This window comes from Apostichopus japonicus, chromosome 5, assembly GCF_037975245.1.
Source record: "Apostichopus japonicus isolate 1M-3 chromosome 5, ASM3797524v1, whole genome shotgun sequence".
In the NCBI taxonomy this organism is placed as follows: domain Eukaryota; kingdom Metazoa; phylum Echinodermata; class Holothuroidea; order Aspidochirotida; family Stichopodidae; genus Apostichopus; species Apostichopus japonicus.
Window position 1 is genome coordinate 21,595,499 of NC_092565.1, and position 520,558 is coordinate 22,116,056.

The following is a 520,558-nucleotide window of genomic DNA, read 5'->3' on the forward strand; positions in this document are numbered from 1 at the left end:
GGCTGTCACAGTTTTCTCTTCAGGTGCGTACGTCTGCTGTAGACAGGTCTGCCGGTAAGCAGGCTGGGCACATGGGTACGGCACGTGCCCCCACCCCCACCCAGCCCCCTCCCCCATCACAACTCAATTTAGCCTCATATTCCTCTATATGTGGCACCATCATATGTACAAAAACTTCACAAGTTACAGGACAAAAGTATTGTACCCTCCTTCAGAGATTGGTGCCCCTATTAGGTTTAAATTGTTGATGCCATTCCAACTCAGAAGTCCCGGCTACTGGCCTGCCTGTAGGTTTATCGGTTTTGCTAATCCAAAATCTGAGATGAAAATATTTCTAAAATCAATGGATCATTTTTCTGTTGGGCTCAAAGATACTCTTTTGCTAAAGTGTCTTCCCTTCTCCGGATTTCGAAGTCACGGAACATAAACATCATCGATGGTGAATATAGGCGTGCTCAATTCCCGATTACCTCTGCGCTTCGTTAAAACAGTTACACGTTGTATCGGTTATTCATCTCTAGTTTAACTTGCGATTGATTGTCTTAGATTGTCTCCAAACTTAAAGTTATTACTATAACTTATTTTCTCGCTGAAACGATCGGAATAAATCCTGGTCCACGTAGTCGTAACATCTTCTTAAATGCTAAAAGAAAATCCTTTTTAAAAATCGTGTATATAGTAGGATTAATGGCAGAATTGGCCCAGCCAAACCATTCAAGTAGTGTAAATACTTCCCACGGAATTTTCAGAGAGGAGACCAGATTCGAAAGAACGTTAATAGTAAAAAATGGCGCCCAACAGAACAGGAAAACACCGATTAAAATGGTCACCGTTCGCGCTGCTTTTCGTTCCCTCCTCAATGATATTCGAGAGCGAGGTCCTATGGTATACTTTCTTCGTATTGGTGGATCACCTTGACTTTCAGCTCTATGATTCACGTCATTATCTGTGAAAATAAAGGATGCAGCTCTACAGTTTACGCTGATTTCCCTCTCATGTCGTCTGCAGGAAGTGCTCATATTTTGTTGTGGCACCGTACACAGAGTTGAGACGCGGACGCCACTCTTTACATCGCACATACTAAGCATTACCGATGTCACAGCCGGTGCTATGCTTGTCCTAGCGGTGTATTTCGCTACGTTATAAATTTTGACATAGAGGATAACTATTATTAAAGACGGTATGAAAAATGACACCGTGGCCGGTAAAACCGCGTAAACCGTACTACCGCCTAGTCGACAGTGATCCTCTACGGTCGATAGTGCAACTACTGTGGGAACAGATACCACTACAGAAGTAGTCCAAACAATACCGATGTACTTGTAAGCAAAGGATCGGTTGCGAACTCGTGATGCATGTCTCACTGGTTTCGTGACAGCAAAGTACCGGTGTATCGACACCGCGCAAAGACTGAGTATAGACGCAGTGGAAAACATGACAGCGAGAAAAGTCCAAGTAGCGCAAAATACGGTACCGGTATACCACTTTCCATGATGCAAAAAATTGTAGATTGCAAGTGGCATAACAAGAGTAGAAATGAGAAAATCAGCAAACGTTAGTGATAAAATAAAATAATTGGAAATAGTTCTAAGATGAGGATATCGCCAAACCGCTACTATCACCAAACTATTTCCAATAATACCGGTTATCGCAATAAGTCCTAAGAGAATTGAAATACAAACACGTGACATGTAAGAGTTACCTTCGTCACTCTCCAAATGTTCGTGTCTTGTCGTTGATGTTAATAGCGTACCCATTAAAATGGTCGAAGACAAATCCAATTCTGAGATTTCCGGATGGCTTAAATTCATCTTGAATTTTCCCCCCTGAATGTATCCCTATAACACCTTACTAAGGAAAGCGTGAACGCAACAGATATGTTGATGATATGGACCAGAGGTATAGATATAGGCTTCATGAACTTTTTCTAACGTTTATTCCCCCAGAGTTTGTTTTTTAGCATCAAGCCACTGCCTGTGGCTACTTACTAAAATATCAACACTTTAGACTTGCTGAGGACATTCTCTGTAAAAATAGCAATTTCACAAAATGTGAAAAAGGAAATTTTCTTGAAAACTATAGCTCCAAGTGGATGTGAATGTCCGTTAATCGGAATAAAAGGCACCTAGTTTGAGTAAATGAAAAACCTTTCTCCAAAGTGGACAGCTTGACTGTGGTTGCAACTAACATACAAAACTGCGGTTGAAGATTTTATGGAAACGACGAGAACCTATTCAACTTTCGTTCGCACGACCAAACGTCATGATGACGTCACGTTAGGCACCTTCATGAATCCTTTGTTGCTAGGTGACACGTGAATCAAGATGATTAAAGACAGGTCTCGTAAGCTGAATACACGAGTACAGTAACAGTAAAAACACATATCCATCTCAAGGCAAATACATAGTTACAGAATGTTTTCTTCAAATCTGTTTGACCTACATAATACTGGCCCATGCATGGAAGTGTTACACTTAGTGGGTAACACCAATTCCATGTATGAAACTCCGTAGTAACGTGTGAATGAAGCAACTGCCAAACAGAATAGAAGTCTCCATGAGTATATTTCATAAGACGAAGACGCCGTGGCGGAGCGTCCATACAGTCAGGGACGGATGCACCCCCCCCCCCCCTGACGGAATCAAATGTGCTGCTGGCGCCCTTTTCAGCTTTTTACCACTTTTTACTTATTCGCAATTATTGACTTTTTTATTGCGCTCTCATCTACCTATTGACACTTGTCACATTTTGTTGGCGATGACACCTATTTATTCTTCGTTTATCTGCAAAATAGCAAGGCCCGGAAAGGGTCATTTCCGGCGATCTAGGGAGTATCTCTACTCAAAAAATTGGAGGTTGAGGTAGGTGGTGGGGTAGGACTTGGCACGTCAACGGAAAATAAACACTTAAGCATCGGCAGGCCTGACGAGAGGAGGATGGGTCAGGGGTACGACAGCCTCGGGTTCCGCGTAAACATTGGACCAAGGATAAAATCAAAGCTCATTTCCATAATAGACGAAAGAAGTAATAGACGAAAGAAAAATGAAGACCATACAAGAGGTTTGGTCATAACATTGCTGTCGAAGTCCGACCTGGCTATAAGTGCCACTGAGCACAGCGAAAACTCAAATTAAAATTAGTATAAATGTACAGGTGCGTATCCAGGGGGGGGGGGCGTTGGGGGCGCGCGCCCCCCGGGTAAGGAAAAGAGGAGAGAAAAAAAGGGAAGAAAAAAGGGAAAAGGAGGGGGAAAAAAAGAAAAGGAGGAGAGGAAGGAAGGAAGGGAAAAGAAAAAGAAAAAAAGAGGGAAAAAGGAGGTAGTAGAAGATAGCCAAGACCTCGGGAAGAGAAAGAGGAACAGTCATAGTTAAAGCGCTGATCCCTATTATGACAGATCAAGGATTACGGAAGGGGTGTGCGCCTCACCCTACCCCTTACATCGACAACTCCATTTTTGACGTTTCCATTTTTCCTCTCTCACTAATGTATCTATATAAATACTATATATGGTCTATCATAACGCGTGTGTGTGTATGGACGCCTTAAACAATTGTAGAATTGTGCTATATGGAACCAACTGTGGCTAGTCTTGAACTCGACCGAGTCGTCGGGGAACATTTCGGGAAGGGGGCGACCGCCCCCCCCCCCCGAGCAAATTTTCTTTATGACATCGCTAGTAATTTCAAAATAGACAATGCTTAGATGCAACTTACAAGGCCTGGGAAGTGTCATTTCCAGCGATCTGGGAGGCATTTTCGGCCAAAATTTTTATTGTACGCTTCGCGCCAACTCATGGTGGCGCTTCGCTTAGATAGTTTGCCTACAGGCAATTACTCGCTACACGCCTGTTCGAATTTGTAAAGCAAAGAGCAGATATAACATCATATCAGTGAGCATTGAAATGCATTTTCCACGATGAACAGCCTCAAAAACTGCCTATGTGTGTAGTCAAAGGCGTAGGAGCCCAATTGGATTTGGGGGCTGTAATGACTTGCCCGAAAAAAAGCCAAAATTTTTCGCGCGCAAAGCGCGCGTTCAACATATCGATGCCAATATCATATAAGCAAACATCGCTCATTATATTGCATGGCATCGTGTACCGCACGGTCCGTCAAAGTTGCACAGTATACCGCCAAATGCTAATGCAAACAACCAAATATCTTATGTAGATGGAGAAAACCATACAGATCCATTTATGTCAAAACTCTCTTTTACAGTAGTAATGTCGGCCAAGCTTACAACTTTATTTTAATTACCAAGGAGATCATTTTTAAGCTATTCATTGCTATTTATTTTTCTTTCAGTAGGTGTCCGAAAAAAATTGGTTGCGGGGGGGGGGGGCTGCAGCCCCCGCCTCCTACGGGACCTACGCCTATGTGTGTAGTGTTCGGTTTCGATATACCTGATATCTGCTATTTTTCTGTTCCTTCAACCAAGTTTTACAATAGCCATTATAAGAGGTTGCAATATTTCTACACCAATAAATTAACTCTGTCGGAATTTTCCAAAATTTCCTCACCAACATTATTCATCATACTTTCCTCTACTCGTGCAATTTTGACCTGTCTGTTAGGGGTTCATTATGGGTATGTTTTCAAGTGATTTTATTCACGAGAAATCTGAATTTTCAAATTCTCAACAAATAATGGGCTTAAAACCTTGAAAAGTGGGGCTTTCGGATATTCTGGGCCGTGACGTAGAATCACCTACAAAAGCAATCATCCATAGGACATGCAATCAGGTCGAACATGATGTGTGCCTGGTGACAATCTTCAAAAAGGTTATGGATGGAAAAAAAACTTTTGGGAAATACTTGGTTCTCAGGCAAAAGTGTACATCTGGTTGCTCATTTTCAAGCCCGAGAAGTGCCATTTCCGGTGATCTGGGGGGTATCAAAACCAAAAATTTTCTTGTACGCTCCGCGCCAACTGATGGTGGCGCTCCGCTTAGTAATTCGCGCCCCCCGGGTTAGAAAATCCTGGATACGCGCCTGATGTATATGTACAAGATACAGAAGTCTGGTCTGAAGGGCCACTTTTACGATTGTGACTAGTTCTTATCCACACACACATAAGACCCAGTCACTTCTCCCCATCAATTTGTAGATAAACAAAATCAATCTTGTGATTACAACAACAAAAACTCCATAATAATATCTCATATTTGCCAAAACGTTTTAATTTACTCTAGAAAGATGAAACACGTGGCAGGATAATTATCCGCGACACGTGTTACTTTTTTTTCTTTTTAAGGTTTCCTTTTTTATTTTATTTATTATCAGTAAGTAATAGGTCAAACGTTCAACAATTGTCCTTGAAAATTCCTTGAAAGAATTGAGCTGAGCACAAATGCTCTGTTTTGGGAAACCGGGACTAATCACGATCCTGTTTTCTCTCACGGGAGGTTATAAAGCTGCCTCCGATAGGTTTCACATTTGAGAGTGGGCGGTGGACTTTGCGTTCATTATGACCTAGAGTGTGGTAAGCCATACATACTCTTTGACCAATTAATGTATTGTTTGAATCAGACGAATTGCCTTATTGGCAAAAGACTTCACGTTGGTCTTATTTTATCATTAATTGATGGTACCAAACATTGCAACCGTGTCTAATAAGCCCAACAAGTTTCACGGGATTGTGGTTGCAGTGATTTTGGTGAGAGAGCTGTTAGTATGAGAGAGGGGAAGTTTTTGTTGGGGGAGGGGAGGGGAATGGCAAAACTAATAGCCATATATACCAATTAGAGGAAGCGACGTTATTGATTTTGGTAATAACAAACCCAAGATGAACGTTACAAACTACTTTTCATAAACGCCATAGAAGAGAAAACGTTTTCCTTTTTTTTTTTTTTACATGGGTGATATTTTTTATCATGATTTTCATTACATATAATTTACATATCAAAAGTTCTATTCTTTGATTAGCTTTAAAAGATCTTATGAATACTTACAACACTCCACCACAACCCTTTGTAAAAATGGAGAGTTCTTTTAAAACTTTCCCCCTTTCCAATAAACAGGCAAGACTGAACTCTTTACGACTGCTCAACAAAAAGGTGCAGCCATTTCTGACTGAACAAAACTAGGTTTAGCAGTTTTTCGGGACTATATTTCCAAAATATTTAAACGACCATATAAACATTGTCTGATAGCAAAATGGTCTCTTAAACCGATTATTTCCACTGATTTTGCCATCACCATCAATCACCCTTATCTCTCCCGTCCTAATTTTGCATCAACCTGGTATTGATCAATATTATCGTGCTTAATAACTCAAGGCCAAACCCCTTCTTTGTCTTCACTCTGTATCAACTACCCTTAGTAACCCTACCCCTCTCCTCCCCTAAAACCAATTACTTTCAAATCCTGTATAAAATCAAGAAAACAAACATAAAAGAAGTAAAAATCCTTCAGCCCAACATCCAACATCCCCCAACCCCTTACACCTTCCCCGACCCCCCCCCCCTTCACCTTCCAAATTCCACTTGGTAATGGTCTAGAGATTAATACTTTCATCAAGGTCAAGAACCCTCTGATGAATCTGCCTTAACAAAATAACACATGAAGTTATCATCATGCCAACTAGATGATCCGATTTAACACCCTTCGACACCACCTGAACATAACATTTATCTGTAGTAACACCTAGAGAACACAATTGGTTGAGTGGAGTTTGTCGGTTCTGCAACAAAGGTTAAGAAAATCTAGTAATGGTATGCAGCCAGAAGGGCGCCATGATAATCTTATGACCATGCAGATGTAGATGCAATTTACCTAAGGAAGCATGCTTGACCAAAGACGATGCTAAATGTTTGGAGAAAGAAAGTACTCGCACATTTTGTCCAAAGAGCACCCAAAAAAAATGAAATAATAAACATTTATTATAAGATTGATATCTGGGTCCTTCAAACAGATCATGGGTCTCCCTTAAATTTTATGACAGGCTTCAAAACAGCCGATAGCTTTTGTCCAGCAACCTGTTTCACCAAAAATTAAAAATAATAATAGTAATAAACATACTTGAAGAGAAACTATACTATATTTCGGTTGTGAATGGCCTGTGTTAGCATGATGCAACTACACCTCAAAATTGCAGAACTGACAAGTCACAATAATATGATACCTTGATAATACAGTCAAGTTACTGTGTTAGATACTTAACTCAACTTGTTATGTCATTCTTTACATGACAACTTGACGAAAAAAATTAACATTTTTGAGATGTCGCTTTTCAGTAGCACGGTAAGTCTACAAAATATTTGCCTCTAATATTGCTAGTTTGTTCCGTTAACGTCACAACAGATGTTCAAGGTTTTGAATGAACTGTCACTTACATAACACCAACCAGTTGCAGATGCGGGATTCCTCAGAATATATGACCGGGGACTCGGGGAGACAAGTTTCGATGGACACCGAAATGACTCCCGAAAAAGCTGTGCATAAGAGACAATGGTGAACAGTAAGGGATGCCTCCCTTCCTGAATCCACCCCTGCCTACCAGTCTTTAGTAGTAGATATTTCTAGCCTAGCCTTGTTTGCATTTGAGAAGCAGGGCTGTAATTGTAACTGTTACTGCCAGATGAGATAAATTAGTGGTTAAAAATGTTGCCTTCCTTTCAAGAAAAGGAAAGGAAAACTTTACGAGGGTTGGGTTATGGAAACATTCCGCAAGTAAAGTGGGTCAAATTTATGAGAAGAGAACTAAAGGTATGGAATTCAACTTAGTTACTTTGCCAGCCGAAACCAATGACATGGACATTCAGAGCTACAAGGAAACGACCGAACATTTCATTGAAAAAACAAGTTGTTATGTCTAAGCATTTGTACTCTTTATTACACCTCTTAGCTTTATACTGGCACTGCTAGGATTAACATCAACCAACAAGGAATTACCTTGAGGGGCAGGGATGTAGGGGGGAGGTGGGAATTGAAGTTTTGAGAGCAAATCTGTTGAGGAAGGTCGTATAATGTTCGAACAAATAAAGGACCTGTATGAAGCATCGCAGGGAATAATTTACTGTTCAAATCTGTCCAGCACTTTTTTTTTTTTTTTATGGCTTTGTATTTTTAGCTATTATAGAATACTAGGTTCCAATGTGTGCGTAAACTGCTATACATCCTGCTATACCATGTTAGAGCTTTGTAGCCTCTTTTGCCTCTTTCCTCTTCATCTGTAAACCATTTAAACCTCCCCATTCACACCTTTCTGTTTGCTCTTCTCCACCTCCTCCTTTCAACCTTCTAGTCTTAACACCTTTCCTTTTTCCCTTCTACACCAGCTCCTTTCAACCTTCTGCAGTTTTACACCTTTCCTATTACCCTCTATACCCTTTACACCTCTCTTGTCACTCTTCTACACTTTCTACTAATGACAAGAAACTAATACTGGAATGTCTACTGGCTGGCCATTGTGATGCTCTGGAATACATTTATGTTGAAGGAGCGTCTGATGCTTCTGGTTTCACGATTTGATAAGTTATCAGGTATTCTGGATAAGCCTAAAAACAAGAAAAATGCAGAAAGTAATTAAAGAATCAATCAAGCTTTACATTCTTGCAAAAATGATATCAAATATACCCAGGTTAGACCCCATGCTATTGTATTGTCACCCCCCACCCCCCCAGCCCCCACCCTGCCTTAAAAAAACACAGAATCAGCAGAACATCAGTGACTGAATTCAACCTCCAATGATTGATCAACTTTTCTCTTGACTGCTTGGAAATAAAATATTTATAAAATGTGGCTATTGTTCCAAAGCTTACCTCTCCTTCTAGAATTTAATTAATTGATCATTCATCCTTGGAAAGAGATACAATTGAAAAGTTTGCTTAGCTAGCAATGGTCTCTATAAGTCAGAGTTTCATCAAAAAGAAACTTTCTTTGTAGAAATATTATTGTTTCAACTCTATGAATAAATACTTTAATATATTATATTTAATAAATCATAAAAGAAAGACAAAAAACATTTCAGTTGAATTGCAAATGATGACAACATACACTGTGCTATTGCCAGATACATTAATGACAAAATATCACTTAACCTAAAAAAAAATTCATTTATCTTCACCATACAAAATGCTGTAAGGTATTGACATAAAGATGAAGAAATTTTCCAACCATACTGTTAAGCAAACAACTTCAAGCCCACTTTAGATCAGATTATCTGGAAGAAAAAACCTGTAAGTAAGACTACTGACCTGTTCCCCTCTGTATATGACATACTCAGCAAAGGCCAGACCTCCCACGCTGGGCCTCCCAATCACGGCATGGTGGCCCGGGGGTGCATGAGCCATCTTCATTGCACTAAACTGGAAAAACGCTTTACCTAGAACAACTCTACAGAAGAGCATTTGCCTGCCAAGGAGAGATACAAGTAGAAGAAGCTGTACGAAACTAAAACCAGAATGCCAAAATGTATTGTGGTTTCGATGATGTAACATGAGCAGTTTTCGTCATGAATCTGGTGTAATGTATAGTGAGGGTGTACCAACATACTTGATCTTAGTAAAGCAGTGTGATGTGACAAACAGTAAATTCACATTGACACAGGCTGTCGTGAAATGACCATTGACCTCAATAACAGGCTTCTTGTACTAAACGTGATACATCAACATACTAAATGTGATATATCTGTCCTTGTTGAAATATTGTGTAAAACATGGTTTAAACAATTTGACCCCTGGGGAGCTCAAACGACCATTGACCTCCGCCCACAACATAAGATTTCTTGTACTCAATGTGGTACAAGTACAAATAACAAATATGCAATCTGTCCAAGCTTCCCTTGTGATATTATGTTTAGGAAGGTGTTAGTGTAGAGAGACAGGTAAGAGGGGAGTGAAGTAAACATTTGGTGTTTGTTGACCTTTGTCCTCCACCAAAAGCAATATTAGGCTCCTTAAAATTTGATATGGTGCATCTACAAACCAATATGAGATCTGTCCAAGCTTCCCTTTTTGCAATATCATGTTTACCAGGTTTACAAAATTTGACCTCTGATGGCCCCAAATGACCTTTGACCTCCACCCAAAACAATGTGCTTCTTGTACTCGTGTGGTACTTCTGCACACTAAATATGAGATCTGTCCAAGCTTCCCTTCTTGAGATATCAAGTTTACAAGGCACAATTTGACCTCTAATGACCCCAAATGACCTTTGTTCTGGCCTTCCCTTTCTTCAGATGTAGTGTTTACAAGCTGGGCATCACAAATGCACACACATACACACACACTGCCATCATGAATTAAAAGGCTACGCTTGTCATCGAAACTAAACAGGAAGAACAAGAAAACCACACATAGAGATTGCTAGGAACTTGAAACCGCTAAACACCTGACTAATTAAAGGAAGACTTGCTTCATCATTATCGTTTTTCCAATTATCCAAACAAGGAGAGGGCAATCTCCCACGATGCACAGGGGGTGCAAAGCATTGCAATTAAATATCATCAACACAAACATGATGGCTAATGACCAAGCTACCGGAAATGTTTGTCTTCTTTTCATTTATTGCGAAAGAAAATATTTATGAAAGTACTCCTCCTGAACTAGTCCTCAGACAAATAACCTGCTATAATGATGAATAATATTAATAATCTCACTGTCATGTTCCCCACTTCATTTAATCTTTTTAATTAGTATGAACTTTTTCCTCTCCCGTAAAATCTTTTTGTCTAAAATGTACCGTTAGATAAGAAGCGATGATTTCAGATTTCAGTAAATTATACAAATTCAGAGACAAACGAAAGGAGCGGGGGAGATGAGTGGAGGACGTACCTGTGACAGATGTAACAGGACCTGTCTTTATGAATAGGACATCCTGTACCCCCTCCGATACCGTTGACGTACTGGTTACTCTTGGAGGAGTCCTCGGCAAAGTAGATACCGGCACCGAACATACCTCCAATGTAAGCATGCCTCTCATCGAAACCCTTATTGACAATAGCATTGATGAATGGCGATCCTAAATTAAAATAATAATAATAGTAATAATACATTGTCTAGCAAATTTATATATGGTAAATGTGTTGCTTTTGTTGGGGGATGACTTTTAGACATATATAGTAGTATGTTTCATGTGTTGTGTTCAAATGCATTTAAACACAAAACTGTATACGGAATGAAGATAATGGGACATGAGCAATAAAGAGATTAGAGTAACAAAACTGATACAAGCAAAGCAGATGAACTTCAGAGTCAGATAGGACGGTGATGGGGGGGGGGGAGGAGGATGGGGGGGAGGAGGAGGAGGAGGAGGAGGAGGAGGAGGAGCTAGGAGTTACCCTGTTCCCTTGTAGACTAACAGGGAATCTCTGTCGGGCCAAATGGACCCACAAATATGTAACAGGATGACTGGGAGACAACTGCTGAGAAAGACTCAAAAAATTAGTGAGCGAAAAATGGGGGGCAAAATGGGGGAAGGAAACCTCCTTTCCACACCAATAATAAATGGTCTTCCTGACTGAGGAATACAACACAGTTCATTTAATCATTGTACGAGTATCTTTACCCACTTGTCGGCAGAGAAAGGTTGACGGTTTTACTCGCAAACACTCGACTGAATAAGACAGAACGATAAGAAAACTTTAGGTGTAAATACCGTGGAAGAGCATCCGTTCGTTGTCGTTGCTGTGGTTCTCCTCGCCGACCTCTTTCTTACGATGGCAGTACCTCTCCCACATCTTCTTGTTCCGTACCTTCTGCAGCTTGATGATGTTGTAGCTGGAAAACAAACCGCCCGCTGCACCGTTGTCACGATGGTCTTTGATGGTGTTGATCATCTAAGTCAAAGCAAAAGCCAACAAGATTTCCTATCAGGTGTGCTTTCTCTCCTTCTCTCTTCATTAATTGATACATGATCATCTCAGTATATTGTTTCTAATTGGATGTTTTGCCTGGCTAAAACTTCCATTACTCCAGGGAGAGGATTGCAGTAGATGGTCTGTCTTTTGATGCTCTTCGAGAGCTTTACTCAAGTTAATTTAATCTTCTTGTCATATCCACATGATTCTTGAAATGGATATATTGTCACCATAAACAACCTCTACCTTCTCCCCCACCCTCCCCCCCCCCCCGCACCCACTATTTGGTGATTGGATCTTACCTCATCAACCACTGACCGATACTCTTGGTCATCTGTGCCGAGATCGATCAGTGTTGACCCTTGTTGGCCATGGTGTACCAGGTGAGGGTTAGGGGTGATGTGGGCACCAAACATCCTCTCCAATCCTTTCAGTATTTTATGACGGTGACCAAATGCATGGATTCCTATCTCCTTCAGTTCGTCATGGCCCATCTCTACTAATATATCCATGGTAACCTGAAAACAAACAAACAAGGAAAGGAAAAAGTGCTCAAAATGAAGAATACCTGTCACAAATCGTAGATGAGCAAATCATACCATCTATGACTTGAGGAGTCTTGTTGTTAATTGTAATGTCTATACTAAGTCACAAAGTAAAATACAGTAAATATCACTTTCATGCAATGTTAAAGGAGACTTCTCTGGAAGTCATCAAATATTTGCTCAAGAATGACGACATCAATATAGCATCCAAAATTGTCCAAGATGTTTGAGAATATCATCACCACTGTCACTCACAAAAGGACTTGGTTAAATACCAGGATGGAACAAATGCACAGGAACAAAATGACTTTGAAACCCTTGTATCAGATTACCCACTCAATATATTTCTTCTGCTACGTCATACCTTTCACACCAACTTCAATTTCCAACCATCAAGTCCCAGTTTCTTGACGCTACACAAGATCTTAACAGAAATCTCACCTGTTCCTTATCGAATACATCTCGGAGATGATCCAACTGTATGGACCTGAGGAAAGCACCCACACTGATATCCATCGGATGAGTCACCATGAGCAACTCTGGCGACTGTTTGTCTACTCCTCCTACATCTGCTGCCCCATCCCCTGTCTGACTACCGCCTGTCACATCCCCCGTCGGAGGGACACCTGGTGGTGGTGCTACCTTGGGCACGACTGGCCCTGCGGTGGAGGGTACCACTGCTGCTGGTGCTGGGGTTGGAGGTATGGGGGTAACCGTGGCTACTGTATTACTGGCAGAAACGGTACCAGTGGTATTTGATGACTGGGGGGCTGCGGTGGTGACCGCATCTGGTACAGGTGCGGCCACGCCGGACGTCACCGGTCTACTGGTAGTCATGAAGGGTCTGGACATGGGTACCGTGGCTGCGGTAGCATTCGCTGCTGTCTGGGATAGGGTACCGTGAGGCATTGCATCTAGGAGTAGCGCCCTCACATCTTCAGCAGTGGCAAGATCTAATGGAGTCTGACCTTCTTGGTTCTTCATGGTAGGATCAGCTCCATGAGCAAGCTAGAGACAAAAGGAGGAGGTTACAAAACAAAACCGGGAATGTTGTCTTGAGAAATTTGGCTCGTTTCTTTGGGAAGAATTCAAAGTTTCTTGTTGAGTTGTATGAGTAGCAGCACAGTGGATTGTCTGACATGATACATTAAAGTAAAGAAACTGTACAGAAACAATGTAGTGATATTCTGACAATAAAATACTGAATAGTCTCTGATAAATAGAGGCTCCTCTTACTTATAAGAAAAGGGTCTCGATAAATGCTAATAAGTAGAGGATCAAATGAACAGAACTTTTTAGTAAGGAATGTAGATTAAGAACTATAATTTCAAGGACTAGCTGCAAACAAAATTTATGTCTAGTTACAACTCCCTGGTAAGCTTGATAGTAAATTTTAATCTGTCCCAGTTCTACTGAACACTATTCATCTCTGCATTAGCAAAACTTCAGGAAAGCATCATATATTTTGATGTATACGAAAACAAGACCATAATTTAACATTGTCTATTTTACCATGAATTTGATGAGAAAACGGTCAATGTAAGAAATTTGAAAAATTCTGTCGAAAAGTGTTGTAATGAAAGCAAGGCCATACTTTAGCCCTGTTTTGTAACATAAATTTCACGAAAAAACTGTCCACAAAAGAAATTTGAAAACTTCTGTAAAAAGAGTGATTATACAAAACACAGAGGTTTTGACATCAAACTTCAAATTTTTTGGGGGAGTTTTGTGATTTTTACCAGTAAAGCACAGAGTTGTGTTCTCCCTTTCTGAGCTGCTTCGTGTAGTGGGGTGAAATTCCACCTGTCGACTGCGTTCACACAGGTGTTATGCGTAATCAGGAGCGCTGCTATATCCAGATGCTGGAAGGACAGATGCAAACATGATAAAATATCAACAGATTTATCCAGCACAAAATACCAATCATGATAAAAAACAGAAAACGTTTAGCGGTTCCGATGCCCAAGCATATTCAAAGTGTGGTAAGCCATACATAGAATTTTTATTCCAATTCCTTATGCAAACCCCTTTAAGATTTGTTAATAGACTGAGAGCTCTACATGAGATTATGAAATATTTTGACAAGCTACAAGTCATCTGGTATAGATCACAACACAAATTGCCAGTATGAGACCAATTGTGATAACCTTTTGATTAGATAATTAGAAAATCATACCATTGGAGAGTTGGCAGCTTTATTGTATCTTTAATTTTGAAGTTATCAGTTTCACGTGTACATACACGCACACACTCACATGCCAACTTGACTGTATAGGTTACTTGCCTGCCTACTGCAAGTAACCAAAAAATCACCACCCACTCGCAAATTTTATTTTCATAATGCATTATGGTCCCATGAAACACTTGTTGAAAGGGTACAGCATCAAAATCAGAATGGTCAACTAGGTAAAGATCCAACCTCACAAAAATATATCTTCCATCATCTCAAGTCCACCGCTTCCCCCCTCCTCCCCCTCCACCCCACCAGATTGATAAAACAGTACATACCCCATATGAAGATGCATTATGCAATGGAATCAGGCCTCCTTTGTCTCTTGCATTGACATCCGCTCCATTTTCAAGAAGGAATTCGGCAACTTCCACATTATTGTAGCCAGCTGGAAACAACAAAAACAGCATACAACTTAATAACCAGCAGGCTGAGTGAATCCTTGCCTTATAAGTTTATACTGTATATGGAATCACCTGATTGATAGAGCAACTGAGGAAAATGTGTCCTGAAGTCAAGTACCAGAACATGATACCAGATAACTTGATCATTGCAAAGGTATTACACTTCTGAATGTTGATGACAGATAACAGTCATTACTGAAAGTGGAAAACCCTCTCAGCCACTTTACAATACACAAAGCTACCATACAATGCATATATGAGCTCCTTTCATGTTCTGGTTCTGGAGATATAACACTTTCGATATTTTCACATTTTGCCCTTTGGTGACCTTTGACCTCCACCACAAACAACAGGGTTTGCTGAACTAATTATAGGAAATCCACATGCCAAATATTATAACTGCATAAATGACTTTCCTTGAGATATCGTTTTTAAAAGATTTTCACACTCTTTTTCCCTGTTAACCTCAAACAACGTTTGACATTCATGAAAACCTATACAGATCGTCTACTCACCAATCAAGCTACACACTGAGTTTGAACTTCCTGCAACTTCTACTTCTTGAGATATTGTTTGAACAATGTTTTCAGACTTTGACCCGTGCTGACCTCAAATGTCCTTTGATCGATACCAACAACAATCCCAAACCGATTCTACCTAAGGGAATCTACATACCAAATGTGTACCCCAGTTAGAAGTTACAGCATTTACAAGCAAGTGTCACATACACACACATGCATCACAATTGCATAGATTCCTTCTGCCTTATGTTTGTGTATTCAAAACAGAAAAATATACACTATATACAATGTCTATGTGCACATGTACATTAACCAACACTGTTTACCAAAAAAAAAATGGTCAGGTTAGTCTTGGGTCAAACAGAAATTCTTTTCAACATGGATGTGTAGATCTTTTGCTACTTCCTTTAGGGAGAGGGAGAAAGTACAACCTTTTTCCATATTTTGCATAGTATAAATTAACAACATACCTGCCAGGTGGAGAGGTGTTGAATTTCTCCCCTGTGAGTCTCTACAGTTAATATTATCCATTGATACAAGTTTCTGCAGCCTTGTCAAGTTTCCCTTCTTGGCTGCATCCAACACTGCTGCATCGCCCCTCAATAGGTCCAGAATGTCCTGGTCTCCCTCCTTGGCCACGTCTAGGGGTGACTGGCCATCGCGATTCTTTTTTGTCGCTTCTCCACCATGCTAGATGAAAGAAACAAGAAACGAGAGAAATATGAAATGAGTTTACTACGGAATGCAATTTAGAATCCTATCATTGGTCAGGCTATGTCCTTCGGAATCAACTATTGCAGTAAGTTATTTTAAGATTAGAAGTGTGCATATAAAAGGTGTGGTACTGTAAGTACTGTATACTTAGGCAGACAACCCACTTGAACATACCATATTCAAAATTGATTGGTAACACTAAAGGAACTGCTCATTTGTGACACTAAAGGAACAGCTGATTTGTAGCACTAAATGAATAACTCATTTGTAACACTAAAGCAGTAGATCATTTGTAACACTAATGAATAACTCACTGGTAACACTTAAGGAGTAGCTGATCTGTAACACTTAAGGAGAAGCTCATTTGTAATACTAAAAGGAGTAGCTGATTTGTAACACTAAAGGAGTAGCTCATTTTCTCTAAACAGACTCAACAGCAGGTAATTATCGTTGGTACATTAAGCCAAACTACCAAACAACTATCCTTCTCCCAGTCCACCATGCACTCCTTACCTCATCCAGTCTAACCCCCACCCCCCTCCCCCCACCAACCTGCATGGTCACCAATTTCCATATAACATTAACCCTTGCACATTCATGGAACAGTTAACTACACCACTCAGTATTGACCACCTCTTTAAACTTCTATCTAATCCCTTCCACCTATTCCCCATCGGGTTCAATCATGATCATTAAATGCTGGCAGTTCAGAAGAAGAACAGTGAGTTGTGTCTGCAATCTACCATTCCATCCCAACCACCTAACTAAACAAAAGAAAACCAGCATGTTTGACTTATGACATATCATGTAAATCATGTACTCACTTTTAAAAGTAATTTACATATTTCATATTTGCCCTTGGCAGCAGCCTCATGCAGAGGGGTAAACTTCCAGAGATCGGTAGCGTTTACGATTGCACCGTGTTCCAGCAGGAGTTCTGTCACCTCGTAATGGCCAAACGAACAGGCATTATGAAGAGGAACAAGACCCCTGAAGATAAAAGATAAAGCGAATGCAAATAGGCTTTGTGATACCTTACCACAATTTGTATGAAAATATTCAATAGTAACATTGTACACAACAGTTTTACTTACATCTACTTTGAGTGATCAGCAAAGCTCTTACACTCAAAGTGGACCTACATATCAATTTCAATCAAGCATACTTTTGGAGTTAGTATGTAAACAAGGCTTTCAGAGTGTGCCTACTGTCACCTCAAGTGAAATTTGTTTCTGTTTCCCCTCCCCCCCCCAAAAAAAAGCTTTCACACTCACTAGGGTGGGTCTACTGTGCACAACATGTATTGTGCTGAACCAACCTTTACCTTTGGATTTACCATGTTCACAAACTTTTTAGAATTTTGACTTCTGCTGACCTCACGAATAAAGAAACTACAGGGTTCTTGTTTCTAATATTATATTATACTCTACATATTATATTATATCAAACTCTACATATTACATTATACTATACACATCTTATTTATATGATCTAATATTATACTATACATATTTCATTATTGTATTGTACTAAGTTTTACTTACATACCAAGTAGGAAGTTCATACTAACTTTTGAAATAGAGCTAGTATGATGTTCTTGCTAGTATAAAGTTAATACTAACTTTTGAAGTAGAGCTGGTATTGAGTTCTAGCTAGTATGAAGTTGATACAAACTTTTTAAGTAGAGCTAGTATGATGTTCTAGCTAGTACAAAGTTCATACAAACTTTTGAAATAGATCTAGTATGAAGTTCTAGCTGGTAAAAAGTTCATACAAACTTTACTGTTTAGAGTGTTCATTTGTCTTTATATGGTTTTGAGACTTTCAGCTTCACCTCAAATGATGTTTGGTCTCTCATGTCAGATGGGTGAAAGTTACAAGATTGAGAAGTATTTGCTTTCCTATCGGTCTATTTAGAATCCACCACAAGCACTCACCCTTTGTCCTTGGCATGGACATAAGCACCATGTTCTAGAAGGTACTCCACTACCGCTACCCTGTTATATCCAGCAGCAAAATGAAGAGGAGTAGAATGTCTTCCCTCCTTGTCCCTGCAATTCACTATATGCTGGTTCTTCATGACCATACTCTGAAATTAAAAGTAAGTTAAGGTCAAAGATCTCTTAAAAACATTGCCTGAGAGAAGTTGTGATTACTTCAAAAGTACCGCAGGTAAGAATACCCAGCGGATGAGAGAGAACACAACCATTTGGGGGGGACTAGTTGTGATCTAGACGGTCCCAAACTTCTCAAGATAAAGCTACCCCTCATTCTGTAATTCTTCTCAAAACACTGCAGTACGTAAACATTACTCTACTAACGGCAAAGGGAATATTTACTGAATAGAATGACGAGCAAACGCGGCATAGAGCTAGTGATCAAAACTAATTCAACAAAAATGAAACTTATAACAGCCATCTTTTCAGATAACCAACCCCACCAAAAAAAAAATAAAAAGAGGATTTGCGACTCATGGTGATAATTTTTTCCCAAAGTTACCTGATTGAGATAGCAACTGAGATAAACTTGTCAAAGAATTAAGCTGAACCAGTGAGTTTATAGCTCTCTCAACAATGCAGAGTAGTATTACTGCACATATAAGTGTGTGTGGGATCACACACACACTATTACAACACAGTCTTCCTTACTGTTTGCAAAGAAAACATTTCAGAAACGCTTGGCTTTTTGCAAGACAATTTCTCAAGCAGCTCACCTTTCTTGTTCATCTTTCTTATTCTTTTTTTTTTATCATTGTAACAACAAATCTAATCAATTGACAGACAGGGACTTCACTTTACTGTCTTTATTTATGAGTAATGTGAATATCTCTGTACATTCAACAACCACATTGTTCAATAAGATAGAGTAGTCTAAAAACAGAAAATTAATCCATGTAGATTCTCAACAGGCAAACTCTCACCTTTCTATCCCACATCCCAGCCTTCTCTTCCTCAAATTTGCCAAAGTACAAAAAAAAACAAAAATCATTATTACATGATTAAAAAAAAGATAAGCAAAATTACATTTTTTTTTACCTTCATGAGATCCATATCACCCGCCTTGGCAGCCTCTAGAAATTTAGTATTATCATCCACTTGGTTCACGAGATGCTCCTCTGTCGGGGGAAAGGAAAATGTTTATCTCATAAAACCATAATCTGTCTGAGCATGTGTCCTGCTAAAATAATTCATACTTTAAAAACCCCGTTTGATACTTAGCTGGTCAATTTTCATTTTAAAAGTCAAACACCATAAACAGGTCAAAGAAAGAATTGTTTCAGAAAACAAAAAAGTAATTCTAAGAGTGTAACAGGTTAAGACTACAGGACAAAACAGACTAATCATATCTTAAAATCAACTTTATCCTTTCCGGGGTTTTCTGGTGGCAGAGCATGTGACACTTATATGGAAGAGAAAAATCTTCTGCACTGTTAGTTGAAAACCTCATATCAATATGTTGTCCTTAACTCTAGGTATGGTTGTTTGCATCTAAACAATTTTAATAATAATTTACCAGGACAGGCTAAGAATTTCAGAACTTTTAACCACTTGCTAAAAATTGTGAATGCTTGAAAAAATAATTTACTGGCTATTAATTTTTTCCACTCGCATTTTTCCTGTATTACAGCACACGTCACTTTACGTACAAGCACCAGTCCACAAACATTTTCGCCGATGACCCAGGGTCTTCTATGATGACCGAGCCACTGCCCACAAGACCTCGGCTGCTAAGAATCGATGCTTGAAACGAAAAAGCTAGTTTTGGCTATGGACTTGATGTTAAATACTAAAATAACTACCTCCATTGGCAAGCTCCAAAAACTGTAGAAACATTTATGATGGCTGGAAAAATCCCATGACCCACTGATAATAATTTTGCAACCCTCTTTTTGTTGGCAATCCATAGTTTGCAGACTGTCATGTGAAACTCTGTAGGCCAGCAACTTTGATTGTTGTTTGAAGGGGGCTCAATGTGGCACAAATATGCAGGGAATCATTTAGTGTACATTGTGTGTAGCAGTTTTGAAGATTAACAAATTTTTGTCTCTTATGATAAGATACTATGGTTGCAGTGCTATATATCTTCTGTCTTGTATAACAATTCGGGCATTTCATGTAGCATTTTGCGATGCGATACCCGACAAGTCTCATTCCTACACCAGATTCACAAGTAGACAATACCTTTGAGAATCTTCTGTATATTTTCAGATCCTAGCTGCTGAGGAGTCATGCCTTGTAGTGATAGCACAGTGGTGTCAGCCCCATATGACAAAAGATGTTTGCAAGCATCTGCAAGGTCTTCTCTTGCAGCCCGGTGAAGAGGTGTCTGACCTAGATTGTCCGTCGAGTTTACCTGCAAAATGATATTTTTATACATCAAAAACTTATTATGAAATACTTGTGTTGATCTCGACCAGGTTTCCTTTCTTATTTAACAGTCTTTTACAATACATTTTTTATTTTAAGGGATAACCAAGTCTAAGTTTTAAGAAATATTATAAAAAACGAGTAGAAGTGGGAAGACAAATTTAAAAAAAAAAGTTGTCTGTCCAACTCTCAGTTTGTTCTCTTTTCCCTTTCTGAAATACAAAACCTCAAATTTGTTCAATTCATATGGAGAAGTAAATCCAGCAAAGATTTTTGATGCCAAACATGAAAAATGCGATAAATTGTCTTTGTGTTCACTGATACAATTTGGGCGTCAACGATTGAAAATCTGTTTGATGACGTCACTTGACCTTACTAAAACACTCCCTTTTGATACATCCTGCCACAGGTTGAAATTTTTTGGAAAATGAAATAAATTATTTCCATATTTGACGGGATAACAGAAGTTGTTTGTGCAGTACATGTTTGACATCACGTCTTACTGCAAAATGGAATCATCCAATTAAAGTAAATAAGTCATAGTTTGCATTTAAACATTGAAACAAGATATAAAGCTGGTAGTTGGATTTGTTGAAGTCAGTTGACTATACCTTACTAGGCTTACTAACATATTCTCTGGCATTCTGACACAAATGGAAATTTTTTTCAAAAAAAATATATAATCATTTCCATTTTTAAGAACACCAGAAGTTGCTTGTGTAGTATATGTATGATATCACAGCTTACTGCAAAATGGAATCGCCCAACTAAAGTGACTTAATCCAAAAACAGACATAAAATCAAAACTTTTTTTGTATTTCAACAATGAAACAAGATATAAAGCCGGGAGTTGAATCAAAAGTGCTTCTTTACAACAAGTTTTGTATCATATCGTTAAATTATTACTTATTAAATCTCTCTCTGTATGATATCTTTAAATTTGTTAATGATTCAGATCATATTATACTTAAACTTTAATGAAGGAAAAAAGAAAAGAAGAAGAAGTGTTATACTTTAAGTGGTATGCAGTTTCTGGTTAAGACTTGTTTTTTTAAAAAAACATGATACTACTGATTAACATACTTTATAAATACATCTTTTTGAAATTGTTTCCTTTGAAGTATTTATAGATCTGATATCACGTAAGATGGCTCACCTTTGCACCACTCTTAAGAAGAAGTTCCATGACAGCTAAATGACCCTTGGCTGCTGCTAAATGAAGTGGCGTTGAACCCCTTTAAATACGAAATGAAAATTAATATATGATTCAGTGAAGTTATACATTATACATGTAGTCAGGAGAATTCAAATTGTAATTATCTAGTGTAAACCATATCCACATACTCTTGTTTGTTAGATACAGAATGAACAGTGGAGCAGTTCAACTAGGCAGAGTGGTTTCTCATCATCAATTTATGTGAAGTATTAGGGAAAATACTGTGTTTATCAGAATATCCTTTTCAAATATGTTCCTAAAGATTGGTTTGTTTCATGTATTTCTATGCAAAACATAACAGAGGGTGTGTTTAAGATGCAAAATATCAAAGAGATTTATGCTTCTCTTTTATTAATGCAAATTTCAAGTCGATGTATCGTGAAATGCCAACACAGACAACTGATTGAGACTTACTCGTTGTTTTTATCGACCAGATTTGCTCCTTTCCTGATAAGAAGTTCCACAACTTGCTTCCTCTTGGATGATGAGGAGGTTGATGTGGTTGCACAATGCTGTTTAGGGGACAGCAAAAAAGAGAGTCATGTCAGAGAGATACAGACATACACGCAAAAACAGAACAAAATAGTTTACAATCGAATCAGCAGTATTTTAACCAGCTCTGTTAAGGCTTCAACAGTGCTAGATACACAATGGATACATTCAATGTACAAAGAAGTTGGAAATTCAAGACAGAATATGAAAGGAAACAATACCAAACTTAGAAAAGAGGTCGTACAACATGTGGATCACTAAATCAATTCAACACATTTCCAGTTTTCTTCTTTTTCTCTTTTTTTTCTTCTTTTTGTACTTCTTAATTTGTTAAAAGCTTTGTATTATTTTAGTATTTTTAAAAAGCTGTCAAAGCAAAACCGATTGTATTCACATGAATAAATTCTAAACAAGGAATTGATTGCTGAAAGATTGAAATATTTGCTTCTCTATGTATTAATTGCTACAAGAGGCGAGAAGGAGTTAGGTAGGGGAGGAGGAGGTGTTTGCAAAAGTAACAACTTGAAACCTGATTTAAGAAAACAACAACAACAATCACTTCGGTACAGAACCATGCATTGTACGATTCCATTTACTTATACAGACAGAGGTTGAGAATCACTAATCTTGGTTCGTCTAATAGTAAAATGTCATACGTACCAATGGACTCTCTTGGCTATGAGGGTGCTTAAAATTGACAATGTCCACAGCCAGGAGTTTCTTTGCTTTGGTATGGTCTGCTTGTCGACAGGCTTCTAATAGAGAATGACCTCTGTACTCGTCTACAAAGACACATGCAGAAAACAGTACTGAGATGGCATTTCATCATCTTGTGATATTTCGTGATCGAGGAAATAATTTATCCAGTATCACATAGGTTAACGACATGCAAGACAGGGAAAAATTGTTACACAAATTATGCGAATATGTCTAGCAATTTTTACGTACAGACTGAAGCATACTAGTTTCGGTACTTTATGAGAAATAAATCCACAAAATGAAAAAACTGCTTTCACAGAATGTGAACACAACTGAGTGCTTCCTGGTCTGTAAAGATGCATAAACAGTTGTTTTGTGGGATTTGTTTGTTTGTATATGTGTTATTTTGTCAAATTTAGTTTGCAATGATCAGTTTTTGAGGATAAATATTAGCTAGAATATCCTTCAAACTTCACAGGTCACAGAAACCACGACAGCTTCTTCAGAACCTCTTTCACAGATCAAACGAACATTTAAGTTTGCTTGTTTTCTACGCTTTCCATCATCACAGATTGTACGAACATTTAAGTTTGCTTCGTGTTATGCTTTTGCACAGATTATACGAACATTTCTTGCTTTGTGATGCTCTAATAATATTACCCATTGCGCCTACTAAGCCAGCTTCTCAGAAGGGTTAACAACCCTTTTATAAAAATGAACGCAACTCCTGAGGTGGATACCACCCCCACTTGCTCAGAGAACTTACATTGCAAGGATTCCTTGAGTTCTTTGGTCGGGGCAGCTTCGATGGCAGTCTTAGCGTGACAGTTGGGAAGGTTTGGATCAGCACCGTGGCTCAGTAGCAGTGAGCATACTTCAAGTCTGAAGAGATAACCCAAGCAAAATGATATGAGGAGAGACCGTGCAATTTCTTATTCTAAAACAAATCTCTAACCATCCGATGACTCTTGGATAAACATATGCTTACATCAATAATATAATGCTGTACTCTTCACCATTCATACTCCTAGCGCTTAGAAAATTGAATCATGCATTTTGCAACTTACTCTGTCATTCAGGTAACTTCAAGATAGTCGGAAGTATTGTGAAGTGTCATAACCTGTAAATCAGCCCTATAGCCTAGGGGGCGAGGAATGGGGACTTCAAAAACATGGGTAACCTTACCTTCCTAAGGTTAAAGAAGTTTTGTGAAGTGAAGCAACCACTAACTGATCTTACAACTTACTCCAGGCTACCTTCATTTCTTACTGACCAAGCCCTGTAGGGTAAAGTAATCTGTCAGTAATCCACATCATTGATAACCAACTAAGAAAACAAAGGCTGTCTTAGTCACTTACCTCACTGGAAGGCAGCCCCCAGTAGAGTGGAGTAAACTGCCCATAACCAGTAACAATGCAAAAGAAGAACTCATGGCTACCATAGTTTCTAATACCTAGACTTCCAAGAATGCTAATGCAGTGATGTGAACTGCCAGTGATCCATGGCATTGAGAAATAAGAACAGTTATGTCACCTTTGTTTCTTACCTAGACTTTGAGGAGGCCTCATGGGGCTGAATAAACCGCCTGCGATCCGTAGCATTGAGAAATAAGAACAGTTATGTCACCTTAGTTTCTTACCTAGACTTTGAGGAGGCCTCGTGGGGCTGAATAAACCGCCTCCGAACCTTGGCATTGAGAAATATAAACAGTTATGTCACCTTGGTTTCTTACCTAGACTTTGAGGAGGCCTCATGGGGCTGAATTAACCGCGTACGATCCGTAGCATTGAGATATAAGAACAGTTATGTCACCTTAGTTTCTTACCTAGACTTTGAGGAGAGTAAACTGCCAGTGATCCACAGAATTGAGAAATAAGAACAGTCATGTCACCTTAGTTTCTTACCTAGACTTTGAAGAGGCCTCATGGAGCGGAGTAAACTGCCAGTGATCCATAGCATTGACGTTCGCACCATGTCTAATGAGTAGTTCAGTCACTTCATAATGTCCATAAGAACAGGCATTGTGTAATGGTACCAGACCCCTGGAAGAAATTATTAGGTTGGTACTGTTTATGCTTCTCAACTGAGAGATGAAACCAACTGAGGATCTTACTGTTGTTGTCTCACTGTACAGCCTTAAGAATAATTTTGATGATATGGTCTTTTAATAAGAAAAGCATCCATAAAGGAAATCAAAGAGACCAAGGCTCTTTGACAATACGCAGTCTCAAGACAGAATTAAAGCTACAATGCAGCACTGCATTAGACACACACAGATGTGAACTTTGAAGTTTAATACAGTTTCAAAGAAAGCTCAAAAGTACCCTTTATCTTTTGCGTGAGCGTCTGCACCATGTTGAAGTAGAAGTTGTACTATACTGATCCTGTTATAGCCAGCCGCGAGATGTAACGGTGTAGACTGATGAATGGAGAGAAGAGAATCGTTGTAAATCATAAAGGTCTGTATATATATTTAAAAAGCAGTGTGGTTGTATTTGCAGTATAATTTCTTTCACAGAAAAGAACACTAAAACATGAGAAATTCTACATTGTTCTGGGGATACTTTATCCAGTAAATCATAGCAAAATGGTATACGACTGGAAAGATGGATGATGATGTAAAAAAAAAATTATGTACAAAACGTGAGCAGTTACTTTATTCCCTGTCGTTAATTTCTTGTTTTATTATTACAACGTATGTTTACAATATTTCAAATGTCCTATTATTTTGTAAAATAAATTACAACCAATAGTGACAAGCCTCTATGACTAACATTAGCCTACTAATTAAACATTACAAATTACATTAAATCCTGGCATCTTGATGGCATCTGACAGTTTAATAAAGAAAGAGTGGCTGTTAATCTCTTGCATGCCCAACACTAATCAATCTTCTTCATATCTATGCATCCCCTGGGGTAGATCCAATAGGGTGCAGAGGCACGATCGGGTGCATTTTAAAAGTGCCCCACAGGTCCCTACCCCCCCCCCAAAAAAATAGCCTAGGTAAAGAGAGACAATGGAAATTAAGTGTCTTGCCCAAGGACACAGCATAATGATCTGGCCAGGACTTGACCTGCAATCCTTAGATCACAAGTCCCTTGAGTTAATCACTGACAACAACATATTGCATGTGTCCTTTTAGGCATGATATAAAAAAAACCTCCTCTTTCACTTGCTAGTATTCTTATAGAATTGAGCAACCAAATTGAGATTTTGGGAAAAATTACTAAAATTAAAAACAGTTTCTTTACTAATTCATTGTTTCATGATTATGTCCAAAATAAGTTACCACAATACAGAGTTCCTTTTACTCCATCAGAACTCAACACAAACCTTTCAAGTTCATTGTGCTGTTAAGCTACTGTACATACCTTTCGGCCATCACTAGCATGACAGTTGACATTCAAAGGTGTTAACAACGACATCATTTTCTCTTCGTTTCCACTTCTTGCTGCTTCTAACAGATCGTCTTTCCTATAGTCGCCCGTGAGCACCGCCCTCGCTGGAGGATCGGCCAAGTCTAGAGGCGTTTTGCCGTCAGTGTTACGGATATTTGGATCGGCACCATGCTGAAGCAAAACTACAGAGAAGAAAAGGAGACGCTCACAATACTAGTCTACAAGCTGCTCGACAAGACATGAGTGACTAGAGAAATGAGGTATCAAGTGAATTCTATCTGCATGAAAAAAGTTGATTGTTGTTTGAATTAAATTCTGTTGTAAACAGTACATGACACATATATATACAGCCCTGGTTCCAGGAGAACAAGGTTTCACAATTTCTTGCTTTACTCACCGATGCAAACGTCTATCTTGCCCTTGATAGCAGCCTCATGAAGGGGTGTGTAATTCCAATTATCTCTTGCATTGGCATCACCTCCATGACGAAGTAATAACGTAACCACTTCAGCATGACCGAAAGAGCAGGCGTTATGGAGGGGGTTGAGTCCACCATCGTCGCGGGCATGAACATTTGCTCCATTTTGTAGAAGGTATTCTACCACATCCTTCCGACCAAAGCCTGTTATGGAAGAGATTCGATAGTATCAATAAACAAGGTTCAATTCCACTATTCCACTCAAAGAAAGTCTAAAGGAAACACGTTTGAGATCACTTTGAAGAGTAGAAAATCGTTTTTTCAATCTTGTTGCAGCAAATGGTGATAGCCCACAGACAGTACTCCATTCACTTTTGTTTTCCTTGTAGTTTTAGAGATCGCTGTCTGTGCATAACTAATTTACTGTAGTCACCACAGGAATATTGGAACCCTTAATTGGTTGCATACTATTTGAGATTTCTTTATTTTGCCGTCTCAATTTACCAAATTATTGTTCCAGTTTCAGGAAAAACTTGTCCTTGTGTTGGATTTCTCCTTCTCTCTCAATCTATCTTTGTTACTATTAAATGCATTTGATGTTTGGCAATGGAAAAAGCTACACAACTCTTTTTTAATGTACTGTACAATAGCATATCAACTTTAATACTGTATGAATTTTCAGATGATTAAAGACAATAAGTAGTGTAATAAATTACAAATTGATGTCACCTTGTTTCACTCCGTACACTAAACTAGGCAATTTGAGTTGTTTTCACTTTGGCTTTTGGTCTAGGAATGGTTTTCTAAGGTATGGAATATATGGTTGTTGGATAAAAATGATTTATTAGCCATCACAATTTATTTATTTATTTAGGTTATTTTACTCTTTATTTATTTTTTATTTGCAAGTGTTTATATGTGGTAAAGGTGGCCTAGTAGGCTAGAATTACCCTTATTTTTAATTTATCATTTTGATACACCTGCCGGCTTCATAACAGATTAACCAACTGAGAAATAAGTAGCTGAATGACAGTGAGTTACCAAGAAATTTTCAAGATGTTTTACTTGCAGTTTTGAAGAACCTTCAGATTAAATAGGAAATCTATTACAGTTACTTTCTGTTATTAGCGCCTAGAAGAATGGTGGCAGAAAACACCAAGTTTGTGGCAGAAACTGACAGTGGTGAAAACTCTCATCCCTCACAGCTTAAAACTTACACTGAAGAGGGCTAGTTGGTTAGGCCTACAATTTTATAAATTTAACATGGCAATTAGGCCTACTGATATCTGAAGCAGTTAAGTCGACAAAAATCCTACTAGAGGAGATAAATGCCAACTGAGTGCTACAATTATGAGTAAGAGTTATAAGTTATTATATCTAATCAGTCAGTTCAAATTCGCATGTAACACAGAACTTACAGAGTGTGTGAATTTATGGAACATGCAAGATTACCAAACAAATATAAGTAATGACAACACTAGGCTATTGTACATTTCTGAAGCCTTATCTCAATTGCGTAGGTAGTCTACCAGTAACGGACTAGGCTAATTAATCTAATTGTTATGTTTGAGTTCTTTGACTACTGTATGAATGTCTGTATCACTAGTATCAATGATAAAAACTGAATCACTGTAGGATACTACACCTAGTATGTAATTCACTCACACTGGTGTAACCTATGTCCCCAAATATGAAAGTCATCTCACAAGGTAAAGTTAATATTAGGCTTAATTTCGGTTTGGCCTTATGTAAACATACTGCCTGACCAAGCACAAGTTGGGGATAGGCAGAGTCGTAGATCTATGGCGCTGCGGATAGGCCTAGCCTATCCAATATTAGAGATAGTAGAACGATCTAGCCTAACGTGATTTGTAATTACAAAAGCGTACCAGCGGCAAAGTGCAGAGGAGAGCTTTTTCTTCCTGCAACATCTTTTGCGTTAACGGTTCCCGATGTAACATACTTCTTCGTCCTAGCCAAATCTCCGTTTCTACAAGCCTCAAAGAGCTCACGATTTGGATCGTTTGGTAAGTTATTCGACGTTAAAAAGCCACTTAATGCAGTACGTCTTGCTGCCATTTTTCGTTCATGGTGTTAAACTAAATTTCTATGATCAAGTCAAAGATCTGGTTGGATGAAATCGGCGGCGCCAGAGCGTTTTTCATGATCAACATATCATATTTTAGCCATCAAAATAAATTTCCATTCTTCATAAATCCAGGTCTCTCTATCAATCTTCTGATGATCCTGGCGAAGAGTGTACGTTGTCTCAGGATTGACATAAATTATAGACGAGGTCATAAAAGTTCTACACATGAAATTTTTTGTCTGGGTAGAATGTAATGTGACGATCAGGTCAGTATAGTAATCTAGGCCTAGATTTAGCAGTAGTATTTGACATTTGTAACATTTTTATTTATTTGCTTGGCCAATATTTTTGTCTTTGGTAACTTAAGCAGTGCACAGGCATTATACCATGGAAGTTAGGGTGGCTTTACTAACTTGACATTAAAAAAGAGTCCGGTCTTGGGGACAACATTTTGTTCTCTTCATAATTCCAACAGCAGACTCATACTCTTTATCCAATAATTCCCCACTCCCAATTTCACTGGTCTCAAGGCTGTTGCCCATGCCATCCATTGCCCTTCCTATAAGTTTGTCAGGCCTGGGAATATCAACGCAACCAGTATAGTAAGTATTGCGAAGTTCGGAACACTGCAAAGTTTGGACACCCCTTAGACTTACTCGATTTAAACATGATAACCTACAGCTAGAGCCAATTTCACGAAAAAACTACGAAGCTACAGTTATTTTCTCCACAAAATGACCCGTGTGCAAGCAAGTACTGTACTTACATATTTGCCAATAAAAGGAAGTTATAGTTTTGGGGTGTTTCAAGGCTTAGGTGTCCGAACTTCGAAGTGTCTATGCTACTCCGTAGATGATATTAGAAGATTTCATGGGCGCTCCTAGCCATGAACCATGTTCAAAGCTTGTGGGAAATTCCTGCAGAATATATATTTCACAATTTGTATAGCCTAGAAAAAATAGGCCAAATAATTTTCTAAATGATCAATATGATCATTACGATTTTCCCTGCCTATAGTAAATTCCACCAGAGTCCCCTGTTTTTGGCCAAAAACAGGGGAGATTGAATATCTAGCTGAGTTGGTAATGCTAGCCATACTGCACACTACTCTGCACAAATTCATGATTAAACACACAGTGTTTTATTTCAGTGGTCAACCCAAACTATTCTTCACACTTAGTGGCGTCGCTAGGGGGTGCACAAGCCCTCCCCACAAAAATCATGCCCCCCAGGTGCCCCTTTTTTACAAAGGATGATACGTATGATGTTCAAAAATTTGCTAATACTCTGCATGACTTTAAATTTCATATTTTCAACACTCTTATTTGAAACATTATCAAAGCAAGTTACAGGGATAAACATAAATATTGGACAGACTAAGCCCGAAAATTTTTCAACATTAAAGGCATCGAAGACTCGCCCCAAACCGCATGCTGCCTACGGAAGAACGCAGAGGTTAGTGAATGGAGATTTTACAAAATGTAGTAGTTCAAAGAAATTCATCAGTTTAACATTGTACAGTATTCCTTGGCAGTTAATTTCTTTTACTGATATTTACACATGTATCTGTACATCAAATTGAGAGTCTCATGATGGTTGGCGAGTACGCAAGTCAGGGATTGTAGCACCGTTGGTGACTGTTTTATATGTAAGCAATCTTGAAAGCTTCAAGGCTGTAAAGGATACACATATTTATTTAATTATGTAATCTGTTAATTCATCCATAGATGGATAAGAATACCAGAACTATGCCTAAGTTGTTGTTTTCGGTCCTCGTGTTCCTCGTCAGTTTATCCAGTGCTTTCCTAAATGTGTCTGCCAAACAATGGAACTTTACGATAGATGTCAGCAACTCCACCGGTGCTTTCTCTCATTTTTGGAAAAGCACAGGACTTTGGTAAATTGTTTTTAAAAATATATATATATATATATCAGTTTATTACAACTAAGTTCTGAGCATTCACTGTAAAGGGATAACATAGTCAAATATTTTGCTTTCAACACCCCTGACTGTGATTGGTCAGACTCTTGTCCCATTCTCAACCCTTCCCCCTGCCCCCCTCCTCTCCCCTCCCCCAACTCAAACCTGTGACACCAGTGGCGTAGGAAGGTACTTTTGAGTGGGGGGGCTGAAGACTGATAGCCGGCCTGGGGAAGGGGTCTAAGGGGAGGGGGTGACCCCCTCCCCTTTGGATTTTTTTGCATTTCCAGGTGGCCTCAGATGCAATTTGGTGCAATAAGCGCTTTGAGCAGTAACTTTTGTTTACTGACTTGGCGCTATATAAGTCTCATTTATTATTATTATTATTAATATAGCACACTTCAACACCCACTCCATTTTGTAAACTTAATTTTGTATTTTCACCTGGCCTTAGATGCAAGTTGGTGCTCCAAGTGACATTTTTTTCTCATTTGGAAATGGAAAAGGGGTTTTCTGACTTGCGAAGCGGGGGGGGGGGGGGGGGCGGAATGATACTTCCGCCCCTCCACATTTTTCACTGGGGGGGCTGGCGCCCCCCAGCCCCCCGGTTCCTACACCCTTGTGTGACACCAACATACACCATTCTGTCATGTTTAGCACAACTTGTACTCTTAGGCTGTCAACTAACAATCGTCACAGCTAAATCACAGCTGGAGAAGATCCTGCGAGGATGATCGAAAACATCAAACTCCCTGTTAAGCTTACATCTAAACAGGTAGATAAGCAGTTAGTTAACAGTTTTTTTCTTTTTAATTGTTAATAGTAGTCCATAAACAAGACCCCCCCCCCCCCTTCTCTACACAGTTTTAGAGCTTGCCTGGAGCAGTAGTACTGCATGTGACGTTAGTATTAGAACACTTAATTGATGGTGTCATTTAACTTGACATTCAAGATGTTCCTAATGTTGAGATCATCTTCTTTTTTCTTTCCAAACAACTATTGTTAGCCCTCCAGCACCACATCAGGAAGACTTTAAGTTCCTCTTATCTGATGATGAAACTCAAAATCTAGCTCTTATTGGGTCTGTTCCTAGACATGGAATAGAACAAGTCAGAATCCATTGGCTGCTGGATATGGTTACAATAATGTGAGTAATTCTTGGGTTTTTTTTTCTTAATTATACTGTAAATAAGGGTTGAAACACATTTCTTTGTCAGTAAATTTCAACATTAAATAGCTAATTAAATAATCAACTAACAGCTAAATAATCAATATTTATATATTATTTAAGGCCGATAACCTTCAGCATTATTGATGCATTTTTTGCCCCCTTTTCTTTTTCAAGCAATGTCCAAGGAAACGAGTTGACTTACAATTTTACACAATTGGATCATCTAATTGGTAATCTCTGGTCAAACAATCTGAGACCAGGATTTGAAATCATGGGTAATCCATCTAATCACTACACAGACTTTGAAAATGATACACAAGTTCATCAGTGGAAGGATTTGGTGCAGACTCTGGCAGAGAGATACATAGGTAAGAATCTGTTCCACATACCTGCAAAGTTTCAAGATTATTTGATTTTTCAAAAAAAAGTCAAGTTTGTTTTAGGCATTGTGACTTGGACAATTCTTTGAATGACAAAAATGGCTGCTTTAACTTCATCAAGGTACCTCTGTGATTTGGGAATCGTAGTCTTGACTTCAAGCTATTGTTGCAAAATCCAAACAGTTTAACCAGGAAGTTGTTAAGGACACAGCATTCACCCACTTTTGTGTGCCCAATAGCATATTTGTCACAGCATTCAGTACAGGCTGTCACCCACAAAAAGAATGCAAGTGGCAATGCGACACATTCGCCTAGCGGCTATCCAAAATCAATATGCAATGTAAAAAAGAAATACTCCAACCAACTAATGATGCAGAACAAGTTTTATAAATTCAACTTCTTAAGTGAATAGGTATTTATTGAGGAGGAACTTTCTCCTTAAAATAATAAAAAAAAGGAACATGCAAAATAAAGGTTACAGCGTTCTGTAATACTGCTTAGGAACACGTAGGACTCCTGAATACTTAGAGATAACAGATTGCTTTGGCGCAATCTTTACCAGAGGATAACATATACTAGATTTAGCTTAACTACTGAAAAGGTTAAGACTTTCCAAAGTTTTGATACCCCTGGATCTTTTTCAATTGCGAGAGAGCAAACTGGCACGTATAAATTTAGTCTTAATATATATTAATTGGATATTCTTTTCTCTATAAAAGAATGAGACTACCTCTTCTAGTCTGAAGAGTTTTCCCCCCTTTACATCATGAAATTCTGATTTAACATTTATCTTAAAAAAAAAATGAGTTCTGAGTTGTCACTGTGATGAATATTGCCTAAAGATGTTGATAATACTTGTTGACACGTGGTTGCTGATATCAGGTTGTGGTAGGTGTTATAGTCGGTGATAAAACTATCCTCAAAAGCTTCCGGTCTTCGACCCAATGTGAGAGGAAAGTGGCACTGTATCGGAACAAAATACACAATCAGATTCTCTGATAATACTTTGTCCAAATACAATATACTAAATATGTTGCATAAATTTATAATACAAAATTTGTAACAATAAGCCATATATGAATCTTGAACAAAGTTTAGTTTGTTCCACATACAAACAAAAAATTGGTTAAACTCAAACATATATACATTCCTACTCCAAAGCTATGGTGAGCACATCATAACTCTCCTTTATGCACACTAACCTCATGTTCACTCCACTAAACATATAACCCCTCTCGGCCAAAATCACTTGAATTAATTTGTAATGCTATAAAAGTTACCATCACTATTACAATCATAGCAAACATCCACTTTCTTAAGGAAAGTCAATTAAGGCGTGACTTTTACTATCCAACATAATGAAAAATTACTACACAAAATTAAACTGACTTTTGTATGCATATTCACCTCCAAAAGTATACAAACTTTAAAGTGGTTGCATCCCGAATATTACATATACAGAACAGATTAATATAACAAGTTTCTACTTACAATGGTTCCAGTTCTTAAACTGTCAGACGAGCTCTGCAATACAGCTTTACTTTATCCGGTCAGGTGATGTACTTCCATCCCAACTCTGCCGACAAGCTGCCCTATCCAGAACACTAAATATTGTGTGATACTGGAATCTCCAGGGAAAAATTGTGTTTCAAGCTTTCACAGTTAAATGCCAGATATTAATTAAAGTATGCCAGCCCAGGCTTCAATACAGGTATCCTATATATAGGATCCTGTGCCCCATGATATGAAAATCACAATATTGTAGCTCCGTCTTTTTCAGCTAAGAGATACTTTTTAAGAAAAAGTCACCCAGGAAAGAACCTGGGCACGAAAACCAAACTACCAAACGACTGATCCGCTCTCAGCCCCAGTCCCCTTGCATCGGGACTGTGACTGTGTGATCATCGTCAGGTGTGTATCACCATTCCCGAAAAGAACAGATACTACAAATGATCTTAGCCAAAAGGCCGAGAAGCGATATAGCTAAGAGATATAGCAGGACTCAATCCGATGATGGTATTTTGGAGAGTGAATAAAAATCTTATCCAACACTCACTTCACTGGCTGGATGTGATGTCACACATAATTAATAGTGTATCAATTTGCATAACTTGGCAATACAATACATTGTCATCTTGACTATGTCCTGCCCTGGTAGGTTTCTTTTGTGTGCACTAGTTATGCTATGCTACCCTGTACCTTTGTATTATTATACTATGCCCTGACCTGGTGATGTTTCTTTTGTATACATACTCAATTATGCTACCTTGTATTTTTGTAGTGAATAGAGGGATTAGGGTTTATGTAAATTGTCCTACATCCTTGGATACTACTTTCCAACATCAACAACAACCAGCATTGACTAAAGTAAAAGTTACTAAAAAAAAAACTTTCTAAAATAAACAGCTGACAGATTGACTTCTTCTGTCATACAAATACAAATTAACTAAATTATACTATTCTAATGTGACACAGGCCACAGATAAAATTAGTTGTGCTGTTAATATTGGCCTACTGCTGTACCTGCTGCTTAACCCTTTCAAGAAACAGTTTGAATGTTAGATGATAGAGCATTGAATGGAAAGATATAGTTAGAGTGACCCTGTTAGACTCCTATGAGGGGTTTCCTTCAGGGCAATTGGCCAGTATTATAATACTATGGGGGAGGACAATGGTTGACGTTTTGAAATATTGAAGTTGCATTAAAGCTGAAATAATACTGATTGTAATAGAGAGAGGAAGAAAGAATGGAAAGGTAGCAGAGGGGAAAGGTGGAGGGGATGTGTCTAGAGGGAAGAGAGAGTGAGTTTCTCAGCTAGGGAGAGGAGAAGAAGATTAGCTGAGAACATAGAGCTTCTTTTCTGTAGAGCCTATACTTAGGTTATTATTGTGGACTTTTAGCAATGAATTCTATAACCACTAAGTGCTAGTCTGCTCTTTAACTAATCCAAATTGATCTATTAACAGCTTTTCTGTAATCCATGCAACCTTTATTTTCTTATTTAAATTGTTGGTATCTACCTTTCCTGCCTTTTTGTCTGTCTACTTCTTGTGTGGCTCATTAAAACCTTAGTGAGAAGTTAGTAAACATTTGGCAATAAGTAAAATAACAAAGCTTGCTTTGGTATTGTCATCTTTTGTATTTATCCTTTTTCAGTGAAATTTTGTATCCAATCCATGGACCGCAACCCTTAAGGATTTATTATGACTACTTTGACGGAATGAAAATATTTCATGAGATGGGAAATAAAAGATCAGGAACTTCTGCATGTTTATTGGTTATCTGTTGTGGTGAAACTTCTTAAGTTCTCATCACAAGTTTGCCGTTGAGTTGAAATTAATAGTATCAGTTGTTTTATATGGCTGGATACAGACGTTGCATTGATATTAAAAGTTTTCACAGGCTTCAGTATTTGCGTTCTGAAAACTCCGCAGAAATTTTGGCGTTTTACCCACCTGTGTTCTGCACCCTTTAACATCTTGTTTAACTTCTGTTTTTGTAACAGGGATCTACGGCCTTGACTATGTCTCCAAATGGAACTTTGAAACTTGGAATGAACCAGACCATGGCGATTTTGATGGCCTAAAGTTTACAGTTCAAGGTACAAGTATATAATGCTTCATTCATTTCATTTCATTTTCATTTTTTTTATTTTTGTTCTATCACAACATAAGTGAAGCGAACCGCGGATAGCGGGGGAAATTACCGGGTTTAGGGTCCTTCGCTTCGAACTCCTAAGTTATCAATGAGGAGGCAAGAGTGTTCTTGCGTTGAAACAATGGCTGACTTTTATTACAAACTCTACACAATATGAAAATGAAAATATACAAATGAACAAATCATGATACATGACAGTATATAGTAAATGGCTTTATGAAATTAAATGGCTTAATAAACTGGGGGAAAACCTATACTCATTCTGTGAAATATGCACAGAACCTGTGCTCAAACTAAGTAATATTCATACAACATGAATACAATTAAAGAATCAATACCCGCAATCACTCTTGTACTCTGTACACTGTACAACAATGCATAAAGTGTATAAAGGAAAAATGTAAAATGAACATTATGAAATAAACTGCATAAATAATATTAAACGTTTGCCAACAGGCGAAGAATTTTACACCTTCGTAATGGTCAGCCTAGGGCAACACATGCCAGCTGCAACACATTATAGGCCTTTTCACCATACTGTTCCTAGACAGCAGGAATTTCCACCTCCTGAACCCACAAACTCTTAAGAGACTTGGCACTCTATAGCTGTCCATAAAGGCTAAGATTAAAAGGACAAGCTCTGAGACAACTCTATAGTGACAACAGTAATAATAATGTTCAAAATACAAAATACGAATACGTACACTCTTTACACTGCGAGCAGTACAATACTAAAATGAAGTCACAATAAATAATCTTTAAATACAACTGAACTGTCAATTCTACAGTACAATACAATAAATAAACTTTCAATTACTTTCTGTATACTACACATAACTGTTAATAACTCTCTGTAACTTAAACCCAACCTAACCGGTACTGTCACTCTACAGTATATTAAGGTACGCAATACTAACACATGTGCTTCACGATACACAAGACCCGCTATAAACCCATAGGACCAAGGTCCAAAACACAACCTATCATGTACTTTGTACGGTCAAGTACAACCTAGCCAAAGGGGCAACATTCAAAACTACATTTCAATTAATTAACAATAAGGGTACATACTGCAGTAAACAATACAATATTTATGACTTAATATCTTACTAAAAATGTGTGAAGCTCACTCGCGGTAACAAAGAAGAGGACTCTACGCTCGCGGTAAAGGAAGCTCGCGGACATCGAGACTCCATCGCCGCTAGCCAGCTCGCTATACAGTATGTTGGTATGATCCGCCATCTTGGAAACCAGTGGCTTCGAGCCAGAAGCCGAACCATCCAAAACCTGAGGCATCCTGCCTCTGAGAAGGGTGACATCTCCTCACGGACTCCAGACAGTAAAGATATAGAGTAAATCTGGGCTAATGAAGACCCAAGATAAATGAAATTACGGAAGGGATAACGAGGCCGACCCCGGAGCTCTGCAGGGACGATGCTGCCATTAAAACGACGTATACAGAACTGAAGAAATGCACGTGCAAACAACTAACGCTAAAAACTCACTGTTACGAACTATTACATAATACCAAGGGCGGCGGAAGCACTTTTAATCTGGGGGGGCACCGACATCAAAGGGCACTTTGCAGAAATTCGATTGGACTGATGCAGCCTTATATTTAGTACCCTTGATAACTCTTATTGTATTAACTTATTTGCGTATACACATCACTCCTTCTACGTCCCGCCCTGCCCCCCCCCCCCCCCAAGGAAAATATGCATACTAGCACTGCAATATCCAATGTGCAAATTGGGAAACAAGGAACAAGTTTTCTTTCGAGACAAAATGAGGTGAAATCATGCTAGTTGCTAATGTAGGAATCTTCCGAATTAGAGTTTATTTCTTGTTAATATCTTAACCAATTTTATTTCCATTCGAAATAGCTTTGAGTTTGACCCACAGAAATTCATTAAAAGTCAGGGGCATAGCCAGGATTTGCAAAGTTGTATGCACAACTATCTGAGCGGAGCGCCACCATCGGTTGGCGCGGAGCGTACAAGAAAATTTTTGGTTTTACAAACCCCTCAGATGGCCGGAAACGGCCCTTCCCGAGTGTTCATTCTGGTTCCCTGGCCTCTTGCTAACTTGAGACACCTCAATTTTTATGTAGAAAAAGGGCACATTTTTAACCTGAGGAAAAGTGGGGGGGCACGTGCCCCCTGTGCCCCCCCGGTTCCGCCGCCCTTGCATAATACATGTAAATACAACGGGTGCACACAACAAAATTTCACTTTACTACATAAGTATGACATAAAGGAGATAAGAAACAAAACTTGTGAAAGGAAGTGTACTAAAAAACCCTATAAGGCTTGTCGGGTAGTGACACTCCCTGAAAAAATACAGAATTTTACAATTAGGAAAGAGAACAAAAAAAATACAAAATCACTGTAGAAAGTGACTTTCATTGTACAGTTTTTACACAGATACAGTAGTTCTGCAGAGAAACAGAATAGGGTTGTTAATTGGCAAAAGGTTATGATCAAGAGAAATTAAAACATAAATATTTCAATTTTTAAAAATAAAATACAGTTCAGCTTATAAGGTTTTCCCAGCAAAGAATTGTTTAATTGTAGCCTTGGCCTTTTGATGCTTACTTTGGTTTAGGTTATCAGAAAATGAGTTTTCGTTTATTTGTAATATATTTTCATATCCTACAGGGTTCATGAATTATTACGATGCCTGCTCAGAGGGTCTCAAAGCAGCCGACCCCTCTTTGAAGTTTGGTGGACCCGCGGGAGGATGCAAAGACCCACCAAAGTCTCCAATCTGTTGGACTCTTTTACAACATTGTAGCAATGGCACTAACTATTTTACAAATGAGACAGGTGTCAGAATTGATTATATATCTTTCCATCACAAGGTACTGTATGATGTTTATATTTTCAATTATTTGATCACTAATATCCACCTACATTTCCAATTGCATTTTCTTTATATTTTTTTAACTTTTCCTACAACACTTTGATACTTCCATCATAGTTTATCAAAATACTATGGTGACAGCAGTGGGATTAAATATCTAAGTGATGCAAATGATATCTCAGTTATCGAGGCATAAAACATTTGCAATCATTGTAATTCCTACCCAACAAATATGGAAAGGTTCAACTAATTTGTTTGTCTTAATGATTTCCTATTTCAAAAATCACTTTAAGAGGAAGTAAACCCAAGTATCATCTTTGACTGATATGGTAAAGATCTTCATGAAGAAAAACTTCCCCAAAATTCTTTAGTTTAAAATACCTGTCAAGAAGCTTTCATTTTGTAAACCTGTGATGTCATCATTGCCACTATGATCAGGTATCCTTTTTTTTGTGCATTGATGATAGACTGTTAACAGTATTGATCCTGGAACCAGTGCTATCATTTATGTAATGTTTAGAGCTTCCATATTTTAGAATCAGCATTTGTGAAAAGCCATCTCCAAATACAGAAAATACACAATTGTTTTAATTAAGAAAAAAAAAAATATGTACAAAAGTGAAGCACATGTGGCTCGATGATGTCATATTTAGACTTGATCAAGTCTTCTTCAGCCTTGTGTGTGAAGAAAACATTAAATCTGTGCTCTCAAATGGAATAAGAGTTCTCTTAGCTGTTTGGTGATGTTGTTCATGACAGTTATTTCTAGTTATCTCTCAAATAGACCAAAAATAATAGTTTGGTCTGTGTCTCCATAACTATGAAGTCTTCAGTTGTGTTTCTTTGTGATTTAACAATGAAAGTCTGGAGCCGTGTGAGAGTTCGTATAACGAATTGAAAAGACATTAGCCTTTCTTTCTCCCACAGGGTGGTGGATCCTCCATGACTATCCTGAACACTGAATTTGAAACAATCGACATCATTCGACAAAAATACACTCTCCTAGCAAAGGTGCCAATTTTTAATGAGTAAGTTAATCAACTTTACAATTTTAGATCAAATCTCTAGCTGGGTATATTCCCATTGTGTCACCTGTGGAGAAAACAAGTGACCAATTAAATGTTTTTATTATTGCCTGTTTGGTTTTTAACTCATGTTTACTTTCATTTTGGACATGTCCGTCAATGGTAAACTATTAAGAAATATCTTGAGAGTCCCTGACTGGTGGGACAAGAGAGGCAGGCAGTTGCATCTCACCGGATTGGGGACCATACAGGAAGAGCAGTTACATCTAAATGGAAGGCTCAGGGGTGGGGTAGCGCATTATTGAGCCTAGCTCAGAAACTGACAATGAAAAGCATTGTATAAGATTATCATGAACAGACAACTGATTAGGAAGTTTAATGAACCTTATCGAAAAGCAAAGAATTTATTGGCTGGTAAGGGATGGAAACCTGCATTGAACTTAGGAACCCACTGCCTGTGCTCTCGGCTGGCCACTTGCATCATGTAAGAAGCCCATGAACTGTTGCTTAAATGTTGTCCCCCCCCCCCCCGAATTCAAGTTGGTAATGGATGGCTAGTTAAGTTAATCAAGGAATGTTTAGAGAGACAAACTTTCTGTCATCATAACTGGATTTACTACCATCAAGAGCTGGTCATGCTTACTTTACTTTTTGCTGGGAGAAAATATGGATTCATCGGATCAACATTAGCCACTGACCAAAAAACTTAGCCAGCAAAGGAGGTATTTGAGGGGGGAAAAAAAGCCAAGCAGGGTGGAAATATTCATAATCTGCTTTGTCACATGGTCCTCCACGAGAACATTCATGTTCTGTTTAAATCCGATTAACTCATATGTTATTTTAGGAGATTTGTTGTCGTTTATCAAATTATTTTGTTTGTACTTTTGCTTTGTTAGTGAGGCTGATCCCCTAGTGACATGGAGTAGACCAGAATGGTGGCGTGCAGACACAACATATGCTGCGGTGGTTGCTAAGGTAATACCTGGCTATAGCATATATTGTAGTTACATGTATTAGTATATAATGGAGAAGGACTGCTGACAATCGTGGGGGTGAAAAAATTATCGAGTCATATATTTCAAGCCTTTTTTAAAACATCATTGCAAACAGTTCTTAAGAACTGTTTGCAATGATGTTTTAAAAAAAGCTTGATACCAATTGGTATAGTGCATGAATGACATCAAAGATTATGACAAACATATACTCTCACCCAAATAAAGTGAACAACCTATTTTATCTTGAAACAAAGAACACACTATGAAGCTGTGGATTGGTTCAATGTGCTGCATTTCTCAAGCTCCCCTCTGTGGAGAATAATATTTTATAAATATCAAACTTTGTGATCCAATTCACGGTGCATAGACAAATTACTACTGTATAACATCATTTCCATATTTTCATCCACTCAATTGTTTAATTTTGAGGTGATCATTCTCAGCTTTAAACTATCTCAGTTTCAGTAATTTATGTTAAGTTAATAAGCATGCAGCAATAATCCTACAGACTACCAAATTCGATGTTGTTTTGTTTTTAAATTTCCAACAGATAATTATCCAGCATCAACATTTACTCATAACGCCCAAGCCAGACTACCGTTACTCTCTCCTTAGCAACGACAATGGATTCCTCAACTATTACCCTGCTTTCTTTGAGCAACGCACTCTGAACGCCCGCTTTCAAATGAATAATACAAAACCCAACAGTGTGCAGTTAATCAAGAAACCGGTTCTAGTCGTTATGGGTCTACTATCAAAGCTAGGAGATCAGTTGGTTCATGTTGAAGACTTGAAGAAAACATTTATGACAGATATCGGTATCCTAGCAACCACAGAGTCAACTGAAGCAGGGTATGTACATGTTTTCACATCTTCTCATTATTCCTATTTATTTTTGAAGGACCAATCAGATTCTTACCCTAACATGAAAAGAAAAGCCTCCTTGGTTGTAGGAAGGATCAATTTTAAAAGGGGGTTTTCTGAGGATTTTCTTGGTGAAACTGACAGAAATTTGGAAAATATTTCACTCGAAAGGGTATGGTAATATTCAGCACTATAAAATCACTTAAAAATATTCTTTAATAGGGTGTCTCCTTTTGATAGGAAATCCCTTGTTAATGGGATTAATGTTAGAACAAAGAATTGTTTGAAATGTGAATATTTAAAAAAATTACTTATTTCATGTCTAAGAGTAACATATAGTCCTGTTTTAATGGTAAGGAAGTTATGAATCTGTTATGGATGTTGCTGACATACTTGATCTAATCAAATGAGGTCATAGGTCAACACCATAAATCTCAGTTTAAAGCATTTTTTTGCTTTAATTTTTATCAATCTTCCACATCATTTCTGTCATCTTTTCATAGTACATTTCATTAGTTTGTACTCATCAAATTTGTTTCAAATGAAAATGGAAATGGTCAATACTTCAAGTAGAAAATGTAATTTACACTGTTTTCAATAGCATCAATGCAACAAAATTTTCAGATTTATTGTCAATATTAACTATTCCACTGATTACTTTAATTTTGTTATAAAAATTTAGAAGGATGCCTTTGTTTGATTTGTAATCTTAACTTAACAAAAAGCAGAGAATTTTGGGCGAGAACAGGGGCTGAATAGCTCAGATGATAGTGAGCACAGGACTTGAAATCTGGATGTCATTGGTTTAAATCTCATTTTGGCCAAAAAAATGCCTACTCTTTTCACTTTTGTTTATAATTTCCCAGTCAATTTTCTGTTGTTGGTTTTACTTGCTATGTTATCTGGAGACAGCTCCCACTTTTGTGATAAAATTATTTTTAATTTGCCAAAATCAGTGCAGAGATTCTCTGTAATTAATTAATTATCAAATTTGAAGAAGTTGTTATGTATCAAGCAGCAAACAAGACCCTGTTTGCTTTTTTTTTAATGAGAAATATGTTTTTTTTTTCCATCTTTTTGATTACTTACAGTATTATTTTGGAGTCAAGATTTATAAACAACTTTTTCAAAATTTAATATCGCTCATTCACCCTCAGTTGGTCTGCTGCAATCTTGATTTCCAACAGTGCAGATACAACCTATACAATAGATTCAGATAAAGTGAGCTTAACAGTAGATGGCATACCAGCAGATGGTAAGCATTGGACTAACTTGTCACTGAGTCATGGTTCCTGATATTCACTAGGTCCTCTGGTCCGCGCATTTTGCCCTCCTGTGCATTGACTGCACTCCAACCCCAAGGTCATATTTGTATAGTGTAAATGCAGTTGACAAACATGTGATAAATAACAAAAGTATGAAAAATGTAAATTGTCAGTGTCCTGTCAGATTTGGTGTCACATGGTAACGTTGATCCTCTTCGATTAAAACTCAGACGAGATAAGTTAAAGAGAATGAAGCGATTGAGAAGTTACTATCCTGAACAGCAGTGAGCCTCCATGTCTCCACAAAACAAAAGAAAAAGAGAAACTATATTTTGTACTTTATATCATTTTTTTTTTATTACTTTATATCATATTCTTCACAGAAAATTTGTATTTTTTTGTGTTCAGCCTCGTCGATGGTATACGCCCTCTACCTGTTGGACAAAGAACATGGCAATCCACACAGACATTATGTCAATCAGGGCAAACCAGTCTTTCCAAGCAAGGATGTTTTTAGAAAAATGAGGCAAAATGAGGTTGGTAAAACTGAGACACAATAACAGGTTTTCCACAGAATTCAGTTGTGCAGATGTCCTGCAACAATAGTTAAAACAAATTGATGTTAGAGATCATCAGTTTTTTTGGCCCCAAGTTTTTAACCTTTTTTTTAATACAGTTTACATGAGCATGAATGAGGTTGTTTAATAATACTTGTCTGTTTCAGTCCTTTTTTTACAATTAGTCCCACTTTTTTTAATCTTTTTTTAATTTTTTTATATTCATTTCCTACATTTGTCCTATGTTTTCAGCATCTAGGCCCTGTTTCTTCCTTAGTTTAAGATACCATGGCCCTTCACAGCTGCAATCATCTCAAAAGCAAACCATGTAAGCTTGATTCCTCTCCCTTTTGTGTGTATAGAGTTCGAATATACAAGAATGGTGCCAGAAATCAGAAAAAATACAGAATCATCTATTTTTGTCCTTGTCTTGCAGGAAGCAGTCAGAGTCGAAGGACCGTCTGAGATTCCTGCCAAAGTTTTCAACCTTGCGTTTACCTTAAAGAAACCTGGCATCATGCTGGTGCATCTATGTAATAAGTCTACCTCTGCTCCTGCACAGGTATGATAATCCGCATAAACCTTGGCAGACGTAGATTTAGAAGGGATAAATTTGAAAGATTCCAAGTAAACCTTGTTGTCATTGGAAAGTCAGTGAAACTGCAGTGTTGGTCGTTCATCATCTTTACATCTTCGCTTCAGAATGTGTCAACTTCAAAAACCAAAGGTATAAATTATTTGTTGACTGATAATTAAGATTCACCAAATATATCTCCAAACTCTGGCAGACATGTTTGGGATTAAATGTTAACGGGTTTGGGGAGAGTGAAATTTCTCTTTGCCCCAAACGGCAGAGTGCAAAGTAGTTTTCATGAGACATCGGCAAGGATTAACGTTTTGTTCCATTTCCCTCCCAGGTTCAGAATGTAACAGTCCATCCTGTAACAGCGAGTGATGTCTTAGTAACGTGGAGCGATGCTCTCATCTCAACACCGTGCATCCTGACCTTTGAAGTAGAATACTCCACCCAGAGCGAGACAGGACCTTTTGAACGGATAAATAGCCATGACATTACCTTTACATCATTTGTGTTTTCCACAGATGAGACCGGTTGGTACTTTTTAATTATTGCTTTGCGAGAGAAGTTTGGAGTTTGTTATTGCTTCAGGCAGGTGGATGCATTTCATCACAAAAATAGAAATAATACTTTATCTTTCACTTCCCATCATCTTCATTTGAGTTTCTGTTTTCTTAACAACTTCCATCCCAATTGTTATATGCATAAATATATCCATATATATATATATATATATATATATATATCCAGGTGGAGGCTGGAAGTTTTTTCACTGTTCTTGATCTCCAACTCATTACGATTTTCAATTATATATATACATACAATTATATATATACATACAATTATATATATACATATAAATACATATATATATATAAATATTGTCTGTATAGATATTTATTTTCATTTATTTATTTTAATTCATGTCAGCTTAACCTTTTGATTTTTTTCAGAATCCATAAAAGGTTGGTTTCGCGTACGGGCAGTAGATTACTGGTCGAGAGCTGGTAGCTACTCAGTGGCCATCCACTTTCTTCCACAGTGAAAGTCGGTAGTTTGAGAGGTATGTTGCAATCAGTGAGTATAAGCCTTCCACGTCTATAATGACTTCATGTTACCTAATAATCAGATATACTGTAATCGTTGAGTCTGAGCCTTGCATGTATGGCTTCTTGACTTCTTGGTACCTAATAATCAGGTTCTTTTTCAAATTTAATTAATAGGAATGGAGTGTGACTGTTTTCACCTTCTGAAAATTTGGGAAATGAAACTAATGTTATTGTATTTTGTCAAGTTAATGTAGTAGAATTTGGATTCGATATTACTGCATCAGTAGCAAAAAAATCCAAGTGACTTTTTATAAAGGAAAATAGTTTAATTGACCTCTGTCAAGCCTTCATATGAATATTTTATATATCAGTGATATGTGAAACATTTCATTAAAAATGGCAAATTAATTGTACCTAATACTGAACGTTGCAAACTTGTGTTAGGTGTTCACTGTGAGGTCGAACATAAAATCATGGAAAAAGAGTACAAGTTTAATGCATCTTTGTATAAAATGTAAGGTCTGAGTACAAGGTATAGTGCTCAAGTTAAGTAGGAGCACTACTAGCTATGTGTATTGTCAATTGACATTTTGCACACCATACGAATGATGTTATAACTCGGTGCATTTTCCTTCCAGGGTTGAAGGTAAGTTTTGAAGGGCTCAAATATTGATCAATTATCTACTGGTCAAGAGTTGAGGTTATGCAATTTTCTACTGGTCAATAGTAGAGTTAATGCAATTGTCTACTGGTCAACAGTAGAGGTTATGCTATCAAGTTTAATATGCAAGTGTTAAAAATGTATTTTAATTGCTCTGTATCCATAGTATATATATTTTTTCAAGGAACTGAATTTATTCTCCACAAGGTTAGGCTAGATAGCTTAGTTTGTTTGAACAGTTTAATGCTACATCCAAAGAGATGGTGTTAAACTCATGAACTCTGTGAAGAGTTCAAAACGGACTTGCTGGCCGATTAATACATATTGACAATGGTTTTAAAATATTTAAAGATGATAGCTTTAAACCTGTGATGGGAACAATTGGTTGATGTATTAACTTCAACACAGAATGGAAAATCAAAATACATAAATATTAGCTGTATTAATGTAATGTTATATGTAATCATTTCCCGCATCTTACTTTCTCAGAGGTACACAATACATAAATCTCAGACTAACTAACTGTTATGCATTTCCACATTAAGTTACTGTATGTAAACGAAAAAATGTAATATCTACAGAAAAGTGCAAATTCAACACTTAAATATAAGTATTGGCACCTGTACCTGGAAGTCCAATGCTGTGCAAATGTGTTGAAACGATAAATAATACTGTCTTTACAAATTGAGTAAAATATTCCAAAGGAATGCCTCAGATTGTCATAATAGATATCCTTTCATCAGTTACATTTGGATGGTCTCTCTCGCCTTTTTTTTTTTAATCTGAGCCCATAATGCAGAGCTCTCTTCCATGGGTTCGTCAAGTGAAGCGAAATGAGAAATAAACAAAAAAATACATGTCTAAATGCAGCATTGATCCAAGACAGAAAGAAAAAGCATTTTTTATTGATGGAGGTTGAGGAGTGGGAGAGTAGGGTGGAGGCTTGCGGCAGCTTTCTTAGTCACTTTGTGAGTTTTGGGGCGTCACTCGGGTAGCTATCAAGAAGTTGCAGGTACTGGTCGGTTGTGGAAGGCTCTCATAGTCAGATCATTGATCATTAGCTGCAAGTAAAGAGCAATAGAAATGTTTACATTACTCTATTACATATAAACCGCATTTCTCAAAAATAGCATGAAGTACTTGAACAAATATTTTACCAGGATAAGTTTAGATCATATTTCATTATTACATGTCAAAAGAAACAAATTTACCTCAGAACTGAACATCATCACTCAAATTGGGTTGGATCCGACTCAGTTGTTTATTGAGAACGTTAATCCTTAAGATGTAACTAGTGAAAGTTTATGCAAATGCATTAAATACTGTGGACTTAAGGCAGCTGTTTCATCCAGCAGCCATTAGCTACTTACACTGTCCTATTTACCAAGCATAATAACCTAGTAACCTAATAACCTAGTAACCTAATAACCTAGTAACCTTTAACACTACATCCTCTCTTTGAGGTCATCTCCTAGACTACCAACTCCTAATTATATTTAGGATTAATCCTAATATTAATCATATTAATCCTAGGATTAATCCTAACCCTAAATATTTAGGATTAACCCTAGTTAGGATTAATCCTACTCAAGCATTCTTTTCTTCAAACTTTTCTCTGTTTCAATCAGATTAGGCAAAGAAAAAGAAAAAAAACTGTAAAAAGGGGTCGTTCCCACGAAAACTTGATATATCTTAAAAAGTTTAATATTAAAATAAGATAAGGGAATTACTCACTGTATCTGCAGTTTCGTGTATAGGCAGTCTGTCCGTTGTAGAAGAGGTTACATATAATCTCATTGTTGGAGTAATCACTCTCGGCAACAAACTTGTCAGGGTTGACATCAATCTGGATTGAAATTGTAAAGAGGAAAAGTGTCCGGTTTTTAAGAGAGGACGAAGAAAAATTACCCACGTATTGAAAGAAAAAATCTTTTTCACACCAGTAGGTTGCCTGTTTTGAGCACTAACATAGTATTGTAGTTCATAACATGATAGATGTATTTCTTGCCTTGGTTGGTCTGATCCTGTTTACTGTGGTCTGTCTTTGTCTGGGATTATCTGATCTCGTCTGGACTGATCTTATATTATCTAATTTCATCTGCTCTGCTCTTACCTTATCTGACATGATCAGATTTCATTTCATCTGATCTCAACTCATCTGATATGGTTTCATCTGATCAGCACTGATCTCATTGCATTTAATCTGTCCTGATCTGATTACATTCGACCTGATCTGATCTGATCCCATCTCATGTGACCTAACCTGATTTGTTTTCATTTGCTCTAATCTGATCCTATATCAGCTGATCTGATTTCATATGAGCTGATCTGATCACATGCTATCTGAACTGATCTCATCTCATATCACCTGATCTGATCTCATCTGGACTGATCTGATCTCGTCTGGACTGATCTTATATTATCTAATTTCATCTGCTCTGCTCTTACCTTATCTGACATGATCAGATTTCATTTCATCTGATCTCAACTCATCTGATATGGTTTCATCTGATCAGCACTGATCTCATTGCATTTAATCTGTCCTGATCTGATTTCATTCAACCTGATCTGATCCTATCTCATGTGACCTAACCTGATCTGTTTTCATTAGCTCTAATCTGATCCTATATCAGCTGATCTGATTACATATGACCTGGTCTGATCTCATATCACCTGGTCTGATCTCATCTGGACTGATCTTCTTCTGATCCGATTTCATCTCACCTCACCTCATTGCACCCCTTCTGACTTATACCGTTTTGCAATTTTTGGCACTGCCTTACCTAGATATATTTAGTCTGATATTGTGTAATTCCATATTATATATTGTCCCATCCTTGCTTCATTGGCATGTATCAATGATACATTCTAGTCTGAAGTTGTATGTAGTAGTGACTTTGAATTTTATGGTCTGACCCTCGATTCAGTGTACTCTTGAGACTCAGCATCATGACTTTATCATGTGACCAGGTCTTACCTCATTAGGTCTCTTCTTTAATAATAATAAAGTTATAAATAAAGTTGAAGGTTTACAGTCTTGTATGAGACTAATGCCTCCTCACATGACTTTACAACTTAACCCTTGGTCATTGGTAACTTGTCACACCCACACACCAAAGTGTGCCCAATTCAATCAGTCTCTCCTGGGACACCACAGTGCACCACATTCACATGTCCCCCGGGGGACTTCCCATAGGGTGCAGCCACAAGCCGGCGCACACAACTATATTTACAAGTTATCTCACAAGTCCCCATTCATACACCTGGGTGAAGAGAGGCAATGGAGATAAAGTGCCTTGCCCAAGGACACAACGCAATGATCTGGCCAGGACTCGAACCTGCAATCCTTAGATCACAAGTCCACTGCCTTGACCACTTGACCACAACGCTCCCGTAATAAATACCTCTTCAGTGCTCCCACTGAATTTGTATCTGATCGCAGTATCTTTGTTTTCATTTTCATATTCATCAGACTGTAAATAATAAAACCAAACATGTATAAAAAAGGGGGGGGGTGGAAATAGAAAACATTTTTGTCTTACCCTTAGTAGGTACCTGTCTGGATTCAATCCTGTGATATCTATCCACTGACAGTCTATATCATTACGATACAGGTCCACACAGTTTGGGGAAATTCCCTGATCTCCATTGCACGAGAAAAACTTCTTAGCTCCCGAATCACAATAGCCATCCTCGAGACAGAAGCTAGCTTTGTGACCCTCCGCTACTTTCTCTCCGGACATATTAGTGATGTCGTAATGAGAAAATACTGACATGCTGTGGAAATGCCTGTTGATATAACATATAAGTCCAAAAGGTCAACGTTACAATATGTAGTTTATTCTGTTGATCCTTGTAGTTTCATTACTGTGACAGAGTTGATTTTATACCCACCAAGATTCAGGGGCAAAGATAACGTTTTTTTGGGAGTGGGGGGGCTTATGAAGGATTACGTCTTTAACAGGACAAGGGACAAGTTTAAGTTGCTACCATGAAATGATCAACTGCTGGTCATGTCTTCTGTGACAACATTCCCCTTCTCCCCCCCCCTCCCCCCACCTGCTCAGTCACATCACTGAACATATTAATGTTCTATTTCATTGAACAGCCTATTATTTAGTTTACAATACCTCATTCATGCTTATGTTTACTTAGAATGGAATAACTATATAACATATATTGCAAAAACTGTCCTAAGATAAATTCAAAAAATAAAGTATTAACTGTCAACCATGTTGCGAAGAAATGTGTTTTTGATTCACTTACGTACAATTTGTTTACAATATGTATTGTTTCAATTTGTGTGTAACCATTACTAACCTGCAAAATTGGCATTATGCATCTGAAGTTTGTATTTTGTGTCTAATACTTCTGTAATAGTAGGTATTGTAGTTTCAAGCAAAATTGGCATTAAATGCATCTGAAATTTGTATGTTGTATCTAATACTTCTTTAATAGTAGGTATTGTAGTTTCAAGCAAGTATGATCCTCTGAATATCTTTCCTATCTTATCTTTTATAAAGTGTTCCAATCGATGAATATGAAACGATGAATGGTCTGTGATAACATTCATGCGATGTAATTGCACTCACATGTGACAGGCATGCCACTCCCAGTCGCCCCTGGAGAGGAAAGGCTTAAACGGGCCAGTTCCCCGATTCATGATAGCGCTGGAGAAGCGGAGAAGCCGGCGCAAACGATAACTGGGCGTTGGAACGGAAGAGAGGCAGTTTTCCTCCTTAGCACAAACCAGAGCAGCCTCTGGATAATCTTGTAGCCAGATGGACGACTCTAAGATTGGCAGGTCTAACAGAACATCTGGAACCACTGTCGATAGGAAAAAGCATTAAAATCGAATCAAATGTTGGTAGAAAATTCCAAGAAAACGGGTATAGAAAAAACAAAAATGTAACTTAGAAATTTTGCCTCCCATCAACACTATACAGGGAAATATAAAAACATAAGCTATTAGTTCACATGTAACAGTTTAGATGATGATTTTTTGTACATTCTTTATACTTATTCTTCTCCAGCAACTTGTTCATAAAATGCGTTCCAAACCTTGTACGAAAGCCAATACATATTGTTAACTGCAGAATGCACAAATGATGATTTACATGAGAATCCCTAAGATTACTGTATACACTGAATAGCCTGATAAATCATTTCAATGTTAAAACTTTGGGTTAAGACAGCCTTTAACGAAATGCAGTAATGTCTAATAGCTTGAGTTTTTGGTTGTTCTCCCTAAAATTGTTCAGCACATTGTTTTGTTTAGTTGGTGATTTCAGTGTTCATTGTGTATTATACTAGCCTAAATCATGCGCATGTGTTTTCTTACCTTTATCTCAGTCTAGTCTAAGTCAATAAACAGATCATTTATTTCTTTAATTAGGGCATTCTCATAATGTAACATCCTCTGTATGTGCACCCATTCACCCATGTGCACCTCAAACCCAGAGGGAGTTACCACGGGTGAAGGAAGTGCCATTTCATATAGATCACATGGCACCAGTTAACAGTGAGTATAACACAAAACCTCACCTGTAACTGTGGTGTATTCAGTCTTTTAATAATCGTACAATGTAGGAGGAAAGGATATAGAAGTCATGTTAAATAGTCCCCCCCCCCTCCCTCCTTCGACTACGATTTATCCTAGATATTGTTTGATGTAAGATGGGTGTGTGGAACTGACTATTGCTAAGGCTTTTGTTTGAAGTAGATCCTAGTGTATGCATATGATTTTTGACATCATCATCATATCAGTGAAATCTCATAACCAGAATTCAAAGCAAGGCACTGTTTTTGGAAGGCAAAAATGAGTGAGGGACTTGGACAAGTTCAACCATTGATCTACTTACCATCAGTGCAGGTCAATCCAGCTTTGAATTCTGAATCACAAGTACAGCTGTCATTTCCAACCATTGATTTATAGTTACAATCTTGTAAGCTTTTCTCTGTGCCATCACAGTCCATCTCTGTAACGAAGATAGCCATGGATGTGGATCTCAGGAAAAATGTGCTCTAGATGAGAAAAGACAAAACAATAGGAATGTTGCACCAAATCTAAATTATGGCATAATAATATATGATGAAAGAAGTGTGGCTTCGTCTTAAACATATATGTACTTTAGAGGGTGACTGTATTAGGAGTACAATGTATGCCACGCACGAGTTATTCTATCACAAGTGTTTTAGGATTCTGTTTGTGATGAGGCTTTTCTCAACAAAATGATTAGTTGCAGAAGGGAATCTTGCTTCAGAGCTAAAATCTTGTTGTGTTCTTTGTTGCAATAAGTGTGCCAAGTTTATTGGGGAAGGCAGGTCAACTTCAGGATATCAAAATATTGAGTAATAGGGATTATTTCCCAAACAGGATTATCTTGTAGGGTTGGGGGATGGATGTGGAAATGTTGTTATAAATCATTGAACAAAATATAAATCTGCATCACAATAGATTATCTTAGAATGGGCTTCTGGCTGAGTTGTTGTCAAACTAATGTCTCTGGTTGTCAATGTAATAGGCAAGGGCGGCGGAACCGGGGGGTCACAGGGGGCACGTGCCCCCCCCACTTTTCATCAGATTAAAAATGTGCCCTTTTTCTACATAAACATTTCGAAATAAAAAAAAGAGTTTACAAAGCGAAACCCACGTCGAATGAAATATTTCGGGAAGTTTTAAATGTTTACTACTACAGGCGTAGGAGCCCAATTTGATTTGGGGGGGGGGGGCTGTAACGACTTGCCCGAAAAATATTACCAAAATTTTTCGCGCGCTACGCGCGCGTTTGACATGTTATTGTCATATAGGCATGCGTTGGTTATTACATCGCGTGCCAATAACATACAGTTATTTGCCGTGTTATAACCCTTCCAAATTGGATATACTTATTGGCAAAGTCGTTACAATAATAATGATCATAATAATATCAGTTTAACCATTGAAAAACACATAGAAAATTACTTTTCTTTCAGTATTTTCACATATTTCATTTGCTTTCATGCATGTATCGATCGCGTGTGCAGGGACTTGGACTTTATAATGATTTCACCTCATTTTGTCTTTTTCCTTGTTTCCCAAGTTGCACATTAGATACTGCAGTGCTAGTATGCATTGTTTCCTTGAGGGGGGGGGGGGGGGTGGCGTTGATGGAGTGATGTGTATACGCAAATAAGATAATACAATAAGAGTTATAAAGGGTACTAAATATCAGGCTGCATCAGTCCAATCGAATTTCTGCAAAGTGCCCTTCGACGTTTGTGCCCCCCCAGATTAAAAGTGCTTCCGCCGCCCTTGGTATAGGGCTGGTTGGGTGGTAGTCTAGGGGGGTGGGGGGTATTTGATTAACTAATGTCAGGGATTTATTATCCATTTCACCACAGTCCCTTAGAGTTGCCTTACCTATATGTTATTGTCAACATAATTTTCACCTCTGTGGGTGAAATTTGTTTGTTTTTTGGCCAACTATGTAAACCTTTCTTGTGTGTGTGATTCACATCTCTATTTCTGTACTTTATTTGATTGAGAGAAGGGAGAATAAAACATATTTTTTTTATATTGAGATTATGAGTTTTATGATTTGTTTCATTATTTGGAGGATAATTTTAAGTAACTGCTAGATGAACACTTGTAAATCACCATCAAGTAGACGTAAAAACTTTGCGAACTTGATGTGTGCATGTCCACATGATTGCAAGCACCTTTGACTTGATTTGTGTATGTCCACATGATTGCAAGAAACTGTGACTTTATGTATGTCCACATGATTGCAAGAACCTTTAACTCGATGTGCGTAACAGTGTAAGCCTACATGATTGCAAGAACCTGTGACCTTATGTATGTCCACAAGATTTCAAGAATCATTAACCTGATGTGTGCATGTCCACATGATTGCAAGAACCTTTGATTTGATGTGTATGTCCACATGTTTGCAAGAACCTTTGACTTGATGCGTGTATGTCCACATGATTGCAGGAACCTTTGACTTAATGTGTGTATGTCCACATGATTGCAAGAACCTTTGACTTGATGTGTGTATATCCACATGTTTGCAAGAAAGTTTCACTTGATGTGTGTATGTCCACATGATTGCAAGAACCTAAACTCGATGTGTGCATGTCCACATGATGGCAAGAACTTTTAATACTAATCTCTTCAAGGTAGCAGTGGTCAACACTCAGTATCGAAGAAAAGTTGTATACAGTGTTAAATTGACATGATTTCATATAAAACCTGTCAAAGGAATTACTAAGCCTTTTGTTTTAATGTGGTGCATCTTGTACTTCAAATTCAGAAAATTAATCGCTTTATTAGACACAACAACAACAACAAAAAGGCATAGTTAACTTTAAATCCATTTAAAAGAAATTCTTGGAAAATTCAAGTTAAAAAGAAATGTCCATTGTACTCGTTTCCTCTCCTGGGATTGTGCGTGGGGGGGGGGGGTTCCAGTTGGTAGGGAGATAACTGCGATATCAGCGTTTGTGTGCTTATTTGAGTTTCACTCACTTTTGGTGCATTAAAGGCAAATCCTAGTCCTAGCTGCCGACAAGCTACCGCCGCATCTATAAGGTCCCATCCGTCTCCACAGATAGTTCCCCAGTGTCCATCAACCAACATAACCACGCGTCCTTCTTTTTCATATCTTCCGTCCACCAGTTCAATCTATAAGAGACAAGAAATTGACCATATGAAGAGAAAATTTCACTGTGAATTCGACGATAGCACGTCTCCGCCTGTCCGCCGACACTGTTACCTTTACCTACCACAGCGTTTACTTCTGCCGCACGTTAACTTCTTCCGTCATACAGTTCTCCCGCCACCACTCGCATTCAAAGCACAAATTAGTCGAACCAAAACAAGAGTTTAAAACATAACGTAATGACTTTTTTTTATATTAAGTAATAACATAGGTCTAACCTAGACTGCAGATATTTCATTGTTTTCACCACATTATTTTGGCTACTTGGGATAACTCGTAGTGGGAGTGGGGAGGGGTTGGATGGAGCAATTATTATCATTATTGTTTTTTTTTTATGGGTGGTGGGAAATTTTGGTATGCACCTGCACAAAAGGTACATCACAGGCAAATTTAAGTGGTAGAGGGGCTTCAGTTTTGTTCTTCCGGGGAGGACTGTTTGTGTCTGGGTGGGTGGGGGTGGGGGCGGGCGACGACACGGCATAATGATCTTTTACTTATATTTACCTTCTCTCTGACTCCTAGATCGGGTGCGTTACAAACGATACCTAAGTCGTGTGCGTGGATACAATTACTTCTGTTAAATCGTCCTTGTGGACAATCGAAGATGGTCCTCTCGTTACCATTACAACGAACATCCCACATCCAGATAGGGCCGACCCCTAAAACGGATCAAAGTGGTAAAACGATAAATTATGGAGGAATTTGGAAGACAAGTGTCTTCAAGCCGTGTATACACTTGCATGTTAAGCCTTAGTTGCATATCGTAAAGACAGTTATATTTGTAGAGCGTCAGAAAAGACGTTTAGAAAATCAGGACAATTTAATGAGTCGGTGGGACAATATATTATTGTTGCAAAATCGGGACAACCCCGATCAATCGGAATATCCGGTTTTCCAAGTTAGTTACTTTTGTAAAGACAAAATCGACATGTAACACCGATGCGGTATCTTGTGTTAGTTGACGCCCCTCGAGTATCGGCTTCCTAATTTTTTTCATACAATATGGGAAAAGATAACCACATTAAGTCACACCCCCCCCCACCCCACTCATCGGAATCCAATAACCATACCTTGTCCCATTGATCCATTGCTGAAGATTTTCTTTACGGTTCCAAATCCCATTTCTCGGCAGAGTACGTTGCCGCTTGCGTTCGTAAAGTCTTTAGAGCAGACGGTACCCCATTGTCTGTTATGGAATATCTCCACACGCCCTTCTCCGAAAGCTTGTCCGGCCTTGAACCTTATACGTGGGTGATTCTCTGCTGGAGGTGGCTGTAAACGGAAGGAAATCATCATTAGCAAAGAGTAACCACAGATATTTCTATCTGCTGAGTGTAGGTTGTGTATACTATAAAGTCAGTTCTACATTTACAGTAGTATTTCGGACGGATATGGCAAGACCAGTCGTTTGCAACCGTTATTGCCCGAGCCACTTTCCCAGATCTTCCCCTTCCACACAAACCTAACCCCCATCCATCTCCCACTCCCACCCACCAATTGAAGCATTCCTTCTTTGCTATTTTGTTTTTTTACATCAGTCAGGGCTGGCATTCATTACATATAGGCTGTCTTCCATATGCCCAAAACTTATGGCGCGAGAAAGCGGAATAGGCTATATTAAGTACAAATATATATGCTGTACTTGCGACAGGCGCGGCGGAACGGGAAAATTATAGGGGGGGGGGCTAATGTGTGGAGACTATCTAAGCGGAGCGCCACCATCGGTTGGCGCGGAGCGTACAAGAAAATTTTGGGTTTTTCAAACCCCAGATGGCCGGAAACGGCACTTCCTGAGTATTTTATGCTGCGAATACCTAGCCCTAAAATATGGGTCTCAAGCCTGCAATTTCTCAGATTGCACGTAAAAATTTGTAAAAACATTGTAATTTGTATACTCGATGGTGTTTTAAGAGAGTAGCTATTACTCGTAGTGTACTCGCAAAGACGTTTTTGAGTGTAGTAAGGCGATGTTGTAGAACTGGCTGAAATGAGGCAAGTCATTGGCCTAAGACGAAGTTGTGTTGCGCTTACCGGTACTCACACTCACTGCTTCCACTTTTCACGGGGCGTGAAGACGCGGTTGGGGTGACAAAATGTGGTCTATAGCCAGGGGACGGGCCGAGGGTCCCCCCAGCATTTACTAAAATTATTACACCTATATAGTATACGTGTGCATCGTACAGATCGACAAGTATGCATTGAAAAATGGGCAGATGCACGTTTCGGAGCCTTGGTAAATATTGGGGGGGGGGGCTTATCGTGCATTTGCCCCCTCAACTTTTTCACTGGGGGGCTGAGCCCCCCCCCCAAGCCCCCTGGTTCCGCCGCCACTGACTTGCGAAATACATAAATGGTTAACTCAAAAATACATTTTAGACATATTTATATATATGTTTACACATATATATATTCCCTGAAAATTATATTTATTCCTTTAAAGTATATAATTTGGCAGAGAAAAAATATTTTCTGTGTTAGAGAATATATAATTTTGACAGAATATTTACTGTAAGAGAATATATATATTTGCACAGAATACATATTTGTTATTAAGAAAATACTTTCTGTACGCCTGGAGAATATATAAGTATATACTTTAAGGGAATAAATATAATTTTCAGGGAATATATATGTGTAAACATATAAATAAATATGTCTAAAATGTATTTTTGAAGTTAACCATGTATGTATTTCGCAAGTACAGCATATATATATATTTTTTTTACGTAATATATTCCGCTTTCTCACGCCATAAAAAAAGTGCTTAGTTATTCGATTTTGCTCACTTTTTTTGGTGACTACTTGATTTGAGTGACAATGAGTACTATTTGATAAAAGGTTTGGTTTGCTTTTTGTTGGCAGTGACAAAATATGCACATGGCTGTGCTTAGAACCACAATGGCGGTTAGATGCCCGTTTATGGCTATGATGAATTTGGAAGTTTTTCTTTAATAGCTAGGTGTAGAGTAAAACAATCCCTAAGAAGGGTCTTCTCAAGAACAAGACATTGAAGACGGCCTGATGTTAGTACAAGTAAGACTGTATACTTACTCTATTGGCAGATTCTATGGGACGACCATTTTCAGTTTGTTCTGGAAAGTTAGGGCTATCGATGACAAAGGTACCGCGGTTACACATGACGTAAGCAGCTTTGGTACTCTTACATTTTTTATAGTTATTTATTTCTTGAACTGTACATTCCGACAACCAGGTCTCTTGGCCTGTACACGCAAAATCCCGTAATACGAAACTCTTTCTACGATGGAATATTTTTCTGTAAAACAAGGAAAAAATCTATGGAAAGGTTAAGGTACCGTCAAACTGTTAGCATCTGTTTGTAAGTAGAGAATTCTTTTTCAACAAAATTATTAAATTGTACAGTTAATATGTTAATAATTATTCAAAAAATGACAACAACAAAATTCATTACAGCCTCTCTCTTAAAAGTGAGCAATTCAACATCGCACTGCAAAATGAAAAAATTGATTATTTATCAAATGTCATCAATGCAACATTTTGCCGCAACGACATGATCAATTATGCTCACATCGGGAAGTCTTCATTTCAACAGTTTGTAGCAAATGATAAATTATTGATACAATCCAAGATTTAGCAATCAAATTATAGAATTGACCATTTAATAATTCTCGTGAAATCAACATTTGGGAACAAACTGACTAGTTACGCTCAAATTGGAGAATGCAATCAAGCCAGTGCTACAACAACCTGGCCACTATAAAGGGTGCCAATATTGCTCCTGTTTAACGTATGTCTTTAATTTCTCAAATATTTGGGAAATTCTCTCCTGGAGGTTATGTTTCTCCTTTAAAGGTTCGGAGGTTAAATTGGACATTATATGCATGGCTTAGTGCACGACAATATAAAAGCTTTCAGAGAAGGAATGTTTAAATGATCCCCAAGAAGGGAGGGACTGACGATGATCTCGAACCCCGGGCAAATATATGTATAGGCCTATATATATATATATATATATATATATATATATATATATATATATATATATATATGTATGTATATATATATATATATATACATATACATATACATATACATATATATATATATATATAATTCAGTTCTTATATATATATATATATATATATATATATCCTATTCTCTACATGGTTATGATCCACTGGCTAATTCTATTTCAATAAAACATAATACCGTTATCTCCACAATAATATTAATATAACTGCATATTATATTAAAACATTCCCAGAATAGATAAGGTTCCCTGCCTAGTAACCCAGGCCATCGGTCAATGTTTGATTGCCCGACCGGTCAGCCGGCTAAATTGTCTCTATAAAGAGAGAGAGAGAGACACCGTAACGGCCTAGTCTCGGTAAGACGACTCACTCAGTTGGTATATGCGTTATGACATCAGGAAAGCCAGCAGCGCCGCAAGCGACACGGGCATCTTCCATGTCCCAACCATCTGAACAGATGGTCCTCCATTTTTCCTCGTAGAGTACTTCGACCACTCCCTTCGAATGTGGATAATGATGGTCGAAGCGATCGTTAATCCTGTACTTCCATTCGGTACGACGCTGTAAAGAAAAGGAGGTTTTGTTTTTCTTTCGTTCTTTAGATGAATATGCATATCGTGTTAATTAGGTTTGTGACTTGTGGTGTCGTCTCTGTGATCAATCATAACATTGACTTTGCACTTTTTTGCTCTTGTTTACGTAGGTCTCCATGGTTATTGATTACCCATGGTACCGCACTGTTTCAATGATCACCAATGGTACTGTCATTATAAATTACCTATAATACTGTCTCCATGGTAACCCATGGTGCAGTCGCCACTAATTACTATCACCCATGATATTTGTCTCTATGATTACCCATAGTGTTGTCTCTGTGAATACCCACGGTATTGTCTAAGGGTGGCACATGATTTTCTACCCATGGTATACCTTTCGTATTATCTCCATGGCTACCCATGGACATGATATTGCCTCAGTGATTACTCACGGTGTTGTCTCCATGAGTATAACCTATGTACTGATATTATAAATGAGAGTGAACTTGATCTTATATAAAAAATATATATATAAAAATGGGAACAGAGCGGATGAGACGTGGGCAAAATTATACTTTATATAACAAACGAACGATACTGAACTACTACGTCATTTCTAAACTATAGTCTATATATGGTGGATTTTTAATTGGGAATACTTCAAGGCGGCGGTACTCTACAGTTTCACCACGAGTAGTCAAATCATGATTCAAATTTAACCTATATAGATCGATAAACGTTGTATTGCGTATAGTCTATTACATATCCTATGGTCGTCCTTCGAGTGTCTTAATTGTTTCCGTGAGGTCTGCGGACATAAATAAGGCTTTATGTTTTAACTGTTAGTATAGGATACTCTTATCAGGGAGTTGCCATTTTGAATGGCAACTCCCTGCTGCTCTTATGTAAGTGCAACACCGCAATGCTGGTTGAATCTTTTACACAATAGGCTGCGTTGGAGCATTTATAAACCGTGCACAAATTATCCTGCTATTCGAGGGTTAAAGAGAAAATAATTGAAGCACGTTTTTTAACGTGCTATTAATGGAGATATATATTTTTTTATGAAATAAATTAAATTCTTAGAGTCAGTGTATATGAGTTGTTTGTAGAGATCAACGTATATTAATCTAAATCGATAAACTGTTTATATGTTTCTGTCTGGGATAACTATTTTGTAAGAGTTGTTGACCTTGCGTTATTTCTTGTATATGATGTTATGACAATAACAGTTGACCTATATGAAGTGATTGTGTAAGGGCAGAAACTTTAAGGCATCAGGTAATACCGGTAATCATATACCGTAAGTGGTTCTCCACCTATTTTAGTCACGTAGCCCACGTATTGATCATTATAAACAAAGAAAGCTAACGTCACCATAGTCAAATCACTCAAGTGACACGTTTTATGATCAATATGTGACACACACACACATTTACCAATACACACACTGATACACACCCACACGTACACACACCCTCACACGTCATCGCCATCGCAAAGTTTCCTTTGCCTATCGGAAGGAATTATAGAAACACAGATGCGAATAACAATTATAGGGGTTTGTAAATGGTCTCCAACCGAGTTTGCCTTCAGAGACGGAACGGTGCCATCTATACCATATATAGGCTACACATTGTATTTAATGATGTAATTTGCAAGCTGAAGACAGCTATACGGTCACCGATGCTTCTATTTGATAAGGAAACGAAGTTGTGATCGCCCTTCACTCACGTGACCAATCCTCGCAGTGACGCTTCCCGGTTAAAACGGCTGAACATTCAGAATGAGACTTTGAAAAGTTTCTTAAGGGCGAATTTATCTTTTCCTATATAGGCCCTTGCCAAGTGCAAATTTCAAACCCGCTGTATGTATTTCTTCCTAAAGGCAGTTCCTCATGTATATATATATATGTGTGTGTGTATGTGTAAATATATATGTATGTATATATATATATATATATTATTAGAGAAAACCAGAGAAATAAGATATGACTCATAATTGACAAATAAGGAGTAAGTTTTAGAAAATATATTGGAATTTTCGGTCCCCCTGGGACCTTCGTCAGCAATACTTGGCAGTCGAATGAGAAGTACAAAATGTGACACAATGAAAGTATGACGCTAGATAAGTGTAAGTTGCAATGATGGAATTAAAACCAAATAAACCATGACTATACAGGAAGCGGATTAAGGAGCAAAGAACGGATTACATATGCTTGTAGAACTGGTAGTTGTTAAGGGGTCCCAAGTCTTTGTTGAGGCCGGTGATGTGAGACTTAATACGAAAGATCCAATCGATTTCTTTATACGTTTACGTTGAGTAGTTGATTTGAAGTTCGAGGCAATTAAAATACATTATATATATATATATATATATATATATATATATATATATATATATATATATATATATATATATATGTGTGTGTGTATTTGCGTGTATGTGTGCATGTATATATATATGTATATAAATGCTCACTTACCCTCTCTCTTTCCCTTCTTTCCTTCTCCCTAAATGTGAGTGAGTTACACTTAATAGATATGTCTTCATCGTGCGTGCAGTCGTGCACCGCTGGTTCGCTGTGCTGGCAATCCCAAAGGCTTGTCTCATTACCGTAACAAAAGAGTTCATCTAACATAATAGGATCTGAGGGGAAAACCGGGAGAAACACCACGTATCTTAGCAACCATTAATAAAACCCATGCATGTAGTGCGTTTGTCTTAAACTTCATATATTATCTTCTGTTTCGTTTCGGTATTATAAACTCGTCCATAACGCCTTCGCCAAGCCAAGGTATAGTTATTATTATGAGTTCCAAAAGTAACCTGCATATAACTGACTAACAAACATAACTCTAGCGAAAGCAAATTCAGGCTTATATCAGGTATAATGATGTCACCTTCAATTGCAAAAACTTCTCATCTCAATATTTCCAAGTTGTTTTATTGCCCTAGTAACAGATTTAAGTGAAGTGCTATACATTGTGCGTATATAGTATTTATCTATCTGGAAACAATTAAGGCATTGCCAAGTCCGTTACCGTGTTTAGCCATAAATTTATTCAGGCAGAGAGCCAAATTTTATTTGATTTCTACCGGCCATTGTACTCTCCATGTTTGTAATCAATTCGAAAATATTTCTTCGGAACTAATCGTTCTAAAGAGCTTCCTGAATTCACGTCATACCAGCTTTCAACTTTGCAACCCCCTCGTCAGTGGTGCGATGTAACTGATATGGCCGCCTAGATTACGGTTCAAGGGTAAATGTGCGGATGAAAGGACGACTCGAATGTCGTTATTAGAGATCTGATGTGTTCTTGTGAAGCTATACCGATACGTTGGAAAGTATATACGAGTTACGTTCGATGAGTATAACGTACGCTAGGCCCTGTCACCTGCATGAGTATCAAATGAGCCGTAATGGGATAACACTGACCTCATGCATGTACGCCAACGGTCGTTCGAAAATTTAACGTTTACTGCGCATGTAATCGAACGAATCATAGATCAACCGCCTCCTCGCCCCCCTACCGCCCCCCCCCCAAGATGTTATGAAAACCAAAAACGCCAATTTAGCATTTCCCACAGTGGCATAAACAGGATCTCAGATGTGGCCGCGGTTGGGGGAGGGGGCAGCAATTTTTTAAATGTATTTCTTCAAAAATGGTTTATATACAGGCGAGGATGCAGGATGTGTTGGGTGTACACTACGTGACTTTCCAACCACCCACAAAAATGCACAAAAAATGCACCATTACAAGTTTCATTTTATCTAGACCCCCTATATGAGAACAGCTTCAACGAATCCAGGGCCACCCTCCCGCTTTCTAAATCTTGGATACCACCCCCCCCCCCTCCCTGCCCCGAAAAATATGGTACTCTTTGCGCATCATCCTTCAAGAAGGATTCCAGACTTTCGACCTTAGGACTGATCTCAAGTCACCTTTTTACCTCCAACAAAACTAAAAGCCATATAGACTTCTAAAGATAATATATTGTTAACAGAATGAGATAAGTTACTTTTTTTTAAATAATATTTACACAAGCTGGAAGTGTCTGTCATACTTTCCCTGATCCTAGAAGACATTTAGCGCACGTATACATGCAAGCTGGAAATGATACGGTAGATTCCAACTTTAACATACAACTGCACACAGAGCATGAAACAAAATAGACCAATATTCATACTAGATACTGTTGTATCCATGCAAACCGATGACGTAAACAAAACAATACACACGACCTCTGACCTTGGGAAATAATAAAATAATAATAATACCATCAACTGGTTGTCAGGTAGCATAACATTTATAACCATAAAAATACGATTGAACAGAACAAAATGGATTGGTTTGTGTTGCTTCTCCTAATGTCAGCATCGACAAATATTAAGAGAATATGTAAGCAACAAACATCGAGTTTACATCACCGAAACACGATACTGTCAGAGTCGGCTACAGTCGAGCCTGAGATTGCATGGCTTTGAATGAAAGAATCAATGCTGAAGAAGTTATTATTATAAATTGCGGGCAAAATGTTTCCATAAAGTCACAACTTACTGCCAAAGCATAAAGAAAATGGGCGATTTTGAGTTCATTTGAGATAATCTGTTGGCCCCTTTCAAGCTCAGAGCGGGGGTGGGGTGGGATGAGGGGGGTGGGCTAATAAGTGAGTGTGTAAAGTGAGTGGTTAGAGATTTTCAACAGATTTGAAGCAGATTTCATTTCCTGAATGTCTGTATGTTTTGTTGAAGATTTATAGAGCCCTACTTCGCCAAACTAAACTGGACTGGATTTGACCAAACTATGTTCACCAAAAGAAAATCATCCCATTGGATAAATCACAGGTTAATTGTAGCTTTAAATTTGGAGTTATCATGTATAAAAGGTTTTCAGACTTTGACACCTATTGACCTAATTTGACCTCTACCAATTTCAATAGCGTTCTAGTATTTACCAAGCTGGATGTACATAGTAAGTATATGAAGTTCAAGAAAGCTGTACTACTTCAGTTATCGTGTTCCCAAGATTTCAGACTTTAATGTTGCTCGTAAATGACCTTTGACCTATTCTTCTTGTTCAGATCCACATACCAAGTGTGAAGTTAATCCACCATTAATGTTTTGGGTTAACGCGTTTACAAGCAAGTGTCACATACATACCGGCAAGTAATAAAACAACCACGGCTATGGCCCTATAGTGTCTTTGAAGCCTTGTAGACGTGAAATGCTGCAGTATGAGGCATGCCTATGATTCAGTTTGTATACGTCAGGATCTGCTAAAATTTAAATTTTTGAATGGAGACAAAGAAGGGATAATACCTCGCCGCCCACCCCCTCTCCCCTCCCCCCCCCACACACTCACACAAATCCCCTTGATCCGTGGGCGATAAAGTAACTGGTCACGATCATAAATGGTATGCCGTTGTACTTTATTTATTTTATTTTTATCCTAAAATAAGGCTTCAAGATGTATACCTGGACCTCTTCCATAATAAGCTCTGAAGAAGTATGTCTCTGCTCGGATGAATCCCAGTTCCCTGCAAGCTACATTGGCAACCTTGATGTTGAAACCGTCATCACATACTGTTCCCCAAAGAACGTCACTTCCTAAAGATACCTCCAGCCGGCCCTCAGCTTCAGACGGTCCACCTGAGAGTCGCGTACGGAAATTCCTGGGTTGGTTTCTCTTCGCTGCGTGGGCCGCGCCGCATAGACACATAGCAACAAGAAACACAGTAAGGCCAGACATCTTTGGCCAGTTCAAGGTCTGTAAGATTAAAGTGAAATAATACAAGTTTTATTATTAATCAGATGATAAAAGCCTCTACCAAGCCTAGTAATTTTCTCTGGTATACTTATGTACATATAATGAAATATTTTGTAATTTGAAATCATAACTCATTTTTCTGACCTCCTGGCTGATAACTCGATCTGAGACGATATGATCAAGTTGAATATACAATGTAAGGCCAAGTAGATTACCTTTGACATGTGCTGTCAAAAATATCATCTGTTATATTTTCTGTATGGTGTTATCTTCTGCAAGTCAGATTGAGATTTTCTTTCTATCGCCGATGTCAATAATTACGCTATTTGATACGATTATTTGATACTATTATTAGCGGTATGTGAAATCCGTGGAATGAGCATTCGAGAAGGCACTGGCATGCATGAAGACCCTTTTTCCTTCCACTGTGTCCCTCCCTTTCCTTCCACATGCACCCTCCCTCTCCGTTGTTGTGGGGTAGCACGCCAGGATAGTGCATTGCTGCGAAGTATACTTCGTGGTATAGTTATGAATTCGTCATTAGTTAACAAAAATATCGTTTTCTTAAAAAGCAAAAACAATACTATAATCAGTATGTGGATATATTTGTTGCTTGTTTGAAATAGCTACAGGAAAATGAAGAATTTCATGTGACAGTTTTATGTCTGAGCCGGTAACGAAACCTCGTTTGACGAGCCTGATGAATAAACAGTTATATGTACGGTATAGAAGTTGCGCATGGGACAACAGCCTTCGTGGTGACACTCATTTGACACCAAGCAAAACGTCCTGGTTTTACAAACAAACCAACTCTAGATGTTTATAGGCAACGAAAATCAACAAAACCATACTATACACTCAGCTAAACGACGTACAGGGTGTTATGGCTATAACGTGGGCACTTATAATTGTAACCTAATAAAATTGAGAATTTTAAACTGATCAAACTGTCAGAATCCTTTCTAACTTGAATTTCGCTTTCATACCTATACCACTTTAACACATGCATTGCTCATTACAGTGATTCTGTAAAGGAAATAAATTCAATCCCTTAATCATCTCAAAACTCATATAACAAGCTTTTAATACTTGAAACGGAAACTTATCCAATGGTACAATAATCTTGGAATGACTTACCCGGCTTCCAAAAGAGTGTTTATCTTATTATAAGTCACTTGACAGAGATATCGACAGACCTTTACTGTGTACAGTTTGCACGGTATTGATCTGTAACGGTAGTATTCTGTTCCGATTGCAACATGTGGTTTTCTTTATTCTGTCACTTGCAATTGTCACAACTTAAAACGTATATATGCGTGTGTACTTTACGTGAGAATTAGCAGTGACATGCACAGGATTTCAAAGGTGGTTGGGAGTCAAGTTCTAAATCCCCCCCCCCCCCACCCACTCCTACTGATTCAGGTAGGGCTATGAAATTTATGGAAGGGACTCGAGTTCAAGTCCCCAGAGAAGGATCTAATTCTTCTCCGACTGAATGTAAACAATCCCCCTACTGACGGGGAACATGCATGGCCGACAACAGATAGTGTCCTATAAGAATAAGCAATCAACAGAAAACTGAAACCGATATAAATGCATTTCATAAGTCTTGAAAGAATATCCAATCATTTATGAGGCCAAATGCCATCTTGACAAAAAAAGGGATAACGAATGTAAATGTATATTATTACGTAGAGAGAGTATTGAGAAAGTACCGTATGTGCGGGACCCAGTGGCGGAGCTAGGGGTATTGGTCAGGGGGTCAAGAATGGTCTGTAGGGGCGCTTTCGACATTATCTAAGCGGAGCGCCACCACAGGTTGGCGCGGAGCGTACAGACATTTTTTGAGTAAAGATACTCCCTAGATCGCCGGAAATTACCATTTCCAGGCCTTGCTAATTTGCAGATAAACGAAGAATAAATAGGTGTCATCGCAAACAAAATGTGACAAATGTCAATAGGTAGATGAGAGTGCAATAAAGTCAATAATCGCGAATAAGTAAAAAGTGGTAAAAAGCTGAAAGGGCGCCAGCAGTCCATTTGGGTCCGTCAGGGGGGAGGGGGGGTGGTGCATCCGCCCCCTGACTGTATGGACGCTCCGCCACTGGTGAGACCATGCAGGTAATATCATATACATGTGTCAGATATGCAATGTATATACAACCTTGTCTATACCGTTCTTATTGAAAGTCTAAGATCATGGAGGGCTACGTTATAGAACATTTCTTGGCAAGTGAAAGCAACCTAGATCTCGTAAATTATTACTATTGTATATAACAGTCTAAACAGATCCAAGGAGACATTTACCATATCAGCACTGAAGGTTTAACGTCTTAATATGACAAGTAGGCGTTGAATGGAAAGTTCAAATGAGGTCAATTATAAGTGAAAAGCAATATGTATAGTATGCTGGAGCATGAAGCTGACAAAACTTGTTGGAACTATCAGGATTCAAACCGTCTGGGTTAGATTGGGTGAACTCATATAGGTTACTATAGCTACCTGATTATATATAGGTAATGTTTTTAACGTGTAAATAGTCAATATTAGAACTGATTCTGCATTCCTACCAAATTTATGTAAATTCATATGAGATTTTTTTTGTGCGTAGTTTTTATTCGGCGAGTGGAATGAAGATATCACAACTCTATGGCTTTATAATGGCACAAACCGGCATTCATAACAATAGCAAGTTCAAATTGACAAATATATTTTTCAAATTTCTTAAGAACCGATGTTATTTACGGGATCATTAAACAATGTCATGTACATCATAACGCCAGTCGTCATCATATTTCCCAATAATAGACTCCAATATATAACAGAAGCGTTTTCAATAAGCGGCCCATGTGGCTCATGCAATGCGTCCTAGAAGGATACAACATTACTAGAGAAAGGGACTACATTTCGTGTATGATATTTATGCTTCTAACTATATCCTCCCCAATGACATGTGCTGAGCTCCAATCGCAATCATTTGTATCAGGCAAAGGCTATGTTCAGTTTAGAGTGTTCGCCTCACAATCCTTAGGTTCCAGGATCAAAATTATATGCCAGGAGCCAGATTCTCTTGACCTATTCAAATATCGCTGCAGTGCTGGTGATGTGGGGAGTCTTCCGTGGATTTGGTATTTCTGGTTTGTGAACTTGGGAAAGGGGGTTTGTTTCTGTTCTTCACTTGATTTCGAAACAACTTTGTTCGTCATGGCTGCACTGCCTTTGCCTACCTTAGTATTTGAGAAAGTGGTCACTGAGATGATGCGGCATATACTCTCGTCCGTCGGATGGGGACGTTAAATGGCGGTCCCGAAAGCAGGAATGGGAGCGAATTCACACCCCTGCCTCGTTATCCTCTGAACACTTATGGAAAAGAGAAGGCTTGAAATAAGCCGGTTTTCATATACAATCTAACACGGATAGGGTATCAAATAAGCTACTGTAAGGCTTCCTGATCCCTGGGACCTTAAACTAAAACTAAACTAAACTAAGAATATACACCTCATAAACACAATACTGTCCAACAATATGAGAGTGACACTTTAACGTGTTCAACTAAAGTTTACTGTGCGAACAGGTTCGGCAAGTAGCAAACTCATGGATGTTTGTTTACCTTATAAATATAGGATCGGCTAGGTACTTGAGAGGAACTTCCAGGTTACATTATCCAAAACGATATAAGTGAACATATGAGTTGCTGTTTACATGAAGTCTTCCTGAATGACCCATGGTGTCAAGTTCTTTGTTTCTTGTTTTTGTCGTGATTGCTATAGCAACGTCACCCATCCACTCGTCCACTTAGTCGGGTTAAACTCTTATGGTATGGTATCTGTTAGTACTGTTTCATGAAGCAACACACTTGTCTTTCCTTGTTAAATTACACCAAGAAAGCAAATATAGCATTCCTGGTTGAGACATTCAGTTACCGGTTTTTGAATCTATATATATATGATTGTTTCCTCTAATACTTGGCAATTATTCAACATTTTATAATTGTAGCTCGTTTTAAATGGTTACCGTGCCGTGATAGGTTCTTTTCGATTTTTCGTAATGTAACAAACAATACATACTGCTCCCGAGTAGCAGGAGAATAGAGCAGCCTGTATTGTCACGTGACACATATCAGACGTCATGAAACACAATATATAACTTGCGTTCGTAGTTGGAAAATCCAGAACAGTGAAAAACCTTCCAGCCTCCACCGGGATTCGAACCCGGGCCTCCCGCTTCATATGTGGACACCCTAACCGCTATGGACGCTGATTGTATGTCCAGAGGTTCGAAACCGGTAAGGAAGGTCGTAATTCCACTGTAGGCACCTGCCACCTGTATCGAACAATACTAGTTCTGTATTGGTGACATATTTGCCTTACTCTAGAGATCAAACCTGATGCTAACCAACTTGAAATCATTTGTGATTCCTTGAAAGCCGGATCTCGAAAGAGATACTTTGAACAAACTCTGTTAAATGAAATGGCAATAAACGACAAAGGCAATGATTATATAAATAATTGAAATTGTAGTGAGTTGGAAAATCCATATCAGTGACAAAACTTCCAACCTCCGCTTTACATGCGGACACCCTAACCACTATAGGCTATGGACGCTGATTGTATGTCCAGAGGTTCGAAACAGGTAAGGAGGGTCGTAATTCCACTGTAGGCACCTGCCACCTGTATCGAACAATACTAGTTCTGTATTGGTGACATATTTGCCTTACTCTAGAGATCAAACCTGATGCTAACCAACTTGAAATCATTTGTGATTCCTAAAGCCGGATCTCGAAAGAGATACTTTGAACAAACTCTGTTAAATGAAATGGCAATAAACGACAAAGGCAATGATTATATAAATAAGTGACATTGTAGTGAGTTGGAAAATCCATATCAGTGACAAAACTTCCACCTCCACCCGGATTCGAGCCCGCTTTGCATGCGGACACCCTAACCACTAGGCTATGGACGCTGATTGTATGTCCAGAGGTTCGAAACCGGTAAGGAAGGTCGTAATTCTACATCTACGAACAGCTGTTGTCACATACTGTTGTCACGTTAAGAGAGAACAGAGTCGCGCTTGTGGGTCGTGAACCTAAAATAGGTCGCCAAGCATTTAACGGAAAACGAAAAAAAAAAAAAACGAAAACGCTAAAAACATCGCTAAACAATGTTTCCGATGGATCTTTTAGTAAACTTGTAGCTTGTCTACTAATGTTCAGTCAAATCAATTTTCATCAAATCATTCAGTGTGCAGTATACTCATCAATTATACCAGGGAGTATATGTTGGGTGATTTTATACCTTCGATTAGCCTAAATTAAAGAATTTGGGAAGTAGGGACGTGGAATTATATAAATTTAAGTGGTATTTTGTTTTCGAATTGTGAATGACTTTTCGTTATTTAGTTACCATCTTTTGGGAACAAGCAAACTCAACAATGTACTCTGTATAATATTCTCGTAAGTTAACATTACAAATAACTGATCAATACTGCTTTAAGTCTGTAGAAGTACTTAAACAGCCGTTTTATAGATTTTTCTGTCTGATCGTCGCCAGCTTGACACTTAAGATTTACATCGATGGAAAATAAAGTAATTGTTCCGTTATTACTAGTAACATCGGACGAGGAGTGATTTCAAACGAGAGACGAAAAAAGTTTGCACACGGCACTTCCTGAATATTAAGAATACCAATGGTTTCAATCAAATTAGGTTTGTAATGTTGAAGACCAATACCAACCACTGCTATTAGTCCAGGTTGAATGTCTAGAACATTTTAATGTTTGAGGTATTACCCTTTAAATAGGACGCAGAATGTTTCCTTGATTAATTCCACATGAATCTTGTTTATAACATTTCCAAACCTGTACTGCGTGCTCATGCACACAACATATACCCAAAAGAACAACACTTTCATTGAACGTAAATCGTTGGGGAGGAGGAGGGGTGGGGCTAGCCGGCTCTTTTGCAGATATAGGAACTACAAAACGAAAATCGAGCGACATTTATTTAATGATATGAGAACTATAGCGCTTATCAGCATTTAGCCAACTAAGGGTGTATTGTAATGTATTGTAATGATGTGATCTGATAATGATATTGAACAAACGTTCACCTATTTTACTAGGTGTCACCGGGGAGCTATTATTCTCTCTAGAGTCACTATAGCAACATTGCCAACAAATAAATTAAATCTTAACACGAACAAAACTTTCAGCGCTGTCTAAGAAGAGGCATTTCACTTGTAAATATGCCTTTTTAGATTCTGGGATTAAAATACATCGTTCAAGCAACTACCTTTTAGGAAACAGTACTGCCCCTTTAAGTTTACGAGTGGATCTGTGATTCGATATAATTGACTCGTTACAATATTTAAGAAGTGTTCGACAGGCCACATGCCGTCTCATTGTAAACTTATCAGACATGCCACACATAAGTTTGTTTTTCGCCGGTCAGCCGGGTCGTCTAAAAATGACACGCAATATTTTGTCAAATTCAAACGTATATATCATATATCTATATCAGGTGCATGCAAGGATAACCCAATTAGACATACAGAGTAAAAAAAAGTAACATATCAAAGACAGTTAAGTGAGAACCAGAAAGCCTGCCACTTGGCTCTGTGATTGCTTGCCATTCAGTGTCTTCAAAATTCAAAATAACTATATGACTAATGTAGAGCAAATGAGTTAAATTTGTTCAAGAAATAAGTGAGAACCAGAATAGGTAAAAGATTTCCAACTCTTATATGTAGCACTCGTTTGCGGGCATCAATCATGTCATTTACTGGTAAGGATTTTACAGTAGAGAATTGCTATTCCAAGATGTTTCCATATCCAGAAAGAACCGTCTTCCAATGTGCAATATAGACACGTAAATGCGCTGTATGAATAAATGGACATTTTCCTTTTACCAATTTTGAGTAAGCAAATCCCTTTAATAATTGTTATTAATGAATGAGAGTTCCATCACATTGTTTATACACTGTGAAATATTTTCACAACCTACTGCCAAAGCAAACGTAATCTAGTATGAATCACAGGGAAACTTTTTGAGACCAATTTTGAGACCATTTGAGATAACCTGCTGACTCCTTGAGCCAATTTTTGCACCATTAGAGATAATCTGTTGACCCCTTGAAGCTAAGAGGGTGAAAACTGAGAAGAACTTTTAAGTGCAGTTTAAAACAAGAATATGAACTCTCTGAAACTGATTTCATTCTGTTGAATACCAATAGAGCCCATTCACAAAACTGAACAGAACTGAATGAGAGAGACCAAACTATGTTCACAAAAAGAAAGTAATAACATTGGAGAATTCACAGGTTGGAGTTATCATGTTAAACACATTTTCAGACTTTGACTCCTGTTGACCTCATGTGACCTTTGACCTCTACCAATTTCAATAGGTTTCTTGTATTCACCGAGCTGGATGTGCATACCTTTTTAACCCCAAACGACCACTGAACTTCACAGAAAAGAACAGGGTTCTTGTGACGGATCGGATCCACTTACCAAGTTTGAAGTTAATCCGGCTTAAACTTCTTGAGTTACCGTATTTAAAAGGAAGTGTCACATGCACACAAACATACACATCACACACGCCATCATCATCGCATAGATTCCTTCTGCCTTCGGCAAGGAATAAAAAAACACACTTGAGAAAAATAAACAACTGAAAACAAACAAAAACTTGGCAAAACTGCCTTCAACTATTTCTCCGTGGGATAATAAAGACCTGATGTAACCCTGCAGTAAACCACACAGTCTTTCGATTAACTTGTGATCATAAATTCTAAACGGTTAATAGTTTCCATGCATGCCCTGATTCCAAACCTTTACCCTTTATAAATTGTGAATTCCATAGGCTTTATTCGCAAATCATAACTTTGTTTAAAGAAAAAAATTAACCCAATATACTCCCTCTTGATTGGTGATTAAACTCCCACGTGACCAGAAAGTATGGCAAGTTAGTTAACACCAAACATCAGCACATACACCATAACCAAACATTTGGGGCAACCCATTTTAGGGGTGGGGAAAGGGTAGGAGGGGCGGTTACGATCTTTCTATCTATTGTTCAGGAAGCCGTGCAAGGATCGGAGCGTATTAATTGGTCATTTTTAGTACAATTACTGAAATATATATATATACTCTTTCTCACGAACGCTTATTCCAGACGATAACCCGTTGGCAAATTCTAACGGTCAAAATTTGTGGTAAAAACTTTTGTCTGCCAGTCTGTTGCGGATACCTCCAACCGCGATATGGTCGGATGAATCATATATATAACTTATGTTTGGAACTTATCAATTGTTTGATGCGATATCTATATAGGCCCAGCCACAGTAGGGGAGCTGGTCACAGGTTACTAATCAAACGAGAAGAAGTGTCCTGTCTAGCGCGAGTTTCGTCCAGAAGATCTAAATTATCTTTAGCAAAATGGAATTCCTGGCGTGGGTGGGTGGTGTTTTGGGGTGTCATGGGAAATTTGGATAATGTCTGCAATGTGGAACAACTTACCACAACGTTGCTGCATTTTAAAACTATATGCGAAGAAATATCTTCGATGTAAAGTGCATAGAAATTAACAAAGATTCAAACAGATTGTTTTTATCAGGGTAGGGAGGTGGTCATGTTTCTTATCATTTCACTCTAATTTCTCAAGAATTGAAATATGTCGATTTTTTTTAAAGGAGTGAAGTAAAAGCTTAATGTGTATTGAAAGATTTCTGTAAAGGTTTGAAACAAAACCCGTACGGAAATAACAGATTAACAACCACCATGTAGGACTCCGTTTTCGGCGTTGATAAGGATACTGCTGAGGATATATCATCGCTCACTGACTCCCAATTCCACGACACATTATGAAGGATGATCTATTGCTTTGTCTGACAGTCTGAGTTTCATTGCCATTGTAGAAAGAGAAAGACACTTGTTTTAAGAGAAAGTCATGAGTTGTACAAGTCTTGGTTCACACGGAACAGACATACAGACAGCTCTATAGAAGCCCAGCCGGTGGGCAATAAATAAAACGCAAAAATAAGATAAAAACTTGTTGATTATTTACATTTCATGAGGTCAAAACTTAAGTTGATTTTGATGAAAATCTAAGTTGAAGTTGAACCGTGTGACACCGATGGAATGTGCTATGATGATCCTTGGGTAACTTAACGCCACAAATGAAACTATGGAAGTAAGTTGTTTCCTTGGCAATGATGATGATAAAGAGGGAAAAAAGGAAAAAAATCTGGGTGGAACTTTGTATGAGCAAAGCCTGGCATACCCCACAAAGTCTGGCATTCGTGAATAACGGGGTTATGATAAGTCAACTTCAACGAAGGTTTCGTTTGAAACCGAATACCGTTTGTCGATTATGTTATCGGTTTATGACAAATTAACCGGAGGTACAATGGTCTAAGGAGGGAGGGGTGTGATTTGGTGCGTCCCGATTTTATCGCCGGGGGACATAATAAAATAGTCAACGTCATCACTCTTCTTTCATAACTGTCCTCCCATAAAGTGTACGCTACTTTCTAATCATGTTTAAAACAGGTAATAAAGTATTGCCCATCAGCAAAATTCAACCTCACTCCTCCATCCCGACCCCTATACCAACATCAAAGGTTATCGTATCCCGGGGTGTTCCAGCTATGTGCAATACTTAAACTCTTAAGGAGTATAGCGCAGCCAATTTCGTGCCGAAACGTCCCAACCCCCCCCCCCCCCCCCGACCAAGGGGAGGGATGGGAAACAATATCCAGTGCTGCGCATCAAATAGTGAATGGAGAAATAAGTGACAAGAACGGTTGACAGTAACAATTGACAATATCCCACCCTGCAATCAGCTCTTGAAATCCCCAGTAATCGTTTTCGTGCGCTTTAAAATGACAGACAACCATAGCAACCCGTCAGTCCCAATTTTTACATGCAAGAAAATCACTTAGTTACGACAATGTTGTAGGTACTGATATATGCTTTAAAAGTCATAAGACCGTTTTGAAATAATTTCACAAGTTTCTGCAGTACCGTGCGACCAGCGGCCGATCCGAGCTTCACAGAAGCTGGAGTATCGGTATGATACCGAAGTGAGCCTACTACCGAAAAAGCGGTGCAAAAGATAAACTAAACCGATTAATCCATTAATTACCAACATTGTCGGGAAAGATTTCCTTTCGCAGAAGGGCATCACATGGCGCACAGATTATTTTACCATTGTGGAAGTAATACCTCCGTGCTCCAATGTTGCCATTTCACGCACCTGTAACCGTTTGAATACAAACTATTGTGGGAAAGATGATTACCGTATTTCCTACTTACACGCCGTGGTGATCAAAAAGAAAACCTGGTTACACAGAAAAACTATAAAAGGGAGCAGTGAGACACAACTGTCCACAATCAGTGGCGGAGCTAAGGGTATTGGGCAGAGGGGCGAGAATGGCCTGTAGGGGCGCTTTCGACACTATCTAAGCGGAGCGCCACCACAGGTTGGCGCGGAGCGTACAGAAATTTTTTGAGTAAAAATACTCCCTAGATCGCCGGAAATGACCCTTTCCGGGCCTTGCTAAGTTGCAGATAAACGAAGAATAAATAGGTGTCATCGCCATTTGTGACAACTCGGAAGTTTATATGGGTGTTGAAAGTACATGCGCATCATCACAATGGCCTATGGTATCTTTGTGAGTGCTCATGTTTTCGAAAAACTAGATCGAAAACCCCGTACAGTTCTTGGAATAGTTTCGTAGAACGAAATTAAGTGCCGATAAATTAAAGATCGCCGTGCGTTAGAGCATCATTTGTCAGAAAATACACCAACAAAATGTGACAAATGTCAATAGGTAGATGAGAGCGCAATAAAAAAGTCAATAATCGCGAATAAGTTAAAGAGTGGTAAAAAGCTGCAAAGGGCGCCAGCAGTCCATTTGAGTCCGTCAGGGGGGGGGGGGCATCGCCCCCTGACAGTATGGACGCTCCGCCACTGTCCACAATATTGGCGTCTGATTGAACTGAAGCTAGAATTGGACAGTCTAATGTAAAGTACCGAAGAGTTGTGCGCAGTGTGGATGAAAAACTATACCCAAGATTAGTGTTGCCAACAAAATGACAATGAGACAATTACCATCTTATAAATGGAGAGACAAACCTTAGTTTAATAACTTTTTACCAATGTATAATATGTTACAATTTAGGAACATTATCATGTCAACCGTGTAGCCTCAAATCTGAGACCAGTGTGCATAAGAAAAACTTCTATTCAATATCAAATGGTTATCAAGTTTATTCACTCGTTACCATGCACGCGGCAAGGTTGAGGAATTTATATTCAGACTATATTCAGACGAGTTTAGAAGTTATAAATAAAGCCCAGTCTAGACGAGAAATTGAATGAAATATAATAAACATCTTACCTTTGATTCCTGAAGACGCTTTACAGGGTACTCCACACCGATCGTATTTAGCAGTAGAGAACAACCTTTGATCTGATCCAACTGAGCTTTGTGACATCTACTTGGACCGACTGCTGAGCTGTGCGGACGACGCTATCACCTCTCACGGAATGAAAACTGTGATAGATGAGGCTATACCTGTGCCAATCAACTACCGACTGGTTGGAAATCTCTCGAAGAGTGAACTACTTCCGCTCACGTTCGGTTTGATCGTTATTGCAATGTCAGCTGCCCCACATAAAAAAATCTGACGTTATGAAACAATGTAAATTGGTCTAAGGTCAATTCTCATGGGTGAACCGACTTATGACAAGTATTGCTATGGATACCACTATCACTACCACACTATGACTAGTGAGGATGTATATGGCACGCAGATGTAACTGCGCCGTTATGGCGGGCCATCAGTCTCAAATCATGGGAGATCGACTTATACCGATTTAAATCGACATATACCAGTTTCCTTCGACATATACCAGTTTCCTTCGACTTATACCGGTTTCATTCTACATATCATCGATTTAAATCGACATATATCAGTTTCATTCTACATATCATCGATTTAAATCGACATATACCAGTTTCATTCTACATATCATCGATTTATTTTACTTATCATCGATTTAAATCGATGATAAGTAAAATAAATCGATGATATGTCGAAGTAAACTGGTATATGTCGATTTAAATCGATGATATGTAGAATGAAACTGGTATATGTCGATTTAAATCGACATATCATCGATTTATTCTACATATCATCGATTTATTTTACTTATCATCGATTTAAATCGATGATATGTAAAATAAATCGATGATATGTCCATTTAAATCGACATCTACCAGTTTAAATCGATGATATGTCGAATTAAATCGGTAGAAGTCAATTTCCGTGGACTTATACCAGTTTCTAGCGTCTCAAATTGACATATACCTATTTAAATCGACATATCATCGATTTAGCTCATTAACATATTCCAAATCCCGATTTCGGTGATGATTGACATGTGGAGATACATCACGTGTAGTCACCTGACAAGGCGGGCGAGTAATTTAATAGTTCCAAAATTACGAAGCTAGCAAGGGTGTTCATCATGGTTATATGTCAATGGTAATTATGAACAATTACTTGCAAAAAGATTTCGGTGTCACAATAAGGCTGAAATAACTGATATGTCAATGACGTGCAATTATCTCAATGCAAACTGGGCTTGTCTACTCGAACACGTGGCGCTATAGTACAGGAATACACATGTAACTGAATAGGCCCAAAGTACGTACGCAGATGCAATTACCTACTCCAGTTACACCATAAACAAAGATGATATTGTTCTGCAGTGAGGCCTACTGTAAGGTTACGTTTTAATGTAGCTAAGTATATACCCATGGGGTTTAACAGTTACAGTATTCAAGCTCAAATCATGCATTCCACTGTGCTCGTGTTTATTTTCAATTATTCGCCCGCCTTGTCAGGTGACTACACGTGATGTATCTCCACATGTCAATCATCACCGAAATCGGGATTTGGAATATGTTAATGAGCTAAATCGATGATATGTCGATTTAAATAGGTATATGTCGATTTGAGACGCTAGAAACTGGTATAAGTCCACGGAAATTGACTTCTACCGATTTAATTCGACATATCATTGATTTAAACTGGTAGATGTCGATTTAAATGGACATATCATCGATTTATTTTACATATCATCGATTTAAATCGATGATAAGTAAAATAAATCGATGATATGTAGAATAAATCGATGATATGTCGATTTAAATCGACATATACCAGTTTCATTCTACATATCATCGATTTAAATCGACATATACCAGTTTACTTCGACATATCATCGATTTATTTTACTTATCATCGATTTAAATCGATGATAAGTAAAATAAATCGATGATATGTAGAATAAATCGATGATATGTCGATTTAAATCGACATATACCAGTTTCATTCTACATATCATCGATTTAAATCGACATATACCAGTTTACTTCGACATATCATCGATTTATTTTACTTATCATCGATTTAAATCGATGATAAGTAAAATAAATCGATGATATGTAGAATGAAACTGGTATATGTCGATTTAAATCGATGATATGTAGAATGAAACTGGTATAAGTCGAAGGAAACTGGTATATGTCGAAGGAAACTGGTATATGTCGATTTAAATCGGTATAAGTCGATCTCCCATGATTTGAGACTGATGGCCCGCCATACGCCGTTGGCAACATATCGCGTACATGTATGTAGACATAATCTTAGCGCGCGTTGATTTGGCAGGACTTCTGTAAGTAATTGCTGTTCAAATTGATATTGTTTCTCTTTCGAGACGGTTATGAAGCGATCGATATGTCAGCCTTTCAAAAGACCTACTTAAATGTATAGACACTTGATAATGAAAGCAGAGAAAGGTTGTTTAATTGTATCAGCCAATTTTAGAAACCTATCAATTGTCACTTAAAGGGTAACTGCAATTCATCAAACTAAACTATCCTTTCGATTTTTCTAGAAATACGGAAGATTAATTGAATCAACTAAACGTATCCCAAACGTTTTGTCAGGCTCCCAGACACATATTCATATTTATTAGTCTTATTGGTCACACAAAAATAGGATGAAATCGTTACTTACAAAATAAGGTGGACTGTTTTTATTCAGTTAATTCCAAAATTAAACTCGGGGACAAAAAAATAAATCTATTAAATGAGACACAAACCCAACCATCATCATTGGTCTATATAATAGAGATAACTGTGATTTAATAACTTCACCAAACAACTAAGAATTTGTTTATTCCATGTGGGAGATTCTACAAATTCATCCACCGGGCATTGTGATACATTCCACTGAAATTGAATACTTCTAAAAAAAAAATTGTTCTTTAAACTCGATATTAGAGGACAATAAATACAACAACTTCGAGAGCTTTGAATACACTCCAGAGAAATTCCGTTCGGTCGGTCTCGAAATCGGGGCAGAGGTTGGGGAGCCCGAAGAGTGGTTGACGTACGTTATGAGGAGGGACTAAGAGGAGGGTTCTGAGGGTAGGGCTTTAAGTGCAAAAATGACGTCATCACTCGTTGAAAAAGTTTATACGGACCGAAACCGTGTAGTCATGGCATATTTGAGAGCATTAATTCTAGCCGAAACTGCGATATGAAATTTGGGTACTGTAAATCGACAAATTAGCGTTTCGCAACACTCAAAAAGGTTCGCAACACCACCTACAAACAAAATAACGAAAATAATGGCCTCTACGAGTTCTGCAGATGGCAAACAAACCCTTCAATTTCATGAAATGGGTCTGGATGACCGGTTGTTGAAGGTAATGTGACAGAAAAACAATTTTTATGTGATAATTTTATAAACGTGACAAGAAATATTCTCCACATGGCCAGTGGCTATTTTAATTCGTATATAAATATTGTAGAGTAGGTATTCCGCGAATAAGAAACGTGAGGCGGTCCACGTCTGATTTTATGAAATGGGAACGCTTGTTGTTATTATAGTTCATTTGTTATGTGTGGAAGTGCTGCTATTGCTATGTTAAATACAAACCTGTTAAGTAAATGATAACAGCCTACACGATCGTTTGTAGCTTAGATGTATAGTGCCAGTTCCATCCATATAATGGGCCTATAGGGCAAATAGTATGACTATAGCTTGTATAAGGTTCAACGACTGGGGGATGGAAGGGAAGCAGTGGGAATGGTTGTGGCATTTTTGCCTAACAAAATTTTCTGTTTGCCCTTACAAAATTGTATTGAATTTCACGTAACAACAATACCTAACAGTTAGCTCATGGTAAATGTACCATGAACAATCAAGCCATAAAGTTTCAAGTCATAATCGACAATTATGAATTTTTGAGTAGACATTCAAATTTAAAATTTTGTGAGTACTGTAACATTCTTGTCAAGTATACTGCAAAGTACCCCTCAATGGTAAATTCATGGAATTTATCCAAATGTGGGCTGAAGTTACAATTTTCTTAATTTAGTTCTTACAGTTCTTAGCGTGACAGCATTTAATCAGCAACATACAGTAGCATAATATGTGTGTTTGTACAGCTCACTTCAACATTTTATTATAGGCTATAATTGTGTATCTTTCTTTCTCTCAGGACATTGCAAGCCAGGGTTGGGGTACTCCCACACTTATCCAGGAGAAAGCAATTCCTTTGGCACTGGAAGGCAAGGATATTGTGTCTCAAGCAAGAACTGGTTCAGGGAAAACAGCAGCATACTCTATACCAGTCATACAGAAAATTTTGATAGGAAAAAGAGTAAGTTATCCATTGTATATAAAAATTGATCAGTTTATACCAATTAATACAGGTTATTATTATTGCTATTATATTTTGAAATATTTACATTTGAAAATATGAAATCGTGTAATGTACACACACCAATCATACCATAATTGTATGTAAAAGTGAAAGTAAATTGATGGGAACAGCTTCTGGAATACTGTCTGTGAAGTGAAGTTCTGTTCTAGCACTGAAAATATTTAACAGAGCAATGCAATAACCACTTGAGTTGCATTATACTGATAATGTCAAAACTTCAGTCTCATTTAAAAAATTTGCATTCTAGAACTGTGGAGCATTATGGAACTAAACTTCACAAAATCTAAGTTACCTGTTATATATTTAAACAACTTCAAAAACCAGGCAAGTTACTTGCTTTAAACAAGTGAACTCAATTGCTCGTAAAAAAATGCCTTTCAGTATAGTACAAGTAAAAACATCATGAAATAAAATGTTCACCAAAATTCATTTTGTATTGAACATGTAATACTGCAATATTTATTCGGTGTAGATGTCTTGCCTTATCTGAAGTACTATATTTGTTACCTGTTATATATTTAAACAACTTAAAAAATCAGGCAAGTTACTTGCTTGAAACTCAATTGCTCGTAAAAAATGCCTTTCAGTATAGTACAAGTAAAAACGTCATGAAATAAAATGTTCACCAAAATTCATTTTGTATCTAACATGTAATACTGCAATATTTATTCGGTATAGATGTCTTGCCTTATCTGAAGTACTAAAATGCCTCATTGATAGCCAGTGTGTGTCTTTCTCCTGCATAAATTTTGTGCAAATGTTAATATTATGACTCAAGCTGAAAGGATTACAATGCATTTCTCAGCAAGCGTCTAAATTACAAAAGTTTTGTCCTAGAATTACTGCAGATTTTGTGTACGTCAATGACTTTAAAAAGGGAAAATCTTATGGAGGAGAATATCGTTTGAAGCCTTTGACTTTCTTCTTCATTGTATTCAGACAGCCAGAGAGCAAGCTGTGAAGGCCCTGATCCTTGCTCCTTCCAGAGATTTGTGCAAGCAGATATATACAAACGTCAGGGTAAGTGTAAGCCTGGTAATGTGTTTGTTTGTTCTTTATGCATCAGGGTTGTTCATCTGTTTCTGTTTCAAATGTTATGTTCAACACCCAACAAATTGAATAAAATGAATTCAGCATTGATACATGTCTTATCCATTGAATTAATATCACAGACCATCTGTACAAATCCAAAGGTGCTGGGTTTTGTAGCCTATGGCTCTACAAGTTGTGGCTATTTTGCAAAACTTTCATCACTTTGTGGATATTAATCATTTCGAGATAAGACAGCATTGTGGCCCTTCGACATTCCTATTGGATAATCCAACACTGGGAACATTGAGCAGTCATTGGTCACTAAAGAGCACGTACAGGACACCATAACTGTGTTCACCCACATGATGATGGCATTTAATACTCAGATCATTCGAAGAAATTAAAGAAAATAATTTGTATACCTTTTCATGTCTACTACAGTAAGTTTTTCTTTATTTCTTGCAATCTTAGGGTCTTACCTACTCCTGTTCCAGAGAAGTGTCATGTGTTGATCTCTCAGGCCAAGTTGAAATAGCAGCACAAAGGTTTGTTGAAGCTAGAAAGTTCTTTTCCGGAATATGAATATGTTTTTGATATTTGTCTCCATCAACAAGTTTGTAAATTTTTCGTCTTCCAGTGAGGACTCGCTTCTCAGTGAAACTGGTGCCACTGAGTAAAAGGTGTTTGAGAACACTTTATATACTGTACCAGTTTGCAGATTGCACCTTTGACCAATGCAAAGAGGAGGTCTAATGGAGCTTGCTTTGGGGCAATGCCCTACTTTTTTACAAGGCGAGAAGAAATACTGACTCCTTGGCCATGATGTATACTGTACCAGTTTGCCAAACAAATTAAAGCAAGTGATAGTCTTAAACCAACTCCCACCTGACCCCCTCCCCTCCTGCAATAGAAGGGGTAAAGGTATACTAAGAAATTCAGCTAAGAAGATTGGTTTTTCTTTGGACCAAAGTCATGAAATGCTATTGCCAAGTCTAGTTCTTGACCTAACAGTATCATTTTACAAGGTGGAATATGTAACTCCACTGGATCCTGTGTGTTGAAGACTTTTTAAAAAGTTTCCAAGTACTTGCTACGGAGTATGGACTCTTTATTTCCAATTAAGGAAAGTAAATCCACAACAGGAAAACTTAATTGTACTTCCAAGAAGTTCTTTGTTGTTTGAGTACTCGTCAAGGAGGTTCTGTTTGGAAAGTTTTTATGGAAAAAGTGGGGAAAAAAGTGGAAAGTGGAAAGAAAAAAGTGGAAAGTGGAAGAAAAAAAATCCTACTTATGTTGTAAAAGAGTCTGCTACATCAACAGGAAGTCTGAATAACTAGGAACAGTGAGTGAAGGTTTTGCTTTTCTTTCAAATATAGGCCCCTATTAATGGAGAAGCCAGATATTGTGATCAGCACTCCCAGGAGACTGATGGCACACCTCGAAGCTGGAAACATCACCCTAAAACATTCCTTAGAGATGCTGGTCGTCGATGAAGCCGATTTGATTTTCTCCTTCGGCCACGAGGAAGACTTCAAAAAGTTGGTAGCCTTTCTGCCAAAGATTTATCAGGCCATGTTGATGTCTGCGACTCTGACAGACGAGGTACTGGATATCAAGCAACTGGTCTTGCATAATGCGGTGAGTAAACGTCGAACAGCAGTATTGAGTTCTGTTGTTTGGATAAAGGTTGAAGTAGGGGGAGTCTCATCTGTGTATAAAAGTTAAAGGGACTGATGTATGGATCCTAGCTGGATATATTCCAGAGGCAGAAGGTCCAGCTAGGATTAAACAGATTAAGGCCATCTGACTGAGCAGATAAGGAATTTGTTAACAGTTCCGTTTTTTTCTTCTCTTCTCTCCAAAATTATCTTAGAATTACCAATTGGTCAAGGCTTTTGATAGTGTTAAAAATCGAATCTCAGTTTGCATTTTCTTTCCCAAAACATTTCTTAATTGTGATACTTTTCTAACACATGTGTTAGTCACATCTGTCCTCAATATTGTTCTTCAAATTATTTGTATTTGCATTGATCATCAAGAATTGTTTCCCCTTTATTACAGATAACTTTGAAATTGAAGGAATCACAACTTCCTGAATCTGATCAGCTCTCTCAGTATTATGTAAAGTGTAGAGACGAGGACAAGTTTCTCCTGCTGTACTGCATGTTCAAACTGAACCTAATTAGAGGGAAAACCATTATATTTGTCACAGATGTTGACAGATGCTTTAGGTAAGTACACAGAACTCTATCGCTATATTGCAAAGAGTGTGCAGAAAACTGTCCAAAAAATTTTAAAACAAAATAATTCCCACAATGGCCTTTCTGCTAATTTTTTCCATGTCACGTTTTCTTGGGCAATCCAAAAAATTGAAACCAGAAAGCCGGTTGGTTTAGTGAATCCTTGTCATAAATATCTCCTTGTCATAATTTACAAAGTTTCCTTCCGTTTTGGTTTTGGAATAATTATTTTCCTTTCTTCTTGTTCTTTTGAATAATGGTGATCATATGTGATTTATCTTGTTCATCGTCTGACTGTTAGCATTTTCAACTTTAGCAGCATTTTTCAACATTTGCCTCAAGTTCCCAACTTACTAACGTACCAAATTGCATGATTTGGAGAATTCATATCATCGATTTATCTCCATGAAGGATGTACTCTAATCTTTTTTGGGCCTTTATTGTGGTTGTTATCTGATACTAAATTCTTTATTCTTCACTCACAGACTTAAGCTCTTCCTGGAGCAGTTTTCTATTCGCTCCTGCGTCCTCAACTCCTTGCTGCCGGCAGGATCTCGCATGCATATCATTATACAATTCAACTGTGGCCTTTATGACATCATCATTGCCGCTGGTGACTCGTACAAGTTCAAAGGAAAGGATCAAGTTGCCAATGAGGAAAAGTAAGTAGCAAAGGATGAGTGCAGAATGCAAAGGTTGTGTTTTTTGTACGTGTTGTACGTGACGCAAACTAATGCAAGAACCGTATTGTGTTTTCTGTGTCTGGCATTGTTTATTTGGAGACAACAGAGGTCAAAGTTTGACAACTTTTCAAATGCAATACATATTTGTAAACATAACTTTTAGGAATTTGGTATTTGGTATGTGGATTCACCTAACTAAGCACAAGAATCTTGTTGTTTTTATCCTGGGGTCAAATGCCATTTGGAGACAAAGAGGTCAATGCTGGAAAGCTTTGTAAACACAAACTGCAAAGGTAATAGTTTGAATAAACTTGATACTTTTGGTTTTGGGGTGTTATTAAGTTCTTGAACCCAGTGTACACAGTTTACATCTCATGTAAAATGCAGCAAGGAATCCCAAAGTCTGTCTTTTACATGACTTTTTCAATTCTGTGTATTAGGTCTGTAAATAAGTTTGGTTGTGTTTGTGGGGGAGGGTGAGGGTGAGGAGGAGGGGCACAGACTTTGAGGAGCAGTGGGACATGCGACTTTGACATGAGGGGTCAAACTGTAAAATCACTGCAAAACTTTCTGGCAAAATAGATCCTCTGTGCATCCTGTACTTCTATTTCCACTATTTGAATTTTTCAATAAAACAGCACTTTTTTATTACATTTGTGTTTCCTTTTTATCATAAAGGGGCACACAATTTTCCCAACAACGGGACTTTTTCCATTACAAAAAATGGACACTTCAGATTTTGTAAAAGGACAATTTTTCACAAAAACTAGGGTAGGGCACTTGCCTTGTACCCTCCCTCCCCCCCCCCTCCACTTCAATGGTATTGCAATTCCATGGTTACTCAGTTAATTATCATATTAGCTCTCCTGATAGTAAGAATATTTTTATTGGCTAAGGTGGGATTATGTCAACAAATCTTTTTGAATACTAACTTAGATATCTATCCCTCAGTTGTAATATATCAATTTTTTTCTTTCCTAACATTCCAAAAAGTTCTCATACATATTTTCTGTTTTTCACATTTGTTTTGCCTTGCTTCTGTTGCAGGGAGAAACTCAAACAAAAAGTTAAAGATGTGGAATTTGGGGTATCTAGAGGAATCGACTTCCAAAACGTGTCAAATGTGATTAATTTTGACTTTCCCGGATCGACCAAGTCATACATTCACAAAGTTGGAAGGTGAGTCACATATTATATCCATGCGAGGTTATCGGTAGCCGTTCTAGATTTAGGGAATCATTTTGACAGGAAGTAGGGTCCATATAATGCTAATATATTTATATTTGACTTGTGGTTTATTGCCTTTCATAAACACTCAACTTGTCATCAATTTCACTCAAGGTTGTGTATTCAGGGTACATATTGTGTTAAGTTTGTGTTGTGTATTCAGGGTACATATTGTGTTAAGTTTGTGTATTCAAGGTACATATTGTGTTAAGTTTGTGTATTTAAGGTACATATTGTGTTAAGTTTGTGTATTCAAGGTACATATTGTGTTAAGTTTGTGTATTCAAGGTACATATTGTGTTACAGTACCTATTATAATGCTTTTCCTGAAAATGTATTATATCACAATAACAACAAAAGGAAAGCCCACCCTGAAATGTGCTTGCAAGCAGCTTTAATATATTTTTACACAAACTTGAAGTCAAAGAGGTGGTGTAAATTTGTAACACTCGTTCCAATTCATCAGCATCCACATATCCAGTACCATTTTTTATGTTAACTTTCTTTTATATAAATTCAATTGTTTATTTTTGTGTGTTTGTTGTTGTCAAAAATGAAAGAAATATCTGGAAGTATAAATTCTAGACCTTTCATATTGTAGTTTTTACATTTCTATTAATACAAAAGATTTGTATTTGTTACTCATTTGAGGTCATCCAAGTGAGTTTCAGCTGCATTCCAGTCTTGTCAAGCAGACTGTGCCATAATAGACACCCAAACAGTACCTGTTTACCAAAGACACAGCTACAAAAGATGCTCACAGTTTCAAATTTGGCATGATCGTCCACATATTTTTAGCTAATCATCAAACATTAAATAATACATTATATCTTCAAATGAAACATTTCTGTTTCTCTCAGAGGGATGTGCTTTGTGGACCTGATTAAGGAAATGAAAAAAAAAAATAAGTAAATTTTTGAGGAAATTAAGTAACTTCTGACATGGCCATATCCCCCCTCTTGAAAAAATGTTGTGTTCTTTTCTTTGTGTAGGACTGCCAGGGCCAACAAGATGGGAACTTCTCTTTCATTTGTGACTGAACATGAGATGGAGGCATTGAGTGAAGTTGAGGAATATTTAACTAATGGTAAGTTGGATGAAGGTTACACATCGAGAGGAAAGTTGACTTGAAAGGATTTTCTGGTGGCTGAAATTGATTGTTTAGCCAAATTTGCTGGAAACTTTCTGCATCTTACGGCAAACATCTCATCCTCATAGCATTTTGGACTTGTTAAGGTGCTGTCAGATGTTAAGGTCTTTTCGTAAATATAGTAGCAATTTTCAACGAAATGATTTATTGTTCAATCGATATGTGAACAATTTTCAACAAAATGCTAAATTCCTTAAATCTTATAAGTTAGGAAGTCAACATTGTGCTGCAAAATGACAAACTGCTGATCTTATAAAATGTCATCAAATATATAACAAACAAATTTAGAGAATACATTCCAACCTAGCTGGACACATATGCTACCCTTCCAGTATTGAACTATTTTTGAATGATACCAACCTTTATTCACAAATTTCAACATGTTGTTTACTTAATCTTTCAAAGAAAGATTAAATGACTAATCTTTTTTTATTCACTTTTCATTTTATTTGTTAAATCCATGTGACAGCTTCTTTTGTATATGAAGTTAGTCTGTTAAGTTTCTCAAGCGGATAACTTTACCCGTATAAATGTTGCTTTCGTAATAACAGTCATTATCTGTCTGTTGGTTGTGACAACATTTAAAACAATCCAAATTCTTTCTCTTGTTATGAACCAGATGCCGGTGTGTGTGCTTTGAAGCCGTATCAATTTAAAATGTCTGAGATAGAAGGATTCAGGTACAGGGCCAAGGTAAGCGATTCATCTATATAATCTATGAAAATTTCGAAAGAGCAAACGCTTGGGTGAAAAGTCTAACCACAGAATATTTGTATAACAATCAGTTCACTATTGGAAAAATAAAAGGTGTTGCCAAATTGTGAAAATTTCCAAGTAATATTTGAGCAATTTTCAACAAAACGATGACATGATCCTTTTACGTTACTACTTTGCTACAAATTGTAGAATATCTTACTTCTAATTAGTAATCAAGTTACATGATTCAGCTACAAAGTGACAAAATGATTTCAAGGGATAAACTGATCCGGTATCGCATCAAAAAATGCCATGCAAAAATGGAAAAATTGTTATACAAAGTGCAGAGATATATTGCAGTTTTTTACAGGCAGGAATATGTTATAAGAGAAAGTTGACAGCTTTCAAACCAGCCTCACAACATTTTTAAAACTAAACATTTCCCTGGATTACTGGGTTTGTTATCCTGAGGCCACTTGTTTGACACCCCTCTCTAGCCAAATCTTTCTTTGCTCGATTGTTTCCAGTTAGTTTTTGGATGTTCATTAAAATACAGATGTGCTGTATGCTCTAATCAATTCATCATTTTGCTACCAAATGCTAACTTGATGGTCTTTGTACAAAGTGTTAACTTTGATATTTCTGAGTTTGTGAACTAATTTTCAAGAAAAGAGTTGTTAAATTTGAAAGAATTGAGTAAAATTGCATGCAAAATATTGAAAATTATCATTATCCAACAATTTGCTAATTTTCAATATTTTACAAATAATCGTGTCCATTGACATTCGTAGATATAGCCTCCTAATTTACATAATCATTTTAGCTGCCCAAAGAACTGTCTAAATGACACCAGGGCTGGGCTTATGTCTCTGACTGTTTCTTCTTGTTATCTCTATGTAAAGTTGTCTAATCATGGAAGATAATGTAAAAAATGTAGAAAATTCATACCAGTGCGTTTAATATCACAAAGGAGTGGGTTGGAACAGAAGGATTTTTTTTTCCCTCTGATCCTGCAGAATTTTATCTATATAATAGTTTCATGGTTTTTGTCTTTATATTTCAGTACAAGTATTTATGATGTTCACTTTCATAAATATGCTTTGCAAACTTTTAGAAGCTCTCTACTGTACTTTTTAATTTTATATAGTATTATCTGTTTAAGGATAAAAAGAAATATATAGAGATATCTGTATTGTCAAACAAAAGCATAATTTCGATAAATGGTGGAACTACTATGTTTTAATTTTAATTTTTTTCATATTTTTTCTTCTCACAAGGATGCTATGAGAGCTGTTACTAAAGTAGCCATACGAGATGCCAGGATGAAGGAACTGAAACAAGAAATCATGAACTCGACCAAACTGAAGACTTACTTTGAAGATAATCCCCGAGACATGCAGCTTCTGCGACACGACAAGGTCCTTCATCCCGCCAAAGTACACTCGGAACTGAAAAATGTACCAGAATACTTAGGTGAGTATTGTTATAGATTCATGAATACAGATCTGGCAAAATGTCTTTCCATTAAAAAGATAAACACTTAACACTGATTCTGTAAAAATGTCTATATTTCTTGCAAATCATCCTCCTCTTTTTCAATCCCACACAAAAAATTAAAAGTAACTTTTATCACACAAAACATTTAAAAAAGTATCTTTATCACAGCCAAGGATGTAGACCTAAATATTCACCTATTTTATACTCTAAATATGCCTCAGAATTCACCATTTCATATCTAAATTTTTTGTGGTAGTCAATGACTGGAGGGCCACATTCCCTCCATTTTAATATCCTTGATCTGCCCATGAACTGTAAATAGAAATTCAGCTCTCTGGAAGAAGTTCTGTCAACACTAGCATTATATTTAGTACCAAGAATCGGCTTAATAGCAATTCAGCTTTCGTGAACAAAATGGATATGTTAACAAATTTGTTATGTAAGGAATTTTAGCATTTAGATAAAAATCTTAGAATATAACCAAGGCTAGCTCTGTGAATGAAATATGTCAATATTTGATAAGAAGAGGTGTGTTAAATTAATATGTGACAAGTGGGTTCCATTTCACCTCCCACCAAATGCATTTTCAAATAGCTAGTAATAAGTGATGTGGAATTGCTTTGCAAAACTGGCAATATGGTTTAGCATATGAGAATATGACAATACATTCTAATGCATCCAACTGCTTTTATACAGTTTGCTTTGTTTTAATCCTGCAGTCCCCAGACTCCTCAAAGATGTTAAACCGAGACAAAGCAAGAGCAAGAAAAAGAAGAGGACTGGAGGAGTTAAATCAAAGACAATACAACGCCAGGTAAGAAATAAACACATAGGTCATCTGGGTACTGGGTTTGACATGGATAGTATACTAATCCAGGCCTGGTGGAGTTAAATCAAAGAAAATACAACGCCAGGTAAGAAATAAACATAAAAGTCATTTGGGTACTGGGTTTGACATGGATAGTATACTAATCCAGGCCTGGTGGAGTTAAATCAAAGAAAATACAACGCCAGGTAAGAAATAAACACATAGGTCATCTGGGTACTGGGTTTGACATGGATAGTATACTAATCCAGGCCTGGTGGAGTTAAATCAAAGAAAATACAACGCCAGGTAAGAAATAAACACATAGGTCATCTGGGTACAGGGTTTGACATGGATAGTAATACTAACCCAGGCCTGGTGGAGTTAAATCAAAGACAATACAAACGCCAGGTAAGAAATAAACACATAGGTCATCTGGGTACAGGGTTTGACATGGATAGTAATACTAACCCAGGCCTGGTGGAGTTAAATCAAAGACAATACAAACGCCAGGTAAGAAATAAACTTAAAGGTCATCTGGGTACTGGGTTTGACATGGATAGTATACTAATCCAGGCCTGGTGGAGTTAAATCAAAGACAATACAGTGCTAGGTAAGACATAAACATAAAGGTCATCTGGGTACAGGGTTTGACATGGATAGTAAAACCAACCCAGGCCTGGTGGAGTTAAATCAAAGACAATACAAACGCCAGGTAAGAAATAAACTTAAAGGTCATCTGGGTACTGGGTTTGACATGGATAGTATACTAATCCAGGCCTGGTGGAGTTAAATCAAAGACAATACAACGCCAGGTAAGAAATAAACATAAAGGTCATCTGGGTACCGGGTTTGACTGGATAGTATACTAATCCAGGCCTGGTGGAGTTAAATCAAAGACAATACAACACCAGGTAAGAAATAAACATAAAGGTCATCTGGGTACCGGGTTTGACTGGATAGTATACTAATCCAGGCCTGGTGGAGTTAAATCAAAGACAATACAATGCCAAGCAAGAAATAAACACAAAGGTCATCTGGGTACTGGGTTTGACATGGATAGTATACTAATCCAGGCAGTGGTATAAATTAGAAGAACTTGAAGATGTTCTTATATGTCATCTATCTTGCCCACCCCATTCCCACCATTCTAACACCAACCCCCCCCCCCTCCCCTTCAACCTACACATATAGGTTTACTGTAATAACCTGATCAAGTTTGTATGTACTACTTTCTTGAACATTCTAACCCTCCACATTATTTGACACATTCAATGTTAGTTCAAATCAGAGAAATTTGCCAGTGAGGAAGAAATTCTCTGACCAATTAAATTAATGCATAAGTTTCACCATAGGTGACCATAGTTAGACTTTGTAGTGAATCCTGGGACAATACCGATAACATTCAGTCATATCTCCTATTATTGGGTGACAGAGCAAAGAAACTTAGAAGCTTTAAAGAATGTTGATGGTACTTCATTTATGGTAGCCAGTCCAGGGTTTCATAAAGTAGGGGATGTTGCTGTGGGGTCTTAGAAGCTGACTCCCATATTTTGTTTTTTAAACATTTGATGATTGTTGTTGCTTGAAGATTTTAAAACACTTGGGGTTTATCTGTGTTTTTCTTCTTTCTCTTTTTCAAAGATTAAAAAGAGGGCAGATCCCTTGAACAGCTTTACCTTCAAAAAGTAGAAAGACGACACAATGACCTACCGAGTAGACACGGTGACCTACCGAAGACACAGTGACCTACCGAACGTCTAGCATACAAGCTGATGCCTTGGAGCTCAGACAGTGTGGCAAAAACATCTTCATCTTTACAGAAGAGACGGTTTAACAGGCTGGTGGCATCGAGTAACTTGTGGGAGATGAAGATAGCTTGAATCTCTGGATCAAAGTTTGCCTCAGTCTCATCTTGAGGACAATAATCTTTTGCTAACCGAGTCAAACATGTCAGGTTTATTCCTGATCAAATGTCTGAATCTTGTATTCTGGATTCTTTGACTGTGTTCATTGCGTGAGTGCGTTTAGTGAAGTGGTGAGAATACCAGCCTTTTTCTGTACGCACAACAGCATAAGATAAATTTCAAACACACCAAATCAGTGTTGTAGGGCGTCGTCACCATAGTTACTAAATATCACATGTCAAATTACTTTTTTTCCATAGATGTATTATGGTGACTATGTGTCCATGATGTGACTCGAGCCAGGAAAACAAAACTGGTCTTGACTTTTCGTGACCGTTAAATGAATTGCAGGAATTCAATTCTTCCAAATACTGGGCCATGAACAAGCACAGTAGGAGCAGTAGTTATGTACCAAACCCAGAGAGTTATGTACCGGAGGAAGACTTCAAGTTACAAACGAGAGTAATAATAGAAAGTTTTCCATATTCTAATATTCATGAGTTTGAAGCAGCTAGTTGTGTTTGTACCAATAGATCTTGTCACACAAAAACCCCTCAACCACAAAATATGGAGTTTGATGCATTCACAGCAAAGCAGAAGTTGGAAACCTTAAGTATTTCTCTCTTTTTTTCCCCTTTCTTTATTTTACTTCTTCCAGGGAAACAACTTAGGTGTTATTTTATTCATTGAACTACAGCAAAATGAATGATTTCATCAGGGCAATTAAGGTGTACATATCTCTGTATCTCTTTATATCATTTATCCATAGAGGAAATAGCATTTCTGTTTCATTTTTATTGTAAAAGAGACCATTGCTAGCTTAGCAAACACTCCAAATGTATTACATTTCAAGGATAATTCCACGAGAGGATTACAGTTGGAAAGTAAAACTTTTGATCTGATTTTGTTTAGGAATTCTCATTCTTACTTTTCTTATATTATTGGGGGGGGCAGAGCTGTGGCATGGCACCCCTCCTCTTGACCAGTACTTGGGCGGAAACATTCAGGCAACAGTCATTGACGATTTAGGCAAGAATCGGGAATGATTTGAGTGAGACTTGGGAACAATTTGAGCTATAATTAGGAACATTTTGGGCAAGGATCAATGCAAATTCGGGCATGTGACCATTCATCATTTTGTTTTGGTAATTTTTAAATTGAATTTCACTTGTTCAGAGGCTGCCCAAATTTTTTAACAACTTTTGCCTGAGTTTTGAGTGCCCTGAAGTTCGTGGGGGGCTGTCTGCCCCCTCCCTCACCTCACCACATGTATTGTATGCCATGTCTACAGGAAAGTGTACAGCAGGTCTTAAGAAACCCAGGATAAGTATGAGAAAAGAAAACTTTCTGAAAATTTAGTAAAGAAGCAAATTTAAGAATTTATAAACAATGTAATAAATAAGAAAGAAAGGAAACCATTTTCTTTTTAGTCTGTTTTATTTGGCAAGTATTGTTTCAAGCACAGAGAGAAAAATATGTCCCACTGATATCACTTTTAAGACAATTTCAACTTTCCAAGCAATTAATGGCATCGTTTGTTGCTCCATGAAGACACATGGATCACATCTTTTTTACCAATTTCTCTAATTCTTATCGCCATGAAACAGCAAATGATGGGACTTGTTCAAGTAGATATTATTTTAGCGACAGTTATTCAAAAGATAAATATGAACACTACCTCTCATGCCAAATCTAAAAGTATAGCAACTGAAAAGAGTTCAAAAGACACAAGCAAATGAATGTGAATTTGCACGACAGCAGGAAGAATTTTCATTTGTGCCTTTTGCGAAAGGCTGGTCAGCTGGCTTGGAGGTAATAGGAACGTCCCAGATGGTGTCAACTCTCCAAACTGAACAATAATCACTACAAACTGACAGTTTTACGCCAAAATCTCTCTTTGATAACATCAGAACATCTACTAACAATTCTCTCTTCCACGTAAAAATGTAACATGTATGTGTCTCTGTAGCAATTAGTTTTTACAATCAGTACACGAAATGTTACAAATGTTTCATTAAAAGACCCTTTTCAGCATGTACTCTTTTTATGCCATATGATTCACTGAAAATCAATTTCCTGGATTAATTTTATGGAAAACATTTCATTTAGCAAGTTATTGTCCTTTTTTAATGACACTGCACAAATCCTAATAAGTTATACTGCTATGCACTAACAATGAACAGCAGATATTGACAACAAAATAACTGACAAATTCAACCTAACCTGGATAACATTCTTTTCGGTTAATTATTTAACACTTGTCATTTATTTGTCACATAGTACTATTTTAGAAACTGTTATGAGTGGAGAACAGATATGCTAACTTTGATATCGCTCAAACACGTATAGAAAAGATTTTTTAAGACTTTGGAGAGCGTTGTTGTCAAGTAGTTTAAGGCAGCGATCTAAGGTTTGCAGGTTCGAGACGTCCTGGCCAGATCATTACGTTGTGTCCTTGGACAAGGCACTTTATCTCCATTTCCTCTCTTCACCCAGGTGTATGAATGTTATATAGTTGCGGGTGCCAGTTTGTGACTGCACCATATGGCAAGTTCCCCAGGGGACACGTAAATGTGGTGCACTGTGGTGCCCCGGGAGTGATTGAGTTGTGCACACTTTGGTATGTTGGTGTGACATGTTACCAATTACCAGGGGTTAAGTTGTAAAGCAATGTGAGGGGGGGGGGGGGCTTTGGCATCAAGCAAGACTGTAAACCTTCAACTTAAGGTTTTCCTTCAGAAAAAGTTTGAGATTGTCATGGGGAGCAGACTTGGTCCCTGACAACACAAGACTCATCCAATGAAAAGGTGCAAACAAAGGAAGCCACTGTAGTCTTCTTCAGTCTTGAGGTAATAAACGATTAATAATATCCTTAACTGCATAAATATAAATGTATTGATACTCCATGTTTTTAACTTAGATATTGTCATCAAAATATCCTCTTCTTCAAGATGTAGACAACTGTTCCGAGGAAAAATACAACTGCGAGGAAAATGAGCAGTCTGTCCGTTAGTTCTCTTCGATTGTACTTGGTGAGTAGTTTTCTACTGGTCTGAGTAACGGCGGCCATTCCTTTGAATTCCTCATCAGCTGATCCCAAGGTATCTGAAGATGTATCTGAAACAGACGACAGAGAGTTACGGGCAAATTTGCAGATGGTAAATATATGCTGCAAGTGTTAATGATGAATGGGAACATCCATTTTATTGATAAGTGACAAAATTGTCTCTTTATTCAGATGAAAAGTGCTTCATTTGCTAATTAACTCAAATAACTTTAGCAAAAGAAGTCTCCCTCTCTCGCATATTAACTTATCTTGAACTGAAGAACATATTCGATCTGTTTAAAACGAGAAAGAAGAAACATTGGCATTTTCAACAAAAACCAAACAGTAGTACTTTCTTGCAGGATGAAAGAGCAAGACAGAGCATGTGTCGATCACATTTATAACAGCAACATTGTTTAACTTCGGATTTTGAATTTGGTAAAGGTTGTTGATGGGAATGAAGGATCAAAACCTGTTTAGTAAACGCAGCATGGCTTCTAAATCACCACAGTAACCACAGCTTCTTATGTAACCACGACTTCTAATGTAACCACAACATGGCTTCTAAGTAACCACATGAACTTCAGCTTCTAATGTAACCTAAGCTTCTAATGTAACTGCAGCATGGCTTGTAAGTAACTACATTAACCTCAGCTTCTAATGTAACCAAGGCTTCTAATGTAACTGCAGCATGACTTCAAAATCACCACAGTAACCACAGCTTCTTATGTAACCACGACTTCTAATGTAACCACAACATGGCTTCTAAGTAACCACATGAACCTCAGCTTCTAATGGTAACCAAAGCTTCTAATGGTAACCAAAGCTTCTAATGTAACTGCAGCATGGCTTGTAAGTAACTACATTAACCTCAGCTACTAATGTAACCAAGGCTTCTAATGTAACTGCAGCATGACTTCAAAATCACCACAGTAACAGGGACGTAGCCAGGGGGGAGCGACCGCTCCCCCCCTTTCAGTGTCGATTTTTTTTTTAAACTACCGTTTTTAGCATGGTATTTTGTCAGTGCTCTTTTTTATCTTGAATACTCGTCAGCTCCGTTAACTCGATTGTAATCGTAGTAACATTCACGCCTAATGATTCAACTACTTACTTAGTTTGGCAGATGCAATTAGCTAAATTTAGCTTATAGCCAATTACAAGCCTACAGTTGGCCACTGTGTAATAAAATACATATTGCCTACCTATCCGCACTCTATGGAATGTCACGAACTGTATGCACAACAACGTCGACAACGTTCGTTCTATGAGTCGTCCTAAGGTGTTGCACGAACAGCATGTTATGAAGCTAAGCTAGCAATCGTACGTGATACGCACTTCCTGTAATAATTATTACACTGCTAATACACTGCGATAACGATATTTGTTTTTAGGCCACTGCATATCTGGCAATATTACAAAATATGAAAGTTTATATTGTCCATCAGTTAAGTTCGTCAAATGTATTAAAGTCCAGACATTGGACAATAAACAAGAATCATCCTACTGGAAAAATTGTAAAAGAGCACTATGTTTGTCTTTCTGATATATTATGTAAAAGAACATGTAAAAGAATTCAAACAGGAAACAAAATCTGTTGATTATGATATCATATGATCAGGGGCGTAGCCAGTATGTAGCACTGTAGGCCCGGGCCTACATTCTTTTGGCCAAGTTATCTTTTTTTTAAAACACCCATAATTCAAATCGATAAGCTTGCTGGAGGAGTTTAAGAGTCTATAGACAGGAAAAACTATTGAAATGAACGTAGCAAGAATATGGCTAAATTAGGTGACCTATTCTTCTGTCATCTAGGCTGTCATTTCTATCGCGTGCCGTTTCATTCAACACTCTACCCGCCGAAAAAGACTAGGATCCGATCTTGTCAGTTTTTTAACATGTAGTTAAGAACCCGTTTACGCAGATAATATTTCAATTGAGAAAACAGTTGAGAAATTTGCATCAGATTGCAATCGTCGGATACATCTCGCCTTCTCTTATTAGGCTAACTTAAACATTTAATAGCTACAGTTGTATCAAAGACAATTACTGGCTATAGTTATATCAAAGACATTTCAGGCCTATCTTTGTATCTATAAGTATCAGAAGTTGAAACGTAAGACTACTCTGTATGTGTACCTTGCTAATTTTAAATACATTATGTAGTATTGAATTAGACATTTAATAGCTACAGTTGTATCAAAGACAATTACTGGCTATAGTTGTATCAAAGACATTTCAGGCCTATCTTTGTATCTATAAGTATCAGAAGTTGAAACGTAAGACTACTCTGTACATGTACCTTGCTAATTTTAAATACATTATGTAGTATTGAATTACGTACTATTTTAACTCATTTGTTTTTTGGGTTTAAAAGTGATATTGAATGAGGTGTCTCAAGTTAGCAAGAGGCCAGGGAACCAGAATGAACACTCGGGAAGGGCCGTTTCCGGCCATCTGGGGGGTTTGTAAAACCAAAAATTTTCTTGTACGCTCCGCACCAACCGATGGTGGCGCTCCGCTCAGATAGTCGTGCCTACAACTTTGAAAATTCATATCAATCGCAAAAAGTGCTCCCCCCCTTTCAAATTCCTGGCTACGTCGCTGCACAGTAACCACAGCTTCTTATGTAACCACGACTTCTAATGTAATCACAACATGTGTCTATAATATTTCTGAACCCTTCGTAGGTATTACTTACATAGAGCTTGATTTGTGAGTTCGCTGTTTTTAACATTGTCTGACATTAATTTATTCAAACTCGAAAGGTTCTCTGTGATGCTGCCGGCTGTTTTGGCTAAATTTTCCCTGTTCTTTCTGTAAGTGAAAGAAAAGAACAACATATTAATGATCATTTGCATAGATGACATCACAGATCACTTAGCTTGATCCTCTCCAGTTAAGAAGGGATTAGCCATAGATCATTTGCATACATGACATCACAGATCACTTAACTTGATCCACTCAAACAAGGGATTAGCCACAGATCATTTCTATAGATGACCTTTTACCTTGATCCACTCCAGAGAAGAAATGAGGGCCCAGCCAGTCAAAATAAGTAAGGAAGTAAGTAAAAAAAGTAAGGACAAACTATTGAAATGAGGTTTTCAACTCATAGTGTGCAATATTTTTCTTCTCAAGATGTATGTATTTGTATGTAAGTATTTTAGATGCTCCTGCAAGCAGGAACTCGTGGAGAAGCCTCATTGGCATATCAAAGCCGCAAGCTGACCGAAGTCAGTCTCTTACATTCATATTTAACGTCCATGATTATGAATTGTCAACAATTCTGTAACTGGACGACATACATTAATCTTGGAGTGACTCGAACCGGGGACCTTATGATTGGAAGGCACTGGCGTTAACCACTGAGCTAACATTCCACAAGATAAGTCTAACATTGTCTGCTACTGGAATATCCCAAATGAATCATAATAACAAACCGACAGAAACAATGACAAATCAAACAAGGAATTACATTTGATTTTAAAGAAATAGCAGAAATTTTGCAACATAAGAGAACAATTGAGTAAGTTTCAGATAAACTTCATAGTTCGTTTCTATATATATTTTCAATATTTGTAGGGCCAAATTCAAAACATGGTTAAGCTCTACTTTACAAAGAAGACGTCTGAAGTAGAATGGCAGATGCCAATGTTGATTTTTACTAGAGAACTTACAAATAAAGCAGAAAAAATTCACTGCTGTAACATTTGGAATTAGAAATCAAGCCCTTCTTTAAACTGCTGTGTCATCATGCATTGTTGATGAAATTAAAACCTTACCGTTTTCTTATTTCCGGATCAACCTGGCTATCCATTAGTTCATCTCGCTTTCTCCTTTCCAATTCAAACATACAGGAGAGGTTGGCCTTCTTAATAGCTGTCTGTGTACTGTAATGTAAGGCAAGAAGGAGTTACAAGGAGAACATCATTTAGAAAAAGAAAAAAAAAGAAATCTATCTCTTATTTTCTGTTTGGAACATAAAACTATTATCATGAACCAAGCAAATTGTCACTTATATCGATGAAGGTAGAAACATTAATATACACACACAGACACACACATCCACACACCCAGTCAGACTATGAATTTCATACACATAACTTAATAATTACACATATTCTAAAAAGCTGACAATATCTCTTTAAGCACTGTCAGGGTACACACAGGCGCGTAGCCAGGAATTTGCCAAGGGAGGGGTGAAAATGTAGGCAAACTATCAGAGCCGTAGATACGGCATTGCAAACTATCTAAGCGTAGCGCCACCATAGGTTGGCGCGAAGCGTACAAGAAAATGTTGGCTGAAAATGCCTCCCAGATCGTTGGAAATGGCACTTCCCAGGCCTTGTAAGTTGCATCTTAGCATTTTCTCTTTTGAAATTACTAACGATATCATAGAAACATTTAAAAAAAAATTAAAAATATGCTCAAGGGGGGGGGCGGCTGCCCCCTTTGCCCCCCTTGGCTACGCGCCTGGGTACACAGAGGGTAGGATATAAGTATTATTACAAGTAATGGCAGAGAATAATTTACATAGCATCACATAGCATAATGCTATGCAAAGTGCTATGCAAAATGGTCGAAAAAGTCCAAAGATATATAGAAGTTTTGTACAGAAGCTGAAGTACTTAAAGACAAAATTCAGATGCCTTTGAAACTGCTTAATTTGAACACAGAATCATTCTTTGAATGGCCTCTCCGAGGGAGTGAGGTCCTTATCAGGGCCACATGGTTTTTGCAGTCGACTTCTTATGTGTGTACTGTACATAACCCATGCTCTCACAAATATACTTACTAATTTTTATGTAACTATCATATGGTGGGAAACATACAAGAATGAAAATATCTCTTCCTCCTACCTCAAGTATTGTTTCCTGTACTTTTGTACCTCAGCTAGTAGTCCTATTTTATCATCTTCTTTTTCTTGTTCTTTTGCAATTCTCTCTAACTCCTGAAAGAAAAAGGAAAGAATATTAAAATATTTAGATGTATGAAGTGCTGACTGGTTTACTTGCTGATTACTTCAAAAAACAACTTCTCTAAGTAACAACTTGCATTCAATCAAATGATACTGAATACCAGTGGCATATAGCTATGGGGAGGGATCTAAGGAGGCCGCACTCCCCCCCTCACTGCCCCCCCCAAACAAAATGCCCAAAAGGTATTTTATTTTAGAAAACAGGTTCTGCCTGCACCTCCTAGATAAGCATTGGGCTCCCCTCAGGAAAAAAAAAGTCTAGCTATGCCCCTGCAACAAACATTCACACTTGGCTACAAGATTAGAGCCACTTAACTTGAAGAATAGAGTTGACAAAATCAGTGCCAAATTAAATTTCTAGTTCTTGATGTCACTTAAAGAAGTATTGGTGATACGGGGGGAGGGAGGTCATTTCCCCCAGATTTTCCTCTTGCCCCTAGTTGGCCCCCCCCAACAGATCTGGTACTGTTCCAAAATATGTAGAGCTAGCCTAATGGTTTGTACTAGAGACAACTTCCAATGCCTACCAAAGTCGATCACAGAAACAATTTTTTTATTGGCTCAAAGCTGCTGGTACTAATATTTTTTTGCTCACCATAAAATTCCAAATTTTTGACAGGCTGTACTGTAGATATGTGAAAAATTTGTCAAGTAATATAGCACCATTTTGCGTTTAAGTCATGTTACTTGTAGAAAACTTCCCATATCAGTGTTATATTTTTTCCCCCATAAAATATATTCCTTTCCCCCCTAGTTGAATTAACACAGAACAATGCACCATTTAAAGGAGTATGTAATGAGGGGAATACGATGGGATATTCAAAAGGGTGGTGTTAATAATTTAGAAATGAACTGTTTTCCAGCTATTTACAACTTACTTCAATTTTCTTCTTAAGTTTCTGCATTTGTACTCTCACACCAACATTTACATCATCCAGTTGTGAAAGGGAAACACTCTTCTTCAATTGCTGTTAGGAAAATTATTGGAATTTTATATATTATAAAATGAAGCTAATGTGATCAAAATGTTTCTCTATATCTGTGCAATTTTTTGTATGTAGATGAAGAATGATAATTTGTTGAATAAAAAAAAAAAAAAATCATCACAGAAAAATCCACTTGGAATCACAGCACTAAATAGAATTGTCAATCAAGGATAAAGACAGTTGGTTGGCTCACAAGTCTTATGCTAGGGCCCACCCTATAGCTGGCTGTTAGGAGATTGCAATTGCACACAATGCATACTTGCATACTCTATCATGCATGGGGGCCTTCTTAAAATGATCACATAGAATGGTTGTCCTGCAAGTGATTTGCTTTTTTTTAAATATGCTTAGCCTACATTCAGCTCTTGTGTACCGATTTGTGATTACAAATGTTTCTGACTATGTCATTTCGTTTGGCAGTTTTAACCAAGTTACTCACATAACCCACAATCAACACCCCCACAGACGAAGTTACCACTAACGTTTTGGATTGATAATATAAATCCTGTGTAACGAGTGATGCTAGACTAACGTTACAAGTAATAACGTGAGAATGAACCGACCAAAACATACGGAACGACAAGACTTAGCCTAGGTAAACTCGTGTTATACATGCATATTGTGCCACTTTACCTCTAATATCGCATGAATTTCGAGATCTGTTTTTACAATATCCTGAACACATGATTTGATTCTCCGTTCATTTAACGTCATCTTGATGTATGGCTACACAAGACACTCAGGCGTAGAATATACACTAGGCCTACTTTCGTACTGAACCAAAATTTAATAACAGAATCTTGATCTAGGAAAATTACGTAATAGTATTGAAATGTGATCGTATGCCTTCGTTTGTCGCCGAATGATTCATTATAGCGATAATTTTTAGCATCAATCATAATGCATAGTATTATTTAAATAAAAAATTGTGTTTAAAAATATTTTTTATTGAAACTTGAAGTACAAACTATTTCTTTGAGCAAGATGTGTTTACTACTGGCAGCAAATTTCTAAGTTTGAAGTACAACTAAGTCCGTGTCTGTAGTACACGTTACTCAAAACAGATCAGCACAACTAACCAACTTGTACATTTGACTGTAACGGAACTTACGTGAGAAACGTATGTATTTGTTACTGTACAACTGTGAGCCTTTACAATACTACAGTACCATGTCAAGGAAAACATTTTATGCAGTTGTCAGCAAATAGTGTCCTGATGCAGCTCAGACGTCGTTAACAAGTAGAGGAGGAAAAAATACTAATTAAGTCGAGGAGAAAATTTCAAAGGATATTTAAAAGGTGTCCGATTTCTCTCTGATCGCGGAGTTGTCGTTTGTGGCAAGTTTTCTGTAGGCCACACACCTAATGACCGAAGATTCGAAACTTGATGTGAAATGATATCAGCATATGGCCCGGTAAAGTTGCAATTGCTTGTTAGAATGTTTGTTATCTGCCATTAGTATTCGTACTTTAAGCCAAAATATATTTCAATCACGAAAAAGAATTTCCTTGTTCCGATCGAAAAAAAGTTATGACCAAACGTGAGGCTGGCTTGACGTTAGCCTAGGCTTTAGACATAAATGTGCAGACTGTATAGAGTATCCTATGCAGATATGTACAGTAGAGTTTCGAGTGGTTATCATCATCCAGTCATTGCAGCTCAGGACTCCCTAACCCCTCCTGTCTGAACCAAACTTTAATTTTAGCTCATTTGTTGCATTAAATTAGATCAAAGCAGTAAGAAATATTAAAGTCAGGCCAAACTTTCTTAGTGGAGGAACAGCCATCAGAATGTGACTGAGTGGTGGCCATCTGTCTTCAGTGAATGGGTATGCGGTACCTGGAAGTACAATGCTGCATCTCTGGTTATAACTAGTTATAATATTTATTTAAATAATTTTTGACATGCCTTATTTGATTCTTTTCACAGCAGTTTTCGAATGACTTTTCCAACTGTTTGGCAGATTAGTGTACGCAAGCCTAGCAGGCAAAGACGTATTGCTGTTCTCTTGATTGTTGTAAGCCTGTTTCTCATTTTTACATATCTGGCCCATGAAACGCTATCACAGCACCATGAAAAGGATGCTGTCTTTAGGGAATATGCCAGAAAATATGAACACATTGAGGTGACAAATACTGACGATGACAACCTTTATTATGGCATCGTCATTGATATGGGATCAAGTGGATCTAGGGTATTTGTCTATTTCTGGCCTCAGCATACAGGTAAATCTAATGAACTCCTGCATATTCAGCAGATGAGGGATCAAGAGCGGAATCCTGTCGTCAAGAAAATCAAACCAGGTATAAATAATCTATAATTTGATTTTAAATTATAATAAAGGTAAAAATGCACATATTTTTCTAAGACCGAGGAAAGAAAAAACTATTTTGAAAAGACAAATGGGAAGACTGTAGACAAAATGCATTTCAATTAGTGCGAGACAAATTTTAGTTGGTGTTATTAGAATTTTAATCAGTTTTAGTCATAAAGGGAATTTAAGAGACTTGTCATATTTTCATACTGAGTACCTGTACAGGAATAGCTACATCAACACAACTAGTACTCAAACCTTTTTTCTTTATTGAACTGTTTGATGCCAGGATTAAAATTCTGCACTAAAGCATCCAGTAATTGTCGACAAGAGAACTGTCAATCACTTAAGAGTGTTTTCAGGCTCTAGAAGTAGGTGAACAGTTATGAAACTAAGGATAAAGATAACGTCCATTACACTAACATTATCAGCATGACAGAAGTCTATTTGGTTGATAATTGCTTCCCTCATTTAGCCTTTTTACTCTTTTTCCCTACCTTTCATTGGGAAAAAAATTATTCATTGAATAAGCAGAAATAAAACAGAAAAAAAAGAATGAAGAAAAATAAGTTTTCTTTGTAAAATCTGGCAGTATGACAAGAAATTATATCAGAAAGTCAAGACATTAACATATGTGAAGGTTATTTGGCTTCAGGCATGCCTGTAATGATTTAGAGACTTCACGTTAAAATGACACAATTGTATATTATCGTACTTGCTCCTCTCTCCACAGGGATTTCCAGCCTGGCTGACTTCCCAGAGAAGGTAGATGGATATGTAAAGAATCTGCTAGACTATGCAGCTAAACACATTCCAGCATCAAAGCACCATGAAACACCACTTTACATTTTAGCAACAGCTGGCATGAGAATGCTTCCACAAAGGTGAATTACGTTGCTCACTTTATAACTTTCTCTTTCGTGGTGGAAGACTTAAAATGGTGTACTCTTGTATTAAGGAGTGGCAGCCGCTTGGGTCCGAGACTTGGAAAAGTTTGACTCTTGGAAACCTAATACAGGAAGGAAATTCTGACCTCCTCCAAGAAAAACAAAGCACAATTTCTTGTGAAATCCCTTCCCTGCTGCTTTTTGGATTATATTGATCAAACTTTAGGTGTGATCCCTGGTTTACACTGTATGCAAGGTCATGTGACACCCAGAGCAAGGTAATGGCTATACAGGGATTACTACCAACTAAACCAGGATAAGTCAGTTGGTAGAGCCCAGGGCTGGATAAGGCAGTTGGTAGAGCCCAGGGCTGGATAAGTCAGTTGGTAGAGCCCAGGACTGGATAAGTCAGTTGGTAGAGCCCAGGACTGGATAAGTCAGTTGGTAGAGTGCAGGGCTGGATAAGGCAGTTGGTAGAGCCCAGGGCTGGAAAAGTCCCAGGGCTTGATAAGTCAGTTGGTAGAGCGCAGGGCCGGTTAAGTCAATGGGTGGAGTGAAGGGGTGGATAAGTCAGTTGTAAGAGCACAGGGCTGGATAAGTCAGTTGGTAGAGCACAGGGCTGGATAGTCAGTTGGTAGAGCACAGGGCTGGATAAGTCAGTTGGTAGAGCACAGGGCTGGATAAGTCAGTTGGTAGAGTGCAGGGCTGGATAAGTCAATGGGTGGAGTGAAGGGGTGGATAAGTCAGTTATAAGAGCACAGGGCTGGATAGGTCAGTTGGTAGAGCACAGGGGTGGATAAGTCAATGGGTGGAGTGAAGGGGTGGATAAGTCAGTTATAAGAGCACAGGGCTGGATAGGTCAGTTGGTAGAGCACAGGGCTGGATAAGTCAATGGGTGGAGTGAAGGGGTGGATAAGTCAGTTATAAGAGCACAGGGCTGGATAGGTCAGTTGGTAGAGCACAGGGCTGGATAAGTCAATGGGTGGAGTGAAGGGGTGGATAAGTCAGTTATAAGAGCACAGGGCTGGATAGGTCAGTTGGTAGAGCACAGGGCTGGATAAGTCAATGGGTGGAGTGAAGGGGTGGATAAGTCAGTTGTAAGAGCACAGGGCTGGATAGTCAGTTGGTAGAGCACAGGGCTGGATAAGTCAGTTGGTAGAGCACAGGGCTGGATAAGTCAGTTGGTAGAGGGCAGGGCTGGATAAGTCAGTCGGTAGAGCACAGGATGTATAACCCTTAGGTCACTGAACATTTTGAATCCTGTTCTAACCAAATCCTTCTTTGCTCTTTTTCCACTTTATTTGTAACCTCACAGTCAGTTATCGTTGGTCATTTACTAATATAATAATTTTTCTGTCTCTCTTCTTCAGCAGACTTTTAACATCACTTTGAAAATTTTCTTGTTTCTTCATTTTATAGTAAGCAAGATAATTTACTTAGCAGATTAAGGGAAGGTGTGCCTCAACATTACAACTTCCTGTTCTCTGACAGTAGTGTGGAAATTATCAGTGGCAAACAGGAGGGTGTCTATGCCTGGATTGGAATTAATTACGTTCTGGGCAGATTTAATCATGATGAATCTGGTATGAATTTTGGATTTCACTTTCCTCTTGCTTCTCGATGATTAATCGAGATCGTCCCCTTTTTTGGAACGAAATATATTGTCTGCAAGCAAACTTAGTTGTTGTGATATTCTAAGGTTTCTGTGGTGTTAAAAAATATCAATGTTTTTAAGATAAAGCAAACTAACAAGAGTACACATCTAGTATAGACATCACTATATGTGGCATTTTTCAACAAACAAACATTGATGGATGCACATTAGCTCCACAAGCTTGATGGGGAAAGACTGCTTTGAAGTGGGCTTACATATTTTTTTGTAACAAGTAGTAGCACTCACTAACGATATTGCAGGTATTTCACAATATGAAGAGAGAGTTATCTCCTCCCCATAGACCTCCCCAGGATGAGGTATCCCACTTTTGAAAGGAATAAATATGGCAACCCAATCCTTTTCTCATATCCTATTCCTACTATGGAAAATTAATTGTGAGCTACATCTACTCCCCTGCCCCCCCTCCCCCCCCCATTATTATGTAGGAGTAGAAAGTCAATATTTAATAATATTACATTTCTTTCCTTTGTTTTGTTCATTTATTTATTAGATCCTTACAAAGTAGCCATAGATATTCCCGGGGATGGAAGGCTGGTCAGGAAACGTACTGTCGGTGTGTTGGATATGGGAGGAGGCTCAGCTCAGATTGCCTTTGAAGTTCCTCAGAAGATTGAATTTACTAACAAGGTGATGATTGCCATCTTTGGCTGCGTAATGTTCTATGTGATGTCTTTGTTCTGAGTGGTAAATGGTTGTTTGCCTAAAGTACATAGCACATAACTTATAATGATCCAAAACCACATTGTCAGGAAGCGGTTGCAACTCTGCCTCTAGCTTAAAATTTCTCTTTTAAATTTACAGTATTTTTCATGTTGTTCATTCCTTATCAATATATAATTGATCACATTTGTCTTTAATCAAAACATTGCAAGAAATAGCCAGTCCTAGGAACAATGTTTCTTGTACAGTATGTTTTAGGACCAACTTGGGTTTTCATATTGTGAAGGATGTGTTTGCCATTTGTCTCCTGGATGCGTAGGAACTTCTGGCCAAAGGTCACATTGCCGAATTCAACCTGGGTTGCCACCAACACGAGTCTGATCACGTCTACAGAGTCTATGTTACAACATTCCTCGGCTATGGCGGCAATGCAGCCCGTCATCGATACGAGAAGTTACTCTTCAACGGGACGAGAGGTACAGAGGACAGGTAAACTACCGTATCTCGTAGACGTCGGGAGTGGAATTACTATATCTTTAAGTTAAGGACATGTGTTATCAATATCTAACAAGTGGGTCTAAGGGATATCTAACATATTGAATCTTCGAATTGATGGTAGACTTTACTCCTCATCGTCTTGATCTAAATGTTGAGTTGATTATAGAGATTTTTGGCTAAGCCCATCCATTACTTTTGTATCTAATGTGTCATTTGTTTGAGGATTGTTATAGGATGAGAAAGCTTTAAGAATTCCTTAAGGAATGGTTAGTGGTAATGAAAAGATCTCTGAATCACATGACTTGAACTTGAAAAGGAATTTCCAACTCTCAAGAGATTATCGAGAGGGGATTATGTTTGGAGAGATTGAAGCTTCTCGCTCTCTCTGAGATTGTTGTTTCTCCATCTCAAAGAACCAGGTGCAGAAAGATCAAGGGGTAGATGAGGGTAAAACCCCCTCCCCCCATTCAACCCCATAATTGTTTTTGTTAACTAGTCATCAGTATAACCTTGCATGTGGACCTAATTTATTGCCTAAAAATGCCTCAGAATATCACCATCTTCACCTCTAAATTTTCACCTTTTTTTTCTCTCCTACCAAAGAGTTGCAGTTAACAAGGGGGATTTATTTTCCTGTTCAAGATATGTTTCACACTATCACAGCCACTTATTATACCTCTTTATCATATTCAGTTTTGGCGACAGTATTGATGACACATAACTATCTATTTTAAGGCAATACCATTGTCAATTGACGTTATACTTGTTCATGTCCCTCGTAGTTAATTAGGTCCATCCTACCACAATAAGGACAAAATTCTGAAGAAAGTTTGATGTATTTTTTTCCTCTTTAGTGACAGCCCTCTGGATAGGAGAGGAACATCATCAGCAAATCCGCTCTTGGATCCATGCTTACCAAAGAGTCTGGAAGACACCATTTCTTTTGACAAGAAAGATATTTTCCTGAAAGGTTCAGGGGATTACGATAAATGTCAGGACAGACTGAAACCTCTCTTGAACTTGACAGTGCCATGTGAGAAAGAACCCTGTTCATTTAATGGTATCTTCCAGCCTAGCGTTAGGTTCAACAATAGTGAGTTCTATGGCTTTTCGGAGTACTGGTACTGCATGGAAGACGTGCTGAGGATAGGTGGCGTCTATGAATATGACCAGTTTCGAAAAGCTGCAAAGGTGAGCTCTTAAAATTGCTCCCCCCCAACACCCCCACCCCAAAAAAAACAACCTCTAATGCAATTTAGGACTTCCTTTATTTAGTTGAATGTTTTTCACATTTACTTTTGTTTTCAGAGTGTCAGTGTACCCTAAGTGATCAACGTTTTTATTTCAAATGGTTCTGAAAAATTATTAGAAATTTAACATCGTTCAATCTATACTTTATGGTAAGCAGTGATCTTTTTTTGTTATAATCTAATTTCGAATAAGCTGGTCTGCTACAGATACGTATGGAAATGTTATCAATTTTAATCTGATTCTTTAAACACTTGGCAGATGCATTAGATTCATCTTGGACAAAACAGCTGTGTGTACTATGTAAAAGTTTCACCCAAATCAATACCAGATGTTTTTAATAATGTTGCTCATTGCATTGATTAACCAAAATGCATTTATTGTCCAGAGTACTTTACAATATTCATAGGTCAATAGAGAATGAAAAGTTAGAAACCTTGTAAAACATGGTATCTTTAAGTAGGACAAACTTGAACAGATTCACCCAAATATATATCTGATGTACTACTTTCTGTACAGCGATGATTTACTCAAATTGTATTTGGTGTCCCAAGATGAGTAGAAGGAATGTTTGTCTGTGTAGGTCAAAGGTCATTGAAGGATATTAACTGACAAAATTGAAAACCCTATGAAAAGTGCAATTTATCAAGAAAATGTCAACCTCAGATCAGGTAATTTTCTACGAGGGCCAGAAAGAAACCTTGGTTATTTAACAATTTAGGTCAAGGTGAACCAAAATCTCACTGTACCTTAGCTGAGGAAGGTGCATGATATAGCAGTAATGTGCTCAAGTGTATCATCTTAAGAGTAAGGTTGTTGGCAGCTTTTCTTGGTGAGGGGGAGGGAGGGGGCCAGATTGAGATCCTTCAATTCCCAGATTTGTCCAGCAGGCCACATTTTGTGAAGCTCTGACCTAGTTGGATCCAAAATTTCTATCAGTCTGATGTTTCAAATCTAAAGCATTTAGGAAGTACTAGTTTAGTGCATGAGCTGTCTTGCTTTCAGTATCAAATAAGTATCAAATATCAAATCATCAAATATCAAAATAATTATCAAATATCAAAAATCAGTATCAAATAAAAAATTCAGTGCTTTTAGTATCAAATATTATGATCAAATAGACAAGCATTTAACGTTAGTTTAATAAACTGCTACAATTGAGTAACTGTAAAATGGTATTATATGGGTTAATGTACTTACTGGGTATAAAATAAATAGATGTTACATCAAACCAGATTCCATTGGAAGAGTATATTTGACCTATAAGGGCAACATGTCCATTAAAGCAAGATATGTGGCCACTGTTTTAGGGTATCATTTTGAGGAAAGCATTTCCAAAGGTTAAAACAATATAACAAAATTCAAAACATTAATTACATTGATAAATATGCCTGTACATTTAAAAACAGTTTAAGTGGAACATAAATTTTAAGTATGTAAAGTGTCATATACTGTAGTCAAGTGGGGTAAAAAAAAAACAATTTACCTAAAGTTTGCTCTAAAAATTGATGAGTAAGAGGTATTGTTTCGGTTCCAATGTTCAAGTGTGTGGAGTGGGATTCTTTTAGAGAAAATCTAATAAAAATAACTTTTTTGTAAATGGAAAGTGTCGTTTTTTGCGAAAAGTGTTGTTTTTTTTTACCCCCAAAATTTGCTTAATTCGGGGTATAAAAAACAATGCCGGGGTAAAAAAAAACAATGCTATAAAACAGCTATTTTCTTCATGAATGTATCTTAAAATCATGTTTGCATATAATTACATCTAAGTATGAGCTTCTACCTTTACATGAAAAAGGAAAAAAATTGTGAAATTGTCTTAATTCGTAATTATGGATGGCTCGTGTCATATGTCATGCTCAGCCATATTCATACTGTACAGTGTGTATATGATGCTACACAAATGTGGTGTCATATAGTAGAAACATTACAGTTGAGCCAATTTCAGTTACTTTTGCCCAATTATTTAACATTTTTGACACATGACAGACATGAAAACTATTTGCCTAACCTCTAAAATCAACATTATGGAAAAATGTATCCATTCAGGCAAAATAGGGAGTACATTGGAGCCGGAAAGTACTTGTTTTTTTTTTACCCCATTCGCATCATTTTTTGGGGGTAAAAAAAAACAAGGGCCCCACATGCAGCGTGAATGAAGTTGGAGTAATTCTACCATGGGGGAGTGTAATATCACTAACTGCTATGCTGTAACTGCTGGAATAATCTCCACATCATATAAGCTGGGTATGTAGGAGAAAGTTTCGGATATGTGGTACAAACTTCAAATTTCGCTATTTTAGCATTCGCTTGATTCGAAGCGGTGATTGGCAGCGAAGTGACATAGAGTTCCAGAAATTATATAATAATAAACTAGACATATAGGACTATCACCCAAAATAAATTGGAACTTTAGCTAAATATTCCCCTTCTATAAAAAGGGGTTGTTTTTTTTTAACCCAACTACCCCCTTGTTTTTTTTTACCCCAACTGACTATATTTATGTGAAAGAACCTGATAAAGTACTAAAGCACTATATTTGTGGAATCATTGATGGATTTGTTGATAGGACATGAAATATGGCTACCATGTATCGATCAAGAAAATCTCGAAACTAACTTGTTTTCAAGTCAATATTGACACATTTCTCGATGCGGGTCGAGAGTGAAATCACATTTATTCCCATCAAAATGTAGGTCGTTGGCCTAGTTAAAACATCAATCAATCAAGTTTCAGTTTAGATAGTGAAGAGAAAATCTCTACTTAGGAGTGAGGTTTCACTTTGCTGTTAAATGTGTCTACTACTATTTTTCTAACTATTCATTAACCTTCATTTGGTTACGAAATGTGGGAAGGTGTCTTTGTGTGATCAATGATGCATAACAATGTAATGATGTTATGATGCTGTGTTATAATGTCATAATGCTGTGTAACACTGTTATGATGCTGTGTAATAATGTTACGATGATGTGTGATAATGTTACGATGCTGTGTGATAATGTTACGATGCTGTGTAATAATGTTACGATGATGTGTAATAATGTTACGATGCTGTAATAATGTTACGATGCTGTGTAATAATGTTATGATGATGTGTGATAATGTTACGATGCTGTAATAATGTTACGATGATGTGTAATAATGTTACGATGCTGTAATAATGTTACGATGCTGTGTAATAATGTTATGATGATGTGTGATAATGTTACGATGCTGTAATAATGTTACGATGCTGTGTGATAATGTTACGATGATGTGTGATAATGTTACGATACTGTGTGATAATGTTACGATGCTGTGTGATAATGTTACGATGATGTGTGATAATGTAACGATGCTGTGTGATAATGTTACGATGCTGTGTAATAATGTTATGATGATGTGTAATAATGTTACGATGCTGTGTAATAATGTTATGATGATGTGTAATAATGTTACGATGATGTGTGATAATGTTACAATGCTGTGTGATAACGTGATGATGCTGTGTAGTAATGTGATAATGCTGTGTAATAATGTTATGATGCATGTTATAATGTTATGATGATGTGTAATAATGTTATAATGCTTTGTAAACTTGTTTTGATGCTGTGTAATAATGTTATGATGCTGTGTAATAATGTTATGATGATATGTAATAATGTTTTGATGCTGTGTAATAATGTTATGATAATGTGTGATAAAGTTACAATGCTGTGTGATAATGTGATGATGCTGTGTAATATTGTTATGATGCTGTGTAATTATGTTATGATGCTTTGTAATAATGTGATGATGTTGTGTAGTAATGTTATGATGCTGTGTGATAATGTTACGATGCTGTGTGATAATGTTACGATGCTGTGTAATATTGTTATAATGCTGTGTAATAATGTGATGATGCTGTGTAATATATGGTGCTGTGTAATAATGTCATGATGCTGTGTAATATTGTTATGATGCTGTGTAATAATGTCATGATGCTGTGTAATAATGTCATGATGCTGTGTAATAATGTTATGATGCTGTGTAATAATGTCATGATGCTGTGTAATAATGTGATGATGCTGTGTAATAATGTTACGATGCTGTGTTATAATGTTACAATGCTTAATAATGTTATAATGCTGTGTAATAATGTCATGATGCTGTGTAATAATGTGATGATGCTGTGTAATATTGTTATGATGCTGTGTAATAATGTCATGATGCTGTGTAATAATGTCATGATGCTGTGTAATAATGTCATGATGCTGTGTAATAATGTTACGATGCTGTGTTATAATGTTACAATGCTGTGTAATAATGTTATAATGCTGTGTAATAATGTCATGATGCTGTGTAATAATGTGATGATGCTGTGTAATATTGTTATGATGCTGTGAAATAATGTCATGATGCTGTGTAATAATGTCATGATGCTGTGTAATAATGTTATGATGCTGTGTAATAATGTCATGATGCTGTGTGATAATGTTATGATGCTGTGTAATAATGTTACGATGCTGTGTAATAATGTTGTGATGCTGTGTAATAATGTGATGATGCTGTGTAATAATGTTATGATGCTGTGTGATAATGTTATGATGCTGTGTCATGATGCTGTGTAATAATGTTATGATGCTGTGTAATAATGTTACGATGCTGTGTAATAATGTTATGATGCTGTGTAATAATGTCATGATGCTGTGTAATAATGTTATGATGCTGTGCAATAATGTTATGATGCTGTGTAATATTGTTATGATGCTGTGTAAATAATGTTATGATGCTGTGTAATATTTGAAGGTTATTTTCATATCTGACCAACCTCAAGCAGCTGCCTCAATGCATACAAACATTAATTACTCACAAGAAATATAACAACCTTAAATAATTCACCATGTCTCAAATGATCAGAACCGCAATGTATTCCTGTATCCGGGCTCCTTTTGTGCACAGTATCTGGCATACTACCTGGAACCGTTTCGTTTTGATCTCTTGCAGAGCCATTGTTAAATTATCAATTTATAAAAAGTCAACCCTGCAGAGAGCAAAGAAATTTCAGGCTAGAATTGTGATTCAAACCAGTGACCTTATCAGCCCAGAGCCTGTTAGTCAAAATCCCTATGAGTAACACAAAATGTTGCAAAACCTGATGATAAAATGTAAAGATTTAGTGTGCCACTGTAGATCAAAGTTTATGATAAGGACGATTATGAAATTGAGAACTTTGAATTATATTTTCTTGTCTTTCAGAATTACTGTGCAACAAGATGGTCTTTGCTAAAGGAACATTATGAGAAAGGACTTTACTCAAAAGCAGATGAGTTTAGGATCAAGTGAGTATCATAAATCTCTACTTGTCTCTTGTTCTCTTTCGTTTCTCTGTCGTCCCTTTTAGAAACCTCTCCCTTTGTTTTTCTCCCCCTTCCTCCCCCTCCCCCAAGTCTAGCCTCCCCATTTATGTTTACATTGACTCATGTCTGATTCACCCTTCGTTCTTGCATTCCTTATCAAGGTAGCTGTCCCTATTATTTTGCTTGTTTGGGTTAATAGTTGATACAGAGACTGTGCCAGTGTGGCCCTGATAACAGCCCTCCCCCCGACCCGCTCTTGAGCCCAGTTGAGTTATTTAGTTTACCGCTATAATAACACAAGCAGTTTCTTACAGAGACTGTGTCAGGGTGCCCCTGATAATAGCCTTGCTCAGCTCAAGAACAAGCAAAAGCAACACTAATTGTTTTTAGAGGGAAGGATTATTATACTTGTATCATAGGTTGAAATCCTGTTGTAGCCAATTATTTTGTTTTGCTCTTTGATAGAGACTTTATCTCTCAGTTAGTTGTCTGTTTGACTTCATAATTAGCTTTGGAAATTTAAATTCCAAAATCCCTCCCAAATGGGATGCCTCACAAATGCTCCTTTCACTTTGCCTTCCAGAGTTGGCAAGAATTAACTGTTATATTCAATGCATTTCCTACAGTTAATACTGCCAATTCCCCCCTCCCCCCTCCTGAGCCCAATAGAATGATTTAGTTTATCGCTATAGTAACACTAAGCAGCTTCTTACCAGATTGAGAACAGTGATATTCTTCAGCTTAAGAGAAGTAACTATGGAATTAAATTATTGATGGAGTTCTTTCTTTTTCTGAGTAAGACCACCATCAGAATAATAAGAGGTGGTTGAAAAGTCAAGCTACAGTAGTAAATTATTGATGGATTTCTTTTGTTTTTGAGTATTAAAACTGTCAGAATAATAAGAGGTGGTTTAAAAAGTCAAGCTACAGTAGTAAATTGTCTTTCTCATCTAATTATTAATATTTTGATAATTTCACTACAGGTATAAATAATTTCACTGCATTGAGTTTTACTGTATACTTGTTTAAATTTACAAGTTAACACAAACACTAAGCTCAATTCTAAACTCTCGCAGTCCCTCTTGCATGTCAAGCCCTAACCGATAGATGTTTGAGCCATCTACTTGTGTAGAGTTTTACGTTCAAGTATTTAAACCGATTTTTCAGACTATGAAGTTATGATGTTTTTCCACATATTATTTTCCTTTATTTCCTATGTACTTCATCTTTTAACACAAACACTTGCAGAGGGAAATGTTGTGAAGATCTCAACCCCGAAGAAATGTAATGAATGAGATCTGTCAACAAAGTATATAAACTTTGTATCATTTATATGCAGTTATTGCAGTATTAAAGTTTTCTTCCAACTATCCATATTCTACATTTGCAAATATCCCTACAGTAGATTGTGAAGGAGTTTGTTCCAGGAATTGCATCATCCTACCTGTGCAATTAAGTGTTCCAAACTGTGATAAGACGGTGAAGTTTCTTATTGCCTGATAATGATTCAAAAGCTAGTTAACATTTTTTCCCCCATCTCCACCAATAGATTTCAGTGTTTTAAGTCAGCATGGATTACTACAGTTCTTCACGAAGGCTTTAAGTTTCCAAGAGGTTACAAATATCTCCGTACAGCCAGTCTCATACATGACAAGGAGGTACAGTGGACGTTAGGTGCAATATTACACAGGACAAGGTTTCTACCACTTAGGTAAGTGAAACACTAGTATTACACAGGACAAGGTTTCTACCACTTAGGTAAGTGAAACACTAGTATTACACAGGACAAGGTTTCTACCACTTAGGTAAGTGAAACACCAGCATTGCACAGGATAAGGTTTATAACACTTAGGTAAGTGAAACACTTGTATTACACAGGACAAGGTTTCTACCACTTAGGTAAGTGAAACACTAGTATTACACAGGACAAGGTTTCTACCACTTAGGTAAGTGAAACACTAGTATTACACAGGACAAGGTTTCTACCACTTAGGTAAGTGAAACACTAGTATTACACAGGACAAGGTTTCTACCACTTAGGTAAGTGAAACACCAGCATTGCACAGGATAAGGTTTCTACCACTTAGGTAAGTGAAACACTTGTATTGCACAGGACAAGGTTTCTACCACTTAGGTAAGTGAAACACTAGTATTGCACAGGACAAGGTTTCTACCACTTAGGTAAGTGAAACACTAGTATTGCACAGGACAAGGTTTCTACCACTTAGGTAAGTGAAACACTAGTATTACACAGGACAAGGTTTCTACCACTTAGGTAAGTGAAACACCAGCATTGCACAGGATAAGGTTTATAACACTTAGGTAAGTGAAACACTTGTATTACACAGGACAAGGTTTCTACCACTTAGGTAAGTGAAACACTAGTATTACACAGGACAAGGTTTCTACCACTTAGGTAAGTGAAACACTAGTATTACACAGGACAAGGTTTCTACCACTTAGGTAAGTGAAACACCAGTATTACACAGGACAAGGTTTCTACCACTTAGGTAAGTGAAACACCAGCATTGCACAGGACAAGGTTTATAACACTTAGGTAAGTGAAACACTTGTATTACACAGGACAAGGTTTATAACACTTAGGTAAGTGAAACACTAGTATTACACAGGACAAGATTTATAACACTTAGGTAAGTGAAACACTAGTATTACACATGACAAGGTTTATAACACTTAGGTAAGTGAAACACCAGCATTGCACAGGACAAGGTTTATAACACTTAGGTAAGTGAAACACTTGTATTACACAGGACAAGGTTTATAACACTTAGGTAAGTGAAACACTAGTATTACACAGGACAAGGTTTCTACCACTTAGGTAAGTGAAACACTAGTATTACACAGGACAAGGTTTCTACCACTTGGGTAAGTGAAACACTAGTATTACACAGGACAAGGTTTCTACCACTTAGGTAAGTGAAAACACTAGTATTACACGGGACAAGGTTTCTGCCACTTGGGTAAGTGAAACACTAGTATTACACAGGACAAGGTTTCTACCACTTAGGTAAGTGAAACACCAGCATTGCACAGGATAAGGTTTATAACACTTAGGTAAGTGAAACACTTGTATTACACAGGACAAGGTTTCTACCACTTAGGTAAGTGAAACACTAGTATTACACAGGACAAGGTTTCTACCACTTAGGTAAGTGAAACACTAGTATTACACAGGACAAGGTTTCTACCACTTAGGTAAGTGAAACACTAGTATTACACAGGACAAGGTTTCTACCACTTAGGTAAGTGAAACACCAGCATTGCACAGGATAAGGTTTCTACCACTTAGGTAAGTGAAACACCAGCATTGCACAGGATAAGGTTTATAACACTTAGGTAAGTGAAACACTTGTATTACACAGGACAAGGTTTCTACCACTTAGGTAAGTGAAACACTAGTATTACACAGGACAAGGTTTCTACCACTTAGGTAAGTGAAACACTAGTATTACACAGGACAAGGTTTCTACCACTTAGGTAAGTGAAACACTAGTATTACACAGGACAAGGTTTCTACCACTTAGGTAAGTGAAACACCAGCATTGCACAGGATAAGGTTTCTACCACTTAGGTAAGTGAAACACTTGTATTGCACAGGACAAGGTTTCTACCACTTAGGTAAGTGAAACACTAGTATTGCACAGGACAAGGTTTCTACCACTTAGGTAAGTGAAACACTAGTATTGCACAGGACAAGGTTTCTACCACTTAGGTAAGTGAAACACTAGTATTACACAGGACAAGGTTTCTACCACTTAGGTAAGTGAAACACCAGCATTGCACAGGATAAGGTTTATAACACTTAGGTAAGTGAAACACTTGTATTACACAGGACAAGGTTTCTACCACTTAGGTAAGTGAAACACTAGTATTACACAGGACAAGGTTTCTACCACTTAGGTAAGTGAAACACTAGTATTACACAGGACAAGGTTTCTACCACTTAGGTAAGTGAAACACCAGTATTACACAGGACAAGGTTTCTACCACTTAGGTAAGTGAAACACCAGCATTGCACAGGACAAGGTTTATAACACTTAGGTAAGTGAAACACTTGTATTACACAGGACAAGGTTTATAACACTTAGGTAAGTGAAACACTAGTATTACACAGGACAAGGTTTATAACACTTAGGTAAGTGAAACACTAGTATTACACATGACAAGGTTTATAACACTTAGGTAAGTGAAACACCAGCATTGCACAGGACAAGGTTTATAACACTTAGGTAAGTGAAACACTTGTATTACACAGGACAAGGTTTATACCACTTAGGTAAGTGAAACACTAGTATTACACAGGACAAGGTTTCTACCACTTAGGTAAGTGAAACACTAGTATTACACAGGACAAGGTTTCTACCACTTGGGTAAGTGAAACACTAGTATTACACAGGACAAGGTTTCTGCCACTTAGGTAAGTGAAAACACTAGTATTACACAGGACAAGGTTTATAACACTTAGGTAAGTGAAACACTAGTATTACACAGGACAAGGTTTCTACCACTTAGGTAAGTGAAACACTAGTATTACACAGGACAAGGTTTCTACCACTTGGGTAAGTGAAACACTAGTATTACACAGGACAAGGTTTCTACCACTTAGGTAAGTGAAAACACTAGTATTACACGGGACAAGGTTTCTGCCACTTGGGTAAGTGAAACACTAGTATTACACAGGACAAGGTTTCTACCACTTAGGTAAGTGAAACACCAGCATTGCACAGGATAAGGTTTATAACACTTAGGTAAGTGAAACACTTGTATTACACAGGACAAGGTTTCTACCACTTAGGTAAGTGAAACACTAGTATTACACAGGACAAGGTTTCTACCACTTAGGTAAGTGAAACACTAGTATTACACAGGACAAGGTTTCTACCACTTAGGTAAGTGAAACACTAGTATTACACAGGACAAGGTTTCTACCACTTAGGTAAGTGAAACACCAGCATTGCACAGGATAAGGTTTCTACCACTTAGGTAAGTGAAACACCAGCATTGCACAGGATAAGGTTTATAACACTTAGGTAAGTGAAACACTTGTATTACACAGGACAAGGTTTATAACACTTAGGTAAGTGAAACACTAGTATTACACAGGACAAGGTTTATAACACTTAGGTAAGTGAAACACTAGTATTACACATGACAAGGTTTATAACACTTAGGTAAGTGAAACACCAGCATTGCACAGGACAAGGTTTATAACACTTAGGTAAGTGAAACACTTGTATTACACAGGACAAGGTTTATACCACTTAGGTAAGTGAAAACACTAGTATTACACAGGACAAGGTTTCTGCCACTTAGGTAAGTGAAACACTAGTATTACACAGGACAAGGTTTCTGCCACTTAGGTAAGTGAAACACTAGTATTACACAGGACAAGGTTTCTGCCACTGAGGTAAGTGAAACACTAGTATTACACAGGACAAGGTTTCTACCACTTAGGTAAGTGAAACACTAGTATTACACAGGACAAGGTTTCTACCACTTAGGTAAGTGAAACACCAGCATTGCACAGGATAAGGTTTATAACACTTAGGTAAGTGAAACACTTGTATTACACAGGACAAGGTTTCTACCACTTAGGTAAGTGAAACACTAGTATTACACAGGACAAGGTTTCTACCACTTAGGTAAGTGAAACACTAGTATTACACAGGACAAGGTTTCTACCACTTAGGTAAGTGAAACACTTGTATTACACAGGACAAGGTTTCTGCCACTTAGGTAAGTGAAAACACTAGTATTACACAGGACAAGGTTTCTACCACTTAGGTAAGTGAAACACTAGTATTACACATGACAAGGTTTCTACCACTTGGGTTAGTGATACACCAGTGTTACACAGAACTATGTTTACACGGTCACAGTTACAGGTACAAGACTTCAGTTGTTTATAAGTAGAGACTAGGATTTTATTCATAGGTTAGAGTATGAGCAGGTTAAAGGTTAAAGGTTATTATAGTACAGCAACACTGGCTTGATTGTAAGTATGTTTACATACTAACTTCAAGTCTGATGTGAAACCCTCACCACTACACTTGAATGGTCATGGAATTAACTCCTTTCTTCTTAATACTTGCTACTATATTTGTGAATACTATATCATCTCATTTATGCTGCTGTACATCGTATGACCAAAATTTGAATCACTTCTTTTTCTGACTTTTATATCCTTTTATTTTTAATCATTCCAGAGAGATTCAACAGAGTTCCTTGCAGCAGAATAAACCCCCTTGGGTAAAGTCACCGAACCCCTGGCTCTCCAACCAGTACCTGCTCCTCCTCTGCTTCATAATCGTGGGCATCTTCATCTTTGTGTACATAAGATGGTTAAGAAGCATGAGTCCTCAGAGAGGTACCCTCGCCAGAGTACCAACAATGGCCTACTTCATGACGGAAGAAGGACAAGTGCAGGACGGTGTCTATGAAACCAAGGGACTCCTCCCCAGCTAAAAGGATTGACCAGTAGATGACCCATCACATTTAATCACTGCAGCAACTATAGAGATATAGACAATAGGGGTCAGAATTTCTCTCTCCAATCTTTTGGTAATTCATCTTAAAGGAATTTAAACGACATGATTTCTCTCTTCATCACGTAGGCTTAAAACGGAATCTCTTTTTTTACTTTGTAGGGGTTCATATCAGAACAGATGTTTAAGGTCTTGTAACAGCCTAGTGCTTTTCAAAACAAACATCGTTTTACACGAAGACTGTCACACTTTCATAGCAGAGCTACCTAGCCTATTCTACTTTGCATATCGGAATCAGGGCTTAAGTCATTATTGTCATTCAATGCTGAGACTAAACAGAGACCTGCTGTTTGCAAACTTTATAAGGAAAAAGAAAGCTGTGTTGAATTTTGAGTTGAGTGTTGAGAGGATAATTCAAGTAACTGTAGTGGATTACCCAAGTAATTTGAGTGGATTACTCGAGTAACTTAAGTGGATTACTCAAGTAACTTGGGTGGATTACTCAAATAACTTGAGTGGATCCGATCAAAACCTATAGTGTGGTATTAATGAAACACAAACAGCCACTTCAAACGTTGTGAAATCTCGATACTTTAACCATGCCACAAGTAACCTTACCTTCACCTTGTATTTGTATATGACTTTGAAACATTGGATTTTCTGTGCTTGATGTATTATGTAACATGAGTTAAATCTGTAAACATGTTGGAAACAATAGCTAAAACTGTTTGTGTTTGTGTGTGTGTGGTTTTTATTTTTTACTGAAACAGATTTGCTTTTTCCAATTTTTTTATTAACTTTTGTAATTAGTAATACCATGATGATCATACCAAGTGATATATCTTTTAATTACAATTTGATGTTTTATGTAAATCAAATATTAAAGGAAGCCTCAGGTTATTGGGAGAAATTCCTTCCATACCCTCTCCACTTCATCCCTTGTATTATGACCAACCCTCTCCCCTCCCCCTCCACCCCCCTCCAATATACATATTGGATATTAAATTGTTGCTTCCCCCATTCTCACACTCACAAACTCCCCTTAATGGCCTAGTTACCCCCAATGCAATATGCAGAAATAATTCGGCATAAAAAAAAGAGTTACCTCTCAGTATCTTGTAGATCCCGTAGAATTTACTTTATCTTTACCAAGTCGAACTTACATTAGTCCGGTATAAGCCAACACCTGTTTTTTTATTTTTTATGTAAACTTCTTATCAACAGAGTAATTTTTTGAGAGAGGGAAGTGTCAAGAACAAGACCCTTTCGGCTGCTGTGGATACATTGCCATCTGTCCAAACCTGTCTTGTATGTTTTTAAAGAAGTGACTTTTAAATGTCAAACATTCTGAATCACAACTAGTTTGTGTCATTTAGCATACCATATTTACTGATAATCTTGTTTTTGAACATGGCAAACATCACGTGGAAGCTGTCATATTTGATCTGGTTCCACGAAATGTGTTTTGATCAACATGAAGTACATTGGATCATGACTATTGAAGGAGAGATACTGTGAAAGAATTGTCAGAATCTCCAAGTCAAAGCAAACTGTGTTATAAGAACCTTAGCTTATGTCTTCTCAAACTCGTTTCTTCTGTTGCTCACAGAAACTGAAGGAGTAGAACTTTGAGCCAATCATGCAGCTGGATTGAATGCATGTGAGCATAGGCGTAGGAGCCTAATTTGATTTGGGGGGGCTGTAACGACTTGCCCGAAAAATATAACCAAAATTTTTCGCGCGCTCCGCGCGCGTTCAACGTCTTAATGTGCATATCACATGGGCATTCATCGGTTATTACATCACATGCCTTTAACCGATGAATGCCTATGTGATGTGCACACTAAGATGTTCAACGCAGGCTGAGCGCGCGGAAAATTTGGGTTATATTTTCCGTGTTATTACCCTTCCATATTGGTTATAATTATTGGGAAGTCGTTACAATAATCACGATAATAATAATAATATCAGTTTAACCATTGAAAAACACATTGCAAATTATTCTTCTTTCAGTAGGTGCCCGAAAAATTATCAGCATATTGCCCGAATTTTCACCAAAAATTTTGGTTGGGGGGGCTGCAGCCCCCCGCCTCCTACGCCTATGCATGTGAGCACTGTGCATTCACTCTGTCATGTAATTTTGATTTCAAAGATTTGTGAGCAGTCCAGATCAGGCACATTAGGCACTATATATGAGTGCCCTTGGCTAGAACACTAGAGAGACCTACTCAAAACTAGGGTAAGAATTTGGTTAGGTGGTGGGAGGGGAAGGGGAAGGGGTCAGATACCCAGGTTATGTCTTTTACAAAGATTCCATAACAATGCATTTCGTTTGCAAGACTGATTTGGTTTCTTTTCAATGAAAAATGAGCCAAAAGTTTTAAAACAATTGCAACATCCTTTTGGCATGTCATAATTTACAAACTAGTCTCATGGAAAAGTATCTGAGGTGATAAATTGTTCGAAAGTTAAGTAACAGGAAGTTGCATTTTATATAAGCATTCTTTTAGTGAAAAAAAAAAAGAACAGGGAGGGTATCATTTTGATGACCAGGTAAGGAATTGTTGACCAAAAAGACTATCTGTTGGGTTTATGATGTACTTGACATTCCATGGTTTCAGTGGTTGTTACAGCGTAGTCCCTGAGGTGTTTTAGTATTCTATCCAGGTTACTGATTTACAAATGGCACATTTTTTTTTCTTGCTCCATCCAACCACAAAATTAGAAGAAGAAGAAGGGGAAAAAATGCAGAAACTTTTTGACTTGTTTGAAAACTTGAAGTGATCCAGTCAAACATCCCATTTGTTTATATTTCCATCTGGCAGGTATGTCTCTCTCTGACAAGCAAGAGCAATTGCCTGCAAATATTGATGATTCTCCCCCCCCCCCCTCTTAACCCTGAATACTATTATTTTGATTTCTGTAAAATTAGTGCATGTTTTGGCCTAGCACAATGAATATTTTATGTTGACAGAGATATATTTTAAATTTTTATTGTGGTCAGGTTAAATAAAAACCCTATTGGTTAGACAAATTTTTAGGTGGGTAGGGGAGGAGGTTGCGTTTGCTCTGAGGTGACAGGTCATAGATTCTCCACTTATTATTATAGATTCTCCACATATTAACTGATAATCATGTATGGAAATGAGGGTACCACCGTTTTCCCCCACTCCACCCCTAAAGTATTTTTGTGGGCGATTGGTCTGCCCTCTCTCCCTCCCCCATCCCCTCTCTTCGTGTTCTCTCCAGCCTGCATATTGGTTCTGAACTATAAGCTGGCACTATGAGGTGCAATAATTTTGGGTACGTTATCAGCGAGAGTGATTGTAAAAACTATATAATTGATAGACACACAACGGGCACATGGCAAAAGTAAACTTTTGTGAAGTTGACCAAATTCGACTTGAAAATACTGAAATTTGTCTATCGGAATGTCAAAGCTTGACTTCGTGCTCAGTCTAACTACATGTAATTAATTTGTCGATTTATGGCTCTGAAATTTGTCAGTGAAGTCTCTTCAACTTTTTCCTTTAAAATTTTGTCAGAATTAACTAAGAAGAACACATTATAAATTTCACTATGACTGGGAAAAGTTAACGTTTTCTCTCAGAATAAAAAAATATATAAAATAAAAAATGGAGAAAAAAAAATAGTACGGTGAAGGAAAAAATGTGCTATTTCAAATCTTCCGACAAATGTATATTTATTCTAATCAAAAAAAAAAAATGTAAAATATTTCAAATCACTTTAAAGCCTTCGAAAATGCACAAAAATTTTCAAGGAATCTGTTAGGTTAATTCATTTGCACGATATACAATCCTATGCCGAAGTGTTAAATTGTAAATTGTAATTATACCAGTAATTCTAGTATTTTTCGATTTGTTCAACTATTACATTTTGTTGGGTAATCATAGCATGGTATCTATGCTGTATTGTGTGACTAAGCTGCTGTTTAGATTTCTCTCAAGTACATGTTGTTTTCAAGGCACTTTCTTTGATGATTAATATTTTAACTTTATAAATGTGCAAATATTTTAGTTGCTATGGTAGTTTAAGTCTTGTAACCATGCAGTCGAGGTTGTTTTTGTTACTTGATTTTGAGAGGGAAGTTTTGAGTGGTTGAGAGACATTGTTTCCAAATTGTCTTTTGTAGTTAGTTTGATTTGTTATGTTGCTTTGGAGTAAATGTTAATTTTTGTTTTGTTTCTTTGCCTGCATTCACCATGTTCTTTCTAAAGAGGTAAAATGTTTTACATGATGAGTTCAAGAAAGCTTTGAATTGCAAAGTTCTTTATGTGGTTGTCATCCACATTCCATACCATTTGCTGTAAAATATTTTAAAGTATAGGCAGGATCTTTAATCATATTTTTTTTGGGGGGGGGGGGGTTGGACTCTCACTGCTGAGCAAATATGGAAAAGGTATATCCGAAAGAAAATGTGTGTCCATGAACAAAAGAATGGATTTCTTTTGCAGCAAACAAACATTTCCTACATATATTTTGTAAGTGAAGATGTGGAGAATTGGGTTGAAATTTTGAATATTTGCATACTTATTGTTGTCTTATTGAAGCTATCTAGGGTTGAATATTCTATTCACAGCATCACTTTTGGGGAATGGGGTGGCAGTGGGGGAAGGGGTGGCAATTGAGGAAAGGGAGTTAGTGAGAGGGTTGCAATGGGGGAAAGGGAAGTGGGGGAGGGGTGGCAAATTGGGAAAGCGAATTGGGGAAGGGGTGGCAATGGGGGAAGGGCATGGGGAAGGGGTGGCAATTGGGGAAGGGGTTGCAATTGGGAAAGGGAATTGGGGAAGAGGCTGGCAATGGGGTAAAGGGAATTGTTATTATTAAACAGCCAATTTGTCAGTATCAAAGAATTTTCACTATTTTACTACCTGCCTCTTAGGTATGGTGTGTATAAATTGATTATTATTTTATTTTTTAACCCAGAAGAATCACCTTGTGGAGGTAAATTGTAAGAGAACTAAGACCAATTTAGTTATTGTAGTAAGTAACACAGAAATGTCATAAATAAATTCACCAATTTTTCACTTAATACTTTACTGTTATATTTATTCAAAATTCATAAGTGGAACCTTTGCCAAGTTCCTTAAAGCTTCCTCTGGGTAGACCTATCTATCTACCGATAACGTTGTATCCCAGCCAGAGCCCCTCATCCCAGAAATCCTGGATACCAACACTTTTCACTTTCACTTTCAATGCATTTTCTCACAGTTCATTAACTAAGGGAATAAGAACCCCATTACAGTGGGTGGCTAAGCTAGGGCTTCAAAGAATGCCTCTGGTCAAGAGTGAAAGCTGAATCTCTTCATCCAGGGAGTTGTTCCATAACAACTCCCTGCTTCATCTATTAGTACAGTGCCAACACAAAGCCAAACATTCAACCAGACAGTTCTGCCTGATTATCTTACTTGAGTGGCGGTTGTGATCCGTGGACTCAAAACATCGGAACCAAACCTTGGGGGCCCCTGGATATAGGCTGCTGTGGTTCATTGAACCACCTATTATTAAAGCTTCTGAATCAATATACCTTCAACACACACTAACAGTTAGAGGAGGGGGGGTGAGTGTGGGGGTGTGGGTAATTGTGATACCATCAGAATATGACTCGTTGGTTAATTTGTACAGAATAGTGACCTGTATTGATTTTGATGTTGATAATATAGTATATTTAGCATATTTTATTTTAGTATAAATTCAGGTCTCTAGTTAAATTCGCTGGCGTATAATCCCTCGGGGGAATATAAACCTCAATATGATGTAGTCCAGACCTTTCAGATTTTTCTTGTCGGAGCATGTTTTGAATTTTTTTTTCTTTCTTTAGTTCTTTTGGCTGAAGGCATTTACATACACCATATTGTGTCGCCTGTCGCTTATTTTATACACTAGATAACAATGTGCATAGATAATTTCTTAAAGAGAATGAATGGTTGGTGCAATATTCTATACAAATACATACATACATATACAAATACATATACAAGTACATACAAATTACATACATACAATATTTGATCAACTAACAAGTAACAATGAGATGTCTTTCTGAATCGCTGTCATATCAAGTCCATATCTGGAATACATGGTTTGAGAGTAACACATTTCTTTTCACGTATCTATGAACAGTTTACAGAGAGAGAGAGGGCTTCAGGGGTGCCATCATCCTTTTGTAGTGGGTGGGGGGGGGTTAAAATGGTCGTCTAGGCTGGGGTTTCCCCTCCCCTTCGAGAAATATTGAAAAATGGAGATTTGCTTAGATTTGAAGTATTGCTATATTTTGCAAATTTTTTAAACAATGTCTTGGAACGTTTAGGTTGTACTGCATATTCATGTTATATATTTATGTACTTTACACTAGGAATCTTTCTTATAATCTGTTTTCCAGTGGGTGGGGGAAGGGGGATGAGCCCCCTGATTTTTTTCTGGGGGCAGAAGTATATGTGGTTGCTCCCCTGGTGAGCAGGATAATAACATTTTTAGTGGATTATGGAAAGAAATTTTGAAGAGGCATGCATTGACATGATCAGAAGCTGCTCCTGCAAGGATAATCTGGCCAAAGTAAATGCCTGCCTTAAGAACAATGTTTAGACTAATTAATGGAGGCCTAGGACTGAGATATAAGTTGAAATGAAGCTTTTAACTTATATAGTTTTTTTTTTCTCTCTTCACGGACAATCTCTTTAATTTAGAAGTGCCTCCTATTATCTAAGAACAATATGTCAGAACAGTTAATGATAGATTTGCATCCAAAACTTTGGAAGGAGTGGGAGGTATTCATTGGAAGTCTTCTTGTGAGACATTCACATCTTTATGGAGGCCTAATTTTGTTATTTAATTCTTTAGGACTTCTTTAAGTAAATACTACGAACAATTCGTATTATAGTTTATCTGAAGATCAAGTATCACTCACATGTTGTTGCTGCATTATGCATGGACATTATACTAGGTAGGCCTCATTATACTGGGATATATATACATGTACATACACACATACATACACACACACACACGCCCACATACACCCACATAATATGAATTGTGCAATATTTTGCAACTTTTGAAGGAATGTTGAAATTTTAAATGTTCTGGTTGTACAGCATATAGGCTTACTTTTTTTAAATATATATATTCATGTAGGCTACTGCCCACTAGGACTTTCTGTAATATCCTGTCGGCCAGATAGGGGTCAATGTGACCGGCTATACTATTTATAATAAAGAATTTATAAGGTAATTCTAGTAAATTTTTACTCCTTGTCGGAGGCTACAGAAATCTATGCCATGGGGATGACCAGAGTGCATGTATGTGACACATGTTTATAGTAACTCAAAAAAATTCAGATTAAAATTTCATAGTCATACTTGGTAGTCAAAGTCTGGAAACCTTCAAAAAGTAGAGGGAGGTGTGGGGCACAGTGGATCAGATTTTGTGAGGTGCCAGTTATACTTCGTTCCTTGATATATATTATTACTTGTTTACATGGATAAAATGGCAATTGTCTATTACTATCATAAAATACCTCATAAGGTTAATATTTAAAATGCATTAATTAATTATTGAATAATTAAGACATTTCAAAAATTGATCCACTGTGCCCCATACCCGGGGCAGAGTGAATCACCCCATGGGGGGTACAGTGAATCATTAGAAAAGAACAGCTTAGCTAACTTTTTCTAGTGAATACAATACACTGAAAATTGTAAAGAGCTCAAGGTTATTTAAAAGGCAACAAGAAAATAGTAATAGCACACTAAAAACCAACTATATATGGCCTAACATCATAACAATGAAACCATATCCTACTTTTCAAAATATGACATATTTTTGATATCATCCTCAACTGATTTGAATATATCAAAAGATCGACAAGGAAATAGGAGAGCTCAAGGTGATTTAAATGGCAGCAAAAGTAATTAGCACACTACAACCCAACTATGAATATAGACCTAAAATCCAAACATTTAAATCATAGCCTACTTTTAAAAGATACAACTCTTTTTTTCTCAAAATGTACCTCAACTGATTTGCATATGTTAAAAGATCATCAGGGAAAATAAGAGAGATCAATTTAATCTTAAAGGCAGCAAGAAAATTAGTAAGCACACTAAAACTCAACAATTAATACTAATATAGGCCTAACATCAAAACATTTGAGACCATAGCCTACTTTCAATGCTTACATTTTATTCGATATCTACCTCAAATGATTTGCATAAATCGAAAGACTAACAGAGAAACAGTGAATCACTGGTCGCGGTGATCCACTGTTCCCAACCATGGTTTTGCACATTAATTGCCATTACACTGTAAATCTAGGTTAACCCCTGGCTTAACACATGGTCTCATGTTTGCTACCCAAATACTCAACTAAATGATGGTATAACTAACCGCCCCCCATTTCAACTTGTGCTATAACAGGGTTTAATGATAAGCAGCAAAAATTTACATTGGACAACAATAAATTTTTCCCTATTTTTCTGGTACTGCAGCTACTCTGGTGATTTTTTCTGTGGGTTTTTGGCATTGATGTGAAGGTAAAATAGATGGCACTACAAATAATTTGTATTCTATTTCAAGTTATTTGAAGTGATTCACTGTGCCCCGTGGTCAACTGTGACCCATCTCCCCCCTACATCTTTGTTGAACTTCATCCTTGGTATGTAGATCCACCTTGTTGAGTACAAGTACCCTATTGAAATCTGTAGAGGTCAAAGTTCACATGAGGTCAACATGTGTATCAATGTCTGAAAACCTTGTAAACATGATAAATCAAAAATGAAAGCTACAATTAATCTGTGAGTTCTCTGATGCTATAATTTCCTTTTCTTGAACCTAGTTTGGTAAACTTCAGTTTTAGTTTTGTGAAGGGGCTCAATAAACAATAGGTCTGAAGTAATCTTCCAACAATACATAGGCTATATACAGGTGCGTATCCAGGGGGGGGGGCGTTGGGGGCGCGCGCCCCCCGGGTAAGAAAAAGAGGAGAGAAAAAAAGAGAAGGAAAAAAGAGGGGAAAAAAGAGGAGGAGGAGAGGAAGGAAGGAAGGGAAAAGAAAAAGAAGAAAGAGAGAAAAAGGAGAAAGGAGGGAGTAAAAGAAAAACGCGAAGACACCGGGGAGAGAAAGAGGAACAGTGACATCATTACAGCGCTGAAGGGTAGCCAGTGACGGATCAATGATTTCGTAAAAGTGTGACTCACCCTACCCCTTACACCGACAACTCCATTTTTTGACGTTTCCATTTTCCTCTCTCACTAATGATCTATATATGTACTATATATGGTCTATCATAACGCGTGTGTAGAATTGTGCTATGAAACCAACTGTGGCTGGTCTCGAACTCGACCGTGTCGTCGGGGAACATGACGCATTTTGGGAAGGGGGCGACCGCCCGCCCCCCCCCATTCAGCATTTTTTTAAATGATATCGCTAAGTAATTTCAAAATAGAAAGTGCTTATAGATGCAACTTACAAGGCCTGGGAAGTGTCATTTCCAGCGATCTGGGAGACATTTTCGGCCAAAATTTGCTTGTACGCTTCGCGCTAACAAATGGTCCTGGGAGGCATTTTCGGCCAAAATTTTCTTGTACGCTTCGCGCCAACCTATGGTGGCGCTACGCTTAGATAATTTGCCTACAGGCTTCGCCCCTCCCTTGGCAAATTCCTCGCTACGCGCCTGTTCGAATTTGTAACGCAAACAGCAGATATCACATCATATCAGTGAGCATGAAAATGGCGTTCCAGGATGAAAAGCCTCAAAACTGTCCGACTTGCCTGAAAAAATAACCAAAAATTTTCGCGCGCGAAGCGCGCGTTCAGCGTGTTCATGTCAATATCATATAAGCAAGCATCGGTTATTACATCGCATGCCATCATGTACCGTACGGTCCGTTCAAATTGCGCAGTATTTCGCGGGATGCTAATGTAAACAACGACATGTCTCATGTAGATGTATAAAAAGCATGGAGGTCCAATTATGTCAAAACTCTCTTTTACATTAGTAATGGCGAATTAGGGGCTGCACCCCCGCCGCGCAGTGGCGGAGCGTCCATACGGTCGGGGGGTGGATGCCCCCCCTGACGGACTCAAATGGACTGCTGGCGCCTTTTTCAGCTCTTTACCACTTTTTACTTATTCTAGATTATTAACTTTTTTATTGCGCTCTCATCTACTTATTGACATTTGTCACATTTTGTTGCTGTAATTTGGCGATGACACCTTATTCTTCGTTTATCTGCAAATTAGCCAGGCCCGGAAAGGGTCATTTCCGGCGATCTAGGGAGTATCTTTATTCAAAAATTTTCTGTACGCTACGCGCCAACCAGTGGTGGCGCTCCGCTTAGATAGTGTCGAAAGCGCTCCTACAGACCATTCTCGCCACTCCTGACCAATACCCCTAGCTCCGCCACTGCCGCCACGCCTCCTACGCCTATGTGTGTAGTGTTCGGTTTCGGAAATATCTGCTATATTTTCATTTCCTTCAACCAAGTTTTATAATAGCCGTTATAACAGGTTTTAATGTTTGTACACCAATAAATTAACTGTGTCGGAATTTTCGAAAATTTATGACCAACATTCTGCATCACACTTCCCTCTACTCGTGCAATTTTCACCGGTCTGTTAGGGGTTGAAGGAAGTTTTTCTATATTGGTTGTCCATAGATGAAATTTTGTACAACATTATGGGTATGTTTTCAAGTGAGTTTATTCACGAGAAATGTGAATTTTCAAATTCTGAACAAATATGGGGCTTAAAACCTTGAAAAGTGGGGCTGACGGGTATTGTGGGCCGCGACGTAGAATCACCTACAAAAGCAAAGACCCACAGGAGATGCCATCAGGTCGAACATGATGTGTGCCGGGTTGACAAACTTCAAAAAGGTTCTGGATGGAAAAAAAAAAACTATTAGGAAATACCTGGTTCTCAGGCAAAAAGTGTACATCTGGTTGGTCATTTCAAGCCCGAGAAGTGCCGTTTCCGGTGATCTGGGGGGGTTTCAAAACAAGAAATTTTCTTGTACGCTGCGCGCCAACCGATGGTGGCGCTCCGCTTAGATAGTAATTCGCGCCCCCCGGGTTTGAAAATCCTGGATACGCGCCTGATATATAATCATCAAGGCTATGTACTCGGACATTTTGTATCGGTATGTTGTGAAAATATAGGTATCTTGTAATGAGATATTCATTTAGAATTCAGAAGTGGGTTAATTAGTGTCCATAGCAGTTCAGATGAAGGTCAAGCCCCTCAGATCTAGCTGGTCAATAATTAGTAAGTTTACAAGACTAGCACATCTATCAGCATAACAGTGTAGGCTACACTGGAGTAATAGAAGTTTATCACTGGGGTCATTGAAGTCGGCTGACATGTGGTGGGGAGGCGAGGTGGGTCTTGGAGGGTCCATCCCCAGAAAAAAAAAAACAAGTACAATTATAGTCGTCAAATAGAGCATATTTAGACTGAATTAGATCTGTAATTATAGGTCTGAATGCAAGGCTGTACTTTTGAGTTTTTGTGTGAGCTGGTTGAAAAGGGGGGGGGGGGGGAAGGGTGGGTGTTCAAATGTAGGTTAAGCCCATCAGATCTAGGTCAATGATTAGTAAGTCTAGCATGTTGATATGTCACCATTACGGTGTACACAGGAGGAATAGAGGTAACCGTGAAAGTTTAGATTTAGAGAAATGTTTTTCAAGGTGGGATCCAGGATTTTACAAAGGTCGGCGGGGTTAGCTCTGGGGTCATTGATGTGGTCCACCATGTAGAGATGGTCGGGGTAGGAGCTGGGGGGCACGTGCCCCCTACTTTTATCCCAAAATAGCATATGTGCCCTACTGGAATATAAAATGTGCCCTTTGATGAAGAATTGTCTTTTGGATATCTTAAGCCTTTGTTAATTTGAATATTTCATTTTAATTATATATTTTAGTCTGTACATGCTATTTTTAAAATGGCATCCCTTATCTTTTTGTAGCACGGTTAACAATAAACAATCTCAATAAATAGTATTAATAGCATACTAACACATCATATATATTTAGGTGATTTGGCCTGTTTGTATCGGTTTATAGCATAACCAGTAGTGGTTGTGGAATGAGAAAGTGCCCCTCTGATGCTGTGCCCCCCCCCAACTTTTTGGAAGCGTCCTTACCCCCTAGGTATACTCATCCAGACATAAAAGTTATATATTTTAGATGTTAGATGCTGCATTCTGAAGCAATTTATACAAAATTTGATCTATAACTAGGTGACGGAATAGACGGTTGCGCTTATAACTATTATTATATAATTTCTGTGAGGTAGAAAATGGGGAGGGGGAGCAGTGTGTCACCCCTCCCCCACCCCCACCCCGTGAAACTGCCTCTGGTTTTTTTAACACAAACATTATGTCATCACATACAGTCGGTTCCTATTCAAGGGCTATAACAACACTCAAACAGTTGACAAGACTCCTGCTGTAACCCAGTCCCCCCCCCCACCCATTCCTCAAGTTTCCCAAAGTTTTCATTTACTACACTGAAGAGAATTCGTACAACAAAAATGACACCAAGACACAAATATTCTCAATTACAGGGCAAATGTATTCTAAATATATAAAGTAGCCTTTTTTTTTTAACTACTACTCTGTGAAATTCTTTCCAATATCTCTCGATTACTTTTATTTACAAGATTCAAAGTCATTGGATAGACCTCATCTAGCTTTTACTCCCTCTTCCACACAGACAAATCTCTATCTCTACCTTGTGCTAATGTTTCACTTACCATATTTACAATATATAGATATTTATATTTTGTTTATTATTTATAAAGAGATGAAAGAGTACATACTGATATATCCCATTGTATATACCTTCAATTGTTATCTACCTTGTTTACAGGTACACATCTATATACACACAAAATTCAAAGAAAAATTGTTCTAAATTTTTAGACGCTATAATATCGACTGTTCCCGACATGAGGAATCGCACACACTTTTGAGTAAGGAATAAAAAATTCTCTGCAGGAAACTTGTGAATCAACTATACCCGTTTTGAAATCACTCCCAGTTGTATTTACAAACTACACCTCTCTCCTATACCCACTCTGTATATTTACATAACGACACAAACCCCTACATTGGCCGTATACAATATCACTCTGTGTAGAGTTGCTGCATACTTTTTTTTTTTCTTTAAGTTTTTTTTATTAAACACATCATAGTTTGTTTCAAACCTTTCTCCACTCACTATTTAACTTTAAAGTAGTTACCCCTGTAAATAGTTTCTGGACTGATAAAGACCATTGGTGGCAATTAAAGGGGGGAGGGGGAAAGAATATGAAAGGAAAACAATGTGTCGTCTACAAAACTCGCAGCAAACGTGAAATTTGTGATGCAATTTACAGCTACTTCACATGGTTGCCTCAAGAGTAAATTTACACATTAACCTCAGTTTGTATTGGACTGTCCTCTTTTCTTAAATTCAGTAACAACTTTAGAGTTGGGAGAACAAATTACATTATATCTCCTGCAATTGCTAGCACCCAATTCAGCCAAAACCTTTTGTCAAGGAAGGGGAAAAAAGAAAAACCCCCAAAGGGTAAAGAAAATACTCAAGCATTTTATAAGACAACCAATATTATTCAAGCCTACAAAGAATATGCAAGTGAATTTTTTTTTTAATCTTTTGTTTTGACTTCCCTTTCAACCACTCTCTTATCTACATGAATATTTATCAGTATTAACAGCATATCTCTCTACTTCACACACATTTCCTTTCTACAACCAATAAATAAAATATCTTGGAAAAAAAAATCCTGTTTTAATACCACTATTTTTAAGTTAACATCCAACAGAAGTCAAGCTACACCATTTAAACTAAAGTCTAAAAAAGTAAATTGCTAGTAACATCTCGTTAGGCTCTTGACTTTGTACAATTTTGATTTATAAAATGGAGGATTTTTAAACTCTGTTCTTAACTTTTATTTCTGCTGAGTTGATGTTTTGTCTTTAGTTTGTTTCTAAATAAAGAGTCTGGCAAGATATGACCCCTCAAAACATTCTCAGCATTTCTTCACACACATTGAAATCCCACTTAATTTAACACTACATTTCTGAAATTTGATAGATAATGAATATTTACAAGTTATATCACTGCATAAATTAACATAATCATCATCGTTTAATAATTAACCCTTACATGATACAATTTTTTACTATATACAACAAATCTACCTACATGACTTCAACAATAAGTAAACCCTCTGGATTTTCATCCCAAAATCTTTTAAAAATTCTTTTTTCGTTCTCTTTCGAAAGGAAAAGCTGAAGAATATTTACATAATATTCAGTGACTGCATAAATTAAAGCCATCAAGCATAATTAATTAATTTTTAAAGTAGTGATGAAAGCGACAAAAAAATACCAAAGTTTCAGTGACAGAAAATTAGAAATCAAACATTTCAACTTTAGTTTGTTCCAACTTTCCCTGCAAACTTTTATCACACGACACATTCATTTGGTTTCAAGTATTGACCCACAAGAGGTGATGCATAGCTATCATAAAAAATACCACCTTTATATTTACACGTGATTGAAGAAAATTTTAATGATAACGAACAGAAAAACAAAAACAAAAAAACAGAGAGAAAAGAACAAAACAATACAGTTCAGTATTCTCTGTTGCTTTTTTTTCAAGTCAAGAATTGTTTCAAATTGTCCTGTTTTTCTTTTTCTTTTCTTTTTTGATCTTATTTTTCTTAAAGATTCAACTAATGTAAACTTTGCTGGAGGAAAAAACCCCAATCATTCCACCAATATTCTCTCCGACTAAGCTTCTGTACAAAAGCTCTCTCTTTACTTGTTTGTATCTCCTCTTTCTTTCACCTTATGTTTTTTTTTTCCTCTTAAAGAATTTGAATCCTAACTTTACTACTGCACTATCATCTTATCTAGTGCACTATCATCTTATCTAGTGCACTATCATCTTATCTAGTGCACTATTATCTCATCTATAGGAAAAGGTTTGCTTTGTATCCTCACATCATAACATTACAAGGAAGACATTAGTTTGTTTTTCTCAAACAGTAGAGCAGAACACATGACTACTCGTTCTTCTTCTCATTTCACGAATGGGAAAGATTAAGTTTATACTACTGAATATTCAACATAACCATCGATGACAAAGAAATTATACTCCCTGCATCTGCAATGATTATTCTTTGAAGAACTTTACAATAAAAAATCATTCATGAGATTTCACAGCCATATTGACTATGTAAAAAAAAAGCCAAATATATTTAAACGTTTGTCATTTTCCCTGTATTGTGCCTAATAGGCCATTTTAGTTGCCCTCAAGAAACAGTTCAAAGATTTTTTTGTAATAGTTTTTCTCTTTAAGTTGGACATTTGACATAGCCAAGTGCAATCAATGGATACTGTTAGCTTACTACCCTGTTATACAGTGACTCATAATGACGCCGCCCCTTCCTCCTTTCCTCTCTTGAGATACCTACCCACCTCTAATGAACACTGCTTACTGTTTATATTCAAATACATGGCCTATTTGGGATCCACAAAGAGGAACAACAACAACAAACAATGATATCTTATGGATCAAAACACACTTGATTTTGATGTAGTTTTGTACATCAGATTCTTCAGTCATCATGTGTGGTATACAGTATGTCCTATGACTGTATGCAAAACATTCCATGTGATGAAGAAGCACACACGCATAATGTAAGATTACACAATACGTTCAATACTTATCAATTGACACACAGTATGTTGAGAGGCTACCAGTCTTAATCAGGCTATTAATACAAAGATAATTAGTGCAAGCATACCCTCTATCTTATCAGTCAGTGCAGTTCTAGGAAGAATCCACAGTTCAAGTACACAACAGTGGGAGGTTAACTTGTTCAGCTACTAACACAGCCAGTATCTCCTTGATGACTTATCCTGACTGTACCAGTCAGGTCATGAATATTCATGAATATTCATCAGGAATATGAACTACTGCTTGGATACCTGCCAATGACTAAACCAGTGCATCAACAAAGTCATGAATATTCATCAGGAAAATGAACTACTGCTTGGATACCTGCCAATGACTAAACCAACGTTTTTGTTTCTTGTGAAATACTACGTGAATGAGATGCTTAACAGAACTTCCTAACAAATACAAAATTTACGATATGAGTCCATTCCATTTTTTTTTTTTGAAGAAAAAACTGGGAGAATAGACGGTGGGATGGAAGCAAACTTGTAAAAGGCAATTAATTTTTATACCAGGCACAGAGTAAATAGTTATCATTTTATATTCAATATTGCATTCTACATTTTTTGGTTTTGGTTTTTTATTAGAAAAACATCTTCTTTTTTGTTGTTGTCATATCTACATACTCCCCACAACACAACTATCTGGGGTTATACTTCTTTGCATAAAGTATCAAGTTCTATTTTTCTTTTAATCAATATCAAGTGCAAATTTGATGAAACTTTGCTTCTGTTTTTTATTCTTCAAGTTATGGCCAGACTCCATACGATGGAGTGGTTGGTGTCATCATTTAATATGGGCCGTAAACTGACCTGATGGAATTTTATCAAGCAAAAGTCATTATTAGGCTCTGTCATGTGAAAGATCCCCTACTCCATCCTGAACACTGAGAAAAACGATTTGTACTTTACCATGTTTTTTTACATCTCAGATTTTTAAAGAATAAATTGGTGGACAAATATATTTAAAAGGACGGGGGGTGAGGGGAAGAATGGACCAGAAAGTCAGTACTCTCTGTTTAAACAAAACAGTGAAACCAACAGAAAAATCTTTCAAATTCATAAATGACAATGGAGTATTAATTGAATATAATATTACAATTTACAGTAAATTTTATGTGTATGATACAAGTTAAAAATTGTGTTTCTGAACATAACTATTGGATTCTCATCATAATTTCACATAGTGCAGAAGAAAGTTATTTCAACAAAAACCAAAAAAAACCAAAAAAAAATCAGTTTTTCATTTCAAATAATGTACCTACTGTATGTCCAGCAGACAATTCAGATATCATTTATAGAATCTATGCAAGCTGATAGAATACTAAGGTGGATTTGTTGACCAGGATGTCATATAACAAAATTGCTAAGAAATAAGTCATCGTTCAGTTGTTTCTTTTGCCCTGCTCACGACTTTTCAAACTGCAATGAAAGTTTGCAATGTGAAGTTATTTTCAATTACTTTATAGCATAGATCATATAAACCTTCCTATTGAGGCTGTTACCGGTTAAATTGTTCATATTCTCTTTTTAATTTTCATAGTTCATACGAATTAACTGGACTATAATAAAGATTGAGTCTTAAGTATCTGTTATAGTTAGTAACTGGGAAATCAGTGCTAAATAGTTATTTCTTACTCCAGGAACAATATTTCATGTTTCTAATATTAATGTAACGTCAGTGTCGTAATATGCAAACATCAGTATTTCACACAGAAGAACCAACAGTGTCACATGGTTTTGATCAAATTAAAAGAGAGATATGCTAAAATAAATTTATATTCGGGTCCAAAGGTGAAGGAAAAAAAAGAAAATATTTAAACCTGAAATAATGCTGATACTGGCTGTATTGGTGCATTGAATGAATACAGAGGATTTTGTAATATTGTGTGAAAATTAAACTGTTTGTGATCATAATAATCATAATGGTAATAAAAATAATGGCTGAGTGTTGTTGTATGAATGCTGACATCAAGGCTACCACTTGCACGTTCCACTCGATGAAAGTTCAGATATCCGTGAACGCTACAGTTTGTGTGAGTGATTTCTCCTGTTTGATGTCCAAGACCAGCTTGAGACCAGTCGGTTCACCGTGGGCTGTGCGATCCAAAATCAGGTTGACAAAAGAGTCGGTCTGTCCTGCAACCGGGGACTTTTCTGGAGGGAAAGAGAAGTCACGTTGGCTTTAACTGCAGAACTTTTGCACGCAAATCTATTATAACAAATGATTGATGAATGGCATGTTGTTCCATCCAACTTTACTGGTGTAATTGAGTATATACAGCACACAATAAATTGAACAGAGGACAAATTGAGATGCTGTGTGCCATTGACTAATTTATAAGGTTACTGACGACTTCAATGACCTAGCTCTATTACCAATCACACAATTAAATAAACTTGCATTACATTACGGAGCAGGTCTTCCTTTAAACTCCCAATAGCTGCTGTCTGTCTGTCTGGATTCATGGAATGAAATAAACTTTTATTACTTCATTAGTAATACTTAGTAACTCCCCACACTCCCCCCTCCCCACCCCCAGCTCCTCCATTTTTCGCATATTGAGTGACTTGACTCTAATTTCACTTCGATTCAAAGATCCGTCTCAAAATCCCAATAGCTGTATATCTGGCTGAAGAGAATGCAGTAACCAAACCTTCTATATTTCATTGATAATACATAGTACCTCCCCAACCATCTAACCCACCCACCCCCAGCTCCTCCATTTTTTGCATATTGAGTAATTTGACACTAATTTCACTTCCTTTCAAAGAACAATGATCTGTCTCAAATACATAGAACTTTCACCAACCTTGTTATTTTGATGGGTGTGATATATTTTAACACCAGCCCCAATGTCGATCAACACCTCTTCTATAACATGAGAACAGTTACAAGTATATTTAATTCTACAGAGAATGTTGGACTTGTGCATTCCTTTTTAACTATTTGCTTACCTAGGGCTCTATTGATCATCTGTTCTAGCCTGCTACTCAGGTGTGAAGCATCAACAAATCCAGGATTCTCATGGTAGCTCTTCAAAGCCTGTTTCACTTGTTCTACGGCTTCAGAAAGACAGGCTGAGAGGAAAAGAAGGTAGTCCTGTACAATTAACTATCTGTTATACTTGAATCTAAGGGTTTAAATCTGTTTAATTTGGTACATTCATGGGTGTGGAGCTTAACAAAACTTCCAGCCTCCACCGGGATTCGAACCCAGGCCTCTAACCACTAGGCTATATATATATATATATATATATATATATATATATATATATATATATATACATATATATATATATATATATATATAGGAATAACAGAAAAACCTGTTATACAAGTATGCTGTATTTAGAGAAAGGCTGGATCTTGAGTGAGATATATTTTTATTTATATGAATATATATTTATATGTATCTATGTAAATTTATATTTGTGTTGGTTAGCACCATGTTTGATCTCTAGAGTAAGGCAAAACATGTCACCAAAACAGAGCTAGCATTGTTCAACACAGGTGGAAACAGCCTCCAGTGGAATGACGATCTTCCTTACTGGTTCCAACCTCTGGACATACAATCAGCATCCATACCCTAATTGGTTAGGATGTCCGCATATGAAGTGAAATGACGGGGTTCGAACCTGTAGAGGCTGGAAGTTTTTTTCACTGTTCTCAGTTTTCTAACTCAATACCGTTTATCAACCTATAATTGCTGGTCTAAGATCAAATTTGTTTTCTTACCATGTTCATCTTTTAATGCCTTAATCTTCAACTTGTTCGCTTCATGCTGTGCTTTCTTCTTCAGTCGGCAAGCTCTGAAAGAACAAAATGAATTTTGGTGACTTGAGACTGATCGGTTTCTGTTTTTGCATAAAAAAATAAAAGAAAAAAAAGTTGAAGGTTTACAGTCTTGTATGAGGCTAAGGCCTCCTCACATGACTTTACATTGCAACGGGTCCACCTGCCAACCTGTCTTTCACAAAAATAGGGAGACTTACAATTCTCCATTCCAAAACTCAGTAGATTTAAGGGAAATTTAAAGAGAATTGAAACCATTTTTGAGTTTTACATAGTAATCACAGCACTAACGTTATCGCTGCAGAACACAACAGCATCAGAATTTCACATACTTATTTCCCTAAAAACAAAGTATGGATTTTCTTCACCTTCCAAACACAGGTTAAAAGCATAAACATGATTCTTTTCTGAAGGTGATTAAAAAAAAATTTAAAAAAATGATTAGTCAGAATTTAATGGGAGGTTAGCACATAACATTACAAGAGTTTAAGACTTTGCATTTAATGGGGAGACTCCCAGCAAAACCAGGAAAGTTGGCATGTTTGAGGCTGCCTAAGCAGTAAAGTGGTATATATGTTATATTACTTAGGCAGGATTGGAGTGAAGTGTTAAAAATACAGCTAGCACAAATACCTACCAAGTATAAATTCATAGTATATTTGATAGATCTCTATCAGTAAAATTCCTCACATTTTAATATAATAAACCTCTACAAATGCAGTAAAACACATCATAACTATTACTCTGCTCGGTAATCCACCCCTGACTAACACAAAGCAAGGGTTTAATATAACAAAATAACAGAAACGATATGGAAAATTATATAGCAAAATGCATGTATTGTATTTCCCTTGACATATTCCTAAAATGTCACCTGTTTTTTCTTTTATAAACAAACACAAGTGAGCTACTTTGGGGGTGTATATGGACCTTACACTGTAAGTATTGAAATCTACACCTGATCAGATAAACAGCTCAAAACAATCCTTCACCCAATAAGCAGGAAGGTCATAACCCCTAATAGGAAATTCCCCATTGTTTACATTTTCTAGGAAATAGTGAGTAACATAGTACAGAAGCCTTTAAGAGTCACAGACTTGCACTTATGTTATTATTTATATATATACATATATATAAATATCTTACACACTTAAATCACAAATTTGGCATTTTTCAAAATTCTGTGGGCCAAATAGCATTTTGGTGTTTTCTGGAAATTGTTTTCTTTTAAGATAAAAGGTTGCTGAGACTTGTGTTATTCTCCTAAAGAACATTGATTTCATATATTTCATGTTCTTCGGTCCCACTGAATGTTGCATATAGGCCTATGCTTTGGTAAAAACATTAGCACTCTTTTGCCACATTTCATTCCCTATCATGTTCAGCTAGGTAACCCCAATAACGAATTGCAAACCCACATAATTCCTACCCACATACAGGGTCCACTGTCACAAAATAACAGCAACCTTGAAACTGTTTGTTTTTCGTCCAATTAATTTTGGCTGCGGATTTGGCCATTAACTACATCACAGAAAGACTGGCAACCCTGTTTCTTTCTGGCAAAAAATTGCAGACAACCCTACAATTGCATCAATCTGAAATGCCTTCATCTACAACAAACTTTTAGATAAGATCTTTCCATCAAGTTCATACATACATTCAAAGAACAAAGAAACTGGAACAATAATTTGCACTGAAGCCAAAATATACAGGAAGAACAATATCCATGCTGTCGTTAATTGTTTTATATATACTAGTATGAAACATGAGCATCACTTGACAAGACTAAAAGCTTCACAGAAAACAATCACCTCAATGGCCCTTCAGGCTGACGTCATATTCTTCTCAATGATATGCTTCCATAGAGCTTTTTTCCTTAACATTCGTGTATCATGTGAAGGCATAATGCATGACCAAGACACGTTGTATACAAAAGAATCTTGCTTGCAATATAACATCCCTGGAGTTTATCCAGCAGCTACCATGGTAACAAAACTATACATGGGTGTGACAAGCATTGACCTGGATACAGTCATACACACACAATCACGAGTGCTGTCTAATGCCATTCACAGTCTGGCTAGCAGATATGGTATTTGAACTTTCTTTCTGTTTGTTGTGAAGCAGTTATTAACAACCTTGTCCCTTTGTGTTCTGTGGAGACTGACTGCGCTTCTGTTGTACACAGTAGGACTCAATTAACAAGTCACCTAAAACCTGCAAATTACCACAAACACAACTGAGGTTTCAAGGTTTTGCTTCCCCAAGTTTATCATAAAGTAGGACAATGACAATTATTCTCCAAAATATTTCCATCACAACAAAGAAACTGATGGGTGGGCACAACGTTATCATTCTAAAGTTGCAAAACACATCTGGTGAGTTTGTTGGAAAAACAGTAGCAAGTCAAAATATGTGAAAGATGTTTTTTTTGTTTGTTAGTGTTAGCAGCTTTTGGTTCTATTCAATGCTAAAATCAGTAATTATTACAGAGAGCAGTATGTAAGCTTCAAAATCAACTCCACCTTCAAATCACGAAGACCAGTTTTGGTTGACTGTTTCCATATGATTAAAACTACTATGAATGCATGACAAAATCAAAATAGAATTAAACTAGCAAATTTAATTAAATAAAACATAAGGATAAAATTGAATCATCAATACTAATTGTTGATAACTAAACTAGTGATTACATGGTGACAAAAAATATTAAATATTAAAAATTAAAAAAATAAGAAACAGGTATTGAGTTTTTACTCCTCTAATACTAGCTATATTATATGAATAATATGCTGTCAATCATGTCCTGTTTTCAGAAAGATTGGTGATGATTTGCTAACAGAATGCAAGATTCAATCTGCAGTGAACATTTCACGGAAGTGTAGAGGAAACAAATTTCCTACCATCCACAAAGGGCATGCTATACTGTACTATATATACAGAAATTACTTAATTAAATCTGGCTCTAAATTGTAAAATCTTAAAGGGTGTGAAGACAAAGAAACGTCTCATGCCGGTAATCTGACCTAGTTTCGAATCAGGTGTAACAGAAGTGTTAGACACCACCATCGATCCCAGAATATACACACACAGCTTGCTATACCTTCGGTAATTAGACACTAGTGTACAGTCATTACTGTACTTACAGCTGCGGTCAATACCCACAGCACAGTGTATAAACGACAGCGATGGATCTCAGGTCCAGCTAAAGATAACAAGGTATTACGTTTCATTACTGTCTGCATTTTGTAGCGACAAGCAGAAAACTTCACTTGCAAGCAACGGAAAGTTAACTTTTTCAGAGCGCGGCGCACAGTTTGGGGCGAGTCTTCAATGCCTTTAAACTCGTAGCAACACCGAATTACAACCAATTATCGCATCCAAACATGATTATAGCTGTAAGGAATCATGGCATATATTGTCGAGGGATTTTTATTTTACCTTGAGGCCAGTTTATTCTTCTCCCTCCTGGTTTTGTTTCTAGATGAAGAGGACGGATCACCTGTAGGCTTCATGTCGTGAATGATGTTGTTCAATTTCTGCAGTTCTCTGCCGATGAAGAGAAGCTTCTCGGGGTTTGGGGTGAAGTCATCGTACTCACTCCTCCGGGATCTCACTTGAGAGCCACCCGCTTGGTTACTTGGATCTAAAGACAGGCTAAGAGGTGCTGCATACGAAACAAGGAAAGGTGAACAAAACATTTAAGGAACTGTAAGTTTTTGGTTAACTATGAGATATAACTTGATGGGGGAAAGTGGTGTTAGCAAAGGGGTTGGGTGGGTATGTTGAGGAGGTGAAAGGAGAGATTACCCTCTCAGGGGTGAAAGGAGAGATTACCCTAAAACTTCTGTTGGAAGAGACAAATGAAGTGACTTTTGATCTTCTATTTATTGTCTAGATACTATAATATAAGGATTGCACCACTATGGTGAAATGAGCAAAGGAACAAATGGTACCTTAATATAGAATTTTTATCAAATGTCAGGGTGGGAGCAAGTGGCATGACGATGCATTGAATCAAAATCTTGGAGAATAATCGTGTAAACGAGGAGTGATGAATAAAGGGAATAAAATTAGTATAGACGAGGATCGATATTATCGACAAATATTATATGAATAGATACAACTGGTGTTTCTTAAACTTAGTCAACTTCTATGCCCTGGCAATATTTATACTCAATAACAACAATGCGCCCTCTCATTTGCTAGGGCGTACACTTTGTCAAACAAAAATAAACGATTGTGAACAGCTTCCGCTTTAAAATCGTGATCTTCAGCGTTATTGCAGAACAGAACTCTTCAATTCTTAAAAATGCAGTACTAACAAAAATATGAAGTGATTTATTACCTAATTAATTAATAGGATATATGTAATGAGGACAATTAATTAACGTAACTTTTCAAAGAATGTAATAATAATAACAAAGATTTATAACGCGCACGTATTCACCCAGAAAAGGGCCCTCAAAGCGCAAAAGGTGAGTGTTTGAGCTTCTTTTTAAAGGAGGATACACTCTTAGCTGTCTTGATTTCAAGTGGTAACATATTCTATAATCGCTGTGCAGAAAATGAAAGAGTTCTATCCCCCAAGAATGGTCGGATTTAGATTCCCTGAGCAGTAACATATCGTTTGAACGAAGATTGCGGGTCGGGAATATATTCTTGAAGTTACAGAGATGTATAAATGCACCATATTGTGAAGAGACTTATAGACAATCAGCATTAGCTTAAAAACAATTTCTGTAAGTGACAGGAGGCCCGATGCAGGTCTTTCAGGATTTGTATAATATGACGAGACCTTTTTGACAAGACCATATGAGCTGCAGAGTTCTGAACATGCTGAAGATGAGACAATTGCATGTTAGGTAGGCCAAACAACCTCAACGTTGTCTAACAATTAAACTTGTGTTTGAATAATACCGATACCTTGACAAGTCTCCTCTGACAAGGTACGTTCATAGCTCAATCCTTACTAGGACAATTAAGGAACACGAGCAAGATAAATACATAAGTCATGATCATCTTCGGGTAGTAATTTAGAGGTTAACATTTAATATACTTTTGACAGGTAAACATCGTCGTCGTTCCTCACCAATTTCCTCGGAGATGTCGCTGGCATCATCTGCCAAGTCATCTTCATCATCCTCATTGTAATCGTGATGCTCTTCCTCGTTCTCGCTGCCCAAGCCCTCGTCATGTGACTCCACCCCTTCATCATCATCATCATCATCGTCGTCATCATCGTCATCTTCAACCTCTTTCTGTGTGGAGATACAAAAACAGGCTTGCTTGCTTGAGATGAATGTAATTAACATATATACACTTTTATAGTCTCTCATGTTGGAAATCAATTTTACTTCCATCCTGCAAATTACTTAAGTTCTAACAATTAATATCCATTAGTACAATGATCATCATTCATGGCTGTCTATTAACAGACTCTGGGAATTACAAAGCATACATAAACTACATATTTTACTATTGCACAAGACTGTTCACTGGGCACATAAACTTGACAAACTATGGAAGGTTGCATTACAAAGCATGGAAACTAACTGAAATATTATCAACTCATAGTGATATTGTCTGCATGCACTGCAGAGGTTATCATAACCTTGCCCTCATAACACTTTGGCTAGTGTTCTTTGCTAAGTCTGTCACTCTATTACTTGTTTACATGTGACTGCAATTTGATGAAACTGAAACAGTTGACCTGTAAATTTGACTTCACCCAAGAATGTGTTTACTTACTTTTTAAATTAGTAATATATGACATTCTAATATAGACCCAAGAATGGTTCAGCAAAGCTATTTTATATAACTATTTAAATCAAAATGCTAAGGTTTAACATTTAAAAAAAAAATAGTTTTCTACTAACGGATGTTTTTTAATATTTTTTTATTACTTATTATTGGCCATTTTCTCAAGTTATTGTTCAGAAGGTGTCTTTATAAATCCTTAAAGCTGGCAGCTTGTTTTAGTTCTTTCTAATGTATCTATGCAATTTGACACAAAAATTATGTGACTATGTTAGTTTATTAACTGGACTATTCAAGTCTCATTTCAAATATAATAGAGTTGTAAAATATGTCAAAACTTTTCCAGTTTGAGTTTTAGATGTGATTTTTACCGATTAGTAGAAGCACCTTGGGAGGATGAGAGATGAGGGATCTACCATGACCATCACTAACGGTTCATTAATCTTTCCTCATTTGGAGAAAAAAAAAAGTAGGAGAGATGGAGGTTGTGACTCTTAGCTTCATCAACTGCAATTTTCTTTGTTAATACTTGACAGTTTTACTAACGTATGCTTACAAAATGTAAAAAGATACTTATTAATCAAGTAAGGTATAGCAAGCAGTGTGTGTATTTTCTGGGATCGATGGTGGTGTTTAACACTTCTGTTACACCTCATTCGAAACTAGGTTTCTTTTTGCGCGAGTCTTCACACCCTTTAAATTTCCTCTAGGTCCATTTGACACATTCATTGCACATCACTTGCAACATATGAAAACAATTAATTCCTGGTTAATACTTAGTTTGTCAACAATTTATTGCTAAGTTTATTTTGTATGATAGTTAATCCCAAGTGACTAATGTCCCATGAAATAAGCAATTCTGTTCAATTCATTGCTTGTAACACAAAAACATTGAGCTGTGCAGTATTACATAACATCCATCCTCTAAACAATGCTGACAAACATTACACATGAATTCACCACTTGCAACACATCCCAGCTGATATGTGCATCTAGCTAGCCAATATATTCACCTGACTGTGCCTGACATCTATAAATTCCCATTACCTATGATAGGAGGTCATTTTTGCATAATGTGCTGTAGCTATCATATACTGTACAGCTGGCACAGGTTCAAATTCCGCTTCCTGCCAAGTTCGTCTCCAAGGCCTGCCTGTATGTATACAAACATGTGTTGTGTGTGCTATCATTGCTACGGTGCACTCAACACTACATGTATCATGCTGGGCAAAGATTCGATGTTTAAGTATTAATGTTTTCAAGGCACAGAGAGAGAGAGATGTTATTTACTGTACTGTATGTATGTATTGTGTGTATGTATGTGTGTATGTGTGTAGGTATGACCGTATGTATGACTATGTATACATGCATGCATGTATGACTATATGTATGTATGAATGTATGACTGCATGGGTGTATGTGTGCGTGTACGCACGTATATGTATGTGTGTGTATGTATGTATATGCGTGTTTGTATGTATGAGAGGGAGGGGGTAAAAGGGGTATCCATAGGGAGGGCAATTATTTACCAATTCAAAGAATCATAACAGGATATAATCAATAAATCTCATCCATTCGTCATCATACCCTACCTAAAGTATTCATTTGTCTTTCAAGAACAAAACTCAGGAATAAACACAATTTAAGCATTAAGGCCTGTACTGTTAAATAAATTTCCATTCAGGCTACTTTTATGAGAAACCTCTAAGCCCAGCTGTATTTATGACCAACAAGCACAAAGAAAAAACTTTACAGAAAAAAGAAAAGAAAAAAAAAAACTGGGGGGGAATACCTAAATAGTATCCCATTGTATGCAGATATATTGAATCAAACAGCAGATGAAAACAACAATGTGAAGGTCGTTATGAGGGTGTGTTCAACTGTTCATACACATTAATTTTCTATTGATCTACTTTTTTTTTTTTTTGTCTTGTCTTAGGATTCAAATATTATATTGGTTACAATGGCTTATTAACAAGAGAAAAACTGCAATGAAAAAAAATAGAGGATAATGCATGAATAATAGATACATGTGATCCTCAAAGAGGGAAAAGAGAATTTTCTGAGCTGTGGGCGGGGGGGGGGGGGGTATTACTCTTTGATAGCAGTTCCATAACATAGGTTTAAGATGACTTAAATGCCTCTGTTAATACTGTAAGTACATGAACAAAGTTAACCCATAGCTCTCTGTGAAACATAAAACTGAAAAGGTATAAAATTTTAATTTAAGGGATATAAAATTCTGTGTGAAGGTATTTTGACTAACTAATAAAATTGAGTAGTCTCATTTTGCTCCTATTGTAGTTTTTGGTGGACCTGATGCAAGTATAGCCACAATTACTTCGATCCAGGGTACAAATGTATTGTCCCAGTTTAATTTGTATACAAAGTGTGGAGGGGCGAGGGGTGGATTGGTCCTTACACCTCCAATGCCATTGCGTACATAGCAAACTATATATGTATACATAATTCATAGTTTAACCATGACTCAGAATGCAATATTTGTTGATCAGTCCTAAACATCGGACAGAGAACCCCCTCCCCCCTTCCCCCACTTTACTCAGGATGCGGCTGTGACAACCACAGGGCCCTCCTTTCTAAGCCAATCGAGGAGAATTAAGAATTTGACCCGACTGCTTCTCCACCCTTCCCCTGCCCACCTACCCACCTTTCATATCTTCTATGCACTAACAATTTGAAACCACTTTGAAACATTAGCTAAAATAATAATAGAGATGGATTAACTCACATGAAAATGCTTGTTAGGGAACCCATCACTGCTATGGATTATCACCCTCTTGTTTGATTTCTCTTCTTTACTCCTGATGGTGGGAGAAGATGACATCTTCCTGTTCTCTCCACCCATCCTCAAGGCAGAGAAAGTGAGAGGGAGGGGCTTACGCCCTGGCTTCGCACCGTTGGTCTTTCGTGACCTTCGACCAAACAGATTTGCAAAGTCAATCCTGGGAGGTTCGATTTTGACTTCCGTTCTTTGTGAAGGATAAGCTTGCCTCTCGTTCAGCGTCGGTCTCTCTCTATCGGACGATCCTTCTACCACCTCGGTCTTTATCTTTGGGACGAAAAGTCCAGTATTCGATAATTCCCTGGAGTTTTTGACATTGTTCCAAGTAGTCGGAGATATAGACAGGCCGGAGTGTTCGTCTCGTACCACCTTCCATTGATTATCTGGAGTAACCGGCATGCTCAAAGTAGCCGGCTTGGTGACTTTCTTGATCAAGGAAATGCTCGCTTTGGGTTTGAGACTGAAGAGGGAATCCATGGAATCTTCCATGTTGAGCTCGGTCAACGTTGGAGCGGCACTTGAAAAAGCAGTGGGAGGCTTGAGGTCACTAAGTTTTCTAGAAAAGTCACCGGTATCACCAAAGGTAAAATTCAGCGCCCCTGCTCCGCAGCCACTACTGTTGAGCGTATCTTGAACCTGATCTTCATCCCAGAATCCATTCAGTAGATCGCAGCCCATGTTGTCCAATTCGTCCAAGGATGGAAATTCAAAGATACTGGTGGACGGCGATGAAACTGAAGGGTAACTGGAATACTTGATCCCTGATAGAGTTGGCTTTCCGGTACTGCTGGCATCTCCTCCTTGGTCAAAGAAGGATGGTGAACTCGTGGAACATTTGGAAAAATCCAAAGACGAGAGGTTATGGTCCTTGTCACTGGACCCTGTCTCGAGAGGCTGCATGCTCTCAAGCTCGTAAATGGCATCCATGTAGTCCTATGGAAGCAAAGATACGGAATTCAGTTTTGTGGCAATGATCTGGTAATTTTCAGATTTGAGAAGAATTGAAGTTGGTGGCATCCTAGATAGAAGTATGATTAAGTCAGTGAGTTATTCCATCGAGGGTGTACCGTGTTTAAAAGGTTACCAGTATACTTGTGACATGGTAGAGCATGTGATCTTGTGCTATAATGTTGTCAGGAGGCAGGTAATCAATAAAGAATAAAGATCTTCCTTGAGACTCAACCAAACACAAATATTCCCAGTCAAGATAAAGATTTTGAGAGTTAAACCATTCCCTTTCTTGTTTAGAAGGTATCCTCATGAGGAAAGTAAGTGTACATGCTTAAAGCGATATGTGGTTGCTCTACCATACATGAGGGGGGGGGTGGGAGGAGATGGCATACGACAGCACTTTTTAGCAATTATGTATACTCCATACTTTTTACTATATACATTAATTGTCTTAATTTGCAAGACTGTCACAATTCATTTCCATTGTCACAGGAATCTTTTCTCCCGATCATAAAAATGATATGTATATATGCACATGAAGTATAATTATTCCACGAACAACTAGTACATGGAATCTGCTCAATTACTCAGCTACTAAAGGACAACAATATCAGTTGCCAAGAAATGTACAGAGTCTTTTAATCAACCTCATTCTTGACAATGTTAAGTGTCTGTGACTTTGCGGTTGATGATCGAGATATCGTGTTTACAAGCTGTTTTGACTATTTCACATTAAGCCCCACCAACTCATGAATATTAATGAGGTCAAAGGTGTTGTTGCAAAGTGCATATACTTATTATGTAGTTACATCACCATAGTAAGTACGAACTAAATCGGACATAGGGTTGAAGAGATATTGCCATTATAAGAATTATATGTTAAGGCCTGCCCAACTCATCAATATGCAAGAGATGAGAACCAAAGACAATAGGGCATATCTGCACATCATGGGGCATCTACCTACCAGCTATGACATTGATTCAACTTGTGCTTCTTGAAATATTGTGTTTATAAGCTGGCTGTCACATACACACACACAAAATAACACACACGCCAGCATGATTGCAAGCTTACTGAGCCTTAAGAATTGTAACCATAAATGAACTGCAGTAGATCTCTGTCAACAAAATATACTTTACCTTAACACTCTAATGAGAATGGTCACAAATTTACATTATTCTTGAAAGTCTGTGTCAATTCTTTCTGAACAACTCTCTTCGCTGTCCAAGATGAAATTTACTTCAAGCTTTCTTTCTCTCCTTTTTTCAAATGTGATAGTTGTATATATATGGTGACCCAGCTATTTCATGAATGTCCACTTCAACTTTCTAGTTCTGCTTGAACTTCACATTATGATCTTAGCTGCAAGAGAAAGGAAAATAAAAGTTCTCAATAAATATTAGTATTCACAATTACTAGTACTGGATGAAACTTAAGAAAATACTATCACTGTTCTTTGTTACAGTAAAACATTGTAAGAACATTAAAGGGTGTAAAGACTGGCGCAAAAAGAAACGTCTAATGCCGGTAATCTGACCTAGTTTTCGAATGAGGTGTATTAAACAGAAGTGTTAGACACCACCATCGATCCCAGAAAATACACACACACACAGCTTGCTACCATCGGTAATTAGACACTAGTGTACAGTCAGTACATACGGCTGCGGTCAGTACCCACAGCCAGTGGCGTAGGAAGGTACTTTTGAGTGGGGGGCTGAAGACTGATGGCCGGCCTGGGGGAGGGGTCTAAGGGGAGGGGGTGTCCCCCTCCCCTTTGGAATTTGTTGCATTTCCAGGTAGCCTCAGATGCAATTTGGTGCAGTATAGCACACTTCAACACCCACTCCATTTTGTAAACTTAATTTTGTATTTTCACCAGGCCTTAGATGCAATTTGGTGCTCCAAATGAGATTTTTTTTCTCATTTGGAAATGAAAAAGGGGTTTTCTGACTTGCGAAGCGGGGGGGCGGAATGATACTTCCGCCCCTCCACATTTTTCACTGGGGGCTGGCGCCCCCCAGCCCCCGGTTCCTACGCCCTTGCCCACAGCACAGTGTACAAACAATACAGCGATGGACATCTCAGGTCCAGCTAAAGATAACAAGGTATCACGTTTCATTACTGTCTGCATTTTGTAGGGACACGATCAGTCTTCAATGCCTTTAAGTGCCCTTGAAACAAGAAAAACTTTGACAGATGCTGCCTTTTTGTTGTCTTGCTGTTTTAAACTTTGGCTTGCCTGTTTTTGGAGATATGTAGTTTGGCTTGTGTGCTTTGGCAGAGTTTTCTTTGGGGAAAATATTGTAGCTTGTGTGTGTGTAATTATTTTTTTGAGAGAGATATTTTGGAGTCTCGATCTGTTTTATTAGAGTCATGTATTTTGGGTCCTCTGTTTATTCCAGTAATATACTTTGGCTTGCTTGATTTTTCTTGCAGAAAAATAACATTAATATATAATTTTGTCTCTGTTTTGCCAAAAATATATATTTTGGAGACGGAAACAAATATATTTCTAAAAAAAATATAAACGCACCAAAATACATAATTGTATATATATATCAAGAAACAGAGACCCAACAAATTTTTTTGTTGCAAAAACAGACAAGTGTAAATCAAGGAGGAAAGGGATTGATCGATCAATAAATGTGGGATGGGAGGGGACTTTGAAGGGGGGCAGGCTTTGGAAGGGAGGTGAAATCCATTATCTGAATTCAAAACTTTTCAGCACCTATGAATATTAACAATTGAGATCCAAATGTGAAATCACAATTAGAATAACTGAGTGCATTTTCACCTGTTGTCGGTAATCTTCTACTATAGTCTACTTGAAAATGCACCTGTACATAACTGATCATCAGTACACTGTATGCGTATATGTGCCAGAATCTTTACCCAATGACCTAATTTTTATGAGGCCACGGAATTCCATACACTGCGTCCATCAAAAAATTTGTAACATGATAAATTATTACATTATCTAATTCATTAATGTATGGTTATAATATAGAGGATTAGAAAGCAATTACAGTATATTCAGCAATATAATAAGCAAAAGAAAACACCCCACCCACCCATAGACAAAAAAGGCAACCACTTTAAATATTTAATATTTAGTACACATATACAGTATGTAGGCCAACCAATTACATCTTCAACCAGTACCTATAACAGTACATACAGAATATATTGCTGCTAGTACCCATATTATCATGAAAGACATCATTCAAGATTCAAGCGTGACATCAGCCAATCAGAATACTGCATATAGCACAGCTGTTCTAATAGCTAAACAAAACAAAACAAACTGCACATGCAGCTTGGCAAAATACTGTATGGATGAAGTTTTCCATAAACCTCTCCTGTTTATAGTCAAGACTCCTATGAAAAGTTTTCAAGATGATAATTTTTATAGGAAATGGACTAAGTATAGCAGCCATTAGCAACAGATACAGTATATTGACAGTTACTGTATACAAGTTCCCTATTGATTGAGCTGCATGGAATAAACCTTTCACCGATGAAATTTCACAAGCAAATTTATGATTCATGAGGAATTTGAATCTTGCATGACATCATACATGTAGTATATTACGTAATAACAAAACATTGCTATGATGAACAATCACGCACAATGGGAATTACTTGGGGTAAGATGGGTGCGGCCAGCATTTCAATGATTCTGTGACACAGTTACGGTTGTTCGTCACTTTCTTTTAGGAGACAAATTTCGTACTGTTTACAAATACCATTTTCCAGTGTGCAATACAAAGCAGAATGTATAGTATGCCTAGCATAAGTTGGGAAGAAGTGATGTTACATTTTTAGTGTTCTACCTACTACAAATTACACGAGACTATAATGTAGAGTTATAAGTGACGAAAGAACCTTTGGGGAATAGAACCATAGTACGCTTGCCAAATAACAATAAGTTTTTTTTTAAAGTTGTCGCTCATGAATTGGCTCTCATACATGACATCCTAGGCTTGTCAGTTGCCAATTCTTATGGAAGATCTTCATTGTCTGAACAAGCTTGCACACATGGGACGTACCCCTATGTTCGAGGTTTCACCTATATGCATTTTATTTGCGTTTAAATTACAAATTGGCTCCTGGTCCCTGACAAGAAGCTTGTAGGTCTACCAAAAAGCCAGTGAGCCAGAAGCCACTTTTCCCAGAAAGTGGCTCCTGGACGTCAAAATGCTAAATTTTACCCTTGGATATAGCACAAGTCTGTAGGTCTTAGGATTCTAGGTTTAATCATCAAAGATATTTATAGCCAAAATGTTTGGCACTGCTCATTACTAGAAATCAAAACCACAATGAAACAGCACTAAAAATATATTACAATGATATAATAATATCTCTCTACACTTCTGAAATCCATACAACATTTAATTGTTAATGGAGATAATAATATTTTCTCTTCACATTATTTAAGACCCACTCATTAAAATACTATACATCAATATACATCAGAGTTATCCCCAAATTACACACGAAAAAAACACATACATGCAGGGCCGTCTTAACGCATGGGCCCATTGGGCCCTGGCCCAGGGCCCCGCGATGTCAGGGGCCCCGCAATCGTAGTAACCCCATGTCTTAATATGGGAGGAAAACTTATTGAATAGGCCATTAATGCCTGATTGAATTTGATGTGATGAGAGTTAATTGGTGAAACACTTGAGAGTTTGACATTAAATATTCGAATCTGAGTTGGCAACCCTGGAATATACAATGCCCCGAAGGCTTACACAGAGAAACTGTTACTCTGTAACTATAAGAAAGAGGAAATTGCCTCAGCCACGAAAGGCATAAAATTTGAAAACCGTGGGCAATACCTCACTACCAAACCTTAACAAAAGGAACCACCACTTGTGTTCAAGCTCACCTATACACCCCATATCAAAACCACACATTTGAAACATTGGCACTTAATCTCGCAACACGTGGAATTATCCAAACTGTTTCCAAAAGAACCGATTCTAGCTTACAAAAAGGCCCAAAATCTCAAAGATTTACTTGTTAACTCAAGGTTTGTACTAACCAAGAATCAGCTGACTCTCAAGGTTCACACGAAGCTCTTTTAGATGCTCTTATAGCTGCACTTTGAGTCCATAAAAACTTGTGCACAGAAAATAGATGCATTTTGATAACGAGACGCCCAGGCCGAATATAAAATATTCAAAGGCTACTACTGATGAAGCTTCTCCTATAAAGTTTGAGAGCAGAAACCGGTCTAGTTGGTCATAAGAACCTACGCTGGTCTCTCAAACTATTAACAGTACACTCAATTCACCTAATAGGTGCAATTATGTTTCACCATGAGGAGCATGCTATAAGTTCATGTTCCTCGGCCCTCCCTTAAAAATACTTCATGTTCTTAGCGACTACGTTGCGTTAGATAACTATGTAAAACCGACTACACCCCCCTTTCAGTTGTTAGACTCAACACAAGGGTGTTACAAATGGTGAGTCCAGTATTGTGAGGGAAGGGATGGAGGGCAACTGGAAGATTACTCTTCTATAATGTATTTCAGCTTTTAGATATATCACGTATGTAATTATTCAGCTAAAGTTTTATGCTTTATGCACGACATAGGGAGGGGTGGTAAATGCAGGCATGTCTATGCTTGAGCGCTTGTCAAGGATGTCAATTTTCACGCAACTTTTTTCGAACTCACTTGATTGAGGGGCCCCGCTCTATTCTTGGTGATCTCTTAAGACGGCCCTGCATACATGCATATAACCACAAATAAAAATTCCAAACTGAACGTATATATACTTATATATACTCATAATTCCATCACAGAAAACTACCCACTAGTGATTTGACCTTATTTGTCCCCACCCTCACCCCAATTATCCTACAATGTTTGATGTTTTTTATATGCTTATGAAGGTTAAACTGCCCATAAAACAGCTCCATTCTCATAACTTTACTTAATATCAAAAGTATATGCATGGTCACAGTACAGCAAGAGTACACCATACACTGAAACAAACAAGAGATAATAATAATAGATGTACCTTGCTCAGCCTTTGTATGACCTCTCTGCTCCTGTATATATATTGATAATTATTGTTCTGTGGATTTCCCATCTCTGGATATACCTCTGTAAAAGTGTCTAGTTTCCCAATGATTCTCTTTCCTCCCTGGCTAAGAGTTCACCTGAAGGTTAGCAACATCTAGTTTAGTATATGCTTGCATCAAAGTCAAGCACAAAGTCGTGTGATTGTTTATATTCATCCATCCTGTAGGATCATCCTACAATAAATCCTTGAGCAGATCCCTCCCACATAGTGGTGTACCCCAAAAATTTGCATTTCACAAACTCACAATTCTCAGAAATACATTACTGTTTGCCATGATCACAACACACAGTGAATAACACACCTTTACTGTGTACAGGTTAGGTACATATGATATTGAACTGTACTTGAACCACTGCCAACTGTGTCAGCTGATCGGGCAACATTCAACAAATCCAACTCATCGCCTTGTGGGCATAGAATCTGCTTTCTATCTTGAATGTCACAGATAGAGCACACTTTTTGCAGCTAATTTCTTCCTTTTGACGAGAGAGAGAAGTGAATATATTTGTAGTATTATGTAGCTGTGTACAGAAGTATAATTCTGTAAGAACTGTTGGTAGCCTAGTGCTGTCAATGCAGTCACAATCTTGCTGTACATAGCTCTATTGCATTATGTTAGTGCAGTCTATTCTGGCAAACTGCCAAAGTGTTAGGAGGGGATTTCCCTACAAGTTGCTCACATTACATGGGCATATATACATGCAGTTAATGCATGCAGTTATTACAGCTGATGGAGTCAATGTTGCAAGACAGTCATGGTGGTACATGGTTATCAACCTAGCATAATTATGACACAAATTATGACACACTAATTGGGAAAGTGGTAAATAATAACAATCAGCAGTCCATTGTATGGAGATGCCCCTGATATGGGCTGGAAAACAGCCAAGAAACATCTTATCCTGCAATTTGATTTTTGTTTTGTTTTTGTCAGTGACAGAGCTGTATAATCATCATCCTATAGTGTGTCAAAGGTTACACAAAGGAATAAATGAATTTATTAAACAAAACTATGCTATCACCATGAAAACGTTAAGAAAAGAAGATGGAAGTTTAGGACGTCCACTTTGAAGTTTGTCTATTTTACAAACCTCTCCAGCAGTACATTCTACCTATTAGGCTGTTTCAACTACCTGCTCCACCGATCCTGACCATTAAAAGGATTGTCTGGTGGCCCAAAGAAGTTACCTTAAAAAATAGTAAATAATTTTCCAAACATTTTATCAAAGTATGAGAACGCTAATGTTGCGTTTGACGGAGAAACGATTTTTTAATCGTTATGGATAGACATTTCAAATATGATTTGAACAGTACAATACGTGACGTCAGCTCTGCCATAGCAGATTGCGTCATAACCCACCCTCCGCACAGTACCGATACGGTTATCACAACAAAAACAGCGTTTGTATACAGATAAATTTCTTCCTTAATTTCCGGTGAAATTTCTTAAAAATTAGATTTGTTTTCAAAAACTCCTTAAGCCGCCATGTACTTGAGCGGTGGTTCTGTGGTCTTTGAGTAACATATGGTACATTTTAACAGCAGACTCTGAGTTGTTCAGGCTATACATCGCGCTATCCAGCGCCAAAGCGAAAAATGTTCGCATGTAGGCTGTACTCAAACGTTGACAATTGGACAGTTCTGTGAAGCCTAAGCTTCTCAGTGCTATATTCTGCTCTGACAACGATTCGATCAATTTCTTCAATAATTTCACGTGAAATTTTTTATAAATTAGATATGATTTAAAAAACTCCTTAAGCCGCAATATATGTAGTAGATCGGTGGTTTCGTGGTCTTTGTGTAACACAAGATAAGTTTTAACAGCAGGCTCTTTGTTGTTTATACATCGCGGTATCCAGCTCCAGCGCAAAGAATGTTCGCATGTATAGGCTACTCTAACGTTTACAATCGGACAGTTCTGCGATGACATCGATCCCGCCAAGTTTCATCTTTCGGTTTAACGAATACTTTACAAGTTTCCTTTTACTGTTAATTTGATCCGTGAATTTTATTTCAGCGATTTCGAAGAGCAGTTAATGAACTGTGGTTTGAGTGTGAGTGTACTATGTGTAACGCTATACAAGTACACCAACTGAGCATCGTATATACGTTCGCGAGTATGTACGTTATATATATGAGGCAATCCAATGTGCTTACGTGAATTTATTTGCTGCGGAATTGGGAGTGCTAACTTCAAGTCGCCTGTTTTGCCTATCTGCAAGCACTACGTCAATCACCATATTGAAGCGTTTGAACAAACGGTACTTTAGGTGAGAAACTGGTGAATTTGAAAACCAGATTTCTACAAGAAGAAAACGTCGAATGGGGACAATTTTTACATGGTTAGAAAGAGAAAAATAATAATTACAAGGACAATATATCAAAATCTTCCACCAGACAATTCCTTTAAGGTCAAGAAAATCTAAGAGGATCCTTCTACCACCAATTTGAGGGGGGGGGGGGTGTATGTATGAATGAATGTATGTGATGAATATGGGTTCAAATAAATGTAAATGAGACCAGAAGACATCAGAAAGTTGCAGAAACTGAAAATGCTTTGTTTGATTTTTTTTGTTAAAGTTTTGACCCTGTTCATTCAGGAGATTGGAAGGAGCCATTGATTCCAATGGTCAGTAAAGAATGGGCCAACTCATGTAAGAAAATGTCAAGAACATCTTCCTATTCATGTGAAAGAATGATTTGATTGTCAAGACTGGGGACTTGAGCAATCTGTAATTGACATCACTGATCCACAAGTTTGTGCTTGTTTTTTTTTATATTTTTTTTTAATAATGTCTGTTTACATCATTTACTGCATTGCTCATTTTTCTTGATAGCTACACTTTTTACCAATGCAGACTAAAAAAAGTTTTTTTCAGTACCACCTAGTTTGGGCTTAAATTTATATCGAAAATATGGACAAAGAACAGAAGTTGGAGAAGAAAAGATTAATCTACTGTTCTTACTGTAGTGTAACTAGTACATTGCGCACTGATAAAATGAAAGCCCCCTGACTTGACTTTTAGGTAAATTGATAACTCCGAAACTGGAGCAAGGTATTCCTTAGATCTTTCAAGGAGTTGCTCAATGGAATAAGCATAGATCGATCTCTGTCAGGTACAGTGAGGTAAAGATGATGGTTCTGTTTGCTTCTCAAAGTTGTCTCCCATTACAAACAGGCCTACTGGAGACAGACTAAGCTGGTCAGTGGATTTGCAGTTTGCTAGTAGGAAGAAAAAGGCATTGCCTTTTTCTGCCAGTAGACATTTAATAACACATGACACATGATCATCTGTCAAAATATTATTATATTTTTAATATAATATTTCTGTACCTAATATAAGCCCTGTGTTACTGTTTATGTTCCCAACTTCCCATAAGCCTGTACATTAACTGATGTGTGTATTAATTCAGGAGAATATGCCAGTGGGCATAGTCGTAGGACCCTATTTGATTGGGGGGGGGGGGGGCTGTAACGACTTGCCCGAAAAATATAACCAAAATTTAATGTTAATGTGCATATCATATAGGCATTTATCGGTTATTAAATCGCATGCCATAACATACAATCATTTTCTGTGTTATTACCTTTCCATATTGGTTAGAATTATTGGGGAAGTCATTACCATAATAATGATCATAATAATATAAGTTTAACCCTTTTAAAAACACCTTGCAAATTATTTTTCTTTCAGTAGGTGCCCAAAAAAATTCTCAGCATATTGCCAGAATTTTCACAAAAATGTTTGGTTGGGGGGCTAAAGCCTCCCCGCCTCCTAAGCCTATGCCAGTGAACTTGATCTTAGCCAGGAGACTTTCTAAAAAACTCATACATATTTTAGCAAGTACTTGGCTAAAATTGGTGAATGCTAGGTCTCCACACTAGTACACAAGTACACATGTACTCAAGTCTATTCAACCAAATAAACATCAATCCCCAACCCGTAGCTTGCCCCTGAACTTGTGCTGTTGAGTCACTGTTGGAAGGAAGTTGTGACCCAAAAATATGTTCAACGTCCCATTAAGAGAGTGGTCACAGCAGCTATATAGCGCATTAACTGTTAGTATAAATTACTATATCCCTGTTTATCACAAATAAGTTAACAAATTTTTTTGATGATTTCGTACTTTACAATTTACCCATAGTTAACAAATCCATACACCTGAAATGAATTTGTTTGTCCAATTCTCAAGTTATCTGTTTAGCTAGGTATTAAGTACAGGATATATCTCTCCAGTGTAAAATACACAATATACTGAAACAATAGACAGTGCTTTATAGTGCCAAATGAAAAGTTGACAGCTGTATGGATAAAAGGGCCTGGTAAGATAAGTGTATTTACAAATTGTTACTTTAATTTTCACAAATTATGGTAAATAAAAAAAAAATAGATATGCAATTGCTATTAATTAAACAAAATTTGAGGCAATTATATATGTTCAGTTTGATTTCTAAAAGGTAAAAATCTGGAATCATATAGATAGTCTGACATTGACCATTAATTTATTTATGTTTCAGCTAATTAGTAATAGGCAAATATGTTACCGTAAAGTCTAATGATACTGGGCAAGTGGGCCACTAGTAATGACAACTGTATACACAAAAGCTTCCTCATTACAAACTCTGAGCACATATTATGGCATTACATAAGTTTACAAAACAGGAAAAAAGAACAGAACAGAAAACCAAGGGCTTGAGGCCTACAGTAGCTAATATTTTAACACAAATTCACCTGGTAGGCAACTGATTATCAACTCAGAACCAAAACATCAGACAGATTCAGGCCTCTTGACAGTCCCACAGGAATTTGCAACATTCACTTGTGGACACCAACCTACTTGGTAAGCTGATAACTTCTGCAGTTTAATGTAAATCCTATCCAATATCCAGCATTGACTAATCTTCATGTGTGGAGATGCTCTTCACTGATCTGACAAATCAATGCTGCCACCAACCACTTTAATAACAACTGCTAGGAATCAATGACCCCTCTCTGAATTTATCTAATTAATTCCAAATGTTTGAAAACTTTCCAACAAATCCACCCTGTAAAAGTATAAATTTCAGATAAATGGACAGACCTCTTATAGCTATGCCAGACCAGTACCTGGGCAGAAAATAACCTTTGACCTGTCCACTTCAACCTGAGCTAAACAATTTAGCATAAAGAACATTCAATTACAAGCAGTCCGTTCTCTGAAAGAAATACTGTAGTTATTGTGCAATAGTAAGCAGATTTCAGGGACTACTTGGTATGTAGTACTCAAGATTTATATACCAAACCTTTGAAAACTGAAGTTCAAAAAATTTGTTGTCCATCACTGAAAACAATATACCAACAACAGAATTCTGCAATGGGCCTCTATACCAAGGATCAGATTCATCAAAGCTTGACCACCAGATGAAATCTGTTTAAATTTGTTTATATTTTCACAACTGCTGTCTTAATATGACATCTGACCTCACCGTAAATGATAGCAGTCAAGACTCCCTGAGTAGCATCCATCAAGTACCAGATTCACTTACAAGGTGAACTTGATGAGTTTGAAGGTTTACAAGGCTTCTGGTTTTGGCTTCCACTGATCTCAAATGACCTTTGACCTCCACAAAAACCATTACCAACCATGAATTCAGCACAAACGTACCAATCATGCCACTAATCAAATATGGACAGTTTGAGTTATCATTTCTACAATTTCCTCGATGTTTTGACCACTGTTGCCCTCAAATGACCTTTGACCACTATATACCAACCTCAATACAACCCAAAACTCCATTAAGAGGCAACTACTGTACACACCAAGTATGAGATTGAACACAGCTTGTCTTATTGAGTTATATCATGTTAACAAGGTTTCAATGTTTTGACCATTGATGGTCCCATAGAACCTTTGACCTCCATCATAACTACCAAGTACTCATTGAGGGGGCACCTACGACCCATTTTTGTTTTCAAACTTTTGATAATTTGGTCACTGGTCACATATCATGGCTTGATCACCAATGACAAAAGTAGCTGCAGACTCAATAAGGGGCATCTATGTACTACAGTAAGTGTAAAGTTCATAGAATGAGGGGCATCTATGTACTACAGTAAGTGTGAAGTTCATAGAATGAGGGGCATCTATGTACTACAGTAAGTGTGAAGTTCATAGAATGAGGGGCATCTATGTACTACAGTAAGCAGTGGCGTAGGAAGGTACTTTCGAGTGGGGGCGCTGAAGACTGATGGCCGGCCTGGGGGAGGGGTCTAAGGGGAGGGGGTATCCCCCTCCCCCTTTGGATTTTTTTTGCATTTCCAGGTGGCCTCAGATGCAATTTGGTGCAATATAGCACACTTCAACCCACCCACTCCATTTTGTATATAATTTTGCATTTTCACCTGGCCTTAGATGCAATTTGGTGCTCCAAATGAGATTTTTTTCTCATTTGGAAATGAAAAAGGGGTTTTCTGACTTGCGAAGCGGGGGGGGGGGGGGCGGAATGATACTTCTGCCCCTCCACATTTTTCACTGGGGGGCTGGCGCCCCCCCAGCCCCCCCCCGGTTCCTACGCCCTTGACAGTAAGTGTGAAGTTAATAGAATGAGGGGCATCTATGTACTACAGTAAGTGTAAAGTTCATACAATGAGGGGCATCTATGTACTACAGTAAGTGTGAAGTTCGTAGAATGAGGGGCATCTATGTACTACAGTAAGTGTGAAGTTCATACAATGAGGGGCATCTATGTACTACAGTAAGTGTGAAGTTCATAGAATGAGGGGCATCTATGTACTACAGTAAGTGTGAAGTTCATAGAATGAGGGGCATCTATGTACTACAGTTAGTGTGAAGTTCATACAATGAGGGGCATCTATGTACTACAGTTAGTGTGAAGTTCATAGAATGAGGGACATCTATGTACTACAGTAAGTGTGAAGTTCATACAATGAGGGGCATCTATGTACTACAGTAAGTGTGAAGTTCATACAATGAGGGGCATCTATGTACTACAGTAAGTGTGTAGGTCATACAATGAGGGGCATCTATGTACTACAGTAAGTGTGTAGGTCATACAATCTACACGTGAAGTGTTATCATGTTTACAAGCCGAGGTGTCGAACACACAAACACATGCATTCGGCAAGGAATCAAGACAGGATACTACTTTGCAGAGTCATACCGAAGAAAACTGTGAAATTGTTTCACGGTAGCTGTGAATGCACACCTGAAAACTCAAGAGAATATACACCAGAGAAATGTGCCTGTCTTTAGTGATCTGCATTTGATTGTGGCCAAATGTGTAGAATGTTATGTGTTTTTATATCACTGTAATGACATGGTAATTGACAAATCAAATATATAACACCATAGATAATTTAAAAACTGATCTGTAAAAGAAATCATACAACGTGGGTGAAAATATAGATCTCTATGTATAATTATGTTTGTTTTTTTTTAAACCCGGGACTTCTTTCCCCTTAAAATATGACACAGTAATATACAGTAGAAATGAAGTATTTTTGCTGAGCCTAACCAAGGATTTTCCTGATGAAAGCTCATTTTCATCTTGCAACAAAATTCCAAAGATACTCTAAATCTATTGGCATTTTCCTGAGAGTTTCATACTGCAATTGAACTTTGGGATCCCCCCCCCCCCTTTTTTATTTTGGCTCTCAACATGTACACACTGTAGTGTAGCTATCACATTGCATTAGTCTGGCCTGTACGTTTGAAGGCAAGATTTGTTGGCACCCAAATCACAATTTTCCGTTTTGTGAAACAATGGTGTAGCATACCTGTGATTGTTCCCACCTGCAGCTGGCAAACATCCTTAGATTGGACTATATACCCATGCCAGAACAAATTGGTGTGCACTGTTTCATTGTTGTAATTCAATGTTTTGAACAGGTTGACAATTTGCTTTCATTTTGTTCTACCGTGTCTTCTACACAATACATGTTTATTCAGAACCATGAGATCTTATACACATATATTATAGCACAGCTTAATGGATGTTTATCGAGCATTAGTTAGTTACTACAGTAGAAGGTTGGATGGTCATGTCACTACAGGATTTTAAAGTTCCTTCATATGTTCCAGGAAGCCAGTCAAGGAATAACCTTTTCTGTTTTGAATAAGGCTACAAAGTTATCCTATTGTCATCAAAAGGAAACAATGGCGGTTCCAGCAGCTTGTTCAGCTGCTATATCCTTCTTCTATTATTAATAAAAGTCACCAGTCTGTTGCCATGGTTCACTGACCTTTACCACCCATATTATATAAAAGGACAAAGTGCAATTTTCCTGTGGTTTTACTTGTTAGTGGTCTGATATATAAGCTCTATTTATATAATTACAAAGACACGCCTCTACCATACTTACAAGGGAAACCCATAACTATTTTCTGTATTATCATGATTCATTATCATGTACTATAGTTGTTAGTGTACATGTCTACATAAGCTGTGCACATAAATAATTCAATATGCTGAAATAGTCAACAATTTCTAATAGCATGCTATACTGTACAGGTATATTAATCCTTACTAAATATGGAATAATAAGCTTGTCTTTAGGTGCACATTCATCGTTTCTGGCATCATGATTTCAATTTTTTTTTTGGCAGGAGGGGTGGGGGGGGGGGGAGAATATTGTCTACCATTAAATCTATATTTTTTGAAAAGTGCACTATAACAATGGCAAGTTCCATTAATTGAACACTGTGATATTTATTACCAGCATTGTATGGGCCAATGATTTTGTCTAGAGCTATTCCTGTAACAATGTTTTGTTTTAAACTGGTAGTTTTGTAGAGTGAGTGTATTAAGTTTACCATGCATTTAGTTTCAGTGTTGTTAGGATTCTATAAGTGAGCTAAACTTAGCTTCATCTCAAATTCCAGGCCTAAAGGAAAAGCCTGAATGAATTTGAACAACTCAGCTTAAACTTAAACAGCTAATTCAAATTCCAAAAAAAAGGGGTACTTCAATTCATATGCTAATTATTATTTTGGCAAGAAGCTGAAACAATAGAGGGAATAAAAAATTGTTGAATACAATTTCAAATCAATTGCTTGTAATAGCTGCTGACAAAATAACAGTTGCACCTAAAGTACAGCGACAAAATTGACTTTACTGTAACTTAAAAACTATTGAAATATCCCTGCAGCTGGTTTTTAAAAATTCAATGTTTGCTTTCTTTTTTGCACACATGTGTTTAATTAATATTTATCCAAGTTTAAAGAGCATTCAATATGGTCATATCCCATAAATGACCTCTTCGTTCCCAAACTTTACTTTCATATTCTATGGACATGCATCATAACAAGTTTGTTTGAGTATTGTATGCTTTGTCAATCTATGGAAGGCCATATATGACAACAATCTCTGCCAACTTTACAGAAAGGTGATGGATTTGGTGTCATTGGAAAGTGGTTGTTCTAGAGTGTAGAGGGTGGCTAACTAACTGGTAATAGGCTCAACAGACTCAGCAAACTCATTTTATTTCTAAGACTATACAATATAGTACGTTTCTCTTGCAACGTTCGCTGCATAGGCGTATTTGTCTAAAAACCAAATGTGTGTATGCTATTAGTTTCACATTGCTGTATTTGAGGGGCAGTGCTACTAGACCATACTTAATGTAAAGATTGTGATAGAAAACAGAGAAAAAACTGCTTATCTACTGAAAAAGCCTGTGTAAGAAGGGTAGAGGGGTTGGTGTTTCGATCCTAGCAGGATCTTCTTGCGAGGCTAGCTGAAATGAAAACAAACTAAGAAATTCCTAGTGTGTTCTTAGTTTATTTCATTTCAGTTAGCCTCTGCAGAAGATACTTCAAGGCTTTATATGTCAGGCACTCTAACTTTTACCAATATACCTTACAAATGCTTAACATAGTTGCTGCTGTAGTAGTTTTATTGGGAAAAAACAAGGCCAATTAGTGGCTCCACTTTTGTAGGCTTTAATAACTTTAATAAAGTTGAGATGTCTGTAAATTGGCAACGCAGAATTATGAAACGATAAGTTCAAAATCTATAGTCAACACCAAGTCTAATGTGTTTGTTCAAGTACAAGCCATCCCACCCGATGTACCTTAAATTTAATGCACATCAGTGCTACACCCAAGCATTAGCAAAATTATTAAAAATGACTTACAAGTTTTTCAAAAGTACTTTCTTTGAGCTTCTCACTCTCCCAATGATAATCATAATCCTATACTTGTAAAGTAAACCTTATTAAGAACACTTTTGTAGTATACCTACAACCAAGCATAATAAAAGTTGTTATTGTTATGATGTTGCTAGGGCAAATGTAGCTAATTAATTTTTAATTGCACGCCAACATGTTCAAGGACAAAATTGTTCATAGCATTTCATTCATAATACAACATTGTCACATATATACTACGTAAAGCTAACCTTTGTAGAAAGTAGAACATGACAAATTTACATCGTTACAGTATACTACATAGAAAAGCCACCGCAATTGAAACGGAAGTTTGTTTATCTGATTAATTCTCAAGAGGTTTCTTGTCACATAGTTGTGAAAAAAATTAAACATATGAACCTGATATGATCTAAGAAGCTTACTCAAGTCTTGGTATCTGAGAAAACACTTAAGTTTCATGACCAATTTATCTGTATTTCCGTTTATGTTTAACTCGATCTATATAACATGGAGGGCCGGTCCACAGAATCGATGATTAACTGGTAAAGAGTTTAAAATTTGGAATTAAATTTCATATTATCAAGAATCTTTAATCTTCATGGTTGATAACATCTTTAAAGTTTAATCACAGTGGTGCATTCTGGGAGCTTTCCTGCCCATGATCTGTAAAACTTGATCATTTACATCACTTGTTACCTTCCAACGGTACTTGGGGGTTAAGTGAGAAGACCAAAAATTGGCAAGGTAATATATTAAAACCATACATAGAAGGTATCCTTCTCTGATTATACTGTACATACACTGCACAGATAACATGGAGGGCCGATTCCAATTTGGTTTGCCTATAAATAGAATTTCATAGAAATTCAAAGATCATAATTAATAATTAAATTCCTCAAAATATGCAGCAGTGATCTGTTGATCATGTTCTAGGCACCATATTGTTACATACGACATGAAAACATGCACTTCCGCCTCACAGAATCCATGATACGAATGACTAACGAATGCATCGAGAGTCTTAAGGCCTGGGTATTTGTCAGACAGTATTTAATTGGATCGCAACTGGTGCTTTGGTTTGAGAATTGAAGTCCCTTTATAGAGGAAATGAAAGCTTTAAGGCAACTTTTAAATGAGGTATGAAAGGTCTTTAAAACTGAGAAATCATAAAAAAAATAAAGTATGAAATTCTCTGTACTGTATACATGTACTGTATATATGTAGTTCAATTATCAGATGATACTTGATACCTGTTACCTGATAACACGATCTAGCTACTGTATATAACCTAAATGAGATTGGATACATGCAATATAAAGTACAAATTATGCATATGAAACAATCACTCAGCTATAAAAGCACATAGGATGAGCTGACGTAATACTGTTTAGATCCATTAGTCAACACGAACAGGTTATAAACTGTGAAGGTCAATTAGTATTTCTAAATATGCTAGACAAACATGAATATTAAAAAGGTAACCTTCTATAATACCACTATAACCTCTCTTCTACACTAAACAAATTTAATGCTCAATGTCCAGCTGTCTGCAAAGTACGTTGACCCAGTCAACTTAGTATTTCCTGGATTAGAAACTTTGGCAAAGTAGAATTTTAAAATTGATTTTGCACAACTTAAGCATTCTACATTCTTAGAGACAACAGTTTTCCAGCTACCATGTTACTGCAGGAAATATCAGGGAATGATTTAGTGTTCCAATGTTGTGTAGCAATTTTGAAGGCCTGGAATTTTGTATCAAGGTTATATTACTTCTTTGGTTCTTGTGTACCAAAAGTGCTAAAATATCTTCACATTTTGCATAGCAATTTGCCCATTTTGCAAAACAACAACAGATGAATTCATTCCCTGAGTGTTCAGTTGCAAACTGTAATAAAATTTTACCAGAAATAGCTTACTTTCAATGACAACCAATCATGACTAATTCATCACATGAAATTTAACAGTGGTTCAAGGACAGCAAAGCTCACAACCAATTCCCACCATAACAGAAGTCCCTATTTATAAACGGTGCCACTGGACTGCAAGCAAACAAAGTAGTCTTACAAAAGCCTGTGGATGACTCCCATTGTATACATGGCTAGTCCCTGACCTACATCCTATTTGGTATTTATGCTGGTTCACAAAGTTGTACACAGCTGTTCAGGCTACTGCTCAGGCTATCTCCAGGCTGCAAAACTATATGACAATGCTATTTATTGATCATGTATCATGTATCGAAAGTAAAATTTCCTACTTTGGTAGTTGCTGTGAGAGTTGACTAACTTGCAACAATACATTGTAAGCACAGTTACAGTAATCTGTAAGATCTGTGTGTGTACTCTAATAAAACTCCCTTCAGTACCTGTAATTTGGAACTGACTGAAAGCTGATTATTGAAATACTTGGAAATTTACATCCCTAATGAAGCTTTAATAATTCATTCAAACAACTGATCTTCATTCCAACAAATCTATGGTTAGATCAGCAGTGCAGTACCTCAAAGATGAAGTAATAGATCTCGGGAAACTTTGAGGCCTATGATAATTCAAACATGCTTTGGGGCATGTTTAAAAAGCATACTTATGCTAAAAGCAAATAGAACAGAGCTGGTAAAGAAATTAAGAATATAAATTTTAGGACTTAAATTTCATATCATCAAGACTCTTATCTTCATCGCTGTCAACGTTTTTTTAAGTTTAATCATGTAGTGGTGCATTCTGGGAGTTGTCCTGCCGATGATCCGTAAACTTGATCATTTAAAATCACCTGTTACCTTCCAAATGGTTAGGGGTTGAATGAGAAGTTTGGGATAAAAAAATATTCTAAAACTAACCATGCTTAGAAAGGTATCTTTCTCTGATTATGCTACTGTACATACACTGAATATATATTGGCAATTAAAACTCTGTAGAATGTCCTAACTCCTATTCAATGGATGTTCATATGCAACAAGGTTGAATAAGTTTCTTCTAAATGAATCAGTATTGAGAAAAATCATATTTCAAAACGTGACATAAATTTACACATGATTCTGTAAATAGCCTGTCGCAGAGGTGAAGAAAAACTGCGTTTTCACACTGTATATATATCCAAAGTGGCTCTAAATGTTTTATTCGATGACCAACGTTACAACAGTTATTGCACTGTACCAAACACTGTACCTATCAATGTTCTCTTTTCTTTTCCTAACAATTAGGCCGGAGTATGTCATTCCCCCTTCATTTGCATGATGACAACATCTAAATAACACTTTTTTACTGTTAACTTGTACGAAGACAAGTGATTAGGTACTGACTGATACAATTACTGTAAGTTGTAACCTTGCAGGAACAAGGGGATGAAAAAAAAAAACTAACCATAAATGAAATTGCAGGTGTTCCCATTTGTTGCTACCATTACAGAAATCTAAGTAATCCATGTTTTGGTCGACTGTACTCTCCCCCTCTGTTATCCAAATGTTATTACTTCCTATCCTGTCTGGTAAGGATGATTAAATTCTAAACCACAGGACAAACTATTCTTGTATTTTGGAAACAGGAAAGCAAGTCAAAACTTCCCATGTGACAGGGATAAGGTTCATCACATGGATGGGGCTACTTCGTACAAGTTTTTAATCATTCACATTTTTGACAAACCGGTGTGTATGTACAAGCTTAGTTCAAGTTTGATTAAACACAATAGATGTAGCTTTATATGTTTGTAGCACACAACATCAAGTGAATTACTTGATTTTACAGTATGTATGTCACTGGTGCATGAGGTGGTTTATCTAAGATGCTAAGATGTTGGAGAAGATGCTGCTCAAGAAAACACATTTTAATGAGTGCGATACGAAACAGCCTGGGCTCACAATAGTTTGTACAGCACACATATTTTCTAGTGGCATTGTCAGAAAATTTGAACTAGGAGTGGCACACAAAGAAATGAATGTCCACCTCGGGATGGGGGGGGGGTATAAGGTCCCAGTTTGGGTCAAGGGAGTATTTGAAGACCCCTGAAATTAATTGTAGTTTTCTAAATTGCCGCTCCCATCCAGTCTCTAGATTTGTTGGATTCTGCCATTTACTATAAACTACAGTAAAAGAAGTGTTGTTCTCAATTAATATATGAAGAAGAAAACAACTACTTTAAAGGGTGTGAAGACTTGCGCACAAAAAAAACGTCTAATGCTGGTAATTTGACCTAGTTTCGAATGAGGTGTAACAGAAGTGTTAGACACCACCATCGATCCCAGAAAATACCCACACAGCTTGAGCTTGCTAACGTCGGTAATTAGACACTAGTGTACAGTCAGTAGTACATACAGCTACGGTCAATACCCAAAACACAGTGTACATAGCAGCGTGGACATCTCAGGTCTAGATAAAGATAACAAGGTATCACATCTCATTACTGTCTGCATTTTGTAGCAACACGAACCAAACGTCACTTGCAAGCAACGGAAAGTTAACTTTTTCAGATGGCAGCACCGGGTTTGGGGCGAGTCTTCAATGCCTTTAACTATGTACTGTAATTCTGTTACAATCTAGTTAACATTTAATTTATTAAATTTGCATAGCACGGAATGTTAAGTGTCATTCTCAAAATAATTTGAAAAGGACAAAACAACTTTGTTGCTGTCCAAAAAAAAGCCTAATTATAAGTTAATGTCAGATTCTAACCAAGGAACAATGGGATTGTAATGCTATGCCTTATAAACATAAGTCCTGACCATAGAGTTGTCTTGACTTTGACTGTGGGTCTGTTTCAAGAAAGGAGTAGTATCATTATTTGCTTCATTCTTCAAATAAATTCATTGAGACATAGCCTATCCATACCAAGTTGTGCTATGATTTAACTTTCTACTAATTGAAACTGAAAACACAAGATAACCTCAACACGAGTAAAGTATTACGTATGATATTTTATGGTGTATATGTAACTGATGAAAACATCCTAGCCCTAACATTTTTTACAAATTTTGGAATCCTGTTGGTGTAATCACACTTTGTCAGTTTCTTTACTTCTCATTCACTAGTAAGCAACATCTATAACAGCTACGTTGTTTACATTTGCTTGGAATGTTAGAATTTCAAAACAGCTCCTTTTCCAGTAGTGACAATTAACAACCACAGTTTGAACCAGACATTTGTAGACCTTATAAACACTGTGCACTATTACCGACATTCATTTCTTGGTTTATATCTGACGTCAGTTACCAATTTTTTTGGGCAATTTGTATAGTAATACATAACAGCATTTAACCTTGTATGGGTAAAACAACTTGCATAAATGTATGAATAAAGAAAGTATTTTGTAGGCTTCAAGTCGAACCTCGATCATTATGCATTCAATCTCAATGGGATAAATAATCTTTTTCATTTTGGTGCTAATGTGTACTAAATAATGCATTTTTCATTTACTTACATTAAATGAGAATGATTTTGTTATTATTTACTACACGATAGCACCAAAACGTTTTTGAACGGTTAGGGACCAGTTGGGTTTTGTTATATAATGGATGCATAATGTGACTTTCAAAGTACATACTATAGCCTTGTTCCTTTTTGTAGAGACAAGTGGGCAAACTTAAGAAAGGCTTAAAAAACAATGACTACATTACTAATACTGTATGATTAATACAACCTGTATGTATCATATACAGATCACCAAAAAGAAAGTGATAATAGCATCCATTCTAAATTTATAAGTCCTAAGCTAAGCCTAGCCAGTCTACATACATAGCCGGGCTTACTGTACATGTTAATACTACTGGGAGATTTCAACATAATCCAGGAAGAAAGCTAAGATATGCTGAATTCATTGAAAAAATAATGTGACTTACCAACAAATTACGCCCACCATACATGTTATTATTCCAACATTGCTGTTAAATGTGAGATAATAAATTAATTGTTGCTCTAGGCTAGTTAAATACAGGTATTAGGTGTTTGAACATGATAATCCTTGAACATATTCAAGCTATTTAGTAAAGATTGATGACGAAAATACATCCAAAGTAGAAAAACAGCAGCTTGATCCACTTAAAAATACAAATATACACAACAAAATCCTTCACTAATCTGGAGAAGAAATCTGCTGATCTTATTTGACACGAATGCCGAAAAAACTTCCTCTTTGTGTGAAAAACCACAGTCATGACCTGTGACCTTTCCTGTAGCAATTGAAAATTTGGCTTTATTTCAATACTGCGCTAAATTAAGGACATGATCAAAGACAAATTTTGTCTTCTAAACATAACGTTATAACTGATATTTCTTGTTTATTGAAAATTAATTCTAAAAATTAGCAGTCGATTACAAGAGAGATCCTTCCTAGAATAGGCCAACATTTGCATAGCGAGTAAACAGAAATGGTGTTGCGAAATACCTACGCAAATTGTACGTCCTAAGTCCGATAAGCTTCTCTCTGCAAAATACACTAATTTCTTCACGACTTTCCGTTTTCTCCTCACTCGAAGATGACTTGAAACAATATGAATCTTTTGTTGTGATTACATCTAGGAAAACGACAGTGTATTTCCAGAAATTGTGGTTTTGAGAAATTCAACCCTTTCGTGACATGAAGGTTTGTTTTGGAACTGTCATCCAAAGGCTCAAGGCCATAGATACACAGAATGACGAAGGTAATAGCCAATCACAATGAGACTTTGGGGGGGCTCGACTTAAGGCCCGCCCCTCTTATTCAATGCAAATCTCCCTATAGTAAAGAGAATTAATTGATCACTTTTTGTAAATAATTGTTATTTTTACAACAAAGAGGGATATTAGTCAAATCAATGAAACGTTCATCAGTTAAGACAAATAATTTTAAATGTTTTCTTGGTGCAAATGTGGTACTGCATACAAGAATTTGCTAGATTTAGTAATAGATAGACAGGATGATTACGCAATTTGCTATTATTCTCCTTACTTCCTCACAAACCAGAAGGATCTAGTCTCTGGAATATCTTTGATAGGCGGTCACGTGTCCATAACATTGGAGATGTGTTGCAATAATACAAAATAGCACGTTAAAGTCAACGTAAAAGAGTATGTGGTTCAGTATCTATGCCAACGAAATTTTGTTCCACACGGAAGAACAAATTCAAGGAAAAGACTGTTGTTTCATGTTGTTACTACCCCCCCCCCCCCCCCCCCAACCCGCGATTCGACAATACAAGGCTGAGAGTGGAGAGAAAGGAAGTTAGGAAATTTAACATCATCATTCAATGTTATACAATTATGAAGTGTTACAGTACGTCTCGGCAATCAATTACTGTATATGAAATTTCTCTTTGGTGATTATGGGGAAATGACAGTCGAACTAAGTTTAATTTTGGATGGAATAACGAAGCTGGTCTTGTATCGAAGCACCTAACTTGAGGGAAAAAGATCAGTAATTTGTATGGTGTTCCATGCAGTCCAGTAACAACTTCTTTCGGCATTTTTTACGCGCTTAAAGACAATCGAGTAACCACTACAATCGTAAATTGAGTTGTGCGGCTAACTAAGATATTACGAATAATTCAGCGAAACGTTGGACAAAAATGTACAAGAACTTTAACGCATACGCGAGATTACTTGGAAAGCTATGTAAATTTTGGTTCCTAAAGGCCCTGAGAATCGCAACGAATATATAACTATAGTCTCCGCCTATATACACCACGCCTACCTTGACCGATACACCTGGTGTGTTCGTGCTCTTTGTTACTCGATTGCGTGTGCGCACATGATGGATAAACAAATCTATCTGATGTTATTGCACTTGTTTCTGACCATTTCGAAATATATAAAGATATTTCTTACTCCATTATTGGAGTATACTCCATCAAGTCAAACATGAAAGGAAACCTTAGCCTAAAAGAAGAAGTAATGAAGACCTACGTACATACACGTAGCAACCAATAGAATTCATCGGTGATGTAACTTGATGTAAACAAACGTGACCTTTACGTTGTTGCATATGCAGTGTACGCGGTGATCTCCATAGCAACATTCATAGGGGAATTCCGGACTTACGATGAACACAACATCGTTGTATGCTAATAACTTCTAAGAAAGAAACTTGAAACCGTTAGGATGGAGAGAGTCAGTAATTTCGTGCATAGCCAGTGGGGTCATTTACCTTGTTGGTTTCCTGAAAACCTAAGATGAAGTTGTTTTCCGAAACCATTTTCGAAACATATTAATAAGTATGTTTTAAGCTTTGCTCAACTAAATGTTTCCGTAATATTGATCATAGGCGTATATGAGAAAACCCGATCAAAACTTGTCAGAAAAAGACGACAATGTGGGAAATTGCTTGCTTATCAACTGCAAAAAGGAAATAAATTGGGTTTGCTTTGATATTTCTAACGCGTATCCTACATTTCAAAGAACTGAACATTAGTTTTTGAACATCCGAGGATAAAAAGCGCATCAGTAATGCTACTAATAATGGACTTGAGATGATTTTTAATTTATAACTCTGGTAAAAAAAAATAGCAAAAATGTTGTATTCAGGGTTTGTTACGAAACAAACGTCATTCTCACCCCCCCCCCCGCCCACCAGACTTATACAGGCAAAAGGGAAAACAAAGTATAGTTGGTATATAAAGGAATCCTCCCGTCCCCGCCCCCCCCCCCCCGCCAGATCTATACAAGTAAAAGGAAAAACAGTATAATAAAGACATGCTCCAATGCCTAACATTTAGTTCCTGTTCTTGGAAGTAATATGAAAGTGATAGACATTTACCCACATGTTACGAAATTATATTATGAGCAGCAGCTTTACCAAGGAAAGGAGGGGGTTTAACAAAAATGAGGCCCTTTTGCCTGCTAAATTTGCCAATGATGTGTGCTTTATACAGGAAATAATTTGCAGTTTTGAAATGTTTGCTCACCCCCTCCCTCCCAAAGTTGCCATCCACTTTCCACTTCCGGGCCCTACCCACTCTGAAAATTATATGCACCTCCACTGATTATGGAATATAATTAAATTGCTTTCAGAATCCTTACAACATTTTTGACTAACATCTGTCTGAATGCAAACATCATAGTAATCTTTTTTCTCGTCTCCTTTTTTTTCTTCTCTTTTTCTTGGCAAGCTGTTACGTTGAGGCTGATCCCAGTATGAAAATATCTAATTCTAGCAAAAATTCAGATGCAAATGATCAAATAAAATTGAATTTTTAAAAAAAATCCAATATTCCCATGTATGCATTAAAACACCTGGAATGAATTTTGCAAAAACCTTAATTTTGATATGTTACATCAATTGTTATTTTTGTTCATGACCATTCAAAATATGAACTTCCATGACAGGTTTTCCTTTCTTGTCATGGGTTCATCAATCAAAGTGGCTGGAATACCTAGTCTAGCACAAAGGCCATCATAGATCATTTCCCTCAGAAAGATTACTCAAATCCACACAGACATGTTCTTTTGCTTCAAATAACATGTATAAAATGCGTTGCAAATTTGGACCGGTCAAACTGATTCTTGACTTCATCTATGCCTGACTGCTTGGTAGTTATCATGGACTTGAAAGAAACAATGTTTGATACATTAATTACATGTTTAAAACAATAACAGATGAAATATATGAATTTTGTTTTGACTGATCTCAGGAGACAATATAGTTATGATCAAGCAATATAAAAGAGCATTCCTGACATATTTAATCAATATTCTAATAACAAGTTGATTTTGAATATCAATTTTATATTTAAATAGATATTTGAATATGCATGGAATAGATACTTGCCCTCATATTTAGTTTCCAGTTTTTTAAATTGAATTTGCTAAAAATGGGTATATTTTTGATGGGCATGATCTTTTGGAATATTATCATAATAATAAATGCATTTATATAGCACGAATTTTGTTAAAAAACATTCAAAAGCGCTTAACAAAGAAAAAGCCAACCAGTCGGGTCAATCCAAATAAGCAAGCTTAAACAGATACGTTTTAAACTTTATCTTGAAAGCATCCAGGGTCAAGGAGTCAATACACATCAGTTCCACCGGAAGTGAATTCCACAACTGAGGTTCCTTGTAGGCAAAAGCCCTATTACCTAACGTATTATGATTGCATCTATTTTAGAGATCACCATAACTGCTCCTGCTTCCACACATAGACCCACCTATCTATTTACATCCTCTTTGAGGCTGTAAACAGAGAAGGGAGGGCATTCATCCACTAATGCTCTCCTCTGGTCCTTTCACCCCCCCCCCTTCACCCCACCTATGGCTGATGAGAGAGGTCAGATTAGGCAACAGCCCATAGACCCAGTGTCAATTAGGGTTCCTAGAAAAACATGGGATAAAGAATAATGAAATCTCTTAGGCACATGAATGCAACAAGAATTTGTGAAAACTTCGATGTGGGGGAGGGGGGTGAGGGAAGGGGAGGTCTGGTGAGGGTAATGGTCTTCGACGCCTATCCTGGCTCTCAAATCACTTGCCCCCGTTAATTAAACTCTCTGGAAAATTCGAACGAGGTGTATTCATTTACAATGACTCTTTTGACTGCCACCAACAATCTTTCCCAGCCTAACAAATTATCCCTCCGCCCACCACCCTCTTTTCCCACTCCAATTTCTCCTCTAATTAATAACAGTACACTAACATGTACAAGGTATGATATCACAGACATAGTAAAAATGAAAGAAAAAATCTACTTTTTCAGTGGTAATGGTAATATATTCATCTTAACCATCATCACTATAAACTATGAAATTCATACAAACATCTTCTACATATGGTGATCTTCAGATCAAAAACCCCAACTTTAATACATTAAAAACGACTGACGACCTGCACCTTTTGTATTAATGCCATTTGATGTAATCGGTCCAAAAACTACAAGTGTAGATGAGATATGGTATTAAAGGGCGATATTACATTTTTTGCAGGAAATTCAGTGACATGATATTGATGGTGACCTCCCCTACCCCACCCCCTCACATCATGTTGACATTAAATGTTAGTACCTACACTGTATGTTTGTACATTTCAAGAGAGGGATGGCATGTTCAATTTCATAGTGGTTCTATATTTCAAGCATGATGGTCATACACCAAGGTCTTAAATTACCTCATCAATTGTTACAAACCCTACAAAATCGTATACTTCATATATGACAGGGTTTTTTTTATCTATGAGGTAGTATACAGACAAGTATCTTAAAAGATCTCTTGGTTAGAAAAATTAAGATACTTTGCATGATTATTTGGGAACGATAAAAAGAGACTATTTCATCTATAGCCTTATATAATAACTTTACTCTTTGAAGTATAATGACATTTATCACACTTTTAATTTTCATATTTCCTGGAAAAAAATACTTTAAAGTCAATTGCATGAAATTCATCATCTTGAAAATACCAGCGACAAAACACACCCGCTTGCAAGAAATATTCCAAGGACATTCACCATGCAAATCACATCACTGTCACAAGTGAAAGGATGAAAAACATGGCAATTTTATAAAGAAAACCAAGCATCAGATTATTTAGGACAATCACAAAGATGACAACAATATGATGATGAAATGTCATGATAAACCAATTAATTCTAAAAATCGTATAAATTGCGATTTTCAGTATGAAGTCCATGTATCGTTTCAGACTGTTATCTTTCGGGAGCCTTTCTGGCGTGGATGAAGAAAGTCTAACATGAAGATGCTCCAATCCATTCAATCAGTACTTTGATCTGCTATGTGGCCTTTCCATGGGTGGATTCAGGAAGGGGGACCAATGCCCCTATCTTTCAAAAATGTCTGAGCACTAAAGTAAACCTTTATAAAAGAATTTACAAGGTAGATAGTAAAACAAGTTAGCACACTTTGCACAAAGGCATTCCTTATTTCTTACAATATTTTCTTTGGCTTCACTGCATTTTATTGTAATTTGGGGTTTCTACTGACACTTGAACCTTCTTCCCAGAAATCCAGAAAGACCAGAGATCTGTGAAAGTGGCATTACATGGGTTACACAAGGGCCAAATAGGTTTTTTCTTTTTCATACCTCTCCTGACAATTATTTTTTTTAACTCGCACAGATATTTTAAGTAATTCTGCACGCACGTCACTAAGATTAATAAAGTCATCACATACAGAGCTACTTGGCTTTCTGTTTTTGATGCTCTTTGACATAAAATAAATAATATTCAGCCCTTTAATCCTGAATGACAGTTGTATATTAAACCAGAGCCCAACAGGCACTATGGTTCCTTGCTTAGTGGAACATTAAAGTGTTGTATATCAGCACCCAATATTTATGCCCATGTACCAGCTATTAACCAACAACTGTACACTAAGTTTGGATACAATCTGATTCAAGGCTGTGGAGCTATTGACATTTTAAAAATTTGGTCCCTCCCCCTCCCCCCCCCGCCCCCAAAGAAATTGGGCCAGATAAAATTTTGCATGTAAATGATCCAAGAAATATTTGGCCTAGACAAAGTGGCTCAAAAATATATTTTCCCTCGAAAATTGAACCCCCCAAAATGTGGACCCAAACGGTCCAAAAAAATATTGGGCCCCAAAAATTCAGGCCAAAAGAATGTGTCCCAAAATAAACTTGCAATGGAAATAAAATTTGAATACAATATAAAATGATCATAAGTTTAATCTATAGCAAATAACTAAGACTTTTATTGCTTTCATATGAACCCTGAGAGCAAATAATGATGTAAATAATGGATAACTCAAACATGAAATTTGGCAATGTCCGTGACCTATCACATTGACAGACCACTGAATCAAAGTGACACATTTGCAGAAATTCAATTCCTTTTACCATCATTAAACAAATTGCATTTCTTGGTCTTAATATATAGAAAATCTTGTTATAAAGGCAATTCTGGAAGTGCCAATTATATGTAGCGAGCCGTCACTACAACTTTTCACTTCTTCTTTAGAAACTGCATCAAGGATGTTCCTGGAGCAGACTGTGAGCTCCTTTTGGTGGGAGTTTGTTTTCTTGGCTGAGGAGATTTGACCCTTGCAGTCATTTTCGACGTACTTTCTGACAGCCACTTTTCGAAATGTGTTTCCATGAAAGCTCTTTGTTGTGGATTGCCGACATTGACGGTTGGAAGAATCTTAACATTTGGTCCATTGGAATGTACGAATTGAACAAACCTCTTAAGTTCAGAGTAACTGCTATGTTCACTATATGGAATACCTGTACAAAAAAAAAAAAAAAAAAAAAAAAAAAAAAACCTTTGGTTGATGGTTTCAAAGACACTTCACTATTTTCCTGCACATTTCAATTCATTTCTATTAGAATGAATCTAAATTACAATACATTGAAAAGTCTTTCCCAGCAGAGCAGAGATCAAAAAGCTTTGAAAATGCTAGAACTGATATTAGCTTTAACATCGGTGAAAGTGACAGGACTTGTGCATCACAATATTTACAACCTTATTTCCCATATAGCTATAAATCCTAAAGAAAACTTTACAGTCATTTACCAGATCAAGATGATCACCTGATACACTTTTAAGTAATTAAATAACACTATTAAGTAATAAATTAATCTTGTAAAATTTCAAGGTATGGATGAAGCAGTTATTGCATCTGCCCACTAGCAATAACTAAGCTGTTCACAACCCACGAGGAAAATATTCTTTTTTAACCATGTTCGAAATAGCCTCTGCATTCATGTGAAATTCCAGAAAGAAACCTGGGCCAAACATTTGAAAATTTTACAAGGCTAAAAACTTAGCTAAAAGGATAATTTTGTTCATAACAAATCACTTGATCATAAAGTGTTAGCACACTTTGGGCGTGTGCATTCCTCACATAGTATTTGCTACAGTTTCACTAGTAATTTTGGTATCTACAAAAACTTTTCACCCTCCCCACCCCCTTTAGTGGATGTGCCACTGGAAATGCAGCCTGCTATCGGTTTGGCAGTATAACAGAGGGAGCTGTCAAATAGGTCCTGATGCGAATGATCTGTACTGTTAACAGCTATCTGAATATCTACCTAGTATCTATACAGGTAGAAATTAAGAGAGACTGCATGATTAACTCAAATGCTATGAAAACATATGACACCCAAATTGAAAGTGAATAAATTTCATGTAAGATCTGTTTTATCAGATTTGCCTCAGGTCCAGTAATATGTCCACCAAAATTGCTAGCTGAGAAGATGATTTAGCTCTGACTTCATCATCAACATGCATCAGCTCATCTTTTATGATTCTTATATTATTATTAGCTTTACTTGCCATAGATTTTCACTCTACCCATAGTAGTTGGCTTGAGCTCTGCCAGTGAGTTGACCTTTGAATTGTGCGTCCAACCGGTTGGTTTAAAGGCGACGATGTTGTCAAAGATCTTCTGCAACTCTTCGAGATAAATCAGCAGTCTCTACCATAGAAACAGAGATGAGAGAGAGAGAGAGGATGAACTCTAAAACAACTTCTCATTGAGTGGAGTTTCAAGCGAGGAGGGGATGGGAGCAGCCCCCGAAATTTGTTATTTTTTTAATAGATTCTACCTGTCCCCCCCCCCACCTTGGAAAAGCTTTGGGCCCCTGAAAAAGCTTCACCCCTGACCTAGAATGAAGCCTGTGGTAAGTACAAGGTCATGAAGCAAATGCAGCTACCACGTTGTGATTTTAATTTGTAGAAAATTTACAGATTTTCCTCACCCCCCCCTCCCCCCACGGAAATGCTTTGGACTCCTCTAAAATAAGAAGTATAGCAATGCCCCTGACCTAACGAGACGTTTGTGGTGAAAAGTACGAGGTCAGGAAAGCAAAACTAGCCACCAGGTTGTGTTTTTACTTTGTTAAAACTTTGCGAATTTTCCTCACCCTCGGATTTAACTTTCCCATGCTAACAACATGAAGTCTCGCTGCCTTCTCGCCCACGACGATTTTGTCCATGAGATTAGAATCGTCCAAGCATTCAAGTACCCGTTTCTTATCTGACAGGACACAAATCTTACAATCAAGTGCATCTGAAATGGCTGGGACAAAAAAAAAAAGAAGATTGATTATTTATATCATAACAGCAATTACATTCGAAGTATAACTATTAAGGTGAACCTGATTAGTTTAATGTTTACTTAGTTTTAACGCTTCTTCATTCCGTGAATATTCATTAACAGATTAATACAACAAAATACAAATATACCATGTACTCAGGTATGGCAATCAAAGACTTGCTGTACAACGTATGTTATCCAAATATTAACATGTTAGGCTACTATTTACTGCACTGTATGAATACATGTGTAGCAAAGATAAGTAGACGTCCTTTGGTATATCAAGCACAAGCACAAGTACCAAAATCTTGTCCTACACTCTACTATAGATTTCTAAAATGTCCCCAAATGTGTGAGTACAAATCCACGAGGGTTAGTACAATAACTAGCAACTGTACTAGAATATGAGAATAACTACAAGTCTGTCCCTCACATTACAAACACATTCAGCTACTTAAAATTGATAATAACTCCAGGAAAAGGTACCTAAAATGGAAACTTAGAGGTCAGGAAATAAAACTGATTGTGCACCAGCAAGTATACAAGCTTTTCTGCAATTCCAAATTTTCAAAGGCATAAGGTATGTATGTGGATATATACCATACTCAAGTAAAAATATATGTGCTCACAATAGTTGGAGGGGAGGAGAAAGGGAAAACACTACTATTTATTATGACTAAATTAATCTGCTAATCACTTTTTGCAGGTCCAAAGATTTTTACTAGAAAAATTTGTGTGTATCTTGTCCTTGTAAACACATTACCATAATAAAATAAGATATATATTTTACAGTAGCTAGGTAGAGGGGGTCCAATCTAGCTATTAGGCAATAAAACTATTGGAACTAACTTTCAACTGATAATCTGTAACTTGTTTACATAGTCAAGTCAGAGGTGACCTAGGTCACAAAAGCAGTCAAGGAATTAATTTCTCACAGCTGTTGCTAACCTCAATGTGATCAACTAAATAACAATGATGCCTTATTTTTTCTTTCTTTCTTTCGTTCTTTTTGTAAAATGCTATTTTGAGTTCAACCACATTCTCCTGATACCACATCATCACTTCAGAAAGCGATTTATCTGTTATGGGGTATATGACCTGCTGTGAAATCAAGAGGTGTTTAAGTTGCCATAGAGACTGTAACATTCAGACATGAGATAAGTTGCTAAAATTAGCTCACCAAATCGACCAGATCTTCACTTACCAGTATAGACTCTCTCTTTTCCGATTGTATACGTTCCACAAATGATCAGAGTTCTGTCGTTTTCTCTGACGGCTTTCACGGCAATGTTGACAGCGAATTGGATTACATCATCTTGCATGGGGAAGTCATACTTGGGATCACAGTATCTGTTAGAGAAAAACCAAGAGTGCTAACATCCAACATCAATACTGACACAAGATAGGAGGGATCAGAGTATTAGTTAGAGAAAAAACAAGAGTGCTAACATCCAACATCAATACTGACACAAGATAGGAGGGATCAGAGTATTAGTTAGAGAAAAAACAAGAGTGCTAACATCCAACATCAATACTGACACAAGATAGGAGGGATAAGAGTATTAGTTAGAGAAAAAATAAGAGTGCTAACATCCAACATCAGTACTGACAAAAGATAGGAGGGATCAGAGTATCTGTTAAAGACAAAACAAGAGTGCTAACATCCAACATCAATACTGACCCAAGATAGGAGGGATCAGAGTATCTGTTAAAGACAAAACAAGAGTGCTAACATCCAACATCAATTCTGACCCAAGATAGGAGGGATCAGAGTACTAGTTAGAGAAAAAACACGAGTGCTAACATCCAACATCAATTCTGACCCAAGATAGGAGGAATCAGAGTATTCGTTAGAGAAAAAACAAGAGTGCTAACATCCAACATCAATACTGACCCAAGATAGGAGGGATAAGAGTATTAGTTAGAGAAAAACCAAGAGTGCTAACATGCAACATCAATTCTGACCCAAGATAGGAGGAATCAGAGTATTAGTTAGAGAAAAAAACAAGAGTGCTAACATCCAACATCAATATCGACCCAAGATAGGATGGTTGGCAAGTTAAGTCCTAAGTTTAATAGAACATGTGACATAAGGGATACAATACTGCAGATCTAAATAAAAAGCTAATTTTGATTGGTAATTTGACAATTTCTAGATATTTTGCACAAAAAAAACCCAGATAAACATATTTTCCTAAAAATAAACTGTTTGTGATCAACCAAGAAATTCTCCTAGATATGTCTTTAAATATGAGAAATTAACTAATAAGAACAAATAATTAATCATTCTATTGAGTTCAATATCAGAATTAAACACAAGCAATATAATTTAAAGATTATTTGAACTGAAGCTTGACAGGCTAAACCAATGAACTGCATTGCTACAATAGATTGGAATGAATAGTATCTAAAATTGATCAAATTTGCATGGAAGCTGCTGTGAAGTTTATCAGTGTAAGACTCAACATATGCAAAATGGTCCTTCACTAATCTTAACCATTTTTCAGGTAAAAGTCCCGACAGAATCAAACTGAAGCGACTTTTGTTGCATGTTGACAATCATCATAATGTTGATGCTTGCATGTTGAAGAGGATGATGATAAACCATCGATTTTCACAAAACAACAGCAAAATGTTGATTTAAGGGATAGTAAAAAATTTAATGGTGAAAAGAGGAAGATTCTGCTATGAGAGCTGGTACTTGGGTTGGAAAAGGTTAATGCCAAATTTTCCCTTTTTCGTAGCTCAAGATCTATTTAAGGGTGTGAAGACTCGCGCAAAAAGAAACGTCTAATGCCGGTAATCTGACCTAGTTTCGAATGAGGTGTAACAGAAGTGTTAGACACCACCATCGATCCCAGAAAATACACACACAGCTTGCTACTGTTGGTAATTAGACACCAGTGTACAGTCACTACATGCAGCTACGGTCAATACCCATAACACAGTGTACATAGCAGCGATGGACATCTCAGGTCCAGATAAAAGATAACAAGGTATCATGTTTCATTATACTATCTGCATTTTGTAGCGACAAGAGAAAAACTTCACTTGCAAGCAACGGAAAGTTAACTTTTTCAGAGCGCAGCACGCGGTTTGGAGCGAGTCTTCAATGCCTTTAAACTGCAATGTGCAAGCTAACATATGTTGGATAGGACATTTCAGTTGAATACTGAAAGACGTTTCTATACACTAGCCACCTTAGTGACCAATGTACTACAGGACAGGTGTTAGTCAATGGAGCAATTCAATGTAGTATAAAGACATGCGCCCATAACACCGCTTCAATGTACTGAAATGTATAACAATACTTCCTTTGTTCAACTTGCGTCACTATAGCAACATGGGGGCACACTGGTACTATCAGTGCTATGAATATTACGGCAATAATTATTCCAAAGTCACCAGACAGAGTGTTGGATTGTTTAGAGCTTAAAGGACATTTTAGTACACTAACTGATGGAGCCTATCAATTGGTAGCCTATGCCTTATAAAGTCCTTTTAATATGCTATTACTTAACAGCGAACAACTGTAGTGTAATTTAGTACCTTATTTCAAACCATTGCAAATTTGTTTCAAGTTTTTATACCCCATACAAACATCATGACATGCTGCCATCAAATACTGCTTCAGATTGAAAGTTCATTTCTAAACAAAAGCATATGTACGTCAGTGTCCATTGTATTCCCCGCGGATTATGAAGGAATGATCTTGGGATTTGAAGACTATTATTCCGTGATCTTCCCAGAGCAGTTTGCAAAATTACAACAACAAAAAATTAGTTTACAAACACAATGGGATCCAACAATCAACAAACTACACTAGAATCAAGTAAACACATACAAAGTATAATTCTTTCCTGTAAGGAAGTACTATTCATTGCAAAGTCTTTCTTAAAACAAACCACACTCTTATAACGTAAGTAATTTGTATAAAATTTGAAGTGAAAGTTGAATGAAGATGAGGTATTAAGGGGGGAAGGTTGAGGGGGGTGGGTGGGTAGAAATTCAACTTTTAGGGGTAGGTTGGGAGGTTTCTTAACCCACGAAGGAACTATTGAGCATGCCATTGTTTATGTGTAAATTTACCAAGATAACTAAGCAAAGCTAAAGATTGTGAAATTTGTACGACAATGGCCCACAACAATGTACTGTTCCAGTGTATATTGAGTTATCCTTTGGCTACTGGGTCCGCCGAGGAGACACTTACGTCGTATCCAAGTAGAGTTTATCTATCGTACAGTTTTGTAGATTAGGATACAATTCCATGCGAGGATGGGCTCTGAAATCTCCGGTGTGTAGATACTTCCGTCCATCTGGGAGCATAAATAAAATTAGCACGGATCCTGGGCAACTGCAGGAAATGAAATTAGAGAAAGAAAATGAAAACACATTCAGTTTAAAATTGTAGACAAGTCGTTGATTCAAGTGTTATAAGCCATGGTGTACAAGAAAAGATGACTCCAATTTCACACCAAACTGGGCACCATTTTATAATCAATACAAAGACATTGTTGTGCAATGGCATAGCCAGTACGTATCGGGGGGGGGGGAGGAAGACGGGGTATAGGGCATGAAACCGCGACATTTAAAAATTGGTAAACGAAAAATAATCATAAATATACCACGGAGTGCACCATTTGACATCTACAATTTTAATCTTCTTCTGGAGGACGAAACCCCAGCCATCCCCATCTTTCTCCATAACAGTTCATGTCCCTAAATAAATCAGTAAGGGAATTAAGAAATCCCCACCCCCCAACCCCTCCAAGTTTTGAAAAATCCTGTGCACATCATTGAATTATAACTTAAACTCTCTGACGCTTTATATTTAGACAAAAGAGTTGACTTTGCCCCATCACACCACGAAAGGTAGCTTCTCGCCTGTTGTTCTGCATGACACAAACTTCACCACAGAGGGTAGAAAATTGCAGTTAAACTTACTGATTTGCTTCTAGGAATATGACTTTGATTCCGTCAATAATATGCTCCTGCCTCATGGAAAGAGCATGGACGTACTCAGCAGGAACGTACAACCTCTTTTTCACAAGATTGGCAGTGATCTAAATAACGAAATCATTAGAAAAATAACTTATATATTTATCTAATATCAATAAACCATTTTGTGCATGCCTAGGAATTCAAATCAATTAATTATTTAGCTGTTGAAAGATTTCTTAGGGCAGACCTTTCAGTAGGGCTTGATTAGGTCATTGGTATTGGCCCAGAATTTTAACATGCTAAAAGTCTTTCTAAAAGTATTTTTCCGAGAAGCTCTGAGCCTCCGTATTTATTCGCTGATATTGAGGAGAGTTCAGGTAGACTATTTTAATATCTCAGTGAGGCAAACTGTACTGAGGGTGGTTGGCAGTAAAATGTGCAGTAAAATGTGTGACATACGAGACTAGGTGACCATTATTTGACTATCTAGCATATTTGGGGGCAATAATGACCTTTAACCTTTAATAACCTTTAATACTCTTACTGCTTGACCAATAGTATTTAGCAAAAAGTTTTATGTGACAAAAAAAAGGATAATTTATTACTAAGTTGAGTGAATATCATTACCTAGATTTGCATTGACAGAACTCTTCAAAATATCAAAGAGGCAGGAAACATTGATTTTAAGCTCTCTTTCTTTCAAGAAATACAAGAATCATTGAGTCAAGTTAATAGCGCTAATAAAAAAGTTGAACTGGTTGCCAAGGAAATATCTGGGCAGTCTGTTGTATAACAGGAAATAACATAAAACCAGAACTATATTTCCTGTTATTTTTTGCCAAAACAATACCATTTCACACTCTTTAAAATGATTAGTTAATAGCTGACAAAATGAACTGACAAATAAACTAAACATTTTTTTCATGGGGGGGGAGGGAGAGGGGAGGGGGCCTTTGAAGGAAAGATATCTTATTGCAGATATTTCTTTGACAGTTGACAATGTCATTTTAAAAGCATTAAACAATTACTGGGCAAATATTTAATGGTTGTCCGATCAACCGAGATGACCAAATTTTTGTTTTGACTCCCAAAATCAGCTTTGGAAGTTGGCCGGCAAACAACTACAGTACTTGTTTACATCATATTCAGACCAATAGGTAAAATAATAAATTGGTACCACTTTGGAGATACTGAAATCAAATAAAAATATTTTGGTAGGCCTATGATCCACCTGAAGGGGTGGGTGTTTTAGTCATCAAACCTTCACACCTTTCCTCCAGTGTATATATTGGTCTTTCTTTGTTACTTTAGTACATTTTTTTTTCGGGACAACCAAGAAAAAAAAATTCCCCTAAATTAGTAGAGATATCTGAGTGTTCTGAGCAGATGTAAAAACTGCCTTAAAATTCTTACAAAATTTAATTCAATTTAGCTCAGATTTTTGTCATTTAAATGCTATCCAAACCTACTGTCACCCTGGACGAAACATGACCTCTGCATAAACGTAGAAAACATGTAAGAATGTACGCAATGTATTGCACGATATCATTGTAGCAAGCAGCATTTTCTGTGATTCTGAGCAGATCAGAACCAATATGTGAACAAAGTGAAAACAAACCTCATCTTCAGACTAGTAATAGATATACCGTGACAGAGGTGGGTTTTGAACTTACCTTACTGCAGTAGATTGGATTGGCAAACTTCTTGGTGAGTCCCCCGTAGTGGTCGGCATGGAAATGTGTCAGAAAATAGCTCGTTATTCCAGGAACGTCACCGTAAGAGAAGGCATCGACAGCAAATGCTGTACCTGTCACAGTTGACAGGAAAAATGTAACAGATAGCACATCAAATGTCACAACACCATCAGTAAAACCAGCAATTAAAGAAAACACAAAACAAACAAATAATGAGACTAAATTAAGGTTTTTTTTGTATCCAAACTTGGTCAACTAAACATACAGTGCTTTTCTCACACAATGGAATCAAAATGAGGATCCCTCGATTTTACAGACCTTCAGAGAAAGATTGCTTGCTCGGCTTGTGTGACTTTGACAACAATTGGAATATACAGTTCTCTCAAAAGGCAAGAATATCATTGAAATCATTTCATTCAAACCCTTCAGAGAAAAGATTTCACTTCTTTTTAAATGAAATGTAAATTTCTGAAAAAGTTTGGTGACCAATTTAGAATATCTAGCCATTCTGGAGGCATCATATTCATAAAGTCCCTTGGACCAAAAATGTCACTTAGCTATATTATACTTAATCTAAATTCAGATCAGTCAAGATACCTTCTAAAGTTTATCCATGCTTTTTCCATCTCTTTGTAAAAAGATTACTAATCACTAAAGGACATAATTCAAGATAACTGGTAATTATTGGTATTAAATGAATATTTGCAAACATTTATGCTATTACCTGGCATTTTCTTGTAGAATGGACACTGTCTTTTAGGATTCTTTGACCACATAGAGCTTCCGCCCGGTCGATAGTTCTTGACATCGGAACCACTGCTCGAAGAAATGGAGTCCTGAGAAGACTGGGACGAATTTACTGTCTTATCTTCCACAGAATACTTTGTCCCTTTACTGCCTTTAAAAATATCACTCCATGTTGATTTGCTCGGTTCACGTTTTCCGTTGTTCGGCAAAGAAGACCCAAATTTAGGAAACAATAAGCTTTGGAACATAGACTTTTTCGGTGTCACAACTTTCACTATTTGTATATCGTCACCGTCCCTCTCCTCCTCACCCTTACAAGCACTCTTAATATGCTCCGTAGAAGAGAGATTTGCGCCCGTTTCCGTTGCAGAGCAAGGTGTCTCTTTGGCATCATTTGAATCATCATAGTCGTCTCCACTTCTCTCCTTCGATTGCAAAATTTGATCTTCATCTTTTAACCCATACAGCATCAATTCCTCGTCATCCTCTTGGCCGTCTGAGGGCGTCCGTTGCACGTCTTCAGTTTTAACGGCGCTGCCATCATGGTTTTGTAATAACAGCCTCTTTTTGCAGGAGATGGGCTTTGCACCTAGAGACTTCTCTTCCTCCCTCCCTGCATTCTTGGAGTCGGTTAATTCTTCCTCTGACGATGCTCCTCTCTTTCCTTCCTTTCTCTGGGAACTTATCACCTCCTCTATCGACTGATAGACTTTACCCCTGACAGACTTTCTGGCCACATTTCTTGGCAGAGTATGTTGTGGAGTATGCTTGGAGACTGGAGAATTCTTGGAGACTGGAGAATTTGCACCTGTCTCTTGCCTTGGATTCACCCCTGAATCCCCTGATAGTATGCCTGCTGAGTTATTTAGGTAAGGCTCCCTGGCACTGGTTGACTTTAAGTCCTGCAATTCATTGGGTTCATTCTGAAAGTTTCCTTCCCCATCATCATCATCATCATCATCCTCATCATCCTCATCATCCTCATCATCATCATCATCATCCTCATCATCATCATCATCATCATCATCCTCATCATCATCCTCATCATCATCATCGCTTTCCGATGATCCCGTCTCCTTGGGAGTAGGATTTTGTCTACCTTCTTGTTGCTTCATTTCATATTCATCTACTCGTTTAGATGGGATAAATATACTAACAACTTTGTCCGGTTCAAACTGCAAGGGACTGTTAGGAAATGTTTTACGAGCAGTCCTCTTAACTGGACTAGACATTTCTGATGAAGTTTTGTTTTTTGTGACCTGTTTTGGAACATTTAAAGGAAGGATAGCACTCGAGGGAATTGTTGTTGTTGATAAATCGATACCATTATTCTGGTATTTCTGTTCAAACAGTGACGGTGAATCCGATGTTTCAGAAACATCGGATACGATCGGTGTATTATTCACAACAACTCCCTTACTTGTGGTAACTTGAGGTTCAAAACGTCTCTTTATTATATTGCCTCTACTAGAGTCTGTTTTTGTAACATCTTCAGCTTCTTGCAGAGTACTGTTGTCACTAAATGGTTTCCTGGTAATTCCGGCGCGGTGTTGACTGAGGACGTTGTGAGAATAGCGTTGGTAATGATGACGAATGGTCACATCACATTCCAGACCCTGGGGACATTCTGGAACAAATTAAAATGAGATCATTCACAACTAGCTTAGATGTATGCAGAAATATTGGTTTCATACCTTCTTCTAGTTTTAAATGAATCATGACATTTGTGAGAGTGAAATTAATATTATATTTGACAATAAAGGGGTTTAAATCAATAACACCAGGAATGTGTCCTGTAGTTGGACTGATTTCTACCAACCTTTCCCTCAGTTGTTGCCGAGGAGCTGATTAGTTTCTGCCGCAGTACCTTGCAAACATTTTGGCAAAGTAGCAGTCACAATTACATGTTTTAGAGAAAGGGGTACAGAAAGGGGTGCAGATTGGCCTACCAGCTTAGCTGCTTGCAAAAATTGGAAGGTGCTGACTGCTGACAGGATGGAGGACCGAGGCGTAAATTTAAATAAAATATGCTAGTTTTGTCTGAGGCACCAATTCTACACCAGTTTGATCTCTCAGCTGTTAGCAATTATGCCCCTGTCCTCCCCTGTGGAGGCTGGGGGGGGGGAGGAGGATACTTGAATATTGTTTGTAAGAAGAATTGAATTGATTCTATACTGGTACTTGTATTCTAGCATCATTGTTTGTAATCGTACTCACCCTCATGAATGAACATTTATATTCCTACTCGATACCAGTCGGTAATCATGCAGGAATGCATGATTACGAAACATATTCGTACTCTTGCTCAGAACCTTGCACTGCTCTTTGTACTCAAATTCTATTTGTACCCATATGGTGGTACTCACTTTATTGTGGTACTCATATGGTGGTACTCATATGGTGGCACTCATCATGTTGAGCACCCTTTCTACTACATATACTAATTTTTGTTCATATGAACTGTTTCTTAAGTTTGACCAGCAAAATATCATTATATCAAAAATAAAAAGACACACATAAACACACAAAGAAAAATAATAAACTCAATAAAGAAAGTTGGATAATTGCACATGAAGTACAAGTTCAATACCTACCTCCTTCAAATGAGATATTGTTATAATCCCTGACGCATTGGCCTACGTGATGTTCTGAGGATCCAATTACGATAGACAATGGCATCTGGCACACCGGGCAAAAGCCACCCAGACTGGAGTCCGTACCGACTTTGTTCGGGCTGGAACTCGAACCTTGGGCTTTGAATTTGATCGTCGGTTTCTTGGGAGATTTCCTCCTCTTGGTAGTGGTTTTGCCCTTTGAAGTAGATGCCAAATTTGACCCTGTTAGTCCAGATAAAGAGTTCTTCTTGTTGGTATTCTTTCTTGAGTTTGTCAAATTTGATGCAATCCGTTGTCTTTTGCTATCTGGTTTAAGAGTGTCTGCATTTTGATCTGTTTGATGAGGCACAGGTTTGCGCTTCTGCTTGGCAAGAGGTCTGTATTCAAAAATATCATCCTCACTGTGGTCAGACATTATAACTGCAAAGTTCTTGCTGTAAGGTCACCGATGAATGCACTGAAATCTGAAAATGGAAAGGATAAAAAAAAAGGTAGAAATTTGTCCTTTCCTTAAGTCATCTCAACATGACAGCAACAACAACAAATGTACTAAATGTTCCAATTGCCAGATATTAATATTACTAAATTATGTCTCAATCTTTTTGTGATAATTCCTTTACTTCCTAAGAGGGAAAAAAAACATTAAGAGCATGACTAATATAAAGCAGAATACTGTGTACTGATTAAAGATCTTTGTTGATTTCATTTAGCACTTTAATGCCATTATTGCAAGTAAGGCATAATGTATTCTAATTACAGTTTATTATCATCCTATGTACAAAACTACATCATTAAACCAGCCACGTCTAAATCCACTTTAGGTCGGTTTTCAACCATAAGAGTTGTGAGGCAACATTAGAACTTATTCAATTTGGTAAGAAGATTCATAATTCAAATTTCTTGTTTATTTCTCACATGCTGGGAAATTTTTGCCTTCTACTACTTGGAACTTACATTTAATGAAAATAATTATTACAATTATGCGTTTTGGTCCCTCGGCCATTAAAGAAATACCCCTCTAATAATTTCTTTTATGATAAATGGTACCAAATAAAAACCTGCAGAACATTATCTAGAGACTCACTGCTTGGGAATAGTGTGCTAAATGATTCATGAGTAGTGAAATCAAGAGTGCGTGAAAATCAGAGAAATTACAGGTCTGAGACGCATAGCTCAGTGAGATGTGTTACAAAACTCCAGTAGAAAATATTGTTTAAATGCAATAAAACCAGGAGGTGATTATCTGTCTATGTATTGTCAGATAGCTTTTCTAATAGCTTTTCTGATAGCTTGTCAGTTAGATTTTCTGGTTCAGTGAGTATATATTCCAAGTAAGATATTGCTTTTTTTTCACTATCTAGGCAAAGAGAACAAATTGTGGAACAACCTTCCATAGAGCAGAGGTTTCAATTCCACAGGGTCCTCATGATAAATACAAACTACTGGTCTGTTTCTTCGGTCAAACTCTCAATAAATAAGGGAAGAAACCTATACCTTCATATCATTGCCAGCATAAAAATAATAACCAAGAGTAGTTCCAGAAATTTCAGTCAAAAATCTGATGAGAGAAAATTAAAAATATAGGCCTAGCTCAGTGAAAGTTAAATTTTCAGAGGGTCAAAACTGCATTAAGAGCTACTGGTGTATGGTTGCATTTTGTAAACAGTTACAGCAGATTCAATGCATATTAAGGAACCATGCAGAAACTGTATAAATCCTTCTGATAGAATTCATGGATTATGCACTTCAAAATCAAGTTCCAGTGATAAAATTTCCCACATAAATAATACAAGTAGGTGGAACAATGTAAAATATCTAAGAAAGAAGGAAGGAGTCCTTCTGGACGCTGACTGTCACGCATTCTATCCCGGAGAGAAACATGATTTTGGGTAACCATTTTCCCATTTGTCAGATTGGCAAACTATGTTGTATAAAAGCCTTCCATGTACAGTTAATAATGTGTAGTTCAAGTGATCTGTTTCATAAATTAATGATTAATTCCTGTTTCTAGGAGTTTGCTCTTGGCAAGAACACCTTATCAGCCAAGATAATAACAGAAAGCATTTTACCATTATCTTCACCTTCCCCTTACCCTAGGTTCACCTTTATAATCTCTTAGCTATAGCAGCGTAGACAGGAAGTCCTCCTACATTACACTTCCCAGAAAGATATTCACAAGCCAACAATAAACATAATAACATACTTTTCCAACCTCTAAGTACCAGTAGATCACTTACACTTTGACCTCCACTGTAACTCTCTACAACAGAAGCCCTATACATCTCTCTGTGCACCTAATATCAGATCTCTCCAATAAAGTAACCTGTGGTATGATGTCATTGCCACTGGTGTCATAGTTTAGTCATTTTATAATTTAAAGCTGAACATCTGTTTACTAGAAAGGTAAATATGTGGACAGAATAACTTCCAGTCCCATCCTCTGTAATCCTTTGTCAAGAGTACATACATGTAACTTTCACCAATTGTAGTCAGTGTGATTCAACCTGTAGGAGCCGTGCTTAGCACGGTTCGCTCAAGCTTACTTTCCCCTGACACACTTACTGTACTCCGTTGATACTATAGCCAGTGGAAGATCTAATATACCGTCTAATTCAACTACTTGTTAGTTTCCTTATTTCTTGGTCACATGTACCACTGTGACAATTTGGTGGAGAAGCAGCGCTGTGAACAATTATAACTTGGACCACGTATTGTATCAACTTCAAACAAACTTTATTGGAGATCATTCGCAACACTGGGTGTAGTTGGCATCAGTAGTTTGGTATTACATTGGGTAATTGTTCTCCTTGTAATGGCACAATAATAACTACCTATGTTACGAAAATAAGAAAGTAAGTTTGGCCTAAATAACCAAACCCAACAGAAGTCTAGCCTTTCCGATTCGCAAACTGTAACCTCTAACTTACTGTAATATATATTTCATAGTGCTTACAGTACTTAGACTAGAGCTATTATTAACGTAGGCCTGACTCGGGCCAAAGAAACTACACTATAGGCCTATAGACCGAGCATGAGCATACCTTTAAACTTTACACAAACGAGCCCTAACGCGTTATGGATCAAACTGGGTTAATTAAACTCGGATTCGAAAGTCGAAGCAAAAAGAAGTTACAGTGCGATTACGTCCAATCGGTATAACTTCGCAAAACGACAAAATCTGACCTCTTCGTTTGGTTCACAACCCGATGAAAACTGACGTTTTCATCGACGTTCTTGCAACCTGGAAGATATGCTTGTATGATTTGGCCCAGGTAAGATAACACTTGTACTGATTATAGCTCCATGTGATGATGTACTGTTATTACGATAGGCATTCCCGCGCTAGTACAATTTTACGGATTTGCTATATGAGCTGTTCAGAGAATTAGTAGGGGAATTCCCCATTCGCGCCAACCGGCGCCTAGAGCCATATAACTGATGGCGCCATATATAAACGTAAGTGTTGATTCTACACAACTAAACCCAAAAGCAGTGGCGTCGCCAAGGGGGGGCCAGGGGGGGCACGTGCCCCCCCTGGAAAACCTAGTGCCCCCCCGGGTGCCCCCCCATCTGAGATTTGGGTTGGTAAAAAATATATATATATTTTGTTATATTCAACTCCCATCATCTAAGTTGGTTTTTTATAAGGACAAAGAAGCACAGTAATTCGTATTTTCTTCCAATGAGCTGCGAAAAAATTAACAAGTTTATCCTTGAACGTCGGGTATCGAAGTCGTAACCCGCGCCATCACAACAGGTGTCGATATTTACATTGAATGTGTCAGTGCTCACGCCATACCAGCGGATATACAAGTCCGCTTCGCGAGCTACATGACTGTGAGAAGGGAGGGTACTGCAATATGTTGCCTTGGTCTGAGGTTGACAGGTTAGGAGCTGACGAAATGTGAGAATGTGAGGGTCCGCAGGCACCATACTTGCCTATATTTGTGGACCCATATATTAACCCTGTTGTGTAAGGGGTGCAGAGGTCCTTTTAGGTCAGATGCTTGTAGGAACAAATGGCGAATGTTCACACCTGCATACTGAGCCATACTCGATGTGTGATCAAACTTTGGATTGCATGGTGAGATCCCTGATAGGAGCCAATAACGATGCTGGAACCTGTTACATCTTAATAGATAATGGGCGAAAACGAGAAGGTCAAGAAAGGAGTCGGGATCATGCACACATTAATTCAACAAATTTAGCTTCTATTGATAGGGTTAGGCATAATATCGACAGCATGTGGTTCATATCCTCCGCAAAATTCTGCGCCTTGTTAAAATCATTACCTCAATAAGAGCAATTTCTGGAGATATCTTCAGATCGAATTTAGCATCAAATGTGGCAGCATTTTGCATCTAGCCCATCCTCCGTATGCGAAAATTTTCCAAAGGGGAGGGGGGGGGGGGGCAGTGGCGGCGGAACCGGGGGGCTTGGGGGCTTGCAATCTGAGAAATTGCAGGCTTGAGACCCATATTTTAGGGCTAGGTATTCGCAGCATAAAACACTCGGGAAGTGCCGTTTCCGGCCATCTGGGGGTTTGAAAAACCCAAAATTTTCTTGTACGCTCCGCGCCAACCAATGGTGGCGCTCCGCTTAGATAGTCTCTACACATTAGTCCCCCCCAATAATTTTCCTGTTCCGCCGCGCCTGGAGGGGCACCCCCTCCCCTTAGACCCCTCCCCAGGACGTTGATCCGTATCCACCTAAGTGCCCCCCCATCAAATGCTGGTGCCCCCCCTGTGCCCCCCCAGACTGAAAAGTCTGGTGACGCCACTGCCCAAAAGTAAAGGTTCGATTGGTGATTGTTGACCAATTAATTCACTGTTAAGAATTTTACAATATTGAACTTTTATCCCAAAGTTTCAATATCCATAAAGAACAGTCTTCCTATGTGAAATATAGACAATATAATACAAGAACTCTTAGCAAACTGAGACAAAGAAAGAAGCCAACAGGGAAATGGAGAGGTAGGAGATAAACTGTAGAAGGACAAAGAGAGGAAGACACCTTTCTGTCTTTGTCCTTCTCTAGTTTCTCTCCATCTCTTGTCTACTAATCCTGTTACATCTATCTCCAGGGGCGTAGCGAGCGGGGGTGTGTGTGGGGGGGTGTCACACCCCCCCAATAATTTGGTCGCTGTCGGCAAATTTTGGGTCTGTCGGCAAAAGGAGAAAAGGTGAAGAGAGCGGAAGGGGAAGAAAGATGGAAAGCTGAATAGAGAAAAGGAGAACGGGAGCTTCTTCCGTGCCAAATTTGACTTAAAATATGCACCAGATTGCATCTAAGGACGTTTCAAAACTAAAAATTTTCCAAAAGGGGGAGGGGGACCCCCTCCCCTTAGACCCCTCCCCCATTTCAGTCACCAATTCCAGATCCGTCGGCAAATCAAATTCTCCACACCCCCCCCCCCCCAACAAAAACCCCTTCGCTACGCCCCTGTCTATCTCTTTGTGTTCACCATGCTCATTAACCTGTCTGTATTCTGTGCATGTTTTTGTCCCTTCGGTTACGGTTACTTTGTAGTGTCTTCGACATTTTTCTAGGACATTCTATTTGTTCTCAATTTAGGAAACAGCGCCTCCATAATTTGTTCAACTTTGGAATTTCAGTCATTGTCAATTTTTTTACTTAATACCTCATTTGTCATTACTCTCGGGCAAATGGACTTTAGCGATTAACCCTTGACCCCGGGTTGTGTGACTCAACCGTTAGGAACAAGGCATTCTCATCTCGAATTCACGCTCGACAACAAGTGTTTTTAATATATCATTTTATATTGGATGTTCCGCTATTAATTTATATTAATTAGTCCGGGATTTATCATTTATGTATCAGTGCACGTATATTGGAACATGGCATTCTCCTTTATTTTCATTTTGAGGATCACGACTTAATTATTAATCTACGTTTCGATTGGATTATTAGTTACAGGAGTATTTATAATTAACTGACTTAAGTTCCGTTTTTAATATTTGTTCGAGGAATGTTAACTCTATTACAATTATTATCGGATATGGATTAATGGACATATATTTATCGATATATGTTATGTGCATGGGCGGCGATCCGTACTTCCGAGTGGGGGGGATATGACCTGGTTGACTATCTAAGCGTAGCGCCACCATGAGTTGGCGCGAAGCGTACAAGAAAATTTTGGGATTTACAAACCCTCTAGATGGCCGGAAACGGCACTTCCCGAGGTTTCCAAGCGGCATATACCCAACTTTAAAATAGGGATATCATGTCCGAAATATCTAATAATCAGGATCCAAAATACTTTTTTTTTAAATTTCGGGTGTTATTTTGGGAAAATTGCCCCTGTCAATCTTGTTTCAGGCGCTACGTTAGAATGTTCGAGAGCTCTTTTATATTATTCGATGAAGAAAATGGCCTCATGCAGGCTATTATAGGCCTATACACATGCAATACACAATTACACATAGTTACATTACTAGGTACCAATTGCTAGGGCATCCAGGTGAAACGTGTATTAAGCATTACCCTGGTAACATGAGATTCTCAGCTGTTCGAGGGAACATGTACGTGTGTAGGCCTACTATAGGGCCTATGTGAATACTATGAGGGTGCATATATGTACTATATCAATACCGTGGGCGCAATAACACATTTTGTTGTTATAGGGCCAATGAAGCCTACAGTCAACTATTCTTGCTTTATAAAGACGGTTTATTTGAAAAGATCGCACTGCGTTTATGGTAGGCGAGAAATGAAGCTAAAAAAGAGCCGTACATTCACGATGATGCATAAATGTAGGCATGAAAAAATTCTTATCCCTGGCATTTGGTGGGGGGGGGGGATATGGTGTATTACATCCCCTCCACCCATTTTCATGGGGGGGATATATCCCCCTTCCCCTCCAGGATCGCCGCCCATGGTTATGTGGAGAAACTATTGCTGTTCTGCGCCAGGCCCCAGCGACTGTCGTCTTTCTTATGAAAACTGGGACTGGTTAGAGAGAACAGCGTAGTGAACGTCATCCGGACTGCGAAGAAAAAAGGTGAGTTGTATTAAACCCGCAAAAACTTGTCATTTAGCCTCTTAAGAAGATCCTGCTAGGATCGAAACGTCAGGCCAACTTATTTTTTCACATAAGAAAGTAAACTAAACCGAATTATAATTTCCTCAGGTAGCACAGTATTCGCTGTAACGAAAGGGGTAAAAGACAATATGATTTCATATGTGTGCATTGATATTGCTATTTCTCAAGACTTTTCACTGATAGGTTTTCAAGACAACTTATCGATCACCACGTGACAATGCAGAATACCAGAACATATTCTGTATGCAAGGAAGCCACTTACAGATAAAACTGCTTTATTGGATCAAATTATAGCACGCTTTAGCTAGGAAAGTTTTTTGTTTACGTAATCGACCTGCCACGGTCGTAAATCGACCTCAGGCTCTAAGATTAGCCTGCATAGCTTCTTAACACCGTTAGGCTCTTTGTGTGGAAATATGTTCATGTCCACATACATTTTCTTGTACGAGGGTCTTCGTGTGAACGCTGTATGATTAACTACACTGTAGATATGAACATATTTCCCAAAAATGTTTACACAAAGAGCCTAATGGTGTTAAGAAGCTATGCAGGCTAATTGTAGAGCATGAGGTCGATTTACGACTGTGGCAGGTCGATTACGTAATCTCGAACTACGTTCTGATTGGTTATTTTAACGCTATATACTAAGAATATAAAAACTCGGACAATTACCAGCCTGTTTGGCAAGTCCAGACATGTTAAAAGTGATATGTTATACGTTTTTATTACACTCAGTATCGTGTGTAACAGCATCCCCCCCCCCGGTCTCTTCTCCCCTTATTTTATTGCGAACTTTGGTCAAGTATTATGATTTTGGTTGAATCATTCTAAATGGAAACCTGAATATAAGATAAATATTATGCATATCTATTTTATAAGGAATTAATTCTTGCTTTTAACACCATCGATGTTTCTTAAAACATAACAAGGGCGTAGGAACCGGGGGGGCTGGGGGGCGCCAGCCCCCCCAGTGAAAAATGTGGAGGGGCGGAAGTACCATTCCGCCCCCCCGGTTCGCAGGTCAGAAAACCCCTTTTTCATTTCCAAATGAGAAGAAAAATCTCATTTGGAGCACCAAATTGCATCTAAGGCCAGTTGAAAATACAAAATTAAGTTTACAAAATGGAGTGGGTGTTGAAGTGTGCTATATTGCACCAAATTGCATCTGAGGCCACCTGGAAATGCACAAAATTCCAAAGGGGAGGGGGCACCCCCTCCCCTTAGACCCCTCCCCCAGGCCGGCCATCAGTCTTCAGCCCCCCCACTCAAAAGTACCTTCCTACGCCACTGAAACATAATGATATTATTCTACGTATTTTTAACAGTAGGACAACGACACACACATATTGTCCTTCATATAACATGCTTGTCGTGACGTATAAAAGATAGGTATATGTTGATGACGTAAAAGGGTGGAATTCAGATCAAGTTATAACAGCCGATTTGTCTACCACGGCTATAAAAATGTAGATCTCGATCCAGCAAAACCAATCCTTTTGGCGTAAGTATGTCCTGATCTCGTGTGAGAAACAGAAACAAAACTGTCGACAGAAATAATCACGGTGAACAGAAACGACAGAAATTCCTTAATTCAGCATCAGTATCCTACTTTGTGCTGTATTAGGATGGTGGTTGAGAGTATCTTAGGGAATTCTTGAGTGCAGCCCTTGTTGCTGTTAGTCTGCATGTGACGGTGGGGTGGGGGTGGGCAGGCTATAGCCAATGCTGATTGGCGGATATATATATACATATTGGGGAGAATAAATAGGTAACTAAGTAGACAAGTAATTTATTCAGAATGGAAGCATAGAAAAAACTAAACAGCCAGAGGAGACGGAAGCTGACTTCACAGGGGCAGGGGATGGGGTGGGGGGAGTCAGGGAGCGAACGGTCCTTCCTATACTACTAATGACTCTCTCCAATATACATAAGGCACAGCGACGGATTTAGCCAAATGAAAGTTGAGCATAAATCGAAAATGAGTTGTGGTCACAGTTAGGTAGACACGTAGCTACTATGGAGAATGAACAGCTGAGAAATTCAACACAGCTCTGTGATGAACGGCATATCAAAACAGGTCTGTCGAAAGCTAGCAGCCATCAGTTGCAGACAATAACGCAGCCAGTAACAGACAATATACTGTCAAATCGCTCCACAACTTGAGTTTTCCCTTTTTTCATGAAAGTAACATTTTTATCGGCATTTGAATTTATCGGTCAATTATTGGAGGTTACTTTTGGTCCAAAGTTTTAATTGGTTTTCCACTAATGCTAAATATATACCATACGAAAGTGGAATGTCTTAGCTCAAACACTGGTACTATATTGGGCTCTTTATCCTCTACATAACTCGAATTATGAACGTTTAGATGAGACATGATACCTCGGATCTCCTTGTTATTGTCTGCTACTATTGGTTACTAGGGATTTGTATCCATAATCCATAAATAATGACTGCTGTTATTGTCTGCTGTTAGTGGCTGCTGTTAGTGACTGCTCGTAATGGCTGCTCTTAATAGCTGCTATCTTCAAACCGGTAACATACACATATGCAATTAACTCAATATTCTAGATAGAGTAGTACCATTCAAGACTGCCAGCTACAGGCTGAGTGTTTACATGTGTGCTGTATGTTTGGGTTATGCTGACATGAGATATTTCTCTGAGAATTGTTATATAGAGGGATTATAATCAAACCTGAAGGACAGTGACTTTAAATCTTCTGTTAGACGAATTATATAAATCTGCCAGGTGTCATCTAACAAATTTATCTTTCGAGTAGATAGGAGAAACCAGGTGTGCACATTGAATGTCCAACACTAAACTAAGTTGCAGTAGCCCAGCACAAGTAACGCAAAAGTTAGGTGAGTAAAAATGTGTTCGTGAAAACTGGTTTGGTCCGGTTTGTTTCTCATTTGGGTACATTTATGCTTCCCCACTACACCTGGTAACGAAATCCTTACTAGGCTCCAGTACCAGGACTGGAGGCTGTGCATGAATTGTCGTTCATATTGAAGTCAGTTGGACATTTTTCTAAGGCTATGCCTGAAGTATATTCCTTCCAATACCCTGTATTAAACCGATAAAGCACGCAAACAACGTATTTAAAAACCGCTCTAGTTTATTGAATAATACACCAGCAATACCTTAGCGAACGACATTGAAGTCACCTTCAGGATGCATATAGGTATAACTGCTACTACTACGACACTACAAGGCCCATAGCTGCAGGCCTACCACATTAGTCTATATTGTCCGGTCATGTCATGCTTGAAAGTACTTGTACTAGTTGTAGTGACAGTTGTACTTGTAGTAAAACAGTTCTGAACCTTTATCAAGTCGGGTACTAGAAACAGGAGATTAATACTGCTCACGCTCATGCTGTTGCTAGTGCTTTGAAGGGTGACATGGATGTGCTGAATATAATGGTCCAAAAGGGGGGGGGGGGAGTACTTTGCCCAGGTCTGTTTAGTTGGCACACAAGATAAAACGCTTTTTTGATAATATGTGGAATGAGTCAAAGCTAATCCTACATTTGTGTCACTTTTAAAGGAAGGATTTAGGATCTATGAGTATGATTGCTACTTGCAGAATTGGCCTATCATAACCTTTGATTATACAGGCTTTAATAATCTGAAATGGAATTAGCATGTATCACATAAAATTCTAATCCACTTTTTAGCAACTGTGTCTTGAACTAAAGATGACATGTCTAAGAAGAGGTAGTAACCTTTCATTAGAATTGCATATTCAATTTGTTATACCATTCCCTCATGTTGGATCATCCACTGCATCCACTTTATGCCCATACTTGTTTAAATCTTATTCACCTGTTAATCTCCTATTCTGTATTTACTATGTCGTATCATGTCATATCTGGGACTGCAGCTGTCACAGGGTGGGGGGTCACTTTTAGGTCGCAGTGTTTGCCATTGTTATTGGAACACTTCAAGAGTGGTGTATGGTTTGTCAACTGAGATGAAATGAAAATACATTAAGTAGTGACTGCACTTCCTATAGTTATTGTGTCTGATGTTCAAAACAGTGGAATGTAGCTTCTAATTTCAATGACAACAACATTAAGTAAAATGGTCAAAGTTAATATAAGTGTGCTTCGTTCTGTTTTGTCAAGGAGTTCCTGTTACCTGGAGGTCCAGAGAATGTATATGTAGCAGAAGGGGCCTCGTTAAATTTACCAGACTTATGTTCTCAGTGAAGACAGTCAGAACTCAGAACAAGTTAGCTCAAAGTGCCATGATGGGCAATGAAATTTGATATTTCCTGACCTAAGCCCTAGGTTAGGCTTCTCAAGGTGACATAGTTTCTAAGTATGGGGGTCTGGAAAACTTTCTTTAGCGGTTAAGAACAAAGGTTGAGAACCTAGGAGTTAATGCTTCTTCCAACACTTAAGCTCTCCCTCCAGGATGATGTAGGCAACCATTTTTACCTTTTAACATCATCCTTGAAAATCTTTGGCCACTTCTATTTGGGAACAATTTGAAAATGGGTTAAAAAAAAGCTTAAAAGACCTGTAGGAATATTTATTCTGTCATTTTTAACAACGTTTTGGTATTATCTTTCTCTTCCACCAAATACAGAGTTCCCACTGACCATAGAGATGTCGCAGTCAGCATTAATACCAGAGATAGCCAAAGATTCAAGCATTCCAGCCATTCCAAGGCTAAACTTGGACCAACCTCGCTGGGATCAAAGGAAATTTTATGGCAGACTACAGCACTTCTTTAATATCACAGATCCTCGAACAGCATTTTGCTCTGAGAAAGAATTAGATGATGCCAAAGACTTGATTGGAAAATACAAGTATGTTTGGGTCAAGGGCTCCTAAATTATAGCAAAGTTCTTAGTTTCATTGCATCTTATGTGTGTATTTTTTCATATGATTGTTTCAAGTTTGCAAAAATTCAAATTACTCACTCACCCATGTCAGCTTATAGTCATGGAAAATTGTAACAGTTAGAGAGCCTGATGCTTTGATCCTAGCAGGATCTTCTTCAAAGGCACCTGAAACTAAAATAGAAAGGAATACATTAAGACTAGACAGATGGACATACATAAGATGGACAAACACAAGACAGATGGACATAAGATGGACATATATAAGACAGATGGACATACAACAAAGTTTGACCAATGATTAAAGTAGAAATAGTAGACTAAACAAAGGAGATGCAATGGCTACAGTGATTAACTGCAGAAGGGTGTAACAACGCAGTACAATTTCTGACTGGAGTTATGGCAAAAATAAAACACTTATCTATGGCAAACTTGAAAGGAACAGATTGGTTTCTTCAAAATTGATGATATAAAGAGGCAAGAAAATACCTGCTAAGTAGACTAGAGATCCTACAGTTTGTGTGTTAGATATGAGTCAAATTTATTGATTAACTCCAGGGAATAACTCATCCAATATTGCATCGTATGATGACCAGATTGTTATACAATTCCAAAGATGTATAGCTGTGTTTTATGCTAGAACTATCTAGCTAGAACAATAGTATTTTATAAGAGACACAACGCAGAGCTTTTAAAACAGTAACAAAAAATTTTGAACACCAAATTATTCCCTGAAAATCATTTGGATATTAAATTTTAATGTAAACAATTTTTTTTTATGTTTTAGCAGTAAATTTGTCGCTAAAGTATTTATGTCGACCTGATTTTTAAATTTGTTTTAAATTTTATATACTAAAGATTGGGACTGGAACCTGCTGCGACCCCCTATTCAGAGCGTTTAAACTGCTACACAAAATTTGAACACTAAATTATTCCCTCAGATCAATATGACATTAAAATTTAATGTAATTTTAGGTTTAGCAGGTAAGTCTCTGATTACTTAATGTTGACCTGTTTTGATATTTTTATTTTATTTTATGTTATTTACTAAAGATTTGGACAGGAACCTGCTGGAACCACAGAGGCACAGCTTTGGAGAGCACAAAAGCTTTACATGTCAGCATTTCACCCAGACACTGGAGACAAACAGAATGTCATAGGTCGAATGTCATTTCAGGTTCCAGGAGGTATGATTCTAACTGGAGCCATGCTTCAGTTCTACAAGTGAGTTGATCTGATAATCAGATGACCCCAACTTTGATCTTTATGTAACCCAGAAAGTTTTTTATGTGGTCCTCCAGTCGTCGAATCAAAAAAAATTTGTTCTTCTAGGAGAGCGTTGGAGGACCTCCTTCAGATGGCAAGTTGTTGACATCAAACGTGAGATTGCATTGCAAATGAAATACTCCCAAAGAGGTAAAATGATACCTTGGTATCATCACCAAAAGTTCTATTCACCAGCTACATATCTCCTACAGTGTACATATTGTTTATATGTTATTTTTCCTTTTTTTTCTTTTTCTGGACAACCAAATTTGCTGTTCAGAAAATCAAGAAGTAACATGTGTCATCTTAGCAGTATCTTCTTCAGTTAAGCAGTCTGTCCATCTGTGTCTGTCTTTCTGTCAATCTGTGTCTCTTCATGTGTTCTCAGGGTGTTTTTTGTTGAAATCAGTTAGCCACTGAAGAAGATCCTGCTAGGGCTCGATCGAAACGGCAGACTCGCTCACTTTAACATGTCTAGTAGATTCTGTAAGATAACGTGACAGCATTCTACGTCTTTCCTGATCTAGATCACCGGCAGCTGTGGTCTTCTGGCAGTGGATGAACCAGTCTTTTAATGCCCTCGTCAATTACACCAACAGGAACGCTGCTTCTTCAACTACAGAAAAGTAAGAGTAGAAAGTCAGTCTATTTATTGCAATAAGGATAAATCAGAGCATGGGTAGGATTCAATTTCAGATGTGGGGGAGTTTTGAAATTAGGGAACAATCGCAATGTCTAGTCTGTTAGAAAAGGAATCGTCAGCTTTTCTTCAGCCATGATTGGTTATAAAGCTACATCTTATATTATATACACAGTAGTTACAGTGTAAGAACTTTAAATGCCACAGAGAGCAGATAATCCCAACAGTTTTGTATTAATAAATATGTGTTGTATATGTTTTCATCAAAGAGCAATCTTGTACTTAAAACAGAATAAGGTACATTGCCCCAGCTATGTGTATTGTTATGGTGTTATCTCTCCTATTGCAAAACATACAGGCATATTCTCAACAAAGCATAACACTTGATCATTATATATCAAAGGTCCCACAGATGGACCTGAATTTGAAAGCATTCTATTCACAATTTCGTATCGGACTTTATGCCTTTTGTCAAGAAAATACTGAATATTTAGGTGACTTTTTTCAACTAATTTGGTCCCTTTTTTTTGTTTTAAGGAGACATTTTGTCATCCTTGTGACACTGAAATGAGCTACCTGAGAGTGTTCATGTTAGTCTCGCCATATAGTCGTTAGAAATGGAGAAACAATGCCTGTTTTAGGTATCACCCTCTCTCAGTACGGGTATTTGGAGTTATGAGTTTGGTATTGTTTGGGGTGGCCAGACATCTAGCATTAGTCCAGAAAGTCTGGCAATTCAGTGTGCTCTCCTTCATCCACCGGAGGCGTGACCTCTAGTAGGAAGTATGTATGTCTGGCATTTCTAGGAAAAGGATTGGAAGCAAAACTAGACAATCAACCTTCGATATTTGGGGAATTCTACATTTACACATTGTCACACTACTGGACTGTGTTGGCTTCCGTACCTATAAATGTACATGTTCACATATGCCTACGTACTGAGAATGGTGCAAACAAGTAAGAATTCAACCAAGGTGACAAAAGGGATGAAGAATATGTGTATATCTCAGAAAACATGAAGGGTACAGATAATGGGCCGATGACATGATCCACGGGCCCTACATGGCTCTTGTCACCTCTGTCCTCCATTTGATGTCAGTAGCCACCATATTAATGTGTCTCATTTATTGTCCTGTGCCTCATTTGCATATCATGTGACTACTCATTGCACCTTCAAACTAAGTATGAATCCTCTTTCCAAAGGGATGCTGAAGATTTCACTTTCCACCAAATCCTTAGATGATAACATTGTATAAATAACATAGGTCAACAACCTAAAAATGTTATGGAAAGTCCATTTTGGATGGCATTGACTGTGGCATCTTGTGGCACCATTTCCAAAATTTATCGAAAAGTTATCACCTCTGACAATACTAGTCATATAGAGCTCAGGGCAGCATAAAGCTGTGGTCAGGGGCGTAGCGAAGGGTTTTTTGTTGGGGGGGTGTGGAGAATTTGATTTGCCGACGGATCTGGAAGTTGCGACTAAAATGGGGGATGGGTCGAAGGGGAGGGGGTGTCCCCCTCCCCTTTGGCAATTTTTTAGTTTTGAAACGTCCTTAGATGCAATCTGGTGCATATTTTAAGTCAAATATGATTTGCCGACGGATCTGGAAGTGGTGACTGAAATGGGGGAGGGGTATAAGGGGAGGGGGTGTCCCCCTCCCCTTTTGAAAATTTTTAGTTTTGAAACGTCCTTAGATGCAATCTGGTGTATATTTTAAGTCAAATTTGATTTGCCGACGGATCTGGAAGTGGTGACTGAAATGGGGGAGGAGTCTAAGGGGAGGGGGTGTCCCCCTCCCCTTTGGAAAATTTTTAGTTTTGAAACGTCCTTAGATGCAATCTGGTGCATATTTTAAGTCAAATTTGGCACAGAAGAAGCTCCCGTTCTCCTTTTCTCTATTCAGCTTTCCTTCTTTCTTCCCCTTCCGCTCTCTTCACCTTTTCTCCTTTTGCCGACAGACCCAAAATTTGCCGACAGCGACCAAATTATTGGGGGGGTGTGACACCCCCCCACACCCCCTGCTCGCTACGCCCCTGGCTGTGGTAGAGAGGGACAGACCCTGATTTATTCTTATCAGATTATATTGCTATTGTATCAGGGGATAGAAACAACACCAAGATTACTGGGGGTACATCCATAGCTTTGAAGGCTCAATACTATATTTGTTTTACCATCTCTGACACATTCAGGTCTCACCAATGATATTATTTGTGTGGTTAAAATCATAACACAATTGATCATATTTCCTTTTCTCTGCAGGCAGATTGGCATTGCCTATGTAACAGCCACAACAAGTGCATTGGTTACAGCTCTGAGTCTGAACTCATTAACAAAGGTAAATTTAAAAAGTGAAACCTTAAAAAGGTGAAATTTAAGTTGTTTTTTTCATCTCTCTCACAACTGTGTTTTTTTTCTGTTTGTTTCTTGCAAGTTATGCAGGTGTTTCGTTGTGACATTTCACAAAAGCAATCTGTAATTGAGCAGTTTTAATAATTTACCTCCCTGGTGGTCTGTGAAAATGTGCCTTGTATGGGGCTTCCATTTATAATGTTTATGTTGTAATGTACTTGAGTTTATTTCAGGACTGGTTAAGAGAGTTCACCAAGAATGTCTGTGAGAGTAGCAAGTAAGCACGAACCAACAATGATGCGAAAAAGAAACTTGACTGTTAAAAACTTACCAAGTATTCTGTACTGCACACCCCGAGAACTCTTTCTCCCTGCGTCCAACCCCGCTGATTACTGAAGCTAAGCTTACTTCCTCAGGACTACAAAATAATAGGCTTCCACAAACATAACACAAAACATAACATTTGTGGTGTTTAACTCAATAAAGTCTCAGTAAAGGAAGTTAAAAATGAACGAGCTCCAGTGGAGATTCTAAGCCCTGGTAACTTAAAGTACTTTCATTGAAAAAAAAATGTCTTTTGCTCCTAAACTATATATATGGATTTCTTTGAGAGAAAAATTGAAAAGAGAAGGATTTAGACTTGTACAGTTCTAGGTCTACGATTGAACTTTAAAATGTGCCTTAGCAAAATTTTCTGAAGGGATCTCATTTTATGAAGAATGTTTATGTGTTGAATGATGTAAGCTGGTGCCACTGACAGGAGTATGGAGGTCCAAAAAGTGAGGCCCCCTGATGCTTTGTGCTTTGATATTTCCGTTTCTAGAACATACATCAGCTTAAAATTGGTAGAACATTGGAGGTATACGTAGGTAACTAAAAGAGGAATATACATAATTAGTCTGTAGAAGTAAACAAAATGCAAATTTTTGCATCGATATGTCAAATTTGGAGGGGGGGGGGCCAACATGGAATATGTTGGCTGTACATCAGATAGTCAAAGCTCAGTAGGCCAGAAGATGGAGGGCATGGAGAACAGTCAACCTGATCTTTTTATAGGGGTGGTGGGCGCAACAAGGTTCACCGAGCAGCATACCATACCTTCCAAGTTTACATTTGTGCGATGGAAGTACCTTTCATGACTAACCTTAAAAACTCAATCTCCACAAAGGGCCAAGATAAAACTCAGCTTATTGTTGTAAAAGTGACTATTAAACATTACTCTGCTACATGTCCTTTAAAATAGAAATCAGTGACTCTCACCCATACTGACTGCTTACGCACACAGAAAGCACCCCCACTGGTGGCCAGGTATGTGCCTTTCGCAGCGGTCGCCGCAGCCAACTGTGTCAACGTTCCTATGATGAGACAACAGGAATTGATGACGGGTATAGCAATCACAGACGGGGAGGGTAAAGAGATTGGCAAATCAAAGGTAAATAGTTTAGAATAATCAATATAAAATAAAACTGTTAGCAAACTGCTTATCCACTAGAGAGCCTGTGTAATAGAATGTGTAAAAGTAAGTTGGCCTGACGTTTCGATCCTAGCAGGATCTTCTTCAGAGGTAAATGACAAGTAACAGAAAGGACAAAAACACGCACAGAAAACAGACAGGTGAGCATTCTTGATAATCTTCAGAGATTTCCTGTTACGCTCCCCCATTCATTGAAATTTTGTCAGCATGTTGTTGGGAGATAAGTTTTGCTCCTTACTTCATGGCGGTTTCAGAAGAAGTGATAAAAAAAGACCTAGATCCATTTTGTTCAAATTTAGCAGTGTCCTGAACAAATTGTTTACAGTGGTTGCAGACTACACTATTGTTTGTTTCAGTATCAAGTGGCTGGTTTAACCCCAGCATGACCTGGTGATATTCCAAAAACTTGAGAGAATATGGCAAGTTGCCAGCTCAGGAATATTTAACGTAGTCAATGTTCCTGGTGGGAATTAAGTGCTTATGGGGTATAGGTTCAAATGCACCATAAATAACAATTAAGCTTTTTATTTATTCACCCTTGAGATGCTTGACGATTTTGAAGTAGAAAACTTGGACGTACTTTTAATGAAAAAAAAAACACAACAAATTTGCCAGTGTGTGCTTCTATGTTATCAAATACAAGGGCAAATGTTAGCCACATCATGTCACTAATGTAATCAGTATGTTAGTACAATAAAACAAGTCAGATAAATTTACGGTTCAAATGGGCAATAAATGTAGTTTAAAAAAAAAAATTTACATATATTTTATTTACATATTTACCTGTTTTTGTAGAAAGGTGAGAAAGGCTGATGCTTTTTTTTTTTAACTGATCTGATTTGGAAAACAAAGGTTGGAAATTAGACATTTGAAATAAATCCACATTTGGCATTGTTTTTATAGCTATTCTTGTATTCAATATATTCAAATTTAAGCTTTGCTAAATCCCTGGACAGTGTGGGCCTGAATGGTAATGTTAATCCATTGTATTAGAAATTCTAATACCTCGACCAAAACATATAATTGAAACTTTATATAAACAACAATGCACCATTGAATTACATTCAACGTGTGTTTTGTCATTGACAAATTTTAAATACATGTCCAAAACTTTTGGCTTTAATTTTTTTTTCTTTTATTTTGTTTGATGGTGTTTATGGATTTCAGGTATTTATTTTTTTGGCACTGTAAGTAGCTATATGTTTGCTATAAACCATCTCTTGCTATGGAAATATAGGATGCACATGTTGATGGCCGAGGTAGATTATGAAATGTGGTTCATATCTTGATGTTGGTTTCCTTTAATATTCTATTTGATATAATAATATCACAAAAACTCATTTTTGTCTCTTTTTTCCCCCTCTCATTTCCAACAGAAAGCAGCAAGGAAGGGTATAGGTCAGGTTGTCTTTTCAAGAATTACTATGGCTGCTCCAGGAATGTGTAAGTTTTTTTTTTCTTGTGGTACTTAAAAAATATAAATTTCAAAATTCAAAAGATGATTCAAAATTGGGCCTTGTCTGCTTGATTTATGATTTTCGACCAGAGTATAAATCATCCATTTGGATGAGAGAGTTAAGTTGATCGCCAAACCAAGTTTCACTAAAAGTCCAAGAACCCTGAATTTTAGTAATAAGAAGTGAGAGTTAGTCAACTATATCATAACAATTTTTGTTCATGTGAAAGATAAAAAATGAATCATTTGGGAGATGGTTAGAAGTATTGATGTCATAGTGATTATAAGGGATCATATTTGTCATCCCTGGGTGAGTAGGTAATGTAGGACAAAGGAAGTCGGTGTCAGCGATCATAAGTTTATTAGCATGAATGCCGTCGATATAATCATGATCATCGATAATTTAGTTTATAGGAAGACTATAAAATAACTCACACATCCCACTAGTACGTTTCTAATATCAATATAGTGATTATGGTATTGAGCAGTGCATAATTAACAGCAAACATAATTAGCATCAGAAGTACAGTCAATTTCTGCTTTTACACATATGTCAATTTACAGATATGAAAATACAAAATTACAGAAAGTAAACAAAACAAAATATAATATAATCAATAATGAATTGATACCGTTGGAATACACAGTTTTGTCCAAACATTGGTCAAGTTTCTGTAGATCGTTGGTGAATTCGGTATTGTAATTCCTTCAGCTAATTCCTTCAGCTAATTAGGGCTACAACCTTCCCAGTCATGTGACCAAGCTGACTTGACCAGATGAATTCTTTTAATAATAATAATAATGGACCATTATTATGCGCTGGTATCCGTTCAAAAAGACGCTCATTGCGCAGTGACACAAACAGTGTGACAGCAAGACAAAAAAACAGTCAACATGGTACACGACCAAAATGCAAGCAAAAATGGGCAACAGTGAACAGTAAATTAAACAGTTTTGATCAGATGAGTCTTGAGAGAGTGTTTAAAAGAAGCAAGAGATGGACTGTATTTTACATGTTCTGGAAGGCTGTTCCACAGAGAAGGGGAGTGGCAGCAAAAGCTCTTGTGCCCCATGATCGATTTGAGCGATTTTCACACCGAAGTAATTTATTGTGTGATCTCATGAAACTGCGATTTGCTTGATATGGTTGCAGAAGTTCTGACAAGTAGGATGGCAAAGTTCTAATAAAAGAGCGATATGTGAAAGTCAATATTGTAAAAATAATTTGGTCATCCAAGGACTTCCTTTAATACCCTAGCAACCAGATCTTTTGTGTCTTTTGTGTTTCTGGAAAGTTTGTTCAACGCCATTGATGCTGACTGAAGATGCCTAACAGATCATTCGTGTTATTGGGTATCATTTTAGAGAGCATTTAAGACTAACATTTCATGATATTCCTGGTTTGAAGGTATATTGGGAAAATATTTCTCTTGCTTCAGCTAATTGCTGCACAGGAAAGAGCGACGAAAGAAATTGATATGATTTGTCACTTGCAGAGAGATTCAGCTCTTTTGAATCTGTTCTTTGCAAATCACCAATTTGTATTGAATGGATTTGAGTAAAAATTTAGCCTAATTAGTAAAATAAAATAAAATGAATTAATATTAAACCTAATAAAACTTGACAGTCACATGACTAACTCCTTGTTGCATCATGGTTATTATTATTATTATTAGTTGTTTTTTTGTCTTTCCATGTAGGTGTGCTTCCAGTGATCATGGAGAGGTTACTGAAGTTTCCCTCGTTTAAGAGGATGAGTTTACTTCATGCACCCTTTCAAATAACAGCAGTTGGATGCTTGTAAGTAATCACCTATGTAAATATATAGATGTAATGTAATGTGCCTTACCAATGTAAAGTTGGAGTAGTAGGTATATAGATGTGATGTAATGTGCCTCACCAATGTGAAATTGGAGTAGTAGGTATATAGATGTGATGTAATGTGCCTCACCAATATGAAGTCAGAGTAGTAGGTATATAGATGTGATTTAATGTGCCTTACCAATGTGAAGTTGGAGTAGTAGGTATATAGATGTGATGTCTTGTGCCTTACCGATGTGAAGTTGGAGTAGTAGGTATATAGATGTGATGTAATGTGCCTCACCAATATGAAGTCGGAGTAGTAGGTATATAGATGTGATGTAATATGCCTTACCAATATGAAGTCAGAGTAGTAGGTATATAGATGTGATTTAATGTGCCTCACCAATGTGAAGTTGGAGTAGTAGGTATATAGATGTGATGTAATGTGCCTCACCAATGTGAAGTTGGAGTAGTAGGTATATAGATGTGATGTAATATGCCTTACCAATGTGAAGTTGGAGTAGTAGGTATATAGATGTGATGTAATGTGCCTCACCAATGTGAAGTAGGAGTAGTAGGTATATAGATGTGATGTAATGTGCCTTACCAATGTGAAGTTGGAGTAGTAGGTATATAGATGTGATGTAATGTGCCTCACCAACGTGAAGTTGGAGTAGTAGGTATATAGATGTGATGTAATATGCCTTACCAATGTGAAGTTGGAGTAGTAGGTATATAGATGTGATGTAATGTGCCTCACCAATGTGAAGTTGGAGTAGTAGGTATATAGATGTGATGTAATGTGCCTTACCAATGTGAAGTTGGAGTAGTAGGTATATAGATGTGATGTAATGTGCCTCACCAATGTGAAGTTGGAGTAGTAGGTATATAGATGTGATGTAATGTGCCTTACCGATGTGAAGTTGGAGTAGTAGGTATATAGATGTGATGTAATATGCCTTACCAATGTGAAGTTGGAGTAGTAGGTATATAGATGTGATGTAATATGCCTTACCAATGTGAAGTTGGAGTAGTAGGTATATAGATGTGATGTAACGTGCCTTACCAATGTGAAGTTGGAGTAGTAGGTATATAGATGTGATGTAACGTGCCTTACCAATGTGAAGTTGGAGTAGTAGGTATATAGATGTGATGTAACGTGCCTTACCAATGTGAAGTTGGAGTAGTAGGTATATAGATGTGATGTAACGTGCCTTACCAATGTGAAGTTGGAGTAGTAGGTATATAGATGTGATGTAACGTGCCTTACCAATGTGAAGTTGGAGTAGTAGGTATATAGATGTAATGTGCCTCACCAATGTGAAGTTGGAGTAGTAGGTATATAGATGTGATGTAATGTGCCTCACCAATGTGAAGTAGGAGTAGTAGGTATATAGATGTGATGTAATGTGCCTTACCAATGTGAAGTTGGAGTAGTAGGTATATAGATGTGATGTAATATGCCTTACCAATGTGAAGTTGGAGTAGTAGGTATATAGATGTGATGTAATATGCCTTACCAATGTGAAGTTGGAGTAGTAGGTATATAGATGTGATGTCTTGTGCCTTACCAATGTGAAGTTGGAGTAGTAGGTATATAGATGTGATGTCTTGTGCCTTACCGATGTGAAGTTGGAGTAGTAGGTATATAGATGTGATGTAATGTGCCTCACCAATGTGAAGTAGGAGTAGTAGGTATATAGATGTGATGTAATGTGCCTTACCAATGTGAAGTTGGAGTAGTAGGTATATAGATGTGATGTAACGTGCCTTACCAATGTGAAGTTGGAGTAGTAGGTATATAGATGTGATGTCTTGTGCCTTACCGATGTGAAGTTGGAGTAGTAGGTATATAGATGTGATGTAATGTGCCTTACCAATGTGAAGTTGGAGTAGTAGGTATATAGATGTAATGTGCCTCACCAATGTGAAGTTGGAGTAATAGGTATATAGATGTGATGTAATGTGCCTCACCAGTTTGAAGTTGGAGTAGTAGGTATATAGATGTGATGTAATGTGCCTCACCAATGTGAAGTTGGAGTAGTAGGTATATAGATGTGATGTAATGTGCCTCACCAATGTGAAGTTGGAGTAGTAGGTATATAGATGTGATGTAATGTGCCTTACTAATGTGAAGTTGGAGTAGTAGGTATATAGATGTGATTTAATGTGCCTCACCAATGTGAAGTTGGAGTAGTAGGTATATAGATGTGATGTAATGTGCCTCACCAATGTGAAGTTGTAGTAGTAGGTATATTGTTACAGGCCCCTAAGTAATCTCAATAATTTGTATGATTTTTGCAACAATTAGTTGTATTATAAATCAATATCATAGAATATTATATATTAATCTAAGAATCATAGTATAGAACTGCCTGGTGTGTGTGCATATCTGGTGTGTGCAGAATATTTGGAAAAGTTGAGAAGCTTCTAGAAGAGTTAGAACATTTGAGAACAATGTAGAACATCTCAATAGTACACATTGGAACAAGCTAGAACATTGGGGCCGCCAAGGGGACATCCCCTGTGCTATTTTTAGAACACTAGGTGAGGATTTCCTGGAAAGGTGAAGTGACCTTTTGGGTTGGTTGAACTGAGCTGGAGCTACTGTAAGATGCTTCTAGAATGGATGGACATTTCAAGATCTTTCTGGACTTGTGAAAAGGCTATATAAGCACCTGATGATTTGAGATCAAGAGTTTTTAACCATCTTGGCTCCAGGAGTTTAATAACCTCTCGCTCAAGTGAATCCTACAATTCCAGTGTGAGTAAATACTCACTTAGTTTGACAGTAAAGTTATAGCTGTCTTTTTATTAGTGGATTTGCTACAAGTTTACCGGCTTCGAAGTCGCCCATCGTTGTGTAGCCGTCTTCGGTTCTGTGCCAGTCAGCACTACTTATTGTGGCCTCTGAGTTACCCAAGGACAGGAATCCAAGGATAAACAAGCTGCAAGCACAACTTGGACATTCATTAGTAGTCGACCTCGGAAGTGGAAGTCATCAAGTTGAGAGCTGGATTTCTTCAATATTGGACATTCGTCCGTCTACAAGTTTCGCTGGAATATTCGTCAGGACCTTTTGTCACTGCGCTCGCGTCGCGGCACACACCAGGTCGTGAGTAAATTATAGTATAACTTATTAAATCTGTTTTAGTGTAAACTGCTTAGATATTGATAAATGATCTTTGTTTGATTTTAATTACCTTGAACACACAATTAAATAAATACTTATTGTTATATTTAAAGTTAAATTTTACAGTGTATTGTTTAGTCATTTGAGTTGTGAATCCAAGGGGAGGTGTATTCTGGCCTTGATCGAGTTGATCGTAACAATATAGATGTGATGTCTTGTGCCTTACCATATTTCGTCTTGGACCTAGTTGAAACAGGATGCATTTTAGCTGATAACACTCTTTGATCCAGAATTTCTCATAAGAAGAAGTTGGACAGCGGGGAATTGAGGAGGGGGGTTAGGGGAGAGCGGCAGCAGACAAGTATTAGTAAATACCAAAATTACTACCAAACTATCAGTGCATAAAAAAACTTTGGTACAAAGTAAAGAATTCAAATGCATGAATTTTGGTAGCGTTTGTCCATTGTGTACCTCCTTTTGAGGGAAATTATTGTTTAGTGTCATCAGGAATTTCAGAAAATAAATTAAATTCATATTGTAGCAGCAATATATTCAATTATATTTTTACTGTACCCTTGAAAGCTGCACCACCTATTATCATTTCTCATTCACAGCCTTCTATTTATGACACCATTTGCCTGCTCCATATTTCCACAAAAATGGTAAGTTTTGCTGAATTTTTTTGACAGTCATATCAAAAAAGTTTAAAATTAACAAAAGTTATGTCATGTGTCAAACATATTAAGTCACGGAGACCAATCCAACAGCGTTACTCCTAGATGTTTCCCTTTCTACAAAACCAAAACTTCAAATTCTTGTTGATACTGTTTTTTTTTTGTGTGAATTTTTTTTAGTATCTCAACAAATGTTATTAGTTAAGTACCGACTGTAATGGCTCATATTCCTTATTTCATTTTTCTCCAACTATACAGTTGCAGATATAGTAAAGTACTTCTATTTGCTGGACTTTGAACCAGACTAAGACATTTTCTTCCTGTTTTTCTTTACCTTGCTACATACAGTTCAATAGCTGTCAGCAAATTGGAGCCAGAACTCCAGGACAAGGTACAGGAATTGTATGGAGACTCGTTGGAGTACGTTTACTTCAATAAAGGTTTATAATGATTTTGATTTTTCCAGGTCTGGATCTTGTTCTTATTATTTCGCTAATATTGTGTGCTAAGTCCCTGGAAGAGCCTGAGTATAACACCTGTGGGGTTTCAAGATACCTGAGCTATAAACTTGCTCGTTTTGCTGGTAACACTGTCTCGAAACGACGAATTACAGTTGGAGAGAGTGGTGCTATATCGTAGTTCACCTACAGCATGATCAAAATATTTAAAATTTGGGTAGTTCTGTTAATTTTTGGATCCAGTTTTTGTCACTTTTGGTTCTTCCTGTTACACTCACCGTAGCAAGACAATTACTGTTTGATAAACTTTGCTTGTGTGAGAACTTAGCAAGGTTAGGTAAATGTGGCTGAGCAGAGAGGTTTACGTGACCATGGTTGGCGGTATCTTACCATTTTTGGACCTTAGAGGATCCACTTCAGAAAGGGAGACTTGGAGAAAACATATAGAAAATAAAATGTACGGGGGTTTCCAGTGGCTAATGCTAACTGCTTAAAAAAATTTGCTGGAATTGTTTTTATTATTATAATATCAAAGCTAAATCCTTGATGCATTTTATATAGGGTAGATACGAATATTTGAAAATTTTGTAAATGTAATATTTTTGAAAATTTTGTATTTACGTGAATGCATCTGGCAACAGTAGAATGAATAATGCAGTCATGGCAACTGATCTGAAAAAAAGGTTTTTGTCTTTCTGTATAATGTGTTAAATCATTATCCACAGAGGAAAATAATGTTTCTATAAAGCAAGTTTCAGTTTGATGAGGTTCGTAGTAGAGAGAATACTGACAGCTAAGCGACATTCCAAAATCATCACATTTCAAGAAAGTAAGAAAATTATTAATAGGAAAGTAAGCTATCGTAAGATCATCTTACACGATGACATCACAGACCACCCGCTGGGATCCAGTGCTTGGAGAAAGGGAGGGATTAGCCCGTCAAAATATCTTACATTCCGATCAAACAAACCTTGGATTAGGGTCAAGAACGACCGGATTAAAATACTGAGATGGGCTTTGTCTGGCACTGAAATATTGTTTAATAGTCAGAAGGGAGATGGATGTGACTTGGTAAGATTGGTAAAACAAACAAGTAATGAATAATATAGCTTACCAAAAGAAGCAAACAGTAATAAAGTTGACAGGTCCTCAAAATATGATTGTTGAGTTTGGTTAGATTCAAAATGAATCTAGTTTCTTATAAGTGTATTCAACTAAAAAATGTCACAAAAATTGGAAGATTTTTTTTTTATGTAGGTAATGACCTCCCACAGTGACATCTCATTCAGTTGAAATTGGTCGGGAGAGCTTGAATTGTTTTTACTGCATTATTATCATTTGAAATGGTTATTATTTGTTCATTGTCATTCAGGTTAGTTGGTTCTTAGGATTAGAATACTGTATTTGATGAAACCAAATGAAACAATTAAGCAAGTCTTGTAATTGTTTCTCCATTTACACTTTTGCTAATATTTTTCGGGGACATAGAATTGAAAGAGAAATATGTGCCTACTTTTTTTTTCTTGAGATGTCTTCCTGCTTGTATAAAATGCTACCTCTGTATAAAGTTTGGAAATGTGATTCAGCAAGCTGTTTTGATTACGAGGAAATAGCCAACTGGTTTCATGCAAGGTCTTTTGGTCCATGTTAATCTGAGTGGAGATCTTGTGGATGGATATTGTTGGGAGAGATCACAAATATATTTCTAATAGTCAACCTTGAACACCTATATAATGTTCATCAAAGCCATGCAAAAGCCTCACACACACTGTGAGATCTCGCAGGGGATCAAATACCCTAGTGTACCACTCGTCCTCGCATTAGTGACACGGAAAAAGGATTAACTAGGGTGGGACAAGGATTTTAGAGGAAATAGTAAATATTCTAATAACAGAACGTAAAAGTAAATCAAGTGGTCTGGTCGATAGCATTGAGATGTAAGTTCCTGCATTTTCCTAACATCTTATTAGTCTCTATGGATGCAGTGGTCAAATAATTGGGATTAACTATAGAGCTGTAAGCTGTCTGTGTTCCTCCCAAGAATTGGAAGTTATTCTGTGCAAATCACTCAGATGTCCTGTTGCATGGTGCGATCTTGCATAAACAATTTGGCTATCGCCCTGAAAGTTGTATCAACTGAGTAAAAACTTTTCTCATATTTTTTAATTAAAAGCTTAAGTTTTTATTTTATGGTTTTAGTAGTGATCTTTAATACTTTCCTGCTGCCCTGGATGGGATGAAGTTGTTTTAGATAAATTTTGTTGTGTCTCGGGGGTTTGGTCTACCTGTGATACTTTTGAATGTTTAGGGAGTATTGAGAGGTTGAGAACTAATGCCAGGAAAGATGACAGTAAGGTCAGTAAGATTCAGCCAGGAATATCTCAGAGTATTCTCATCTGATCTGGTCTTCCAAATTTAATTAAAATCTTTCATTAGGTAACGTTTCATCAAGTGCCGCATCTTGTGAATTTGTTTACACTTCAAGTTTTCTTATTTGATCTACGTGTATTTCTTGCTAAACATGGTAAAATAATTGCCTTTCTGTTATATTTAAATATCTACTGTAACTCTATCATTACAAACTCTTTAAGTTCTTCTAAATTGTTAAAATGTTCAAATTAGGTATAAATGTGTTTCATGGGTCGTTAGCTGATGTGGAGTGGACACAGTACATACTGACCTAATTCCACATATTAATGCATCTTCTGTTCTGCCATTCTGACTCTTTATTGATAAAATTTCAACCCCCGAAAAAATGATAAGCCATTTCTAGGAAATGATCAGTTATTTGTGCCTTTTTAATTGCTAGAACAGAAGAAAAAGAAATAGTCTAGACAAGAATAATGTAAGAGTTAGTTGATATGGCATTGAATTTTATGAAGGTTGGACATTAATTAATATCTAAAAATCATAAGTTGTAATAATTTACAAATGGTTACCTCAAATGTCAGGTTTGCTCATTCTGGACAGCTCTACTGAATGATTCTAAACATAGAATATTTTATGCAGTGACATTTATGGAGAATTTTAACCTTAAAGACATCCTCCAAAAGTAAAAAGTAAATCATATATCAAATCGATACAATTGGACAAGTATTGCATGACATGTTTTTTAAATTTCAGAAAGATCTTGCCAGTAATCATACCGTAAAATAAATAAAATTTTATCTTTCATTCTAAGAAGAATTTGTTTCAGTGTTGTTTTGATTTAATTTAATGTATTTCCCGCTACACACTGCCCAGCAGATAGCAACTTTGGACGTTCTGAGAATATTCAAGTAGTTATGATAAGGACATCAATATATTTAATTAGTTTTGTTTCATTCTGAGAATATTCAAATAGTCATTTCATTTTAAGGTAGAGTGGAATGATTTTCCAGTACTTTTTTCCTGAATCAGGTCAACTTTAGTAATTCAAGTCACTCTATTTTCTGTCCGGGAAAGTTTATCTCTCTCCTATTTTGAAATTTAGTGACTTGAGGCAAGCTGTATGACAGTATTATTGAGCTAGAGACTGAACGTTCCGTTTTCATTTTGAATATTAATGAAATTAAAAGATACTAGTAATGCAGATGCTGAAATGAAACCAGCATGATTAGAATTCCTGCGTTGAGAATTTTTTGTTATAGTTTTTTGGTATCCTTGGTATTACTAATTTTTTTTTTTTTTATGTATTGTCATTATAAGTTCTGCATTATGTAAAATGTGATATAACATGTGGACTTATAACTCTTGTTTTATGATATTCGACAATTTTAAAAATGAAAATATTTACGATGAAGAGTGACAGTAACAAAATTTTGTAATTTCAATTTTTTTGAAATTATAACAGATAACTTGTGATACTTGTTTTTTCTCTCATAAGGATGTGTAGCATTATGAAGCATGAGCTGTAAATGTCAATCTAAGGTATGAACTTTGGATTTTGCTCATATGGTCAATATTAAATATTCTAGAAAGTCAAATACTGAAAATAAATTTCCATTTTACAAACATCCTTATAGACTTTCCACGATTTATTCGCTCCTTAGTTCAACACTCCAATAATAACTGAAAAAGTAAAAAGGAATCACAATGTTTATGTTATTTTTGAAAAATTTTATCAATTTTTCTTTTGGTGATATTTGGGGAAAATAATGGCACTTTTCTGATGACAAATGCTACTTTATCCAAGTGATGTACATAATGTCTGAAATGATCCTGATAAAATTGTAACCTTATTTTCAGTAACAATAAAAGCAATCTTGTTTTTTCTGGGTGAAGGGGGATGGGGAACAATAATTCTTCAATATTTATTTTTAAAATCCCATAAGCATGTTGTTCAGTAGCACGACAAGTAAAGTGACGAAGATGTAGAGGCAATTTAACTTTCAGAATCAAATGAAATTAATAATTAATCACGACTTTACGTTCATTTGGGGGTAAAAATTCAAGATATCTTAGTTTACTTACCAGTAGTCTTATTTTGAGTCACCCAATAGGTTTCATAAAGTTCTTTTTTTTTTTTAGTTTTATTTTATTGCAGCTATTGAATGATCTTGGCTGTGCAAAACCTTAAATCAAAAACACTTGGACACTTTAAAAGTTTTTTTTTTCCAATAATTTTTGAAGTGAACAGAGGGGATCAGGTCATGAGGTAGTGAAGTGTGATTTAATGAAATAAAAGTGTGAAAAGCAAATTATTCAAATTGTACATTGTTATTTCATTTATTTCTTGTTGTATTGAAAAAGTCTTATTCAGCAGAATCGAGACAAAACATGAAGGTGATATAAGATTTCAAACTTTTATTCTTTAAACAAAGTACAATTACAGAGCATCGATTAAAAAGCACGGTGAATGGTAAACAGAGAAACAAAGATTTAAAGTCATTGCAAGGAAATGTGTTTAACATAAACATTGGTTTGAAAGGTGCATCATTAATGTGATGATGAATGGAATTATGTTTTGCTTCTAAATATTATATCGCATTTAAAAGTAGCAGGAAGTACAAAGCTTATAGGAATACCACAGACAGGGAAGCGTTTTTCTGTGCAGAGCATCACACTTTCAACTTCTTGTTTTATAAGATTTATAAATATTTAACATAATTGTCATGATTTAAAAATAGCTTCAAACTACCAAAAGCTATAACTTACATGTGAAATGAGCAGCTGTACAATATATCAGATTTAACCCAGAAAAGTTATAACAACTGATTTTCATTTGTAACCAAGATTTAGGTCATCAAGCATGTAAGAAAACTTACTTTTGTAGTAAAAAACACTTCAGTTGTGTTCTTTAGTCAGTCTAGTGATGTATCACACACACACAATACCTTTTGAGATTCTTTAACTTCCATATATGCTTAATTAATATTCATAAATAATCGTTAGGATTAAATATTCCAGATGTTGTTTCCCTCTTTAACATGTTAAGACAAGAACTAAACTTTTAATAACGCATCCAGAAATACAACAGAATGATTTTGTCGAATTGTCTACTTTTAAAGCTAAAAAAAATCACTGAATGCCAAGACAATTATAACTTACATATAATGCAGGTTGGTAGCCAATAATAACATAGCAGCATGAAACAACACATGATTGGTTACATATAACAGACAAACATAATTACAATTATCTTTCACTTATCTGAATATTCACAAATCTATCCAAAAGAGAAGTTTCCCTCATACTGTCTGCATTACGGGTATTGACAAACACATCATTACAGGGGGAGGGAGTGAGGTATCTCCCTTGATCAATACAGGGTGGGGAGGCATCCCCCGTCGATCAATACAGGGAGGGAGGGAAGGCATTCCCCCTTCCCCTATAATCTTGTTAAAATAGTCAACTTCCAAATGATTAAGCTGCTTTTCAGCAGAAAATTGAAATTTACTTATTGAAACAATATATGCTCAAATAAGCTGTTAATACTTGATAAAACATTCAACATTAAATTGTGTACCCTACAGCAATGATATTCACTGAATCCACCATGCCTGCACCATCAAACACAAAGTTCACACTTTGTTACAAATGCAACCTAACATTGATAAATAATCCCTTGTGATGTACTAGTTATAAGAAAAAGCATGATTGACAAATGAAATGTGATCGACTGGTCCCCCCACCACTCAAAATGAACCGAAAGGTTACCAACATGAAAATAGTATCAGATTTGAAGTTTAAAAGGTCATTTTACCTTAGCATAACTGTTGAAACAGTATTACTATTGACAATTTTGCCTTTTCTGTGCTCTATTTGGATCATGACTGGAGTAGCTAGGTGTCATAATTTTATCCACTGTCTTCAGGCGCATAGCCAGGAAATTGCCAAGGGAGAGGCGAAAATGTAGGCAAATTATCAGCGCATAGATTCGGCATTGCAAACTATCTAAGCATAGCGCCACCATGGTTGGCGCGAAGCGTTCAAGAAAATTTTGGCTGAAAATGCCTCCCAGATCGCTGGAAATGGCACTTCCCAGGCCTTGTTAGTTGCATCTTAGCATTTTCTCTTTTGAAATTACTAGCGATATCATAAAAACATTAAAACAATTTCTTTTAAATATGCTCAAGGGGGGGGCGGCTGCCCCCTTCACCCCCCCTTCGCTACGTGCCTGACTGTCTTTGTTGAACTTTTCTGAACTAACGAACCTACATACACATCTGGACATCTTAAAAAAAGCCATCTGGTCATTCAGGTAAAATAGAAGAGAGGAGATGTCCTGGGCAATCAGTATACATGGTAATTCTACCAAACTTCAAACCCTATCCAAAGGTTACAGAGATATGAGTGTTGGGTTTCATAAATATCAGGGTATGTTTGATAATTCAATACTGATACATAGTATAATACTATCTATATATTCAACACGACTGATAAAGCACCTTAATTATCACTGTTGAGCATAAATTTAAGGGTACATCCCATAACGATATATCCAAAGGAAAGTGAATTTCAATGAACAACACACCACGCACTACCTTTGCATATATCCTTCAAACGTTAAGTAGATCAGTACTATGGATATTCATGAGCAAAGATGTTGATATAGCATATAATTATGAATATTCAACAATTGTATAGATGACTTGGGTAACAAAACGGTATTAACTTCAACAGTTAATAGATCCATCACAAAACTCATTGATGAGAATGTAAGAAAAAAACAGATGCAAGCTTATCCCATTCCAACCTATTTAAATCCCATGTATATCCCAGAGATATTACTACCAGAATCAGATGTCATGATACAAATGTATTTATGATGTACTCTTGCTGGAGTGTATTAAGTACAACTCCTATTAAATAAAAGACAAATTAAATACACATATGTTGTTCTTACACAGATCATAAAACAAAACATGTTCATACCAAAGTATTACAAAGGTTACTTGTAAGCACAATACAGTCCCCTCATGACAAGAACATTATATTTCTGAACCAATTTTGTTGACATTGTACCATGGAATCTTTTCCCTGTAAACTGTATAAAAGTGAAGTTTAGCATATATGTAGACACTTGCCTGTTGTTTCTTCACATTCTTTGAATAATGATCAAAGAATGGTGAAGGTTAAATTGAGTCAAGGTAGTGTCAGTATAAAACCAAACAGAGATTTTTCTTATTTTAATATTTTGTGATTTAACTACCCCCATGAAATACTTCAAAACTAAAAGCATAAGTTCTTCTGTCCGGCTGATAACTGTACTGTTCTTCAAGTTAGATTTCTCAGAATAATTTGAAAATAAAATAAAACTATTAGCAAACTGCTTATCCACTAGGGAGCCTGTGTAGGAGAATGTGTAAAAGTAAGTTGGCCTAACGTTTCGATCCTAGCAGGATCGTCTTCATAGGCTAAATGACAAGTAACAGTAACAGAAGGGACAAAAACACGCACAGAATACAGACTGCGTAAACACTCACAGAATACAGACAGGGTAATGAGCATGGTGAACATCCATCTCTTTGTGTTCCCACACTGCTCATTACCTGTCTGTATTCTGTGCATGTTTTTGTCCCTTCTGTTACTGTTACTTGTCATTTAGCCTTTGAAGAAGATCCTGCTGGGATCAAAACGTCAGGCCAACTTACTTTTACATATTCAGAATTACTTGATAAGAAATGCCCATCGAAACTAAATAAACTACATACATCAACAAAGACAGGTTTTCAGTACAATTATAACAACATAGAAGTCACAACACAATGCCTATGACAGTTTTCAGCCATCTATGCAGTTTCCTTTTCCTTGTCTGTTTCTAAGATTAATCCATTTATTTGCAACAGAATAACAATACAATGCAGTAAACCAGGCAAATACTGTGTAGTTTTAAACTATATAGTGTACTTTTCAGTATTTCTATCGATCACCGCCTTACTCCTGCTAAAGGATTTTTAACTTTGTTTTAATAACAGATCAATATACTTTGAATAAAAGCAAAAGAGCTCAATGTTTTCCATCTAATCAGGATCTCCATATAGTTACAATGTTAAACGAGTTATAAAAGCAGTTGCCCTTCTAGCATATTCAGCTGATAGACACTTTTTGATCTTGCTTTTCTACTCTAAGATAATGTTCTTTGATAATATACCTTTGTTCTCATTATTCTGTCAATAGAAACACTACTACGAAACCTTAACAAATTACACATTTCACCCCCCCCCCCCCCAAAAAAAACAAACAATGGCTGGAATATTTTATACATGTGTGAAGGTATACACTAATCACACTCATAATGTTAAAGAAAAAGACATGAAAGCATATTTAAAATAAGTCAAGGGAATGCCTTGAAACTAAAAATATATAATGTTACAATGGAATTGTAAAGTGCATAACAACCATACCACCACTTTCAGAAACAAATAATCTGCATATGTACATAAGACTTAGATATATGATGTGGGCTACATACTACCATTACCAACCAACCTATAACAATGCACACTTTAAGAAGGTGAGAGGTCAAATTGTGAACCCCTCCAAAGGTCATTAGTTTTATCCTGAGATTTTAACATACAGTATGTGTTTTTTTTTTGTAGATTCTGATCCTCACATCTATTCCCAAGGAATTAAAGTCCTATTAAGCCAGAGTGCACACTGCCCTCACTGAACGCAACCCAACTTGACTTTTATGACCTATGTTTGGATAATCGTCAATACCTTACACGTGACACATTGAACATCTGGAAAAGAGCATACAACCAGTTTCCTGTTCATGACACATGCTCGTTTAGGGTCAAACACAAAATTAGTTCACCCTGATTGGATATGTTTGTTAAAATGTCCAGTTTTTAGTCCTGCAGTACCACATACTGCCAGTTAGGAAAATGCTACATGTTAAATTTTCCCAACTGAAACAGACATGACTTAAAACTCGCAAAATCTTGTTCATTTGTAGTATGAAGCAACTTCACAGCTGACCAGAATCTGGTAAGTTACGACTGGCGAGTTTAATCGGGTTACATTCAGGTTGAGCACTGTGCAGTTGGCTTTAGACAAACAAATGTAAAGCGAGTAAACTTGTTGCCATGGTAGCAGAGAAGAAGAAAATTGTCAAATTGAACATATAATGACCATTTTGGGTCATTTCTAGCACATTTGGGGGCCAATACTGATGACTGTTTTAAAAGAGATCTACATGAGCACATGCAAATTCTTATATGACATGTTCCCAATCAAGAGCCTTGGGAAATAGAAAACAAAATTCCAATTTTTTTTATGTTCCTTAACTTGCCTTAACGAGGAATTAAATATAGACGATATATGATACACAAACAACCCACTACTTATATATTGAGGCACTTGAATCAACAAAAGTGCTTTTCTCTGAAGACAATTTCTACGTCCATTTTTTTTTGTCTTCAAATTTTACATGATGACAACTTTCTCATATTTTTACATAATGAAAACTTTCAGAAAATTCCATGTTTTTTTTACAAAGGAATTGGTAATTTTTTTTACCCATAACTGGATTTCATATCTGCTGTCATATCATTACCATGATTTTTCAACTGTGCTTAGTATTACTGTTTGTTGCTGTACTATTTAAAGGGTGTGAAGACTCACGCAAAAAGAAACGTCTAATGTCGGTAATCTGACCTAGTTTCGAAGAGGTGCAACAGAAGTGTTGAACACCACCATTGATCCCAGAAAATACGCATACCGCTTGCTACCTTCGGTAATTAGACACTAGTGTACAGTCACTACATACAGCTGCGGTCAATACCCACAGCACAGTACAAATGATACAGCAATGGACATCTCAGGTCCAGCTAAAGATAACAAGGTATCAAGTTTCATTACTGTCTGCATTTTGTAGCGACAAGCAGAAAACTTGACTTGCAAGCTACGGAAAGTTAACTTTTTCAGAGCACAGCACGCGGTTTGGGGCGAGTCTTCAATGCCTTTAAGTGAAGAAATTTTATCTAGCAACACCGAAAAGTTTTGACAGTTTTTTCTGGTTGTCCATCAGACAACCTGGTCTTTAATGCTTTGTTACTGTAGTTTGAAAGATGAAGCAAGATGACAAAGAGCAATCAGTATGTACCCTGTAGGAGAGATGAGTAGGTATGAAGAATAGAACCAGCTTTGGGCCAGTAAAAATTGCCTATGGGTAGGACATAGGCCAACTGGTCACTATTTTTTTTTATATCTATATTACAGAATCTCCAAAGTGAGGGAGGGAGATACCAATTTATAATTTGATTGGGTTTGAGGGATTACAAATGCAATCTGAATGTAATCGTAAACAGCTATTGCTCTACTGGACAGACTACAAAGCTGCTTTTGTTTGTCCGAACAGAAATTTGTTTCTCTCGGACGATCAGACGGCTGTTAAAATTTGCTCTGAGCAAAAATGGAGAAAAAATCTTCAATCTCTGGCTTTTAAGACACTGGGAGCTAGACTGCATTTCAGAAGCAATTAGAATCTTACAGAAAGGACAATCTATAAAGCATTGGAGAGGGGATTTTAGGAGAAAAGCAACAAATGTAAGTATTGTGTAACTACGACAATGACAATTAGTCAACAAATATCGTAATTTTGCAGGAATCAGGATTTTAAGATCAACAGGAAAATAATCACACTCAGTCAAATGGTTTACACTGCTTTTCAGGTGACCTCTAGTTGACTCGGGAAAAAATAAATTTTTTGCATAATTACAAATAGATGCTCTCAATATACTAAGCTATATCCCTGCACTGGTCTCCTAGAACCAAGAAGAAACAGTAAGTGGACTGTTGTCAGAAAACATTAATACATTACCGTCAAAAAAATTAAACTTAAGCTGGTATCTCAATGATTTGTGAAAAAAAATCTGTGAAAAATATTCAGTTTGACATATTCTTGTTCAAACTGTCACTCTGTGATGAAGGCCCCCTGTATGTACGAAACTGTCCTTATGTGACTAGCATGATCCTGCCCACACTGCGTGCATTAATTTACATTATTATTACTCCTCCCCGAAGGTTCCTCGCGAGAGAGACCAGTTGGCAGCATGTAAATGAGTAAAGTTATTCACATTACTGCATCTTCTGGAGGACACTCACAGCAACAGCTCACATGCTGGATTTGGGCGCAGCAGCACGGAGTCCGATCACGATGCTGACGGGGTAATGAGGGAGAGAAATATGTTAGAAAATAAAACAAGATGAAAATGGTGCCACTTAGTATTTTTTCTCTGCTGGTACTGGCATCACAAAGATGGCTATCAATAATGAAGTTCAAAGATTACTGACAAGCTTATTGGCTTAATACATACAAAACTTATCAACGGAATGAAGCAAATCATGTAAGAACCGTATATTAACTAATTCACTGATTATTTTCAGCACTGATGTTGGTAAGCCAGGGACCACAAGCATGGAGAAGTAAACTTTTACTTTTCTTTCGTCCATCCATCACTTCCTCCGCATATATCCTTCACAATGATACATATTTTATTCTGTATGGATATTTCCTAGCACTGATGTGGATAATCATCAGTTTTATGTCAATAATAATCATCAATTCTTCCCCGAATAAAAAGCACTCTCAAGGAATGACATGCATAACATCTGTACCATATGCATCTCCACAAGTATCCTGAGAATGTACTGCTGTTTATGTTTATTCAATTTTTTTTGATAAGTGTTAAAAGGGAAGGGGTGCTTTGATGGAAGGCTTTTGTTTCCGTCAAAGGGTCACAAGAACACTGGAGAGTAGGTGAAGTGACCTATTTATGGATGTCCTTCACATCACTGTTGACATCACGAAAAATAATGAAATTTGACAACGAAACTTATGAGGTTAATCGTGCACTTACCCTAAGCCTAAAGTGATCAAGTTGGTGAGAATTAACGACGGCACAACCATTCTCAGAACATCTGCAGAAAATATGTTACTCTTCATTGCTTTCGACTTGCGAAGACTAAGACGGGCATTTTCTGGATGTTTGAAACGGAATTCCCTGATGGCAAAAGAGGAAGAAAGAAGAGCTGTTTAAAGAAAGTAACTGATATTTGCTATGCAGGCATTCTGAAGAGCGATAAGAGGGAGGAAGGGGATGGGGAAGGGGGGGAGGGGGATGTCTTATACAGTGGAATGAGTCTTCTTTGTTTTCTTCCAAATGGTTCTTTGTGTGAAGCTGTATGCAACAATACATTTAAGTCCCAAAAGTCCATGTAAAATTAGATAGCATACAGTGGTTGTGCAAGGGGGAACCACTACGTCATTGCAACAAACAACAAATACTGTCAAACGTATGATCCCAAACACACAAGCTGCACTGCTGCTATAATTGCAACTACACACTAGTTAGCTCTAGTTTGAGTGCATCTCCACAGTCCATTGCTATAAATAAAGCTGCGGTTGACTACTTTTATTGGAGTTGAATGTGTAAAACCTCCAGTATCCCTTTGGACATTGGCCAGCTTCTTTATTGCGGACAATCCACCCTTGATGAGAAATCGTCTGTCTTCCGTGTTAACCTCATTTTCGACCATCCGTGGTAAATATTTATTGCTTCAGCCATTAAGTTAGCAATTCCTTTCATAAATCATCTATACTTTCATAAGAAACACTTTTACTTCAGAAGGGTTAGTTCACTTTCTATGTCGTCGATATCCACTCAAGCTAAATGGAATGATATTTAGTGACCTCATACTGATGTAGGGCAACCTATCAGCCCACAACTAAATTTTCACAATAACAGTAAGGAAAAGGGCAAACTTGATTTGTTTGCAATAAAAATTATATTCTGTTATCAATCAAGCTCTTTGTGTAGACAACAAAAGAGAGCTGAATGCCTGATAAACATTATGCAAGATTAAATTGTGTAATGAAGTTAACATACTTTGGGGGAGCATGTTCAGGCCTGCTTGACCAATCCCAGATCCATTCTGTGTTTCTTAGTCCCTGAAAAAAAGGAGATCAAAAAAAGGCAGTTTCTAAACAAGGTACCTCACAAGCAGATATTCACCACTAAAACATTCAATAATTACGAGAGGTAATTTAACTTTTCATCAATTTAAATATCGTAAATGATTACTGTTGTAAATTTACATGTTATATTCCATAAATCCAGATCATGCTTTTTCCTCTGCACTTATGTCTAACAATACTTGAAGAGCTAAATACACAAATTATTATGGATGAATCCATAACTATTGTAGGGGTCAACCTTGTGACCGTTCTTAAAGTCCATGTTCCACTGTCATCCAGTAAGACATTTTCTGAGCATTATAGTACTGTACCTTGTATTATTCCAAAGCAACGAAATGTTTTAGCGCTAAATAGATTTTTCATTTTCAAGTAGGTAAGCCCTATGAAATAACTTAATGTTATTACATTTATTTTTCCATCGAGACTGGAACTGCCTACTGTATGTAACAGCTACAAATAATGCACTGATAACATCTGTTAGCACTAATTAATTATAAGTGGTTGTCATTATCACCACAAAATATGCTAGAAAATAAAATTATGGTCACTGAGTCTCAAATTCCAAAGAGCATTATCCTGCCACCCTCGTATAGTTTAGTAACTCAAAGACACAGATACTTGTTTAATTGAAATCTCATCAATGTCTGGAAAAGAACTTGGAAAGTGAGAACGTCCAGGAGAGGAGATGATTTGTGAAAAGTTTTTGAGATTGTTTCACACTACAATTTGGGACCATACTGATAGCTTTTAAGGAAGGTAAGGATTTTCAAGCTTACAGCACAATAGGGCCACTGTCTGATCTATTCTCACATCCAATGAAGTCTCGCTTATAATGGCAGCCTATATTTATATATAGATATATATATATATATTCTAGGCCTCAAATAACCAACACTGAAGCCAAAGAATAATAAAGTTGCCAAAGATTATTATTTACCTGTTCACTGTCTGAGGCACCTGAATGGGAACTTAATGTTGATCCAGGAATGTCTGAGCTCAAAACTGGACTGTGTGGACTCTTAGGACTACTGAAATATACAACAAAGATAACAAGATATCACTCTACAACTGTTTTCTTACATAAATTGTGTCATTTACTCCCTCTTTGCAATATGTTTTTTCCTTTAAAGGAAATTATGGAAAATGGGAGCATACCATTTCTCTATCCCATATTATCGTAGGCCCCTCGATACTTGGTGGTTGCCTTAAACTGACCTCAGCCCCCAGACTATACTTCCCTTCCTGACCCCCCCCCTCTCCCCTCTCATAAGGTCTTGAATCTATGGTACCATACCTCACAGATATAAATCAAAGATCCTGCTTTAAAATACACTGTGTTAATACAATATATCCATCTATTCCACATGTTCATTGTATGTTTCCTGACCAGTAAGTACTGGTTACATAATAACTTTTAATTCAGACTTGTTTGAGTCTCTGTGTTTACTCTGAATGAAAGTAAACACCTGGATATGAATATGCTGGTATGTCTTATATAAACAAATGTGTAAAAAACAAAATGAAAAAAAAAATTGCAAACACACTTTTTCATATCAATATTTTAAGTCCATTCAAACAGCCAACTGGGAAAGTTTCTCCTTTTTTAAACATTTTATTTTTCTCACTTCAAATGAAAAATTTGATAAATTAAACTTTTATCTGGGGAAACATGCATGATAACTGCAATTATCTCACCTTCCATCTCTAGAGCTACCCCTGGATGTGGATCTGGACTGGTCCCTCTGTGCCTCCATTAATAGCTTCTCCATGTTGGTGGTGCAGTGAATAGGTAACGGTTTACCACCGGCATTGTTGACACTGTTTGGTGTAACCACGCCACTGCCTCCTTGCGAGGATAAATTTAGTTCCACCCATGATTCTTTTGTAAAGAGAGGAAGTTTATCGTTACAAAGAAGTTAGTAAACATATATGTAATGAAAGAAGAACAGTGATAAGTATGTAGTTTACCATGATGAAAGCTACTTAGTCTCACCGGAGTATCTCCAGCCACAGTAGACTAAGACTAAGAATCTATCAAGCTCACACAAAGGTACCTTTAACACACTTGTACCACCCTCAACAACCCTTCCTTTTCAACAGCCCTCATCTATATCCCCTCCCCCAATCCTAATCTGTTCAGAATGTAGTTTGGTCATGAACAACCTCACACTGCCGATGCTAGTACGTGTAAAGTCACGACTGACAAGCTGAACCAGAATTTTATCGGTCGGGCAGTGAACAGAGGGCTTGACGTCACACACCGCCAGACGGAATCTTCTTGGTTTGCCAGCCAAGGGAAATACAGTCAATTTTTAAATTACTATGTTTTAAGCCTTTACATCCTGACAAGGTACTTAATTCTTTAAATAGAACTACTACCTGTATTCTTGAGATCCATTCCAATTGTGCAATTTTGAGCGAAGCCAAAACTACAAATGACTGGCTCTAGGCTCATTAGAGGTTTCCTTCCTCCTAAATGGTGACTTTATTCATACTTAATTTCAACTGTGGATTTATGAAATGATTTTCCATGGGAAGTATCACAAGATCATCCCTTACAAACTTCAGAGTAGCTTAGTACATTGTATGGGTGGTAAATATTCACTTTTTTTTAAGTATGCTTTCTTTAATTAAGAATCTGTTGTTCAATTTATTCCTGATTCAACAGAGCATCCTTAGATGACATTTAACACCATTTTACTTTGACAAATTTGTTATGCATTGTACAAATTTACAGCAATTCAAATCTGATTTAAATTTCTATAGTTTTGTGAATTGCATTAGACTGAGGAACTGACCTAATGGACTGTTTTGTTATCTAGACTAAGTAGTCCAGTCATTTTGATTGATGAGCCTCAGATGATTAAAGGCTCATTTTTCAGAAAGGTGGAGTGTCATGAGAAGTACAACCTGGGCTGATAGCAGTGTCTTGTGTCTTAAATTATCCATTAATTACAATACAAGGAACGATGATCACTATCTTCTTATTTGTTTTAATTCTTTGTTGCTTGGTTTTCTTCCTTCTTTACATAATCAGTTTGTGCACATTTAAAGTAATTAGTAAAAGACTGTAGTGGAGGTAATCCCAATAGATTAAAACAAAGCACACCCATAGGACAACACCAAGCAAACAGTGAAACAACATCTGGATCTCAGACAGACAAGTTATTTAATTAAGAACAACTGAGTTTTTAAAGTGACATGATGTGCTGGTAAGCACAAACAACTATGTTCAGATACTGAGTGTCTTTCTACTACTTACAAAGTCAGACAGGTCAACAGATCAATGTACTTCCAAATTAGAGGAAAGTTTAAACAGTAGACTACAAGTTGAAACAAAACAAAATGTTTTTAAGCTGTAGATTTTCTTGCAAATCAAAATGTTACATACATATATCTCTTGTAGCAAAAGTGTCCCCACAAATATTGATTCTTTCTTTCTTTTCTCATGCCTGGATTAAACATATAGATAAATTTAGATATTTTTAACTCAAACGAGTGCACACAGAAAAACAGAATATATTTATCTGTGGTACTATAACCTAATGTGCAAAATTGCACAGATTGCCGCATACATTACTATAGCTCAAAGGATATATACTGTCTTTGAATCAGGAATCTTGTATATTGAGTCAAAAGCCTTATCTATGATACAGTATGCATACAAATGTTAACAATAAATTATTACCTGGGGCTCACCCTTCCATGACCTGCATGGATCAATATTTACAATTTATTTGTGAGGACAATGGTAACAAAGGGTTGATACTGTATGAAGGTCCTGTACAGTACAGAGTGACTCTATTCACATATGTCGATGTGTGTATTCTTAGAGGTACAAAGGGTACCCCATCAACTAACTTTAAAGAGATAACAAATGTGTACCCAGTCGGTTAACATTGAAGCTTTGTCAGTGTCATTCTTAGGCTGAAGGGGGGGGGGGGAGGTGGGGGGGCACAAAAGGATTTCCTGTTTTGATTCAAGGACCTGAATCCGGTACAGACCTGCTATTTTCACCACATGTTGATGACTGATAATTGCTTCATCTTGACAAAATAGCCAAATTTGAAACTGATACGAGAAGGGCTGGTGGATAAACCGGTGGGATAGTAGTAAAAAGCAATTCACTATGACACAGCATATTGTAAGTAACATTGGGTTTGGTACATACATTTGAACACACTTGGACCCCAGTACTCCTTGAGGGGGAAAAAGTAGGTCAACATAATTTACTCCATGCAAAAAGGTTTTGGAACTGAAAAATATCCGGTCAACATATCTGTAATACATATAGGGTATAATAATGCAGCACATGTAATCTATGAATCAAAAGCAAACTTATATTTCTAACAACCAGAACAATGTTGGCAAGGATTCTTTGTCACTCATACTTCTTTGTTCTTGTAATTGTTTGTCTAATCAATGAACCCAAGTTGCACCGTCAATAGCTTAGAAAAACACACACAAAAACCCCCTCATAAACACAACAGATACTGGCTGCCAATGTTGTACGGTATACTGTACTGTACCCAGGGAGTTGGACTTACTCAATTCAATGTTCCAAAATATATCCAATGTTTTCTATTAGTTGGTGGTGTGGAAAGAGAGGATCAAATCTAATCATATGCATGTCAGAACATAAATCTTCATATTCCTTGGTTTCTACAGCATGTATATATTATAACTATCCTTCGGTCATCCTCTGAAACTTCGGCTCTCACAACTCGTAACTGGATCAAACAAGCGATTCGGGGAGCAAGCTCTTAGCCATGTCGCACCATTCTTGTAGAACAAGTTACCATCAGAAATACAAAGCCTTACCTCTATCAGCCCTTTAAAATCAGAGTTAAAGATATTTATTCCAAACAAACCTATATCCGGTTAAGTGTATTGAATCGTATTTTTGTATTTGTTTTGTTAAGCCCATTGAACCCTGGGAATTTGCGCTATATAAGCACCGGTGTAAGAATAATAACAATCATAAAAATAACTCTTTGTGCTACAGTAGCATGTGTACAGGTAAATATAAGTCCACAATATATATCATGTCCACAAATACACTGGTCGCTGCATTTGTGGGAATGAACATTAATTGCATAAAATAAATACATAAAATATTATTTTGGAGCTATAGTATATATAGTGTCCTTGTACATAAATGAACAGTATGATTTCTGGTACTACACTGGCAGGGTGACGTTCCTTAACTCAAAAACAATCAGATGGAAACAAACTTGTAGATGGGAAATGATGAATACATTGAAACTTGGGGAAGGTTCAGTTCACAACCAAGTCAAAACCATGCAGGTTCGACCTTACACACATATTAACTTAATTTATACTTATTACTTTATTTATAAATTGTCATATACTTTAAAGTAAAAAGTATCAAAAAACCCCAGAAAAAACAGAAGTTACCAACTTGTTTTTGATGAAGAATACAACATTCTCTAGATGTAACTGTTTTTCCAATTCAACACAAAGTGTACAGCAGATCTATAAATAAAGCCTGAATATATATATATATATATAGTATAGTATACCTATACGGTAACTTACAGCATGTTGTATTGTTGTTACTCAAGTTTCATGCCTGCAGAGTGCAGCAATCATCAGACAACTCGATCGCCACACTGCAGGTATGAAACTCAAGTAACAACATGCTGTAAGTTACCGTATAGGTATTCTACATTTTGTACTTGCTCTACTTCTATGCATTGATCTAGTTTGCAACAGGAAGTGAACACCTGAATCTTTGTTATATATGTATATATATCTATAATATTGAAAGCGTAGTGAGTTGGAAATCTAGAACAGTGAAAAAACTTCCAGCCTCCACCGGGATTTGAACCCAGGCCTTTCGCTTCATATGCAGACACCCTAACCACTAGGCTATGGATGCTGATTATGTATATATTATACATATATATATATATGAGACTCTAGGAAACATTGTATAGAGTTACAACATTCTAGATGGCTTCATAAATTTCAAACCATGGTGGCAAAGTTACTGGTCTGCAAAAAGTTATACAAATTATGAGAAGCTTGCATTGCCTGCTAATGTACTTTGAACGAGGTCTTTGTCAAAATTATTGTGAAGATTTCATTTATTTAGGAATAGGATTTTTGTGACCTCAGAAATTCATGATAAAACTTGATCGAATTTACTTTACATAATTATTGCTTTGCTTTACTTTTCAAAATCTCTTTTCAGTTTTCCCTTGTTGATTTGCATTTCAACATAATTCTCAAACACTGTAGCTTAGAATATTTCACTATGCAACAACTCCTGAGTGAGGTAGTAGAATATGTGTGTATAAGGTGGGCGAATAAAGGTGTGAATTAATACGTAATGTCACATACTGTATTGTTACATATTTATTACATATGACATATAGTCTAACTTTTTTATTCCTACATAAATACCAACTACTTCAAGGCCTGGTGAAACTTGTTAAAGATTTTTTAAACCACATAACCTCAATGATTTAATGTCGAGTAAGTATAGAAGGTATGCTACCTAGTGAAAGCAAAAGTATATATCCTAACGCCATATTGGTATCACAGCTATATCCTGTATGAGACCTACTATGAAGACAGTCTACAGGCTTTTATTGTGCTCTAATGCTAGCGTTAAAATAATTCTTACATCAGACTTGGCTAACGTTCTGACTAGACCAACCAGATCACAGCAAACTATCAATGCCACAGCAGGTTTGCCATAATCTCTATCATCAATTACCACTGGCTGGAACAGGCTTAAACTCAGCCTTAGCATAGGCTAGGGCCTACCGTAGGCTACATTATACAGGGAGCTGATAGTGGCTCCTTGGTCAAAGACTCGGTCAGAAAACATAAGCTGGACTTATGCCTACCGTTTAACGGATCTTCCACTTCACTACGTGGTGTGCTCGTCATTTTCAGCAATTATCGAAGACTCGGCAAAGTATATTTGTTTGTAATCAGCCTGTTACATGTAACGATAGAATGATGAAGTAGTATTTGTGTCGACGTCTTACGCTTGTTTTCAGAGCAAAAGCCAGATGTACAGATTGTCGTACGACGTCAAAGGCGCTCTAAACTGTCTAAGTCTATGCTGGGAAATTGTACTGTTGTGGGCTATAGTTGTTTATGTGTAAACGTTTGTTTACATACGGGGTTTTCATTGCAGACGATCCAATATTATGTAGGGGTAGAGAACTAAGAATCTTCAAATTTTCCTTCCCTTTCCTTACATTACGCTAAAATTTGGTAAATAGTCTCTTAAAACATTCTCCTAATAATTTTTCATGCAATCGATAAAATCGAAACGAAAATTAAGCATAAAATTCAGTCGAATAACCGTGATACTGTTCAAATATGAATATTCCATTATGATAGATGGCAGGGAGCCAATAGGTTTCTATTTCGTTTTCTAAGTTTTTGCGGATCAGCTGATTATCGATAGTTTGACGTCATAAAATCGGTAGCTACACAGCTTCCATGCTGTTCTGTAGTTACTTGTTCATCACCGTCTCCGAAAATGCAACTAACTTTCTTGAAAACTATGAAAATGAACGACTGAAAAAGTTTGAAATTCCAGTGACCTGACGCCGATAGTCCGTTCCAAACATAAAAGTTACACATAGACGAAAATACCTACGTGAGTTGATTTACAATCACGAGGGCTCAGAACAGTTGCGACATTTAATAATGTTCATATCTCCTCCTCACTTTGCCCGCACAGCGGACGTGTTACTCCTGCATCCGTTAGAATATGGTACATATCCACACCTGCTACGAAGGTTACTCCTCACTATGATCCCATTCTAACTAGGCTATTCCTCAAACTGGACTAAGAATGGGGTCAGTTCTGTAAAATAGCTTCCGTTGATTCGTACCTATAGGTTATATCTACAGACACAATGACTTACGGTCTGGCACTAATTAGTAGTATATAACCTTATTTCAAAAAGCCATCCTTAGTTACATTATTTTTGTGAGGTATACAACCGCCCTCCCTCCTCCACCAAAAAAAAATAACTATAAAAAAGGTTAGGCTTGCGAGACTTCTTGGTGCTTGCAAAGTCGATATCAATTCGCCAGAATACTGTGCTATATCAGGAAGTGTGCCATACTTGCCAAATCGGAAGAAGAAACGTCAGCAGAGTGGTCGAGCGGTTCCAACTACATTTATTTACACTGAGACTGATACGATAAAATGAGTTATATAATAATGATACACTGTTCGGTAAATAAATAACTATGAACGCAATGCATCCTGACTATATCACTGCAGTGCCAGTTAAAATTTCTCACCTCCCCCCACACCAAAAAAAAAAAGAAGAAGCAAGAATACGGTACATCTCGGAAACCTTCCTGTATATGGATAACTTCTGTACAACATATGCCTGTAGGAAATGGACCAAGGGCGGCGGAAGTACTTTTAATCTGGGGGGGCACCGACATCAAAGGGCACTTTGCAGAAATTCGATTGGACTGATGTAGCCTGATATTTAGTACCCTTTATAACTCTTATTGTATTATCTTATTTGCGTATACACATCACTCCATCAACGCCCCCCCCCCCCCCCCCAATGAAAATATGCATACTAGCACTGCAATATCCAATGTGCAAATTGGGAAACAAGGAACAAGTTTTCTATTGAGACAAATGAGGTGAAATCATGCTAGTTGCTAATGTAAAAATTTTCCGGATTAGAGTTTATTTCTTGTTAATATATTAACAAATTGTTTCCATTCGAAATAGCTTTGAGTTTGACCCACATAAATTCATTTACAGTCAGGGGCGTAGCCAGGATTTGCAAATTTGTATGCACGACTATCTGAGCGGAGCGCCACCATCGGTTGGCGCGGAGCGTACAAGAAAATTTTTGTTTTACAAACCCCTCAGATGGCCGGAAACGGCCCTTCCCGAGTGTTCATTCTGGTCCCCTGGCCTCTTGCTAACTTGAGACACCTCAATTTTTATGCAGAAAAAGGGCACATTTTTAACCCTGAGGAAAAGTGAGGGGCACGTGCCCCCTGTGCCCCCCCGGTTCCGCCGCCCTTGAAATGGACTCTATAGCTGATCAAGTCCGTGGACTCTCAACGAACAATTAGTCAAGTTCTAATCAGAATGTATCCCATTTATGCAATTTGGCTACTACCGTAAAACAAAAATATACATGGCCGATATAGGGAACAGTTAAAGAATTAGCAATGTTTGTTTGATGTAGGGAATAGTTAAAGAATTAGCCAAAATCATGATCCTTTGCCGAATTTATCCCTCCAGGGGCAGCTCATGATGACGGACATACACCATTGTTTTGGAATTGTCAGCGATGTCCTCCAAATTCGTAACCTCCTAAAGTTACCGAATAAGAGAAAACTCCCCCCCCCCCCCGCAACTCGTTAATGACTTGCTGCATTCCTCTAGCTACCAATACCCTAGAATAGACGAAGCCACATTATGAGAGATTTTAATGGTTTTATCCATTGAAGTAAATTTTTAGGTTTTTATATCTTAATAAATTTTCAGGATAGGTTGGGTTAGTTTGTTTACTTTAATGTTGAAGTCATAACAGCTTTCGCCTAATCTCATCGTTCCTGCTACAATTTTGTTTGTATTGTGTACCTACCTGTATCTCGCAATTGATCAAAGCTACTGTGTACTGTGGTGTAGTGTCCTGTGGTGTACTGTATTGTATTGTGGGGTACACAGCTAGGGTACTAAAGTGCGCATGTACTCAAGGTTCGTGTGTACTAAAGTTGTGTGTACTCACTCAATGTGGGTGCATTGTAGCCTACAGGGGGGTGCTAAGGTGCACAGCAGTGCACTTGTGTGCACTTGAGTGCATGTGTGCGCGCCTGTGTGCGCGCCTGTGTGCGCGCCTGTGTGCGCGCCTGTGTGCGCGCCTGTGTGCGCGCCTGTGTGCGCGCCAGTGTGCGCGCCTGTGTGCGCGCCTGTGTGCGCGCCTGAAGAGGAACATAATGCTATTTTTGTAAGAAAAGCCACCCAGGAAAAACCTGGCCAATAAAAGCCAAACTGCGAACCCAGTCATCTAACATCAAGACTGACTGTGTGATACTTTTTAAGAAACGTCACCCAGAAAAGAACCTGGGCACGAAAACCAAACAACCGAACGACTGATCTGCTCTTAACCCCAGTCCCCTTGCATCGAGACTGTGTGATCATCGTCAGGTGGTTATGATGGTTCCCCTAGAAGGGGATCATAATGATACCTTGATCCAGCCTATATAAGTGCGGGAAAGGGGCATAGCATTTTCGGACAGTGCTTGTCTTGCATAGCCATTTTGAAGCACAAAAATAATTGCAGAAAAGAGGATTACTCTGAAAATAGTTTAGCATAGTAGCATCGCCTATTTGAGTAGTAGCGGCAGCTTTTACAGCAGTATCGTCTCTTAGGAGTAGTAGCACCTTCTGTTTAGAGTAGTAGCACCTCCTGCTTAGGGTAGTAGCACCTCGAGTTTAGGGTATTAGCATCTCCTATTTAGGGTAGCAGCCACTGACCTAGGTCGGTCGTAGCAGCGCCACTTGGAGTCCTTTTGGCGTTTCATAGATAATTGCCTGCACGGCTAGCACTGAGTTGTACTCGTATGACTTGTCCTTGCCACTGATCTGTACGTTAGTGTACAGATCAGTGGTCCTTGATTGTTGACTTGCCGTACATGGATAAACTTCTAACGCTGAAATTCATCGTCGCATGTACACACAGCAGACTAACCATAGCTATATAGTTCCCGTCCCTTGGCCTCTAGACTGTACGTAACCAACGTGTCACAATGTTATTGCCAACTTATTAGCTGACGCAGCAATTAGAGAAGAAGAGAAAGAAATTTTATGCTCATATCAAGATCATTTTAAGATTATTTAAACTAGTTAAGATATATTTAGACTTTTTAAAACGTTATTTTTTGTATAAAATACAAATAAAACTTGTAAACTGAACATCCTAATTACACCTGGCAATAGTTTGCCCATTACATTTGTACGTGTGTTAAAAGTGACAACCACATAGTGTACACGATGGAGTCTCTCAAGTACCTTTGCTTTTCTATATTTGTGTTTATCCCTGTCTCCAATTGCCTCTATTTTCATATTGGTGAAACAGAGAAAAAATGTTTTATCGAAGAAATTCCCGATGAAACCATGGTAATAGGTAAGATAAAGGGTCTCTTTATATCTAATGTTAGGCTACGAACGACCGTACCGTTACCGTTCTCTGCCTAGCCTATACACATCCTAATTTAGACCTAGGATATGCCTAAAAAGCCTAAAGTTGCATTCATTTAATGCGATAGAGTAAAGCCTAGACATTATGAAACGAGCCAGGCTATTAATCTGTCAACGTAGGCCTAGGGGGAAATGTCATATTGGCAAGTCCTAACCTGGCAAAGAAAAGGGAATAGATTAACGCAATTCGTCAGATTTTAGGCCCAGCAATTTCTTTGCTGGAATGACATTCAGAAACCACAGCATCCCACGTTAACAGCACAAACAGTGAAATAGTTTCCTTATGGAAGCTGAGACTGTAGATGAGTAGCCAAAGTAACCTTTAATGTTACTAGATCATCGAGGGGTCTGTAACGTCTTTTGCCTTAAGAAGTTATCCAATTTGTAACTACTGTGTTATTAATGGGGTCTATTGTCAAAAGCCACAGGGCAGCTCATTTTCCATATTGCTATGTTGAGTTCCTAGACCCATGCCTGTGTTGAAAATCATGACATCACAATTGTGAGTAAAAGTTGGTATTCTATGCATGTTTCAAAACTACACTTCTCTCCTACAGTGAGTGTACATATTAGGCCTAAATAATAAAAGTCTAATATTAACATTGTTTATATTTGTTATATAAACCCTATGTACTTGAGATCTATTTCTCTTCAACAGGCAACTATAAAACGCAATTATATGATAAAAAGTCAAATAGCTTCATGCCTTCCAGTCCCGGAATTGGCATGCACGTGGAGATCAAAGGTCCAGATGATGATATTATTCTATCCAAGATGTATAGCTCTGAAGGACGGTTTACGTTCACATCCCATACACCCGGAGAGCATCTAATTTGTATCTATTCAAACTCTACTTCATGGGCCATGTTTGGCAGCAATAAAATGGTAAGTTGCAGTGCAGCTGGGTTGTCAAGTTTCTTTGATTGCCATGTCATATAGTTTGCCAATTTTCACTTAGTGATTATGATTGTTGAATTAAATAACTGTGGTAGTGCAGTAATGTGGTTAAAAAACAGGGCGTTAAGGAGAAGATGTTAGCCCAGTACAGGAAAGAAGTAGAGATAGACCGCAATGTTGGGACTCCGATATAGATCCTTCTTATAGTTTTAACAGGGTTGAAATTTAAATATCTGCAGATGTTTCAATTGTCCAGTTTGGTGCCTTTTTAACTAAATGGGTATTTTGTTTTTTATTTTGTTTTTATGTGCAGAGGGTTCATCTTGATATTGAAGTGGGAGAGCATGCTAATGATTACAGAGAGATCCAAGAAAAGGACAAACTTACAGAACTCCAGCTACGAGTACGACAGTTGCTTGACCAAGTAGAACAAATTCAGAAGGAACAAAACTATCAAAGAGTAAGTACAAATTATGGAATGCTATCCTGTAGCTCCATAGCATTTACAGTCATCTTATGTTAAAACACACAAGTTGACAGGTCCTAGCTACAGTGATTGTATAGAGTTTGCTTCCTGTAGGCATTTACGACATTGGGAAAGATGAGATGAACATGAACATTTTCACAGAGTGTGGAAGTGAGCATTAACTGAGAAATTAATGACAGTGACTCTAGCAACTTATCAACAATGTGGGTGACCATCTTTCAATATTCATTCCATGTGGGAGGTGGAATACATCTATGCGAATGTGATGGCGTGTGTGTGTATGTGACACCTGCTTGTAAACACCAGAACTCAAAAGTTCATGGCAGATTAACTTCATGCATTGTATGTGGATCTGTCATTTTGGGTAAAAACAGCCTTTCTGTGAAGGTCAAAGGTCATTTGAGGTCGGAAGAGGTTAAAGTCAGAAAACACTTTTCTTACAGATTTGTCGATATCTCCATTCTGTCAAGTAGTAATATTTTTCGTCATTTAGCTTTGATGCTTTGATCGAATGAAGAGTGACTCAATGGGCTTTGAAAGTTCACCCTGAAATGTAAATGAATTTATTCCGGGTCATAGTGCATGGAATAATTTATCCAGCACCACGTCACAACATGCTATGCAAATTGGGCAGACTGCTATTGAAGTTCAAAGTCGTATAGAATTTTTCGAACGCAGGGATTGTAGTATTTCATAATAGACAAAAACTTCAGACTTTCAAAAGAGCTACACAAAGTTTGAACAATATATTATTCCCTGTAGTAAATGTACTCTTACTGTGGACTGGTTGGTCTGCAATCAGCATAATGAACATATCAGATGAACTTGTCATCCCTTTTGCCAGGTTAAATTTGAGAATAATAACAAATAGACATATATCTTGTATGGCAACCTGAAGATAAAAAACCGGGTGTGCATGTATGTTTAAAAGAGTTAAAGGTTTCTTGATATTATGTAACTAGTTCCATGCAGTACAGTGGTCCTGAAAGGACAGTCAAGTTGAAGTCCTGTGTAAGTGTAACACAACGTCACCTCAGAAATGTGATATTTGTTGAGTTGAAAAGTTACGTTAACATGACATCTTGACGATAATTGCCAAATTGTCGATTTGTGTGTGTTGCACGTAACTTGACAACACATCAAAAGTATGTTATTTGTTGGGTTGACAGTAAATTATGGTTACATGATCTCACGGCAAAAATGATCAAATAGTTGAGTTGCTTGATTGCACATAACTCAACATTTTGCCTGGGTATGATATTTGTTGATTTGTCTAGTAATGCGCTACAAATCAACTCAAATATTTGAGTTTTGTCAAGATGTAACATTTAATTTAGCATATTTGGAAACTCTACTAGAAATATATATATATACAAGTTGGTTGTAATGTTGTTTCATACTACTAAGACTACACCTGGTTTGTCCCTTCAAAATCATCGTAATTCAGACAGATTCCTCTGAACTCTCAAGACTTTGCTCATGAAGTTTATACTATGGTTGATTCTTAAAGTTAGAATTCGGACATATCAGTTACATTAGTAGTCACAGTGCAGTCCTTATTAACATTGAATGTTGACTTTTTCAGTACCGGGAAGAACGTTTCCGTCACACCAGTGAGAGCACAAACCAGAGAGTTCTATGGTGGTCAATTGCACAGACAGCAATTCTCTTAGTGACGGGGTTCTGGCAAATGAGGCACTTGAAAGGATTCTTTGAGGCAAAGAAGCTGGTCTAATTCATGTGAGTAATTTATTTTGGAATCAAAATTATTAGATGGAACTAATATCAGGGACGAGACAGAAGTGTTATGACCTTCCACTATGAAGGATTATGATATTATGTGTGCCTGACTTGTTGTAAGACACCCTTATCGGAGGAGGGAAAGTGTTTCCGCAGCAGAACAAGCCGTTCTAGCAACACGCTTAGCAAATACCTGTGAGTCTCTTATTGCTTCGCTGGCAGTATTATCCATGAAACTTATTCATTGCGTAGGCCATATTGTATGTCAATAAGGCCTATGAAATGTTTTGATGTGAAACGACCAATTCTTTGGTTTTAATTTTCCATTACTTCGATCACTGTGAATGGGCCAAAAGTTTAGCGGAGAGGTACATTGTCATGACCGTGATGTATTACTACACAGTAGTAAATAAAAGTGATTGTAGAGGTGTTGATTGATTAGTTCTTGTTTGTAATGGAATGCATATTAAATGAGGCTTTAACTACTTAATGAATTCCAATTAGTATCTTAGTGTATCACATCTGATTTCAAACTTTTGCTGTATATTTTCATTACCTTTGTATCAGTTTGTTAAATTGTAGCAAATCACTTTTCTTCATTTCAGAAAATGGAATAAATTGAGTTTAACTGTGAAGATGTGGAAACCATGTATGGGTAGAAGGTGCACAGATGTAATTGAATGTTCCCTTATCAAGAGGATGGCAGGGACAATGAGCAGCATAAAGTTTGGGCGGTTGATTGCCAGACATGGTTTCCAGGTTCTGGCAGAGTGGGCCCATTCATTCAAGTTGAACTTTTTATCTTTTAAATATCATCACCAGTTTCTATACTTGTTGTATTTTAAAGTCACAGGTGCCTTTTGGTGGTGAAGGAGATGTTCATTTGAGGCTTGCTCTGTAGAGACCAGGGTCGGGTTAAGGGATTTAAAATAAGTAGTTGAAAAAGTGTTCTGTTGTAGGTAAACTTGGGATTTGGTTAAGTATTTTGTGAATCAGGATTGTAGTGTCTTTGAGGACTTTGGTTTCTGTGATATGGTCTTTGGCAATCTTGGTAATTAAGCATTCATATCTCTTTTTGTGAATAAATGTTGGAACATTTGCTAGTTAACAAAGCAAAAGATTTGAACTAAAACTTTCAAAAAATCTAACTAGTAAGCAACCTTCAAACATTTGGTCATAATTCTTATCTTTAATAAATTTAATCTTATATGCATGGAAGTATTAAGCTGCAATATGTGATGATTTAGCCTGTTTCATGCATTTATATGCCTTCAGAGTTTGAAGTAGAGTATGCCGCATATGTAGTGTGGGACTGTGTAAATAGATTGCAAGAAACACTAGCAAAATCTGTGTTAAGACTGCAAAAAATTGGTCAGTTGGTCAAGACATTAAGGTGACCAGTCATGTCAGGCCTTAGAACTGACAATGGTGGTCAAGACCTATATCTGACCATAATGGTCAGAACGTAGAACAGAGCACATAGGTCAGGATGTTGATTGGTCCACTGCATTACTATTCAGGGATGGCAAAATTGATGCAAATATGTATAGCTTGTGTGATTTAATAGCACTTTAAGACTATATGGGCCATTTGCATATTTCAGATTTGTTGATAAAGCCCTCCCGCAAATATATTTCCTGATTCAAAGGTCAGTGGCTCATGGAACTATTGGTAACCTAGAAAGAAAAATGTTGATTGAAGCAATAATCAATTTTAGAAGCCTGGTGTTGTGAGCATGCTCAACGGTACCCTGGAGAGTTCTATCGTCTGTGGGAGTTATTCATTATCTTTGTTTCTTCTTAATTTTTTGATGAGCATCATACATGCTGCATCAGGCTACCATGCTGTCTATTCGGCCAGCATGTATTTTTAAAATATTAAGAGCTATGTACATTTATCTTGAACTTCAAAAATGTCTGCTGATACCGTGAATCGTCTAGTTCTTATGTTAAGGGTAGAAGGGTGCTATTGTTAAATGGTAACATGGTTTCAACCCAAAACTCAGTGTTGTCTGATATTGCGAATGGTAAGTTGAAAGTTAGATAACAATTGTGACACTGAAATTTCTTGTTTATTGTGAAAGTGGGGAAAAAATGAAATTTACCATGTTGGAAGAGAAGGACATTCCAGACAATTTATTTTACAGGGGAATATCTCAAAGAGCAGAATTAGTTATCACTAACATTACTTGCGCCCGGACTATGACATCATAGACTAAAAATACTGCCTCGAGTCATCCTTTGAGATGGCTTGCCTTTCAAGGACTGATGAATAGATTGCATCAGGATGTGGAAGAACTCGTTCTAGTTATGTTCTCGACCATACAACGCTGTATATGCAAATTCAAGTCTTTTTTCTTGGATTAGTGGTGTAGTTTCCATTTTGCTATACTCATTAATTGCACCTTGGCATTTGCAGACCCCTATACCTCTAGCAAGAATTTGTCAAGATAATTGTACACTCTTGCCTGGCATTTCTTACATACACCAGTTTGGGTTTGTATTTCTGCATTTGTAAACTAGCATTCTGTTAATAAATTAAGTTACTCATTTCTTGAAAAGGATGATATCACATCAGAATGGCTAATTCTACAGTAGACAGTTCTCACTGGAAGAATATTTTAGCAGAACAAATTGCCAACTGTAGAAACTGATTATGAGTGAGTGATTTTTTGCTCTTGTTTAGATTCAGGAGTGTATATTTCTTCACAAGAACCATCCAAGAAGTTGTAGTAGCTTGCATAATCTGCAGTGAGAATTGGCCTTGAAGTGTTTTTTCTGTCGGTATCAATTATGAATGTTATCTTATTTGTACATGTGCAGATGTATTTTGTGTTGTAATTCTCTATGTTACTCTGTGTCAAAGTATGAATAAATGAAATCTTATGGTCAAAGTAACTTGCTGTCCATTTTTTTTATTTTAGTGGTAAAACCCTGGTTGCTCATCTACTGTTTGTTAAGGAGATCAATACTATCGCTGGCGTAAAAGGGACACTGCCGTCCTGTCGGCCAATCCCCTAAAGAAGTTAAATCTTTGTGAGACAGAAAATGACAAAAGTATTTAGAAAGTCATTGCAACAACTGAATGTATTTTTCTGAAACACTTTCAACCTGAACTCTGTAAGCTTCACAGCTTATAACAATGAATAATCAATTCAATAAAACTTCTAAATAATGAAATATCAGCTAAATAGTCAAATTTGTCTTAATATTTTGTCATCTTCAAACATAAACATAAATCCTAAAATTTTACTTAAATACTTTGCATAATTTCAGAAACATCTGTAAACATTGCCATGCATTTCAACCACATCTATGAATAAGACTTATCAAATCCAAAGACGGAAAAAAAAAAAAAAAAAGTGTCAGTCTGTGCCATCATGAACTGAAATTAACTACTAGATCCAATGTAACTCTGCTGTTTAATTAGTTCTTTCTTTCTATTTTATATCAGTTTGGTCGCTTAATATGAAGAACTCTCCCTACTTTTGCTCTTAAAAAACAACCTAGATACCTCCATGGCAGAGCAATTTTGAATTATGCAAGTGACAATCGGCTGTGTTTTTGCATTTCATGAGGGTAGAAAATGATGACTAATGGGAGGTGAACGTTTGGATGTCTAGCTTGAGATGACCACCACTTGAGGATGGCAGCAAGCAAACAAAACTCTGCAAAGCTTTAAAACGAAAGGCCTATCAGCTGTCTAGAACACGAGCAGAGCTGCATATTCCTTGAGGTAGTCTGTCTAGTGAAGTGCCGTCTGTTAAATAGTGACTGAAAAATTGTGAGGGAACTGTGTGGGTTGCATACCAGAGGTATCCCACTGTTGGTGCCAATATGCCAATGTTCATGGTGAACTTGGCTAAACTTACTTTCATTTATTAATAGTCCACACATCTGCAAATTGCTTGGATAAATGTCAAATATGACGACGTTAAGCTTAAACAGTGAAGACAGCTTATTGCTTCAGGTTTTCAAATGAAATTTGGCACATACCACATAAAAATAATAAAAGCAATGCAGCAATTTCTGAAGCTATTGTATGTCAAATGGAAAGAGTCAATGGGTATTGAAAAATCCCAGCAAAATTGCATTGGTCTCCTCTCTGATCTGATTCACAAATATGGACAGGTGTACTATATGAAACAATGATATACTCTTATGTCTGCCTCTTGCTGTCACTGTGTGGTCCACTTTATAGACTTATCCCTTTACTCCTTCAGCATCTCTGACAGCAGATATTTAAATTTAGTCAGTTTACCCCATAAATCTCTTTCACTTTGAATTAAGAAAACGAAATTGAATCGCCATCTATATTCTTTTCTGGACAGTAGCTGGACTTAAGTCTGCTCTATGGTTAAAAACCACTGGGAAACCTTTCAGAACCTATTTTCTCTAATGTAAAATTGTGCCTCTATATTGCATACATGCATATCAAACATGACCTTACATTTGACATTTCATGTTTCTAATCAGTAGTGGTCACTCTCAAAGTTATTATGATACGATAAATAATATTTAAGCTTAAAAACAAAACAAAAATGACATTGAATTGGATAAAAAATTTGTATCCATACACAACAACAAGCAGTTTGGACAAAGCTGAAAAGCTTTCAATCATTTCCTGTTTTTTTTGTACCCAGATTTTAAGAATGACCTCAAAAAATATTTAATGGTCTCACTTACTTGAAACTTGTTTATAATACTGGAAGATTTAAATTGAAGTGATTTTTTGTCTTTTCTTTCAAGGATATTAAGCAGCCATTTATCAGTTTTGACTTTGAGCCTTTATGTATATAGGGTTGCAAGAAATATGTTGCTAACAGCTGAAGCAAACATACTTTTTTTTAAAACTTTATAAACACTCATATGTTAGTATACACTTATCTAGCCATATACATATTTACATTTTTCTTTTTTTTTTCTTTTTCTTTCTTAATATTGAGTATTTTAATAGCTAAATCCTAGTGGATCATTGGTATATATATGTATCTATGTGTTAAGAGGTATGCATAAACAAATATCACATCATTATTGCCCATATAGTAAAGACCATTAATTACACTATTCAGAATAATTTCATTTTTTTTTTTAAAGATTATAGCTCAAATATCTGTAAAATGTTACCACTAAAAAAAAGAATCACACACCGTAACAGAAAATAAATAAATAGATAAAAAAAAAAAAAAAATTGCAAAACAAGAGGGAAGAGAGAAATTTTTCTTTGTGGAGCACAGAACCTTTCTAACCTCCCATCTTGACATTCTTTTTATTTTTTATGTTTTTTACATCTTTGTTCTATCCACAAGATGGGGGGGGGGGGCATAAAAGAATTTATCATCTCATTTTTCATAAATCAAGAAAATGGGTCATTACCACTTCAAACAAGTCATAACTGACACAGACTAATTTTCTTTGAAAATTTATGTTCACATCAAATCTTACATTTTAAATTTTTAAATGTTCCTTTCTTTTCGGTGACCCTCTATAGTCCCCCTATAGAAAGGATACAAGGATAGATCCTGAGAATAATATGAAGCTAAGCCAATCATAAAGGCTTGAAAATACTCTTTCCTTTCATTCCATACAATTAATAAGTGGTTCGACTATTGAAATTCTGTTTTTCCTCCTATAAACTCTGTTGCTGCATGTAAATTGTAAGATCCAAATTCCATTGAAAGCCCAATACCTTAACAATTTATAGTCTAGGCCATAACTCATTTTTCTTTTTCTTATTTTCAAATTCATTACTCGCATCAATGTCACCATGCCACGTGTTCTGAATGATAACAAATGTGTTAGCAGTTAAACTCCGTAACCTCAACATTACCAACCTTTTTGTTTTAACGAATAATCGGGAAATGCATGTAGGTTGTAATGAGTAAATATGACTTGCATGGGTGCAATTGGAAATTTGTTTGAGTTTACTCCCACCAAACTGAAACCACAACCATTACACTGTTGTGTCAGAGGTCTATGAAAGGTAATACATGGTGCTCAATCTTCACCTAATCTTAATCAGCCATGGGTGTATAGCATCCTTGCCAGTATTAATCAGGGATTGACCAACCATGCATACATACAGCAATCATATTCAAAAGACTACTTCTCAACTGATGTATCCATTCTACCAAAGTTGTTTTCAGTTACACAAACATCAAGTTATTCACAGATTGTTGAACATTTTTTTGTTAAGCAAGGTATCCAAGGTTACTTATGTACTTAAACTTCATTAAGGTAAAATCCGTTTTGGAACCTTTCATTCAAGGTGATATGAGTTCTTAATTATCTAAAGTCCTCAAAACTTCATCTTGTATTAAACTGACAAACAATAATACATATTACCTGACAAGACCAGGAATAATTTACCCGGAATGGCAACTTGAGAATAATGAATTGTACCTGTTCATTTTAACTCAGCACACAAAATGTAGCATTTTGGAGAAAAACAAGAGGAAGAAGAAGAAGAAATAGAACTTAAAAAAATCAAATATGAAGTTAGTTGGCAGATTATAAGGGAAGCTGAAAGAAACAATTGAGTTACATTTCACACTTGACTGAGCACACATTATATGATGATAAATACAGACAGAGATTTACATGTTAACTTTAAGGCCTAAGCTACAAACTGAAAAATGTCACAGAGACAATTGGTCTGGTTGGGGATGAGATACATGTGACTACCAAATCATGCTAACAAAATAGCGGATTTAAACAGAAGCTCAGAAATGGTGGAAGATAGAAATGTAGTCCAGATTTTACAGCATTAAATCTTTTACTTTCTTTCAAAGATTTAAAAATGAGACAAATGATTTTACTCACTCTGAAGTCAGAGGAAAAATGTTCTTCTAAGACAAGATGTTTGTCAACTTTTTTCCAAGTTGCTAACAGTGAACTTTACCAAACATTATGTGAATGTGTAACTATCACAGAAGTGTAACTTGCCTTTTAGCCACTGGCTACAGTGCTAAACTCCCTCTTTGAAATCATGTCACCATTACGCATAAAAATGGTCCCATTCTTTTGGCCCATTCTGTGGCCCTTCACACAGATCTACAGTGCTAAACTCCCTCTTTGAAATCATCTCACCATTATGCATAAACATAGTCCCATTCTTTTGGCCCTTTCTGCAGCCCTTCACACAGATCTAGTGCTAAACTCCCTCTTTGAAATCATCTCACCATTATGCATAACATGGTCCAATACTTTTGGCCCATTCTGCAGCCCTTCACACAGATCTACAGTGCTAAACTCCCTCTTTGAAATCATCTCACCATTATGCATAAACATGGTCCAATACTTTTGGCCCATTCTGTGGCCCTTCACACAGATCTACAGTGCTAAACTCCCTCTTTGAAATCATCTCACCATTATGCATAAACATGGTCCAATACTTTTGGCCCATTCTGCGGCCCTTCACACAGATCTACAGTGCTAAACTCCCTCTTTGAAATCATCTCACCATTATGCATAACATGGTCCCATTCTTTTAGCCCATTCTGCAGCCCTTCACACAGATCTACAGTGCTAAACTCCCTCTTTGAAATCATCTCACCATTATGCATAAAAATGGTCCCATTCTTTTGGCCCATTCTGCAGCCCTTCACACAGATGTCACTGAAACAATGTCAGTATGAATGGCTTCGTTTTCCTTGGTATCTTTCACAGCAGGACTGCAAATACTTTTTGACTAGCTAGTGAACTGTCTACTATTGGCATTTTTAAGTTATCTAGTATATACCTTATAATTGACTGATAGCTGTAGTGTTACGTACTTCCTATATGGTGAATGAAGCAACGAAGAGCTGGTCCCATATGGGTTTGGCATGTGTCTCGATAGCATTTAATGCTCACTGGACTGGAGAGTTGTAGCATCTGGATCTTACTGGAAGTGATCATCAAACATGCAATTCTAGAAAAACTGAAGCCCTTAAATATGTAGTTGGCCCTAAGGGAGGGTGAGGGAAGGGTGAGGACTGGTAGAGGTAGCCATACCTGGTACCCCCTTCTTGCGGTATAACCCTTATATGGAGCTATTGCTTAGCACAAATTTTCATTTATTGCTCTCTGCATCTTCTTCCGCAGGACAGGCTTTATGCAACACAGTATAACTATTAACTTTATTCTTGCAAAAAACTTCAATTTTCTTCATATTAACATCACAAACTCAACACACCATATCCTGTCTCCTTCAAACTTGTCCGCTATGAAAATTCTTCAAAAAAACAAGAAGTTAACAATTCGCAAACATTAAACTTAATTGATATCAAAGTTGTAGAGTTTGTCAAACATTGAAATATGTACAACACAACAACCTAATTTGTTTTAAACAAGCATTGGTGCTGGTTATTCATTGCACGTTTTACAGCAAGGACAAGAACATCTGCTCAAAATGCACGCATACTCATAAGATTATATTATTGCTTTATTGAATTAAACAGTTATTACATCTTTTCATATTATTGATAAAAAACGTTGGATTAAATGTGTCATCCTTAAAATGATAGCAAACTGTAGCATATGTTTAAATCATGACATGCAGGTAATAATGTTAGTTCTTCCTATCTTAAGTACTGAACACAGTAAACACATGTCGACCAACGGGCCGAGGGAGTAAGATAGGCTTCCTACCGTCTTAGGTCTTGCTATGCTCATCCATCCAGAAAATAAAAAAATATTCCCCCTTTTTTCTGTTTTTTAAAACATGTTTTGTTCTTGGAACTTTCAAAATCTTAGTACGAAACAATGAATTCAAAACTGGCGTGACACCAAACGAACAAGTTCTGAGAGGAAAAAAAACAAAAAAACTAGAAACAGCTGAAAACCTCTGTTAAACGATGACACACAGGGAACTTCGATTATGCCTTGATGCTAGAGTTTGCTTCACTCGAGCGCTGCCACTTTTCCTTCTGTCAGTGGAATTCTTTTTGTGTTTTTTTCGTGTGTTGTCTGTTGTCTCCTTCTCTTCCTGACCCTGAGATGTTGAGCCTTTATTTTTCTGGGACTCTAAAAATTCTTTCTCATCTGTAAGAGAGACGACAGAAACAACTTGTCTCTTGTTCAATAAGACGGAGTACAACATCTGATGACCGATTGCTTAAGACCAAATCTGCTAGATCCATGCAACTGCTGAATGACTGCAAGCGTACAACTTTCTTTCTTGTTTTTCATGAAAGGAGGGAATGGGGAGGGTTGTTGCCTAAAATTTCCACAAAGTGATAATAGTTCTCACGTAGGACTGTCAGTTTTATTGAGATAACTTGTACTTGGGTATCAGACAGAGATAGCTTCTAGTAAGCCCATCTCACAAAATGACAAAGAAGGAAGAAAAAAACCACAAGTTAGAATTCAGTAATTGCTATTCAGACATTCCATCAATCAAAGAGTTGATCCATTGTCTGATCTTTTACTTGTCAAGAAATTGACGAAACAAAATCAATTTTTACATATTGATGATTCTAAAGTGAGAAATTACAACTCCTTAAACCTCATACCCAACATTTTATCTGGCTTTGTACAATATCTTTTAAATTTTTCTCTCTTTACTTCTTGCATGAATTTTTGAAATGAACTGAATTCCCCGCTGTAACAAGGCACATGCAGTAAGGTCAAACAAGCATACACTTGGCATCCAATAGCAGAATTTAGCTGGTACCAGGAATGAAAATATATGGATAACAAATACCAATTTATCTAAGGTAAAGAAAGTCCCTTTATACGGTTCAAGATAAAGAGTGAATAATTTCAACAGGAGGAGGAAGAAGGAGTTTGTGTGAAAGGGTAAGAATTCAAAGGGTTTTCAAAATGAAACATTCAGCTTTGTGTTCCCAAAATTTGACCTGGCTGTTACATATATATATGCATATATATATATATATATATATATATATATATTCTATGCATGACCCTGTTCCCATCAGCCTCCAGAGATCAGTAATGTTTTCCTGTCAGAAACAAAACTGACCACAGAAATAAAGCCTCAAGTTTCTTATTTTTGTTATTTTTGTTTGTTTTTTAGATACTAAAGACAATGAAGGAGTAAAGGCAATTAGTACAGACAAGCCACCGTAAGATCCAGCAGACCATTTAAAGGGTTGCTACCAGAGTATTTGTTTAGGGAACAATGGGAGATGCTATCCACACCCTTCCTTTCATGGATAAAATCAAAGTTGTTGTCATGATATGAAGAAGTATTTACCATAAACGAAGCAGATGACATCATGCAATTGATTATAAGTAAACTAAATCATGCAAAAGCTGTAGCTTCCATGAGGTTAGCAACATTGAAGCAGATTAGCAAAAACATTTACTTGATAACATTGGAGCATTTAAAGGAACACATTATGCGATATGTATTACAGATATGCTTTGTAACAGCACTCAGTTAACATCACCTTAGAAAATGATTGAAAAATTTGTATATATTTGAAAGTAAAAAGTTTGTATCAGCAAGAACTGATAATGAACCAATCATTAGCATCAAGATTGAATGAATGCCATTCTCCTCCTCATCCCTATCTTCACAATCTCCTCTTCATACTTTTCATATTTTCTGAAGTTTAATTTCATGTTTTGACTCAATACGTTCCTTCAAAGGCACCAGCAACACAGACGAGATAGCACAACTGTATTCACTGCTGATTGCTGTCATAACCGTCACTCCTAAAACACTGCTACCGCAGACGAAAACAGACAGCATTCACAGAGGAAAGACGAAACGAGCAGAGCAGAGCAAAGCAAAGCAGAATGATGCAGACTGCAAAAGGTATCAGTAATCATAGAAGAGGCCTCTGAAGGGGGGGGGGGGGGGAACCCAAACGGGGAAGATCCATAAAGAGGTAAACCAACTCAAGGAAGATGAATTATTGATTAGAAAAAATGAAAAGTTCCAAATGCAAAAAATAAAAAAAAAATAAAAAAAAATAACAGGAATAGTGGAAATATATTAATAATTCTCTTTAAGTTATTAACTGGGGTGTAAGGAATAATTTGGCGTGCTACTGGTGTAATACAGGGTAAGGGGGAGAATGAGAGAACATTATGATGGAAGGTAATCTCACAGCAAAAGGAAAAAGAAAAACCCATGTAAACCATCAAAGTTAAACTGAAAAGATATATATATATTTTATTTTTCCAGAGATAAAGTTTTATATTTTTAAATATTTCAATGATGAATAGCTTATTGTCCACACGACTCCTGCGTCAATGAAACCAACTAAACAAATGATGCCACATAAAAGTGGCTAAGATTGATTCTATTCCAGTCAATATCTCCTCCTTTTCTCTGTAATTCGGGGGGGAAAAAAGTGTACTTTAACTGAGATTTTGTCTTCAATTGGAATATCATGCTTTTGAATGTATTTATTCCAATTTTGTGGTAATGATGTAATATTTCTTTGTTTCTACTTTATGTAAACAGAAACCAGTGCAAAAGTTAATAATTAAAAATACCAGAGAAAAGGTTCCCAACACCCACATCCACCTCTCCACACCAAAAAGGCAAAATGTTAAGAATCTCCAGAATCATTAGCACTCAGTACAAAGCCTGCGTTGTGGTAAATGTGGTATTAGATGAAATTCCAAAGGGATTCTCTGTGTAAAGAGCACACATGCACATGTTGAAATGTTGATTACTGCAATTGTGGATTGAGGCAAATATCAAATTAACCAGTTAATTGGATGAATAGAAAACACAGCAATAGATGATCCCAAATGGAGGGGGAGAGGGGGGGTGTTAAGATTCGTCACGACATGCTCATTGGTCAGTGGTGGCAGCAGGGGTCATTATACATCAGTTCTTAAACAAAAGCAGATACAGGGTTGACTTTATGAAAAAGGAGGGCATACAAGTTAGGGAGAAACAGGGAGGGGGGTAAGGGATAGCCCAAGTACTACAGTGAAAATTGAATATAGATATAATATGATACAATTAACCAGGTCTCCCATGAAGAACGGTAGCATTAACAACTCTGTAATTGCGACATACATTCATCTCAAATTTATAAGAGGATATGCTTTCAGCGACATACATCCATCTATGAATAAATTGTATAGAACACTGTCTAATTGTTTTTTGCTAGCTACAAGAAAAGAATGAAATTTCAAAACAAGGGATAAAGGTTTTATCAGTATATCAGTATGTGAAGATTTTATACCTTTTCATGATTATTACACAAAAATAGGCAAAAAAGGGGGGGGGGGGAGGGTAGTGATTGGTAATTGCCATTTTGGTGCACAATGTGCAGAGAGATACAAAATGTCAGAAAAACATGGAAAACTTTATGTTTAATGTGGCTTTGTAAACTGAACCAGATGCCCATTATGTGAATGTAACAGCACCCTAAGCTTCCTTCTTAGAAACTTTGCTAATCCATTCAAAGCTATCCACACTTGAAATGTCATATTGACAACTATAAAGCGGGGAAATGGAACAGATTTGTGCATCAAACTGAAACACAGTGGGTCACCTAGTTTTACTAAAACCACAATAAAAGTGTGTTAAAGATTATGTTGGCTACATCTGCAACCGACAGTAGCTACAAAAATTGTGTTATTGAATGCCTGAGCTATTACGTGACAAACTGGTAGCCATAGATTTTTAATATAATTTATTGTCATCTAAAGGGTCACTTTAAGTATATTAATCTAAAGATCTTCCCCTCTGATGTCAAGTGTGATATTGACAAACCAAACAAACAGTTCTTCATACATTTTCTGCCATGATAACTTAAAATAGTTCAAAATGAAAACACAAATTTCCTCTTTAAGGATACAATGCCCCTTTAACCACACAAGGATTTATGATGGTGACAAACATGATGAAACTAGCATCTTGGTTTGCTCTAATTCTGGTCAGATTGTTGGACAAAAAGTTTGAAAGGAAAATGGGAGTTTCATAACACGAACAGCAGACCCAAATTTTACAACATGATATCAAACCCTAACACTGAAAAGGGTGAGGAGTATAAGGAACTAAACCATTATCACTGTTCCCATCATCCTTTTTCCTTTCTTTTTTGGTGCAAAATTATGCTTTTCTCTACAATCATGGATTAGCAAATTGTCTCATCTTTAAATTCTCTTTCCTTGTTCAGTAGAATACAAAAAGAGACACTACCATCCATGTGATTCACTATCCCCTCCCCCCCCCCCCCCCCATCCCCTGTTTGAATATTTTAGAAAAATGGAGGTTTGTGTAGATGCAAAATGGTGCAGTATTTTGCAATTTTTGAAACAATGTAGAAGAGTTTCCAACTGTTTAGGTGAACTGCACATAGATGTTGTAAATTTAGGTACTGTAAACAAGGATTAGGATTTTTGGAATTTTTCTGTCTGTGGGGGAGGGGGGGGAGGAGGAGGAGAGGGTGGGGGAGCAAGTGCCCCTTGAATTAATTCCCCCAAAGTATATGTGGATGCAATCCTGCTGTTAGCATAGGAATGGGTTAGAATGCAGACACAACAACCAGTTGCTGTTTTTATATTCTTGTTGGTTTTCTTGACTTGAATCAATAAGGTAGTGTCCTGATGAAGCAATCATAACTTCAGCATCATAATGTTCTGCTTTGACACGTGTAGGTATCATACTTTGTTTTGAAGATAGGTGGTGTTTTCACATGCTTTTTAAGTTCTCTTTAACAAGTATCTGAGTATAGATTATCAAGCACAAAAGACAGCTAACATTGTCAGGTACCTCTCGAAATATAATGCTTCTATCAAGTTGTGTGTTACATTGTAACAATTTTGATATTACAATACAAACATTTCATATTTCACATATAATTATACATCCTTTAATCTAGCTAAGATATACACATGGTTAAAAACATCTGGTTGATCCTTGTTTTAGAGTTACAAATCATTTAGTACCACAAATTTAATGCAATGTTTAGTTTTTCATTTGTGACATTCCAAAGGTTTTACGCCTATCGTCATTCCTGGTCTAAATTTTGTTTTACGTACGACATCCTATTGTTCCTCTTATGGGTGGTGGAGTAAGTCGTTCCTCTGATGGGTCGAGTAAGATACCTCTCAATTATGCAAATGATATGCAAACGATATGCAAAAATACAGGTTTGATCATACAAAGAGTAAGACTGAGAAATGCAAAAGACCATGCCAAGGCTGGGGAAAACAAACCATGTCCATCATCATCGAGAGAACAAAATATTTACACTGCCACACCACTGACCAAAGGTTAAATGATAAAGGCGCAAGAGAGATGGTACGAAGATCTAGCATGTTCCCAAAATCGCCAGCTAATGAAAGGGTGCTACGATGACACATACTTAACGGTACTTGTCACTTACACGGCAGAAAGCCTCCCTTTTGTACAAGACTCCACGCGGACGTCTTTACACTGGCGGTACAGAAGCGTTGAGAGTGAGAATAGAGGCAGAAAAATTGGTAACATTGTCAAGAAATAATTTGTTCTTGATATGTAAAAGATGACGGAAAAGAGAATTCACTGTGCAACATACATGTTTACAGAAACTTGAGAAAAAAATATCTGTCAGCAATTCCTCTGCTCTTAATTAAAAACATTTATCAAGGGAAATCTGAGAAAATTTATTCTTTCTTACTTTCAATAGCAGCACTTGCACTGATTCAAAATTTTCATTGCATTAAAGAACAGGGGCCAAAAAAAAAAAAAAAAGTTCACTTCTGGATGGATTAAAAAGTAAAAGACATGTCCTAAAGATGAAGCATGGTGTTTCATTTTTTATACTTCTATTTCTGTCATCCCAGATTTAAAAAGAAACAAATTACAAATATCTTTACAATTATGAAAATGGCACTGCAAACTGAAAACATCACAACATACCAAATTTTATGTATGAAACCTGTGAATGATATGTAATGAGTATTATTTGGTAAAATAATGGGGAAAAAACATTTCAAAACGTTCCAAAAAGAAAAACCCCCAAAAAGTTACCCGTTTCGGAATTTGAAATGATCACGTGTGAAATGTTGGATGAGGGTCTTCAGGGTCACCCAAAGTGGTCCCCCCCCCAACTACCCGTTTCCTTCCCCCATTTTTCTCATTCTACTGGAGTCTTCCGAGGAGGTTTGTTAGTTTCTTTGCCTGTCATCTTCGATGAGTCAGTTTCACTCCAGCGTAATATATCTTTTTTTTTTACTCATATTGATTGATTCTAATGTTGATTTTTCTTTTTTTTTCATTGGCCATGAGAAAAACAGAGTGACCCAAAGAGAGAAATGAAGCCACATGAATGATGATGAGCTAGCACTAACACACAATACGTCTTCATGCATGCAGACCGAGAGGACAATTACCTTCAAGTACCTTTTTTGACACTATTTTTTGGAGTCTGAAGGCTTGTCGACGACCCTCTCGCCCACTCCGTTGCCAACAATTCCCACTCTACCCGATTCCTCGACACTCCGTCCAGAAGCGGTCTCATGCCCGGATTCATTTCTGCAAAGTTCTGAGGCAATGGCAAAGAGGAACACGCTAAAAGATAATAAGCTTCAGAGGTGAAGCGCATTTACTTACCAGAGGTGTTCCAGAGAAGGATGAACAAATGTGCAAATATGAAGCCAAAAAAACACAGGTTAAGGTTTTTTACATAAACATTACAAATGAACTTATGGAAATATTAACACAGCTGACAAATTGTTAGTCTGAATGGCTGAGGTTTTTTAAATGCATAGCCAAGTAATCCGTTAGGTGATTTAACAGCCAAACTTGTTGATACCAAAACAGGATTCTTGTAAACATTGTTAGCTGAATCTCGTTAGTTAATATCCTTATTATTATTATTATTATTGGGTAGGAAAATTTTATTTTCATATATTAACACACTTAAAACAAGGGACATAAAAAGGTAGAAAAAATGTAACAGTTAAAAAGACAAATTTGGGGAAACAGCTATAAAACATGCAAGTAAAACCACAAAGGATGAATACAAAAGTGAGTTTGTATATATATATATATATAGAAAAAAAAATACAGCAGAATTTTAAATAATCAAAGGAGGATAAAGAAATAAATCGTGCAAACCATCTGGGATATTGCCATCGGCCAGGGATTGCCAATTATAGCGGTTACGGTTGACACCATCAAGAAGAGGTGAACAGTCGGGCCATATGTCAGTGAACATCTAAAAGAGAGATGCACGGCGTTTGGGGTGAACAGGAAATAACGTGAGAGAGTATAATGGTGATGATGATGATGTAAGAAGATGTAAGTGCTAATCAGGCACGGATCAAGGGGGCCTTGTTGGGGGCTTGTAAACACCCTTTTCAACACCCACAAGAAAGTAAAAGTAGTTAAGCACAAACCTTTGCATTTGAACCTAATTATACACCTAATTTATAGCCTAAAATAGGCCTCAGGATTCACATTTCATGTTTAAAATGGTTAACTTTTTCTGGGAGAGGATCCCCCCCATACCCCTCCCTGGCTTGGGAATAACCTTCAACAGCCTACATTGCCAGCTTTTTAAAGTCCTGATCCGTCCCTGTAAATGTGAAGACAGTGATATAGTGACAGATACACCCGACACCTGCATTTAACAAAGTTCTGAGAATAAGCAAAGACAGAACATATCAACTAAATATAACACTATGTTAAAGATCAAGAGTATGTGCCCAGAAAACGGTGGCACTCTAAAAAATGCTACGACCCCCCAAAAAAAAAATTATTTAGAGAAATTAAACATATCTTTTGACATGGTGTAGCATGAAATTAGACTAAAAGAACAAGAAACTACCCAGAATATAGTAGCAAAGAGAAAATAATTTATCTTGGTCATTTTGGTAAGACTAACATAATGATTTATTCAAAAAACTGGTTCAAATAAATTTGACGTTACTTGCAACCGTCAGCCTAACTTGTCATGATACCACTACCAAGGATTATCATTCATCTATGTTGAAGGCTAGTACAATTACTAACGTTACTAACGTTACCCTGTACTAGTATACTAACAGTACTGCTGATATCGCAGCAGAATAATTTATACTTAATTCCAAAATACAAAAGGAGAACATAGCATTAGACACAGTACCTGAAAGAAACTTTAGCAACTTTTGTTTTGTTTTGAATGAAGGAGAGAAATTAACTACAAACTTTGATAGATTTAAATCTTCTCTTCGTCCTCAAACTTAAGCTCCATTTTGAAACTAACTTAGCATGTTATGAGGCGATTAAGCACAATAATAATAATGATAATAATCAGTGAGTAATTGTAGTTAGTTCATTACAATGGTTGTATAACTGATATGGTTATATGTAGTGACTATTAATGTCGTTCATGTATATAAATAACTACAATTTCCTTAACTGTTGTTACTCCCAGATAGAGGAAATTATTATTTTACTTTGAAATGTAACATCGCATCAATTTCTATAAGGCTAGCTACCTACCTACCAGGTGATTCCTAACACATGCTAACAATGCACTATATCCTATATATGGTTGCACACCTAAAGGTTAGACTAGTTTCCTCCTTTGGGTCCATTTTTGTCTACATGCACTTTCAATGTGACTTCCAAGCATTTCCACAGAGGGTGCTATCCTATCGGTCATACTGTGCGTAGTAGGTACTGTTCACAGATCTCTGAAGCAAAGTAACACTATCACGTGGAAGCACTCATCAACAAGCAAATTCCTTCCACTTGAACAGTCTGGCCGAATGAAAACGATGCTTTAGAAAACATATCTCAAGTTGCTTAAACAATTAGTTGGATCTGAAACACATCTCTTCTTCTTCTTCTATAATAATTATGAACCAAACTAGCGATCAACTCACCGTACCGCTGTGATCTGCAGTCAGAGACTGTAGCTTGTCAAGTTTCGCAGAACTTGGTAGGACCGATGCAACAGCGCTCTCTGTTTATTTTGGGCGTGGCTAGGGAGTTCCCTTTCTGGTACAGTGTTTTAAGTTAAGTACATCCTTCAAATTACCATACAGACAGATTTATTAATCCCCAAACAACAGTGAAAGGTCAATTAATTCCAATTATATGTGATCTAACAGGCCATGATATTTTATCATGGAACTTAGCTTTACCTTGCAAACACTCCTCAGAGGTTATAGTGTGTTTTAGAGTAATGAGGTTAAAGTAAGTTTCCTTGCTCAAATACTTTCAGGTATTTTAATTTTTGCAAAATGGGTTTAAGTTTTTAGTCATGACTTGTTATAATTGCATTAATTAAATAAGGTACTGTCCACCCTGTGACTTGTAGCAAGGTCTCTGCACTACCCCAACTTGTTCATATGTATAAATAGAACAACATCAAAGATTATATTCCAATCTAAAAAATTCTTGCCGAGACTATTTCTTCTCAAAATTACTATCATTTATCAATGAAAGTTCCAAAACAAAACCTATTTTTATATAATCTGGATATCTCAATATTTTTTTCTTCATCGTCTTAAATGATTTCACCAGTTCTTTTAGTGACTTTGTTTAACAATGATAGTTTTTTTTAGTAAATGGCAATTCAATTAATTGGAAATTCAATTAATTAATTCCTGTTCAATCATGACACCGTTGCCTATCAGTAGTGTTTTTCTCGTTTCAAGTCACAATATTTTTCAGAAATTTTCCTGCGAGAGAAACTGCAAGATGTCAGATCATGTTTGACTAAAAGGATTTCTCTGAAACCAAGAGAATCATCTTGATTTCTCTATCTGGAGATCATTCAGCGATAGTACTGGGTATGTGCAACACATCTTTGGACTACAACAGCATCAGATCCATGTTGAAATGCAGGTGAAATGGATCCCACTATATAGTGAATTACATGGATGACATGGAAAACTTCTTTTTCTCCTTCTTTTTTTTTTTAAATTTATTTTTCAAATTTGGAAAGACACACTTGCAAGGTTTTGCAAACCACTATCCCCTCGATTGTTGCGACTAAATCTTGCAGATAGACCCCAGTGGTTTACCAGCTGTGCACCACGGACGTAATTACATCAGTGTTACTTCTATGCGCACTACAACACTTGCTTCCATCAGAGACTTCATCAGGATGAGATGTGACCCACTTTCATGTCTGTTTAAACATCCTACCTACTCTTCTGGGAATCCAAGCAGCATGTCCCTCCCTCATTCAGCAAAGTGCAGCTTACCATAACATCATCGTTTGTATTCCGAGGCAAAGATAGTGTGTCGCTTTCACTATTTTACACTAATAATACAAAATGTACGTCGGTGTAAAAATGAGACAAATGGGTTGACATGCACTGGACTAACATGTAACCTTCATCAATCATGCTAGAAATAGAGGGCGACAGTGTAAAGTGCAAGGGGTGATGGGGTGTCATGCAAACCACAATCGACATGGGTGACTAGAGGACCAAATCAAACTTGATTACAACATCACACAGTCTGACCAAAAAGTCAGAAAAGACTGATATCCTAGGTCTTTCTAGACTTCACCTTCCGTACTTCATCTCTACCTCTCTTGTGTCCTTCAAATCTACTATGAAAACTCATCTGTTTCCAGAACTTAACGACTTCAAATTGACTTATTACCTTTGGCTCTAGCAAATGATATTCCAGGGACCTGTCTGGTCAGCATTTTCTAAGCTTTATGTAGTCCCTCAGAGAAACAGAACCTTCCACCCCACCCCCCCCCAGCACCTTTCTGATATTTTTAGTTTTTATAGTTTCTCTTGAGGGGGAGAAAAGAGGAAAAGATGAGAAAATGGTGACCAATACTATAATATGAGTTTGATACCTAGATAAAAGTTTGTTGATAGTTTTCAGTTTGACAAAGTCTAGCAGAGCCACTTGAGAAAGAACTATATCCAGCCGTTTCGAATACTCAGTGGTTAAGAACCTGCTGGACATGACTCACCTTGTAGACTGGCATACAAATAGCATCAATAAAACCAACTTGCATCTTCGGTAACTCATCCTTCTTCTTTCTGTCCATCATTGCCTTGGTGTGGAGACAAAAAGAGATATATGATTTGACTCATTACAGATACTTACATGGTCAGAATCTATCTTCAACATCTACATAGTTTTATGAAGTAGACGCTTGACATTATTGGAAGTAATCTTGACTGGGTTAATAGTTATTCAGTGCACAGATTCTTGCAGTCATTCAAATGTTTTATATGTTGTGTTTATTCTTTTATCAGCACTCTTTCTCTACCAACATTTCAAAGTTTAGTATTAACATTACCTGAGCTACTGTGGGCTTCCAAGTACACATCGTTTATAAATAAGGGTATTGGGGATGTTCAGGCACCGCCTGTATCAACAGAGGGACACTGTCATAAATGAGTGGAGTTAATGGAGCTAATGGGGATGTGGGGAGGGGGAGGAGAGAAAAGAAGTGGGGATAGGGTCACTCACAATAGGTTCCTCTTGTAGTTGTTGTCGCTCCATATCCCCTTGTTCAAAGAATTCACTAAAGACCAACTCAGCAACATCCCTCTGGATCTCCCAGGGTTTTGCGATGGCAGAAACATCACAGGCGGTCATCATCATACCCCTGGTGAAAGAACACAACAACGTCAACGATGGTGAATAACAGAGGCCTGCAGCTGTATCACATATGCAGGACACCAATTTACATTCCATATTCTTATATTAATAGAAATGTCCTGAAAAAAAGATTCACAACACAAGAAAATATCCATTTTTATAATTGACCTTCAAAACATTGTCTCAGCCACATTCCTCACTCCTCCCTGTGTATAATTTTCTTTCATAGTAAGTCAATCAATAGCTCCTGAAAATTACACTTCTTTAATAGGATAACTACTTATATGGAAGACAGTCACTCTAAACTAAAAATAGATGACATTGAACATGAAGCAACATGAGAGCGAGATATTTTAAATCACAGCATAATTGCACAATTGGCTGCTGTAGAGTTATGCAATGTTGCCATTTATATAAAATCTACACAAATTTTACCAGTTATACAACTTTCACTATTTAACAAATTCTGTGGAACATTATATATATATATATATATTGTCTTTGTTAAGGCCAGTGATGTGAGACATAATACAAAAGATCCAATCGATTTCTTTATGTTCACGTTCAGTTACAGATTTGAAGTTCCAGGCAACTTCGATTGGATCTTTCGTATTAAGTTACAGTTTGCACAAAGAAGAATGTGAGTGTTAGTGATATTTCTAAAGATATTCCATTTTGCAAGATATTCAGCATTTTAAAATATGCCAAATATCCAGAATGCCCCTCTAATGCCAACTTGATGATGACATTGGCTCCTTAGTGCATACCTTCATGTTAATATAAATCTATTGTTCTATAAATTCTAATAACTCAACAAAAACAGGTTCTTTTAACTTCCTTGAACAATGGAGAATCTTTGAATGACATTTCACACCATTTATCTATGACAAAGTTATCATCTATGTATTGTGATACTGTTATTTGGGGAAAGAAAGTCTTAGGTCTTCCTATCTGGTTTTGCTTTGTATCTGATGAACACCGACCTAGTGTAAGACTATTAAAAGTAGACTAGCCACTTTAATTGATAAGCCTCAGATGTTTAATCAGTTGATTCTTAAAACTTAAAAATGTCAAAAAGAACCTGGACTGAGAGTAGGGATTTCTCAGAAGTCTACAAGAAATCAAAAACCAAATTTACCTCAATAAATCCTTTTCTTCATTTTTCTGAAATTGTCTCTCCCCTTGTTCAATAAGTTTGAAAAAATTGTTTCTCTTTCTGCAACAAATATAAGAAATTTAATCCAATGTTATACAAAATAGATGAAACAATAAAGGATGATAAAGAAAGTAAGAAAAACAAAAAAATAACAAGAATGAAATTACTGGAGGAGCTAGGATGCTCCTGTACCAACAAACTCCTTCAATCTCCATCGGTTCTAAATACAAGAATTAGGAGTAAAAGTAATGGTTGGAACTCTTTCCTTGAACTATGCATTCATCACTAGAGAAAATGTATGCATATTGAAAGTGAAGGAAGCTATCAAATAATCTATCAAATAATTAAATCAAATTATTAAATAATCTATCAAATAATCAAATAATGTAAAGATTACAGAAGGAAAGTTGATCAACCTTAGCAATCTAGGCTTGGGATGATGACTCTCATTGTTATTTTTTATAAAGTATTTCACAAAACTTGTTCCAGCAAATAAATTAAACTTTACTGGTTGTTATTAGGGGAAAATTAGGCATATTAGGCAATCCAAGATCTCCATGTGTATTATGAGTTTATGAAAATAAAGTTTGTGATCTAATTAACTGAACCTCTTGAGACAAATGTGTAATTGGGGAGCTAACCAAACCTAGTGCAAGTTTTCTGAAAGTTGACCAAAGAAAGAAAATTTAAGTGTATAATTTCTTTTCATCAGTTGGTACTCTTTTGTAAAAGTTCTAATAGCAGTTTCTAGGTCTGCTTAATACTGTACAATATTCTTAAAGGGGTTTACTATAGGCACAGCTCATCACTTAAAGGGGTTGACTATTGGTACTATAAGTAGGATTCATCCAGCCAGTTGGAACAATTTCCTAATGCTTATACCACCCTATACTGTCCTCCCAATTTCATGCTTGAAAGCACTCCTACTGGCAGTATCAACAGTTCCTAACCTTTATATGACAGAAACAATGATATTCATACTGCTCATACTCAGGGGAGGGGGGCGAAGGGGGAAACCGCCCCCCTTGAGCATATTTTTTTTTGTTTTTTGGTATGTTTCTATGATATCACTAGTAATTTCAAGCTTAGATGCAACCTACAAGGCCTGGGAAGTGCCATTTCCAGCGATCTGGGAGGCATTTTCAGCCAAACTCATGGTGGAGCTATGCTTAGATAATTTTCAATGCAGAATCTACGGCTCTGATAGTTTGCCTACAGGTTCGCCCCTCCCTTGGCAAATTCCTGGCTACGCGCCTGCTCATACTGCCAGTATGAGTGCTTTGAAGCGGGACATGGAAAGTACAGTATAGAAAAACAATTCTCCTACGTAGGTGATTCGTCACATCTGAATACTGAATAATCTTATCAAAACTCACTTGAAGTAAATGGCTAAATCTGTGGACAAAATGGCACTCTCTAGTACTTGTATGACCTCTCTGTACTCCTCAGGTGACAAGGCTTGGAAGATGTTATTGCCCTGAGTTGCAAGAGAAACAGAAACTGAATCATAGACTTGTAGACATATTTTTGGGTCAGTGACATTCTGGGAAAGTTCATAAATTGTTGAGGTGCAATGTCTTTACACATCACACGCTGCCGTCCTGTAACTAGAGGGATTGGAAGATATGGAAAATTGACTGAATCCCCCCCAATTGAAAATTAAGAAAATATACAAATTGGATCAAAAGAAGTTTAGAGTTACTGTTTGAAGGTGATCATACAGTTCATTAAGACTGATGTACCTCACTACTGAGGATCAATAAACAGTTATGACAACCATGTCTCACAATATGGCTGATGATACAATTAATGTAGACTACATGTAGACAGGAATGCTAGCTCAGTGGTCAATGCGGGTGCCTTTCAATCGTAAGTTCGAGTCACTCCAAGCTTAATGTATGTCGTCCAGTTACAGAGTTGTTGACAATTCATAATTGGACTTTAAATATGAATCTAAGAGACTGACTTCGGTCAGCTTGCGGCTTTGATAAGCCAATGATGGCTTCTTCGCGAGTTCCTGCTTGAAGGAGGATCTAAAATACATACATACATACACACATACATACACACTACCAAACCTCATTATTGAGGATCAATAAACGATAGTTAACAACCACACCTCATAATAAGACTGATGATCCAATTTATTAAGACTGATGTACCTCACAATTGAGGATGAATAAACAAATAGTTATGACAACCATATCTCGCAATAAGGCTCACTTCTGAGGATCAATACACAAATAGTTATGACAAAGATATCTTGCAAGAGAAAAACTGATGAGACAATTAATGTAGACTAAACCTCACTATTGAGGATCATATAAAGATGTCATAATGAAAACCTCACAATAAGACTGATGATACAATGAAGACTATCATACCTCACTATTGAGGATCACATAAAGATATGATAATGAAAACCTCACAATAAGACTGATGATACAATGAAGACTATCATACCTCACTATTGAGGATCACATAAAGATATAATAATGAAAACCTCATAATAAGACTGATGATACAATGAAGACTATCATACCTCACTATTGAGGATCATATGAAGATGTGATATTGAAAACCTCACAATAAGACTTGATGATACAATGAAGACTATCATACCTCACTATTGAGGATCATATAAAGTTATAATATTGAAAACCTCACAATAAGACTTGATGATACAATGAAGACTATCATACCTCACTATTGAGGATCATATAAACATATGATCATGAAAACCTCACAATAAGACTGATGATACAATGAAGACTATCATACCTCACTATTGAGGATCATATAAACATATGATCATGAAAACCTCACAATAAGACTGATGATACAATGAAGACTATCATACCTCACTATTGAGGATCATATAAACATATGATCATGAAAACCTCACAATAAGACTGATGATACAATGAAGACTATCATACCTCACTATTGAGGATCATAATACTATGATCAAAATGATGATGTTCCATCGTTGAGGTACTGTAGAGCAATGCCAGAGGGGAAGCAGTTCTGAAAAGACAAAACATTTTCATTTGTTGAGAGCAAAATCAATTTAATACAAACTACTCAAAAATAAGAGGGGGAGGGTGGGGGGAGGGTGGAGGCAGCTCTTTCCTTAAAAAGCTATTCACCATAGATCCACATATTTTGCTACAGAAAATGAGGTAAACCTGAATTTCTTCAAGAGGGGTAGGGTAAATCAATGGTACCAGGAGTGATAAGTTTAGAAGAAAGAAATTGAATTTTTACATCAACACCACATTTAAATAAAAAAACTGAAATGGTTGTACCCATCCAGATCATTCACTGACGTTGAGGTTTCTTAAATTTGAAACTTAATTGCCTCAAAAGAAAACATGCTTGGTTGAGGTAGTAAATCCAGCTCACATAACCACATTCACTGTATTGATTGCAGTTTCATGGTGACAATGCATGATAACAACTAAAGTATTGAAATATCAAATGTGTGTTTTAATCAGTCACCATAAACAGAACCTCCAATTGCTCAAAGCATGAAACATTGGACGTTAGGACTAGCAAAGAACAGATCATGTCCTGTGATCAAAAGAGGAAAGGCAAAAACCCCTCTATATTCTTAATGGGTTTTGCATGTTCTTGTTTTACCAATTAAAAACTAAGTCAACATTGAGTTTCTATGCGGAACAACTGCATGCTACGTCATGATTCAGAAATAGCGCCCTCTACTATACTACTTAAGCATTCTCTTTTGTTTTTTTGGGGAGGTTACTACTTTTTAGGGGGGGGGCAGGGGAAGGAGGTGGGTACAGTAGTTCCTATCTATAAAATACCAAATGATAATGTTGTGCATCTTCACCCAAATCAAGTCAAAAGGATAGATAACAAATTAGTTCCGATACAACTATTTCAAGAACATACTTTGTTTGGAATGTGTTGTTAGTTCCTCTGTGGTCAAGGTCGTGGCAGAGGCAGGCGACCAACAATCCAAGCATCTCCAGAGGATGAAGTAATGGTTGAATGCCACCCACCTATTTGGAGAAGAAATAATAATAATGCAATTTAAACAATTGGTGAAGTGCAAGGGTGGATAAAGGGATTGAGGCCTGGGCCCCATCATCTGAAATGTTTTTGGAACTTTCAGCTTAAGTGGCACACAAATATTTGTTTCCAACAAGGTACTTAGCACGTTAAAGGCACCCGCATTTCCAATACTTTTACTGGTTTTTCGTCTGTACAGCTAATTCGGTAGCAATTTTGGTACAGAATTACCAGTAACTTCTCTCCCGGGCCTCCTCTTCCAGTAACTCTGGGAATCCGCCAGTGCATTTTGCTAAGTAAGTGTATAATCACTATGCATGAGGAGGGATCTTGACTGGATCATTCCCACACTTTAATTTCATCGTTAAGACAGGAATCACATCATAATATCATCGTTAAGACAGGAATCTCATAAGCTGTTGCCACATTACTCGTGCATAAGATAAACGCTGCATTACCAAGAGATGCTTTATCTTTGGGAGGCATGTTAACTCAGGTCTGGTGTTTAAATTTATGCACCTCAATGAAGGAGGTGAATAATACATTTTTAAACACCAATGTTGTTTATGAACAGCTGTGGGCAATTTCTGCTTTATGGAGCAAATACATTAAGTTCAGTGTAACTATTAATTACAGCTTGCTACTATGTATTTGCACAACATAAAGTTTTAACTGCCACAAACATCAGAGGGCACATCTTATTTGTGTAGTAGTCTTGCAGTTCAACTTGCAGGTAAAACTGATATCATCGAAACAGCCAATTTTTTTTTATTTAATAAGGTTTACACCCAGAAAACGAAATACAATGTTTGGATGAAATGTTGTATGTAAAGTGAGGACCTTCATTTTGCCAATCCCTCTGTTCGAACCCATCATCCAGAAAAGTCCCTATAAAAAGTTATTATCTCATACAGGAATAAATGTGCTCTTTAAAGAGAATTAACAATTATGTAAAAGGGTAATTCTCTACCAACCCTACAGGCTGTTGGTATTAATATCATCCACCGTTTATTTTTTATTGAAGTTGGTTTGTATAGATATATAGTGCATATCTCTACTTCATCACATACTATGGCACACTGTCTAGGCCAATTTTGATCTTCCCCTCTTCAATCTCATGTTGTAAAATGAATTTTTAAGGCCTAAAACATAAATTCTCCAGAGTAACACCTTCTTCCTTCATAGTACTTTGCTTACCAATGATCCAGGTTTCACTCAGATATATATTGAAAATAAATCTTACCACCCCCAGAGATGATACATTTTTCTGTTATTTTTTCGGTTTAATTATTCAAGCAGTAGATAACAAAAACAATAATTCTAACACCTTGGCGTAATGCTGCATTAGGTTGCAAGAGCTATGCGGTGAGCTCAGCTCTGCAGCCGAGAGGCCAAAACAGCACAACATTATTCAAGTGATGTGTGAGACGGGGAAACTGAGCTGTCACAGCGGCAGGATTTTTGATGAAGTTCACAAATTTATGGAGACAAATAGCAGTCACATTTTAGGATATTACATTTCAAGAGTAGGCCACTTTACTCTGGAAACTCAATAAGGCTGCCTCTAAGCAATGCTTCAAACTCTCCTCTCTCTTTCCCTCCAGTCAATAAAAACCAGCTATAAATTTTTCCTCCTCAAAATTAAACACATCTACGCCTGCATTCATGAAGAGCTCTCTTTATATCTACTGGTGTCGGCAGAACAGGAATGCTATCCATCAAGCAGCAGGGGGGGGGGGGGGTGGGAGGAGGTTGTGACAGCTTTAAAGACATCACTGTCGCACCCGGTGATCGTCAAAGATCCAGTACCGTGAGACTAGCAGTCATCGTCGTTCCCGAGCAACTTTGAGTTTTTTGCCCGCGGCTTTTGCAGTAAATTTCTTAATAACTGACAAGGCTGGAACAGCTATTCCACTTAAGGAGAAATTTATTCAGTCAATGATCAACCTGTTATTATCTTTACTCTGCCATATTTTTAGTGGAGATTAAATGACATGCTTCATACTATTCAAAAACATATTTACTGGCAGAACATTTTCCTTTCTAGCGAAGGGACTCAAAATATCAGATATTTCTATTCAAAGGGAAGAGCATATAATTCACGACAATGATGGAGAAAACGGCAAACCAGACAGAAACGTAGATAAACATTAAAGATAGATAAAATGGTATTTGTGTTCACACAGAAACAACTGTACACAATTTCAACATGCCATTGGAAAAGTAATACTAAGAGGAGGCGCCGGGTGGAAATGGAATGGAATAGAGAAGAACGAATAAAGCTTAATACTTCTACCCGCAGAAAGACAATATTCTCATAAACCAACTCAGTGTAATCTAAAGACACACAGCTTATGAAATGGATGTAAAAATATTGATAACATTATTGTGGCCTTGTCATTGGATTATCATAACCAGGAAGTCTTTCCTATTTTGCATGGAGATGGTCGTGACAAAATATCAATACAACTTATTTGATGTCAACAAATTTGTTGCACCATAGCATCAACTTACACCTGTGAGGTTAATTTTAAACACAAAATATCGTAAATGTTATAAATAAAAGACAATATCATGTACCAATAGAGAAATATTTCTTGTTACTTCCATGTACAATTCCATGATACATGAATGTGAGTGAGGTGTGGGGAAAGATTATGTTGTTGGTAACTGATGATAGATGGGTTGAAAGATGTGGCTGACATACACAAGTTGTACACTGTGTACATATATGTGTATATACTATTTGGAATGCATATTATACAATTTAATACTTTCACAATAAAATTTACACATAGAATTTGCATGCACCAGTCAGAAAATCAACAGAAGAATTAAAAGCTTTTGTGGATGTGCATGTAGCGTTAGTGTAAGGAATGACCCAATGACTATTCTTTTTGCACTTTTCCAGCAGACAAAAGTCTGTTCATTTTTAGGTCAAGTAACTCAACTGTCATGAAGAGAAGTCCGCGACTAAATCGGTGATCGTTCCTTTTTACACCTTAAAGGAGACCCTGACACACACCCTTAAATTGACAACTGACGTTTATCTGCAAACATTTCTACAAATTTCACGATTAACATGAGAATTTGCTTTCATTCAATTAGTTCCTAAAAGGAGGTGGGATAACTGATAAGATAAAGTTACTTCGTTTTAAGCAGTGATGCAGAAGTTACATGTTTAGATGTTTCATTTCAAGCGTGACAGTTTCTACCATTTCTTAAATACATCCAAACTTCAGTTGCTGTTGTTGATTGTAATCAACACACCACTGGCTGTGTTTTCTTCACAGCCTGCAAGAAATACAAATGCCATTAACTGCACGATCATCGAAATTACCATGTGTATTGGTATGAAGCCACTGAAATGCTTGACGTGTCGACAGGCAAAATTATATATCAGTGATGGGAGAGGCTATCCTTGCCCAAATAAACTGAGTTGACTTAAATTCCATGAACTCCCGACAAGCAACTCACAGGATCTCAAAGCCCTGGCAAACATTTCTTACCTTAATGAGTGAAAACATTGTTTGTGCAACATTGAACGCATGTCTCCAGTTGTGATAGATAACAGGCCTGTAGTTCTTCCTGACGCTCAAGAGCCAACGACATAGAACCTTTGGGGAAATGTACAGGAATTTAATTTACTTCAAAATTAATTTTCACATTTGTAAGTCAATACAGATGTTTGGTAAACAAAATAACAATTTAAGTACATATCGTGAGAACTATGAGAAAGTAAAAACAGACCAAAACAGACAGGAAGAAAATTTAAACAAAAAGAAATATATATATATTTGAAAATAGTACTGGTGGAGGCTGGAAGTTTTTTCAATGTTCTGGATTTTCAAACTCACTACGATTTCAATTCTATATATATATATATAGATGTATGTATAGTATGAAGCAATGCTGAATAAACCTTCAAAATGACAACAACTTTTTGCACAAAGAGGTGTCAGGCTATTTTATAAGCTCCTGAGACTACTAGCTGAAAAAATTCTAAAAGGGAAATTTTGCCAAATATAACAGCGGTAGTTGATCAAAAATTAATTTACCATATTTTGTTCTACATAAATCATGATATTAACTATATCAATGGATTAACTGATGAGTATCTGCCAGTTTTGTTACTATAAAACAACCTTACAAACCTCACCAACAGATGCCATCACTAAAAGCTACAATATCTGGTCTTGCTTTCCTCAGTATTAGTATAACTAGGCAAAAATGCAACCTTCTTTCGATTCTAAGCAAATAACGAACTTTATCATTTTTTAAGCAATCTTTAAAATTATTTCGACCTCCTTTAGGGGAAACACTTCAGTCCTTGACATATTTCTAGGAATTCTAGTTTCCCTCCAGGCTGCACAATAGTGGAAATTCACATATCTTTATAATCAGCACCCTGGCAAAATACAATAAAAAATGTGTACAAGATGAGAGAGCTTTTCCTTTCTTCACAGTCTGTTCCCCAGGCGAAAGTCTTATATCATAATAGACGATCGTGAATCCTTCTGGTTATCAATTATCATCGCATCTCACTAGAATGCTGTACAGAAGGCACTTAGGTAGAGAGACTAATCATTTATGTTTTAGCCAGTGCAATCACGAAACTATATGATCCATAGTGTTTTATTGAATCTTTCATTTATATATATATATATATACTTTCAACTTTCCCTCAATTAATGCAAGTCAATGTGAACATGTAGTTGCAGTCACAATTCTCATTTTCATTTATGGAGAAAGGGAGAATTTTATTTTAAGCTGCAGCAAAAACCAAATGAAAGTTAAACAGATATCAGTGAATGTGGACACGATTATTTTTCCAAGTGAAATAGGTTATGAAGAGAGAAAGATATCAAAGAAATTTAATGGAAGGATCTTATATACCAACAGACAAAAGTTTGTGAATGCATAAATGTGTTGATGTTCTATATAGGTATATACCAATATTAAACACGCAGATTTATGAACTTAGGTTCGAAGCAAAACTTTATGATACAAATTCTGTTTTCTTTCGACAATGAGATGAAAATAATCAGCACAAGAAGGACAGGACGCACTTTCAAAATCCACTGTCTCTAACTACCCCAAGCAACTCCAAATCAAAATCTTCACACAGAACTTGAGAACGATGCCTGGAGCTAAATTTCGACAATAGCGACACTATAATCGCAACTTATAAATCTGACCGGGGGGGGGGGGCCTGTTACATCAGATTGACACAAAGTTGTCACAAATGTGTTAAATTTCTTCAGATTGAATGCCTTACAGAACTGCACCTGTATTGCGAGACGCAATTTCTGGAGCACTATGAAACCCGGATAAAAGTGCAAGAACCATTTGGTTATTTTGTCTGTTTCTATTAAAAGTAAGTAGAGAAGTATTCTCTCTTAAAACAAAGTACTGTTGATACACAATCGAATGAAATCTAATCAGACTTAGGTTGTTTTTAATACTCAAAGGAGATAAAGAATTGCTTTTGAAAAAGGAAAAAAAAAGAAAAATTTGAAGACAGATAAGATAAATAATATGTTGACTGAGTGAGCTCATATTATACAGTATAGCTAAACTACTACAAAATCTTCACATATACAACCTCAGAAGAAGGGTAACCAATAATAAGGGCAAGAATATTTTACCTTGAAAAGAAAATCATCTTGCTATATAATTTTTTCTTTTTTTTGTAGATGCAGAGCTTACTTCAGCAACAGTCCCTCCAAGATATGCAGGCAAACATGGAGGGATTTTACATAGAGCAATTTCTAACATATTTGAAGATGTGAATTGTACAATTATAAGATTGAGAAGCATTCGTAATGTTTTACCAGCCTCCCTAATTTCAAATGCTTATCTTCCCACTATGCCCCTCCCCCACCCCCCCCCCATTTCAAATGGTCTTGTATTCACTATTCAGCTCTAATCCTCCACCCTCCCTCATCTTAAAATGGTCATGTCCTCAGGCTAATATCTCAAAGGGTATTGTACTAAGAGCTAATCCCTCTAACAGTCTTATATTCAGGGCTGACTCAGGGTGACTGAGAGTCAGAGATTGGACAGATACAGAACTCAAAACATGGAAGGTTCCTTTTGACCACATGACTACAACATTTACATAGATATTACACGACTGCTCCTCGCTGGACTATGGAATTTAGCCACAACATGGGTACATTGCCAGACATAATGAAGTGCAACTAAGTGAGCCAGCATGAAACCATGATGCTGCTGCTACTGCTGCTTTACCATAGAGTAGTTTATTGGGACCTTATCAAAATATGCAAATAAATTAATTTTGAGAACCATAACTGAAGGTCGCCCCTTTGTTCCATCTCCGATTCTCATTCTGGAGCTAACGCATTCTTGTAAATGTTTGTTTGAAGTATAAAATAATATTAATCCCATTCATCATGTCCTACACAGACGACGACGAAGGACAATTTTGAAGTAGAACAGATGTCCGAAGAAATGACAAGCTGAAAAATTACCTTGTATGGGATGTGGAATTTATCGACAAGGTCAAGGTCCATGAACATCCGAATGGAAGCTTGCACCGTTTCATCTTCAGTCAAGTTGAAATCGCTGAAGCTAAAGGAATTCAACTTGAAAGCTTCAGCAGTGGCAATCGGCTTTCCCTGAGAAAGAAGAGCAAATCAAACTCTGAAGGCATTTTGTTGTGATATTACATTCCAATGTGTACAAGTGATATATGTAGTAGATATTAGGCACACTTAAATACACTAGTCTCGTACAAAAATGATCTTATGTTGCATGTACCATAAATCCAGAAGTTTACATCCGAAAATAGGCTGACAAACCAGCTGGCAATGTTGATTGAACTAAATTTTTGTTAATGTATATATAATGTATATATATATTGTATATTTATATAATGTTTATTTATATAATGTATATTTATATATATATATATCTATATATATATATATATTATATATATATATATACACACATTTATTATGTCATATGATTGGATGTAGCTGAAAGTCATAAATAGTCAGCAGATGTATTCCCTAAGTATCGAAGACTTTTGATAATTGCCATGCTAAGAGATTGTTTTAAACTGAATCATTATTTTTCCCAACTATGCTACAGAAATACAAAAACAGGAAGGAATAAAAAAGGTCTTTGCACCTTGCAAATTCATCATCAATAAAAAATTACCCTTAACTGAGACATACACAGCTATTGAGCCAAATGTTAACTTCAAGAATATGTAGAAGTTAATTGGAGGGTAGGAGTACATACAAAACAGACTTTATTTAACATATACAAGAATTGAATACTTTGGTGGAGTTCCGACAGTAACATACTTTAGGAAAGCTTTCACAGTTTAAGCCAGGAGCACCCCAAGAACTGTGGTACAATGAATATAGACTTTCAAAGGAACCCAGACTTTTTTTTCTCCTTTTTTATTTTCATTCTTAATTTAACAAACTTGCTATCTCTTTCTTGCTGCCATGCTGTTGGGATTACAATCTAACCCCAACGAAAAGTTTTTCTCAAGGTAATGCATCCCTCAGCTGTAGAAGCAGTGATTGAGGCCCCCAAAAAGGGTTACAAACCGATACAAAATACATAGCAAGTAAAATATTTCTTAAACTTAACATTCTAAGTTGACTAAATCAAAAAATTGACATTTCAACCTCAGAAACAAATATTATATATATTATATATATATACATAGATATATATTTATTTATTTAAATACATATATATATATATATATATATATATATATATATATATATATGTATGTGTGTATGTTCTGAGCTTGAGTGGAATGCATATAAAATAGGAATAAAATCAATAAAAATTGAAGGAATTCGTTATGTGCAGTGCAGATATGAATCATTGAGACAGGTTATCGCTTTACATTAACTTGTAATGCATATACAATACCTGTATATTCCTACCACTATGCTGTACTCAAATAACACACAGTGAAAGGCACTGATATGAAAACAGACTGAGTATTAGAACATATTGTATTTCAAATAAAAGGATTAAATCAAAAGGGAATTCGTTACGTGCAGTGCAGATATGAATCATTGAGACAGGTTATCGCTTTACATTAACTTGTAATGCATATACAATACCTGTATATTCCTACCACTATGCTGTACTCAAATAACACACAGTAAAAGGCACTGATATGAAAACAGACTGAGTATTAGAACATATTGTATTTCAAATAAAAGGATTAAATCAAAAAGGAATTCGTTACGTGCAGTGCAGATATGAATCATTGAGACAGGTTATCGCTTTACATTAACTTGTAATGCATATACACTACCTGTATATTCCTACCACTATGCTGTACTCAAATAACATACAGTGAAAGGCACCGATATGAAAACAGACTGAGTATTAGAACATATTGTATTTCAAATAAAAGGATTTAATCAAAAAGGAATTACAACAATGCTGTAAATAACTTTTATGATTGAGATGAGGGTATGATATTAAGTAACATGAAGCAATTGCTGTGCAATATTTGGAAAACAAAGAAACAGGTTCATGTCAGTTCCAAGCATTTGCTTTTTCTTAGTGGGTTTTTGTTTTCGTTCTTCTTCTTTCTGTCTTTGGTCGGTTATTTTACCAGAGTGATGAACTTATGTTCATAAAAAAAGTATTGCAATTGATTAAACTAAGATATCCTCCTAGATTATTTTAGCAAATAAAGATTACTAAGTGAGTAATTAATAAATGCAATTTGATCCTCAACATTTCTTCATGACCAGACAGCTATTGATTAGAGCATGATGGGCGTGATGGCCAATTGGCTAAGGCATCGGACTCGTGATCCAAGGATTGCTGGTTCGATTCCTGCCTAGTTCATTACGTTGTGTCCTTGGGCAAGATGCTTTATCTCACTTGCCTCTCTCCACCCAGGGGTTAAATGGGTACCTGTGAGGTAACTTGTCACTGGGCGCAGTATATAACTGCTGCCGACTGGAGGGATTGTCTCTGGGACAGGTTATCATTGACCAGGGGTAATATAACGTCTGTAAAGCGCTTTGAGACCTATCGCTGGCATAAAGCGCTATATAAATCGAACATTATTATTATTATTGATACTACATAGAATTTACTAAAAAAATTGAATAATATATATATCATCATCGGGAAAAAGAAAGGATCCAAGGGGTGCCAATCAAATTAAAATCAGAAATATTGTTGATCAAGGTTTGATGACATTTGTATAAGCTTTTGTAAATCATCTGATTCAAGTACATACTTCAGGACATACAAATTAACAAATTATGCTAGAAAGACTAGTACTTGAAAATACTTGAAAAAGACATGAAATCTTTGATGATCTCGTTATGTGTGGAAGTATACTGCAACATTTTCTGCACAACAGACTACACAACAGACTATACACCAGACTTCACATCAGATTACACACCAAACCACAACAGACTGCACACCAAACCACGAGAGACTGCACACCAGACAAACACAACTTGTTCTTGTTATTTCTGTTTCTGGTCGGTTATTTACCAGAGTGACGAACTTATGTTCATAAAAAAAATATTGCAATTGATTAAACTAAGATATCCTCCTAGATTATTTTAGCAAATAAAGATTACTAAGTGTGTAATTAATAAATGCAATTTGATCCTCAACATTTGTTAACAAATTATGCTAGAAAGACTAGTACTTGAAAATACTTGCAAAGACTTGAAAAAGACATGAAATCTTTGATGATCTCGTTATGTGTGGAAGTATACTGCAACATTTTCAGCAGCACAGAGGTAAGTTAGTTTTATGTTTAACTATATATCTAATAATGAAGGTAATTAAACATTTACTGAGTGAAGCTTAAAAAAACCAGAACAGAAACCTGACAGTGTAATAAGACATGAATGTTGCAGCAAAGATAAAGTAAAATAAAGTAAAATTTATTGATATTCATCATAAAATGACAATATAATAAAATGGACTACAGCATCTCAAAAATAGGTTAAAAAAAGTTATCTATGTCTCATACAATTCAAAGTCTTAATACTTCTAGGTTAAAATGATCGCCTAAACCGTTCTGTCCGCATACGTGGGATCGTGTAAAATCTAGGTGGTTTCCTGTAAAAATCAAAGAGAGGGTGATCGGAATCCTCGACTACAGAAGAAGCACACCGACATATTATACGATCAATAAAATCATCCGTGATGGTAGAATACAACTTGATGGATTTATTAGAGTAGTCAAGAACAGGATGACAACCAAACTGGGCCACAGTACACAAGGAAGGACAACACCATTGTCTGAAAAAGCCAAAGCTGCTTATCAAAATCTAAGCCAAAGCCGGCGAGCCTACGAATACAATATAATCTCTGTTTAGCTTTTGATGCCATATTGTTCACGTTAATCCAAGATATTAAAATATTATTTACTATGACAGGATTTGATCCAGTGTCCACAGGAAAACAAACCCTCAATATTTGCCTGGGAGCCTGGGAGTGAGTGGCCTTTCACAAATGACAATAAATCACAATTTGCCCAAAAAAACCCAAGGAATTGTTACATTCCTGCACACGTTTGAAGACAAAGGTAACACAAAATTAACCCCAACTAAACCAAAATTAACCCCAATTAAATTAACCTCAATTAACCCCAATTACAAAAAACACCAATGTACCATAAATGGGACTGTGGTATGTGTGACCATTTCAAGACATTTGAAAAATGCTGAGGAGAAAGCTACTGCCCCAAAATTCACTGCAGAAGAAGTATCAGCTTTTGCGGGATAAAAAATTACGCTTAATATTTGATATGCACAAATAAGCTTTGCACACGGTGAATCCTCAGCATTTACATAATTTACAGCTTTTGGGACTTAAGTCCATTTGTGAAATATTTTTCGACAATGATAAATTGTTGTTAAAATTTTGTGATCAACTGACGACCAGCTGGTTGGCTATCCTGTCCAATGACCACTTAACTTAAGTATCCCTTATGGGGGAGTCAGGGGTTTCTTGAGAGATGAGAGCATCACGGCAGCAGGATTATCTGTCATTTGACAATGCAGGAAGTGCATCTCTTAAAGCCCTCAACACTCAACGAAAGAAAGCCGCATAGCTCGTGGGGTTTTGTATCAACAGTTTTAATGGGTAAATCAGCCAGGCAAACCCCTAAATGGAAGGCAAATTTGAAATAAGCCAGTGTATATGCTCCAAGCTGCCTGTCGCAAGTGCTTTTGCTTCACTGGACAATATTCTTTCACTCGGTTGGCAGTTCTACCGTATTGTTTTAGTATCGTCTCTGTTGGTTAGCATAGTTTTTGAGTAAATTGTTCTCTTTAGACGTAGTTATGCAGTTCTTAGGTTGTTTTGATGTAATTATCGAAGGTACAAATGATGGGCAGCGATAGTCTTCTTGAAATCAAGCGCAAGAATTATAGCATGCTAGAAGCGTTTTGCAAAATAAACTGTAAACAGTGGATTCCATCCCCCCCCCCATCCCCCCAGAAATAGTCCAGCCAAGGAAAGCTGGAGCAATCAAGTTGAAACTAGAGGTAGTGAAAATGCCTTTGACATATTGATGCTGTTGGTTGCGAAGAGTAATAAATTATCATCCCTTCCAAGAAGGATGGAAGTATTACAAAGTGAGATGCAAACCAAAATAACAATAAAAGGAAGAAGAAAGCCCTTTTTTGATTCACACATCTGGTGATGGGTGAAAACTATTATTTGTAATGGCTAACCTAATCCACAACTTTAAGGAGAGCAGTTTATTTATTGCACTCAAGTTTAAAATGATGTCATTTGGATCTGAGCATTTTTTTTATCACCCAGACGTTTGGGCTACAGTACTAGTATATTATTCACATTGAAGTTCAAAGGAATGCCGAATCAATGGAAACCACATTCTGTGATTATTTGAAAAGAAAATAGAGCCGTTAAATTGATAACCTGTATTTTAATGTAATTATGGCATTGAAAAACATCTTTAGATCCATCACAAAATGTTGCCTTCAGGTGACAATTTTGTTCCCTCATAGGACAATGTTTTTCAACCAACACTGACTATGTGTGTATGTTTAAAAATTTCTTTAACAGGAATGCCTTGCAGGCAATTGCAATCATTTATAACCAATTAATCATATTTTGACATTTAAATTGGTTAAAATATTTTGAAGTTTGCTTTAACCGTATCAAAACTGTAAATTTACTAAAATTAGTTAGGCTCATGCACATATATGTATCTCACATTCATCAAAGAATTTGCTTCACTTGATAAAGAGTGTGTTAATATGTATTCATGAATCTCAAAGTGTATGAATGTAGCAAAATTGGTGTTATGCTAAACAGGAAAATTTCAAAACTTTCTGGAAAGGGAAGGTATCAATTTTAAAGAAAGTCGCATATAAAGGATATCTCCTGTTTTTTTTTTCTGGTAATGAAAGAAAAGTGTCTGGTTCACCCAACATTCCCCAACTGTTTTATTACGTTGCACTTCTGAAGACTGTAAATGATCAACAGTAGCATATTGATACTATTTTTTTTTAGATATTATTATAAAACTGCTTCCTTCCTTCAATCACTACAACAATGTATTGTACATGGTTAGCAGACACAGATATGCAGTAGCCAAGCAGTGGAAGTACAACATACAGAATTGGCTTTGCTATGAGTACAAGTATTAGTACAACATGTATGCTATGTATCTATACTACAAATCTATCATCATCTTGTTTCAACCGAGTCATATATCCTCTGTTTCTCTACTAGATGTCATGTGATCAAATGTTAATTGTAAAGCAACTGAAGAGAGATGCAAAAGTGATGCAATGATGTAAATGTGGAATATTGCAGTATTTCAATGAATCAGATAAAGAAGATGGTGTAGTCTTGTCTGATGTGCAGTCTGGTGTGTAGTCTAATGTGTAGTCTGTGGTGTTTCTGGTGTGCAGTCTGTTGTGGTTTGGTGTGTAGTCTATCGTGTAGTTCGGTATGTAGTCTGGTGTGTAGTCTGTTGTGTAATCTGTTGTGTAGTCTGGCGTGTAGTCTGTTGTGTAGTCTGAGATGTAGCCTGTTGTGTAATCTGTCGTGTAATCTGTAGTGTAGTCTGGCATGTAGTCTGTTGTGTAGTCTAATGCGTAGTCTAATGTGTTTGTCTGGTATGCAGTCTCTTGTGGTTTGGTGTGCAGTCTGTTGTGTAGTCTAGTGTGTAGTCTGTTGTGTAGTTTGGTGTGCATCTGATGTGTAGACTGATGTAATCAAAGCTTTTTCCTAGTTCAAACAATTGGAAATTTTCAACTTATGACCAGAAACATTTTTGGATCTGCAGGAAGCCATTCAGCACATTTTCATCCAGTTAGTTTACACACATATTGTATGATGTTGCCAGCTGGCATCAACAACTTCAGGGCCAACACCCCCTCCATTTTTAAAAATATTTGATCCACCATTAGAAACAAACATAACATTGAAAGATAAAAAGCTGCTTTTCTAGCAATTCCATTATCTCTCTGATGCTTTTCTAGCAACACATACAGAGAGAGAGAAGAAAGTGACAGAATTAATTGCTAATATTGAAATCAACTTTATCCAGAGATTACACTCTAATACAAACCATGAACAGCATGTGAAGAGAATGCTGTGTTTGATAATTTCTTGTAACTTCAGTTCTTTCGGGTTGTTTACATGCTTTTTAATTTATTTTCCTGAAGTTACTTCCATCTAATCAGAACTCTCAAGATTTCAAAACATGAACGATGATAAGAAGCACATTTTACCTTCATCTTTTCCACTTCTTCTTTCTGAGCAGTTGCGTGGTATGATAATACCTCCAGAGCCACTTGTTGCTTGGCCATCAGCCTAATTGCATTCTCATACATTTGTGTGTTGTGGATACCCAGGCCACAGAATATGGCAAATGCCTGCAAGATAATTAAAAGGAATACGATGAAACAAACATACAGAACAAAACCCCCAAAAAAGTGGAAAAAAAGATGGAATTACGTAAGGGAATGTTTATGTTCCAAGGAATGAAATGTGCGGTTGAAAAAAGGTTCCTTGCAACAATAATGAAGGAATTTATTCATGTGGTTTACCCGAGCTTGAAACTTTCTGTACTTTGATAGCATTCTCATTCTTTGTGTATTATGAATATATAACCAGGCACAAGTGTAGAGCAAACACCTGTGAGATAAATTAAAGGAAATACAAAGAAATGAACAGATATGAGATAAACAGATAGAATTAAGAAAACATTAAGTGCAGGGAGGTTGAATATTCCCTTGCAACATTTAAAGATTCATTAATTAATTTATCTTGTTATCCCTCGTTATCCCATTTTCTAACTTCAAATTGATTATTTATATTGTTTTCTTGATACTCCTCCCTGGGTATTAAAGTCATACATTAAATTCTTTTGGAATTCATTAAGAATCTGACATAAAAGATTTATGAAATCAGTGACTATACATTCTAATTTAATGTAGCCAGCAGCTATTTCCAAAATGGTATGTTAATGAAGCCATCATAACCTAGGAAAAAAAATGAGAGAAAAAGAGAGAGAACGAAGGAGGATTAAAGCCAAAAAAAAAACAAAAAAAATTGTTTCCCCGCAAATGAAATTTCTCGTTAATGCCAGCCTCAATTCTGAGAGGCATATAAAACTAGAGAATTAAAAACCGACCATCAGCACAGGGAGATAATCTAATTCAGGGGTTAATAAACTGCTAAGAGCACACATGTCAGAAATGGAAGGGCAAAATGGCAAAGTAACGACTATCACAGCCCTGATATGAAGGTAATATATTACGCCAAATGTCTTTATTGACAATTTATGTAGCATAGTCTGTTTGCACGGATGCAAAGTTAAATTTGCAAAATATTTTTGATGTTGTGTACTGTAAGCAATTGAAGGGACGGTTTTTATGAGGATTTTGAAAAGATGAAACTGCTGCAATCCTTAAAAGACAAGACACAAACATCTTTTTCATGATGAGTCCTTTCTTGGTAGTTTTACAAAACAAAAATGGGTCACCTGCTCCTTTAGTTTAAACACAATTACTTTTCATCAAGCAAGTCTAATACCAATTTTAATTAATATTTTTTATCTTCTTCCAACATATATCTGTGCCTTTATCACATTTCACATTAACTAAATCATTTTTATTTATAACAACATTTCAAAGTGTGATCAGCACACAGATTCCACAGTTTTTTCTTTGAGATTTTTTTGCTTGAAGCATGAAAGGATGAAACAGCAATGAGTGGAAAAAGTCTGGTTCCAAATTTTCCTTGAAAAAAAAAAATGGGATCAAACTATTATATATACAAAAAGTGGGTAAATCAACTAATATGACAAAGAATTGTGCAAGCACGTAGCTCAACGGTAATGAGATGGAAAAGCTCACTAAGGCTACTGTAATCTTCTTTTTGCTTTATCCTTGCAATGTGATGCATTTGGAATGTTTGCTTCAATATATGCCTTTAGCTCACGTTGTTCTCTGTACTTACAATTCAACAACATGCAAATTTCTAGAAATATTCATGTGGCAGGTGGATAAATGATATTGACCAATATTATGAAGAAGAAAACACAAATTTACAATTGCCATGGTGACATAATTCACTATGCTTTCCACCAAAAAAAAAAAAAAAAAATCACTAAATTTGAAACATGAATATCTGCTAGAAAAAGTTTGTTATGGCACCAAGAACTACTTCCACAGGCCCACAAAATGATCCTTTAGTCCTCCTTACTGCTACACGAACAGACCAGGTTTGCTTCGCACACGTTTCTTATAATGTTATTGTGCTGAATGATGGAGTCGTGACTCCTAGGGTGGCAGATACTCGAAAACCAAAAGTTTAAGAGTCACCAAGTCTAGTTTGAACATCATTGATTACAATTTTCAAAGCTTTTACTAAAATAAGAGAGAGAGAGAGAGAAGGGACAAACAAGTCCAACAGGACAAATCAAAAGACAGGATGACAGCTGTGAAATATCAAACGTCAAGTGCAATCTATTTAGTTAAGTCCTCCCTCCTCCTCCTCCTCCTCCTCACAGCGGCATGCACCTATCATTGCAAGGCTTTCAAAGCGCCCTTTGAAAGGGCGCTTTGAAAAGCCTGTTTGATGCATTTCTGTTTAAACAAAGGTATGGAATAAGCAGAACCTTCTTGCTCGTAATAAGACACGTATCCACGGTCATGCTGCTCTAACAAGACGAGCTTTGCTTTCATTCTAATCACCTGTGCAAATATTGTCTGTGAAGATGAAAAACTGAGCTAACAACTAAGCAATTTTAAAAGCATGCAACTGAGACAGATTCTGTCCAAAGTTTTCTTTTCTGACATCCACCGTTTCCTTGGTAAGCATTTGATTCGTTGATGACGTATGGGGTCAACGTTTTTCATTTATCTTCTCACGAAGAGAGACTGATCAAGGCGTGCTTTAACAAGTGCAGCAGTCAAAAAAAAATGTTTTGGCTACTTTTGTCCACAACAGACTGAAGCACATTTCCGTGCACTTTCTCATGGTCGTACAACCTGGGGATTGAGTAAGATCTCCGCTTGGATTTATGTCCTCGAGTACTTTTGTAATGCGTTGCAGGCTAGATACTCAAAAGAAGTGATGTTTGCCAATTGGCGTTGACGTCAATGGTTGAATTTATGATGTGATTGCAAGAGAAACATCCGCCACTGGAGCTATAGTTGAAGAATATCTTCTCAAGTGATACTTATCTGGGGGTTCTCTAGTGGTATTTAATATATGCAGAGACAACTATAAACTGAACCATTACAAATTACCTAAATTGATAGTCCACAACTACAAATTAAGTCGTAACATGAAATAAACAAATTATCTGCTGGTGCGGAATGGTCAGATTCGCAGCACTTGAGTGGACTCGAATATTGAGAGTGATAAATTGTAAGTGTCAGACACAGGGTAATTGCTGAGAGCAATGACTTTGAACTATCTCAGCAAGGAACATAAAAAAGATATGTGTCATGGCTACACCTGACTATAAAATGTACAAGCAAAGCTACAATGTTTTTCAAAGGAAAAAGTATCATGTTAAACATTGTCACAACTTCTCCACCTCGGCCTTTTGTGACATTTTTGTCCAGATTTTTATAGCTTTAAGGTCAGCTGCTCTAATTAAGGGTTTCTAAAATGCACCTGGGTGACAGTTTTAATAGCTGCATTGAGAGGTGAGTTGAGAGAATGTTCCTAGCAGGGTATCAATGCATCCTGTTATGTAGATCTACAATGGCTCGAGGAATAATGTCCAAGTGATTCTGTCCTCTAACTATAAGTTTTGAAACCTTGCAAGTCTGGGTCACCTCAATGGCACAAGCTTCAGCTATAAATGCTACTGAAACATAGTTTGATATATAGTGTGATTCCCCATATATAGCTGACAGGGCTGGTCAATAAAGTCACATAAAATATATTTACTATTTTGTTTCTGTTGAATCGCAGTACTGACACATGGACATGATGACAGCTGTGGACAAGATGGACATGATGACAACTTCCTGACATGGACGTTAAATGGATGTGTGCCGAGAGATTGGCTTCGGTCAGCTTGCGAGTCTACAAGCCTCCATGGCTTCTTTCGCGAGTTCCTGCTTCCGGGAAGATCACATATACATACATACATACATACATACATCGACCTCGGCTAAGCACAGGCAATTTGATGTGCTGCACCATCAAGATGCAATGCACTTCAAAGGCGAATGTTGCATTGTGTGATATGACTAAGCACACCTAACAACAGGGTTAATGATGTTTTGTTTAAATTTGTTTGAAATACAAAAGAGATTTACTTCAGTCTTTGCTTTTACATATATTCTAAAAAATAATCAGTGATCTAAAATCGACCAGTCCTGCACCAGAGGTAACTATGTTGGACTACACACTTCAAACTTCCGTTTCAATACTGGAAATTCTCACCGTGTACATGATAACAGAGCCATGAGCAACTCTTTCCTCTACGCGCCCATATCCATTTGCAAACACTCACACGCATGCAAAAAGGGAAAATGTTATTAGTATTACCTCAAATAAATTCTCATCTTGTTCTGTGAAGAGATGATCATCTGTGGTTCGATTGATCATCTGAGCGACGCCGATTACTTTCCGCTCGCTGTTGTAGATCGGCTGACACAAGATGGAGTGGATTTGATTCTCCTTGTCCACTTCTCCGTTGATCACAAACCTATTTTGACTTTCAAAATCATTCATATTGATCGTCTGCAAACAAAGTGCAAAATAAATCGAGTGGATCTAAATGAAACTTTTAAAATGTAGATCTATTATGTCCTTCATAGTACACTTTGGAGGCTGCAATTAAATTATACTAGGATCTCGTTACGTTACAAAAGGACATCAATTAGTCAAGAGTTTTTAGCTGCACAATACATACCAAAGTTTACATGAACATATATGCTCTTCTTAAAATTCAAGAACTCAACTTTAAGTCTCCCATTATCTTACATTTCCCCCAAAAAACAAAACAACTCATCATATCAAAACCCAAAATTTTCCTCTTGCAGATAGTCAATGACATTGTGAAGTGATCTTTTGTCATTTTTTAATCAAGTTAAAAGTTAAAAGTGTTTGTTAAAAGTCCTCTCCAGTAGGCACTGGATAATAGAAATTTTGCAAGGTTGATTTACTCTCAGCAGGTCAACACCTGACATACATTTGTTGTGACGTTAATTCATAAAAATAACGAATTTGTAGAGTCATTGATCTGTCCATTCTTGCATCAAGGGTTTCTGGCATTTTTGTCCTCCTTTGTAACATGTTCAGAATATGAAAATAACTCTATTTTGAAGATAGGGCGAATAATTGCAAATATTTATGGAATGGCTTTTGCTATTATTTAGCAAAAGTTATTCTGAGTCAGTCAACTTTCTCTTCTCTTAAGACTAGATTAGCTTTTTATAATGAGTCTTGAAATGTTTGTTTATGATATAAACAAAGCTAGATCATAGACTGTGTTGACCTTCAATTACATTTTTACTAACTATTACAAATTTCTTTGGTAACGGATAACGAGTTTCATCCTCCAGTGGCCTGCTGAGGATATTCAATTAAAACATTCTTGTGACATTATAATCTTGTTTCAAAACACAAAGGTTCCACATATTAATTAATATATAGCCTTCATCATTAATTTGTCAAAACTTAAAGGAGCATTTCAGACATACATGTAGAAACATAATCTTCCACTGGATTTTTTTCCCCATTCTAACCTGCAGCATATATGTTGTTTTTTCTATTTAATGTTTTAATGTCACTGTTTATAAAATAACAAATTAATACCCCAGTAAGCCTGATTATTAGTTCCTTAGACTTAAATATCATCATCATATCGCATGTTGCACTATATAGCCAAGGATAGAGTAAACACGATCCCTGCCGTCATTGTGCGTTAGTAATCAAATTCCACAGACACAATGTCTGCCAGTATCGACAAGGCCTCTATAAACAATCACATACTTAGAATGTAATTTAAAACTTACCAAGATATCAAGATATGATTTAAAACAATCCCATAGAACAGTTTAATATGTAATGGTAAAGTACAATGGGATAGTTCATTCTCTGATGTATACAACCATGGGGGGTGGGGAGGGGGTGTGTTAGAGGCCTATACAGGGGATGAGGCATATTATATAGTGCATAATGTATAACATACAATTGGCTCTTGCATTGGTACTATTTTTAGTGTTTGATTTTACATTCGAATACAGGTAATGATACAAGCATGTACATGCCTGCTCAGTTAAGAAACATACATTTCCTCTCTGTAAGAAGAAGTTAAGAGCCACTTTTATTTCTTCAGAAACTCCCACTTACACATCAGATGCTTACCACACAAAGTTATTGTGCTAGGGTTATGTCAGTCATTCCTTATCCCTTCCTACCCTCTCCCATCTTTTCCCATCCTCTTAAAGTTGAATGTCTTGTTGAACAAACTCTACCTTACACTAAAGAAGCAGGTGTAAAAGGATGATGCATATTACTTAAACTGTTTAGGCTTTGTTCAAAACTACTAATCTCTGTCAAAATATGCAATCTCGGACTGATAAATCAGAGGGGATAAAGCTAGGGATATACTGTGCCACATTTTGGTTATGTTTCATTTAAGAAACTACTAACATATTTATCCATTGCCAATTCTCTCAACCTTCTATTAGAAGTACTTAAGATTATGAACATCACAAAAAAGAACATTAACTGATGTCACTACAAGAGATTATTTCGTTTCCAAATCTCCCCATGCCCCTGGGTTAAGGCGTATTAAAGACCGAAGAATAAAATTCGCACTGATTCCTCCGAAGGACGACCTCATTTCTGACATAATTCTCATTTCTGCTGTCGTAAGAGAGATTACTTTCAGTCACTGAAGTACTAAAAATTCTTCATCTTATTATTATTATATTGAAATTATTTCTATATTTAGCATGCAAGCAATACTTTACTGATACAGCAACAGTATCAGTATTGAAAACTTCACAATTTGACAGTTGAAGTCAAAAGTTTAAACCTTCATAATTCGACAGTCATGTTAGCAACTAAAGTATAGTGTTCTATTAAAGGTGCTTTCTCACTTTGGTTTTAATTCTCAATAAAACATTCTTCATAATAATAATAATTAAGGTTGTTATTATAATTGATCCCAATACAGACCTATGTCCATCAAATCCTCTGTAAACAACTACTATCCAATAGTGCTACAGCTTTACATAAACATCGTTAACCTGATGATGCATGCATACATCCAAACAACAGATATCCTTGGCAAACAGGTTGTGGGAAATTTCAAAACCTATTTCCTGAGCCCCCACAAATGACTTAATGGCTTTTATTCAAATTTTGCAATGATTCTGAGGAATTGACTTTAATGAACTATTTGATCAAACAGGTTGATGTATTAGTCTACAGTGTTTATAATGATTAATTTCTATAAAAAAACACATATGTAGAAGTGGTGGTGAGGTGTAGGAAACATGTGCTGAAAGTGGTCATGTTTCTTAAGGTCCAAAGCATGTCAAAATTAAATTGTTACTTACTTCTTCAAACTTCTTAATTAGGCTTCATGGTGAAGACTAAGGCATATGTCAAATGTAACAAGGTGACTGTAGCATTATGTGTACCGAGGACATGTATACTTTATTACGCTTCACAGTTTTACACAATAAGCATTGCTGGTCTGTCAAGCAGTGGCGTCACCAGACTTTTCAGTCTGGGGGGCACAGGGGAGGCACCAGCATTTGATGGGGGGGCACTTAGGTGGATACGGATCGCCGTCCTGGGGGAGGGGTCTAAGGGGAGGGGGTGCCCCCTCCAGGCGCGGCAGAACGGGAATTTTGGGGGGGGCTAATGTGTAGAGACTATCTAAGCGGAGCTCCACCATCGGTTGGCGCGGAGCGTACAAGAAAATTTGGGGTTTTTCAAACCCCCAGACGGCCGGAAACGGCACTTCCCGAGTGTTTTATGCTGCGAATACCTAGCCCTAAAATATGGGTCTCAAGCCTGCAATTTCTCAGATTGCACGTGAAAGTCTGTAAAAACATTGTAATTTGTATATCCGATGGTGTTTTAAGAGAGTAGCTATTACTCGTAGTGTACTCGCAAAGACGTTTTTGAGTGTAGTAAGGGGATGTTGGAGAACTGGCTGAAATGAAGCAAGTCATTGGCCTAAGACGAAGTTGTGTTGCGCTTACCGGTACTCACACTCACTGCTTCCACTTTTCACGGGGCGTGAAGACGCGGTTGGGGTGACAATGTGGTCTATAGCCAGGGGACGGGCCGAGGGTCCCCCCAGCATTTACTAAAATTAATACACCTATATAGTATACGTGTGCATCGGACAGATCGACAAGTATGCATTGAAAAATGGGCAGATGCACGTTTCGGAGCTTTGGTAAATATTGGGGGGGCTTATCATGCATTTGCCCCCTCAACTTTTTCATTGGGGGGGCTGAGCCCGCCAAGCCCCCCCCGGTTCCGCCGCCACTGCCCCCTCCTCCCCTTTGGAAAATTTTCACATACGGAGGATGGGCTAGATGCAAAATGCTGCCACATTTGATGCTAAATTCGATCTGAAGATATCTCCAGAAATTGCTATTTTTGAGGTAATGATTTTAACAAGGCGCAGAATTTTGCAGAGGATATGAACCACATGCTGTCGATATTATGCCGAACCCTATATCAATAGAACCTACATTTGTTGAATTAATGTGTGCATGACCCCCGACTCCTTTCTTGTCCTTCTCGTTTTCGCCCATTATCTATTAAGATGTAACAGGTTCCAGCATCGTTATTGGCTCCTATCAGGGATCTCACCATGCAATCCAAAGTTTGATCACACATCGAGTATAGCTCAGTATGCAGGTGTGAACATTCGCCATTTGTTCCTACAAGCATCTGACCTCAAATGACCTCTGCACCCCTCTGCACACAACAGGGTTAATATATGGGTCCACAAATATAGGCAAGTATGGTGCCTGCGGACCCTCACATTCTCACATTTCGTCAGCTCCTAACCTGTCAACCTCAAACCAAGGCAACATATTGCAGTACCCTCCCTTCTCACAGCCATGTAGCTCGCGAAGCGAAAGTGTATATCCGCTGGTATGGCGTGAGCACTGACACATTCAATATAAATATCGACACCTGTTGTGATGGCGCGGGTTACGACTTCGATACCCGACGTTCAAGGATAAACTTTTTCATATTTTCGCAGCTCATTTGAAGAAAATACGAATTACTGTGCTTCTTTGTCCTTATGAAAAACCAACTCAGATGATGGGAGTTGAATATAACAAAATAGCCTATATATATATTTTGTTACCAACCCAAATCTCAGATGGGGGGTACTCGGGGGGCACTAGGTTTTCCAGGGGGGGCACGTGCCCCCCCTGGCCCCCCCTTGGCGACGCCACTGCTGTCAAGATAGATCTGGAATATTTAACTAGGTTGAAATATTAGTTTAAATATATACTGCTACTTGGGTTTGCATTCTTCATTCCAAATTAAAACACTTACGGACTTTCTTTGCAGACACTAGCTCCTGTCAAACTCTAAAGAAAAAAATCAAACTCTAATAAAAACCTCTGAAGCCCTAGAAAAGTATTTGTTATTCTGTAAAATATCACAAAGTTGTTGGTAATTCTTGACAGGCTGCAGCATTTCAGGGTCATTAACCTTTCTTATGGGATTCCATTAATCTCAATGCAAATTCATTAAGAAATAAGTATAGACAAGGCTATCGTATTTGGTAGCTTGGAGCAAAACAATTAAAAAACCTGATGAGGAAAAACTTGTTTTCACGCACTGATAAGACTTTACAGAAATAATGATCTTCTCTAATATAATTCATGACAATTGCTCTGTAATTTTTGTCAAACTACACCTTAAGGATATTTGAAAGCATCGAGGCTAACAACCTTCGAACTAACATACAAACGAAACATCTTAAAGGGATACTCCAGTGTCAGACAATGTGACACACTATGGAAAAGAAAAATATTCCACACTGTTAGTTATAAACCCAAAATCTTAATATCGTGTCCCGATTAAACTCAAGATATTATTGACAAATGGACGGTCTACTTGGCTTGCTAAACCTGCAGTTCATTCCTGGGAGTGGATGATAGTAGATGGTCTGTGATGTAACTTAGGTAAATGTTCTTAAAAGCTTCACTTTAAATGATGACATCCATTCACTCTGCTGTTGCCAGATGAATTCACAAAATACCACCAAACTTTGAAAAATTTATAAAAACAATCACCTTTAGCCGCCTGAATATTCCTTGAAAGTCATGATAGCAGCCGCCATATAAACAAAATGTAAGAACTACATTGAGAGGAGGAGATGTGAAACCTAGACAAAGACTGAGATCTAGCCCAGGCATTTTGAGGAGCCTCCCTTCAAAGCTCATTCACTCTACCCGAGTGATATTTGTTTTCAAATGAAAAGGGCAAACAAGAAGAGGGGGGAATCCATTCCTGATAATTACTCCTGAAAAGAGGCCAAGTGTTTTTTCTAGATTGTAAAATCAGCCTGAACATTGTAATCAGATGACTGTCATTAGCACTTAGATCAATTTCAAGAACATACATAACTTGTCATTATTAAAGCAGCTCTCTAAATCAAAAGTGGTTGCCAATTTAGAGCACTTCTGATACGAAGGCTTTCGAATATTTCAGACTAAGATCGATATAAGTCGATCGAGATATCAACAATCCACATCTTTTTTTCTTCACCAAACCAAATTAAGTAGCGATCAAGTTATTACTGAATAACTTTGGATGCTAAAAATATTAGGACCAGGATCGATGGACACTTTTGTTAAGATTCTAATATTAACCATACAAATCCCCAAAAATTGGAAATAATACAGACTTTTCTTTAAAACAAAAATTTTATAATGAGAAGTGCAACTTGATTAGTCAATGCAAAGAGCTGAGTTTCTCAGAGATTTATCCATTATTATGTCATAGAAGATCATTGGAAAAGTGCATTGACTTTCAGCTGTGCATTGAAAAGACATTGAAAGTCGGTCCCTTGCATGCTGTGCTTTGGTAGTGTCATTTCAAGTTCCTGTTGCCTAGCAACATCAGAACGTCTCTGTAGTCTGTACCCTCCCAAAGTGTTGTGTGTAAGTACGTATTTGTGCATGCTAAATGAAGGCTCAAATCCATTATTGGAAAAATAACCCATTGTGAGGAATGGTCATATGATGCTAAATCAACCAATCAGAAGCAAGAATGAATAAAACAGATAAAAACCCGTTACTAGTAAAAAAATTATCAAAAATAACAAGAGGAGCCACTTTAAGAGCACATGGGAAAGCAATTAGACAAGCCTTACCTCTCCGGTGCTCGCCACATGTTTTGCAATTTCAGAGTTGACAGATTTCTGAAGGGCATCTGGGCTGTTAACAAATTCAAAAGAGAAAGTAAAAACTTAACAGTTTTCAAATGAATTTGATTTTTTTTTCAGTCAACAAAGATCAACATTACAAAGAAAGGTATCTTAATTTCCGGCTCTACTTTCAATTGCCTCAGCTTAAAGATCTACTTTTTTTTTATGAACAAAGACACAATTTACACATTGCTGCTTGAATAACAAGTTGGGAATAATTGAACAATAGAACTCATGAACAGATAAAAGATTTACATATGCTACTAATGAAGCTTGAACAACTACAACTAAAATCATTAATGGAATCTTATTTGTTCACAGTATGTATAAGATTTTAATGCTACTCCATAATTGTTTTTATGTATAAGTTTTTAATGCTACTCCATAATTGTTTTTATCAATTCTAATTGTTTTCTGCAGATAACCTGATCAAGAAATCTAACCACATTTGAACAACGCATTATAAACATCACGCATGACTGAGGAAAAGTCTGAATTGTTTTCCGACTGATTTGGCTTCTGAAGAGCTGACGTTTCCTATGTCACTATATATAGTAGAACTACAAGGTGTGGATTCAATACACAGACTAGTCATTAATTCCGGCTTATTCTAAAAGAAATATTCCAGTGGTTGGAAGTTGGATATTTATAAAGAGAAATGTTGTAAACATTCTGCACAGTTAGCAGGTCAATTGATGACTATCCATACAGTATGCTTAAAGAAAGCAAGTCTTAACACAAAATCACAAAATATTAAGAAAAGTTTTTGTGTCTTCTAGAGACCATTTTTTTTTGCAAGAGACAAAATAATATCTTTAAAAGAAAGTAGCATTTGATGAAGCTTTGAATTCAGAGTACATTAATTGGCAATTTCAGAACAAAATGAACATGAAGAACATTTCAGGTACAAATAACAACATGACAAAAGCAAAGAGAAAAGCTGAACATGTGCCATATGACATTCTGATGAACCAGCTAATTAATGTGATCCATTTCCAATGGTAGTGAATGGTTTCTTTGGCAAATTAATATTACAAGCCACCATCAAACCATCATATAGTTTAAGAGCAACATGATATTGAGATAGGATTTTCACCAAGCAGGTTTAATCCACCTTTTCATCTTCCATGTACATGTCACATTATCCACCATCAAACTATTCCTTAAATTTCTTTATAAAATACTGTAGTAACAATCAGTTAAAAGTTCATTTAATATCTTGCAGAACCCATAGCAGAGTACCTGAAGCCATGTTACTTTGCTAATGAGAGTATATACATCTTTAAGTGTTGAGCATATATCATATAGCACTATTTAGAATTTATAAGAGCAGGATCAATGTGAGGACAAAATGGAAGCAGGAAGGGTGCATGTCAGTATGAAGCAATGTGATGACTGGTAATTCTTATTTTAAACATGCTTTTATTTTAGAATAACAAATTATAAAAGACCAAAATGGAATCAGGAAGGGAGCAAGTCAGTATGAAGCAATGTGATGAATGGTAATTCTTAATTTAAACATGCTTTTATTTTAGAATAACAAATTATAAAAGACCAAAATGGAAGCAGGAAGGGAGCAAGTCAGTATGAAGCAATGTGATGACTGGTAATTCTTAATTTAAACATGCTTTTATTTTAGAATAACAAATTATAAAAGACCAAAATGGAAGCAGGAAGGGGGCATGTCAGTATGAAGCAATGAGATGACTGGTAATTCTTAATTTAAACATGCTTTTATTTTAGAATAACAAATTAAAAAAGACCAAAATGGAAGCAGGAAGGGAGCAAGTCAGTATGAAGCAATGTGATGAATGGTAATTCTTAATTTAAACATGCTCTTGTTTTAAAATAACAAATTATTTTATGTAGGATTCAACAAGCATCTGTCAGCACACTATGTTTGGCCCTATTTTGTTTATAATTTATTTTTTCACCCCTTTAATGCATATATGTATGTATGTATGTATGTATGCATTTTAGAGGAATTTGCGAAGCCTCAGCCAGCCGCAAGCTGACCGAAGTATGAAGTCTCTTAGATTCATATTTAACGTCCATGATAATGAATTGTCAACAACTCTGTAACTGGACGACATACATTAATCTTAGCGTGACTCGAACTCGGGACCTTATGATTGGATGGCACCAGCGTTAACCACTGAGCTAGCACTCCTTGGAGCTGACACTCCGTGGAGCTAACACTCCACTGGAGCAAACACTCCATATACAGAACTGACAAAACAGGAGCAAGAGCACAGGGTCATCATCTGAGGTCTCACATGGTTCTGGAATGCAAAGCATGTGTGGATAAGAATCTAATTAAACAAACTTAAAGTGAATTTTGATTTAGATTTGACCTAGTCATATGAACGCATCGCATCCTCCTGGATGGCTGCTTTTTATAGCCTACCTGATGATCTTAGCCCACACTCTTTTGCTCAATATGAAGTGAACACTGTGGCTTTGAAAACAGATGCCTAGTTGTCAGAATAAATTTCACATGAATCCTTCATGCAAAGAATATGATTTGACAGAATCTAAATCAAATTGCACTTTATTGTTTAATTAGGAGAGTATATAAGGTAATAGCTGCCAAATTTACTATGCCACTTGTTAAGCTGCTCAGGGCCTACACTCCAGGCATGAAATGGCATAGGTACAGGGCATTAAATTTGAAATCATCAGAGACGACCAAATTTCTATTAAGACATCAAAACTCAGCTTTGGAGGTCATCGGATAGATGACTAGTTGTTTTCATCAAATTCAGATTGCATTGTAACTAAATACCCTCAAATAGATTAAATAATAAATTGGTGTCACCTCCAAAGCTACTGTGCTATTCACCAAACCTACACATCTCACCTATATTTTACATCTCCATCATTGTTATTGTAATAATATGTTGGTATAATATTATATAATGTTACATGTAATTATAAATGCTGCACAATACTATAAAGATTATTAAACTGTCACTGCAATCTTTTCACAACGTTTGGTGATGGAAATAATATACAATGTCATACTCAATGTGTATGACAAAACACGACCGCCGCGACTCAGCCACTGTTAACATCTAATCCAGGGGAATTACAAAGAATTAGAATTCATAAGAAACATCACACTTGAATTAATAATTAGGTGCTTAAACTAGAAAAACTTCCTAACTTAAGCAGTTTCTATATGTTAGAAGACGGGTGGAGACGGTACAAGGAAAATGAAAGAAAAAAAGACGACAAAAACACCCCCTGATATTCCTGCCATAAAAACCATCATTAAAGCAGAATAAATGTCTGTCTTAATGATGCAATAACTCTTCTTATGATGATCCAGGGGAGGGGAGGGGAGGGGGGTGAGTTAAAACTAAGGATGTAAGAAAGCTTCATGGCAGTTGTTGCTCACCCTCTTGAGTATAATATTATAACTCAGTCTTTTCAGTTTATCATTTATAACATGTATAACTAAGATGGCTTAGATAAGCTGACCAAAAATACAATAAAGAATATAGAATGGGCTGGATTTGAGTGACTTTATTACTGGCACTTAAGTCAAGGTTTAGGTTAATGACAGCTCTGATGCTGTCATAAAGCTGTTTTAATGGATGTTAAATGATATATACTTATTATTATTATGCGAGGAAATGTCTGTTTCTTGGGAAATCTTTACTAGCAGCGGAGCGGGCTGCGAACTAGTCAAAACTATTAAATAAAAGGTCACTCCGCAAAGAAGCCAAGTTTATCGTCAAGAAATAAAAAAAAGGCAGTCGTCTTTTGCCGTAATAATTATGTAGGATATTATTTCATTAATTTTGCTGATCGACGACTGTGACCCCATTCATTACAAAGGATTGTATACACAAACAACAACAAAATATGTTAGCAGAGACGCTATTATCTAGAATAAGGGAATCATGGAACGTCTGTATGTAGAAAATATGAAGTTGTACAGGAGGAAACACAAATAGGAAAAAGCATGTGTAATTCCTATTCTGTGACTATTTGAGAGGGTGGGACAGGAGAGGGGCAGGAAATAAAAACTGTTGTGACAAAAAAAGCAATCCAATTTCAACAAAACATCAGTTATGAACAAACTCCTACACAAAATTAGAAACTTACCATTCAAGGCAGGGAAGAAAAAAAAAACCTTTTGTGGTTGCATGGGGAAGTTAATTAACAGTTCTTACATATTACACACATTTAATGGGATATTGCCAAGATAAAAAAAGGAACACTATGCCCCTACTATTACAATTATTTTTATGTCATGTCATTGTATGGACCGCAAGTAGTTCCAATCATCAGTCCAAAACTATCGCCAAATAAAATGTGCGTTCATACCTCTGTAATGTTTACTTTGTGTCAAGAGAAATTTACATAAATGCAAGAAATTGTCACAAATGAAAGGTTTTCAATATCTGTGAAATGTTATCTTTTAGACATGTTGCTTAATAAGAGTTCCTGTTTCTACACCAAACAGAATGAATTTTATGCATCAGTCATCATCGTCTGCCCAAAAAATCGATCTGAATTTTTATCCAGAGGAAGGCAACACATTTTGAACCTATTTTCCTTTATTTCTGATATCGCCCTTGGATTTAACACTTTCAAATACCATACAATATTTTACACGAAGATGTCTCCTATTTTTTTCTTTCCCTGCCGAAAGCGTGTTGATCAGATTTCAAATCTCAATTATAAATCCCACAAAAGTTTTGAGGTTTGCTTTAAACGTAAATGCGCATCTCAGCCCTTTAAATTAACAGCTGCAATCTACGCTTGGCATACTGTAGGTTATACAATCACCATCAGTTACTATAGAAGCTTTATTCTATAAGCTCAATCGCCACTCACGCTAGATTGCACTTGTTCTTCAATTTTAAATGAACCGATATACCAAAAAGGACAAAGTCTAGGTCAGTCTACATGGACATACATCCATTCCTGAGAGAAAACTCCTGTTTTTGCAGCAATGAGGCGAATCATTTACCCAAGCAATTTCTTCTTTCTCTTTTTTAAATCGACTGAAAGAAGTGTGACCTCAACTATTTTAAATGATGTCAGCTAGTAGAGGCTGTGCAATCCCCACTTTTTTATTAGATTATCCCATAATTCTCCAAGCTCTGGTGATTGCCGAGAACGTAAAAAAAAAAATTAAAAAAAAAGAAGCTATATTCAACACCGATGGATTGTGCAGCTCACATGGGTGAACAAAGTAACAATATATATAGTCAAATCAAACTTCAGTCTGAAGAAAAGTGACTGAAATTTTGGCAACTATTATAGGACAAATTAAACATCAGCTGATCCTTGATGCCATCATGGTACACGGGTCAGACAATTAATAGTCCCAAAAGCCTTAATATGCACAGTTTTTACCATCCTCAATGAAGACCAATTTTCAAACAGTATAATCCAAAAATTCTCAACGACTGTATCCCTTTGGATACATGTGATTGTGATTCAAACTATAGACATAAAAAATTTTGTTCGTCTTATGTAGATGACTCATCTAATAATGTCGTCAACGGTAAATTTGTTTCATTTTCGGCCAGACAATAGTTCTAGATGATATAAATGTTGATAACCAACATTTAGTGTTTAACTTTTCTTCACAAAATTTTAATAAAAGGTTTAAATATAAAACTAGGACAGATTTGTGTCATCTGCGCCAAATGGCATTTAAAGAGGATCGAGGGAAGGCTGTATGGGAGGCATAAATAGAGACATGAAATTATACCACATCACATATTAAACCTTACTACATCACACAGTAGATATTCACAGATGGAAATGCCACTGACCATACCCAAGAAACGGTGAGAATAGTTTGGTGGTTGATGGGTGAGAGGCAGCAAAATCTTGCGTGGGTGTGGATAATAATACATAATTGTTCTGCATCCTACACCAACAAATCAAACACAATTTCACAGTTATTTTGTCTTGATCTAACACCTGCCTTAAGTGGATAACAATCTGCTGAGTTACATAAACCAAGTCTGATAGTCTTTCAATCCTTCTCTTATATAAAAATATATATATGTATATATATAAAAAAAAACCTTTGGACAAATTTTTATCACAGGACTGGCAAAAGCTTGCCGGAAGAGACCTTGATGATTTAAGTGATTGCTCTCTTTCTAGTAACATCCGGCAATGAAATTCTACCCCCTCCCCTAAAGAAGAGGATTTTGTCAATGTTCATCTCAACAAATCTTTAATCAAAGGGGAGAAGGAAAAGTAAGACTGCAACTTTAGGAGGAGACATCTTGATTTACAACAGCGAGACGCCAGACCCGCAATCCAATACTCGTTATTGAGGAAGAGTTTGTCCGCAAATATTGCTTCAGCATTTCCTTTTCTCCCCGTGGGCAAATTGCTGGGAAACTGTAGCAGGCGTATGCTCTTCAAGGAAACTCCGACGGCATATCGCCACATCCTCAAAGATCAAGGGCTATTCATGATATTTTAACCTTCATTTCAAAAGGGAATAGGGAAAAATATTAAGACGAGAGGGAAAAAAAAAAGATAGGAGAAGAAGATGACGAAGAAGGAAGGAAAGAAAGAAGGATGAGTGCAGGCCTCGGATGTCAACTGTAAAGTTTCCTGAGGCACTGACTGTTGCTAGGTTTGATATCATTAAAGATGACAACCTCCAGATGAAGATATATTGCACTATATATCACACCATAAAATTGCACTAGGCAATTTGCAAGTTCTAAACGGCCATCATGAACTGAATAATCATTGAACGTTCTCTATGTAAGGTTTACATATATTTGATAAAAAAAAAAAGTCATTGTATCCGAGATGAATCTTGGCATCTTTGATACATAAATTAATTAATGTTATATTTGCTTACAGCCATCTATAGTCCATAATAAATTGCCCCACCTTTAAAATTTGTCAATATTGAAATTACCAAGTAACCCATGTTTGATTTCACTTTATTATCTTTATACCGATCTCAAAACTGAAGGCAAAAATATGATTAAATATGTACTGCACAGCAGTATGAGTGACATTTATTGCCAATTAATCCAGGAATGAAGATTATTTGGAACAAAAGAACTTCATAACGACCCATGCAGATAATGATCTACATGAAGATTACATTAATCAGTTCAGTATTATATAGAACCATGGACAACTGATTCATCATCTAGCTTTCCTGTCAATGTCTGTATTTTAAATGTTTTAAAATCTTAAGCTTCAAACCTTGGTATACAGTAATAGCACATTTTGTATAAGTACATGAACCTCCAGCTGTAAGGAGGCCATTAATTAGCCGTAATGATAAAACTTATATGTATATGGTACTCGTACTCATATTACTTTAATTAATTGAAATTGTAGTGAGTTGGAAAATTCAGAACAGTGAAAAACTTACAGTCTCCACAGGGATTCGAACCTGGGCCTCCCGCTTTATATGCGGACACCCTAACCACTAGGCTATAGATGCTGATTGTATGTCCAGAGGTTTGAAACCGGTAAGGAAGGTCGTAATGCCACTATAGGCAGATATATATATATATATATATATAGATATATATATATATATATATACATGCATGTGATAAGATAACGAACAAACCCTGGATTGTTTTTAAGACTTCTCCTTTTGATCAGTGTTCAGATAATTACACTCTGAGACAAAAGTGTCCATGCATTTTTGTGTCTGTTCCTGCCACAACTGCCGCTTGATCCTGATTCAAGGTACAACAAAGGAACCTCCAACATATGAAGATTCCTGCATATATAGATAGACCTAGATAAAGTATATCCTATTCAATCACAGCAGTTCGGCTGTGAAAAACGGGAGAGAAAAAAATCTCCACTTCTCAGTTCATAAATTGGGATATAAACAAAATACACAGATAATCGATGCACCATGATCAGTACCACAAAACAGAAATTTTAAATTTTAACACAAATTTGGACATAGATGTGCTTTGAAGCAAAGACCTTATATAGACAACATGTGTTGGACCACCACACCGGTGCTGCATGGCCGAGTGGATACAGGCAGTAGCATTTGAAGCAATGATGCTTAGCAGATTTGGGTTCGATCCCCGGCCAGGTCATAGTAAGGTTTTTCATCCAAGGGCAATCTACAGTTTTCCCATCTGGAATGACAGAGTGAGTTAGGCCTGGGATCACTGTGGTTATGCCACATAGAGCAGTAGTATACACCTAGCTATCATGTTAATGTATTTAATTGATTCTTTAAAATAGGTTTCCTTAGTTCTTCTTTCCCTCATTTTTCTCTTACAGTTTCTTCATTTCCCTTGCACCCATTTCCTCATTGTTTTTGCAAAACGTACAGAAGCAAAAGGAACAGAGAAACCGAAAATAACAAATACAGTCTGATATATCATTCAAAATAAGAAAAAAACATAATCTTTTCATTCTGTGCCCTTGTAATGAAAGCTGAACTATGTTAATCCTTACAACTGTCTGAAATGTTCTTGAGCATATCCATTGCCTATCTCTGCCTACATAAGAATTAAAATGTAGCTTACCCTGCTTCTACGCCCCAATTCATACAAAGAAGGGAAATTAAGCCATATTTATTTTTACATGTTTCCCATAAAGTATCAGTATTTGCACAATAAAAAGAGATGTATCACTCTGGCTGGTGAGAGACTGAAATTTCCTTGAATAGATCAAGAGAAAGAAAGGGAAACATCAATAAATCATTTAAATTAAACCTTGTCAAGGTCAAATCTAAGTAGCAAGAAAAGACATTATGGTTTTATTTACCTTTCGAGTAGGATAAGATACAAGGACACATTGTTGGTTCAATCTCATAACAAACTTGTGAAATGTCAGGGCAAAATTTTGATGGTAATACAGTCATCTGAGACTGCTAGATTTCTATTCTGAAAACAAAACCAGCTATAGAGGGTCTCTGACGGACGACTAGTTGTTTACATTGAACTGCATTGTGACTAAATATCCCCAAATAAGTAAAATGGTAAACTGTTATCATCCCCACTGTTGCTGTTCTATATATTTACCAACCCACACATACAAAGTAGTCTGCAATATTAGTTCGGACCTTTGACTGAAAATAACACCTTGTACTGAAAACACAATCTGAGCAATGCATTTTGCACATTCAGCATATTAAATTCATTTTGTGAAACCCCATCCTCACCCACACCATTGGAATCCTGTGAGTGTCACAAGATTGGTTCAAACACACTGAATTCATTGTGAATCTGGGTGGAATACAGGTGGAATTGAGGGCTGAAGTTGGGAAGCAAAATGCTGGATTCCAATCCCATAGCTGGGAAGTTTGACCATGGAGGGGCACCAACAAATTAAGGAGTGGCACACTACTTGCGTCCTTAAATTTGTGAATATTTTTGTGCATTTTACGAGGATGGCAGAGATGGCCTTATGAAGTCATTCTTTGATCACACATCTCTAAACTAATGTTCTCTATAATCAAATTTTTTCGTAATGAAAAGAAACAAAATAAAACAAAACTGTTAGCAAAACTGCTTATCCACTAGAGAGCCTGTGTAAGAGAAAGTGTACAAACATTTAGCCTTCGAAGAAGATCCTGCTAGGATCGAAACGTCAGGCCAACTTACTTTTACACAATGAAAAGAAACAGAAAGTATTGCCTAGATCCTTGAATTTCATTTAATACAGTCACCTCCTTTAAACTTACATCAGCAAAATAAGCACTTTGTTAATAAAACTGATGATGTTACCAAGAAACCACAGCTCTTGATTTTGACACTGGATAACCTGAGATGCTGTCAATTTATGAGATGTTGTTGTAAGATCATTTAATCATCATACCGTAAAACAATTACTGCACGTCATAAATTCATCTGGTGTAGTCTTCTCTTCTTTCTTCGAAGATAATGTTATTACATGTGTGCATGAGCCCACGTTATGTTTACTGTACAATGGTAATGCAAGACTTCTATAGAGTGATATGGCATACTTTAATCATGATCAAACACACACACACACACACGCAAAAGACAAAGATCTAAAGGTACGGAATGATACATGTAGAGGAATATATGGAAAAGGAAACAGAACATAGTCAATGAAAATGAGGATGGTGAGATGTAGGGGCATATCCAGGGGAGGGGGTGTTGGTGGGGGTGTTGTAGACCTAATTATAGAGCCGAAATATGCATTCTAAGGTAACACCATTTCACATATAAAATTTTAAAGTTTTCAAGGGGGAGGACACCCAAACCCTTCCACATGCTTAATTTGATTGTTATAACTACCAATCTTATATGTTAGAGCATGAATGGTGTAGTAACTGATTTATGTAAAAAATTAAATTAAAATATAATTTAACAAAAAATTAGAAACCTTTCGTAATGGTTTTTCAGTGTATTATTACCTTTGACGTACAAAAACTTCAAATACTTGATGTATGATTATTTCTCCTTTTTTTTTGGCACTTTCTAAATAATTTTGTATTCTAACATCTTCCAGTTTTAAAGTAGTTTCAATGTTTAAAAAAATATTTCTTATAGTTGTTGTTATCTTCTGAGAATATTGAAGCTTTAAATGAATGGAATTCCTTGCCCTGAGCTGGTATTGGTCCCCCTCCCCCTATTTTTCTTAGGTAAGTTTTTTTTAAAAATTTTTATCACATTGCAAACGAAAAAAACATTACAAAGACAAACTTTAGTTTACTTAAATCTAACATAAGCACTGAAAGTCAGCCTTCCTCACAGATTTTATTCGTAAGATCAAGGCAAAGATTTGTGCACACAATTAATATGTTGGTATATATACACACAAATGGAATAACGACAATCTTTCGCAATGGATTAAAAGACAGCAATTAAGCATGTTAAGTGCATGCCTGTCTACTCATCATGGAGACCATCCAACCACTTGAACATGTAAAGTGATACTGTAAGCATTTTCACAGATGAGCAGAGGGGGCCAGCATTAAACTGTCCTACTGTAATGGGATCTTCAACAAGCGAAATGACTTTAATTAAAAACTCTTAATACTTATTTAGTCATTTCACTAGAGTAGTCAAAATTAGGAATAATTGTTTTTTTTTCCCCTTCTCTATCAATTATGGAATGAATTCTTTGTTAAAGCACTTACATAAGTTTCATTAATAAATAATGATAAAAGGGAGCAGAAATAGAAATATTTATGACTTTCACTGGAGCATCTTGTTTTTGTGTTTTTGTGTGTGTCTGTGTGTGTGTGTGATAGACTCTGATAGTCTTGTTTGTGTTTGTGTGATAGATTGTAATAGTCTTGTTGGACTGTTGTTGAAACCATTTTCAGCAAATAGTAATGTCTGTGTTCTCAGTATATATAAAGTAGAGACATAAAAGGGTACAAAGTGGGGTTAAAAACAACCCCTGTTAAAGATACAACCAGCTAGGACACCGATTATAAACTAAATTTCATTTCTTTAGGAGTTGAAAACATTCATATTCAATATATACTATATGCAGACTTGGCATCCACAAATTTTGTCATTGTTGATATTTATACAGATATTTAGCCCATGATACTGCATATAGCCCATGATACTGCAAAGGTCAAGCATGTACACTCCAATCCGCTTTTGCTTAAGCGCTTTGAGGCCTTTGCATAAAGCGCTCTATAAATATTTGCTTATTATTAATCCTCCATTAAGTGGATATACAGAGAGGGATCGGCCCCTAATTATAGGGATCATGGGCCCTGGTACACTGGGATAGTAATACAACCTCTTGGGGATCCCTCAGAGGTGATGTAATGTGCCATGTTTTGATTGGTTCAAAATAAATCCATACTTTAGATATTACACAACTTTGCTGGCAGACTATGTGCAACTCACCTTAATTAGTACATGCTACAAAAAATAAGCGCCAAATTCATGAATACCCAATGCTAGGATAAGAATCACAACATGAAATCACTAGCTTGGAATGACCCTAGTAGCACCTTTTGGGAGGATAGAGCTACTGCAAAAGTTTCATACTCCCCAAAGATGCAAAAAAGAAGAAACGTTTGAGGTTCCAGTTACGTCGCCTTTTCACTTCTCATCGAATACGAAAAACTGAAGATAACTTAAAGGCGATCAGGAACGTGATTAGGAGCACAACTTACCAGTCAGAGAGTATAGTCAAGCTATTTCCATTTCTATTTTATGCCTTCCTAATTACTGCATCATCCTAGGTGGAATTTAAGCTATTTACAGTTCAATGCCATGGTGTATTTACAGCTTGTCTAATAATTCAATTACTTGGCCAGAGCAGCACAGCTACCTACAGAGCTCAGTAGCTTTATTTTTCTTGCCTTCTTCTACCTTCAGCATGTGTTAAAAAGAAATTTAATTTGAAGTTGCTCTGAAATGTTTTTCCACGTAAGTGGCCCACCGGGGAATGCAAGTTTGATTACAAGCATTCATAAAAGAGAATATGCCTCCTGATGGCTAAAGACAAATGTGTCTCTCAGTTGGCGAGGATAAAGGGGCTGGAGTCACATATAGGGTCAAATTACTGATGACAAGTCTCAAAAGAACAGTTGTTTATTGTCATCTAATTTGTTAGCGATTGGAAAATTGTAACTTCATACGAATCGTGAGGTGAATCCGTACCTGTACTCGTATTTTCACGTAGATACATATATAGTCGTAATCTCCCTCATGGAGTAGTACTCGTATTTGGGTCATTTTAGAAATGTAATGTAGATACCCTAGTGCAAGATTACCTACTCGTACTCATGCTTAAAGTCTTAATTCTACCGGTACTCATACATACCGATCAATATCAAGGGAAATTCTATTTGTACAGGTACTCAAGTTGTGGTACTCATACTGTGGTACTCATAAGTACTATAAGTGTGCTTAATATCAGAGATTTTGATTCAGCTATCACTATAATGGACATCTTCATCTGCTGTGAACCAATGGTATAGCTGTAAAGCATGGTGCATATGAAGTAACACTCAATTGAGTATACAGTTTTCCAATTTTTCCAACTGAACATTTTTTGCCAAAGTCACCAGTGTACTTTTGACATCCATCCAACCTTCAAGGCATGAGCATTCCATACATTGACAATTTGCAAAGGTCTGTCTCAATTTTTTTTTTTAGTCCATGAAAATTCAGATGACAATTAAAACAGGTAAAAACTAATATATCCCAAGAAAATGTTCAACATGCATGGAAATAAATTAAAGATGTCAGTCACACAATAGCATGTGTGGTCCAGTAATATTTTCTAATGAAAAGAAAATGATGGCAGGAAAACTAAAACTGGGGCACACTTGGTAACGGTATCAATTATTCATTTGTGCATCATTTTTAAAATGGGCCAAAATTTGAGGGGAAATCCCAGTTCATCGATCAATCAGGACAATGTGATGGCAGGCTGCCTATCAGCATACTGTGTATGAGAGGATTCAGGACATTCCTGCATAATTATTAGACGTTTAATCGATTTTCAAGAAAAGGCATACAGATGAAGACTGCCGGGTATTCTTGAACGTTAATTATTACGTGTCATTTAAGTCTTCCATTTATAAAAGGAAAAAAGGAAATTATTTCTAAATATGTTTAAACAGACTTGTAATTAATCCTTACTTGTACTCACATTCTATAATAAAGACAACAGTACACACTCTGGCACATTTGTACTTGTACAATTCCTTGTACTTAGAGCCTTGTACTTAGTCTCTTACCAAGGGGAATTCTACTTGCACTCGTACATGAATGCTGTTGTACTCATACTACACGCCTGTGTTTAACACACCAAAGTGACTTGTCAGGGGCTAGGAGGCTATATATACAGTAGTTGTTATTAGCTATGGAAACAACAGAATATGTGATAATGATCGTTCATCACCTCTGTACTTGCACTAAGTACTGTTAATCTGGTGAATTCATGTTGTATATGTTGAATAGTTTTGAGGCAATTTTCAAAATGTCATGAACATTAACGGAACCAATTACACATGTGGCATTGCTTATTTAGCTGTGTAATCCAATTATTTAACATTTGTGGGTGGTATAACCATGAGGCTTTTATATACATGTATATATATATCTATCTATCTATACATCTATATATATATCTATCTATACATCTATATATATGTTTATGTATATATATATATATATATATATATATATATATATATATATATATATAATATTAGAGAAAACCAGAGAAATAAGATATGACTCATAATGACAAATAATGAGTAAGTTTTAGAAAATATATTGGAATTTTTGGTCCCCTTTATATATATATATATATATATATATATATATATATATATATATATATATATATATATATATATATATATATATATATTATATATATGTGTGTGTGTGTATGTATCTATATAGTTGTATACATAGATCTTATCTATTAAGTAAACATTAGAGGAACATTTTATTGACAACAAATTTGTTTCTTATAGATGGACAAAATAGTGGGTGTACATTTTGAGACTGAGGAGTGTAGGTGGACAAATATGTGTCAATCAAATGTGTCTCTAAAGTTTACTTATTATTTTTGATTTATTACCTGTTCCCTTGATTTGGATGAGCACTATCTCCTGTGAAGGTTTTACCTAAACTATTTTGGATTCTATACATGTACCTATGTATAAATTCATCTAGCTATAACATCACCATCTGTTCAGAAGCCTAAATGTGAATGGTTGATTGTTTATCCATATACTCTAGTGGATATACAGTACAATAACGTGTTGTAGACAGCTTGCTATAGTCTACCCCCTTCCAACGATAATTTAAATAAACTATAAACTTTTCAGCTAGTCTTTGAGGCTGGATAAGAGCTGTATGGTATTATGCTACCCTTAACTTCTCTAAGTATCTATTAAATCCTTTCATATGGAGTACCTAGGTTTTGTAGTAAACCTACACTTCCTCTGAGAAAGAAATCCGACAATAAAAATGTCATATAATCCAATCAAAAGGGACACTCAACTTGCAGTTAGTTAGGCAGTTAATGCATTTTTTTCAAGTTTGTGGTATAATATTATAGCTTGTGCTTGTCATCTCAGCTCCTATGTTGCATAAGTTATTACACTATATTAAAAACAGGAAATACCTACCTGAGATGTTCCACCTTTTCTTTTTCCTTGGCAGTGAGGTCAAATGCCGTAGAGAAGCTGATTTCCTATGAAGAAACATGAAAAAATGGACTCTTAGATGCGACTCTCAAACCACTTTTCTTAATGAAAACAAAAGGTTCTTATCCATTTCAATGCATCTGGCTACAACAAGTGGAGAAAACAACCTGCCATACTCTTCCATTAAAGATCGTCTTTTATGTCAGTTACACCAATTTCAAAATTTTATTTAGTTTATCCACCAACATAAGCTTGATACCCTATAATCGAGCTTAACTCAGATGGGCAGTGTTTTAATTTATGGACAAGTGTTCAGCATTTAGACAAGATCATACGACCCATGATCGGTACCATAGGCCACGACTGCCGTCAACCCTGCGAATCAGTGGGAGCTTTGAAATACTGTTTTGCACGTTGCATGCAGTATCTTCTTGGAGGAACATCCATGAAATCTTCGTAGGATCAAATAAACATCACAATCACTACAGGGGATCAATGAAACACATTCACCAATTTTCATTCTGTTTTTAACATTATTTAACTTTCTCTCTTACTTATCACAATAGCGTTAACATAGACCGCATTGCTCATGGGCTACTTTATTACCTTAACTATGCATACACTGTGCCAGACCTTGCAACTTCACCCCTCCCTTCAGTCCAATTATGATTTATTCTATTGTTTCAAAATGTATCTCTATACTGTTGGAATAACTATGAAGAAACCATTAGGGTGGATTGAAAACTACCAACTGCCAGGAATTCAACATGCCCCATTAAGAGATGGATGGTTTTCCTATCATACCAATGAATAAAAAATAAAAAAAAGGTGAGAAGAATGACTGTGTCATTGGACAAAAGGGCATTCTGCAGTGCTGGAGAAATACATTAATTTGGCATAATATTCTGATGGGGCTAAACGTAGTTGGAAAAATGCAGCCCAAGGCCTGTCAAAAGAACGAGCTAAGTCTTTACCCCTTGAGTCTCCAAACTCTTGGGAAATTCCTTCTTTGGCAAAGATTATTCTATCGGGTGGTGGTGAGTTGCTTTATACGAGGCTAGATTAGCACATAACGATGATTGCTTTTCCTTTTTTCCATCTCTGTTCCTTTTCTTTATTTTTTTAAAATATTGAAAATCAAGACGGACTATGAAAACCTATCAGGGAGGCCAGAGTGAGGGATTCAGGAATGACAGCACCTTCCGGCCAAAATGACTTTCAAATATTCGAGACGATCGTTTACACTGGGATGCGAGAGATGACATAGTGATTGTAAAATCCATGCCATGGAAGGCGACGTTTTTCCCCTCTTTCTCGATCTCTTCTGCCGTAAATTTTCCATCGATTTCTCTATGATTGCATTATCTCAAAGATCACATTTGTCAGTTCAGGAAGGGGATAAGATAGGAGTAGCTTCATCCAAACAAAGCATGAAAGCCAAGTTATTCCAATTGTCCAATAATTTCAACTGGGTCGGCCAAATTTATGGTTACTGACACATCGTAAAAACTTCAGAGCTGGCGAGGGGAAAAAGTTAAGTTTTCAACCTGCCCCAAGCACGTCTTAGCAGGATAAACTAGAAGCCAATACTGCCATAAGGACAGGAGACAGGGCATTTTTCAACTTTGTGATAATATCTTTTCTTATCCATGAAATATGAGGTACAAACCTGTAAAATTTGGCAATTTTCTATCATTCCAATTGGATCAAAATACAGAAACCTAAACTGGGTGCATTTTAAATCTTAGAGGGATGACTATAGTTGGCAGAAGAGAAAAAAATAAAAAAAAGTTAATTCTGACAACAGCTGTCAAAAGGGTGATCAAAGCAACAAGACTTTATAGCAATTTGATTGGATAGGTAAAAATCGAGAGTGACTTGAGAGAACTGGGTATATATAAGTAATTCCAAGTTTTGTACAATGGGTTAATAATAAGATTCCAATGGCAAATCTGTCACTTTCTTAAAACAAAATGTGCTATTCATGTTCAATTCAAAAACTTTTAAGAAGTTTCATAGTTTAGCTCTTTTGGGCTTATGCATATCCATGTTGACTAACTTATTTTCCCAAGAGTTACATTGAGCAAATAGTTATTCATGAGGTGGGGAGGGGGGAGAGGGTTCTTATGTCTACTGAACTGCTTGTACCACAACGACTTTCTCAACACCCCTCACATGTCAAGCAATTCCTGATTAGGTTTCTCAGTGTTAACATCTTGAAAGAAGAAGAAACAACAAAAGAAACCCAAGATTATGAAGCTGAAGGACAAGAAATAAAGATTAAATGATTGGGGCAAAATTGCAAAATGTTTGCTATGACTTGCTCTTTGGGTTCTTTTTATGGGTGTGTGGGGGGGGAAGGGGACATGGTCAAACAAGGGATAGTACAGTTACTGCATATCTGCTCAATCTCTTCTCATTCTTACTCCTGTCTATGACAATATAATAATAGGATGGGGCAGGAACGCAGACCAGCTGTGATATTAAAGTCACTGCTACACATTCTGATATTAAAAAGAAATCTTGGGGGAAATGTTAATATTGTCTCATTTCCTTCCAATCCCGTTGAGAAACAATGAGACCATCTAAAGCTTGTTTTAAATTCTATCCTTTGCACATACTGGCCATTTTCAGTAATCGTTCCCCTTGTCTAGATGATGAATCGCTCTTGATATGTTTTAACAAATGTTTTGGAAATAAATGAATGTTCCATGAAGTGCAATCTAGTTCTGATGACTATTTTGCAAGGATAAAAAGAGATGCATATGGTTATAACTCCATTACTGACAGGATACCCTGGGGATAGCTACTAATTTCAAGGTTGGATGTTTTTTATTCTCCATTAGTGACCTTGAAAGAGTACTTTCTGACAAAGTTTCAAGCCAAGAGGCATCATGCATACAAGATTCTTTCTTTTTCTTTTTCTCTAGGTAAAAGTTTAATTTATGTAACAACATTCTGGTGAAGTTCAATTTATAAATTTTAAACAAGTGGCAAGAATGTCACTGCATGAATAAAATACTATATTAAAATATTTAGTTTGAATTATTTCACAATTTTGTTTTTTGAGCCATGTGTACATACTACAACGCAAAATCACAGTAAATGCACACAAAAGGATAACTAAAAAAATCTGTTCGACAATAATGTTGTTTGCAAGTTTACAAATTTTAATTTATTATATTTAAAGTGGCAAAGAATGACACTGCATGAATAAAATAATTATTTCACTATTTTTTATTTATTATTCTTTGACAATAGCAATCATTAGCAATAATTTATTTACTTAATTATAAAATAATTAGTTTAATTAGTTATACTTGGAAGGGAATGGCAGTACCACACTACTTCATTTATGGAAAAGACAATTTCAATTTGATTAAAATTTTATGAAATTACTAAAGAAACAAAATCTGCTTCTTCAAGTTTAAAAGATATGGATTAATTTTTGTATATACTGCACAGCTAAGATAAAAGTTAAGTTAAAATCATTTTGGTGTTACAATGTAGACAATCGGATAAAAATTTATTCACTATAGCTTAACTATTAGTAAAGTTGCATTTCAGATATAAATGAAGTATTCGTTGAAATAACTTTGAAATGGTGCAAACATGTTGAGATACAATGTAATTAGTATTGCCCCCAGATATGCTAGAAAGTCAGAGAATGGTCACCAATGTATCACTGTACATCTCTAAAAACAACTTATCCACACTGAGATATTTCATTTTTTTTTTTTATATTATTTTCACACACCTCAATGGTTAAAGGACTAATCTGGATGTTCTGAGACTCAGGGAAAAGTTCTTCAGAAAACTTCTATCAATATTAAGCATGCTTAATTTGTGGCCAATACTGATGATGTTTAATAATAAAACTGCCTCACCAACCTTCTTTCAGTTAAAAATACTCAATGGAGGGGTGTCTTACTTTGATCAATTGGGATCTAAGTTTGAGTGATACTTGGAAAGTTTGGAAAAGTTGTTGACCAATCACCCAAAAAGATGGTTTCATACACTAAAATATTCTATACTGTAAATACTGTACACAAAGTCATTATTGCTGGTATAACTGGTTTAGAATGCAAAGTTATTTTACTTTCAAAATATCTATTACCCCCTCAGAGATTAGCTTAACAGTCTTAATCCCATTGTAACAACCCTCAGAGTTTATCTCCACAGCCCTTAATCCCATTGTTACAACCCTCAGAGTTTATCTCCACAGCCCATTATCCCATTGTTACACCCTTCAGAGTTTATCTCCAGAGCCCTTAATCCCATTGTTAAACCCCTCAGAGTAGATCTCCACAGCCCTTAATCCTCTCATCGCTCTTTCCTTCATCTTATCTCTCCCTGGTTGTTTTGTCTTATTTTGCTCTATTCATTGCTCGTTTGTCCAATTTAACTGTCCGTCCATCTGTGTCTCTTGATGGGTTCTTAGTTTATTTTCATGTCAGTTAGCCTCTGCAGAAGATCCTCCTATATCTGACACATATCAAGAGCAAAAACACTTATGAACAAGTTGAGGCTATCAAAGTCAAAACTCTTCTGATGAAGCTAACTGCCTCATTGTATAAGAGTGGCAACAAAATTCTGAGCTCCTGTATGTCTGTTTTTTTTAGCAGATATTTTACTATACCACCCCAAAACCCTACCCCCCCCCCCCAATAAAAAGAGAAAGGAGCACAAACATACAAATATTTTACTTCATATTACCAGACCTCTTGTGACTATCAAGACATAAGATAATATCATTAAACAATTTTTTATAAAGGGTTTCACATACGCACGTTTGCTGAATGCTGATGGATTATTTCATAGACCTAGGTCGACACTCAAGGAGCATCTTCAACCATATTCGGATAAAATGTAGATTATCTATTGTGAAATGTCTGTGGTCATCCTCCGGTTCTACAGGCAGGCAGTATAGTCCTTAAAGTGATATTCTGATGTGGCAAGCAATACAAACCGTTAAAGTGATGAGATAAATCCTAGCTAATACTATTTTCCATTTTCTAATTCTAGCGATAGTTCATTTACAGGAAACTAAATTTTCCTAGATATAATCCTGTTAATATAATCCTGTGTAGGAAATGTGGAAATGGGTTGGTCTGTATAGTGTCATCATGGCAAAGAAAATTTTCAACAATTTTAGATTCCTTTCATAATCTTGTTTTTGTTTTCTCCTTGTAATTTGTTACGTCATTTGGAATATTACCCTTGGCTATCAACGTCATTTTGAGTTCAAGGCTACCCGGCATTTAACTGTAATTTGGGTATAAAGTTTATCTCTTTTAATTTTTTTTTTTCGATCTAATGATTAGCAAGATATATAGTGAATAAAATTCCATGTTTAACTCAAGACGCAAAGAATGATCTCAATATGAAACTATTCTGTTGCCAGAAACATAAATAAAAATTTCATTAGCTTTTAAAAGTCTGTGTCGTTCCACCATAAGTCATGCTGTAGGTATGCAATTTATTATTTCTGGTGTAAAACAATGGACAGGAAATAGTGCTTTTAAGAAAGTTGACTTCTCACATTGCAGAATATGCACTTAACTTTTAAATACATTAACCTTTCATGGTATGACTGTATTTAAATCTATTCACAACTCAAGAAAAACTATGCATATTTTTTGTTGAAATTGTTGATGGGAACAGCAAGATGTGTGATAGTCATATTCCTGTGGTTCCCCTGAATTGGAATGACTTAGATTATTTGGGCAAAATGAAATAGCCTGAACATATTTTGTTTCATGTGTGAGTGTGGACTTATACACGTGACTCAGCAACTGTGGAGGATGCAAGTTTTACAGTGTCTGTTAATATGGCACAAATCTAAAAAAGGCTACCCGGCATTGAACTGTAATTTGAGTATAAAGAGTATCTCTTTTCATTTTTTTTTTTTTTTTTTTTGATCTAATGATTAGCAAGATATATAGTGAAGAAAATTCCATGTTTAACTCAAGACGCAAAGATGATCTCAATATGAAACTATTCTGTTGCCAGAAACATAAATAAATATTTCATTAGCTTTTAAAATCTGTTTTTCCACCATTAGTCATGCTGTAGGTATGCAATTTATTATTTCTGGTGTAAAACAATGGACAGGAAATAGTGCTTTTAAGAAAGTTGACTTCTCGAATTGCAGAATATGCACTTTACTTTTAAATACATTAACCTTTCATGGTATGACTGTATTTAAATCTATTCACAACTCAAGAAAAACTATGCATATTTTTTGTTGAAATTGTTGATGGGAACAGCAAGATGTGTGATAGTCATATTCCTGTGGTTCCCCTGAATTGGAATGACTTAGATTATTTGGGCAAAATGAAATAGCCTGAACATATTTTGTTTCATGTGTGAGTGTGGACTTATACACGTGACTCAGCAACTGTGGAGGATGCAAGTTTTACAGTGTCTGTTAATATGGCACAAATCTAAAAAAATTAGCACTTAGAGGCTTTCGCATTTCGCATTTTGAATTTATGAATTCCTTTTATTATTATTATTATTAACTATGGACAAACTTGAACCTACAGCATAGTATTAGCTAGTTTGTTACTGCTGCCCTGTAAATACTGACTACATCATTGCAAACTGCTTGAAACACTTTTAATTGATCCATCAAAGGACAACTACAACTTGTTTTTTAAGTATAACTTATACTTTATACTTATCAATTGGAAAAGAAATATTGTCATGAATATACCATACAATAATACACCATTTGACACCTACCTCTTCCTTAATTTAATAGCACCCCACCTTTGAGTCACTGAATAAAACTTAAATTCTATGAAGACTTTAAAATGGAATAACAATTTTTGGCTTTTCAACCTCCCTCACATCACAAAAGCCAGCTACATAGGTGCTCATGAGCAAGGCCTGACATAATAAAGAAGCTTATGTTGCTTCAGCAACATACAACAAAATCTAGTATGTCTGTGCCTACTTTGCAGGAAAACTCTATATTGAAACTATTTTTGTTATCAGGTGATACTAAGATTGGCCGATAGCTTCAATTTGGGTGAGATCATATTTAGGAATAGATTCCTAGCATTCACACAAAATGAATATCATGATTTTTGGTGGTATCTGCAACTTTACATTGTATTATTTTAGTATTTGAAATAGCAACCAGCTTAAACTGCTACAACTTTTTACCTCCCTCAAATTTCCACATCACATCTTGCATAGTGCACCCTACCTATAAACTTCTTCAAAAAGTTATTTTTACTAGTAGGTTATTGTCATGTTGTTGTGTAGTACACACATAGTATGTCTATGTCTATAATTTGCACAAACACTATTTGCTGAAGAAATTATTGCCATCAAATGACACCACTGACTGAAAGCTTTATTTTGGGAGAAATCTAGGAATAAATTCTTAGCATTCACACAGAATATTTTTGCACAGTCTGTCTTCGATCCAGCAAAAATATAACAGTATTTGGTGGACCCGCAACTTCAGGTCGTATTATTTTAGTAACGAAACAGCAACCAGCTTAAATTGCTACATTTGTTTACCTTCAGCAACTTTCCACACCACATCTTAATATAGATTTGCAGTCAACTGATTTTTGCAGGAATAACATACCCCTTCCAGTCATCCAGATAAAACTTCTTCACAAAGGTATTTTCACTGGTAGAGTACAGTCATGTTCTTGTGCATAGTACACACATAACTACAACTCAGGTTTTAGCAAGTTTTAAAATATCTTGAAAACAATATCAAGGAAATTGCCGAAAACAAAAACAAACATTGTTCAAATTGGAAGGAGAGAAAATGAAATTGAAACAGTTCTCTTACATGGAAAAAAAAAATTGTAACAGTGTTTGCTCTTCTTGCAACAAACATGAAATTTAAATAACAATTTTTACAAAGTAACATCAAAAGAACAAGTGCATGCAAGAGAGGCATAAAACACCAGGCTCTCCAACAACATACTATTATATAAAAATACTTTGTCATGGCACGTACAAAAGCTGCTATCTTGTTGCATGCAAAACATTGTAAATGCAATTACATGTATTATATATGTATTATATGCAATCACATACTGTAATATGTGTTCATGATACGTATAGGCAGTAAGCATATTATGTTAAGAGAATGAGAGAGAGAGAGATATCTGATTTTCAGTCCCAACTAGCTATGTACATCATATGGATCTGTTAAATCATGGAAAATGTATTGTTGGAAAATATCTGAAATCTACCTCAAATAAAGTAAATCAGCAATGAAAAACTGACTGGGAAATTACAAACACATGGAAAAGAGCAAAAAAAATAAAAAAAATAAAAAAAATAAAAAATGGGCTACGATGGGATTGGAAACAGTGACCTCAGGAATGTAGCCTGAGCCTGGGACTGTATTGAATCCTGCTCTACCTCAAAATGTATCTGCTCTTTTCAAGCTATATCTAATCTGGAAATTTGAAGCAATTCTTATCTGTCTGCACCACTTTACTGCACTCCGCTATCTTCTCAAGACTAATTTTATGGTATTCCTTTCTTTCTTCTTTGTTAAATACTGTGCGCCCTCTAGCCTGCTACGTGATGTTTGGATACAAGCAGTACTCCCCGACTTCTCTAACTTGACACACAGTAGACAGTCAGATGACATATAGAGTGAAGCTTTATGGGAGACAGAAGTAGAGCATGGTATCGTACGTCATCATAGGTCATCAAAGCAGACAAAATAAAATGAAAGGGAAGGCTGAAGTATCACTAGATGACGTCAATCCCGTTCCATTTAAGAGTAGCAACTTGGGATAAGCAACGTGACTTCTGACCAAAGGTCAATTATGTGAAGACAAAACTGTTGTTATTAGTTTGTTATTTTTATAAACATTCACAAATTCTGGAAATATAAGCATCGGGAAATTCAGTGGCAGCAAGGGGGGAGTGGGGGGAGGGGGGACATATGCTCCCCAAACACATTGCTTCCCCTACCAGTTGGATACGGTACAACAGAACTGAAACGCCTCTGCTCCCTAAATTTGTCTGTGATGTGCACTATATACAGGTGCGTTTTGGCACTTTAAAAGTGTTTCCCAAACTGTTTGCTTGCCACATACTTGCATGTTCAAATTGTACCTTCTTCCCAAGAAAACCACAGACAATTGTCAATGCTGATTTTTCAACCCTTACTGCCAAGCTATTCTGGATTTTATATAAATCTACCAAGATGAAAGCTTAAATCCAGAATGCTCCCTGCATCATCATCACCACCATAATCATCATCGTTATCATCATTATCAGAACATCTTCAATCATGTGACATCTGGCTTCTGATCGTTGGAAGATCACAGAGTCTGAGGAAAGAATCTAACCGACGTCGTCGTCTTCTCGGTGACCTGACGCAAGCAAGGCTTCAAGACCTGTGACGCCAAATGAAGCACCCTTCCATGAAGTGATCAATACTCTCAGAGTCTGGCTAAGACAGAAAGATGAACTACTTCCCATCCGATGCAGCAGAGCCTTGCAGTCATCTTGACGAGCCTCGGAGATGCCTGGCAGGCACTTAAAATGTGACACCTGGTAGTATTCCATGGACAATTTTACGGTAAACCCTCCAACCAGAGAGTGACGCATCCGAGGGGGCTGCACCTCGCAATCAATAAATTGATTGTATTAGACTGCGTGTCCCTCGTAATGAATTTGCATGTGTAACTCAACATAGATATTATGCAAGTCTTAGATATAATGAACATGGAGAAAAATTTTGTAATCCCGAAAAAAATTATGGAATCAAACATCCCGTTCATATATTTATTCATCCTGCAATAAATATGACGATGCAAGAAGACTCGACACTCTCTCATGATCGATCAAATTTGTGGAGTTTATTCTCTTACTCATTTTCTTCCCCGTAAAAGTCAGCATCTACTAGTGAAACAGAGAGATGGAATAGTATCTTATTTCTGGTAAAGGATGATTTTCAACACTCATTGTTTAAAATTCATCCCTAATTCTTCTAAAAGGGTTAAAGCCCCATCTTCCTTTTTTTCTCAATCTTTGTTATAAGACACAAAACTTATACATTTTTATTTTTTTAATTGTTTTACTATGGACTCTATTGTGCTCCTCAATACTGTATATTGCAAAGAAATATAATCAACGTCACCAACTGCAAATAGAAATGTCGTCAATGACCTCTGAAAACGTACGGAAGTTTAATTGACATATTTATAAATCTATATAGACTGTAGATCTTTTGACTGCTGTCAAAAAAATTGTGATAATGCATGTACCTCACGGTCCAAGTAAACTCTCTTATCCGTGACCATTCCATCAAAAGGTACAACACAAAGAGCAGATGCGTTCGGCATCACTATATATGTAACACACGAGGTAGTATAAAGTAATTACAGAACAGTATTGTTTTCTAATTATTTTACACTTTATGCTGGCTCAAAACTATGCATGTAGATATGATATCTGCTGCCATCATATGATAAAGATGTTAGCCAATAGCTGAAACATAATCATTTAATTAACTTGCAGTAACTATAAATGCATCAACCCAACATCTCCAGTCCTTGTAACATCTCCTTGCCCGGCCAGAGCAATGTGAATGAGTTCAGACAGTACCCTATTTTGGATAAAAGAAAAACCTCAATGGAACATACGGAAGCTAGTTTCTATGACAAATATGGTACAGGATAGGTATGGTTCTGAAAGGACAGATACTGGATTAAACTGATATTTTTAGCTCTGAATATGAAATGTTGTGACTGCAGTTTGTATGTATGTAAGCATTATTATACTGTCTAATTGGTCTTCTTTGAACCATAGTTTAAATAAAATACTAATTTCCATGGTTAAGGCTGGGTTAGGGATTAGGGCTGGGTTCGGATTAATAGGTTTTGGGTCACCAATGGATGGCAATTGGATACATTGGTCTTCAATAATTAATTATATCCTATTATATATTTTTCATAACCAGAATTTGGTAGATCATGATTCAGCATACATAGAACAAGCTATGACATTGGGAGATGAATCAATGGGTTTCCTCTTTCACAATCTCTGTATCATATATACAGATATTTTGATTCTTCAGTTCCCCTTTGACTTGTGGACTATCCCATTACAACTTGACTAGCATGGAAAACCTGACACGTATTCTTCTTAAAGGTCACTATAGCTTTGTTGAACACATACATTTATCTAGTGTTTTTCATATGCAGCACTTTCTTACCTCCCTCGACATTTTCTGCAGGTTTGAATATATGAGAAATTAAGTTTTAACATGAACTTAATGCAGCTATAGGGATTATTTTGGCAGACAATTTTACCAAATCTACAGATCTTGTTACTCAAAAGAAGACTGCAGTAGATCAATAGCAAATGTTTTTCTTCACTAAATGAGAATTAATGAATTTGATTCAATCGTCAACGTTTTCATTCTAAGACACTTTATGTTAGTATTACATTACATGTACAAATTGGATATTAAAAATTTCAGTATTTCTCCATTTTTATGTCATTCTTTGAAAGAATGGGACTCTCCAGCCAGCGACGCCCTAAAATCAACAGAGGGCGCTATCATATCGGTCCTATCTAGCTCCATGAAGGATATTGAAAATGTCAGTATTTCTCTATTTTTATGTCATTCTTTGAAAGAATGGGGCTCTCCAGCCAGCCATGCCCAAAACCAACAGAGGGCGCTGTCATATTGGTCCTATCTAGCTCCATTAAACTTGACAAGCTGCAGTCAGACCGTAAATCATAACAGTAACATGTGTCGATCCATTACTATAGTAGTGGTGCATTTTGTACAATTTTTTTTGAAATTATAGAATCAGAGATCATTGAAACATATTTTCAAAGTTTCAAGTCAAACTTATCGTCTTAAGTACATTCACTCATGTGTTCTAGATTTCTTATAGCAATGTGCTTAACTGCACAAGTGGACTGAACCTTAATTGAACTCACCCAGTCGCGTCTGTAGGCAAATTCATCGGGCTTGTTTGCATGCTATAGTGAGCACTTTCACGTGATCATGTTACTTTGATTCAGAGATCTGTTAGTAGAATAGGTCACACGCGTTATGACCCATCATAGAGGACCCTCAATAGGAATGCTGGAAAGTGCCCATTGACAAAACTTGACTAAAAAAACTTTTTTGTTGACTTTATCTTGACTATATGCCTTTTTGTAACCTAAATACCATCCATAATGACTATAATTTTTCTCTTTCAAGTGTAATTCTCTTAAAGGTTAAGTTTATTAAAACCCAGCATGGCTGACAAAACACTACAAGACATGAAATTAATTCCATTTCTAGTTACTTTGTTTTCTCAATATCGTGCTATCTTACAATCTCGTAAATCTTCTGAACATCAATTTCTGACGTTGATTACTTATAACAAACAAATTTATTTAGGTTAAACATGTAAAACTTTTCTGACAAGTTTGAAATACTTGACCTAATCTAAAAGCAGTACAATGGTTAAAATATCCTGTTCAAGTATATATCGGAGTGGGTTGGTAGTATACACTATGGATAATCTTCCTACATACACAGTGTTCAAGTACCTCTTACAATCATTCTAATGGCCATAGAGAAAAGAAAATGGACAGCAGTGTTGATAAAGGCTATAGGATTTACATGCAAACAGTGCAAGAATAAACAAGAATGGTAAATATATTCTTTTGTGATCTATTACAGTAAACGTGTATTTTTAATCAGTGACAGACCCAGGTATATAAATTCATGATATTTGACAGTACAAATCTGTCCTTGTAGCCTATGATAAATGCATTTCCAGAATAACAGTTCTGTTACTTATCTGCTCCCTATGAAAGTCAGATACAATGTTTTTTTATTAACTTATGGAAGTTACAAATTATGTCAAAAATATATGTCAAAGAAAAGACATACCTCAATTTATCATCTAAGACAGCCCAATATGTGCTTGTATGTGATAATACAGCTACAGAATTTTACGAACTGAAGGAAAACCTTCAATATTGTGCCTCTTTTTATGGAAATTTCATGCTGCCATCAACATGTTAAAGTGTCTGCTTGATTTTCTGCAAATTTATGTTCAGTTCCTCAATAGTTACATCCCAGAGTAACTACAGTAAAATGAGTACTTGTTGAATGAAGACAATTGTAACATTTTTAAATTTACTCACATATTTACATATTCTGCATTTCAACATCTTTTCTGTAAGGTTAGATGCTTACTTTAACACTTTGGGATTTCTTTGTTGATCAATTTAGCATTTTGTTGTAAAATAAATAAATTGCACATATTGTAAAATGAGTACTTGTAACATGTTGTTGCAACCTGTTGAAATGATGGGACTGAAAATGATCCTGCTAGCATTTATCAGAAATTAAAAAAATTCTCACTTTATGTTAAATGAACAATTGATCCTTCTTGATGCCAAAAATATTTAAAATTTAAAAAGCAATGACTTTGTCAGTTTGCAACTAAACGTCAGGTTGATCACTGAAGAAACGTGAAGAATTCATCAAGTTGCTGTCAAGTTATTAACTTATCAATTTGTCATTTTGCCAAATATTTTGAAGCAACCCGAGTGAGTATTTTTTTTAACATTTTGATGGCACCTTACAGTTTCCATAGCTTTTGCATCTACGCCACAATTTCAATAGGTTCGTTTTGCTAGGCAGAACTTTGCTGCAAAATTAAAAGACGATAGAAATAGCCTTCACATCGTTCATACCCTGTGAAATGTTGCCATGGGGATAATTGTGCACCATAGCTGTTCCATTGATGCAGCTAAATATGACATGATAGACGGAGATTAGGCTGGCCTATTATAAGAAAACATGTGAAGCAAACATTCAAATACATTTGCATATTTTCATGGTGTAAAGACTAAAAGCACAATGACTGCATCGAGGTAAAAAAAATGCATTGACCAGTCGATGAGTGATGTTTTGATGCTTAAAACCATCATCTGACTACTACAGTATTAATGGCTTCTTCCTTACCACAGTATTATATCTAACATAATTGAAAAATATATACTTCCATGTAAATAAACTAATGGAAATCCATTTGAAGAGTTTGAATAATAGATTCACAAATTCCTGAGAAATGCAACTCATTTGTTACTTTGACAACAGAAAGCACTTTCTTTTTTTTCTCCATTTCCCTGGTTTATGTGCAGATGTAAATTTTGATGCACAGTTTGGTAAAAGGCTCGACATTGATGCATTTGAAGTCAAGCCATTCAAAATGGTCACATTATGTCAAAAAAGGTCACAATAAACAGGAAATGGGTAATCAGCCAAAAGTAGGGATCATACAGTATTGGTACGGACAGAGCTACTGTACAATTCATTATGGTACAATAGAATAGATAGAAAAGTGCAGTAGAAGAGTGTGGACAGGTTAAGAGAGCAGTGATGTAATATTTCATGTGTGAAATTAAATTGGGCTAAATCTATCAGTTACACAAACTGAATTACTGTACACCAAAAAAATGAGTAGAATACAAAATATGGACATTTTATATGAAATAAACACGTGCAATCTGAGATACATTGAAACAGTATAAAAATGCATTTAACAAGAAAACAGTTCAGAATAAACTATAGAGTAAACCACATATAAGCAAAATGCTACAACTGCAGAAGAACAGATAACAAATGGCTTCAAGCACCCTCTTTCAAACAAATTCCTCCATTTGCATAATTGCAAATGTCAAAGTGTTTTCAAAACATACTCTGATTTTCATTCCCTCCACCCCGCCCCGCCCCTTCCCTTTGCTTCTTTTTTTTCTCTTGGAGTAGGCGTGGTCGCTATTACTACCATGTAGCAATGTCTCCTTTCATTTAGACATTAATTTGGTTCAATCGAGCGTTAACGATGTAATTGCCTACGGGCACCTTAAGCAAAAGCAAAGATTGATCAACTTGAAGATCCTGCTAACTAGCACAAATGGAGCTTCCGTCACAAGGAGCTGAGCATCTAACTACAAGAAACATGATAGAAGCAGGTGAGTGACAAATTAAACAACAAATAGAGATTAATCAGTATGAGACAATTAACTGGGATGACATCAATGACAGCCATTCGGTATCAGCAGGAAACAGCACAAACAGCAAAGAAAGAGAAACAACCAGTCAGGCAAAAAAAAAAAAAAAAACTCTGAAATGGAACAAAATGGCAGGCCTCAACTGAGCGGTGAAAACGATTTTACCTTTTCGATGTCGCTTGGTGGCGGAGTACTGACATTGGATACGGTTGACATTTCCCTACTCATTCCAGGACCCCTGGAAAGTCTGAGCTGACTTGGTATTGACTGAGGTGAAAAAGTCGGATGGGAGGAAGCGATTCATGGAGAGAGAAATTGATGAAGAAATGTGCGAGAGAAAATAAAGAACATTTTGAGGATGAGATGATGAAAACATAAAAACCAGAGCGAAAAGTTGAGGACAGAGCACCTGGAAAATGATTGTTTCAGTAGCAGAATGAGATGTTTAAATGTAAAAATGAATGGTTAATGTTGGCAAGATTGGAGGGGGGGTCCGGAGATGGACCCAGACAGATGTAGTATGGAGGGAAGTTCACGCAACATCTTTGAAAAACTTTGAAATTGACTTTGACATCAACTTTTCATGACTTGGAAGCATTTATGAAACATCTCGCTATGAAATTGGATGTGAGGGGTATGAGAGAATGAGTGGAATGCGAGATTAACAGCGTATCCAAAGAGGGAATCTCATGACAGCTTGAGGTACTATATAGTTAAATGGCAAATTTCCATCATCAACCCAGGGAATTGATAAAGTTCAATGCAAACAGTTTTTTTTAAATTTTTTTATAGCATCGGTACCACTCCTGCATGAGCAAAAGCTATGCAATGTGATCCTTGCATCCTTTTCTTCATTATTAGTCCTTGCAATCGATGATTTTGAAACATTGTTGATAACAATATTTTGATAGGAAAGAAGAAACTTTTGGGCAGACTGTAATCTGATGATCATGTTCTATTAAAGAGAACGAAAATGATTAACTGTTGATGAAGACCAAAAAAAAAAGAAAAGACAAGTAAAAGTGATAGTCAGAGAAGATGGATGTTATGGAACCAATAGATGAGATGCCGTGGGTTAATTGACTGAAATGATGAAAAGTAACAATCGGACAGCAGGCTCACTAAATGTTAGCAGACTTCATGATATGATCCATCTTTGGTCCTCTTGGCATGACACATGGACCACCAGGAATAGAAGAAAAAATGAAAAGAGAAGGTATAAACCAGGAAGAGAACTATGACTCACCAATTTTTCATCGTCATGCAAGATGAAGACCATGCAACGTTCACATCGCAGGAGAGTTAAAGCCTCGACCATGATCTTGTAAACCATCTTGTCAAGTGATGTTTGCTCTTCAAAGATTCCACGAGCCAAGCCAAGAAGCATCTGTAAACCAGGAACAAAAACATTGATCAAGTCATAAATCTTGTTAATCTTTGTATTTTATTTACAAAACATTAATTTAAGAATCTTTTAGTCACCCCAAGGGTGACGACCTATACATACTATGTGTGAACATGAAATAAGATGTATATATTTGAGTCATCATGTTTACAATGGTGTCACATGCAGAGGCGGCACACATGCATATACACACACCATCATACAGGTTCACCTTGCCTCCGGTTCAAGAATTGAGCCTATAGGTAGGGGGCGCTGTGGTCAAGTGGATGAGGCAGTGGACTTGTGATCTAAGGATTACAGGTTTGAGCCCTGGCCAGATCATTGCGTTGTGTCCTTGGGCAAGGCACTTTATCACCATTGCCTCTCTTCACCCAGGTGTATAAATGGGGACTTGCAAGGTGCCTTTTAAATATAGTTGCGTGCGCCGGTTTGTGGCTGCACCCTATGGGAAGTCCCCCAGGGGATACATGGCTGTGGTGCACTGTGGTGACCCAGGAGAGATTGTTTGAATTGTGCACACTTTGGTGTGTAGGTGTGACAAGTTACCAATGACCAGGGTTAAGTACAGCGCGGCGAGACTTTATTGTAAGTTGCGCTATATAAGAACTGAGAATTATTATTATTGTTATAGGTAAATACTGGGTACAGTGCAGTTTGTATTTTAATACCTTAACTTTACCGACAGGCTTCATGCACAAAAGAAAAAAGCTCTTGTTGCCCTACAAATAGCGAGTTGTGCTTCCTAGAGAATAAATGGCTTTTGACCACATTATATCTAATATGATCTTTGTAACCTCTCATCTTGTAGATTAAGATCCAGCTACCTATAGTTGAAAGACGCAATATCATTTCAATTCTCGTAACATAGACTTCTTTACTTTTCGTCTGCTTTTTTGAGTAACAAATCATGAGAGCAATTTTATTTCCATATCTAACATCTTCCTAGCAAAAGGAAGTTCTTTCCTTTTCATTCAAGGTTATTAATTCTCTGAATGCCGCAAGCATCCCAGCGGAAAAATGTTACTTAGGGTTTTTGAAAAGACGGTGAAGTGGAAAAATGACTTTGCATGAAACTGAGTCTGTAAAGTCTGTACACTTCTCACACTGTTTCATAGCTGGATAAATTAATGAGGCTCTTTTCTAAAGGCAGCAGACTAAAACATACTCAAAGGGTTTTCAGATAAATTTAAAGCATACGCCCCAACATGAGGGAGGGGAGGAAAGAGAGTATTATATCAAAAATTTCCTGCCTAATGACTTCACAGCTACTTCAGAGGAATCATGAGAGATCAAACAGTTTATCTTTTTTTATAAGGACATTCTGCAGTCAAAGACTACCGCTATTAGGCTATTACTATCATAAATATTCATCAATCTTTGTCTTGTTTTAATCATCTATTAATTCTCTGCAGTAGCGAGACCTAATCCAGGACAACTTTCTGAGGTTAAGAGTTAAGACCAACGTTTTTTTTGTATTTTCAAAGATGTGATGTAATCTTGTCTATCATATTGTGTACCTGTGCAGAAAATCAAAAGCACAGTAGAATTTCTTTCTTTTAGCATTCAATCTTCTCATGTCTCAGTTTATAATAATAATATCACCACCAAAGGTGGGAAACATACTAATAATTTGATTCTGCATAAAGTTGAAACTCTTTGCAATATCAGAGAATCTAGCTTGAGTTAAGGTAGTCGATTTAAGCCAATACTGATGTCAAGAGCTCTAACATATATGCAAATTGATTCTGATGTCCTGAGGCGTATTACATTATACTGCATCTGTAAATCAAATTTGAATAAATCTCTCATTTTCAACCCACTTTAAACTCGTGAGAAATACAAAAATTGTTTCATTGTTAAAGTCCATTCGGTTTCAAACTGTGTCCACGATGCTAATGATTGGTAAGAGAGAAGTAAAAGCAGCACCATTTGGCATGCAGATTTTCGTTTGGATGATCAGATATTGAAATTGTTTCTCTCATCTACCTTTCACTGTAATCATCTGTTTGATATGTACATTGTATACATATCAACAATGACATATATCTCCAATGACAATGTTCGTGATTAAGTATAACGATTATTTTTCATAAACCTGAAAGATGACCTTTTCATTTATGAGACATCCATGTCCAAGAGGATCGACAGAGTGACATGACTGTGTTTTAAGATGGTTTGCCCCACACACACTATCGGTCTTTCACTACAGTACAACGTCTGTTAATAAAGGTCACGTGCAGCTGAGAAATGATGGGCAGTTTCTGTACACTTCCTTGACAGAGATTGAACAGCCAATATTTAAAAGTACTGTATATACCATTCATAGCAATCTACTGCAAGTAACTTATTCTCCTCTCATATGAAAGCATTAAAGTGTAAGAAACAGAAATTTATAAAACAGTTTTAGACTTGATCAGGGTGATCACTTCAGCTTGAAAGAGAAATTTCCTTCAGAATGGTAAATTCAGAAGGAAGAGATAGTGTGCGGTGACCCGTAGTGGAGATCACCGAGGGCGCAGTGCAAAGTTATACCAGTTGCGTTTTGGTACTTGAGGATAGTGCGTTAGTGTAGTAGTAGACAGTTAAGAGAGGAGTGAAATAAATACCGAAATTTATAAAATGGTTTTAGACTCCATCAGGGTGATCACATTAGCTTGAAAGAGAAATTTGAATTTTCAGCATCATAAGCTACAGCATGAATATGACATCAGAGCTTATGGTGGACGATCTTCTCTTATATTATTATATTACCTAGAGGCAAGAGGTGAAAATCTTTTACTTTAGGGCAAAGTATACATCACAGCTATTTTTTAGAAAATTAAGTCAGCCAAGATAGAGCCTGGCACAAAGAACCAAACAACTTTATGAACTGACAACCCCAGTCCTCTTACATTGAACCTGTAGTCATTTGATCATGATTTTATGTGACGTGGTGTGAAGTATCACAAGTACCTCTGATAGATAATATACAAGACCTCTGCTATAAGTTGGGCCAGCTATATACTGTGTATCTGAAAAGAACAGATACTACAATTGATCTTAGCCAAGAGGCAGAAAAGTTACTAGCTAGGTTACCTAGCTACTGAATTAATTGCCATGGGATAATATTTCTATAATTTTCATTGCAACCTGTTTACAAAATGCAGATATCACATGCTCTTAATTTGAACTGTTGTGTATAGAATTATTATTTTATCTACCCTAAAAATAACTAGTACTGTGGCCTATATATACCAGGAAAGTTTTTCAAACTTTTAATTCTAACAGTTAATAGATAACACCTATTATGTTATTCTTTATCTTAACTTTTTCTTAGGACTAATCAATATGTATGAATGTTTGTATGCCTGTGTGTGCGTATGTGTATGTATAAATACATGTACATCTATCTAAATCACCTCTGACCACATGCAGCTTTGTCTTGATGGAACAATATGTTAGCAATGAAATAACACTAGAATAACACATTAATAACATAATCTTGTGTTCCTAATATAAGATTTATGACTGATCTAATATGCCTTTTATTCATATGCCAATCAGTCAAATCGTCTCTGAAAAATCATCAGTATTTGGCCCGAAATGTTGGCATGCCAAAAATTACTAAAAGTGTACAAAGTAATCTTCATGAGGTTCTGCATATTACTCAATGAGGATTGACAATTATATATCTCAGAGTGGCAGTCAATTGCTTGGTGATATTTGAGCAGGGTGTCCATTATCTGACCATTATCCGACTTTCTAGCATATTTGGGGACAATACTGAAGCCCTTTCATGTGACTATTACAAGCTATGAGGTTAAGTTAGGATGTACTTTATACTATCCTAAGATGTGAGCATGAGGTTTTGTCATTAATTTTGTTCTAATCTTAAAGGGCAAATTATTTGCAGGAATTATAATGACCAACTATTAACCCAGAGGGAAATTTGAACTAGGGTAATAACATCACTTGTGTTTCTTCTTTCTATTTGTTAATTTATTTATTGTTTCCATTTTTTTTATTAATTTAAAAAAAAAAAACAATTTACCAAAGATTTAAGCGACTATCTTCAAGTCCCTGAAATTGTCTTTTTTGCTCTTTGTAGGTTGCATCCACGTTCAAGACCTTTTCAAGAGTCTTCACATTCACATTTTTGAAAGAGTTGGATGTAATGAAAGGAGACAGACAAAAGCTGCTTCTTTCTATAGCTGCTGCTTCTTACATACTTGAGACATAACTTACAGCATTCAAACAAGCACTCTACATTTAATTCTATGCAAAATATTATCAGTAATGATATAAAAACATTTGAAAAAGTGTGTCTGACTGTAAGTTTTTTTTTTTATTTGCTGTAGACCCTGGTGAAAAGGAGCATCTTTTGTCAAACATCAGAGAAGATTGGTAAAATTTTCTTCCTAGTATCATTGGGAAACGATAGCAATGCATTTCAATTAAAATATGACATTTACAAGTTAGTCTATTCTATAAAAAAATAAAACAGAGTTACTTTCGTTCTTTTGAAAGAATTTTTTTTTAGAAATTAAAGCCACCGAGACAGGTTATATTCTCTGAGGAATGTTCTTTTTCAGACTCAACCCAAAGTAATTTATGTATGCAGTTCATCATCTTTAGAGGGACACATATGGTAAAGATACTGTGCTTAGTTCGAAAAATTTGAAAGAACGATGGTAGTATAGTGAGTTCACTTCTCATGAAGATGAGTATATAAAGCTACTAGAATTTTGTGTCTAATAATGTACTTACAGTCTGATCATATTTTAAGTCACAAACAGAAATAACTTGTCTTCGCCTGTCCCATACCTCTCTCATGTTTCAACTAATAGACTCAATTCAAATTTATGCTTTGCTTCACCGTGAGTCTATAGTTGCATGGTAAAGAATCCTAACAATCGCACACCACAGTTTGATATCTGGTGAGATGATGAAAATCAGAATGAAAAAAGCAGGTCTACATATAGAGTGGGATATGAAGGGCCGGGGAAGTGGGCCTTGAACCGGATGTGGGTCAAGGGGGTGGTCGCAATCGCTACAAGATGACCATTTTGGTAAGGTTAATCGAGGTAGATTGGAGTGCACAAGTAATATTTATTGAAGACAGATAGTTAGCTAGAGGAGTGTGTACTGTTAAACCTACACTTTTGGAGTAATACAGTAACATGGGACGAGATCTAGTTATGACTGGCACATACTGCTCATGCATGTCTGTGTGTAACTTTTTCTGTCAATAAATTTCAATAAATGAAAGCAGTTGAAGAAAAATACATTGATAAATGGATATGACTTTGTTTATATAGAGTCACAGAGTCTGTTTAAATTTAGGGGTTATTGTCCTCTTTTGGGATTAGGAGTTTATACATTCTTCCTTTATTCCAGTATTAGGTTTTCTAATTGTCATAAAGTCACTACTGGTTTAGCAGTTAAGAAGCTCTTGACTTTTTCTACGAATTTATCCTCTTAAGGGTTTGTCCATTGTATTGGTGGGAGAGGGAACTTTAATCTTGTGGCTTTTTCTCTCAAATCTCAGTGGGTGAATGGTACTGGGATCTAGCATGTAATGCTTTGGCTTTTATTATGAATGTAGTGAAGCTTGTTTTCATTAAAAATTGTGCAAATTCAGGTCAGTTGCACTTAATCTCTCTGAGAGAGAGGATGTTTGTAGGTGTACTTGATGGTTACATTGACCAAAGGACCTAATGGTAGAAAACCTGGTGTTAAGAAGAGTTCCAGTCTGTAAGTAAACTTTCTTATCTATTTGATCCAATTAAAGCCCTTTAGTGTCCTTCAGGGGAAGTAGGGGTGCAGAAGACAATTTATTGTAAATTAATTTATGAAAAGGTTAACAAAAAGATAAGTAGACTACATGAAAGGAAAGTGATTATATTAAAGATTGAAACCAGGCTGAGGATTCTGTTTATTTACTTGTATGTTTAAATAATCAAGAAATGGTTAATGTTTGATGTATAAATGAACACACAGATTAGAAGAGTTTCTATATCTCCTATTCAGTGTTTTTATTAGATGTTTATGACATCCAGAATAAAGATAGACATGGCCTATGTGTGTGTCGGCTTGTGGCCAATTATCAGTGTGACATTTTGATGTGTGTACTCAACCACCATCTCTGTACAAATTGTAAAAAGACAGAAAAGAAGAATAATAAACTACTAAACTTGAGAAGCTCTGACTAGTTGTCTTTCCAGCATGATTTAACTAAGGATCCGGGAAGCTCATGGTTACATACCGGTGCCCTGTGAATAGAGATCAGCAAATCTCCAGACTCATCTCTGCAACCATCTAAACATTGTCTTGAAGCTGCTAAAAGAGGTAATAGGGTTTTAGGTATGATCAAGAGGAACTTCAGTTTTCTGAAAGAGGACATAGTAGTTAGGCTCCATAAGCAGTTGGTTAGCATATTTTGCTAAGGATAAGGAAGTACTCAAAAAGGTCCAGAGGAGGGCTTCTAGGATGATTAGTTCCTTAAAGAGTGTTCCTTATTATAGGCGGTTACAACTGTTGAATCTCACCACACTGGAGCTTAGGAGGTTACATGCTGACTTGATTCAGGTTTTCCAGATTGTGTATGGTTTTGACACTTTATCCTTCACCGACTTTTTCATGTTTGCTAATAGTAGTTGTACCAAAGGTCATTGTCTTAAACTCCAAAAGTCACAAAGTAGGATTAATATTAGGCATATGTGAATGAGTGGAACGGTTTTCCTGAGAAAATTGTACTTGCAAGTAGTGTGAATGGGTTTAAGAATGCTTTGGACAAGCACTTTAAGCATTGTAATCGGGTCTGAGTGTTGTGTCTTCAGTTTTGTTTTGAGTGTCCCTCCTGATCCTTTTTTCCTACTTAACTAAACTAGGTAATAATGCAGAGTAGTGGCTGGAGGTTGGAAGAACATGATAATGTACACTCTTACCAAATCATTGCATCCCCTCCCCTCCCTACCCCTCCTCATAACTTAGCCAAATTCTTGATTTCCTCATAGCCATATATACACTTTATTACTAAGAAGATGAAGCAAATTTGTGATGTTATGGTTATTTACGAACAAATAACAATTTTATCTGGCATAAACAGTTTGTGTGTCTTGTACTTGAAAGATTTGCTTTTGAAGCTTTAGAAATAAGTCATCAAAAATTACTAAGAGACAATATAAGCAGCAGATCAACGGACTCGCAGTATGCTATGTCAAATTTAATGATACTTCTTCTCAAATAAGTTTGCAAAAAAGAGTATTCTGTAATAATCCTGTAAAGTACAATATGGTGAACAGACAGCTACAGTAGTTTGGTTAAGCTAAAAGGCATAGTGCATAGTGCTAGATTGGTTTGACAAGGAAAAGTCTATCTTAGTGAAAAATTACAAACAGATTTTTATAAGAAAAGAAATAGAACTGAACTTAAACAGAAAGCACTGAATGATCTGTCAATCCATAATGTTTAACGAACATTATATATAACAGTATCACTATAAACCTGAAAGTGAATGTGGAAAATGTCTTTCCAGAAGGCACAATTAGTCTAATATGTCTACAGTTGATTCCATACTGCAAGATATTACTGACATGTTAAATTTCAATAATAGAGAATACAAAAAAAGGAGTTTTTTATCAATTCCAAATACCACCAAATACCTTCTAGCAAGATTACAAATTAAATTTTAAAAAATATACAATATTAAACATGACCTTTCTGCAATAATAATAAACCCTTAAGGAAAGTCTCAGCTTTCTTCGTCACCTTCCGCAGTACTGTTAACGTTTAAAGTTCCCGATAAATATTCATGCCAGTAAACTAAGGAATGTAAATATGCAACAATGGTATTCCATTTCACCATCTCCAAGCAGATAACAAAAAGCAAGTAAAGCAAATACAGATTACGTTTTGTAACAACTTCAGGACATCCGCCTCTCAATATGATTAGTATGAGCATTTTTGATGATGCATAAATTTGAACTAAAGTTTCTTTTTTTTCAAATATATGATCACTTGCCATTGCTTTGTATTTAGTAATTTGTGTTTGCCGAGTGGCATCAATGTAGACATCCCTCCATCTGCCACCTCCCCCCCCCCTCACCCCAACAGATTTACCAACATCAAGAAAGGTTGTGAGAAATTAAGACAATCCTATTCAAAAGAAGATAAGAAAAAATAACAGGATGGCCATAACCTGGGATGCTCTATTTCCCATGTGCCAATTTTCAAAATCTGCTGCATGTTTTTTCCCGATTATCGGCCATGAGGTATGTTGATCCGTCCCCCACATATTACCGTAGCTCTTGTGGCTCTGTGACATTGTAGCAGTTACAGGTCAATGACTTTCACTTACTACTTAGGACAAAATTGGTTTCTCGCTGGTGTCTTAGAAAGTTTACTTCGAGTGAAGATGGCCGATGCTCCTAATTAAAGAGGGGAAAACTGGCGTACTAATTAATGTTCTGAAATCTGATGCACGGAGTGTCTTTTGCTGAGGTAAAAAAGTTGCCTAGAAGAGGCAATGCTGTTACGCTAGACTGTCCTAAGAGACAAACCAGATGTTGTGGCAACAGCTCAATAAACATCAACCTCAACAGCTGGCTGAAGCCGCGTTGAAAGATGACCCTGATTGTGAGACTGATGAGGAATTTTCCCATCCAGTGTCTTTCTCTCCAAATATGACGATACTTTCTATCCTTGGCTTGTCTAGTCTAGGGAAAACGGACTTCCGCTTTCTACATATTGAATTTGTTTTCTTTTCAAAGCTAATATTTCAACTCTTACAGGCCAACAAGAGGTAATACTTCAAGAGTACCAAACTGTAAAACAACTATTGCAAATATTTGTTTGATTGTAGTGGGGGTGAGGACCGGGAAGGGAGGGGGACCTCAGGTAGGATATATTCAAGTTATATTCAAATATAAGTTTCCTACTTCTGCATTTGGATTATTATCATCATGGGCGTGGTTAGGGCTTCAGATACTGAAAACAGTGGTATGGGGAAACATGTGTCCAAATATGTTTGAAAAGATCATTTGAATTTTTTTCAATACTTTCTCTGTGGTAAAAGTGTATACATATAATCGCTATCTAGAAGCTGCCCCACCAGGACGATAACTAACGTAATCATATTACCCTGCATCTATGCCAAATCCCTGCCCTCTAAAATATACTTGGGAACTACACCATCACCCTCAAGCCCAGACCAGTCAGACAGCACCAACCTACATCAGGCAACATCAGAGCCAACTGATATTAACATTTAACAGACAAACCATCGGAAAATAAATAAATAAATTCCAGCAATCCAGGCTACTTTCTTCAGGACTAAGATGAAAAGATAACAGCAGGTGTCAAATTTCTCTCTTGGCAACAGAGAGCATGAGGCCAATAAAATCCAAGTCTAATCATGAAGGAGGCTGGGAATACAGCTTTCCATGTGTGATTCTATTCCTCAGGAGACCCAGTTCATTTTTTTGAAATTTCCTTAGGTTTGTTACTTTAATAGGAGGACATGTCAAACTCTCTGGCTTAGTAAATCTATAATCTCATCCGGAGGGATTTCCCTCAAAACAGACGCAGACTTTTGTCAACTATAACAAAGTACACAATATCACCTCAGGAGAGGGAACAAAACTCGAGGGTCTAGAGTTGATTGCTTAAGACCACGTCATCAAAATTGCATTTTGTAAGGCAAAGGTATGATTTTTTTTTAAAAGAATTTGGTTGTATTTTGTGAATCAATCATGCTATTACAGCAGAGTGAATTTCAGACATCAACATCATCTTAATTCAGCTGATAATGATTTATTTATTTATTTCTACTTTATAATATCTGAATAATTTATGTATATTCGAAACAATTTCTCTACGAAAAAAAGGTTGCAGTTTGATGAAAGCTTAATTTAAATAAAAAATGACACCTAAATATTAAAACACTCAAGATGTTTATCTTTTCGTATTCTTTGAAGCACTATCTACTGAAATCTATTCCCTGTAGCTTTCTGGGTTGTAAACATGAACTCGAGGGGTGAGCTCTGGTCTCATGGTCTGCAAGATACTGTGCCTTCTCACTGGCACCTTCCCCCCCCCACTCCACCCCTCATCTTCAGTAAAAAATATGGGTATAGGGATCGCTACCAACTAAGGGGTTGCTAACTCAATTGATATACCATTGCAGGTCATGGGCTTATAACCCTGAAGTGACTTGTTTGAATCCCACCACTCTTGCTAAAATTTCTTTTGCTCATTTCCAGTTTGATGAATACCTGTTTAATATGTTTGACAAATTTGGCAACCAAATGCATAAAGTTGCTTTAAGAATGAATTACACTGGTTAATTATGACCGTAAAAATGACAGATGCTGCCCTGTATCTAACTACAGTGTAAAAGCCCACAGTGTGTTATCTTGTCTACCTATGAATAATACATGCAGTCGCACAAATGTTGCTCATCACGCCATAGGAAACACGTGAAAACAAGCGAGATAAAAAATGCACCAGATAAAAAAAAACAAGTCCAACATCACCGGCCAAAAAAAAAGCAATTATTTTCAAAATCTGGTTGATAGAAACAAGTGAAATTTCAATCAAATCCTTGGCAAGGTTGAGTAGCCACAGTGGCAAGTTGTTTCAAAATTCCCACAAGTGTCTGAAGCAGCACAAGCTCTCTGTTAAAAGCATGAATAAATACATAAATTTTGCAACTAAATTTTTCCTTGGTTCCAAATTTTACACCAAGTCTTGTGATGACATTTCCCAGTTCAAATCACTCAATGTACAACAGTAAATTGACTGAAAACATTAAAGGATCACTTTGTAAGTTTTGAAGCAAACCTTGAGAAAGGAATCAAGGCATTTTGATGATGTTCACTATATTGTTGAGCTGAGAGAAATGTTACAGTACCTTGGTGCTAGATACATCTATAGACTAGATGCATAGACTTCTGGTCTCATAATACAGCAGATTTCTTGTAAGATGTTGCATCGCATATATTGCTAACAGCACTGTAGTCATGTGAACATGTAAACAAGTTTAGATTCCTTTCAGTCAAGTTTGGAAAAATGCATACTCAGATAACGGTCCACTGTTTGAGTTAGGTTTCAAAGACATATTACAGTTTCGGCAAAGATTGGCACCCAAATGCTTTATTTCCTTAGGCCTTGGACCTGGCTTCACGTACCTGCTCCATGTGGGGAGACCTTAAATTCAGTAGGCACCACCCTAAACAAGCCAAGTCTGGTTGCATAATAAGACAATGCTAACATGCGTGGTGCTATTGTGACAACAACATAACAACAGACAGGTCAAATCAATTAAGGCAGCTTTAACTATTCATCGTTTGTGGGTAAAATATTTCCTTGAGAAAAATTCCATTCCACTTTTATGCTCTACTCCACAAGTGCGATTATAGTCGTCTTCTGTTATGTACCTCCTCCATGCAGTTCAGGCCTTTTGACAATTTTCACTTTGTTAAACTTATGCACACCAAAAACAGTAAATTCAGAAGCCAACATAAACTGCTGTCAGTGACATCTAATATTTAGTAAAGTGAATGGTAAATCTTCTTTTTTATTTTTTATTTGCTTAAGGGTACATCCCAGCAGGGTGGGTTTGCCAGGTCTGGGGCAACCTCCCACTATTTTCCCTAAGTAGCTCCTTTCTTTCGTAAAGCTTCCAAATTTTTGTACTGCTTCTCTTCAACCTCACTTGTTATTTTAAATTGCTAAATTGTCTGTTTCCCATCATCCAATACAAAAAAAAGGAGTTCCAATTTACCTGCAGGAACCATGCCTTGCACGACTCGAACAGGTCTGTCACTCTGACCATGCGGTTTCTGTGATGAGAGTTAATCTCGAACCTTAAATCATATACCTTTGTCACGTTGAAGGTTTGATTCAGTGCTTGCTGTATCACACCACACAAGTAGCTATTCTATGAAGAGACACCATGGGGTTCACAGTTTTGGTCCAATGTCAAGGCAGATGGCCTAAACGTGGCTATTGGGAACCAATAATGTGACAACTTATATATAATATAGGAACCTACATATTTCATAGAACATGTTGCATGCTTTATCTTCTGAAATTCATTTATTCATATTGCATCCGCATTGCGTGTAAAGATCGTTCTGTTTACATATTGGCCTCTTTGCATATAGGAATGAGAGTATCGTTGTTGGTTAAGCTGTCAAATGTAAAGTGTGGCTTGTGAAACATGACACCTGTTTTCAGATCTCATCATGCTTGGATAAAGAAGAATCAACATGGTGTTCAAGCAGCAGATGAAGGGGGTTATCAGAGGGTGTAAAGAAAAAATTAGTGATGCCGTCGATCACAAATCAAGGGCATAATGTAAACATGAATATTCTGTAAACAAGTTAAACAAGGAAAATGTTGTAAAACTGTACAAGGCACGACAGACATTTGGGTAAGACTTTGCAACAGTGAAGACAGACATTTATTACAACATTCGATAAGTCACGAATCTATAAATTGAAAGTCAAATACACCTCACAGAACGATGCACAACATATGAAGAACCGTTAGGGCAGATTTAGAAACAACTTTTTGAGGTGTCTCTCAATTGTGCAGTAACTTTTGCTGTAACAAAATTCAAGCGCCCTGCATACAGATATGGACACAGAATTTTCCTTTGCTGATCAGTTATAATAAGTAGTGGTCAAAAGTCTTAAGAAGCAAGTAATTTACAATTATAGGAAAATTATATTTATATTTGTGATCAGTTATCAACAATAAAATGACAGACTAAGATGGTGCTAACTGGAAATGTCCTACCAAGTATACTGATACACATACATTCCATCTTTGAGAGGTGGCCTTTTGAGCACTACAGTATTAAAACTGTATTCAACCACATAACCCAACACCAGGAAGAGTGGGTGAGGAGAAGTGGGGAAAGGGGAGTGGGAGAGGGGGGAGTGGAGGAGGGAGAGTGGAGGAGGTAGAATGGGGTAGAGTGGGGAGAGACCCAAATTTGATCTTATGGGCCACAGTGAAATCTTGCACCTAATCTAAGGGTTGCAACATTTATGTATTTACCAACTCTATTCACAAACCAAGAAATATTACATTACATAGAAAATAACAGGATATTCCAGAATGCTCTATATGCGCATCTTTTGTGTACAAAAATTCTGCCACAAGTAGGCCCAGTATACAAAAACTACCAAAAAGCTCCCAACAATAATTGAATGTTTTCTCTTTTTAGTGAAATTTACTGTTCAGTTTATTTAAAATTGGATAAAGCATTGCTCCAATATTACTAGCTTATACAAGCTGTATCAATAGGGTTTTCGATGCCTTCTCACAGGCCGCAGAAAATTTGCCTGTGGGCCGCCCTTTGTCCACATACAGCCCTACACATATATCGGCAGACATCTCTAACACTGAATGAATTTATACCATTTAGCTCCGATCAGATATTTACGTATAGTCTCATGTATACAGAATGTAACGTCCTAACAATCATGTACAAAGTCATGTACCTGATGACTTGTGACCAGGGTTCATTTTAAGCGGTATCGCATCGCACTTTGCGATGCGATTATTTACATTTGCGATGCAAGATGATACTTTGTATCGCGCAACTGCTACACAACCCAAGGTAGGCCCCTAGACTACACACACCTAGAGTATAGCAGCCTAAAGTCCCAAATAACCACATACTATCACACAGAGCATGATTCATTGGCACGAAATGTTACACTCACATTTACTATTTTATCTGACACTTTTGGAGTTTTGTTTTCGCATTTGATTCAAATAATTTACTTGGCCTAGGCCTATGCCTGATCTGACCTACGCGGCTACGCAATAATGATAATATAACGTTACTTTCGCACTCGTACTCCGATCCACCGGTGCGGGCTCAGTCTGCATCAAGCTGAAGTTGGCTACCAATAACAGCGGACAATAGCAGCCGCCAATAAGCAATACTAGTGGCGGACAATAGCAGTGGATAATAAGCGAGTTGCTGCTATCGGTAGCTAGCTTCAGAATATTTACTTGGGATATGCTTCCACTTTTTTATTGACATCAAAACTGCAAACTATTGTAACTGGCAAGCTAGGCGGCAACCTAGTGTGATTGTACCATGGATATATATGATTTTGCGCACTTTTGACGTATTTTAATCAATATCGTGAACATCCTACAATAAAATTTAAATTCATCACGATTTTTGATATTTGTGTAACTATTTATGGGGCCAACGGCGAAATTTGATATATCAACGTTACTGCGCAATATGCCACATCGTGAATGATTGCATAATTGCATTCCCTCTAAAAGTGGAAAGATATGTTTGAAACTTTCTTCTGAGAGTTGAGAGTCAATATTTCCAAAGAGGGAGACCCCCGCCCCCAGTGCCAGGGATACATTTATGACATTATCTTTATCGTGCAGCGCACGTGCACAGAAAAAAAAAATTGCTAACCATTTTTACCAAACTGCTAATCAATTCAGGATTTTGATTAGCAGTACTGCTAAGCAAATTGAAAAATCTAAAATGAACCCTGCTTGTGACACATTGTCAGGAATTATCAGGAATTCATGATACATCTTATTATCTTGTGTAAAACATTCATGAATGAAACTGATTCAGATGTTACATTCCTAGAAAAGCTCAATAAATGTGCAAGGAGACATGCGAATTAATACAAATATAGAACCTAACCAAGGTTCAAATAGCCTCTTAACTTCTTAGGTAACCGCCACGATACAATTCTCCTCAACAGAGAACATTTTTGGATCCAATTATGCCTTCCCACCATTGAACCACATGGTCTCAACATCAAAGATGGGAAGAAGGGACTAAACCTATCCCTCCCTTTTTCTTTCCCCCTCCCCCTCCCCTTCCCTCCAGCTTCTCTAATCTGTTCTATCCACATTCACAGACTTTCCTTCTTATTCACCACCATTACTTTAATTACCTACCATTGTTACACCCCTTAGAGATTACCTCAACAGCCCTTAATCCCATTGTCACACCCTTCAGAGTTTATCTCTACAGCCCTTAATCCCATTGTTACACCCCTCAGAGTTTATCCCCACAGCCCATAATCCAATTGTTACACCCCTCAGAGATGACCTCAACCGTCATTAATCCTCCCATCGTTCTTTTCTTCATCTAATCTCTCATTGGTTGTTTTGTCTAATTTTGCTCTATTCATTGCTCGTTTGTTCCATTTAACTGTCCGTCCATCTGTGTCTCTTAAAGCGTTCTAAGTTTGTTTTAGTTTCAGCTGGCCTCAGAAGAAGATCCTTCTAGAATCGAAACCTCATATTCTACTAGTTTCATTTGTTTCTGATAGCTGCAAAATACTGTCAAAGAGCATACATGAAAAAACAAAACAATGAAAACAATAGGTAATGCAGTTAAAAGACATGGAAAAATGAAAAATGGCATTCCAAAAAACTTACCTGGTTCCTTTTGTACTCAGTGACCGACATCTCAAAGAGTTGTGCATTCATAATACCGATGCCGCAGAATGTTAAGTAATTCCTAAATACCTGCAAGAAGCAAGAAAAAAATCGGCTAATGATTAATAATTACTAAATCTTGCCCCCAAAAAACCCCCATATGCTGATGGAATTAATTTCAAAAGACGGTTTTCATAAATATATTGTAATATATTTTCAAATCAGACTATTATTTATAATATAGACACACATACTTCAAGATTCAAGACGATAGAAGCAACATGTATTAGGTCGTCCAAATTCTATGTGGGTGATTCTGTGCATTGTTTGAACCTCTTCATGGATGCATCATCAAGAGATAATTTATGCTTGTCCATTAGAGCACTTTTAGAGAATCCCAAAGGCATTTATAATTCATTAAAGTGTATGAAACCACGAGGACACCAGTTGAATGGAGAAAGAGGGAGAGAGTTAGGCAAAGACAGGTTGCTCATGTCTATCAAGAATTCATGAAATTGAACAAAAAGGAGCAGCAGATGTGGTTTACTTTAACAGTTCCAACACATGTGGCAAACCTAAGAAGGATATATCTATAGTGACTGCATGAAAATGACATCCTCCTAACTCTAAGTTCACTCTGTTAAAAATGATTTTCCAGATCTATAGTTCAATAATCTGGACACAAAACCAACAACAGTCACATCTTAAGATGAGCGAACAACTTATGAAGTAACAAACGTTTTCCAATTTTTCACTGAAATGTTGACACCAAGTTGGTATAAAATTTGAGAAGTGCATTAAATCAACTTAACAACTTTCAATTAAAAGTGACGGGGAAGATATCTTTGAATATCATCAATTTCTTAAATATTTGGCATTATCAATTCAAGTGCGACTAATTTGCACTGCATCAGGATTATGATAGCTTTTATATAAAACACATTCATCCACTTTGGATGAATCTGTATACAATGTTGTATAAACCACCAAAACAATAGATCAGATATGTATTACTTCTCCTTACCAACGTTACAAGTTAATTAACAGCCAGTGCCTTGAAAGTGAAGGTCTTTGCCTAACCTTGTTGAAAGTTGTCTTTGTAATCTATTTGGATTCAATATTTTGTAGATTCCTTCCATAATTAAGTGAATGTTGAATACATTCAACATTTCATGATGATAGAGATTTTTACATGATGGGGGCGATGGGGGAACACCCAAACAGGGGTGTAGATTATGGATGGGTGTCTTAGTACTTCCAAAGAAATTGAATTACTCTCTCACAGGTCTCTTTGTGCTTAAACTCGATCACTATCTAATAGTGCTGAAGCTTCTGAGGGCTTTATCACCAGGACCCCCACTAGCACTTAGATCCATTCCATTTTATAGAGTGATACCTCTTTCTAAAATGTACTTTTTTCCTGAAAATGCACAGCTTTCCAACCCATGTACTCCTAGCCAATTGCAGTGTACAGTGTTTTATGAAAACAAATGTCACTTTTCTTCGTTTAAGTTTCGAAACGTTGCTCTAACACAATCTACATCCCCTTTAAAAATGGTGAATGTACACTTTTACCACACAGTTCCCCAGCAGTTATTACCTTTTCATACCTTTTTTTTCCTTTTTTAATTTATATTCAAAATGAGACCTACTCCATGAGTAAACTGAGACCCACCCATTTTAGAATGAGTCAACAGTTAACAAACATTAAAATGCTCTCCAGATTAGCAGATATTGCATATCATTGGCCTGAGGTTCCTTTTCAACACAGAGCTGTATTGTAGCTCTGTGTGCTTATTCGCATACTAATGGCCCCATCTAGAGCTAGGTGTCAAAAGTTCATATTTTCATATTTACTGATTACTTGTTGAATTTCTACGAAAGCGTACAGGATTAATTGATGTTTCGCTGATACAGTAATGGAGAAACTGAACAGAAGACACAACAGCACCATCTGTCATGTGACTGGCAAGAAAATAATCTCAATTTGTTTCAGTAATATTTGGTAGTTTACTTATTTTTAATTTTGGCAGTGCAGCAATGTTTGGCAATTAATTCAAAATCAAACAGGAGATGACTCTAAGACTTTCAATAAGACTTTAGGGAAGAAGCATCCAGGGATTAGTGTGACTTATATGTAAGTTCGATAACCAGCTATAGATGCACTTAAAATGAGTACCAGTATTAAATAAATTAGAAGGGACATGACATCATCAACTTCCTCTTACAGACACAAAGATGCAGCAGATGCTACAGTGCAACTAATACAGTAATTGCTATCTTAGAATTATAACAAAGTAGCTTTATAATATTAGGCAGCAGTGAATTTAGTGGAAGGTAAAAACTAATTTCAAAACAGGAATGAACCACTCCTTTTAACATTTTTCATGCAATGCTCAACATTTTAGTTCAATTCTCAAACTGCATACACATATATTTCTACAATAGCGTCGACTAACAGAGGACAGTGGCACTGCTCTAAAGTAGAGACGCAATGACTTTCAACAAACCATTTTTTTTACCTTTTAGAACCTGTAAATCATAAGGAAAACAAGGTGGACAAACTCTTTAAGAATACCAATTTTCAGTTTTACTCCATTTTGGTTTTTATGTACCTAATGAACCAAAAATTACTTTGAGCTGGTGAGCGAGATGTTTAGATGAGTATTAAAGGATCTATGTAAGATTTAAGACTGACTGTCTGACTGACTGACTGACTGACTGACTCAACACAGAAGTGACCTCCTACTACTGTAAGCCAAACAAGCTCCTGGGTGATCTTCAAATTTCTACGATACAAAATTAATACTTAATTCCAAAATCCGAATTAAAGTTCAAACGATAAAGCCTGCAGATCTGCGTAATCTTAGTGGACATGCCGTGGATCTCTAGAGCTTCCTAAACCTTTTGTAAACATGTTTTAACGACAGACCAGCTTGTTCATGCCCCAGAAAACTAACAAGCTAAGTTGTCTCCTAAGGGAGGTGATACTCTACACTGTGTGGTTTTAGGTAAGCTCTAACGGCTGACCAATTTCTGGTAGTTGACGTAGAAGTGAAGGTAAAAGTAAACCGGGTTGGAGGAAACAAATCGATAAACAGTGCTACTTTTAAATGGATCCCTGTGACAGATCGACTGGGTATATAACTACTTGTAAACAGTCAGCCATCAGAACATGACTCAGAAAATAACAACCATATCTTTGGCAACGTTTTCTTTGAGAGATGTGTGACATGCAGTAGATCTTCTCCATTAAACTGCCACATAACCGCCTCATAAGAAAAACAAAATAAAAGCAATTAATACTGTGCTTAAAGAGAGACCATTGCACACAGAAAGGGAGATTACAGCATTGTTGAATTTGATAATGGGATCATTGCCTGGAAAACGGCCAAATAAATAGTGAAAACCGGTGTACTTCAATTCATGGGATGGAAATTTACAATCAATTTCTTTTTGTCCGCCAACGCAAGAGAATTTGTCTACGAGTTTTATTATCAAACTGAATTTCAAGAACATAGCAGCCATCATGCTGCAAAGAAAAAATTATAGGTCCGTGTCGGATTTATATGGATGCGATTATGGATCAATTATTCCCTGAAAAGTTACTGACGACGGAGACAGTCAGTACACACTCACTACAATACAACATATTGAGTTTGAGTTAGTAAGAGAATCACCCTGCACAGATAGATTTCAAACTTCACACTTTAATGCCCATGAATGAGCCAGAAATCATAATAAAAAATGACTTTGTGTGTTCTCAGCTGTGAACTACAATACTTTCTACATGCACGTCATGAATTATCTCCAATGCTGAAAAACCTTTAATTTTTCTACAAAAGAAGAAGAGAAGAAATTCTAAACAGCAGTCTGGAGAAAAGGAAGAAACCTTGGTAACTCCCCAATTAGAGCTTCTGCAATGACAGAATTGTAACTAATCAAATTACAATGGATATCTGGAGGACATGGCACAATAATTGGACATTATCTTTGACTCTTAATTGCAGCTTTAATGACTCTCAATTAGAAGTTCTACAATGACAAACAGACATACTGATTTAATTTGTGCTTTGTACGTTGGAGGCTTTTCTCAAGGTAGATTGAGATACAATGCAATAGATTGACCATATGTGCCGACAGAAAAGTATTACAGTGTTAGAAGAGTACGCATGTACTTCTTGTAAAAGCATCATATTAAACAAACACCACTATATTTGACACAAAGTTTTTGTTATCATTCTTTAATTTGAGGCTCATCTGCGTATTCTTTGTTTGAGTCATTGATAAATCATCTCATTATTACTCTGGGATTTTTCATCCATGATTAGAGGCTGCAAGACTGATGTTAGAGGTCATAAGCAACGTTCCCAAATAAGCTAGAAAGTCAAGAATGGTCATAAATGTTACAATCATGTTACTGCCACTCTATACAAAAGTAGTTACAGTATCCACAACATAATATTTACTCATTTTTGGAGGATCAAACCCTACGTTAGGAAAAATTTTGGGCCAAATTAATTATACTGATGATCTTTCAAACTTGCCAGGAAAAAAAGAATTTTGATTAAAAAGCAAAGATGATTGCCTAAAACATTTTTCAAGTGATATTGGAAAGATTAAAGGCAAGTAAGTGTATTTACTATGAATAGACTGATTACTGTAAATATTGCAAGATGATTTTGGTTAGACATTGACAAATATACTACGCACTACTTATTTAAAGTAGAGTAATCAATCAGCCACTTGTTTGATTTGTTTGATTTTCCTATGCCAAACCAATTTGTAATAAAATTTCCTCATCCTTAACATCGTTCTTTTACATTCCTCCAAGTTAAAGTATGGCGGAAAAGAAAAACAATTCCCGAGTCCCAGAAAAGTGATTACATGGATCTCAACGTCAACAATGTTTTCCCAAACAGCTGACACAGATGCACCTGTTTACCTTCTGGAAAAATACCAGACAAAAATTGGCGACAAATTTAATTAAAATCGATATTTTTGTCAAATGTCAAAAACTTCAAGAAAAGTCTCACCAACCAGAAATTCAACAAGAGAGACCAAGATAAAAATTAATTTCTGAGTGAGGTACGTGTACTTTATACATATGCCAAAGCTGACATTTCAATGCCCCGAAGTAATGCTGTAGTAATGTGCATGCTTACTTTATGGCAACCTTGCCCTCGCATACCCCAACAAAGTGGAAAGCACTCATATTGCTTGATCAACAAGTAGGGAGAAAAAAGAAATTTTTGACCAAAAGTGAGCGTAGAGTGAGAGGGATTAGTTAACAGTCAACTATGTTTTTCTAGCTGTGTCTTTGCAATGTGATTTACATGCTATATCAGGTATATGAGATGTGCTGGACATCTGCTACAATCTGATGTAGATTTGTGTCAGAGTTATGACTTCAGCTCTTTGTGTCCTCTTCACAGCAAGAGAACTCACCTAAATCCATGGACACTCTATTACTGTTGTTCTTAGATGAAGCCAATTCTTTACAGATTTAATACATAGCAGTTCCAATGCAAATACTGCCACTTACACTCAAACTATGGGGGGTGGGGGTAGGGGTGGGGGGGAGGTAGCACAACCTTCAAGGGGCAGTGGAATATGTGACAGCTTTGAGAAGACAAACCACAAAGTTACCTCAAAACTTTCTGTGCAGTCTTTACCACATATTCCAGTGTTTTGGGCATTTTTTCAACAAAAGCAATTTCTTTATTATTACAACAACAGGGCACTTTTGTACGACAATTTCACTTCATTTGTCAACAAAAGGGCACTTTTCAATTATAAAACAAGGAGAAGGCCAAAAGGGTTACACTTTATCAAAAAGGGACACTTTTTACTTTTGAAAGGGATATAGTTGAGGTTTATAAGAAAACATGGGTGGGCGGCACGTCCCCCACCCACCCACCCCCAGGCAATCTGGTTCAGCCTCCCCTTCTCTTTACTAAACCGAATAAAGAATGATATCTGGAAGCTTAGCCACACTTTCCGTGCACAGCCTTTACCGTTGGTTATAATCAGCTACCTGTATCTTTGCACACTGCCCAATATGTCCTGAAGATATCTTGATACTCAGTGTATCTAGTTGTATAAGCCAAGTAATAAGTAATTCAAACAATACAAAACCTTATTTCATGCTTCCCTGCATCAGCCATCATTATTTTTCTTTCTTTCTCTCTCTTGTTCCAGAAAATGATTTCCATCCATCAAATGATCCACCAATCTATCAGTGATTCAAACTTTATTTTCAGAGTAAATTGTATATTTCCTCCCCCACTGGTATTGAAGCATTAAAGGAATACCGTTTGTGTTTAGTTTTCACTTGGTCATTTGGACATGTTCGCTCACGAAAAAAGTCTATGGAAAACAGGAAATTAAGAGGAACCATGAAACATGCAATAAGTGTACTACTGTATAGATATTCTCTGGTAGCGCACTGAACTATTACATGAAACAAGGTCAGAGGTTTTTGTCCAAAGAACCATATCGATAGAATGAAAGGGATCAAACTGCCCAATTATTTAATTAATTCTCCTCAGCCCCAACCCCTTGCCCAATGTTTCTTATAAATTACCTCCATGTTTTACCAATTGCAACTGGTTTACTATTCAGAAACTGCACTTCACACACACCCTTATTACATTCATACTACAGTGAACAATGCAGCATGGGGTTGTATGTATATTTCGTTTCATTCATACTGCAGTTAAACAATGCAGCGTGGGTTTGTACATGTATATTTTGTTTCATATATGTCTCTTTACAACTTGTGTAAATTCTGCACTAGGCTCTAATAGCTGGGGATGTATATGCAGTGTATAGGCCGATTGTGTTGATACAATAGTACATCACCGCAGTAGTTAAGGACGAATATTTAGAGCCGTACTGCACGTAGCTGTATCATTTGCTTGCATGCCTTAGGAACCAACAGGGACCAACACTGATATCCATTTTACTTGAATACCTGTCCTCGGTGAACTGTACACATAAATGAAGAAAAAATTTTGATGCGTAATTCTATTAGAACAACCCATTAAAAGACTTGGCCTCATAACACCTAGCCATGATGTTAGCAACTTCAAAAGGTTGTAAGACACAGTATTAAAGTTTAATAGGATTAGGCTCCATCCGTCCACAGTTGCAATATGGTGATTATTGTACTGCAAGAATAGCCTAAGCAATATGTATTGTAACTGAGTGGTATTGCACAACTAAGAGATGCTCTGTTCAACCTTCCCATTTTTTTTCAGGTTATAATCTTAAAACTGCTTCAGATTGGATTACTTAATTTGCATAATTCACACCACACCATGTAATTATCCTCATATAATTATATATAACTATATAATTTCATAAATATCCCTCAATCTAAATTATAATAGATTCACGAGAGTACAACCATTAAACAGCTCCAAAATTAAGTGTAAATATGTAATTAGTTGTTAAGACCAATGAAGAAGATTTTGTGTCCTAGAGCTACTATCCAATGTATTAACATAAATTTGAAAAATGCCGCATTTAATGGATAATTCCATTAAACTCGAATCGTCTTGATACAGTGTAAATTTAACTAGTTAACTACTAATGTTAACATGCAATGGTAACTACCGTTTCTTTGACATTTTGAGTATTTCTATTAACATACTAATAGTGCATTGTCCCTTTTTTCTGTGCGAGTATTAAAAACTTAACATCCTTATTTACTGAACGAATCAATACAATAAACGAGAAATGCTATAGTTGGACAGATTGATTAACAAATATCCATCTTTATACATAAAAGGCTAAGCAAGCGATTTGGCCAATATAACTAAAAACCTGTGAACATTCATTAACTTTCTTCATCTGGTCCTAAAAATCACATTACAAACTTATAAATTTGTGATATTCATTACACAATCCTTTCCTTAAACGAAAAGCAACATTTAAGAAGTGACCTAATTTGCTAGCTGTTATAAAGAATTACCCTAGTAATTTCCAAGGTTCTAGTTTAGTATCATTGAGGACGTCCTACATGGAAGTAAACAAGGTTTTGATCAATGCAGGTACAAGAGACTTAAATGGTGGTTTTGATTTAATTGGTAGAATTTGGGTTTAATTTTACTGACCCAACAACACAGAGTATATATATTTATTTTATTCAGTTATCTCTGCAACCATGGTAAGTTTTATATTTATGACCTTAAGAGAGCATCACGAAATCAATATAATACATAACATCATTTTGATGATCTTTAATTCAATTGTTAAGATTCAATTGTTTAATTCAAATGTTTTTTTTTTTTTTTATTTATTTATTTTTTTTTATTCCTATTTTAGTATAAAGTGAATGATATGATGCTTTTCACATTTTGGCTTTTTAAGTTTGTTCGCCAAGATACTAATCTTATATTATCATGCAAAAATATTATTATTTTCCGTTTCTCTTTTGCAGTATGGCAAAATGCCACAGTTCCCTGCTTATACACATGTATGCTTTTAAACACTTAAATCTACCAAACTGCAAATTAACATTCACATCTAGGTTATTAGATCAGCAACTTTCTCCTGAAACAATGTCATCATAGAGAAGGAACAAAACGCTAGGACTTTGTTTCTCCTAACAAACATTCTTAACACAAAGGAAACTGCTTCTATTAAGCAAAACATGAAAGTTTATGTGATGACATGACTTAAAATACCAAATTTTTTTGACATAATTTGTAGAATTTTAAATGAAAAATATCATTGGAACATTAAACAAGACAACCTATAACTTGTTTTATAAGATTTCTTTGAAGAAAGATTCTTGCAACAACAAATCCAGCATCAAGAATCTGCAAAAATGTAACATACACACCAGAAAATGTGTAAGATGAATATTCTATCTTGTCTTCAGAGTTAAGTCAAAACTTAAAAAATATGTAACCTTCCTCAAACTGCAACATGAAGAAAAAGGACCGTTCACAGCTTTTCTTCCTTCATTTTATGGTACAACTAAAACAGGTTGTAAGACACTTGACTCAATACCTTGCCGACTGTACGACCACATCAAAACTGATACAATCTACATAATTCTTCTATTTTATGCATAAATATCCTCCCTTCGATCGATATGTTATGTGGGAAGATTCTGTCTGCATGTCCTAGGCAGAAAGACGAAAAACCAGCCGTCAAAGTTGTCTAAATCTTGAAGGGAAAGGTGTAAAAAGTCTTACCTCGATCCTTTGTGTTGAATTCTCTATGGTTCAATATAATATTTAATCCATATTATTCCCAAACTTTGCGGATAGATCTCCGTAAAATATGTTCAACTGTCTTCAAAAAATTTGAATTATAGTGCACGGCTTGCCTATCAGAATGCAGGATTCCCTAGGCTGCCTGTTTAATTCTCATTTTATCAACCATTTCACGCAACTGAAATTCCTATGAATTTCTAATGCGTGTAGACTTTAGTGTGCAGGGCTCCTTGGAAGCATTTTGCCAGTACGGCTTGTGATGGGATGGCATTTCTGTTGTTCTCATTATCGTCTTCGGGGAGTCAAGTCGCTGTTCGGTGAACAGTTATCTGGGGGAATGGGTTCTTATGAGGGGTACCATACAAGGGGATTGTAGTTTCAGAGCATAATTTGCATTTTTAGCAGCATATTCCATTCAAACCATAACAAATATAACAACTATGAAGCATTCCTTCCCCCCCCCCCTCCTCCCTTCCACAAAGAGGGCTAAAATATGCTTGAGTAATTATTGCAACAGATTTCAACAACCTCACTTCAGCTCAAGGAAACAACTTTTCAAAAGAAGCAAATCATACATGTGGTTTCTCTGCTGTCATAGTCAAACCACATAGTAAAGCAATCTTAGTTCATCAAAAACATAAAGATTGTTTTGCTAAAAGATGAACTTTGCATCCTTCTCTTGGGTTTTTTCTCATAGTGAAAAGCCCTTCTCAATTTTCATAACTATTGACTTTGTTGTATAAACTTAAAACAGACTCCAGATCAAGATTAAATGTTTCTTCCATCTGTGTACTTTGTTTGAAATCTTCGGAGGGTTGACTGTTGAACTTTCAGTATTACCAAGACAACTAAGGTGGATGCATATTCTAATGATTGATAGAATTGGAAGAGGATGGATGGTAGGTGATGACTTGATGAGTACAGAGCAAATGTTTAATGGTCGTCTGAGACAACCACATTTCTGTTTGTACGACCAAAATCAGCCTTGGAGCATCTTCCTACGGACGACTAGTTCTTTACATCAAACTCAGATTGCATTGTGACTTAATACCAACAAATATGTCAAGTGATTAAATTGGTATCACCCTCCATCCATTTGGAGATACTGATGTACAACTATTACTGGGTAGGGCCTACAATCCATCCGACTGGGAGTTTTATTGGCCCTAAATTGGTACGTTCAATTAACGAGACCTACACATCTGTCCTACAGTGTTCATATTGGTCATTCTTTGTTGTTTTTGCTACCATTTTTCCTGACAACCAAATTTGCTGTTTAGACAACCAAAAACATAAAAGCTACTGTAACAATCCCTTAAAACTTGCCATGAAGAGGATGGTCTGGAAGAATCAATTCAGAGAGCAATACCTTCGAGGAGATTGGTAAGTGATCTTGCTCTTGTAGAGTTTAAAGGTTTATACCAGTTCTCCTAGAGTTGGTATGTAGCATAGGAGATTGAGAGAATCAAGGGTAACATTTTATGACAAATGAACTATGCGTTTCCAAGTATCAAATCATTCAAGACTAAAATGAATCAATTACTTTCTTTTGAAAATATGAACAAAACATATAACACATGCTTGTCAGGAAAGTGTACCACTTGGAACAATAGTAAAATAGTACATCACCTTACATATGTCATCCAATAAAGATCTATAGACTTTAATTACCACAGATACAACCTGGTTCAAAATATGCCCTAGTTTCCAGCCTGATTTTGCAAAGAACGATTGTTAAAGATAATTGATGGAAATCAGATCAATCCTGAAACATCATCTAATAAAAGAAAAGGAAATAGATAAAGATCTCTATTTTTATTCTCTTCTATTTTTGAAGCCACTCATTTAATTGGTTTATTCCTTTGCTTTTCTCTCCATAATTGAAAGTAGAAATGAGTATGTCATCTATATAAAATTATTGATTTTGTTCTATTAAATAGAACATGTCTTCATAGTGTGCTAGCGTGTTCTTTTTGGGCCCTCTTCTTTCTGTCAGCTTAAAGTATAATATTTCAATTTTTCATTCACTGAGAATAGAACTGATCATATACAACATAAATGCGTGCATCTCTTATCGAAGAATTTTGTCTTCAAATATAGGTTGGAATTCATTAAAAGAGGGGGTAATACAAAAAATATTAAACTCTTACAAACTTTGAATTCTTCATGTGGAGATCAATTTTTGAAAGCAAGGTCAAAACATGGAGAGACAGAAGGGTAATTCAAGGAGGAGCAGGAGAAGACAGAGATGATGACAATAGCATTGCATCTTCTTGATACGGCACTTGAGCATACCCTTGATGTTGTAAACCCCATTCTGGGTATTTATGAATGGTGATACTTAGCAAATGCTTGTAATAGGCAGTGAAACTTGCAAGGGAACCTGCAAAATCCAATGCATGCACAATTACACAGAACAATACTAGGGAGACTCAAACTGCCAGTGTAAAATTTAGACAAAACTATAGCTGGTGTAGGTCTTCAGAATGGTAGATCCAAATGACATGGGAATAGCTCAGAAGTGTATCAACCGGGGTGGAGGGGGGAGGGGGGACAGTGTTATAATTAATCATTTGGAACGATTATTATAATGAATATATGCACACATTCATATATATATATATATATCTATATATATTGTCCCATTTGTAGCACTGCACTATCATAGATATTCCAAATGTTATTGAGTTCTGGGTATTCACAAGTGAAGACTTTACCTGTCTCCTCTAAACATCAGCACTTTCTAGCTTAGACTGGTAAACTATTAAACATCCTACTTCTCACTCTGCCACCCTAAAAGTGTTTTCTTCCTAGACCTTGTTATCTGTTCGAATCTGCTTGCCTAAGCTGGTAGCCGTCAAGGAATGGAAGTCTTAAATAAACTGAGTTATTCTAAGTATTCAAATGTGATTATTAAAAACAATGTAGACTGTGTGAAATAACCATAGGAACTCCCCTATACCGTTAATGTGCGGTACAATATTGACCGAAATTCTTCTAAATCTCGAAAAAAACATAATGTGTTTTGTTTTTCTCTTAGATTAAAGTCATAAAAAAAATTCATAAATATTGTTTGGACATTATTAATGGAATTACTGTTGAATCACCAGATGGATTAATTTTGCATGCACTACTGTCCTACACGTGAAAGAATCTCTAATGGTCACTATTCCTTTCAAAGAGACCAGAATTTACAAACAGCACAGCAACTTATAGGAATTAAGACACCACTGTGGACATGACATACAAGAACTCAGAGGGCTACATGGACTCGACTTCAAATTAGAAAACTCCAGAAATGTCGCCAGGTTACAAAGAATATTGAAAGATGTAGATAATTAAACAGGAACTCAGTCGATCGGATGCAAACGTCATTGAGTATTGTGGAAGAATTATTGCGTAACCTTATAATGCAACATGTCACACAGTAAAGCTGCTGCAGTAGCAGTATTCCCTGCAGCCAGGCTGCATCATATATCAAACAATATACATTTGCTCTACATTACCAGTCATGCTTATTGTATAAAACTGATGAGTACAACAGATCCTGTCCTTACTGGCTACAGTGATCCTGCAGCCAGGCTGAATCAAATATCAAACAATAGACATTATCTCTACATACCAGTCATGCCTATTGTATAAAACTGCTGAGTACAACAGATCCTGTCCTTACAGGCTGCATTGATGCTGCTGCTTCCATATTGGCATAAGAATTCTTGATTGGTGACTTTCTGGCTTGACACTAAATTTACTCACAAATTTTGTATGGGAGAATTATCCCACTTCGCCTCCCTCTCCCATTCCAAGCAAATAAAGTTCTTTCTGATATTTACTAGCAATTTCATAATATTTAATTTCAGAATATTTAACATTTTCTTATTTACAGAGAGCAGCAGGAAGGGATAGCATCAAAACACAAACATTATTAACTTTTACACGAATTGTCACCAATGTAAAATCATTTGAAAGAATAATTTGCAGGAGATCTTAACCGGGCCTCCCTTGGAATTGGCTGTGATTGGCTTCATCGGAAATGCCAGTACATGGCCTTGATATCAGGTGGATAATCCTGTAAGGTAAAAGCTTAGCGAGCAGACACATGCATATTTATGTCACCATTATACCATCCAATCAATACTGTTCTACTGCCATGGTCGTAGTTATATCTGTATTGCCAGACCATTCCCATGGGCTAGTAGGTATAATCCAAACCTGAGCATCTAATCTGATTATGAACTTAGCTTCTAGTCCCTATGGCATGAGAAAGCAACTACATAATCAAACTAACACATCAAACTCTGACAAAAAGTTATCTGCAAATGAAATTCATGGCCTACTTCAGATTTTAACTTGGCCAAATTGGAAAGCGCATGAACTGATTTTTTTTTGGTATTGGCTTCTTCTTCCTCTCTCCTTCCCCCCCCCCCTTTTTCCTTTTCAAAAACCAAATGTTTCATGTTTGCAGTCACATATTTAATGTTGTCACAAGGCATTTTACAGACAACCTTCCTTGATTAAAAAAAAAAAAATGTTCACATATATTCAGAGTAAAATATATGTCTCCTTAATTCCAAATCTGAGACAGTAGTTTTAGAAGGTGTCATATCTTGATCGAAATATTAAATCAAGGTCTTCTAAAACTCGACATCTGATATTCATAAGATGAGGAACACATACTAACATTGTCAATACTGGATTGAGAGTGTGGTATATATCATCATGTGGAGATCTGGCACCATTCTGAAGGCTGCAAAGTTGCCACAGCTCAACCGTTTAGGCTCTCAAGGATATCATACAAGTCACATCAATCCAGTCTTAATCCTAAACTAGATAACTAATTACTTACTATCTCACATTTTTAAATGCAAGGTTTACATGTGGACAGAATTGCTCACAGCTTGCCAACCTTCCAGACACCATCATAAATTGTTTTCAAAAAGTCTCGGAAGTTGTAGCCAGTTTTTCATGGAAAGGTGGGAATACTTTCTTGTTTTATTCTATGTATTGATAAAAATGTTCAGGTCGCAAGGGGTTTTGTAACCAATTCATTTTCACATCGATACTTCTCATTTTCATCTACTTTTTCTAGCTGTGTGAATTGCTGTGACCAAAAACATATAATCAAGAGGATTATCACTTGTCCTGACACTTTCAAAATATATAAAGACAGAGAATTTGACAGGTTCAGCTTCCAAGCAGTCAGAATACACCCCGGACAAGTGCAAACTTTTTTATTCTGAGCTCTCATCAAGTGTTAGCAGTGTCATATGCATCTAGGTCATTACAAGGAAGGTGAGTCCCATGTTCATCCAAACAAGATGAACTACATTCTATAAACAACAACAATACACAATAATAAATTTCTATGACGTTTAAAAGTTTATGCTTAGTTCTTGATCGGTGAACAAATGTAACAGAATATGTTTTCAGATATCTTGTGGAATCTGTGGTAACAACTACAAGAATGACAGCAACATTCACATGAAAAAAAAAAAACAATAATCACAACAACATAGCAATAATAATAACCCCCTTACAGGTGTAAAAAACATTTTTCAGTAGCCCTTACTGAAAACTTTCTGTATAAGACAGCTGTTTAAAATGAACAACATACATTAAGCATATGTCTCATCTCAAATAGCAGAATTCATCACTTTGTAAGAGTGTGCATACAACCTTAAGATTAAATGTATAGACTGCACAATCTGTACTGTCCTCACATTCCACCACAGTGATGCGACACTCATATTCGTATGCCATGTATCTTACTCTCATATTGATTGGTCAGTATACCCAGTAGCATGCACAGTTGTTTGCAATGCAGAGCTGTAACATTCAAGGTATATGCTTTATTTTGTCTGGAATTGGTCACAATCTGGTGGTAGCATATTACAAGACTGAAAGAAAGATAAAGGCAACAGCTGTTACTTTAATAAACCATAACTGCACCAAAATTGATGAGATTAGGTGAAACCTTTAAAATGATTGCAATAATACATACTGTACCATCACGCTGAATTTATAGGGGAGCATTAAGCGGTGGATGATGGACTGGCTTCTTAGGAACATTAAAATGGTTGTAATCATATAACTAGGCTTGGGCGAGTTATCTGACCTCTACTCAAAAGTCACAATGTTTTTTAAAGATTTAGATTCCAAAGATTTGGCAAATTGTTGGAAGTATAACCCATGTCATTATAGAAAATGCCCTCGCTGCATCGATCATGAAAAGTATGGCTACAACTAAACATGTTTCATATCAGCTGACATAATGGTTAACATAAATGAACACTATCCTACAGGGACGTAGCCAGGGGGGGAGCAGGGGGAGCGACCGCTCCCCCCCTTTCAGTGTCGATTTTTTTTTAAACTGTCGTTTTTTTAGCATGGTATTTTGTCAGTGCTCTTTTGATCTTGAATACTCGTCAGCTCCGTTAACTCGATTATAATCGTAGTAACATTCACGCCTACTGATCCAACTACTTACTTAGTTTGGCAGATGTAATTAGCTAAATTTAGCTTATAGCCAATTACAAGCCTACAGTTGGCCACTGTGTAATAAAATACATATTGCCTACCTAACCGCACTCTATGGAATGTCACGAACTGTATACACAACAACGTCGACAACGTTCGTTCTATGAGTCGTCCTAAGGTGTTGCACGAACAGCATGTTATGAAGCTAAGCTAGCAATCGTACGTGATACGCACTTCCTGTAATAATTATTGCACTGCTAATACACTGCGATAACGATATTTGTTTTTAGGCCACTGCATATCTGGCAATATTACAAAATATGAAAGTTTATGTTGTCCATCAGTTAAGTTCGTCAAATGTATTAAAGTCCAGACATTGGACAATAAAAAAGAATCATCCTACTGGAAAAAAATGTAAAAGAGCAATATGTTTGTCTTTCTGATATATTATGTAAAAGAACATGTAGAAGAATTCAAACAGGAAACAAAATCTGCTGATTATGATATCATACGATCAGGGGCGTAGCCAGTATGTAGCACTGTAGGCCCGGACCTTCCTTTTTCTTTGGCCAAGTTATCTTTTTTTAAAACCACCCATAATTCAAATCGATAAGCTTGCTGGACGAGTTTAAGAGTCTATAGACAGGAAAAACTATTGAAATGAACGTAGCAAGAATATGGCTAAATTAGGTGACCTATTCTTCTGTCATCTAGGCTGTCATTTCTATCGCGTGCCGTTTCATTCAACACTCTACCCGCCGAAAAAGACTAGGATCCGATCTTGTCAGTTTTTTAACATCTAGTTAAGAACCCGTTTACGCAGATAATATTTCAGTTGAGAAAACAGTTGAGAAATTTGATTCAGATGGCAATCGTCAGATAGCTCTTGCCTTCTCTTCTTAGGCTAACTTAAACATTTAATAGCTACAGTTGTATCAAAGACAATTACTGGCTATAGTTGTATCAAAGACATTTCAGGACTATCTTTGTATCTATAAGTATCAGAAGTTGAAACGTAAGACTACTCTGTACATGTACCTTGCTAATTTTAAATACATTATGTAGTATTGAATTACGTACTATTTTAACTCATTTGTTTTTTGGGTTTAAAAGTGATATTGAATGAGGTGTCTCAAGATAGCAAGAGGCCAGGGAACCAGAATGAACACTCGGGAAGGGCCGTTTCCGGCCATCTGGGGGGTTTGTAAAACCAAAAATTTTCTTGTACGCTCCGCGCCAACCGATGGTGGCGCTCCGCTCAGATAGTCGTGCCTACAACTTTGAAAATCCATATCAATCGCAAAAAGTGCTCCCCCCCTTTCAAATTTCTGGCTACGTCGCTGCTATCCTATTGATCTTTTTAGTGCAAGAAACCTCCTGATTGCAAATGTTTTGACTAAACCAGCAAAAAGCCATGACAAATTGGATTCTTATCACATCAGCTGTAAATGACTTTGATGGGTCACTAGTCATGGATGTTAAGTATTGTTGGAATATGGAATATCTGGAATATGGAACTTGGAATATCCATGTTCCAACTATTTTTGTCTGTAAGTACAAAGAGAGGATTTCGAGTGTTTACACTCAGTAGGCTTAAATATTTGGGAAGTTTTAATATCCACATAAAATTGGAGAAAAGGTATGATGTATTTAAATCTCAAACTTTTGTCACTAAAGTATCTTAGTGTTAAAGCAAGTAGGCCCATCAGTGTACTATGCCTCATAGCATAGCCATTACTGTTTTTGCAACTGACAGAGTGATAGGCTAAGTTTCCAATATTTAAAAAAAAATTAGTCATTGTGTTGAATGATGAATGAGTTGCAACACTACTCAAAGTTGACTCCCAGGGAAGACAGCACTAGATTCAACAAAAAACTAAAAAAATTCCAGTTTTAATATTTCTTTTGTGAAAGAGCTGGTTGACTATCATATATATTGACAATGTTCAACCTAACTTTCTTTCTTTACAATGGATAATTTTTTTAATGTTGTAAAATTTACTTTTAAACAGAGTGCCATGCATCTTTACTAGCTATTGAGTTTGCTTATAAAACAAAATTCCACTAATTTATTACAAAATATGACATGAAAAAACTTTTGAAACATGATATTGGACATTTTGAACAACACTTAAGTAGTGCTACTTCCAGGTAACATGTTGATACGCATCACCTCATGTTCATCAATCTCGCACCAACAAGGTGATCATAACAGTGTAAATCTACTTGACAAGGATGCTGCCTTACTCACTCTTCCATTTCCCTGGTCTTTCAAAAGCCTTCTTAAAATGCCATTAACATTTCAGAAACCCTAACCCATTATGGTACTCTTCAAGCGAGAACATATGGCCTCTTCGTCTATTGCGATGTCTTCGCTGGGTTATGACTGTATTATGCAAATTCTTACTTACTCCTTACAAGCCTTCTGTCTTAAAATTTACGAATTAATGCTTGAGGCCAATGATAAAGTCATGCTCCTGAATACCAGCTGTCATGTTTCTTACGAAAGACTTTTTTTCCTTTTTTTTCTTTTCTTCACGAAACCCTCGTCTGTGTAGTGACCTGGATGATATAGTATGCTTGGTTTATCAGATAAACGGTAACAATCGGCAGCGACTTGCAGTGCATTTAAACACGACCACTCTTATTTACATTTGAGTTACGGGACATTTTCAGCTCAATTGAAGCTACGACCATTAGGATAACAGTGAAAGAGGTCTCTGGGGGAAATATCCATAATTGACAACCATTTAGACCGCAACTGATACAGTCTGAGGCGGCTTGTCCACTGACAGATCTATGTGAGATATATGTGTTGCATTCTACCATGAGATCTGTGACTATAGGCACAATACATGCATAGTTTCATGGTTGTTTGGGAATCCATTTTTCTCTTTTGGAGAGATTTCCAAACTTTGAAATGCAAGTTTAATTTTAATGGCTACCCCAATCCATGACATCAAGAATCCAAGTACTATGTGCCCTCTACCAACTGAACGATCATATAATTTAACCTAATAAGTTGATGGTGATTCTAAGGTTGCTATGCAGAATTAAGTCACAGTGAATTGCATATCATGTGATCAGCTGATATCATACCTAGTTTCATTTCATACAACCATGAGATTTCACTTATAATATATGCATTCTGCACAAATGGATATGCAAATTATAAACAGCACAGCACACTAGGAAATTTTCGTGTTAGTTTTATGCTTATCTTTTTTGTTTATCGAAATCTGATAATTTTGTAAATGACAAGTCAGCTTACGTTCACAAAGTACAAACTGATAAATGATACCAATCGAGTTGTTTTGGAAAGCTTAGCTGTGATTCTTACGTCTAATTAGGTTATCCTTGGACATGTAACTGTCTGAATTACTGATAACATTATTCAGAACTGCATCCATAGAAACACAATAACTGATCATTGTGTACATAACATTCCACATGTACCAACAAGAAAAAACACACACACATATTGCTCAAGTGTAGATGATATAAAGCAAAGAGTATTGTCATAATTGATGCATAATGCATTTAGTACAAAAGTAACATTTAATGGTCAGGTATACATAGCCAAGCTACATATCCAACAACCAAGGGACATTCAAAATAACACACTGCATAAATGTACCTACAGCAAAAAAAAGACAATTCTCATGTTTGCCTGCATCCCCTCTGATCTCATACATGTACATGCAACATACCAAATTTCCCAAATAAACAAAGGTATATACAATGCATACTTTGTATTCACACAAAGTGTAAAAACACTGTCTTATTGTGAAGTGCTTTGAGATCATAGTTTGATGAAAGGTGCTACATAAAAATATCATATTACTATTATTGTTCACGAACAAGCAATGTACACTGTAAGATGAACATGTATGCAAACTGTGTACATACACAAAATTTTGCATACTGTTCCCTGGTAAAGCACAATATGTTCAAATTTCCATCACAGACACAATATACCACATGTGATGCATGCATTGTAATGTTAAGAAATGGAACTTACAGCTATGATAGTCTTTTAAGTTTATTTATGAGTATAATTTAAAACTTTCAGAAAAGAAAGGTCACTGGTAAGTCAGTACACACAATTACAATTATAAAAGCAAGTAAAAAACATTTTACCACTTATCCATAGATGGATGTTATTTTTATTTTTCTATATATGGTATAATTGAAATAAACTTCAAACAGATCTATAGCCACTTCTTTCCTCTCTTCACATGAAGGGTTAGCTTCAAGCTGGAGAGCATGTTCAGTAGCTTCCCAACTTCATCACATATCCTATCTAGTAGGTTTCAAAACCTACTTGACTCCCTGGATGCATGCTAAAAAGTACATCATTTTTCAAACATGTACTTTCCTGTCACTTCAATAGTGACACAGCTAGGATATCATCAGTAACTCTAAATACAGAGTTACATCCTTGCCAGCAGTTCTATACATATTACCGAGAATAGGAAGTTTTGTTGTTGTTGATATTTCATGTGTTTACGATCTAATATCCCAATCTCTGCAGAGCATCTCTTAACAATATACCGGCACAATATAAGAATGAACTTAGATGTAATCAAATGGAATTAAAAACACATATGCAGATGCGAATCAAAGCCATCCCTGTCCTTCCACAGATTTTATAAATGTTATTATCGTGTTGTGATGTCACCACTTGCTTTCAAATCATTTCGTAATTGATGGTACATAGACTCTTTCATCAATGGCTGTGAAAGACTTTCAACAAAGCAGACCAAAAGAGGTAGGACACGATGAAAAGACACACTCGAAAGCCGTTCTCTCCAAATCTACGTCAGCCAGATGTGTAAGGTTAATTCCTTTCAATCGAGCGAGCGGCACGTGTAGGCAAGAGCTCATGTTATCTTTATAGAGATGAGCTAGGCCACTTCTCGATGTAAACAGTAATGAGTTTGTACTTTATAAACACTGCCATCATCTATAACTTTTCCACAAACAATGTGACTGATGGGATGAATGCTTTCTCCAAAGCATTGTGCATGAGATAAGAATTGGTAACAAACAAACATTGTTCTTGAAGGTTTATTGCTTTTGAAGGGGCAATTTTTTGTTAAAGTTGCTACAATCTGGTGAAAGCTTAAATCCCACTATTTAAGTAAAGATGAGGTACCTGAAAATAGTCCACAAAAAAATTAAACATGGAAGGATAAAATTATAACTTTTTCTTGAGGTTGTAAATGACTAAAAAATAAAAAAAACATTTAAATTTGAAGAACAAAAAGAGTTTCTGTATTGGATTTAGACATTTACTAATTTTCTAAAAAGGAGGAGTACAACAATGATTTTAATTAAATGAAAGCATTTAATTAGAAGTAGGGCATTCAATGATGTGTGCAGATATTCTTTTCCAGCAGTAACAAAACTGAGTGATGTGCTGTTGTGTTCTTGAGCTTATTAGGACCAGTTGCCTAGACTTGAGAGTTTTGGCAAAGTTATTATAGTCCTAGTTTACAGATTAATTGCATTTCTTGTGATATGTCACTGTACTATATGTATACTGATCTAGCTTATCTGATTGAGAGCCTTTCAATGATGGATAATGACGGTTGAGATAATTACTAGACAATGGTAGTCTACTGATCATTAAATTAATTGATTAATTTAGTACAAAAAGAGCTTTGGCTTTGACAGTATGTAATGGCGTACATATACCTAGAATTTTAAAATTCTAGCCAATTGCTATAAAAGAGCAAGTGCCTTTCCTGCATTACAACAAATACCAATTATTGCACAAGCTTTTGACAGCAGCTCTATAATATTTGCTAAAATATAAAATGACTGTAATACATGGCTGATGTTAGGCTAGGAAATAACACCAGTTCTTTGAAATGATGATTGTCGACCAACTAACCTTGTGCTAATGTTCTTAATGTCTACTAGCTCAGAAAATGGCCATCGTCTACCTGCAAATGGTTAAATCCACTTGCATGGAGCCAGTAAATAGCCCCAAATTTTGAGGCCCGGTACCTGCATTATTTACTTGAACATATCATTATCACAATTTGTCAATTGCCACAAACTTGCAACAAGACATACAAGATTGTGCCAAGAATCCCTAAAATCATCCAGTTTTACATTTTGAAGCAGCTCCTTTAGTCTGATACGCGGGCAACTTTACCAAACCTGCCAAGTTAATACCCAAAATGGCGTTGCAATTGATCAAATTAAAATGTTAGATGTTTTCACCAAAGCAATATTACTTAGGAGTAAATTTTTCCACTGACATGAACATTTTGTTGCTGATACAGTTTTGTGTATCATCCACAAAGAGCAAATCAAAAGTTGTAAGACTATTGCCATTTCTATCATTATTTAATGAAAACTTAATTAAACCATCATATAATTGGAATGAATACTCGGACTTGAACATCCAAGCTGTCCTGAGGGTGATTCAGGTGAATGAATATTCAGGTTATAAACACACGTACATGTAGGGCTTCTGAATGGTAGATTCAGAAGGGAGAGTAACCTCAGAGAGGGTCATTAGGGGAGGGGGGGGGGAAGGATGCAGTACAAGAATGCTACCAGTTTATAGGCTAAGGTAGATTTGAGGATGTATGTATAGGAAACAGGTAAGAGAGAATTGAAACAAATCCAGCAAAGTCTCCAAGAAGCAAAGTCTTCAGCAAAGAGAAAAAAAAAAATTTTGTGAGGCAATTATTGGATTGTGACATTATCTAAAACAAATGTTACTCTGATCTAAGCATTCCTTCGGTTTTCTTCATCTTTGGACATAACCTAATTGTGAGCAACCAGCATCAGTGATGACCCATCTGCCCTCTACTGCTACACTATCATCTAGTAGGTCTAACCAATATATATTTGACGTAGTTGGCAGCCCACCACATAATAGACCACAAACCCTGTTAATTGGAAATCACATATTTTTTTCATTTTTTTCTCTCTGTCAGAAGACAAGAAGGAAACTCACAAAATGTGTACATATAATCTTGATCCTCAATATTAAAGGCAAATTTTTTTATCAATATTCATATTGATTCCACAAAGCTTGCACATGATTGTATTCATTGTGTGCTCAGCTGTTATAAACTCTAAACTTGAATCCAGATCAGATAATACAAAAGTTTTAGCAATACCGTTCCTTTCTTACCAAATCAAAAAAGGGATTGCACTTAAATATAAAATATGGTATGATTTATAGCATTTCTTTAATATAGCCTACTGGTAACAAGCAACGATGGTAAATTAAGAAAGGATTATCAGGCATTTGTTTAAATCCCCCCTCCCCCCCCCCCCTCTATAAAGCTTTCATTTCCTGCCCAACAGAGAATGTCTGGGCAAACAGATGGATATTAAGCACTTCCCAATGGCAAGCTGTTCTTAAATTGATGCTAAAGTGATAAAATACATCCTCTGCCCAACAGTGTTCAATTAAAAGGAAACACGATACTGGAGGGAAAGCAGAGCAAACATTACCCTGAAATCTTATTTATCATAATCACAATTTTATGTACACGCTGAGCCAGTCATGTTAATGAGCTATGTCAACCACACAAAGTCATGTTTAACTGTGTGGTACTGGTTGAAGATGGGATGGATAACATTGAAGAAAGCAATCAACCATAGCTTAGCTTTCAAGGTACATGACATCATGGAAAAGTTATGGCAAATCTGCAGTTGAGAATCAACATCTTCAAAAGGCTGCCAATATCTAAATTTAACCTTTACTCAGACTTCTCTAACGAATTTATCCAGAACAGTTGAGATACTTACTAAAAAGAAAAGTTCTAACGAAACATTTTACACATTTAATACTGCTTTAATACCCTTAAGCTTTCCTTATAGCTCCTGTACATTTTTTTTTTTTTGCTTTTCTTTGCTGTGTTTGTTTGTGTTTGCTCCTTTGCGAGAATAAAACAAACTGACCAGTGTACTTACAAGCACCAGAATCACAAGGAAATACTTGACCACTTTGAGACATTGTACACATTGTTAGAAACTGTTCTTCTAGTTTAATGGAAATGAACTACCTGGTGCAAACGATCAATCACTGTGAACTGAAGTTATGCACTGCAGTGATACTTTACAAAACTAATCTTAATCAAGTGGTTCAACTACAGTAGATGACCCCAGAAGTATGCTGGTGATTACACCCGTACGCGGAATGAATAGCTGTTAGTCAAATTAATCATAGAATAGTACCACCAAATAAATGGCATAAAGGTGACATCAAGGACAGCACAAAGAAACAATATTAACCGAATGTATTCGATGTGAAGAAGAATATATGTAGATCTAGCTGAGGCTACTTTAAATACCAATTACAAGAATAGAGCACTGATACAGCAAACTTATTGTGAAAGCCTATTCATGCATTGACCATTTACAAATCTTTGGCCAAATATAGTCAACTGTACATGTAAGCCATATGTGCAGATATTCTGAAGAGAAGCATATGGCATTTCAGATCATATTAGGGAACACAAAACATGGCAAATTTGCTAGTGAAGTTTCTCTGAGAACAAGGATTATATATCCTAATTTCAGTTCTAGTACCTGCAGATCTAAAAGTACAGAATAAGGGCATTTTGAACCAGTTATCAGGGACAGTTCAATTAATATCAAATTAAGATTTCATAATTTCCAATCATCATTGAAAATAGTATGGTATGCTTATTAATAAACATGAGCACACACAGGAAAATGTATTTAAATTTATAAACCTGAAAACTACTGGAGAGCAAAGCCAAAACTTTTTCCCCTGGCTTGCAAAATCTTTCAGGGAATTTTCATACGCTTAAAAAGGACTATCGAGCCATCGTACAAAATCTCTGAAAGTAATATTGTGTACAGGAAGCTAACCAAGTTAACTGCAGTGGAAAATGAATTAGCCGTGCCAGAAGTAAGATTTTTTTCCCCATTTATCCCAAGGAGGTTGAGGCTCTCCGTCAATGTTATGGACATACAGATGCAGGCACACATATTCAATCAATAAAATGGCCAAATTAAAACCAAAGTCAAGTGCTTGTTTGCAAGGATGCATAGCCATGTGCTGCAATATATGAGAGGCTAAGGTCGGACCAAACTGTGCAAGCTGGAACTATATATATACTGATGGACACAGCTGCAAATGTCAAGCAATATTTGTGCCATTCCAACAGAAATTTTTTAGGTAGATGTAAGATATATATATTCTCTTTGAGAAATTGGTCGTATGTAATGAAAACAATCTGAATGTGTTTTTACATGTAATTCCATCTTGTGCTTGAGTCCGTGACAAAGAAACTTGTTTGATTGACATTATTACACTATAATATAATAGTAAACAATTCATAGGACAAATAAATCATATATACATTTAATACATGTATAATAAGTTTGCCAAATCTCATTATAAGCCTCTCTGGATCAATGGATGGCTTAGCATTTTGTAAGCATGACTGGATACTATAGAGTTTTCATGGCCATGAATCTCCATTACCAACTGTGACCTTTCATATTCATAAACTTAAGTCAGGTCTTTGTTTTTTGTCTGTAATTTTAGCAAACCTAGCAAGTAATCGTCAAAAAAAGTTAGCAATTGACTCACCAAAACCTAATCAGTTTAGGGATTTATGAGCAAAGATTCTACCTGTTCCCAATTTACATGCACTTTCCCTTTTATCTCCTTGAACTACACGACTGGAACTGTTTAAGCAATACGCCCCCCCCCCCCCCATGCGCCCCCTATATCCCACTTCCGGGACACTGCCCACATTTGCCTTCACCTGATCTACCAATCAGTAATCAAATATGTTGTCTTTCCTCTTAAGACTTTTCATCAGAGACATCTTCAATGCGCTTTGAGATCGGCGATCATCTTTTGAATTGTATTTCTTCCAGAGCAAGATTTTTTTCACCGATAGCAACAAAACAAATTTATGAACGGCATTTCCAAACACCGCTTTAAGATCAAACTGGAGATTGTTTGGTTATAACCTCAATTAAATGCAACAGTTTAGACAATGTAGGGATAAACAAAATGAGCAACAGTACACTCTTACACCTCTGTTTCTAAGAAATTTATGCTAATATTCAGATATCACTAAGAAATGTTTACAATCGGATCTCGCTTGGAAATACTAGAACATTCATAAATTCAAAAAATACTAACTTGGGAGAAGAAAAAAAGGTTTACACAAAGTGAAATAGATTAAAAAATCTTGCTTTCATAGGGATGTAGTTCAAAGACATGCAGGAAGTTCAAATTTGATAAGACAGCATTTCAAAAAAACAGCAAAACAGGATGGTTAAAAAACAATTGGGGCATAACAGATAGGCATAAGAAAGCACTTAAGATTTTCCATATGGAAACAAGACCAATCTTCCAATTACCAGATTAGACGACATCTGTGGTATTTCGGAGTTGAAATAATAAAATGAGAGATCCAGAAAAAGTACTAGAGTAAACTCATTCCATCTGGAAACTTTACATATAGTGTTGTTCAGTGTAAAAAGGTTAGCAGGTCATGATGTAGACACAGAACACTAGTGCAGATGTTATGGGGAGACAGGTATACAGGGATGAAGCAAAGTAAATACAAAAACTTAGGACACTAAAGTGAGCGATAAATATAACCACACAGATTTGCTGACTGCCCGGGAGATCAAGTACCCTCTATCCCCCCCTCCCCCCTCCTCATCAAGAAGAAATGATAATAGCTTAAATTGTTCAAAGTCAATAATTAAAATGATAATAACATGAAAACAATTCACAGCCAAATATGCAGATTCAGACAGATGACAAATGGTTACCAGTTCTATCTAGGCAGGATAGCATTATAGTTCTGAGGTTGTGAGGAGACAAGTAACAAAGAAATAACCAACATAAATGTTTGCATAGATACCTATCTGCCTAATTTAAGCAGGGAATCATTTAGGGATGAAACTTGTCTCTTATAAGGTAATATGGTTTCTGTGAAGAAACAGAACTGCTATACATCTTTGGACTTGTACAGCTATTTGAACATATTGAATAGCACGTTGCGATGCAATACTGGATAAATAATTCCCTATTAAAATTAGATGTTTTGAAATGTCATCTTAATAATATGCACTGTGTATATAAACTGTGCAGAGCTGCACGCTGCTATGATGTCCATCCTCTCTCTATATGCTGTATTCTCCCATCATACTACTGTACATGATGAATCTTTTATATATATTGCCCAGACAGATAATTATACCTTATTTTGGCTTTGTATAATTTGGATACACTGACTACTAGTAACAGTAAATAAAATGATAATGGTTTAGATCCTTCGCTATACTTATATTAGATCTTCGTTAGTCGTACTATATACAAAAGAAATAGTCTTTAGAAGCAGTCAGTTAATTGACTTGGAACATAAATTAATCTGACATTATAGTCAAAATTAAAGCCACAGCTATATGGATATGTACATATTTATGGAAGTAGTTTATATGAGGTCTGATTCATTCTGTTTGATAACATGCTTTCTATGTGTGAAGAGAGAATTAGCAGTTGTTTGAACTAAACTTCTTCCATTTACACCAATTGCTAAAGCATCATGTAGTTTATGTTAATTAAACCTAATTCACGTTACTTTTTTTGATCAAGGGTTGAACATAATCTGATGTGTGTGACGGGAAAGAAACTTTCAACAAGTATTAAACCTGCATGGTGAGAGAGAGTAGCAATTGACATTTCAATTACCTATATGGTGATACTACGGTGACAAATGATAGCATAGATATACAAGGCAGTATTGCTCTAATAACGAATGTCTAGACAAGAGTAAACATTGAATCAATCTCCGGACATGTGATGAAACGTTGTATTAATTGAAAGTCATACACCACAGTAAGAATACAAGAGCCACCCCGGGAACAAAATGTCTATATTTCAACACAAACATTTACCAAGTGCTGTAAAGTCAACCAATTTACATTTTTAATATTTTGTTTTTCTTGTTCATTACAATATTGTATCCTTCTGAGAGACTGAATAGTCCTGCAGTCTAATCACTTCACTTGAAAACCTTGACCCATATAGACCTAACAACCATCCGCACCACCACAGAAAGCCAATTTCTGAGATGAACATGCATCAACTGTTATACTCCAAAGAGGTAATACTTTCAGTTTTTCTTGAGGTAGTGTTTCTCATTTAGCAAAAAAGGCAATCAACTGGGGCTTATAAATGAGCTAGTGAAATTTACATGTCTGATATCTCACAGCTTCTGTGGAGGCACTAATAATATTTGTCCACCAGAGAGAAGTTTCAGCTTTCTGTTTCTGATACAGAGGGCTAATATGTTAAACAGCATGAAAAATACACTTGGTTTGACATCTGCATTAACATAGTTATCTCTGTGTTTACACATATTACCAGGGTGCAGGTCGACCCTGGCCCCTGATAAATGTAAAATCTCTGTTTTGTTCACCGATTTGTTCATTCCTAGGTGAAACCTTCTACATGACTTTCCACTTCAGGAAACAGCTACATTGCACTCTTCTGATTTTCATATCTCTCACTACCTGGGTGGAACTGTGCCCAAAGTGTCAGTTTGTTTTGTCAAGGATGGAAAGAGATACAGGTAACCTTAATGTTTATCTCTGAGGATATGCATGCCTGCACAGTATCCATGTCAAACACTACAGAGAGAATTTATTACCAAATGCAAGACAAGTGGAAACAGCACTCTTTAAAGGAAAGGATGTTTTATCTGTTTGCTAAACAAAAATAGCATTTTCTCTCGATATGCTTAGTGGTAGCCTTTCAATTCCCTTTCTCTGGAAGTATATACAGCCTCTTTATTTGAGAGCAGGACAATCACCCTTCGCCTACTAAATAATTACTTTCCTCAGACACAATTCGGTGAGAAATCCACTTATTGAAATTATGTCCACAATACTGCTCAAGCGACGGGTACCAAATAAGCCAAGCAGTACAAATGAATGGCATGGAACAATATACGATATGTTCATTATTATTACCAATGCAAATTATTAACAAGTAATATTCAAGCCCCAAAAGGAAAACATCTCATATGAAAAACAAAAGTTAATATTCAAATATAATTTACAGAAATTGTACCACTTGCAATAAAGAGCAATGATGTTAATTTTTTTTAAAGGTTTATGTGTGTGTGGGGGGGAGGGGGGATGCCAGGAACAAGGAACAATGCCATCATTAACCCAGGAGGCATGCAGTTTGTAAAATATTGTTTTAGCCAACACATGGCAGACCAATCCCTCTCTAACCATCAGCATGAATGAACCTAGGTGACAACCTCCTTTGGGTCTCAACACACCCTCACTGTAATACGTTAAGGGCAAGGTAATTCAAACTTTCCTTGTTTAGTGTCCTAACAATTTTAAGGATGTACTCTACTGTGTTTCCTTGTCTCAATTCTCCAGAAATGCAACCATTTCTTCCAGAAATACAAGCAAAATCCCAGTGGCAGAGCTAGGGGTATTAGTCAGGTGGGGGGGGGGGGGCAAAAATGGTCTGTAGGGGCGCTTTCGACACTATCTAAGCGGAGCGCCACCACAGGTTGGCGCGGAGCGTACAACAATTTTTTGAGTAAAGATAGTCCCTAGATCGCCGGAAATTACCCTTTCTGGGCCTTGCTAATTTGCATATAAACGAAGAATAGCTGTTAGAGCATTTTGTCAGAAAATTACACCAACAAAATGTGACAAATGTCACTAGGTAGATGAGAGCGCAATAAAAAAGTCAATAATCGCGAATAAGTAAAAAGTGGTAAAAAGCTGAAAAGGGCGTCAGCAGTCCATTTGAGTCCGTCAGGGGGGGGCATCCGCCCCCCCTGACTGTATGGACGCTCCGCCACTGCAAAATCCTGTTTCTACAAAAAACCACATAAAATATTCAAATATGAAGAAAGAAATCAAATTAAAGTTAAATAATGGATATCATTTTGCTTTACTTCAAAATAGGATGTATTATAGTATGGCAATTTGACTATCCTTCAAAGCCATCCTTAAACACAATTTAATTTATGACGCATATATAACATGCCCATATATGCTAAAACCAGATCATTATAGAGCCTTATAATGTTTAATTTATAAAACTTATGAAAAATATTCAACAGGAAACCAACAACTTGGTAACTCCTCTCATAACATAGACTGTCAATACTGCCATGTTCAGCTGTCTAACTCAAGTCGATAATGCAAGAGAAATGGAAGTTTTATTTCCAGATGCAGCCGGCAGCATTCAACCGATAGTGAATATGTTGCTGCCATAAATTAAACGTTGAATAGTGACAATAAGAGCAATTCAAATGTAAGCTGCATGAATTAGCCAAGTGTTGCCAAAAACTTGCCCAATTTATTAACACAGCTGTATATCAAGTGCACAAATGATATATATGCCTTTAGATGCGGGCAGCTTCGTATTGGTATATTCTTCCTTGTGGCGCCAGCAGGAGAATTACTAGCCTTGCAGCAGCGGCAGTAGCAGCGATGTGAAAGCCTTTGTAAATGAGGTGAGTCAAACATTTCACGGACAAAGACATCACTGAAGTACAGAATTAATAAGAATCCTCCTCCAAAGGTGACAATGAAGTGGGTGGAATAAACTGATAGGTATTTAGGGTAACAGGTAAACAAGTTTATCACATTTCTAAGTCAAACTGAGACACGACCAACAAACTATTAATATTCAAAAGGACAATCTTAAGAGGATGTACATCAAATGGAAAGTTTCTCTCTGGGTTATTTTTTCCTTGGTTAAAGGCTTCTTTTCTTTAAGTCACTGCCACCCATTGTTTATACAACCTTTTCAAAATCTTAAGGAGTATATATCTGTTCACTCTTTGACATTTATAAAAAAAAAATAGTTGAAATTCCAGCATGCATTTATTGATATGTAGATATGATTTAGACAGCAGGGATGAATCACTTGCAAACAGCTGCGGATTGAAAATGTATGCCAGAAATATTTACTATAATTACAATCTCAGTACAGCTTTACTTCATAAGTAAACAAAGAAACATAGGTAAGCTTTGAAAAAATAAACAAGGTTGCCTTGTAGTTTGAAGCATGCAACTCAAATTTGCCCAGTTAAATGATATCTCAACCTCCATTGACCACATGACCTTTGACATTTTACATTATAACTAATGCAATGTAAACTTTCAGGTTCTTGTGTGCGTTTGGTGTTTAGGCCATTGTATCATTACGGTAAGTAATTGTTGTGGTCAAAAAGCTGTTTTTGTTTATTTGACCTCTGACTCTATGACACCATAAGTCAGGAGGAGTTGCTGACACACTATTTAATGTTCTTATGCAAAACCGCATACACACATATCATCTCACCCAAAACTGGAACACCAATCACCTATTCCACTTGGTAAATACTTCAGTATCAAAATTATGGAAAGGACCAAGAACCTAGGTTCCAATTCCGTACAAAAATCGCTGTAGGATATCCGGACAACAAAATGGAAGATGTTGGCACTTTGGATGGTAGAATGAGAAGGAAGGGCATCGACCAGAGGAGCCGGTCAAAGAGGGTGCACAGTGGTAATAGGTTACCAGTTCATTCTGAGCACGATAGAACAGGGTGCTCAGGTTGTGAAGAGACAGATAAGCGAGGAACGAAGTAAATACACATGTCATCTGACCCGAAAATGGAACACTACTCACCTATTCCTATATCATGATGGAGTACTGGTAAACTTTTGACACCTCACATTTCAATGGCAACCATTGCTTTATGGTAACCAATACAGCACTCTTACTTAGGTTGCAACAGCCAGCTGACGACTAAACCTCTTCTCCCATGTACATTACAAGTTGTCAGATGAGATGATAGCTAATTTAAAGAAGCTAAATCAGGAACAGTGAATGTATTCATTTTTCTAAATGAAATAACAAAACAACTTTTGAGTTCATAAAGACCTAAGAGAAATAATTTAGGGATACACAAACACAGCAATTATCATTAACTTAATTAGATCCTTAAGATAGAAATCGTTCTGATGAATGACTCCATCAAACAGATAAGCAATTAAATGTGCTCCCTTTTGGAGATATCCTAATATAAATGTCATATCTGGGAGTTGTCATTATGTAAATCTGTAAAGTCATAATGTCCCTTAAGATCTGAAACCTTTAAATTGGCCTTGGTTTTATATTCATATTTTCAAGGTAAATATGTTAGCAGTACTCACATTCTAACCAAATGCCAAAAAACAAATTAGGTCATTTGAGAATTTCAATCTTTTAGATTCAGGATTTGCAAAAACCCATCTTTACTACAGAATATATAACACTGCAAGAAGTAAAGAAAAACCATCAAAATCTGACGCACATGAGGTTTGATGATGTCATTTTCCGACTTGCTCAATTCTTCGGCCATGTATGATACCTCTCAAGTTAGATGGAACAAGATATTTCTTAGCCGTTTGTGAAAGTTAACCAATCGCATAGCCTGCAGACCAATGACGATGATTAAATTTGTGTCTCCTTTAAATTTTCACAATTATATTTTTGCAGTGAGGGACTTTACAGTTCTGAGTATTGACATCAATTATATGACAAAAGATACACTCCTCACACTTTTACATAATGAACTGACGTAACTTGTTATAATGTTCAATTGAACTTGTCCTTCAGCATCGGAGAGAAGTTTGCAGTTTACTGTTGTTTCAGTTCTTTTCACTTAGTGTACCATCTTATAAAAAGGCCTGAGAGGAGTCACAACAAAAGCAAACACATTAACTGGAAGTATATTAAAGAACTGTGCAAATGTACACACACACACACAAGCATAAAAGTCCTATATAGCAAAACATTCAATTGTCATGGACACAATTTCTTTTTCTTCTTAATTCTCTCCGCACCAGTAGTCGCATAAGGCCATCATGGACACATTTTATGAACAAACGATGTTGTGCACTTGCTAGCAGTAATGTGTGGAGTTTGAAACAACAAATTCCACTATTGTGAATTTAAGTGAGAACCATTTACAAGAAATATCACTTCTGATATTGAAACTAATTAGAAAACTTTCCAGAAAACAAAACAGGTGGAGGTTAGTACTAAAATTTCATATATTTTGAACATACGATCACTGTCCCAAAACATTCAGAAAAAGAATGAATGTACATACACAAATGACAGTAATAGGACGAGATGACATTGTAAGGAATATATGTCTTGAATGTTTCATGTATTTTCTTTGTAAAGATTACAAATAATGATCAATCAGGATGGATATTATGCAGATGACAAGGAAAGGGAAACAAACATTCCATAAATCCACTTTATCCTGTTTCAACACTTGGCATAGAGAATGTCTAGCAACTGTGCAAATGTGCAAAAATGCAACCATTTGAAGATTTGCAATATCTCCTGAGAGATACCCTCATTTTCGTTTCTTTTTTTTTTCAAATGATGAATCAACATTTCAGACTCAAAATACTCCATTTATGAATGACAACTTGGGAATATTCCATGAACAAAGTTTGGTAGGTTCCGTCTTGTGAATTTAAGCCAGCTATTTAAGACTGCGCACACAAATAACCATGGGTATGTTCTTGTTATGATGAATGAGAGGACGTCCTTAATTCTTCGAATTCACAAGACATATACGCTACTTTCCCATCATGTCCTCAGGCTCCATTGTCTTAAAGTCTCCTCAATTGTTTACAAGTCTTAATTACTTCAAATGGGTTCTACTCTTTTATAGGAGATTGATTTAAACTACTTTAATTGCTTCAGGGAAATGTCTCATGGTTGTAAGCCATGCTATCCAGATGGTAGCAATAAATTTCTCATTTACTGTGAACAGCATAAATATCCCCAGATATTTTTTATGTCCACATGTATGTAGTTAAAAAACCACTGGCAAATGAAGTCACCCCTCTTGTTAGTGTATCTGATAAACAAAGTGTTGCTTCAAGCTTGGAAATATTTATCACTTGATACAACTAACAAGAATTTGACTATCAAAGTGACAGGTCCCTATAGATTATTATTAGATGTTCAGAGATGCTAGATCATTATTAATTGATAGTCCTCACATCATTTGTAGGTTGATGAGATAGCTAGAGAAACTTCAGTTGTTTTCCTTTTCGTTCTTGTCGGACTACCCACAATGCTTTTCTACTTTGCACAATGTTTTCTTCGTAATGTTTTGCCTCACTAGAAGCCGGTCCCTTTAGATTATTTTCCTAAGTATCTTCAGACATGACTCAAGACGTCAGGTGTGGAATATACCGTTTCGCGCACATGAGCTCATCATCGAGTTACAAGAGAAAAGGACCCAGCGGAGCAAGGACGGAATAAATTGTGATATTATCCTTTTAACAGATGTATCAATTTACTTCATCCTGGAACAGGAGTACCAAATCTAATTTATCTACCAATTTCTCACTTGTCCTCTGGACTTTGTTAAGTTCATCATTCTTTCACTATATTATTTTCATTCACTTTACTCAAGGTCACTGTTCATCCTTAGGATACTGTCACCATTTCCTTTGGCTTGTCTTTCTGAGATGCAGTACGAGTGGCATTTGCATTTTATGCTACCTTACCACCTGGAAAATTATTTTGTGACCAGTGAAAATACGTTTCCTCTTTTTTTCACCACCCCCCCGTTTTTGATTGTCTATCACGGAATTGGATATTGTATTGACTTCTCATAATATCATATTTACAGAATGAAACAAAACTGTGGGTCTACAGTACTGTTCAGCTAAATCATCAATGATGTCATTTATCTACTTATATTACCGTTTAATTATGGCAGTAACCCTCATATCATAACCTTTTTCCAATCCATATGTCAACATGGCCAATTGTTAACCAACACTGCCACTGAACCAATCTCATTCGGGTTTCATTACTTATAAAAATTACTTCCACTGCCAACATTATCCACTAAATGTTTACTACATGCCGCAATAATTTATGAATATTTTAGATACATTAGAAAAACCTCTCGAAACAAATAATTATGAAGGTTTTATTTAGTATTGATCACAATAATGTGAAGGGCTCAGTTTTCTATGTACTCAGTCACAGAGTTGCTTATATATATTTACTTCAGTATCTGCTTTTTCTTATCCACATATGGATATTTTGTCAAAATATACAGTATATAATTTATATAATAAACTATAGCCATACAAACACAACACATTCACTATATAGGCAGGTATTAATGCATGGACTGTGGAATCCCCAATATCATCATATTTCTTTAAAAGGTTTACAACAAAAACCAGAAAAGGAAAAGGTTTAGTGGTTACGATGCCCAAACATATTCAACTTGTGGACACCAAAATGAAGAGGGATTATCTATTGATTAATGAGGCAACATGTAAAGGAGAGAACCAGGAATCAGTTATCATGTTGACAAGGTCTATTTTAGTGACATCATATAAAAACAGGTACATGCATGAATATTAATGATGTCAAATTTTATGATCTCATAAGCATGTATCTATACACTTACATTGTATCATCCAAGTATGGATATAAAGCTAATTAGACATATAATTTCAGACACATCTCATTATGTTCACTGATTAGTATTCATGATATTCACACAAAATACAACACGGTTGATTGCATGAAAGTAGTGTGACAAACCTAATATGCCAAGGATGAAAATCATGGAACATTTGGTTCTTTTGCAAAGAAAGTGTACTAACTACATAGTTACATTACCATACCAGGTATGAACTACATCAGATGTACAGTTGCAGAGATTTTAAGACTATCTGGTAAGTCCCGCCCACTTATTAATATTCACAAGATGGGAACCAAGAACAACTGGGGCACATAGCACATCCTAGGGCATCTCCCTACCAAGTATGACATTGATTTAAACTGTGTTTGTTGAGATATCATGTTTTCGAGCTGGTTTCAACGATTTCCCATTTAACTCCACCCACTCATGAATATTAATAAGGTAAAAACTGTTGTTGCAAAGAGCAGGTACTTACTATGTGGTTACATCTACACATGGTAGGGCATCTACCTACCAAGTATGACACTGACTGAACTAGTGATTATTTAGATATCATGTTTACAAGCTAACTATCACATACGCATACCATACACACACACACATACCCACACAGATTGCAACTTAGTTTACTGAGGCTTGGGCATCGTAACTAAATATGCTCTGAACTACGATTACCGGTATCAAAATTTTAATAGTTAACCATAACGAAGCATTTCCACTACTGTACCAGCACATTTGCAAAATTCTAGCTCTTACAGTGAAATATCTAGTCTACCAAATTACTTTGACCAAAGCATATATTTTTCAGCATACATATTATAAGCTAAATTGCCAGATTAGCTTAATTGTTTCAAACAGTGTATTATGTATAGGTTCATCATAATGCCCTTGACAAATCTGTGTGTTCATTATTTGCTTGTTATTCTTGGTTGTATGTTAACCTTAAAGTGATTGTATTCATGTATGTTGTAACCAATAACGTGCGAAACACAACAATAGCTAAGTGACGGGATATATAATTGCAAGCAAGGTTCATAGCTCTAAAGATGACCTTTAACCAAGATCATGGGATAGTACATGATAGTTCAATTGACCTACCATGTATCACTGTTATTACATAGTTATTATACACCCTCAATGCGAGGAGACTGGTGTTGAGAGGGGAACATATTGGTTGGTTTTAGTGCCCAGGCTCTATCTCTTGTGCCTCAATTTTCTTAAGAAAGTATCACTATTGTAAATGGTATTCCAACTGGCAATGATTAAAGAGTTTTTAAGTAGTAATTGCAGTCAAAATGATTGTGTAGCAAATAGATCTCTTAGAAATGAGTAAATTTCCAAGTTAATGTGAATATTACATACATGGCTTAATAATCAATGCTTCTAGTACAAAGTTCCTTCCACACACAATATTCAGCCATAGAGCATTTGTGCTAAAACTTGTAGGCATGGTAGACCGGAGTGATTGGGTGTAGGGAGACAGGAATGCGAGGAAGGAAGTAAATCCTGCAGTACACGGTAGTAAATGCAGTAAATAAAGATATAAAAAAACATAAGATAAGGCAAATATGATCCAACCAACATTTTGGATCGATCTAAACCTGAAGCATTAAAACAAGACATTGTATCCAAGTTTTTAACTACTGATGAAAGTTTCAGAATCTAGTCTACAGCTTGCTAGGGAAGGAGAAGGCTGGAACCCCTTTTACAACAAACAATCAATATTACAGAAGCCATGATTTTCCTACAAACTTGGGAAGCAACCTATCTACCCTCCTCACAATCAAAACAATTTTCTTTGAGATATATCATTCCCTGCTACAGTTGTTTATTGACAATAACACAGTAGAGAGTCAGAAAAAGAAGAAAAAAACAGAGAAAAAAAGGAGAAAGTAATTCATTTCCGGACATTCAAGTAGCCAATGCATTCATCAGTTACAGAGTCTACATGTTTATCCAACCAATCCATGACCCCACGGTTTCTGCTGAGACCTTTAACACGGCCGAGCACATGCCATCAGAAACAGATCAAATTCTTTACTTTTCACAACAGATGATAAACCCTCAAAGTCAAACTCAATTACTTATAGCAAATTTGCATAACAAAACCAATCCTAGCAGACATTTAAGAAGACAAATAAAAGAAAGAAGAAAAAGGAGAGAAGTTGAGCTTTTTGCAGACAATTTCCCTCTTTATATTTATATTCAATTTCACAAGCATCATGGGGTATTGAACATTGAAACCAATCTTTCAAGTGCTAACCTATCCATGTATTCCCTGACCTAGATGCCACGCTCACAAGAAAGCACTAGTGCTTCTTCTTTAAACAGCGGATTCACTTCTAACTGAAAACATTTCACTTCCAAGGGAAAGAAGCGAACACAGGGAGTTGTCAGTGAACGTCTCGTCAAGGGAGATAAAAGAGCAAATATCGCACAGGCAGACAAAAACGACAAAAAATCACAGATAGAGAGAGATAGAGATATTTGAAGTACATATAGAGCAAACATTTGTTTGGGGGAAGGAAGATGATGGATGCACTCTCATTGAGAAGTTATACCAAACTAAAGCTATTTTAATGAGGAATCCATAGAGCTCTAGATACGGTGTTTGATGTGAAAGAAAGAAAGAAAAACATTCCAGAGCCACAAATATTTTAGAGAGGTTTGTCCTGGCATTTCTCAGATCAACTTCAGTGACAGATGTATTTGGGATTTTTACATTTTCTTCTTATGTCATGTCGAACAAATAAATCTGACATTGCTTTGAATGCTCTACCTATGATATAAACAAAGGAATGAGAAGAAATTTGTTAAAAGGCTAAATGTGTCAATATCCTGGTAAGGGCATCACGATCAGTGCTGTTTTATTTCATCTCCTTGTCATTCCCACATCCTCTTCTTTCCCTGTATTTTGGGGTTTTTTCCACTCTTTCTGGTAAGTATATACACTCTCCCTCACACCCCTCCCATTTGCCAAATTTTTTCTTTTGACTTTGAGTGCTAATATAAGAATGGTAGGATCTGTTAGGTAGCCCTCAAGAATTAAAATTCCATAGAAATGGTTATATCACCTCCTCATCTTTGTTCGTGAACTCGTGTGCTCCTGTTACTTTATTGATGACCTGTGCCACGCCCACCACGTCGCCGTCATGGTTGCAGATTGGCATACAGAGGATGCTGTGCGTAGTATAACCCGTCCTCTTATCCACTTGTGGGTTGAACCTTGGATCCTGTGAAAGAAAACAGACAAGTAAACGAAAACTCTAAATCACAAACTTTGCAAAGTGGTCTGACAAACAGGGCAATTAAGAGACAGTTACTCTGTTAAGTATGTGTGAAGTTTAATTGATGTGAACATCTTCTTTGCAAACAACAAGAGATGAATGGTCACTGGGCTAGATGCTTCATCTGTATCATACAATGAAGAGAGAACACACGTGTGACTCATAATAACAGTACAAATTAATGTGAAACTCAGTAACAACTATATTGACCATTTCTCAAATAGCACATTTGCTTTGGAAGAAGAAGATGTTTACCATCGACCTGGGTTCATGTCTAGGAGATACAGTAGGTAGAGAGGAACATTGACGTAAATAGTTTCCTATATAGGGTGGTTCATGTTGTCCTGCACGTGCAAGTACTTGTCCATGAGTGCCAGAGGCAGACGCTAAATGGCTAAATATCTCGTTCAGCATGTATTACAGGGAAATTTTGCCAACAATTTCAAGTGTAAAGACACTTGGCTGCTATGCTGCTCCTGAAAAATTCTAACGTTCATCCTTTTAATGCCTTTAGCTATGCATCTCTTGACCTTTTCATCCTGGTTAGAACGTACAGGTAACAACTGAAAATGCTAAACTGTGTACATACACATGCTTAAAATATAATTCATGGAAATTCAAGGCAACTTTCCAAAATGCCAACCAAACCAAACCCTTTGAAGTACAAATTTCCATTGATAGATTTTAAACCTTCTGTGGGCCAAGACTTTTGAATTTTAAGAAATTTGAGGCTGATTTTACATTCTGGCTGTTTTTTTAGCTACTCTTTTTGAGGAAGCTGTAGGACTCTCACACCTTGTTTTTTTTTGTGAGACATACAAGGTAATGACACATTAAAACACTAAATGAACTTTTAGCATACAAGCAGAATCAAAAGCGTGAAAAGAAATTAGTGCAATGGTAAAAATTGCAGTTAAAGCATAAAAATTACATAAATGGGGAAGCAATTTCGACAAAGTTCATGACCACTAGAGCCTTGACGAGATTATTTGACTGGATACCTAACAAACTTAATGAGGTATGACCGTAATTAACCAGTAAATCAACCAACTGTGCTCCTAAATTATTCTGATTTTAATTTTGGAGGCTTCATGCAACAATACCCACCCACTGTACCATTCAGGAAATTTCCTGACAAAAGTGTATATGGCTGCTGCTAAAAAGGTATTAAACCAATATGTTATTTTCCTGACACTTGGGAATTTTGTGAACCTTCTAATCACAGAACAGTTCAATTTAAAGGCCTCCAAGGATGAGAGCAGTTATATTGGAATCTCGGGATGGAGATCTCTCCATTCCACCCATAATAGGTTTGAATTTTTTTTTTAAACTATTTCATCAGCATCATCAATTTAATTCAAAACCAAAGGAGAGGGAAGAAATAATTGATGTGTATTCTTCTGTCTTGCTATCACCTGGTGGTCATTTGTTCTTTCTCGCTGCTAATATTATTGTGTTTTAAAGTAAAATTTGACAAAAATCGATTGTGATGTATATATTCCTGTAAACAATTGAAATGATCACATTTATGTATAAAGTTGTCATAGTCTGAGCATTCTTACTTTCAGCATTAATGTTACAAAATATATGTGATCAAGCTAGGGAACACCAGTATTCAGTTGATGTTCACATTGAATGTTTAAAGATCTCTGAATATAGTTCTGTATATTGTCCTTTTCCTAAAAGTGTTCAATAAAATGAACACCAATTTGGTACTGCATGATAAAAATAACGATGAGGATTCTTAAAGATATGCAAGACCATAGGTGACAAGTGTTTGCAAAAACTCATACAAGGCGGCACCAAGAGGGGCGAAGTTCTGTAGCACTATACTTCAGATCAACATGATCCCTTAGGCCAGAAAGAACTTAATGCCAAACATTTCACACACTTCAACCTTGGTCTCAATCCTGTCATGTTCTATGAAACATTCTAGTTCCAATTTTCTTTGAATATTTTTACTATAATATTGAAATTTATATTAAAAAAAAAAATTTAATTAAATTAAAAAGCATACTAATACCTGTACCTTTAATATAGGATCAACTCGAGTGAAAAAGATAATTGCTTTCAATGATCAGGAACATGTAGGTTTTCACAGAGTTATTATTTTAATCTGAATTATTTTTTACTGCAAGTTGCACATTATCATCATGGGAAGTGAAATATGAGGAGTTGTAATGAATAGACATCTATAAGAATTTAAATTTGTAACTTTAGTATGGAGAGGAGAATGAACAGAAACAACAAGCGTGTGTATCACTAAAATATGCTGCAATATACACACGTGTACCACACTGCACTATAGAATCCACGGGGGGGGGGGTTTCAATGTATTTACCAGAGCTAACTCAGGAATGCTCCTTTAAGGTTTCAGAGATGATGACATCAGCTCCTCAGTGCAGGCCTAAATGCTAATGTTAATCCATTGCTTTATTAATTTTAATAAACTCAAATAAAGCAAGTTCTTTCAAAAGAATAACACCCTTGAATGATGAAATTCAACTACGTTTGTCCTTGAAGTATTTGTAATGTGTTGTAAACATTCCGTTTGAGGCCATAAAATTCTCGTTTTCCTATTGAGCTTTGTAATGCATTTGAGAAACTGACCTAATGGTCTATATATTAGACTCAATCATCCAGTCACTTTAATTTTGATGAACTTCACTTCTTTTAATGGGTCAGTTCTCAAAAATTGCAAGTGTTTTAGAAACCCAACCTGGACTGATAGCTGTGTGTTTAAATGGTCTAAAATTATTTTTGTGCGTAAAGGTCATCTTTTAAAGTTTTCATATATGCATATAATTTACATTCTGTACTCTTGTGCTATTTATACTATTACCATGCATGCAGCAAATCCCACTTTTGGCAAGCATCACTTAAAAACTCAAACTAGAGAGATAAAGTGTCTTCTTCCATAACAGTTTTTCATGATCGTTGTATACTAAAATCTAATAGCATCACTATGCTCCAATACCAATATCCTCAACCCTTGCCATATACTGTTTTCTTTCAAAATGTTTGTGACAATTTTCCAGCATTTAATACATCTGACAGATCATGAGAAAGAATAAAAACCTTTAGTATATCACATGGGAACACTGGTCTGTCATGAAACTTTTCAAAGCAATATATCCACCAGGTGTCTCCTATCCCCAAATGTATTCTTGTCTGGAAATCCAATTTCTCAAGTTCAGTGTAGGGAAGCTCTCAAGCTGGTGGCTTATTTTCTGCATCTCTGATTCAGACGAAATGACTCTACCAGTCAGCAATAACAGCGTTCGGTTTGGCTGCGGCCATCATCTGACATGCTAATTTGCTTGTTATAACCATGCCCTTTGGCTATTCATAATATTCCAAACAGGATTCTTTTGGCTCAAGCTCCACTACCCAAGGCAAACAGTTTAATGATACACCTCAATATCTTTCGATTCCTTAGAGGAAAATAAAAAAATTAATTTGCCTCCAATCAAAATTTCATGAGCTGTATATAGAGGAGCCAGCGATGTAAAGGAATTTAAAAAAAAAAACAATTGAAACAATTGCCTTGAGACAAACAGTCCCAATCACCTGAACTTACAGCTGGTAACGGTGGGGTTGCTTTCAACTGAAGATGGTTCTCACTGGGGGCAATTCAGTAGTAGCATAGTTTACATATTTACCAAACATACCAAGTGTCACAATCAATCATTGGTAAAGACTTAGTTACGCTTAATACAAGAATAATAATGGTAGGAACTTTAATACCAGTCTTGTTGGCTGAAACAACAACTAATTGCTGCAATTAATTCGGCTTAAAAGACTCTACTAGAGTATTATTTCAGCTATAATAGGTGATGTAGGAGAATGGGGTTTTAATGCCACACTGATATCCAACAGAATCTACAGGAAAGAAACCAGTAAGAGTGAATGTTGTAAATCTTACAGATCTATGATACACAAAGATTTTTTTGCTTTTGTTTTTGTTTTCTTTCTTTTTTCAAGTGAAAAACATTAGACTTGAACAAACTCCGGTACCAGTCTTGTAACATAATGAACTTAAACAAAATTAATGACTTGATTATTTAAAGATTCCCTAAACAATCCTGACCAGACAGTTGTTCATGTAACTACTACCTGCTAGAAATGATGCGATGAAATGGCCTACATGATCTGAGCTACTCAATTAATATACACTTCACTATGCTACTCAAACGAGGCTTAATTAGATTTATGTACTACTAACTCATTTAAATACATTCACCATATATACTAATTCTTCAAGACAGTCAAAAACACTAATAGCCAATCTTAATTGAACTATTGCCATGAAATTATTATTTTGTAAGGAAATACAACTCAGCAACGAGTGAGCTGCTTTTCGCTCAGTGACTATAGAGGTAAAGTCAACAAACATATCTTAAGCACTTAAGTTGCTCTGAAAAACAATACCCAATGTGGTTTGTTTTTATTTGAATCAATGACATATATATTGTGATCTTAAAGACTCAAACTAGTTCAACACAAATAAGAATGACCTTAATGTGTGTTTCAGTTTCCTTGAAAAGGATTAAATCCAGAGTAGGATTACATCACCAGGAAGAAAATTTTTGTTTTAACTATACACAAACAAAGATACCTGACAACATCAAAATAACATTGTGAATAACATGTTTTCTTTTGTTTTTCATCAGTGATTCTCCTGCTTTATAGTGTAATGGTGTATGATGCCTAGCTATTATTGCCTAAGTACTCCCACTTTTTCCCAAATATTCCCACCACACCACCCATTCCACCCACTTCTCATGGCATTGTTACCAACAGTTCTCAAATGTTCTGTGAAATCGCAAAACCTTACTGGTTTGGATCTTTACGAATGACAAGCTTAACTGTCTCCCCAGTTCCAAACAAATTGAAGGTAGGAACAATTCCACACACAAAATGGACGTCTAAGCACTTAGTTTGTAAGAATTAGAAGGAAGGGCATTGACAGGAGGGGTCTGGTCATAAAGGGTGCACAGTGCTAAAAGGTTACCAGTTCGTTCAAAGTAAATTCAAAAGCTTCCACTGAGAATATAAACACAGTTAGCAGATTCAGATGGATGAAAATCCTAGTCAAAAAACGTGCTTTAGGACTTCTGAATGGTAGGTTTCGAAGGAAGAGGGTGATGCACTTAAAGTGTGAATGAGGGCACAGTGCAAAAAAAAGTTACCAGTTAGTAGGCATGGTAGATTTGGGTTCATACAGTATGTACAGTAGACAATCAAGAGAGGAATAAAGTAACTGAAGATTTCCCCATAGTGCTTCGGTTGTGAGGGAAAAGGTAAGATAGGGAGCAAAGTCAACACTCACATCTATTTCTAGCAAAACAAGTATGATATATGACATATTCTTGTTTACGTCATCAGGTTTTTCATCAATCAACTAAATGCATTAAATTATTCATGCTTCCTGAAGAAAAATCCACCCAAGTGTCTCATTCTGCATCAGTAATAATGTTAACAAGCACTCCATGATCATCTGTGAAAAAAAGCTATCCAAAAACATTCAAAATAACTACTGTGTACTTCTACATTATCACAGTGGGAAGGCTGACTTTTGAAAAAAACCTTCCAAAAAAAATTCCAATTGAAAAGACCTATTAAAGTAAAACTACACTCATGAAATAGACTGACTTGTCATTAATTATCCTATGCATGATTACCGGTGCCACTTTAAATCTTAGATAATAATAATAGTCTAGTGAAAATAACAAGTACTGCCCTATTGCTTTAAAGGGGACATATAAACTCATATTTGGCTTATGCTCACAGTGATCTTTGTGAAATACAACTCACCCTAACAGGTAAGAAAAACATTGTTGGTTTAGGAGACAAGAATGTTTAAAAGATGTGTCTCTCCTTTTGCAAATATTTGTGATATCATAGAGTCACTAGGATCTGAAACATTTCTCTATCTCTTTGCTTTCTTTGCACATTTTCAAGTTAGAATGTTCACAGTGCAGACACTGAGACCAATGCCATATATAGGTCTTGTAAACTAGCGTCACTAAGATCTGAAATCTTTTACTATCTCTTTGCACATTTTCAAGGTAGAATGTTAACAGTGTAGACACTGAGACCAGTAATAATAATAGTAAACAGTTTTTATATAGCGCAACTTACAATAAAGTCTCGCCGCGCTGTAAATGCCGCTGTAAATGCTGCTCTGTAAATGCCTGCCGCGCTGTAAATGCCGCACTATAAATGCCGCTGTAAATGGCGCGCTGTAAATGCCGCACTGTAAATGCCGTGCTGTAAATGCCATCATTTCGGCTTGTAAAGAAGGTCAATAATTTAAGTTACGCATTTGCCAAACACCCTTGTCCATTCCAGAAAATAAATATTGTAATTAATCAAGAAAAACATAAAAAGTTGAAGCACATGTGGCACAAGGATATATTTTATTTAGACTTGATCAAGTGTTCTGCCTTGTGTGTGAAGAAACATTCAATCTGTGATATCTCACAAATAGAATCAAGAATTTTCTTTGATGTTTTCGGGAAGATGTTCATTATGGTTTATCTTTATAACTTTAAGACTAATAATGACGGTTGTCTTTGTGCCTCCTTAACTGTTGGTTTATATACCACATGTGCATCTTTCTAATCGAGAGTGCCTCTTCCAAAAGTTTACATTGTGAAATTGTAGTTACCACTTTCAACTAACAAGAAAAGTAATATTTGACAAACTATATAACTGTTAAGACACCTTTCATTGCAACAAGCAATGGAACTGGCAGAAGATACAGACTGACACGTCCACCCTTGCATCTAGTTCAAGATTACAAAGCACTAGATTCTCTCAAGAAAGTAGTTTAATGAACATCCCATCGATTGGAATGCTTTTATGTACTTCTCTCTACATTATGCCTCTCGTGTAAGGTTAAAGTCGGCAGCACTGATGCTAGAATTGAGGAAGTTTAAAATGCAGTGTTTTCCCAGTTTGGAAGCAAGGCATACCAACATGAAGGTAAGTTATATATACCTTAAAAATATATTCTATCTAGTCATTGCACAAAGTTTGCAAGAAAAGTATGATTTAAGGTGTGTTTGGGGGACATGGTCATTGATGTAAAATGCCTTTCTTCAGTGCAAGCATTTGCTGCTTTTCATCACAATTGAATGACGATGCAGAGAGTCGGTATGTGGCTTCAGAGAGTGGTAGATTTGGAAGGAAGACAAAGTGGATTAATGGATCTGGGGATGTGGATCGAAACATGGCACAGTGCTGCTATACCATATCCTACTAATTATACGGTAAGGTAGAGGGAAGTGCAATTAAGCAGACATGGAGACTTGTATTAAAGAGAGGTTCACACAACCGCAACTTTAAGAATAGCTCTAGATAGCAAAACTAAGTGACATCATTACAATGATTTTGTTTCTAATGAAGTCTATCATTCTTAAAAACATGTTTACAGAACCATAACAACATAGATCTATTAAGATTATGTTTGAGTGTACTATTACATATGTACACATACACTTGTTATTAAATATTAGTTTCAACCAGACATTACTTCAGCCTTGCTGTGGGTCTATTTCAAAGCTACCTACAGCATGGACGACCCTCATATAAATTCTAAGTAGGTTTGAAATTTCTTTCCGGCACGGTGATCTTCTTTGTATATAGTTTTTCTAAAGATTTATCAAGCTATAGGATCTCTGCTTTATACGATTGGGGAAGTTTTGCTGTTTCCTTAACTAGGGTTTGTCTCACAGGTTCAGTATTTTTCTGTTGCAGCTAAGTTTGTTGCAGACTTGGTTTGTGGAAAGTCACACTAAAGAATGGGACATATCTTACGTCAGGGGTTCCCTAACTAGGGTGCAGGAACCCCCAGGGGGTGCGTGAGTCCATCCCAGGGGGTTCGCGAGACGTTTCTGAAAGTCAAAACTATAGAGTACTTATTGTTGAACTAAAATCTGATATCATATAATTTAGTAATGTACAAAAGTCGTACCTATCGACAAACTCTTTTCGCGTTCCATACGCATATGTTGCAATAGTAGTACCGTACAGTGCAAGTGATAAATAACTGAATTATGAAACAGACACAGGCTGTTATGCATATTATAGTATAATAATGACTCAGATCGTGTCTCGCAAAGTTGGGGGTTCGTGAACAACTCTAACATCCACAGGGGGTTCGTGGGGGCATAATGTTAGGGAAACCCTGTCTTATCATCAGCTTTTGATACAGTTAATCATTCCATTTTGTTGGAAAGACTGCAGTCAAAGTATCGATTAGGTGGTACTGTTCTATCCTGGTTCAATTCTTATATTACTGAGCGTTATCAACAGGTGAAAATTGAAGATGTTCTCTCGTCTCCTCGTCCATTAGTTACTGGTGTTCCACAGGGCTCTGTACTTGGACCTGTTCTTTTTTCTTTATATCTTGCGGAGTTGAGTGATATTATTCGGCACCATGGTGTTCATTTCCATCATTATGCGGATGATACTCAATTACTTCTTGCTTTCGATAAGGATGATGTGCCAAATGCTTTTCATAAAATGGAAACCTGTATAAGTGCTGTAAACACTTGGCTTACAACTAATCAGTTGAAACTAAACTGTGATAAAACAGAGTTTATTGTTTTTCGATCACGTTTCTCTGAAGTTACACCTAATTTTCCACCACTTACTGTTGGTAAAGACTCTATTAATATCTCCTCAACTGTTAGAAACCTTGGTGCATATTTTGACCAGACCATGTCACTTGAAAATCACGTTACTAATCTCTGTCGTTCTGCAAATTGGCAACTTAGGAAAATCAGTTTGATGAGGAATTACCTCGATAATAAGACTTGTGAGATACTGGTCCATGCGTTTGTGACATCAAAGCTTGATTTTCTTAATTCACTTTTATTTGGCCTTCCTGATTCGACCATCAAGAAACTCCAAAAGATCCAAAACACCGCTGCCCGTATTGTGAAAAGGAAAGGAAGAAAGTGTCGCACCACCCCACTTCTGAAGGAACTTCATTGGCTACCTATCAGCTACAGAATCCAGTATAAAATACTTCTTCTCACCTTCTGTGCTCATCATCTTGAACGGCCTGTGTACCTGTCACAACTTCTCAGGCCATATACTCCAACTCGCACACTTCGTTCCTCCAACAAACTGTTTTTAACTGTTCCAAAACCACGATTGAAGAACTATGGTTACAGAAGCTTCCAATACTCTGGGTCTTATCTCTGGAACAAGTTACCAGATCACATTCGAACATGCTATAAACTTTCTACTTTCAAAAGTCTACTTAAGACCCATTTTTTCACTTGTTCTTTTGTAAATTAATTTACTTTCTCTGTAAAGCGCTTTGAGCAGTAACTTTTGTTTACTGATTTGGCGCTATATAAGTCTCATTTATTATTATTATTATTATTAAGTGCTGATATGTCATAGCCCTACAATATATAACAATTTACATAGTGCCTGACGGAAGTCATCTATCTACATCAATTTGGGCTTTCACTGATACTTACAAATTTACTTTAAAGTCTGTTAGAAGGCTCTTTTAAGTAGCGCAAAGTTGACAATCATGTCCGATTCTCAGTCAAGGTCTGATTGGTCGTTTTGGTTTACACACTCTGATATATCTGTTAATTTTAATGAGACATGTAAACATCTTATCTTGTTTTATCACTGTTTTTCTCTTCTTTTTCTCTGGTGAAGAACTGATTTAATGTGCAACATACTAAACTAGGTACTTCAGCCACTTTGATTGATTAGACTCTTACCTCTTATTGAAATTGATGGTAATTATCTGTTGATGGTAAAAATTAATCATAATTAATATTTGTGCTTAAATTAATCTTTTATAGCAGCTTTTGTGTTGACCTTAACACATTTTCAATAACACTAATCAGTATTGACATCCCCATATTAACAATGAGGTTCAACAATTTGCCTAGCTGAGCCACATTTCATTGAAAATAATGTCATATAAACAAAGGTGTACAATTTTCCCTTCTTGTCAGCCTTGACATGAATTTTGTCTTTCTGAATGATTCTTCAACTGTTTATGACAAGTTTCTTGATATCAGAGAATAATTTATCAAATATCGCATTGCAAAATACTATGCAGAATGCTATGCAAAATGCAAAGATGTATTTCAGGTTTTTTTTTTTTTAATACACAAGAACCACACAATTTTACAAATGACAAGAATCTTCAAACCTGCTACTCAAATTTAGAACACTAAATAGTTCCCTGGGTATTACACAACTGTCATATTCAAGAGCAATTTCAAGGTAATTCTCTAATCAATAATTCACTGATAAGTCAACACCACCTCATCGGAAGATAATGCTCCGAAACTTTTGAATGCACTGTATATGCTTTTCAATACCAGGACAATGAAGGCAAGTTAAAATTGTACTGTTGTTTTAAGTCATGTGCTTAGACTTTGAATGCAATTCAGTAATTCTATCCCTACAGAAAGTAAGCTTATAATCATCATTTTTCAAAAACCAAGGACTACAGAGAGCTATAACATTGATATATCTGAATGGGTTAATCTCAGCTCCCACCTTGCTTCTACTGTAATCTTGAATATAAATCAAACAAAGAGGAAGATGACAAGATGCTTTCTGAAAGGACTGCTCCTGAAAGGGGCTGTGTTGGTATCGATTATAGGAAATTCGATGACACCAGATGTGCTTGACTTTACAATGCCTATGCTTTTAGTACTACATTGAACAAACTAGAGACTGTCCTAGTTACATACAGAATGAATGAATAATGAACTTGCATGGCAAATCTATATACAGTGGTTCCTAAGGCGCAACTGGGAGAAGCTCAACCACTATGCCCAACACCTTCCCTCAGCCCAGTGCCCCCCCCCCCAAAAAAAAATTGCAAAGTCTTAACCCAGGAAAGGATACTAAAACAGCAGTTTTCAACACTGACAGTTCACAATCATGTCAACCATTCTATTTTGTGATTCTTCACCACGAGCTTCGATGTAAACAAAAGTAACATCCACAACATTAGACAATTTGTATGCAGGCTTGTGAGCAACATAGTACATTACATATCTTTTTCTCTGCATATGAGAGCCATCATTTATGGGTAAAACCACAAATTGACTCGCTTGTTTTACCAGCAGATCTTGATTACTACCTGCAATGTGCAATCCCCTGTGTGAACACATAGTAGTTTGTTACGAAAACTGTCATTACAGATGTGTTTATGAAGTCATGAGAAAGTCAAGTTGATGTTCCAACCAAACATCCACGGTTCAACTACACTAGAGTGCACTTTTAAAGTAGACATACCTAGACTACAGTAGTGTACTTTACATTTAGACTAATAATCACAGTTGAACAATTGCTACGTTGTGGTTGAGGGGAAAATTGTCAATGCATATCTTTTCATAAGGGTTGAATGATCACAATTGAACTGGTATAAGATTAACAAATATCAAATTCTTAAAGGTTAACTTACAGAAATGGCACCGAAGTTTAAGCCTTTTACTAGAAGTTTTCACCATCTTTCCCCAAGTACTTTCCTGATGGTGCTATATCACACCATTTATTTACATAATTAAGTTGAGTATTATTGTACATTATTATACAATGAAATATCTCAATGAGAGGAAAATGCTTTGATTGTGGCAGTATTAAAGTCACCATTATTCCACATCCTAACATAGTGCTGGGCTTATTTAAGGATCGAACTAGCAACCACTTTAATAAGTACAGTGCATGACGCATACCTTAGTTGTGGAAACGTGACAAATATTTACCTTGTACTGAAAATGCAGCAAGAATACTGCTGGTATATCATGACCTTCAATCCATCCATTTCAAAATTTCATTAGATCTCTAATTTTGCATTTACCCAATTCCTGGAAGAAGCATTATGAAAGAGATGAGCATCAAAGATGGGAACTGCCTTCACCCTCTCCTGGTCTGGAAAAGTTGCACTTCAAACCGGTATTTGCATAAACAATGTGATATTTCATAGTTTAGAGGGATACCTTTGCCACCCACTCTCAACCTCTCCCCCCCCCCCCCCCATTCTTCCCCTAGTTTCTGTCACTATCTGTCCAAAGAGACAATCCAAAGACTGTGACATCCTTTGCAAACCATGCAGCATGTTTGGACTTCAAAGAGGCAGATCCACTAACAAGAGTAAGAAGGCAGTATTAACTGAACTACAAGGACTAGGTATAGAGAGGGAAGTGTAATAGTGAAGAGACCGGCTGAGAAGAAAAGAGTGAAGTAAATATCTGATGCTACCTTAACTAAAGAGAATTACTTGATGACAAGGTAAGACAACATTCTAAAACTTTTCTGACTGTTTGACACTAAATTACAAATTTCCCTTTCAGTTTTTAATACCCTTTATGATCATATATAAAGTGACTCTGAATAGTAGCTACACTTCCATTCATGTTTGTAAGTATTTTAATTTGTATGAAGATCATTTCTATATATCCTGCATAGATCACCTATGTAGTACCCAATTGAATGTCGGCTCAAATCAGTCATTTAGGTAATTATAGACTTTTTCTATTTATGTATGAAAATTGGCTTTTTCTAATAACATGTATGAAAATTGGCTTTTTCTATTTATGTATGAAAATTAACTGAGTATGACCTGTTTAATTATATTTCATATCTATGTAAAGTACAAGTAGCTAGGCTAAAGTGCATGGTACTATACATCAGAGCTATGTATGAGTGCGTAAACACATGTACTGAAATACAAAATACTTGATATATTTGTATAATTTACCAAATTTTCAGAATCAAATCATTGTCCCTTTAAGAGGAAATTCAGGAGAATGTTGTATTTTCATCAATTTTAATATTATTACAATCAAAACTGTCACAAAATGACAATTTCACCACAAAATTTGCTTCTGATTAGCATGAAATCCAATGATGCAATTACCATAGTCTTCAACTTCATGTTATAAAATTCACACAAAATTCAAACATGTGTGGACTATGAAAGCTGGGTTACTACAGCCAGACGTTATGTGACAATCAAAGTACACCCTCATCACATTTAACCTTTCCTGATTCCAAACTTGTCCTTTTTTCCTTGGAATCTCAGTTGTGTTCACCTAACCATTTGGAACTAGACTCCGCAATGTCTCTTGCGATTTATCATGCTCCATAAACCTAAAATCATTGATTATCAGGGATCCATAATTTATAAAGAAGACACACAACTTAACTGTCACAAACAACCCAAATTAAAAACACTTCCAATTGGAAAGATTCTGGTCACAAATGAAACAAATTAAATTTCCCTTTTATTTTTTGTTCTCTCTTCTCTTTTTCCAAGTGAGAACAACATTTTATGCCTCCTTGGATGAATGTGTGCCAATCTGCTATCAGCTTCTTTCATTTCAATTTGAAGGGACTATAACTCTTCCAATCCGAAATGGCTTGTCATGTTTCAGCAGGCAGAGCGATGGAAATTTAACAGGGTACCTAACATCTGGGAAACCATGCATGCAACCAGGATTTGCAAGATTTCATACAAGACCCTATATATTATCAACCAGGAGCCTACTTAATTTAAAATGATCATACATCATTCCAATGGGAACGTTCCCTATCTGGCATATCACATGTAACATAAAGCAAAAGTCTTATCTTCACTGTCAATATTCTGCAAAATAATGAAAGGACAGTACCTTAATGTCGTACGCTGCACAAAGAAAAGGGATATTTATGGTGCTGTACAATTGGTACCCTTTAGACAATGTGAGTTTGACGTACACCAACAGAAGTCCAGATGGAGATCAGATATGAACATGCAAGAGCTATGTCCATGTTTTGAAGAAAAAGAAGCAAGCCTTGTTAGTTTGGGTGGTAGAAGGAGAAAAAGGATGGTTGACCTGAAGTGACTTGCCGTTAAGGGTGGACAGGGTTGAAAGGTTAATACCAGATCACTCTAGAGATTGTTCAGCTAGAGTACTGAGGTTATGAGGAGACATGGAATATAAGAAGTGAAATAAATAACACCATTTGATTGTTGTATTAGAACAAAAAATATGGATCTTGCTTAATTCCTTTAATCAATGCAGAATATCTGCATGGATTCCCAGGTAGTTTGCATATGCCAATTACAGACAAAATTCCAAAACTGGTTTGGATATTTACAGAGTGACGAGCTTACCTGTCTCTGTCTCTATATGCACTAATATCCTATTTACCTAAACTACACAACAAAAACAAGTTAATTAATTTTCAACTGTAAGCTGCAAAGTTACAGAATAGCACACGTTATATAAATGGAGATCATCTATAAATAGGTCAAATTATTCATATCTTTGTATTCTCAAAATTGATGGTAAAGAAAATGCACAAATACCATCATAAATGCAACAATCTGACCAGTACAATTGCAGGTATTCATTCTACACATCACGTATGAAGCCACTTGTACCAGCTACTATACACTTAACTGGAATTGGTCAGAGCTCCTACATAGTGCGGAAGCTTAAATACTAAAAACTTTAATATACAAGGCCAGTTGGATACAGCTCTATTTAAACAATATTGAAGCCGAGAGTACATTTAATGATCAAATGCTTGACAAGTTGGATGAATTCTGAAAATTTCTTGTTTTTGTTGAATAATAGTTTCAAGTTTATGATAACAGGCTGCATCCTGCCAACAGTTGCTACATTTTACATTATTCAAAGGAAAGACGTCTATTCCTAATGAAAGATAATACTATATCCTGAAGACTTTATTTCAGCCTTTTAAAATGATTCAAGAGATTTACATTAAACCGGCCATGCCAAAGCAAATAGCAACGTCACTGACAAACTGAAAGCATCTAGCTGTCTTTGACAAAACATTCCTCATCCAGCAAATTTATATACAGTATGTGAACACAATATGATACAAATTGTTGCATTAATATTACTACTGATTCTTGAAGGCCGCTTCATACGCTAATTTACATTATTATTATTATTAACCAGCAATTAGAACGCTGTTCACACCCCAAAGAGTGTACTATAGTGTGTACAACTTAGCCCTAGTCATTGGTCACTTCTCACACAGGGTACCAACTGTCCACCATGAACTATGATCTTTGGCATGAATTTCAGAGGTATCCAAATGAAAGGATAAAACATTACATTAACTTTCTAGGACAGGAATTGTTCTGCAGTGGACCAACTCTCCTGTCACTCACTACCTAGGGAGGAGCAGGTGAAATGAGTGAGACTGTAGATGGCTCAGTATAGATTGAGGGCATGTATCCATGTGTCCATTATGTGTGAATGAATAATACGTGGGCTTTGTTAGAATGACAACAGATTACAACACACCATGAAATGCAGTTTCAATACTAGAAGTACACAGGTACCCCACCCCCCCCCACCCCCCTCCAATCACTTACAACAACAACAAAATAATAATAAAGTAATTATTAGCTCACTGGCTGGCACGTTAACCTACTTATAAGTAAATATGCCTCGGAATATACCATTTCACATCCAAACTTTAATTATTTCCATGGAAAAGGTTATCAGGACATTCTAGGCATGGTAAAACATGGCGCTAAGGTTGTGAGGAGACAGGTAAGCGAGGAGCGAAGTAAATACCCCAATCCCCCCACCCCCCCCATCCCTTCTAACATGGGGTTCAGGTTCAATGAGGGCAACACCCACATCTATGTTAAATCCTAGATTAGGCCTTGGTAAATGTAAAGACATTTTGTTTTAATGTTTTGCAATATTGAAACTTCTGTGTGAATGCTTTTGAGCGTACACCACAGTTTTATACCATAACACGTATGAACCTTGATTCTATCCCATACTTCTTCCGCCCTTAGTGGAAAAATGCAAACTCAACTTTATCAGCAGCAGCTTATAAAAGATTTGAGACCCATCACCACTTTCAGGACAGTTTATACTGGAAGCCTGTTTTCCTCTTGATTTGAACCCTTCAGCTGCCATTAAAACATCAACAGCAGATGCAAATACAGGAAATTGGGCAAGGTGTATAGTCCAATTACTGTTAAATTCTACTGGTATCGCTCAAAGATAAATTGGCAAGTAGTGATTGACATGCTGACAGAGACGAAGACAACGCAAACTTCTCATGTCAAACCCGAAATAGATTTTGATGTGTCTCGGGAGCATCACCGAGTTCGATATCATCTTATTAAAAGAAGGATGTGATCAAGGGGGGGAATGGAGACAAGAAGGGAGCAAAAACAATCAATGATATTGGATTTCCATGTTCTTCATCCTCTAAAAAAGGCTTAGGTAAGAAAGTAGAATGTTTCAAATAGATTGAACTTCATCTTGAAACATTAGCTTTTGGGCACCACGGAGGTCACGCCAAAGTCCTAAATTGGATTGAAGATCCTCTCAAGATGATAAGGTTTTTTAGTCTTGAAGAGGCATCCTTTTAAAGTTGTCTCGTCAGCTTGAGGTGTCATATGATATCAGATGGTGTCAGGCCATCTGTGCAGTCACTTTCCCTGCCACAAATTTGAGAAATATCTTTCAATACTCCTCCGCTTGCATAAAAATCAAAGCATGAGATTATCTACCTTGTCTTCTCTCTCATTCTCATGTGCCACAAAAACTCCATCTGCCTCCAAGGTCTAGAATTGAAGCACTTACTAAAATTGTTTGAAACCCCAAAAAAAAGAAGAAGCTTAATATGATACTGGGAAAACTTTTGAAAGAAACTTTCAAAAGATGTACTACACATTTTGAAAAGTAAAGTTTGTGCTCTAAGATCCAAGATTTCCACAATGCCTTCTTGATAAACAAAAGAGAAAGTAAACTCACTTCAGATTCATAAAATATTAAGAGGTAAAACTGTTACATGAATTTTTGGAAGGAGATAAAAGAAGCAAGAAATGTTGATTCTTAAACTAGCGAATTAAACTGGGGGAGGGAGGGGGAGGGAGGGGGAGGGAGGGGGAGGGAGGGGAGGGAGGGAGGGGAGGGAGGGAGGGGGAGGGAGGGGGAGAGACAGAGAGAGGGATGGAAGGCACAACATAATCTAAAGCTACAAGAAAACCAACAGAATGTTGTATTTTTATATGTGGTAACTAGTATAACGACCTACTATTGTACTCTGCAACCTTTATTTCAATATTTCTGGCTTGATTTTTTTACTCATCAAAGTACTATTAAGGGCTATGGTGCAATCAGTCAAAGGATGAAAAATCATTGACTATACTTGCATGAGTGCATTGATCGTCAGAAAGAATAAAATGTTCACTTATCAGTACACAACTGATGTGTGTGCCAACTCTTCCAGTGGTTACGTGCCACATGTATTAGAAAAGCTGACTTCCTGAAAGCAGCTTTTAGACATTGATTTTGGCAACAGTATTTGGGGACTAAAATGTTTATATCAATACAGTTTATCAGTTTCATTACATTCAATCAATATTCCATGCAAACTTTCTCCACATTCAGTTAAGCTGTACATTATAAGGCAGATTTCTAATCACAAGCCAGACACATGAAAACACTTTTTCCAAGTAACTGTTCTGGAGACCACTATTTTCAAATTTAGACCTCAAATGACCTTTGACCAAACATAGCCAAATGCACTCTACACCCATAAGTGTGTTTACAAGGTTTTAATGACTTGATAATGTTTGACCTCAGATGATACTTGCACTGTGATTAATGTCCAAATGTAAATTATGAATTATTTAGAATTAGAACTTTTTAAAAAATTGCATTTAGATGTCTAGTGACCTCTGCTGATGTTTGACCCTCACCAAACATAATATGTACCTTGCACTCATTTTGCCAAGTAACATTCTTGAGATCTAGTCAGGCTTACACCTATGTTGACTGGCACTTTCTAATTTTCAATATTTTTACTCCTACTGGCCTCTGACCCCATCCATAATAATAAGGATCTTGTATTCATTATGGACGTGTCACATGCCAAGTATCACATTTGTCAACATTCACATGCATCATGAGATGTGTTTGCAAAAAACAACACACACATATATATATATACATCAACATCAAAATATACACACTCAGAAACTTGACTGTACAAATTACTTCATACATGTCTACGCCAAGTGACGGGTCACCAAATGGGATGCTTGCTGTAGACATGAGACAGGTATAGACGGGTGGAATAAATTAACCGCTTTTATCCCAAGCAGGTGACCTCTTTTTCATAATTTCAAAATATGACAATCCCATACCACTTCTGCACATTTTTGAACACTTTGTTTTTACCTATTTTTTATAAAAAATAAAAATATGGAAGAGTAAATTCCTGATAAAGTTTTATCTATTTTTAAGTTCTTGCTAATATTCTTCTTACATTTGTGTTCTAGATAAGGCCTCTAAATTCTTATCGATCAAAATGCCATGAATGACTACAGTAAACTGTACCAGAAAAGAATCTCTTGCAAAGATACATATCGTGCACATTTGTCTCCCTTTTTAATATAATTCAGTATTTTAACTTCCATTGTGAAATGAAAATGACATTATGCCATTTGCCCTATGGGTCCAAAATTACTAAAATGACTCAGGGCAAATAACTTCACAGACCTCAAAACAGCCATTTCCATTTTTAAACATCTTGGTGCATGAAGATAAACAGAAAGGGTTATAGTTTGAGCAACTACCTAGAAGAAATGTCACACTCAGGCAGGCACAAACTATTTTAGCATTGATCCAAAATAGATGAATCTAATATTAGTTCCTTCTATTAAGGTATGGCACAAAATGTTCAGAAAATGCTGTAAGTCCTCCAGATTCAAGTCAATAAAAAGGTGAAATGAATAAGTGAACATTTCTACAAGCAACTGAAATGTTGATAACTGAAATTCCTTTCTCCTGCATATTAAAATGTAGATCTAAGAGAGTGGCAAAAATGGATTGCAAATGGACTGCTTATCTACTGCACGAAGCCAATGTCAATGTAAAAGTTAGAGAAAATGCATCTTAAGAGAGGAATTTTAAGCAACTTCTAAGACAACAATTAATGGTTATTCCATAGTGAAAAGAATAAGTATTTTCTGTTAAGTATGAAGCTACAGAAACCTACAGATTGATAGCACAAAGATTAACTGAGGAAAGGGGTAGCAGGGCTATGTCATTTATGTGTAACCTTTAATAGGGATACTGTATGTGTGTATCTGGATGGATACTGTGTTAATACAGTTAAAAACTGGTAACTTTGTAGAGCTTGTACAGCAGTACACTGAATAGTGACTGTAATTGAAGGCTAAAACCACATTCTGTTTTATTATCCCAAATATTATCCCAAACCTTACCTGATTTACAAGCACAAACTAACCTGTCTCCCCACAACAACTGCACTTTTGATCTACTGTGTCTACTGTGTCAACTGAGGGAGATTGAGGAGATTTACGTGACTTTGTTCACTGATCAAGTTTACAATTTTGATACAGAAGAGAGTTGACCTGAATAGCAAATGCTAGGGAAAGTCACTCTCAAATGGAACTTGAAGACACTTGACGTCACTTTCAAGTGGAAGGTTGGTACATGCATTGAGCAAACCACTCACAAAGCTTGAAGCTGCTTACTAGTTCAAGTGCTTTTATATTAACCTCCATTGTGAATCATGACTGAAGAAGCTATATATTCTATAAAGGAGACATATATGGTAAGCCCCTGGCTTAAAAGTTTGTCCTTAAGAGAAACACTTCTGAACAAACACTTTCATGAAGTCAACACAACACTCCCATCAGACCAAACTTTGACTAACACTTGATTAACTATGTCAACTGAGCAATTACAGACATTACCTGCAGCAAAATCTCGGTCTAGAGGAAAGTCGTTGGTTTGGGCTTTATAGTTCAGTGACATATATACAAAGTGCCTTTTTCTGGCTTCCTAATACTGTACAACTTCAAATCAAATGCTTAAGTTACAGGCTTGTCTGTGCATATCATTTTCTCTCTCCAGGGATCACATCCTGGACATTAATAAAAGCCCAACATGATGTCTAAAAGGTTTCAGGATTAATAGTCCGGTTTATTCAATACAATGTCACCAAGAGTATACATTACTCTGTAACCAGCAGCAGGGTAATCAATCCTGGCGAAAAGACTTTATTTTAAACTAAATGGAGGAGAAGTTGCATGCATATATATGCACTATGTAGTGCAAGGAAAACATATATGAAACAAACATAAGAATGAACATGCCTGGTGAAAAACATTCCCTGGATCATGTGATACCACATTTCTGCATTTCTATAATAATAATAGATTGTTTACAATATATGATGTATAATCAGCAACAGCAGAGTGAGTGAATGACCTTATCATCATGGAAAATGAGCTTCAAACATCTTTGTTTGTTACGAGAGGAATAAACTGCTCATCTAACTTCAAACAGCCTGTGTAGGCTAACTGAAGCTCGATCTGTAGAATATCCTGCTACGATTGAAAATTCAGGCCCTCGAACTTTTTCATATCTTTAGTGTTTTTATTAATGCTCAATTATTTTCTCCATCTATAGAGGAAAGATCATTTTCTTCAAAAGAAATACCAGGCATAATTTAGGGATCAAATTTTGTTTAGCAGTTTTTGAAGGCTATGAATTTTCATTTTGTCTTCTGTAAAATACAATCTTTCCTTTGTGTAAAACTGATCCACATTTTGTGCATCATTTTGCGATGAGATACCAGAAAAATTATTCCCTGGAATACATTTTAAATAATCACTTTAAATTAAGTTTTTTCCTTAGGTTATTAAGCAAACATTCCAAATGCTATAGAACATTATTTCATGGAAGAAATTGATAAAAAAATTAATTTACATCACTTGTGAGATAAATGAATTATTTGGGCTTCTACTGCCTTGATATTTTTGCTGTAACTTCTTTGTCTTTTTCTCGTTTTTTTTTTTCTCCTAGGTAGGGTAGGTTAAAATTAGACCCAATTAATGCACACATTTATGGAAAATGTTTTACCTTTCAAGGAATGCAACTTTCCCTTTGTTTGTTTGTTAATTATCTCAAAAATCATACAATTTCAAAATCTGTTTCACAACTTCCCAAACAGAACCACAATCAGTGTGGATGGTGAAGCTTTCATTCAAGAGTGTTTACACTCCCTTGAACTGCAAAAACCAATATCTGACAATCCTGTGTTACAGCCTACCTCTTCAATAGTTTAGTTGAAAACCACTCCTACTTTTTTTCACCTTCTAATTAACTGTAATAAGAAACCTTTGTCCACTTAAAGTGGACATGGATTTTTGCCTGCAGATAATTCTATATATTACAACTGTCGGTCAATCGAATTATAGGTTTCAATTGCAAAACAAGGTCATTCTTATCTCGTGTTGTGAGTTCTACAGTAGGATTATATCATCATATATGTGGATTGTGGCAATTGCAAACGTAAGCCATAACTCTTCATCTGTGTTAACATATCCTTTATAACACCATATTGAAAATTCACAGGTATATTGGAAGTATTTCCTTCCATAATTTAGTCAATTCCCAAATAACAGATTATTTAAAGTCACAAAAAGACAAAAGATTACTAACAATTGACCAACAGTTTTTTTCTTCTTCTTTCGGCCCACTTACAGAAAGGACACTGTTTGCCTTACCAGGCACAAGGGTTTTAGTAGTGGGAGAGGTGGGAGGTGATGTATTAAAGAAGAACGGGATAAACAACTGGAAAGTAGTGTTCACAGTGAGTAGTGCGAGAGGTGGGAGGTGATGTATTAAAGAAGAACGGGATAAACACCTGGAAAGTAGTGGTCACAGAGAGTAGTGCGAGAGGTGGGAGGTGATGCATTAAACAAGAAAGTGATAAACTGGAAAGTAGTGTTCACAGTGAGTAGTGCGAGAGGTGGGAGTTGATGTATTAAAGAAGAACGGGATAAAAACCTGGAAAGTAGTGGTCACAGAGAGTAGTGCGAGAGGATGTATTAAAGAAGAACGGGATAAAAACCTGGAAAGTAGTGGTCACAGAGAGTAGTGCGAGAGGTGGGAGTTGATGTATTAAAGAAGAACAGGATAACAACTGGAAAGTAGTGTTCACAGTGAGTAGTGCGAGAGGTGGGAGGTGATGTATTAAAGAAGAACAGGATAAAAACCTGGAAAGTAGTGGTCACAGAGAGTAGTGCAAGAGGTGGGAGTTGATGTATTAAAGAAGAACAGGATAAAAACCTGGAAAGTAGTGGTCACAGAGAGTAGTGCGAGAGGTGGGAGTTGATGTATTAAAGAAGAACAGGATAACAACTGGAAAGTAGTGTTCACAGTGAGTAGTGCGAGAGGTGGGAGGTGATGTATTAAAGAAGAACGGGATAAAAACCTGGAAAGTAGTGGTCACAGAGAGTAGTGCGAAAGGTGGGAGTTGATGTATTAAAGAAGAACAGGATAACAACTGGAAAGTAGTGTTCACAGTGAGTAGTGCGAGAGGTGGGAGGTGATGTATTAAAGAAGAACAGGATAAAAACCTGGAAAGTAGTGGTCACAGAGAGTAGTGCGAGAGGTGGGAGTTGATGTATTAAAGAAGAACAGGATAACAACTGGAAAGTAGTGTTCACAGTGAGTAGTGCGAGAGGTGGGAGGTGATGTATTAAAGAAGAACGGGATAAAAACCTGGAAAGTAGTGGTCACAGAGAGTAGTGCGAGAGGTGGGAGGTGATGTATTAAAGAAGAACGGGATAAAAACCTGGAATGTAGTGGTCACAGAGAGTAGTGCGAGAGGTGGGAGGTGATGTATTAAAGAAGAACGGGATAAAAACCTGGAAAGTAGTGGTCACAGAGAGTAGTGCGAGAGGTGGGAGGTGATGTATTAAAGAAGAACGGGATAAAAACCTGGAAAGTAGTGGTCACAGAGAGTAGTGCGAGAGGTTGAAGGGGGGGGCGGGTGAGTAATGGTCAAAGTTACCAAATTAGATGAACTTGGTGGATGAGATGTTGAAATAGAGGAAGGAGGCAGGTACCAGAGAAACAATGGATGGAGAAAACAACAAGAAACACCAATTGTGCAAGATATCCGCTTTATAGACTTAAGCAACACTTGGATTTGATTTGCAATTACCAATGACAATTTTTCCTGATCATGAAGATGAAGTCAACGGACACAAATAAATGTTTCTTGAAGAGGACTGAAACCATTGATTTTCCCTTTACATTTTCCTCCCTCAATACAATTAAAATCTGTCAATACATGTAATAAATTATCATGCATGTCTTTTCTAATCGGCCTTTCATTGTTAATACTGTACCTCATAAGCATTCTTGATATTGATGGACTCCTTATATTTTGCCACGTGGCCAGCAATGCCTTGACCAAACGGAATACGGATCTCGTCCCGTTCTGAATGAAGTACATCTTCCACTGTTGAGTTTTCAGTCACATCAAATAGCCTTGAGCATAGGTACCGGTTTTCTTTAGTACCTCTCACAAGGAATAAGCTGCAATTGGAAATAGAAAGTTCTCTATTTAGCCAACAATTTTATCACACCCACAACAATAGTCTAAATATTAATCACAATCGATCAAAACCCCAAAACTTTGAAATTGTTACCAGCTTGGACAGCTATACTTACGGGTGGTGGTTTCAGAAGGAGGATGGGTCTTGCCCTCGAGGAGGGTCAATGAGGGCCCAGTGCTAAAATGTTACCAGTTTATAAGCTACAGTAGGTAGATGGGAACGTGCAATAGTGGTGTCCAGACAGGTACGAGAGGAGTGCAGCAAAATCTAAGAAGCCTGTGATTTTATCATTGAGTGAACCAATTAAGTACCATATCTTCTGTGATTCATTGTCTGGGCGCATTTAATATTTATCACAAAGCAAAGCCAACCTGAAATTTTCAAAATATTTGTGGTTTCTCTTTGTTGCATTATTTTAATTTTTATTTCATTTCCCTTTTGTTATCAGTAATAACTTGGGATGACAATACTTTGCATGTCAAGGAAGATGGGATTAACCCTGTTGCTTTTAAATGAAAAAAAAAACAGGTGGACAATTTAATCTGATTGGGCAATATTTCAGGTAAAATGTCTTCTATAGATGTCACCAAGCCAAACATCATTGTTAAATAATCCAAACAATCTTATAGTACTGTAGTGTCCAGTGGAGCCTATCAACCTCTCTTGGGTTATAACAAGCCATGTCTCTCTTTAGTACTATTTTAAAGGACAAGCTCTACTTCATCCCCACCTTAATAACAGGTGCTCTTATTAATTAATTGAACTCCTTCACTAATGACCATTGTAGGTCAAGTAGGTCATTTAGCCTAGAGTAATTCACTTTATTATGGTGAAAAGGAACCGCACCTTTTACTGAAACAGGTGCATGGGTGGAAAATATATTTTGGACCATGGGCACCAGAGATTTTTGTGTATCTGACCAAAATATTATAGATAGGCTTATAACCTTTCAAACTTTATATATTATGTAATGGTATGTAGGTGTCAGGACCCATGAACCTTCCAATTTTCAAAGATGCCAAGAAAATTAGAAGATAGAGCCAATATACAGCACACCCACAGTATGAAGCAATGTACTATAGAATGGAAGCAACTGCAAGAGTGAAAAAAGAAAACAAGGAAAACCTCTAGAAATATTTAAAGTTTTATCTTTATTATTATTGCCTGTGGGAAAGAAAAGAAATGCAATACTCCTGAAGAAGAAATGCAATACTCCTGAAGAAGAAATGCAATACTCCTGAAGCAGAAATGCAATATTCCAGAGGAACAAATATATTCCAACTTCCAACATTAACCCAATAAATTACAACAGTCTGTACTTGTCACACTATGTAGGTTTATATATTGGCTTTGACAACTGACACCTAGGTAAAGTCTGTAACCCTAGCATACATTGGTAGTATCACAAGTCCCACTTTTCTGTTTCTAAAAGACAATTATTTTCTGACAAAATTTTAATTTCATCACTTTTAGACAACTCATGGCAACAAACCTTGACCTTATCTTACTACTTCATTATCACTTCATGCCACATATCCCATGATGGAGTATGACCTCTTTTGACAGAAACTCCATCATCGGTTCACCATCATTTCTCAGACTGGCATCACAATTAATTTGCACTCTTCAGGTGACTGCACTGGAAATCAAAGATTATAAAGCTGATAAATGCTACTGTACCTTTAGGCCCGCAGGGCAAGAAAACAGAAACTGGGAGAGAAGGTAGTCACAGTACCAGAAAGAAAGGGAAAAAAATCTACTGTTTCTTACATCACTGATACATGTACGTGAAGATCACTGCTCGCTGATTAGGCAAGAAAAATTTTTATAGCAAGAAACTATTAGGGTCATGATGCTTTCAGTGTTCAGCTAGGTACAGTACAGCATATATTCTCTACTGGATGTAACATGCATGACTAACCCTACGTACAGGTAGTTGATTGTTGGGGATCCAAGTAATTCAGGAATGCAATATAGTTTAAGAGATTTTTATAGTTGGAAAGCCTTTCAAGGCAGCAGTGATGATATTGTCATGTTAAACTAAGGCACAATAGAGTATATAAATCTGGCTGCACAGTTACACGTTTCTGGTATGTATATATATATATATATAGCAAAGATGTGAACATTCAAATTTACCATAGAACTTGGTTCTTCAGATTAGGAAATCCACAACAGTTTGGATCAATATTAGCTGCAATGACACTTAATTACATATGTCTGTTGTCATTCTGATCTAGTTAGGATTATGTCAATATTGAAAAAAAATGCTGAAGTGTTGTTTTTTAATGCAGATGTGGGTAGCATAGTAGTTCTAAAAGAACAATCAGATTGCCAAACAGTGAAGAAAATAATTTAAAGGGAAAACAAATCAATGTGCACACAAAGTTTTCAGGAGTTTCTAGATCTGATCAAATAAAGTGTACCTTAACAAGAAAAGTTGCCAACTCAAAGACCCAAGTGTGAAAAGCTAACTTAGCTCTAGATAAGGGCTCATGACCCATCAATGACACATGTCATTGATGGCAGTGCCTCAAGTTACAAACTCTTCCCATCATACCTGTCGATAGGAAAGTGTATTTGTTGATAAGAGACGGGTAAGAGTGGAATGGTGTGATGTAAATTATCACAACATTCACTTTAAAATATCAGCTGAACCTCTTCTCAGCAACAATTCTCTAAATTGAAGTATGTGGCCATGTGATCATGAAAATGTTAAACCTAATACAGTATGGGATGGGTTTTTGTCTGTATATACACATTAAATGCCTTCATTCCTTCCTGAATGCATGCCATTCATGACAAAAGGAATTAGACACTTTGAATGGTTGAATGAGATGAGAAGGAAGGGCAATGACCGGAGGGGCCGGTCATAGAGGGCTCACAGTGTTAAAAGGTTACAAGGATGTTCTAGGCACGGTAGAATGAGGGCGCTAAGGTTGTGAGGAGACAGGTAAGCGTGGAGCGAAGTAAATACACATTAAATACCTGAATGCATGTCATTCATGACAAAAGGAATTAAGGTTTGAAACACGCTTCAGTCCATACATAATCCTAGCAAATATGGGATGAAGCAATAAATTCAATCTGCTCAGATGAATTCATCTAAAGTTGATGACCATTACAATCATCATACATAACAGGTAAAGTCTCACATTGAGGTGTCCAAAACATGTTATAGAAGCAGTGGCTTGGTTAATACTGGAGAAAGACAATTTAGAGAATACTACTGTACATGAAAATTTGAAAGACTCAAAGGATTTATCACATCAGTCACATGGACTAGCGCTAAACAGTGTTTCTATCAATCAGATGAACTTTATCCTTTATCTAGTCACCAATCCACAAAGTTTTAGTTAAGTATCTTCACCAGATACTATGCCATCACAGCCTACATCCCACCCTGCTTCCATGGCCCCCTCCTGCCCCTGTAACAAACCAAACACAAAATAAGCAGCTGCTTACATTGCTTTCCTTACTGCAGAACTTAATAGACCTCGCAAAGTGCCAAACACTCATCAATTCTGACAGACTTTAATTTTGTCCAAGCTCTGCCAAACATGCTGTATGCCACAACGATTGAAAAGAAATTGATACTTTTCAAAAATGAAATATATGCATACACCTGAGCTACCTCGTATCTCCGGTCCTTCTTTCAACATTTCATTCTGTTCATCCAACATTTGAATCCATGAGAGGCAAAAAATTTACACCTTGAAAGTTCCACTTAGGCATTGCTAGCAGTTTAATCATATTACCAAGATACTGCAAGTTACACAGCTACTTAATGTAATCCCTAGGGCACTTCCCGCTCAGTATTGATTTCCATTGCCATGTTCTCTCTATTCCCTCTGATCTAATCTACTTAATGCATGTTTATATAGATTAATGGTTGCTTTTGCAATGCAGAAGAGCCAGCTGCCAATTTCAAAGTGTTTTATGGAACTTCTTCTTCTTCTTCCAGTTGACAGCAAAAAAAAAGACATTTCTCTGTCCTTTCCACTTCACTGCTGTCGAGTTCACTACGACACTACAATTTCAAAGCTCTATAAATGGTGAAGTCTTGATTTAGCAGATAGAATGTCCACCCTTCCTGCTGGATATGAAATTAGACTTAGAGGTTCCGATTCCATCACGAACCAGGGTTTCTTTTAATTTGTTCAAACATGCTTGGTTGTGAAGTGATGATGACCAGCATTTTCACTGAATTTTGTTGTCTAGTTCTTAAATTTGACAATTAACTTTAGGATGTTCTTTTTTTGGGGGTGGGTGGGGGGCAGGGGGAGGGCAATGCTAATGTATTACCACTTTTGGTTAGGTTGATTTGAGTGAATATATGGAATGGAATCAGGTAAAGGGTAAAGTGTTCAAAGTAACATTCAAGCAACTGTCAAGCAACATTGGTCAATTGATCATTTGTGAAGTCTTTTAAACCAAGACTCTACTACACGTATGTATGCAGAAAGGCCATGAAATGTGAGCCACTATACAAATAGGTGATGAGAAGGATTGTGACACCAGTGAAGTAAACTGAAATGGAAGCACTCACATAGTTGCTTGATATTATGTTGTTTAAAGCATGAATATTGTACACACAGTAAACTTAAACCAATTCTTCTGGTTCAGACGTAAAAGGAGTTGATTATGTTGCCATATACACCCTTTCACCACATAATACACATAGATATCAACATATGTGTGGTGTGCAACACAGGAAGGTTCCACTACTTTGAGAATATCTGTCACTGTCAGAACTAACAACACATAGCCTGTAAATTATTTAGGCCTTCCACCCTTTCATTTAAAATCTACATTGGCTATCAGAATCATGGAAAAAGTTGGTAATCTAAACCAATTTCTTATAATAAGAGTACTCATTAAATTGCTGATGAACTACCAGCAAAATTCCATCTTTTTGGGTCAAAAAGAGCTACTTCACATCGTTCCATATGTACACTATAAGTCACTTGTGTGAAACTGGCAGGAATAAGAAGATGGTATAAAGTGCTAGTAGCAAAATACAATCAGCTGCTGTATGGATTAGCATTTAGCTCATGTATGCAAGTGCAATGAGTGATTCCAAAATTTTGCTGAAATTCTAGCTCTGATTATAATGGTTTTGCCAGTAGTAATCTATTAACCCAAGAAACTAATTAAAACAGCATGTAGATTTACTAAAAAGCAGAAAGCCCATAAATCACAATGACAACCATGTCAAATCTTAAAGCAGCCTTTTGATGGCTAGTCAACAATTTTTACAAAGTACTCTCAGATATAACCTTACTCAAGACAAGATTACAATTTATGAACCTACTGTGAGATTCCCCTCCCCCCCCCCACCTCCTAGACCCAATGTCTAGGAGGAGATATCTTACAGTAGGTTGACAAAGATGTTAAAGATGTTAATGATGTTAAAAGGTGTTAATGAGCAAATCCTCAGTGGCGATCCTTTCGTTTCTCAACATTTTGCTATCCTGACACATGTTATTTTTAATATTGACAGTGCCAATGCAAAATGCAAATATATAAAATTTTGACCTTTGGGTCATTATTTGAACTGAAACTTGACAAATGAATTAGCTAGTGAGCTACATTGTTTTAGAAGAGTTTAGCTTGATTAAATTATAAGTCCACTCGAAAGCAAGTTTCCGTATAACAATAAGGCTTAGGGGCAGGAATAAAGAGAAAGGGGGGGGGGGATTTAGTCTAGTATCACTTTATAGCAACTTTAGGCTATGCAAATGGCACAATTGATAGTTCACGATAGGAATACACATGTTTGAAATCTGTAGCCTACTGTTTATTCAGCAAATAATCTATGTGGTTATTTGTACTGAACCAGCTTCCCTTCACTGCTAGGCCTGCATGCAGTAAGTATATTGCCATATAGTCAGACATCCAGACGTTGAACAAAATATGTCCAACTGATGGACTTTAGGCTGGCAATGTACAGTACTACACCTTGGGTATATAATATTACTTGGCATGACCTTGCGTATAACTTAAATAGAGTTTTGTTTCCCAGGTGAATTTGAATCAAAGGTAATAGAACAAAAACAGACATCAGTGAAAGTATGACACATTAAACTAAACAATAAATTCACTTGACCATACAAGAAGCAGCCTATGTGCTCTTTCGACAATCAAACACTGTCTGCACACAGTGTACTCTGCAGTATGTGACTGCGTTCACCAGTTACATCCCTCAGATCTTACTGAGTTTGTTTAAATTTACGAGGTAAGACCCTGAATGTACGGAAAAAAATCAAGACTGATATACTCCAGACTTTATGGTCATGGTTTTTGGTAGGATGCGCATCTCCAAGAAAATCAATGCCTAATCAGCAAATGATGACGCCAAACTCATCAATTTCAGTGTTTTTTTTTGTTTTTTTTGGGGTTTTTTTGGTAAATTTGTTTGCCAGATACATCAGAACATTATCACAAATGATATCTTGAAAGTTGTGCAGTGGAGTGTGAACAGTAACATCGTTTGTTGTGTAATATGCTTTATTAATACACAATGTAAAAATATAACTGTACCCTATGTTGAACTTAATACCACCAATTAAACTGCCAAAACTGTATAAAGTAAACAAAATGATATGAATGTAGCCAAATTTTTCATTTGAGCTATGTTTCAAATATCACTTGATAAATCTCAATCGATAAATCTCAATCCTCATTTTTACTCTTCTTGCTTTATTTCCTGCACAGAAGTCCTACTATTTGACACAGCCATTTGATCAAATATTATTTGCCGTAAATCGTGTCATTTCAACCTTGACACCAAATTGTGGCAGTTTTTAAAAGATAATTGATGTCTTCATAGGAAACTAATCTCATTTTTTCTATTTCTCCCTTCGCTTGCCTCGTCTCAAAGTGACAACGAAAAAAAATGATAAAATGATAACAAAATGAATATCATTTGCTACAGTTTGTAATGATGCAACATTCTCAATATATCAGCTGATAGTGTTACTTCTTGAAGATGCATACATGTAATTTAGAGTAATATTTAATGTTGTCTTCTGAGAACGTAAACCACAGACCGAATCAATATTCTGACGCACAAGCAGACTAGAATCACATCTGATGAAATAACACAATAAAGCAAATACAGATGAAGAAAATTTGAAAATGCAAGAGCGAAAAGGCCCGTCTGTGAAGAATTTCCATGAACTGTATCTACAGTAGATGGAAAAAAAAACTGCGACCTTCAAACGCAAGCAGGACTGAGATTTGAAAGATATCAGTCCGGTACTAGCACACACAAAAATGAGGCGGGGGGGGGGGAGATTTTGTGAGTCTGTTTACACTCATGTACATGCGAGTACATCTAATATTGCAGGAATAAAATGTAACTCTTGGCTGGCAAAACTGTCACATTTTCGCAGATGATACATCTCTAGTGATATCAAGCAGTGACAGATAAATTTACTGCATGAAAGTTATTCACATTATCTGTTGAGCTACAGAATCACTTGCTTTTAAGAACATCGCATCCTGAGTGGGTAATTAAGTACAATACCAAGGTTGCCAAGTGGTTCTTTGCTGGCCATAACAGATGAGAAGTACTCTATAGTGCTCACAGTATGGGGTAAATATTGACTTTAGTCTGTTCAGACTTCAAACATCACTCTTTAGGAACAATGACACAAGGTAGAGAGCATGTACTGATACACTCTCATCCCCAAGAGGACGTGTAGGACATTTTAGTTTTGTGCCCTGCAGATGTGGATTGATCCATATTTGATTCAGCCTAGCTGCAAGGTATTTTGCAGCTGCTGCAGCTTTTCTGTTTCACATTGTGCAGTACGTGAATTGGGACATCTATGTTAAGTACAGTATACTGTATCTATTAATAACTTAAAGAATAAGCGGAAATCTTCAGTGCAGAATAACAAAAAATGGTGCAAGTTAATGCATCAAGTGTAGCAGTAGCTATGACAGTAAATGGGAGATGGAGATAAGTTTCTTAAATGCAATGTTCACTTTTAATACACAAATCTCCGTACCTTTCCCCTTCCCACCCCCCACCCTCCCCAAGCCCAGGCTTCTTTCATGCATGTTTACCTGACACTCTCATTAATAGGTATATAACATTTTGTATTTCAACTTTAAACAATTAAACAGATACAAAAACTGTGGAACAAACAAGTATTGTACAATTTAGCATTCATTTATACAATGTAAAGTCTTTAATTTATTAACCTAAAGTTTATAGTCAGCATAGATTGATATGAAAGTGTGGTGAATAAAACCTACCTGTCTTCATAAAACTTGTGCATATCTACTATTGCCAATACTCTAACTCATTAGCTTTTAGAACAGTGCGCAAAATCTTCCTGTATTTCATGTGCAGTTCAGCCGGTATGATTAACCTATTCCCAGTGTTGGATCTTTCTCTAAAGTAGATGTTTCTGTTTGATAGCTTAAATGAAACATTACTTTCTACATCATCCACTCATACTTCACTTTATAGTCAGTCAGTGCCCAGCTCCAAGCTTCAGCTCCTTGCCCCTCCCCCTCCCCTCCCTCCCTTGCCCCTTTGACCCCATTAGGATCCCAATGGTGGGTCACAATCTTGCCTCTGACGACAGCTTGCAAACTAATGCAACTAGTTTGAGGGGTATATTTTACATTTATTAATGGCAAGTGACGTTATGCTCTTAAGCTATCAGATGCTTTAAGATTTTTACTTGCACAGATGGTTATTGATTACATTTATTACGGAAATATGTAAGGTACAAGTAAGGACAAGTTTAGTTTAAAAATTTTTTTTTCAAAAGGTCAATCCATCCTCTTCTAATACCATTACATTTCCATATTCCATTAAGATAAACACAAGGCAAATGCATACTGTAATCATCTCATAAGTTGAATGCCGCTCTCCAAAATAGAAATTATGTCCATTACGAAAAAAGGATAAACATTTGCCTGAATGGAGGGCATTTCGATTTCTATTGACACCCACACAAATTATGCATCATATTCCACAAGATAGCATTTTACAGAGGTGGAGTGAAGTAAATAGCATCTCAAAGAGTAAATAATCTCAATGGTGAACATGCATACAGTTTATACAGTACACTGCAATGATTTGAATAAATAGTTCTATTATATGCATTGTATTACACTACGTGCTGTTCAATAGAATTTTGAGTGGTTAAGTTGTTTTCAATACAAATTTTTTCTATGTGAGTTTTCACTTTTTTTATTCATTTATATTAATCTTCTTTCTTTTCTTTTTTATGGATGGCTGTACAGACAGAAGCAACTCCCAAATTTGATGACTGTACAGAGTATACTCTGCAGTATGTTACTATGTACATTCTAGCACATCCCTCAGTACTTACTGGTTTGGGTAGTTTTATAAGGATAGTGTACTGATTTCACCTTCAATTGACAAACATCTACACTTTCTCAACTACCCCTTACCATAAGAATTGGTTAGTATTGGACTGAAACCGAGCTACGACCAATTTCTGGTTTTGCGCAACCCTCGTATGAAAATCCTGTCAACAATCACATACCTGCACTTCTAAATGGTAGATCCAGAAGGAGGAGAACTGGGTGGAGTCCCAGAAGTAGAGGGCACAGTGCTAAAACATTCCCAGTCATGTAGCAGATGGAAAAGTGCAATTGTAGTTTGGAGACAGGTAAGAGAGGAAAGAAATACATCCACTCCTTTCCAATGTTCCATTCAGAAGTTAACTATCTACATTGAGTATCACTAAAAAATTTCTCATTGGTTTTTCACTTCAGTGAGGTCTAGTGGGGTCTTGTGGTGTGTCTCCAACCGATTCTATAGATCTGTTGGTTGCACTGTGTACATACAAACATGAAGACAATAGATCTACCATTAAAATTTAAAAAAATTGGTACTGTAGCAGAGGATTTTGCAGGCACAGCAGCATTCTTTTTGACATGGTGCGTTTAGTGTGTCTGACATGACATTAATAAAAGTAGTATTTGTGCACCTTGAACAAGCTAAGGAGAGTCACAAACTGGACCCTGATTCCCACTTTCAAAAGTCAAAGGAAACAGAGCATCAGAAGTACTAAAAGCAAAGTCCATTAAGCATATCCTCTTCAAAGGCCTAACAACATAAGAGAAAGCTCAGATCAATAACAAGATTTCCTTTGTGACAAAATTCAAATCCCAAGAGAATACTAGACACACAATCTACTGTACATGAAAGCATGCCATTATGTTAGTAGTGTGGATAAATGTTTGCACATTTAATGCCCGGTCACCAATTATATTGACTTTCCTCAAGGTTTAACATTCTAGGTCATTAATATATAGTTCTAGAATCTCCTTCTTCACAGATAGCAAATTTATAATTATAACAGCACTTGATCCTCAGACCTTAAAAAGTGTTACTGAAGAAACTCCAATCAGTTCACATTGGATCATGCATGGGTGATCAGACTGCTAGCATGTACAGGTAGCCTTGTATCATCAGCTGGGCTCTACTCTACGGCAGAAACAGGACACGATGTTATGGCCATTACCATTCACGGTCTTCATGATCAACCTACTTGCTACTTTGATCAAGAGCTCCGGATCTGATCTTCCCAAAGGAGGGTCAAGATCTCTCAGGGTCAGATCCTGAGTATGCTAGCTTTCACACTACTGAAGGAGGTTGATTATAAGCAGAGGATCAGATCCGGATCAAAATTCCCTGCTCGAGATCTAGTGTGAAAGCACTCATGCAAGTAGCTCATACAATTGTACAAAAACAATGAAATTATACAAAAAATGGCATGTGCTGTAGAGTATAGTAAATGTTGTTCCTTAGATTCTGAGATTTGACAGCTCTAGGTAGAGAACTGCATGAAACCAAAATGAATGGCTCCTATTGGTACCTTGTCTAATTTGTTTGTTCAGGTTGCGAAAGAACAGGTGATCACCAATCACTTCCCAATAAGTAGGTTACAGAATCAGAACAAAATCATTAGTACTATAACATACATAAGGAAGCAAATCATTCATGAGGAAATAAGTTTCCTGTTACATGTGTAGTATATACATCTGATGCATTGTGTACTGTATAGCTGCAGTACTGTACATAATTGAAAAAATTGTGGAGAAAGCACAACATTCCACATAAATTGCATCAAAGGCATATGTACTGTAAACATACATGCTGCAGTCATTATAAATGCTTGTTAATCTCTCTTCTACATGATCGTTGTGTGTTGTTATGTTTTAAAATGACTAATTGAAAGGAACATGCATAAATCTGTGCAAGGTTGGGTTTGTTGTAGAATTGCTTGGTTACTGACAATGAAATGCATTTTTCTACTTTATACCACATTTTAAAATGTTAGTGAGAAGACATTGATTTTAAATTGTCGAACAAAAGATGCTCTGACATCTTAAAACAAGCATATGTTACTCCCCCAAAAAATAGTACACATCTGTCCATTACAACTGAAATTTGATGCCATAATTTGTGCTAACAATTATACAGATTATCAAAAGTGCTTAGTTTTATAGGGGCACCGAAGTCCCTCCTATTCTGACAAAGCTAATTTAAAAACTAAAGCTAGTATTAAATAATGTTAAATTTGTTCAAGAAACTGATACATGCCAGTCCTTGAAAGCAGAAACATTTTCCAGTATACATAAGAAAGTGGCAAAGTTGTTCTAAAATTCTGCATAACAGATTTTTTGAGCTTACTGTACATTATAAACCATCATTCACATTTGTTCAATACTTCTAAGTTTCACCAGTATGTTAAAGGTCTATTACCTTTTCCACCAAGCATTACTACAGGAACTGGACAGAGTCACACTACACATCCAATGCTATTCTAGACACCATTTTAATTTAATCTGTAAATAGAGCAGTATGATTTTACCATTACCAATATATATACCACAGCACAGCACTGTATATTATTCTGAGCAGGTTGCAAAACACAGCAGAAGGGGATGCGAAAGATTACAAAAGTGGGAAGTGAATTATTCCATTCTCTATCAATCAAACTTGATTAAAAATAAACCACAGACGCTAAAACTAGAGGAAACAATATTTTCTGTCAATGTGCGTTTGTAGTTCAAGAGCTTGTGAAATGCAGCTCGGAGAGTTTGAGCATCTGGATATACTGCTCTGCACAGAAGCCTAAAATTTTAGAATAACAAGTGTGTTTTATAAAGGTTTTGTGCAACTTACAGTGTCCAGAGTGTTAGGGCAGCATTTAAATTTGTATATATATTTGATTGCCAACTTCGGGCAATATTACCAAACCAATTTAGATTGTAAGGGACCAAACTAAGACACCAAATTTATTTATACTTTTTTCATCACATGAACTTTATTTAGCAAGTTATTATAATGAATCTACAGTATGCTTGATTCTATTTGATATATTATCCAAAAGCATGAAAAATCAATGTAGGAATTTAGAACGAAATCCTGTAAAAGACTTGCCCAAAACAATGTTCACAAAAGCTACTTTGAACTTATTAATGTCCTTGTAACAGGAAGCTAATGTAAGGTATTTAAATAATAGTTCTATACTAGTCTTACTACTTTCAGTGTATAATGCTGTACAGAATCCATGCCAGGGTTAACATTTTTTCTGTGATGCAACCGGCCAAATTGGCTACCAAATTATTGGATGAAAAATTGTCAAATATGAAGTTGCTATTATGTTACAACAACTAACCCTGTAATACAGGTAGGAATTGTGTGGATCCTCAATTCGTTACCATGGGGGATAGACTCTTACAGTAGCTTGAACATATTAGGGAGTGAAACTTAGTAAAACAAAATGCTGATGTATTTGCCAATGCATACAGTAGGCCTAATTGTAAACTTGAGTCAGACTAAACAACATGAAAGGGTTACAAAATGCTGTATGGCTAGACCTTCATTTTCTCTAGCCAAGGAAATTTGATAAATGCCAAATCTGCATTTCTGCCATTTTTGGCACTGAAAATGCCAATTTGAATTTTGTTAACATTGGTTTTGGTAAATTTTTGAAGGATTCCATTCTAAATTCTCAAAAGCGGCAACCCTGATGCATGTAGTACATGCTATATATACTGTAGGTTCATGTGTTGAGAAGAATTGCGAGCACACTAACACAAGACCATTTGTGACTGGTAAATTATTAACAGTCTATCAATTACTGTATTAAAGTATAAGCAATGCATGTAAAAAAATATTTCAACTGTTATTTCTAGAATTCACTAACTCAGCCATACTCTGTTTGTATATACTATGTAATTCAAAGGAGAAATAAACACCAGTTGAGATTTGCAGCACTTCTGAACAGAATAATATTCCAATAACATCTGTGAAACAACTGAATCCTGAATTTTCAGTACTCTCATTATTGAAAAGTACCAATAAGGAGGCCTACGTCTTGTGTGCAAAGAAACTAATTTGAAAAAATTCCTGAAAATTCATGGAAATGCTTTTCTGACTATAGCAGTTATTTCACAGCACTTGACACATGTTAAATTGAATTATATTTTGTACAGTAATGTGTGATCACTGCAAAACCCCAAGGTTTAATTCTCACTTTAAAGTCACATGATGTATGATTGTTAGTCTTCGTCAACAAATTAAAGAAATATTAAACATGAAAATTTGCATAAAACAAGAAAATATATATATTGTTTCCTTCCATCTGATTACATCATACCCTTTAAGGAAATAATTGTCAGCAGTATGACTCTTCAGAGAAAATTTATTATGTGTGTACCACAGAGATTAGGGAGAAAGATGTTATTCACAAAGTAATATTAAAAACACCAACTAATGTCAGCAACCCAATTGTCACACAGAGTTTGGAGAGCTATGTATTAGTGTTAGCCTTTTGAAACTGCACTGTATGTAATTATGCGTCTTCAGTAGCTTTTAGATTACATGACAAAGTCAGAGGTGAAATAATAGAGACAAGAAAAAATATGACGATACAAGACTTTAAATTAAAGCAGCATGCATACACTGTACTGCACAATATAAACATTTGAGTTTAATAGAAACCTCCAATACAAGCAAGACTAGCAAACCTCCAAGACAAGAATATTCTCAATGTTAACATTGAGCCATATTTTACAGAGGCCTCAATTGGCTGAATATGTCATTGATGACTTGCTGTTTAACAATGCGTAATGTGTTGTGCACAATTCACTTGATTTATAAACAGAGTGGCTTCGTTGTGCTTATTTTGTACCAAGATATATGTATAATTTACATATATCTCAGATATACTAAAACGAAAGGAACATCACTTGACATTGTTGAAAGTTTGCCATTGCTATTAAATGAATGCAGTTGCACAGATTCCATCGTGAAAACATACAGAATGAAACTTAAACCTTACAGGTTTGGCAATTTACCAATGACGATAATTACTCCTCTCCGATACATACGTACTCCCATCTAAAAGAAAAGAAAAAAAGCGGAGCGAACGCCGCTCCCGAAAAACAGCCCTAAAAACCTCTCTAAAAAAAGAAAAGGATACTTATCGGGCTGCAAAGACTTCAAATACTTCCAAAAACAGTGGATGGGAAAAAATTTCCGATCCTAGGAACCAAAAGTGGACGAAATTCGGTGGAAAATATCCGCTCGAAAAAATACGAAGTAGACGCTTTGGTTGGTAGAATGAGAAGGAAGGTTGGTGACCCGTGAAGCCGGGTCACAGAGGGTGCACAGTGTTAAAAGGTTACCAGGACATTCTAGGCGCGGTAGAATGAGGTGCATAGGTTGGGGGGAGACAGGTAAGCGAGGAACGAAGTAAATACATACGTACTCCCATCTACCCTAGCCTAAGAGTGGTATCATTCTTGCTCTGCGCCCCTAATAATCCTCTCTAAGGTCACCACCCCCTTCCTTACAAAGCTAATATTCAGAAGCCTGACACATTCAGTACACATGATTTTCATCTTTAGTATCAACCTGGTAGTACAAGAACTCCATGGATTTATCAAAACCAGAGGAAAGCTACTGTACTTCTTCTAGTTTTATCCACTACAACAAAGTTCTGCATGAGTATCCTTGAATAGTTGCATACAGTATTGAACCTCCTAGTGCTAGTAACAGGAGAATATCACTTACTTATAATGCAAAGGGTCAAGAAGTAAACTTGGGACAGTCTTAAGACACAGACTCGGTAATAGTATATTATTAGTTAATTACACAATTATTTTATAATTACCAACTAAGGTCAAGTAGTTTAGGATAGGAAATGATATCTCAAAGAATCAAATCTGCACAAGAACTGACATCTTGAAAAGAGCATAGATGCTTGAACTCTCTGTAAATCAGTATACAATATCTGCCTACACAGAAAGACAGTCTTGATTTAAAGTACTCACAGAAAATGACAGTAGTCATTTAAGTCAGCAAATTATGCAAACTTGACTGTATATATATGAATATTTCAATAGTAGCAGCTTTATCAATTTCCTCAAACATATTTCTCTCTGTAGGACTACACATCTCATGAAACCTCTACACACTGAAGACAATATTTGATTTACAAACAGAGAGTTGTCACATTAATTACTGTAATTGTATTCTGTGACATATTTTTTTATTTATTGTGAGTGTGTCAGGTAATCAACAGTCGGTCTACATTAAATGTGCAAGTTGACATCAAAGAACATATCCAAATGTTGTATACAGTGCAATGATTCGGCGGTGTTATATTTAATCAATTTTCCCAAATTTTCTGGTCAAATGAGGTGCAGTGCAAAGTCATCTCATCCGATTGTACGATTATTACTTAAAGATTATAATGATGCAGTTGGCTGTGTACTTATAAGTTTAGTGACAAGAACGACCATAGCTTGTAAATTCGCCACACAGATGCATGAAAGAGACAAAATTATGAAATCACCTACTGCATTGTATACATTTCACTATACATATTATCACTATATTCTGACAACACAGTATTTAACTACCAGCTATGATTAATTTTCCTGTAATATAGTTTGCATGTTATCAACACCAAACAGCTACTGTACAATTTATCTCATATTATTATCTATACACTGGGAACCTATCAGTTTCAACACAAAAGACTCAGGTCAGCTTTTATCACCATTTGGAGACAACATCTCTGTTAAACTGCCAACTACAGACTGAGCTATTAAATTCCTTTGTCTACTGCAGTAGAAGTGATCACAAATAATATTTGTTGAGGGTAAAAGATAACTGTTTTTTAACTGATATAGAGGTAGGTATTAAATAAATGGGTTAATCTCAAGCCATTTATTAACTGTTTAATCTAAAAAAATATAAACATTAATAATTTTGAGATACCTTGCCAAATTTCCCTTTGATTTTGATTTTCCCTTATTGAATATTTTCCTACATCTCAGGTGACATCAGTAGCCAAGGGAAGTTTGTAACAAATATCCCGACAGCCTCATCATAGATAAACTATCCACTCAATAAATTTTCCACAGAGCCATCCTCTAGCAGTTATTCCGATTTTAAATCGGACATCTTTTAATGACCTTATAGGGACTCCACATTGTCTGTCTATAGCTGGCAACCAGACACCACATTCCCTTCTCAATTTACATGCCCTAAACCCTATTATTTCAAACATTTTACAATCAGTTGAGTTTTTTCACGTTCGCGTTTTTGCGATGTTTTTGATTTTCCAATAGTCACCCCAAAACTTACTGGAATGGGTCTTACCACAATTGGTGACATTTTAGCAATGCACCCACCTTGACCTCTACAGGTTGTTGGCCTCTTAATTTCCATACTCCAAGCATAAAAATATAAGTGGGAGGGGATTGGGGGGAGGGGATTGGGGGGAGGGGTTGTGAAGGCCCAAAGGCTATGGTCGGGTTGGAAGATCCTTAAATTGTGAATAGTCACTTGAACATAAGTGTGACATCTTATATTCCTTGTCACATTCTATGATAAAATTGTAGGGGAGATAGGGGAGAGAGCGGAGAAAAAGAGATGGGGGAAAATAGGAGATGGGAGAGAGGGTAGGGAGGGAAGAAAGGAAAGAGAGGGGTAAAAAGGGAGAGAGGGGAGAGAAAGGGAGAGAGGAGAAAGGTGAGGAAGAGAGAGAGAGAGGAAAGGAGAAAGGGACCAATGAGCGAGAGGGAGGGTGGGTGGGGAGAGGGGGAAGGAATGGAAGATCTTCAAATTGCTCATACTTTCTGCACATGTATGGTGTTGCAGTACCAGTACAATGCGACATGGTTTAAAATGCAGGCTACATAGTACAGGACTTAGTTTAATTATTCAAGGAACATCATGATGAAACACACTGGGAAAGATAGCCTAAATACAATGCAAGCATTCCAGGGCTTAGGTAAACATTGTAAACAGGATAGCTGCAGCAGTGAAAACTCAGTACTATTGTTGCTATATTACTGAAGGGATGTGGTGGTATGATATGTCAAATGAGGGAGGGAAGGAGGGATCAAATCATTGTTGGAAGAGACTGATTGCATAGATTTTTAATTAGCTGGCATTGCAAGTTTGGAAAGCATCAAAGTGTTATAATGAAGAGATCCATGAAATGGCTAGACCAATGGCATGCATGTGTGAAGACATCTTCTGCCAAAGTTATGAAATGTATGGCCTACCAAGGTACATATAATCAAAGAAAACCCACAAGATCTGACCTCTTGGGACATAATACACATGTTTTCCAAGCTTTGAAATTGCTTGTTGAATGCTTGAGCACTCCCAAATTTTTCAGCCCATTTCTCTGAATTTTACAATGGCACCTTATACATGATCCCCAAAATTACTGGCTTGGATATTTATAATGATCTATTTAAACCTATCAGCTTTCTCCTAATACACTTTCGCATCCACCTGGTTCACAAATTGCAAACATCTTAGTACTGCAACCCCCATTTCCAGGTCAACACTCACTTCTGACCGATCATTTTCCAATAATCTTTGGCCTTGGAAGAAATAGGTATACTTTACTCACTAAGGTGGATCAATGTTCAAAGTTCAGAATCTGACCTCTACTAACTTCAAATGACATTTGACCTCCCTCCCCCCAGTACTCCTGGTACTGGAACTGACCTCTACTAACTTCAAATGACATTTGACTTCCCTCCCTCCCCCCCCCCCTGTACTCCTGGTACTGGAACCATATAACAAGCATGCACTTACACCACCATGTTCCTATCGAGTGTGCAAACCAAGGCATCAAAGTTCAGTAAACAGACACACACGCAACACATTATTACGGCCTATAGATTCCATTTGCTTTCAGCATGCAAGGAATCCAGGAGAAAAGTTTTTCCATAAAATATATTTGTCTACAAATGGGCCCCAATGATCATTGTAAATTACACCTGGCTGTAATTTTCCAATATACAGGTGTGATCTTTGATGTTGTTTAAACATGTCCAAAGACATAAACCACTTACCCCACTCGTTTCACATTTACTCTAAATAATTTTACATTTTTATTATTCCTGTTTTCACTACTGAAACGGTGAGAGATAATGCACAAGTCTCATTAACCTTCGTTTCTCCCAATAAATGATAAAAGCAAAACAAAATCAGCGATGAGACTCCCTTCTCGTGGGAAATCATAGCTGGTGGGGTATCAATTGCTCTACCAATTAAGTGCTTCCCTGCTTAAGTGGCAGGCAATGGTAAACGGCAGGCATCAATTTACAGTGCGAATGAAACATATAAACCTTTACTGTAGCATATATGTGTGTGTGTGTGTGTCTAAATAATCACAACTCAAACTGGTGTATACTCATTTGATATTTTCTCGTGGTAAGAAAATCTTCAATGAGGTAACATAGCTATACAAATATATATATATATTGATATAGATATATAGATATAGATATATATATAGATAGATATATATATATATATATATATATATATATATATACAGTAGAACAACAATGTCACAAATGTGCATACATTCTGAAATAATTTCTTAATTTATGTACAATACTGCATTTACAAAAGGTTAGCAGAAATCTTTGTTACACTGAACATTGCATGTTTTCATTCATACGATATTTTCTTTATTTGCTTTTCAAGAAAACCAAAGCATTGTTTCCTTTTCATAGTAATATTCTTAAATTAATGAACAGCTTGACTAGTGTGTACTGCCAATGATTGAGACACATCAAAGAGAGCAAATCAATCACATTTGCAGGATTGATGTGAAAATTTCCTTATCTTACTTAATACACCAGGACAATTGAGTAACATAATTTTTTGTCCACCAATGGTTTATACCATAAAGACTCCTGTGCTTTAAGATGGAAAAAACGAGAAATGTAGAAAATCTTGAAAACTTTTGAAATATTCTGCTGCATTGAAAGAGAGTATTGTTTAGTGTTAAGTATCTACATAGTTCACCTATTGCAAGACCTTTACCACTTGTAAACCAGCTGAATTTCACATCTGATCCAGATAATTAACATTTCAATTTGTTGTGTATTTTAATGAAAACCACTAAATTTGCTTTGGGAACAAGAAAATATCATCAAGAAGTGAATAATAGAGTAATTGGCTGAACAGATAACAGTCCTGGGTCATATGTACATTACAATGTGCTGGATTTTATAACTCAGTATATATAGGACCAAAGGAGACAGTGCACATGTTTAGTCTAAGGTATTAATTTCATGTGCAGTCTAATTGTGGCTCAAATCTCTTTCACAGTTTTTTTTTGTATACAGTACATCTCTAGAAATCATTCTCTCACGTATTCAAGTGATAAGCCAAAATTTCCATTAAATCAGTTTCCTCTTTGTAGGTGCATCATGTAGCATTGTTATGCAATGTTTTGGCCAAGGATGCAAAATCTGCATCCCACAGATGCAACATTTTGTTTTTAGAAACAAACCCAAAGTACACACTCACAACTAGTCCTACACAAAACATAATGTTCAACCTTTGCAAATTTGCGTGAACATTTGTGGTCACGGTGCAAAATTTTTGTGCAACGTTCAAGTGTACACTATATGCCAAAAGCAGCCATTGAAGCTGGAGTTTTTAATCGAATTGCGTAAAATGTTATTTACATACTGTAAAGACCGGGGTTCATAAAAGTTGTGAGCAAGTACTAATCCTTTTAGGGGCTTTCTCTCTTGTTGTCGAGATCTATACTTAACATTTCTGCATCGGTTAAGGGACTCAATTAAATCAGTTGGAAAGTGCAGTATCTTTATGCTTGCATTTCCTATCTCAGCACTCGTTTTATATTTAACATTGATTTCCGACATTCACAGCGTATTCACTATTCATAACCTACAACGCTTTCACAGATGCAATGAAAGGGAGTTGTATGAACCGTACAGTAGTCTGCATTGGATGACCGCCATATATGGTAACTAGTGTACGGCAAAATTTCCCTCTTAGGAATTCGAGTCATTTTGTTGTTTATATTAGTTGAAGGTTTCATCATTTGTTGTTTTTTTTTTGTGCGCATCATTGGACTATACTTATATGCTCCTGTTGTGTACAAGCAAATGTGTTGTCAGGGGTAATTATATCTACTGTAAGTATAGTGTGTTCCTCTAGAGGTATTTCAGAATGCATGTTTTCATGGAGGACTGTAGGGATGCAAGTTTTTCTGAGTGGATGCAAACGTTTTAAGACATTGCGTCCCCCGGACGCAACTTTTAAAATCCTAGTAACAATACTGATCATGGATGCTATAAAATTAAACTAACTTCAAGTGGTGATCTCCCTTGAAATGGTCTACAAAAATTGAATGGTTTCTGTCTGACATCCCCTACCAAAGGAAGGGCCTCATTGCCATTTAGTTGGTAGAGTATTGTACCTTCTACTCTTTACCCAAAGGCTTTGAATCAATTTCTACCAAAGATTTTTTTGTTCCCTTTTCAATAAAAAACTGTGTTCCTCAGTGTCTCTATGCAATGAACTGAAGAGCAGGATGAAGTTCTGTGTTATTGCAGACAATGTCCTGTGTAGCTACAGTACTGTAGGTATTAAGAATTTGGATTCCTCAAAAAGGAAATTTTCCACTCAGGGTGCAGGACAGTGTTTTCATTCCCTTACATCAAATTTTAAAGGTTGCAATTAGATAAATTTTTGTTGAGAAAATCAAAATGGTCTTGAATTGAGCAGAGCAGGTAAGAGAGGAGTAAATAATGGAATTCTGCATGTAACATCTCGTGTATCGCTCGGTGTCAGGGATCTGCAAAGCTTGCAAAGTTCTCTCACTTCTCTGCCCAAGAAATTCATGAGACCATCAGAATTGAGAACTAAGTAAGAAATGAATAAACGTATGCATCTTTGGTCATGTTGAGTATCACTTAAACATCAATTATGGTCACAATATTTCATTTGATTTATTTTTTTAAAGTTTTGTTGACTAAATTAAGGATGTTTTGGTCCAATGTTAATCACGTATCAAAGTTAGACTTAGGGTGTAATGTGTACAGTATATATGTTAAAGAATGTGGTTATGTTTTATTGTGAAACATCGCTTATGAGGTAGAAATAAAAAAGACAGGTTTCCACAGCTCAGCAACAGTGATCACATTCATGTCTAAAAGTACTAAATGAGAAGAGAGACAGACAAAAGGCAATATGCTCCACTGTACATATATGATTTAGTCAGAAGTTGACAAAGTTTCCATAAGTTGAAGAGGATATTAAATAGGCAATCCATAAACTTATCACTTTTACGTTATGTAGTTCCAGCCCTTAATTACACAAATTCCTGAATCCTGACCTAACAGATCAACATCATATATCCGCATACAAGCTGTTTAACAGTGTTTGTACACACACTGACAGCATATACATGTTAGCTCACAGCTTACCAACCAAGTGCCTATTGTACCTCTCACACCTAAAGAATGCTTGCATGAACAAACTGACACTAAAGAAGCAACTTTTCAGTTTCTGTCATTTTGATGGACTATGGGCATGCAAGCAAATTAAGTTCATTATGAAAGTCAATCCCCTTTCCAACATTTGGGCTTTCCAACGTGTGCATCTAATGCTGATGTTGTCCTAGATATGCCTGGAAACGGTGTTCGCCAGATCAATTCTTAAGTGTACTGTCACTATTTGTTACACTAAAAGGTAAATAGCTCACAGGACAAAGTCCACTTCCTGTGAGAACAAAAGCAAGCTCAAATGTTGTTATAAAAACATCTAATGGCCTCTGGTAAATGACATACAACATGGCTACTGAATCTGAAACAGTTTTTCTATTTGCCTTAAATTAGTGTCTATTAAAAAAGAAATATACTTGAGTTAAAATAATGCAAAGGTCTGAAGTAACAAAGTCGGCAGCCACTCTATTCACTTATTAGCTGCATCTACAGTATGTACAGTAACGGGGCAAGTTTTGTACATGCACCAGTTACAACCAGCAACGATTACTTCTGCGATTTATTATATATCATTCAGAATGTATATTGGAGTTCATAAAGTTCATACCATGAAGTTCATATCTATCTGTAAACCAGCATGGTTCACTTCCTTTGGTATTCAGCACAGCTTCATAATTACTGTAAACTCAGTCATGGCATTTTATTATTAAAAAAATTATGAAAATGTATGCACATGTTATAAAACTGACTTTTTCTTTAGCTGTTTGTGGTGGTTGGAGAGGGGTGGGGGAGGTTGCTGGGAACATTCATAAAAAGCACGCATTTCTACCAGATTCTCAGTATGAAACATTGATGATGAATAGTCCTAAGGTCATTCACCTAGAGCAGTACTTTATTTTTATAAGGACAGTTACAATCTGGCCATGTTTAGTGTACTACCCTCTAGCAGAAGTCTTTTACAGTCTTCAAGGTATACATACTGTAAATGCAAGTATCATTTTGACTACACTTTCAAACATTGTCAGCATCAGACAACATCCCCAAATATTTGTGACGCAGATTCCAATGCCTTCATACAATTTCAAAACCCTGTACAAAGATGTGATCGAAGGAAATCAATTTTGTACGGTCAGACAGTGAGACGATGTAGCCTTGGTCTAGAGCGGTACGAAGAGATTTGTGGACATTTTAATCACAGCTGAGCACAATGCTGCATTGCTTTTGTTAAGTATGCAACACAAATCAATTCCTCAATTTTCAAAGCCTGTGCAACAAAAAGTTGCATTAATAAATTTTCATTGCATCTTTCAAGACTTCGTGTGCAGTACAGCGTTATTAAAAATTGTCAAATTTTCTGTCAATACGCTAAGATTTTAGAGTACAAGCAAAGAAAAGGAAGTTATGGCAACACACTATGAAAATGTTAAAAATCATTTTAAAAGACTTACAATGTACAAGTTAACCACCTGATCTTCAAACAATTTTCATAGAATAAATCACAGAGTGATTTATACTTCATAGAGCAGTATACAGTATTATTGTCCCAGTTTAATAGCTGTCTTGTTAAACAGACTAACCAAATGAATTGCTCCAAAGCAAACTGGATGCAGAAAATTATCTTATCATTCTTCTTTCAATCTTGATAATTCAACACAACTCAATTTATAGATGAGGACCTGATTTTGACCAAAGCAGGCGGTGGTTTTGTGATAATTTTGGCAATTTAACAGAAGATACAGTAGGGCTTGAGATTATTTGTCAAACTTATGTGCAGTATTTTACAATACTATGCATTGTGATAACAGGTTAATTGTAGGAACTGTATAATAAGGACATGGTATTAATAATGTTACCCAGCATACTTATTTTCCTGTATTCATCTGTGAAAAGGATTTTTGTTCATGTTCAATCAAATATCTAAACCGAATTACCAGAGCTTATTCCTACTTTCCAATAATTCATGAACTTGTTAGTAGCTGTGCATCAAAGTATCACTAGCCACTTCTATTGTTTCATGCTTGAATTTAGATTACCAGGTGTGAAAGCAGCTTCCCATGGGAAACTGTATCTTAGACAGTTCAAGTGGCAAAATTCCATTCATTTCAGCTAATTGTCTCAAACTACAAATACCAAGAAGCCCAGAATGAAGAATTTCTTAAAAAAATATCGACTCCCATTTAGTTTGACTAGGAAAATCAATCATAGCCCTCCATGCTTTCACACTCTACTATACCACACTAATATACTTCACAACTTTAGAAGGGGAAAAGTTTGATCAGATGAAAATCACTCAAGCAGGAAGATGCCGCTTTCATGATGCAACGTTGCACAACAAATAAATAGACTGTTTCTATTCTAAACCGCTCTTCACAATTCTATGCAAAAAAAATAAATAGTCTGTTGTTTTTCTGTGTTTAATCAGTCATTACAAAGATCAACAGTCACTTTTTGTAGATCAATGGTCTGGCTACAAAAGTCGGAGTCCATCAATTTGAGGATTGTCTGTTGTCTAATTTCAAGTTGCTATACAACTGCACCACTCACGATAAGACTGAATTGTTCTTGTAAACAACCCCCCCCCCCTTCCTCTCGCCCTTGCCTCCGCTAGTTCCTACATATTTTCAATCCCTATTTCAGATAGCTAGAAGAACTGAGATTCACACTACTCTAATTTTCTTGTTTAAGTAATTAATTTTATACCCTGGATACTCTGTGTAAAACACGAGCAACCATGCTGAACATTTAATCCTGAGGGGCTTCTCTTGATGTAACTGAAGTTAAGCTACAGTAAGTGCAAGTTAATTGGACTTTTATTTCTTTCTTTTCTTTTCCTTTTTTTCCTTTGAGAACGTAATATGACTTGATACGTTATTATGACGCACTTTGGGAGGTTTCATGATTTAATCAAAGAAATGCGAAGTAAGTCCCACTTCAAGTTTGTTAGTGTGTCTGGCGATGTGCTTTTTTCAAAAGCGTGCAGTTAACAAAATTATGTCACTTTGCAAATCCAGCTCCAAATCATCACTTTTTACTATGTAAAATTGTGTTCTACATTTATTGGGAGGTAACCTACATTAGCACAACCTTTTTTGGAAACTCAATATACAGTAGAGAATGATGGAATATCCGATAAGTATTCTTTCTATAACATTCTTGTTTTAGTTGCTATAATTGTATTTAAGTACATGCTGAACACATGTACTGTATTTAATTTGTTTAGTTTAGGTTAGAGACGCAAGGATCAGGAAGCCTTACAGTAGCTTATTTGAGACCCTACCCGTGTGTTAGATTGTGGATGAACACCAGCTAATTTCAAGCCTTTTCCATAAGTGTTCAGAGCATTACAAGGCAGGGGTGGGAATTCGCTCCCATTTAACATCCCTATCCGGCGGACGAGAGTTTATACCCCAGCATCTGACCACTTTCTCAAATACTGAGGTATGCAAAGGCACCCCATTCGACATCACTGCAGTGCAGCCATTACGAACAAAGTTGTTTCGAAACCAAGTGAACAACAGAAACAAATCCCTTTTCCCAAGTTCACAAACCAGAAGTTTATACCAACACCATGGAAGACTCCCCACATCACCACTGCACCACAGCGATTTTTAAATAGGTCAAGAGAATCTGGCTCAGTGGCTCCTGGCATAATTTTGATCCGGGAACCTAAGGACTGTGAGGCGGACACTCTAACCGCTGAACCAAGCCTAATTCAGCTACAATTGGGCTACTCATTAAAGTAGACTGCACTACAGGGTCATTCTGTGTCAAATCACAGATGGCTGTGTCTTGATCCTCTCCAAACATTTACCACTCTCCTTGCATGATTAGAGCACCATGAAATAAGCATTTATTGTGAAAATTTCAGTTGCATTGCTTCAAAATTTGACAATGAGTAAACTCTCATTTGTGCCCATAAATTCATGCCACCATGCTACTAATCTTTGAAAGTAAGCCAAAGTATCAGTAGTGTAACAGAATAACAAAGATTAAAGTATGCCTGCTACGTACAGATAGCAAATGAAATACAGAGCGAACTGTACAGATGTTTCCAAAAAGCCTTTAAAGGTACCGGCTTTTCAAAGAACACAACTTGGTGAAACCTTTAACTGGTCACTGAAAACTGTTATTTGAGCAATGCAACTTTCAGTGCCTGACAGTATAACTAGCCAAAAACCATTCTGGGAGATTTTATCATTTAAGTTAAATTGAAAAGACACTTACCTGCATCTATCTCCATTTGTGAGAATACTGACATTCATAAGAATTTTATGACTCAGGGTGTTGAGATCAAGTTCATCTGCTATGTCTCTAATAAGTTCCATAAACAAGTCCTTCTCATCTAATTGCTTAAGGACAGACTTGTTCTTACGAAGAGTTTTTTTCTTCCTGTTAGGGGAGAGCAAACTCTTCAGGCTACCACTAGCACCAGCAAATGATTTCCGGATATTGTGAAGCACATGAGGTCCTTTAGAATCGTGTGGCATTCCATCTGACCACGATGCAACCTCAGCAGGCGTTATGCTATGACGGCTACTAGAATGACGGGTAATCCAGCCATCCACCATTTCAGACGTTGCATATTGAATGAAATAGTCCTCCGTGAAGCTATGATGGTCCTTCAGATATTGCACCACATCTTCTCTAGTAATGTGTTGGGTTGGGGAATTCTTCCTCTTTTCTGCCATGATGGTCACCCTTTCCTATGTAGGCCAATATATTTTGTTAATGGATTTCAGTTGATATGTTTGCATGTAACATGCATGAACATTAGCATTGGTCTACAAAGTATCTTGAATTAAACTTATGTATTACAACAATAGGTCAACAGGTTGCAAAGCTTCAATATACTGCTGCATGTGTGATGTTCAGCTTTAAGATTGGTTAAGCAGCAAATCATACATTTTTGTAGTCTCCGTGTAACTGAAGAAGCTAGAGGCCTTATGAAAGGATGACTTAAGTTGCCACAGATTTCAAAATCTGACAATGATGCATTCTATCCTAATCACTATAACAATAAAAATGTATCTTTGTAGAACAGATACGATTCCTTTTCATATAAGTCGTTCCTTCCTTCGTATATAGGCTAAGTAGACTTTCAAAAACCCAGTGGGATTTTATTTGCAGGACTAGCTTTGCCAACTGCAACTTACATTGCTCAACCACTGTTCCTTTACATTGAAGGCCTCGGAGTCTGACTCACTAGGCTACATCCAGGTTTCACATAGGCATCCATTTTCCCATTCTAGGTCTAGGAGTCGGATATAATCCTCAGTCAGGTTCACCACGTTACTGTTGTAACAGTCAAACCATAATCCAATGGAAAAAAAGAGATCACATTACTTGTTCCTTCAGCGATTCTCTAAGTCTGAGCCTAACTGTTAGACAAACAGGACAGCATGCAATGTGTGCAATGTCACAGTTAGTAATCCTAGGCTAGTTAAAACTGAATTAGTCGCAAAACGTGTATCCTTACTCGCAAGTTACTACTGGTGCAGTGGTCGTAACCAAATGAGCTACATTATTTCTACGTGCAATGGAGCAATACGAAACAACTTGTTACCACCAGCAGACAGTATCGATATCACTGTCAGATTCTACAACGATGGCTGGTTTAATAAACGAACATTACGAGCTTGTTGTACTGGTATCACGAAGACCAAGCTGGGCTGTATGCTAAGAACCAATCTTGAAACTTTCACCAATCTTGACGTTTTGAATGAATCCTTTCCTTCGTATGCTACTAAATCCACGATACAGCTAGACCCTGGTAGGCCTATATTACAAAAACAGGTTCCTGCATAGTACTCCCAGGCGGTGTGTGTTCTGTCACAGCTGTCTGTCGAATGCCGTTGTCATGAATGAATGCAGCTGCATGTTGTCGTAGCCTAGCCTGGAGTTAGCAGACGATCACACACCGGACAGATAAATTGAAGTTTACTGTTCTGTCAATCAAAACACTTCAACCAAATTTCCTGCGTGGGCGCACGGTCTAATGTTATCTAGATTCTGTGTTCTCAATGAAATGGATATGTTCCTCTAATGTAGGCAAATTTTATTAGCTAAATGTAGACGGATTATCGGGAAACTGTCATCTATATATGGCAACTAACTTAGGGGCCTAAGTGATATACTAAGTAAATTACATACATTATTTACATATATTATGTTGTTAGTTGTGAGCGCGCGCGTGTTCCTTTTTCAATAGATATATCCATTGCGATTGCACTATGGCAAGCCGTCTGCCCGTCAAGGCGTGAAGTTCAATAATACCACTGCATGCTCATTACCTCACTGACTAATACTGTATTCTACATCACACAACACTGATGTTCTTTATCTTTGTACACTTGTATTTAAGTTGTAATTGAACTGAAAACAAATCCAACAAACAGTGGTCTGGAAGAACGGGCTAAACTATTCATTTTTCTTTAGCGAAGGAAACTTTGGGGATTGAAATAATGATATGCATTTCCAAATCAGTGTGTTTAATGACAGCGTTTTACCCCCATGAGTCCATCCGGCACAAGATAATAAATTTAACTATCCAAGTGTGATTGCCCAATCCGCTTATTTGGCTAAAGTGACAATGACTTGCGGGCCAACGGTACACCGTTATTGTAAGAAGATTAATGATACGCTTACACTTGTATAACCTACTATAAACCCCGATCGATCAGAAGCTGATATAAATACTGCGTACCGGGCATGCACATATTAAATCCAATGAGGAAAGCTTCCACATTTAATGAGATAATGGTTAGGTGCCTGTTTCCAAGTTCGCGCATCTAACCCAGGACCGTAGCCTGGTTGTATTACATTTAATAACACAGGAAAAAAGTGAAAGCTTGAACTCACAATAATATTTAATGATGGAAATTATAGCATCATTTTACATATAAGCTCTCTGTTCCAATTCGGCACAATTCGGGGAACGGACATCAATAGTGCCCCCACCCCCCCCCCCCATTCCATCTGGATAAAGGCCTGACCTAACCTTACAGCATTGTTTGGCGAATAAGTCTTAATTGATATGTCTAAATTTACCTTATAACAACCCCCACCCTAACCTCCCGCCCTTTACAACTGATAGGGTATTCATATTACACTGCGAATTTCTCTCGCCCAGTCTGCTCCTTTATTTCCGAATTCGGTTGCTTCGTGAGACTAACCATTGACTGAATTCACGACCCCCCCCACACCCCCAACCCTCCGATGAAATAAGAAGAGAGGGAAATAAAATCAAAAGTAAAGTAATTAATACTCAATTTTCTTTCTTTCTTTTCTTCTTTGCACGTGTAACTTTTACGTGACATGGCAATTGCGTAATTGCATGGTAATAACAAAATAAGAAAACGGGGACGACAAAGTAATACACCGAATCAATTATAAAATGTTATTTAAGGAAGACTTGTTATCAATCGTCTGTGATTTTTGTGTGACATTACCTGTTTTAGCACGCTCCTATTACGTGAAAAGGCCTGGTGATGACGTCAGTTGATGATGCTCTCTTTATATCTGTTTTAATCATTCCTTTATCTTACCGTCTCTTCTATCCTTGCATTTTTTTTCATCATCTACTTCTTCTTTAAAGCAGCGTTTGCGTTTCTAAACTCTCAGAGTATTAGTAAAGATAAGATTGTATATTATTGATCAATATTATAATATTATTAAAGGACACGCTCCTACATTATTTCATCACATCAGAGCTAATGGTCAATTATTAACGGTTACATTCTGCATCCAAAATTTCTCTTCGCTCAGATAAGCATTTATAGCATATATCACTCTACTATAAATCAAAAATGGAAACTCTCAAAAGTTTATTACTGCATTATTGCAGTTGAAAGCTTTGACTAGTCAAGAGAACTAACAAACATTCAACTATGTAATTATCGGATCGAATAAGATCGGTGAATCATGAACTGATTAATCAACGAATCATTCAATAAAAATTATCACTGCCACATGAATGATACTTTTAAGTTAAATTTAAACACAGAATTGCAGTAATCACTTGCATGACTAGCAAAAGCCAATGCTTAAAAAACCCGGCTGCAGTGGCGGATCCAATATTGTTTGGAAGAATAGGACAAGAAAACAAGTAGGCCTATATCGGTACAAAAAATCCCGGACATTGTATACCGTACTACCGAATCGCAGTGCATAAGGAGCAAAACGGTAAAACCTACGGTATAGAAAAGATTGTCCGCTTAACGTTTTACCCCCACTGACGAATGAGGTGTGGACCAAGCCCCCTCCCTTCTCCTCCTCCGGCCCTTTGCGTTCACTATGCTGTTTCCTGCTCAAAGACGAAATACAAAATTAAAACCATATGTAGTATAAGTATAGCACTATCACATCACATTACATACAAATCCATGCATCTGTGGCAGTGACTCCCTTGTGACTTGATGACACATACAGTTCATTGCTTCTTCACAGGTTTTATGTGTTTATTATCATCATTTTTTATTTTATAGTTTACATCGGTTGATGGTTATATTATGTCTTGTCAGCACCTTCGCGGAACAACACTTTTAAATGGCGAAACTGACTTGGAAGACACTATATACTATACACGCAAAGCGTATCAAAAGAGAGAAGAGTTCCTAACGTCTTTTGCAAAGGATCCTATATAGATGTCCCCAAAAGTTAATTTCCTGATATTTTCATTTCAATCATTACCAATTCCGAAAAAGAATACACGAGTGACGACTATCTCCGTCAATAACGTTCCATTTTATTAAGTAGGCCGAATGGAAATATAAATCAGTGAGGTAAATGACCGTACGCAATCGGGGAGGGGGGGGGGGGGTAGGGCGTTCCACTTTCCCTGCTGGCGGAAAGTGAATGATCTTGCACGCTGCATGGGATGTCATCAGTAACTGAGTCAGTCAAATTGATATGGAGTACATTTTGCATCTAAGCACCCTCCGTTTTACCAAAAATTTACATCCTTCCATCCCTCCTCTGGACGAATTACAATCTTAGCCCTCCTCCAGTACGAAAAATGTGCTTGCGCCCCTGAGAGGGACCCCTCTGGCAGTTGCTTCGTAGCCCTGTATATATACCCAATATGAGGAGAAAGTTAACACGAATTGTGTGGTCAATTCCAAACATCTTGTCAAGGGCTAACATACGCCCTGTTGACGTTCCTATGCGTTGAACAAGTCGAACGACGTTGGTTTGTTTTATTTATTTTCTCCAGCATCGAACTGTATGTAGGTTCGACGTGAACAAAATGTCAAAGTTCACAGAAAAGTAGTAACTTAGATCAACACCTATCATCAGTTCGCTGTATATACTGGATAACTTACGATATGTCAGGATTTTCTATAGGGTGGTGCTTACCGAAGATGTGCACCTATTATTGAACTCACCTGGTTCCTATAATTAATGGTACTTAGATGCAAAGTGGCGCTGTATTTTGCAACTTTTGAAGGATATCCCAAAAGTATACGTGCTTGTGCCCCAGGTCAAGCTGATCTTTCTTCTAACCATCGTGGTGAAAACGTTTCCCGATCGCAATATTGCACAACACTGCAAAAACATAATTTAAAAGAGAATTGTGAAAACTGAAAAGACTTATAGGCCTATAGGGATTTTAACTTCATGTCCATTTACCTTATGGTATTGTAATGAATTGGACTTGCAGGTTTATGCATTACATATTTAAATCAAGTTCAAGTATACGAAATTGCAAAGTAGCAACAATATACTTACTTACATCTACCCTTTGGCAAAGATAGGACTATATATATTTATACATGTTTAATGCGCGTGTATATGAGTGCATGTGTTTCCATCATGCTAGCATCACTAATATGATGCCGTTGCTATGGTACTGTCATTCAACGCAAAGAACGAATTGCAATAACCCGATTCGATAAAGTAACACGTGAACACGTGACGATCATATAAGTATTATTTGTAAAGGTTTGAACAAGCCTAATATTGAATAACCTTATTAAAGAAGCATATTAGTGTAAATAGAAAAAGACATTAAACCGCCATGGGATATGAAAAGTATTGGTTTCATTTAATGAAATTCATTATTCGTAACAGACACTCTTTTCGCGCCACTATGTCATTGCAGACTTATGGTTGAAATGAAAATCTCGATCGGTAAGTTTTCCTGAGTTTTCATATACAGCTGCATAATTGTGATAATCAGCACGATGATAATGGATATAATTCCATGAATGCACACGTAATTGAGCATAACGTGACATGCGGGTTGTTGCATAGTATGTCACAACGGATGTTTAAAACTCCCATGCAACATTTTCATATAGTATATGTAAGATATTGGGTCGGCTACTATTTTGCATATACAAATCGGGCCGTATAAGCTGTTAATTCCATTATGTGTTATACATGTTAATCGGTATCCCGTTCAGCTGTGTAATTCACCTTACGGTGGGCGAGATGAAATGTGTCGTAGTGAATTAATGCAACACGTCACTGTAAATGAATATGAATACAATATAATAATACGATAAACAAAAACATTTTTTCAGCTCAACTGTCCTGATGACATTATTCACTCTGAGGTTGGCAGATGCATTCACAAAATATTACAAAGGCAATAATAACTCCGCTACAGTAACACAATACTATGAGGATGTGGCTTTGACCTAAATATGTAAGACATGTTCAGCCATTTTTTTTTCTAAGTTATCGGCTTCAGCCACCAGAATATATTCTTTTACACCCTGTCAGCGAACGATCCACAAATATGACGGTATTCTATAAGGACTTGGCTTGAAACTTTTCTTTTCCTCTACGACATGTACGTTTTATTGACAATTAAAGCATAAAATGTCATACGACACTACACTGTTCAAGTGAACGACACCTTTCAATTAAGCCTAGTCTGTATTTACTTCAGTGTAAACCACACGCATTTATATAGTGCACATTATAGAATTGTATACCCTAGTTTTTCAAAGTCAGTAACCATTTTGTCATTGAACTTGGATGCATACCATTTTATATATTACCGATATCGCTTCTCTTTGGTCAACGGTATAACTAGAACACTGATTCTATCAACCATGCTATCAAATTTATGGCCAGTGGTGGTAAAAAATTGTTGCTTTTTCTTACGCTGTCAGAAACAGATATGTAACAATTACTGGTCTACAGTATTGCTATAGTATAGCGTTTGATATAAGCAAATTCACGCGCTCTGCTTGAAAATCGTTGTAATGTGATATTGTCCTACTTTCTTCCTCTCTGCATGAACTGGATTGCCTTTGGTCTTCTCCATTCGAGTCACTTATATACTGAGTAGACTGTCAACATTTGTTATTCCTTTAGTTTAATGACGGAAGTAACCATTTTTAGATCTAGTTTTCAGTTTTCCATGAAAAGGTCAGTCGGCAAACACAGAACAGCAGGAAGAGACCCATCAATCCTGTAAAAACGTTATGGTTGCGTGTACCGTACGCATTATTGCGCTATCATGGAATGACTTTATAACTATTCTTTTGTTTCCGCCCCGTTTTTTCCAACCGCACAGCATTTGCTCGCAATACTTAGCATTGAGGGCTATACTAATATTGACCTAATTTATTGTCTAAATATGCCTCATAATGCAACATTTGATTTGTTTATATCTGGGGAGGATCCCTCCCCCTACATAAAGGAGTCGACTTCAATGAACCCAGGGCAGCACCCTCTTTTTTATAATTCTTCGTTTGCCTCCAGGCCCTTCCACAAAAGTTCAGTCCCCTACCTTACTCAGTCGGGGATATTTTGAACACCCCCCCCCCACATTGGAAATCCTGTGCATGCAAATGGTGGCAGCTCGGCACTTTTATGGCATTTGCAAATGTCCATCTCATGACAGTTTGAAGTTTTGAATAGAGGATCAGATATGGCGTACAGTGGATAATGAACCCTTTCGACTGCTCTCCCACCCCCCCTTTCCCTCTCTCTGAGTAATAAAGTTCACAATCAATACAAATCACTAGAATGCTTTAAATTATCTTCAGTTCTCTCTGTTTTCACACCATTTTGAAACATAGTTTTTACTTGTACTCGTTGATATATAAAGCATTATAAAAACCTTTATCTGAAAACATGGCTACGAATCGTGCCAGCCATTTCATGCACCATTCAGGTTAACCCGTTGGCCAGGTTAACCATTGAATGGTTGAAATTGAAATTGTTGAAACTGAAAACTAACATTTTGAGTGTTAATATATATGCTATTTGTGAAGCGAGTGTATAAACACAACCTTACTCAGGATCGATTATGCGGATCTTCGTCCGACTTTCACACCAGTGACCAATCCATTTTGGGGTTTGCTAAATGGATTTGATGATATTTTGCTATGCAATCATTTTGACATATTGCTGTTAAATGTCGAGTTACTCATGTACTCAGAGAAGAAATATTTGTATGTTTTAGTCAATTAGATCACAAAAAACATAAACATTTGATGGCATGTTGTGAAGCTTCCATAATTTCTACTAGAATATTTAACAATAAACTTGGTGGATATTAAGGCCATTGTTTTTTGCCACAAGTTTGAGAAATTTCACATTTCTTTACACGAGACGAAAGTTGGATCTGCTTATATAATTCAAGTGAACATTCCTATACCAAAAAGTTGTATTAAATTAGAAAAAAGTATGTAACAAAAATAAAACTGTTAAACGAAAAATCGTGTTATTCAGAGATTGCTCAGTTAAAAAAAAAATGCTCAAAAGTTGGATTAAAACGAAGAATAAAGATAGGCATATCTCAGAAACGAAACTTTCTAATCGCAGTCTAATCGCTTCCGGCATGAAAATATACAACGTACTTAATTCATTTCGCATAGGATGAAATTACTTTTTTATTATGTATATATAAATTTTTATTTATGTATTAATTTAATTAATTTATTAATTAATTTTTATTATGTATATATAAATATATATATATATATATATATATATATATATATATATATATATATATGAAATCATAATGAGTTGGAAAATCCAAAACAGTGATAAAACTTCCAGCCTCCACCGGGATTCGAACCCTAATCACTACAGGCTATGGACGCTGATTGTATGTCCAGAGGTTTAAAACCGGTATAAGGAAGGTCGTAATTCCACTGTAGGCGTTTGTCACCTGTATCGAACAATACTAGTTCTTTTTTGGTGACATATTTGCCTTATTACGGTGCTTGCGAGTTAAACACGTCCACGTGGACAGGGCCGGGGTTAGGTATAGGTTAGAAGGGTATACCCCAGGGGAGGGCGGTGTCAGGTCTCGGCTCAAGTCGAACTGTAATTCTACTATGTCGCCTGATTACGTTTTGGCCATTCTATCTGTATAAGCTGCTGTCTACTTTGCCTATAGTATACTCTTAGTTTTAATACTCTGTATAAATCCACTTTATCGTGTGTGTTTTTTACCTGAAGGAGTTGCACTCGAACCTGAATACATGCATAACAATAACTTGAGTTTCCATGGTTATTCATTAAATTAAACTTTCCTAATTGTTGAAAAATAGTTGAAAAGAAAAGTGCAGAACGAAATTAATTGAAATTTTCTAGATGTGTTTGAGGGCAAAGACTCCGGCGACAGACAGCAACATTACTTCGAAATTTTACGAATAATTAAAAACAGTTTATCTTGTACAGCGTCTGCATGGATTTTTTTTATTTCTTCTCCTTCTCTCACTTTCTTGTTGTTTTTGAAACCTTCATAAAACAGGCTATGATTTGGAGCGTAACACAGATAAGCTATATACAACTATATATCGAGGAGGCAATTACCAATACTGCAACGGAGACTGGAAGGTGTAACTCCATAAATCCCTTATTTTGAAATGTTGTTAGTTTGTACCCGAAGGATTTATATCTTTAAAATGAAAAAAAGATAAAAGAAAAGAGGGAACTTTCATCAAAGAAGAAGAAGAGTAAAACAGGAACATCCCGTGGGATTCGATTCTTTCATCTTCTAGAAACGTTTATTACATTTTTATGTATGTATATAGCCTCAGTACATACAAAAGTCTGAGGGTGCATACAGTTATACATTTGCTCGATACCCTCGATGAATTAATAAACATATAGTTTGACGTATTGATGTCGTTTTCACAAAATATATGCAATAATATAGAAAATCAGTGCGAAATTAAAGTCTTTACTTGGAGACACAAACCCAACCACCATTGTTAATCTATTTGATAGAGATAACTGTCCATGAAACATCTTCCACAATCAGCTATAAGATTATCTTGTTTTCCATTTGTGAGATATCACCGAGTTTATGTCACATCACACACAAGGCTGAAAGACATCAAGTCTCAATGTGCGTCATCGAGCCATGCACATGAGCTTTAAGTTTTTTTGTGTGTCTTTATACAATGTTTATTTTCTGTAATGTAGATGGGTTTGTAACGCTGACTGTCAAAATATTGAACGTCTGAATATAACCTAATGTTGGCATTGGTTTCAATATAGACACTGTCAACGTTCTACCTTGACATAATGACCACAAATACAATAAAAATATGAAAGTTTTCAAATCCTAATAGCTCTACGATAATCAAAGATTTACAAAATGACAGCCCCAGACACGACTTTATATCTCCCAGCCGGGAGAGGATTTTTCTTCATGGTTTGGAGGAGCTGTTCCTCACACAGATCTCGGTGTTACGAGCCTAAAATAATCGTTGGGTTTCTGTCCCAGTCTCAACCTTATGTTCTTTTTGTTCGATCCAATTAAGGAGATCCATCTGGCGGAGGAGGGAGTCTCACATGGAGTGGAGAGGGGTGGGGGGGGTACAGTGGTTGTTATATCTGTTGGTATTTTTTTGGTTTTTAAATTTAAAAAAGATACTTGTTATATTTTTATGTATAAAAATATCCTCCATATTTTTCCTTCATCTTTTTCAATAAAACTTCAAACGAGACTAAGGTTTCGAATAGTAACATCAACTCCAAAATCTATCGTTTTGGATTTCGAAAGTGAGGTCAATTTAGAAATGTGTGTTGAAATTTTAATATCGATTTTTTGTTTCTTATGTGACTTTTTCCCCCAACGTGAAAGTGTGTACGGTATGTTAGGCTATATTAGATAGCTTTCACTTTATGAACAACTACTATATTTTCAGCTATAAAGGGGATTTCCACATGACAGATCACCTAACACTTTTATCTTAAAGAGAAAAATATTCAACACCATCTCAATATATCGTCCCTAACTTGATATACTGTTGATTAAATGTTGTTGTTTGTTGACTGACTAAAGCCCTCGATTCTTCCAGTGAGTGGATCACGGTAGGTGGTCTGTGATGTCGTCACGGTAGAAGCTAGACTTTCCGTAATAACCTTCTCGTTGGTCACTCCTTGAAATGTGATGTACATTTGGATTGTTTATTTAGCTGCCAATGTTCTGTTTTTTAAAAAGTTTTCAAAATGAAGTATTTCTTTATAAATGTTATCTATCATATGTTTTTATATGTTTTTGTATGTTTTTATATGTTTTTATATGTTTTCACATTTTTAGAGATTTTATCTTCCTCTGTGAATTTATATAGTCAAATCTTATAAAGAAAAACCCAAAAACATGTACAGTGTAATTGCCATGATGACGTTATTCATTGATGACGTCATTCACTTTTTTGTTGCCAGATGCATTAACTTAACTTAGTTCAACAATCCGCGTCACACAAAACGTTACCAGAATGTGGTCTTGATCAAGAAATGCAGAAAAGTTCCAGCTTTTCTCTGTTTAGCAATAAACTTCAGCCACCGGAATATCACTTTAAGGGGGAAAAGGGCCTTTGTTTTAAAATGGATCATTGCCACACATTGGAGACGGTTACGGTACTTTAAAACCTATCTGAGAATCTTTCCTTCAAGTGTTGCCGATGGCCGGCACTTGGAATTTTATCCAAGACGAAGTACAAGGCCATGATTTGATAGCCTGCAGAAGGGCTCATCCATAAATTAGAGGCGACTTTTTGGGACTTTTAAGTGGAAATTAAGAGACCTTTTTGAGTGACTGTCCATTAAAGACAAAGGAAACAATAAAAGAAAAGAAAACCCTGGAACCGTCCATTGAACGTCTCGAGGCTATCTCGAAGGCCGATGTGGAATCCATTCAGCAAACAACTTCACAGCCATTAGTGTTATATAAATCATATTCATAATGAAAATACCACCCCCCCCCACCTCCCCTCTCCCTACTGGTACTCCATTGATAATAAATAGAAGACAAAACGATATAGTCTCGTCTGTATATAGCAGGCAAACATTTGACGTGCCACTATATACACGAAGCAAAGTTGCGATGAAATGTATATCAATGTCCATTTATTTATTATTCAAAGAAAAGTTGTTATTAATCTCATATCCCGATATATGTGTGACGAACTCCCTATAGACGACATAGACACTCAAAGCTACTATTTCAACCTTAAGGAATGAAAGTCTGTTCTCCAACATTGCTACACATCGCTAACATGATGATATTCATGATTGCCGAAGATATTACGCGACGCAGAAAGATAAACGAAAGAGACAAGATGCGACAATGCGCGCCTCTGTCCAATCCATACACTGTTTTCGATTAGTAACAGAATATGTGGGAAAGTATTGTAATGCTGCCGGTATATATTATAGAACAGGCAAATAGTATTTAGTGTCCTTATATACGATGTTGTGACATGCAGATGTCTCGTTTCTAATCTACCTAATGTAACATATATGAACGAATAGAGCGAAATAATTGAAGACATTTCTCTCAAGTCACAAAAAAGTTAAGCCACAAATATGGACTGTCCCCTCCGTCCGCCATATTTTCTCTCCTTGCATACAAAGTAGGATACGTAATCTCTCTTTGCTGCCGTCTGATATTTTAAAGATATTAAAAACACCAGTTACGACAAATACTCATTCTCTTTAGTAAACTTTAACAAGATAGTATACGTGGTAACGAAAGGGTAAAAACTCTAAAAAAGTGCAGGTATTATTATTATTCATTTTTTTTAAGTTTCCGCAATTAAGTCGGAAACATCTTACAAATCCTGTGGCGCTCTACTCAATACAACCAAACCGACATCTAGCCTATACCTGAGCGATGACCAGTATACAACTCCATAGTATACTTTTACTGCCTGGAAGTCAGTGACGTGCACAACAATTCGAAGTTGGAGAGGGTGGGCAAGTTCTAAACCCTCTCTTCGACTGATTAAGGTACTGGGAACCGAAACTGATCCAGGTTTTTATCACGAGGAGGTCGTGTGGTCCTGGGCTCGTTGAAGCCGATCGAGTCCCATGTGTCTTGAGATCAGTAGAATCTGTATTAAAGCACAACGAACCAGCGACGTAGCCAGGAATTTGAAAGGGGGGGGGAGCACTTTTTGCGATTGATATGGATTTTCAAAGTTGTAGGCACGACTATCTGAGCGGAGCGCCACCATCGGTTGGCGCGGAGCGTACAAGAAAATTTTTGGTTTTACAAACCCCCCAGATGGCCGGAAACGGCCCTTCCCGAGTGTTCATTCTGGTTCCCTGGCCTCTTGCTAACTTGAGACACCTCATTCAATATCACTTTTAAACCCAAAAAACAAATGAGTTAAAATAGTACGTAATTCAATACTACATAATGTATTTAAAATTAGCAAGGTACATGTACAGAGTAGTCTTACGTTTAAACTTCTGATACTTATAGATACAAAGATAGGCCTGAAATGTCTTTGATACAACTATAGCCAGTAAATGTCTTTGATACAACTGTAGCTATTAAATGTCTAATTCAATACTACATAATGTATTTAAAATTAGCAAGGTACACGTACAGAGTAGTCTTACGTTTGAACTTCTGATACTTATAGATACAAAGATAGGCCTGAAATGTCTTTGATATAACTATAGCCAGTAATTGTCTTTGATATAACTGTAGCTATTAAATGTTTAAGTTAGCCTAATAAGAGAAGGCGAGAGGTATCCGACGATTGCAATCTGATGCAAATTTCTCAACTGTTTTCTCAACTGAAATATTATCTGCGTAAACGGGTTCTTAACTAAATGTTAAAAAACTGACAAGATCGGATCCTAGTCTTTTTCGGCGGGTAGAGTGTTGAATGAAACGGCACGCGATAGAAATGACAGCCTAGATGACAGAAGAATAGGTCACCTAATTTAGCCATATTCTTGCTACGTTCATTTCAATAATTTTTCCTGTCTATAGACTCTTAAACTCGTCCAGCAAGCTTATCGATTTGAATTATGGGTGTTTTTAAAAAAAAGATAACTTGGCCAAAAAAAAATGTGTGCCCGGGCCTACAGTGCTACATACTGGCTACGCCCCTGATCATATGATATCATAATGAGCAGATTTTGTTTCCTGTTTGAATTCTTTTACATATTCTTTTACATAATATATCAGAAAGACAAACAATAGTGCTCTTTTACAATTTTTCCAGTAGGATGATTCTTGTTTATTGTCCAATGTCTGGACTTTAATACATTTGACGAACTTAACTGATGGACAATATAAACTTTCATATTTTGTAATATTGCCAGATATGCAGTGGCCTAAAAGCAAATATCGTTATCGCAGTGTATTAGCAGTGTAATAATTATTACAGGAAGTGCGTATCACGTACGATTGCTAGCTTAGCTTCATAACATGCTGTTCGTGCAACAACTTATAAAGAATCATAGAAAGGATGAGAACGAACGTTGTCAACGTTGTTGTGCATACAGTTCGTGACATTCCATAGAGTGCGGTAAGGTAGGCAATATGTATTTTATTACACAGTGGCCAACTGTAGGCTTGTAATTGGCTATAAGCTAAATTTAGCTAATTTAATTGCATCTGCCAAACTAAGTAAGTAGTTGAATCAGTAGGCGTGAATGTTACTACGATTACAATCGAGTTAACGGAGCTGACGAGTATTCAAGATCAAAAGAGCACTGACAAAATACCATGCTAAAAACGGCAGTTTAAAAAAAAAATCGACACTGAAAGGGGGGTAGCGGTCGCTCCCCCTGCTCCCCCCCTGGCTACGTCCCTGCAACGAACTATGTCCATGTGGCCATATACTGAACTTCAATAGTCCCCCGCCCCATGCAGGAGTGAGGAGGTGAAAGAGGATGGGGTAGGGGGTGGGAGGCTAGCGATCTTTATACGACTAGCGTAAGTTTATCTGAATAAAAATGGTAATATATTACCTCTGTAAATTTGGGGCATGGCAGTTGTCAATGGACAATATACTATAGCTTATGTAGTTTTTATTTTTTCATCTTCTTCTTCTTGGGAATTTCAATATCAAATGAAAGTCGGAAAGAAAGCCATTCAGTTACTTCAGTATAAGAGGCCACATTTTTAAAAGAAATACGTTTGTTTGAAGTACAAAATAATAGAGAGACAGAGATAGAGAGAGAGAGAAAGAAAAAACGGCAGTGTGGTCCCCCGGATAATATGCCCAAGGGAAAATACGGTGGGATCGCATTTACTTCTATAGGCCTATATAGTTTGATATCGGAATATTGGGTTCAACGTCACTTTAATTGGTCTACTGAGTAACAGTTGACACCAAAACAGTTAAATAAGGTAGCACCATCTTTAATTACTTGAAGATTGGACTAGAAACGGAGACAGTTATAGTTCCTCAAGATACTGCCGAAGGGGCCTGCAGTGAAGTTTCAAACATGTCCTTCCTATCCAGGCCAGGTCGACAGAAACTTGATAAGCGAATTGGAAAACACACAGCACACTAAAACATACAAACCTTATCAACGGAAAAATACAGAGCAAAACGCAAAACGTCCGATGCGCGGGTAGATTTTTTCTATTTATTCTAAAAGTTCAGTCAAAGAACTGTGATGTGAAGCAAAGAAAACGAAATAAACAAAGGAAAACACCTGCATCGCTGGATGGTATTAATCTTGTCAACATGAAACTTTGTTAGCATAACGAGTGTTAGGACATTATAGTGGGAATGAATAGATTTTCTGAGTAACTGCAAGTAACCGTCATGTTCCCTAAGACGGGTGATTTAAGAATTTGTTATTTTCTCTCCCCACCCCCCCCCCCCCCAAAAAAAAGCAAAGGGGATTTCGTGGACAGCTTAAGCCGAAGAAGCAGTAGATTTTTATGACTAAAAACCGTGTGTAGAAATCTAACTTTGAAATATTGAATTCCTGGCTGCAAAAGAAATACGGAGAAATTGTAGGCTAGTCGTCTTGTCATCAATGGTTGTGAACTGTGCATTCCATATTACAATAAGAGAACTAGAAGCACTGATAATGTCATTGTGTTGAGGTTCGTATATAGTCAGCTAGATAAAGCGAGACATCAAGTGCTCTCAAGCTCAGACATGGGGCGACTTCACTGAGCGTCGAACGTGACAGTTTGGTTCCAATGAGCAGGAATTGCATCCTGAAAACCATTTAAGTTAAAAGGAGAAAACATATTTCTCATGTTAATATCTTAACCGCTAGAATTAGATTTTAAACCCAAACTATTTACTACATTTAAGCAAGTATACAAAAGGGCAAGTAAAAATGGGTTTCGTTAATACAGTACTGTATATATATATATATATATATATAAAATTGAAAACGTAATGAGTAGGAAAATTCAGACAGTGAAAAAACTTCCAGGGATTCGAACCCGGGCCTCCCGCTTTATATGCGGACACCCTAACCACTAGGCTGTGGACGCTGATTGTATGTCCGAGGTACGAACCGGTAAGGAAGGTCGTAATTCCACTGTAGGCGCCTGTCACCCGTATCGAACAATATATATATATATATATATATATATATATATATATATATATATATATATATATATATATATATATATATATGAAAATCGTAATGAGTTGGAAAATCAAGAACAGTGAAAAAACTTTCAGCCTCCACCGGGATTCGAACCATGCACGGGCCTTCCGCTCTGTACGCGGACACCCTAACCACTAGGCTATGGACGCTGATTGTATGTCCAGAGGTTCGAAACCGGTAAGGAAGGTCGTAATTCCACTGTAGGCGTTTGTCACCTGTATCGAACAATACTAGTTCTGTTTTTGGTGACATATTTTGCCTTACTCTAGAGATCAAACATGATGCTGACCAACTCGAAATCATTTGTGATTCCTAAAGCCGGATCTCGAAAGAGATACTTTGAACAGACTTTATGTTAATGCAATGGAGGTAAACGACAAAGGCAAATGAATATATATAAATGAAAATCGTAATGAGTTGGAAAATCAAGAACAGTGAAAAAACTTTCAGCCTCCACCGGGATTCGAACCATGCACGGGCCTTCCGCTCTGTACGCGGACACCCTAACCACTAGGCTATGGACGCTGATTGTATGTCCAGAGGTTCGAAACCGGTAAGGAAGGTCGTAATTCCACTGTATATATATATATATATATATATATATATATATATATATATATATATATATATATATATATATACATATATATATATACATATAGCCAATATACGGCCTATATGAACTTAGGTGTCGACTATGAGTATAGAGAATAAACAATGTAAAACCAACCAAGAAAAACCACGTGCCAGGTATGGGTGTACAACGATCCGATGTCCAATACAAACGGGAGTTTACTGAGAGAGGTGGAGTGATGCGGTCAAATGGAAATGCAATGGACATGCGATGAACTAATGATTCTCATGCAGGTCAGACCCTTAGTGTTATATATATATACCGTATACATGTGAAATGAACTATCAAATTGATCCAATTTCCGGCTTCATATATCTTATATGCCGTTGATGTGACATAAAATATTACAATCGTTTATTTGATTTGGATAAGTGTATTATGCAATAATATGTGACGTCATACATGGACTACATCAACAAATGCTCCATTAAAGCTGATATGATTATATAAGATTGGAAATATAATGTAACTGTGTAGAAGGGTATTATTTTTGTTCGTTTTATTTTGTAATGATTAATCGACTTCATCAACCTTAAAAGTGACATCAATTACGTAAGGGTTTAGTAGAATCAGTGGAAAACAATGGAAAACCATACATTTTCATGCATTGTCTATGTGCGATCTGGGGTAATTATTATGGCACAAAGTTTGATAAGATGAATGAATTTAAAAATTTGATTTCTTCTCAACGGAGCAGGGTTGGAGGAAATACGTTTTTCTTATATATTTATTCTTACTTTTTACTAATTTTCGAAATCATCTATTTCCCTATACCTATAACTGAACAACTTGTCATTTACACAGTCAAATCAAACTGTGTGTAAATGCTTTATTTACTGCGTGTAACTGGTTTATTTGACCTATAAAAATCTTTACCTTTTTGTTGAAAGACCGGGGAAATTGATTAATTCAATATTATCAACCCCCAATCATGTATGCTGTACACAAACAAAATATTCCGCTATAAATCTGTGTATTATTGTGATTGTCTCTATATCTAAGCGTACGTCGTTGCAACATAAGAGAGGAAATGGGTCACTGTGAAGTCTGTATCGTAAAATGAAAGATTTTTTGTTATAAGTATTTCGAAGGTCTTAAGATGCATCTGCATCTCACTCACACATATCTTTTTCATATATTCTGTTTTTCTTCAATTGTGCTTGAATTTCCAATGGAACTATATGGGCTCGTTTTCAATTCCAGTCATATTCTCAATGGAGTTTTGTCGCGTTGATTTCCCTGCTGTGATAGGTTATACATTTGTTATTAAAGCCCCTATCCTGCGGTATATACAGATACTGTACAAACTCAAACGCATTAACCGGTGGATAATGTAATTTATGTCTTTCATAATGATTTAGTAACGTTCAAATGTTAATATTTCTTCTACCGGGAAACATGCAAACCAGTTGCCGTTATAAATTCAAGTTAGATTAGTAGTTTATAATACGAAATGCAGATTAATCAGGATCCGGTGGTTGGGGTGGCCTGGGTGGGGTGTGCACCCCATTTTGAAGCCCCACAAAAAAAAGTAAGTAGTTATTAATACAATCTTGTGTGGAAAATTAATTTATAAGCTTTATAAAGCCTCATAATGCACCACTTCACGTCTACAATATTTTCCTGCATGGGAGAGGGACCCATACCCTCCAACCTCCCCCCATCCCATGGCATCCGGCTTCAACGACCCTAGTGCGACACCCCTCTTTTTAGCAACCCATTATCTGCCCGTGATAACCAACAGATTAGGAAATTGATTAGGAAAATCATGTATCCCTGCATGTCAGTATAGTTACCGTACTTATTACGACTTGAGAATGTACGATAGTTTTAAGCCTCGTAAAGTCTTCCATCCGTTCATTCTGTCCTATTATACGTGTGCCTATATATAATGCTATAGAATTAAGCGTGCCCAATATCAAATGCCCAGCAGCCCGTCTGAACGCAATCAATAAATAAATACTCGACGATTCATATCAGAAGAAATAACTCGTATTTGTTTTCAGGTTTAAATTATGTCATTTTAAAGGAGTGTTCCTTAGATCATCAAGGTATATATATATATATATATATATATATGTATATGGACGATACCACCCATGAATATACCGAGTTCTCGCCAATATCAATATGTCAATGAGCTCTGATCCGATCATGCAGCTGGTTAGGACAATACTTTATTTCATCTTATAGAAATTATAATTTTTTAGACAAAGTTTAAACAAATATATATGGGATGCTTTAAACAAAGCTTGTGACCTAAGAATAGCCTACTTAGAGAATATGAGTTGTTGACCTAAAATATAATATTTCAAATCTAAATGAAAGATTTGCTGATGTTACAATCCCAAAGTAAATACTAAGCATTTTCGTCAGACTAAAGTTAGCCCCCCCCCCAAACAAAAAGGCGTACAAAATATCAATTTGAAATAGTAAACGATTGTTACTAAGTATTATGAACAAAATGAAATTGAAAGAATTTGAGTTCGCTACTTCGTAAAGACTTATAGGGAACTTTAAATATAAAAAAAAACTAGTTCACATGAACACTGAACACACGTAGTTTCCTTAACATCTTTACACATTGGAGATATCGAAATAATAAAAGAATTACGATTCATTAAAGCATAAAAATGCTCGGTATTTATAACAATTCAATTATATACATTAGGGTATGTTAATATATATATTGGTATGGTTTTACTTTATTTTAAAGCTACGTAAAACACAGAGCTATTTAACATCTTCCGTGAATTTACGACACAGTACGTAGTAGTGGCTTTTTAACTGCATGCCCTCGTGCTACGGAGATTTCACCACATATATTGTAAACACTTCGTGTGTTTTTGTTTTTTTGGAAATTCATCTTCCATAGATCTACGTTGTCGTGTTATTGATGCCTATATATAACTATGCGTATGTAATAAATATAGTTACATATGCGTTACTAAGCAAACGGTTAGCGAGCAGTAAGACGTTCACTTCTCAAAATTAATACTCCTTACTATGAATAAAACAGTACAGGGGTATGTAAACACAGCTTAATGTATAGTATCTGTGCTGTCCAATGTAGGGAGGAAAGGTAACAGTGAAATCAGTTGCTCATTTGGGGTCTATTATAGCTGTCTCGGTTGCCATAGCAACGTTTGCCATGATAAAGCTTCATGCCCTCGAGTAGTGAGTCTCGGAGGAGGGGTTATCACTGGTAGGGTGATCGAGGGTGACTAGAAGGTCATTTCTGAGGAAGGGGTGAGAAGATGTCCGTGTGTGTGCGTGTATGGGTGCGTGTGGGAGTGGGTGTATGCGACATCTGTTTTGTTTCAAGATGTAGGCTATTGGTAATATGAATATTTAGTGTCTATGGCATAGTTTGTATGGCAGTTATGAATAATGGTGAGGAGACCTTGTCAGAAAAGTTGATGTGCGGGTGGGCTAGGGTGGGTAGGATAGAGGCGGGTTGGTATTAATTACATTTTGACTATACGACTCGGGCATTATTACAATATAATATTTAACCTGTAAACTCATGTATGTTTGTATATGGACTGTATACGAGGTATATAGGCTATCTTATACTATTATTGATTTATCTCCAGTGTGGATCCGAAGTTAAATGGACTAACGCGTGGCAATGTATGGCATATATCGTACAGTTATACCAATGTCTAGATTCACTTAATCCTCACTATCTGTTACTATTTTCCTCCCGTTTTAGGCATAATTTCTTATTCTTAACGAATCGTTTGGGCAAGCGACACACTTAACAGCCGCCCATCGCACCCCCCCCCCCCCTCCACGGACCGCCCGGCTCCTTGTGGAAACCTACGACTATACGGAAATACAGAATTGGGGGCTAAACGAAGAGAAAATATGAAAAATATCGAATTTATTGTCATCATAAATGCTCAGTAGAACTATTTCTAGATATTAAGCAGGACGGTCGCGCTACTTGATGAAGTCTTAGTTTTACGTCATATTGAATTATTTATGAGTGTACAATTTTAGCCACGTTATAATCACAGATAGGCATAAATTAAAGGGCATATCCGAAGGAATGAACAAAAAGAACGCACTATCTTCGCATATATCTTACACAAACAAGATCATTTCTTATGGGTATTTACGAGCGAGGATGCGGATAACTGATGTGAATGAGAGGCGGCATTTTAAGAACTTATATGCAGCGATAAATTGGGAAGACGAGGAGGGGAGGAAGGGGTCGACAGGCCGGGTCCATCCCGTCCCCCTTCACCCAAAACAAACGGAAGCTCACCTTTACACTTAAACTGATGGTTCGATGAACATACGGGACATACATACCATCGGACATGGAGGGAGGGACTTTAAATTTTAATTACAATTAAACACACCAACAACAACAAAGCAAAGACACAATCATAAGAAATTGTCAGATATTGTAAAAGATGTTAAAGATATAGTAAGCGTATAGTCATGTAGACATGCATATACTGATGCGGTGTAAGTTCTGTCACACCGTTTCGTCCAGCATATATTTAGCTAGCAGGTGTGGATTCATGGGGCGTGGGGGTGTGAACCAAAAAAATAACATTATTAGCGAAACCTGGCGTGTAGACCTAATTTTAAACCTAATTCATAGCCTGAATATACGTCTCAGAATGTGCTATTTCACGTACAAAATTATATATATTTTTTCCATGGGGAATGACCCACACTCTTAACATGGAAGACGACGACCCCAGCGCTAGTGATTGCTCCTTTAAGATCCCCATCGCGTTGAAAAGTTAAAGCTCCGTGATGAATGGTCGAGAAAACAATTTTGAATTGTTCCTTGAATATAAATGATGCATGACCCCAGCCGCGTCCGAGACAGTCGAACTAGCTCTATGCTTGATTAACTTAGAAGGTTGGTCGGCGATAAGAAGAACTGTTTGTCGTTTTGATCTTAAGACGCGACAGTTAAAACGGAAAAGAGATGAAAATACTGGACATAATTGAGTCAGCTCTCTGGTATTTTGTTTGTAGTCAAACAGTGATCTTGCTTAATGTTGGGTTATACACGATTCTTGTCCAAAGTATATTATATAATGCCCGCCGGCGTTCGTGTCTTTTCTAAACTATGCGGAAGTCTAATAAAATGTGACGTGTATATAGAATATACGTTTAAGTTTACCACGTTAAATCTATGTGGGTGTGTTTGTGGAACACCGGTGATAATGGAAACTAATCACAAGAACACTGGTAATATCACCTGTAGATAAAACGATATCTAACGTAGAACAAGGTATTAAATATGTTGTTTTTTGGTCAGTAAGTCTTAGAATTGACCAGCTTTTATCCAAACTTTAGAAAACCAGCAGAAGCTCAATTGAATCCCTATTTTTTTTTATGATAATGGAAAAACACCGAGGTTCAAAGCAAGAATTGCTGCAAGCATTCCTGCCCCCGGGACCACCACTCCACCCCCTCCTCCGACCGACAAGAATATACTTCAGCTTCTTTCCATTATCAAACATATTAAGGGCAGTGAAGGCTTAAGAATCCTGCTTATCTAGCCTACTGCAAAGGACCTACATGTGTACATAAAAACGCAAACGTTTCCATCCAACAGGTTCTTCTTCAAATGTGAACTTTGAAAACCTGCTAGGATCCTGCTCAGGCCCTATGACTTTTACATACAATGAGAAACATTTGAGTAATTACTCCGTAACTCGCGATGTCTATCTCACTTGACCAGGCCCTGAATTAAGACACACACGGTGCGCAGTGGGAAGCGCTGTCAAAGCGCACGTTAGGACAAACAGATGCGTTGACGCGAGTGATTATATTCGTCTTTGGTCAAAATGGTTACGCTCACTGCGGCTAAGTGACACACATGTTATCACATTTCAACAAAGTGTTGGCCTCATAGTCACAGGCTGTCCAGTTCAAACCCATGAAGCTACAGTTTCTCGACCGATTCCAGTGAAAGATTCAGTCTTTCTCAGATGAGGGGGCGCAGAAGACAAATATCGGTTGATACCGAAGTTACTAGGCTACCGACACAACCGGCATAAAAAACTAACAACAGTAACAAGCAGAGAATGCCCACGCCCAAAACATGGTCAATTTTCCACTACACACCAAGTTTTTGAAAAGTATGATTAAAGCTATTTCTTTTTACAGCCAATGAAAGAAAAAGAATGAATCGAGCGCCCCAGGGCTATGGGCTTAATGCAGAATTATAATGGAGTCATTGAAGCAGACTTCCATTTAGGGATTCTGGGCGACCTCTCCCAGGAAAAATAATTAAAACTTTATATGTTAAATGGTGCATTCAGAGTAGCATGTTTAGACTGTCAATTAAGTATAGATAAAATATTTGATTACTCAACCACTCATGTTGTAGCAACTGATTGCAATAACATTTACAATGTAACTTCTCAACTATCTAGTACATGCTCACTCTAAACAAATATTTTTTACATTTTTTGTTGTTGCATCTGTTGAGTTGATATGATAGATTTACGAACAATCTATCATACAAGTGGTTTTGCGAATTTATCTAGTTTTATTAAACATGAGCAAGGTTTATTTTAATCCATCAACAAATATTGAGATTGCAGACTGTTGGTAAAGCATATTCCAGAATAAATTCCGTTTTTGCCATACATGATACTCGAATAAACATTACAACGTTGCTCTACATGCTTGTTTATCACAACTGTTTTCCTGCTGTTCAAACACTTTGGAGGATGGCTTTATTCTCATGTGCTGTTTTATTCTCGACCTGTCAATCAAGCCAGGACATTCTCATGAATAGTATTATTTTGTAGGCTGATTTACAATCTGATAATGCATCACTCATTCCTAGACCCACCATTGTTCCACTCCTCAGATCCCCCCCCCTCCCCTCCCTCCAACACCACACCACCTCTTGAAGTTAAGGCAAGATGAAAGATAAAAACAACACAAAGATTATTTTGATAAAATTTTTGATTTATTCCAACGTCTTCATCAAAGAAAGACAGTATGAATTGATCAATTAATCACATGATCTATTTCTGTTATATTATTAACGAATTACACCTCATTGTCGTCAAGGAGATACTGCCAATTGCCCACTCTCACTTTTAAATAACTTATTGCATTGAAGTCACATTCTCACTAGATCTGGATAGCTCAACATTGAAGTTTATCCTTGAACAAAATATGTCCAGATACTGGTTTGGTAAAAATAGGAGGAGGAGGAGGAGGAGGAGGAGGAGGAGGAGAAGGAGGAGGGCAGCAGTGAAGAATGGATTCTGTGGTAGTACAGTGGTAAAAAGGTTACCAAAGCACTAGAGATGTGGTAACTGGCTGAGAGTGTGTGATATATGTGATAAATGTGTTTTATCTTCTAGGTGAGATCTATTCAATGTTCATATCATGGTGACATTTTTCATTTGCAAAGTGAACCCTCATGAAAGAAGAAAAGCCAACCAACAGAAAATGTTAACTAACCCCATTAAAATGGAAGGAGTCTGCATTATAACATTATGCATACATTTATTTGTGCTAGTCCAGTTGCATAATAATGCTTGACAATGACTCCTGTCTCCTTCTTCAGCTCCTCCTCCTTATAATGAATTAATTACACAATCAATGAATCAAGGAATCATCATTCTTTCTCCTTCAAGTGAACAACTTGGACTCCCTGTCCAGAGACTGCAAGACACTGCTTCCCCTTCCTATATAATGACAAAGAAAAGAGAAGAACACAATAGCCAGTTTGTATCAATTGCAAAGAAAACAAAAGGAGAGAAAGATGTAAACAAATAACAGTGATGAGACTACTTGATATCCTCTACACGAAGACCTCCCAGCTTCTGGTGCTAGATCAGATATCGAAGAATGATAAATATATATAATATATGTAATAATAAGATATATATATATATATATATGTATGCGACCCTGTGAACATACAATCAGCGTCCATAGCCTAGTGGTTAGGGTGTCCGCATAAAAAGCGGGAGGCAAGGGTTCGAATCCTGGTGACGGCTGGAAGTTTTTTCACTGTTCTGGATTTTCCAACTCACTACGATTTCAATTATATATATATATATATATATATATATATGTATATGTGTATGTGTATGTATATGTGTATGTATATGTATATGTATATATATATATAGGAATAACGGAAAAACTGTTAAACAACTATGCTGCATTTAGAGAAAGGCTGGATCTCGAGTGAGATACAATAATTGAATTAGGTAAGTGATTGGAAGTAAAACAGCCAATGTATGGTTTTTGCAGAGCTTTCGAGCAAAACTAGCTCTTCTTCAGTGCATGATCACCGAAAGTGACAAGGAGTAGCAGGAACTATAAAACAGTTTCAATTCCTGCTACTCCTTGTCACTTTCGGTGATCATGCACTGAAGAAGAGCTAGTTTTGCTCGAAAGCTCTGCAAAAACCATACATTGGCTGTTTTACTTCCAATCACTGTATATATATATATATATATATATAGATAGAAAGATATATAGATATACATATATATATATATGTATATAAAACAATAACTAGCCTAGCTCAACACTAGATCAGTTGAAGAATTTCATCCTAATATTGATTCTGAGACACTGAGGGAATGTTCTAACTCATAGGAAAGAACCAAATCAAGGAAGATTGATCTGTAAACCCACGTCAGATTAAATTAACAAATGCAACTTAAAACTCCATCAAAAAAAAATGCATGTGAAAGAAAATCACTCGACTACAAGACATCTGCATTTTGACAACACCATAAGAAAATGAGTTTTTCCCCCAAAAAATTTCCCTTTCTCTGTAGAACATAAAAAGCCTCTACCCTGTTTTTTCCCAATTTTCATTTTATGAGGAGATCAACTGGCAGCCACTCTGGCTGAGAAATAAATTTAGAGGCCTAGCTCTTATATCAATCAATGGAGCATGTATGAGGCATCTGTACATTATCATTTCTTCTATGGATCCTAAATGTATGACAAGATATGATTGATGTACCAATGTTGGTATTGTTTTGCTGGTAATAAACTTTTACCTGTTTGTCCATCCGGCTAGGCTAGATATGTCTGGAATACATATGAATCGGCAACTGGACATCTTAGAAATAAAAAAATAAAAAAAGAGTTATGTTTCATATTTTGGTGTGCTGATTAACGAATTAACAAATTCAGATAGGTTTGCTTCTGTGTTTTCAGTCATTAAATTTACAACCCACTTCCAGGCTGGACTTGAAAAGAAATATGGACGGTAAAATCAGGTCATTCCGACATTTCAGAAGAGGGAAAAACCTGTCCATAAGCCCCTTTATCTGCTGCAAAAAAGCCTGCCTATGTAAAAGCGTAACAGAGAGTCAGAGACACAGGCTTTTTGCATCAATAATTAAGCAGTTTTGTGGACAGGTTTGCTCTCAGAGTATACATAGTAGAAGTGCAAGTGTTTAAATGTTTGAATTGTTAATTTATCACTTAAAACATTACCCACTACTAATATTTGCACTGTAAATTTACTATATAACGGCAACATTGCGGTGGACATAAAGATAACAGCATGTTTTCAGATTCTTTAATGGCAGTTTTTTTTTTTGGGGGGGGGGGACAAATTCTATGCAAACTTCAGCTTTAGAACTGGAAAGACAACATGAGATGCTTTACCTTTAATGCGCCTTCTGACTGGAGGCGCCAAACGTTAAGCCGTTGATCTACTGAGCAAGAAACCAGGCTGTTGGAATCCAAAAAGTAGAGACCTTAAGAAAGATGAAGGAAAACGACGGACAAATTAAAAAAAAAAAATATGGCGACAAAAATAAATGATGACATTTGAGAAAGATATAAACCCAACTATGAATATTAAGATGCAAAATGTTTGTTTAACCAAAAAAGCTAGCCAAAATTTAATTCTTGTTTGCTTGGCCAGAGACGGAAAATAACTTTCTCGTGTAAGAATGCCCCCAAGTTTGTTCCCGGTATGATGCAATCAGGAGATGAAATATATTACCAACCATTCCTGTTTCTTCTCTCTCTCTCAGATTCATACTTTTATGACCAAAGTGAAAGTTATTTAAATTTTAAAAACATAAGAAAATATTAAAACAAAGCTATCAAAGTAAATGCATGAGGTCAAAATACAGTCAACTATTACGTCCTACGATATCAAGTTTAGAACTTACTCAAGTCTTGAGAAAAAATGAAAAATCTGATAAGTATGATACAAGAAAAAATAGAAAAAGATTTTTGCTATAACTTGAATTGATCATTATATTCAATAATACCTCTAAGTTAAATAAAGAGAGAATTTGAAAGTACAATGTCTACTCCTACTGAAAGTACATTTCTGGATTCCATATTTACATATCATTTAACATCTGAATGATCCTTCAAGTGAATTAAAGATGCATTACTGACATAAATCTGCAAGTAACTACAAGTTCATATACACCCTTGAAACTTTGGGATTTGCACAACCGCCTCAATTTTGTTAATTTTTAACTTAAAGATAGCTTATCTGTGAGGGGCCTGTAACACCTTCATTGATATCATTGACCACTTATGGTGTCATTTGCCAGAAATCTAAAGCAATCCAGAGATAAAATTACAAGGTACAAGATCATCAAGACTTCACACATGGACCCCCCCCCCCAAAAAAAAATAGAAGGATTTATCTTTTTTTTCTTTTTGATCATTGAGACTCTATAATTGCACTTTGCGTTGCATTGTAGCTTCAGAGAGTAATAAATTTACACAAGATTAGATACTGCTCATTCTTGCTCAGATATCTACAGAATGAGATCCAGGATTTCAAAGAGAGGTGGATGGGGGCAGAGGGTGACCCTAGGGTCACTGAGGACACTCTGATGAAGGGCTCCGGGGGGTGTGATATTTTAGAGGTGAAATGGAGCATCCTGAAGCATATTTAAACTACAAAATAAGTCTATTTAATTGTATCTACATTCAAAGTTGTGCTTATAAATACTTAACATTTGTGTGTGTATGGTTGAAAAAGTGGGAGGGGGAGGGGTGTATGCCCACCCTCTACTCCTCCCCTCCCCTTACTTGCATGTAGCATACCCCATCAAGATTGAGAGTAACTGGTGAATTTTTGTTCTATATCAAAGCCATGAAGCTTTTCTTCTTTTTGCCTAGAGTTGTCCAAATTTGTTTAAATTTAAAACAAGAATTTTTACTAGGCTGTGCCTAGCTACATGTATCATTCTTGTAAGACTTAAACTAAAAAAGGTATCAAACACACTTCCCCAAATCAGTCCACCTATTGTCACACTAATGTAACAAGCCAGAATATGTTTTATGATCATATATTGGCAAGATAGACAACATCCAATAAACCCTGGTTCCTTCCCTCTCATTCATTCCCCCTTTTTCTAACCTCTCCTCCCCCTCCCCTTCCCTTCCCATCTTCTCTCCCTCCACCTCTCTTTCTCTCTCCCTCGCATCTCCCTTCCATTTCCTTTCCCTTCCCTCCCTTCCCATGGTCTCTCCCTATACCTCTCTTCTACTCTCCCTCATATCTCTCTTCCCTTCTCATCTTCTCTCCTTCCACTTCTCCCTCGCATCTCCCTTCTCCTTTCCTAATTTCGCTCCCCATTCCCTCTCCCTCTCCCATCTATAGCTGCTTAAATTTTGAGCAAAAACGTGGGCTTCTAGAGTTAAATAAGATTACCAAATGGTTTAATGGTTCACAGAAAGTGATGCTGGTTTACAAGGTTAAAACAGATGTGGGGAACAAAAAAAAAAAAAAAATCAATGAAAATACAGTTTGTTTGCACAAAAAGGAAGCAAGGGATATCTATTTCTCTGTTAAAGTGGGACGAACAGGCAGGACGATCTCCGGTCCCCCCCCCCACATCACGTAGACGATAGCCATAGAAGGTCGTATGTACATAACACGCAAATGGTGGTAGAGCCCTGCCACCCAATGAAAAACATTGATCTATTTCCTATCCTTGTGTCGAGTCATCTCTGTGTGTGTGTGTGTGTAGACAGATTAAACAAACTCCATCGATGCATCAGAGATTAATATCGATCATTCTTACCCGTTATTTGAGCTGCATGGGCATAACAATTACTCCGGCGAAGATCAACTTGCAGCTGGGAACGACTCACGACGGCTGTCTTCTTCAACTCCACTAAATGAACATGAATGGCATTGTCATCTCCTCCAGAGGCAAGCAATAACATACCGCCTGCGGGATGAGGAAGACTGTCTCAATCAGGGGATATTTCTGGACAGATATTTCATCAAGAATCGTCACAGCCGAGTGAAACTTCCTCGTGAAATGACACAGACAATGTGAATGTTCCAGATGGAGACATTTCACCAATTTTTTCTGAATATGATACAGGCACGATGTCTTGCCGAAATCAAACCCCTGATACGGGAATTATGCATCATGATGAAAACCCCAAAAATAATTGTGAAACGGCAATCATTTTAGAATCATGATGGAAAGACTTCCTGGCCTTCTAGGCAGACAATAATTTGATATTTTGCCAATCGTCGGTTAATCTATGGTTGCATCAACTTGTGGGGGGGGGGAAGTAATAATGAAGATATGAATCATAAATTCACTGTGTAGCAGAAAAAAAAAGAAGAAAAAAAACATTTATCAACAAGAGGGAGAGAGAGAGATATAGAGAGAGAAGAATGTATCATGAGGTTGAGGTTTAGTATGATGTGGTTTGAGTGTGTAAAATTGTTTGGGATCAGAACATGGGCATGAATATAGTGTGGATATTCTTTCCATTTCATCACTAAACGGATAACATTTCTAAACTTTTATAATACTACAGAGGAAGTAGAAGGAAACACACCGGTCCAACTCCCGCCTTTATAGCTCGTTCCGTTGAGGAGATAAGAAATGTACACGTTTTATTCAGATAAGCTGTATATTGCACATTAACTTGTGAATCTGATCCTCCATTCCCACTGACTGATACTTGCCAAGGCTATATATATTATGTGCAGCAGAATCCCTAAAGACATTATTGCCCTAAATTGATCCTGTGTAAAAGTAAGTTGGCCTGATGTTTCGATCCTAGAAGGATCTTCTTCAAAGGCTAAATGACAAGTAACAGTAACAGAAGGGACAAAAACACGCACAGAATACAGACAGGTTAATGAGCATGGTGAACACAAAGAGATAGATGTAAGGGGATTAGTAGACAAGGGATGGAGAGAAGAAAGAAAGAAACCAACAGGAGGGTGGAGAGGTAGGAGATAAACAGTGGAGGGAAAAAGAGAGGATTAAGGGAAGGGGTAGGGATCCTGTGTCTGTGATTAATAAACAGGACATAAGGAGATACCACAATGTGATTTTAGATGGAGACCGTTTGTCTTAGAAAATTAGTTGTCATTTAGCCTCTGAAGAAGATCCTGCTAGGATCGAAACATCAGGCCAACTTACTTTTACACAAAAACTACAAAGAACTTAAAAATTCTCATTCATTGAGAAAAACATGCAGAATAATTATCCAAAAAACCATTATTTCTGATAATTATTCATGAAATAGATATATGTTTACATTTCTTTACAATTTTTTTCAGATTCTATTATATTTCCATAAAATGCAGATGACTAACATTCCATATTGTTATGTTCTATTAAAACTAAAGATAAGTAAATCATAAATTGTTAGGCAATGATTGAGTTGTATTGTAATACTAAAGAACTCACAAAATTATCATGTCTATTTGTATAAATATCAAATGAGTCAATAAAAGAGATCAAAGATGAAAAAAAAAAAAACACCCATTCCATGTAAGAGTACTGTTTTCTAAGGTCAATTAGTACACGTATCTTGCAGTGAAAAAGTCTACACCATGACATTTAATCTACAATAAATGCACACTGAACAAATGCATTCCAACATACTACAACATTACACAGAGTTTAAAGGTATAAATGTCTCAACTTCACATTTGTTTTGGTTTTCATTTTTCATATGAATCAGGTGAACTGCTATATGAACCCAGTGCAAGCAGAAGATGACCTTTGACCTGCAACTCTGAAGGATGTCCACTCATGGACAGAGTACTTCTAAAGCTACTATACAGTAATCTCAAAATTGCTAGATATGCTAGACTGGTCACAATGTTTCAGAAACAACAACACAGAGCAACACATTTTATTCATATCATTGAATGTTCTGGAACTCCAGACCATTCAATGATGTGAATAAAATGAGTTGCTAGTTGAATGAACATTTACACTCATTCTGCGTGGTAGTACTAAAGAGAACCCTTATGTTTACATTGTATTGACACATACGAGGAATAATTTAGTGTTCAGGTGCCGTCTAACAGTTTGGCAGGCTCTGAATTTGGTCACATAAATAATCAAAGGTTCCTGTTTAAAAAATCTGCTATACATCTTTGCACTTTGTATAGCGATTCCACCATTTTGCATCGCAATTTGCGATGCGTGCCGGATAAATATGCATGCCGAATAAATTATTCTCTGACATATTCACCAAAAAAACACTACCCATTCACTTCAGTTTCTGTGCTGCCGTTAAGAAAAAGTGTCTTCCTTTTGTTTCACTTGATACTCTGTTTAATACACCTGCCTCGGTCAATTTATGGATCCAAGTCCTGGACAAACAATTGTTTTTAACTATTCTGTCCTTTTCATCTCTGAACAAATCCCTTTAGTTTTTAGTATAAAAATCAAACCAACTTACCCTCCAGCTGTTTTGAAGCCAGAGCATTGATTCCAGACTGGTGAGTTGTCAGGGTCAACGCGACTTCCCCAAACTGAGATATACCCTCCGAGGATCCCGAAAACTCCTCCTCTTCATCTACAGACGGTGATGAGATTTCCTTTACTCCATCAGCAGATTGATTATCAGTTATTAAATTAAAATCCTCGGAATTATCAGATCTCACTTTGACAAATCCACTTTGGTCTTCTTTTACCTCCTCCACAAAGTTTGTTCCAAGTTCACAACTTCCAGAAAACTTGCTCAGCGATGGATCCTGTTCTTTTGAAGTTTCATCCTCAAAGTTCAAACCAGATAAATTTGTTGACCTACTATGAGCTGCGATCGTCTGATTCCTTAACAGGCGTTTAGAGTCGCTAGCAACCCTACAGGTTTGTTGTTGTTGTTTCTCTTCGTGAGCGTTGACGCACGAAGACATATCCCAAAGCATAAGTTTTCCGTCTGTAGCCCCCGAGCAGAGCAGAGGGACCACAGAATTTGGTAATCTAATTTCATGGAGCAGTAATGATAAGAAGCAACATTGATGAGAGGCTGATTGGTATAACTGAAGGAGATCTCTGGTGTATTCATGGAATACAAACAATCTAGAAACAGAGATAAAAGACAGAAGAACAGATATCAATTTATTAATATCAGATTTTATATAGTCTATCAATTTAGCCGTGAATTTATTCATAAAGGATATATCCTGTGAGGCATTCATACTTTGCTGTATTGATACTCTACTTTTCTATACATTTCATTACAAACCATTCTTTTCTCCAGAGAGTTTGACAATTTTATGGGTTCTTCCTCCAGAGTGAGTACCTCCTCAGTCCAAAACTTTCTTCTTAAGGATAAAGTAATGAGCCTATTAATACGAGGCAAAAAGTATTACATTATGGTGTTGATACTCAAACGTTTGGACACTTCAGACATATTTGACTTGGTTTGATGAAGACAACATCCTATGAATGCTGCAGTATATTTCTACACCTATGTCATCTCTCTAATCCCCTACCACTTGATTCCCTTCACGTCTCTCTAATCCCCTACCACTTGATTCCTTTTACGTCTCTCTAATCCCCTACTACTTGATTCCCTTCACCTCTCCCTAATCCCCTACCACTTGATTCCTTTTATGTCTCTCTAATCCCCTACTACTTGATTCCCTTCACGTCTCTCTGAACCCATTACTACTTGATTCCCTTCAAATATCTCTAATCCCCTACCACTTGACTCCTTTAACGTCTCTCTAATCCCATAGTACTTGATTCCCTTCAAATATCTCTGATCCCCTACCACTTGATTCCTTTCACGTCTCCCTAATCCCCTACCACTTGATTCCCATCACGTCTCTCTATTCCCTACCACTTGATTCCCTTCAAGTCTCTCTAATCCCCTACCACTTGATTCTCTTCACGTCTCCCTTAACCCTCCACTCCCTTCTAGAACATTAAGGCTAACATACAAGAAAGTATACCAAATTATAATAATACTATTTGTTTTCCGTCTCTGGATAAAACTTCCGTATGCAGTTATCGCCACAAAATTAACAATGCTTTGAGGTCTACAACATTGGCCCCCAATAATGGAGTCAATAATGGTGCTCAAAGTTTAAAATTCATATTTAATACCACCCTCTTAAGATCCTCCCTCAAGGAGACATTCTTATTGGCTACTCTTTAATGTCTAAAAAACCCTGGAAGGTGAATATCCAGAATAGAAATTCGAACCTTTGAACAAATTTTAATGAGTTAAAACTGAACCTCTGGAGCCAATGTTGACGTCCTTTACCTACTTGTAATGTAAAGAATGTCATAACATAAATTGTAAGTGCATTTAGTTCACATCATATTTCCATGTATGGTCAAATCCTGATAACATAAATATTTGTATGCTGAGGTGGGAAAGGATGGGAGAAGTTGAGGGGGGGGGGGGATGAGGAGGTGGTATCCTAGCTTCCACCAGGTAGGTATAACAAGAGTCATCATATGACTTGAGGACTTTGTCCGGGTTCTAAATCTTTCAATGAAAGTAGATCATTGAAGGTAAGAAGGAAGTAAATATCAAAGACTGAGAGGATGAGTGTTCTTCTCACCTAAGTAGACCATCTGATCCAGCAATGTAGAGAAATGCAACGTCGCCCTCGTTTGGTCTGTGAACTTTAACATCCATAAAGCGAGTCTCTGGGTCCGGTTCCGTGTTAGCTTCTCTTAGCTTTTTAAGTTGTCTTCGCCGAGCCGCGTTGTCAATGGTACCGGAAGAGGCTAAATGTTCCAAAGTTACGGAGGCCTCGAGACTGCCCTACATTAGGTGAAACATCAAGTGCAGATGACGATTAATCAATTTTAACGCAATTAAACAACAAAACTGTAATCCAAACAACAGCAACTACAAATTGTGATTTTATGGATAAACAAAACACCCCCCTTCCCCTCCCCTCCCGCCTCCCCCCTCCAGCAGGGAATGATTTCATGTTTACAGCGTATATTTGACAATTCCTGAGTACAACTTTGTTTTTATCATAAAGTATTCAAAATTACTAAATTTACCTATGTGTGCTATAACTGTTACATGTTTGTTTTGTATTTGTATTTTATTAGAATTTTGGAAATTTTGCAAATCATTTAGCTTCTATGATAACAAGCTTGACCTAATTTAAGAACAGAATTGCTATATATCTGATTATGATATGGAGTAATAAAGTAATTTACAATAGCATAAAAGATTGCAAGAATCGAAAGAAAATGAACAAACAGGTTGATATTAGACAAGAATACCGGTTAAATTTCTTATCTGTCTAAGGACATGATCCTCTTTTATATTTGTTCGTGTATTATGAACTGTAATTATTGTTGTAATTTCACTTTTCTTGCAATGGAATTGGGGTACTGATTGCTGGGTATGATCTGTGTTTATACTACCAACTGACCCCCTAGTGCGCGAGGATCAACACCAGGCTGGTCCCCAAATGTAAACAGGGTTCTAGAGTTCACCGAGGAGTGCTGTGGGGATGGCTCTGAGATGAACACTTAAATAATGATTTCCTTGGTTTTTTCAACAGTTTACTACCCAGAAGCAATTTATTGCTAAATACATGTAGAAACCGAATGAGAAATTTTCAGAAATTTTCACTTTCACTTCATTAGCTTGAAAAATTGTTTACATGTCAAGCAAAATGAACTACTTTCTCATAGGAATTTAGTATAGAAAATGCATAACAAATAGTACCAAAATCAGCTCAAAAACGCTTCTTCCAGGCAACAGCTGGTGTTGCTTGCGTCATTAAACAATCTTCTTATCTGACATTTTTGCCAGAGCGAGGATTTGTCATGAAACATCCGACCGTTTTGTGAAAATTTTAACTTATCAAGATCACGATTAAGACATAGTCTAAACAAAATCATCTCTGGTTAATTTCTGATGTCATCTTTCTCGTATATTTGATGTTTATGTGAAAGTCCTCAGCATATATCGCTTGGATCAATAAGCCACTTCTAATGACAGGAAGTAAAATAACTTACCTTCATTTTACTCCCACCCATGGGATTGTTTGCAAAAGGAGTGAAACTTGTTTACAAATTTCTCTTTATATTCTGATAACAATTTTGTAATGAATTAAAATCTGGAGGAAGTAGTTGTACCAAAGAATCTTTGACATTGGAGAGGCAAATATGGACCGTAACCTAAACCTGAATTTATTTTGTATTTTCTTAACTGTCCTATATCTTTCAGTTCTTGTTTACAACAGAACTTTCTTTAAATGAAAGCTTCTTTGAAGTTAGAAAAATATAATTGAAAAATTCCTCTTTAAGAGCCATAACACCAAACCATGACTGACAATTTTTTTATAGCCAAAAAACTTATCCTTTCTAGGATCAGTGTAAAACAAAAGTAAGATGAAATATTTCAATTCTGAAAAAGTTGTCAGTATTAAATTGAAATTTCATGTGAAATCAAAGATATTTACAGAAATTGCTATCAGCCTTTTGAGCTCGCACAGAACTATGCTACGACAAGGAATAATACTTTTGGTTCCATTTTCATTTTTTTCATTTATAAATTTCGTCCCTGTCATGAGGGCAGGACAAAATTGTTGCATTGTTAGGTTACACTTTGATTCACAAAGCAGTTGAATCATACCTAGGAGTGTTACTAGGAGTGTTAGCTCAGTGGTTAACGCCGGTGCCTTCCAATCATAAGGTCCAGAGTTTGAGTCACTCCAAGATTAATGTATGTCGTCCAGTTACAGAGTTATTGACAATTGACAATTCATAATCATGGACGTTAAATATGAATCTAAGAGACTGACTTCGGTCAGCTTGTGGCTTCGCGAGTTCCTGCTTGCAGGAGGATCTAAAATACATACATACATACATAAATACATTCACGCATACATACCTAAATGTTGGAAGATTTGGACAGTTTGCTTTTAAATTGTTTTGCATTTTATCTACCTGCATAGCTAAGGGCACTTCTAAATGAAGGAATTTTCACACTAATCCTGTCTTAAATCCACCTGGGGTAGATGGATTAAATTCAGATAAACTTAACTTGTAATTTCCTCATAGAACAAATACTGTACAACCAACACAAAGAGATTGCATGAAGGCTTCAATATTGACATCACTTAAAAGTACAATACTATTGTGGGGGGAGCTTAATTATTAATTGTTTATTTATTTAATTATGCGTCGGTTTACACCTTTTACCCGAGAAAGATGGATTCGGATTATGCCAAAATAAGAGCAGTTTATATCTTGAGCATCCGGCTGATATGAAAATGGCTTCAAGAAAATGTCAAAAGAGTACTGTATCTTTATCGTATCATGACAGGTTCTCAGAGAATGTTGCTGTACAAAACATACATACTTCTTCTCACCTTTTGTGCTCATCATCTGGAACAGCCTGTGTACCTGTCGTAACTTCTCTTGCCATATATTCCAACCCGCACACTTCATTCCTCCAACAAACTGTATTTAACTGTTCCTAAACCACGCTTGAAGACCTATGGTTACAGAAGCTTCTAATACTCTGGCTCTTATCATTGGAACAAGTTACCAGATAACATTCAAACATGCTCTAAACTTTCTACATTCAAAAGTCTACTTAAGACCCATCTTTTCACTTGTTCTTTTGTAAATTAATCTGCTTTCTCTGTAAAGCGCCTTGAGCAGTGACTTTTGTCTACTGAATTGGCGCTATATATGTCTCATAAGTATTATTATTACAACTTGGAAGATTATTTTCTTGATTGTTAGGGCATCATCAATTCAACGATTGGACGGCTTTCAATCCTCTTTGGTTCTCTAAGCAGCTGTGCTCATATCAGTATTTTAACATGTGCAACCTGAAATTTAACCATATTAGCATCAATTGAATCTTGATTTTTGAGGTTTTAGCACATTTTGTCTACTATTACTGGTCATCGGTTTTTAAACTGCATAAATGAAACTCTCCTAACACGCAGGCTGTTTACGGAAGATAATTAGTTCTGCCGCCTTCCACATGAGTTACGTTTCCCATTTGTGTTTTGTCATCATCTCAGCCTACAGGAGTTAAAAGATGACAGTGTCCGAGTAATAAAAATGCCCTCTGTCAACTGGGTTTTACGGCTTTGGGTGTTTTTCAGTAGGCAAGAGGCCTCATATAGCTCCCCATAGCCTAGTAGACGAAGTTTATTCTTCAATCAAAGCTGCTCTTTGAAGTTACCTCATTTATTTCCTATCCTTAAATTAAAGTAGCTTTATGATTGGATTTTGATAAATTGTTGCTAATAAAGCAGCTGTATCAATATTCCAGAACACTGTAGGTCATTATAGGATTTTAGGCAGGCTTCATTTTCAAATATTTAGCTCTACTGTACAATAAACATATTGAGAATTTCCTGGTCACTCGTTACCAGTCCTTTAAATTGTTATGCAAAGTGGTCTGGGCTACGTACTGTTGGGGATTGAATCAAATCAAATTTACTCATTCATTAGTCTTCTTCTCAATTTTGTTGTCATATTTGAGAAACAATTCTCTATGTACAAAACCTACATAATTAAGAGGTGCTCTCTCATTGGTCGGGGTCCTTATCGCATCTTATGAAATAAATCGCACCTCTTTAAGAGTTTTGGTTTTACACTAAGCCTGACCACAAACTTTTTGGAAATCTTTGTTGACTCACCTCCACCTCCTCAGTTGGAAAAGAAACCCTTGAGATGTTAACTGTGACTCTGCCCCCCACAGACACCAGGAGCACCGCCTCTGTGATATTGGTGGAGTTGAGAGAGGGATAGCTGGCCAGAGATGACACACTCGAAATGTGATCTTGAAGACGATGTAAAGTGACGACACTAGTTGCCCTATTGGGATGAGCTGTGTGACACAGTTAAGGATTCTAACAACGTTCTCTAGCATATCCCATATGAATACCTGGATAAAACTGTAACTTTGTTGAAAATTAAAAACGAGAAGCAAAATCTAACCATCATCATTAATTATATGTATTATATGTATTAATGTATATGTATAATATGTATTATATGTATTAATCCATATGTATTATATGTATTATATGCATATGTATTACATGTATTAAAGACACTCATGATGAACAACGGACCCAAAACAGCTTAGAAAAATATATCTTATTCCATTGGAAGATATCTTGATTTCAATGACATGAAAGGAGACTTGAGCAAGTCTAAAAATATGACATCATCATGCCACTTATGCTTGAACCAACAATGTTTCTATTCATTTAATACCTTTTACGTGATTTATATTGATATTGCTGATTCTAAAAGATTCATTAAAAAATATTGTTCACATTAACCTTGATAATATGCAATGAAAAAACAAAGGAAACTAAAAGTATTTTTATGGCACTATGACATCATAGGTTGACAAAATGGCAGCTCCCTGATACAACTTTTTAACCAAAACTCCCAAACTTCCATCTTGCATATTAAGATCACCACAAACAACTGCTCTCCTCCATAGAGGATCTACTGTTAACTTTGCAGAAATTGTTCACTGTGCAGATTTGTGTTATATACAAGTGTTTTATGATATGATCGATTTATTGCTCTCGACATGCCTATAAAGATAGTTGGTTTAATGACTATTAATGTCCTTAAAAAGTTCTGATTAAAATAAACAAACATAAGAATGTTGAAATGAAAACAGAATACGTAACATCAAATGAAATGTTCTTTTCTACATTGTCACACACTTTTACAATCTGAGATAATTCATAAAACTTTTATTTTAACGACAGCACTGAAGATAATAAGGAGGCCCTTGAACCAAACTGAGTTCACCAAGAGGTGTTTCTATTACCATCTCTGGAATTCTTTCCAACACTATGATGGGTACCATACAGACTTTGTAATGATTCTGTACTCATTCCCCTATTCTAGAATAGTTGCATGCACTCCTAGCCACCTTTGTGGATTCATACTCGTTCTCGGGATATCTTGGAAATCTAGGTCACATGACAGGGCAAGATTATACACTGGTTATCATTTATGCTGGTACCCACACTTAGAGCCATGTACTCATACTCATAATAATTAAAAAATTGCTGTGTACTCATGCAACTGTCCTCCCATTTAAAGTTTCAGGTTTTAATATTTAGACTTATTAACTTATTAACAATCTCCAAATTAAATAATAAATATTTCCCAAAAAGTCAACAAGACCATTCCATTTTGTGAACATCTTGCAAACTGCATGAAGCAAACTATTGACCATATAAAAGACCTAATCATCACACAAGGCATCGAGGTTCACTTTTAAAACATGATTCTCAACGTCACCTGAAACTCTCGATACCACTTGGTCTATCGAGGTTTCAGTTCATGACATTCAACATGAAGTCATCTTGTGGTTTCTGAGTGTAGTCAAATCGAATGAGCTTTTCAACATGTAAATGATAGGGGAAAAATACATCTAATTGACAAACTTCACTTCACGTTAACTACACAAAATTCCAGAGCTAGCAAAAGTCACTTTGTTTATCTGAAAGTGGGGCAGCTGTCATAAACCCTTTCTCTTTACGCAGTAGACCTCTGAGAGTTTACAAACGATTAAGCAATTTCATGGCTAAAAAATGCACAAAACCTAGTAGAATTGAGCCTCTGAAACGAACCTCTTTCTCCTGGCTGTGATGCAAAGTCCGAAGAATTACTGGAGCATGTGTCGTCGAGAGCAGTACATGTCAAATCTTGTTGTGAGTTGCTTTAATAGCAGAGAGAGGAAGCAACTTTACCTCTGGCATTGATAGTAATTGTGCCAAAGTGAGATATATAAAGACGAAGAACGTTGCAGTAATGATGTGTTGTTGTGTTCGGCTATTTGGCTTCCTGAGGGTGTCGCTGTCTTCAATCATTTTCATATGAAGTATTCAATAATTATGACATATCACAACATAATTTACATACAAACACACTCTATTACAACTTTAATATTAAAAACAGGTGGTGATTTAAAAAAAAATTCATACCCAAATTTTCAAATACTTTTGAAAGATGTTTGCATAAGGAATCTGACATAAATCCAACAGTTCAGGGCTAGCCATTCAATTGGTGACCTAATTTGCATATTTTCATTCTGAATTACTATAAAATAATATACAACAAGGGCATTTGAATTTCTCCAATGCTTAACATTTCTATCGTTGTAATACAGAAGATGTCCCCAAATTCCACTATTAATGTTACGAAAAACCCCAAATTCCTAAAGGTGACTATAGAAGCAAGGAAGGGTTCATATTTTAAAATACCGTCCCTACTGACAACTTGTTATAACAAAAGACGCTACAAAAATTTGTTAAAATGAGAAAGCCATTCCAGTTGGATTCGACCATGTAATTTCTAAAAAAAATAGAAAATAAAATATCCAATGTTTCTGAAGATTTTTCTACAGCATGATTTCTCTGAATAGAATTAGACATTTTCCAGATCTGGACACCGTTTGACGGAGAAAGAAAAACCAGATGGTTACGAGTCAGACTCTAAACTAAGTGGGGGGGGGGAAGGGGAAATTAACAGTTCACGTCACAGGGCACGTTTCCCGGCAGAAATATTTTGATGGACACATCTATGTCCCCTAAATATGCTTTTCATTTCACACAATGACAATTAAATGACACAATCAGGAGACTTTTATTGGTTTTAGGGCCGTGTTAATGTTCTCTCAATTGACGTGATATTTGTCGTAAACTTCCATACGTCTAAGAAGAAGGAGTCTGGGTTTCATCAATAAGAGGAAGCACTGAGCAAAGAGGAATATTTGAAAAAGAAAATGAGACATGATGAGCGAATTAATAGGGTGGAACTAAAGCACAGAACATTGTCCAGGGGATAGATCAATCAATCTATTAATCAATCAAACAAACCATACATTACATTGTTTAACCTTAAAAAAAACTCTTAATAGGATTGTTGTAATGATATTGTTTTACATGTACAATTAATCAATCAGCTAAAAACTAATTACATTTTCTTCTTCTTTGTTGAGTGGTTTGTTTGGGATGGAAAGCAACATTTTTGGATCATAAATTTGGTTTCTATAATGAATGACTGATCAAAATAACAAAATAATGTGACATATTATATGTCTACCAAAGTATGTTCAAGCAAACGAGTTAGAACTAGTCGTCATGGTTAAATATCAATTTGATGACTTTGGTGCTAGTCATCATGCTAAATTCAATTTTTTGAATGATGTCATTGTAGAATACAGTAGTGACACCAGAAATTACAAAGTTAGAGGAGGGAGGGGGAGCTCAAGTGGGTGTCTGCTCATGTTTGGGCAAGCAAACAGTCGGAGGAAGCACAAATTTTGGCATTGCTACTGTTAGAATACATAACGCTGGTTGCCACGGGGGGGGGGGGGGGGGGAGGTGGGATGGGTGCGGTAATGTCCCTCTCCTAAGGAGTACTCTTTAGGAATAGAAAATGGTATTTTTTAATGTAACTATACTCTCATATTTCAAATTGTGTGCATATATATTTACATAAAGCAAGGATTCTATTATAGTGTATATATACAGATCTATGAATTTTGTGTATACCTGCAAATCTTAACAAGATTTTTTCTTTATAATCGCATCCATCCATAAATATATTTATTATTATGTGTTTCTGTTTATACCCAATTATTCACTACTGTAAAGCTGTATTCTGGATCACGTACTCAAAGGATGGCTTAATACTGCACAATATTAATTCTGATATGTCGTAGATTATCATAAAACAATGTCACCTGTTCAGGTTGTACAGTATGTATATAATCACTTTAAATTTTGGAGAAATGACCCATTAAACCTCTGAGGGCCATCAAATAAAGTGACTGGACAACTTAGTTTAACACACAGACCATTAGGTATATCTCCTTAGATGTAACACATAACTCAATGGAAATCATTATAAGATTTTCATAGCCTCAAATGACATCTTTAAAACTCATTACAGGTTTTTCAAGGACAAAGACTTCAATGTCATTCAAGGATTCTCTGTTGTTTATACAAAGTTAAAAGAACATGTTTTGGTTGAGTTATTATAACTTAAAAAACAATGAATTAACATTAACATTAACTCGGCCTGCACCAAGGAGCTAATGTCAAAATCAATTTATCCTTCATTAAAGCATTCCAGAGATGAAGCATATTTTAAAGGTAAATCACTCAAAATTCTTGGGCTACAACATATCACAACTAACATGCAACCTATCACAGTCATGGATCCGTTAATCACACATGGTTGCAATACTGATAACTTGAAATGTTCATGTATGATTAAACATTTCCCAACACATAGCAGCATTTGGATGATGTGTAGTACCATGCAAAACACTACAGGAAAGCTCAATAAAATCCAGAAGCTTTTTAGCACAGAAATAAACATTAATGGAAATGTTTACGTTCTAACACTGATTCTTGTTTTGAGCTCATCACAAAATGTAATGTACTGAGATGAGATATTCTTGTGCAAAAAAAATCCAGAGATAACTTCCTCCATCTCTCCCCCCCCACCCCCACTAACTCCCCACTAGGGGAATCGAACTGAAACTTGGTTGGTGACGGTAGTGTACATTAGCAGTTCTTGATTGGTGTTTCTGCAGTGATGATACCATAGCAGCCATATTATCACATTTTGATCATGAGATCTGTCTACATGTTCCTCTTCTTCTCCAATTAACATATTTTCAGCTACATAACATACAAACCAAGCACTTGTTAATTAATGCAAAACCTATACTTGGTTTGGCCATGGCAACAATGACACTGAATTTTCCATGGTAACCGAATGTAAAATAAAAAGGATACTCCTGACTGCACTAATGTTCACGTCTGTGTCTTCGCTGCCTGTCGCTAAGAGACCACATTCGGACCCTGGAGAGAGAAAGAAAGAATCTCGTTGTCATAGAGAACTCAAAAAACTATTTCGTATGTAGTCATGCAGCTGTGACACAAACTACTGCAGACAGATACCGAAGATCAAAGCTCATTCGTCATTTTACTTTACTTGTCAATATTTTCCACGTAACCGAGAATTTTATGTCTTAATTTACTCCTTATCTGTGTTGCAGTACAAAACAAAGACAAAAAACCGAAAAGAAGTACAACATTGTAATAGAACCTTCATTTGAGTATTTCTTGTGTGAAAAAGAATGGTAATATCAGAATATTAACTGATCAAAATTGTTGTATACAATATTAGTCATTTAAGCAAGAAATAGCCAAAATAACATCTTTTCAGCTCCAAATTGTATATTGTACTAAAAATAGTATAACTGTGCCAACTACCAGTAACCAGAATGCCAAAATGCATGGCGGTTTCAATGATGTAACATAAGCTGTTTTCTTCATGAATCTGACATAATGTATAGTGAGGGTGTACAACATACTCGATCCTAGTAAAGGGCAGGTCCAAGCTATTTGCACTGTGACGTACGGGACATTTCAGAGACGTAAATGTGTCTAAAAGTTATAAAAAATCTATTTTCCAGAAACTTTTTCAGGTTTTCATATTTGTTATTGCTGATACTTTATAACAAGCTCATGAAGATTTCCTACACTTGCTTTAATTAGGTCCCATCTTAATTAATATGCAGTGTGACGTACGGGACCAGAGAATTTTGTGTTTTTTTTACTAAAGAGCAAAGCTGAAATCCCTCTGAAATTAGGAGGGCAATGATCAAGCTGCTATAACTAGTGAATAGCCTAACATTCCAAGGGCTAAGCTGTAACATATTAGAAAAAAATATGAAGCCATTCCAGTTCAGTGATTACACAAATGAAAATTGTCCTGTGACGTACGGGACAAGTGACGTACGGGACAATTTGTCCATATACAAATTGACTATGAAAACTCTTTTTTTTATTCCTGAATATACCATAACAAGCTGATTTCTACATAAAAACATTAATTTGGATATGCCAGAAGAATGTCATTGGTAATTTCATGCCATATTTCCTTCTTTCTGGGATCGAAAAGAGCAGTGACTGTACTTGTGCGATCATTCCACTACATAAAACATAGAATGTGTAAAGTATTAATCTACTCTACACATACATCAATACTCACAACATCAATTCTAGCTTTGGTAGACCACAAATCATTCAAGATAAAAAGTTTTGGTGCAAAATTGTTTTGGTATATATACTGTACAACACTGTATCATACTCCCTACTATTGACCCTGAAGTTGAAATATGATCCATCCCATTCAAAACATACCAAAATGTCCACAGTAACGTCCTCATAACAACGTCAACGTAATGTCTATCTATTAAACTAGTACAACAAAGAAAACTAGACCTAATACTGGTTATTGAACAAACTTATGAGTGATTGTCCTCTGCAAAAATTGGGCAAGCGAAACTCTACACTTGTAACTAAAAATCTCAATGTCTATTATCTAAGTTCAGGACACAAGAACATTGTTGCACGGTCATGATAGTCACACTTCACAATACAGTAGGCCTACGACTCCACATTCTTAAAGTTGTCCACATTCAATGTCAATGTTGAATAGCATTGTAGATGATTCTGTATCCAACACACACACAATTGACTTCCCGATAGTTTATTGAACAACACCTGGGCTGTTGGTGGTCATCACTCAGTCAATAATTCATATGGTGCCATGATGTGCTCTTCAGGCATGCAGGGATTATAAGTTGCAACTACCACCTTTCAAAAAAATAAATTTGTAAGCATTGGAAGGTTTCCAGTACAGTTTAATTTAGTAGAAAAAAAGGATTAGGAGGGACACTAAAAGTCCCCATCAAGGACCCAATAGAGAGAGAAAAAAACTGAAGACACAAACACTCAGACCCGATTACAATGCTTAGAGTGCTTGTCCAAAGCATTCTTAAACCCATTGACACTACTTGCAAGTACAACTTTCTCAGGCAAACCATTCCACTCATTCACAACCCTATTAGAAAAAAAGTTATGCCGAATATTAATCCTACTATGTGACTTTTGGAGTTTAAGACAATGACCTCTGGTACAACTACTGTTAGCAAACATGAAAAAGTCGGTAAAGGATAAATTGTCGAAACCATACACAATCTTGAAAACCTGGATCAAGTCCCCACGTAACCTCCTAAGCTCCAGTGTGGTGAGACTTAACAGTTGTAACTGCCTATAATAAGGAACACTCTTTAAGGAACTAATCATCCTAGTAGCCCTCCTCTGGACCTTTTCAAGTACTTCCTTATCCTTAGCAAAATATGGGTTCCAAGCCTGCACAGCATACTCCAGATGAGGCCTAACCAACTACTTGGTCCCCATTGGAGCCCATGCATGTTTATTATGTATAAATATACAGGGTTTCCCCCACACTATGTCCCGTACGTCACATTTTGTCCCGTATGTCACATTTTTAAATTTGATAATTAGATTTGCAGTGAATATTATTTCAAAATTTTTGGGATGGATTTTGTTGAGCAATGTTCTTAATTAGAACTTTAGAGAATATCACCAAAAAAAAATTGTTCCTCCATATCAAAATTTGAAAAAAACGGGTGAAAATTGTGACGTACGGGACATCGATATTTGGACACTAGCTAATTAGCATATTTAATTGATGAACCCCCAAACATAATATGTCAAAATTATTGGAAGGAATGGTGTATCATGTCCCACATAACTCATATTCAATTAGTTCATATTGCTGGCAGGGAAATAGGATTCCAAATGTCCCGTACGTCACACTGCAATTTAAATTTATGCAAATTAGCAGGCTGTAATTGCTTGAATAGGCAAAAAATTTCAAAAAAATTATGAAAATCTGAAACTTCAAAAATTCAGCTTTGACATGACACCAAATTTAGGGTGCTCCAGTAAAGTTTGAAATTTGGCTTCTAGGGATACAATAGCTTGGACCTGCCCTAAAGCAGTGTGATGTGACAAACAATAAATTGAGAATGACACAGGCTGTCCTGAAATAACGTATGACCTCAACAACAGGCTTCTTGTACTAAATGTGATACAGCAATATACTAAATATGTCATATGTCCTTGTTGAAATATTGTGTAAACACATGGTTTTCACAATTTGACCCGTGGTGAACTCAAACGACCATTGACCTCCGCCCACAACATAAGGCTTCTTGTACTCAATGTGGTACAATTACATACCAAATATGCAATCTGTCTAAGCTTCTCTTGCGATATTATGCTTAGGAAGGTGCCTTAGTGCAGAGAGACAGCTCAGAGGGGAGTGAAGTAACTGTTTGGGGTTTGTAGATTTCAAATGACCTTTTTGACCTCCACCAAAATCAATTGGCTCCTTTTACTCAATGTTATACACCTTCTTACCAAGTATGAGATCTGCCCAAGCTTCCCTTCTAGAGATATCATGTTTACAAGTTTTTTCACAATTTGACCCCTGGTGACCCCACATGACATTTTGGCCTCCCAAAAAACACAGGTTTTGTGTACTCAATGTGGTTCATATACATATTGAATATGAGATCTGTCTAAGCTTCCCTTTTTGAGATATTGTGTTTACAAGGTTTTCAGAATTTGACCCCTGGTGACCCCAAGTGACATTTGACCTCCAAAAAAACAATAGGCTTCTTGTCCTCAATAAGGTTCTCCTACATGCAATATGAAATCTGTCAAAGCTTCCTTTCTTGAGATATTGTGATTACAAGGTTCTCAGAATTTGACCCCTGGTGACCCCAAGTGACATTTGACCTCCATAAAAAGTGACGGTGTCTACATCTCAAACTGTGAAAACCACTGAGCCAACCATACACCCTCTCCTAATAGTAACTTTCTTCTTCAAACTAAATAAACCTCAAATTATATCAAACTGTGTAATGTGTAATATTTGAAATATCCTAAAACATTTTAATCAGATCTGTGATAGGTTCTGTCTGTAGAAAATATTGAGTGGCTATTTTCCTGGCTTACATAATTTGTGTAATTTGAGTCACTGCAAAGAGGAGGAATTTGCCATAATTTGGAACTTATTGGGAATGACCTTTTACCAGGCACTGGGTTCATTTCCAGTTGATGCCAGTAGACTGGACCACTGAACCATTATCAACCATACAAAGATGTCTACTGAACAGAAAAAACTACCTTGATAAAATTCAAAACAAAACAAAATCAAAACCTTCCTTCCTACATCAAAGATTAACTATTGTGTAGTATTTTTGGTATCAAGAAGAGATTGCCATGAAAAGGCAGTAGGCACACACAAATAATGACATTTTGACTGTAAATAAAAAAATATTTGTCTTCTTCAAATTGATCAGTCTCCCACCAAAAAATGCACCTTTTTTTATTTTTTTCAAAGTATACATTGAAAACATTTGTGAGGAATATCTCATGTTAATTGGCAACACTTTGCATTAATGTAATTAAAAGTCTACACTCTGCTATTGATTTTCATACAGTCAACTATGTGATGACTGTTGTCATGGTAACATGCAAACACTTTGCACATTTTGGAAAGTTTTATTGCAATAGAGATGGCAAATTGTTGGTATCCTATTAATACCAGCTGCGTTTATAGCGCTCTTGTTGAATTAATTCACAGAAATTCTGCCCGGATCCGATGTTCAAACACACCGTAGAATTACAATTAATAATGAAGAGTCTACTTTAGAGTTTCCTTGTTTTGTGAGCTACTGTACTTCAAATGTCAACAAAAAAAAAAAAAAAAAATCGTGTATCTGTTGGTAAAGAATTAGATTCATATTAGAAGGTAAAAGAATATGATGGATGAATTAAGATAGTGGATATCTCTCCATGTATTATTTCATGTACATTTATACCGAAAATGTTCTAGAAGCACACAGGGTAAAAGTCATTAAGTTAAGGCTGTTATGGAACACTAAATGACATAATCTGGCAGAACTAGGTCTTGAAACGTGACTTGTAATTCGTTTCTACTGATAAAATAAAAAAAAGCATACTGTTGTAGACTCTTATAAAGTCATATTAAAGCCCATCCAATTCTCCCAACCCCCCCCAACACCACCTCCAAGGAAAAACCCTACCTCCCCCTTCTTCTCCATCCCTTTACTACAAACCTCACCCATGTCTGTACAAAACAAAAAATTGAAAATACAAACATAGTAGGAAATATTCCTAAAATTTGACATTCACTCTGTCAATCAACCTTTCAATTAAACCCCCTAAAAACCCTTGTCTTTTCTTCAAAACTTTAGCGTGTTTATGCTGTATTTGCGCTGCCTGGATCATGATTTCAATTCAGTGAGCTAATTTGAATCACAGATAGGCATTGGATCCCTTCGGAGAATATACCGTCATATAAACTATCAGTTAAATGCAAGTTTGGATAGTGAATCATTTTGAAGTGCCCAGTCAAGCTTGCGATTCAAATATTATTTACAGGAGAGGCAAAATCCACTGTAACCTTAAAAGTTTCTAAACCTATTGACGGGTTGGTGTCATGAATGACTGAATCCTTCCCTCTCCCCTGATTAGATTCTATCAGTCCTTGTAATCGAAAATCAACATTACAAGTTGACTTCTTAACGATAAATTACTTCTTAATTGACTTGCCAGCAGCCAGAATATTTTTCGGGCTTCATAGCTTCCTCCCCCCCCCCCCACCAATCCCCAAAATGAGGATGATTCTTTTCTCTTATTGTAAATTTTGCGGGTCTGCGAGACGAAAGCTATTCCAAAGGGAGACTTTTCTCGCTGATTATCAAACTGCCAGACGCAGATATAATATTGATATCTGTAGAATGCACATGGTGTACCCTGCATACTCATCCAGGTCACTTGTAACAGATGTTATCTTATTAACAACAAGATTATTAAATGAAAGATATATTACAGATCTAACACATCACAAGAAAGGTATATAATTGTTCACAGGATATCAACACCATATTTTAATGACAAAAAGTGCAAGGCTCAGCTGGTTAAAATATGTGGCAGGAGGAGGGGGAGGGTAGAGGGGGGAGGGTAGTGTCACGAGCAATTTCTATTGGCCTGGTATCCAAAACAATGAATGTTTTGTGTGTCTTGTGATATATGCTAGAGAACGGTTTCGAAGGGTAGAATCTCCACAGTACCGTTAGGACGCATGCCACTTATAGACACTCCGTTTCATAGGGTAGCTATCGATTTAGTGGGTCCGTTAGCTCCAGTGTCAGATCGAGGGAATAGATATGTATTGACTTTAGTAGATTATGCTACGAGGTTCCCAGAGGCAGTTGCTCTGCCTAGTATTGAAACAGAGCGTGTAGCCGAAGCTCTACTCGAGATATTTACTAGGGTGGGGTTTCCCAAAGAAATTCTGACCGACATGGGAAGTCAGTTTACTTCCGATCTCATGAGGGAGATAAGTCGGGTATTGCAGATCAAACAACTAACCACTTCACCTTACCATCCAATTTGCAACCGCTTGGTTGAGAAATTTAACGGTATGTTAAAAAAAATGTTAAGGCGTATGTCTGCTGAAAGACCACGTGATTGGGATCGATTTTTACCCGCCCTGCTGTTTGCTTATCGTGAGGTCCCCCAAGAATCACTAGGATTCTCTCCATTCGAATTGTTGTATGGGAGGACGGTCCGAGGGCCAATGGGTATCTTGAAAGATTTGTGGACGGGTGAAATAGAGGAGGAAGAAGTTAAAACTACCTATCAGTATGTGATCGATTTGAAAGAAAGACTTGAGGAAACATGTTATTTGGCTCAAAACGAGCTGGCCAAGTCGTCTAGTAGATACAGGAAATATTATGACGCAAGGGCACGTGATCGAAAATTCAATGTCGATGACCAAGTTCTAATTTTGTTACCTACAGACAGTAACAAGCTAACTATGCAGTGGAAAGGGCCTTATCATATTGTAGGAAAGGTAGGCAAGTACGACTATAGAGTCAACAAAGAGGGAAAACTCAAAACATTTCACGCAAACTTACTAAAGAAATATTTTGTTCGAACATCCGATCGAAATGTTGATATTGCGTCAGCTGGGAGTGTGTTAGAGGAGCAGAGTGGATCTTGCACAATCATTGACGAAAATAATTCTGAAACAGATAAGTTTATCATAGTACTACCTCATTCTAAATCAAAAGAATGTTTTAGAGATGTCAATGTGAATTCAGAGCTATGCGAAAACAAAGCAAAAGAGGTTTCGCTTGTATTGTCTGAATTCAGAGATGTGTTAACCGATACGCCTGGTCGTACGAATTTACTTGAGTATACGTTGCCGTTGGTAACGGATGAAGTTGTAAGAAGTAGACCGTATCATCCAATTCCATTGAGTACGCAAAAGGTTATAGAGGAAGAAATAGAGTACATGTTAGAAACTGATGTTATTGAAAGGTCTTATTCGCCGTACGCATCGCCAATAGTGTTGGTTCGCAAAAAAGACGGGTCAAACAGGTTTTGTGTTGACTTTAGAAAGCTTAACAAGGTTGCTTTATTTGACCCCGAACCTATTCCCAGTGTTGAGGACTTGATGGCAAAGGTATCTAAGGGGAAGTATTTTACAAAAATAGATCTATCAAAAGGTTATTGGCAGATACCGGTTGCTGTAGAAGAGAGAAAGAAACTAGCTTTTGTAACTCATCAAGGAATGTATCAATTCAAAGTCATGCCTTTTGGTGTTGTCAACGCTTCTGCCGTATTTACGCGTATGATGCGCAGGCTGCTAGATGGGTTGCAAAACACTGTTAACTACATCGACGATATATTAATGTTCTCCACAGATTGGGATAGTCATGTAGAACTGATGGCAACAGTGCTTAAGCGTCTTAGGAGCGCCGGACTTACAGCGCGACCAACAAAGTGTTTTGTTGGTTATTCATCGTTAGAATTTTTAGGTTACGTGGTTGGGGAAGGGATCTTGAGCCCTCAGCCCGACAAGGTGCAGAAGGTTTTAAATGCGTCGATACCTACTACAAAAAAGGAAGTGAGATCATTTATGGGACTTGTTGGCTATTATAGTCGGTTTATACCAAACTTCGCGGCCATTTCAGCTCCCTTAACTGATCTCACGCGAGGTTCTAATCCAAACAGGGTTAAATGGGGTTCTTCTCAGGGTGCTGCATTTGACACGTTAAAATCTAGGCTAGCTTCCGCACCAATCTTGCACCTACCCGACATGTCGAAACCATTCATTCTTAGATGTGACGCTTCGGATGTAGGGGTTGGGTCAGTACTCATGCAGGAAGAGGATGGTGTAAAGTACCCAATATGTTTCGCCAGTAGGAAGTTAGAGAAGTTAAATATGCTACCATCGAGAAAGAATGTCTAGCTGTTGTTTGGGCCATGGAAAAGTTTCAGATTTACTTGTACGGGGTTGAATTTTTGTTGGAAACGGACCACCATCCGTTGGTGTACATAAATAAGGCCAAGATAAAGAACAACAGAGTGCTTAGATGGGCCTTATGTATTCAGCCATTCAGATTTGTAATTAAGGCAATCAAAGGTTCAGAGAACTATGGAGCGGACTTTTTAAGTCGTTGCCCAGCTTGAGAAGTATATGTTAAATGTTCTGTATGTAACTCGCTGGTTATAGAGTATTGAGCTCGTTTCGTATATAAGTTAATTCTGTGTAAAGAAAAGGAAGTTTTATACTCTGTATGTTCTCTCGTAAATTATCTTAAGAAGGGGGATGTGTCACGAGTATGCTTGACGCAAGTCTAACGACTATCGTGCAGCTGTATAAATTTACTGATGAATATTCATTTGATGTCTGTGTTGCTCACGAAGTTCAAATTAGTAACATACGACATTCTAGTATATGCTTTGTTTAATTCACTGATTGCTCGATGGGCATCAATGGAATTTGTGCAAGTCTTTGTTTAGATTAATTTGCATAAAATGCAGGTAAAGGATTGGTATGAATAGGCGGGGTAAGCAGGTCAGGGCGTGGTATTCGTGTTTGGTATAGTATACTTGGTGTAAGGGTGCTGGGTGCACCACAGCAGTTACTTGTTGCAGTTGGACACGATGTCCGTTGGGCGACGTTAGCCCGCAGTACTTCACTATTCTAATATAGTATATGTAGGGGCAACTTCAGTTCCCCGCTGGTGAATTCGTGGCAATTTATATATATATCTTGTCATATATCGTAAAGGACGTACCGAAACGTGTAAAAGCCGGAAACTGACCGAATTCCATAAGTGTCTCATTTTCTTATGTATACTAAGTCAAACCTTACTATGCAGAAGAGGGAACGCAACTAGTTAGTCGTATTCTTGTTTCTTATTTGAGTGTAGCGAGGCCGGAATATGTTAGAGATTGGAAAGCACATATAAAATATATTTATGAGGAGTTTGTTAGTATCGAATGTCTGTATAGGGAGGGCATATTGTAAATAGGTGATAAGTGTTAATAAGGTGTAAAATAATGGGATCATACAGCGAGATCAATGCATGTTTGATATGTTTCATATTGCCGATGTAACGTCTAATTTGTGTGAAATATTTGTTTATACAATGCGTACATTTTACGTTGTGTTTCAGGGTTTTTGCCCCTGGTTACGAGGACTAAATAAAACTCATAGAAAAGACACACGCCATCCGCCTGGAGTATTTACGTTGTCCGGCGAATAGTTTTACCCTACCCGTGACAGGTAGAGGGGGGAGGGTAGAGGGGGGAGGGTAGAGGGGGGAGAGTAGAGGGGAGAAGATGATGCAAGAGGATGGAGGGGAAAGGAAGGAAGGTAAAGAATGGAGGAAAACATTATATTGCTTCGTATAACTGTGCACTGTATGATAATTATAAACACACATTAAAATTGTGATGTTAAATCGTAGGATTATTTTCCCTTTAACTATTCTAATAATTTAAAGGTTCCCAGGGTAAATTTCTCCAAGAACTTTTATTAGATTGCCCTCAGAATATGGCTCTTGGCAGCTTAAGTGTTTCTCTCTAACCAAAGTCTTGCCTTGCTAGACCACTGTTCAATGTATAGTATACCAGACGTCATTCAAAGTACGCTGAAATTTAGTGAAAACTACTGAACAGCCAACAAGAATAGAATGAATATTGAATGGTTATTTGAAAAAAGATTTCCGGTACAAAGAATCTCTTTCCTGATTTTGTAATTTCTCTTTGAAGATTTATGACTGCAAGAATCTTTTTCCTGTACAATAATTCTTTACTTCTACTTTTCAAAGAATAACTCTTTCGAACTGTTGGTGCACATCACAGTGGCTGGGAATATCTGTGTGGGTACAGGGACACTATCAAGTATACTTTGGGGGGGGGAGGGGTTCATCCCCCAGAATAAAGTCAAGGAGCTCAGACCCCAACACTGACAGACAGAGTATTACAGAAATTCCTAGTGTACAGTAGATAACTGTATCACGTATTATATACATTACAACCTAAGCAGTACAAAATATTTCAAAATTGTTTCAAAAATTGCCAAATTTAGCACCATTTTGCATTATAAGCATCATCTGTTTTACCAAATTTTCTCAAAACGGAGGGGACCCCTTCCCCTAAGACCCCTCCCATTGATGAATTAATTATAGAGCATCCTCCCACCCCACCCCAGTAGAAAGAATGAGGTTGCACTCTTGCTTGTGTACATAAACCTGCATCACTGCTCCACAAAAGTGAATGAAAAGATAAATGATTAGGAAAAAAATATTAGCTATAGGTCATTAGTATAGCCCCTAAATATGCTAGAAGGTCTGATTATGGCCACATATGCTCATATGCTTTTTTTTTTTGCATGTTAAAATTTGAGGCCCATTAACTAATGACCTACAAGAACTATAATGCATTGAAAACCAAACAGAGTGTACCTGTTCACAGAATTTTCTAGTTTCTTGGTTGACAACACAGTTATAGAAGTTATAGTCCTAGCGAAATTAATTCAACTTTAACTTTTGCTGTTAACGACTGATATGCTCAATGGTATGTACGCCACCGCTGACTGAGTACCTTCAACAGTTCATATTGTATTTACATAATGTCATATGAAAACACTTGTTCTGGGTTACAAAAAGTTATAAAACAAACAGATTTTCACTGTCAACCTCTATAGTGTTGTATCATGTTATGAAATAAATGCAAATTTCTACACTGCTTTCTGGCCTATACCTTTAGCCTAACAATAACAACCTTTTTGGCATTTGTCACTTTCTTCAACACTAATCTATGGTCACAAATATAGCTTTTTAACTGCAACAAAATATACCAAATACAATCCATAGAAGATGATAATAATAAATAAATATGATTTCCCAATATATTCATGATAGGTGTCACACACTTGTGTCTAAAACACACTGCTCAGTGACTATCCACACTCATGTCTAAAACACACTGCTCAGTGACTATCCACACTCATGTCCAAAACACACTGCTCAATGACTATCCACACTCATGTCTACAACTCACTGCTCTGTGACTATCCACACTCTGTCTACAACACACTGCTCAGTGACTATCCACACTCATGTCTAAAACACACTGCTCAATGACTATCCACACTCATGTCTACAACTCACTGCTCTGTGACTATCCACACTCTGTCTACAACACACTGCCCAGTGACTATCCACACTCATGTCAAAAACACACTGCTCTGTGACTATCCACACTCATGTCTACAAAACACAGTGCTCAGTGACTATCCACACTCATGTCAAAAACACACTGCTCTGTGACTATCCACACTCTGTCTACAACACACTGCTCAGTGACTATCCACACTCATGTCTAAAACACACTGCTCAGTGACTATCCACACTCATGTCTAAAACACACTGCTCAGTGACTATCCACACTCATGTCCAAAACACACTGCTCAATGACTATCCACACTCATGTCTACAACTCACTGCTCTGTGACTATCCACACTCTGTCTACAACACACTGCTCAGTGACTATCCACACTCATGTCTAAAACACACTGCTCAATGACTATCCACACTCATGTCTACAACTCACTGCTCTGTGACTATCCACACTCTGTCTACAACACACTGCCCAGTGACTATCCACACTCATGTCAAAAACACACTGCTCTGTGACTATCCACACTCATGTCTACAAAACACAGTGCTCAGTGACTATCCACACTCATGTCAAAAACACACTGCTCTGTGACTATCCACACTCTGTCTACAACACACTGCTCAGTGACTATCCACACTCATGTCTAAAACACACTGCTCAGTGACTATCCACACTCATGTCTAAAACACACTGCTCAGTGACTATCCACACTCATGTCTAAAACACACTGCTCAATGACTATCCACACTCATGTCTACAACACACTGCTCAGTGACTATCCACACTCATGTCTAAAACACACTGCTCAGTGACTATCCACACTCATGTCCAAAACACACTGCTCAATGACTATCCACACTCATGTCTACAACTCACTGCTCTGTGACTATCCACACTCTGTCTACAACACACTGCTCAGTGACTATCACACTCATGTCTAAAACACACTGCTCAATGACTATCCACACTCATGTCTACAACTCACTGCTCTGTGACTATCCACACTCTGTCTACAACACACTGCCCAGTGACTATCCACACTCATGTCAAAAACACACTGCTCTGTGACTATCCACACTCATGTCTACAAAACACAGTGCTCAGTGACTATCCACACTCATGTCAAAAACACACTGCTAAGTGACTATCCACACTCATGTCTACAAAACACTGCTCAGTGACTATCCACACTCGTGTCTAAAACACACTGCTCTGTGACTATCCACACTCTGTCTACAACACACTGCTCAGTGACTATCCACACTCATGTCTAAAACACACTGCTCAGTGACTATCCACACTCATGTCTAAAACACACTGCTCAGTGACTATCCACACTCATGTCTAAAACACACTGCTCAATGACTATCCACACTCATGTCTACAACACACTGCTCAGTGACTATCCACACTCATGTCTAAAACACACTGCTCAATGACTATCCACACTCATGTCTACAACTCACTGCTCTGTGACTATCCACACTCTGTCTACAACACACTGCCCAGTGACTATCCACACTCATGTCAAAAACACACTGCTCTGTGACTATCCACACTCATGTCTACAAAACACAGTGCTCAGTGACTATCCACACTCATGTCAAAAACACACTGCTCTGTGACTATCCACACTCTGTCTACAACAAACTGCTCAGTGACTATCCACACTCATGTCTAAAACACACTGCTCAGTGACTATCCACACTCATGTCTAAAACACACTGCTCTGTGACTATCCACACTCATGTCAAAAACACACTGCTAAGTGACTATCCACACTCATGTCTACAAAACACTGCTCAGTGACTATCCACACTCGTGTCTAAAACACAGTGCTCAATGACTATCCACACTCATGTCAAAAACACACTGCTAAGTGACTATCCACATCGTGTCTAAAACACACTGCCTAGTGACAATCAACACCTGTCAGAGATTACAATAAGTTAAGGTTTCACAGAAAGGACTTGATGTCTAAAATACCTCTGATGAGATGACGGCATTTCTCCGGCTTACCGTCACATGACATCCCAGGTGCTTGACCTAGTAGCTCAGATATGATTTACTATTAATATTTTAAATTATAAGCAAACAAATGTAAGTATTAAATCACAGGTGTCTGGGAATGGATTTCACCAGCCTTGAACCCTTTAACACAAGAGTTGTGTCCTTTCTGGCAGATGACAAAACAAGATATTTGAGTTTTTACCCATCCAATTTAATGAAATACTTAGACAGAAGGCATACGAGAAAAAGGTTGATGGTTTTACTATATTTTCATATGATGGATTGAACATTTATTCAATAAAAGGAAGTTAACTAGTTGGTATGAAAACCATGGAATAATTTTGTTAATGTTGTGATTATATTTCGACATGAAATATTGGCAGCTAAATAAACGTCACTCTTATTGGATTTATACCAGTCAGAATATAAATGAAAAGAAAAAAATAGAAGAAACGATGGGGCTTTATTGGAAAAACTCATGTTTAACAACGGATGAAAAGCAAATATGATAAATTGATTAAATACACTTCATCGATATCCAACCAAGAAGAGCGACTAAACCAATGTAAGAAGTCAATTCAAAACCCACCTGTTCTTTTTAATGAGAAAATTTTTCCGATGAGGGATCAACGACCTTTTTTCCACCGAACAAATACAAGAGAAAACAAGCTTTGATGTTGTGACTTACCATCTGTGAGATGGAGTTGACCCAAGAAGCAGATGCAGCGAATGACACGACCATGGAGATGAGGCTAGAGGAGCAGAAACAGGGAATATGTATTTAATAAGTAACCTTTATAAGGTGTATATAATTTAAAAGTCAAAGGTCAGCTATATAACACCAGGTACAGATAGAAATTAATATCATGGTCAATCTTGTATAAACTATAACAAGGATATTTAGTATTAATTTCAATTTGCTTGCTTTTGTATTGGTACATGTACAATAGTTTTACACTCCTAGGGATCATGTAAGGAGGGGGGGGGGGGCGTTGGGAGCATTGAGAGAGCTAGGTCAGGCCACGGTGACAATGCCACAAGGCCCACTTTTTGAAGTCTTCATTTTTGCCTTAAGTATATTATTGAAATGAGAATACATTTTTCCCTCGCATATTATCCAAGATATTTTATTACTCCATATATCTATATATCTATATATATATATATATACAGGGACGTAGCCAGGGGGGGAGCAGGGGGAGCGACCGCTCGCCCCCTTTCAGTGTCGATTTTTTTTTTAAACTGTCGTTTTTTAGCATGGTATATTGTCAGTGCTCTTTTGATCTTGAATACTTGTCAGCTCCGTTAACTCGATTGTAATCGTAGTAACATTCACACCTACTGATTCAACTACTTACTTAGTTTGGCAGATGCAATTAGCTAAATTTAGCTTATAGCCAATTACAAGCCTACAGTTGGCCACTGTGTAATAAAATACATATTGCCTACCTAACCGCACTCTATGGAATGTCACGAACTGTATGCACAACAACGTCGACAACGTTCGTTCTATGAGTCGTCCTAAGGTGTTGCACGAACAGCATGTTATGAAGATAAGCTAGCAATCGTACGTAATACGCACTTCCTGTAATAATTATTACACTGCTAATACACTGCGATAACGATATTTGTTTTTAGGCCACTGCATATCTGGCAATATTACAAAATATGAAAGTTTATATTGTCCATCAGTTAAGTTCGTCAAATGTATTAAAGTCCAGACATTGGACAATAAACAAGAATCATCCTACTGGAAAAATTGTAAAAGAGCACTATGTTTGTCTTTCTGATATATTATGTAAAAGAACATGTAAAAGAATTCAAACAGGAAACAAAATCTGCTGATTATGATATCATATGATCAGGGGCGTAGCCAGTATGTAGAACTGTAGGCCCGGGCCTACATTTTTTTTGGCCAAGTTATCTTTTTTTTAAAAACACCCATAATTCAAACCGATAAGCTTGCTGGGCGAGTTTAAGAGTCTATAGACAGGAAAAACTATTGAAATGAACGTAGCAAGAAAATGGCTAAATTAGGTGACCTATTCTTCTGTCATCTAGGCTGTCATTTCTATCGCGTGCCGTTTCATTCAACACTCTACCCGCCGAAAAAGACTAGGATCCGATCTTGTCAGTTTTTTAACATGTAGTTAAGAACCCGTTTACGCAGATAATATTTCAGTTGAGAAAACAGTTGAGAAATTTGCATCAGATTGCAATCGTCGGATACCTCTCGCCTTCTCTTATTAGGCTAACTTAAACATTTAATAGCTACAGTTGTATCAAAGACAATTACTGGCTATAGTTGTATCAAAGACATTTCAGGCCTATCTTTGTATCTACAAGTATCAGAAGATGAAACGTAAGACTACTCTGTACATGTACCTTGCTAATTTTAAATACATTATGTAGTATTGAATTACGTACTATTTTAACTCATTTGTTTTTTAGGGTTTGAAAGTGATATTGAATGAGGTGTCTGAAGTTAGCAAGAGGCCAGGGAACCAGAATGAACACTCGGGAAGGGCCGTTTCCGGCCATCTGGGGGGTTTGTAAAACCAAAAATTTTCTTGTACGCTCCGCGCCAACCGATGGTGGCGCTCCGCTCAGATAGTCGTGCCTACAACTTTGAAAATCCATATCAATCGCAAAAAGTGCTCCCCCCTTTCAAATTCCTGGCTACATCGCTGTATATATATATATATTATTCCAAGATATTTCCAAGATCCAAGGGCTGTAGTCTGGGCCTGGTAAAGAAGGGGGAGGGGGGTTGTTAGAACATAACTTGGTTTTAGATCCTGGAATAAGTTACAAGCCTTTCAGGTTCACCCACAAACACATATGACTAGCTTTGATTAGACGATAAAGGTTTCATTCAGATCCATTATTTGCTTTTGTCTTTGTAATGACCTATACATTTGTCCAACTAGAATATTCAATGCTCACCCATCATGAAAAGTGAAGGCAGGTAGCCGTCAAAATACGCTTGTATGGATAACAAATTACTCATCTGTCGAGAATCATGAAAATCTCCAAATCCTTGGAATTTTCAAATCAACCTTTCATAAAGGGCCTCTGCATTCCGCTTATCAGTTATGCTATTAGAATTCATTTTAGAAGTTTTTAAACTATCTTGGTGGTTTTGCATCTCCAAATGTCTATCTAGATATTGAGGGGAATGAAATAAGACAATTAATTGTTTCAGTCAGGAAAATTAGTTTGAAGGTGAAGGCAAAATAATGCACGCTGAAGATAGAGCATGAGTGACCAGTATTTGACTTTCTAGCATATTTTATGCCAGTACTGATGACCTAAAAGGATTTAATCACTTCATCAACTAGATTTGAGAGATTTGTCTGAAAGATTTGTGGAACCTCCAACACTTGAGAAATAAATATCCTTGGGAATTTCAAGTACAATCAAATCATGGACGTTTATTAAAGGCCTTTACATCTGGCTTACACAAATTATATTCTTTTGCGCAGAGACCTTCACTTAAAGTGACTGGTTCATGAATTTGATGTTTCTCAACAATTTTTTATTGCCTGGTCAATTTTTCTTTTTATAATGTTAATCACATGCTAACGACAAAAGTGAAAAACTTTAAAATCTTGACTGAGCCACACTATGAAGTATGATCTACAATAGACAACCTAAATGACCTGTATTGCAATGGGAACATTTTAGTATTAAATACCATCAAAACCAGAAATGATGCCCTGCCAAATTTTATATTAGAACATTCAAATGTAAAATACACACCAAGCATATTGTACCTTATAATAAGGTGGATTCACATACCAAATATTTAGTGTATGAGTGACTGCATCAAAGTTGTACTTGGGGGTTATTCTGAATAAATTAATTCAAGCTATGACCTTTGTGGACCTCAAATGACCTTTTGAGGCATTGACCACCCCCAACAAAAAGCAATAGTGGTGTTGTCCTCAAACAGCATGTAAACATATATCCAGTATGAAGTTTACTCAAGCTTTACTTTTTGAGTTATCATGTGACACGATTTTCAAAATTTGACCTCAAATGACCTTTGACATCCACATGAAACAGCACAGAATCAAAACTGGATGATCAACTAAACTCGAACCGCTGCCTGAATGGAGCCATCCAATGGCGTAAGGTTTAATTTAAGTTCTGAGGTGTAGTCTGCTATGTATTTTTAACATACCGATGGACGACTGTAGGTAGAATTCTTACCAGAAGTCTTGATAATACTAATAGATCATCAAAAACTGAGAATTTGTCATTTTTCTACAGCTTTTCCAGTGTTCAAGAAATTCACCTTTAAAATATACTAAATATGTCGAGTGCTCCTTTAAGACTTAATTGACGGTGCTCTTCAGTGTTCAGTTCAGGTCTAACTAAATGTTAATGTTAATCCATTGTTTTACAAATTCTAATAACTCACCAGCACCATGTTCTTTTAACGTCATATTAAAACAATAAAGAACTCTTGAGCGTCAAGAATTGTAAGGAATTATAAAATATTTTATGGGAGGTCGTAAAAGCCTTGTTTTCCCCCATTGAGGTTTATGTTGCATTTGAGGAACTGATAAATGATATGTGTGCTAGACTAAGCTGTCCAGCCACTTTGATTGATGAGCCACAGATGTTTATGATGCAGGGTCAGTTCTGAATTAATAAAACACTCTAAAGCGATTCAGCTGCAAACGTATCAATTTGATTGTCTGCCATTTCTTCAAAAGTGCCTTCAAATATAAATTCTATCTGTAAAATGAGCTTATCAGAATATGTTGTGTTCAAAGCAGGCAAAGGAAAAACTGTTGAGGAAAGTACAAAATCAGTTCATGTTAAGGTCATGTGAAGTCATGCATTTTCCTAACTCAAGTCTATCACTCGAGTCAGGGACGTAGCCAGGGGGGGGGAGCAGGGGGAGCGACCACTCCCCCCTTTCAGTGTCGATTTTTTTTTAAACTGTCATTTTTTAGCATGGTATTTTGTCAGTGCTCTTTTGATCTTGAATACTCGTCAGCTCCGTTAACTCGATTGTAATCGTCGTAACATTCACGCCTACTGATCCAACTACTTACTTAGTTTGGCAGATGTAATTAGCTAAATTTAGCTTATAGCCAATTACAAGCCTACAGTTGGCCACTGTGTAATAAAATATATATTGCCTACCTAACCGCACTCTATGGAATGTCACGAACTGTATGCACAACAACGTCGACAACGTTCGTTCTATGAGTCGTCCTAAGGTGTTGCACGAACAGCATGTTATGAAGCTAAGCTAGCAATCGTACGTGATACGCACTTCCTGTAATAATTATTACATTGCTAATACACTGCGATAACGATATTTGTTTTTAGGCCACTGCATATCTGGCAATATTACAAAATATGAAAGTTTATGTTGTCCATCAGTTAAGTTCGTCAAATGTATTAAAGTCCAGACATTGGACAATAAACAAGAATCATCCTACTGGAAAAAAATGTAAAAGAGCAATATGTTTGTCTTTCTGATATATTATGTAAAAGAACATGTAAAAGACTTCAAACAGGAAACAAAATCTGCTGATTATGATATCATACGATCAGGGGCGTAGCCAGTATGTAGCACTGTAGGCCCGGGCCTACATTTTTTTTTTGGCCAAGTTATCTTTTTTTAAAAACACCCATAATTCAAATCGATAAGCTTGCTGGACGAGTTTAAGAGTCTATAGACAGGAAAAACTATTGAAATGAACGTAGCAAGAATATGGCTAAATTAGGTGACCTATTCTTCTGTCATCTAGGCTGTCATTTCTATCGCGTGCCATTTCATTCAACACTCTACCCGCCGAAAAAGACTAGGATCCGATCTTGTCAGTTTTTTAACATCTAGTTAAGAACCCGTTTACACAGATAATATTTCAGTTGAGAAAACAGTTGAGAAATTTGAATCAGATGGCAATCGTCGGATAGCTCTTGCCTTCTCTTCTTAGGCTAACTTAAACATTTAATAGCTACAGTTGTATCAAAGACAATTACTGGCTATAGTTGTATCAAAGACATTTCAGGCCTATCTTTGTATCTATAAGTATCAGAAGTTGAAACGTAAGACAACTCTGTACATGTACCTTGCTAATTTTAAATACATTATGTAGTATTGAATTAGACATTTAATAGCTACAGTTGTATCAAAGACAATTACTGGCTATAGTTGTATCAAAGACATTTCAGGCCTATCTTTGTATCTATAAGTATCAGAAGTTGAAACGTAAGACTACTCTGTACATGTACCTTGCTAATTTTAAATACATTATGTAGTATTGAATTACGTACTATTTTAACTCATTTGTTTTTTGGGTTTAAAAGTGATATTGTCTCAAGATAGCAAGAGGCCAGGGAACCAGAATGAACACTCGGGAAGGGCCGTTTCCGGCCATCTGGGGGGTTTGTAAAACCAAAAATTTTCTTGTACGCTCCGCGCCAACCGATGGTGGCGCTCCGCTCAGATAGTCGTGCCTACAACTTTGAAAATCCATATCAATCGCAAAAAGTGCTCCCCCCCTTTCAAATTCCTGGCTACGTCGCTGACTTGAGTCACTGCACTGTTTATATGTCTGTAGATTATTAACTGTACGATCTTTTTTCAGTCTTGTCATTGTAGCAAGTTCACGTGACTTTATGACTCGCTCAATGCCTACCATCACTGGTGCTTCGGTCAAAAGTCTGGCTACCATATTTTTGTTTCTTTTTGATGATATATCATTTGAAGACATTGAAGAAGCATAATGTATTTGATTAAATTTTACTACAAAATGAATCTTAACAGAGTTTTATATTTGTCTCTGAGTTTAATAGTTAGTGACAGCTGATCGGTGAGGTACATAAAGAAAATACAAAAAGAAATATTTATAAATTAAAACTGCAAGATTGCAGCACCATATGTTATAACAAATAAATTGGTTGAACAAACTCTTATGTACAACAGCTATGGAACTAAACACAGACGTAGAAATGCATACCAACAACGCAATCTGGAAATTTAAAAAGGCTTTAGGCTTTGAGAAATTACCCAGATTTTCATGGAAGGCGCATCGGGTAAAAATTCTGGTTCACAGAAAAAACACAAAAATCAATTAGAAAAACATACTATCTAATATCTCGGATTTCTCTTTGTGTTGTCTTTTTGTTTCTACACTAACCACTTTCTCTTTTGAATTTTTAATGCATAATTAAGATATGAAACAAAAGAAATTAAGTTTGCCAATAAAGTCCTCAGAGAGGATCAGAAACCACACCAATTATTTTTTCCAGACTTGTGAATATATGAAATGCCAAAATAGATATCACCATATTTAATACCAATATCTAAGTTATCCATTTTGTTGAACCATAAATAATGAGCTCTTAAATTCTTCAAAATATCAGATGATTTTAGGATTAGTTTCAACACCATCTTGATCAATTTTTACCTTTAGGAGGACATGTCCAGAATAGTCTTTTCCTGTTGAATAGATGACAACCTTCTTGGTTTTGATGTATGCAAATGTAGTCTGATCCTGGGTGTGCACAACTCCCCATGACCTATGACCTCCACCGCAATTTACCTTCATCAGTGTCTCATTGGTTGTTGCGTTGTGCACCACAAAATATGCCTGTCGTTATGAACCATACAAAAGGTACAGCTGAATTTCAATTTCATTTTACATCTTTCAAGGCAATTCAAAACTATTAAATATTACAGACAGCTAAATCAAGACAATGAACTGCACAGACATTAGCTAACAATGTTCTATTAGTTACTACCATCATAACTGGAAAAGTATTCAACTTAAAATTTATTTCATAATCAGTTTTCGTTTGTTGAATTTACTTGTATATAATTAAAAGACCGATAAATAAAAAGGCCAAAAATTCCAGGGTGGTAGACATTTATGATCCAATCAACATTCTCACCCTACAGAAGAGAAAAGGATAAATATAACATGACCTGCCATAGTTTCACAACTGATGTACTCCATATAAATGTTTTTGTGTCAATTCACTCATAGCATGCTGAGTATCTCCTATGAGTTACAGCCTGTACAACCTCCATGACCTAACCTCATTTATGCCAATTCTGGATTTTATGGAGTTTATATGCATACCTGGATAGCCTCTAGTTACAACATCTATGTAATGCAACCGTTTTTTTCTTTCTTTTTTGTAGCAACACACATTACAGGGAAGAGAACATGTGTTGTGTGTTAATCTCATTCAAACTCTGTTGAAAATTTGCGAAAAGCTCTTTTCTTTCCAAGATGAGCACATTTGAAGGTTTGATAAGTCTGGGGAACTCATTAAATATGTGCAAACTATGATGTGGAGTGTTGCGTTCATCAAAATTTCTTATTTATCCTTGAATAAAGTTAACCCCTTATAACAAGTCCACATATATCATTTGAATAATGTGATGTTCCTTTTTTCAAAGAAGACAATAAAATATTTCAATAAATCACCTTAGGCCCACAAACCTGTGTTCAGTGTCCTTGAAACAAAGGTTTCGGAAACAAAGGGGTAACATAACAGAAAATTAGGCAGTCACTCCCTTAACATCATCAATGGACATAATTAGCTAATGTTTATTCATAAATAAAAGTAGAATTGAGAAAAAAACAATGTTTCATCTTTGATGGGAAGTGCAGCTATTTTCATGATTTCTACTGCTTAATAGAGTGATTACAAAAATGTTGCTCATAGACCTTTAAACCAAGGTCAAACTTAAATATGAAATGTGATCCTCTAGAGATGTGAATGCAATGTACAAGATTCTAATATTCCATGGTTAAAGGATGAAAACAAACAATTGAATATCCTCACCGAATGAAAGCCCATGACAAGTAGGTCTGAGGATGTGAATATAAGTTTCTCTAGCCAATCAAAACCCTTTTGAACCTGCCGAAAAAAAAAAACATGAATTGAAGACAGTCAAGATTAACAATAATTGCAACATTTTCAAAAAGGACTTGGCAATTACTTAAAAAGATCTTTAAAAATTGATTAGTCTAAATATTGGTCTATTGGAGAAGCTTCATTTCATCTTGTTTCTTAAAAATGTAGAACATTTCTATCTTATCCCTGCTAGAGAAAGTTCTATTTAAAAAATGAAGAAAATGGAGAATTTTTTTTTGTCTGGAAGTGTTATTCAATTTAAAGCACTTAATGAATACACCAGTCTACAAATCAATTGCATAAATACAACACGGTTGCCTTCACTATTCCTATTGTTGATTTTGTTGTTATTGTTGTTACAATATGTTCAAATGAATCTAATCATCAGAATCTTCAATGAGCTAGGTGAATCTTGAAAAAGACTCACTGATGTGCACATAACATAAAGCAGTGAGACTTATCAGAATTGTTGAGGATGGACTTTTAGTTTTTTCTAGTTTTGTTTTGCTTGTTTTAGATGCTAGCATCCTTGCGAGCAAGGGGGATCGATGGAATCAAAGTGCCGTTACTCCTAAGAAGTTAGCGAGCCGTACCTTAAAGGTATGTATCAGTCGTAGCTTCCATCCTTCAGTGACAGAATATTTGCGATAGGTTCCATCACGGCCGGCACTGTATAAAAATCCGTCGTGCTGTGCAATGAACGAGACGCCTGTTTTACCGTGGATTGCAATATGACTGTCACATGGGTCTTCTGACTGTAGCCGAAATAATATTAAGAATGGAGAAGATGAGTGACTATGTAAACTATTTTTAATACAAATAAGTATCACCATAGACAGAATATAATACTTTATATAAATAAAAAAATATGACATATTAAAAAGTTTCAGGAAAATCAGGTACAAATAAAATTGTTTCGCTTTAATCGTACACATTTTGAAAACGTGATGGTCTCCTATCACAAATGCTCAGAAGAGTTTTTTGCATCAATCTTCAATCAAGCTGACAGGTTCTTTAATTGGATTTGAAGCTTTTCTCTTTCTTTGAATTGTAAAAGCCTCCTCATCGATTGTAGACAACTTGTTCTACATACATAACAATGGAGATTGCACCCCTGTAGACACTCTCTCAGCATGGGATGGCTGACATGGTCCACAATCGACCTCTTTTACAAAACGGGAACAAAATTAGCATTCTTCCAAGTATTTGTTTCCCGTAAATCTGTTAATATATGTATTAATTCAAAACGAACCAGCCATCAGCTGTAAGATCAAGACCTGTGCATTAACAGGATTTCCCCTGGGATTTCTCGTATGAGAGGCGGTAACTGCTTTGTGACACATGAGGGCGTGTGAACGTACCTTGGAGGCGGGGGGGGGGTTGTGGGAAGATGGTCGTATGAAAATTTTCTTCAACATCTTAATGTCAATCATACTAACAATAAATTAGATAAAAATGCTATGTTAAATAAGCAGAACTCTTACTTGTTCCTTTAATTTACTGTTCACAGCCAATTTTCCAACATCAGATGATGGCAAAGGGTTAAATAAGTTCAATTGCGACCATTGCATTTTTCGATTCCTTCTCTGAAACATGCTTGAACAGAAAACTAGTTAGTTTATGCTCTTGCTGCACGACTGTCACGAGGGCATCATATTGCAGTATCGCCAAATTTGCTTAACTGTCAAACAAGTACCAATAAATAACAATATCATAGTCGATGTGACTAGTCTAGCCTCTTACTTCTCTCAAAACATTTTCCTTTGCAACACACCCCCCAATTGTGATTTCCCTCTGCTGGTTGACACCCATAACTGTTTAAAGCCTAAAGTCATATTTACTTTCCTGTGATTGATGATTTGATTGTCATTGATTGCAACAACAGCAGACATACCTTTATCAAAACCTGGGAAACAGCGTGGTAGGGACGAACTTTACTGTCAGATTCTATCCGAAAAATTAGTTACTAATCAAATCTTTTTTGTTTTTGGCTGTTTTGTGGCGATTTGTTTACGTATGTATAGCTGCTTCCGTGGTGTAGTAAATGTCTCTGGGTGCGCTCTTGATTATTATATCTAGTTACTTTACATCCGCTACCCAGACTGTGACCCCTGTGAAATCTTGTCAACACATAGTTTAGGAAACGCTGGTCTACCTTATTTTCCAACCAAGATTTTGGACTGAAGTTGTCATGGTTAGCAAGTCTTCATGTTATTAACCAGCTTATTTCACCTCATTGGATAAGAAAGATCTTACAGACTGTACTGTAAATTATATGATAAATTTGACTGATTTTTATCAGTGAATAGGAGTATGATATTAAAGAAAATGGTTTAAAAGCTTAAAATGTGAACCTCATCCAGAAAGTTTGGTTATCCATGTAGAATCAATTTAAGATTGTTTTCAAACAATCAATAAAAAGTTTGCATCTAAGATAATAACTAAGTAACTTACTTTTCAGCAATTTTTGGAGGCTTATGAATTTTGTTCCTCACAAAATGCTGAGAACAATTCCATATATGTCATTACTAAATACCAGTGTGGTAAGGTTTCAAGATTTGATTTAAAGAATAAAATGCCACTCATCTCTGTGTTCTTGAAGTTGCTTGAAAAGTCTGCATAGACCATTGCTTTAATCTTTTTACCATGGTTACCATGCTTTTCAACAAAAGACATTCCAGACTTTTGCATGACCAAGACCATGTTTTCAGGTTTACTATGAAGCCTACACACTAATGAGGACCTATCGTTAGGATACCTATAGTAAGTCTAACCATTTGTAACTCTTGCAAACTGTTCGATACACCACTGTCATAACATTGAGGATAGGGGGAGGTCTCAAGAGCCATGGGTCCAAAGGATCACATGCCATTGCCTAACCTTTTCATCGATATGTTAAGCATATCATCTAACCCAGTAAGGTTAACCCCGATGCCATTCACTGGATTGCTTCCAGACTAGGTCACTTTTTTTATTCAAATCAAAGAAGAGTAAACATCCAAACCTGCGCACTTGTGACAGAGACAGTCATTTTTTTCGAAAAGGAAACCCTTTATGAAATAGACACGAAAATACAAAGAAGTGTTCAAATAAGGATTAACTTCCATTTTCCAGACCAAAGTTCAAATTGAAGGACTTTGTAAAACCCAGGAAAGAATTTTTTCCTTAGTTTTAGTTCAATATCATGGACTTTCAAAGACCCAGAAATGATTTTTTTTTCTTTCTTTTTCCTTAGTTTTCCAGACTTGACCCATTTTCCAGAGAGTGAGGTAATTGTGTTATACCATATATCTCTTTCCCTGTGACTTTTACAAGAACATCGTGGAACCTCATGCACTAAGTCACCTAGGACTTAATTGTTAGATATATATAATAATGCATCTTCAGTAAATCCCACCTTGGAGCCAACTCCATTCCTGTAAAGGAAAACTGATCCCCTTTTGTCTCCACATACAAAGCCAACGTCATCCGGGAGAATGGTCACAGATGTCAACCAGCGATGACGAGAATGACACAGAATATAATCGCAAATTTTAGTCAGGTCAAATTTCCCATTTTCATTCTGCGCTACCTTCCACCATATCTACCAAAGAGAACAAAACAATCAGTAACTTTGATTACCAAAAAAAATTATGTAAATATAGAATCTTGAACTTAGCTATTTACACATGATAATGAGATGTTAAAAACTATTGGCAATCTGGTCGAAACCAATAGTCATTGGTTGATTGATTCCCAATCATCAATTACTTGGCAGATTTTCTGCATAATTTGTAGACCATACTTCAGAGTAATTTTTTATGCAAGAAATATTTGGGGAAAAGGAAGAATTACTGGTGGCAATACAATAATTAATGTTATATTTGGTAAAAATAATGTAATGTCTATCTAGACTGTCTTTTTATTTTGAATAACTTAACAACATTTTTGTCTCATTTGTCTCATTGAATATGTTCTCATTTGATTCTGTCTTTGCTGTGTGTTTTTCTTAGTATGATGCATGAAGCTAAATCAATCCTGCAATAGTAATTCCTGCTTCAAGTATCAAAAACCTAGGAGAGGTGAGGAAAACCTAGTAAAATTCAAACTGTAAGATCTCTATTTTATTTACCCTCAATCCGGGTAGCAAGGTCTGTCGGAACTAGCAACTAAAAAGTTTGAGACAGTACAGACATGAAGACTTGACTTCTAATAATCTTGTCTTAATAAAAAGACTACACTCTAAAGTACTGTATCTGCGAAAAAGGGAATGAACTGTGTCAAAGTAGGATGCTGAGGGGCCTGCAGCATCTTGCAGCTAGGCTGCATAGGATGTAATCTTTTGTACAGACGTGAAGACTTGACTACACTCTAAAGTACTGTATCTATGAAGAAGGGTAATAAGCTGTGTCAAAAGTAGGATGCTGAGAGGGCTGCAGCATCTTGCAGCTAGGCTGCAATCTTTTATACAGACATGAAGACTTGATTTCACTCTAAAGTACTGTATCTATGGAGAAGGGTTATAAACTGTGTCAAAAGTATAATGCTGAGGGGCCTGCAGCATCTTGTAGCTAGGCTGCATAGGATGCAATCTTTGTACAGACATGAAGACTTGACTACACTCTAAAGTACTGTATCTATGGAGAAGGGTAATGAGCTGTGTCAAAAGTATGATGCTGAGGGAGCTGCAGCATCTTGCAGCTAGGCTGCAATCTTTTGTACAAACACAAAGACTTTACCTCTAATAATCATATCTGAATAATGACTATACTCTTCAGTACTGTATCTGTGAAGAAGGGTAATGTACCTGTGTCAAAAGTAAGGACAATAATCTTTTGTGCTCTGCGAATTCACACAATAAGCACTGCTGATCTTCCTAGATAATCTCTACTCTTTGATATCTGATTCAGCCTTGCTGCAGGGGATTTTGCAGCTGCTGCAGCTTTCTTTTTTTTACAGGTTGCCTAACAAGATGATAGCAAAGTAATCATCAAGTTGATTACTTGACTAAAGGTTGTGCAGGCTGGTCTGAAAGAAATATTTCATTCAAACAACTATACCATTGCCAGACCTTTCTGTGAATATTAATACCAAATTTCCATTTAATTCCCCATGTGCATATATTTTTGTTGTGATATTAATATTTTAAGTTGTCACATTTGTGTTCAACATAAAAGTGAACAAGAGTGATATCACACTGATCAAATTATCAGGGGGAATTTTAACCAGATATTTAATATTTCAAAAGTAAATTGGGAAAGAACACTTAACTTAAGTCATTAAATATACATCAGAGAGTCAGCAGATAACAACTACCAAAAAAACAAAAACATTTTTTTTTTTTCCAAAGGACTGCAATTGAATAGAAGACACCTTTCCTTAGCAACTCAAAGTAACTTACCACAGCTCCCTCTGGTCCGGAGGAGAAGATATCTTCGCCTGAACCCCAACAAAGACTGAGGACTTTGCTAGAGTAAACAGAGACTTGAAGCAAACGAGCACCATCATCTGCAAAGTGAGGAGAATCAATGTATAACACTTTACACTCAATCTGGAAATAGTTGGTAGAGTGCAGGGCTTGCAACCCAGAGGTCAAAGGTTCAAACCAATTTATTCTAGCCTGAAATTTCTCTGCCCTTGTCCACTTTGTTGAATAGGTTGTCAGTTTTCCATTGTTCATTAACATACTAATATCGAAATCCCTTCCCCTGGGGTTGAATCGAATCAAATTGGGGTGTAATCTCTTGTTAAATGGTATGCAAGGTACGACACTGCTTAACAAGGAAATGGTTACATAAGGATCCCAATTCTGACCCACACCCTCTAACAAAGAAATGGTAACATAGGGATCCCAATTCTGACCCACACCCTGTAACAAAGAAATGGTAAGATAGGGATCCCAATTCTGACCCACACCCTCTAACAAAGAAATGGTTACATAGGGATCCCAATTCTGACCCACACCCTCTAACAAAGAAATGGTTACATAGGGATCCCAATTCTGACCAGCACCCCCTGACAAACAAATGGTTACATAGGGATCCCAATTCTGACCAGCAACATCTAACAAAGAAATGGTTACATAGGGATCCCAATTCTGACCGGCAACATCTAACAAAGAAATGGTTACATAGGGAACCCAATTCTGACCGGCAACCCCTAACAAAGAAACGGCATATAGGGATCCCAATTCCAGCCAAAAGTGTCTGGGACATATGGTGACCCTAACTCTACCCTAAGTTTAACATTTTGTATTTGTTATCAATTTCATACAATAGCAATCAATCCCATTCGACTAACTTACCCAATCTGTGGACAAAAACATGTCCTTTTATAGTTCCTATGGCAACTAATCTGTTGTCAGGGGATTCCTTCATGATGCAATATGACTGATATTCTGGATTGTTAACAATCAGTCTCCATGTCTTAGTGAGAAATCCATACCCGAGCAAATATCTATCCAAAAAACAAAACAAAAAGGATTGAGATATAAATAACACCATTCCCAACTTGCCTTAAACGCATGAATTATTTTACTATTGAATTTCATTCATCTTCTTTTTCAATTCAATTCTACCTCCGGATTGAGCTCATGAAAACAGTCATTCATTTCCAATTCTGTTTACTTTCACTTCTGGTTCCACAATCAGTTAAGGTGACCACATTTTCTTCAGGTAATCCAGAGGCATGTCGCATAACATTTATTTGATATTGACATGAAGGGTTAGTACCTACATTGTACTTGTATAAAGGTAGTGTAAAATTAATGAGTACTTATGAAGGTAGTGTGAAATTAATGAGTACTTGTAAAGGTAGTGTGAAATTAATGAGTTCTTGTAAAGGTAGGGTGAAATTAATGAGTGCCTCTCAGTGTGTTATCTGTGGTTTCATGTTTCAAGGATGTTGGTCAGATACGCATCAACGAGAAAGAAGTATTTTGTAGAAAATAATCAAATGCCAAAAACCTTGGAGATATCTGCAAAAGTATCATTATTCATCAGAAAGTGCAGAAAGATGTTTTCAATGTGGCCTACAGGCTACTGTTCAATGATCTATGTTGCATATATATGTGAGTTATGAATGAACTTGAATGAAACTGCTTCTACAAATGGACAGAAAACAGGTAAAATTGAAATTATGCAGGCCTTTTTCAAACAATTTTGAAATAGTTCAGAACACTTTTGTATGATCCGGGGACAGTAGGTCCACCTACATGAAGTCCTTTTAATTGGGAGATGGCACATAAAATCCGAGGACTGTAAAGTGGGAGAGGTCTGGTCTTAGAGTAGGTTAAACATTTCACCAACTCTGGTCAACAAAATATGCTGTTTTCAGGCACCAAATGGCAAATGATATTCAAAGAGAAAATGTAGGTGAAACCAAAAAGAAACTCCAATATACCTTTACTATTACCAGGTTCAAAACATTTCTGCTGACTCATGGATTGGAGGAGGGGGAGTAGGAGGGGGAGTGGGAGGGGGAGAGGGAGGATGTGGGAAGAATTGAAAGCCATTAATACCCTGATCACATGCAGTCATACTTAGTTCAGCAAATTACTTGTTGATGAGCTCAGACCTATGTGTAATGCCTTTCTGTTAGTTTTCTGACTACTTGGCCCAGTGTGTATAAATGTGATTCCTACTTGTGTTTCATCACTCAAACAATACCCCAAAATATGACATGCACATAGATAGCTATTTGGAATCATGTTGGCATTCAACATTTAAGTTTTCAGCTGAATTTCAAAACTATTCTTGGCATCCTACTTCTTCAACATAATTACTAAATCTATTGCAAAAAATTATATAGCTTTTTAAATCGTCAACATTTATGGCCCAAAATATGCTAGAAAGTCATATAACGGTCACTCATATTCAGCTTCAACAATCATGTGAGGGTCACTTTCTTAGCTTTCTTCCTTTATTACAGAGACATTTAGTACTCTAATTTAAACATTCCTTAACATCTGGAAGGTTAGAACGTCTAGGAGGGAAATTTGGAAAACTTTTTAGCATGTTAAAATTTGGGATTAATACTGCCTACCTTTGCTATGCATGCACTGCTAATTGCCTTCCAAATTTAAGAGACAGGTAGTTATATACAGAAAGCTAGAATGCAGTTCCACTGGTTCTGATTGAACCTCCCATCCCCTACCCTCCCATTCTACCCCGCCCCTCTCCTCTCCCACCTGCACAACCCCAATGTTTGGCATGGAACTTTCCTCAAATTTTCTTTGATCAAAAGCCTCATTTCCATTGACATTTTCTGTTTATATCGATGCTCTCCTAAATATACATATGGAAGACATATGATGAGAGTTAAGAAAAGAATTCTTACCCATTTTGCATCATAACCAGCAGTTCATTTCTAAGAAGTGATACTAATCTAGGAGTAAATCCACTCATTTCCTCTGTCATAGCTTCTCCCAGTACACTTCTTGCAGCTACCTCCATGTCTAAGCATTCTGTGGTGTGTTCTAATTGAAAATAAAAACAGACAGAAACATTGCATCATCACTAAAAAGGAACAATCTGCTATCGGGGGTGGGGGGACAATGGGAAATGGGCGGTAGCATTTATCATCTTCATTTCGATACTCGTCAGTCTTGTCATCCTGGTAGTTAAGTTGAATGCGACCTGACCTGACCATCTTACTGTGGGAAATGGTGGATAGTCTGACATGTATGCATGCATGCTTAATACAGTCCACCCCCTGCAAGTCCTTATATCAAGGTCCGTTCATATCAAATACAATTGGTCAGGTTTTGAAAACACAAAACAATCTGAATCTCTTACCAGCATCTGCAATGGTTGCTAAGGACCAAAGTCTGATACTGGAATCTCCTCCACCGGTCACCTGTAGCAGACAAGAGGAACAAAACTGAGAGATCTCTTCTAGTTTATGAACACAGTCTTTTGATTCTTTCTTTATCTTTTATAGCCTAAATTTGTCCCATTCATTCCCTGAGATATTGGTTGTGAGATATTTTTAGAATTTTTTTTACTTAATTCTTTAAATTTTTGCAGGCATAAAACAAATTATAAATACAATTACATACTGGATTGTCACGACTGGATTTTTAGTAGCCTACAAAGTAAAAACTGTTTTTCAAGGAATTTTGTTTGGAGTGAAAGACTGAGGGAACATTCAAGAGATATGTAATGATCAATAAAGTGGCTTTTTTATCCATAAAAACAATCTAACTTTTAGGAAAATTGAGCTTAAAGTTCAGAACAAATACTTACAATAAGATGTTTGCTTTCATTCACGGCAACACTCCAAATATTTTGACCCTGATGTGAAAAAAGAAAGCTAGCAGCGTAAACAGTGCTAAATGTTTCCATGGTTTCTTCAGTTGGCAAATCGGCAGTACTTCTTCTTTGTGTATGTGCTTCGGCGCCACAGAGCATTTGTATGATTTAAGTATGATAAATGTCATTGATTGATGGGTGGGTGGATTGATTAATATACCTCAAGCAACAAATTAACAGAAAATATAATACAATCAATCATAATGAAGATAATTTGCCCCTGCACCTGTCATTTGTAATCATCAAACCCTTTAACTGTTTATAATAATTCATTTTCCTAACTAATTTCGATTTCTTATTTACAGCAAGCAATTTCAGTCAAATCATTTAACAATTTTTAATGTCAATAAATGTTTAGCTGATTATTTGACAGGTAACACTCTCAATAAGCTTTGCAACAAGTCCCTTATCCATTGAGACAATGGCAAAGCAATATGAGAGTGTTGAAAGGTTGAATGGTTAAGGCAATGGATTTACGATCTAAGGGTTGCAGGTTCGAGTCCTGGCCAGATCACTTGGTCTTGTCCTTGAGCATGACACTTAATCTCCATTGCATCTGTTCGCCAAGGGGTATAAATGGTTGCCTGGAGGTAACTTTTAAATATACTTGCATGAACAGGTTTTTGGCTACACCCTATGGGAATTCTAGGGGACATGTAGATGTGGGGACCTGTACTTCCCCAGGCAGCGACTGTTTGTATTGTGCACACTTGGATGTGTGGGTGTAATAAGTTACCAATGACCAGAGATTAATTGACTCTAAAATGTTTAAGACTCTTAAGTCTTAACCTATAACTAATAATGCATCCTCAAAGACTGCTCTGAATTAAGTTCTGTTACCTTGTGTCCGGTGAATTTCTTAATAATGGAACCTTCGTAATTCCACACAAAACAGCAAGCATCCTAGATAGAAGCATTAAAAGAACAACAAAATATTGCGATAAAGCTATTGAAAATATGATTGTACCACCATAGGTGAGATGATACAGAGATTTAGAAACAGAGGAACACAGGGATCAGCTATACATGCCCCCCCCCACTTTTGAAAAAAGACTGTCAACCACTGAAATGATAAAATTTTCATTTTATCATACCTGATAATTCTTTAAGTATTTTGGAGAATATATGAAGCTATTTGGATAAAACACACGGAACAGCCCGACTAAAACAAAAAAGACGTTGAAATACTTATAAAATATTTGAATTACCTGCCAGGCATCTACAAAAAGAAAAGTCTACCAGGGAAGGGCTGCACACCTCTCCCCCCCAACCCTCCCCTGATCAGTTTCCTATGCTACTGAGATTCATTGCAATATTTGTATAGAACATTTCAGCTTGTGGAGCATTAAAACAAGTAGATCTAATGTGGTGTGTGTTTGGATTGTAAAATCGCAGCTCATTTCAAGCCAAATTGTAGGTTTCTTCCACCCCCCCTCTTTTCTTAAATTCATTGTTCCTGATTTCAGATGTTTCTTCTTTTGTTAACGAAAGTTTGATCACATCGTATACAATTATTGACATTACTACCTCTCCCCCTCCCTTTCTCCCAGATCAAAAAAAGGAAAGAAGAAGAAAAAATAGTTCAGAGTAGATGGTAAATTTTGACTTGTTTTGGTCAGATAAGCCCTTCCTTATTCTAGATTATCACAATATGTAACCCAGGAAGTGCCCTGTAATGTCAGCACAGTAAACGTTCTCAATTACTTGTTGTTAATTTCTCCTTCAAATGCGACACAACAGGAATGTTTACTAAGCTTTCCATTTGCTCTGAATTCAAGGCTTCATGAAAACAACAAAGTTTTTTTTCTGTGGATAAATGCTTTGTGCATTGCAAAGACAAACAGACACTGGTCATCTTATTTCGCATGATGAAGTCACCCACTCTGCTGTTGCCAGATACAATTGTAAGAATTCCCAATCTTTTAGGTAATTTCATATTTTTTTAATTTATACAACTCTTTTGTCAGACAATTTAGACCACTGGTAAATGTTGGTATCTTTAATACTTCAGTTATCTCTTTGAATGGACAAAGTTCTGGCCTCCCTACAAACCTCTCCAATACTGACGATAACATCTGTCATTAGTTTAGCATCCCAAACACGAGCTCTGTGTCCATACAGGGTCCTGATAGGGTCACCGCTGGTACAGCCATCCCTCAGCCGTAGGTCCCAGAGCCTGATGGTACGGTCATCAGACACCGAACAGAGCAAGCATTTCTCTGGATTATAATCAATGTTGAAAATAACTCCCTGTCAAAAATAAGAAACATTCATTCATGTCTTCAAATTGTCTCTTTACCACAATATTATCTTGTGCTTAAGCAATATGTAAACTCAAGTTGAAAGAAACTGTAGTACACACATTGTAAAGTATGGTGATTGATTTGAAAAGCACAGAAGAACAATTCACTGTGTGCCTGTAAGAAACAATCTTCCAATTTGTAACATAACTGCTAAAACAAGCATAACTTTCAACTTAGATTACTGCCTGGTATAAATTGTAATCTATGAGCCATTATTGTTATCCCTCATATGCATACAGGGACTTTTAATGTCATATAAGGCACCGAGTCAACCAGAAAATCTGCAGTGGCTGCAAAATCCACTGCAGCAAGGCTGAATGGATACCAAGCAACAGAGGAATATCTCGGCAGAACAAAAGTACTATTTGTGTGAAACTACAGAGCAGAAAGGACAAAGTTGCTGTGGAGGCTGACTGCAGCATGTTGCAGCCCCTCTGAGCACTCTACTTTGGACACAGAGTTTAAAACCATCTGCCCCCTCAATAAAAAGTACAAAGTCTTTCAATGCTATTCTGTAAATCAAAATAATCCTGGTTCCCAAAGAAGCAAGAAGTTTTGAGTTGATTTAACATTCTGTCCACATATCATCGTTCAATGTAAATGAAAGTCAATTAAAAACTAAAGAATCTGACCTCATGACCCTTGAACCTGCCAATAACGATTGACCTGCCAGAGCCATCTCTGTGACCGGCTGGACGCCACAGAACAACTTCATTGAAGACGACTCCTGCAGCAAGTACTAAACTGTTCCAACTGTCACCGATGAAACAGGCAGAATATCTAATGACTATTAGTTAGGGAACATTACAGAGATATTCATTGCTCATGTTTTGACAAACATAATATAAACCTCTATCCTTCTTAACCCTATCCCAGGTGTTGGCTGATGCATAGATTAAACATAATATAAACCTCTATCCTTCTGAACCCTACCCCAGGTGTTGGCCGGTGCATAGATGAAACATTATATAAACCTCTATCCTTCTTAACCTTTCCCCAGGTGATGGCTGGTGCAAAGATTAAACATAATATAAACCTCTATCCTTCTTAACCCTACCCCAGGTGTTGGCTGGTGCATAAATTGCTCCTGGCTCAGTGATCCAAACCAGTGGCACTGAAACCTTCAGAGCGTTGCCTTTAGGCATCTAAGACAAAACTAGCACCTTCCATAACCGATGGTAAACCTGATGGTGTTTTCAGTAGCCAGCACTGAGTCAGTAAGCCAACCCACCTCTGCCCTAATCTTCCTACAAAACTGTTACTTTGTTACTCTGGTAAGAATCAATTATTGATTGTGTTGGGATTCAGGATATACAATGTAATCACCCTTTAAAATGACAAGGCAAAGGCATTAAAACAGTATACTGAAGAGAATGCTTGTACTGTTGTTTCACTACAAGGCATAATGTTAACATAACTGATTAACTAACGTCCAAAAACTTCATGAAAACAATAACATACAACACCATCCATCTTCTGATTCTGTTTGAAAAAGGATACAATATACAGTTCTCTACACAAGAGATCACTTCTGTACATTTGAAACCACTACAATCCCACAATGCAACAGCATTATGACCTAAGGCTACTGCCAAGTGGTGAAGAGGCTCAGAGAGCCATTGTACATCCCAAATCCAGTCGGTAAATTCTGCAACCTCAGAGGTGACATCAAAACTGCTTCCAGTCAAGCGTCCAAGGCAAAGTGATTTTTGGCCAAATATCACCAGATCGTTGGAAGAAGCTATGAAAGGAAAAACATTTGATGTAGAAATACTGTACACGAGGAAGACCATTGACACTCACCAGCTCACCAGGCTGTGTTCATCCACTGTTGGATGTAGCCCTCTTCATGATTTTTCCAAGTTTCTCTGTCCATTGCAAGTCTAGTCCATGTGTTGCCTATGTATGTTGTTATGTCATCCCGCCACCTACGTTTCTGTCTGCCTCTACCTCTCTTTCTGTATCTGGGTTGCCATTCTGTCAATCTTTTGGTCCATCTATTGTCCCCCCCCCCCCTTCTCATCAGATGTCCTGCCCATCTCCATTTTGCTTCCTTAATCTTAAGAATGATGTCCATTGACACTGATAACTGCTAATAGCCAAGAATTTCCACTTCCCCAAATATTTCAGAATTTGTGCACTGACAAGAGCATCTACTATCAATTTATCAAGAACTTAATTAATTCTACAGTAAAGGACAAGATTTTATGATTTGTGTAACATGCTCTGTAATTCTAGAGAGCAAAAATATAGCTTTAGTTTGTCATGACCACACAGTTAGTTTCCAAGTAAGGGAACTGGGGCTGTGAGTGGATCATGTTGTTTTTTCATGACCAGGCAAATTATTTATGAATCCTTGACAAAATTTATATTTGAAACCATTATTAGAAAAGAAAGTAACATGAAGTGTAGATTTACCTTTAATACCATGAATTACAGATGAGCCAAGAACGTTGTACTGAGCTAGATGTCTGCTTGATGAAAGGCTGTAGGTATGAAGGTAAGAACCTTCACCTATTGAGAACAATTTCAAACTCATGAGTTGGCCACAAAACTATCAAACACAATATATAATTAAAATGCATTTTGCGAGAAATTCTAATTAGTAGATACCACTAATATTTACTGTACGTAAGGTTTTCATTCAAAGTTTCTGAAAATTATGCTTTGCAAAATAAAAGTGGTAAGCAAAGTAAGACCTAAAATAAAAAACACCAAACTTTGTCTTTTTACAACAATTTGCTCAGTCAAGCATTTATCTGGTAAAATCTCAAACACACATGCAACATCAGTACCAGCCAGATGTAAATTGCTTTAAAAATTGCCAACCAATATTAATCTTGACATCTAAAAATGATATAATCATTTTCAAATATTAGTGCACAGTCAAAACATTACACCCAGAACCAAAAATTAATGGATTTGAAAACGTTACAGGTATTATTTCGAGATGTATGCAACATCAAAATCCTGAGCAGCTTGTGGCTTTAAATTTAGTTGTTTTAAAATTATTAAGTTTGCTTATAATTATTAATTTAAGCACATTTTTCCAAGACACTGAACATTCTGTGCGTACATGCATGCATATATGCTTCCAAAGTGCCCTTTGTACCTTCAGACAGTTGAAAAACAAGAATGGCTCTTATTTTTTATTTCATAATTTTGGACATTAGATGACCACACATCACATCAGTTTTAAAAAGCAGATTCTGGGTCTATAATTAATGCAGCTTGTGTTTGCAGACTTTCAGAAAAATACAATGGCCAAATTTTGGTGAACATTATGTGTCAAAGTGGAGGATTTTATGTCTGTTTGTCAACATGTTTTTGGTTAAATATGTCATTTGATTTGGTATACAAAGCCTTGGCAAATCTAGCAACCCTGATTGATAGCTCTATGCCATCTCATAGACCCAGATTTTTTTTTTCTCGATACTTTTAGAAAAATGCATTATTAAAGGTCGTTCAAAGTCAACAAAGTCTTATCAAGTTAACCATAGCATAGACCCAATACCAATTATGAGGTGAGCTTATGCTGATAGGTTAGCTTGTTATGAGTTGGGTTTGGAGCAATGAATAGCACCAGGTTTAGTCTTAGCTTCAGTGACATGCACAAAGGTGAATAGTATGGGACAGCCATAGGCCCACACTTCCCATTGTCAGTTGAGGGAAATGGCTTTGTAAGGGGATTTTTTAATTCAACCAGGGAAGAATTAGACCACTGCTACGGATGTGCACATCGCACCCCTCCCCCCTCCTTTTTTCCAACCTCACACAAAGTATTTATTTGAACAACCTTGAATTTAGAGCTAGGGGCCTTCTTATATGGAACTAATCTTATTCTAAATATACCTCAAAATGAAGCATTTGACGTCTTTATCGATGTCCACAAAAATCGCCCAAAGGGCTGTTGATGTGTGGTCCTTCTTTGCCCTGATTTGATGTAGTTGTCCAGAAGCTGCCTATCTATGTCTACCAGTACTGTAGGCCTAACATTGCACTTAAATTAAACTACTGTCGACCTACACTACACTATACACTGTACGTTGATAGCCACTTCCAGGCGTTTAGTGCAGTAGCAGACAAGACAAGACAAGACTATGACTCTTAGTCTTAATTATGTAGGCCTATGCCTGATTGTTGTTACTGATGACTGGGGTGTTACCTTGGAAGAGGTACCCTCAGGATAACAATGACTGTATTATTGTCATTATGTTACTGTACTAATACTATACTATTCAAAACATTGCCGTAGGGCTAATACCTTAGCGATGACAACTAAGCATATAACTCGTGATTTTCGCGAAACTAGGCCTAAACTAATCCTATGTGTGAATAGGCTCGAGAAAGTCCAGAGAAGGGAATCATTGCTTTCATGCTGATTCGCTGATCTACAAACCGCTACAGAGTGTGTCCCCGATGCAAATCAAACAAGTCACAGCAGTGCAAATGACATCATCATTGTCGGACGAAAAATAATCCATTCACAAGCATATATCACCCCAGCTCCTACAGTATCATTGTTTTAAACTCATGTTAGGACAGCAATGCGGGTTGACCTGTCGTAATGAATTACACTACGACGTTGTCACAGAGTGTTAGCACCAATCAAAATAGATCTCAGAAAAGATTTAGGGTTTCAGCCAATCGCAGGCATTTCCTGGATAAACAACATGTCTGCGCCCTTGTGTAAACTTATGCCGATCCCGGTTTCAGTAGTGTACATGGAATTACGTACTAATAGCCAAGGCCTATACTAGTTACAGTCACTTTATTACGCTGAACAACCAAAGTGAAGGCTTCAGTTCCTATTTTTGATATGAACGCAATGCATGTGTGCCCGGTGACTGTGCTGAGGACTAGCAGGTAAAAGTGGTCGGATTTTCACAAAATAACGTTATTGCGTTACTTGACAAATTGACAATTCGTCCATATGAGTCAGTTACACACTGAGACGTGAGACTGGAGTAGGCTAGGCCCTAATATTAATAATTAAATAGGCAAAGGCCTAACGTTTACAGCTCGTATGGCACCTGTACCTATTTATCTGAAAACCAAACTCATGATGAGGGACGTGTTGAAGATTCATGTGGATCTTCCAGGCAGGTAGGTCTAGGCCAGGGTTGTCCAACCTTTTGCAGAGGAGGGCCACATGGAATGATTATGATGAAGGAGGGGGCCGCATGAACCCTAGCCTACGCTCGATTTTTTGCCCGAAGCCCAAGGCAACAAAATGTGAGCACTGCGAGCAGAGCGCACTGATTATACAGTTGTTATTCTGCCGATTCGAAGTAAGCTTTCACATTCATATGGTACGAATTCTAAAGTCAGGCCCTAATGGTACTGATTTATTTTCCGTCCTGATAAAACGGATGAACGGACCGCCCGCCCCTCCCCCCTCCTCCACTGAGAGAGTGTCACAAAAACTGACCTGTATGCAGTTTTTTGGACGCAGAAGGTTCGGATGATGATTATATAGCTTCAAATTGTTATCAATATATCTGCTCACTAAAATTTCGCACCGTAGATAATCTCTGGCGGGCCGGACGCAGCCTTGAGGCGGGTCGGACTGTGGCCCGCGGGCCGTAGGTTGGACAACCCTGGTCTAGGCTATATAATGTTTCTTCTCCAGTCCTACATTTGTTCAAACAAGAAGATATTATTCCTACTTCCCCATGATATTTCAGAAATATGATAGATTTGAAGACAAACAAATTAACAAAGGTCTGATTGAGATATTGAAATGCAATGGTCTCCAACTGTGTAAACTCATTGAACTTCAATAGGCCTGTACATGTTATGATATTCGTTGTAAATTGATTGTGCCATTAATAACATTGTCTGCAAAAAAAAACATTTTTACAGGTTGCACAAGATTATTCTTCCCCTGATGAAGTCTTCTCAAAATAGGTGGGCTGTGTGGAATGCAATGTATTTTCCATATAGTGGAGACTTACTCCACATCCATGACTTACTCCACATTCATCATATTCATACATTCATCTGCTGATGGTTCTCCAAAGTTTCATTCCCTACAGTATGTGTGGCAATTGTATTGAGGTATGATTTGTTCTTTGACATTCAACTCCAAAATTGGACTTCAGTTTTAAAGTTCCAGGTGCTAGAAACATAGACCAAATTGATTTTTTTCTTTTTGGAACTTGTTAGGCCATTATATAATCTGTTCTGGTGATGCAGAATTCATTCAGCAGATGGTTCAATTCCATCAACAGATATCATACAGCCATACAGTTTCCAAAAAGAAGGTCAAGTATTCGGCACCATCATGAGACTTGTAACAAAAGGAATTACAGGATTTTTCAATCGCAAAGCTCTCGTTGAATTTCCTCACATTGTCTACATAGGAATTTTCTTTGTGATACAGTAATCTAGCTTTCTAGTGTCAATCACTCTACATAGCAAATGCGAACAGTAGGGGTTATTTTAAAGTTATCATGACTTCATTATAGACCATCCACTGGTGTTCCAATGAAAGGCTCAAAATGAGTTGTTAGCTCGGCAGCTAACTTCAGATTAAACAACAACAAATACTGTTTAAAGAAAATGTGTTTGGATGGTGCCATCTCAGACTTTGGAACTACTGGAACAGATACCTATTATAGAGAAGAACAGCTCTCAGCAAACTGGTTATCCACCATAAGCCATGTGTATGGAAATGTCTGTAGTTAGTGGACCTGAAGTTTCCCACCGGGATGCTCTGTAGGCTAGTGTAGGCCCATATGTTTAAACAAAAGAAATTTTTATTACACACATAGGCATACATTTCTCATCAGCGAAACAAATTGTTGAACTATGCAAATATTACAGCATGTTGGCATGGCTGAGCTAACATTGGATGATTTTGAGCACCTCTTGTAAAGCCAATGTGTTCATAAGCACCATTAGATGACTGGAAAAAAACCCGATATTTTCACTTGTATGTAATCCATTTGTGCTTAACTTTGCACCTAACCACCCCAGATAAAGTTATCATGAACAATGTTCATCTTGTATAGTGTTCTCCATAAATTCTCCCTTCGTATTTGCTATTCTGTGTTCCCCAGTTTTCCATTAAGGACATGCATTAGTCACTGAATCACATATATTATCTGTCTAGTTTTTGTCCATTTTAGGGCACTGTACCACCCCAGAAGTGTTTAATACTGAAACTGGTAAATGGAAAGTGGTGGACACAGCATACATAAGCCTATGGAGAATTGGGGACAGCATAATGAACACATAAATTGGTGTCACTGTTCCTGTGGCTATGTAAAGGTCTCTTGTAATTTCTTTATATTCTTGCAAGGAAAAAGTTAATGAGTAAAATGTTTTGTGCAGTATAGAGGCCCGGTAAAGAAAGTAGATATGCATTGAGAGTGTTTCAAGTAAATCACTAATTCCAGGTGGGGTTCCTCTTAAAGGTGTACTTTATTGGCTAACTATGCTAGATATTCAAATATGGTCACCTTTGGTCAATATTCTTAAACTTTTTTTTTATTACAAACTTTGAGGAAAATTCCTAACTGGGACATTTAGTCATCTTGTGTGTTCCTTAAAATTTCTGAGAACAGTTTGTATAGTAAAGACCTCCAGGAAAGTACTTTTGAAAACTTGTAGCAGTTATAGCATGCTAGAATTTGGGGCCTATACTGACTACCTTTAAAGCCAAAAGTTTGACTAATCTCTGTTCCAAAATACCCCCAAAAGTATGAACAAGTATTGTTATTCTATAGTGGCTGACACTGGGAACCACCACCTGCCAGTAAGCACTTTGTAGTACTTTAGGGTGGAGGTTGAGGGCTGGAGGTATCTGACTAAAACTGAGAGGTGTTGCCAATTAGAAGCATAAACACAGTATGTCTTCAGGGAAACAATATTCTTGATAGGATTACAAGCAAATCACTTATAACAAAGAAGAAATGGAAAAATAGAGGCTTAACTTTAAACATGAAGGTAACCTATGGGTTTTCTCTCCTGACCAATGCAGTAAGTACAAGGCACCTTTCAGTATGTGAAATGATTGTGTTTATCCTATGGTTTTAATTTGTTCTATACTTCTAGAAATAATTAAAAATTCATTGAATTCAATGCATCATACTCATGGTTTCGTGGGCAATGACTTTGTTTAATACCCTGTAATAACAAGGACACCTTGAAGCAGGAGCCACGACAAAGTAAAAATATGAGAAATGATCTGCAGAAAGTTATGAACAGTTGTTAATTTTGTTTTCTTAACTTCCTGAAATCTACGAAATATATTGTATTGCTTCCTAACTATTCCTTTATTTTACTACATTTTATTCATGAAGGCACCAATTCAATGCAAAGTGTGTTACTTGAAATGCCTCGACGATGGAAACAGTTGCTGACAACATCTGAAGTACGGTGGTTTGGAGCACTCAATGTTTCTGTGGTCCAAGCATGTTGCAGCATTTGTTGAGTGAAATAGTGAACCATGATAACTTACACCCATCCATTAAGAAAAGCGGAGGGGTGAGGTGGGGGAGGGTGGGCGGGTCGAGAGTTTCAGGTACACCAATCCATGGGCAACTTAATGTATAAATGCCTTTTATTATTATTATTCATCGTCATTCTTATTGTTGTTATTATTATTATTGTTGTTGTTTTTACTATTATTACTTTTATTATGATTATCGTCATTGTCATCCTCATCATTCTTATTGCTATTATTATTTTTGTTGTTGTTGTTACTATGATTACTATTGTTATCTTTATCATCATCATTCTTATTATTATTTTGTTGTTACTATTATTATCGTCATTATCATCATTATCATCATTATTTCTATTATAAGTCTTCGGAGGGGGTGGAGTGGTATAGGTAACTGGGATTGTAATGACTTTTACAGTACATTTCAATCAAGTTTATTTCAAGCTCCTTATCACATCTTTTCTCTTACCCTATATATTCATATTTTGTGTACCTCGTGTATTTTTACATTTATACTATATTTTTTTTGGTTTGAAATAAAAAGAATAAAATAGAAAAGTCTGAGTCATTGTATTTCAGTTGCTGTAGTTCTCTGGGCATTATATCCAGAAAGAGGCCTCTTTTGATTCCTTGCCAAAGACTGAAGAAATCAATGCGATGGTGATTGTGTGGGTTAGTGCGTGTGCGCGCGTGCGTGGGTGTGTGTGTGTGTGTGTATGAGACACTTTCTTGTAAACACGATATCTCAATAATTGAAGCTTGTATGTAACTCATACTCTTCATATGGGTAACCCATATTAGGAAAAAGACTACTATTGTTTTTGGTGGAGGTCAAAGGTCATTTGAGGTCACCAGAGGTCAAACTAAAAAACCTCTTAAACTGCTTTTTAACACAATATCTTGTAGGAAGGGGTAACTTGGAAGGATTGCATACTTAGTATGTAGATGGCCCATATTGTGTAGGAGATCCCTATTATATTGGATGCGGGTCAACAGTCATGTGAGGTCAGCAGATCTGAGGTGAAAGTCTGAAAATCTTGTGAGAAATTACTCTAAAGGGGAAATTGCGTTAATGTACAAACAAAGCACGTAGATTGCCTTTGGTGAGAACAAAATCGCTGTGGAATTTCATGCGTGTCAAATTTCCTTTGAGGTCAAGAGAAGCAGTTTTCAGAAAACCCAATCTACGGTACCCAACATCGACCATACTGTCATCACATACATGTTTCTGCATTACGATCATGATGCACAAGCATATATCATTTCGTCGTCCGGATCAGGCACCCGTACAAAACTGTCGCAACGAAACCGGTGTACGAGCTGCATTTCGCGTAAGTTGCTGAGTTCCTGTAGGTTCTCTCTGGCCAGTATCTTTGTAGTAAGCAATAAGATTTTGATATGTACTTGGTATGTCGATGATCCATATCAATTAAATAACCCTATTGTTTTGGTGAAGGTCAATACAGCCCAAACTGTGAATAACCTACAAACATGGTATATCCAAATCTCTAGTTGAAATCAAAGCCCTAACAAAATTTCTCCTATGGGCCCGGCAAGGAATCACTAAATCTTTGACTTTCTGGTTTCTTATTTGTTCATTACTAGGCTGCTCATTGCCCTTTTGTAAATGATGTTCTTATCCTTTAAGAAAAGTGAATAATAAAGAAAAATACCACAGCAGCACGGCTAATAAATGAGCAGTGATGTAAGATGTTTGAATAGCTAACCACCGGACCAAAGTTCAGCAGGCTGATTCGAAATATACCAATAACAGATGAGAACAATTTGCGGAAGGAAGGAGTGCTTCTAAATAAACCTTCACATGATCAGCTATACGTACACAATAATGCACATGTTTTGTAGCATATATAGTCCAATACACCTGTTTTCTCAAAGGTATTCCGTAAGAGTGGGGGGGGGGGTCTTTAAAGGGGGTGAGGGTCCGATCGATCTTCTAATTGTATGGCTTAGTGGGTCACTAGTTCCCAAACATATTCGAGACGGATGCTCGTACCATTTCTGGTTTAGAAGGTTAAAGGTTAAAGTGCTAAACTGGCCATATTTTCAAACTGAGGCTAAAAATCGAAAGAAACTTGCAGAACTAATAGTTTCTATGGAAAACTTCCCCACCTTCCAAACGAGTGTGATAACGTCACAGAATCACAGGAGAATGGCATGTCCAAAATATTAAAGTCTTAAGAAAGTCAAAATCTTGGTTGGAACTAAAATTTACATGTGCGGCATTCAGTGGAAAGGATTTCGACTTCGAAAAGAATTTTCGAAACAATTATGGCGTTAACCCACACCCTATAGGTTTACCATTAGGATGAGCCTGATTAATTATGGTGTCTAAATGAATTAGGTCTATAGGAAGCTGAACCTCCGAATGCATATTATGGCAGACCGATGCTTTCACGTGATATCCATGTATAAGCTCATTGGAAGTTGCTCTCCATGTGAGGGCGCTTCATAAGAATACTTTCTAAGGCAAACCCCACAGCACTGGAAAGATCTGTGAACTTGAAACTTATAATTACCTTGAAAGCTAATTGGAAAGGTACGTTTTGTCAATTAAATCCCGATTTTCCCGTCTTTTAACTCCAAGCGGATGTGACGTAGTCGTGTACGTCAATAAGTCGGAAATGCAACATTCAATGGCATGATAATTTGTGGCGTATATACAGCATGACATTTTCTCTTACTTCTTAAGTTTCACATCTTTTCTTATACTTGAATAAAAGGCGGCATGTTAAAAAAGACATACAAAAATTTAAAAAATATAATAAAAAAATTACCAGAGGTCGGAGGCAATCGATATGACATTGCAAAACTGAGCTTTGTCTTTATTATTTAAATATAAAATTTCAAGCCAGTCGGGCAAAGTTTACATTGGCGCAAAATACCGCTCCACAATATAACGTCATAAAAATCGATAAAAATACTGTTTGTGATAGAACTGGACTCGCTGGGTCCACTGATGCAATGATCAGGACGATCAAATGCAATATTGTAGAAAGTGAGAGGAGAATGAAAGGGTATATAATTATGATATCATTCCGAGTCTATACAGCTAGGGGAGGCCAGTGGCGTAGCCAGAGGGAGCCAGGTTTTTTTTCTTCTTCAAATTTGCTTTGTGCTACAGTCTTGCCCCCCCCCCCCCCAATGAGATCCAGTGATGTATTCAAAATTATACTTTTTTTAACATTTCTTCGAGTTCTGATCACAAGTATTCATACCTCAGGGCTCATGTTCATACTTCATGTAAGGTCAGAACTTGGTAATCAAACCGAAATATTATACATTTTGGGCCTTCATCATACCCACATACGGAGACCGTTGATCAATATCGTCCTACAGAATAAGCGCCAATAATTTGGCCAGTTGTATAACCGTTACAAACTAACGCTAGCAACCCATGTTTATTTTCAGCGACCAATGATGCCACTTGTGGAGAATAGGCCTAGTGAAACTTGTTTCTGTGGGAATCTGGGCATGTTGTGAATTAGAGTAGCAAATTTATTCACTGTATCCTTTTCATATTGTGCGGAATTATGCAGAAACCAAGACGACTGTCTCCGCTATAGAGGTAAATTAAGTGAAAGTGTGTCATGTTCCACTGAACCATTAGATGTGTATTTGTGCAGACGAGGTGCCCGTTAATACATATATTTCTTGGTAATTCCTACCATCAACCCCTCTTAAGAAAAATCTTGCCCCCTAACAATTGAATGTTGGCTACGCCACAGTGGGAGGCCACGTTGACTTAGAACTTATGTTGTTGGTACAAGACCACAGATGGGACTCACTATTGTTTATAGTCTTGCCCGATTTAAAATGTCCCGTGATTAAAATGCATATGGCATACAAATGTGGCCAAGGAACAAATAAATATTAGTAGAGGGCGCTCTTGTTAGCTTAAATTTAGAGCTAATTTATGTTCTACTTACATTCAGAGCCATGTATACCTTTTTGTTTACATTAATGTAAGATACATAACCTGTCATATTTCAAAGCTATAAGCCTTAAAGTGTTGAGATTCTTCATCCTATCAGACCAACCTATGAGAGGTTATTGATCCCCCCGCCCCACTCCCCTTGGCAGTAGTATACTGCATGATGTTGGTGCGAAGAAGAGTTTTGCCTGACCATTGCCTTTTCCAAACTTAAATGATCGGGCTGTTGTTAGCATTATAGGAGTGCTGTTGTAGGTGCAACTTTCCGAGTTTTCCCTACGAAAACACTTGGGTATGGGGGAGGGGGCAAAGTGGAAATGTTATAAATAAATCAGCCTCCCTAGAGAGTCATGTTTTTTGTGGTAACATTAAACATGGACCCTCACACTTGCAGTCATTCACATCCAGTGTGAGGGTATGACAGATAGGTGGGGGGGGGGGGCAGGTGAGACACACCCAAAATGTTCTGCTCAGTATCCCCAGGGGAGACACACCCAAAATGTTCTGCTCAGTATGTGCTGTAGACATGCTGACGGAGTTAGTGTGAAGGCTGGTTGCATGTGAGATAGTTGTCACAACATCAAATGATGTAGCATCACAGGCAATTGGGTTCATCTAATAATTTTAAATTATTTTATGCTAGAGAGCACCTTGACAAGATTTCAGTCCCTTCCGTAATAATAAAAATGTCAAGAATGTGGATTTTTATCCATCTGTCAATAATAGTTAATGAAATAAACAACCAAATACCATTATCAATTGAGACTTGAGTTTATTGAAATCACCAAGTACAGTCCTCTTGTTGCAATGTCACCAGATTAAAGTATTGCCTTTATTCACCACAAATATGCTTTGATATCACTTGAATAACAAAACAAATCACTGCTTTTTTCCAGCAACTAGATCGTAAGTAGAAATAAGCAAGCACAAAGCACACATACTAATTTACATATGAAACACAACCAGCTATGGTATTTCCAAGATACATTTGGCATAGCAAGGTACTGTCAACCAGAATGAAAACATTTCATGGTTCCTGCTGCTGCTCATTGATTAACAGGGAACACTCCAATTATGTAATTATGAAGAAAGATCAATAATTGCCTTACAAAGCCACACCTCCTCATAAATACACACGTTATCAATTGTAACACACATCACCATGTGTAAGCTACCTATCAATAACACACTCACTTTTGATGGGACTGTGACTTATGGTTGTCTACTGTAGGTTTAACCCTGTGACCTCATTAATATTCATGATATGAGCACCAAAATCAATATTTTTATCAACAAATTATGGACCACCCACCCACCCACCAAATATAGCATTGATCAATCATAGCCCTTGTTGAGTTATCGTGCATAAAAACTTAAGTGTCACACACATACACATATACACACACACACACCGACCTGATTACAAAGGTTCCTTTGCTTTCAGCAAGGAACCAAAACTACAAAATGCCGTACACAAAATGCACATAAATTTAAGTTAACTGTTGTTTTTGATCCAGGCACAATGCAACATGATATGTCTTGTTAATTAAACAAAGAGGTAATTGCATACTACCTTGACAGCAAGGAAATTTTAATTGACTGAAAAGACTGACTGAAACCACAGAATGCTTAACATACAATGGGTGGGTTCATTTACTGCAATGTTCAGAAAATAACATAATATGAACCCTGCTGAAGGATAACTATTTCATGCCACAAAAAATACCTTTTCACAGTGAAAAGAACCTTTTTAGACTAAATAGATCTGTCAATAAAGGAACAGAACATATATCACCTGTGATTTGCAAAGGGCATATTTCTATAGCGTTTTAATGTTGAGAATTGTTATTTATTTTAACATTGCTTACTAATTATTAGTCACTAGTATA

The 520,558-nt window shown here is 36.8% G+C and overlaps 14 protein-coding genes, 1 long non-coding RNA gene and 1 pseudogene across 42 annotated transcripts; 6 read left to right on the forward strand and 10 right to left on the reverse strand.

Moving 5' to 3' along the window:
* Positions 1-296: 296 nt before the first annotated feature.
* Positions 297-1,969, reverse strand: LOC139967246 (probable G-protein coupled receptor No18). The gene has a single exon (XM_071970850.1). It carries the CDS (start codon positions 1,809-1,811, stop codon positions 579-581), a length of 1,233 nt encoding a protein of 410 aa, XP_071826951.1. The 5' UTR covers positions 1,812-1,969; the 3' UTR covers positions 297-578.
* Positions 1,970-6,637: 4,668 nt separating this feature from the next.
* On the reverse strand, positions 6,638-28,929 carry LOC139968031 (poly [ADP-ribose] polymerase tankyrase-2-like). The gene is made up of 22 exons (XM_071972323.1): positions 28,695-28,929; positions 26,785-27,009; positions 26,361-26,569; positions 25,311-25,405; positions 24,891-25,028; positions 23,753-23,868; positions 22,948-23,069; positions 22,210-22,307; positions 21,736-21,814; positions 20,394-20,565; positions 19,248-19,327; positions 18,150-18,301; positions 17,037-17,202; positions 15,969-16,188; positions 14,852-14,961; positions 14,083-14,205; positions 12,785-13,351; positions 12,101-12,316; positions 11,597-11,777; positions 10,774-10,960; positions 9,196-9,352; positions 6,638-8,496 (listed from the first exon to the last, which is right to left on the reverse strand). The coding sequence occupies exons 1-22, from the start codon at positions 28,882-28,884 to the stop codon at positions 8,428-8,430; spliced, it is 3,672 nt and encodes a 1,223-aa protein (XP_071828424.1). The 5' UTR covers positions 28,885-28,929; the 3' UTR covers positions 6,638-8,427.
* Positions 28,930-29,013: 84 nt separating this feature from the next.
* LOC139968033 (alpha-L-iduronidase-like) lies at positions 29,014-50,543 on the forward strand. Of its 6 annotated transcripts, none has more exons than XM_071972328.1 (16): positions 29,020-29,160; positions 30,237-30,349; positions 30,622-30,791; positions 31,822-31,962; positions 32,161-32,354; positions 35,873-35,968; positions 38,682-38,884; positions 39,814-39,914; positions 40,808-40,886; positions 41,457-41,758; positions 42,928-43,025; positions 43,444-43,571; positions 44,029-44,154; positions 44,510-44,702; positions 45,123-45,246; positions 50,403-50,543. In XM_071972328.1, exons 3-15 carry the CDS (start codon positions 30,622-30,624, stop codon positions 45,212-45,214), a joined length of 1,923 nt encoding a protein of 640 aa, XP_071828429.1. In that variant the 5' UTR covers positions 29,020-29,160; positions 30,237-30,349; the 3' UTR covers positions 45,215-45,246; positions 50,403-50,543. The 6 variants fall into 6 exon arrangements, with proteins under 6 accessions (XP_071828428.1, XP_071828429.1, XP_071828431.1 ...); XM_071972330.1 differs by having other exon boundaries at positions 30,300-30,349; XM_071972325.1 differs by having other exon boundaries at positions 29,025-29,160; positions 30,241-30,349.
* On the reverse strand, positions 34,251-34,345 carry LOC139968253 (U2 spliceosomal RNA; annotated as a pseudogene).
* LOC139968032 (lysyl oxidase homolog 4-like) lies at positions 46,252-76,499 on the reverse strand. Its single transcript, XM_071972324.1, has 13 exons — positions 76,298-76,499; positions 64,607-64,898; positions 61,613-61,776; positions 58,962-59,152; positions 57,633-57,855; positions 55,652-55,853; positions 55,086-55,240; positions 54,389-54,544; positions 51,741-51,903; positions 50,472-50,706; positions 49,422-49,668; positions 47,614-47,725; positions 46,252-46,940 (listed from the first exon to the last, which is right to left on the reverse strand). Exons 2-13 carry the CDS (start codon positions 64,878-64,880, stop codon positions 46,927-46,929), a joined length of 2,136 nt encoding a protein of 711 aa, XP_071828425.1. The 5' UTR covers positions 64,881-64,898; positions 76,298-76,499; the 3' UTR covers positions 46,252-46,926.
* Positions 51,910-53,441, forward strand: LOC139968034 (uncharacterized). Its single transcript, XR_011793209.1, has 2 exons — positions 51,910-52,403; positions 53,183-53,441. It is a non-coding gene; the product is annotated as an uncharacterized lncRNA (long non-coding RNA).
* A 3,025-nt stretch (positions 76,500-79,524) lies between the features above and the next one.
* On the forward strand, positions 79,525-93,330 carry LOC139968036 (probable ATP-dependent RNA helicase DDX56). Its single transcript, XM_071972334.1, has 13 exons — positions 79,525-79,680; positions 80,479-80,640; positions 81,643-81,723; positions 82,207-82,280; positions 83,112-83,373; positions 83,797-83,966; positions 84,461-84,637; positions 85,706-85,837; positions 86,878-86,972; positions 87,655-87,728; positions 89,009-89,204; positions 89,948-90,042; positions 91,678-93,330. The coding sequence occupies exons 1-13, from the start codon at positions 79,603-79,605 to the stop codon at positions 91,723-91,725; spliced, it is 1,644 nt and encodes a 547-aa protein (XP_071828435.1). The 5' UTR covers positions 79,525-79,602; the 3' UTR covers positions 91,726-93,330.
* On the reverse strand, positions 92,885-101,754 carry LOC139968037 (vesicle transport protein SEC20-like). Its single transcript, XM_071972335.1, has 6 exons — positions 101,587-101,754; positions 100,846-100,935; positions 99,849-99,940; positions 98,772-98,879; positions 97,688-97,803; positions 92,885-95,057 (listed from the first exon to the last, which is right to left on the reverse strand). The coding sequence occupies exons 1-6, from the start codon at positions 101,665-101,667 to the stop codon at positions 94,870-94,872; spliced, it is 675 nt and encodes a 224-aa protein (XP_071828436.1). The 5' UTR covers positions 101,668-101,754; the 3' UTR covers positions 92,885-94,869.
* Positions 101,755-102,027: 273 nt separating this feature from the next.
* LOC139968035 (ectonucleoside triphosphate diphosphohydrolase 4-like) lies at positions 102,028-125,110 on the forward strand. Of its 2 annotated transcripts, none has more exons than XM_071972332.1 (10): positions 102,028-102,368; positions 102,884-103,257; positions 104,002-104,152; positions 105,575-105,738; positions 106,321-106,457; positions 106,810-106,979; positions 107,843-108,179; positions 113,451-113,533; positions 115,101-115,262; positions 119,779-125,110. In XM_071972332.1, the coding sequence occupies exons 1-10, from the start codon at positions 102,361-102,363 to the stop codon at positions 120,035-120,037; spliced, it is 1,845 nt and encodes a 614-aa protein (XP_071828433.1). In that variant the 5' UTR covers positions 102,028-102,360; the 3' UTR covers positions 120,038-125,110. The 2 variants fall into 2 exon arrangements, with proteins under 2 accessions (XP_071828433.1, XP_071828434.1); XM_071972333.1 differs by having other exon boundaries at positions 102,887-103,257.
* A 7,517-nt stretch (positions 125,111-132,627) lies between these two features.
* Positions 132,628-171,968, reverse strand: LOC139968038 (uncharacterized). Of its 4 annotated transcripts, none has more exons than XM_071972336.1 (8): positions 171,755-171,968; positions 150,277-150,499; positions 148,132-149,118; positions 144,715-144,883; positions 143,064-143,289; positions 139,566-139,639; positions 138,786-138,908; positions 132,628-137,984 (listed from the first exon to the last, which is right to left on the reverse strand). In XM_071972336.1, the coding sequence occupies exons 3-8, from the start codon at positions 149,110-149,112 to the stop codon at positions 137,836-137,838; spliced, it is 1,722 nt and encodes a 573-aa protein (XP_071828437.1). In that variant the 5' UTR covers positions 149,113-149,118; positions 150,277-150,499; positions 171,755-171,968; the 3' UTR covers positions 132,628-137,835. The 4 variants fall into 4 exon arrangements, with proteins under 4 accessions (XP_071828437.1, XP_071828440.1, XP_071828439.1 ...); XM_071972339.1 differs by having other exon boundaries at positions 171,751-171,968; XM_071972338.1 differs by lacking the exon at positions 171,755-171,968 and adding an exon at positions 171,206-171,705.
* A 2,046-nt stretch (positions 171,969-174,014) lies between these two features.
* LOC139968039 (uncharacterized) lies at positions 174,015-193,683 on the reverse strand. 4 transcript variants are annotated; one of them, XM_071972343.1, is made up of 11 exons: positions 193,525-193,682; positions 191,836-191,899; positions 190,321-190,805; positions 187,704-189,353; positions 186,959-187,092; positions 185,289-185,407; positions 184,555-184,698; positions 181,549-181,694; positions 180,172-180,326; positions 179,582-179,723; positions 174,015-178,530 (listed from the first exon to the last, which is right to left on the reverse strand). In XM_071972343.1, the coding sequence occupies exons 3-11, from the start codon at positions 190,754-190,756 to the stop codon at positions 178,250-178,252; spliced, it is 3,207 nt and encodes a 1,068-aa protein (XP_071828444.1). In that variant the 5' UTR covers positions 190,757-190,805; positions 191,836-191,899; positions 193,525-193,682; the 3' UTR covers positions 174,015-178,249. The 4 variants fall into 4 exon arrangements, with proteins under 4 accessions (XP_071828444.1, XP_071828445.1, XP_071828443.1 ...); XM_071972344.1 differs by having other exon boundaries at positions 193,383-193,679; XM_071972342.1 differs by lacking the exon at positions 191,836-191,899 and having other exon boundaries at positions 193,525-193,683.
* Positions 193,684-200,007: 6,324 nt separating this feature from the next.
* LOC139968054 (sideroflexin-2-like) lies at positions 200,008-221,439 on the forward strand. Its single transcript, XM_071972379.1, has 10 exons — positions 200,008-200,270; positions 202,005-202,227; positions 203,314-203,484; positions 204,054-204,152; positions 206,433-206,508; positions 207,808-207,954; positions 209,373-209,439; positions 211,153-211,252; positions 215,003-215,050; positions 215,411-221,439. The coding sequence occupies exons 1-10, from the start codon at positions 200,216-200,218 to the stop codon at positions 215,508-215,510; spliced, it is 1,086 nt and encodes a 361-aa protein (XP_071828480.1). The 5' UTR covers positions 200,008-200,215; the 3' UTR covers positions 215,511-221,439.
* On the reverse strand, positions 220,291-236,036 carry LOC139968058 (BCL2/adenovirus E1B 19 kDa protein-interacting protein 3-like). Of its 2 annotated transcripts, none has more exons than XM_071972383.1 (6): positions 235,804-236,036; positions 230,621-230,804; positions 229,863-229,950; positions 228,837-228,898; positions 227,808-227,951; positions 220,291-227,107 (listed from the first exon to the last, which is right to left on the reverse strand). In XM_071972383.1, the coding sequence occupies exons 1-6, from the start codon at positions 235,844-235,846 to the stop codon at positions 227,062-227,064; spliced, it is 567 nt and encodes a 188-aa protein (XP_071828484.1). In that variant the 5' UTR covers positions 235,847-236,036; the 3' UTR covers positions 220,291-227,061. The 2 variants fall into 2 exon arrangements, with proteins under 2 accessions (XP_071828484.1, XP_071828483.1); XM_071972382.1 differs by having other exon boundaries at positions 229,863-229,953; positions 235,804-236,035.
* Positions 236,037-239,906: 3,870 nt separating this feature from the next.
* LOC139968057 (transmembrane emp24 domain-containing protein 4-like) lies at positions 239,907-246,106 on the forward strand. The gene is made up of 5 exons (XM_071972381.1): positions 239,907-240,090; positions 240,823-241,049; positions 241,375-241,521; positions 243,134-243,288; positions 243,894-246,106. Exons 1-4 carry the CDS (start codon positions 239,958-239,960, stop codon positions 243,281-243,283), a joined length of 657 nt encoding a protein of 218 aa, XP_071828482.1. The 5' UTR covers positions 239,907-239,957; the 3' UTR covers positions 243,284-243,288; positions 243,894-246,106.
* Positions 246,107-246,355: 249 nt separating this feature from the next.
* On the reverse strand, positions 246,356-430,775 carry LOC139968050 (cGMP-specific 3',5'-cyclic phosphodiesterase-like). 13 transcript variants are annotated; one of them, XR_011793212.1, is made up of 22 exons: positions 428,853-430,774; positions 402,603-402,792; positions 379,163-379,321; positions 340,859-340,948; positions 325,271-325,411; positions 324,190-324,291; positions 308,974-309,038; positions 293,835-293,898; positions 287,003-287,197; positions 282,718-282,861; positions 275,446-275,592; positions 272,461-272,568; positions 268,832-268,941; positions 267,856-267,943; positions 266,293-266,393; positions 264,899-264,976; positions 263,629-263,767; positions 263,123-263,206; positions 259,309-259,408; positions 258,592-258,733; positions 257,594-257,643; positions 252,169-252,311 (listed from the first exon to the last, which is right to left on the reverse strand). XR_011793212.1 is itself a non-coding variant. In XM_071972372.1 (21 exons), the coding sequence occupies exons 1-20, from the start codon at positions 429,314-429,316 to the stop codon at positions 257,639-257,641; spliced, it is 2,616 nt and encodes an 871-aa protein (XP_071828473.1). In that variant the 5' UTR covers positions 429,317-430,774; the 3' UTR covers positions 252,169-252,311; positions 257,594-257,638. The 13 variants fall into 13 exon arrangements, 9 of the variants coding, with proteins under 9 accessions (XP_071828465.1, XP_071828466.1, XP_071828468.1 ...); XR_011793213.1 differs by having other exon boundaries at positions 258,582-258,733; XR_011793214.1 differs by lacking the exon at positions 252,169-252,311 and adding an exon at positions 252,320-254,879.
* A 22,358-nt stretch (positions 430,776-453,133) lies between these two features.
* Positions 453,134-510,827, reverse strand: LOC139968040 (tRNA (34-2'-O)-methyltransferase regulator WDR6-like). 3 transcript variants are annotated; one of them, XM_071972345.1, is made up of 24 exons: positions 510,665-510,827; positions 508,684-508,779; positions 507,766-508,006; positions 506,898-507,045; positions 506,015-506,212; positions 504,803-504,865; positions 503,897-503,944; positions 503,447-503,507; positions 502,989-503,127; positions 500,956-501,107; positions 500,053-500,159; positions 498,070-498,255; positions 495,266-495,427; positions 494,601-494,675; positions 493,214-493,396; positions 486,463-486,526; positions 472,103-472,168; positions 466,955-467,145; positions 462,881-463,086; positions 460,762-461,384; positions 458,115-458,264; positions 455,719-455,810; positions 455,103-455,164; positions 453,134-453,764 (listed from the first exon to the last, which is right to left on the reverse strand). In XM_071972345.1, the coding sequence occupies exons 1-24, from the start codon at positions 510,747-510,749 to the stop codon at positions 453,695-453,697; spliced, it is 3,468 nt and encodes a 1,155-aa protein (XP_071828446.1). In that variant the 5' UTR covers positions 510,750-510,827; the 3' UTR covers positions 453,134-453,694. The 3 variants fall into 3 exon arrangements, 2 of the variants coding, with proteins under 2 accessions (XP_071828446.1, XP_071828447.1); XR_011793210.1 differs by having other exon boundaries at positions 453,688-453,764; positions 455,719-455,785; XM_071972346.1 differs by lacking the exons at positions 453,134-453,764; positions 455,103-455,164; positions 455,719-455,810; positions 458,115-458,264 and adding an exon at positions 458,281-458,649.
* Between the last annotated feature and the right edge of the window lie 9,731 nt (positions 510,828-520,558).

What these genes read in the sequence shown, in the direction of transcription:
- LOC139968054 (XM_071972379.1), top strand. Translation starts at nt 200,216, where the DNA reads ATGTCCAACACTAAACTAAGTTGCAGTAGCCCAGCACAAGTAACGCAA. An exon ending in ACAAGTAACGCAAAAGTTAG is followed by an intron (nt 200,271 to 202,004) that starts GTGAGTAAAAAT and finishes CACCAAATACAG; the next exon opens with AGTTCCCACTGACCATAGAG. An exon ending in GACTTGATTGGAAAATACAA is followed by an intron (nt 202,228 to 203,313) that starts GTATGTTTGGGT and finishes TATTTACTAAAG; the next exon opens with ATTTGGACAGGAACCTGCTG.
- LOC139968040 (XM_071972345.1), bottom strand. Translation starts at nt 510,749, where the DNA reads ATGGATTATTTTTCGTCCGACAATGATGATGTCATTTGCACTGCTGTG. An exon ending in TGTAATTCATGGTATTAAAG is followed by an intron (nt 508,007 to 508,683) that starts GTAAATCTACAC and finishes TTCCTTTCATAG; the next exon opens with CTTCTTCCAACGATCTGGTG. An exon ending in GAACATTAGTGCAGTCAGGA is followed by an intron (nt 467,146 to 472,102) that starts GTATCCTTTTTA and finishes TGTGTCACACAG; the next exon opens with CTCATCCCAATAGGGCAACT.
- LOC139968031 (XM_071972323.1), bottom strand. Translation starts at nt 28,884, where the DNA reads ATGGCAGCAAGACGTACTGCATTAAGTGGCTTTTTAACGTCGAATAAC. An exon ending in TATACAGAAGATTCTCAAAG is followed by an intron (nt 19,328 to 20,393) that starts GTATTGTCTACT and finishes TTCCCCCGACAG; the next exon opens with AGGAGCATCTCGTGAACCAA. An exon ending in CGAACGGATGCTCTTCCACG is followed by an intron (nt 10,961 to 11,596) that starts GTATTTACACCT and finishes ATTTTAATTTAG; the next exon opens with GATCGCCATTCATCAATGCT.
- LOC139968035 (XM_071972332.1), top strand. An exon ending in ATTTAATCATGATGAATCTG is followed by an intron (nt 105,739 to 106,320) that starts GTATGAATTTTG and finishes TTTATTTATTAG; the next exon opens with ATCCTTACAAAGTAGCCATA. An exon ending in AGTTTCGAAAAGCTGCAAAG is followed by an intron (nt 108,180 to 113,450) that starts GTGAGCTCTTAA and finishes CTTGTCTTTCAG; the next exon opens with AATTACTGTGCAACAAGATG.
- LOC139968032 (XM_071972324.1), bottom strand. Translation starts at nt 64,880, where the DNA reads ATGTCTGGCCTTACTGTGTTTCTTGTTGCTATGTGTCTATGCGGCGCG. An exon ending in CCATAGAATCTGCCAATAGA is followed by an intron (nt 55,854 to 57,632) that starts GTAAGTATACAG and finishes TTCCGTTTACAG; the next exon opens with CCACCTCCAGCAGAGAATCA. An exon ending in TTGCCTTTAATGCACCAAAA is followed by an intron (nt 51,904 to 54,388) that starts GTGAGTGAAACT and finishes TTTCTCATCTAG; the next exon opens with AGCACATTTTTCCTGAGATC.
- LOC139968050 (XM_071972364.1), bottom strand. Translation starts at nt 429,316, where the DNA reads ATGGCAGAAAAGAGGAAGAATTCCCCAACCCAACACATTACTAGAGAA. An exon ending in ACAAATGGAGATAGATGCAG is followed by an intron (nt 402,793 to 428,852) that starts GTAAGTGTCTTT and finishes TTCCAATTGCAG; the next exon opens with CTTATTCCTTGTGAGAGGTA. An exon ending in TCACGAACAAAGATGAGGAG is followed by an intron (nt 340,949 to 379,162) that starts GTGATATAACCA and finishes TGCTTCTTGCAG; the next exon opens with GTATTTAGGAATTACTTAAC.
- LOC139968036 (XM_071972334.1), top strand. Translation starts at nt 79,603, where the DNA reads ATGGCCTCTACGAGTTCTGCAGATGGCAAACAAACCCTTCAATTTCAT. An exon ending in AACTGGTCTTGCATAATGCG is followed by an intron (nt 83,374 to 83,796) that starts GTGAGTAAACGT and finishes CCTTTATTACAG; the next exon opens with ATAACTTTGAAATTGAAGGA. An exon ending in TGAGGAATATTTAACTAATG is followed by an intron (nt 86,973 to 87,654) that starts GTAAGTTGGATG and finishes GTTATGAACCAG; the next exon opens with ATGCCGGTGTGTGTGCTTTG.
- LOC139967246 (XM_071970850.1), bottom strand. Translation starts at nt 1,811, where the DNA reads ATGAATTTAAGCCATCCGGAAATCTCAGAATTGGATTTGTCTTCGACC.
- LOC139968038 (XM_071972336.1), bottom strand. Translation starts at nt 149,112, where the DNA reads ATGGATGCCATTTACGAGCTTGAGAGCATGCAGCCTCTCGAGACAGGG. An exon ending in TCCCTAACAAGCATTTTCAT is followed by an intron (nt 144,884 to 148,131) that starts GTGAGTTAATCC and finishes ATCTCCACACAG; the next exon opens with AAAGAGGTTGAAGATGACGA. An exon ending in AAGAATAAACTGGCCTCAAG is followed by an intron (nt 139,640 to 143,063) that starts GTAAAATAAAAA and finishes TTGTTCTTTCAG; the next exon opens with AGCTTGCCGACTGAAGAAGA.
- LOC139968057 (XM_071972381.1), top strand. Translation starts at nt 239,958, where the DNA reads ATGGAGTCTCTCAAGTACCTTTGCTTTTCTATATTTGTGTTTATCCCT. An exon ending in TGTTTGGCAGCAATAAAATG is followed by an intron (nt 241,050 to 241,374) that starts GTAAGTTGCAGT and finishes TTTTATGTGCAG; the next exon opens with AGGGTTCATCTTGATATTGA. An exon ending in AGGAACAAAACTATCAAAGA is followed by an intron (nt 241,522 to 243,133) that starts GTAAGTACAAAT and finishes TGACTTTTTCAG; the next exon opens with TACCGGGAAGAACGTTTCCG.
- LOC139968039 (XM_071972342.1), bottom strand. Translation starts at nt 190,756, where the DNA reads ATGTCTGACCACAGTGAGGATGATATTTTTGAATACAGACCTCTTGCC. An exon ending in CAATATCTCATTTGAAGGAG is followed by an intron (nt 189,354 to 190,320) that starts GTAGGTATTGAA and finishes AATTTGTTCCAG; the next exon opens with AATGTCCCCAGGGTCTGGAA. An exon ending in ATATTCCTAGAAGCAAATCA is followed by an intron (nt 184,699 to 185,288) that starts GTAAGTTTAACT and finishes CATTTCCTGCAG; the next exon opens with TTGCCCAGGATCCGTGCTAA.
- LOC139968058 (XM_071972382.1), bottom strand. Translation starts at nt 235,846, where the DNA reads ATGACGAGCACACCACGTAGTGAAGTGGAAGATCCGTTAAACG. An exon ending in GTGCCTCAGACAGTGAACAG is followed by an intron (nt 228,899 to 229,862) that starts GTAAATAATAAT and finishes CCTTTTTTTCAG; the next exon opens with GGACTAAGAAACACAGAATG. An exon ending in CCTGAACATGCTCCCCCAAA is followed by an intron (nt 227,952 to 228,836) that starts GTATGTTAACTT and finishes TTTTGCCATCAG; the next exon opens with GGAATTCCGTTTCAAACATC.
- LOC139968037 (XM_071972335.1), bottom strand. Translation starts at nt 101,667, where the DNA reads ATGACGTTAAATGAACGGAGAATCAAATCATGTGTTCAGGATATTGTA. An exon ending in AAATTCATGCGATATTAGAG is followed by an intron (nt 100,936 to 101,586) that starts GTAAAGTGGCAC and finishes TTTTCCTAACAG; the next exon opens with CAATTGAAGAAGAGTGTTTC. An exon ending in AACTTAAGAAGAAAATTGAA is followed by an intron (nt 99,941 to 100,845) that starts GTAAGTTGTAAA and finishes TTTTTCTTTCAG; the next exon opens with GAGTTAGAGAGAATTGCAAA.
- LOC139968033 (XM_071972327.1), top strand. Translation starts at nt 30,622, where the DNA reads ATGGATAAGAATACCAGAACTATGCCTAAGTTGTTGTTTTCGGTCCTC. An exon ending in TGGAAAAGCACAGGACTTTG is followed by an intron (nt 30,792 to 31,821) that starts GTAAATTGTTTT and finishes AACTATTGTTAG; the next exon opens with CCCTCCAGCACCACATCAGG. An exon ending in GTTTTCCACAGATGAGACCG is followed by an intron (nt 44,703 to 45,122) that starts GTTGGTACTTTT and finishes GATTTTTTTCAG; the next exon opens with AATCCATAAAAGGTTGGTTT.